The sequence below is a fragment of the Halichoerus grypus genome, chromosome 1, assembly GCF_964656455.1.
Source record: "Halichoerus grypus chromosome 1, mHalGry1.hap1.1, whole genome shotgun sequence".
NCBI lineage: Eukaryota > Metazoa > Chordata > Mammalia > Carnivora > Phocidae > Halichoerus > Halichoerus grypus.
In genome coordinates this window covers 81,764,744-82,341,459 of record NC_135712.1, presented here as the reverse complement: position 1 = coordinate 82,341,459, position 576,716 = coordinate 81,764,744, and the positions used below count along the sequence as shown (strand labels likewise).

At 41.1% G+C, this 576,716-nt stretch overlaps 7 protein-coding genes, 2 long non-coding RNA genes, 3 other non-coding genes and 1 pseudogene across 31 annotated transcripts; 6 read left to right on the top strand and 7 right to left on the bottom strand.

Moving 5' to 3' along the window:
• Positions 1-42,241: 42,241 nt before the first annotated feature.
• Positions 42,242-73,580, bottom strand: DCUN1D1 (defective in cullin neddylation 1 domain containing 1). 5 transcript variants are annotated; one of them, XM_078068593.1, is made up of 7 exons: positions 73,448-73,580; positions 61,217-61,433; positions 59,843-60,011; positions 57,464-57,594; positions 46,754-46,836; positions 46,422-46,518; positions 42,242-45,077 (listed from the first exon to the last, which is right to left on the bottom strand). In XM_078068593.1, exons 2-7 carry the CDS (start codon positions 61,389-61,391, stop codon positions 44,998-45,000), a joined length of 735 nt encoding a protein of 244 aa, XP_077924719.1. In that variant the 5' UTR covers positions 61,392-61,433; positions 73,448-73,580; the 3' UTR covers positions 42,242-44,997. The 5 variants fall into 5 exon arrangements, with proteins under 5 accessions (XP_077924719.1, XP_077924714.1, XP_035941021.2 ...); XM_078068588.1 differs by lacking the exon at positions 73,448-73,580 and adding an exon at positions 73,108-73,242; XM_036085128.2 differs by lacking the exon at positions 73,448-73,580 and adding an exon at positions 71,822-72,403.
• On the top strand, positions 50,962-51,987 carry LOC118531201 (L-lactate dehydrogenase B chain-like; annotated as a pseudogene).
• On the top strand, positions 72,700-96,282 carry LOC118531203 (uncharacterized). Its single transcript, XR_013446350.1, has 5 exons — positions 72,700-72,753; positions 75,992-76,133; positions 88,797-88,870; positions 91,749-91,796; positions 96,187-96,282. It is a non-coding gene; the product is annotated as an uncharacterized LOC118531203 (long non-coding RNA).
• A 2,537-nt stretch (positions 96,283-98,819) lies between these two features.
• Positions 98,820-157,725, bottom strand: MCCC1 (methylcrotonyl-CoA carboxylase subunit 1). Of its 2 annotated transcripts, XM_078068551.1 has the most exons (19): positions 157,500-157,725; positions 153,769-153,815; positions 152,396-152,532; positions 149,137-149,232; positions 140,179-140,300; positions 139,608-139,755; positions 139,399-139,520; positions 133,166-133,277; positions 131,281-131,362; positions 123,764-123,891; positions 120,374-120,557; positions 118,552-118,661; positions 114,217-114,433; positions 112,382-112,468; positions 106,123-106,172; positions 103,078-103,215; positions 101,617-101,724; positions 99,937-100,008; positions 98,820-99,155 (listed from the first exon to the last, which is right to left on the bottom strand). In XM_078068551.1, the coding sequence occupies exons 1-19, from the start codon at positions 157,586-157,588 to the stop codon at positions 99,027-99,029; spliced, it is 2,178 nt and encodes a 725-aa protein (XP_077924677.1). In that variant the 5' UTR covers positions 157,589-157,725; the 3' UTR covers positions 98,820-99,026. The 2 variants fall into 2 exon arrangements, with proteins under 2 accessions (XP_077924677.1, XP_077924682.1); XM_078068556.1 differs by lacking the exons at positions 140,179-140,300; positions 153,769-153,815; positions 157,500-157,725 and having other exon boundaries at positions 152,396-152,530.
• A 126-nt stretch (positions 157,726-157,851) lies between these two features.
• LAMP3 (lysosomal associated membrane protein 3) lies at positions 157,852-198,587 on the bottom strand. 5 transcript variants are annotated; one of them, XM_078068570.1, is made up of 6 exons: positions 198,357-198,587; positions 190,959-191,704; positions 189,785-189,913; positions 178,729-178,786; positions 175,278-175,448; positions 157,852-158,025 (listed from the first exon to the last, which is right to left on the bottom strand). In XM_078068570.1, the coding sequence occupies exons 1-6, from the start codon at positions 198,403-198,405 to the stop codon at positions 157,925-157,927; spliced, it is 1,254 nt and encodes a 417-aa protein (XP_077924696.1). In that variant the 5' UTR covers positions 198,406-198,587; the 3' UTR covers positions 157,852-157,924. The 5 variants fall into 5 exon arrangements, with proteins under 5 accessions (XP_077924696.1, XP_077924692.1, XP_035962357.1 ...); XM_078068566.1 differs by lacking the exon at positions 157,852-158,025 and adding an exon at positions 159,584-159,857; XM_036106464.2 differs by lacking the exon at positions 157,852-158,025 and adding an exon at positions 163,799-164,368 and having other exon boundaries at positions 198,357-198,586.
• A 12,202-nt stretch (positions 198,588-210,789) lies between these two features.
• Positions 210,790-449,482, bottom strand: MCF2L2 (MCF.2 cell line derived transforming sequence-like 2). 4 transcript variants are annotated; one of them, XM_078068515.1, is made up of 29 exons: positions 448,839-449,482; positions 415,116-415,199; positions 399,014-399,128; positions 373,514-373,604; positions 370,858-370,977; positions 360,836-360,952; positions 356,126-356,275; positions 348,911-349,035; positions 348,218-348,332; positions 347,617-347,736; positions 338,772-338,963; positions 336,018-336,209; positions 328,779-328,956; positions 323,471-323,550; positions 310,514-310,599; positions 271,454-271,520; positions 270,386-270,501; positions 269,145-269,214; positions 264,372-264,464; positions 263,553-263,645; positions 259,512-259,583; positions 257,299-257,424; positions 246,758-246,973; positions 245,734-245,826; positions 245,483-245,561; positions 224,052-224,149; positions 217,534-217,578; positions 214,263-214,351; positions 210,790-213,868 (listed from the first exon to the last, which is right to left on the bottom strand). In XM_078068515.1, the coding sequence occupies exons 1-28, from the start codon at positions 448,912-448,914 to the stop codon at positions 214,265-214,267; spliced, it is 3,096 nt and encodes a 1,031-aa protein (XP_077924641.1). In that variant the 5' UTR covers positions 448,915-449,482; the 3' UTR covers positions 210,790-213,868; positions 214,263-214,264. The 4 variants fall into 4 exon arrangements, with proteins under 4 accessions (XP_077924641.1, XP_077924637.1, XP_077924643.1 ...); XM_078068511.1 differs by lacking the exon at positions 224,052-224,149 and having other exon boundaries at positions 448,839-449,479; XM_078068517.1 differs by lacking the exons at positions 224,052-224,149; positions 264,372-264,464 and having other exon boundaries at positions 448,839-449,479.
• B3GNT5 (UDP-GlcNAc:betaGal beta-1,3-N-acetylglucosaminyltransferase 5) lies at positions 289,115-308,456 on the top strand. Of its 5 annotated transcripts, none has more exons than XM_078068541.1 (3): positions 289,115-289,388; positions 293,364-293,469; positions 304,565-308,456. In XM_078068541.1, the coding sequence occupies exon 3, from the start codon at positions 304,855-304,857 to the stop codon at positions 305,998-306,000; it is 1,146 nt and encodes a 381-aa protein (XP_077924667.1). In that variant the 5' UTR covers positions 289,115-289,388; positions 293,364-293,469; positions 304,565-304,854; the 3' UTR covers positions 306,001-308,456. The 5 variants fall into 5 exon arrangements, with proteins under 5 accessions (XP_077924667.1, XP_035962365.1, XP_035962364.1 ...); XM_036106472.2 differs by having other exon boundaries at positions 304,545-308,456; XM_036106471.2 differs by having other exon boundaries at positions 293,364-293,476; positions 304,545-308,456.
• A 1,104-nt stretch (positions 449,483-450,586) lies between the features above and the next one.
• Positions 450,587-457,661, bottom strand: LOC118554699 (uncharacterized). The gene is made up of 3 exons (XR_004926608.2): positions 457,603-457,661; positions 451,513-451,582; positions 450,587-451,018 (listed from the first exon to the last, which is right to left on the bottom strand). It is a non-coding gene; the product is annotated as an uncharacterized LOC118554699 (long non-coding RNA).
• A 120-nt stretch (positions 457,662-457,781) lies between these two features.
• Positions 457,782-470,101, top strand: LOC144381330 (uncharacterized). Of its 4 annotated transcripts, XM_078068494.1 has the most exons (8): positions 457,782-457,994; positions 460,265-460,366; positions 460,954-461,169; positions 464,748-464,915; positions 466,270-466,394; positions 467,377-467,458; positions 468,889-468,963; positions 469,261-470,101. In XM_078068494.1, exons 1-3 carry the CDS (start codon positions 457,846-457,848, stop codon positions 461,012-461,014), a joined length of 312 nt encoding a protein of 103 aa, XP_077924620.1. In that variant the 5' UTR covers positions 457,782-457,845; the 3' UTR covers positions 461,015-461,169; positions 464,748-464,915; positions 466,270-466,394; positions 467,377-467,458; positions 468,889-468,963; positions 469,261-470,101. The 4 variants fall into 4 exon arrangements, 3 of the variants coding, with proteins under 3 accessions (XP_077924620.1, XP_077924616.1, XP_077924630.1); XM_078068490.1 differs by lacking the exon at positions 468,889-468,963; XR_013446313.1 differs by lacking the exons at positions 460,265-460,366; positions 468,889-468,963.
• LOC118554738 (small nucleolar RNA SNORA81) lies at positions 466,448-466,626 on the top strand. Its single transcript, XR_004926628.1, has one exon. It is a non-coding gene; the product is annotated as a small nucleolar RNA SNORA81 (small nucleolar RNA).
• LOC118554736 (small nucleolar RNA SNORA63) lies at positions 466,957-467,087 on the top strand. The gene has a single exon (XR_004926626.1). It is a non-coding gene; the product is annotated as a small nucleolar RNA SNORA63 (small nucleolar RNA).
• Positions 470,102-507,360: 37,259 nt separating the features above from the next.
• Positions 507,361-565,214, bottom strand: KLHL6 (kelch like family member 6). The gene is made up of 7 exons (XM_036122436.2): positions 564,886-565,214; positions 542,832-542,997; positions 526,685-527,134; positions 519,177-519,414; positions 514,638-514,840; positions 512,633-512,846; positions 507,361-511,296 (listed from the first exon to the last, which is right to left on the bottom strand). Exons 1-7 carry the CDS (start codon positions 565,176-565,178, stop codon positions 510,995-510,997), a joined length of 1,866 nt encoding a protein of 621 aa, XP_035978329.1. The 5' UTR covers positions 565,179-565,214; the 3' UTR covers positions 507,361-510,994.
• LOC118554742 (small nucleolar RNA U13) lies at positions 513,793-513,895 on the bottom strand. The gene has a single exon (XR_004926632.1). It is a non-coding gene; the product is annotated as a small nucleolar RNA U13 (small nucleolar RNA).
• Positions 565,215-576,716: the final 11,502 nt, after the last annotated feature.

Genomic DNA, 576,716 nt, shown 5'->3' with positions numbered 1-576,716 from the left:
TCCAGAATTTCAATATTGCATATGATATTAGCTGTGGGCTTGTCATATATGACCTATATTATGTTGAGGTACATTCCCTCTATACCCACTTTGTTGAGAGTTTTTATTGTAAAAGGATGTTGAATTTTGTCAAATATTTTTTCTGTATCTATTGATACGATTTTTATCCTTAATTTTGTTAGTGTGGTGTATCATGTTGTTTGATTTGTAAATGTTGAACTATCTTTGCATTTGTGGAATAAATTCCACTTGATCATGGTGCGTGATGATTTTAATGTATTCTTGAATTTAATTTGGTAATATTTTGTTAAGGACTTTTGCATCTATTTTCATCAAGGATATTGGCTTGTAATTATTTTCCTGTGGTGTCCTTGTCTGGTTTTGGTATCAGGGTAATGCTGGCCTCATAAAAACAGTTTGGGAGTATACCCTTCTCCTCTATTTTTTGGAAGAGTTTGAGAGAGATTGGTATTAATTCTTCTTTAAATGTTTGGCAGAATTCACCAGTGAAGCTGTCTGGTCTTGGACTTTTTGTTTGTTGGGAGGTATTTGATTACTGATTCAATATCGTTACCCATAAATGGTCTGTTTAGATTTTCTATTTCTTCCTGATTCAGTCTTGGTAGGTTGTATGTTTCAAGGAATTTATCCGTTTTTTCTAGGTTGTCCAATTTGTTGGCATATAATTGTTCAGAGTATCTTATCCTTTGTATTTTTGTGTTATCAACTGTAATATCTTTCATTTCTGATTTTGAGGGTTTTTTATTTTCTTGTTTGTTTTTTGGTGAGTTTAGTTAAAGTTTTGTCAATTTTTTCATAGAACCTGCTCTTATTTTCATTGATCTTTTATCTTTTCTGTTTTTTTAGTCTCTCTTTCATTTATTTCTACTCTGAGCTTTATTTCCTTTCTTCTACTAACTTGGGGCTTCATTTTTTTTCTTCTTTTTCTACTGGAGGTATAAAGTTGAGTTACTTGTTTGAAATTCTTCTTGTTTCTTAACATATTAATTATCACTATGAACTTCCATCTTACAGCTGGTTTTGCTGCATCCCAAAGTTTTGTTATGTTGTATTTCCTTTCCATCCATCTCAAGGTATTTTTGATTTCTCGATTTCTTTGACCCTTTGGTTGTTCAGTAGCATATTCTCTAATCTCCATATGTTTGTGATTTTCCTAGTTACCTTTTTATAATTTTTAGTTTCATACCATTGTGGTTGAAAAAGATGCTCAGTATGATTTCTGTCTTCTTAAATTTATTAAGATCTGTTTTGTGGCCTAACATGATCCATCTTGGAGAATGTTCCATGTGTACTTAAAAAGAATGTGTATTCTGTTGCTTTTGGATGGAATGTCCTATATATCTCTATTAAGTCCATCTAATGTGTAACTTAAGGCCAATGTTTCCTTATTGATTTTGTATAGATGATCTATCCATTGATGAAAGTGGGGTATTAAAGTCCCCTATTATTGTACTACTGTAAATTGCTCCCTTTAAATCTGTTAATATTTGCTGTATATATGTGAGTGTACCTAGGTTGGGTACATATTTATAAATATTTACAAATGTTATATCCTCATATTGGATTGGCCCCTTTATCATTATGTAATGCTCTTCTTTATTAGTCTTTGTCTTAAAGTCTATTTTGTCTAATATAATAAGTGTAGCTACCCTGGCTTTCATTTTGTTTCCATTTGCATGGAATAGCTTTTTCTATCCCTTCACTTTCAGTCTGTGTGTGTGTTCCTATATCTGAAGTGAGTTTCTTGTGGGCCTTATATAGATGGATCTTGTTTTTTTAATCCATTTAGCCACTGTGTCTTTTGATTGGGAAATTTAGTCCGTTTACACTAAAAGTAATTGTTGATATAGATATGTCCTTATGGTCATTTTGTGAATTGGTTTCTGGCTCTTTTGTAGTTACTTTGTTCTTCTCTTGTACTCATTTGTGATTTGATGATTTTGTGTGTAGGTGGTATACTTAGATTCCTTTCTCTTGTTTATCTACTGTAGGTTTTTGTTTTGTGCTGTGAGGCTTACATATAACAACTTAAGTTTGAATGGATTCTTTTTTTTTTTAAGTACTTTTTAAAAAGATTTTATTTATTTGAGAGAGAGCACAAGCAGGAGGAAGCACAGAGGGAGAAGCAGACTCCCTGCTGAACAGGGAGCCCAACGTGGGGCTCTATCCCAGGACGCCGCCGAGATCATGACCCAAGTTGAAGGCAGACACCTAACTGACTGAGCCACCCAGGCACTCCTGAATACATTCTTAAAGCTCTACATTTTTACTCTCTTCCCACCATGTTCTGTTTTTGATGTCAATTTTTGTAACTTTTTGTGTATCCCTTTTTACTATTTTTGTCTTTTAAACTAACTTTCATAGCTTTGTAAGTATTAATTTTTATACTAATTAAGCAAGCTTTAAATTTAAATTAAGCTTTATCAGTGTTTTAGTGATTATTGATTTTTAAATATTTGGGGGACATTTTTTTTTTTTTTTTTTACCTGTTACAATTCTTTTATAGTCAGGGAACATCCTCTGTATGATTTCAATCCTTGGGAATATATAAAAACCCAGCATTTGATTTTCTTGGTAAGTGTTCCAAGTGCACTGTAGAGTTTGTTTCTGGTTCCACATTTATTTAAAGAGCTTAGAAGTCACCACTACATCGTATCAACAAGTAAAAAGCTGAACAGTTTGAAAGCAAAATGCAGGAGCAGAAGCCAACACAGGAACCAGTGCTGGAGTAAGAAAACCTGAATTGTGACTGGCAAATTGCTGGAGGCTCAGCATGGACAAATCTGAGCATTAAACTCCAAGGAACCCAGTCATAATGGGGCACCATAAACATTGTGAGATTTACCTTCAGGAGCTTGGATAGATTCCCACAGTAAATATAAGAGGAAAACTCCTTTGTGCTTCCAGCAGCTGGGGTGTGTGTGTTGGGAGAGGGGTGGATGGAACAACTTTAAAATATGCCAAAGTACTCTTTTTAAGAAGGCCTGCCCTCAAAGGAAACCAGTTAACCAGAACCTGTCATGGAGGGAGGGACATACCCAACTCTAACCCACTCTAGCCATCCTGTCCCACCTAAGCAGGGAAGGAGCTACTGTGAAACACTTGTAAAGTTGATAGTCTTATGATACAGGCTCACTAAAAGACTGAGACCTAATCATAGACCTATAGAATACTTCTCCCTCTACCAATTACTAAAGGCCTATTTACAGCAGTTTCTCTGGTCCAGTACATTTCCAGCTATCAAAAAATTACAAGCCATACTAAAAGGCAAAAAATACACAATTTGAAGAGACAGCACATCCATCAGAACCAGACGTGGCAGGGGTATTAGAATTATCAGACTGGGAATTTTAAACTATAATCAGTATGGTAACAGCTCTGATGGATAGAGAGCATGCAAGAAAATGTAGGCAATATAAGCAGAGAGAAATCCTAGGAAAGAAAAAATTCTAGAGTTAAAAAAACTAATAGAAATGAAAATGACTTTGGTCAGCTTATTAGACTGGACACAGCTGAGGAAAGAATTTCTGAGCCAGAGGATATATCAATAGACTACTCAAAGCAAAGAGAACAAAGACTAAAAAACAAACAAAAAACCAATATCCTAGGACTGTGGGACAACTGCAAAAGGTAGGACATATGTGTAATTGGAATGCCAAAAGAAGAAAGGAAGAGAAACTTGAAATAATGACTGATTTTCCCCCAAATTGTCAGACAACAAATCACAGACTCAGGAAACTCAGAATACCAAAGAAGATAAATACCACTACACCTAGGTATATCATTTTCAAATTACAGAAAATCAAAGATAAAATCCTGAAAGAAACCAGAGGGAAAAACATCTTAACCTACAGAGGAACAAAGATAAAGATCACATCCAACTGCTCAGAAACCATCTAAACAAGAAAAAAATAAACTATTTAGTGTTGAGGAAAAGGTTACCAACCTAGAATTCTGTACTCTGCAAAACTATCCTTCAAAAGTGAAGAACTTTTTCAGACAAACACAAATTAATGGAATTTGTTGCCAGTAGACCTGCCTTGCAAGAAGTGTTAAAAATTTTTTCTTTAGAGAGAAGGAAAATAATACAAGTCAGAAACTCAGATCTGAATAAAGGAAGAACAATGAAGGAATAAGTAAAGGTAATGGGGCACCTGGGTGGCTCAGTCAGTAAAGCAGCTGCCTTTGGCTCAGGTCATGATCCTGGGGTCCTGGGATTGAGCCCCACGTCGGGCTCCCTGCTCAGTGGAGAGTCTGCTTCTCCCTCTCCCTCTGCCTGCCGCTCTGCCTACTTGTGCTATCTCTCCGTCAAATAAATAAATAAAATCTTAAAAAAAAAAAAAGAATAAGTAAAGGTAAAATAAAACTTCTTTATTCTTAATTGATCTAACAGATAACAGTTTGTTCAAAATTCCAACAATGTCTTTGATTATGCTATATATAAACATACTTAAGTGCAATGAATGACAGCAATGACATAAGGGACTGGAGGAAGGATTTTTGTGTTATTATAAGGTCCTTACACTACCTGTGAAGTGTTATTTGAAAGTTGACTTGGATTAGCTGCAAATGTGTATTGCAAATTCTAGGACACCCACTAAAAAAAAATATTTGTAAAAGAAATATAACCAATATGTAAGGAAGGCGAAAAAAATGGAATCAGAGAAAATGCTCAATTAAAACACAAAACCAGAGAAAGAATGGAAGACAAAAATAGGAAAAAAGATCAAGTGCAACAAATAAAAAACAGTAATAAATATGATAGATATTAATATAACCATATCAATAATCACTCTGAATATCATTGGTCTAAATATACCAATTAAGAGGTTGAGTGGATCAAAAAACAAGACCCAACTATATGTTGTGTTCAGGAAACCCACCTTAAATATAAAGACACATATAGAATAAGAGCAAATGGATAGAGAAAAATTTATCATCCTAATCAAAACATGAGTAGCTATCTAATTTTCAAAAGGAACAGACTTCAAAGCAAGGAGATTTATCAGTGATAAAGAAGGACATTACATAATGACAAAGGGGTCAATTCTCCAAGAAGATATAACAATCTTTAACAATCTAACAACAGAGCATCAAATTATGTGATGCAAGAAGAAATAGATGAATCTAATTATCAAATGGACAGATCTAGCAGGCTGAAAAATCAGTAAAGATATAATTGAACTAAACAATACCAATCAACGGGAATATAGTTGGACATACATGGACTGCTTTATCCAACAACAGCAGAATACAAATTCTTCTCAAGCTCACATGGAACATTCACCAAGATAGACCACATTCTGGGCCCTAAAATACACCTTAACAAATTTTTTAAAAAAGAAATCATACAAGTCTTCTCTTGGACCACAATGTGTCTAAACTAGAAATCAATAACAGAAAGATAACTGGAAAATCCTAAAATACATAGAGATTAAACAACATTTCTAAATAGCGTATGGGTTAAGAAATCTCAAGATAAATTTTAAAATATTTTGAGCTAAATGAAAAAGAAGCAACTTATCAAAATTTGTGAGATGCAGCAAAAGCAGCGCTTAGAAGGAAATTTATAGCATTAAATGCATATTAGAAAAGAAATTAAATGCAAATTAGGGGCGCCTGGGTGGCTCAGTCGTTAAGCGTCTGCCTTCGGCTCAGGTCATGATCCCAGAGTCCTGGGATCGAGCCCCGCATCGGGCTCCCTGCTCCGCAGGAAGCCTGTTCTCCCTCTCCCTCTGCCCCTGCTTGTGTTCCCTCTCTCACTGTGTCTCTCTCTGTCAAATAAATAAAATCTTTAAAAAAAAAAAAAATATCTAAAATCAATAATCTAGGGGTACCTGGGTGGCTCAGTCTGTTGAGTGTCTGCCTTTGGCTCAGGTCAGGGTCTTGGGATCGAGTCCCTCATCGGGTTCCCTGCTCCATGGGGAGCCTGCTTCTCCCCCTCTCTCTCTCAATCTTTATGAATAAATAAAATCTTTTTTAAAAATTAAAATAAAATTAAATCAATAATCTAAGTTTCCACTTTAGGAAACTAGAAAAAGAAGAGCAAATTAAATCCAAAGTAAGCAGAAGAAAAGAAATAAAAGAATTAGAGCAGAAATCAATGAAATTAAAAACAGGAAATCAATAGAAAAAAAATCAATGAAGCCAAAATTTGGCTCTTTGAAAAGATAAATGAAATTGGTAAGCTTCCCAGCCTGGCTAACTAAAGGGGAAAAAAAGAGGACACAAATTACTAATATCAGAAATGAAAGAGGAGATCTCACTATAGGTCCCAAGAACATTTAGAAGGATAATAAATATTATCAACAACTATATGCCCACAAATTTGATACACTTTATGAAGGGACCAATTCCATGAAAGACACAATATGCCAAAACTTACACAAGAAATAGACAGTTGAATAGACCCATATGCATTAAAGAAATGGGATCAATCAATAACCTTCCAAAACAGAAAACAATAGGCCCAGGTGGCTGAATTCTAACAAACATTTAAGGAAGAAATTATACCAATTCTCTACAATCTCTTTCAGAGGATGGAAGCAGAGAGAATACTTCCTAACTCATACTATGAACCTAGCATTACCCAAATACCACACCAAAGACATAGAAAGGGAAAAAAAAAAAAAAAACTACAGAATAATATTTATTTGTTATGAACGTACATGAAAAAAACAAATTTTAGCAAATCAGGAGGAGAGATGTCAGCGTCAGACCAGCATGTCTTTTTTTCTTTCCCCTTCAATTTACAACTAATCACACATCCATAACCCAAAAAAGGGGCCTCTGCATACAAAAAAGGGACACCTGGGAGGTCCAGGAACCTGTGTACCTCAGAGAAGGCTGAGGATCCAGGGGAGTGGTAGGCAGCAGCAAGCCAGCACAACCTTTCTGGCAGTGGATGTGGAGGGTGAAAGTGGTGACTGGGGGTCTACCTGGCCACACGTGCTTTAGCTGGAGAAACTTGTTGCTCTGAGGAGAGATTACAGTGACTGGGGTGGGTAGGAAAAAGGAAGAAGGCAAAGAGAACTGAAGGAACGCATTTCCTGCCGTCTCCCCTGGGATTATCGCAAGATGACTGCCTGTGAACCTCTGAGAAGCCCCACTACTGGAGAGTCCCCCTGTGGGGCTGTGGGCACACCCAAAGCCCCAAACATCAAACACACACCTCCTACCTCCCCTGACTCTGTTGCCACTCTTTTTTTTTTTTTTTTTTTGAATGCTCCTCCCAACCTTAGCAAGGAGTCAGTGCTGGTAAAAGAAATTGAAAACTTGTGCTATCATGCCACCTTCTGGAAAACAAAAGGAAGGCTCCTAATTGTGGACTTACTGAGCTGTTACAATCAAAAGAAACAAAGCCTTACCTAAATAAGAATGGTGTTTGTGCTACTTCAGATGTGGCGATAGAGGCATAATCAAACACCATGAAAAATCACAGAACTATGGTATCACAAAAAGAAAATGAGAATTTTTCAGCAACCGAACCCAAAGACATGGAATAGTGTGATCTGATAACTCAAAATAGCTGTTATCAAGAAATTCAATAACATACAAGAAAATTCAGAGGGCAGTACAATGATCTCAGAATAAAATTAATGAGCAGGAGTACTTTACCAAAGAGATTGAAATTCTAAAAACAAAAATCAAATCCTGGAGCTAAAGAACTCAATACATGAGATGAAGAATGCATGAGAAAGCATTGGAAAGAGAGTAGATCAGTTGGACAAGAGAATAAGTGAGCTCAAAGATAGGAATACAGAAATGTTTTGGGTGGAAGAGAAAGATTTTTTTTAAATGAAGAAACCCTAGGAAAACTTTCAAACTCCATTAGAAGAGCCAACACAAGATTAATGGTACACCAGTAGGAGAAAAGAGGGAAACAGGAGCAGAGAGCATGTTTAATGAAATAATACCTGAGAACTTTCCAAACCTAGGGATGAAACTGGATATACAAGCCAGTGAAGCTAATACGACACCTTATCTCAACACAAAAAGACCTCTAAGACATATTAAGTTAAAACTGTCAAAAGTTGATGATAAAGAATTTTAAAAGTAGGCAGGGGAATAAAGACAGTAACCTACAAAGGAACCCACTAGGCCATCAACAGATTTCTCAATAGAAACTCTACAGGCCAGGTGAGAATAGAATGATATATATTCAAAGTACCGAAAAATAAAAATTTCCAGTCAAAAAGACTCTATCTGGCAAGTTATCCTTCATATCTGAAGGAGAAATAAAGGCTTTCCCAGATAAACAAAAGCTGAGGGGGTTCACAATGACTAGACCTGTCTTAAATGTTGAAGGGAGCTCTTCAAGGTGAAATGAAGAAAGTACACAAAATACTGATTAAGGTGATAGAATTAGAAAGCCATAGTCCTTTTTTGAATAGCATATTAAACAATTATAACAAAGGTAAAAGGAAAAGAACATTTAAAATATCATTACTATAACTTGGGAATAAAAATCACAGCATAAAAGAGATAATTTGTGGCACCAAAAACAAGAGGGAAAGAGTTAAAGGGTGAAAAAGGCAAATGAAGATAAATTGCTATCAGCCAAAAAAGGGCTATTGTATCTACGATAAGTTTTATGTAAACCTTAAGATAACCACAAAGCAAAATTCTAGAGCAGAAACACAAAACAAAAAAACAAAAAAAAGGGAGTCTGAGCAAATCACCATAGAAAGCCACAAACTTAACAAAGGTAGAAATAAGGGGAAAAAGCAATGCAGAAATAAAATAACCAGGAGGCAAAAGATAAAATGGCAGTAGTAAATCCTTACCAATCAGTAATCTCCCTAAATGTAAATGGATTGAACTCACCAATCAAAATGAACAGAGTGGCTGGACAGATTAAAAAAAAAAAAGGACTCAACTATATGCTGTCTAATGGAGACTCATTTTAGATCTAAAACCACACATAGGCTCAAAATGAAAGGATAAAAGATGATATTCCAAGCAAATGGAAACCAAAAGAAGGTGGGCATAATCTTACTTATATTTGACAAAATAGGCTTCCAGCAAAAAAGGGTAACAAAAAACAAAGTCATTAGATAATGATAAAGGGGTCAATACATATCAAGAAGATATGTATCAATATATCAAGAAGATATAACAATCATAAATATATACATTCCCAACACCCAAGTACCAAACTATATTGAGCAAATACTAACAGATCTTAAGAGAGAAATATACAAAATTACAATAATGGTAGGGGACTTCAATACCCCACTATCAGCAATGGATAGATTAAGCAGACAAAATCAACAAGGAAATGTTAGAATTGAACTACACATTAAAACAAATGGACTTAACAAATATATACATAACATTACATTCAACAGCAGCAGGATGCACATTCTTCTCAAGTGCACATGGAATATTCTCCAGGATAGATAGGACACAAAACATTTCTTAACAAATTTAAGAAGATTGAAACCATAATAACTATCTTTTCTGACCACAATGGTAAGTAAGAAAAGTGAGATCTACAAATATGTACAAACTAAACAACACACTTCTAAATAGCCAATGAGTCAAAGAAGAAATCAAAAGGGAAGTAAGGGGTACCTGGCTGGCTCAGTTGGTGGAAAGTGTGACTCTTGATCTCAGAGTAGTGAGTTCAAGCCCCACACTGGATAAGGAATAAAAAAGAAAAGAAAAGAAATAAAAAGCTATAACTAAAAAAATGAAAATAGAAATAAAACATCAAATATGGGGTGCAATAAAAATAATTCTAAAATTTCAGAGCAATAAACACATATTAAGAAATTAGAAATATCTTAACATAACTTTACACCTCAAGGAACTATAAAAGGAACAAATTAAGTTCAAAGTTAACAGAAGGGAAGAAATAATAAAGATCAGAATAGAAATAAATGAAATAGAGACCAGAAAAATAATGAAAAGGATCAACTAAGAGCTGGTACTTTGAAAAGATAGATAATTGACAAACCTTTAGCTAGACTAAGAAAGAGAGAAAGAAGACTCAAAATGAGAAATGAAAGAGATGACATTACAACTGGTGCTACAAAAATACAAAGGATCATAAGAGATTACTATGAACAATTATATGCCAGCAAATTACATAACCTTGAAGAAACAGATATAGTTCTACAAACATACAACCTACCAAGACTGAATCAGGAAGAAATAAAAAAAACAAACAAACCAATAATAAAGAGACTGGATCTATAATCAGAAAACTCCAGGACCAGATGGCTGCACTAGAGAATTCTACAAAACATTTAAAGAAATAACACCAATGCTCCTTGAACTTTTCCAAAATATCAAGGAGGAGGGAACACTTCCAAACTCATTCTATGAAGCCAGCATTATATTGATACCAAAACCAGATAAGGATGCCATGAAAAAAGTACAGACCAATATCCCTGATGAATATAGATGCAAAAATTCTCACCAAATATTAGCAAGCCAAATTGAAGAACACATTAAAAGGATTATATACCATGACCAAGTGGGATTTATCCCTGGGATGCAAGGATGGTCCAAGATATGCAAATCAGTAAGTATAATGTATCACATATATAAAATGAAAGATAAAAAGCACATGATCATTTCAATAGGTACTGAGAAAGCATTTGACAAAATGTAACATCCTTTCATGATTGAAAACTCATAGCAGATTGGGTATAGAAAGAACTTACCTCAACATAATAAAGATTATATAAAACAAACCTACTGCTAACATATACTCAATGGAGAAAAATCAAAAGTGTTTCCTCTAAGATCAGGAACAAGACAAGGATGCCCACTCTCACCACTCCTATTCAATGTAGTACTGAAGTACTAGCTAGAGCAATTAGGCAAGACAAAGGAGTAAAAGACATCCAAATAAAAAAGCAGTAAAATTGTTACTATTTACTGATATGATCTTATATATAGAAAATTCCAAAAAGTTAGTCCAAAAACTGTTGGAATTAATCAATTTTAGTAAAGTGGCAGGATACAAAATCAACATACAGAAATCAGTTGCATTCCTTTGAACTAATGATGAAACATCTGAAAAAGAAATAAAGAAAACTATCTCATTAACAGCATCAAAAACAATAAAATACTTAGGAATAAAGTTAACCAAGGAAGGAAAAAAATCTGTAGAATGAAAACTACAAGACTTTGCTGAAAGAAATGGAATAAGACACAAACAAATGGAAAGGCATCCATGTGTGTGGATCAGAAGAATTGTTAAAATGTCTATTCTACCCAAAGTCATCTACAGATTCAATGCAATCCCCGTGAAAATACCAAAGGCATTCTTCACAGATATAAAAGAAACAATCCTAAATTTTGTGTGGAACCATAAAAGACCCCAAATAGCCAAAGCAATCCTGAGAAAAATGAACAAAGTCCAAGGTATTACACGTCCAGATTTCAAACCATACTACAAAGCCATACTAATAAAAACATATGGTACTGGCACAATAACAGACACATTGACCAATGGAACAGAATAGAGAGCCCAGAATTAAATCCAAGCCTGTAAACTAATATTCAACAAGGAAACCAAGAATACCCAGTGGGAAAATTATAGTCTCTTCAAAAAAAGGTGCTGGGAAAACTGGAGAACACATGCAGAACAATATAATTGAACCACTGTCCCATACCACTCATAAAAATTAACTTAAAATGAATCAAAGACTTAAACATAGACCTGATACCTGTACAATATTATTGTTTATATTCATTATACTGCGCATTAGATCTCTATGGCTTAAAACTCATAGAAGAAAAATGTAACGAATCAGCTCATCAATATTGGTCTTGGCAACGATTTTTTGGACATGACACCAAAAGCACAAGCAACAAAAGCAAAAATCCACAAATGGGACTATTTCAAATGCAAAAGCCTCTGCACAGCAGAAGATACAATTAATAAAATGAAAAGGCAACCTACAGAATGGGAGAACATTTTTGCAAACTATATATTGGATAAAGGGTTAATATCCAACATATACAAAGAATTTACACAACTTAACAAAAAGCAATCCGATTAAAAAATAGGCAGAACTAAATAGACATTTTTTTCCAAAAGAACATCAAAATGGTCAATAGGCACATGAAAAGATGCTCAACACCATAATCATCAGGGAAATGCAAATCAAAACCCCAATGAGATCTCACCTCACACCTGTTGGAATGTTTATCATCAAGAAGACAAAGAGGCAGCAGGTGCTGGCAAGGATGTGGTGAAAAGGAAATCCTCATATTGTTGGTGGGAATGTCAATAGGTCCAATCACTATGGAAAACAATATGGAGGTTCCTCAAAAATTTAAAAATAGATCTACCATATGATCCAGCAATTCCCAAAGGAAATGAAAACAGGATTTCAACAAGATACACACATTCCCATGTTTACTGTAGCATTATTCACAATAGCCAAGATATGAAAACAACCCAAATGCCCATCAACGGATGAATGAAAAAGATGCAGTATATATACACAATGGAATATTATTTAGCCATGAGAAAGAAGAGTAACCTGCCATCTGCAACAGCAAGGATGGACCTTCAGAACATTATGTTAAGCAAGATAAGTCAGAGAAAGACAACTATTGCATGATATCACTTGTAGGTGGTATCTAAATGAAGAAATAAATATAAAAAAGTCAAACCTGTAAAAAAAAAAAACCAGTAAAATGGTGATCATCAGGGGATGGAGGGGATAAGATTGATGGTGTTTAAGGGTACACACTTGAAATGAGTAGTAAATAAGCCATAGAGATCTAATGTGCAGTATAATGAATATAAACAATAATATTGTACTCTAATTGTATAATGTGATAAATATTGCTACAGTGACAATTATATTACAATATATATAAATAAATGTATCACCTTAAACTTACACAATGTTCCATGACAAATTTATTCAAATAAATAAGATGTTTATAAAAGTGGCTAAAAAATTAGCAAATCAAATATATTTATCCCAGATATCAAAGCTGGTTCAACATTTGGAAATCAATTAATGAAGTTAAATCATTTTGCTGTATACCTTAAACAGTGCTGTATGTCAGTTATATCTTAATAATTTTCCTTTTTTTTCCTTTCAGTTTTAACATAATCCATTATATCATCAGGTTAAAAAAGAAAAATCACATGATCTTATCAACAGATGCAGAAAAAGCATTTGACAAAATCCAACAACGATTCATGGTAAAAACTCAATAAACTAGGAAGAGAGGGGATTTCCTCAACTGGCTAAGGAATATCTACAAAAAACCTACAGCTAACATCCTAATGGTAAGAAACCAAAGTTTTCCCACTAAGATCAGGTACAAGACAAAGCTGTCCCCCTCACCACCCCTTTCAACACTGTACTGAAGTTCCAGCTAATGCATTAAGAGAAGAAAGAAATAAAACTGTCTTTGTTCACAGATGACATTATTGTTTATGAAGAAAATCTGAAAGAATCAACCAAAAAAACCCCTGGAACTAATAAGTGATTATGGTAAACTTGCAGGATACAAGGTTAATATGCAAAAGTCAATTACTTTCTTACTTACCAGCAATGAACAAGTGGAATTTGAAATTAAAAACACAATACCATTTACATTAGCACAAATGGAGTACTTAGGTATAAATCTAACAAAATATGCACAAGATCTAAATGAGGAAACTGTAAAACTCTAATGAACAAAACCAAAGAAGAACTAAATAGATTGGAGACATATTCCATGTTTATTAATAGGAATAATAAATATTGTCAAGATGACAGTTCCTCCCAAATTGTACACATTCGCTGCAATCCCAATCAGAATCACACCAAGTACACGATAGAATGTGTAGAACGTACCAGCTATAGAATGTGTATTCTACAGGTGTTGAATGTAATGTTCTATAAACATTGATGTTATCAGTAATCACTCTGAATGTAAGTGGACTAAATGTTCCAATCAGAAGACATAGGGTATCAGAAGGGATTAAAGAAAAAAAAACACCCATCTATGAGCTGTATACAAGAGACTCATTTTAGACTTAAAGACACCTGCAGATTGAAAGTGAGGGGATGGAGAAACATTGATCATGCTAATGGACATCAAAAGAAAGCTGGAGTAGCCATACTTATATCAAACAAACTAGATTTTAAGCCAAAGACTGTGACAAGAGACAAAGAAGGGCATTATAACATAATAAAGGGGCTATCCAACAAGAAGATCTAACAATTGTAAGTATTTATGCCCCCAACTAGGGAGGACCCAAATATATAAATCAGTTAATAACAAACATAAAGAAACTTATTAATTACAAAAATAGAGAACTTTAACACCCCACTTACAGCAATGGACAGATCATCTAAGCAGAAAATCAATAAGCAAACAATGGCTTTGAATGACACACTGGACCGGAAGGACTTAACAGATATATTCAGACCACAAGCATATTTTCAGACCACTACACTATGAAACTTGAAGTCAACCACAAGAAAAAATTTGGGAAGACCACAAATACATGGAGGTTAAAGAACATCCTACTAAAGAGTGAATGGGCGAACCAGGAAATTAAAGAAGAAATTAAAAGATACATGGAAGCAAATGAAAATGAAAACACGACACTCCAAAATCTTCGGGATGCAACAGAAGCAGTCGTAAGGAGGAAGTATATAGCAATACAGGCCTACCTCAAGAAGCAAGAAAAGTCTCAAATACACAACCTAACCTTACACCTTCAGGAGCTAGAAAAGGAACAGCAAAGAAAGCCTAAAGCCAGCAGAAGAAGGGAAATAATAAAGATTAGAGCAGCAATAAATGATATAGAAACAACAATAACAAAGAAACAGATCAGTGAAAATAGGAGCTGGTTCTTTGAAAGAATTAATAAAACTGATAAACCTCTAGCCAGATGGATCAAAAAGAAAAAAGACCCAAATAAATAAAATCATGAATGAAATAGGAGAGATCCCAACAAACATCCCAGAAATACAAAAAAATTAAAAGAATACTATGAAAAATTACATGCCAACAAATTGGGCAATCTGGAAGAAAGGGATAAATTCCTAGAAACATATAAACTTCCAAAACTGAAAGAGGTGGAATAGAAGATTTGAACAGTCCCATTACCAGCAAAGAAATTGAATCAGTAATCAAAAATCTCCCAACAAACAAAAGTCCAGGGCCAGATGGCTTCCCAGGGGAATTCTACCAAACATTTAAAGAAGAGTTAATAGTGATTCTTCTGAAACCATTCCAAAAAATAGAAATGGAAAGAAAATTTCCAAACTCATTCTGAGGCCAGCATTACCTTGATTCTAAAACCAGACAAAGACCTCACTAAAAAAGAGAATTACAAAGCCATATCCCTGATGAACACGGAAGGAAAAATTCTCAGGAAAATACTAGCAAATCAAATCCAACAATACATTGATCATTCACCACGATCAAGTGGGATTTATTCCTGGGCTGCAAGGGTGGTTCAATATTTGCAAATCAATCAATGTAATATACCACATTAATAAAAGGATAAGAATCATATGGCCCTCTCAATAGATGCAGAAAAAGCATTTGACAAAGTACAGCACCCATTCTTGATAAAAATCCTCAACAAAGTAGGGACAGAGGGAACATACCTCAATATCATAAAGGCCATATACGAAAGACCCATAGCTAATATCATCCTCAATGGGGAAAAACTGAGAGCTTTTCCGCTATGGTCAGGAAAAAGACAGGGATGTCCACTCTCACCATTGTTATTCAACATAGTACTGGAAGTCCTAGCCTCAGCAATCAGACAACAAAAGAAAATAAAAGGCATCCAAATTGTCAAGGAAGAAGTCAAACTTTCACTATTCACAGATGACATGATATTCTATAGAGAAAACCCAAAAGACTCCACCAAAAAATTGCTAGAACTGATACACAAATTCAGTAAAGTTGCAGTACACAAAATCAGTGTACAGAAATCTGTTGCATTTCTATACACCAAAAAGGAAGCAAAGGAAAGAAAAATCAAGAAATCAATCCCATTTACAATTGCACCAAAAACCATAAGACACCTAGGAATAAACCTAACCAAAGAGGTAAAAGATTTGTACTCTGAAAACTATAGAACACTTAGGAAAGAAATTGAAAGGGCGCCTGGGTGGCTCAGTCGTTAAGCGTCTGCCTTCGGCTCGGGTCATGATCCCAGGGTCCTGGGATAGAACCCCACATTGGGCTCCCTGCTCCGTGGGAAGCCTGCTTCTCCCTCTCCCACTCCCCCTCCTTGTGTTCCCTCTCTAGCTGTCTCTCTGTCAAATAAATAAATAAAATCTTTAAAAAATAAAAAAAAAGAAAGAAAATAAGAAATTGAAGATGACACAAAGAAATGGAAAGACATTCCATGCTCATGGACTGGAAAAACAAATATTGTTAAAATGTCTATATTACCCAAAGCAATCTCCACATTTAATGCAATCCCTATCAAAATACCACCAGCATTTTTCACAGAACTAGAACAAACAATCTTAAAATTTGTAGGGAATCACAACAGACCCCGAATAGCCAAAGCAATCTTGAAAAAGAAAAGCAAGGCTGGAGGCATCACAATTCCGGACTTCAAGCTATACTACAAAGCTGTAGTCATCAAGACAGTATGGTTCTGGCACAAAAACAGACACACAGATCAATGGAGCAGAATAAAAAACCTAGAAATGGACCCACAACTATATGGTCAACCAATCCTTGAGAAAGCAAGAAAGAATATCCAGTGGAAAAAAAACAGTCTCTTCAACAAATGATGTTGGGAAACCCGGACAGCTACATGCAGAAGAATGAAACTGGACCACTTTCTTACACCATACATAAAAACAAATTCGAAATGGATGAAAGACCTAAATGTGAGACAGGAAACCATCAAAATCATAGAGAACACAGGCAGAAAACACTTCGACATTGGCCATAGCAACTTCTTACTAGATACATCCCTGGAGGCAAGGGAAACAAAACCAAAAATGAATTATTGGAACGTCATCAAGATAAAAAGCTTCTGCACAGTGAAGGAAACAATTAATATAACTAAAAGGCAACCTTCGGAGTGAGAGAAGATATTTGCAGATGACATGTCTGAGAAAGGATTGGTATCCAAAATCTATTAAGAACTTATCAAACTCAGGGCGCCTGGGTGGCTCAGTCATTAAGCGTCTGCCTTCGGCTCAGGTCATGATCCCAGGGTCCTGGGATCGAGCCCCACATCAGGCTCCCTGCTCAGCGGGAAGCCTGCTTCTCCCTCTCCCACTCCCCCTGCCTGTGTTCCCTCTCTCGCTGTGTCTCTCTCTGTCAAATAAATAAAATATTTTAAAAAAAAAAGAACTTATCAAACTCAACACTCCAAAACCAAATAATCCAGTTAAGAAATGGGCAGAAGACATGAATAGTCATTTTTCCAAAGAAGACATACAGATGGCTAATAGACACATGAAAAGATGCTCAACAGCACTCATCACCAGGGAAATGCAGATCAAAACTACAATGAGATATCACCTCACACCTGTCAGAATGGCTAACATTAACAACCCAGGAAACAGCAGATGTTGGCGAGGATGTGGAGAAAGGGAGCCCTCTTACACTGTTGGAGGGAACACAAACCGGAGCAGCCACTCTGGAAAACAGTATGGAGGTTCCTCAAAAAGTTAACAACAGAATGACTCAGCAATTGCACTACCAAGGATTTACCCAAAGGATACAAAAATACTGATTCCAGGGGGCACATGCATCCCAGTGTTTATAGCAGCATTATCAACAATAGCCAAATTATAGAAAGAGCCCAAATATCCATCTACTGAAGATATGCATATATATACAATGGCCTATTACTCAGCCATAGAAAAGAATGAAATCTTGCTATTTGCAATGATGTGGATGAGCTAGAGTGTAGTATGCTATGCAAAACAAGTCAGGCAGAGAAAAATAAATACCACATGATTTCACTCATATGTGGAATTTAAGAAACAAAACAGATGAACATGAGGGAAAGAAAAAAAGAGAAGGGGGGAAGACAAACCATAAGACAGACTCTTAACTATGGAGAATAAACTGAGGGTTGCCGGAGGGAAGCTGGGTGGGAAGATGGGCTAAGTGGGTGATGGCGCATTAAGGAGGGCACTTGTGATGAGCACTGGGTGTTATATGTAAGTGATGAATCACCAAATTCCACCCCTGAAACTAATATTACACTATATGTTAACTAACTGGAATTTAAATAAAAACTTGAAACATTAAAAAAAATTGATTTTGTTGATTAACAGCGATTTTCAGTTCTGTAGTTATACTAGTGTTTTTTTTATTGTTTTGGTTGTTTTATTTTTGTGATTTGTTTTTGGTCAATTCTATCAATTACTGAATGATGAATGATAAAATCTCCAAGTGTAATTGTGGATTTGTCCATTTCTCTCTGTCAGTTTTTGCTTCATACAATTTGAAGCTCTGTTATTAGAGACATACATATTTAGGATTGTTATGTTTTGATGAATTGTTACTTTTATCATTATGAAATGTCCTTTTTTAAATTTATTAATTAGTGATATTAATATAGCCACACAACTTTTCTTATGCTTATTCTTTACATGGTACATCTTCTTCTATCCTTTTAATCCATTTGTGTCTCTATATTTAAAGCATGACTCTCATATAAAAGCATTTACTTGGGTCTTGCTTTTTATCTACTCCAACAATCTCTTTTAAAGTTAGAGTGGTTAGCCCATTGATGTTCACTATAAATATTGATATATTTTCCTTTAAACTTTCCATCTTGCTCCTTATTTTCTATTTATTCCATCTCTACTTTGGGCCTTTCTTATTCCTTTCCTACCTTCATTTGGATTTTATTAGTTTTCAGCATTCAGTCTCCTCTTTTGGCTTTTTGATTATACCTCTATTTTCAGAGGTTACTCCTAGGATTTAAATACATCATCCTTACTTTGAACCAGTCTATCTTGATTTATTACACCACTCCATCTATAATGTAAGAAGTTTACAACAGTATAATTCCATTTATCCCTCTTTCAATCCTTTCTACTATTGTCATATATATTTACATTTTATAAACCCAACAAAATATTTTTTGCTTTTGAACAATTTAAGAAATTAATATTTTATGAAGTCTTTTATATTTATCCACATTTACCATTTCCAACATTCTTCATTCTTTCCAGATTCGTACTTTCAAAAAGACTAACAAATGTCACTAGATTGTGATTTTTTTTTTTTAAAGATTTTATTTATTTATTTGACAGAGAGAGAGACAGCGAGAGAGGGAACACAAGCAGGGGGAGTGGGAGAGGGAGAAGCAGACTCCCTGCAGAGCAGGGAGCCCCATGCAGGGCTCGATCCCAGGACCCTGGGATCATGACCTGAACCGAAGGCAGACGCTTAACGACTGAGCCACCCAGGCGCCCCTAGATTGTGATTTTTACATGGTTCTTTTTCTAATACTTTAAATTTCTTGTTAGTAAAAATGAACAATTAATTGTGGTGGCATAAGACAGATAATTAAGAATGAGAATAATAGGGGCACCTGGGTGGCTCAGTCGTTAAGCGTCTGCCTTCGGCTCAGGTCATGATCCCAGGGTCCTGGGATCGAGCCCCACATCAGGCTTCCTGCTCGGCGGGAAGCCTGCTTCTCCCTCTCCCACTCCCCCTGCCTGTGTTCCCTCTCTCGCTGTGTCTCTCTCTGTCAAATAAATAAAATCTTTAAAAAAAAAAAGAATGAGAATAATAGAATGAATTGGCCTGGACAATGAACTGGCCTGGGCAAAGTGCCCATAAGCATAATGCAAAAAAATTTACAGAATTTATTGTGTAAGTTGTACTTTTACTATTCATTGCTTGAGAAAACACACACATAGGAATATAAGGACCCCTTGCACTAGCAAAGGTACACTAGAGTTACAACCTGGAATAGAACTACCCTGCAAGTACATTTTAAAATATGTGTGCATTTTGTGGGGCGCCTGGATGGCTCAGTCGGTACAGCATGAGACTCGATCTCAGGGTTGCGAGTTCAAGCCCTAACTGGGCATAGAACTTACTAAAATAAAATAAAAATAAATAAAATAAATATGTGCATTTTGGATTGTCACACTGGGAAGGAAGGAATCTGCCAGTAATTCATTTCCTGGGGTAAAACATGCAGGACTCAGATCCAGTGCAGAATTGTCCTGCCCAAAAGTGCTCACAGCATCCAGACAAGAAACATTATAAATATCTGGCTATACTTTGGAGCATTACTTATTTTGACTTGTTTGTTTTGAGAGAAGAATTAGAAACATGCATGACTAACCCTAACAAAATTCTTGATTTTCTTCCCATTTCTAATCCAGTTTTCTCCCATCATAATAAATGACACCATCATCCACACAACTGTTCCCATTAAAAATGTCTTTCCTTCTCTCCCCTGACATACAATCCATTGTTACATTCTTTGATCCCACCTTTAAAATATATCCCTAATCTGCCCCCCTCTCTTCTACCATTGTCACCAGTTCAAACCAGCGTCACCTCTAGTCTAGACGCCAAGCTCTTATCTACCTAGGAACCACTCTCCACACAGCAGAGTCTGTCCCCTTTTTACTTAAGTATGCTCTACATCCAATGTGGGGCTTGAACTCATGACCATAAGATCAAGAGTTGCACATTCTAGGGGAGCCAGCCAGGCCACCCCTAGAGTCATTTTATAAAAGCAAAACTCAAATATTTTGCTCCTTATTTTAAAATCCCTAAAGGTATCCCAATGCACTTAGAAATTCAGACTCAAGAAAAAAAAAATTCAGACTTCTTGGCTTACAAAATCATAATCTATGATGTGGCTCCTGCCTGCCCCTCTGATTTCATCTCGTGCCACTCTCTCTCACCCACTGAGCTGCCACCTCACTGCCTTCCCTTCTGTTCCTCAAACTTACCAAATCCGTTCACGCCTCAGGGACTTTGTAGTCCTATTCTCTCTGCATGGAATGTTCTCTGCTAGGTCTTTATGAGGCTGGGTCCTTTTCTTTTGGAGCTCCAGCTCTGCTGAACCAATTCAGAATCTCTAGAAGTAGGACTAGGTGATTACATTAAAAATAAGCTTAAAAAACTCAGATACACTGAATTTTGTGAACAAGTGAGCTAAACATTCTTTTCTTCGTGTCTGTAAGCAAGTTACAGATTTGTTAATAAATCTGGAAATACAAAGCATCTGAGTATCCAATTCAAAATTTTTCTTGTTTCCCTTAGAAAAATTTTTCACATTCAGCACATGTAGTGATTATATAAGGCCATATTGCTGCAACAGACACCCAACAACAATAAAGAGGATTAAAGAGAAGAGGTATAACATTTTGTGATTACAATCTGTGGAGACTTCCAGTCAGCAGCTAGCCCTGTTCTGTGAAGTCATTCAGGGATTTGCATTTTTTGTCCTGATGATCTACCATCCTAGGGCATTGTCACCATCTGCATGGGTGGAGTTGAGTTGACACGGGTTCTAATTGACAGGAAGAGAATATTTGGAAAAATAATGATGGTTAAGGCACTAATCCAGAACTAAGACACATCAGATCTGATTATTCTATTGGTAAGAACTTAGTCATATAACTACCACCTAACTATAGGCAGGAACCAAGCAATGTCCCAGACAGGTAACCGTGTACCAGCTATAAGTAACTATGGAAATAGAGAAGAATCGATTTTGATGGACTTTGTCACAGCATTTGTGGAACTAGGTTTTAATTAACACTTCAGGTTACTCAATTACATCTGTTCCACCAGAAAATGATCCAACAGATTGGAGATAGTCTGTTGCATGTGCCTCACATGAAGGCATTATGGAATCAGAGATTATTGATAGAGAAGGAGCCCTCATTTGACAGACGTAAAAACAGATTCAGTTGAAACACACTTACCCTCAAGTTCACAATGATCAGTAGTGGAATCAAGGCCATATCTGTTTTTCTGATACTTGCCAGAATGTAACCATGGAAAGACAACCATTCTTAACAGTTGCCACCTCTACTAAGCTAATATCCAGATGTACACATTAAATAACTGGTTATTCATATAACCACCTCTAAAGCTGCTTATGGGAAATAGTTGAAATCATCCCATGATGTCTCTATCCCATATATCAAAAGCAGTATGTTCTCACTATGGTGAATTCATAAAAACCCTAACAATGAAAAGTAAATCCATCCATTCCTTTAAAAGTACTGAGAATTTAGTAATTCAAAAATTAAAATGATCTATAAAATGCCACATGAAATAGTTACTCTGCAGTAGAGTTCCAGTTCTTTCAGAATTTTAAAGAGTTCTCATTCATGTGTTGATTTTAAGGTAGAGATCAGGTTCTACAAACTGGAAAACTTTAACAATGTTTAAAGGCTTTGGAATTAAGCCTAGGTTCAGATCTTGGCTCTGCCATTTAATAGCTAGTTATAAGTTACTTAACCTTTTGGAGCCTCCTTTTTCTCCTTGTAAAATGGGGAAAGAATACCTGCCCTTCATAGTACTGTGAAGGTTGGACAATATGGTGTCAGTAAAGCACTTGGCACAACATGAAGCTTAGTGAGTGCTCAAGAAATGGAGGCGGAACGCAGAAGAGGAGGGGCACTTCACCAAAAAAAGCTACATTTTTAATGCTGGGAATGTTTTTCAAAGTCTCAACACTAATACTAATTCTCTTTTTATGTGAAAATAATTACCAATGTCATTCATTTATCAGGCATGTGATGACTCCAAATTTCTAGAGTCCGGGAAGCCAAAGATAACCACAGTCTCTGGGCAAATTTACTTGAGAACATCTTAGGCACCCACGTCTGACCTACCTGTAATAAGAGAACTTCATGGCTACCTCACATAGCTCCAAGGTATGAGATCTCCTTGGGATTACTGTACTGCCTTTCCCCCTCAGACTGAGTGGGGTAGCTTCAGACCCAATTTTCATAATAGAAAGTTATGAATGAAAAGTCATTTTGATTAGGGTTACTTTCCAATTGACTATCTAATACCTCTGAAACTAATAATACACTGTATGTTAATTGATTCAATTTAAATTTTAAAAAAATGGCTATCTAAAAACTCACCTACTTTCCCATCTGTAGGGAGCAGTGGGAAGAATGTGACCGGCAACTTCAGAATGAGGCTAAACTGCGGTCAGTTCTCATTCACAGTAGTTATGTTATAAAGTTGCTGCAAATAATGAACCATTGCTCCTAGAGAAAACAGGGTTAGGTTCCTACAAGCCTCTGGTCACATTTTCATCAACCAATCAATATATAAACTTGCTCTGTGTTTCTCTTTAAAGACACTTGAATATATGTTTGTGTGTGTGTATGTTTAACGTAAGCTCTACATCCAACATGGGGCTTGAACTCACAACCCTGAGATCAAGAGTTGCATGCTGTACCGACTGAGCCAGCCAGGCAGCCCAATTTTTGTTTTTAATATATATTGTTGATTCACTAACATTGAGCTCACAACAAACAGAATTATAACTCATGCCTGAATGAAGCTTAACTAATGCCTATATTTTCTTCGTATGGCACATCACAGCCTTCTTGCACTAGGACCACCAGACAGCACTTCAGCATGACACTTGTGGGCATTTTAAGCAGCAAAATCATCCCCTGAAAAAGCATAAAATATGAAAAATGTGGCACCGGATATATCAAGAAAAGGACACTTGTTTACAGTATGAGAGCTAAAACATGAAAGCAGAGTATCACCTTGTTTGACCTCAACTAGGAATGCGCACAACAGGCAACACCAAATTTTTGCCACTCTGGACGTGGCTGCGAATGCCTGCCTCGCTGCTGCAGCCATTGATTTGGGGGTTACCGAGGGAGTTTAGTGAGTAGGCAAATTCACAAACACAGAACCCACAGACAATAAGAACAATTATATATTTTCTCCTTAATTAGTCAATACCATTTTCAAATCTAAAGTCAACTATCTTTCATTGCTAGAGCTTTTATCTACCACAAGAACTGAAGAAACTTCGAGCGTTCTTGAATTTCTTCTTTCAGAGACTTAGTGTATATTCACTGTGTGTGAAACACTGTATGTGCCAAGGATTCAGAGTCAAGTAAGCCATGGTCCTTGTTATCAATATTGCCCTCATGGTCTAATCAGAGATACACAAGTAGTCTCAGTGTGGTAAGTACTGTGGTAAGTGCTATAAGAAGAATAAATACAGAGAAAGGGTATAGGAGCACAGAGGAAAACCATCTAAATCAGATTGAGGCATTAGAGAAAGCCTCTCAGGGTGATAACACTCAAGCTGTGTTATTGTAAAAATTAATATGAATCATTTAGGGGCGGAGCAAGATGGCGGAGGAGTAGGAGACCTGGATTTCGTCTCCTCTCAGGAATTCAGCTGGATAGGGATCAAACCATTCTGAACACCTACAAACTCAACAGGAGATCGAAGAAAAGAAGAGCAACAACTCTCTGAACAGAAAAGCGACCACTTTCTGGAAGGTAGGACGTGCGGAGAAGTGAATCCGAGGCGATATTCAGGAGGATAGACGGCGGGGGAGGAGCCTCCGTCGGCCACTTCTGGCAAGTGATAGAGCCACGGAGCACAAAATCAGAACTTTTAGAAGTCTGCTCCGCTGAGGGACGTCACTCTGGTGGCGAAGTGGGGGGTGGAACCCTCGCGGGACAGTGTGGTCTCAGGACCCTCGGGGTCACACAAAGACCGGGGGTGCCTGAGTGCGGCAGAGCTCCCAGGTATCGGAGCGGGTAAGCCAGCTGCAGAGACGGAGCCGAGGCGCGGGCTCTCAGCTCGGGGTTGCCATAAACCGTGATCCGCGGCACAGTCGGGCCACTGCTCCTCCAGCAGGGACCCAACAAGCGGCAGATCTGGGGAGACCCCCCTTCTTCCCCCGGGAGGAGCGGCGCGGGAGCGCACCGCGGGGATCTGCTGGATTTGGAGACTCCACCCGGGGTCGGGTGCCAGATAGAAAGGCGCGGTCACAGGCCGGGGGAGCGCGGAGTGTGGCCGGAGACCGGGGAGACGGGAGTGACTGACTGCTTTTCTCTGGGGGCTCGCTGAGGAGCGGGACCCCGAGTTCTCGGCTCCTCCGGGGCGGAGACTGGGAGGCCGCCATTTTCACTCTCCGCCTCCAAAGCTGTACGGAAAGCTTGCAGGGAACAAAAGCTCCGGAGAGCAAACCCGAGCAGATTACTTAGCCCGGACCGGCAAGGGCAGGGCAATTCCGCCTCCGGCAAAGACATTTGGGAACCACGGCAACAGGCCCCTCCCCCAGAAGATCAGCGAGAACAGCCAGCCAAGACCAAGTTTACCGATCAATGAGAACGGCAGAACTCCAGCGCTAGGGGAATACTGCACATAGAATTCATGGCTTTTTTACCATGATTCTTTAGTCTTTCAAAGTTAATTATTTTTTTTAACTGTCTTTTTTTCTTTTTTCTTTTTTCTTTTTTTTTGAATTTTTCTTTTTCCCTTTTTCAACCAACATCTTATCAATCCCTTTTTTAAAAAAAAACATTTTTATTTTTCATTTTTAAAGTCATATTCTATCCCTTCATAGTAGTTACCCGTATTTTTGGCATATATATATAAGTTGTTCTCTCTTTAAAATCTTGAGATAGTTTCTTCTAACAGATCAAAATATACTCTAAATCTCTAGTGTATGGTTTTTTTATACTCCCCTGCCTGATCACATTCTCTCCCTTTTTTCTTTCTTTTTTTTTTATCCTCTTCTTTCTTTTTTCAAACAACTTATCAAATCCTTTTTTTAAAAAAAAAAAAAATTTTTATAATTTCCATCTTTACAGTCATATTCCATCCCTTCATCATATCAACCCTTATTTTTGTACATATATAAGTTTTTCTTTCTTTAAAATTTTGGGAGGGACTTTCTTTTAACAGACCAAAATAAACCCAAAATCTAGTGTGTGGCACTGATCTATAAACCAGCCTGATCATATTTGATCACATTCTGTTTTTGTTTTGTTTTGTTTTGTTCTGCTTTTGTTTGTTTTTATCTTTATCTTTTTTCTTTTTTTCTTTCTTTTTCTTTTTTCTCTCTTTCCCTTTCTTTTCCCACTGCTTCAGGTCTTTTCTGATTTGTTTAGAGTATATTTTCTGGGGACGTTGTTACCCTGCTAGCATTTTGTTCTCTCATTAATCTATTCTCCTCTGCACAAAATGACAAGACAGAAAAAATCACCTCAACAAAAAGAACAAGAGGTAGTACCGACTGCCAGGGACCTACTCAATACGGACATTAGTACGATGTCAGATCTAGAGTTCAGAATCATCACTTTAAAGATACTAGCTGGGCTTGAAAAAAGCATGGAAGTTATTAGAGAAACCCTTTCTGGAGAAGTAAAAGAACTAAAATCTAACCAAGTAGAAATCAAAAAGGCTATTAATGAGGTGCAATCAAATATGGGGGCGCTAACTGCTAGGATAAATGAGGCAGAAGAAAGAATCAGTAAGATAGAAGACCAAATGATGGAAAATAAAGAAGCTGAGAAAAAGAGAGATAAACAACTACTGGATCACGAGGGCAGAATTCGAGAGATAAACGATACCATAAGACGAAACAACGTTAGAATAATTGGGATCCCAGAAGAAGAAGAGAGAGAGAGGGGGGCAGAAGGTATAATGGAGCAAATTATAGCAGAGAACTTCCCTAATTTGGGGAAGGAAACAGGCATCAAAATCCAGGAAGCACAGAGAACCCCTCTCAAAATCAATAAAAATAGGTCAACACCCCGACATCTAATAGTAAAACTTACGAGTCTCAGAGACAAAGAGAAAATCCTGAAAGCAGCTCGGGAGAAGAGATATGTAACCTACAATGGTAGAAACATTAGATTGGCAACAGACTTATCCACAGAGACCTGGCAGGCCAGAAAGGACTGGCAGGACATATTCAGAGCACTAAATGAGAAAAATATGCAGCCAAGAATACTATATCCAGCTAGGCTGTCATTGAAAATTGAAGGAGAGATAAAAAGCTTCCAGGACAAACAAAAACTAAAGGAATTTGCAAACACGAAACCAGCCCTACAACAAATCTTGAAAGGGGTCCTCTAAGCAAAGAGAGAGCCTAAAAGCAACATAGACCAGAAAGGAACACAAACAATATACAGTAACAGTCACTTTACAGGCAATACAATGGCACTAAATTCCTATCTTTCAATAGTTACCCTGAATGTAAATGGGCTAAATGCCCCAATCAAAAGACACAGGCTATCAGATTGGATTAAAAAACAAGACCCATCAATATGCTGTCTGCAAGAGACTCATTTTAGACCCAAAGACACCCCCAGATTGAAAGTGAGGGGGCGGAAAACCATTTACCATGCTAATGGACACCAAAAGAAAGCTGGGGTGGCAATCCTTATATCAGACAAATTAGATTTTAAACCAAAGACTGTAATAAGAGATGAGGAAGGACACTATATCCTACTTAAAGGGTCTATCCAACAAGAAGATCTAACAATTGTAAATATCTATGCCCCTAACATGGGAGCAGCCAATTATATAAGGCAATTAATAACAAAAGCAAAGAAACACATTGACAACAATACAATAATAGTGGGGGACTTTAACACCCCCCTCACTGAAATGGACAGATCGTCTAAGCAAAAGATCAACAAGGAAATAAAGACTTTAAATGACACACTGGACCAAATGGACTTCACAGACATATTCAGAACATTCCATCCCAAAGCAACGGAATACACATTCTTCTCTAGTGCCCATGGAACATTCTCCAGAATAGATCACATCCTAGGTCATAAATCAGGTCTCAACCAGTACCAGAAGATTGGGATCATCCCCTGCATATTTTCAGACCACAATGCTTTGAAACTAGAACTCAATCACAAGAGGAAAGTCGGAAAGAACTCAAATACATGGAGGCTAAAGAGCATCCTACTGAAGAATGAATGGGTCAACCAGGAAATTAAAGAAGAATTAAAAAAATTCATGGAAACCAATGAAAATGAAAATACAACTGTTCAAAATCTTTGGGATACAGCAAAGGCAGTCCTAAGAGGAAAGTATATAGCAATACAAGCCTTTCTCAAGAAACAAGAAAGGTCTCAAGTACACAACCTAACCCTACACCTAAAGGAGCTGGAGAAAGAACAGCAAATAAAGCCTAAACCCAGCAGGAGAAGAGAAATAATAAAGATCAGAGCAGAAATCAATGAAATAGAAACCAAAAGAACAGTAGAACAGATCAACGAAACTAGGAGCTGGTTCTTTGAAAGAATTAACAAGATTGATAAGCCCCTGGCCAGACTTATCAAAAAGAAAAGAGAAATGACCCAAATCAACAAAATCATGAATGAAAGAGGAGAAATCACAACCAACCCCAAAGAAATACAAACAATTATAAGAACATATTATGAGCAACTCTATGCCAGCAAATTAGATAACCTGGAAGAAATGGATGCATTCCTAGAGATGTATCAACTACCAAAACTGAACCAGGAAGAAATAGAAAACCTGAACAGACCTATAACCACTAAGGAAATAGAAGCAGTCATCAAAAATCTCCCAAAACACAAAAGCCCAGGGCCAGATGGCTTCCCAGGGGAATTCTACCAAACATTTCAAGAAGAATTAATACCTATCCTTCTGAAACTGTTCCAAAAAATAGAAATGGAAGGAAAACTGCCAAACTCATTTTATGAGGCCAGCATTACCTTGATCCCAAAACCAGACAAAGACCCCATCAAAAAAGAGAATTACAGACCAATATCCCTGATGAACATGGATGCAAAAATTCTCACCAAAATACTAGCCAATAGGATCCAACAGTACATTAAAAGGATTATTCACCACGACCAAGTGGGATTTATCCCTGAGCTGCAAGGTTGGTTCAACATCCGCAAATCAATCAACGTGATACAATACATTAACAAAAGAAAGAACAAGAATCATATGATCCTCTCAATAGATGCAGAAAAAGCATTTGACAAAGTACAGCATCCTTTCTTGATCAAAACTCTTCAGAGTATAGGGATAGAGGGTACATACCTCAATATCATAAAAGCCATCTACGAAAAACCTACAGCGAATATCATTCTCAATGGGGAAAAACTGAGAGCTTTCCCCCCTAAGGTCAGGAACGCGGCAGGGATGTCCACTATCACCACTGCTATTCAACATAGTATTGGAAGTCCTAGCCACAGCAATCAGACAACAAAAAGAAATCAAAGGCATCCAAATTGGCAAAGAAGAAGTCAAACTCTCACTCTTTGCAGATGATATGATACTTTATGTGGAAAATCCCAAAGACTCCACCCCAAAACTGCTAGAACTCATACAGGAATTCAGTAAAGTGGCAGGATATAAAATCAATGCACAGAAGTCAGTGGCACTCCTATACACCAACAACAAGTCAGAAGAAAGAGAAATTAAGGAGTCGATCCCATTTACAATTGCACCCAAAACCATAAGATACCTAGGAATAAATCTAACCAAAGAGGCAAAGGATCTGTACTCAGAAAACTATAAAATACTCATGAAAGAAATTGAGGAAGACACAAAGAAATGGAAAAACGTTCCATGCTCATGGATTGGAAGAACAAATATTGTGAAGATGTCAATCCTACCTAGAGCAATCTACACATTCAATGCAATCCCCATCAAAATACCATCCACTTTCTTCAAAGAAATGGAACAAATAATCCTAAAATTTGTATGGAACCAGAAAAGACCCCGAATAGCCAGAGGAATGTTGAAAAAGAAAAGCAAAGCTGGCGGCATCACAATTCCGGACTTCCAGCTCTACTACAAAGCTGTCATCATCAAGACAGTATGGTACTGGCACAAAAACAGACACATAGATCAATGGAACAGAATAGAGAGCCCAGAAATGGACCCTCAACTATATGGTCAACTAATCTTTGACAAAGCAGGAAAGAGTGTCCAATGGAAAAAAGACAGTCTCTTCAACAAATGGTGTTGGGAAAATTGGACAGCCACATGCAGAAGAATGAAACTGGACCATTTCCTTACACCACACACAAAAATAGACTCCAAATGGTTGAAAGACCTCAATGTGAGACAGGAGTCCATCAAAATCCTAAAGGAGAACACAGGCAGCAACCTCTTCGACCTCAGCCGCAGCAACTTCTTCCTAGAAACATCGCCAAAGGCAAGGGAAGCAAGGGCAAAAATGAACTATTGGGACTTCATCAAGATAAAAAGCTTTTGCAAAGCAAAGGAAACAGTCAACAAAACCAAAAGACAACTGACAGAATGGGAGAAGATATTTGCAAATGACATATCAGATAAAGGGCTAGTATCCAAAATCTATAAAGAACTCATCAAACTCAACACCCAAAGAACAAAGAATCCAATCAAGAAATGGGCAGAACACATGAACAGACATTTTTCCAAAGAAGACATCCAAACGGCCAACAGACACATGAAAAAGTGTTCAATATCGCTCGGCATCAGGGAAATCCAAATCAAAACCTCAATGAGATACCACCTCACACCAGTCAGAATGGCTAAAATTAACAAGTCAGGAAATGACAGATGTTGGCGGGGATGCGGAGAAAGGGGAACCCTCCTACACTGTTGGTGGGAATGCAAGCTGGTGCAGCCACTCTGGAAAACAGTATGGAGGTTCCTCAAAAAGTTGAAAATAGAGCTACCATATGATCCAGCAATTGCACTACTGGGTATTTACCCCAAAGATACAAAAGTAGGGACCCGAAAGGCTACGTGCACCCCGATGTTTATAGCAGCAATGTCCACAATAGCCAAACTGTGGAAAGAGCCAAGATGTCCATCAACAGATGAATGGATAAAGAAGATGTGGTATATATATATGATGGAATATTATGCAGCCATCAAAAGGAATGAGATCTTGCCATTTGCAACGACGTGGACGGAACTGGAGGGTATTATGCTGAGCGAAATAAGTCAAACAGAGAAAGACATGTATCATATGACCTCACTGATATGAGGAATTCTTAATCTCAGGAAACAAACTGAGGGTTACTGGAGTGGGGGGTGGGGTGGGAGGGATGGGGTGACTGGGTGATGGACACTGGGGAGGGTATGTGTTCTGGTAAGCGCTGTGAATTGTGCAAGACTGTTGAATCTCAGATCTGTACCTCTGAAACAAATAATGCAATATAAGAAAGAAAAAAAGAAGAAGAAGAATGTAGCAGGAGGGGAAGAAGGAAGGGGGGGAAATCGGAGGGGGAGAAGAACCATGAGAGACAATGGACTCTGAAAAACAAACTGAGGGTTCTAGAGGGGAGGGGGGTGGGAGGATGGGTTAGCCTGGTGATGGGTATTGAGGAGGGCACGTTCTGCATGGAGCACTGGGTGTTATGCACAAACAATGAATCATGGAACACTATATCTAAAACCAATGATGTAATGTATGGGGATTAACATAACAATAAAAAAATTTTAAAAAAATTAATATGAATCATTTAAAGGAAAAAGTATAGAAAGTGGAAACTGCACACTGGGGAAAGAACATGAAAAGCCTCCAAGGTGCAAAAACCCAACTATGCAAATGGCGCACATGAGCTGGGAGGCAGGCAGAGAGTGACACGCAGAGGGTGTTGGATGTTAAGTTAACAGTCAGAACTTTACCCTGCTTATCTAGGACAACTCACCAGGGAACCTCTCTCCTATAGCATCCATCTTTCTACCCAGTACAGCTTTCTCATACAACCATTTTGTTTTTCCTCCCATCTTTACAAAATCTACTCTTCCCCTTCCAGCTACCACACTGTTTCTTTGCTCCTCTTTGCTACAAAACTACTTGAGAGTTGTCTGTACTCGATATCCCAACTCCTCTTCTCCAATTCTCTCTTGAGCCCACTCCAATCAGGCATTCTCCTTCCATTACTCCACTGAAGCTATTCATCAAGGTCAAGAATGGCTTTCATGTTGCTAAATCCAATATTCAATTTGCAATTCTTATTTTTCTTGAGCTATCTGCAGCCTTTGACATAGTTTATCACTCCCTCCTCCTTAGAATAATCTCTTCACTTGGCTCCTACATCACTTTTCTGCTTTTCCTCCTCCATCACTGGTAGCTCATCCATTTTCTTTGCTATTTCCTCCACACTCACCCGATCTCTTTTTTTTTTTAATATTTATTTGAGAGAGGGCACACGGTGGGGAGGGGCGGAGGGAGAGGGAGAGAATCTCACACAGGCTCCCTGATGAACGAGGAGCCAGATGCAGGACCCAACCTCATGACCCTGAGATCATGACCTGAGCCGAAATCAAGTCAGTCGCTTAACCGAGCCACCCAGGCGCCCCTCACTCAATCTCTTAATATTGGAGTGCCTCAGGGCTCAGTCCTTGAACTTCTCTTTTCTGTCCACATTCATTCTTGGTGATCTCTACTCAGAATTTCACTGGCTCATATAGGCATCATAAACATGTACCCTGAACTGAGCTCCTGATCTTTTCCTACAAAACCTGTTTCTCCCATATCTTCTAAATCTTGATTAATAGCAATTCATCCCTCCAATTTCTCAGGCCAAAAACCTTAGAATAATCTTTGAGTTCTTTCTTGCTACACAGTGACAACCTCTCCTCTTCTATGACATTACTCCTTCCTTCACTTACACCTAGTTCCTCAGAAAATCCAGTTAAATCTACCTTTAGGGCGCCTGGGTAGCTCAGTTGGTTAAGCGACTGCCTTCAGCTCAGGTCGTGATCCTGGAGTCCCGGGATCGAGTCCCACATCGGGCTCCCTGCTCGGCAGGGAGTCTGCTTCTCCCTCTGACCCTCCCCCCTTCATGCTCTCTCTCTCATTCTCTCTCTCTCTCAAATAAATAAAATCTTTAAAAAAAAAAAATCTACCTTTAAAATATATCCAGAATTTAACTACTTTTTTTTTAATAGCTCCACTGTTATCACCCTAAGTCACCATCATCTCTCATCAGGATAATTGCATTAACTTCTTAGTTGACATATTATCTATTGCTGTGTAACAAATTATCCCAAAACTTTAGCATCTTAAAACAACAGGCATTACCCACATTTTTTGTGGATCCAGAATCTGAGTGCAGATTCAATGTGGGTAGCTCACATTTAAGGTCCCTCACAAGGCCGCAGTCAAGCTGTTAGTCAGAACTGCAGTCCCAACTGAAAGCTCAACTGAGAGAAGATCAGCTTCCAAGCTTATTGATGTGGTTGTTGGCAAGATTTAGTTCTCCGTGGGTTGTTGGGCCAAGAGCCTTGGGTCCTCACTGGCTGTTGGCTGGAGGCCACCTTCAGTTTCTTGCCACATGGGTCTCTCTTAAAGGCAGGTCACAAAATGGCAACTGGCTTCCAACAGTGAGCAAGTGAGAGAGCAAGAGAGAACATGCAAAATGGAGACTATAACCTAATCTCAGAAATGATATCCCATCACTTTGCCATACTCCATTCATTAGAAGCAAATCACTAGGTCCAGCCCACACTCGAGTGGAAGGGATTACACATGGGTGTGAATCTCATGAGGCAGGGATCATTGGGGATGTTTTAGAGGCTGCCTACCACAACTGGTCTCCTGCTTTCACCTTATCCTTCCCCCACACACAAACATACAGTCTTTTCCCAACACACCAGCTAAGGCACTTTTGTGAAATCTCAAGTACTGACCTGATATTACTCTGCTCAAACCCTCCAATGACTTCCCACCTCACTGTAAAAGCCATAGCACTAACAATACCCACAAGGCCACACACAATTTGCTACCTGTTATCTTTTTTTAAGATTTTATTTTTTAGGTCGCCTGGCTGGCTCAGTCAGTTAAGTGTCTGCCTTCAGCTCAGGTCATGATCCCAGGGTCCGGGGATCAAGTCCCGCATCGGGCTTCTTGCTCAGTGGGGAGCCTGCTTCTCTCTCCCCCTCTGCTGCTGCTCCCCCTGCTGTGTCAAATAAATAAATAAAATCTTTAAAAAAGAAAAAAGATTTTTTTACGTAATCTCTACACCCAACGTGGGGCTCAAACTTACAACCCCGAGATAAAGAACTGCATGATCTATTGACCGAGCCAGTCAGGCTCCCCTCTACCGTTATCTTTGATCTCATTTCCTATTATTCTCCTCACTCCCTCCTCTCCAGCCTGCTAGCCTCCTTGATGTTCCTCAAACGTGCTGCCAACTCAGTCTTTATAGTTGATATTTGCAGTGACTGCAAGCTTTCATTAGATATATGCATGGCTTATGATTTCATTTCTTAGGTATTCAGCTATCTCAGTGAAGCTCTCCCTGATTACCCTATTTAAAATTGCACATTCCACTGTCCCCTTCCCTGCTTTTTCCCCCTCCACAGCACTTCTCACTATATATCACAATATATATATTTTATACTAGAATGTAAGCTCCATGAGGGCAATTATTTTTCTTTTGTTCACTGCTGTATTCTTAGGATAATGCCTGACACATTAAGGGATTAGAGACATTTATTTAGAATATTATTAGAATGAGTGAATAAATTCTGAAAGATCTGAGGAGTCACCAAAGGATCTTAAGCCTTTTAGGTAAGTCATGCTGGTAACAGCAAGAATAAGTGATTGGAAGAAAAACAGACTAGGGCGCCTGGGTGGCTCAGATGGTTAGGCGTCTGCCTTCGGCTCAGGTCATGATCCCAGGGTCCTGGGATCGAGTCCCACATCGGGCTCCCTGCTCCTTGGGAGCCTGCTTCTCTCTCTCTGTCTCTCATGAATAAATAAAAAAAATCTTAAAAAAAAAGAAAAAAGAAAAACAGACTAAAAGTATATAGGAAGCCACAGGAACTTAGGCAATCCTGTGATGAAAACTTAAGGACAGTGACACTGGGAATCAAGAACATCATATGGACACAAAACTTATAAATGCTCCAAAACTGTTCTACAAATTCTACACAACCACCAAAATCCCAGCTGCATTTTCTTGCAGAAATTGACAAGTTGATGTTAATATTTGTATGGAAATGCAAGGGACCTAAAATAGCCAAAAAATTTTTTGAAAAACAAGTTGGAGGAGTCCTACGTCCTAATTTCAAAACTTAACTACAAAGTTACAGGAATCAAGACTATGTGGTTCTGTCATAAGGAAGGACATACAGACTGATGGGAATTAAGAATCCAGAAATACACCCATATATTTATGGGCAATTGGTTTTCAACAAGAGTGCCAAGACCATTCAATGGGGAAAGAAAGAATAGTCTTTTCAACAAGTGGTAAGGGGACAGCTGGCTATTCACAGGCAAAAGAATTAATCTGCCCCCCTACCTCATGCAATATACAAAAATTAACTCAAAATAGGTCAAAGACATAAAGAGCTAAAACCATAAAACTCTTAAAAGAAAACATAAGTGTACATTTTCTCACATTGGATTAGGCAATGGTTTCTTAGATTTGATATCTAAAGTGCAAGCAACCAAAGAAAAAAATAAATTGGATTTTATTAAACTTTTGTGCCACGAGGCACTATCAAAGTAAAAAGACAAACCACAGGATAGAAAATATACGTAGAGGGGGCCTGGGTGGCTCAGTTGGTTAAGCATCTGCCTTCGGCTCAGGTCATGATCTCAGGGTCCTAGGATCAAGGCCCACGTCGGGGTCCCTGCTTACCAGGGAGTCTGCTTCTCCCTCTCCCTCTGCCCCTCCCCCTGTTTGTGTGCTCACTCTCTCTCCCAAATAAGTAAATAAATAAAATCTTAAAAAAAAAAAAGGGAAATATTTGTAGATCATATACCTGGTAAAGATCTAGTATTTTGAATATATAGAGAACACTTACACATCAATAATATAATAAGTAACTCAATATAAAAATGGGCATATGACCTAACCAAATTTAATACTGAAGAAACAGAAAAACTGAGCAGACCAATAACTAGTAAAAAAACTGAATCTGGGGGCGCTTGGGTGGCTCAGTCGTTAAGCGTCTGCCTTCGGCTCAGGTCATGATCCCAGGGTCCTGGGATCGAGCCCCACGTCGGGCTTCCTGCTCCGCGGGAAGCCTGCTTCTCCCTCTCCCACTCCCCCTGCTTGTGTTCCTGTTCTCGCTGTCTCTCTCTGTCAAATAAATAAATAAATAAATAAAATCTTTAAAAAAAAAAAAAAAAAAACTGAATCTGTAATCAAAACCTCCCAACAAAGAAAAGCCCAGTACCAGAAGGCTTCACTGGAGAATTCTACCAAACATTTAAAGAACAATAATCTTCCTCTAACTCTTCCCAAAAATTGAAGAAAAGGAATTCCAAACTCTTTCTGTGAGACCAGCAATGCCAATACTAAAGCCAGACAAGGAAACACAAGACAACTACAGACCAATATCCCTGAAGAATATTGGTACAGGAGTCCTCAACAAAATATTAGCAAACAAATTCAACAGCACATCAAGGAATTATACACCACAAGTGGGAGTTATTTCTGGAATGCAAGGGCGGTTCAACATATGAAATTCAATCATTCTAATACACCACATTAACTGAATGAGGACAAAGCCACATGATCATCCTAACTGATGCAGAAAAGCAATTGACAAGACTTAACATCCTTTCCCGATTTAAAACAAAAAACTTCCACACACAAGAAACAGAAGGAAACTATCTCAACATAATAAATACCATATATGAAAAACACACAGCTTACATTATATTTGATGGTGAAAGACATAAAACTTTTCCTCTAAGAAAAGGAACAAGACAAGGATGCCCGCAGTTTTTTTTAAAAAAGCAAATATTAACAGACAGGGAGAAATAGGAAGCAATACAATAATAGTAGGGAACTTCAATATCCCACTCCCATCAATGGACAATATTCATCAATCATCCAGGCAGGAAATCAATATGGAAACATTGGACTTAACATGTTAGACCAGATGGTTAATATCTTGAATATCAAAAGAACTCCTACAACTCAACAAGAAAATCAAATAACCCAATTCAAAAATGGGCAAAGAACTTGAATAGACATTCCTCCAAAGATATACAAATGGCCAACAAGTATATAAAAAGATGTTCAATATCACTGATCATCAGAGAAATGCAAAACAAAACCATAGATACTGCCTCACACCCGTTAGGACGGCTAGTGTAAAGAAAAAAGTGAGGATGTGGAGAAATTGGAAACCTTGTGCATTGTCAGGATTGTAAAATGGTATAATTGCTATGGAAAACAGTATGGGGGGGTTCCGCAAAAAATTAAAAATAAAACTACCATATGATCCAGCAATCCCACTTCTGTGTATATATCCTAAAGAATTGAAAGTAGGGTCTCGAAGAGGTATGTGTACACTTAATTTCCTAGCAGCTTTATTCACAATAGCCAAATGTCCACTGACAAAAAATGTTGTATATACCTACAATGAAATATAATTCAGCCATAAGCAAAAGAATCCCTGTCACATGCTACAACATGGATGACACTTGAAGACATTATGCTACGTGAAATAAGCCAATCACAACAAGACAAATACTGTGTGATTCCCTTATATGAGGTATCTGAAATAATCAAATTCATAGACACACAAAGTAGAAGGTGTTTTCCAGGGGCTGGAGTGTGAATATGTATTTTTCAATTCTCTTATATTTTTAGAAGTGGAATTGCTGGATCATATGCTAACTCTGTTTAATTTTTTGAGTAACAGCCAAACTGTGTTCCAAACCAGCTGCACCACTTTACATTCCCACCAACGTACAAGGGTTCCAGTTTGTCCACACCTTCATCAACACTTGCTATTGTCTATCTTTTTGATTAAAGCAATCCTAGTGGGTGTGAAGTCATTGTGGTTTTGATTTGCATTGCCCTAATGCCTAATAATGTTGAGCATCTTTTCATGTGTATAATGGCCATTTGTGATCTTTTTTGGAGATATGCCTATTCAGATTCTTTGCTCATTTGTAAAATGGGTTGTCTTTTTATTGTTAAATTATAAGAGGTTTTTATATATTCTGGATACAAGACCCATTATATTTTTAAATTAAGGAAATCTTTTGATTATAGCTTTTTATACACTTCATTAGCTTTCAAAATATTTTCAAGTTAGACTACATTCTTTAAGTACATGAAATGTCACCTTAAATATAAATTGCATAGGAATTTAAAAATTTAAAGCAACCACTGCTTTTTCAAACATATGTATTCCAAGGCAAGGAGTTGGGATATACGGGTCCCATAGGTGAAAAGATTTAGAGATAAATGCAATGTATGGACCTTATTTGAATTCTGACTTGAACTGGAAAAAGAATTATAAGACAATTTAAAATACTGACTGGATAATTACTAAGAATTTGTTAACATTTAAGTGTGGTAATAGTATTGTGATTATATTTAAGCATCCTTATCTTTTTGATATAAATACTGAAACACAAATGGAATTATCTATGTGGGACTTGCTTCAAAATAAATCAGGGTTGCAAAGATGGGTGGCATACAGACAGGTAAGATTGGTCATAAATTCATCATGTTGAAGTAGGTTCATTATACTATTGTACTTCTGTGTATGTCTGAAATTTTCTATTAAAAATTTAAAAAGCACTACACTCCAATGTCCACTATGTGTAAGAGCACAAGTTGCTGGCAGCAACTAAATGGTACCAACTAAAGTTTTACAAATTTAAGAAATTCCCAGTTACCTTAAAAGCAAAAGAGCTCTGGGAAACTTAAAGAGACTGTGACATATCCATGCAGTGCAATGTCTGTACAATGTTTTAAATATTACCACCAGTCACAGGCTGACTCGGTAGCTTTATCAACTATGATCCACACAACAGCACCAAGCACCAGCCACAGCACTGCTCACCTACACACTTCATCTCCTCAGCAGAATTCTAAGGGACCAGAGCACTCCCACTGGAAGGCTAGAATAACTTTTCTCACTGGCTACAGAAAATACTACCTTCAACTAAGTACATGTCTACAGTAAGTCATTTTACAGTAATCCCGCAGGGCACCTTATACTCACCCAAACTGCATATCCAATCTATGGACACACGAGTTAGGACTGCGAGGTATAATTTGCACACTTAAAATACATACCCACCAGAATGACTATAATAAAAAAAGACAAGTATTCTCAAGGATGTGAAGAAACTGCAACGCTTATGAATTGTGGCAGGAATATTTTTAAATAGTACAGCCACTCTGGAAAAGATTTGGCAGTTTTTAGGAAATTAAGCAAAAATTTTCCAACCAACCCAACAATTACACTCCTGGGAATCTACCTATGAGAAATGAAAACATTATGTCCACACAAAGGCATATATGTGAATGTTCATAGCATCATTATTCATAACACCCAAAAAATATGAACAATCCAAATGTCCATCAACTGGTGAATAAGCAAAATGTAGTACAGCCATACACTGGAAGATTATGCAGCAATTAAATGAACAAAGCACAGGCATAGGCTACAACAGGAGTGAACCTCAAAAACATCATGCCAAGAAGCTGGATGCAAAAGACTTCAAATTGTCTGACTCTATTTATGTGTAATTCCCAGATAGGGAAAATCTATGAAGCAGATGAAAGTGGCTGCCTGGGGCTGGGGGTAAGAGAGGGAATCAACTGCAAAGGACCATGAGGGGAGCTTTTATGGGCTGATGGAAATGTTCTAAAACTGGATTGTGAGGATGGTTGCACAACTCTATAAATTTACTAAAACCATCAAATTGCTTATTTACAATGGGTGAATTTTATCATGTGTAAGTTATACCTCAATAAAGCTTTTTTTTTTTTTAAGTACCATTACACCAAGTCTTTGGAACGACTCTCTTAAAGTTCTGGCTGACAGCCCTGTTTAATTTCAATAGAATGAGTTCTAACCTACTCTCAGGATTAAAAATAGTATTAGCATTTGCTTGAAACCTAAACACGCTACTTTTGAAGGATTCCAAGTACATACATCTCTAATCTTTACTGATCAATTATTACTCTTTTAGCTATGTGCCTTGTTAACTATAAGACAAATCCTTGTCTACAGACTACACTAGCATTTTCTCTTAGCCATTTTTCCCCCTGGATGTATGCCCGACACTATTCCTTTTTGTAAAAATCTTGTTTGGTATTGCCCCAGTTTTCCATTAAATACAAAGTTTTCTTAGAGTATTTCATAACTTGAGCTAGAATTTTAAGTAAATATTTATATTGAACATGAACATTCTAAACATATACATTCTAAATACAAAATATTATCCTTTTTGTTTTGTTTCTTCATTAAGCCATTCACATACTGCCTCTGGCAAGTTTCAAACTTCATTGTTTCAAATCAAGCTTTGCTTTCAACTACTTTGGTTCAAAATTCTTCTTTAAAATTATTTGATGGATTCTTCTTTCAAAGCAGTTGCTGTCTTCTATGATCAGACCTGCTTTAATTCTGGTCTAACTCCCATCTCTTTCCATTCCACTGAAAAATCTGCCAAAGGGGTAATGTTCCCGCTTACGCCAGACATTAAAAAACAATTTCTTTTAACCGAACATTTTTCTCAAACCAAATTTCACATGCAATGCCATTAACCTGCAAGAGATAAAGTAGGAAGCTATGGATAAAGTGGAAGAAGAGGCACCCTGCCTCCATGGCCCAACCTCATGGAATATAGCAGCCTCGAAGTATGGCTTAAAAACCGATGCCCTACATTACAAGTCACATTTCAGCACAGCACAAATACAAAAAAATTAAACTGAAAATATTTAAGCAATACGCATAAGAAAAACTTGGATATACTTAAATAAAAAAATAGACTTTTTGGGACCTCAATTTTAAAAATTGGTAACTATAAAATAATTCCCAAAATAATGTCTTTAAAACTCCATAAATACATTACTTTTTAGGAATTCCATCTACTACAAAGATTGTGTACCTTTTATCATAATTTCCTTATTTATGACAGACTTTAAAAGAAGATCAACCAAAGAAAAGCCAAAAAGCCACAGTAACACAGAACATTGAGCCTAGTGGGAAGTGGTTAAATAAGTTGGTCAGCAGGAAACGCCAATTACCCAACAGGCAGTAAAGGAAAATAAGATGGCAAGAATGCTCTGGTAAAACCATTTATGCATCTGTATTATGAATTAAAAAAAAAAAAAAGCACTATCTGCCTCCAGAATCAGATACAAATCAAGCAAATATTCAACCAAAATGGCAACAAATAGTAACGATAAACCTGGAAAAGGGGATCTGTACTATTAAGAATTTTCAAGTTTATATCAACTACAAAATATAAACCCCTTCCCCTCAGAAATCAAAGGTATCATGATATATAACTTAACATTTCTATAAAATAAAAATAGAAATTATTGCTCTATGACTGTAAAAATGGAGGCAAGTAAAGAGTTTAGAAATATACTCGTTTATAATCAATTAAATGATGAGCCATAATTTGAACCCTAATTATCACATTATGTAGAAATCACAATTCAGGTGTTGTGTCCTTAGTTATTAAGATATATGTTAAATAGTTCACATTTTAAAAACATTTTATCGTTACATAATCAAATTTGATAAAATTTTATCAAAACATCTATGTATTCAATATAAATCATATTGTTAAAAGTTTTATAAAGTAACATTTAAAGAAAACTGCTGAGGTGCCAAATAATTATTTTCTATTAAATATACAACTTAACATTTAGAACTATATAAATTAATTCTTGCTAAAAGTTGATTCAGGTTTACAAAGGCATACTTTGTGAACTATAATAAATTTCCCCAGCACCACTTTCCTTTTCCATTCCAAAATTCTTTCATTAGGTTTAACTTTCTTCTGTCATTCATATGTAAAAGTTACAGAAGGTTTACAATACGTTGTCTTAATAGTAACATGTTTTCAAAAAATCTAAGCAAAGTGCACATTAAACTAGCTACAACTACTCAAATTCCTTATCAAATAAAAAATAGATGAACACTTCATTCACTTAAATCTTTCTGAGGAAAAAAAAAAAAATAGTATAACCTTGCTTAAATAAGAATTCCCCAGTAAGGATATTATATAAAAGATTTCCCATGTTATTTTATTTACTTTCTCTCATTAAAACTTTTTAAAAGTCTAATGCAGAACACGCACTTACAATGCCATATTACACAACTACAGTACTGTTAATTAAACAAAGCAGCCCAGTATAGTTGTAAACATTTTAAAAATGTAGTAAACAAGACTTGGCATGTCTTTTCTTCCCAAAACTTGCCATTACAATGCTCTTTCCATGAATAATTACTCTTCCTGGAAAAGTTTAAGGTATATTTTAGTCTTTAAAAATATTACACTGAAATAATATGTGAAAAGATTTAGTCATGGCAATTTCACGGAAGCTTTTATTGCCTCTGTTGGTAATATGACAGGGATTGTAAGAAGCACAATTGAACTTACAGAGATTTGCAGATGATAGTCACTAACGATAATCTTGATCTCAAGTATTTTTATATGTGGGCACTTCTAATTTTATACACTTTACTATTTAAAAAGCATTACATTTTAAAATGTGTACCTGTTTTGACATTTGGCAAAAAGGAAACTGTACCTGTGGTTCAATTTAAAACAAAGAATCAGCCTGGGGAGTTTACCAAAATGAAGACTGAAACACTAATGAATTAAAGCATTTCAAGGGGTGTGTGTGTGTGTGTGCGCGCGCGCGTGCACGCGCACGCGCATGTGTGTATGAGCATGTGTCTCTCTTTCAACCTCTGTCAATCTCTCTCACAGACACACTCACACACATACACAGCCATATGTATAAGCATTTTTTTAGTACAAAATACTCCCTGTAACCAGACATTTATCCTCAAAATAATCACACCACATTAAACCAGTCTTCTCTTTTCAGCCCTAGTAATAGTATTGTTTAATTCTAAGATGCCATCATAGAGTGAACAACCTTAACTTTTATGCTACATAATTATATTCAAAGCTTTATGTATTTTTTGTTTATAATTACACAGTAATTATAAATGTTTAGTACCAAAATGATGACAAACACTATTTTGTTGAAAAAGGTCTTGCGTTTAAAAGGAAAAGTCTGTAAACCCAAGGCACTAAGCCATGAACCAATATCAGACTTCTAGGAAAAACCATTTATATTGGGGGAAAAAAAAAAAAAGCTAATGGGATCTCACTTTAAAACACAGCATACTCGAATTAATCAATCCGAAAACAATACCATAACTCAAAATCTTCAAGACAAAAAACAAAATAGTACATATATATATATATCTTTTTAAATTTTTCATAATTGAAGTTCCTCTTTATATTTACAAATATGAAATCAGGAAATACTGAAAGCAGCAGGATTCTTTTTTTCTTTTTCTTTTTTTTTAAATAACCAATTCTAGTAACCTGAATAGGAGTTTTCAAAATATTCTTTTGGTAGAATTAATATTCTTGAGTTAAAGTTATGATTGGAATATTAATATAATATCTATGGGGAAAGCTCAATTTCAGAAACTGTGTAAATAAAAAGTAGTTGTAAGATGTCACTGTTTCTTAAAATCATTTCCACATCTACATAAAACATACTGCTATTCTGAAGTACATTCCTTTGATAATTTTAACATTGGGCCTTAGAGAGTTGCCTGGATATACCAAGCAAAATCTATTCCTGCTAAAGACCAAAGTCACCCAATATATGAAGTTTTACATTTTTTTACTTGCCTTACAGAAATGTTTAAGAGAGCAAGAAACCCTTCACATGTCAGGAAGTGAACAGAAAAGTGAGGCATTTTCGGCATGAAAGCAGTTCATGGGTCTTGTAATGAAAAAAATAAGATAGGATTCTGCTTTGATGTGAAAACTGAGCTAATCTGAACGAAACAAAAAAGGTGAAGAAACTAAATAATTTACAAAAATAAAAGCCAGATTGGTATTTTGCATCAAGTACATGCTTGCTTGAAAATTTTTGCTCCTGAAGTAAGTATTTGGCAACCACAGTGATTAACAGTTAAAGGAATTTCAACAAAATAAGAAGTCATCAAAAATGGACTATTTGTCTGAAAGCAGTACCTATAAGGATTGAACTTCATGGCTCATCATGACCATTTTCAAAATTTAATTCCTACTATCTTCTTATAAATTAAGAGAATTTCATTTGTGTTCCATAGTGTGCTGACAAAAACAAACAAACAAACAAAAAAAAACAAAAAAAAATAAACCCTCATGCCTAAATTTAGAATATTGTATTGTGTAGCAATCTAAAACATTCAAAACAAATTAAATAGTTTAACTTATTCAACAGGCATATAAGCATTTCAAAATCATAATGAAATCCAATTATGTAGTGCATAATGTAGACAGGAGTAGAATCTAACATTATGCAGACATTTCCTAAATAAAAGTTCCCTGTAAGACAACTATACATAAACATGGGTAAGGTAAGTGCAGACTAGTTCTGTGGAACCTTTTGAAATCGAGGGTCTGAAACACAATAAATTTTTCAGGTAGGCACACCAAGTTATCCTAAAAATTTTTCACGTTGGTTATTTTGACATCAGTTACTCTACTCACATCAACAATACATGTGATTTGCCAGGAAAAAAAAATCCCCCCAAACCAAAACACCATTCCAGATCTGGTACACTTAAATATATCACTCTCATCGGAAGTGCTATCAGCATAGTCTTTGCAACTAGCCCAAAGCATATATTTAAGAAGTTTTTAGAAATTGTTTGTGATGTTCATATGTTTAATTCTTATGCCAAACTGCTTTCTGATGAAGACAGCATTGTGCTTTATGCAAGAATGGAAACCTCAAAATAATCACCATAAAGCTTCTAAGACTTATGGGAGAATAAACTAGGATGGTCCACAGATATAAGATGAAATCCACAATGTTGGAATTATAAATGTTTAGAGCGGCCCAGACTAGAAGACAAGCCCAAACCACCATTAGAAGAATGAAATACGATATGGTCCAAGATGTATCCTTAAAGTTTTGACACAACCCTCAGTCTGAATTGTGAGGATTGATCTTCAGTTCAGTCCAGCCAGCAGAAATTGACTGTGCAATTTTCCGTTGTATTTATTGTACAGACTATGTACATTCTAGAAGGTTCCTTTAGTGCTACACTGTTGTACTTTTTGTCCCAGCAATTTGAGGGCGTGCAAATTCCACAAAGTCATCAATAAGAACAGGCCATGCTCCTGGGGAAAAAAAAAAAAAAAGATTGGGAACAAAGAAAGGAGGAAAAGCAGAAATAAAATTTTAAAGAGAATCCTTTACTTTTTAAAATATCTTCCCCGTAACAGTTAAAGTATGTCATTACAAATATTCCCACTGATCAGACTTCCAAAATTCTGACTTTTTAGAGTTTCTACCTAAAATATGCCTTATATTCTCTCTGCTCTATTATTCTAAAACTTGATTATCCTCTGAATGATAAATAATAACTCTTCTGGTGCTCAATCAAGAATATCACGGTTTTCTGAAGGCCATGGAACTGGCAGCCTAAGAAATGGCCAGGCCATAATGGCATGCTGCCAGCACTGAGAGTATAGGTAGGTGGGAGGAAAAAAGTTTCCAGGCATTTTGTGGCAAACTTACAAGGGAAATCAACAGCAAATATCAACCTCTATCTAATTTCATGATAATAAATTACTAAAAGATTTTAAATTGCACATATGCATGCCTCTACACATCCACACGCCAACCTCTAAATCAGGAAGTTCTCCAGTTTTGTGTAAGGCCTAACAGAAAGCACAATTATCATCAGTAATATGCAGGCTTAGACATTTCTCACTTGTCAGTGGAGACTGTACATCACAATGAAAACAAAGAGAAAAAAATAACATCATCTCTGGTTAAATAGTTCCAGGACACTTTTAAGGAGGCCAAGGTCATTGGAGATTTTTCAAAGAGTACCTCTGTCTATTCAACAATCTCAAAAATGCATCCTGCTAATTCTCAAGGGAAGCTAAGTAAGGATGTGTGAGGAAATCAATGTAAACCACTGTCACTTCTCAAAAAATAAAAGCAAGGTCCTCGTAGTGGATGGTAATATCTTTTTACACACATGAAAAAATATCAGAAAAGAATTCAATTGATGATCATTTACTGTAGTGAATGTCACTGAATGTCAACATACTACAGTAGGGCAGCTGAAGTACATTTCAAATTTAACAAAGTCACTGAACTTGAGTTTACAGTCAAGTTCACAGACAAGACAGATAACAGTAAAAACACAAATATAAAAGTACATTAAGAAGAGTAATGAGTAAACTGAAAATCTAAAGTAAACTGAAAATCTAAAACATGGACGAGAACTATTCATGCGTTTCTGGAAGACAGGATTACAGAGTTGGTATTTAAAGAAACAGAACAATATAGGCTAGTAAAGAGGACAAAAGCATTTTATATATTCGGAAGAACACAAGTAAGAGGTCAGAGGACAGAAATCCAACTCCAAGAAAAACAGAAGTAGATAAGAAGTTTAAGAGTATGTGATAAAGTAACAAAACCAAAGTTACTAAGGCCAAAACGTTCATTACCTTCTTCATCATAATTAGACATGTCATCTGCAATCATTGTACTGAAGTCTAAAAGAAGGTTCCAAGTATCTTTTGGTATTGATCGTTTATGATGTTCCTATTTTTAAAAAATAAGCAAAAAACATCCAAATCACCAGAGAGTTTCAAAATACCAGCCCAAATGATGCTAAATTCAAGAATGCAAAATAACTTGTGTAATGAAATTCTGGTAATCAAATTTCTCATTCTATGTCCACTACACACTCTGAGTTAGTCATGCTTTAAAAAGTGTTAATTTATCTTCAAAGTAAAAATGTAGAGAAAAGATGGAGCTGCAGAAAACATGAACTTACCAACAAAAATTTATTCCATAAGTCTAAGAATTTAAATCTTCCATTAAGCACTAAATTCCAGTAGGCAATGGCCATTTCTAGATCTGTAATATTAAAAATAAGTTATGTATTTCAAATTCCATGAATATTTATCCCTGCAAAAAAAACACAGGTAAGACCGAAGATAGCCCTAAAAAAAAAAAAAAAGTTTTGTTTTTTTTCTCCTGACTACTTGTGTCGTAAAATTTGCATATACAGATAAGACCAAGGTTTGTATCCTGCCCTCCCTCACTAACGAATAGTCCCTTCAGGGCAAGAAGAATACCACTTACCTCACACGGGGTTTCTGAAGCCTAAATTGGATAATGCGAAGACTAGATAAGTAATAAAATGTTAATGTACACCGGTGTTTCTCAACCTCAGCACTTTTGATATTTGGGGCCAAATAATTTTTCGTTGTGGGGGACTGTCCTATATTTTATGACATTAGCAGCATCCCTGGTCTCTACCCACAGCTCCATTCTACCCCCAGTGGTGACAACCAAACTGTCTCCAGACATTGCCAAAGCTTTCCCCGGGTGGCGGGGGGGGGGGGGGGGGGGGGACAAAGCTGCCCCCAGTTGAGAACCACCAATGTACAACTACAGGTTGTAACACAAAAGACTGCTTTCCACAATGACTGATCCTGACTTCAGAGACCACTAAGAATACGGATTTAAAAATTAAAATTCGTCAACTAAGATCTGCTTTTGGAAAAGTTTGATGAAGATGATATAAATGGCTATTTAACTGGGTTTGGAGCCGAGTGAAGCCATACTGCTACATGACAAAGTATAATACCTGTCATGACAGAGAGAAAGAACTATAATCTCTTTCAAGGAACTAAGCCTGTTAAGAAAGTATCAAGCTTTTATGAGTAAATTTACATCTCCAGGTCAGGAAAAATTACATTCCAAGTAACTTAAAAGTCCTTTCAGATACGATCTCCAAACCACCCGATAATGTGAAGAATCCTGAGACTAGGGAAGACTCCAAAAAGGCTCACATCCTACCTTAAAGAACAATATATAGGCCATAAGGCAAAAAATCTCCCTTCAGCACTGGACCTTCACCTCTTCAAGGATAGGGACTGCATATCCCCACATGAGCAGACTGAAACACAGTACACATTCCGAAACTGCTGATGAATGAACTTCCTACAGTTCCATGTGCAAATGCACTACTTACCCTCAAAGCCATCATTACGTCTTCCTTCAAACTCAGTGGAAAAGGTGTCACTTTTTTCTCTTCTCCAAAGATAAGCCCTTACCATCACTGTTCTCAAGCCAATACCATCCTGCCTCTTCAGGAATCTTACCTATTAGTTAGTTTTCCTCTCTCCCTACATCTTCAACTTTGCCCTGTCTTCGGGCTTTTTCCCCTTCACAAAGAAATATGCTCAGGTTACAGCACTTACCATTAAAAAAAAAAAAAAACTTTCTTGGATCTCTCATCCCCTTAACTAGCTACCCTCTTTCTCCTTCCCTTCACAGATAATCTTGAAACGGTACCTGGAGTCTTCTACTTCTATACATAATGTGCTCCTGAAAGCAAGGCTGAAAGTCAAATTCAGATCCCCAGGTTTTAAGAAAACTAGAAATATGACACCAACTCCTAATCATAATACCTTTTTAATCTTTGCAGTCTTTAAGGCTCTATAGCCAATATTCCTTTCAGGTTCTGTAATTTTGTTCTTTTCTTTAACAACTAAACATGCTAATTGTCTGGCTCAAGTGCAGTACACAATGGCTCTTATTAGCATGCTTAATGATCTCCTTCTTCCCTTCAAATGAATGAAATTTATAACTAAGCTTATTACTAGTGCTAGCATTTTTTTTCCTTTTCAACTAATTTTCACAAAATAAGGATAAGAAACAACAGAGATATTCAAATAACTACAAACCAGGAGACACCTATTTTGTCAGCTGATACACTAAAAAAAGAATCTGACAAGGATGGAAGTGTATGTGTATGATGTTTGAAGGTTTAGGATGTAAAGGAAGAGAATTTGTTTGTAATGTACATTCATTGCCCCATTTCCTCACCTCCCACACACTCTTTAATTCTATAAACTAGGATGTACCTCTGTCACTCTACTGGAAGTAATCTCTGCCAAATAAACACTTTGATGTCCTTAATTTACCTGGCTCTCTGCCACACTGGACAAAACTGAATACACCGCCTAGATGGATTTGTCACTTCTTTCTGCTTTAACTGATAGTGCTCTATTTTCCTCTGTCCTCTTTGGCTTTCTCTTTCTCTTTTATTGGCACCCCTTCCTCCATTCATCCCTTCCATGTTGGTGTTCTGTAATACTGTATGTCAGCAATAACCATTTCTACTACCTGCAGATTTTTCAAACCCTTACCTTTTTCCACGTCACATGCTCAAATGTCTTCAACAACTCCTAAATCTGAATCTTTTATCTCTATGTTCTAGATTCATATATCAAATTGCCTAAGGACATCTTCAACTGGGTATCATAAACAGCTCAAATTCAACAGAGTTCAAACTGAACTCACTGTCTTCCTCTACAGACCTGCTATTCGTTCTCTCAATGTCCTCACCCTACAGTGTTTCTCAATGAAACACAATTTCACACTGTGAAGAACTACCCTGTGCACGGCAGGACATTCGGCACCCTCCTAATGTCAGAAGAAACCCTCAGTCATTATGACAACCAAAAAACACCCACATACATTTCCAAATGTCCCCTAAAGGTGTTCAGAATTGATAGAGAAACTCCTTTCTCTTCCTCATCACACACTTTCAGTCAAAGCACTTTCATTTTGGCTTCTAAGTACCTTTTAAATCTCTCTTCTCCATCCCTACTGGCAGGACCAATGCTAGGGTCCTCTTCATGTCCAGCTAAATCACTGCCACAGCTTCATAACCAATCACTCTTCCTTTAGTTCTGACTCCACTCCTTTTAAAGAACCACAATGGTTTCATACGGACCTTTCAGGCATACAAATTTGGTGTCACTTCCGTGTTAAAATTCTTCAATGATTAAAACAACGAGATACCACTACACACCTTTTGAAATGGCCAAAATCCAAAACACTGACAACACCAAATGCTGGCGAGGATGTGAAGCAACAGGAACTCTCATTCATTGCTGGTGGGAATGCAAAATAGTACAGCTACTTTGGAAGACAGTTTGGCAGTTTCTTACAAAACTAAACATACTCTTACCATATGATTTAGCAATCGCACTCCTTGGTATTTACCCAAATGAATTCAAAACTTATGTCCACACAAAAACCTGCACATACATGTTTACAACAGCTTTATTCATAATGGTCAAAACTTGGAAGCAACCAAGATGTCCTTTAGTAGATAGAGAGATTATATAAACTGTGGTATATCCAGATGGAGGACTATTACTCAGTGCTAAAACAAAATGAGCTATGAAGCCATGAAAAGACATGCAGGAAAACAAATGCATATTAATATTACTAAGTGAAAGAAGCCAGTCTGAAAAGGCTAATTCTGAAAAAGGAAAACTATGGAGACAGTAAAAAGATCAGCAGTTGCCAGGTTAAGAGGGAGGAAAGGATGAATAGGCAAAGCAGAGGACTTTTAGGGTAGTGAAAATTCTCTGTATGATGCTATAATGATGGATACATGTTGTTATTACGTTTGTCCAAACCCACAGAATGTATAACATCAAGAGTAAACCTTAATGTAAACTTGAACTCTGGGTGATAATGATGTATCAATATAGGTACAACTGTAAGAAATGCACCACTGTGGGGTACAATGTACCACTGTTGATAGTGGAAGGAGCTATGTATGTGTGGGGACAGAAAATCTCTGTACCTTCTACTCAATTTTGCTGTAAACCTAAACAGCTCAAAAAAATAATGTCTACTAATTTTTTTTAATCTGCAATAATTTTCCTATTGCCTTCAGATAAAATCTGCCCTTCTAGTTAAATGAACTTACTTGCGGTTCCTCAAAGGTGCTATGTCTCTCACCTCTGAGCAACGGAACTTGCTAATCTCTCCACAAAAAGAGATGGCTTCTATTTTTTTTTTTTTTGGAGGGGGGGTCCTTGAAAACATATACTCATTCTTCAAGGCTCAAAAATTAATCATCTTTGCTTGCAGATCCTGCACTGGAGGAGACGCACACAGCTAACATTGTCTTCCTCACTCAACTATTACAGCCGGTTCTCTCTGGGCACAATGGCAACTCTTAAGGAAAAACTGATTGCACCAGCTGCAGAAGAAGAGGCAACCGTCCCAAACATAAGATCACTGCAGTGGGTGCTGGACAAGTTGGTATGGCATGTGCCATCAGCATTCTGGGAAAGTCTCTAGCTGATGAACTTGCCCGTGTGGATGTTTTAGAAGATAAACTCAAAGGAGAAATGATAGATCTGCAACCTGGGAGCTTATTTCTTCAGACACCTAAAATTGTGGCAGATAAAGATTACTCTGACTGCCAATTCTAAGATTGTGGTGGTGACTGCAGGAGTCCGCCAGCAAAAGGGAGAGAGCCGGCTCAATCTGGTTCAGAGGAATGTTAATGTCTTCAAATTCATTATTCTGCAGGTAGTCAGGTACAGTACTGATTGTATCATAATTGTGGTTTCCAACCCAGTGGATATTCTCACATATGTTACCGGGAAACTAAGTGGACTACGCAAGCACCGTGTGATTGGAAGTAGGTGTAATCTGAATTCTGCTAGATTTTGCAATCTTATGGCTGAAAAACTTGGCATTCATCCCAGCAGCTGCCATGGATGGATTTTGGGAGAATATGGCGACTCAAGTGTGGCTGTGTGGAGTGAATGTGGCAGGCGTTTCTCTTCAGGAACTGAATCCAGAAATGGGAACAGACAATGACAGTGAAAACTGGAAGAAGTGCATAAGATGGTGGTTGAAAGTGCCTACGAAGTCATCAAGCTAAAAGGATATACCAACTGGGCTAGTGGATTAAGTGTGGCTGATCTCACTGAATCCATGTTGAAAAATCTATCCAGGATTCATCCAGTGTCAACAGTGGTGAAGGGGATGTATGGCATTGAGAACGAAGTTTTCCTGAGCCTTCCGTGTATCCTGAATGCTCGGGGCTTAACCAGTGTGATCAACCAGAAGCTGAAGGATGATGAGTTTGCCCAGCTCAAGAAAAGTGCAGATACCTTGTGGGACATCCAGAAAAGACCTAAAAGATCTATGACTTCTGGCTTCCAGGCTAGAGAAATTTAAAACTACAATGTGATTACCTGTGAGCCTTTAGTTTTTCATCCATATACATGGACCACAGTTTGCTTTTATCTTCCTAAATATGGGAATCTGGGCTCACAGAATCAAAGCCCATGCTTGGTTTAATGCTTGCAATGAACCCTTGAACAAATGAGCCCTTGAACAAATAAAATTAACTATTGTAGTGTGGAAAAAAAAATTAATCATCTTTATGAAGACTTTGCAAACTCACCCAGACAGACTTAAGATGCTCCTGACTCCATGCTCACAGAGTAAGGAGTCAATAAATATTTTTGAATGAAACAGGAATATTCAAAAAGACTTAATAAGTCATAATTAAGAGTTGAAATGCAGGGGCGCCTGGATGGCTCAGCTGGTTAAGTGTCCGACTCTTGGTTTCAGCTCAGGTCATAATCTCAGGGTCCTGAGATTGAGTTCCACGTTGGGCTCCGCACACAGTGAGGAGTCTGCTTGAGATTCTCTCCCTCTGCCCCTTCCTACGCCCCCTCCCCCACCCTGGCTCGCTCGTATGTGTATGCATGCCATCTCTCTCTCTCCCTCCCTCAAATAAATAAATAAATAAATAAATAAATAAATAAATAAAATCTTAAAAAAAGAGTTGAAATGCCTAAGACTGTACAGGGATAAAACGGCAATTGCCACATGCATACGAAAAACTGCCCTTTAGATAGAAATGTCTGAGTGACAGAGAGAAGAGCCTAGCTAGAGAGAAGTGGTTTAAAATAGTAGTTAAGCCTCTTAAATCCCAACCCTACTACTAGTTAAGGAAACTTGGGTAAGTGAATTCACCTCTCTATAATTCAGTTTAAAATAAATATAACAGTACCTACTCTCACAGGGTTGCTCTAAGGATTAAATGAGTTAATAGACATAAAACATTTAGAACAGTGCTTGGTAAATAATATATGAGTCCTTACTATCAGTATTATTTATTTTTAATAATTTTTTAAATTATTATTATAGATTCTGAAGCAGTACTGGAAAAGAGAGCAAATTCAACAAGAAGGTAACAAGTGGCAACAATAGTTAGAATAAATAGAAGGAAAATACAGAGAAAAAGAGACAAGCAAATAACAGAATTGCCTAAAACTGATACGTGCAGAGTGAATTCTTAAGCCCTTATAGTAAAATTAAAACTGTGAGGTAATCCCCGTGTCAAACAAAATCAACAAGGCAACGTGAGATTTCATCAAAGGTGATGAACTGAGTGCTGAATGAACACAGAAATGAACTCAAACTGGATACAAATACTGTCCCTAAGGGAAACAAAGTGTTGCCAATTCACTAGGGAGGATGGAATGGTGATTAACAATCCTATTCCCAATGTCTTCATTTACTTAGAAATATCTTCATTTATCTTAGAAATACTTAGGGGAAAAAATGTTAGCACAACATAATATAAAAAAAAATAGAGAATGTGGAGCCAGAAGATCTGAGACCTGAGCCCCAGTTCTACCAACTCTAAAGTTACATGACCTTAGTAAGTCAACCTCTCTACCCATGAATTTCTCCATCTTTATGATAAAGAGGATAACAGGTTTTTTACTTAGCTCAAAGGGTTGTTTCAAGAACCAAGTAGGATTACATAGATGAAAATACACCTTAAAAACACTCTATAAAATTATTTCTAAATATTAAAGTAAATGTCTAACATAATCTTAAAATTTTTTAAATCAACTGCACAGGTATGAGATTCCAGCTGAACCACAGTTCACAAGAAAATAACCTATGATCTTTAGCCTAATAAAAGTTCAGGATGGTCCTAAAAATGGCATGGTTGCTAAAGAACAAATGTAATTTTTGACCAAACAGAATGAACAGTCACAAAAAATAACAGACTCATGGCGTTCTACATTAAACAGCCTCCTTCTGGAGTATTATGTTCTGCTTTAAGAGCTCTATTTTGAGAGAATCTGAGAAATTGGAAATGTGCCTGGTAGGGGACAGTAACAGGAATAACAAAGGTCTTCTCAAATGAAGAACAGTTAAAATAATTGGAATGCTGACCTGGAAAAAAAAAAAGGAGAGAAGGGGGTAAGTGACAGCAGATTTAGATGGTCAGACTTCCTCCATGCTGCGGTAGAGGACAAATAAGAGCGGGTGGTAGAAATTAGCAAGACAAAGATGCTCACTTCATAAGGAAGAACTGTGTGATAAGAAGTAGGAGTATTCTGTGATAAGAACGGACCACTTCCTAAAACAATGTGTGTCCAATCCCTGGATGTTCCAAAGTAAAAACTAAATGAGCATCAGCTATGAATGCTACTTTGGACAGGTTAGACAACTTATGAAATCCCTTTCAAATTTAAGATTCAGAAGGCTATCAGAAATGCCAGGTGACTGAAACAGACAGTGATAGTGGGAGCACCCTATCCTGGTGTCAAAGGAAATCAAGTCATAGAAAATGGGAAAATATGGAAAACACCAGTTCTCATTATAACACGCAGAGCTATTTATAAATAAACCACAGTGCTGTCACCGTCACTTTGCCAATTTGTTTTGGGCCTCACCTCCTCTCCTATGATCTTCTAACTCTTCTCTGCCAAATACTGTAATTTAAGAGCCCTGTGCGCCCTTAGAAAGGCTGTCAAGAAAACGGTTTTCTTTTTAATTAAGTTCTTCAACTAAGAAAGTCATTACATTTCCTGACACCCAACACCAATGCAAAACAAAAGGAAAAACTAAGATTTGTCTTCCTATTATGTTTTTTTTTCTTTTTTAAATTAAGAATTTTTTAGTTTTAGTCTTAGAAAAATTGAGCAGAAAGTACAGACAGTTCCCATATACCTCCCCACCCCCCGTTTCCACTATTTTTAACATCTTACTTTAGTGTGGTATATTTCTTACAGCTGATGAGCCAATATGGATATACTATTATTAACTCAAGTCCATATTTTACATTAGGGCTCACTCTGGGCTGTACATTCTATGGGGTTTTTGAAAACAATTTTAAAATTGTGGTTAAATACACATAACAAAATGTATCATCTTAACCATTTTTAATTGTACAGTTCAGTAGTATTAGGTACATTCACACTGTTGTGCAACCAATTTCTAGAACTCTTTTTTCATCCTGCAAAACAGAAACTCTATATCCATTAAACAATATTACAATTTTCTTAAGTTCAGTACTCTACATTAGATAATAAATTTTTATATCTAATTCTGTACAACCTTTTTGCAATTTTCCCTATCATCCAAAATTCCAATTTACTATCATGTTACATATCCAATATCTAATAAAAATTTAATTTTGCTTTATTTTCACCACATATAATAAAAACTAAGATTCACTATCAAAACCATATAGTCACCCCAAAATATCATTAGTTTTGTGCTCCAATAAGGGAAAAGGATCTAACTAAAAAAACAGATTCAGCCCATTTAAATCAACATTTTATATTCATAACATTTTGTTTAATCTTATCAAAATATTGTGCTACATTTCTAAACACAACAAAAAAGTTATTGTAGTGTATACATATAAATTCAAAAATTTTAGGGGCGCCTGGGTGGCTCAGTTGGTTAAGCGACTGCCTTCGGCTCAGGTCATGATCCTGGAGTCCCTGGATCGAGTCCCGCATCGGGCTCCCTGCTCAGCAGGGAGTCTGCTTCTCCCTCTGACCCTCCCCCCTCTCATGTGCTCTCTCTCATTCTCTCTCTCTCAAATAAATAAATAAAATCTTTAAAAAATAAATAAATAAATAAATAAATAAATAAATTCAAAAATTTTAACCAGTTATTATTTGTGGGAAGGAAGGAGGAAACTAGAAAAAAATAGCCCAGTTAACTGATGGCCACAGATAGTAGAGAAACTAACCCACTGTATCATCCATCCCAGCTTATTTTGCCTGCAAAATGAGGAATTTTACTGCAAGAAAAAAATCCAAACCAAACTGAAGAATCAGCTGGAAAGGAGGCTTCATTATTTCTAATTTTGCTTTACAGATATCTTGTATATCTTCAATCAGTTCAATCACGTTCAGTCACTGGTTAGGCCAAATCTCCAATACAAATGTTGTACACTTATCCCTTCTCCTCACTAGCTTTCAACCACTTCCTCGGTCTAATCCCTATTCACATAATCCTTTTCTCAATGTGTTTTCCCCTCTAATTTAAAATATAAAGAAGGATTAGTGCAAGAGGCCCCTATTAGCCTCTCCAACTACTATCTTCAAAATCAAAAACAAACTCACTTCCATCACTGGGTAAGTTATTTAACTTTCCTGTAGGCACATGAAGCTTTCCTCATCTGCAAAATCAGGATAGAAAAATGGCTAGCACTCTATTACTATGTATCTGGCACATGGCAGGTGATGAATTATTGAATGAAAAAATGAGTAACTCATAAAACTGTTAAACATGAAATGAAGCAGTTTATGTACTTAGCACACTGCCAGGCACACAGTAAATGGAGGATATTGCCATCATCAAAATCTTCAGTGCATCCCTACTGCCCACAAATTCTAATTTAAACCTTTTCTGCCCTGTTTTTAAAGGAAGCCTGTGGTTGTCAAGCCTTACAATGTCTCACCAACTCAATCTCCAAATAAGCATTCCCACTAAAATCACATCAATGTTTTCTCTCTTCTACAAAGAAGCCAAGCTTATTTCTGAAGTTTCAGATATTCATTCATAACTATCCTCTCAAGCACCTTTTATCTTCCCTTGTGGAGTCAAATACGATATCCTTCAGTTCATATCCCATCTTGCCCAGGAAGCATTTCCCAACCATTCCTGATTTTACTCTAAAACCCTCATACATGTTTATTATTGTGTATTACCTCCTTTTGTCAAATCTTTCTAGGTAAACTGTAAATTACACTGTAGCTTTTACTTCCATATCCCCTAGCCATGCCAGAGCAAGTGTATGGATATTACATACAGCACAAATTGATTGATCTAAACTACTGAGAGTGGAAGATTATGGATAGGATTTCTGGATAAGATTATACTTGATAATCTTCATTTTTATTCTTTCTTATAGCTTCCAAGGTAATCATAGCCAAAAAGAATAGATTTCTTTGGCATTCTATGACTCAGAAATCTTACAATGCTATTTCTACAGATCCACAGTGAAATAACTTATGGCCCTATGATCCTACAATATCTTCTAGATAATAAATAAACATACACAAATACATATACACATAAATATAAACAAGTAAATAAAGGTACATATGTCAGTGAAATTTTAACAATTATTTATTTTCCGTATTATAGTTCTTAAAAAAAAAAAATCAGTCGTTCAGATATGGCATCAAGGGTAACCTTATTATTCAACGTACATGGTTATTTTCTGATTAACTAAAAGTTCATTGTTTCTCATTGTTTTTCAGTAACTGGTATTTTCATGATGACTTTATGCTCAAAACACGAAACTTTCAATTACAAAAGTGACACTGTCAATGTATTTTAATATATTTGAAACACCAAATATAATTTAAAAAATTCTTACCTAATCCTTTTTGTCCTGGATTCTTTGCAAAATTAAAAGTAAACTGGTAAAAATCCTTAAATCGTCCAGGTTCTTTCAATTCTTGTTCCATCTTGGGTATCTGGGCCTTTAGTTTTTCTATGCTGTCACATCTACATTGTAAAATTAAAGTTTATAAAATATAAACTTTTTCACCATAAATTAAAGGACTTTGATAAAAGCTTATATTTATTTCACAGAACTTTTAAAAAATCAGTTGAAATTTTATATTTTTACATTATATAAACACGTATGGGGTTAGCCAGAGAAAGTAAAGGTCTGGAGTATTAAATGTCAGAATTACCATTTTTAAAAGAAATGGAGTATTACTTTTAACTATGTAATTCATTGGACTATCAACACACCCAAATTGTAGAAGTCAGCCACAGAGAATAGAATGTATAGTAATCACCATAACAATCACCAGTTTAAACAGCAGTAGATACTCCTTACCTGGTAACAAGTCACATGTCTAGCTCTCAAACTAACTGAAAGCACAGTCTCTTGCTTAGGTGAGAAAGCATTCCCCTTGAAAAGGTGTTGTTATACAAAGTATAATAATAAATATAAGCTGAACCCCCTACCATCTCTAACTGCTTTTCTCAAATCAGTATTTAAGCTTTTTCTACATTTGCAAAGCATTCAACTTCCAAGGAACTGAAAGGGTCTATGTACCCATCCTACTTTCCACATAACAGCCTGAAGGCAGAAATCCTCTTTTTTATAGATTCCACAAACTAGCATTCCATTTTTCCTCTAATCATTTCTGCTTTTATTTCCCTTCTATGGTCTTCGTAACACCTTCCAGCTCATTAGTTTGTAGATTAAAATTTTTATTTGGAAGTTCATTACATTTTATATGAATTCAGTTTCAAATGAAAAAAAAAGTAAGTTCTAGTGGAACCTGTCCTAGTACAGAAAATTCCAGCAAGTTCAGGATAGGGCTGGCTTGGGAGGCAGAACACAGTGTCTAGACCAGTTATTAATTTACTGCTCCTCAACTTTAAACTTACCCTACTTTGCCCTACCTACACTTTGCGACTATTTGCAGTCAACTACCAATCCTGAGGCTCTGTTTTTCTTACCAGCTGGCTCACTGTTAGGTTCTACCAATAGAGGGCGACGAGAGGCTGGAAGAGGAAGAAGGAACTTTTCCTCCTCTCCTAGTCTGTTTTCTGCAGAGAGCAAGGGTTTTCCAGTGCGCTGGGAGCTCCCAGCAGCGTTCACCAACGGTGGCAACTCCTAGGGCCCGGCCGCAGGTGGCCTCCAGCCAGTTTCTTCTCTACCAGAGCAGGAGGCAAAGCAAGCACCGCAGGCCCCGTGTTCCTGCAGCGGCCACACCCTCTCCTCGGAACTCCTCAACCTCAGCCTTGCAGGATTTCTTTGGTTTCTACGTTCCTTCCTTGCTCACTTCCCACGGCCACAAGGGTGATGGCAGCTTCCTGCATCTGCCACTTCTGTTATACTTAGAATTTTCTTTTACCTCTTTTACATAATACGACTTTTTAAATTTTCCCTGTTCAAATTACTGACATGGTTTTTGTGTTTTTTCTGGACCCTGACTGATTACAATGTCCCTCAGGCTCGAGAATCAGAATGCCTGGGTTCAAATTCGGGCTCTAACCCTACCTAATTCCATAATTTTTCTGTACCTCACTTTCCTCACCTCTAAAATGGGCAAATACTGCTTCTCTCACAAAGTTGTTGTGTAGGTGAAATACTTACTTAGCACAGTTCCTGAAATAAAAATGAATGTTCAACAACTGTTAGCTATTATTACTTGTCACTCACTAAAAACAGAAAGGGCAGCAGCCCGTTACCTATCCACAGACTGAATACTTTTTCATATTCTCATTAACTACAGACAACTAGACGCCATAGGTAAAATCTCTACCCATGACTTTTTAACTTACCTATCCCAAGACATTTAGCTAATCAGCTGTTCAAGGTATAAATGGAACAAAAAGCGATTAGTAACTTCTAAGATTTTACATTCTAGGAGTTTGTTTATAAATCCAGAGTTCACAACCGCACAGTGAGAAATAAACTAAAGCTCATTTCACTTATCCATGTTAAATATTAAAGCACAGTAATTTATTTTAATACTAATGAAACTTCCTTAGAAACAAATGATAAAAGCATAATGCAAATGGAATAGGCTAAACTACACAGAAACCTTGACAAACCCAGAAAACTATGTAACATGGGAAGGAGCTAGCATACTAGCCCATTTCTATTTATACCAATGTTTGTAGGCTGGTAAATTTAAAAATTGACATTTACAAATTCATAACACAATTCAGTTCCACAGTTAATTCTCATAGTCATGTGCCTAATTTCCTGTGGTAAGTATATACTCACCCTAACTCTGTCATACCATCCATGAACTCTTGTTTGGAGAACTCGCACTGTGTTGCTGCTCTGAACTTCCATGCAATGATCAACACGCTGATGCTGGCGGGATCGAGTGCCAGGTCATCACAGAACTGCTGGATACCATCTATTCCAATTTTATTTTCATCTTGAGGATCTTTAAAAACAACAGTGCAATATTAAATTAGTGCCATACTTTATTATGCTATGCCTAAAACTGGAAAAAGTAATGCTCTATATTCCATTAAAAAATGTTCACAACAAATCAGAAATATGAAATGGTAATACTCTAACATATTTTCCCACTATAACATTTAAAGCCACTTTGTCCCAGAAATGGCATTCTTGAGATGAACAGGAAGATATTGGGGGGGGGGGGGGAAGAGATGGGCACTTGATTTTTAAGTTTTATTTATTGATGTGAAAAATGTCCCATACTCATATACACTCAGAAAATCAGACATTCCTATATAGAAAAAAAAGGATTTTTTCTGAACATATGAACAGAATTTCTTGTTTTCTTACAGCAAAGTTCATTTGATAATGGCAATCATTTCTTAATATCAGAAAAACTGTAACTCTGCAATTCAATCCCAATCTCAACAATATAAACATCTGTTGTTCAAATTAAAGAAAAAACCCAACTATCAATATATTTACTCATCAGATGGCAAAAATTTAAAGTAATGACAAATACAAGGAGAAAGAGGCACCCATACAGTGCATTGTTGTAGGTGATTTGCTAACATCTCTAGAAGATGTTAGTAGTTAGTAGAAATAAAAAACATGCATATCTTTTGGCTTCTGGGCATGAGTTAAGCATAAAATGTAATTCTACTTTAGGAAAAATTTTGAAAGAAACTGTATATATATTTCTGCATAAACATAAAAGATATGGAAGGATCCACACCAGGCTATTAAATATTGGTTCCCTCAGGAGAATAAAGAGGGAGAAGCTATTAACTTCTTCTTTATTCATATGTTGTTTAACATTTTTAAAGTATTACTTCATAGTTCTTTAAAGGTTGTTAAAATTATTATGCAGGTCTTCTTTAAATTAGTTCAGCTGAATTTTATGAAAATGAGGGGGAAAAAATCCAGGCCCCCAGTCACTATTCTAAAACTGGATCTTGGGGGAAGAAAAAAGGGGGGAGGATAAGGGAGGAAGAAATAAAGAGGCTAAGAAGAAATTTCAGTGAAAAGAGGGAAAGAATTTCTCTCAGATCTCTTGAAGTAATTCTAAGATCTACAGAGCTACGTTGGACACATTCACCCAATTCATGTTCTATGTATGCCTGATTTCTCATAAGCATGTAACTGTGGAAAACCTGGTTCAAAATATTTAAAGTCACAAGCACTCACCTTTGTATCTATTGTATAGTTGTTCTAACTTCTTCCTGTCCAATGATCCTTTTACACTCTCTCGTATATAAAGTTCAGGATTTTGGAAAAAATTGTCTGTTGCAACATCTAACTTCCAGTCATTTTGAGACAGACAACTTACTGCTGTTTTTTCACTAGATTGTGTGAAGATCATAAACTGACGAACTTTATCCTTCTGCGATGATTTCAACTTGTTCTGTTGAAACCAGAAAATAAATTGAAACTATGTAAAATCAGATGACTATATCTATATGGCTAACTAATCATTCTTAGCAATACTTTTTCCTCATAAAATATTTTAAGTCAAGACTTATTTTTGTTCTATTAATCAGACAAATTTTTTAACGTAAAACACAAAATTTGGTATTATTTTACAGGAGAAATTAAAAGGTAAAGGAAATTCAACCACCCTGCATTTCTCCTAAAAGTGGATCCTGAGCACATATATAAAGGCTCTAGAAAGGGAAGTGCTTGACCAAGCACAAAGCTCTAAAGGGACGCGTAAGGAGTGGTGGTGAAGAAGTGACATTATCTAGGAAGCCAGAAGACGCAATGACCCCAGGGAACAATGAGATTAACAGGTGTTAGTAGCAGTCTTAAAACCCATTATAAAGGATATAGGGTACAATTCTCCCAACCCCACCCCTTGTTTCTTGCTATTTTTACCAAATGTGAAAAAGAAATGAAATATGAGTACCCTACATTTCTCCTGGTGGTGTTCAGAAACCAAGATAATTATCAATAGAATTTCCCCATATTTGCATTCAAATAGAAAGCAGTGCAATATGAACAAGTACCCTGGATCCTTCCAATGAAGGTAACTTTTAATAGAATTCTTCTTTTTTTCCCTTGAAAGAATCACCTCTTTCCCTTGGCCCGAGCCTAGCAGAGGCTCTCCCCAAACAGGCTCTCTGCTGTAATAACCTCTTCTTACTTGCCTTATGTTGACACAGATTCATTTCTCATCTGACCTGAACCCTGTGCAAAATAAAGCAGGGCAATTAGGCCCTCTACTCTCCCAGTAACAAAGACCATGTTTTCCCTCTCTTCCCATCCAACCTGGTCTCCTGTGCGCAATTTTAGCCTCCCCACTATTATTCTTCCCCTTACACCAAGTCCTAACACCATCTCTCAGCAAAGTGCTTGGGTTCTTGCTGAGCTACTACTGCAAGGGGAAAAAAGCACATGAGTAGGGCACACATTAATAGACAGAAACCGTTCTGTGGATTAAGCAACACATCTGAGAACCCCAGCATCTTTGATCTAGCCCAAACTGACAGATCACAAACCTCAATCCCCTGATTGGACAGATGAGAAGAGACCCAGAAAGTTAAGGAATTTGTTCAAAAATCACCCAGGTTATTATTAGTAGAAATGGGACAAGAACAGAAAGATCTCATGAATCTGAGTCTTAGTAATCTTTCCACAAACCACACTGCATGCTGTACACAGTTATAAGCCTTTTGGGATTTTCAAGAAAAAGGCTACCAAAGATATAAATATTTCCACCTATTACAGAATAAAAATAAGAATATGCAAAATCAAATATGAAAACCAACCCTCTCTCTTATGATATGAAAAATGTTTATGCCCTAGAGTCTGATTTGTCAGCCACACTCCTCTCTCTGTAAATATGTTATTTTCTAGGATTACGGATTAAAATCTCAACCTCTGTTCTCCATTAAAATTGAGAAACTACAAATTCACTAACCTCGTGTTACCTCACTAAATAACTCTACCACCTCTGGAAACCAGATAACTCATACCACATTATACAACACATCTCTCAGATGTCTAGGATTCTTCCCTTTTGAAAAATAGCTCCTCAAGATTTATTATTCAATTGCAACAAACCCACAATGAAATCAAATGCCAAAGAAGATACCGGTCTTATTTTAATATACTCTTTAAATGAAAGGAAGCCACCTTGATTTCAACCTGTATTATGAAATACTATTTTTAAAATTAGTATACCTTTTTCCCTTGAGAGAGACAGTTCACTGACATACATTTTAATTTTTCTTTGAAGAACAGAGATGGATCTGATGGTCACTATGATCACCAGTGACCACTGTATAAGGTTGTAAAGAGTGTCAGGAGATTAATCTGAAGTATATACCAATTACAGGCTACATCCTAGAAATTACTTTTTAATTCAGCCTGAATTAACTTCTTTGTATTAACTTTTTCCCGTTCCCCTAAAAGTTGGAGACAGAAAAACAATCAGCATTATTTGGGGTTTCATCATACAGTATTAAATCCAGTGCTCTGTTCCCTGAAACTTGAATCATTTTTATTGAAAAGATGAAGGAAAAATATAGCTTAAGTCACTAATGCAAGCCAAAAGCACTGTTCAGTCTATAATGACTCTTGTCACAGTGCCAGAGATGAGAAAACTGGGGAGCAAAGATAAAAAATCATCCTACCCACACAAATTAGTAACAAAATTATACAAATGAATAATTTAACTCTATTACCTTATTTGAAAAAAAGTATATGTAATAAATAATGTCTATGTATATATAAATTAAACTATTTTAACTGGTTAAAGTTTCCAGTTACGCAGCATTATCAATATATTTTAAGGAAAAGGGCTGTAGCTACCCACTTCCAACACCATTAAGGCTAATGAGTGAAGCCTGGCACAGAACTGATAGGATGGGTTTCTGCTAGACCAAGAATAAGCAATCCCATTCCTACAAAGTCTGGTAAGTACCCTCCCCTTCTTGTACTTATATTGCACTCTTACCATTTTTCTGTCAGCTCTGTGCCTAGAATCAATCTTAACCACGTGCTCCCCTACGAGGGAGGATGTACTCAACTCTGTAGTCTCAAAGGCTGTCCTAGAATAAAGCTGGAGTGTACTACATAGAGTTGCCCCTTCCCCACGCCTCTAGGAGACCTCGAACACTCCCACCCCCTTTTCCCAGGCTACATGGGGACATCAGGCAAGGTTTTCTGATTTTAAGAGTATGGCATCAAAGGTTTAAATTTCTATCAACTTAAGGAAGAGAAAAAGGGTATCTAGCCAGCAAAAAATTATTTACAGGGCATGAGAGGGTGGATAGAAAACTGAAGTAGAAGACAAAAACAGATGGATTTTCTCTATTTCTACTACAAACGCAGTGGGGATCTTCCTAAGAGCAAAAACATGTGACAACTACAATGATTCAGCACTCAAATAAGTATATGTCATTCACTTTCAGATTTTTTTAGTTTGTTCCTTTTAAATAAATCTTATTTAAACTAAATCATTAAATAAGATTAGATAATACAATCTTCAGTACTCAAATGTGTGACAAATTTTCAAGTTAATTCAGTACTGAAATATGTAAAATGTATAAAATATAGAATATATTATTTTTAATTCTAGCAAAAAAGGGGGGGGAACCAAAGGAAGGGGGAGAGAGGAACAGTAGGGGAGTGAGAGGAAGGGAAAAAAGGAGAGAAGTGTTGTGTTTTGTAACAGAAAGCTAATTACAATTGTATATGGTCACCAAAGTTAGAGATACTATTATAATCTGGACAGTAAAAAAACACTTATTTGTTCATGTTTCCAAAATGAAAAAAATCTGGTCATCAACACGTATTGTTTAATACTTAAATCTAGAATATCTGCAATTTTTTTTTCCACTCAAGAAATTTATGAATCACATTTAAAATAACAGTTTACGGGGCTCCCGGGTGGCTCAGTCAGTTAAGCGTCTCCCTTCAGCTCAGGTCATGATCAGGGTCCTGGGATCGGCTCCCAGCATCAGAGCCCAGCATCCGGCTTCCCGCTCAGTGGGGAGTCTGCTTCTCCCTCTGCCCCTCCCCCCATTCGTGCTTTCTCGCTCACTTTCAAATAAAATCATTTTAAAAATTAAAGAAAAGTAAAATAGTTTATCTGAAAAAAAATACTTTGGATGTAGCCAAGTATCATAGAGTCAACTACATCTTACCATTGAACCTATAAAGTCTATTATGATAGAAGAATGGGGACTTAGAAAGGCTTGGGATGCCTGTGTGGCTCAGTTAGCTGAGCGTCTGCCTTCGGCTCGGGTCATGATCCCGGGGTCCTGGGATCGAGCCCCACATCGGGCTCCCTGCTCCGCTAGGAGCCTTTTTCTCCCTCTCCCTCTGCCTGTCACTCCCCCCACTTGTGCTCACTCTCTGACAAATAAAATCTTTAAAAAAAAAAAAAAAGAATGGGGACTTAGGCTCTACACTAAAAATAATGATCATAATGTTAAAAAATTCCTCTTAAGTATTTCCCTCAAGAAAAATAATGAACATGGAAAATTATTTCCTAGTCAACTAAGTCCTAATAATTCCAAATGGAAATAATTTCAATGGGCAATATTTTTTAAAGCAAAATATTAAAATTAAAGATACATTTAATTATTTATATTATTCTGAATTTTCATCTTCTCACCCTTAAGTTTCAAATTCAGTCTGAACTCTAAAAAAAAAAAAGATACTAAGGTCTTTACACTTTTAAAGGAATTAGTTTTCTAACTCAATTCTAGTTCTCTCAGGATTTGATGAATCTAGCTCAAAAAAGGCCATGTTTTAAAAATCAAAACACTGTAATGATCACTCAATTCTCACTAAAAGCTCTGTATATTGATTCTCATGTGTTTACCATATGATTAACAGTTTAACTTTACCTGAAACTTTGAAGAGCTAGTTTAAGTCCAGAAAAATCATACTTTCCATATATGATACATAGTATTCAGCAGATAATAACCAAACGTTACCAATATCTTAAACCACTCATAGAGTCCCGGTAAGATTATAGGTCTGAAGTCAAAAGTGGAAAGAAAAACCAATTCAACTAATGAGACTACCCACTCCGAGAGAAGACTTTCACCAAGGGGCAAAGTTCAGCAGGAAAGTCAGCCTAAGAATCTAGGTAGGAGAAGCTAGAAATCCTCTTCCCCTCTACCTGCACAGAGAGGTAGTATATGATTAGTGTAGACTCTCAAACCAGATTGGCAGGATTTTAATCCCACCTATGCCTCTTAATTGCTGTGTGACTTTGGGAAAATTACTTAATCTCTGTGTGCTTCAATTTCCTCATCTGTAAACAGGGTGTGAAGGTTACACAAATTAATTCAGGTTAAACTCTTAGAACTGTACTTAGCACATAGTAAGGCCTCCTTTCAAGTCCGTAAAGGAAAGAATACTCCAGAGAAAAAAAATGATTTTATGCAAATAGTAAAATAATCATAAAAACTAGCAGCTAACATTTGAGCTCCTACTGTGTGCCAACGCTGTGCTAGGTATTTAATTATTAACAATCCTGCAAGGTGGTTATCATTGATTCCATTTTACCAATGAGAAAACCAAGCCCCAGAGCTCGATTTATCTAAAGATAGACTTATACAAAAAGTAACAGAGCTAGGAATGAAACCCTGGTGCCTTGCTTCAGGGTATGCAGTCTTTCCATTTATTCCATATTGTCAAGTGAAAGAGAAAACAGAAAGGGCAAAAGTGCAACCACTGACTAATTATGTGTTAAAAAGGGGGGGGGGGGATTGTGAGCAATATTTCTTCATCTATTTTTATGGAAAAGTTAAGTGATCAACTGACCCTTCCCCAATCTCATGTAAACAATCTGCATTCTGACTAAAAATTACCCATTAAGCATTCCCTCACAACCTAAATAGAAGGCTAATTTAGGGATGGAACTTCCCTTTTAGGGTTTTTGGGAAGAAAAGGAGGGGAGAAGAGGGAGATGGGTATTTTTTTAAGAAAAGTAATTCAACAGGAAGAAAAATGTGTTTATTGTCATGTCATAGTCTATTTTTAGAGCTGTCCACAATCTATAGCTTTAAATGTAGAGATGGAAAACTGGGGGGTATTGAAAGTCAGGATTTCCTTTTCCAATGAGAAGGCTTGAAACCCAGAGAAAATACAAACACATGTGTAGGTTATACCCCCAAAATATAAGCAAATGTGTACAATTTCAAATATTAAGCAAAACAAAAAACACTCGGTATTATTTTAAATTATAATCTGTTTAGAATAATTATTTATGGTTAGGCCTGTGCCTCGTATCATTCTTCCATAAACTTCCCGTACTTTCAATGACAAACTCTTAAGAGGTGTTGTACCAACACTAAATTGAACGTGGAATTATACTATACTGTACTATGCAATTATTGTAGTCAATGTTTTATATAATAGCAATTCACCTGAAAAAAATTATCACAGAAAGTATACTTTTAAGATTCAAACTGGTTTTCTATGTTTCTCAATTTTGTTTGGTTCGGTATGATTTTCCTCATAGGTTTTAAAAAAGTATCCCAGGGGTGCCTGGTTGGCTCAGTCAGCAGAGCACAAGACTCAATCTCAGGGTTGTGTGTTCAAGCCCCACGGTGAGTGTGGAGCCTACTTAAAATTTTTTAAAAACTTTAATATATTACAAAAAGTATTCTGTTGACAGAAATTTAAAGGATTTTCTTCTCCTCGCCCTAAGAATTATTATTCAAAAGATGACTTCCACTGTAAACTGAATGTTTTGATTTCAGCAAGACTGTCCTATTAAAAACTTATTTTTGCTAATTCCTGATTATCTATAATAGGATAGAAATAACCTCCTTAAAATACTTGTGTTAGCCATCATATTTCAATTGATTCCGCCAAACTAATTTTTGAACTTCTAACAAGCAGTCAGGTAGCTAATTTAAACTTGCTTCTCCTCTCCATAAACATCTTCTCTAAAGAAATCTAGAATTAACAAAAAGATTACTCAGGTGAAAACAAAACAAAAAAAAAACAAAGAATTAAATGAGATTTTAAAAGTTTCATAGTTAAATAACTTACAATAATGACTAGCATTCAAAAGTCATGTGATCTATGTTTTATAAAGAGAATAAGTGATCCCTGAAAAATAAAATCTCCTAATTCTAAGATCTGGTATCTATTCAAATCCTAAATCCAAAAATATTAGAACCCTATGAATAATAAATAAGCACTCTAAATGTTTACTGAAATGAAAATATCCTAATATAACAAAAATATGGGCCATGAACTTCAGCAATTTATCTTCAGCAACACCATGTTCAGTGTTGAAGGATTCAAAAGTGTAATGCAATGGAATTCTTTAGAAAAGAACTCTTTAAAAGTAAATCTCTCTTAAAATTTTACAACGCAAACAAGCAGCCTAATCACCATTAGTGATTAGGTACTAATTATATAAAAGGGATTCAACAAAGTGATGAAAAATGCTTTAGTGGCATTTTTCTCTTCTGTTTTCGCTTTTTCTTAGGTGGGGTGTGTACACCTAAAATGACTAGGTAAACTAGATAGTCAGCAGGTTATTCAAGAGCTTATTTGTGTCCACAAAGCAACTGAATCCTATTTGGAACTATTTCTCATCATCAAATGTCATGGCTAATACTATCAAAACTTGAACACCACAAGCTGAAATTTAAAAAGGAGCTTTCTCACAGATTTCATTATGCTTGACCCAACCTATAAGACCATAATGGAAACAGCAACTTGACTCAAATGAGCTCAGCTTTTTTTAAGCTTAAAACAAAACAAAACACCACCAGGAGAGTTAATTTTACTTTCAACTTTTTTACTATATGTACCAAAAGAGTTTTAATTTTTCAGTTACTTAAATGTTTATATCAGATCATTTCATTTGATACAGAAACAACTAGGTCACTAGGAAACATGATAAGGAAGAAACAAGAGTGAAACTAATCAAAAATTCCACACCTATACTGAAAGAGCATTTGCCGGGTTTAAAAAAGGGGGGGGGGGGGTAGATAAAGTGTGTTAATCAGAGACCAGGCTTCTAAGCCATGCTCTGCCACATACTAGCTCTTTAACCTTGGTCAAATCATTTAGAACCACTAAACCTCCATTTCCAGATATGTTAAAAGGACGTAGCAATATCCATCTCAAGACTAAAAATTAATAACAGTTGTAAATTGTCTGACTAGCAGACAGTATGTTCTCAATAAATGTTAATGTCCTTCTTTCTCCCCAGAGGCCCAACTTTCTGCATATAGCTATTAAACTATGTACAAACTACTAGAACATATTCAAAAGCAATCTACGGAAGAGGTTTTGTTGTTTTTATTAACTAGCATGGTTAGGTAAACTCAATGGTCAACTAGGTTTTTACTGAATACTAGACAGTCATCTTAAACAGAACTGAAAACCCTATACAAAGAAGCTGCAAGGTAAAAAAAATTACAGTAAGGGTTTTGTTGTTTTTAAAAACTGCTTTAAAAAATAATTGCCTATAATATTGTAATTGGACACTATAGACAAATAGAAACAGAGTCTATCATATCACTCAGAGTCCTTCAGTGGCTTCCCATTTCTCTTGGAGTAAAAAACCAATATCCTTACAATGCCCACCCACACCTGCCCATCTCTACTCCTTACCACTCAAACCTCATCGGCTCTAATGCCCAAATACCACTTGCCCCCATACACACTGCTCCAGCCACACTGGTCTTACCATATTTCTGCATGGCTTAATCCTTCATCTCCTAGTCTGCTCAAAATTCACCTCATCAGTGGTGCAGAAACCATTTTGCAAACCCACTACCACTGTGCCCCCACCCCTCCCCCCAATACCCCTCCCTTAACACTGTTTTCTCCCATAGCACTTAACACCTCCTAACACAGTAGAAGAAAAATATATACTATGTTTATTATTTGTGTCTCCCTACTAAAATGTAGCCCTTACAAGAGGAGGGATTTTCATTTTTTCAGTGAAACATAAAAAATACACACACATACACACACACATTCCCGGTGCCCAGAACAGTGCTTGGCACAAAGTGTTTAATAAATAATTACTGAGGGCACCTGGGTGGCTCAGTTGGTTAAGCAACTGCCTTCGGCTCAGGTCATGATCCTGGAGTCCCTGGATCGAGTCCCGCATCGGGCTCCCTGCTCGGCAGGGAGTCTGCTTCTCCCTCTGACCCTCCTCCCTCTCATGCTCTCTGTCTCTCATTCTCTCTCTCTCAAATAAATAAATAAAATCTTTTAAAAAAAAAATTAAATAAATAAATAAATAAATAAATAAATAAATAATTACTGAAATGAATTAAGGCCCTCCTTTAATTTACTTGTGGATATGCAAAAGAATGTGAAATAAGTTCTAAAGAGACAAACTTAAACAGGACTACATTCATTTGGACTTATAAACTCTGTATTTGTTGAAAGTACAATCTTAAATTTCGAAGTCCACACATTTTTTTAAAAAGCCATTAAAAGCATTGTAATTAACATCATTAGTCATCCATCTGAAATTTGTTATTTAACACATTCATTAATAACACATGGATTTTCCTCTACTTATATGAATAATGTAATTTAATATCAAATCCAATTTCCAACAATTTTTCTAGATCCCATGTGAGTTAAGAGATAACATGTACCACAAATACTGGCGGAAGTAGTAAACCAGGAGGAAAAGTTTCAGTTCTGCAACAAACAGTTTTGCAAATTTGAACCTCAAAACCTGCTTGATCCTCACTTTCTTCTCCTGTAAAAGGGAAGAGGAGTAAAACGGATGATCTCTGGAACCATTTCTGGTCTAAAAATCCTATGCCATGAATCTATAAAAATTTAGTAGGTTACCTGATACATACTCCTTACACATCTATTAGATGAAATTAGTCAAAATTTTTATCTGAATAGAACTTTAGAAATCATCAAATTCAATCCTGTCATCTTACAAATAAGAAAACCACCCAGAAATTTTGAATACTTTTTAAAGATTTTCAGAAATTAACATAATACTGTCTAGTTTGGGAGTTATTTTTGGCCCGTGTATGTGTCAGGCAGGGCTAACTGAACATTTTTTTATACAAAATATTTCAGATATCCCATCATTTAAGCCTACCCTAGAATTAACAATAACATGTCTTCTAGAAATAGCCTGAGCTACACATACTGAGAAATATTAGCCCAAAAATTGTATCAAGAAACAATTATAATTTAAATTTATGATGAAAAACTTAACTAGAAAAATCTTACAGCCTAAATTCTATTAGAGTGCGTGGTGATTTAGTTTCTAAACTAACAAGAGCATACCAAGACAATTCTAGTGACATGATCTGAGTTCAGCCACAGAAAGTGTTTTAAATTAGTGATATGTTGCCACTACTGTTATCATTAGATGAGTTATGGCTAAGTTCCAAAACTAGCTAATTTACTATTAACAAAAGGACAGAAGTTTACAAGCTCCAATCCAAGCTGAACTCTTGCACGAACCACATGAATCCTGAATTCCTGGGCAGGTGATGAGCATTATCAAGAGCCTGGTTTCTAGAGGATGCTGCTGAATTACAGACTATTATGAACAGAACACATTTCAGTGCTCTCACAGAGTGTTTACCAGGGAATTACATTTCATTACTTCAAACTTACTATTTATCTACGTGCCAAGAGTCTGAAAACTTTAGAAGTAGTGCCTATGACCCTCAAAATACTTTTTAAAAATTTAGAAAATGTTTAGACGCCCTAGTATATCTTTGAATACTGCAATGTCGATCCAAACATTAACCTATACTTTATGGCAAAGTTTTCTTACAAGTACAAATGACAAATTTTCATGAAACTTACCATGGAATATATGACAAACCGAACCACATATCCATACATGACACCAAAATTCTGCCAAGTTAGAGGCTGGAGCTAGATAAGTGTTATTCAGCAGAAATAAGCCCAACTAAAAACAAAGATACTGGGGCATTCCCTTAACACAGACACACACATACACCCTCCTCAAAGAGGCCTTTATGTTCCCCATGAGCAAAAGGACAACAATATCATTTTTACTGTCTATTCATACAGTAACCTGCATGGAATTCAACTCATGCTCAAACTATAATGCCAAATATCACTTCTGGAAAAAAGAGAACCCGAAAGAGTCAGGTACAAGATTACCAAAATGTAAACAGATAACTTGACTACTTCTTCAAGCTGGTAAGAAGACTGTTAGGTTTTTTTTTCCCCCAAACAAAAAAGAGGGAAATAACTTGACAAACTGTTTTTTAAAAATCACAAATGGTCTTTAACTGGCATAATAAAGCAATTATTCCTCCCACCCCAAGCAAATTAAACATGTGCTCAAAAGGTAGCAAGTCTGTTTCTCCTAATTTTATGAAATGAGAACAGGTTGCACTTCCGTACTCCCCGCCCCCCACCACGTCCCCCAAGCTCAGCGGTTTCCCATGTTCTCGGCGGAGAGGCGACTATAACCTCCACCAACTGGCCAGTTAAACTCTCATTTTCCAAAAGCATGGGACGCATCAAGAGGTGATGGAGAAAGGAAAAGGGCTAATACCCCGCCCCAAGCGAAACTGCCTGGAGACTTGAGGGGTGTTGGAGCCGGGAGCGGAGGAGGGAGAGGAGCGCCGGGAAAGTCTTTCCTTCTCGCCGGCGGGGCGGAGGGGGAAGCCCCGGCTCCGGGGCGGGGGGAGGCTCCTCACCCGGAACCCCGGAGCCCGGTCCCCGGCCAGACACAATGGAGCCGGCGAGGGGGCCCGGCCAGGGTAGGGCCGTTGCCCCATCCCCTCCCCCCGCCCCAACGCCTCCCCCACCCGCGCCGGGCCCGGCGAGGGGCACCGGGGGCCGCGCCCCGCGCCCCAAACTCCCCGGGGCTCCCGACTAGGCCCAGCTCCGCTCCGCCTCCTCGGCTCTCGCGTAGCGGCGGCGCCCGGGCGGGAAGGGGCGAAGGAGGAAGGGAGAGGAGGGGAGGAGAGCCCCGCCGGGGAGCGGACGGAGGCCGTGGGCCGAGGCTCGGGGCGGCGGGGTCGCCACGGGGCGGAGGGCGGCGGGGCGGGGGTGCGCAGCTGCGCCGGCCCCCAGCCGGCGGGGCGGGCAGGCGGGCGGCCGCAGTGCCTCACCATGTTGGTGTCCTCCAGGCCTCTCCCCTCCTCCTCCGGCTCCGCAGCGAATGGACGGCGGCGGCGGCGGCGGCTCCTCTCACGGGCTTGCCGGGCTCCCGCTCATGCGCAGTGCGGGCGGCCCCGGCGCGGCCCGAGGAGGCAGCCCCGGGCCTCGGGGAGGCGGAGGGACTGGGGCGGGCGTCCGGCACCCGCGCGGGGCTTCCCCTGGGCGCGGGGTCCCCCAGGGCGGGGGGCGCGGGCGGGGGAGGAGGGTGGGCGACGCACGCCCTCCGCGTGCCGACATCCTCCCGCCGCGCCTGGCGGTCTCCGGCGGGGTGGGGGGCCGGGGGACACCCACCTCCGCTTCCTACGCGCTCCTTCCGCCGTCGGACGGTGCCGGCAGTGTCTACACCGTTTCGAGGAGGGGACGAGCGGTGGCCAATAACTTGAGCAGCCGAGGGAGACTGGAAGGGATAGAGCTGAGGCGCTAGATCCATCCCAAACCACCCCTCCCCATCAATACCAAAAAAAAAAAAAGGTGAAAACACCTCCACCCTGTATTTCCTTTTTTGCCCCCCTCCCCCCCCCAGTTACAATATCCGGACTGCATCAGGTCCCCTGTGTGGACATACCAGAGGAGACCTTAGTCTAGCCACGTGGGAGCCGTAACGTCCTTTAGCATGGCACAGATTCTTCCCCAACCTAAGTGTCCGCTGGGAGACCAGTGTGGTGGCCTTGGAGTTCTTGGCCAGGAGTCCTGAGGGGTCAAGGCCCAGCGCATCCAACGAGTGGCAAAAGTTGCAGTATCAACACCTACTGCTTGCTCTAAATATCCCCTCAGTTCAACCTTACTAGGATAAGTTTTGGGAAGTAACTGGAAGTCTTGTTTTGTTGTTGTTGTTGTTTTCTGATGGTTGACGTCGTGCCAGGTGCACTGTAGAGGCTTGACCTATTCTTGGTTCTAAGTCCGGTGAGGCTGAGGATACCAGGATTCTGAGCTAGGGTTCAACTGGACAGGAATGTGCTTACAGGGAGTTCAAAACACTGTTTGGAGTGTGGTCCCTGCCCTTAAGAAATTGACTATCCGGTTGGAGAGATGAGACACTTACACGAAGGAAATAAGAAAACAGGTAATGAAGCAAACCTAATCAGAAAAATCACATCTAAGACAGAGCCAAGAGTCTGGATGTGTTCCAGAACAGAACCAACTTGAATCAACCTGTTACCACCATCCTCACCAACACCCATTTTCCTTCCAACACCGGCACAAGCTACCAGATCAACTCTATAACTTCAGGGCTTTGAAGTTCTTATCAATGCCAGAGAACTTCTTTGGCAATGCCCCAGGGCCACTTAACACTTTCTGGAGCCAGCCATTTATCAGGAGCTCCCAGACCTCTACTAAGACAAATCTCTGGCCACCACAGCCCCTTGCTAGGTTCTGGGTAAATAGCTCCGTGAGGACAGACCAGATCTGCTTCATGTAGCCAGCCTGAAGCTGGCCCACAACCCTGGATGTTCTCCAGGAATTCCCCTAGATTTGACCTGAAATATTAACTAACATCTAGGGTCGTGATGAAAAGGATTCACTGTATCTCTTTATCCACTCTGTTATACTTAACTGAGGTAATAGCTCATGGGTTTTCTTAAGCTCTTTTTCTAATTGCCAAATCCGAAGTACAATTCTCAGTTCTCATTCTACCTGACCTCTCTCCTACATTTGAACACTTCCTCCTTGAATTTCCTCTCCATCATTTTCCATGATTCCACTTTCTTCTACATTTTCCTCCTCCTTCTATGAATACTCTCCTTTGCTGACTCAGCTTTCTTTGGCTCTGAAATGTTCCCAAACCATCCCTGAATCTCTTCCGGTATACAACCTTTATCATGCTCTCACTCACATTCCCACAATGTCAGCTGCTACCTCGATCTTGAGGAGTACTGAATCTTGACTTCCAGCTCCCGAGTGGCAGGCCTAAACACTAATTTTGGTCACATCACAGGCCCATCGATTTTGACAAATCCCAAACCTGATCCCCAAGCCTGCTTTTCCTCCAGTCTCTTTACCAAATCACCCAAACTAGAAGTTCAAGAGTCATCCACAACTCCTTCTACCTCAACCCCTTAATCTAATCAGTCACCAAGTCTTATCAATTTTAACTTTGAATCTCCACCCTACCCTCAATCCCCCAGCCGAGCCTTGATCATATCTCTTCTCATCAGTAACCTCTTAACTAATCGGGCCTCTACTCATTCCCCATTGCTCCAGAGTTATCTTTCTATAACACAAACCCGAATTTGTTCCTTAAAATTCTCTACAGGCCCCATAAAACATGAGCCTCATGGGTGTGGCATATGAGGCTCTCTTGCCATAATCTGCCCACCACCCTTGTCATTCCCCACCACCTTCCACACAAATACACCTCAAATTTCAGTTTTGACAAGCCAAGCCTGCCATGATCCTTTGTGTCTCCTTGCTTTCTCTCATTCTGCTATCCCTGGCATTGGAACTAATACTGATTGAGGGCTTTCCATGTGCCATGCACTGTTCTGAGCCCATGGCACACATTAACTCACATAATCCTCACTTCAGCCCTAGGAACTGTGCCCAGTGATGATACCCATTCTACAGAGGAGGAAACTGAAGCACAGAAAGGTTAAATAACATGCCTAAGCTTCCTTGGTTGGTAGGCAGTAGAGCTGGGATTTAAACCATAGAGTCTGGCTACAGACGATTCTTTTAACCACCACACTGTATTTCCTACCAAGACCTCATACTCAATTCAAAGACCATCTTCTCTGTGATTATCTCCTGACCTCGTTCATTCCTGGATTCCAGCAGTTAGGCGTTGTTTTTCTTTCTGCACTTGTGACACCTTGTATATGCTTCTATTACACATAGGACATCGTGACATCATAAGATAGTCATTTGCCTGCATGACCACCTCCCCTGCCAGACTGTGTACTCTTCCAGGTCAGAGATCCAGCTGCACACATCTTGGAGTTTTCAGTGTCAAAGCAAGTATCTAACATATATGACACAGGTATGTGCCACGTGATAATAGTTGGATAAATTAAAAGGAAGATATCTGACGTCTGTCGATTTGCCTTAAGACTATGCCTATGTTGTTTGTTATTGTAATGGAATGTCTGTCCTCTTTGGCAGCTGTATGTTATACCATATGGTCAGATGGTAAATGTAGTAGCGACTGTTCCCATGACTGCACTTACAAGCTACAGAACTGAATGTGAAATGGAGAGTTATTACTCAATCATCATTATTGAGAGAAACATATTTGTTAAAGTTGTCCTGATCATTTTTGATGGAAAACCCTGAAGATAAAGCATAAATTACAATATTTGATCAACTAAGGAAAATTCATTAACATGTTCATGTTACTTTTTTGTCATGAGGTTTCAGATATTTAAGTTAAGACTTTGGGGTTTTTTAAAGAGCAGAATTTGTAAAGATTATTTCCTAAGTGACAATCTCAATACAAAATAAGAAATAAGATGGAACCATCCAGCTGAAATCCACTATCCTTATTCCCTCCGTGTGTGTGTGAATATACACACACACATCTCTATATATAACACATATATATGTGTGTGTATATATCTATATATATATATACACACAGAGAATGTACATGGATACATATATATTCACTGTATATCTATAGCTACATAGACAAATTAATATAGTTTATAGTGTAACTTTTCAAGGTAAAACATGCAACTACTTGAAAATGAATGTTGCCTCAGATGCTTAAAAATTCACGTTAAGATAAATATAATCGCTGATAAAATTGTTACAGTTCTGTTTAAAGAAACATGTGAAACCAAGGATTCCATACTTTTAAAATCTGTCGTTTAGCAAAGAGAAAGAGCAAAAGTAATCTGAAGAGACAGATTGCTAACATTTCTGGTAGTTCATCTAGCTAAAATTAAGCCTGCAGGGCAGCCATGTATACATAGTTACAGTTCAAAGGCACTAGTCTGGGATGCACAGCCACCACCCTCCCACGCTTCACTTGGGTGGACTCAATTTTGCCCAACATTTACATAAATGTGCTTGTTGAATTCAAGCCCGCCTATTTATAAATACATAGGAGTAAATGAGACTGACCAACGCAACCTATTTTAGTCTGAGTAAAACGTGGCATTTCCGTCTTATCGATCCAGAATGATAATATTTTAAAAGGTGACAGGACTAGGCCTCCAGAGCAGGGATGGGAACTAGTGGGGTTGCAGGGAATCTAACGTGAGAGCCATAGCCCCAGACTCATGCCTAACTCACCGGGGGAGGAGAAAAAATGGAAGCCTTTTGGCTCTCCTTTCCCTAGTAAGCATCATCAGTGCCGCCGAAGAAATGAATGGCTGCCTGGGACTCTTTCCCCCACATTCTGAACTATTTGAATATGAATCCTTAATCAGGACAAAAGGAGAAACCTTATCCTTAAGGACTGTCCTTAGAAAAATGAGCACCATTGTCCTCTTCGCACAAAAGAGCCAACGAAAGGGGCACCTCTAAACAGAAAAAGGGAGTATTCACCAGAGCCAGTCTGTCACCTCAAGGTACATGTGGATCTGTTGATTTTAGCTGCTCCACACTCATGGTAGAGGAATGGACTTGCAGTAACAGCTGAGACTGGAGGGCCAGCAGTGGGAAACCTTCTGAGACCATCACCGATGATGTCACAATGTACAATGTCCTAAGGTGTCCATCGTGGACCTCCCCGCCCAGCCCAGCTTGGTCCCTCCCACATGAGACTGCAGCCTGGTCTACGTGTCCGTCTTAGACGGCTCTGGTCAGTTGCAGAGAGTAATCATAAAGGCTGAAATAGTTCGACAGGTAGTATAGTTGATAGTCCTCTAGAATCCAGGGCGTTCGTCCCTGGATACTTTGGATATCTTTACCAAGGCATTTACCACTGATGATGACAGAAAAAATGCTGGTATTGAATCAACACCTTGCTTTCCTGTCTTTATTCAGTGGATAGTGCAGAGGGCGTGCAAATTTCTCTGGGACTGTGTATTCTCAATTACAAAATGAGAAGATTGGGTTGAACTGTAGTTAAGTTTTGATCAAACCCTGAGTTTGTTTGATTCCTTCCGGGTAGACAATTATGAGCTGTCCTCAAAGATCAGGAAAGTGTAGCTTGTCTCATTCATTTACTCATTCATTCACTTCTAAGTGTATGAAGTACCTAAACTAGCACTGTATGGCAAATATAATGCATGCTACAAATGTGAGGCACATATGAAATTTTAAATTTTCTAGCAGTGACATTTAAAACAGTGAAAAGAAACAGGCTTCCCCTGTTTTGTTTTTAATATTTAACCTAAGATATCCAAAATATCAGCATAGCCGCATGTACTCAATCTAAGATATTATTGAGATAGCTTACATTCTTTCAGAGCAAGTCTTTAAAATCTGATCTGTATTTTATACTTAAAGTACATCTTAATTTGGACTAGTCACATTTCAAGTGTTTAGTTGCCACCTATGGTAATGGCTACTACATTGGCCAGCACAGGAGGTCCAGACAGTGTCTGGCCTGGAAACAGAAGGTCAACAAGTGGGAGAAATAAGTACCCTTACTTCCAGGAAATAAATGAAAACCAATAAATTGGTTATATCTATATATAACCAACAGTAGTACAAAAATATTTAGCATTGGGGAAGCTAATGTAGTTCAACTAGAAAAAAATTTGGCAAGAAGGTAATGTGAATTCTTTAAATATATATAAAAATAATATATATAAGTAATCAATGAATTATTAATAACAAGTATATATGTTTATATATATGAAGTAAATGTTTTTGGTATAGATAGCAAACTAGGAAAATCACCCATATAAATTTATAAATATCTACCACACACCAATAATTGGCCTGGCCCTGACCATGTCATCCTGTTAAATGGGATTTGTGTATAAGTATTTTTCAATCAAAATAAGACATATGAAACACTGAAACATCTCACAGCCGCCTTAGAGTTTTGAGGGTTTTTTTCAGGGCTCTACAGTAATATGGTACCCAGTAAATAAGTAAGTGCCATTTTCTCCACTTCCATTAAGATAGGTCACCCTTTTCAAAGACCTTATTTGGGATGGGTGGAGAGAGAAGAGTTGGTGAAAGGGAAGATTTCTGTGCAAATATTGTAAAATTTAAAATGAATTAATATCAGGGTCAGATTAGCCTACAGCCCTATGAAAGAGAAAAAAACGATGAAAATCACAAAGAAGCTCCTATTGTGAGATGATCATTTTGAAAACAAATCTACAGAAAGAGGAAGTCAATGAAGGAATCTACAAGTGAAGCCCAAATGGGTTAATGTGAGGACCCTTCAGGACACGTGGGAAAGGAGGTGATTGGGTTCTGAGTTCTTCAGAGAGAAAATGTGTGACATGGCCACTCTCAGCCGACCGGAAGGAAAATGTTGTGGTTGCATACCACCACTTTGAAACATAGCAATGAATTTTAGAGAATTTGAAGAGGTCCCCTGATTTTGTTGACAGCCTGACCTGAAAGAGGGGTGCGGGGGGGGGGGGGGAGGGGGTAAAGCGGGGAGGGAGCATGGTGGCCCAGGGTCAGGCTTGGTGGGTGAGCACTGGTGACAGCACAGTTGGCAGGTCAGGTCTGGCTGGAAGGAACAGCCAGTGGGAGGGGGCAGGAGAGAGGAAGGGATTATTTTCATTCGTGATTGATAGGATCCAGCCCTGCCGAGTAACAACAGAGCTGTGAAATGTGTAAGAAAACACCTCACTCAGGCTGGGCGCATAGGACAGGGCCATACACCTTGGGTGAAGCCTCTGGCTCAGAGCCCAGATTCTTAGTCCACCAACCCAGAGCCAGGTGTTTGGTTGATGTTTCGGCTGAAGAGTCTTAAGATTTGATTCTAATCCTTCAGATGGATGATTTCTCAAAAGAAGTAATGAATAGTGTTAAGTCCCTCATGAAGTCACTGTAGGTAGAATTTTTTTCCTACAATGTTATCTTTACATGATTTAAGATTCAGATCCCTTGTTATTATTTTTACATGTGCATTACCTTTATATACCTTACAAACTGAGGAGCAGGATCAGCTTTGAAACGTCAGAAACTGGCCTATGGGTTCCCTGAAAGAGCCACGGACTAAGACAACTGTGTTCTAATTTGACTGTCTCCAGATGAGTGGGCAAATCACACCTGTCTTCTTAGAGCCTCAACTCCACTGACTGGCAAGTCTGGATTAGATAAATTCCTGATTTCCTTCATATCTGAGCTTTCCTCAAAAGCCTAGGAGGTAAAATTGTTCTCACTCGGTCATTATTTCAACATTCGTTGAATACCTGCACGTCAGCCATAGTATGAAGTACTAGAAATACAAAGAAAGAACCAGACAGTCCTGGCATCCCTGCCTACCCCCCAGGAACTCAGGATCAGATGATGTGGGAACTCCGGGGGGTGGGAAAAGGGTCTCTGAGACAGCTGCACAGGTACTGCATCTGAGAAGCCCAGCGGGACTGTGGGGGGGGCTGTGCACAGCAGGAGAGAGTGGGCTTCAGGTTACCTAGATCTGTGCTGGAACCAGACGCCACCATTTTATTATAAAGGTGATGTTGGCTGGGAGCCTGGGTGGCTCAGTTGGTTAAGCGGCTGCCTTCGGCTCAGGTCATGATCCCAGGGTCCTGGGATGGGGAGCCTGCTTCTCCCTCTCCCTGCTTGTGATCTCTGTTGCTATCTCTGTCTCTCTTTCTCAAATAAATAAATAAGCTTTTAAAAAAAAAAAAGGTGATGTTGGCATATTTCTTAATATGAGCCCCAGTTTCTTCATCTATAAAATACCTACACCTCAGAGTATTATGTGAAGAGTAAATGAGACAGCGTATGTAATGCTGTGGCAGGCACTTGCTCATTCTAGAAGAGGTAACATATGAGTGGCCTTCTAAAGAATGAATACCAGTGAGTCTCAGTCTGAGGTGACTTGGTTTGTTTTCAGAAGAAAAAAGTCATTTAAAGTGATGTTTGGAAAAAAAGCAGTTCTTTCCTGTTACATTTGGATGTCTCTTTAATCAAAAGGCACGCTCATGTAGAGTATTGTGATTGTTCTTTATGTTTCATACACTGAAAAGTAACCCAAATCAACCATGATCATAACAAATATTAAGATTACATGATGAGGGAAACACTGGCTAGATAGTCAATTCCTTCCAAACACTAGATCAACACACAGATTCTTCTGACACTTGATACGGCTTTGGCATCGAGAAACACTTTGGGGGCACCTGGGTGGCTCAGTCAGTTAAACATCTGACTTCAGCTCAGGTCATTATCTCAGGGTCCCGGGATAAAGCCCTGTGTTGCGCTCCCCACTCAGCAGGGAGTCTGCTTGTCTTTGTCCTTCTCCCTCTCCCTCTGCCCCTCCCCCTGCTGCGCTCTGTCTCTCTCTCAAATAAATAAATAAAATCTTAAAAAAAAAAATAGAAACACTTTGATCAGTAGAGCGAGCTTGACTGGTTATATATATAATTATCACATTTCTTCCCCAAATCTCAAGGGGCTATGATAAGAAGTTACAACAATGGTCCATGACTACTCAGGAGACGTTTTTCTATCCCTCTACACTACAGTAGAGAAAAAGAAGGTGGCAACTTTCTCCTGTCTGTGATCAGTTGGGAAGTTTGATTTTGAGGTACTTAGGTCTCTGGCATGCCATCTGTCTCTGCCCCTGTCTGCAATCAACAGACAAATACTGTGAATAGAGGACCCTGCATGGGTTCTCAGATGAAACATCTATTAAATTTTGGTGGTCAAACCAGTAGATAAGATCTAATTTCTGTGTTAAAAATAACTTATGAAACTTGTTTCTCAAAATGAAAAAGAAACAAATAAATGCAAAAATTACAATAATGCAAATTCTATTTACCTGTCTATAGAAGCAAGGCAAATGTCAATTCCATGAGGCCAGTATTTTCCTGATGCGAAACCAAAACCTGATATCAAAGAAAATAAAACTACAGACTAATACATAAATGCAAAAACCCTTTAAAAATATTAGCAAACTAAATCCAGTAATGTATGAAAGGATTATATACCATGACCATGTACCCAGGAATGCAAAGTTGGTTTAATAGTTGAAAATCAGTTAATGTAACATACCACATTAATAGGATTAAGACAAAAACAATGCAATCAGGGACACCTGGGTGGCTCAGTTGGTTAAGCATCTGCTTCAGCTTAGGTCGTGATCCCAGGGTCCTGGGATCAAGCCCCGCATCGGGTTCCTTGCTCAGTGGGGAGCCTGCTTCTCCCTCTGCCTGCTCTGCCTGCTTGTGCTCTTTCTCTCTCTGACAGATAAATAAATAAAACCTTTAAAAAGAAGAAAAGAAAAGTGATGGAGGAAAAAAAAGGACTTTTTAAAAAAAACAATACAATCATCTCAATAGATGCAGAAAAAGCATTTAACAAAACCTAACATACATTCATGGTAAAAATTCTCAACAAACTAGGAATATAAGGGAAGTTCCTTACCTGATAAAGGGCATCTACAAAAAAACCTGAAACAAACAAAACAAACCTAGTGTTATTATCATACTTAATTGTGAAAGACTGAATGCTTCTCCCTATAATGGGAACAAGGCAAAGACATTTGCTCTTTCCAACTCTAATCAACCTTGAACAGAGGTTCTAGCCTATTAAGAAAAAAAATTTTAAGGTCTCCAGATTAGAAAAAAGAAGGAAAACTGTCTTTATTCTCAGATGATATTGTCCTATACATAGAAAACTCTAAGGAGTCCCCCACCCCTGCCCAAAGCTGCTCAAACAAAAAAATGAGTTCAGCAAGGCCATTGGATACAAGATCAATATTTTAAAAATGAATTGTGTTTCTATATACTATCAACAAACAATCTAAAATTAAGAAAATTTCACTCACAATAGGATCAAAAAATAATACTTGGGAATAAATTTAACAAAAGTGAAATATTTGTACACTGAAAATTATAAAACATTGCTGAGAGAAATTAAAGAAGATCTAAATAAGTGGAGAAATATCCCATGTTCATGGATTCAAAGACTCAATATTGGTAGGATGGCAAATCTCCCCCAAATTGTTACAGAGATTCAGTGCAATCCCTATCAAAATCCCAGTAGGCTTTGTAGAAGTTGATGAGCTGATCCCAAAATTTATATGGAAATTCAACATCATTGGTCATTGGGGAACTGCAAATTAAAACCACAAGCTAACACTACACATCCATAAGAATGGCTATAATTAAAAAGGTGGACCTTCCCAAGCTTGGGTGAACATGTAGAGAAACCTGATCCTCATGCACTGCTGATGGAAATGTAAAATGGAAACCCGGAAAATAGTTTGGCAGTTTCTTACAACTTAAAGTTACCATTTGACCCAGCCATTGCACTATTAGATGTGTATCCAGAAGACATGTAGAAGAATGTTTATAGCAGCATTGTATATAATAGACAAAAACTGGGAAATATTCAAATGTTTATCAGTTGGTGAATGGATGAAGAAAATGTGGTATATCCATATAACAGAATACTATTCAGTAATAAAAAGGTGATTCTGTTTGGCGCCTGTTTCTTCCTGTTTTCTTACAAATTGGAGTCTCCCTAGGTTAAAAGTTAGCTAAGAGAGTGATGTACTGGCTTCCAGCGGGATCCTTAATGTGGAAAATTCCCCAAACACAAAAAGGATTTTCAATTGCTATTGTTGGGTGTCATAAAACATGACAAATATCCACTGATCTCCTCTCTTTAGGACCACAAACTTCTAGGGTCACAAACTTGGGACTTTGACCCAGGGCACTGAAATTTTTAATGCTGAATAAAATGGATGGGACAACTGTACCAACGTCAAGAGCAGGCAATGCTTTGTATGTAGATCTGCTCTCTTCCCCAAACACACAAAAGCAAGCTTCGTGCACTGGCCACAGCAGTAAAATTTCTAGGCACGGCTCTGCCACTTTCCTTTCTACTCCAACCTCCTGAATCCCCTTGCTACCACTTACCAGCATTCTGAGCTCGTGAGTTAGGCCCTCCAATCTGTCCTGCTCACCACTTCATTGTCCTTAAGGTCAGCTTCATTGCTGTTCCTCTGGCTCAAAAAATTCCAGTGGCCACTTATGTTGATACCATCTTAACTCTTTAGCTTAATTTTCAGAAGCTCCAAACTCTGGATACAAGCTGTGATGGCATGGAATGCATCTGATCTACATTTCCCAGAATTTCCTTTCTTGTATTTTTCTATTAGGGTGGGCCATTGGGAAGATTCTTGGAGATTTGGAGGGCAGAGGGAAGCAGCCATTTTGTGGCTCACACACAGTTTGGCTAACGTGCTGATTCACCTCATTGGCGTGAAGCAGCAACTAAGCCTGCAGTTTCTCTTCTTTGCCCTGGATTCTCCCTTCAGCTTCTCCAACTCCTGAGCCAGGTGTTTGTGTTTGGTTCTGTGACCTAGGGTCCTCACTTCTGCAGAATAGCCTTGACACCAAGGTCAGAGGTCACAGGAACTGACACAGCTTTCAGTCCATCCTCACGGAATCCCATCTCATGCTTGTGGCTTCCAGCCCTCTCTTGATCTCCCCTACTTCACATCCATCATCCCTTCCTGCCTGTATGGTGGCTTTCAGGTTCCAACATTAGACATGGAGACAATGGCTCAGAGAGACTGCTTAACCAGCTCACACAATTGTGTAAGACCAATTCCCTGGAACCGTAGATAGACAAGACAAATGATCTGGTGTTTCTGCTTCTCCATTAGGAACACCCTTGGCCCCATCTCCCTATGTTTACCTTCCGTAGGCTTCCTCTTCTTTCACCATCCAGTTCCTCCATCATGCTCCTCAGCCCCTACAGCTAGAAGTGACAACCCCCTACAAATACACACACACACACACACACACACACACACACACACACACACCTGTTCAACCCAAGCAGGCTGTTTGAAATCCCTAGAGCACTTGGCTCATTTTGCCTCTCATCTTAGGTATTTCTGCCCATGTCATTTTTCCTCTACTGATGATTAGACTGTACGTCCTCCAAGTCAGGGACCATGTGTCATACATTTTTAGGTCTCCTAAAGTATTGTCTACTGGCCTAGCACTCCCCCAATGAACTGAGCTGAACCGGGCTGAACACTCAAGGGGCAGAAGAGACAGTTGGTAGGGAGACAAAGCGCTTCCAAATAGACCACTTGTTTTACCACCTGCCTGCCTGGTGAGCCCATGTCCACGTGTCATCCTCAGGATGCGTCTCCTCTCCAGCAATAGCCAGGGACATCGGTTTTACAGCGAGAAAACACAGAAGGAAAAAAAATGTAAGAAAGCATATACCCAAAAGATTATTTACCAGTTCACGCAATTTTATGTGTAATAATGCCTATGAATGAGAAGGGGGAAAAGTCATCTTTAAAAAAAGCTATTATTTTTTTGCTACCAAGGCTCTTTTATAGGAGCTCTGAATGATATAATTTAATGAGTAGAGCTATTAGCCCAACTACAGTTTGCAAAGGTAGTAATATAGAATTGCAGACCATTTTCACTATGTAAAAAAGTAACAGAAATGGCTTGGATAAAGAAAAAAATAAAAGCTTTCACCTGCTAACAAACTGAAATTCTTTCCTTTTAGCTGGGGCTATTTTAGTTCAGGGTGGTAATACATATTATTCCAAGCTCATTATGAACCGCATGTGTTCTTTGATTACTTTAAAAAAATGGAGAAGTTACTTGATAACTTGTTAATAAATACCTGTCATTTGTTAGGGAAAAAAATTGTTTTCATGCCAAAAGTTCCTGTTGATAGAATAATTAAGGAGAATCTAAAAGGTAAAGAGGTTGGGAACCATTAAACTGGATATTTAAATTAGAATAGATGTTAGAAACCAAGCCTTCAAAATATTAAAAATTTACTCCCTTCTCACGATGGGATCATCCTGTCTACTATGAATCTAAAATCAAAAAATGGTGGCATCAGATTTTCTATTTAATAACAGTGACTTGGGTAATTACCATGATATAATTCAATGAATTAAGAGGGAACAATTTCAACACAGGGAATACAACAAAAGAAATGGTTCCCGAGAGTATCCCAGGTTTATACTATCACTTTCAATTTTAATTCAAAACAATTCAAATCAAAAGAAAAATGAATCTCTTTTACCTTCCTTGAAAAACTGCAGAAAATTAAGCTTTTATTTTGTAATTTTCCATTTGCTTTACTGGAAGATTTTTTTATTTGGCTTTTTTTGTGTGTTAGTTATATACTCTATTGATTAATTCAACCCAATGCCAAGGAAGCAGGAATTGAGATGCTGGCAGATGTTGCTGCTTCTAACAGAATATATAAGAGAAGAGCCAACCGGTTTCCACATTGTGGTTTCAATTAGAGCTTAGAATGAATAAACTCATCTAAGAGAATTCAGGATTCCACCGGCCCTGAGGAAATTCATAAGATGAATCATTTCTGTTTTATTCCCAAATAAACATAGATTTTAAAGTTCAAGCATGGGTCAAAGTAAGCACAATTTCTCACTAACCAAGTTTCTTTGTCAACATCTCCCTTCCAGGTAGGTGTCTCTGAGTAATGCAGGGCAGAAACTGCGAGCTGACCTGGCCGACCGGAAGAGTCGGGGAGAGGCCCGGGAAGAAAGGCCAGGCGGGCTGGCTGGGTAGGATATGAAGGTTGAGAGAGTATAATGTGCTGTGTGGTAGATCATTGAGGCTCCAGTCATATTTAGTGCTTTGATTTCACAGTCCAGGGAAAGCTAAATATGGTGTAATGATTTATAAAAGTTTTCAAATATATACAAAAGTAGACCAAATCGCCCAAATGTACCCATCCCCCAACTTCTACGATTATCAACTCAAGGCCAGCCTTGAGTTGATGCCCCATCCATTCCCATGGCCTGCATAATTTTGATGCAAATCTAATATATAATACATTTTATTCATATGTATTTCCATATCTCTAAAAGAAGGGGATTTTAGAAAAAAAAAGATACAATACCATTAGCTCACTTAAAAAGTAACCGTAATTCCTTAAGATCTTCAAGTGTCCAGTTTGTGTTCACATTTCCCACGAGTGTCATATATATTTTTTAAGAACATAAACTTTACTTAGAAGGTTAATGGACTCAGGTTTATGTTCCTGATTTCCTAATAAAATATAAACTGCTTGAGCAGAAGGACTGTTTTGTTTATGCCTGCCTTTGAGGGTTTTGCCCAGACTTCACAGAAAAGGTAATTAAGTAAATGTATAATAAAAGCTTTTTATGACTCTTCACGCAATTACATTCACAAATCAGAAAAAAAAATCACCGCACTACTTGTCCAGATTTTTGATACAGAAAATAGAAACAATATAGATGCTCAATTTCTTCAATTAAATTGGAATGAAATGTCATCTAGAGGATGATTAGGCAATTGCAAATCTGCAACATTTGGCTACTAAAAATCTCTCTTGATAGCGATCATAATTTCTGACAACCTGAGAAATGGATTCTCCAGAGAGTGACCTACTCTGTCAGTTTGGACAAAATATCCACAGTGACCAGCGAAATGTAGAAGAACATCCCTGATAGGAGAAAAATGTGTTCTATGAATTTTAATGCAAAAAAATTGAAGTTCTGTCTTGGATTCAATCAAGGTGAACAATTTTGAATATCTCTGCGTCGGGATGTTCCCTTTTGTACCATCTCCCCACCTGTTTCCTTCTCTCACTTCCACTCCAATTCTGGTTCTTTTTTAGAGTGCACAAATGAAATACATGTGTTTATAGGGAAAAGAAAATTGAGGGAAATGTATCCTCAGGCATATGACAATATGAAAAAAGAAAGCTATGTACATCACAATGTTTAGTGCTGCATTATTTTATAATAGCAAAAATTTTAAAAATCTGAATGTCTAAGATTAGAAGCATAGTTATATAAATTATATTCTAAGGAGTAATTGTGCAGTTTTTAAAATTAGAATTATGAAGAGCATGTACCAACATAGAAAATGCTTATGATGTATTAGGTACAATCAGGATTGAAATTTTATGGACACTATGAATTTTTTTAAATATTTATTTATTTATTTATTTGAGAGAGAGAGAGAGAGAGAGCTGGATCAGGGGGGTGGGGGCGGGGAATAGAGGGAGAGAATCTTAAGCAGACTCTGCACCAAGCACGGAGTCCAATGCAGGGCTCGGATCTCACAACCCTGAGATCATGACCTGAGCCAAAATCAAAAGTCAGACACTTAACCGACTGAACCACCCCAGGCGCCCCTGGACACTATGACTTTAACTATGTAAAAAGTGTACCTAGTGTAAAAGTGTAAAAAGACTGAAGGAAATAAAATAATAATAGTGGTTATGCTAGTGCGTGGAATTACACGATTTTAAAAATATTATTCATCTGGCCTTTAGAATATGTTAAATAAATACCAATTTCTTTTGTTTTTGTGTTCTCTCTACCTGACTGTAGATTAAAATTTTTTAAAGCTAAAAATAATAGAACTTTGGTTAATGGTATTAAATTTAAATCTTTACTTTTTAAAGCCTGTATCCAGCTTATATATAAAACAATATTTATATTTTTATATTTTTAGTTTTATATAGAAAACAATAGTAAAAAAATAAGATTAACTTTTTAAAATGATAAACTAAAATAAAATATAATTATTTTCTTTCTTTTCTTTTCTCTTTAAGTAAGATCTACACCCAACGTGGGGCTTGAACCTACCACCCTGAGATCAAGTCACATGCTCTACAGACTGATCCATCCAGGTACCCCTATTTTATTTCTTTCATTAAATTTTATTTAGGGGCGCCTGGGTGGCTTGGTCACTTAAGCATCCAACTCTTGATTTCGGCTCAAGTCATGATTTCAGGGTCATGAGGTTGAGCCCCTGGGCGTGGAGTGTGCTCAGGATTCTCTCTCTCCCTCTGGCCAGCCCCCCCACCCAACCCTGGTGCAAGCATGAGTGCTCTCTCTCGCTCTCAAAAAAAAAATTTTTTTTCTACTTCTCCTTCTACTTAAATAGCAAATACTATAATGTATTTATTTATTTATTTTTAAAGATTTTATTTTATTTATTTGACAGAGAGAGAGAGCACAAGCAAGGGGAGCTGCGGGCAGAGGCAGAGGGAGAAGCAGCCTCCCCGCTGAGCAGGGAGCCCAATGTGGGATCATGACCTGAGCCGAAGGCAGCCGCTTAAAGACTGAGCCACCCAGGCACCCTACTATAATGTTTTTAATAACACAATACCTAGTGGGGATCCTTACACATTTAGGCCCGTGATATATAGTGGCTGAATAGATTTGAAATCATTCATTTACTTGTGCATTCATTCAACAAATGTTTATTGAAGAACTACTTTGCCCAATGAAATGTGTTATTTTTGCTGACTTAAAAAAGGGCCAAATGCTTTTTCAAATTATGAAATATACATGAAACTCTAAATAATGTAAGCGAACAGCTGAACACATTGTTGTAAAATAAACCCCCTGGTATCCACCTTCCCACAAAGGTGAAGAAATAGAGCATCACCAGCACCCAGAACACCAACCCGTCCAGTCCTATCCTAGCCCCTGCCTGCATCCCAGTGGTCACCAGGACGGAGGCAGGTATGTGGGGACACCCAGGACGCCCCAGGGCCCCTGTTTGTATGGGCCCTTCCGAGGCAGAAGCAGGCATTTGCTCTTTGTAAAATTTGCAAGAGTAAACATTTCCCACATTGGGTTAAGATTTCTTTGTACTTTCATAGATAACTTTGCATTCATCATTTCACATATTTTTCTTAAATAGGGTCCCTCCAAATTGTATAAGCCTCAGGACTCATGGAATCTGGATCTGCCCCTAGGCAGAGCTATCCTGACTACAGGATATATAGTCAGGGGCGCCTGGGTGGCTCAGTCGTTGAGCGTCTGCCTCTGGCTCAGGTCATGGTCCCAGGGTCCTGGGATCAAGCCCCGCATCAGGATTCCTGCTCGGCGGGGAGCCTGCTTCTCCATCTCCCACCCCTCCCTGCCACTTGTGTTCCTTCTCTCGCTGTGTCTCCGTCAAATAAATAAATAAAAAATCTTAAAAAAAAAAAAAAAAGATGTTCTTTGCTCCCAGATGGATCACACAATGTGACACTGTCCATTTTCCAATTACAAATGCTCCACATATTTCTATGAGCTCAAACCTGCAGCTGCCCCGGGAGCTACTTAGAGGAATTGAGGGGCCTTTCCCAAGAGCATGGTAAATGGTTTGGGTTTGGGTTTCCCAGCAGTGGACCTCTGGAGCCGGCTTTCTCTTCTTTATGAGCCAGGCCAGTGAATCAATGACCTCCCTAACGAGTCCCTCCAATGTGGAGTTGCTAACAGAAGCCTCGCTTGTTAGGCACACAGAATATTTACAACAAATCTGAATAGTTTGCCAACACTTAAAAATCATGAGATTTCCCGTGAAAAGTTGGCTTCTTCTGGCTTCTCATAAGCAATTGGAAGATGTAACCCCTCTGGGCTCACATCCCCACCTGGCCTGGCACCTGCTGGGTGGAGCCGAGGCACCCCTGCTTTCTGAAGCCAGACCTCCTCCCTGAAACTCTGCCACTTCACTTAAAGGTCTTCCCTGAGTGTTTGGTCCCTTTAAGCATTTGTGAACCCCGCTCTGACAGATTACCTTGTATTAATACAAATTAAAGATAACAAGGAATAAGTTCCCCCAAATACTCTAAGATGAGTTTCTTGCCAATATTTCCCGCACACTTGACAAAGGTGCTAGTAAGGTATCACCCCAATGGAGTAAAACATATATCTAAAGGCAGATATCATGAATCAAATCAGAAATGTACAAAGGGTCATCTCAAATGAAATAACCTCCCAATCAGAAGCAGTAGGAAGCAGCTAAGCATAACTACAGATCTGTGGTTCTTGAATTTTAGTATGCATCAAAATCTCACCTGGAAGCCTTGTTAAAACAGACTGCTGGATTGCACCCCAGCGTTTCTGATTCATTACGTGTAGGCTGGGAATTTGCCCTTCTAGGAGGTTCTGCGGTACTGCCCAGGCCACTGGCCCAGGAGCGCCTTTTGAAAACCACTGCGGCATCTTACTCAAAATGGGGCCGGTCCCCTGGCCAGAGGCCGGGGGAGCTTGTTAGGAATGGAGAATCTAGGACCCTCTCTAGACCAATGGAATCAGGAGCAGGTGCTTTGTAGGAACATTACATTTTGAGACGCACTGAACTAATTGTTCCCAAACCCCCCTGGGAAAAATCACCTGGGTGTTTGTTAAATATACAGAATGCCAGGCCTTTCCTTAGAAATTTCTATTCAGAAATCTATTTTTGTCAAGCACTCCAGGTGATTCCTATCATGAGGAAAGTTTAGGGAAAATAGGTTAATGGTGGTGTTAATAAATCTAAAGAAAGAGTATGTTAATAAAATGGGGGCGAGTAGATGAAACAGGGGCAAGTAGGAAATCCCAGGAGAGAAAATTGGTAGCATAATTTCAACCATTTGGGGCTCTTTAGCCACTGGTAAGCCTTCCTTTTGTGGGGAGAGATGCAGCAAATTGTTAGATCCTATACCACACACCAAACTCCTTTTATCTAGTTCCTTGCGCATCAAGAACGCTTGTCATTATGATTTGGCTTCCCTGTGCTTTTCATACCAGGGGAAACACACCAGTCAAATCAAGAGGCGTACCCGATTGGAGTGACAGGTGCGTGAATCAAGAACTCTTCATTAACGTGTTGAGATATTTTTCTGTGGGTTCTATTAGTGTCTCTAAGAGATCAAACCACTTTTAATAACAAAATCAAATTTCTGGGCATGTGTGTACCTTATTCAAATTGAAGAAGGGACAAATTCTTTTGCCCACAAAGTTGTCTTATGTGGATTCCACTGTGTAGTTTTTAACTTTTTTGTACATTCATTTAAGTCAGATTTTTTTGAAAGAATTACACTAGCAAATAATAAAAGTCTGCAAAAATATATAAGAAAATAAAGCAGAGGATGAGGAAATTGCCTTTTTAAAAAAATTTTAGTCTAGTCGACACATTAGTCTCAGACATAGTGATCGGACACCTTCATGTGTTATGTTATGCTCACAAGTGTAGCTACGGTCTGTCACCATACAACACTGTTACAATATCATTGACTATTCCTTATGCTGTACCTTTCATTCCTGTGACTCATTCACCCCGTAACTGGAGGACTATATCTCCTACTCCCTTCATCCATTTTGTCCATCCCCCTGCCCCCTCACTCCTGCAACCATCAGTTTCTTCTCTGTGGACGTTGTCTTTATTTTTTAAGTAGGCTCCATGCCCATTGTGGAGCCCAGTACAGGGCTTGAACTCAGGACCCTGAGATCAAGACCTGAGCTGAGATCAAGAGTCGGCCACCCAACTGACTAAGCCACCCAGGTGCCTCTGGAAGTTGTCTTTAAATTAACAAATTCTTTCAGTTTTCATAGTGAAATATTGGCCTGGATGAGTCATATCTTTTCTCTTAATCTGTCTCCACAATTCTCCACAAGAAGGGCAAAATTTTACCCTTCTATTTAAAAGACCTAAACCATCATTGAGTCTAAGTTTTTCCAAATATCAGATATTTCCAAAATCCTTTAGTGAAGTAAAAATCTCTGAAAGATCACATTGCCTGCTCCCCTGTCTATCCCCCAATACCACAGTTTTCATCGGGGAAATTAACAAATTCCTCGTTGATGCTGAAACGTGGTATTTCTCTTACGGTTTCAAGAGAATGATCTTATTCTGGAAATAAGGCCACCAGAAGATCAGTTTGTCCGGAGGGTATTTTTGTTTTGTTTTGTTTTTTTAAGTAGGCTCCATGCTGGGCCCAAACTCACAACCCTGAGATCAAGACCTGAGCCGAGATCAAGTCAGACACCCAACAACTGAGCCACCCAGGTGCCCCTGGAGGGTGTTTTAATGTTAACCCCCATTCTGAACAAAACAGTTTTAATTTCCAGTCCCAGTTCCACCTGAAGTTGCACTGACTTTTTAAGTAGGATGGTCTGGCAAGTAGCTTAACTGTGATTCTCTGGCCAAACAAGCATGGGGGCCATGGTACCATTAAGTTCTCCAGGTGGAGATCTAAAAGAATGACGAGATATTCAACCAAGGAGGTAACGTTTTCAGAAAATGATAAGTTCTGGTTGAGTAAAATTTCCTGTCCCCCTGCCTTGCTAATTCAGGAGGCAGCATTATACATAGAAAGCAGGGAATTTCTGAATGAAAAGTCCTAGTTTCAGTTTTGGTCACAACAACTATGTGAAGTAGGATTGTGTGGAAGTCACTTTCATAATCTCAGTTCCCTCAGATTTCTATGAGGACAATATTGGTGATTCCTCCCTTGGTGATAAAATATCAGTACATCATAAAATGGGTTGTTACTGTGGACACGGTAACACTACCCTCAAATGTAGGTGGTTTTAGCTTAATTTTTCAATAATTCACTACTAGTCTCTGACCAAGGAATTTACTTCTAGGAATTTATCCTAACAGAACTGCATACGTGCAAAATGAAATATTGTCAGGTTCTTCACTGCATTTTTTTTTTGTCATAGCAAGGCTTTGAAAATAACCTAGATGTCCACCAATAAGTGTCTGGTTGAATAAGTTATGTCCATTTAGTGGAACAAATGGGATACCATGCAGCTATGAAACAGAATAAGGAAACTCCCTGTATATTATTATGGAAGGATCACTAAGACACATGGTTAAATAAAAAAAGCAAAGTGCAGAACTTGACCTTTATCGTAGTAGGTTGGAAATTAGATAATAGAGTTGCATTTGGTTTTGTGCACATAAACACTGGAAGGATACACAACAAACAAAGGCAACTAAATGTTGCCAGGGGTGAGGAGGCTGTGGGTAGGAGGGAGATTTTCACTGTATGCCTTTTAGTATACAGTGTTAGATTTTGAACCATGGGCAGGTATTACCTATTCACAAATTAAATTAATACTTATCTGAGAAGAGACTAATGGTATTCACATGGCCAAGGAACTAAAGACCTGTGACTTATCTTGCACATAGATCTTCAGTAGTTGTGTGACATATTGTATTACTGTGGAAGGACTCTAGGGTTCAGTTGTGCAATGGGTCTGGCCTAGAGTGGAGTAAGGAAGGTTGAGGGCAAGGGTTGCCCACTGTGCATGAGGCAGCCTGCTTAGAATGGCATATCAGAAATGGAAGGTCCCGGTGGGGCCAGATGAGCAATAGAACAAACGTAGGTGGGATGCCAGTCTGAATTATGACTAACATGCCACCTGCCTTCAGGAATGGGGACAAAAACCACAATGCTTTTATGACATAGGTGGTGATGATAAAGGAGTAAGAATAACTGAGGAGAGAGAGAAGCCCCAAGTTATCTTTTGTTGTTGCTGTTAGTGGGTTTTTTGTTTTTTGTTTTGTTTGGTTTTGGTTTTGGTGGGGGTGATGGATTTGGAACGAGGATTTATTTCTAATCTAAACAAAGGGTTTAGCACCAAGCTTATGAGGAGTGGTCTGTACAGAGAGAATGACGTTAGCCATCTTAGGAGGGACGGAGTTAACGTCAGGGCTGTGACTTGGAGGTTTAAGGGGCGGGTGCTCCCTGTACTTGCCACTCATTGCAGGAGACTGAGCCACTTAGAGGCACCAGGGCATTCTGATTCCCGTGATCCAGCATATGGGAGACAAATGTCAGAGGGACAGGGTAATCTTTGGTATCGGCTGTGATCTGCTAACAGTCCAGGCACCCCCTGGTCCAGAAGGAATGGTCTCCCCAGGGTTATTCACAGGGGCTGGGGGCGGATGGGCAAGACTGCTCCCACCCAGCCTGCGACTCTGAGATCTGTGGAGCGTGGGCCGAGCCTCCTGGGATGCCCTATACTTAGAGTCTGGTGGAGGAGAACCACTCCCCCAAGGCTGCAGCTCCCCGGGGCCAGCCCGCAGGGAGCAGTGTGTCATTAGCGGGAAGGCACTAATGATCCAAGGCTCCCTGCTCTGGGCACGGAGCAAAGCATTTGGGGACATCCATCTCCTTCCCTCTCACCACACAGTTTGAATCACATTTTCCTCTTCCTGGGTATCTTGAAGCTTGGTGTGAATATCTCGGAGTACTTTTAGAAATCCTTTGACGGAAGGTGCAACAGAAGGGCAAGGTCTTACTATCAACACTGTAAAATATCTTAACCACAACAGAAGATGGAACATAGATGCACATTTCAACTTCTAATATTCCTCAGAGAACGATTTGAGGGTTAAGAATGGTAAGTGCAAGGGTGAGAAGAGAAGCCAGTAGTGGAGGAAAAAACAAAGAATGAGTTCAGCCCCAGTAAGAAGACCTCCCTACTCGGCTGCCCCACTGGAGTGGTGACGCCCACTCACACGGAGCCTGAAGCCAGACAGGGACGGTCCCCGCTCCAGCGCCATCTACACACATGTGACAACTGGAAGATGGAGCCCATCCTTTGTGCAAGAAGCAAGCTGCTTCTGGGCGTGCTGCCGTCCCATCAGCACGCAGGCTCTAGGACATGCCAGCCTGACAGCCCACTGTTGCAGAGGGAGGGGACCGTGGGGCCTTCCCCAGACAGCGCCACAATCTGCCTGTGGTTGACAAGCGCCTGGGTGACCCTGGAGCCGGCTAGAGCTGGGGGAGGGAGTGAAGAGGGGACAGAGTGATGCATGTCCAGTGGGGTTGCTCACCACCCCAGCACCTGGGAATTTTGCTGGCAAGGATAAGCAGCTGAGCTGAATTAAGAGCAGTTCCTTAATTGCTCTGGAGCAATAGCTGCAGTTAAAAATTAATAATAACTATCAGTTGCGAATAAATGATGTTCCAGGCACAGTGCTAAAGGCAACCTATACATTTTCTCATTTAATCTGCCAAACGACCCTGCGAGGTTAGTGTTGCCACCCCCATTTACAGATGATGCTGAGAGTGTCAGTGACTTTCCTCAAGACGCTCCAGTAAGTGGCAAGGCCAAGGGTCTGAATGCCAGAATTTTAACGCCCAAGGCTGTTTTGACTACAATGCTATGTGGCCTCGCCAAGGATTAAAAAGCAATGTCTTAACTTTTGTTGTTTTCTTCATTATTCTAGACCTGAACACAATGCATCCAGAATGCTATTGTCAGAGATAAGGGAGGAAACTGCTTTCTTCCGATCATACAACTCGGGTTTTGACCCATGCTTGTAAATGGAAGTAACCCAAAAGAAAAGCTACTTTTAAGTCGTGGAAATGTGTACCGAGCTCTGTCTTCTCCACCTGGCCCATCCCACTCAGGCATCCGTATCTGGTGCCTCTTCTGGACTGTCTCCGGTCTCTCTCCACTTTCCAGTCTGTACTCCAGACTGTGGACAGAAACAACTTTGAAAAACGTGTTTGAAAATCTCCATGGCTCCCAACTGCCTCCGGGATCAAGTCCTTTCCCTGCTGGGCAGCCACTTCCCCAGCCCCTCTCTGCCGCGCCCCCCCGTGATCCAGCCCAAGCTGGATGGCTCTGTGCCCCGAACACCGTGTGTACTTTCACGCCTTACTGTTATTATTAGCCCTTGCTAGTCCCTCTCCCTGTGACGGCCTTATCTTACCTTCTTTCTCCGCTGGCAAATGGCTGTACTCCAAAGCCCAGGTCAGATGTCACCGTCTCTCCCTCAGCCTCCCAGCCAAGTAGAAGTGATTACGCCACTCACCTGGCCCCCGCCATGGCACCTAGTGCACCGGTATATCATACTATCAATTAGAGTACATTCTTCTACATAGCTGGATCCTGTTTCCCATTAATTAGGGCAGGAGTAAAAACCATTTCCAGAGGCCCTGGTATAAGGCAAATGCTCAATGCTCTGTCTTTAGAAGGAACGGATGTAGGCACATGCAGAGGAACTCTGCTCACACAGCACCCCAGTTAGCGATGCTCTCAAAGGATTCCACCAATATGTGGGTAACTGGGCTGGCGGGCTTTAAGTTCCTTCTCTGCACCAACACGGTCAAGTAACAAGGAAATTGAGAGCTCGATCTTATTCCATGAAAGAGATCAAAGGGAGAAAATAGCAACCCCTAATTTCCACCAGAGCACCTTTGCTTTTCCCTCTTGTAGAGAGTTTTGCTTGGATAGGGGCAAAGCCTCTGTTGCTAAAAATAGATTTAAAAAGCTCTGGTTGAGATGGCCTTGTCCTTTATTACCCCATGCCTAAATATCTGTAAGAACTTCCTAGCTGGTTTTCTAGGCTCTAGTCTTTTCCTCCTCCATCCACATGCATCTTGCTGCCAGATGAGATTTTTTAAAGTATTATTTGAATTATGAAGAGTTTCTATGTAACATGTTAGTTATGAAACATAATTGCATGATAAATATAACCAACCAACCATTCAGCCCTAGAATATTAGCGGCAGCTTGCATCCATCTCTATATGCCTCACCTGTCTCAACCACTGGCCTAATTAATACCTGAAGCTAATCCCTGTCGTTAACTTTATGATTCCAAAACACATGCCTTGGTGTTCTTAGCCTGTTTATTTTGTTGTTACATAGTATTCCACTGTGTGCCATACCAGAGTTATTTACCCCTTCTCCTGCCAACCAACTGGGATTGTTTCCAATGTTATGGGTAATGTGGCTATGAACATTCTTAGTGCACAAGTACATTTGTACATTTCTAGAAGTTAGGTCATAGGGTATGCAAATGTTCAACCTTGTGAAATAATGTCAAAATTTCTTAAAGGGGCTCTACTAGCCTGATGAATTTTCTACAAATCCCTGTTTTCCCTGCTAAAAAATAATTCAATGTAACTGCTACTTGCAAGATAAAATCCAAAAGGGCTCTTCCTTGCCAGTTAGTCTGGCCCCAACCTCTTATAGCCCCCAAATACCCTCTACTTCAGTTGGGCAGATCTGTTTTTGGATGTAGAACACACCTTACTCATTTTCGTTTCTTTTTAAAATTTATTTATTTGAAAGACAGAGAGCACACACAAGCAGGGGGAGCGGCATAGGGAGAGGGAGAAGCAGGCTCCCTGCTGAGCAGGGAGCCTGATGCAGGGTTCAATCCCAGGACCCTGAGGTCATAGCCTGAGCCAAAGACACTTAACCAACTGAGTCACTCAGGTGCCCCATTCATCTTCTTTTCTTTCCTTTTTTTTTAGGGAGGGGGGGAGAGGGAGTGAGGGGGGAGGAGCAAAGGGAGAGGGAGAGAGAGAGAATCTTTTATTTTTTAATTTTTAATTTTTTAAAGATTTTATTTATTTGACATGGGGCGGAGGGGGGGGCAGCAAAGTGAGAGGGAAAAGCACGCTCCCCCACCAAGCAGGGAGCCTGATGCAGGGCTCAATCCCAGGATCCTGGGATCATGACCTGAGCTGAAATCAAGAGTTGGACACTTAACTGACTGAGCCACCCAGGCTCCCTAGGAGAATCTTAAGTAGGCTCCACACCCAGTGTGGAGCTGGATAGGAGGCTTGATCTCACAATCCTGAGATCATGACTAAAGCAGAAATCAAGAGTCGGACACTTAACCGGCTGAGCCAGCCAGGCGCCCCAGGAAAATTACGTTCAACTCAATCATGTTTTCAGATTTGCTTCTGTCTCTGAAATATGTCTATTTTCATCATGATTGTAAGTGGGAAATAATTTAAACAACCTTTTCGCTACCCGCCTTCCTAAAAGACACTACAGTGTATAAAATTTGAGGCAGAAACAAACTATATTAGCTTCCAATAAAAAAGTAAAATTCAATCTATTAGTATGAAATATTTTGAGATAATTTATTGTGTTGGTGACCCAAGTACATGATTCTCAAAGATAAAAATGTGTTTTAGCCTAATCATACAATCATTTAGTAAAACTGCTGTTTATTGGACTCCGAGAAAAGCAGGAAGGCACTTTCCCTTTTTGTAGAGATACTATATTGAAGATACTGCTTAATGGAGCATTTCTTTGATGGAGTTTACTCTGCTTTTCTTTTGTCAGATTCCTCTTCCTCAAACTCGATTAAAGGATCGTGTCTGTTGGCCTGAGAACCTTCTTTGTAGAACACTTTCTTGATCGTGCCATCCTTTGGGGCCTTTATGGTGTGCTGCAGGGACACAAGACATGACAATGATTGCAATACCAATGAAGACTGAGCACGCAGCATGGCAAGAGAGAAGTGAAAAATAAAGCCAGTTGTTCTGATGTTTCTCAAGCTTTTTTATACCACAGCACCCAGAGAAAAATAACCTTTTTATGGTGTGCTTTGGAGTTGTGAGGAGTCACTATTCTACATACCTGCAACATACTCAAGGTCACTGATCAGGAAGCTCTGGCCTATTGGTTAATTCACAACAAGCTTCACCACAGAGTCTCACTTGAGAAGCTGTTAAAAACTACCGATCCTCGGGCCCCACTCCAGGGGATCCCAATTCAGCCAGTCTGGGGAAGTAGTTTTGAAAAGCCTTCCCCATCAGGGGATTGTAATATGTGGCCAGGCCAAGAACTACTGGCCTACAATTTCCAACCATCTACAAACCTCAACAGCTCATCTAGTTTGACTGAGGTTTCACCTTGATACTGATGCTTGGCATCCCAAGTTTGGCCTTAGAAAATACCAACAGTTTAACAATCAGCTGGGGGGAACTGCCTGAATTTAAGCTATTGATAATTTCTTTAATTTCAGTATCAGAATGGACAGGTGCAGTTTCACAAAATTAAAATGAAAATGTATTTAAAAGAAGGGTGGTTTGGTTTAATGTCTTGCAGTTAATGCTTCCATCAACCCGTGGCTCTTAATATTTAAAATGGTATTAACTTATAAAAAAAAAAATTAGGTCTGAAAGTTCCCAAAGTTTAATTGGCAAGTGAACTTGTGATTTCATTACCTCCATTTTCATGGCAAGCATAACCATTAGAGAATCTCCAGCTTTTACTCTGTCTCCGACTTTCACAAATATCTAGAAATTAAGAGTGAAAGGTTAATATTGAAAAACAGAGGTCCCTCGTGGTCCACAGAGTTGGAGTACGAATGTACACAGTGAAAGTATAGATCTATGTGGTTGTCTTATCTGCCAAAGACAGGTGTGCTGAGGCAAATCAGAGACCTACAGGTCAATCTGTGTTGCTGGGCCTCTTGTCAGTGGGAAACACTGCTTAGCTCCTCACCTCCATCCCCAAACCATCTAGTTTTCCTTGAATCAGATGAATATGCTTTATATATCTTGAGATCCTTTTGTGTTTTCATGAATGTACAGACAAGCCATACCACCACCAAGGAAGAACCAACATACTTAAATGTCATAGGCAGGGTGGAGGGTCACACCTTGTTTTCTAGATTTTATAGGTGGTCTAGGATAGTGCTCCAAGTTTTGAGGCCCCTGTGTGGTAAATGCATAGACGACTATCTTCATGTGAAAGAATTAAACTTACTGGCAACCCTGGAAAAAAATCTTTATTTTCCTTTTTACATGTATAAATGAACTCATATATCCCATGTCTCAGCTGTCTTCCTGGTTAACATGGTGATGAAGCAGTTTTTGGAAACATCACACAGTGGAGTTAGGTTCTAAAGTCAATGTGTAGAGCCCAAAGTGTGAAAAATAAGAACACCTCTGAAAGCCCCCAAATCACCCAATGCTGGGTGATGCTATAATAGTGCTTGATGAAATGCATGGTCTAGGGGGCAGCTATGGGGAAAATGTGCATCTTCTGCCACAGATGTGCAGGGATGCCCACATTATGGAATGTCCATGGGAACAGAGACTGAGTGATCCAAGTCTCTGAGCTCATACTCCCTCTGGGGCAAACATCTGTAGAGGGGAATGGTGGGTGCAATCACTTTCACTACTTAAATGGTTATTTTCTTCTCCTTCTTTTTGGGTACCAAGAATATAGTGTTGAATTTTTATGACTTAGATGCAATTAAAGGGACTCTACTATATTCAGGTGTATAAAAAGGTTACTACTGATCCGCCACCATTTGAAGTTATTTCAGTATGGATCATAACTCTGAATACATATAGCATTCAACACCAAACCTCGTTGTTCTTCACCAGTAGCAGCCTTTCAAATTTCATTTTAACACACATGCAATTATGTACATTAGAAAAACTGTTACTTCACGATAAATTGTTTGCTACGTTTAACATTAAAAAACAGACCTTTTGGATAATGCTTGGTGAATGTTCCATTTTAATCATAAAATGACAAATTTAGATTATTGTACTTTGATGGAAATTCCCACTTTCAAAAATAACAGTATCGTAAATTAGGTAAATGGGTATTTTCATTGAAGACTGAACATAGAACTGGAATCTGTCATACAGTCTCTTGTTTTCTTTCTTTTTTTAAGGTTTTATTTTTAAGTAATCTCTACACACAACATGGGGCTTGAACTTACAACACCAAGACACATGCTCTATCGACTGAGCCAGCCAGGTGGCCCAGTCTCTTGTTTTCTTGAATAGGATGCTTTCCAATGAGAAAGATTTGGAGAGGGAAAAATGATGTATATGCCATTTATTGGGCCTTACTGAACATCCTTCTACATACATTCACATGATTACCTTTTCAATGGTACCCGTCATAGGAGCTATGGTACCTTCCTGAGTTCCATCTGAGCTCATTGAAGACAAGTATTTGGGGACTGGAATGCCAATCTGAGTACTTCCTTCCTATAAATAGAAACCAAACTGGAAATGAAATCAAGATCAAATCACTGTAGTTTTATTAATATACCCAGGGTAATGACTGTCTTCAAGCTATTTGTTAAATATTAGTCATCTTTAATACCAGGGTTCCAATCAAGCTTTGTGACCTTAAGCAAATTACTAACCCCCTCTCAGTCTTGGTTTCCCATTATAAAGGAGTAATGGCATCATGCCTCACAGGGGATTAAAGGAATTAATGTATATAACTGTTGATAACAGATAGCCACCGTCTGAAAGCCATTTGAGTAGCATCCCCACTATCAAGGGCTTAGTCTAAGCCAGGAACTGTTCTTAACAGTTATATATATATATATATATATGTATATATATATAGAGAGAGAGAGAGAGTGTGTGTGTGTGTGTCATTGATCATCACAGCAAGCTTACGAGGTAGGCAGGTACTGTTATTTTTCCTGTTTAGAGAAGGGGAAACTGAAGCCAGAGAGTTTAACTTGCCCTAGCTCACACAGCTGCTGAGGTAGAGCCGGGATTTCACATTCCAGAACTCCTACTCGTCACCACTCCACCATACTGCCTCCACCACCATATTGTTACCAGAGTAACTATGGAAAGGAATGCCTGATCAAGTGAGATCATCCTTTATTCTGTATAAAGTAAATTACCGGAATACCAAAGGCATCTCATCACAAAGGAGTATGATCTGTAAGATGGTTCTCAAATGTGAGAAGACTCTGAAGAGGCCACAATGTATCTGATAATCCATTTTCTTTTCTGCCCATGCAGAAACTACGGGCTCATCAGGCAGCAGGCTCCTAACTGGGAGCAATGAGTCAGGAGACATGCTCCTACCCAAATCTATGCCACGCCTGCCTCAATCATCAACCATCCTTTGACTGCCAAGACACCACCATTAACCCCCACTACCTTCCTACTGCCCACCTTCCCCACAAGGAATATTGGCTCCACAGACTCTTCCCTCAATGGTCACCTCCTCCCAAATCCCCAGAATTCCAAGTGCCAGGAGGATGGGGTTGGGAAAGTATTCAGGCACCAAATCCCTGAGAAAATACTGCGCACTGGGCAGCGAGATACCCTCTGACAAGAAGGGTGTAAGGACGTGTTTCAGAATTCAAGGAAGAAAATGAGTATGTATCTATCAGTGAGGAGCTGTGTGAACAAAAGAACTAGGGAAGGCAGGAATGTGGCAAAGAAACAGAGTGGAGCGGGGGACACAGAGGAAAGGTCACAGCAGTGATGGAAGGAAGCAGGGTCTTTCTAATGTTTCAGTGGGATGCCTCTGGTCAAGCAATGTTCTCCCAAACCTCAACAGTGTTATTATAAAAAAAGACACATTACCATGGAAAATAAGTAAATAGTGTTTTCCAGGATAATTAGCTTAGTTTTACTAACAACTCCATTAACAGAACATTTCAGGTAAGTGCAGTCTCCCTCAGTACAAAGATCACCAAGGACTTGGAAAGTTTTATCTTCAATCTGAAAATAAAAACAGAAAAATTAGATTCTTAAAATAAATAAACAACCCTACAGAATTCATAAAATCAGAATTCTTTACTATTAATAGTTTCAAAAGGAAACAGGTGAAGTATTTTTTTAAAAAGCCATGTATGAACTTTCCCCTAAGATTCATAAACAAAGTTCTCTAGATAGAAACAGCACAAGATAATTAAAAAGATAACTTATCTACAGCACCATAATGCTACAGATAAATGTTCACTTAAGAATAACAATAAAAACATGAAATAGAAATACAAATTAAGCAAGATTATTAAAATTCAGTTGACTCTATTACATGTTAGTATTCATTTCTGAGTACCTGAAGTCAAATTTGGTTTTACTATGCCAATGTCAGTAAAGAAAAAAGCCAGAACCACACAATTAGATGGTATATCTTTTATCTCCCCAACATGTAGATAAAATTTATGGGTTTCAATTTTGAGTTTAAGAAGATAAATTAGCTGGAGACTGGCCACAGTTTTCTCACTGTAAGAGAGAATGCCAAAGAACAGATTTCACACTTGATCTTTCAAGGAAGCTGACAAAGGGACATGAAACCTTTCTGTTTTAAAAAATATTTTCTCACATATACTATACTCAAGAAAAAAAATTCCTCTACACACAGGAAATCCATTTAAATCTTCTCTATTTTTCATTTCAGTTCCCACGAGGTTATTGTCCAAGTCCTGTGGCTATTCTTTTCAAATATATTATAGAGGCTAAGGTGAACCAGGTTACATTGCAGTATTTATACACCGGTTCTCATCTATCCTAAGTTAAATATGACATTTACTGGGCTCTGTAACCTACTAAAACAGCCGTTTGAATGTTTGTGGAATTCTCAGGACATAAAGGTTAGATCGGGAACAGTTTTGTTTAAAGGTTTACACAAGCGCATTCTAAATTTGTGAATGTAGTTCAAAGAGCAGATTAGAACAAATCTATAGTTGACTTTACCAAGGGAATAAGAAAGGGATCCCCAAACCAGAGGTACTGATACGAATTACAACTCTCCTATACTAAAATAGGTAGACTTTCCAGTTTTTCTGAATCTCAGTGAAACAAAATGGTATCTCATGGCATTGGCAGATCCACAGCATATCCTCAATCAATTCTTTTTGTAGGACTTAAAGTCTCTTGGCTCATATTAAAAATGATTTATTCTGCTCTCTGACTTTGTACCTATTTATGAATTTGGTTGAGTTCTCACATTGTTGTTTTTGTTTTTTAATCCCTTTCAGCATTTCATTTTGCCAGTGTAATGGACTTTTCAATTGAGGACTATCATGAACATTTTCACCAGAGATTCTCAAAGTATGACCTTGGGGTCCCCAAGACCCTTTTCAGGGTCCACAAAGTCAAACTACTTCATAATAATACTAATGTTACTTGCCTTTTTTTACCCTCATTCTCTCATGAATATACAATAGGATTTTCTAGAGACTGCAGGACATGTGATAATGTTACCCTGACAGCTAATGGAACATGTGCTTGTATAATCTTAGGTTTTAAATTTTCTCAGTTTATCCTACAACTCAACAACAACAACAAAAAACCAACCTGATTTAAAAAAACAAGAGGCAAAGGACTTGAATAGACATTTCTCCAAAGAAGATATACAAATGGCCAATTAGCATATGAAAAGATGCTCAACAACATTATTCATTATGGAAATGCAAATCAAAACCACAGTGAGATAACACTTCATACCCATTAGGATGGCTATTATAAAAAAGAAAAAAGAAACAAAATCAATGTGGGCGAGGATGCAGAGAAAAGGGAACCCTTGTGCACTGATGGTAGGAACGTAAAATGGTGCAGCCACTGTGGAAAACAGTATGGTAGTTCCTCAAAAAATTAAAAATATGATCCAGCAATTCTATTTATGGGTATATGCCCAAAAGGATTGAAAACAGGGTCTCAAAGAGGTATTTGTCCCCCATGTACATAGCGGCATTATCCACAATAGGCAAAAGGTGGAAGCAACCCAAGTCTCCATCAAGAGATGAATGAATAAACAAAGTGTGGTAAATAGAGGCAATGGAATATCATTCCACTTCAAAAAGGAAGGAATCTTGGACACATGCTACAACGTAGAAGAACCTTACAGACATGCTAAGTGAAATAGCCAATCACAAAGGGCAAATGTTGAATGATTTCATTTATATGAGGTACTTAAAGTGGTCAAATTCATAGACACAGAAAAGTAGGATGGTGGCTGCCAGAGGCTGGGAGCGGGGGAGGCGGAAAGGGGCAAGGGGAGTGTATTGTTTAATGGGTACAGAGAGAGTGTCAATTTTGCAAGAGGAGAAAAGAGGAGATGGGTGGTGGTGATGCTTGTAAAACAAATGTTAATATATTTAATGTCTTTAACTCCAAAATGTTTAATATGGTAAATTTTACATATAATTTTTAAAATATACATTAAAAAGAACAGTAAGAAATAAAAGTATGCTCGGTCTAACTTCCTAAATGGTAAATATTAATACATGTAATTAACACAAACAAGAGCTCTTCGGGGAGTCTTAATAATTTTTAAAGGTGTACAGGGATTTTGAGACCAAAAAGTTTGAGAATGGCTGCTTTCGATGTAAATACATGCACATACTTTAGAGACTTGTCAGGCGTCTGATTCAAAGCTATTATTACTATTTTTTTTTCTTTTACCAAGTTTTCATTCTTAAGGGAACCACAGACAAACAATCAGAACTGTAGAGGGGGTAATTTCCCCAAATTGGTCTGAAATAAAAGCACATGACATCCTCCTAACTATAGTCATACTGGTCACCAGCTTAGGAGAAACCAGAGTGTGAAAAAAAGACCCTCCTCGGTATGAGAGAGATCAGATTTAGCTTTAAACTGTAGAACAAAACCAGTTAGACTTACCCGCATGCTATACGACCCATCACGGTTATATGTTACAGCTATGGCTACATCTTTATGGAAAAGGGGGGAAAGTTGAAGAAAAATTAGAAGACATTCATTTATTCAGTAACTGACATTCTACAGATCTCTTTCAACCTAAAAGATATCAACATCTTTTAACTACCTGACAATAAAGATAAAAAAAAAATCTATAGGCAGGTTCCAAAAAAGGTGAATTTCAAAGTTTTCTTTTTCTTTTTTTTTTAAATGGAGTTTTAGCAGTCCCTTAACTATAGAAAATAAACTGGTGGTTACAGGGGGGTGGGGGGGAAGGAATGGGTAAAACAGGTGATGGGGATTAAGAGTACACTTATCTTGATAAGCACTGAGTAAGGTATAGAATTGCTGAATCACTATATTGTACACCTGAAACTAATAAACACTGTACGTTAACTACACTGGAATTAAAATTTTTTTTAAAATGGAGTTTTAGCTCTTTGAATGTTTGTAGGATATTTTAGATATTTTTCCTTCAACAAGAAAAGTTGCAGTGTTAAAGCAGGAAATGCAATGAATTGGGAGAGAGAAATTCTGGTTTAAGACCCAAATCTGCCATCTGTCACATGATCACCTCTGTGATCTTGACTAGGTCATTTCAAATCTCAGAGTCCTGATTTCCTGGTCCATTCTGACCCATTAAATGGGTATGAGAATGTAACAATGATTTAATAAATGTGAAAGTGCTTTGTAAACTGTAACAGACCATACGAATATACAATATATTTCATAGTATCATGTGAACACAGAATTGGTTAAAGACTTTCCTAGCAGATGGGGGCAAAAAGAAGACGTTCCCAGGAGATGGAAATCAGAAGTCTTGCGGTGTAGAGAATGCAGACCAAAGTCATTTCATAGACTCCTGATACTTTAACTACCATTTTGATGCTGCCAGCTCAAATCTATTTCCAGCCCTGACCTTCCTTCTCCAGAACTGATTAGTCATTCCCAGCTGGATGCTCTATCGGCACCTTAAAGTGAACATGGTGGGTCCAATAAATCATCTCCCCGCTCTGCCTGCACTCTTTCCCGCCCTGGGAGCTCCATGACTGGCACTACTATTTTCCTTGTCCTGCAGGTTGAAAACCTGTCATTACCATACCTTCTCCTTCGCTTTCCACATGCGATAGTCAACTACAAAGCTCCCAAATTCTTCCCTATCTGTCCTCTTCATTTCTTCCTCTCATGCCCATCGCTCGACCCTGATTCAGGCGGAGGGCCACAGGCCTGGGTAACTCTGAGGTCTTCTTGGGACTTCCTGCTTCCTTCTCAGCCCTTCCAGCTGACGCTTCCTAGCATGTCTCCACCATATTCAAAATATCGGACCTGGTATTGAAGGCCCTAAACTCTCAGTCTTATTTCCCACCATTCTTCTACATAGCCCTATATGACAACCAAATGGGAAAATGGGCAAATTAATGTTCTCCATATGTGCCTCCAGTCTTCCCCCTACTGTGCTTCTTTGCTCATGCTCCTCCTTCACTATGTTGTCAGTCCCCAGCCCCACCAAATGAAACCTCACCCTGTGTTCACATCATACCCATTCATGGTCCCTGGGAAAAGTCTGTCTAGCTGGAATGAATTTCCTCTCCTCTGAACGTTTAGACATTTGCATATAAAACACCATTGTGATTCCTTCCTCATCCAGTTTTATAATAGAATGATTTTTCTCTTTATCAGCTGTTTTAAAAAAAAGTGCAAAAATAAAACTGTTCACAAATATCAAATACTGAAGTACATAAAGTAAAAAGGGAAAGTCCTCTCTACTGCCCAGTGTAACTACTGTTAAACTCTTTAATGTGTGTCCTTTCAGAATGCACAAACTTATATTTTTTTATAAAAATAGTATATTCTTATACATATTGTTCTGCAACCAATTTAAAAAAAATTTTATTTTTCCACCTTTTTTTATTAACATATGACATATATACCTACTTTGTCTTTCAACAGCAGCAAGGGGGTAGTTTAATAATGATGATGATGATGACAGCTAATGTGTACTGGACTGCTTGCTATATGCTGCACAACGAGCTTTCCGTGTATCGTCTCATTTAACATCCACAATAACCCAAGGAAGTAATTATCACTATCATTCCCATTCATGGCTGAGGACACTTGATGCTTAGAGAGAGTGTATGTCTTCCCTAAGGGTCACACACAACAGAGGAACCAGAATCAAACCCATAACAGCCTAACTCCAGGGTCTGCATTATTTTTAGTTTATTTTAGTTTTTTAAAGATTTACTTATTTATATTAGAGAGGGAGACAGAGACAGACAGAGAGAGCACAGTGGGGAGGAGCAGAGGGAGAGGGAGAGAGAGAGAGTCCCAAGTAGACTCTGCACTGAGTGTGGAGCCCAACGCAGGGCTAGATCCCATGACCCTCAGGGGCCTCAGGGCCTCAGCCCAAATCAAGAGTCGCAGACACCTAAACGACTGCGCCCCCCATGCACCCCCAGGGTCTGCATTATTAACCACCACACCACCTATCTTCCCAACACACCCACTTCTCCTTTGCTATATGGTAAATTCCTTAAGAGAGGAAAGTAGGGACAAAGACATCTTTTTTTCTCTTCACATTACTCAGAACATCTATTTTTTTGAAAACTTTATAATGAACATATTAGTAAATGAACCTTCTCCAACCTATATCTTGCCAATATCTTTTAACCCTTCTGAAGAGAAAATGCATCCAATTATACCAGATTAGGGTTTTTTTTCGATTTATGAAATATGAAAAGTATTTAGCTGACATGAAAGTCAACAGAATCATAGTAAACACATTTCCAGGAAAACTATAAATTCTTTTTTAAAAATTTTCTTAAAAATTTGAATTATTGTTGACATATAATATTAAATTAGTTTCAGGTATACAACACAGTGAATTCAACAACTGTATACATTTTTAAATGCTTACCATAAGTGTATTATATTATTGACTATATTCCCTATGTTGTACTTTTCATTCGTGTGACTTGTTTTATAACTGGAAGTTTGTACCTCTTAACCCCCTTCACCATTTCATCCGCTGCCCCCAACTCCTTCAGCAACCACTAGTTTGATCTCTATGAGTCTGTTTCTCTCTTTGTTGTTTATTCACTTGTTTCATTTTTTAGATTCCACATATAAGTGAAATCATATGATATTTGTCTTTCTCTGGCTTATTTCACTTAGCATAATATTGTCTAGGTCCATCTATGTTGTCACGAATGGCAAGATTTCATTCTTTCTTAAGGCTGAGTAATATTCCATTGTGTATATATGCCACGTCTTCTTTATCCATTCATCTATCGATAACCCACAGCTAACATCATACTCAATGATAAAAAGCTGAAAGCTTTCCCACTAAGGTCAGGAACAAGACAAGGATGGCCGCTCTCACCACTTTTATTCAACATAGTACTGGAAGTCCTAGTCAGAGCAATCAGACAAGAAAACAAATAAATAAAAGACATTCAATTGATAAAGAAGTAAAACTTTCATTATTTGCAGATAATATGATACTACACATAGGAAATCCTAAAGACTACCAAAAAACTATTAGATCTAATAAATGAATTCAGCAAAGTTGCAGGATACGAAAATCAATACACAAAAATCTGTTGTTTCTATTCACTAATAATGAAATAGCAGAAAGGGAAATAAAGAAAACAATCCCATTTACAATTGCACTAAAGGAATAAATTCTTTCATATGTTACAGGGTAACTGAACTTGTTCCTCCCTCCCCTAGTTATCTCTAGATCTCCTCAAGAGAACGTTAAATATCCTCCTATTTCTCTATTTTTTAAATTAATTAATTTTAAGTAAGCTCTATGCCCAACGTGGGGCTTGAACTCATGACCCCGAGATCAAGTTGCATGCTCAACCAACTGAACCAGCCAGGCGCCCCATCCTCTTATACATTTAATAAGGTATGTAAGTGTAGCATGGCGCAGTGTTAGGTAAGCGCATATACCCTGGAGTGTGGGTTCGAATTCTGGCTCCACCAATTACTTTTGGAATGACTTTAAGAAAATTATTAATCTAAGCTTTGGTTCCCCATTTATGAAGTTGACACTAATAATAACACCAATTTCATTGGCCTATTCTGAAAACGGTAATTAAATAATCATGGAAAGCACTTAATATCTGACATATACAAAACAACTCAATAAATCTTAGCTATTATTCTTATTCTTATTATTGAGGGTAGGGCAGGGTTTTGTGAAGCATGGCCACTAGCAACAAAGTAGGAATTTTTCAAGCCTTAAATATTTAAAATACTTGATCATTCTCACTGAGATCATTCATTAAGAGTTGGTTCTACTTTAAATTCACAAATGCTTCTGGGCCCTTAAGACTTCCTGTTTGGTGTACTCACTTATTCAATCATGGTATTGTTAATTAGCATTTATCAGAGACCCACCAGAACATTTCTGACAGCTGGGTTATTGTTGAAGAAGACTACCAGAAGAATGTAGTGAACAGCAATCGTGCTGGTTTTCAGTAATGTATTCATTTTTTAATTAAAAATTTTAAAAATTTCCAAGAAATGCAGTATAGTTCAAAACACTGCTAAGTGCCTTGGTGAAGATCCACACCAAATAACACAGTTGGCTCATCTGACTCTTAATCACACATGCGATTTTTCTGTTTAATTTAGGCTGAAGAGGCCACTGAAACTTTACTCCTACTGAGACTTATATTCAGTATATAGGGGTCTAGAATAAGATAATCCCTGATTTTGGAGGGGCTGTTTTTTAAGAATGAAATGAATAACCACACTAGCATAAAATGGATAGGTTAACCATTTGCAGAATGCTACTCTATAAGGGATGTTTGCAAACATTTTTTTCCACGTACTCAATACATTGAAGGTAATGACCATCCAGGTTCAGGATGAAAAAATATCTCAAGAGCTGTAACCCAATCAACTTCTGTGAAAAAGGAATTTGCTAAAAACTGAACAGATATCTACACAGAGTTGAGATAAAGATCTTACTCTGTCTGGGGAGGAGGGTACTACCAGGAGCTAGCAGGAAGATTCTGTTCTACCTGGTAGGCACGTTTTTATAATGGAGCTTTCACAGTTCAATGACACCTCACGTTCAAGATTATGCAGCCCCACCAGCTCTGACTCTGCACCCATCTGGCTTCCCATGCAAAGTGTCCTGCAGCAGAAGGGATACTGCTATCAAGGGATTCTGATCCCTCTGGTACATTGTTCCAGTCACAAATTTATAAAAAATTTAAAATTTTTGATGTCAGCCTCTCCTGGCTTCAATTACAATAAATCAGTCCCACCCTCAACCTACCCAAATTAGTTTGCAGCCAAAAATCCATTTTCCACTGGAAAAGTAAAAATGGCACAGGAGTCAAGGTCAGAAAGGCTGGATGTCAATGTCACTAACCTTCAGTAAGTTACTTCACCTTCTCTGCCTCAGTTTCATCGGCTGTACATGGGTATGGCAGGGACTCCCCCTCATTCAATTACAGTGAAGATAAATTTTTTTTAAGATTTTATTTATTTGTTTGAGGGAGAGACAGAGAGAGAGCACGAGTGATGGGGAGGGGCAGAGGGAGAGGGAGAAGCAGACTCCCTGTTGAGCAGGGAGCCCAATGGGCACCGGGCTTGAGCCCAGGGTCATGAATCATGACCTGAGCTGAAGGCGGACATTTAACCGACTGAGCCACCCAGGTGCCCCTATTTTGGTGAAGACAAAAATTTACATGTGATTGGGCACTTAATAAATCATGGCTCCTTAATAACCCACTTCGACCTGAAACACTGCCTGAACGGTGGGTAATCCTTCTCCCCAGAGTAGTTTTGGATATTGTTTTTATTTAAAAGTAGTACATTCTTGCTGAAGAAAAGCTGCAAGGGAAAGAAAGTACAAAGAAGTGGGTTGTATGTGTGTGAGTGGGGGGGTACAAATCACCTCAAATCCCACTACCCAATGGTCACCTAACATCTTGGCATATTTCATTTTAGTCGTTTTGCTAGGTATATTTAATGACATATTTTTCAAATATTTACAAAATATAGGAAGAGGAAAAAGAACAAAAATACCACTAATTGTACCACCCGAGCCAATCAATCCTAGTATTCCTACCAATGGTTAGGCTAGGGAGCTTAAAAAATGTAACTGACTGATCCGTGACTAGGGTGGATCCTTTTATTCCAGGTGAATGTGATGTATTTCCATGAAGCACACTCCTCTTTTTAATAAAACATTACTTACTGTTTTTACCATCCCTCAGAGTTATGTTTCTCGTGTAAGAAATATTCAGTCTTCTTCCACTGCTGAATGCAAAAGGTGAGTACTGATCTAGAAAAAAGTTAAAATTTAATTTAATTAAAAAATTACAATTCAGCAACAAATTTACAAACGTCAGGCCTGACTTAATACCTTACAAAAGAAAACAAAACACCCGCCCTACGCTGGCAGCTCAAATGGGCCTTCTTTGTCCCTACTGCTTTAAATTTAAATTAATACTTTCATTTATATCTCAGGAAATGGCATGTGAAAAATTCCAGCTTGTCTGAAAAATCAGAGTGTTTGCAGCCTCAACACTCTTCCTCCGGGGCTGTGAGCGGCACAGTGGTCTTCCCCTCCTTGGGCAAATGCATTCCAGGTCACCAAAATCTCCACCACTCACTACTCTTGTCTCGCCTCGCCTCTTCCTGCGTCACTCGTCCCGCCCACAGGCTTGTGTGCTCATCCTCTGTTGGACAGTATCCAGGAGTTACAGCAGAGCTGAACTGAAGCAATTTCTTCTGAAGCTCCTATGTGCACCCATTATAAATTGTAAAAAGGAAGGAGGGAGTAAGAGGACACTTGATTCTAGGGCGCCCGGGTGGCTCAGTCCGTTGAGAGTCTGCCTTTGGCTCAGGTCATGATCCTGAAGACCCGGGATGGAGCTCCGGGTCAGGCTCCCTGCTCAGCGGGGAGTCTGCTTCTCCCTCTCCCTCTGCCCCTCCCCCCAGCCCCATGCTCTCTCTCTCTCTCACTCTCTTTCAAATAAATAAACAAAATCTTTAAAAAAAAGAGGATACTCGATTCTAACAATGCTATGTTCAGGCTTTGGAACACCGTGCAGGCATATTTAGATGCATTTCATTTAGTGTAAAAGGACAAAATGAGAATAGAGCACACATCTCCTAAAGCTGTAGTTATATATTTTAAGCTTTCAATATAACTTTCTTGAATGAATCTAGAAATTAAAGATCCTAATAATAAAACCCTATAATATAAAAATTCTAAAAATAATGAAGAGATAAATGGATTAATTTGGTTTTTTTCCCTGTTTGCTCCAAAGGTCAGAGTTAGCCTGCAGTAAATATTCTGGAGCAAGTTTGGGAGAACTCAGATTTTGCTCAATTTAGAGGGAAGAACTTTTAAAGGAAGAACTGACTGAAACCATAACAGGCTAATGAGTTCTCGTTACGAATTTCCTGAGGTGTTAAAAAGAGGTTGAGCAACAGCTTAGAGGGGGTGTTGAAGCAGAGATGTGTGCGTGTGGCAACCGGGACGAATCTCTGCCTTGGTCCTTCCTGTGCTCAGATTCTCTGATTCGAGGAAGTACCTAGGTCTCTAGTTCATCAGAAATTTGATCACAGAATGGAAAAGAAAGGAGGAAATAACGCAACGATAAATCTCAGGTACCCAAGAGAATCTGAGAGTCTCCAGTGCTCTGTCTTTAGTCCCTAGGACCAAGGAAGTTGCCACAGGTACAGAAAATACAACAACATAGGCCCTTGAGGAGCGGCGAATAAAAAAGCTTTGGAAGGCGTCAGCACAGGGTGTAGGAAGAACTAGCGTTTGGTTGAAAAAAGACCCATCTCAACACTGTTAGGCAATTAGTTAAGTTTTATTTAATGGGTTAAAAAGTGTTTATGGGCACATCCATATATGTGAATCTACTCTACTTCACACTAAGAACCACATTAGCAGAGGACGGTGTCAATCACCAAGAGAAGAAAAGGGACACAAGAGTGGCATAAAGAAAGAAAAGCACCTCCAATGCTTATTCATCGACTCTTAACAAGCAGAGCAAAGAGAAAAGCTTTCCATACCGTGGGACTGAATGTTGAAAACATCAGACATGGCTTTCTCCTTGAGGATGAGACCCAGAGCTGCCTGGCATAAAAACTCCTTGGCTGTGGCCTTCCTACTGGGAAACAGTTCCTTGTGGTGTTGAGCGATGAAATCCGTGTGCACGTTCCCAGCCTCAAACTCTGGATGGCCGGACAGGCTGAGGAGGAAGTCAATGTTGGTATGCAGTCCGACAATCTGGGAAGAGAATAAAGCCCACGTCCCCAGTGAGTGGGGAAATCAACATATTCAGAAAATCATTTCTCGACAGATGTTGGCGAGGATGTAGAGAAAGGGGAACCCTCCTATGCTGTTGGTGGGAATGCGAGCTGGTGCAGCCACTCTGGAAAACAGTATGGAGGTTCCTCAAAAAGTTGAAAGTAGAGCTATCCTACGACCCAGCAATTGCACTACTGGGCATTTACCCCAAAGATACAAATGTAGTGATCTGAAGGGGCACCTGCACCCCGATGTTTATAGCAGCAATGTCCACAATAGCCAAACTATGGAAAGAGCTTAGATGTCCATCAACAGATGAATGGATAAAGAAAATGTGGTGTGTGTGTATATATATATATATATATATATAGAATTTATTATATATATATTAATATATATATTATATATATTCCATTGTGTGTGTGTATATATATATATTATGCAGCCATCAAAAAATTGAAATCTTGCCATTTGCAAAGACGTGGATGGAACTAGAGGGTATTACGCTAAGCGAAATAAGTCAATCAGAGAAAGACAAGCATCATATGATCTCACTGATATAAGGAATTTGAGAAACAAGACAGAGGATCATAGGGGAAGGGAGGGAAAAATGAAACAGGATGAAACCAGAGAGGGAGACAAACCATAAGAGACTTAATTTCAGGAAACACACAGAGGGTTGCTGGAGTGGAGGGGGGTGGGAGGGATGGGGTTGGCTGGTGATGGACACTGGGGAGGGTATGTACTATGGTGAGCGCTGTGAATTGTGTAAGACTGATGAATCACAGATCTCTACCCCGAAACAAATAATACATTATATGTTAAAAAAAATTTTTAAAAAAAGACAAAATCATTTCTATGGCCTCTGCTCTTTGTACGAAGTATTTTCCACAATGGACAATTCTCAAGGAAAATAAAAAACCTACTAAGGTACCACATGGCAGCATTAGGACAACTTGTAGGAAAAACAAAACAAAACAAAACAACCCACTTCACCATCACTATCTATCTGGACTTAACACTTAAAACTGTATTTTATGATACATTTTTTAAAATGTAGCAAACTACATTTTACTCTCTCTGATAAAGAGGAAATAGGATATGATGTTAGGGTAGGTCACATGGATACATTTAATTGACTCAGGCTAGGAAAGTGATAAATGTTAAGAAACTTAAATGAGATTTATTTGCAAGATATTGAAGACTTGCCACTCAGAATACTCCTACAAAATAGGAAGACTGCAAACTGAGGTTAGGATTGCTACACTGAGGAGATAGGATTAAATGTAACCTCAAAGGAACTTCCTTCTGACACTAAAATCCAAACTTTACACAACGATATAAAAATGAAAAGGTATAAAATGAACCCACATACACCCAATAAATGGGATCAAGGGTAAAACCAGCTATCTGAGCCTTGGGTTCATTCAGTCATTCATCCAATCATTCATTTAATAGACATTTACTGAGCACCGTTAGGTGCCAGGTCCTGATCCAGGTACTGGGGACACGATGAGGAATGAAACCTTACAGAGCTTACATTCTAGGGACAGATAACAGACAATATAAACAAATATCTAATATGATGTCAGGCTATATGAAGAAAAATAAGGCTGGTTAAGGGGATAGAGAAGAGCAAAGGGCCCTATTTTAAATGGGGTGACCTGGTTTCAAGCTACACTACAAAGCTGTAGTAATAAAAACATTATGGTACTGGCACAAAAATAGTCTCAAAGATCAATGGAACAGAACTGACAACCCAGAAATAAACCCATGCTTACATGGTCAATTAATCTATGACAAAGGAGGCGAGAATATACAGTGGGAAAGGACCATCTTTTCAATAACTGGTGTTGGGAAAACAGGACAGCTACATGCAAAAGAATGAAACTGGACCACTTTCTCACACCATACACAAAAAATAAACTCAAAATGGATTACAGACCTAAATGTGAGACCTAAAACAATAAAACTCCTAAAATAAAACATAGGCAGTAATCTCTCGGGATATCAGCTTTAGCAACATATTTATGGATATGTCTCCTCAGGCAAGGGAAACAAAAGAAAAATTAAACTACTGGGACTACACCAAACTAAAAAGCTTTTGCACAGTTTTTGCACATCAACAAAATGAAAAGGTAATGGAAGAAGAATGGGAGAAGATAGTTGCAAATTATATGTCCTGATAAGGGGCTAATATCCAAAATATATAAAGAACTCCTACAACTCAACACCAAAAAACCTAATAATCCAATTAAAAAGTAGGCAGAAAACCTGAACATTTTTTTTCCTCCAAAAAAGACATACAAATGGCTAACAGACATATGAAAAGATGCTCACGATCATTCATCATCAGGGAAATGCAAATCAAAACCACAATGAGATAGCACCTCATACTGGTCAGAATGGCTAGTATCAAAAAGACACAAATAACAACTGTTGGTAAGGACATGGAAAAAAGGGAACCCTTGTACCCTATTGGTAGGAAGGTAAATGAGTGCAGCCACTGTGGAAAATAGTATGGAAGTTCCCCCAAAATTAAAAACAGAAATATCATATGATCCAGTAATTCCAATTGCTGGCTATTTGCCCAAATGAAACGAAAACACGAATTAGAAAAGATACATGCACCCCTATGTTTATTGCAACATGATTTACAATAGTCAAGATATGGAAGCAACCTCAGTCCATCTATAGATGAAGGATAAAGAAGATGCGGTATATACACATAACAGAATACTACTCAGCCATAATAAAGAACGAAATCTTGCCATTTGTAACAACATGGATGGACCTAGAGGGTTATTATACTAAGTGAAATAAGTCAAAGACAAACATCACATGATTTCACTTACATGTGCAATCTAAAACACAAAGCAAACACACAACAGAAACAGATTCATAAATAGAGAACTGATGATTGCCAGCAGGGAAGGCGATGAGGGGATAAGTTAAATAGATGAATGGGATCAAGAGGTACCAATTTCCAGTTGTAAGTAAGTCACAGGGATGAAAACTACAGCATATGGAATATAGTCAATAATACTGTAATAACTTTGGTAACAGATGGTAGCTACACTTATTGTGGTGAGTCCTGTGTAACGTATAGAACTGACTCACTCTGTTGTACACCTAAAACTAATATAACATTATATATCAACTATATTTCAATTTAAAAAAAAATGGATGGGTGCCTAGGTGGCTCAGTCGGTTAAATGTCTGATTCTTGGTTTCAGCTCAGGTCATGATCTCAGGGTTGTAGGATTGAGCCCTGCGTTGGGGCTCTGTGCTCAACGCGAGTTTGCTGGGGATTCTTTCTCTCCCTCTGCTCTTCCCCCCCCACTTATGTGCGCATGCGCGTGCCTTCTCTCTCTCTCTCTCTCTCTCTCTCTCTCTCAATAATTAAATAAAATCTTTTAAAAAAAAATGGAGAAGGCCTGGGAAGGATTCTGAATGAGCAGGAGCTGAGGATGGTGAGGAGGGAGTCTTGCGATCATGTGGGGAAAAACATTCTGGAAGAGAGAATAGGAACACATGGGTCCATGCTGGGTGTGTCTAAGGAATGGCAAGGAGCCCTGTGTGGTTGGAGCCACAGAGATGAGAAGTTTGGTCAAATTAATGACATATAACACTTTGGATGTCACGGGTTAATAAATCCTTCTACGACGCTACATCAGTATGGTTTGGGGCTTACGGCACCAAGGAAACCAATGTGCTACAAAAAAGCAACAAACTCTGTCAAATGGATAAAACTGAACATAATTATTTTCCTTTGGGGAAAATAAAACCAGACTGTAGGCCACACTTGTGTAGCTGGCCTTATCTAGCAGGATGAATATGAATTTAATATCAGATTTCACTGAAGTATAACACTGACATTAACAGTTTTACCCTGCAATTTTTCTTTTCTAGCTGAATCAAGAAGTCATTAAACTCTATTCTGACCCATGGGAATGTGAAATCAGTTTGTTCCTGACATCTGGGTAACTGGTGGAAATAAGCCGACAAGGACAAAGGCTGACCAATCATGACGGACATACTTGGCTGTGGAGATACACAGATCATCAGGGTCCCCAACATGGCCCCAGGGCACTCACATTGTACTGACGAAGGCTGTACCTCAGTTTCGTCAAGGCCGCCTGGCGATCTGCAGCCCATACAACCAGCTTTGCAATCATGGGGTCATAATGCACTGAAACCTCATCTCCTGAAATCGAAAAACCAGTAACCACAGTCAAAACTCAAAGTGATAAAATATGACATGGAAGACATTCTGCTGGGGCTTTATGCTCATTTCACACTTAATCTTCAGGAGCTCTTGCATGACAGATATCGTTACCACTGCTTTATTCATGAGGAACTGAGGCTCGCAGGGGTTTAAGACTCAGGGTCTTCATCTATAAAATCAAGGGGTTAGATTACACTCCCTTATCCATCATCCACCCACCTATCCACCCCATCACTCACCAACACATACTGAACACTTCTAGGCCCAGGCCTGAGCAAGGTGCTGCAAATATAACATGGAAGAAACTTACAATATAGTGGGAAAACTAGACAAGGAGTAAAAAGTTACTGTAAAACAGTATAATAAGGAAAGTGCCTGAGGAATACACAAGGGGCTTGGGGAACGCAGAAGAGGAGGGCTGGGGAAGCTTCTTGGAGTAGATGATGCTCCCAGTGCCGAGATGTGAATCTGGGAGTCCTTTGCAGAATTACACCTCTGTTATCCTTCGAGCACCTTTATTAAATTACACTGCAAGTTTTGCTTGCCCTGCAGATTCTTTCTTTTCCATTGCGAGTGTTCTCTTTTCTCTCTAAAGTGTTCTGCTATTAAGTTAAAAAAAGGCACTGACTACTAAATCTTGCTGTGGTTTAGCCAGAGTTCTCAAAATTCTTCCACTTTGCCCTCAAGAGGTCCTGACTCCTCATGTTGGCTTTCAAGACACTATGTGATCTGCTTTCAACCTGTACCTCTAGCTGCACCTCCAACTATTCACCATCCTGACCCCTTTTCTCCAGCCACGTTTTCTTACAGTTCCTCCACCACACCTGGAGTTAAGCTCTCCTTTCTTCACTGTTCTGCGTGCTGTTCAATCTGCTACTCAAATCCACTCCACACTTCCTCTTCGAAATGCGTCCGGGCTGTATTGGCCTAACATAACCTCTAATGCTGAGAACTGCTTTTCAACATTCACCACCCGGATAACTTCTCTGGCAGCTAAAGTCAAGGTGGCAGGAGCTCAGAGCATGGACTCTGGAGCCAGAGAGACTGGGTCTGAATCTTGGCTCCAAGGGTGACCTTGGGCAAGTCACCTCTCTGTGCCCTGGTGTCCTCATCTGGAAAATGGGAGTGATAATAACACCTACTCACAGGGTAGTTCAGCCCATATAAAAAAAGTCACCTGGAACAGTATATGTAGTACACAGTATGCGCTAAATAACTGTTACGACCATTGCTGGTAATCACACGCTATGACAGCTCTTGTGCTGTTACTGTTTTATTTCTCTTTCTTTTATTGTTGTTTCGCTTGCACTGAGTTTATATATTAATTCTCCAGCTTGACTTTAAGTCCCTTGAAGGCAGAGGGCATTGGGCATAGCGGGGATCAGTGCCTTAAATCACTTTTAGAACTAGGAGGAGTAGAAATATGAAACAGTATACACAAAATGTTTGTTATTTAGGTTTGAACAAGTACTGCTACATTTCAACAAAGGGCATATTGTGTAAAAATACTAGCTATTTTTTTTAAATAACTATTCCAGAAAGAAAAATAAAGATTAATGAGAAACCAATTAAGTCCTTTATTCTAAAACATACTAAACATTTCCATAAGACACAGGGAAAAGATGCTGTCCAGAAATAGTAATGCACCGAAAATTCCACAAGACCGAGACTTTTCATTGAATTCACTTTACCTTGTCTCACTCCAGTTTCGATCCTAGTGCAAAGGTCTGCCTGAGGGGTGGAGAGATGCACTAATGGCCCAGCCCCGGGCATGAAGTTATTGTCAGGATCTTCTGCATATATTCTAGCTTCAAAGGAATGGCCCTGCAGAGTTATTTCTTCCTGGCTCAAAGGAATCTTCTCTCCTGCTGCAATCTGGTGAAAGATGTGCTTCTGTGAAAATCCCCCTTATAGCACCTATGAGACTTGGGAAGTTGATGGTCTTGCCTTTTTCCATGGAAAACGTGCATTCGGGCTTTATAACAAAGCCAAATAAAAACTATTATTTTCCTCACCTCCCCGAGTTTGAGGCAAAAACAAAAATAGGTTAAAAAACAGATGCAGCTTGGAAATAATGTATTAAGTACAATGGATTTCTAGAGTCTTCAAAGTAGAAAAAGCAGGTGAACTGATGACTAAATTATAAATATAAAAATCACTGTTTTTTTAATGTAATACAATTAAAAGTTCTTACTGGCAAGATAATCCATTTTCATTTAAAACATCAGTGCTCAGTTACCAAACCAATCTTCTTTTTATAGCTAATTATTAGTTGGTGTTTAGGACTACACTCACAGCTATGGCGAAAGTGTGGCATTTGTCATATTTGTTAACCTTTTTTTTTTTAAAGTTTATTTATTTAAGTAATCTCTACACCCAATGTGGGGCTCAAACTCACCACCCTGAGATCAAGAGTCATACACTCTACCCACTGAGCCAGCCAGGTGCCCCCATCTTTGTCATCTTCATCACCAAGTGAGTGATAAAGCAAAACAGAAAGGGGAACATGATGATTTTTCAATTTTGTTATGTTAACCCATATTGCATGATACCAGATTATAAGCAGGATGACCATCATTGTCTATCACTACTACAATCACACTGACTGTTATGTACCAATACAACAACTCTCTCTCTTCAACTAGTATAATTTGGAAAAGGGTATTGGAGGACATGCTGTCACTCTCTCTCTCTCTCTTCTCTCTCCTTAAATTGTCCTCTAAGATGAGAAAAGAACTGAGAAAGCAAAAGATACAGGGGAAGAAACTAAGTAATTTAGCACTACTTGCAACTAAGGAGGTAAGCATGAAACAGAGGCAAAGGTTTCATCTCTCTAAATCTGTAGATAAGAAAAATCAGGAACCACAGCAGTTAAGAATGAAAGGAAAATGAACTACACTGAATGCTTTATGACATGGTGTTTTGAACCACAGACTCTGCAGCCCTATTGCCTGGGTTCAAATTCTGTCTCTATACTTCCTCTGTTCTGGGCATGTTTCTTAACCTCTTGATGCTACAGAGAAAAGTGCATACAGTAAGCACTACACAAGTGTTAGCTATTGTCATTTCATTCTTATCCTTTATAATGAAATACTTTTTAATGTTTTAATAAAGAATCCTATTTGTCTTGATATAAACAAGAATGACCATGTGTCCATATTTCATGATGTGATCTTATTTCTGACTATATAGCCCCATTTCAACCTGGCTTATCTTTGCCTATTTTCCTCTCGGGTTGACTTCTATCTGGGCTCAGAAGAGACAGGCCCCAACCGTGCCTCTGGAGCCTTGGAAATCTGTGCCATGTGAGTTCTCTCAGGCTTAGACATTGACTCTTTGGAACTCGTGGACCTTGGATCTTCTCCCCAGCTTCCCCTGGACATGGCTACCCACCTGCGTCTGCAGCCTAGATGCTGACAACATTGCAGCCTCATTCTAGGGAGCCTTTGACTCCAGAGGCTGATCCTGGAGCTTGAACTCACCAAATGGTGAGGCCCCTTGTTTTACCTCTGCCTGGAAGCAAGACTCCAAAGTGCCTTGAACATTGTAAATGAGGTCCAGCGGTATCCATCAGTTCAAGAATTCCAGCCACCCCCCGCCCCCAGATAAGAAAAGCCTACTTCTCTTTTTAAAGGGCCTTCAAAGCTCTTGCAGTTTCTTGAGATGCAGAAATAAGTCTACTGGTTCCCCTTATGCCCAAAAGCTTTCTCTTCCCTTCCCTAGAAACCTTTTATCCATCATGATTTCAAAACTCTGGACTCCTGGGGCGCTGGGGTGGCACAGTCAGTTAAACGTCTGACTCTTGGTTTCAGCTCAAGTTGAAATCTCCAGGTCATGAGATTGAGCCCCACGTCAGGCTCTGCACTCAGTGCGGAATCTGACTCTTTCTCTTTCTCCCTCTGCCCCCCCACCGCCTTTAAAATAAATAAATAAATCTAAAAAAAAAAATTCTGGACTCTCTCAATTACTGCTTCAGGAAAAAAAAAATATCCCCTTTTTCTTGAATTCTGGAAACAGAAGCACTCTTTCTAAAACTTTCTAAATCCGCTACAATTTTCCCATCACTTACTAACACTTACTAGCCTGATGTGCCTGGCTTTCATTAGCTCCCAAGGCGATAGAGGCCCCAAAGAATCTTATGGCTCAACTAAAACCACCAATCATCCCCAAGGAACCAGCAAAAGGAACATGATATTACTGTCCATCGACATTCTGAAAAGACAAAATTATCAAAATAATTAAGACTTTAGCATCACAACACACACAAAAAAATTTTAGATTCAGAATATATAAAGAACCAAGAATCCTACAGAGATCAAAAGTATTTATAGTACTTAAAATATTTTTTCATATTAAAAAAGGCTATAAAATCAACTGTTTTCAATAATGAGAGTAAAACAGACTAAGGTATTATTCTTATTTGAAGGAATATGCTTTGTGGAACTCTAGTTCAGGCCAGCGTTTCTCAAACTATTTATAAAAAAGAAACAATTATAGACTTACACTTTTGTAACATACAGTAGACGTATCATAGCAATGTCAAAAATGCTATAAAAATTTCTAAACACTTATTCTGAATGAGCTATACTTATCCTACCACAGGCAACAACAGTGTGCAAGTCAGCACTTGCATGTGGCTCACTCTATTGGTCTAGACCATTACCTTGGCTCTTCATTCCCAGCTCTTCCTTAGCTCATTTCACTGGGGCTAGCATCTGTCCTGCCTCTAAAATCAAATGATGGCCCAGCCCAGAATAATGTGGCCTCAGGTAGAGCACGAGGCTTTGGTGTTGAGATAATGTGGTCACAAGAAAGCCTCAGTGGCAGCATCTCACTTGCCCCTTGCCTTAGGCTACCGCATGCTGAAGAGAAATGATGGTAAGTGACAGGTTAGAAATCTGAGTCCATAAAGTGACAATAATGTCACAGCAACAAATGAAATATCATCTTTAACTGCCCATTTTCCTGTCCTCATGACAACCACCAAGAATTGAACCCTTGTCCAAAGTGACACCTTCTTTTAGGAGGCTAGCAGGTAACCTATTGTCAAGACTGATCTTTAACAGAAAAAATACTCCCACCCTAAGCTGCCACTCCACCAAGTCAGTTCCTGTGATCATCTCAGTAACAGGATGTTCCACTTGCAGCCTTGTATTCATTTCCATGAAGTAGAAATTGTGCTTTGAGTCCATAATAAACTCCACGGTTCCTAAAAGATAAAATACAACAGTCACATTTCAATAGCATATGATCAGTAGAAATCAAAATCTTCTATGATGTATCACATCAACTTCTTATTAATGTATTTTTTTAAACTTTATTTTATTTAAATTCAATTAATTAACATATAGCGTAGTATTAGTTTCAGAGGTCAAGTTCAGTGATTCATCAGTGGTATATAACACCTAGTGCTCCATTCCATCACGTGCCCTCCTTAATGCCCATCCCCCAGTTACCCCATCCCACACCTACCTCCTCTCCAGCAACCCTCAGTTTCCTATAGTTAACAGTCTCTTATGGTTTGTCTCCCGAAACCAGACAGAGAAACAAATCACATCAACTTTTAATGCTGCCTTCATTCAATGGTAAACATTTTGCATTTCGTGAAGAAAATAGCTCACATTTTGCAGCAGCAAATGATTGTTACTAAAAAATAGGGAGCCACATGAAATCTAGCAACAGAAAAGTATGTTTGGGGTTTTCAGCAAAGGGTAAGCCCAAGTTGTGAGTAGTCTCAACCGTTGCAGCAACGAGAACATGGCTGGACCATGTGTTACGGCTTCGGGGCACCAAGATCCCTGGAACCTCATACTGTGACATCCCACCTCCCTCTAGCCCAGTAGAATAAATATAATAACATTTTTTCCTCCTGATTGTGGGCTTTGCAGGTTTCCTTTAAAAGTCCTTTAGCTGGTGATCCATTGGAAGATTGTTTAGCAACTAAAGCTACATCTTTTCCAACTTTATTAAGGTATAATTTAATATAATAAAATTTATCCATTTTAAGCGTGGGGAAGTGTGTTGAGCTTCAATTGCAACTGAATACAGTCATAGAAACACCACCACCACCACCATGAAAATGCAAAACATTTCCATCATCCAAAATGTTCATTCCCTTGTTCCCCTTTGCAGTCAGTCCCTGCCCTGGGTCACTGGCCCCAGGCAACCTTAGTTTTTTCTAGAATGTCATATAAATGAAATCATATACCATATAGTGTTTTGTGTTTGAGTTTTTTTTCACTTAGCTGAAAGTAGTTCCATATAATTTAAGACTGTTTCTCAAACTGGGGGTCATAACCCATTAGTGCCTTGTAAAAATTTAGTGAAGACTTCCAGTTTCTGGTCCATAAGAAACTAAGAAGTCACCATTCTAACACGACAAGAGTAAAAAGCCAAATAAACTGAAAAATCAACAATTTTCCTCAGATCCATCAGAGATATGAGGTCACAGGGCAAACTGCTGCCCCCAAAATCAGAGAGACAGGCAAATACAGAGATTCACAACTTACTGGAACAGAAACCCATGAACAAAACTTCTAAGGAACAAGTACCAGAGGAGGAAAAACTGGGCTGTAACCGACAAGTTGCTGGACACTCAGGGTGGACGACTCTGAGAGTCACAATCCCCAAGGACAGCCCCCCATACTTTTGTGTTTTACCTCCAGAAGCTCTATCAGGTCCTCACAGTGAATACTGGAGAAAAATCCCCTTGACCCTCTAGCAGTGGAAGGGGAAAAGGAATCATTTGAAGTACACCAGAGTTCTATTCTGACCAAGATTTGTCCATAAGAGAACTATTTTACTAGAGCCTAAACTATGGGGGTTTCACCAGAGCCTAATTAACAGAACCGAAGGAAGGGAAATACACATCTCCAGCCATGCTGTCCCCCACAAATGAATAAATCAAAACAAATCAGCAAAAAAACAAACTGAGATGCACTGGTGAAATTCAGGGCACAAGCTCACCAAAAAACTTAAGACATAATCCTAGGACTATAGAACACCTCCCCTCCCCCACACCTAATCACCACATGACTAAAGACTGGTTCACCACAGTTCTTTTTACCTGGTACCTCAGGTCTGGCTATCAAGAAATAAATCACAAGGCACACTAAGAGGCAAAAAACACAGTTTAAAGAAACTGAAAAAGCATCAGAACTTGATTCAGATATGACAGAAATATTGGATTAATCAGACCAAGAACTTTTCTTTTAAAGATTTTTAAAATTTATTTGTCAGAGAGAAAGAGAGAGAGAGAGAGACAGCACAAGCAGGGGAGAGAGGCAGAGGGAGAAGTAGGCTCCCTGTTGAGCAAGGAGCCCGATGCGGGACTCGATCCCAGGACCCTGGGATCATGACATGAGCCAGAGGCAGATGCTTAACCGACTGAGCCACCCAGGCATCCCCAGACCAAGAACTTAAAAACATTTTGATTAGTACACTAACAGCTTTAATGGAAAAAGTAGACAAATGCAAGAACCCACATGGATAACATAAGAAACATGGAAATACAAGGAATCAAAAAGAAATGCTGGAAATCAAAACACTGTAATAGAAATGAAGAATGCCTTTGGTGGGCTCATTGGTAGACTGGACACAGCTAAGGAAACAATCTCTGAGCTGATATGACATAATATGACAACAGAAACTTCCAAAACTAAAAGCAAAGACAAAAAAGACTGAAAAAACCAAAACAGAATATCCAAGAACTGTGGACAACTAGACAAGGTGTAACAGATACATAATGGGAATACCAAAAGAATAAAAAAGAAAGGACCAGAAACATTATTGAAGCAATAATGACTAAGAATTTTCTCAAATTAATGTCGAGACATTGAACCACACCTCTGGAAGGTCAGAGAACACCAAGCAGGATATATGCCAAAAAACCCCTATACCTAGGCATATCATTTTCAAAGTACAGAAAATAAAAATGAATGAATGAATGAATGAATCCTGAAAGAATCTGGGGCGGAGGGGAAACACCTTACTTATAAAGGAGAAAAGATAAGAATTACATATGATTCTCTTCAGAAACCATGCAAGCAAGAAGAGTGGAGTGTTATTTAAGGTCTTGAGTGGGAAAAAAATCATCAACTTGGTATTCTGTTACCTTGTGGAGTTATCCTTCCAAATGAAGGAGAAATAGGGACTGTTTCAAATAAACAAAAATTGAGAAAATTTATTGGCAGTGGATCTATCTTGCAAAAAATGTTAAAAGAAGTTCTTTAGAGAGAAGGAAAATGCCATATAGGTCAATATTCCAAAAAGACACAACAACCTTAACGTGTATGCACCTAAGAAGAGAGTATTAAAATACATGGGATAAAAACTGAGAGTAAAAACTGAGAACTGCAAATAGATGAATCCACTAATACAGCTGGAGATTTTAACACCCCTCTATCAGAAATGGACAAATCTAGCAGGCAGAAAAGTAAGGACATAGTTGAACTCAATAGCACTATCAATAAATGGGACATAATCGATGTCTATTGACTACTTTATCCAACAATAGCAGATTACATATTTTCAAACTTACATGGAACATTCACCAAGACAGATCACATTCAGGGTCACAGAAAAAACCTTAACAAATTTAAAAGAATAGATATACAGTGTTTGCTCTCAAGACCACAGTTAAATTAAAAATCAACTGAACTAGAAATCAGTAATAGAAAAGATAGCTGGGAAAAAAATCTCCAAATACTTGCAGATTAAATAACACAGTAGCAAGTAACACATGGGTCAAAGAAGAAATCCCAAGTGAATTTTAAAAATATTTTAAACTAAATGAAAATAGAAATGCAACTTTTCAAAATTTGTGAGATGCACTGAAAGCAGTGCTTAGAGGGAAATTTATACCACTGAATCCATATATTTGAAGAGAAGAAAGATCTAAAATTAAGCTTCCATTTTAGGAAACTAGAAAAAGAACAGCAAATTAATTCCAAAGTAAGCAAGAGAAAAGAAATAATAGAGTAGAAATCTATGAAATTGAAAACAGAAAATCTATAGAGAAGACAAATAAAACCAGAAGTCAGTTCTTTGAAAAGATCAATAACATACATAAGCTTCTAGCCAAGTTGTTTAAGAAAAAAAAAAAGAGAGAAGAGACAAATTATTAGTATCAGAAATGAAAGAAGGGAAATTACTATAGGTCTTATGGTTAACAGGATATTAAAAATATATTATGAACAACTCTATGCCCATAAATTTGATAACCTAGATGAAACAGACCAATTCCCTGAAAGACACAATCTGCCAAAAGTCACACAAGAAAAAATCACTCTGAAACAATCTGAATAGGCCTATATCTACTAAGGAAGTTGAAATAATCATTAATAACCTCCAAAACCTCCAAAATAGACCCAGATTGGTTCACTGGTGAGTTCTACCAAACACTGAAGGTAGAATTTATACCAATTTTCTATAATTTCTTCCAGAACATAGAAAACAGAATATTTCCTAACTCATTTTATGAGACCAGCATTACCTTAATACCAAAACGAGAGAAAGCTATTACAAAAAAACTACAAATCAGTATCTCTTATGAACATGGATGCAACAGTCCTCAACAAAATATTAGCAAATCAAATCCAATAATGTACAAAAGTAAATATATACCATGACCAAATAGGATTTATCCCAGGTATGCAAGGCTGGTCCAACATTTGAACATCAATTAATGTAATCCATCACATCAACAAGCTAAAGAAGAATCATATGACTGTATCAATAGATGCAGAAAAGCATTGGATGAAATCCAATATCTAATTATAATAAAAACTCTCAACAAACTACTAATGGAGAGAAACTTCCTAATTTGATAAAGATTTACAAGAACCCACAGCTAATATTATATTTAATGGTGAGAAACTAGAAGATTTCCTACTAAGAAAAGAAATAAGGGAAGGATGTCCATTCTCACCACTCCTTTCAACATCATACTGAAAGTCCTAGTAATGCAATGAGGTAAGAAAAGGAAATACAAGGTATACAGATTGAGAAGGAAGAAATGAAACTGTCTCATCACAGATGACTTGTCTATGTAGAAAAATCCAAAAGAACTGACAAACTTCTAGAACTACAAACCTAACAAGCTTGCAGGATACAAGGTTAATATACGAAAGTCAATTGTTTTCCTATATACCAATGATGAACAAGTAGAATTTGAGGGGCGCCTGGGTGGCTCAGTCGTTAAGCATCTGCCTTCGGCTCAGGTCATGATCCCAGGGTCCTGGGATCGAGCCCCACATCGGGCTCCCTGCTCGGCAGGAAGCCTGCTTCTCCCTCTCCCACTCCCCCTGCTTGTGTTCCCTCTCTCGCTTTGTCTCTCTCTGTTAAATAAATAAAATCTTTAAAAAAAAAAAAAAAGTAGAATTTGAAATTAAAAACACAATACCATCTACACAAGCACCCCCAAAATGAAATAGGTATAAATCTAACAAAATGTATATAAGATCTATATGAGAAAAATTACAAAACTCTGATGAAAGAAGTCAAGGCAGAACAAAATGGAAAGATATTCCATGTTCATGGAAAGGAAGACTCAACATGGTCAAGATGTCAGTTCTCCCAACTTGTTGTATAGAAACAACACAATCCCAATTAAAACTCCAGCAAGTTATTTTGTGGATATCAAAAAACTGATTCTAGTGTTTTATAGGGAAAGGCAAAAGACCCAGGATAGCCAATTCAATATTGAAGGAGAATAACAAAGTTGGAGGACTGACACTGAGTTCAAGATTTACTATAAAGCTACAGTATTCAAAATAATGAAGTACTGGGAAAAGAACAAATAGATCAGTGGAACAGAATAGGCAGCCCAGAAATAGACCTATATAAATACAGTCAATTGATCTTTGACAAAGGAGCAAAGGCAATACAATGGAGCAAAGATAGTCTTTTCAAAAAATGGTGTTGGAATAGTATATGGTGTATGTCTACATACAAAAAGATGAATCTAGGCACAGATCTTATACTCTCAGAAAAATTAACAAAATGGACCATAGACCTAAATTTGGAACACAAAACTATAAAATTCCTAGAGGACAGTAGGAGAAAACCTAGATGACCTTGGGTGTGGTGATGCCTTTTTAGGTACAACAGCAAAGGTACAATTCATTAAGGAAATAATTGATAAGCCAGGCTTCATTAAAATTAAAAAGTTATGCTCTGCAAAAGATAATGTCAAGAGAATGAGAAGATAAACCACAGACTGGGAGAAAATATTTGCAAAAGACACCTCTGATAAAGGACTACTATCCAAAATGTACTAAGGAGTCATAAAACTCAATAAGAAAACAAACAAACCAATTTAAAAACTGGGCAAAACACTTGAACAGACCTCACTAAAGAAGAAACACCGATGGCAAGCAAGCATATGAGAAGATGCTCCAATCATGTTATCAGGGAAATGCAAATTAAAATGAGATACAACTATACACCTATTAGAATAGAACACTGATCATACCAAATGCTAGTGAAGATGTGGAGCAATAGGAACTCTCATACATTGCTGGTGAGGATGCAAAATGGTACAGCCACTCTGGAAGAAAGTTTGGCAGTTTCTTACAAAACTAAACATATTCTTACCATATGACCCAGCGATTCTTGTTTACCTAAATAAATTGAAACTATGCCCACACCTATGCCCACACAGAACTCTGCACATAGATTGTTATAATAGTTTGATTTATAATTGCCAAACTTAGAAAGCAACCAAGATATCCTTCAGTAGGTGACAGGATAAACTGTGGTACATCCAGACAATGGAATATTATTCAACACTAAACAGAAATGATCAACCCACGAAAAGACATGGAGGAAACTTAAATGTATATTATTAAGTGAAAGAAGCCAATCTTAAAAGGCTACAAACTGTATGATTCCAACTGTATGATATTCTGGAAAAGACAGAACTATGGAGGCAACAGAAAGATCAGAGATTGTCAGGAGTTAAAGACAGGAAGAGATACAGAGCAGAGCACAGAGGCTATTTAGGGCACTGAAAATACTCTGCATGATACTACAATGGTGAATACATGTCATTATACATTTTTCCAAATGTACACTGTACAATAATGTCATAGAACGCACAATATTAAGAGTGAACCCTAATGTAAATTATGGATTCTGGGTGATAATGATGTGTCACTGTAGGTTTGTTGATTGTAACAAATGAACCACTCTGGTGTGGGATGCTGGTACTTGGGGAGGCTACGCCAAGTGTGGGGATAGAGGGTATGGGAACTCTGTACTTACCACTCAATTTAGCTGTGAACCTAAAAAATTAAAGTTTACTAATTTTAAAAGAGGCAAAGGAAATCATTTTAGTGATTTTATTTTAAAATGGAATAGAAAATATCAAATAGCATTACACGTAATTAGGGTAAGTACTGTTTAGTGAATTTTTTTTCCAAATATACATGTATATAGACATAAATATGTGTATATACTGAGTCTCAATGTAAAATGTATTTCTTAAAGTGGGTATAATTTGTTTGAAAGACAATGATTTAAAAGTTGTAAGTTTCTTTTGCCTTCTGAACATAAATAAGTATTTCTTCTCCTCTATTCAAAGTAAATCTTAGCGTACCTGCTCCAACATAATTTACAGCTTTAGCAGCTCTGACTGCAGCTTCTCCAAGCTTTTTTCTTATTTCAGGTTTAATACCAGGCTATAAAAAAATATTTAAAATAAATTTCCATTAGTTCTTTTCCCTATTAGAAATTTCCATTAAGATCCAATATTGCCTTTCTAGGTATCAAATATTACATTAAAGAGTTAATAAGGATAAATAGCTAATGCTATACATTTCATCAAGAAATACATCCTATACCACAGTCAACAGCCTCATACCAAAGTTTAATGGTTCTGTTAGTAATTTCTATGAACTGCAGGTATTATTCAGCATAATGATATATCTCCTTTGTACCTACATAAGAACTTTCATGACTGTATGTCCAATTACATGTATCAATATGAAAACTTTGATCACTGTTTTATTTTAAGATGGTAGAGCAATCTGGGCCATGTGCCCAATAATTATCTTGGAATAACGGTAAACCTTAAGATTCCAAGCTAATAAGAAAGGTTCATAAAAAGAAATGTAGGTTAAAAAGTAGGCAAAGGTTTTAATATTTTAAAACAGTGCTCTACAGACATATATTTAAGCAATCACTACTTGAAAATAAGGCTTTACTGAAATTATTGTTGACATTTACTTTGAACGATATAATATACTCTGCAACAGAAATTAAAATTTGAATATAGTATGAGAACAACAAACTGATTAACCAGAAACCTCAGATCCCTGACCTTTTAGAAGTACCTACTGGAAAAAAAAAAAAACAAACCACATACAAAACCTTAGAAAAGAAAGAAGCCTACAGCAGTAGTAGGCTCAAAAGAAATGTAAATCCAAAAAGGGGTAATTCTAGGAGTAGGCCTTGACCCAGAGGACAACTGAAACCAATCAAGAGATAGACCCGAAGAGATGTAAACAATTAATTCCATGGGGGCAAAAAATGCCAAATAAGAGCAAATCTCTCTCCTCTACAATAAACCTTTATGGTAGGAAGATGACTAATATATTTTAGGGATGCCTCAAACAGAAGTCAAAATAAAAGAATCTTCATAAAAAATATATTCAATGAACCAGGCCAATCCATTCCTCAAACATTCTCATTACAATTTAAAATCTACATGGAAATATTATACAATTGCTCACTATAAGTCAGATACAGATCTTCCTCAACTTACAGTGGGGTTATGTCCAGATAAACCCATCATAAGTTGAAAATACTGGAAGTTGAAAATTCATTTAAATACATGTAACCTACCAAACATCCTTAGTCTACCTTAAATGTGTTCAGAACACTTACATTAGCCTACAGTTGGGCAGAATCATCTAACACAACAGCTATTCCATAATAAAAGGCTGACTATCTCACATAATTTGTTGAATACCAAGTACAGAGAGTGTAAGAACGGGTATGGGTAAGAGCGAGTTTAGGCGTATCAGTTATTTACTCTCCTGACCGTGTGGCTGACTGGCTCACTGCTGCTGCCCAGGAGAGTAGCATACCACACAGAGAGCCCGGGAAAAGATCAAAATTCAAAATTCGAAGTATTTCTACTAAATATGTATCACTTTTGCACCACCGTAAAGCAAAAAAATTCTAACCTGAACCATCGTGAAGTCAGGGACAGTCTGTACTTGGATCAGAGTAGGTTTTCCTAGATACCATCCAGAAGGATCGTGGCCCTACTGTGCCCTCAGTATGGTAGCCTGGGAATTTCAACCCCCTCCTCATCCCCAAGGCTCCAGTGGGGCCTTATCATTATACTACCACTGGGAAGCAGTTATTCAGCAGGACTGTGGAGGAGACGCTACCTCCACAGATTCCTGATGTGAAAATTAGAGTGACTGGGGTTTACGTTATAGAGAAGCTTGCAAATTTCTTTACAAGGTCCTTACCCCTGGGGCTTCCTCAATGATCTTCTGATGTCTCCTCTGTACACTACAGTCTCTTTCAAACAAGTACACAGCATTGCCATGGTAGTCACCAAACACCTGGACTTCTACATGCCTATTTAAAAACCCAATGAGAAAGTTTCCATTTGTAGAATAAACATTCTAGAAAAAAAAAATTACATACATGAAGTGACTAGGAAATAAGAAAACACAGGAGACTATATTTATGACCTCAGGGTAGGGGCAAGTCACAAGTACAAACTGACAAGGAAAACACTGATAAATCTGACATCAAAATATTTCATGTATTCTCGAAAAGCTAATGAAAACTTTATGATCCGGGGATTTTTATTTTATTTTTTATTATTTTTTAAAATATTTATTCATTTATTTGAGAGAGAGAGAGAGCACAAGCAGAGGGAGGAGCAGAGGGAGACAGAGAATCCTGAAGCAGACTCCCCACTGAGCGCAGAGCCCGACACAGGGCTCGATCCCAAGACCTGAGATCATGACCTGAGCTGAAATCAAGAGTCGGCTGCTTAAGCGACTGAGCCACCCAGGCACCCCATGATCAGGGGATTTTTAAAAATCAACCCTTATGGTCAGATTTTATAAGCTCAGGCAGACTAAAAATTACAATGGCTCACCCATAAAAAGGTTAAGAAATAAATTAATATGGATTATTAATTCTTAAAAAATATTACTAATATTATATCATAAAAACAAAAAAGGCACTTTAATGTTGAATCTAAAATAGTAAAATTATGAGAAATCATATTAAGAGTAAATGCACAGAACACTTAGGAAAATAAGGGTAAACAGACCATTTGGTGAACATGAAAGCATTCTTCTCATAAGGTTTATTTTGATATGTTCACTCTGTAGTTCACCTCACATATTCACCACCATGATTTAGAAATGAGTGACGAGCAAATGTTTTTTCTGTTGATTTTTTAAAATAAAAATTGTCAAAAAGAAACAATATAAAAGAAAAACCAGGAAGGGTCTTGTAAATGTACTGTGTTAGCACAGCAGCTCATTTCTGTTCCTTTTTTGTTCACCTCATCAAGCCACTTCATTAAACCACTTGGAATAATTTAGTTTCTTGATATACCATTTCTACTGAATGTTCAATTTTAACCTTTTCCAACCTGTCCATCACATTCTCTTGACAAAATAATAGGAGCTGATTTCTTCCTTTTGGATCTGCCTGCTTGAGTTTTCCTCCTCTTTTCATTTATCTTTAAGCTATTATCACCGAACACTTTCTTGCTATTATTTCTCTGGACAAACTGTTGTCTGTGAGATCAATTGAGAAGAGAAAAATGAGAGATTTTATTTTAGCCTCATTTATTCTTTCTCTAATACTCTTCCTTTCTTTATGGAGATCTAAATTTCTGACCTGTATCATTTTCCTTCTCTCTGAAGAACTTCTGTTATCATTTCTTACAAGTCAAGTCTGTGATGACAATGTCCTTCAACTTTCGTTTGTCTGAGGAAGTCTATTTCTCCCTCCTGTTTGAAGGATAAGTTCACCGGACAGAGTTCTACGTTAGTTTTTTTTTTCTTTCAACGCTTTATAAATATTTCACTCCCCCCATTCTTGCTTAAGCCTGATATATTTCTTACCTTGTTTCTCTATAGGTAAGACATTCTTATCCCCATGTTTTTTCCAAGATTTTCTATTTGTGTTTGGTTTCCTGCAGTTTGAATATGATTCAAAAAATGTTTTGACATTTATCCTGCTTGGTGTCCTCAGAGCTTCCTGGTTCTGTGGCTTGGTGTTTATCATTAATTTTGTAACATTTTTGGCCATTATTACTTCAAATATTTCTCCTGCTCCTTTCTTTATTCTTGTAGTATTCAAATAACACATATGTTATTCCTCTTAAAATTGTCCCACAGACCTTGGATATTACGTTTGTTTTCATTCTTGTTTCTCTTTTGCATTTCAGTTTGGGAAGTTTCCACTGACATATGTTCTCGGTCACAGATTCTTTCCTCAGCTGCGTCCAGTCTACTTAGGAGCCCACCAACTGCATTCTTCATTTCGGTTACATTGTTTGATTCCTAGCATTTTCTTTTTTTTATTATTATTATGTTATGTTAGTCACCATATAGTACATCATTAGTTTTGATGTAGTGTTCCATGATTCATTGTTTGCGTATAACGATTCCTAGCATTTTCTTTTGACTTTTCTCTTAGAGTGTCCATCTCTCTGCTTACATTTCCCAAATGTTCTTGCATGTTGTCTACACACTCCATTAGAGCCCTTAACATATTAATCAGTTACTTTAAACTCTATATCTGGTAATTCCAAAATCTGTGGTTCTGATGCTTGCTTGGTCTCCTTACACTGTGCTTTTTCTTACCTAAATTTTAGCACGCCTTGTCATTTTTTTGTTAAAAGCTGGACATGAGGTATCACTTTACAGTAAGTAAGGTAAACACAGACCTTTACTGTAAAGTTTAATGTGAATCTGGCTAGGACACTGGGTTTCATGTCTGCAGTAGTTGTAGGTACCAGAGGCTTGTTTCCTCTAGTGCCCTTGTTTTGTTTTGTTTCTCCTGCTGTCTTTGACTAAGAACTCTTCTTATTAGAGTCTGTGTCTTGCAGTTCTTTCAGCTGAAACCCTGTTATTATACTGGGGCCCTGGTGATGTGGTAGAAGGGTGCAGGGGAGGGAACGCATCCCATGACCTAATGATTAAATCTTGGTCTTTTAGTGGGCCTGTATCCCTGTGTGCTTCAGGTTTCTATGTTCATGAGCACCATCTGTTTGGATGTATGTGTGTTTTGTTTTTTTTTTTAAGATTTTATTTGACAGAGAGAGAGAGCACAGGCAGGGGGAGCAGGAGAGGGAGAGGGAGATATTTATTTTTAAAGTAAGCTGTACAACCAGCGTGGAGCTTGAACCCACGACCCTGAGATCAAGAGTCACATGCTCCACTGACTGAGCCAGCCCTGTGCCCCCAAAAGTGTTTCTTAGCATTTTTTCTCTCCTTACACGAAACAGGAAAGCTCGAGCGGGTTAGAGTTGGCTAACTGCCCTTCCCACAGGACAGAAAAGGTGCTGGCCAAGTTTCCCTTGGAGAGCTGGCCTTTGTTAGGGAGAACAGACCACTCTGGGCCAATTGCAAATGGTTACCTTTCTCCTCCCTCTGCCCCAAAATGGGAGGGAATTTTTCCTGTATTTTCACTGTGAGAACGTGGTTTTGTTCTTGAAGGGAGAACTCATGAAAATCTGGGGTTCCCCTAACACTGGACCTTGAGGAGTTTCTCACTAGCAAGCTAGTCCACACCCAGACTCCAGTAATTTATCATAATCCCCGCAGAAGTGTCCCTATCAGTTTATGGCTCCAGGAGCTTTGCTCTGGGTGAGTGGCTCCTGGCTATGATTCACTGTATTCACACGCTGTCCAGATTCCACAGGGTGGTGGTTTGCCCTGCGGCCCCTATTATCCGACAGGTCTCAAACTCACTGACTTTCATTTTGTTCAGATTTTTACTTGCTTTTTGGATGTGAGTGACAACTTCCCACTAAATGGCTTGTTTTTCAAATTCCAATTGTAAAATTTTACCACTTCCACTGACACTCCCTTATGTGTTAGCTGCTCCAGGGAAGGAGTCAGTAAAGCACGGACTCCAGGTTCTGAAAGGAACACATACCAGGGGCACAGCACAGCTCTTTTCTGAGTTCTCAGAAGCTGGAAACACTTATTCCTGGGGCGGCTTACAAGGGAAACTTTTTGAGGACCTGTGTTCTGTTATGATTTCTGTAGTGATCATATCACTTTTGTTATTTTCCTTTTTCTGACTGATCCTCTTTCTGTGCTGCTTTATCTAACTTAAGAGATTCTGCAGCACACATTCTCCTGTCTGAGAACCAGGAGGTGCACCAAATCCCAGCTGTTCCGGTTCAGCCACTGCTGGGGTCTGGCTAGATAGTCAGACACAGCTGGAGTCTACCAAGAACGCCTTGATATTTTCTAAGAGTTCCACAGTTTTTATTTTCCTATTTACATTTTTAATCTATCTGGAATATATGTTGAATGTAAACTGAGAAAGGAACCCAATTTCCTTTTTTATCCTCCAAAATAGTACGCTTTGAAGACTGTTTCTATCCCAGCCTTTCAGGTAAGCTCAATAGTTCCGAGCAGATTTATAAAACACCTTGATATGTACTTTTCTAAGTTATAAGCAGCACCTTGACAATCTTCTAGCACTCCATTAACTCAACAGGTAATTACTTAGCAGCACACAAAACAGTAGAATTATCATGATATTAAAATATTATTATTAGAAAATACAGATTAAATATATAGAGAAATACTATTACTTGTATTAGGAGAATGAGATTATGAGTGACTTTGTTTCCCATCTTCTCTATTTTCCGTGTTTGTAATGTATTTATATTACTTCTATATTTCAAAAAATATTATTATTGATGACTGTCATGAAGAAAGTAGTATGCCAGATGATATACAGGGGAAAATAAAAAGAAATGTACTATCAGGTCCTTGATTCCCAGGAGCTTCCCAGCTATTGGGAGAACAAATTACAATGTGAGGTTATATACAGCTAACATTTCACATGTAAAGAATTCACATCTTCAGAAAATGTTGTAGGCATTGAGTTACGGTCACTGAAATAGCTAACTGACATCTCCACGATAATTCTAACTCAAAAGCATGCCAATTTGGACAGTCGGCCTATTCTTTTTTGAAACATATTGTGAAAGGGAGCTCTCAATTTACCTTAGAATTTCCTCCATTTTTGCCTTACTTTTCACTAAGAGGTGGCAGACTTTTTAACTATCAAAATCTAAATGAATTTAACTTACCGTGCCATGTTCAGGGACAGTTCAAAGTCTTGTAGCACTTGAAACAAAAACAATTTAAGAAGAATACAAAATAAGGTATAGGATCTTAGAAGAGGCTCACACAAGGAAGGGCCTGAAGCTTTAGTATATTACCTTCAAGGTAAATCCCTCTCTGCTCATGGTTCCCAAGTGAATTATTCTTGATAAAGTCACTTGACTTACAGCTTTTACATATATATATATATATATATATATAAATACAAATATATATATATAATGTGTTGTATTTATATATAATTACCAAAAATCTATGAAACAAGAAGCTTTTATAGTACCTTATTTTAAGCAATATATATGAAAATAAAATTCCAGAAAATAAAAAAATCAGAAATTCACATGGCATTTGTTACAGCAGTACCGAGAGAAGCAATTTAGTACAATGGCTTAGAGTGTGAATTCTAAATTCAAATCCCAGCCTCACCACTTCCCAGCTGGCTCAAGCAAGTCATATGACCATTCTGTTCCTCAGAGTCTTCACCTGCAAAATGGGAATAGGGCCTACCTACAGGATTGTTGCAGGAATTAGATTAGGATTAGGACAGCAAAAGTATTTAGTATATGTAAAATGTTTAGAATGTGGCAAATGGTAAGTGTGATACATGGGTGAGATGTTAGTATTATTATTTGTTAACATACCACTACCAACTCAATTTAGGTATCTATTCTCATTCTCTGAGCATCTCAACTGATGTTTATAGAATTCTGTAAGATAAAAGTAAATTTCTTACAAGAATTTTTTTTTATGTTGAAAAAATCCCTAAGTTCCATCAACAAGAAATGGATTAGGGGCGCCTGGGTGGCTCAGTCGGTTAAGCATCTGCCTTCGGCTCAGGTCATGATTGCAAGGTCCTGGGATCAAGCTCCACATCGGGCTCCCTGCTCAGCAGGGAGCCTGCTTCTCCCTCTCCTACTCCCCCTGCTTATGCTCACTCTGTCAAATAATAAAATCTTAAAAAACAAAACAAAACAAAACAATAAATGGATTGAATAAATTCATGGTATATCAATATCATGGAACCATTAAGCCCAATAAAAAGAATAAGGTAGACCTATATTTACTGACATGTAAAGATAGCTATGATGTCATATTAGCATATGATACTATATTATATTGTACTCACTGTACTTCTGTATGTATTTTGTATTCTGTGTGTATATGTATAAATATTTCTATTTGTGTAGAAAATGCTCGGAGGAATACACACCGTATATGCTAAACGGTTACATCGGGGGTGGGACTGGGGAACTTAATGTACTTATGTACTAGTAGAACTTTATATTTTATATAATTTGTATGCATTTCTTTTATAATTTACTTTTAAAAAGCTAAGTCGGAAAAAAAGCCGAACCCACCTTGGTGTGTCTACAAACTTCTCGATCAGCATCGCATCATCATTGAAAGACTTCTTAGCTTCTCTCCGTGCTGATTCTAACTGTTCTTGGAATTCTTCTTCAGATCTGACGATCCTCATGCCCTAAGATGGCAAGACAGTTATGACTACAACCTAAATAAAACCAAGAAGACTCGCCTGAAATGAAAAACACGGCAGGCACGATCTTACCTTTCCTCCCCCACCCCGGATGGCTTTAATCATGACAGGATAACCGATTCTCCGGGCGCACTCCCTCAGGCACTGGTCCGACTGGTCCTCGCCATGATAACCTTCCACAACAGGCACCCCGGCAGCGGCCATTATGGATTTGGATGTGCTTTCGGATCAAAAAGGTGAGGTGTCTCAATTCTATGAGTTATTTCATACAAGAGAAACACAACAACAGCCCAATCTACAAATACAATGGAACTTTTTAAAATAAAACATCCCACAGGTAAAGAAAAGACTATAGACAACAAATATTCACACAAATATTAAAATATTAGTTTTTCTGTGATAACCAGGAATCCAGTTTTCCATGTGATAGCTCATCCCACCTTGTTTTTAATCCCTAAAACTAATTCATATATTGATTAGAAACCCTAATTAGATGGACGTTTTCTGTAACTCACTGGAGTGGCAGATGAATAACTTAATGCCTATGACAACCAAAGGTTCTAATTACCATATCTCTTATAGGTTAAACCAACCACTTCAATGGACCTTCCTATGGTTATATTTAAAAGATAGAAATTAATACCTCTTTATACCCATGTCTTTAATTGCAGATGAAGGAGGACCTATAAAAAGAATTCCTTCTTGTTTACACAGTTCGGCAAATTCCGTGTTTTCTGAAAGAAAACCATATCCTGGATGGATAGCCTAGAAGCGAAAATGAAAGGACAAACTTACTAGCACTCTGCTGACACGCTGTGCGAGGCCGGAGATGTCATCTTCCTCTGGGGAAGCCTCTCCCTACGCTGGTGGTAAGTACACTATGGGCTCGATCAGAATCTGTTTCCAAAGAGGGATCTGAAACATCCATACTGAAGTTCCGAAGCCTGACCTGAACCAGATAAATCTATACTTCTTTTTATTGTGGTAATATATAACCACATTTAAAAAAAAATTTTTTTTTCATGTTATGTTAGTCACCATACATCACATCGTTAGTTTTTGATGTAGTGTTCCATGATTCACTGTTTTCGTATAACACCCAGTGCTCCATGCAGCACGTGCCCTCCTTAATACCCATCACCGGGCTAACCCATCCCCTCACCCCCTCCCCTCTAAAACCCTGTTTGTTTCTCAGAGTCCATAGTCTCTCATGGTTCGTCTCCCCCTCCGATATACCCCTCTTCATTTTAACAACTTTTAAGTGTAGAGTTCAGTGGCATCAAACTACCTTCACAATGCTGTGCAACTATTACCACCATCCGTGTCCACAACGCTGTCATCATCCCAGAGACTCTGTACCCATTAAATATCAATTCCACGTTCCCTGATAACCTCTACCTTACTTTCTGTCTCTATGAATACCCAATCTAGGAACCTAATATAAACGGAATTGTACAATATTTGTCCTTTTGTGTCTAGTTTATTTCATTTAGTATTATGTTTTCAAGGCTCTTCCATGTTGTAGCATGTATAAGAATGTCATTCCTTTTCATGGCTGAAGAATAGAATACTGTGTATATTCCACATTTTGGTTTTTTTTTGCTTATCCATTCATCTGTTGATGGATGTGTGGATCGTTTCTACCTTTTGCTTTTATGAGTAACACTGCTATGAACATCGGTGTACAAGTACCTGTTTGAGTCCCTGCTTTAAATTCTTTTAGGTATAGATCTATAAGTGAAATTGTTTGATCATACAGAAGAATCTATATTTTAATTTAAAATAATACTGCTATTAGGGTAGAGTGTCAATGAATATTTAGAAGCAGGAGTAAAGGGCTCCACAGTAGCAGGGGGGAGGGTTGTTTACTCTGTCTCCATATAAAGCTGGCCTAGAACTGAAACCATGGTACCCTAAAACTGAAAGGAACACGCTAGCACAATAATACCTCGTTTATCTTCAGGTCACTATCTGCCAATATCACCTTTCCAAAAAAAAAAGCTAAGAAGCAAACAAAAGGTCATATATTAGAGTCTACATACACTTTGGGAAAGAGGACCCCCTCATATGTTAACCTAGTCACTTGCAACTTACTCAGAGTTGTAAGAAATTTGTCTGGCTTTCTAGCCCACAGAAGAGGAAAATCAATACCTGAAGGACAGTAAGATTCTTAAGAGCAAACATACAGCAAAAAGGGAGGATACAGAGGAAAGCAAAAAGCAGAACAGTCTTACACAATTTAGTGAGGGATAAAGCAAGTTTCTCTCCAACCTCAACAGCCCTGATGGCATTATTGTTCTTCTAAAATAATAAGAATATATAATAATTACAACCAAGAGAATGTAAAAAGAAAAAAATTCACCCAACACTATGTTTGTTTTGAAATAGTTATGTTTACGTCAATATTCTTTGAATAGCTATGTTTCAGGGGCACCCTGGTGGCTAGTTGGTTGAGCGACCAACTCTTGATTTTTGGCTCAGGTCATGATCTCAGGGTCGTAAGACGGAGCCCCAAGTTGGGCTCCACGCTCAGTGTGGAGTCTGCTTGAGATTCTCTCTCTCCTCTCCCTTTGCCCCTCCCCTGGCTTGTGCGTGTGCTTTCTCTCTCTTTTAAATAAATAAACAAATAAACAAATAAATAAAATCTTAAAAAAAAAAAACCCAAAGAATAGTTATGTTCCAAAATTAAAGGGGTATGCTTCAGACATCTGGTAAACTCGTATGACTAGAAAACCAACATCTTAGTGACAGCAAACAACAAAATGCTAGGTAATCACATTTTGATGTCAGTTTGATCACAGTTTGATGTTTGTTTTTTTTTAAAGATTTTATTTATTTATTTGAGAGAGGGAATGAGAGACAGAGAGCACGAGAGGGAAGAGGGTCAGAGGGAGAAGCAGACCCCCCGCTGAGCAGGGAGCCTGATGTGGGACTCGATCCTGGGAGTCCAGGATCATGACCTGAGCCGAAGGCAGTCGCTTAACCAACTGAGCCACCCAGGCGCCCTACAGTTTGATGTTTTTTAAACCAGAGTTCAATTTTAGTAATTTTACATGAAATGTCAAATATTACTTATATGAGGCAAAGTGAAACAGGTCTACATCCATCTTCCCTATGTCTTAACAGCTTTTTTTTTTATGATTTACAGTACATAACACTCACTCATTTATAGTTTGATTAATTTAGCAAATTTATACAACTGTGCAACTATTACTATAATCCAGTTGTAGAATACTTCCATCACTTGAGTAAGTTCCTCTGTGCCCATATGCATAATTGATTAATCCTTGCTCCCAGAACCAGGCAACTACTGACCTGCTTTTGGTCTTTCGTAATTTTGCCTTTTTTTAGAAATCTCATATAAACGGAACCACAGAGTGCAGTCCTATGTGTCTGGCTTCTTTAGCTTAGCATAATGCTTAATGGCTCATCCTTGCTGTGTGCATGGGTAGGTCATTTTTTATAGATCTTTTTGTATTTGTTGATGTACTGAATGAGAGAGAATCTCAAGCAGACTCCACACTGAGCCCACATTTTATTTATCCATTCATTTGGATTTTTTCCCAGTTTTAGACTATTATGAATAATGCTGTTATGAACAACTCATGTACAAGTAACAGATGTGAACATATTTTTCATTTCTCTCGGGTAAATACCCAGGAGTGCAATTGTTGGGTCAAATATGGTAAGTATATATTTAACTTTTTAAAACCAGCCAGTTTTCTTTTTTTTTTTTTTTTAAAGATTTTATTTATTTATTTGAGAGAGAGAGAATGAGTACATGAGAGGGGGTGGGTCAGAGGGAGAAGCAGACTCCCTGCCGAGCAGGGAGCCTGATGCGGGACTCGATCCAGGGTCTCCAGGATCATGACCTGAGCCGAAGGCAGTCGCTTAACCAACTGAGCCACCCAGGCGCCCCTAACCAGCCAGTTTTCTAAAGTGCCTGTACTATTTTGCATTTCCATCAGCAATGTATGAATGGTTCTAAGTTTCTCCATATCCCTGCCAACACATGGTATTATCAGTCTTTTTGATTTTAGCCTTTCTAGTCTGTACATAATGATATTGCATTCTTAAAATATCTTCACTGACATATAATTGATGTACCATAAACTTAGCCAAATCAATGACTTTTAGTATTATTCACAGAGTTGGCAAACATTACCATAATCTAAGATACTGAGTAAGATCTAATAACGTAATTTTCGTCACCCCCAAAACAAACTCCTTGCCTATTAGCGGTTATTTTCCATTCCCTACATATCCCCAGCCCTAGGCCACCACTGATTTACTCTGTTTCTATAGATTTGCCTATTTTGGACATTCCATATAAATGGAATTATACAATACATACAGTCTTCAAGTGACTGGCTTCCTTCTTCCACTGAACACAATATTTTCGAAGTTCATCCATTTTTTAGCATGTATCAGCACCTTTTTCCTGTTTATTGCTGATTTTAGGTTTATCTTTTTGTATATAAATATCCAATCGTTACAGCACAACTTGTTGAAAAGACTCTTTCCCACTGATTTACTTTAGCTCTTTTTTCAAAAATAAATTGACCATACATGTGTGAGTTTATTGTGGGACTTTCTATTCTGTTGCACTGACATATGTATTTTTCCTTCTGATACCATACTGTCTTGGTTACTGTAGGTTTATAATGAGTTTTGAAATCCGAGAGTCTAAACCCTACAAATTTATCATCTTTTCAAAATTGTTTTTTTTAGAGATTTTATTTTTAAGTAACCTCTGCACCGAGTATGGCGCTTGAACTCACAACCCCGGTACCAAGAGCTGCACGCTCTCCTGACTGAGCCAGCCAGGCGCCCCTCAAAATTGTTTTAACTATATACCAGACCTTTGGGCTATTTTAGGACCAGCTTGTCAACATTTACCAAAAAAAGCCTATTGGAATTTTGATCAAGATTGTCTTAAATCTACAGATCAATTTGGAAAGAACTGCCATCTTAACACTATTGATTCTTCCACTGATATATCTATCCATTTATTTAGAACTTCTTTAATTCCTCTCAGCAATGTGTTATGGTTTTCATGCATAGATCTTAAACCGATTTTGCTAACTTTAATGCTAAGTATTTGATTTTTACTGATGTCATTGTGAATATAACTGTTTCCTTAATTTCATTTTCAAAGTGTCGCTAGCTTCCCTTCTTTTGAACAGATAGTTAATTCAAAAGAACTCTGATGAACCAGATAAATATTCTCCTTCAGAACTAAAAAGAAAAGCACCTATCTTCTTGCAAAAAAAAAAAAAAAAAAAGTCCAACCACACATTACAGGAATGACCTCAAGAAGTTTTAACTAATTTCTCTTAGGAAGAACAATTTAATATATCCAAATCACAGTATTCTTGAGCATTTGAATATATTAAAAAGGAAAAATCAGTAATACTACTGTTACCAGGGGGCTAATTTCTCTAGCCATCGGGCATGTATTTAGCCACCAATTCACCCTGGTGGGTCCCAGGACTGTAAGCCTATTTAGATCCTTCATTCCATAGTACTAATATGCCTTTAACAGTAAAGATAAAAACTGTCATCTCCTACCCTTAAATCTCTGCCAAAATAATTTATTCCATGCTTTTAGTCTGTAACCTTTCTGTTGCACTTTTCAAGCATATGTACAGGTCCAAAGTCGTTGTTGGCTCTGCCTTCAAGCAGAAATGAGAGGTGTCCTTTTCTTGATGGAGAGAACAAGCCATACTCTTCAAATTCTTATTATCAAAAATTTCCTATCCACATCTCCAATACTTAAACATATGGATTTCCTTCTGGTCAACTACATAGATGACCAGCATTTAAATAACTTGCAATATTCATTAAAGTTACTTATCAGTGATTTTGAAATGCCTGTAATAAAGTTTTTCATTCCTGGTGGTACATTAAAAGAAACTGGAGCACTTCACAGAACATTAATGCTTGGGAACTAATCCTGCCAACTGAGGGGATAAAAATTTTTTTAAACCTTTCACTAAAGAATAATACACATACAGAAAAGTGCATGTCATAAGTATATAGCTTTTATAAACATAGTTTTCATTAACTGAATACACCTGTGTAACCAACACTCAGCTCAAGAAACAAAGTATCACTAGTATTCCACAAGACCCCTATAAGCTCTCTTCCAGTAACTAACTCTAGGGCCCGCCCCCAAAGCACTATGGCAATAGTCTCTTTAAAAGGCTCCTCAGGGGATTCTAATCTTCAGCCAGCACTCACTACCTGATCTTTCCCATGCGGCGAAGATCTTAGACAAATGACAATCAAGAGAACTAGAGAACCATTACATTTTCTAGATTCTCTCAAGTTAGCCACGTCACCAGCAAATCACGAGAAATTTAGCTCACGTGCAAATGTTACTCTAGCATGCATAAAAATGCCTATGTCAAAATGGCTACATTAACAACTCTACATTCTGGGCAACCTTCTTTCAAAATCATTAGACAAACGTTATTCAAAGTCCTATATCAGAAAGATCAGTAAGTTTCTTCTTCAAAGTTAAAGCAAGGTTTACTCCCCTAATTGACAAGTATCCTTTTATTAGAGAGCCTTGTCAATCGTAACCCACCAAATTTCCTTTTCAATCAGGATTCCAGGAAGAACTGAAGTGGGTTTCTTTGGCTTAAGTTTTCTGACTTAATTCCAACCCCTAACCCAATAATAGTCTCATATTACTAATTTTTCTGATGTTATTCTTTGTTTTAATTACTACCTGTAATGTTTACAAGCCATCTCAAATCTTGAATATCCAGGCAAAGTTGTGAAAATTATTTATTCTTTCTTCATTGTTTGTTAGTATCGCATCTAATAGAATACTAGTCCAGATAGACACAGAGTTAATAAATTCCCCAGAATTAGCATATCATTCATTTGCTACAGGGTTGTTACTTAAACTGAAAAATGGTCTCAGCAAACTATCACTAAAAAGGGAGATTTGAGGGGTGCCTGGGTGGCACAGTCGGTTAAGTGTCTGACTCTTGGTTTCCGCTCAAGTCGTGATCTCAGGGTCATGAGGTTGAGCCCTGGTAGGGCTTGCACTCAGCACAGAGTCTACTTAAGATTCTCTCTCCCTCTCCCCCTGCCCTTCCCCACCATCCACCCTCCTCCCCTGCTCTATCTCTCTCTCTCAAAAAAAAAAAAAAAACGGGGGGGGGGTGGGAGATTTTCACCTCTAAGGAAATAACTGATTAGAGTACAAAACAATGATAAAATAAGAAAGCTGGCTTGCTTACAAGAAACTTTTTTTTTTTTAAGATTTTATTTATTTATTTGAGAAAGAGATAGGGAACATGAGGAGCAGGGGTAGGGGCAGAGGGAGAACGAGACTCCCTGCTGAGCAGGAAGCCAGACATGGGGCTCGATCCCAGAACCCTGGGATCATGACCCGAGCCGAAGGCAGATGCTTAACTGACTGAGCCACCCAGGCGCCCCTACAAGAAACTATTTTTAATTAATTGAAATTTCTGATTAAATAATACCTTCCCTTTTACCAAAATGCAGGGCAACAAAGTTCTACTGCTCAGCCTGATCTAACGGGCTGGAAGTCAGGAGACTTTTATTTAATCCTCTCTTTCAATGATAAGTTTTGTGTTCAAGGTATCTGGGGATTTTTTAAAAAATGCAAATTATGCATTAAATGTAAATTACAGTGGTTTGGGGTAAGGCTTACAAGTCTGCATTTCTACTGAGCTCCCAAACAATGCCATGGGCCATCCTCTGATTAGGGAGACTAGATAATTTGGGTTATCATGTAACCTTCTGTGCATTAGATTTTACGATCTGTAAAATGAAGGTAATAATACTCTCTCCTAAAAACAACAACAAAAAAGAAATATGTAATGGAATTTCAGTGTTCCTGACTGGATCCTGAATGACAGCCCCTCACTGCCTTTACTCCATCTACACTGAATATTACTCTCCCTTGAACGCCAAGCTTGTTTTAATCTCAGAGTCTTGGCAATTGCATTTGCCTGAATCTCACTCTTCAGATCCTTCATATGGCTGGCTCCTCGTCAGTCAAGGTCTCTGTTCAACTGTCACCTCTTTGGTAAGGCCTCTACTGACCAGCCGATTTTAAAGTATCTCCTAACCTGTCTTTATCCCCTTATCCTGCTTTACTTTTCTCCACCACTTACAACATTCTTAATTGTATTATTTCTTTACCTGTTTAAGTATTTATTGTCTGCCCCACCTACTAGAGTGTAGCTTCACAGGGTAGGAACTATGTGTCTTATTCACTGCTGCATCCATGCTTAGAAGCTGGCACAAAGCAGGAGACCAAGGAATGCTTGCTGAGAATAAAGCCATGAAGGATCAGAGAAGGGGGAACAGAGTACTTCAGGCAGGTGAATAATACATGCAAATGCTCAGAAAAAATAAGCATGTGTATAAAGGAGACTGAGAAAAGTTCATGGTAACGCTAATAAAAGAACTGGCAATGAGAAAAAAGTTTTGACAAATATTGGACACTCTTAAATGCTAGGCTAACGAGTTTGAACTCTAACCTGTAACCACAGCAACCTAGGAAGATTACTCACTAGGGGCTAGGATGAGAAAGGGTGAGGTTATTAAAAAAAAAGAGCAGGGAATAATAATGAAACTAGTGTTTAACAAACACTTGTCTACACGTATTGAATGGAGCACTGGGTGTTAATACGCAAACAATGAATCATGGAACACTACATCAAAAACTAATGATGTAATATATGGCGACTAACAACATAATTAAAAAAAAAAAACACTTGTCTAAAGAGTATGGAGAACTCACTGGATAGGTAATGGACTTAGAAGGAGGGAAACCAGCTGAGAATCAGAAATCTAGATGAGAAATCATAAAGTCTGGTTGTGTGATAAAAAAGAACTACTTCTGGGACGCCTGGGGGCTCAGTCGGTTAAGCATCTGCCTTGGGCTCAGGTCATGATCCCAGGGTTCTGGAATCAAGTCCCACATTGGGTTCCTTGCTCAGTGGGGAACCTGCATCTCCCTCTGCCTGCCGCTCCCCCTGCTTGTACGCACCCTCTCTGTCTCGATCTGACAAATAAATAAAATCTTCAAAAAAAAGAACTACTTCCGAAGAAATTTCAAACAAAGACTCTGCACAGTTTGTTCCTATTTTATTTTGATGTAATAATATTGGAGTTTTGAACCTGGGAGACTGGAAAACTTGGGAGTGGGGCAGGGACTAGAATGGGAGTGGGAAGTCAGAGGACAACAGATTTCTTTCTTGATTATATTTTTTCTTGAAATTTATAGCACCATCTATTTCCCACGAAGGATCTGATGTTCCTAGGCTCTGGTTTTAATGGTAGAAGGACAGAATTCCCTCTTAATTTTAATTTGTAATATAAACCCTTCCCCACCTGTTTCCCAAAAGATCTAAAGTGCACAGGATTCAGTGAGAAGGTGGAGTGACTGAGGAATAAGGGACATGTCTAGTATACAACAACCCCATAATCAAATGTAAAAATCTTGGGAATGGCTAAAAACGAAGAATGAGTTCTGAAAATGGTAAGTAATCTTGTGTGAATTGTACAAAACTTATTCCTTTTACATTGCAAATCTCTTCATGACTCTTACCTGGGCAGCGGAGATCTTGGCCACTTGAATGATTTTCTCCATAGAAAGGTAGCTTTGCTGCGAGGGAGCGGGGCCAATGGAATATGCTTCATCTGCCTGTTTAAGGAATAGTACGTGCTTAAAAGATCTCACAGCTAGCACACACTAATACACAACAGAACGGCTTCAGGGTCATTTGATTATTATAAATAAAAAGACTGGCTCCCCAAGAACAATGCAAGAATTAAGAAACAGAAGGACCAGCTCATGTCTGCTATAAAAATAAGCCAGTTTGGAATCTTTTGCATGAAGAGGATGCCCAAATTTGATTTTTATGTATAAACCAAACACTAAAGTGAAATGTCTTTAGGAGAGAAAGCAACAGTATCATCATTAGTAACAATAATAACCTTAAATGTATCTAATGCCAAAAGTGTATAATTTGACGAGATAAAATATGACAGTTGTATGAAGCAAGAAATAAAATTATGAAGTTTACTAAAGTGTATATAATTATTCAAGTATGACGATAACGCTCTTTCTTTACTTTTGTGAACTACTTTTTACACTGTCCTTTCAAATGTCCACATAATCACAGCAGCCCTCGAAGCAGACCAGAGAGAAAACTTCACTCATTCATTCGAAGACTCATTGAATGCCTACTATGTGCCGTGCACGCTTCGAGGTAGGAGCTGCCTGCACAACACTGAACACACGTCCCTGCCTGGAGGGAGAGACAGACATCAAACATACATCCACACGTGTAGTGACAACTGCAATAAAGGCCATGAAGGAAAAACAAAGGACACGACACAGGTGAAGAGGAAGACCGATGATCAGGCCTGAGGGTGCTCAGGGAAAGGCTGGGAGGGAAGGTCAGGGGCTCCTCCAGGAGGACCAGGACTTGGCCAGGCAAATGGGTGGAGGATGTGGAGATGGGAACAGGAATGGAGAAGGGGGCCAGCCTCCCACACAAAGAAAGTGGGAGCTGGGAAGAAACTTGGTCCATTGGAGGGACTGACAGAGGCTTGTGTGGCTGGAGCCCAGTGAGCCAGGGGCCAGGGGCCAGAGATGTGGCTGGACAGACCAGGGAGCACAGGTTTCAGGGGGCCTCCTGGGCCTCCAAAAGCTTTGGATTTTCTCCCAAGGGAACACATAATGAAGTTTTCTGGGTATTGTTTTTTTGTTTTTAAACTTTTAATTCCACAAAAACACAAATCCACTCTTATTCTAAAGAACGTGAACAATGACACCAAGGCAAAGGAGCCTTTTGGCACCACCCCTCTCCCTCACTTCAAACCTCTTCCGGATAGAACTACTATGACCAATTTGGGACATATTCTTCCATATCCATATTCCTATTTATTTGTATATATTTACATAAACACATACAGTTTTAGTTTTTGTTTTTATAGGAACAGGATCAAACTTCTGTAATTGCTTTTTTCACTAACAGTATGTCTTGGGAGCTCTCCCTCCTTGCTAGTGCACATGTGTCTACCTCATTTTTTTATAACAATCGCATAACGTTCCACAGGATGGAGGTCCCACAGTTCATTTAATCATGTAGCTCTGAACAGACATTTAGGTCATAATGGCAAAAAGCTGGATGCTGGCAGCATTCCCATAAATGCCTTATTTGCATATACGTGTGAGCATGTATCTGGATTGAGATCTAGAGGAACATTTGCAGGGCTGGGTGAAGGATATGACATTTTAATAGCTCCTGGTTAATCATCCCTTGAAATGGTATCACCAACATACGTTTCATCAACATACTAATTTTTAACCACGTTATAACCAACAATACTACCCATCTCTTAAATTCTTGCTAATCCAGTAGATGATCAAAAGGTTTAAGGCATTTAAAGCAGAGGAACACCATGAGAAAATCTGCTTTTAGGCTACTGGCCTGGCTGCAATGTAGAACATGCCACGGAAGTGGTCCAGATGCAAGTAGGGAGACCCCTTAGGAGGCTGCGGCACCGGACCAGCAAAGGTGAGGGTGGCTCTGACTTAAGGTGCCAAGGGGGGAGGGCAGAAAGAAGAGGAAAGCAGTGTTCGGGAACCAGAATAAACCGCACCAGGTGACTGCCCAAATGGGGAAGGGAAGTCATGTAGAGTGGTGTGGTGGGAAGACAGAAGATGTTCCAAGACGCCCAGACCTCTGGCATTATGGCTTTTATGGGCCACACTGTTGCCATCTGCTGGGTTAGGGAAGTCTGCAGGAAACGCAGCTTCACTACAGAACAAAGTCATGAGTTCAATTTCAGGCACGTTAGTTTGGTAGCTGTGACACATCCACGTGGAGATGTCGCGCGGGCAGTTGGATGTACTTGTAGCACATTCAAAAGAGTATGGCCTAGAAATAGAAATAGAAATTTGGAAGGGTCAGCAAAGCCCTAGGAGATGAAATGATCTAGAGAGTATACAGCGAGAAAAGAAGAAGCTGGAAGATGTTTGAAAAGGTAAGAGGAGGACTGCAGAGCACAGGAAGACAACTAGCCTTGGACGGGACGAGGACAGATGCTGAGGCAGCGAACAGAAGAAGTGCACTTCTTCTTCCTCTGTGAATCAAGATCATCATCTGAGAATAGGTGGTTAGAGGGAGAGTCAGAGGCTGGAATGGAGCAAAGCAGGCTTGAGTTGGTCACTACACAGGATGAGAAAGAAAAGTGGCCAGGGAGCCCATGGGCCTGCCATGCAATGCTGAAAGCCCAGCGGCGGCCAGTTGCCACGAATCTCTGTCACTGCTCGGTCTTGCCACAGGCGTAAGGAAGACCAAGAGTTGAATTCATCCATGGTTGGTTCTGGCTGGTGAATAACAGCTAGTAACAAGTGGTAACACTCAGGGGAGCAGGATCCTTTTACTTATAATCTTATAGTTAAGCCAGGGCTCAGAAACATTAAGTGACTTGTCGAAGATCCCTTGGTGAGTAAGTGGTAGTTGCTAAGACTGGAACCTGGATCCTTCTTGTACATGGGGGATCCGGGTATGTGCCGCTCAAAGTATGATCTGTGGCCACATTCTGTGAATTGTCTTAACCAACCCCTGATGAGACAGGACTTTGCCCGTAAGTCAACTACACAACCCAAACAAACTGTTTCGTTCAACTGGTGTTATGTTTGGAAACCGTTCCCAACAGGGATGAGAGAACTTACCCACTTATGCCCTGTGAACACAACAAACATAAACTGTCAACATAAAGAAGTAAAATACCAACACAATAAAAAAAGCCAATCACTTACAAAATTTGACTTTCAGTTTTTAACAACATACCATGTTGACATGCATGGAGGTCCTGTCGGCCTCACTGTACACAGCCACGGACTGTATACCCATTTTTTTGGCTGTTCGTATCACCCTGCAGGCAATTTCTCCTCTGTTTGCAATGAGGAGTTTGGCAATGTTTCGTCCTGTTTAAAACACCATGAAAATCACACACAAATGTTACCAGAGAGCAAAGAATGAGAAAGCGAAATAACCATCTCATGATAGGAACCAGCCGATAAACGTTTGTTTTCGTAAAATCAACACAGCAGAGCCTCAAATAACCATTTTAACTAATATTAGTGCCTTTTTTTCTCTTCATTGAAATTCAAGATGCCCTCATTAACATCAACTCTTAAATTATTCAGCTTTTTCAACTTTAAAATGAAAAGATGCTTTGATAATGCCAAAGGTCAAATTACAATAGCCCCAAACGCCCATCAGTAATTAATCTTTCATAAGTACTTATGCCTCAGGACCTGTGCTAAAAACTCACTCTGGACTTAAATCTTCACAATAATCCCATGAAGTAGATACTATTATTATTATATCAATCTTAAAGAAATTACAACTCAGAGATACAACTTTCCTGAAATAATACAGCTAAAAGAAATGGTGGAGCCAGGACTGGAACCCAGGTCAGCTGCACTCCCGAATCTGAAGTCTCAGTCACTCTGCCCACCGCCTCTAGCCCGTACACATACACAGACATGCGAGGCTCTCTCGAAATGTAAGTGAGGACCGCGCCGGTACACCGGCACCGGGGCCATGAGGACATTTTATTGTATCAATATGTAAAATGCACTTCCACCATCACACGTAAAATGAATGTTCCCTGGCAGTTTACAATAATTATTTTTCTCAAAAAGTACGGTTATATAACTTAAAACAAGGTCTTTCTATGGGGATCTAGAGAGCCTGAGTTGTCACAAGAGCTGCTGGGATGACGTATGCATGTGTGTCTTGTGGGGAGGAAGCTGCATCCAATCAACCACAAGTTACACTTAGATATGTTTCAGAGTTGGGAATTCCGTGTAACATTTTATTTGAAAAAACATTCTGCTACTTAACAGAACTGTTGTAAAGCACTGATTTAGACCATCACAGTTATGCCTTTGCAATTCACTGCACTAAAGATGATCAAAGAGGCAGAAATAACAACATATATTTAAATGTTCTCAATTATTTCTGTATATGTTTTAGACTCAACAACGAGAGATTTGACATAAAAAGAGGTAGAAACCATGACTCAATACTTACTAAGAAAATGATCATGAAAATCCCAAACTTCAAAAGTATATGAGAACTAATTCTACACACACAAATTAAGGAATTTAACATTTCACAGTCTGAAGCAAAGCCAAGGAGAGCAGAGACCGTACCTGTGGTTGTTGCATACTTCATGGTCCTCTGCTTCCAACTCCATCTCCTATCAAATGAATCCAAATGGAATTATAATTAAACAGGATACACAAGATCAGTTGTTGTTTCAAAAGAATCAAAAATTTTTAAGACTTGAAACCAAATCCAGATATGACCTTCGTTAAGCCTGAAGCCTACAAAGTGACTTAAAGACTTTCTTTGTGGGAAGAAAATTCCTCTAGAAACTGGAAGTTACAGTGCTGGCTCTTTTCCCTGGCACGGCGTGTCCTTGAGATGGAGATGGACCAGCTAACCTGCTCGTTCCAGAGGCTGGCATATGGCCACAGAGTCACCAACAATTAGAAGAAAGTCAAGGTGGGCGCCTCGGTGGCTCAGTTGGTTGAGCAACCGTCTTCGGCTCAGGTCATGATCCTGGAGTCCCGGGATCGAGTCCCGCATCAGGCTCCCTGCTCGGCGGGGAGTCTGCTTCTCCCTCTGACCCTCCCCCCTCTCATGCTCTCTCATCTCATTCTCTCTCTCAAATAAATAAATAAAATCTTTAAAAAAAAAAAAAAAGAAGAAAGTCAAGGTACTTCAAGAACATCCAGTTCAGCTTTTTCAAACTCTTTTGACTAGAACCCAAAGTAAAAACTATATTTGACTTCACAAGTTGTTCCACACACAAAACAGAAGTTTCATGACAAAAGATTTTCCCTGCGTTTTGATACTCTCTGTTCTATTCCAGTTTACTAAATAAAATACGCTGGTCAAACTATGGCTTGAAAAATACCGATCTAATTCAACCCCTGAAAACTCATAAGACAGGCTTGAACAATTAAGCCCAGAGAAGTAAAGAGAAGGAGTTGATCAAGGGCAGCAGAAAGAATGCTGGCTATGGGGCCAGGAAAGCCCCCACCGACCAGCTGTTGGTGACCCCAGGCAAGTCTCTTTACATCAGTGTTTCTCCAGGCTTTTTTCATTATGGCCCCCTAATGCAAAAACATGAATACTAAGATTTTGTAGGAGGGGTTGAGCCTTGGAGGGTATAGTAACTATGGTAACATCTAAGATTTTTTCCCTCTTTCAAGACCCAATTTTCACTTTACAACTCAGACTTCAGTGTCCTCACAGAAGACAGGAGACTCCAACAGGTGCTCTTGAAGATACTTTTCAGTTGTCAAAGTATATAATTTAAGCTGAGTCCTTGTATTAATAAGAAATGGAGAACCAGGGAGGCTAAACGACTTGTTTGAGGTGTCTTAACTAGGTAGAAGTTCATTAAGGTCTAAAACAATTTTTAAGTTCCATGATACCTATTGATACAGTAAGTTACAAAACTGTAACCAAGAGCTGACAGAAAGCAGGCCACATTCACTCTGGGAACAAAAAGTATAATGCCTATCAGGTGTCGCTAAAAAGAATACACTGGGAAAACAACAAATTGCAGAAGGAATTCCATCTTCGTCTTTTCCATCCATATCTGGAAGATTTGGCAAAACTATGGTTATAAAGAACTAACCATTTGAGATCATTTACAAAGCAGGTGATAAAAAGCATAATGTACATTAGATTCTATGCAACTATGTATGTGTAGCATGTATATGCTGTGTATATAACGAGGTAACTGAACAGGACTAGCAATTCCCGGGGGCGGAGGTGCAGGAGGTGGGATTATACAGTGGGGCCGGCAGTCATTGGCCTCTGATGCACACGCAGTCAGACCCTGACATCCATTAAGGGCTGGGGGGGAAGACCCACAGCTATGGCACTTGAGTTCCACAAGACAGCTTCCTCAGGAGGTTACTGCTTTCCCACATCTTTCCAATTCCACTGACCTCACTCTCTTGATCTTTAAGGAGAAACGTCGTTTTTCCTTATCTTTAAAAGGCATCTTCTAGTTCATGGCATCCTCCCATCACATTCTTCAGATAGGTTTTTGGTGTTTCTTTTTTTTATAAGATTCAAGGCCTGTCCTGCACAGACGGATCTATAAAATGGCTGCTTCTTGGTAAATCCAGCTTAAAACTCTGATTAAGTTTCAAGGCCACCGCTGAACTAAAGTTTTCTTCTGCCATTCTAGTCAAGACAGACAATCACATACATACACACCACTTAACATAATCCTCTATCCCAACCATGTTTTGATTGGGATATTCCATTTTTCACCATTATCTAAGCTACAACTTAAAACAATGGCTTAAAAAACAAAATTAAGAAGTTCCTTCCATGAGATAATTCCACCCTAATTCAAGATAACTTCTGTATCAGTTGATTCTCATTTCTAAAATCCCACCACCAGATTTCTTTTCTCTGAGTTACTAGAGAATCATTACAAGACATGTAACCACCCTCTATCGTGGCAAGATTTGTAATCCCTTATGCCATTAACAACGCTAACATTTTCCAGGATCACAGGTACTTGAGAACAGTTCTATACACAGTAGGGAAGATTTGAGAGGGAGAGGGAAGAGAGAGAAAATGGGTCTGTGTGATCTCCTGAAGAGCCCTGGAAACCTAAGAAAAGAAAAATGAGGAGAAAGAGAGGAGCACTAACACTGCTTTTACCAACTGTCTTATTTTATACTCTGGGGCTAGTCCTAAAATTAAGTAACTGAAATCTAAATACCTCTACAGTAACTTGTGGAAAACAAAAGCAAGCAAAAAACTTGACCCAAATGGAAGTCTGCAAAGGCTGCATCTATGGATTGATTCATATGCACAAGGTTGTTTGAGCCTCTTTCCTGTATTAATTCATTTAACTCACACAATCCTAGGTACTAATATTATCTCCTCTAGGAATAATATCATCACCTCCTCCTAGGTAAGTAAACTGAAGCACGGAGACATTAACTTGCCCAAAGTTGCTCACACAGCTAGTGAGTAGCAAAGCTGAGATCCCTGGCTTCTGACTGCAGTCTGAGCGCCCTTCAGCCCTAAGCTATGCCGTCTTCCCAGAATGGAGAAGGAGGTGAGGAGGAGAAAGGTGAAGAAGCAAAGCAAGATAGGGAAGCCTGCTACCTGGAAACCTGAGGGTGCCAAAGTTATTGTCATTGAAGCTTACAGTCACAATTTGAAACTGATCTGGAGTCAGGTTAGTTAACTTGCCTCCAAGAACTTTTGACAAAACAGCCTCTCGGCCCTCTGGAAGATAAATTTGCTTTTCTTAACCTGATCCATTCCAACAATGAGAAAGAACTCCAAGGGTCTCTGAACTGGACACGTGACCGGGGCTAGCCGAACCAAAAGGCGCTTGAGGGCGTCCTGGCTCCATTTCTTACTACGTGTGTAAACTTGGGCAAGTCGTTGACCTGTCCGGGCTTCACCAGAGCCGGGGTTTATCAACACTCCCACGCAGGGAACGCAGTGAAAGCACCAGGTTAACCGCACCAGCTGAGCCGGCGTCGCTCTCGCCGCGACAGTGCGGGGAGCCTGGATGCGGCCGACCCAGCTCCGCCCCTCCCCCACGCCTCAAAAATGGAAAAACAGAGGCAGGCGGCTGCGGGGTGGATATGGGAAAAGGGGAGGAAAAGGAAGGGCCGGCTGTGAAGATGTCTCCCTCCTGATGCCAAGACTGAAAGCAGAACACCCCGAAAGGGGCCGCGGTTTTCCCTCCGTCCTCCCTTGGTCCCGCCCCACCCCCTCCACCCTCGGTCCCTGCGCCCCGCTCGCGGCGTGCAGGAGCCCATTTACCACCAGCCCTGCCCGCCCCCGGCCCCAGACACAGATCCATCGCCCCTCCGCCTCACGATACCTAGGCGGCAGCAGCAGGCTCGGGACTCGCAGCCACCGGTTCCTCTCCGCCGCCACTAGCAGCACCGACACCGCAGAGGCTGCGGCCATGTCCCCACAGCACGGTCCCTCTCCGACTCCTTGGTACACCAGCGGCTTCCCCCTCGCTGCAAAACCTTGCCTCCGCTCCGCAAGCCTGTTGTCCTCCACGGGCCACCGTCCAGGTCTGAGTCTCGCTCTGGGCCTCTCTGGCGTGTAGGGGGGGCGTCTCCATCAAAACCAATCAAAGGACAGAGCGGGGCGTCGGGGGCGACGATTGGCCAATCGGCCACGAACCCGCGGGCGTGTGGTCCCTGCTTCTTCGGGCCCCCTGGGTGTGGCGCCTGCGGAACGCAGGGTCCGCCCTCACCTTCCTGAGCACCTGTGGGTCCTGGGTTGCTGTGCCCTCTATTGGCCCGCTGGGTTCCTTCGTTCTCTTCGCGCTTTAAGGAGAACCCGCCTCCTGACCTTTATCATTAAAGGCTGGAGACAGGGGTGGAGGCGGAGTCCTGGGGGAAAAGTCAAATGGGATGAAGAGCAAAATACGGATTTTCTAGTGTTCTCAAGAAAGGAGAAAATAAAAAAACCTGAAATAAATAACTAAAATAAAATTTTAAAAAGTTAAAACTACCCGAGTTTTTTAAAAAAGTGTTTTAGTGAGGGGCACCTAGGTGGCTCAGTGGGTTAAGCTTCCGATTCTTGATTTTGGCTCAGGTCATGATCTCAGGCTCAGCCCAGGGTGGGGCTCTTTGCTCAGCCCGAAGTTTGCTTGAGATTCTCTCTTCCTTTCCCCCTACCCCCTCCTGTCCTTTGGGAGTGCTCTCTCTCTCTCTCTAATAATAATAATAATAAATAAAAATAAATAAGTGTTTTAGTGCACTATTGGGAAATAGAGGAAGTCAAAACCGAAATTGCAAAATATCTAGAAAATAAAAACACTGAAAACACTACATACAGATGCTTATTTGGACATAGTTAAAGCAGGGCTGATAAGCAAATTCATAATGGAAGTAAAATAATCATCCAATTCAAGGGCTAAAAAACGCAAAAATAAACATAAGGAAAGCAGAATAAAGAAATTAGTAACAGGGCGCCTGGGTGGCTCAGTCGTTAAGTGTCTGCCTTTGGCTCAGGTCAGGATCCCAGGGTCCTGGGATCGAGCCCCACATTGGGCTCCCTGCTCAGCGGGAGGCCTGCTTCTCCCTCTCCCACTCCCCCTGCTTGTGTTCCCTCTCTCGCTGTGTCTCTCTCTGTCAAATAAATAAATAAAATCTTTAAAAAAAAAAAAAAAAGAAATTAGTAACAATAAAAGAAGAAATTAATGAGTTAAGAAAACTAATACTAAAGAACTAATAAATCCAGAGGTTTAGAAAAGAAATTAATAATGTAGTTAACTAATTTAATAAAAGTAAATGGAGAAAAAGGCACACTTGTCATGATAAAAAAAATAAGGGGAGAAAAGTCACAGATACAGAAAACAGATTATAGATTTGTAGGAGACTAATTTTGCTCAACTGTAAGCAAAGAAATTTGAAAACTTGGATGAAATGGAAGATGTTACAAGAAATGATTCAATGTTCATATAATTAATTAATATCTTAATAGTTTAAAAGAAAAAATCTTATGTTCATAGATGCTTAACAGGTCATTAGTAAAATTCAACATACATTCTAGATTTTAAGACTCAATAATTCAAGAAGTGGTATTGGAACAAGTGGCTAGCTCTCTGGGGAATAAAGTTGAATCCTTACTTCTCATACCTAAAATCAAAATAAGTTCTAAAAGAATAAGAGATTAATATAAAAGATGGAAGCATAAAAGAGGCTAGAAAACATCATGGGAGATCTTAAAAGAGGGAAGGTTTTTCTAAGTGTAACACAGTGCTTAAACTATAAAAGAAAATTAATCAAATTCAGTTTTTTTAACTCTGCCCAGCAAAACATACATAGGAAAAAACAAACAGTAAACTGGGAATAATTTTATAACTCTTATCACAGATGAAGGGCTACTTTCTTTAATATATAAGTAACTCCCACAAATCAATGAGAAAAAAAGAACTGTAATGCAAGAGAAAATTGGGGGCTGATTTTAGATTGCACCTGGGAAGCTTCCAGGAGGGTTACAAACCAACGGGTTGATATGTAAAATACATTCATACAACTCAATAGCAAAAAATAGGGACGCCTGGGTGGCTCAGTCAGTTAAGTGTTTGCTGTCGGCTCAGGTCATGATCCCAGGGTCCTGGGATCGAGTCCCACATCGGGCTCCTTGTTCAGCAGGAAGCCTGCTTCTCCCTCTGCCTGCTGCTCCCCCTGCTCGTGCTCTCTCTCTCTCCTTCTCTCTGACAAATAAATAAATGAAAATTTAAAAAAATAATAAAATAAAATGAAGTGATGCATGCTGTTCATTAATTATAAAAAATAGCAAAAACCAAATAACCCAACCTAAAATGATCAAAGGACCAGAATAGACATTTTTCCAAAGAAGACATACAAATAGCAAACAGCTATGTGAAAAGGTGCTCAATATCACTAATCATCAGGGAAAATACAAATCAAAACCACAATGAGATATCACTTCACACCCGTTGGGATGGCTACCATCAGAAAGACAAAAGATCACAAATGTTGGTGGGCATGTAGACAGAAGGGAGCACTTGTACACTGTTGGTGGGAATGTAAAATAGCCATTATGGAAACCAGTATGGAGGTGGCTTAGAAAATTAAAAATAGAACTACCATATGAGCCAGCAATCCCACTTCGGTATATATCCGAAAGAAAGGAAATCAGTACCTTGTAGAGATACCTGCACTTCCACCCTCATTGCAGCATTATTCACAATAGCCAAGATGTGGAAACCACCTAGGTGTCCATCGACTGGATGAACCAAGAAGATGCAGTATAAATGTACACAATGAAATAATATTCATCTATGAGAAAGAAAACCTGCCATTTACGACAACATGGATGAACCTGGAAAGACATTATGCTAAGTAAAATTAGCCAGATAGAGAAAGACAAACACCATTTTAGAAAAACTGTTCAGTAGTTTCTTATAAATTTAAACATTTAACTGCCCAGAGGCTTGGCAAATTTTCTGTAAAAGGGAAGATAGTAAATATTCTAAGTTTTGTGGACCTGTTTCTATTACAACTATTCAACTCTGCTGTTGTAAAGCAGCTGTAGACAAATGGGCATGGCTGTACTCCACAAAATGTTATTTACAAAAACGGGTGGCCCAACCATGAGCTGTAATTTATTGACCTCTGTCCTATTACCCATTTTATGACTGACTTCATTACTTAGTGGATTTGACAGAATTCAGCTCAACATGGGCAATTCTGGATATGTGGTAACAGTGGCCCGAAGTCAAGTGTTCCGGGACCCAGTAACATGCCACGAGCTGTATCTTAAAGGGCATCTATTTCTCTGCCGCAAATGGCATGGTCTCCAGAATACTCAGGGCCTGTGTTATCATTCTCCCACTGGAGTTTGCCAAAAATTCCATACTGTACCTTTACCCACCACTGATACCTCCAACATGAGGTTTGCCTGATTGTGTAGCTCAAGCAGCAGAGCTGATTGCATTACAGCCTGGAGTTGCTGTACTGCCCTCTCCCGCTCAGGCCTCACCCAAAACTGATAGTTTTCTATGTCCCCCGGTGAATGGGCCAGAGGAAATTTTCCTAGCTGTGGAATGTTGCCTCTAGACCCTAAAAAGGCCTACCTGATTCTATGGCTTCTTCTTTGTGGAAAGGATGCAAGATGCAAACTATCTGTATTTTATTTTGGAGGGGATATCTGGCATGCCTCTGACCCCTTGGGTCCCTAATCTTCATCGGGTTTGCCTCCTACTTCCTGGAATACACGTGTCTTGGCAAAGCTTCCAACATAATAATTGCTTTGTGCTTGTCCTGTCTAATTAGCATAATGTCATCTAAGTAATGGTTCAGTGTGATGTCCTGTGGGATATCTGTGTGGTCCAGATCTCTTTGGATTATATTATGACAAAGAGTTAACAAATCCTTGAGGCAAAGCTATCAGTTAACACTGTAGAGCAATAAGCCAACAACCAGCCTGGGTGAAAAGGCAAGTCTGCCTGAGCAGCAGCTGATCAATAGACTGTTAGCACCAGAGGTTGAGGGGCTGCTCTCCTGGTGAGGTGCTATACTTGGAGCAGAGTTGGTAGCAGGCTGGAAAGGGCCCCGTCCTCATTACCTTTTGTATAGTTTCCTATTAAGCCACTTTTTTTAGTGTACATACTGGAATTTATTTACCTGAATTGTCCCCAAAAAGTAAACCAGTAATTCAACCTTGACAATGGACCCGGAGTAGCCAGCATCCAAGATGGCCCCCATTGATTTCCACCTCTTCTGGTCTTCATTCCCACATTGTACCAGAGATGGTTGGTGTGACCAATAGAATTCAACACAAGTGATGGTATGTAACTTTTGTGAATAGGTGGCCAGTCTCTCTCTCTCTCGAATCACTCACCTGGGGAAAGTCAGCTGTCATGTTGTGAGCATTCCTATAGATATGCCACATGATGTGAACTTGGAAGCAGATCCTTCAGCTCCAGTTGCACTTTCAGATGACTACAGCTCTTGCCAACAGCTTAACTGCCTCCTAGTAAGAGAGCCTGAACCAGAACCACCCAGCAAACTGCTCCAGGATTTCTGACCCTCAGAAACTGCATGAGATCATAAATGTGTGTTGTTTTAAGCTGCTAAGTTTTCAGTTAACTTGTTATATAGCTGTACAGGACTAATACAGTGAATACAGGACTTCTTCTTATTTATCTCAGCCCCTACCAGAGTATCCGGCATTTAGTAAGTCCTTAATTGATGTTGGTTGAATGAATGAATAAATGGATGGATAAACTGGCAGCACTTAAGTAAACCAGTAATCTAGTCAATTAGTCTGGTCTAAGAATTGGGAGATTTCATTTATAACTTTAATGTGGTTTCCTTCTCAAAAATTCAGATTCTCTCAAATAGGTCTTCCTAGCTAGTAATAAAGTGGCAGTAGAGAATAGAACAAAATGAACTATAGAAAGATGATTTAACGTATTGATTCAAGCAACAACCTCCACTACGTTGGTAAACAAAAATTTTTATAGCACAAAAATCGAATTATAAGACACTAATGACATAAATTCACCTCCAAAATAAAGTTTTTTATTACAAAAACTTTTAATACAATTCAATACTCTATTAAGACTAAACTGAGGACCTTGCTAACCCTATTGACTCATAAGAGAACAAGTCAGGAAAGTCAACATGTCCTCTAAGGTGACCTGAATTATTCCTTTCCTAAAGAATGCTAGGGGTATGTGGTCTTTTCTGTTAGAAGACTCAGCTCCTTCCTTTAGTTGTAAAAACAGGCAGGAGTACGATTCTTGGCAGGTTGCTCTACAGAATAAAGTGAATTTTAGAATAGAAAAGGTGGCTATAACAGTGCAGAAGAAGCAAGTTCCACAAGGGGGGGATCTACATTCAAGAAAGAAAAGTTGGTTGGCGGTTGGAAGATTTCTCTATTTTCAAAGAAATAAAAAATGACCTGAGAAGTTTCCTCCATGCCTTCATCTTTAGAGCAACCAAGAGCCACTTTAGAGCCGCACAATCCCATACAAATGAGAAACCCTTGTTTTATAGAGCCCCTCAGTCTCCTTCAAGGAGGTAGAGAACTTTACTAAAGATCAGCTCTTTCACTACCCACCAAGTCCTCCTTTCGTGTCTCCTAATCTCTCATGATTCTGGAGAAATTCATTTTCTCTGTGAAAAAGGAGCTTGTGCTGGTGTGAGCCTTCAGGCAGCACTTAGTGTCACCGCTGCTGTGGAAAGTCCAGAGCTCTTGCCACCAGACCAACTGGCAGTCAAATTCTGGCTCTGCCACTTGTGAGCTGGTTGACATGGAGGTGATTAATTTCCTCAAGTCTGACTTTATTCATCTGTAAGTTGTGAGAATTATATGGGATGGATCTAAACTTAGCCTAGTGTCTGGCATAGATGTGTACAAAAATTAAGGGCTATTGTTTCTTGCTGATTAGTGAATTGCGTTGTCCATAGCCATTGAATTCTTAGTCTCTAGTGATTCTGCAGGAGGAGTCATCAAGAGTATAAGTTGATTTGTTCCTCTTGTTGGTGTCACATCAAACCTAGACAACCTGTGATATGGTGGGTTTTTTGATGATTTTTTTTTAATTAAAGTGGAAGAAGAGGCAAGTAGGTCATCAGACATATGTATATCATAGAAAACATGGATAGTAAAAGCACTAGTCCATTTTATAGACAAAGCTGAGGCATTTTTTTAATGGGAAAGATGAAGGATAAAATAACATCCCCAATGTACACAGGTAGCATTAATTACAATTGACATTTTAGTTTATAGTTTGGAAGCATATACCACTTTGCATATATTATGTTAATTTAACATATCTCAAATGTTGACTTAGAATGGTTAAAATATTTTGAAGGAAATTTTCTCTGTGAAACAGAGGAATTTACTCTGAAACAGCTCACTAGGCCTTTCATAAAATGAACAAAAAATATGCAGAAATTGATTTGCTGCTTGACCTTCAATCAGAAATGACTTGGGTTTTGTGAAAGATAGTGGTAAACGTCGTTGGAAGGACTAATTCTAAGGGACGTCCCCAACATCCTGGAACCGATGAAAGGATTCTCTAAACCCCATTGTTTTCTTTTCCCCAGGGCACCAGTTAGATTCTCTGGTATCCAGATGATTCGCGTCTTAGGCGGAGTCCATAGACAATCAAACCCACAGCGCAGAGACCAAGCACAATGGCCCCAATCACAGGAAGCACAATTGTGTAGTCAGACGAACACTCGTCCACTAAGAGAGAGAGAGAGAAAATACAATATAGCGGGTAACGTTTGGTGAGGACAGACCAGAAAGCAGACTAGAGTGGGAAGGATACGACTGGGTTTTTTTTTTTAATTGGAGTATAGTTGACACACAACGCACCTTGACTTTTAATTCCACCCCTAACTGTGTGAACTGGGATGAGTTATTGAACCTTGCAATTTCCTCATTCATAAAGTAAGCAAATAATATATAAAATCATTGAAGGATTAAATAAGATAAACTTATCTTCTCAGCAATTATTAGTTATTTAATAATTGTTAGACCCATTTTCTTCCAGGTGTGTTCTCTGCAAAGTAGAACGTGTTTACATAAAAGAGACTGTCGTTAGATTACACATGCTCTCTTGAAAACATGTGATGTTTATCCATGTTTTCAAAAATGTAAAACATTTTTGCTATACTTAACGTTCTTTTTTATTGCTTTTAATGAGCTAAAAATATTAGGAAACAGACCTAAATATTCATGAGAGCTTAAAAATGAAAGTTTATAAATTTGTCAAAACTTTTTTCTTTATTTCATTAGAGTGCTTATTCAGTTCATTTAAAATATAATCAGTCTCAATTGGAGAAAGATGGAGAGCCCTGAGGAAACAAGGGAATGTGATTGAACACAAATAAGTAGAGAACTATATCTATATCTTATTCAAGGATAGATAAGAGCCAATAGATGAATGGATAAAGAAGATGCGGTCTACACACACGATGGAACATTATGCAGCCATAAAAAGGATGAGATCTTGCCGTTTGCAACAACACGGATGGACCTAGAGGGTATTATGCTCAGTGAAATAAGTCAGACTGAGAAAGACAAATACCATATGATTTTCATTCATATGTGGAATCTAAAACAAAACAAAACAAAACAAATGAATAAACAAATAAAAAGCAGAATCAGACCTATAAATAAGGAGAACAAATTGATGGTTGCCAGAGGGAAGGGGGCTGGGGGGCTGGGCCAAACAGGTGAAGAGGAGTGGGAGATACAGGTTTCCAGGTATGGAATGAGTAAGTCACAGGGCTGAAAGGCACAGCACAGGGAATAGAGTCAATGGTATTATAAGAGTATGGTGACAGATGGGAGCTACACTTGTGGTGAGCATAACATAACCTACAGAGAAGTTGAATCACTATGTTGTACACCTGAAACTACTATAACACTGTGCATCAATTCGAATAAAAAAAAAAAAGAAAAATCTCCAGTATATGTTAAGGGGGAAAAAGCAATGCAAAGAAAAATGAATATAGTACTATAATGTTTTGTGTAAATAAAGAAGAAGTGAAGATATATTTGCTTGCATTTACTTAAAGAAAACCTGGAAGGGTAAGAATGCATGATAAACCAGTAAAAGTAATTGCCTATGGGTGGCAAGGTGAGGGCAAGGATTTGTAAGGTAAAGCTCCATATCATCTTAGTTTTAAACCACATGCAAAGAAAAATTTTAATCAAAATTTCAAATATCTGAATAATATTTTATAAGAAAAAGAAAAAGGATAAATAAGAGAATGTATCCATGAGATCCTTGCATAAACCAATATCAAAATGAACCAAGGATCAATTTTCACCTGAGGTCAGAGAAAAAAGAATCGGGAAGGACCAGGGGAGAGGGAATGATAGAGACTCCAGGAAACAACAAATCTGTACAAGACAGGAACTGTGCTTGTCCTACACTATTTGACATGGCAGTGGACAATATTTTCATAATTATAATACTATATACCTTATTAATTTAGCAAAAAACAGTGATATAACCATAAAAGGAATGGTGTAAGAATGAAATCCTTATCTGCCATAATAAGTAGTTTAAAGCTGATATATTAAGAGGTAAGAAAGCTTTTTAACATTTTTAAAAAGAATTTTTGAGATAGTTACCATAAGAAATTATTAAAATTAGTTAAAAGTACTTTGTCTCTTAGAGGAAGGACAGGGAAATGTTGCTTTTCATGATAAGCCCTTTTGGAGTATACAATTTTGTTACTATATATATTTTAAAGATTTATTTACTTATTTTAGAGAGAGAAAGAGCACGCACATATGAGGTGAGGGAAGGGCAGAGGGAGAGAGAATCTCAAGCAGACTTCCCACTGAACACAGAGCCCCACACAGGGCTCGATCCCACGACCCTGAGATCATGACCTGAGCCGAAATCAAGAGTTGGACACTTAACTGACTGAGCCACCCAGGCGCCCCTATTATATATACATATTAATAAATGTGTATTTCTTAGATAAAAAAGAACATTGACAAATTAAGAAGTTAATTTGATTAAAATGATTTGAAAAAAATACAAAAATATTAAAACAAAATGTAAAACACATACCCTAAAGTAATTCCACCAGAAACTTACACTAACGATGTATTCATGTAATTACACAAAGAAATGTTACAATAATCTCATTTTATGAGAACGAAGTGGAAAACCTTGATATCCATCCAGAATTTTAAATGGCATATCCATACAATAGAATATAAAGTAGACACTTCAAAGAATGTGGTAGATCTCAGTGTGCGGACAGAAAAGTTCGCTAAGATCTGCAGAGGGTTGCCTGAACCCAAACAAATGTTCATGTGTGCCTGAAGGGAAAAGAGGCAAGGTGCTGGGGAAGGGGTGGGGTGGGCATAGAGAGCAACTTTTACTCTCCATATAGTGTTATACTATTTAATGTCACGTTGCTTAAATGTTTTTAAAACGTAGAAAAGTACACAAAGAAAATAATTATTTAATCACCGCAGTCCTTCCACTTGAATGAATCACCGCAAACCTTGAAGGCATTTGCTTCCTCTGTACATATGCGTGCTCATGTGTATGCTTAAAGAAACATTATTCTATTTTTTTAAAAATGGTATTTTCTCGTTATAGATAATTACGATGATTTACGAAAGCTCACAAAAAAGTAAAAACTGTAGGAGAGGAAGAAATTTCTTCTTTCCTCCAAGATTCTTCCAACTGGTTTAAGAATTACTGATTAGTAAGAGAAAAAAACCTAAGTTTTATTATGTGTGCACAGAGGGCCAATGATGAAATTGACACCCGGAGAAATGACCAAGGCAGGCAGTTTTGATACATTTTAGACAAAAGAGAACACATTTGCGAGGAATTGACAGGATAAAGAAAACAGATGTTGGGAGTTTCAATTAACAAAAATTCTAAGTGGAATTTAGGTTGAGATGGCAGATCAGTAAAAAGTAACAGGGTTTGTTTCTATAGCTTTCTTGGCTTTAAAGATCCTTTCTCGGGTGATAAGGATGTCTTTTTACTTCTTAGTACAGGGAGGGTAGCTTTCATATGGGAGATTTATTTCCTGCTTTCAGGGTGACAGAGGAGGATCTAAGAATGTCCTTGTTTCCCAAGAAGCTTCAATTCAAAATAATCAATATGCCGTTGTGGTACATTTTGGGCCACCCTCCCTTGGGCCCCTTACAAAACCAATCACCCGAAAACCACCCACCCAGAAATTATCCTTGCTAAAACATGAACCAATATAACTTCAGGCATCTTTCTTTACAACTACAAGGACAGATGGGTAGAAAAATAAATACAAGTACTTGTATTAATATAGGATCATGCAAGTGCTATTTTACCAAAATTGCTGATTTTCATTTAACTTGATTTCATAGAAGAAAAAAAGCTAAAACAAAACTGGGACAGCTACCAAACTTCAAATAAATGTATCTTTGTCACAAGAAGTATTGTTTCATAAAAGATCCCTTTAAGGTTCAAAAAAGAGATTATAAATACACACTAAAGGATTATGAAATGCATTAAGAGGGTTATGAAGTAAATGACAGACATTCTGTGTTTTCTAAACTCTGTGTTTCCAATTTAGACATTATCTATTGATACTGTTTTGAAAGATGAGCACGAGCAGTTTCCCTTCTATCTCTCTTCTTCCCAACTCAAATTTTGAATAGATATGTTATTTTTTTTAATCATTGTTTGGGTTTACATTATTTCAATTCTATTTGATAACTGTCATTCCTATGGTTAAAAAAAATTTGTTTCAAATATATAACACATTCACAATTCAAAGTCAAAATACCACAAAATGCTGTACATTGGGAAGTTCCACTTTCACCCTTGTCCCATCTCAGTGCCCCCTGTCATAACCATTTGGCTTTTTATATATATTTCCAATGTTTCAGATATAAGCAAAATGAAAATATATTTTTCCCTCCTTCTCTCACTATTATTGTACATTATGCTTTTTTCATTTAACAATACATTTTGAAGATTTTATTTATTTTAGAGAGAGTGCAAGTGGAGGGAGGAGCAAAGGGGGAGGAAGAGGGAGAGGGAGAGAGAATCTTGAACAGACTCTGCGCTGAGGGTGGAGTCAGGCCGGGCTCAATCACCACCCTTAGATCATGACCAGGGCTGAAACCAAGAGTCTGATGCTTAACCAACTGAGCCACCCAGGTGCCCAACAATATATTTTGGGTAACTTTCCTATACATACATAAATAGGTATGTTCTCAATCTTACTTATAACTGTATTCTGTTGTGGGATGTATCTGTCCCAGACTGATGGACACTTCGTTTTCAGTCTTTTGCTATTACAAATGATGCTGTCATGAATAACCATGTACATATATCATTTCATATACAAGAAGGTGTAACTGTATGATAGATTTACAGACCCATAGTTGTTTAATGCTTTTTATATTTAACTATTTAAATAGATAAAATGCCTTTTTTAAATGTGGCTTCTCTATTCCTGAGAAAGATTTGTTTATATCCTTGTTTATAATGTGGCTTCTCTCTGATCTTACCCAATTTCATGGTTAAGCACTATCTTGAAGAAGAGCTCATTGGGGTGTTGTATCCTTTGAATTATTTCATGTTTGAGGTTATCTGCCTATTACCTTAATAAATAATATTTTGGGGTCACACTTTCTATCCCTTAGGATTTTGTAGACATCGGTCTATTATTTGCTGGCTTTAAATGTTATTGTAGAAATCTGAGGCCAACTTTAACTTTCCCCTTTATAGGTGATTTGCTCTTTTGAGAGGGGAGGGAGAATTCATATGTCTAAAGAGTTCTTTATCTTTAAAGTTCTATAGCTTAGTTTGGATGTGTCTTAATGCTAAGCTTTCTGTGTCAGTTTTTTTTCCTGGTACACACTATGCTCTTTAAATGTGCAACTTCAATTATTTGTCTTAAGGAAAATCTCTGAAACCATCACATTTATCTTCCTTCTGTTTTTGAACTCTCTACGTCAGAGGCATCAATTATCCTTATGTTAGCTGATCTGAATATCTTCCATACCTAACAGCTGCCCTATAATGTCATAATCTTAATTTTTATCTGCATTAACTGCTTATTTCTCTATGAAGATGATTCACCTTTCAGCTCTATTGATTCTTCCTCTTACTATTTCTATATATTATTGGGTGTTGCTTTGATACTCAATTTGTTCACTTGCAGGAGTGAAATCTCCCATTCACCTCACTCTTTCATTATAACATTTCATCCATGAGCTCTGGTTATATGGAATTCACACTTTTATTGATTCTCAGCAAAAACCAGTTGTCAGGGATTTCTCTCTGTTCCTTAAGTTATGTTTTCTTTGTATTTTGTCAACTAAATTCCTTTCTAACTCTCCCTCCTTTAATTGAGGTAAAAGGTAACATAACATAAAATTTACCATTTTAACTATTTTTAAGTGTACACTTCAGTGACATTAAGTACATTCACATTTTTGTGCAACCATCACCACTATCCATTTCCAGAACATTTTTCATCTTGCAAAACTAAAACTATAGCCATATTTTGCTCTAATATTATTCTTATTTTGCTGCAGTAATTTCGCATAGTGGTCATAGAGCTTGTTTTCATCTTGCCTATTCTTTTTTTTTTTTTTTAAGACTTTTTATCTTTAAGTAATCCCTACACCCAATGTGGGGCTCGAACTTACAACCCAAGATCAAGAGTTGCATGCTCCACCGACTGAACCAGCCAGGCGCAACCCTCATCTTGCTCGTTCTTGAGCATCTCATCCATGACATTCTGTTTCCTTTAATATCATTTGGGTAAATTAGGGCCTTTCTTCCCACCATGTCTGAGATCAGTTAAAAATTAAGAATCAGTACTGCAGAATAAATTATAACCATTTTAACAGTTTACTCTATTAGGCAAAACCAAAATTCAGGCACACGTTTATACACATTTGTTAACCAATGTCTTGTCTGTTTTGTAATTCATATGTAATTCTTTAATCACAACATATTTGTGAAAAGCTAAAAACAATAAAAACTCTCAACAACACAATAATTAAGTAAATTATTATATAATGTTGATAGCGTATTCATAGCAGCCGTAATAATGACACTTTGCACCTTTAATAGCATGGAGAAATGCTTATGATGCACAGGTAACAAAGGATTCCAAATTGTGTACTCTGTATGCTCCAGTTTTGTAAAACAATATTCATGCCAGGGAAATACATCAGAATTAACAATGGATAGGTTATCTCCAAGTGGGCGTTCGTGAAGGTTTCTATTATCCCAGGGTGGGTTGTAGAGGGAGGGGTGAATTCAGGATGCTCTACCCCCGGCAGAAGAGAAAAATGGAGTTGAAACCCGCTGGACGGGCAAGCAGCAGGTGCACTAAAGGCAAGGGGCAAGCGCAGCCCGCCGCAGAGGCCCCCCGAAGGGCTGCCCGGGGGTGGGGGTGGCCCCAGAAAGCGACCTGCAGCACTCTGCAGTAAGCCTGGGACCCCTGAAACTGCAGCCATGAGACTAGGACTCGGAGGCAGCAGCAGAGGAACCCAGGGCGGGAGGAGGCTACTTCCCGACCAGCAGCTCGTGACAGTCGCAATCCGGGACCCTCCCCGGAAGTCACTGCAGAAAGTGGGCAGAACTGCGGGGCAGGAACGTATCCGGGCTTTAGGTACTAGTCTTCCAAATGAAACCTTTGCTCTTTTTGCTTACTAGAATGTTAATTCACGGTAATTTAAAAGATAATTGGCGGCGGGGATGGGTGGGGGGTGGGGGTAGATAACAGGACTCTAAGCAGCAGCTGTCACTCCAAAGAACTCACTGAAGATGGTAGAAAGGAAAATTGAACTTATGTGAACTGCCTTATCCCCCTCTTCTTGATTTTAACTCCGCGTCTTTTCCCATGGAAATTCCCCCACACTAGAAGAGTAACCTTCCTTTAGTCATTCTACAGGCTGGTCAGTGGCGCGGTGAATAAACAACTCATGCTCTGCGGTCCAGAAGCTCTTGAGTACACTTCAGGCGGAGCTGGAAACGGGAGGGGGAGCGGGGTATTTGTGGATGCCTACTGGAGGGCCTGCTGGAGATGGAGAGAGATGGCATCTCTCCAAAAGCCAACCCTCGCTGGCAAACCTGAGTCCCTCTGGGGAACATCGGGTCCTCACAGCCTAGATTATCGTCAAAATCTCCTGTTGTAAGGGGGAAACAGGAATGTCCTGACACTCCAAACGTCTTAGGGGCTCTTGAAGCTCTCTTGAAGCTGCTGTGTGCCCTCCCCACCCCCTCACTTCTGAGAAAGTGGAGAGAGCTAAAATCCTTCCAGGGAAAGCCAGAACATGCCCTAGATAAGCAGTGGTTATAGAGCTGTTGCCAAGTTTCATAAACTTCCTGTTAAACAAAACAAAACAAAACACCAAAAAACCAAAAGACAATGAATGGCACCTCTGGCAAATACAGAAAAACAAGAACACTTCTGTTAGTAAAAGCAATTAAAAACATCCAGAAGCCCTTTACCCTCCCTTTTCTCCGAAATAAAAACCTCAATTCTCCTATTTACTTTTTTTTTTTTTAACGTAAGCTCCGCACCCAGTGAGGAGTCCAAGGCCGGGCTTGAACTCAGGACCCTGAGGTCAAGATCTGAGGTGAGATCTAGAGTCACGGGCTCAACAGACTGAGCCATCCAGGTGTCTCAATTCTCCTCTTTAAACAATGTAATAGAAAAGCATGAATAACATTCCAAGCCATATTTGATAGAATTTTTCCTCCACATACCACTCTTTCCCAATCAGGAATCTCCTGGTTTATGATTTTTTTGTAATGTTTGCTTAAGAGGAAGGTGGTAATAATCTGGGGTAGATCTACATGTTCTGTTTGCAATTCCTGATTGTTCTGATGCTTTGCCTTCATCCCCTCCCCACAATGGCCCAAATTAACGAATTTACAAGGATAGACTAAAGATCAAAGAAAAACAGAGACAAAGCAGAAAAAAAATGTTAAGGAGACAGAGAACAAATGAAGGTGAAGAAATTGGAGAACTAACATTTATGGAGCCTCTTTTGTTTGCCAAGATCTTTGGTGTGTGCTTTACATTTTAAAAAATGAAATGTTGGGAAGTTATCTAGTTTTGTCTTTTTTTTTTTACTGGTAATACATTATAATAGCATATAATGTCTTTTTAAAAATATTAGCCTATTAACACCATTCTGTAATTCAAGTAAATCAGGAATTGGGCAAAATCCGAGAGTTTAAAATCACTTTAGAATCTATTTCAAAATGGATTGTTTTTTAAAAACTGGATATTGAGACTCTTAAAAGTGTGTAAGAAAAATCAGTGCAGTTTGAAAATGTCTTTCTTACAATTCTCCCTTTAGGTATTTGCTTTCTCCTTCCCCCAAGCACCTTCCTCATGTCCCCGCCTCTTGTCCCTAATTCTCGAAGCCAGCCCTGTATTATCAGGTGTGGAGAGTGGAATTCAAGCCCATACGTCACAGTCTCCCTGTGCCAACAGGAGAAAGTGCAGTGGGGGCTACCTTTTCGGTAGCCTTCCGTTGGCCCCTGGGTAGAAAGCCAGGTTTCCTAATTGGATTGGGAGGGTGGGATAGGCAACTAGAAAAATGGATCCCTTCACTTCAGGCTGAATATGAAGCCAGAATTCCCAAGGCCTCAACCTGGCACATTTTGAAGAAGGTGGGGCTTTACATGCGTTCATATCCTGTACTGGGCCTCTTGTTGGCCATCAGACATGCTGTTACCAAAACGACAAGCAGTACTGCGATACTCAGGCCCACGGCCACAGGGGTTTCTCTCCTGTTTCTGTCAGTGAAGCATTCATCCGCTGCAATCGAAGTCAGAGTAACAGGTGTTACAAGCTGGCTGCAATGCTGGGAAGTGATTCTGCCTGCCTGCCTCAGCCGCGCAGGGAGGGAAACCCAGCGAGAGGTGGAGTGGAGCTGCTGGGCTTCCCACCGGCTGCCTCAGACACACGGATAGGTGAAAACAAGGGAAGGTCAGTGCGATGATCTGAAGTGTGCAGTGCTTGTGATCACTTAAGGGCTATCTTAAATTGCAGATACCCTGTCCCCACACCCAGGAAATTCCGATTCAATGCATTGGAGGTGGGGCCCAGATGATTCTGTTGTAGCTGGGAGGCAGATCCAACTTTGGGAAACATCGGTTTGGTCTAGAGAGTCAGGATCAGAACTGTAAGCCCGTGGAAGTTCTGGGGCCATGTTTGACCAACTCTGGCAACAGAGACCTGCACCAAATTGCATGGCCAAAGTTTTCTAGCCAGACTCTGCTTCTTAAAGGTTGCTGCTGGTACTGGAGAAACATTTTACAGGCTCTGGGATTTTAGCTCCCTGAAATGGGTTGAGAGTGTGGAAGTTTGATAATTATATGAAAGGGGGAGGAAGGGCAGGGAAAAAATGAAAAGATAAATTTTCTACATCTCCCTATGGGCACTGCTAAGAGAGGCCAGGTGTATGTTGCTGAAAGGTTTTATTTCTCACCTCTGCCACTACAAGATTTCCCACCTGCTCACTTCCTGTTTCACAGAGGTTCAGAGGGGGAGGAAGAGCAAGTGTATACCTTATTTTTTTAGATCACATGGGATGCTTTTCAAACCTTCATCATGAATTTTTAAGTTTCCCCAAATTGGAAGTTTTGAGACCAGATGACAAAGTGGGGGCCATACCTACTAAGAAATTTTAGTATTTTTGTCTTAGCACTGTGGTAAAGGTCCAAAACGGAGGCAGAGATTTGAAGACTCAGACAAAACCTACAGAAATCAGGGGATCCGAGGCCCGCAACACTTTAATCCTTCCTCTGCTCAATGCTTCCCAGCAAGTATATCAGGTTTTTGTAGGCACATCTTTGACTTTATAATGGAACTCAAAGAAAAGTTGGGTTCACATTACAGAAATTTAATTTACAGCTAAACTTCTAGGTAAATCTGTTTATAAAAATTGAGAGGTATACATAATGTTCTTAGTTATTATGAGAGGAATGTTTAGAAACTGAAATTCAATTCCTGGACATATGTAGGAATCTTTATAACCCGTTTTCCCAGAAGGGAAAAAAGGGCTTTTTCAGAAAGTCACCCTGGTCTATCCCTGGCCTTCTGCCTAGGACCTGCTTCCCTCTGCGGTGGTTAGAACTCAAAGCAGAAGTTGCATAGAAACTAACACCAACTACAAGGAAGCTCTAGCCAGGGGAATTGAGCTCATAATCGAGAAGAGGGGGCCCAACAGAGTATATTTCTGTCTTGAATTATTGCAACTTTCTTTTTTCCCTCTGCAAGTGGGAAAAAATCTATTCTGAAATCTTGAATTTTAGATATTACTACTATTCAGGATCTTTAAAGTCTCCAAATATACCTGAGGAGTCAGAATATTACATACAAGGAGAATGTATCCTGCTGTGGGAGAGTAGTGGACATGAACAGGTTAGTGTCCAATAATGAGGTTGGTATTGACTCAAAGGAATGGCAGGAGGGAAAGTTAGCCAGAGAAACTTGGCCCTAAAAACTTTGTGGAACCATACTGTTGTAGGAAGCTCATGTGATTCTTGTCCCTTTTGACAGCTGCACATACACAAAACAACTTGAAACTACCCTTGGGTCTCTGAAGTTTTTGTTTGCAACATGATGAAGACTTGACTTACCATTTCCAAAGTGGTCATCTTCGAAATCAAAGGCTTGATATTGGACATTCATTGTTTTCAGTTGAAGGTGGGTTGACAGCTGGATGCTCTGTTCACTCACACATTTGAAGGAATGCCCAACCACAGTCTCAAACATCACCACAGAACTTTTCATTCCTTGGTAAATTTTCTCTGAAAACACAAGGATGTAATATAGACACTTGTTGGCATATATCCATTGAGTATCAACTGTTACCGGGTGGCCCATGTGCAGTTAAATGGCCTTCGTTGAGATGTGGCTTTCAGGGGTTCTGCCTTCTCTTCATGAAGACCCACTCTGGTGCTCTTTAGGGACTTTTTTATGGTATTATGTAGTATATGGGGGCAAACTCACATAAATCAGAATGTGATAACATTGAAATGAGAACTTTTAGGAACTTTTTCTTCAGTTGTCTTGAGTCATTGGGGGCAGAGTTGGTGGGTACTATTGTCAGGGCTTGGGGACTACGGAGACGTGCCCACAAAAACCTCAGAAATAAGAGAAGTAAGATTGCTCTCTGTGACAGTCACATGAACTCTTATTGAATCAGAATAGACATCCGCAGCCACCAAGTGGAACATCTGCATGTTACCAGACTGTATTAATATAGCAAAAGGACAGGCTGATCCCATCATTAGGAGGGGTTGTTACACCCATCCGTAGGGACACAGAGAAGAGAAGGCCCATCTCTGTCCACCTGAGTGCTGTTGGGGAGAGAAAGACCTGCTCAAGGACTGGCGCTATTTTATGACAGGTTCACTCTTTTCAAGGAAGCATATGCTTCAAGGCAGATGGGGTTAAACATTTTAATCATATAATTAACTCCATTTGCTCTAATTCTACATTCACCCCACACCCTTCTGATTATACTTTGGCTTCTTGGATGGGAGAAAGTTCACTGGCCAGACGACCCAACTGTCTAGTCCCCTTGGCAGTTACCGTAAGAAATAGTTGCACGATAAATGCACACGTTTACATTTTGATTTTATACATCAGTTTCATGACCTTGGTTTAAATGTCTCCTTGAAGAGACAGACAATATGTAAGGGAGTGCTGACAGCTCCCGCGATTGAGGACCAGACTATGGACCTTCATGAATTCACCAAAGTTGTGCCTGAAAGGAATACCCAGGGGCTATTAATGAGGGAGCTTGGAAGTCTCCCTCCTTTCCTGTCTCTGTGGGTGTGTTTGCTTGTATCTAAGGTAGCCTCCCTCCCACGTTAAGTGTCTGCTTGCTATGTGCCAGGAACCACGCAAGTACTCTGTAAGCACTGTCCTGTTTAATTCTTTTTTTTTTTTTTTTTTTTATTTATTGGAGAGAGAGAGAGCACAAGAAGGCGGAGGGGTCAGAGGGAGAAGCAGACTCCCCGCTGAGCAGGGAGCCCGATGTGGGACTCCAATCCAGGACCCTGCGATCATGACCTGAGCTGAAGGCAGACCCTTAACTAACTGAGCCACCCAGGCACCCCTGTTCTGTTTAATTCTCATACAATCTTTTAAGATCTATTCTGCTGTTTCCATTTTACAGACAAGGAAATGGAGAGTCAGAGAATTGAAAACATCTGCCTAAGAGCCTACAGCTAGTAAGTGGTACTGGGACTCAAGCAGTCTGACTCTAGAGCCTGCTATCTTAACCAATACACTATTGTGTTTCCCACCCATCACTGTACTATTTACTGTAGACTCTTGCATATGTACATGCAAATGTCCTACGTGATGCAGTGAATTATCCATCTACACCACTATATCATGTGTTATATCCCAGGGTGATCTACTACGATCACTCCCACTAACATTACAACAGTCATTACCACTGTAATTACAACTAACTACTGTTACGAATACCGCCCTCGCCACCACTGACGTGCAAATTATCATCATCGTGATTCCTAGAGCTCCTACTGCTACTGCTGAGCCTGGATTTTTGGGACCTAGAATTGTCTTATCCCCTTTCTCAGCCTCTAACTTAGCTGGTCTGACCTTCCCTTCCCCTCCTCTTGCGACATTACTACCCTACTCCTGGCTAAAATTTAGGCCATGTCTTGTGATAACATTAGCTAATGTATAGCATTCACAATATGTATTCCCCAGCCCCTATGAGCACACTTGTCTAAGTGAGGTACTATATATGAAAATGAGTTGTCAACTATGACATCTTACTTTTAACCAATAATCACGGATAGCATTCTCTTGAACAATATCAATAAAATATATCTTGTATTTTAAAGAGACATTTCTCCACGTTTTCATTTCTTGGCAAGTTTCTTTAGTATAGGTTCCTTAATAAGATAAGCTTAAGCCAGTCAAAAGATAGAATTTTAAGAAGGAGAAAACAGACATGAAAACTCTCCGTACACTACCTGGCAGAGAGGAGGTGCCCAGCAATGGTTTGTTATCAAAGACTGGGCTTTCCAGAGAAACATTTGAGCCCTCTGAGAAATTCCCCCAACTTGACTGGGAGCATTACTTTCCTAGATGGAAACCTTAACAGGAGTTCTCTCGACTGGCCCCGCTGCGGACCATTCTCTATACAGCAACCAAACTAAATCTTTATCAATGTAAATCTGATATACCATTTCCCTACACCAAACCCTCCAATGGCATCCTTGCACACTTTAAACTCAAATCCAAAGTCCTCACCTTGCCTTAGCCAGAAGCCCTACATGCTCTGGCCCGGATGCCCGTCAGAACTGATCTGCTGCTCTGCTCACTCTCTTGGGCTCACATGGCACTAGCCGCTCCCCAATCACACGCATGTTCGCTTCTAAGGACTTGTATATCTGTTGTTCCTGCCACCTGAAAAAAGCATCCCCAGACCCAGATGCCCCCAAATGGGGCTATCTCTCTGCTCAAACTTCACCTCTTCAGAGAGGCCTTCCTCCCCTAAGGGCTTTCCAAAGGCCCTACCTAAAAATATCTTTCCAGTCCTCCCCCGGCCCCCAAACCTGCTTGTGTTTGCTCATAGAACTTAACACTACTTAACTGTCTATTATAATTTAATGTGCCTGTTTGTGGTCCTCTCCCCACTTTTAGAATGTAAGCTCCATGACAGCAGGGACCATATGTTTGGATAATATGGATTTCTACTGCCTCTTCCAGGGCTTGGCACATAGCCAGCACTCTCCACATTTTTGTAGAATGAATGCATGATTCTAGGAGTACGGAAGAGACTGCACTGTCACTAGCAAATCTGTCCCAAAGTCACGAAACTCTCTAGAGTTGCTGATAATGATCTCTGACATAAGAGTCCAGCCTCTTCATGAGCAGATGAGCAAACGGAGGCATACAAAGATAGAGTACGTTCTCCTGGTTCCTCTCTCAGTCTGTTTCTCCAAAGCAGCATCAAAGATTAGCAAATTCAATGGGCTGAAAAATGAGCTAACCCGAGGCACAGAGTCATTGCTGGTGGAATGACCTTCTCTAACGACTTACCTGGATTTGAGACTGTCAAATAGGCTCTCACTTCATTGATATAATACGAGTTTTCATCCTGTAAAACAGCAGTGTGTTAACCTTTGGGCAATCTGTTTCTACATTTATGATTCTGGTTTACAAACTTTGTTTAGGCAGGATTCCAGCTATTCAATCCTTGATATGGGGCTTTGGGGGTGTGTTGGTATGGAACCATAATTGTGTCTGAAAACTTCAAAAAAGTAAATACACCACACAATAAATAAATAATAAGTAATGGCTTGCTCTTGGTCCCAAATTTTTCTCCTGCATACTTGTTGCTAGAGCCTAAAAATCAAATTCCACCAGTCCAAAGTCTCTTCAGTTAGGCCAAGTTTCTTCCTGTTAAAATGCATATACATCTGGAAGGTGGAGAGGTTGGAGGGGTGTACATTAAGCTTTTACTAGTAATGAATATCTTAGGGTAGAGATTCAAACTGAGACCACTCATCTTTTTTTTGAAGGAAGAACTTCAGGCGCCTGGGTGGCTCAGATGGTTGAACGTCTGCCTTCAGCTCAGGTCATGATCCCAGGTCAGATCAAGCCCCACATCGGGCTCCTGGCTTGGCAGGGAGCCTGCTTCTCCTTCTCCCTCTGCCTCTCTCCCTGCTCATGCTCTCTCTCTCTGTATCTCTGTGTCTCAAATGAATAAATAAAATCTTAAAAAAAAAAAAGAAGAACTTCAGCATTTAAAGATTTATTTATTTATTTTAGAGAGAGAGCAGAGGGGAGGGGCAGAGGGAGAGAGAGTCCCAAGCAGACTCCAAGCTAAGCTCGATCTCATGACCCTGAGATCAACCTGAGTTGAAACCAAGAGTCGGTTGCTTAACCAACTGAGCCACCCAGGAGCCCTGAGACCACTCATCTACCATGGGTGGACTTCATGGGGCTCATAAACTCTCTGGGAAAAACAGTGCATGCAAAATTTTTCATGCATTTTCCTGGGGAGGGTATCAATTGCTTTAAATAGATTAAAGGGTTCATGTCTCCAAAATGGTTAGATGGGGCCACCATGAGGGATTCTGGAAAAAAATGGTTTACTCTGAAATCACTGGGTATTCTCTAGAAGAGGACCCCAGGAGGTGTGTTCAGAAATATTAAGCAGTGTTCCACATTTTATTCAGGGATTGCCCTTTCGGAAAAACAAAACAAACCATTACAAAACAGCCCTATAACCTCCTGAGAGACTAAGGGTGTGAAACATTAAAAGGAATTGAATTGAGATATAGAAGGGTAAGTTGAAAAAGGAGGTTTTGGGGTTTTTAAAAGTAGGTGATTTACAGTTATTATTTGTAAACATTCATTAGAAAACTATCCACAAGTAAGAGGTGCAAAAAAATGATAGAGCAACGAAAATCAGAATCTGAAATTGAATTACCTTTAGAAGTTCCAGGTCTAGTCATAAAGAAATTTAATAATAATAATCTTGACTATATTCAAGTACATTTGTGTATTATTTGTAGGTAAAATGATGATTCCCTACACAATATAAGGGTTCTAAAAATCAAACTGCTTTAGTAAGGTAACTGCTACTGATACACTCAACTCTAGATCCTATAATTTGTTGAATGGCACCTACCACATACTGGCTCCTTACCTCGTGCCAGGCACTGGAGCAGACACTGCTTTGCCAGGCCTTACGTAATCCTCACAGCAACTCTGAGAAGAATTAGAGGCTCACTGACTTGCCCAAGGTCCCAGCCCTAATAGGGGGCAGGGGAAGATATGACCCCAAGCTTCTTGCCTCCACGTCTAGCATTTAACTTCTCTTATATCCACTCCAGACCAGGCATTGCTCTAGGTCCTAGATAAAGAATAAGACCCGGCTCCTTCCTTCTTGGGTCTCAAAGGCAGGGTGAACAATATGCTTGGACCATCCATTTGATTTCGAGAGAACATCTGTGACCCAGGCCCTTCTTCGGTCGTTTTCACAAACCATTTATTCAGGCTATTCTTTATTTGGCGTCCTTTTTAGTATATAAGAGACCTGGACTTCAGGGCCCCAGGTCACTGATACAAGACCCCTGCCCTATCCTAAGAGCACATAGGATCCACTGATGGGATTTAAGCAAGACAGTGACATGAGCATGAGTTGGTTTTTTGAAATTGCATGGGTTGCAGCATGAGATTCCTTTAAGGAACAGCAGGAGAACAGTGATAAGGCCAGCTCTGAGCAACATAGGGTACGTCCTGGAATCTTCCCCTTCCTGTGGCATCTCCTCGATCTATCCTCACATAAGGAAAGGCTTTGTATTTCTACAAAGGCTTCACAGTTTACTAAGTGCATGCTGTCACCTACATTGCCTCCTTTGATCCTCACAACAGCCCCCTGAGACAGAATAAATATTATCATCCCATTTTGCAGCTGAGAACAAAGAGGCTCAGAGGAATTAGGCATCTACCTCTAATTCACATTGTTTGTAGGTGACACAAAGCAAAATCTGGTCTACAGGATCCTGCCCTACATTTTCCTCCATGGGATATATGGGCATGGACAAAAAATTCATTGTGCAAGAACTTTCTTTCACATTCCCCGAAATGCAGTTGTCTGTATTTAACCATCTACCGGAAACAGGACCAGCTACACAATTTGTGGGGTCTGCTATAAAACCCAAATGTAGGATTTCTTTTCTTTTCTTTTCTTTTCTTTTAAGATTTTATTTATTTATTTGCCACAGAGAGAGAGTGAGAGGGAACACAAGCAGGGGGAGTGGGAGAGGGAGAAGCAGGCTCCCCGCTGAGCAAGGAGCCCGATGCGGGACTCAATCCCGGGACTCTGGCATCATGACCTGAGCTGAAGGCAGACGTTTAACCGACTGAGCCACCCAGGTGTCCCCCAAATGTAGGATTTTTTGTTCAAAAATCATTGAAGAATTTCAAGAGGTGACAGCAAAGCTTAAACCAAGCATGGGCCCGGCTGACTGCACAAGTCACGTGCTCATGAAGCCAGCCCTGATAGGAAGGGCCATTCCTACTCCCCAAGAACTAGTACTGTCTAGGGTAATGCCAAAAGTGAGGCTTTCCAAAGCAGATTGCAGAGTGCTCACATTCACTGTGAGTTCACCTTTTTAAAGATTTTAAAAATTTATTTATTTGAGAGAGAGAGGGGGAGAGAATGAACAGGGAGAGTGGCAGAGGGAGAGGGAGAAGTGGGCTCCCCACTGAGTAGGGAGCCCGACTCAGGGCTCCATCCCAGGATGCTGGGATCATGACCAGAGCTGAAGGTAGACACTTAACCGACTGAGTCACCCAGGTGCCCTGCTGTGAGTTCACCTTAATGACATAACAGGAGCTCATATCCAGGTTTCCTTCTATTAGCCAAATATTTCCTGGGCCTGAGCTTATGCCCATGGTTAGGATAAAGGAAAAGCATTTGTTAGGTGAACTCATGTAAACAAAAGCACAGACAGATGTTTAGTTTCCTTGAGATTCCAAATTTTATATAATTTATGCTACTGATACCAAATGAGTCTTATCTAGACAATTGTGCCCGCTTTTTCTGTAGAGTTTTGGAATAGAAATGGAAATAGGAGAATAGAAATAAAATTGTCTTTTTCTTTTTAAGTAATCTCTACACCCAATGTGGGGCTTGAACTCACAAGCCCGAGATCAAGAGTCACACACTCCATGGACTGAGCCAGCCAGGCACTCCGAAATTGTCTTTTATTTAAACTAGAACAAAGCATTTCTTTTTCGACTCGGAAGTTCAGAATTTGGCATAATTTGAATGGTAGTAGGGCTGAAGTTTATTCTATAAAGGGGGTTGGCAAGCTTGTTTATGTAAAGAGCCAGATGGTAAATATTTTAGGCTTCATGGCTCTGTGTAGCTGACACTCAATTCTGTCATTGTAGCACAGAAGCAGCCATAGACCAATACATACACAAGAGAGTGTGGCCACCTTCCAGAAAACTTCATTTATGGACACTGAAATTTGGATTTCATATGATTTCCAGGCTCCACACAATTTCCTCCATCCCCCACCAGCCATTTAAAAAAGTAAAAGCCATTCTTAGGCTGCAGACTGTACATTTTTTGGTGGCAGCCTGAATTTGGTCTGGGGGCCACAGCTTGTCAACTCCTGGTCCTCACCATCAATGAAAAACCAAGTTGCAGAACAAATCACTTGGTTAAAACAAAAGCAAAAATAAACTACGGGGACTTCATCAAGATAAAAAGCTTCTGCACAGCAAAGGAAACAGTCAACAAAACAAAGAGGCAATCTACAGACTGGAAGAATATATTTGCAAATGACATATCAGATAAGGGGCTAGTATCTAAAATCTATAAAAAACTTATCAAACCCAACACCCAAAATAACAAAAAATCCAGTCAAGAAATGGGCAGAAGACATGAACAGACATTTCTCCAAAGAAGACATACAAATGGCCAACAGACACATGAAAAAGTGCTCAACATCACTTCTCATCAGGGAAATACAAATCAAAACCACAATGAGATACCATCTCACACTGGTCAGAAAGGCTAAAATTAACATCAGGAAACAACAGGTGTTGGAGAGGATGCGGAGAAAGGGGAACCCTCTTATGCTGTTGGTAGGAATGCAAGCTGGCGCAGCCACTGTGGAAAACAGTATGGAGGTTCCACAAAAAGTTAAAAATAGAGCTACCCTACGACCCAGCAATTGTACTACTAGGTATTTATCCAAAGGATAGGAACATAGTGACCCGAAGGGCACCTGCATCCCAATGTTTATAGAAGCAATGTCCACAATAGCCAAACTGTGGAAAGAGCCCAGATGTCCACTGACAGATGAATGGATAAAGAAGATGTGGTATATATACACAATGGAATACCACTCAGCCATCAAAAAGAATGAAATCTTGCCATTTGCAATGACATGGAAGGAACTAGAGGGTATTATGCTAAGCAAAATAAGTCAGTCAGAAAAAGACAAATACCATATGCTTTCACTCATATGTGGAATTTAAGAAATAAAACATATGAACATAGGGGAAGGGAAGGAAAAATAAAATAAGATGAAAATCAGGAGGTAAACCATAAGAGACACTAAGCTCTAGGAGACAAACTTGGGTTGTTGGAGGGGAGATGGGGGGTGGGGGATGGGTTAACTGGGTGACAGGCATCAAGGAGGGCACTTGATGTAATGAGCACTGTTATATGCAACTGATGAATCACTAAATTCTACCTCTGAACTAATAATACAGTACATGTTAGCTAAATTGAATTTAAATAAAGACTTTAAAAAATTTTTTTAAAAGAAATGTTATAAAGAGAGCAATTAACCTCCTATTTGGGAGAACAAAGCTTTACTAAGACTTTTTTAATACCAATTTAAAAATATCTTTTTGTTCCCGTGTAACCTAGTTTGACTTGTCAAATCATTGTGAACATTCCAAAAATTTTATTTTTTTGCTTATTCAGTAGGATGGGGAAAATTATAACAGGACTTACCTCTTAGTTTGATGTGAAGATTAAATGAAGGAATCCATGTAAAAAACTTATCACAGAGTCTTCACTCAAAATTTTTTTTTTAAGATTTTATTTATTTATTTGACAGAGAGAGAGAGACAGCGAGAGAGGGAACACAAGCAGGGGGAGTGGGAGGAGGAGAAGCAGGCTTCCTGCTGAGCAGGGAGCCCGATGTGGGCCTCAATCCCAGGACCCTGGGATCATGACCTGAGCCGAAGGCAGATGCATAACGACTGAGCCACCCAGGCGCCCTTCACTCAAATTTTAACTGGTGTTATTCACAATGGTGACAATAAATGAGATTGCCCCTTCCCAGTAAACCTCTCTCACTGAGCTCAAATGATCCTTTTTTGTCTATTTCTCAGAGCTCAGATCTACCACAAATAGAAAGAGAGAGCAAGCAAGTTAAGCTTCGACAGCCCTACTCATCAAAGAAACAGAGCTGAAACCTCAGCCCTGGGGGATGGGAGACAGGTGAATACAGAGGAAGGGGTGGAGGGTTTGGGAACTCCAAGCAGATTCACACTGAACCCAAAGCGCAAGGGAGATTACATGCTACACATTATGCAGTTTATAGTATCTGCTTTCTCCTTTGATACCCACAAAGTGATTCTCTGCCAGGCGTTTTTTGCATTTGGGGTTCAGGTTGGAGAGTGAGAAAGATCTACCATGCCAGATTCTTGAAAACAAAGTGAAAATCCTTTGTGTACCCATCAGCGTTGCCAAAAGGGGCTAAGGACTCCTAACAGCTAGCTGTGGTACGTCAGCTCTTATGGTGTGTCCATGGGAATGCACCTGTTGCACAAGTCCCATCCCCCCATTCAACCGATTGGGTGCTGGACACAGTGGCTCCTCGTCACCAGTATCTAAGAGCTCAGCAGTATCTCATCAGAGGGGCCCTAATTCCCCAAGGGACCTAAACATCCTCCTTAGCAAAGGACCAAGTCCAGAGCAAACCAGCCAATCAATCTGCTCTGGAAGGCATACCAATGACCTTGAGGTCCAGGGTCCTCTCCCTAACTTTAGCAAAATGCATTGTGGGAGTTTCATAGTCACAGATGTTCAGGATGTGGATTTTTGTCTTCAACATCAATCATGCCTTTTCTGCTCAGCATTGTTGTGACTATGTCAAGAAACCTTTGCTCTGTATATAGCAAAGGGAAGCCAAAGAGGCTACTTCTTTGGAGCTGCTGATCTACTTTTTGGCAGCTTGGCTAAGACTCTCTGTGAAATTTAGATTCATTCCTTTATTGATTCATTTCCTCACCAAACAATTTGCTAAAGATATACTTATGTACAAAGTCAGGGCTGGGCACTCTGAGTAAATCACAGACACGCCTTCAAGACAGCAAAATGTGCAATAAGTGCATTAATGGAGGTCGGGGAACAATCAATGGAGGGTCAGGAAACCTAAAGAAGAAAGCCTCCCAGTTTTACCTGGGATGGAGGTGGGGGCTGGGGCAGTGGGGAGACTTCACAGGGTGAAGATATATGAGCCATCTTAAAGCATGAGTGCAAAAAGGGCTGGGGGTGGGAGGGGCATTCCAGGCAGAGGGGAAAGCATAGGGGAAAATGGGACATGACATAATACAGCATACTGGGGAAGCTCTAAATAGTGCACTCTGAGGGTGTTTGCATTTGAACACTGATAAGAGTTCTCAGGAGTCTCTCAGTTAAGAGAGCTCCAAATACCCCTGCAAGGCTCTGGGTAAGCAGCAGGGTGGTGGGCAGCATTAGCTTTCCAGACCTTGGCTGGCCAGAACACCACCTGGCCTGGTACCACAACCCCCTGCCCCACCGCCCCACCCCCACCCCACTGATTTCTCCCATGTCCCATCCCTGAGTCAGGGCTGGAAGCCTTGAGCTGCCCTGACAGCCAGGTGGATGAGAAAGGGGTAGTGTTGAGCATGGAAAAATAAACTCTACACAAAGTTACTAAAAGATGTTCTAAAACAAGGAAGGAAGTTGTGGGGAGTGGGGGAAGGGAGGTCTATTTATCTTGCACCTGGAGAGCCTGAACAACTTTCAGTTTGTCACCTTAATCAAATGAGACACTGACATGGAAAGGTTTTCAGTTCTTTAAAAAACGAAATGAGAGAAATGAGAAAAGAGACCCACCTCTCCTAACCCCGCTATGGGCCAGACACCATGCTCAGCATTTCCCGATACGCTAGCCTGGTTCACCTTCACAGCACCCCAACAAAATTGGTGGTTAGCCCCATCTCATAGAGGAGGAAACAGGCTCAGAAAGAGAGCTAGCGACTTGCCCGTGGTCACATATAAATGACATGGATAATTTAAGTCTTGATTGAACAACATCAAGGGACAGTTTGGGAGGCAGAATTTTCTTTACATTTCTGTCATTGGCAGTATTTCAATTTTAAAAATTACATATTATGGTCCATGTTTTGAAACCTGGAACTATATATAGCCTATATTTCTTTTATTTTCTCCCATAATGTCTGGCTCAGTGTTCAGGACGCAATAGGGGCTCCATAAATTCCTATTAATAAATTGTTAATTCAGGCTTGCTTACCAGCATCCATTTACCATTCTCCAACTTGGTTCTCATGTATAACACTTATGATGTCATAACTAACATAAATTATTTTCCAAGACTTTCTTTTTCTCTAGAGCGGTGGTCCTTGACCAGGGGTGATTTTTCCCCCCAGGGGACATCTGGCAATGTCTGGAGACATTTCGGGTTGTCACCAATGGGCCTGAGTGTTGTTACTGGCATCCAGTAAGGAGAAGCCAGGGATACTGTTCAGCATCCCACAAGGCACAAGACAATCCCCATCACAGACTTATCTGGCCCCAAATGTTACGACTATTGTTGTTGAGAAATGTGGTCTAGAGGGTAACTACATTTGGAAAAGTGGCTGACAGAATTGCTGAGGCCATTTCTCCTGTGGAAGAAACAAGATGGCTTCCCTGTTTAAATACATTTCGCACAGACCACTTGTTAGGGCAGAGCATCCACAGGCCACGTCTGGCTTACAACTGTGTTCTATTTGGCCAGCTTTGTTCAAGTTTTCAAAAAAATGTGTTGCCAGCATTTAAAAATAAAAAGATCTGGATTTCTGCCTTGTCTTGAATAGTCAGAAGATCTGACAACCCTGGTTTCTTGTGACCACCTGAGAGAGGTGATATCTAAAATATCTAACAACTGACACGGTAGGGCCGTAGCCACTCAGAATGTGTAGCCGGTCATCCAGAATGAACGTCCACCATAAAGGACAGTGACAGTCCCCAGGGAGGGAGGCCAGCCCAGCCACTGGCCCCTACCAGCCGGAGCTGAGGAGTGGCTGCCCCCTCTGGGGAGGATGGGCACGTCCTACCCCTCCCTTGTGTTTCCTCACTTCTGAGGCTTGCCTCTGTCGTCTCATTCCTCCAGCATTTTTCCTACGCAGACTTAATGGGAAGATGAAGTCTTCAGCGAAAGTAGGACAATAAAAAAGAAAGACGGCGTGTTTCAAGGGGGAAAAAATTTTACTAGCCTACTTCTCTCCTTAAGTTCTATACTTAGCCCCTGTGATCTTTGAATTTGTGGTTACTATTTTAGCTTAAACAAGTTCTCTTTTAAAATGTGGAAATTCTCCTGAAGGACTAAGGCTGGCGGGAACTTTTGCTTTCTATAAGCTTCTTTGCTTCCCTGTTGTTGTAGAGCTAAGGTCAGCTGCTTGAGGAATTGGTGCTGGGGAATGAAATGAATAAAGTGAATTTGGTTGGCGGGACTCAGGCAAAGCAGCTAATGCAAACTTGGGGCCACGGATAGTGGCTCTCCTTGCTTCTTCCAGAAGAGGGGTGGAGGGGAGAGAGGCCCTGCTGGTCCTTCTAGCTCTATCTCAGTACTCATTTCCTACCCATACCTCTGGAGACACAGAGATTTCCAGAAAGGTAGCGGTTCGACTGTTGGGTGGAGTTTGATCAAACAGAATCCAGTCTGAAGGTATTGGAAAGGCAGGCAGAGAGGGCATCAGGAGACAGAGGAAAGGAGCAAAAAGAGACATTGAAAGGTGCCAGAGAAACTCCTGCAGGCCTGCCTAAGGCAGCGGCCACTGTGTGCTACAGAAAACGCTGGGGTTTTCTGATGCCTTCAGACAGTTACTCACATGGGCAGGAGTGTGGGTGGAATCAGGCCCTGAGCTAAAGCAGAGATGTTTGTGCCTCTACCCTCTGCCCTTTTGCTGAAGTGACTTTAAAAGAATTCCTGACCCCTCTGTAGGTTTAACCTCAGTTGTCCAGAAGTAGAGCACATATTCTTCCCAGAATGTCCTTCTGGTGTGAAAGAATATGTTTTTCCCATTTGATACTGAAGGGAAACCCCTGACTTCTCCAGTGCATCTCTACCTTAAGGAGAACCATATGCACAAGGAGGATAAAGCCTTTGACACCAAGTTAAGAATGTCAACACCCTTTATTGAACATTGTTATATACCAAGCACCGTGCAAGACAGTTTACATATACCATTTCTGATTCTCCCAAGGGTCCCACTAAGGAGGTGTCATTATTTCCATTTTATAGATGAGAAAACATGCCCCAACTAGTCCAAGATCATGTGGCTAATCAGTGTCATGGCTGAGAGCCAATCTTGACTTGTTTCATGCCTATGTTTATGCTCATTCCTCTCCAAGCTCTGCCACCCAAGACCCCTCTAACTTCAGGGGTCACATTCAACAGGTAAGAAGGAGGCCCACACCAAGTCCCAGCTGCAAGTGTACTCTCGGCAAGCATGCCGCCCCCCCCACCCCCCCACCCCGGCCAGCTCTTACTTGGCCTATTTGAACGACACTTTGGGAGAAGCAGGGATAAGGCTCTCCTTTGAGAGTGGGATGACCAACGTTGTATCGCCAAGACACTTACCCACTTGAGCCACTGTAATCATAGCTACTGGCTCTTGAACATCTACTTTCCAAGTACTGGACAATGCTCTTTACAGAGGTGATCTTTAATTCCCTTCCCCCATTTCTCAAGTGTTCAAATAAAGCTCAGACAGGTTAAGTTGCCTGCCTGATGTCACAAGGAGAACAGTGACAGAGTCAGATTTCAGCCAAGACTCTCTGACCTCGTGTCCATCGTCTTTCTGCTCCACTCTGTTGTCCATCCCTTTTGTAATATGGTCTGGAATACCCAGTGCCTGGTTAGTCCCTGAATCTTGCCTGCCACAGTTGGAAAGAACCCATGGTGACATTTGATTTTGGTCTGAGAATAATCCTATTTCTGTGTGCCCACTGGGAATTTCAATGGGTCTGTTGATCTGTATAACTTCCTCCTTTGGGTGGTTTGCAAAGGGCACCTGTGGCTGGGTTCCCCAAGGCCAAGTCTCCCCTCAGAGGCACTGAAGCCCTTCTTGGGTTGCACGGAGGAGGCTTAAGGGGTTAGGAGGCAAACATAAGATGTCGACACTTCCCTCTTCTCCATCTCCATGCCCCTCATTCTTATCGGGGAATATCTCAAAAGGCTCTGAGATCTACTTCCTTTGGAATTTAAAGTGAAGTGTGGGGTTGCACCACCGGGCCCCAGGGTGAGGGAAAGGGAAAGCGATGCTAGAGCCAGTTAGTATGAAGGAGCTCAGCCCTCACCTTCGTAAATGTGAAATTCACAAAACCGCCCTGGAAATTCAAGAGAAGGTTGGATTTTCGGTAGCCACAGTTCCCAGAAGCTTGAGTTGCGTTAGGGTCGATGCTGAAGTATCTCTGAGGTGAAAACACCTAAACCAAATAAAATAGATCAGATCAATGAGATATCAAAGAAAACTCTAGCTAGGGAACCAGAAGCACAGGCTAGTAAGTGAGCTCGAAACTCAAGTCTAGTGCGTGTTCGCTCGAAAACTTCCAAGTCCCCAGAAAACACCTCTCATTCCCAAACTGCTATGTTCAAAGATTGTTTATTTTTTTCAATTTTTTTATTAACATATAATGTATTATTTGTTTCAGAGGTACAGGTCTGTGATTCACCAGTCTTACACAATTCACAGCGCTCACCATAGCACATACCCTCCTCCCCAATGTCCATCACCCAGCCACCCCAACCCCCCTCAGTTTGTTTCCTGAGATTAAGAGTCTCTTATGGTTTGTCTCCCTCAAAGATTTTTTAAAGGAGTTCTCCCATAGTAAGAGTCCTCGATAGATCATTTATAGCCAGTCTTTTCCTGACATACTGCATAGAATTTAATTTTCGTTAAATTAAACATGTTACAAGGTACTACAGGAAAGATCTTGCTGTCTAATGTACTTCTGTTTCAAATGAAAACCTGAATGTGGAAGTTTCATAAAACCTGTGCAGAAAAAGAAAGTATTATTTTTATGGTGATTCCTTTAGTAAATCGAATAATCTTAACCCCACCGCCACCCCTTCTCATCTTCTTGTTAACCTGGGCTTTTGATACTACTGTCGCAGCTGGCTGGAACCATGGAGACCATGCAAGCCAAACCCCTCACTTCACAGGAGAGTTGCTGAGGCTTGAGGTCAACACGGAGCGCACCCCAACACTCTGTCCATGTTGGCTAAAAGTGAGAGGTGTGCATAGTTACAGGTTTGGTGTGTGCCTTCCTCTAAGCAGTCTCTATCAGTTTTTATTTTTGTATGTTTTCTAAAACAGATTCATCTTTTAATGGAGCACCTTGGAGAAAGAGGAGCTTGCAGCCCTTTATTTCATTAAAAGACACAAGATGCAGGGGAATGCCTATTCTCAGCAAGACACACCGTACTCACACTTTTTGAAGACAGTGTTACAGTCCTATGGCCCCAACTTACCGACTCTGTGTCTTGAACCGTTAGCTCTATCCCCATCTCTGCTTTGATACAGAGCCTGCTTCCATTTAGAACTTGATAAATTCCAGTCTTGGCTGACGAAGCCCGAGGTGCAAGAGTGGGTCCGGAAGCCGTGGTGACAGGTGGGGCCGTTTGGGTGGTATTGTGCGCAGCTGGGGTTGGGCCTGGGGCATGACTGGATTGAGCAGACTTGTAACTGGTTGTGCTGTTATGTAGTGGGGTGGACAAAGTTGCTGGAAGGGCGGTCTGGTGACTGGTTTGGGTGCTTTTCCCAGTTGTGTGGCTGACAGTTGGTGGGCTGGTTCCTGTCATATGTGCCGCTGGAGGGACGGTGGTTGGCGGTGAACCTGGGGCTGCACTGGGGCCAATTGTAACCTCAGTGACTGGAGCAGCCGTGTGGGAGTTATTGGGTGTGGCCAAGGTTGTGACTAGGGTGTGGGGTGTCGGGCTGGTAGTTGGGGTGCTGTTTGTAGCTATCAAGGAAGTTGTTACCAGAGATTTTACTGTTGTATGTGTGGTTGGGGGCTCAGAGCTGGAGGGTGGGGCAGCTCTTTGAGAGGGGACGTGACCATCCATTGATCTGGCTGCTAAAGTTTGGCCAGGGACTTGGCGAGTTAGTTGCAGGAAAGGCTTTGCTGTGGCCTCTGCTGTTGCTGCTATTGTAGGTTGATAGTCTGCGGTTTCTGGAAACATTTTTGCTCTTATTTGACTGCCATGATGCAAAATCCCTGCAAATTAGGAAATAAAAGTGTTACCACACTAAGAATTCACATTGGTTCCTCCCTCGCCCACCCCCATTTTGATGTTTCTGCCCAACAAATTAACACGCATTTATTTATTTACTTTTCTCTTTGACATAGTGGCTTTATTGCCTTCGTATATACATACACTCAGAAATGTGATTGCTGGATCACATGGTAGTTCTACTTTTAATTCTTTTGGAGATAAACATGATTTATTTTATTATTTCCAAACATGCTCATTTACTTTTAATGAGGAATGTGCATATATTTATATTTGGGTGAAATTTATAAGGATATAACAATGAAGTGAAGATCACCAAAGATTCTACCACAAGGCCACAGCTTAAAAGTTTGGGTTGCACCCATGTTTTTTACAGGGTTGTGATCACACTGCAGATATTCTTCTGTGTCCAGCCCCATTGTCTGTACAGGGTGTGGTACTAACACCGCGAAGTGGTCATGCTTAATCTAAGTGCGGATGCCCCCTCATTCCCCATCTTCCAGTGTGAATCCAGACAGCTCCAAATGGAGAGTGGTCCTGGGTGGGGTGCCGCTGTGATGCCCTGATAGAGCTGGACAGCATGAATAGTGGTAATAAAGACTTACACAGAGTTGTGTAGTTCGCATACAATCATACAATCCCAGGTTTGAAAGGGGTCTTAATGATCATCTAGTCCAAACCCTAATCTGGTGTCTGAATTGTACCTACAAATATTTGCCACGTGTTCATCCAATCGATGCATAAATACCTCCGAGGATGGGAGATTCGTTTCCCTTCCATTTTTTATTTTGCTGTCAGTTTTTGCAAAGAGAGACCAGTTCTTGTCATTTCTTATTTCACCTTTTGAATGGTCCAGGCTTTCTCAAGTAGGAAAGAAAATTAAGCCATAATTGCTCTGATGCATCTGGTGGGCTGTCCTTCGTAGTTTGGCTCAAACGCCAGATCTTCAGAGAGTCTTCCCTCACATCCTTATATAAAATAGCTCCCCACCCCACAATTCCCCATCACGTGTTATATTCATTGCCTGCACTAATCACAACTTGTAATGATATGAGGGGATGGTATTAACATATTTAATAGTAAGCCTGGCCACACAGCGTGTACCAGCAGAATAACAGCCCTGATTATATGTTTATTTATTGGTTTATTTATTTAGACTGTGCATCTCTCCCACTAGATTAAAAGCAACCTCAAGGTGGAGATTGTATTTTTTTTTCACCACCAGTACTTATGCACAGAAAGTGTTCAGTGCATATGAATTGGATGAATAGATAAGTGGATGAGTAAATGAGGATAATAGCATTGTAGACCTTCTAGGATTATTGTAAGGCTCAAACAAGTTGGTTTAAGTGAAATCTTCCTGGACCATCAAGCATACCTATAGTGTGTGTTATTGTCACAGGTTCTCTCCTGGGACATTCTTTAAGGGTGGAAGGGTTCTGGCTCTTTTTCAACCAGAATAGTTCTATCCTTGCCTCGTCCCAAGCACATAGCAAATCCGAAAACTGAGCAAAATGCAGATGATGTTCCTTGAGAGTTTAGAATCAGTCACACGGGAGAGATGGCTCTGTCTCTTCAATGCTTTGGTTTCATTGTATTTGCCCATTGTATTTACACTCACTGGAGTTGGAGCTCCCCAGTGCTGGCCAGTGACTTGGGAAAACATGGGTAAAAGGGAAAGGAGATCACTCTATGCTGGTGTTTAGAGTCCTGAAATTCACATCTAATCAAAATCATCCATAAACTCCTTTACTATCTCCCTCTTTCATTCATTATATTTCTAAGTGGTTACTTTTACTATAATAATAGCAATAAAATGTCCAAGTTATTGGACACTACATGGCAAGCCTCAGGTCAGGGTCATCTTTCACCAACTCCTCTCAAAAACCCTCTGATGGGTTCTAACTTTATCAACCTTTCAGATGAAGAAACTCAGGTTTAGAAAAATCCCATCAACTTGACCATAATCCCACAACTAGTATATTCTGGAAGTGAGACATCTAGTAAATTTTGGAGGTGAGACTTGAACCCCTGTCTGAACCAAAGCCTGCCCTTGGATTTGGTGTGGGTGGAGGTGGTGTGCATCACTGGGAAGAATGGTGAGAGAAGAGACAAAAACAGAGAAGAGAAGAAGAGTAGGGTGCCTCTCCAGGGACGCCAAATTACCAGACCCTCATAATGATGGTCTTTGGTGAGGGTTTCAAAAGCTTATGTGATAAAATAGTGATTATTTTCCAGAAGAGAAGTTCTAACTTCAAGCCCAGTAGTAATGCTTATAAATTATTTCTGCACAGCTGGCTTGAAAAATGAGAAAGACAAAAGCACCAGTTCAAATTGCCTTGAGTAACCTTTAAGAAAGGCTTATTAGGGGCGCCTGGGTGGCCCAGTCGTTAAGCGTCTGCCTTCAGCTTGGGTCATGATCCCAGGGTCCTGGGATCAAGCCCCGCATTGGGCTCCCTGCTCAGCGGGAAGCCTGCTTCTCCCACTCCCCCTGCTTGTGTTCCTGCTCTCGCTATCTCTCTCTCTCTCTCTGTCAAATAAATAAATAAAATCTTAAAAGAAAAGAAAGAAAGGCTTATTAATGACATTAAGTTATGTGAGACTATTACTAAATGGGTTTTTTTGTATCTAAAATGTTCATTTGGATAATTTGAAATGTATGATACTTGAGAGTTGTGGATTTTATGGACTGTAGGTTTTCCTGGTAAGCCTTCATAAAATCACTATATGTGGACACTTTATGCCTGCATTGTAGAACTTGGAGCAAGATTTTTCCTTTCAAGATTGGTATGAAGGTTGACAATTGTGAAAGATTTATTTTCACAATTCATTTGGGCTAAATCTGAGTTGCTGGTTCCTCAGTCATGACCCTAACAGAAACCCCATTAAGTTTACACTATTACTATGGAGAAAGAGAATTCACTCCCAGATGGACTCTTGAGGAATATCTTGTGGTGGTAAGCAAAGATTGCTGCAGAGAACTCTGGGAGACTGGAAACCACTAGCCTTTTGTTCTCTTGGGTGGGGGGTGATCATTAGATCCTTCAAAAAATCTCACAATGCACGGTATATGCTTATGAACTAAAGCAAACCTTTCTCAACTGAGTAGAATATCCTCAACTGGGTAGCACGCAGCCTCCAAAACAGGACAAGATGACTCATGGTACCCATCAAGATGTATTTGGTGCACAGGAACTATTTATGGGGTGGCTAAAGGTGATGGCAATCATGGTGTCTTGATACAGTGTGTGGTTTGTGGTAGGCAGAAGGCTGGGCCAGCAGGTGGCTGGACCAAGTGTCAGAGTGTGTTACAGATTGAACCAGAGTGTGTTCCCAGATAGAACTGGGAAATATTGTTCTAATAATCCTCTCCTTCCCTTCTGCGGCTTCTCTCCTCCCCTTCCCATCTCCCGGTACAAGTGTGGGGTATAAAAGATGGGCAGGTAATTAGATGGAAAACTGATAGGAGTAGGTACGCTGTGCATTATAATACATTCTAGAATGTTCATATGTTAGGTAGTTAATAGAAATAAGGCTCTGAAAAATACTCTATTTTATAAAGTCTATGTATATGACCACACAGTATATGACCAATCTTTGTCAAAATTGGGTCACAGTTCTTAAACAGGACCTTTGACTCTGTAAAGGTTAAGTTCGCAAGTCTGTCTGACACCCACAAAGAGGGTAGTGGGCAACGGCAGGACATAGCTCAGAATCTGTCTCAACCCTTCCTCTACTCAAAAGGACACAGCCCTGGAGTTCACATGCTGATTTGTCAAACCCACACCCCAAATCCTCTAGCATCTTCTCTCCAGGATTCAGGAGACTCAGCAAACAAGTACCCCAGAACCTAGACCCATTGCTTGGACTCCTCTAGATGATGAGCTGCAGGAAGAGGTGCGAGAGGGTTTGGATTCCCCTACAACCTATAGAAGGAGCTGAGAGATGACTCATCAGCCCAGCCCTGGGAAACTCAGTGACCATGAAAGGGTTTTTTTTTCTCTAGGTACTTCCCGGATGGCTGGTCCTTCCCAGATAGCCTTTGTTTGGTTTCCCTGCCACACCCAATTCAACAGATATGTAGGAGCTTCTTCTGAGCCAGGCTCCTTGCCAGGCACTGGGTCTTTGTTTTCAGGGGCTCAAAGCCTTGTGAGGCGGACACATAAGTGGACCCCATTCCTCGGTGTGACAAGCGTTATTATAGAAGGAAGCCCTGAGTGCTATGAGGTGGGGTGGGGAATCCAACACCAAGACAAATTCTTTAGGCAGACAAGAAAGTAAGTGGTATCCCAGGCAGGGGGAAAAGTATGTGCAAAGACACAGGGTCTTCAGAGTCTGGTAGGTCTGGAGAATAGCAAGGGGGTAAAGCATGATGGGAACATAAGGAGGAGGGAGGTGAGGTGAGGGGCCAGCTGGGAATTGGCCTGGCAGGTCTTGGAGGCTACCCTTTGTCTGCAGTTGGGAACACAGTTGGGAAGTAAATGTAGCCCCGTGGCCACACCCAGGGGCAGGGAACTGAATTTTAGCCCCCATATACTTTCTCTGGCACCTCCCCAGGGAGCAGAAGCAGCCCCAGTTGGGTGCAGCAGGAAGACGGTTTCTGGATGTGTGAGGCAGCAGGGGTGGGCCCTTAGTTAAGATTCTGTTTACAGTTTCACAATTTAACCTTCAATCTTTTAGTAAAAAGATATAAATCTTACCTGTTACTTTCTGTGGGACTTGAGATTCAAAGAGAACCCTCATACAGAAGTGGCTCCAGTCCCGTGGCACAGACTGCTGGTTAACTACTCCCAAATCCAGCCTCCCCTTTTTCCTTAGTAACAGAACCACAAATTTAAGCTGTGCACTTGCTGCCCAGAATAAGGAACCCTACCTCCAAGACTCCTTTCCATCTGGGTGGGAATGTGTGACTGCATTTGAGCCAAAGCAGTAGAAGTGATAGGGTTATGTGGGCCTTCTGGGAATGCTGCTTGAGGGGGACTCCATCACCTATGTGACCACTCTATTGCCTTTATGTTTTCCTTTTCAAACCAGCCTGCAAATTGTATGTGATGGCTGGAGATCCAGCAGACATTTAGAACCATGAAAAGAACTTGCAGGTGGGAGTCACACATAGGAGGGAGAGTCCACGATAATGAGCTCCCACACCGGACCTGGGATGGATTCTTCTGGACTTGTTTTCACATGAAAGAGAAACACACATTTATCTTGTTTATTTTGCTCCTATTTGTCTATTAGGAGCAGCTGAAGCTAAATGTAACTGATACAAATTTAAATCCCCTCATTTTGTGGGGGAGGAATTTGAGACCAGGGCAGCAAAGTGAGTGGATAAAGATTACAGAGCTAGTTTACCTAGAAGCTATGTCTCTCCTACCAAAATGTCCAATGGTTTTTGCTCATCTCCAATTCAACAAGTATGTCTTGAACCTATGCGTGCAAGGCCCTGAAACCAGGCTTCCTGGATGCAAATCTCAGGGCTGCCCCTTGCTAGTTGAGGGACCACGAGCAATTCCTTAATCTGGAAAATGGGGACCCTTCACACACTTCGTTCACTTGGTTCACCCTGGAGAATCTGCAGCTCAGAGAGAGGAGGGCAGCGGGGTATTTCCTGTCCACCTCCCCGGGAATTACTGAGCACTCATTGCATTTCTGAATCTGCTAGTCATCTGCTCACAGGTCACTGAGGGTGACTGCTAGACTGAGATCTTTTGCCTTTTTATTAGCTTAGATTTCGCCTTTTGCCTCCAGAAGAATGTGAAACTATTTCTGAAAATGCGGCAGAAGTAAAACAGCCACAGATTAGGACACTGGCCTGAACTTTCACCCAACTTCCTGACAATTCATGTCACAATCAAGTGCCTCTGCATTCCCCCCATTGAGCATGTTAGCGGGGCCATGTGGTTCCCTCACATGTTCAACTCAGTGCTTCTGGAAGGAATTGTGAATTAACCAGCAACTAGGTAATGACACACAAGAGGACTCAATGTCCTAGAGAGAAAATGCTCTTTGTGAAAGCAGGGGGTGGGCACAAAAAATAATCATTAAAAGCCCAGTTTCCCAGACAGCTTCTCTGACCTGAAGTATAATAGTAATGTTTTAAAAAAATCTTGACTCCTTAGCTTATACCTCTCTGAAATGGCACAGCTTGCAAGACCACATCTCATTCATCTTCACAATTCACTGTTTATGTAATGCAAACATAGCACTTCCGTTCAAGCAAAACAGGAAAAGCAAGACATAATGCGCTTAGCAAGAGTCCCGTTTCTAAAGTCTGGCTCAGTTCTCCATCTCTTAAATCTACGTGATTTCCAAAACTCTCCCTGCCAAGGTGCCCAGAACCCATCCGGGAACCAGGTGCAGTGTGACTGCCTTCTGGAGTTGACACCTCCTCTGCCTGACTCATGGAAAACAAGCCCAAACCGTGAAAGCCCTTGGGAGAAACAGGAAAGTGTGCTCCATGCATTTAAGGTAATAAGGAGGCGGTCTCCCCAAGCCAAATACCCACAGTAGCTGAAGCCATATGGCTATTCTCCAGGCTGTCCTGTCTTCCCTTGGTCCGTGGCACTAGAACGCATTTGAATCAAAATAGGACCAGAGTTGGCAGGGTCACCATGGAAAGCCACGGGTGTCACTCACCAGCCAGAGACACGAAGAGCACCAGCACTGCAGACAGCTGCCAGGACATGACTGGGGAGCCAGAGAGAGCCGCTGCCTCACCAGGGGCCCGCTCTGCTCCCGTTCCGCTGGCGCGCTCAGCACCCCTCAGTCTTCTGAGGAGCACGAGGTCAATTCCAGGGCAGGCTCCAGGAACAAAGAAGATACCTCTCTTCACCCCTCATTCACTCGTGGCAGAGAAACCAACGTCACTTTCATTATGACGAGTAGCTGAAACGCCCTCCCAAGGGGTAGGCTGAGTGGGGAGGGAAACCAGAAACCAGAAGTGGCCCTTGTGTGAAAGCAGCCACATTCATCTCCGCCTTTAGTGTTTGTGAGGGGTGGGCAATACCCCTCCCCCCTACTCCAGCCGACGGGAAGGGCATCTGAGACCATTTCTCCACAAGAGATGGAGGATCTGTGGTGATGCCAGCTTCTTTGTCTGAGAAGCTGGGTCTCCATTTTTCTTTAAGATCTTGAGTACCTTTCTCCTCAGCCAGGAGAAAAGCAACCCCTGAGTCATGAGGGTGAGCAGGAGTCTGAAAACTCAGTGGCGAGAGCACTGTCTCGAAAAGTCTGAGGTAACCCTGCTTTATGCCCATGACCACCTCACCTTGTAGGGACCAGAAGGAGTCCGAGCTTAGGAGTCAGGGAGAGCTGGGTTTGAATCTGGTCACCACTTGTATGACCTTGGGTAATGTCCCTGAGCCTCAGTTTCTTCTGCTGTATAACAGGGATGATATTGCCTACTCCCAGGTTGTTTACCTGGAACACAAAAAAATGCTCAATATCCTGGAAAGGCAACCTTTCCATGTCCTATCTCCTTCCTCTACTAATCAGACCGAACAATGATGGTCTATCTCTTAGGACTGTGAGTCCCAGTGAGGAATACACATTTAGGAAGTGTATTAGGATACTTTCCTGATTACTAGGTTTAGGGCTTTCAGCTTGGTCTCAAATAATTTCCTGAAAAACAACTTTGGCTACAATGATTTGATCTTACTATGTTGCCCTAAACACTCTAATCAAGCAAATTTACCAAAGTGAGTAGTGTGATTCCAAATTGGATTTTTATGGTGGAAGGTGAAGATTAATGTGTGTCGGTTGATCTAATTTTAGCAACTACCTGCCTAATATTCTGGACTTTGAGTCAATTTATTCTACAGATGATAATTAAGCAGATACCATATGCCAGACACTCTTCTTACTCCATTTAAGTCCTACAGCCACCCTATGTGGGCACTGTTATCATTGCTGTCTCATTTCACAGTTGGGGAAACTGAGCACTGAGAGGTTAGGTGACCTGCCCCGTCACTTAGGTAATAAATGAAGAAATTGGGTTGTGAATCCAGTTTGGCTTGAGAGTCTAGGATTTTAAGCACTATGCTGTACTACTGCTGAAGAGGTGTTCTAAACTAGAATATAAACTTTCAAGTTGCTTGATGCCTAGATGAGAAACAATATTTATTAATATATAATAATAGCCAGACTGACTGATCAATTGTTTGTTGCTTAGAACTATATTGGATGAGGAAAGGTAGTCAGAGATGACTTGGTGGTTGTTGGATCTTGGAGAGACTTTGAAGGTCATAGAGGATGTGGATCGTTGGAGAATAGCAATAATATTGTTATTATTATTGCTATTATTATTATTATTATTATTTCCATATAAGGAATCTCTACTATGTGCCTGGCACTGTGTAACGCATATGGCACTCTTCAAGGTAGATTTTTTTTTTTAAAGTAGGCTCCAACGCGGGGCTTGAACTCACAACCCTAAGATCAAGACCTGAGCTGAGATCAAGAGTCGGACACTTAACCAACTAAGCCACCCAGGTGCCCCTCAAGGTAGATTTTTTAAATTCCAATTTTATTGACGTGGAAACTGAACCACCCAGCATCAGACAATAGGCAAAGATTTGCACCTAGCCCCTGAAGTCTGTGCCCTTTCTCCTAGCACACAGGGAGCAAAATCTCTTGACTGGTTATGGCCCTGACTGGAGAATATTGGAGAAAAAGCGGGGAATATGGTTGAAAGGTCAAGTTAGTGTCATTTTGGAAAGGCCAAAAAGCCAGACTGAGGAGTTTGGCCTCAACCCTAGAGGACATGGGGCCACTGAACATTTCGAAGGAAGTTGTACATCGAAGCCAAGAGTTAACCTGACACATGGTAAGGGCCCTGTGGCTTTCAGGGGAGAAGGCTCAACCATTGATCTAGTCAATATTTACTGGAGGATGTCTGAAACCAGTCTCCTGAGTAGGTCAGAGGATCAGAGTATTGGAGTTATCAGGATTCCTGCCTTTGACTAGAGAAGAGATGCCCCAGCTGGGTGTTTCAGAAGCCACTGGAAACTCTAAGCACTGTGTCAGATGTATCCCATAAATTTGGGTATGTTATAATTTCATTTTAATTCATCCCAAATTATTTTCTAATTTCCATTGTGATTTCTTCTTTGACCCATTATCAGGGTTATTTAGGAGTTTGTTGTTTAATTTCCACACATTTGTAAATTTCCTTCTATTATTGATTTCTAGTTTCATTCCATTAGGATTGGAGAACCTACCTATGATTTCAATTGCTTCGTATTTATTGAGGCAACAAGTTAATCTGTTATGGCTTAACATACAATCTATCCTGAAGAATGTTGTATGAGCGTTTGAGACAAATGTATGTTCTGCTTTTGTTGAATTTGGAGCATTCTATAGTTGTCGGTTAGTTCTAGTTAGTCTGTAGTGTTCGAGACTATTTCCTGTTTGGTCTTTTGTCTAATTGTTTTATCCATTATTGAAAGTAGGGTATTGAAAACTCCAATTGCTGTTGTTGTATTGTCTATTTCTCCCTTCAATTTTGTCAGTGTTTGCTTAATGTATTTTGGGGCTCTGTTGTTAGGCTTCTCTGTGTTAATGACTTTTATATATTCTTGATAGAATGACCCTTTTATAATTAGAAAATGTCCTTCTTTTTCTCTAGTAACAATTTTTGTTTTAAAATCTGTTCTGTCTAATATTGCTATGGGTACTCCAGTTCTCATTTGGTTACTCTGTACATGGTATATCTTTTTCCACCTTTTTATTTTCAATCTATTTGTGTCCTTGAGTCTGATGTGTGTCTTTGTAGATAGCATATAGTGGGATCGTGTTTTTTCATTCATTCTGCCAGTACCTGCACTTTAATTGGTGTGTATAATCCACTTATATTTAATGTGATTACATTAAATGTAAGATTTATGCCTGTCATTTTGCTCTTTGTTTTCTTTTTAAAGATTTCACTTATTTATTTATTTATTTGACACAGAGAGAGAGAGCACGAGTGGGGGCAGCAGCAGAGGGAGAGGGAGAAGCAGGCTCCCCACTGAGCAGGGAGCCTGATGCCAGGCTCGATCCCAGGACCCTAGGATCATGACCTGAGCTAAAGGCAGATGCTTAACTGACTGAGCCACCCAGGCGCCCCCTGCTCTTTGTTTTCTGTGTCTTTTTTTGTTCCTCCACTCCTTCATTATTGTCTTCTTATGGATTAAATAGATATTTTCTGGTGTACGATTGTAATTCCCTTGTCCTATTTACCATATTTTTAAAGTTACTTTCTTAGTAGTTGCCCTGAAGACTACAGTGAACATCTCAGCCTGTAGTACGAATACCACCTTAATTTCAATAGCATATAAAAACTTTACTTCTATATAGCTCCACTGCCTGCCCCCCCCAGTTTTTGCTGTTATTGCCATATGAATTATTTCTTTATACATTGTACATCCATCATCATGGGTTTATAATAACTGCTTTATGCAGTTGTCTTTTGCATCAGATAAAAGAATTGCAAACAATGGTATAAACTGAATGTTTGTGTTCCCCCCCAATTCATATACTGAAGGCCTAATGTGATGGTATTTGGAGGTAGGGATTTTGAGAAGTAATTATAGATCACAATGGTGGGAACCCCCATGATAGGATTAGATCCTTATAAGAAGAGGAAGAAGGCTAGCCCTCTCTCTGCTCTTTACCATGTGAAGATTGAGCAAGAAGGCAGCTAGCTGTTTTTACAAGTCAGGAAGCAGGCCCTCACCAGAACCCAATCATGCTGGCTGCCTGATCTCAGACTCTCCAGCCTTCAAAACTGATAAATAAATCTGTTGTTTAAGCCATCCAGTCTATGGCAATTTGTTGTAGCAGCCAGAGCTAAGACAAACAAAAAGGTATATTTATTATGTCTTTTATATTTACCTATGGAGTTACATTTACTGGTACTTCCTTCATGTGAATTTGAGTTACTGTCTAGTAATCTTTCATTTCTGCCCAAAGGACTCCTTTTCCTATTTCTTGTAGGGCAGGTTTGCTAGTGATAAGTTATCTCATTTTTCGTTTATCTGGCATGTCTTAATTTCTCCTTCGGGTTTGAAGAATAGTTTTGTGGATATAGAATTTTTAGTTGACAGTCTTTTTCTTTTAGCACTTTAAATATATCATCTCACTACCTTATGGCCTCAGTGATTTCTGATGAGAAAACTATTAATCTTATTGAGGGTTGCATATGGTTTGAGATGTGGATGCAAGTTCATTGCTTTGCATATAGAAAACTGGTTGTTCCAGCACCAATTATTGAAAAGATTATCCTTTCTTCACTCTATTGCCTTTGTAGTTTTGTTGAATATCAGTTATCCATATGTATCTGTTCCATTGATATGATTTTCTGTCTTTATGTCAAGATCAAATTGCCTTGATTTCTGTAGCTTTATGATAAACCTTGAAATCAGGTATTGTTAGCCCTCCAACTTTGGTTCTTCTTCAACATTCTTTTGCTTTCTCCCTTCCTATTCCCTAATTATCTCTCTTATGCTTAAAATTAGCTAATAAAGAGTGAATCTAGACACTCTAGCCTTGGACCCTAATCAAAGCAGAGCCCCAGATTTGCGCTCTCTGCCTCTCTCTACCCATTACCTCACTTTGTGGCTCTCAGATATGCCATGTATCCTCCAGGACTTGCGAGTAATAAATCTTGTTCCTCAAAGTTTCCTAATGGTTTCTTGCTGAAGTGCTTCTTATAGTCATAATAAGAACCAGAAGGGCCTGTCCAGTCACAACATTGACCCTATGGAGAGAAATGTCTGTGGGGGCTCTCTATGAGTAATATGGCCCAGGTGGGTGCCTCAGGCATTTCTAGCCCATAGCATCACTATCAATAGACTAAGGCCAACACAACATGGAGGGGGTGGGGTAGAGAGGAGACGACACAATTCAGCCCATAACAATGGTCTGTCTGTGTGCCCTTAAGAGCAATGTTTATATTCTTTTGTTGTTGGATTCAGTATTCTATAAATGTTAATTAGGTTAAGTTGATTGATAGTGTTATTCAAGTATTCTATATTCTTCCATTTTTCTATTGTTTTATCAATTCTTGCAAGAGAGGAGTTGAAATATCAAACTATAATTATGGGTTTGTTTATTCTCTTTGCAATTCTGTTTTTGCTTTGTGTATTCTGAAGCTCTGTTATTGATGTGTAAACAGTTAGGATTGCTATATCCTCTTGATGGATTAGCTATTTTATCATTTTTTAATGATCTTTATTTTGGTCATATTTTTTATTCTGAGACCCACTTTGTTTTATATTAACATAGTCATTCTGGCTTTTTTTTTTTTTTTTGATTAGTGTTAGCATGGTATATCTTTTTCCATTCTTTTGCGTTTCATCTATTTGTGTCTTTATACTGTTAACAGATAAACCGAGGCATATTAAAATTTTTGTTCATTTGAGTAAAAATCAATTCAAATAGGGTAATGCCAAACCAGAAGTGATTAGGAACACTCCACTTTCAGGAGTTAGTGGAAAGACTTTTATAGAGAAGAGGTGGAAACAAAGCAAGGAAATTATTTGATTGGCTATAGCCTAAGTGGTTGCATTCTTTGAGAAAATCTAGGTGGCTGTTTGTGATTGGTTGTACTTAGGTTTCAGTTTCCTAACCTTGAAGCATTATAGGCATAGGTTTTGGTTTCCTTGCTTAAGCTACTCAGGCACTAAAGCCACCTCAGGCTGATGGCCTCCTTGTTTGATTAATCCAACAATACTTAAAGTGGGTTTGTTAAAGCAGGCCACAGGGTTGGTCTTTTTTTTTTTTAATATCCATTTGACAATCTCTCCTTTTTCATTGAGGTGTTTATATCATATGATTGGTTATGTTTCTATCTACCATCTTGGCAATTGTTTTCTATTTTTCCTATCTGTTCTTGGTTTCATTTCTCCTCTTTCTCTACCAACTCTTGGATTAGTTGCATTTTAAAAATTCCATTTTATCTCATTTGTTGGCTTATTTGTTATAACTCTGCATGTTATTTTAGTGTTTGCTTTAGAGTTTATAGTATATAACTTTAAGGTATCACAATGTACCTTCAAATGATTCAATAACACTTCACATATAATACAGGAACCTTACAGCAGTGTACTTCAATTTCTTCCCTCTTGGCTTCAGTTCTGTTGTTGTCATACATTTTAATTCTGCATTTATTATACATTCCACAACATATTGTTATTATTTTCTATTTAAACAATCCATTATCTTTTTAGAGATATAAATAATAGGGGAAAAAAGCTTTTGCACTTACTCATGTGATTATGATTTCTTGCAGTCTTCATTCCTCGTAGATCTTTGGTTTCTTGTTGCTATACTTACCCTTAGGTACACCACACACTTCCAACTCCTCAAGGGTTACCTGTGTTTAGGGTATGGACTTGGTTGCCCAAATGTTTTCCTCAATGTCTGCTCCATCCTCAATTTAGTTCTTCCCTGGTGTCTGTCAGACAGCCTCTCAGCATGCACTGTGGCTCTCCCCACAGTAGCCCACTATTGCTTGTTGCCCAATGCTTGTCAGTTGGCCTGGGGTTGAAGGGTGAGTGCTCGGTTCTGACTGAGTCTCAGTCATGCAGGCACTATGCCCCCAGGTCTTGAGGTGGGGGTTGTGTGTGGTCTTCACAGTACCTCCTCCCCCAGCAGCTCTGGGCCTGGCACATATTCCTGCCTCTCCCCCAGGATCAGAGATTTGGTTTTTATTCTGTTGTCTTTCCTGAGCTGCAATTAGATTTACCAGCCCCCTAAAGGTGTAAGTGTTTATTGTGTGACATTTGTAGGCTAGGCCTTAAAACATTGCAATCTTCCAAGTTCTTTCTCCTTCCTGCAAGCTGGAAACTGGGCATTCCTGAGACATGCTTTCGGTCATACACAAGGACAAAGTTCTAGAGGATGGTGGAAAAACCAGAACCTGGGACACCCAATGACTGTGTGGAGCAGAGCAGGCTGCATACACAATCCAGGCTGTTCTGTGAGAGAGAAATATTCTTTAAGGCACTATACGGATGGATCTCTGTTACAGCAGCTTTCCCCTTACGAATGTACAAGGAATGTTATATTCCACAAAGAAAAGGATTCTGTGGTCAAACAGGTTTGGGAAATCATGAGTTGAACAAAAAAATACAGACTTCCTTCATGAAAGAGTTCTCAGATCCTTTAATTCACTAACTGGGATCAACCAAATGAGAAATAGAATACATAGTATTTAAAAAATATATTTAAAAATTTTTTTTCAACTTGGGATTAACTCATTGAACTCTTACACTCTTCTGCCTATTTTGCAAAATATACTCTGGGAAATGCTGATTTAGAGGATCTCTAACTTACCTAATTATTTCATAAGGCATGGCAGGTGTTCAGTGTGGACTCCAGACTCCGGCCATCTTTCACAGATCCAGGGCTGGTTTCAGCCAGGGCACCTTCCTGTGCGGCTGCAGCATGCCCAGTCCTCAGCGACACGTTGAAATGAGTCCCTCTAGTGGGCAACAGGCAACTCTATAAAGCTATGGCTGACTTGAATAACTGGCTGGAAGATTTTATTTGATGGTTTTTAATTCTTTTCCATTTCCTCAAATAGAAAGATGACATAAGTTTCATTCACGTAAAAGCCACCTTTATTTTGTTTTCTTGTTTCTCTCAGAGGACGCCTATAAGCCAAGCGGCAGTGTGGGGCTTAGCCAAAGGAGCCAGAGTGGAAGGTCAGAGGGGGCTACCAAAGAGCACCTGGGGACAGCATCAGCAACGATGACTGGTCCTGAAATGGTTTCTCAAGTTACCCACCTGTGATCCAAGATTTGTGGAGACGCTCCTCATGTGAGGGCTGGGGGGTTTGGGCACTTTGCACTCTGCCAGCACTACGAGTGTGGCTGGTTTTGTAGTTTCAGAAAATGACTGACGTCCAAAGGATTGAGAAAGCTTTGGGCTGTTTCTGTAGTGGCCACATGGCTAGTCAATGGTCAGAGTGTTTAAGAGGATCCACGTGATGTGTTTTCTGACAATTCTAATAGTCAGAATCCAGAGATTCTTCTGTCCAGCCCTGGTACTTACATATTCTCATTGAGAAATGTATACGGTGCATGATAAGATGACCAGAGAAACCAAAGCAGAGAAGTATGCTGAGAAACATATTCAAGATTGACTGAACGAATGTGTTCTATTAAAAAAAGTGTGAAAATATGCCATCATAGATTGTGAAGGACTATACTTTCTTTTGACTGGGTAGACATGTCCAGTGCTGTTAATGCAGCAAAGGGCTCTGTGTGCTTTTAAAAATCCCAATCTGTTGATTCACAAGCTTCGACTGGATCTAAAGCAGATTCCCCGCTTTGGGAAGGCATCCCCACAAACTTTCAAGGGGTGTTGTTTGCAGTTGCAGGTTATGATTGGTTCACCAAGAGCTCAGTTCCCACCATGCTGGTCTGCAGAACTCCCCGAAGAGACCCCCCCAGGGGCTCTCCTCTGCTCTTGTCTGCCTCCTCTGCAGCTGGCCTCACCTGCACCCTACAGCTGGCTGGTCTCAACCCTCCTCCTTCCCCACGGATGTTTAAGAAACAGGAATCAAAAGATAGAGGAGGGAGGGACTCACCTCCAAGGGTAGGTAGGGAGGAGTGAATGGGCCAAGGATAAAGCCAGAAATGAGCTGAAGAATTCCAGAAATGACAAGTCAAAGGACCTTCTAGGCTGTGATTGGAACAGTAAGACCAGGAAGAGCATTGACTCTTTTTTTTAAAAAAAATTTTTATTAACATATAATGCATTATTTGTTTCAGGGGTACAGGTCTGTGATTCATCAGTCTCACACAATTCACAGCACTCACCATAGTACTCACCCTCCCCAATGTCCATCACCCAGCCACCCCATCCCTCCCACCCCCCTCCATTCCAGCAACCCTCAGTTTGTTTCCTGAGATTAAGAGTCTCTTATGGTTTGTCTCCCTCTCTGGTTTCATCTTGTTTCATTTTTCCCTCCCTTCCCCTATGATCCTCTGTCTTGTTTCTCAAATTCCTCGTATCAGTGAGATCATATGATACCTGTCTTTCTCTGATTGACTTATTTTGCATAATACCCTCTAGTTCCATCCACGTCGTTGCAAATGGCAAAATTTGGGGGCTTTTTATAGCTGCATAATATTCCATTGTGTATATATATATATATATATATATATATATATATATATATATATATCACATCTTCTTTATCCATATCTGTTGATGAACATCTTGGCTCTTTCCATAGTTTGGCTATTGTGGACATTGCTGCTATAAACATTGGAGTGCACATGCCCCTTTGGATCACTTCATTTGTATCTTTGGGGTAAATACCCAGTTGTGCAATTGCTGGGTTGTAGGGTAGCTCTATTTTCAACTTTTTGAGGAACCTCCATACTGTTTTCCAGAGTGGCTGCACCAGCTTGCATTCCCACCAACAGTGTAGGAGGGTTCCCCTTTCTCCACATCCTCGCCAACATCTGTCTTTTCCTGACTTGTTAATTTTAGCCATTCTGACTGGTGTGAGGTGGTATCTCATTGAGGTTTTGATTTGGATTTCCCTGATGCTGAGTGATGTTGAGCACTTTATCATGTGTCTGTTGGCCATTTGGATGTCTTCTTTGCAGAAATGTCTGTTCATGTCTTCTGCCCATTTCTTGATTGGATTATTTGTTCTTTGGGTGTGGAGTTTGATAAGTTCTTTATAGATTTTGGATACTAGCCCTTTATCTGATATGTCATCTGCAAATATCTTCTCCCATTCTGTCAGTTGTCTTTTGGTTTTGTTGACTGTTTCCTTTGCTGTGCGAAAGCTTTTTATCTTGATGAAGTCCCAGTAGTTCATTTTTGCCCTTGCTTCCCTTGCCTTCGGCAATGTTTCTAGGAAGAAGTTGCTGCGGCTGAGGTCAAAGAGGTTGCTGTCTGTGTTCTCCTCAAGGATTTTGATGGATTCCTGTCTTACATTTAGGTCTTTCATCCATTTTGAGTTTATTTTTATGTGTGGTGTAAGGAAATGGTCCAGTTTCATCCTTCTGCATGTGGCTATCCAATTTTCTCAACATCATTTGTTGAAGAGACTATCTTTTTTTCATTGGACATTCTTTCCTGCTTTGTCGAAGATGAGTTGACCATAGAGTTGAGGGTCCATTTCTGGGCTCTCTATTCTGTTCCATTGACCTATGTGTCTGTTTTTGTGCCAGTACCATACTGTCTTGATGATGACAGCTTTGTAATAGAGCTGGAAGTCCGGAATTGTGATGCCACTGGCTTTGCTTTGCTTTTTCAGCATTCCTCTGGCTATTCGGGGTCTTTTCTGGTTCCATACAAATTTTAGGATTATTTGTTCCATTTCTTTGAAAAAAGTGGATGATATTTTGATAGGGATTGCATAATGTGTAGATTGCTCTAGGTAGCATAGACATTTTCACAATATTTGTTCTTCCAATCCAGGAGCATGGAACATTTTTCCATTTCTTTTTGTCTTCCTCAATTTCTTTCATGAGTATTCTATAGTTTCCTGAATACAGATTCTTTGCCTCTTTGGTTAGATTAATTCCTAGGTATCTTATGGTTTTGGGTGCAATTGTAAATGGGATCGACTCCTTAATTTCTCTTTCTTCTGTCTTGTTGTTGATGTATATAAATGCAGCTGATTTCTGTGCATTGATTTTATATCCTGCCACTTTACTGAATTCCTGTATGAGTTCTAGCAGTTTTGGGGTGAAGTCTTTTGGGTTTTCCACATAAAGTACATATCATCTGCAAAGAGTGACAGTTTCACTTCTTCTTTGCCAATTCGGATGCCTTTTATTTCTTTCTGTTGTCTGATTGCTGAGGCTAGGACTTCTAGTACTATGTTGAATAGCAGTGGTGATAGTGGACATCCCTGCCGTGTTTCTGACCTTAGGGGGAAAGCTCTCAGTTTTTGCCCATTGAGAATGATATTTGCTGTAGGTTTTTCATAGATGGCTTTTATGATATTGAGGTATGTACCCTCTATCCCTACACTGTGAAGAGTTTCAATCAAGAAAGCATGCTGTACTTTGTCAAATGCTTTTTCTGCATCTATTGAGAGGATCATATGGTTCTTGTTCTTTCTTTTATTAATGTATTGTATCATATTGATTGATTTGCAGATGTTGAACCAACCTTGCAGCCCAGGAATAAATCCCACTTGGTTGTGGTGAATAATCATTTTAATGTACTATTGGATCCGATTGGCTAGTATTTTGGTGAGAATTTTTGCATCCATGTTCATCAAGGATATTGGTCTGTAATTCTCCTTTTCGATGGGGTCTTTGTCTGGTTTTGGGATCAAGGTAATGCTGGCCTCGTAAAATGAGTTTGGAAGTTTTTCTTTCATTTCTATTCTTTGAAACAGCTTCAGAAGAATAGGTATTAATTCTTCTTTAAATGTTTGGTAGAATTCCCCTGGGAAGCCATCTGGCCCTGGGCTCTTGTTTGTTGGGAGATTTTTGATTACTGCTTCAATTTCCTTAGTGGTTATGGGTCTGTTCAGGTTTTCTATTTAGGAAGAGCATTGACTCTTGAGGTTGCTTCCTACTCTCTTTCAAACTGGCTCTGAGGACCAAATGAGGTCCTATCTGTCAAGCACCAGGGCCAGCGCCTGGCCGGCCCTAATGCTTGTACCTTTCTGAATCCTGTGGCCCAGTGGCCTCTGTCAATGCATCCTCCCTGCCATGCATAGCTCCTCCATGCCTCTGTGCCTGCGCACAACCAGGATGTCCTTCTCCTTCTCCACCTGGAGAAAACACCTGCTCCAGGAGACCCAGCCCAGATGTCACGCCATCCCTGATGACATCAGAAAGTCAGTGGCAGGATTCCATGCCCCCATAGTATTTGTCATACTGTGTTGTGATGATGTGTTTCTTCATCTGTCTCTCCCAACTGTACTGAGAGCTTCTCACTCATCGTCATGCCTTCCTGGTCTCTCCTGATGCCAGCACCTTCCTGAAGACAGGAGTGCTCAGGAAATAGGTATTGATTAGAATGAACAAATAAACAAACAAATAAATGTTTTATGGCCAGAATGGAATAATGTGTGTTGGAAAAAAACGCAAGTAGAAGGAGATAAGATTTCCTATGGATTTGGAAAGAACTTTATTTTAGTGTTCAAATAATCAATATTGTAGTCTACAAATGTGAAACACACTCCACTGAGAATGATACTTTGTTGTTAGGAAAGGGGCACAAGAGGGTAGCTCCACAACATAACTTTCTGAAAAATTTCAAAGAACACCGTGTTGGACAATTTTGCTGAAGAGCCTCTCCCTGATGGTCTGTCCCTTAGTCTCTGCCCTTTTTTGGCCACAAAGTCAAAGGGCTTCTTTATGAACAAAGTGAGATACTTATTTTTGTTTTCTTGATTCTGAAGTGATTTTCTTGAGTCACATGGGAGACAGTCCTCAGGTGTTTAAGAAGTTCCCACTGCATTCCAGAAACAAATCTGGGAACCAAAAACTTAGCCAGATCCCACGTCCAGTGAAAAGTTAAAATCAAATCACGCTAACAATTCCAAAACTAACTAAATCCAAAACTAACTAAAAGTAAACAACTCCAGAGGTCAGTGTGCTGGTTATTAGCCAAGATTTCTCAGCTTTCAGCCCACCCTTCTAATCTCTGCTTTGGGGCCTGGGGCCACTCACCTCCTTTGCCAGCTACTCTCTGTCAGGCTCGGCCAATAGAGCAGACTGACCAGAGGCTGTAAGAGGGAGCGGGGGACCTCTGTGTGCCTGAGCATCCTAGCAACTGGTCTGCACCCTGAGAGCAGACTGACCAGAGGCTGTAAGAGGGGAGAGGGGGACCTCTGTGTGCCTGAGTTCCTGTCAGCATCCTCCTAGCAACCAGTCTGCACCCTGAGAGCAACAGCTGATTCCAGTAGCTGCAGTTGGCCATTTTCCCAACACCTCCGTAACCAGCCTCATCACCCCCACCCCCCTGCTTCAAAGATACCAGCACCAAGCTGGCAGCTCCCAGACCAACTTCCAGCTCCTGGGACACCTGTCCTATGAAGCAACACTTCCTCCTCAGAGGGCTAAGCCCAGCTCTGCGGGGCTACCTCCAACCTCCTCCCTTTGCTCCCTCAGCCCTTGGTAGCTGCGTCTTGCAGTTACCATCTCCATGATATCACCTTATCACTTTTTTTCCTCTTAAAATTTCCAATAGCTGGATAACAATTCTTTATACTAAATTCTCTCTGTTAAAATTACTGATGTCGTGTCTCTCTCGTTTGGATCCCCTAGACTAAGTAATTCTAACACTAAATAATTCTGAAAATAAATCTGAAAATGATATAAGTAAAAATACAGAACAGAAAAAAATTTTAAGTGGCAAAGATGTAAATGAAAAGTAATAATTGAGAATAACCGAAAATAACTCAAAACTAAATCTCTCAAAAACTCTGAAAATAAAAAATTCAGGAAATATAATGCTCAAAAATGCAACAATTGAAAATAACTTAAAACCAAAAAACTAAAAGATAATAAATGAATATAAACAACCCCAAATCTAAAATAACTAAAAATAAATAACTGTGACTATAAGGAACTCTAAAATTAACAAGGGGAAAAAACTCTAAAATAACTAAAAACACTTAATCCTGAAAATAATTCTAAAATAGTTTTAAAACTTCCAGTGAATTTTTAGTAGGCAAATAAGTAACTGTAAAAATAAATAACTCAAAAAACTCCAATAACTAAAAAACAGAATAACTATAAAAGTAAATAACTCAGATATTAATAAGTGTAAAGATAATTTAAAATAATTCTAAAGCTAATTTGGAAATGTATTAACTTAAAGTAACTGTAAATAAGAAACTGAAAATGAATAACTCAAAAACGAAATAACCTTGAAAACAAAGTATTTATAAACAAAGTAACTTTAAAGCTATAAAATTAAATAACTAGAAAACTAAAAATAGAAATTAACTAAAAATTAACTAACAAAACGAAAAATAAAAAACAGCTGAAGATAACAAACTAATTTTAAAACCAATAAATCTAAAACGAAATACCTCAGACATTAACTTGGAACCAACCCTCTGAAAGGATACAATCCTGGAACAAAGTAACACAAACACCACAGGAACATTCTTGTGGGGATTCGAGGAGAAGAGCACAGGGCTGCCCCTGTAGAATTTCGGCTCCTCCGAGGCTCGGATGGGAGATTCTCAACAGATCTCCCCACTCCCACCCGAGGAAAAATTTGGCAATGTCTGAAGGCATTTTTAAAAAGATTGTCATAATTTGGGTGAGCGGGTGGGAAAGGGATTTTACTGGCATCTTGTGGGTGGGAAGAGGCCAGGGATGCTGCCAAATACCCTACAATGCACTAGACAGCTCTCCCCTCCCCAACAAAGAATTATCCAGCCCCCAGAGTCAGAGTGCCAACGTTGGGAAACCTTGGGCAGAGCCCTCCAGGACCGGCGTCCGCTAACCTCTGCAGACGCGCGTAGAACAGCCCGGGGGGTCGCGGGCGTCTGCAAGTCCCGGCGCAGGCGCAGGCGCGTGTGGAGCCGCCCGGGAGGTGGCGGACGTCGGCTCCCAGTGCCCAGAGCTCGCGCAGGCGCGTGGGGAGCAGCTGCCAGGTGCGCCGCCGCCGGCCCCGGGAGGATGGGCTCCGCCGGCAGGCCGTGGACCCTTCCTCAGGCTTCTGGAAGGTGGTCCTGGCCCTTCCCCCCGCGCCAGGGTGGCAGATTCCGAGAGTCCGAGGCCCCTTGGCCCCGTTCTATTTAAGTGTGGGCCCGGCCCCCAGCGCCCGCCGCAGCCTGTGCCCGGAACGAAGGCGGCCTGGGGCGGCTCGGCCGAGCCGGGAGCCGCTGCGGTCTGGAACCAGTGTCAGTTCTCTGGGGAAGAGGGTCCTCCGGCATCCTTCCCTCGCCCGCACTGCTTTTGCCCGCAGATTAGTCGTCTCCCCCCCAGGGGCGAGCAAGCCGGTGCACACTGGCTTATTAGTTTTGTTTGTTGTCCTGAAATTCCAAGGAGAGTCAGGGGAGCAATGGCTAACCAATTCGCTCGCTGTTCTTTCCTCTTTCACACTCACAGGTCCTCATCGCCACCTTCTTTCTTACCCTGGATGCTTTCTCCCGTTTCCAGGACAGATTTGGAGGAACACGTTTCATAACTGTCGTCCAACTGGAAAAGTCCGGATAGCTGTAAGGGAGAGGACAGTGGTGCACCCTCAGAGTTGGCAGTGCCGAGGAGTGCCCGGGCCAGGCGCAACCGGTGATTCCCGCTGGCAGGTTGGGGCCCACCCTAGCTCTCAAACGGGGTCACTCGGGATCCCAGCAGGAGCCCCATATTTATGACCAGAAACCAGTGCATTGCTAAGGAGACAGGGGCCATGCTAGGCTGGGAGGGTCTGAGGCACTTTGCAGATCCAGTGACCTCAGCTTCCTGGATTAGGCCTGGTCCTTCTGGGTGAGAATCATGAAAAGGGGGGAGAGGGAAAGGGGAGAGAGAGGAAACGGGGAGAGGAAGACGCAGGAGAAGCTGATGAATAGGAATGAGGGAGAAAAATGAAAGAGGTAAGAAGAAAATAAATTACACTCAGAGCACTGCTCTCCTTTTCCATTTCTTCTGCACCTTCAGGCTCCTCAGAGGTTGCCATGGAGATAAACTCTCTGCTGGAGCAGCCTTGGAGAAAGAAAGGGAAGAATTTGGCCTGCTGTGCTGGAGAGGGGATGGCCAGATGTCCCAGGCAGTGCCTGTCCCCAAGAACCCATTCTCCCCCATCTCTAACTCCTACTCTCCCAGGACCTGAACTGCCTCACCTGGGGGGAGGTGGAGGTCTGTGATCTCCAGGTTCCCTTTTCCAGCTCAAAATTCTGTAACTGTGACTGAGAAGACATGTCTACATGGTGTTCATAGCTCTATTCCTTGTCCTCCAGGAAAATGGTTGTCTTTTTGTGTTTGATGACCTTCCTGCCCTCCACCTTCTTCCCTCCCTTCTTTTCCCCTTGCCCTCTTTTCTCTCCCCTGATTACGGCCCATCTCCCATTCCCTTGGTAGCCTCTGTCACCGCTCTCCCCATGGGAAATCAGAGGAGCAAGTACATCCTGCCTCTCTTTCCAGTGAATTGATTCATTAACTGGCCAGTCATGCCAGCAACCTCCACCAGACACTGAGCCCTGCTTTGTGCCTGCTGGGGTGCCAGTTGGTCAAAAGTTAAGCTTCATATAACCCTGTAAGAGCTTTAGCTCCATTATACAGATGAGAAACTGAGATGAGAGAGGAATAATCACTTGACCAAGTTCCGTTGGCTGAGTGGCTGAGCTGCAGCTGAGTAATCAGTCCCGCAGGAATCTGAGTGCAGGACGAAGTTTCTGTTCAGGTGACAATTCAAGGGCAAGGTTGGGGTGAGGCCTTAAAGGGCATAAGCAGGGCATGGAGGGCGAGAACTTTCTGGACACAGGAATCCCAGAGGAGCCTACAGTTGGGGGTGATGGCACAGTTATAGCAGTGAGCCGGAAGCACACATGTGGGAACGCCCGTGACCTGCTGCCCAGAGGCCTCCCAAGCTGCGTTCTGGGGCCGAGGGCTCTCCCCAGAGCAGATCAGTGGGGGCTGTGCCAGGAAAACAGGGAGCAGCCAGGCAGCCCCTTCCCAGAGGCCTCCCGGGACCCCGCCTGATGCTGCAGGGTTGTAAGGCAGCTGGACACAGTGCTCTCAGATTGCAGCAAACCTGGTTTAATTTCCAGTCCCAGGACCTGGTAGGGTGAAGGATGGAGGGCGGAGGAGAAACTGGCTCAGGGAGGTGCCTCCCACTGCCCCCCTCCCGATGGGACTCGGGGACATCCGCAGTAACACCCAGAGACTCGTCTCTAGGGCAGTCATCCAAGCCACACCCCCTTACACCGGGGAGCAGACAGTGAGGATGAGGATTGGCAGTCTTGCTGAAAGGCTGTAAGGCAGGAAACGGAGACCTTGCCCTGCAAGGTCAGGCTCCCTGCTCAGCGGGGAGTCTGCCTCTCCCTCGCCCCTCCCCCTCCTTTGCTCTCTCTCTCTCTCTCTCTCTCTCTCTCTCTCTTTCAAATAAATAAAATCTTTAAAAAAAAGAATAGAACACAATAGAATAAAGCAGAAGAGAACAAAAGAACAGAATAGAACAGATCAGATCAGATGAGGACATCATACTTATAAGGGGACTATTGTTCCATAAACTTGTTTTCACTTTAGAGATGTATTACGTGTGTACACTGTGTTGGAGGTAAAGTCCACCCCCTCCTCACCCCCCTGCCCCCAACAGCGCTGTGTGAACAGAAGGGCTGCTCCTCCGGGGGCCATGGCCTCAGTGGCCCAGACAAAGCGGGGGGGGGGGGGGGCAGGGGTCCCAGAGCCACCTGCTGGGAGGCCAGGGGTGGGGCCTGGCCCTGAGGCCTCTGGCAGCCATGGAGCACTCAGGGCCCGGGGGCGGCAGGGCTGGGGGGCAGTGCAGGAACTGAGAGACCTGACAGCCAGTTGCGGCCGCTCCGCAGGGAAGTGGCACCGGGGATAAAATGATGACCAGGCACCGGTGGCGGCTTGCTCCTCTCCTGTAGGCCCAGCCGGAGGGGGAGGGGGCCCTCAGCCCGGCACAGGGCTGCCACACAGGTTGGCCACAGGTTGACTGCATTATTTCAAGGTCATCTGGGCCTTTCCCTGCCTTCAGGGAGGATCTGCCTGAGCCTGGGAAGAGAAATGATCTTCCCAGCTCTGACAATACCCAAATGCCACCTCCCTGCTGGGGACTGTCACCACACATGGCCTCCTTCATTCCCAGTACCACAGGTGAGGGTGGGGGGATGCCTGGGATCCCCCAGGCCCCCAGTTAGCCTAGACCAAAGTTGTCTATATTCCTTAGGGTGCAGCCACAGAGAGATGCCCGTTTTACACCCAACACAGTGTACACACATAATACATCTCTAAAATGAAAACAAGTTTATGGAACAATATTCCCCTTACAGGGTGTGACGTCCTCACCTGATCCGTTCTATTCTATTCTTTTGTTCTGTCCTACTTTATTCTGTTGTGTTCTATTCTATTCTATCGCATTCTATTCTGGGAGACAGAGGAGGAGGGGGCTGTGGAGGTGGTGGGCTCACCCACAATCACCTCATAAGACCCTTGAAGGGACACAAATTGCAGCTGCCCCGGGTGAGCCCTCCTATGTCTCCCCCGAGGGTCCCGGGGCTCTTGGCAGCAGAGACCATACCCTGTTCACCCGGTATCCCCCCTGGCTCCTGGAAGAGACTCCGAATTCGCAGAACCAGCAAACCTCGGAGAAGGGCCGTCAGTCCAAGCTGGAAGTGCAGGGGACGAAAGCGCAGCTCCCAGTCTGAGTCTGCTGCATCTTTGTCATTTGCATATTGAATCCCTTCCTCCTGGATTCACTGGCCATGGGCCCTTGGGGGCCTTAGGGACTAAGTCTTAGGTCCTATAGAGGTGACAGCACTCAGGAGACCCCAGAATCTTGGGCTCAGGGTCTGGCAGATCCCATGAGTGAATAAATGAAAGGCCCATTGTCCAAGGGTAGGAGCAGAGGCTTTGGGGTCAGTGCGACCTGAGCACAGTTCTGAGTTTGTCACGCACTTGCTAGCTGTGTGGTCCTGGGTAAGCCACTTAGCCTCTGGGAGCACCAGTTTGCTTGTCTATAACAATGGGGATATTAATATCTATTGCAGTTTTGATATAAAGATTAGCAAAAGCGCTTATAAAGTAAAATGGTACATCTTAGGAATTTAATAAATAACACCTGTTATTATTGTTAATAGTGATTACAATAATACTAAAGGTTTCAGAACAGCTGTGGGTACTCCAAGTATGCTATTATTACTCACATTTGGGGGAGATTTGTTTGCCATTGTCTTCACCCTCATAAATATCTGGAAGAGGAAACAAATAATAAAGGTAATAAATGGCTGTAAAAGGAAACAGAGCGTGCACGTGCGCGTGCGCACACACACACACACACACACACACACGAAAAACAAAACCAAACACATAGGTCCTTGAAAAATATTCAATTTGATTACAGCAAAATTTTAAGTGATAGTTGTATTCTTGGAAAATGAGCAGAATGGCTCTGGTACCAGTCAAGGTCTAGTGGTGTGTTGGGAAGGTATACTTTGAGTCTCGGGGGCACTCCCAGTCCATGCACCAGAATAAGCATAAAAATGTTGGTGGAGAAGGATAAGAAGAATGGGAAAGGTGGGCTGTGAAAATTCATGCTAGTAAGAACTGGCGTATATTCTCTTTTCCTTCAGTGGATGATCTTTCTAGCATACATCACATAAATCCTAAATGGTTTTGGGAATTTAGTTTCCAAACTTAGTGTTGGAATTCTGATCTTTCATTTTGGTTTAAAAATTGAATGAAACTTATTAACAAGTGAACCCCTGAGTTTTTATCAGGATACATGTTTTTGGTAAATTACAACCTTTGAAGATAAAATCATGCCTTTCCCGTGCTGTCCACTAGATGGAATAACAGGACCACTGTAGGGCTCACTTGTTCGGAGGCCACCCATTCCTTACCACTCAGATTTCAAATGGGCAAACTATTTTTTTCTTTCAAACTAGACTTTTCTCTATTCCTTACAATATGCAAAACTTTAAAAAAGATTTATTATTTTTTGAGAGAGAGAGGGCGTGGGCTCGCGCGCACAAGCCGGGGGAGCGGGGGGTGCAGTGGGGTGGAGACATGCCTTTAAATTATGGGTAAGCCTTTCCTTTCCTTCCCTGGAGGAACAAATGTGGGTAACTAGCTGCTAATGATAATATGCAAACAGCCATCTAGGCACTAGTCTGAAAGCTTCATCTCATTTAATTCTCATCGTGAGGGGTCCCACCACTGCATCCTCATCGTGAGGGGTCCCAACACTCCATCCTCATCGTGAGGGGTCCCAACACTGCATCCACTAGACATACAGGCAAAAAAAAGCAGTTGCCACGCTGGAGGAAGCAATTGATCCTAGTCCTCATGAGGAGCTTAGGCTGTTACCTAACAGCGTCAGAGAGGAATGTGCCTGATGCTCAGGTGACCCACTGGGACATCCCCCAACACCTCCACACCCAGCTGTAACTGTAAATGGGCAAGTAAAAGAAGTAGCCAGACAAGAGTCCGGGACACCCCCTGGGCACACCACCAGCAGAAGATGAGAAGGAGGGGTATCTAGAATGAGTGGGAGAGAGATGGTAACAACGGTACAACCTAAAAACCAATTGCAGCAGCAGGGGGCATAGATTCAAGTTAAGTAGGACTCTTACTATGTCCCCTGGTGGAAACCCTCCCCTTGCGAACCAAGGCCTCTAGACTCACTGAGACTAACGAACGTTGCAGGGATGGGGAAGACAAATGTCCTATGCAAGTCACTAGAGCATGATAATGAATAAGGTCACAACTCATTCAACCTCTTGCCTCCCAGATTCATATATTCTGCTTACTGAGGGCACAGTACCATGACATGGCATTGGTTTAAGGTATATACTGCATCCTGAAGGCTAGCACCCCACCCCACAGTGCCATGTCTAAACTGTTGCACATCTCGCTTTCAAGAGGCTATTCCATGGCTCTATCAGGCCGGCAGCTTCTAAATGGGGTGGTGTGTGGTAGGACTGTAGGTCAGTCCTGCGGTCATACGCCGACGGCCAAGTCTCTCCATTAAAGCAATGCTTTATGGTTGATCAGATGCTACATGAGTCCTCGAACAGTGGAGGCACTGTGAGCAGGAAAGGCACACATGTCAATCCTGCTCAGAGTGAATTACTGTACTTTCCAGCCTGGAGGGGGTCTGATGACATCGACCGTTCTCCTCAAGGGATACTATCCAACTGGGAGCTCAGCATCCATCTGTACCGGCCAGTTGACTGTCAGCAGTGACAGAAGCTATGTCGGTCTTGACAACAGGAAGCCCGTGCTGCTGGGCCTATGCATAGCCTCCCACTCTGCTGTGAAGGTGTCTCTATGAGCCCACTGTGCAGGCACTGGGATACTAAGGAAAAAGCCAGCTGACACCTGCTGGCCAAGTCATCCAGTTGGTTTAGCTGTTAGGCACCTTTTCTGCAATGGATGTTCTCTGACGGGCGTGAACACAGTACGAAGATCCTCACATTTTGAGCTTAAGTCTCTGGGTCTCTGTGCCTCTTCCCCAGTCAGATCATTGTTATATTTAGATGGTAATTATTATTCTGGAAGGAAGGTGGGGACACATCCTGAGAAGGGCAAGCATTGTCATGTACATCTCATTTGAGGCTTCTGCATAATTTTGGGGGGAGAAGAGTCTCTCTCCCAATAAGGGGGAGTAGGCCACTTACGCCAGCCCAGGGGCATTAAGGGCCTAGACCTAGATGTCCTCATCTCAAGCTTTATAGTCCCACATCTTCCCTATCAGGGCATGACCTGCCAGCTCTTCTACTAGCACTAGGAGCCCCAAATGATCAGGCAGCACATTTGCCTAGGCTGAGAATTCATCCTCTCACATAGTGCCATGCTGTAGAAGATGAGGGGCTGAACACTGGCAAGGAAGCCCTCTGAGTCTCACATGAGGCTTTAAATTGGTGGTTAATCTGAGGCTGTCACTTTCTTCACTCTCTTCAGCGAGCGCATCCACGGTGCTTAGCAATAGCCTCCCAATTCTGTGGTCCTGATACTTCATATTTTCCCCAAACTTCTCAAATCCTAGAGACATTGCACCAACTGGTGCATCCCTGTCCCCCTGTGTCTGGCCCCAGGTGTCACCACAGGTGAAGATCTTAGCAACTGAACTGCTACCACAAACCAGGGCCCAGGGCTTTCCACACGCCACCTAACCAGCAGCAATGGAATCCTCATTGCCACTGGCCAGCAAGTGACCTAACAACGCCAGAATCCCATCCTTTCTAGGACCTTTCTTGGTACTGTCTTGGGTCAAGTTTCCCAGAAGCAGGTTGCACAAGCGAGTGGTGGAGAAAGGGCTTTCAGAGGAAACCTGTAAGAGCACTGAGGACAGAAGACAGGGCAGGGAAGAAGTGGGCTCTGCTCAAGTCTAGTGCCAGCCTGATCTCCTGGGAAACCCTGGACCATAGATAGTACCACAGGTGTCCCATTTTGTACCCCGAATCAGTCAGCCATTGGCTGGCTGGCCATAAGCTGCCCTTGAGGGAGGCCATAACCTCTCAGGCATTTCCTGGCTGGACAGCTCTGGTCAGCTGAGGGCACTCCTCCGAAGGGCACAACCGAGAGCTGTTAGCAGCTAACCTCATAGCAGCTGGGCAGTGGGCACACGCACCTGATAAAAACGATGTAGGCAAGGTGTCTAAAGCCCCTGTGACACTACCGTGTGTGATTTTTTAAATTAAAAAATGAACAGATTTTATTTTTAGAGCAGTTTTAGGTTTACAGAAAAACTGAGCAGAAAATACTGAGTTCCCATATAGCCCCTCTCCATTGGCTCTCTACACAATATCTCCTATTATTAACATCTTGCATTAGTGTGGTACGTTCCTTACAGTGAACCAGTACTGATGCATTATTATTAACTGAAGTCCACAGTTTACATCAGGGTTTACTCTTTGTGTTGGACAGTTCTGTGGGTTTTGACAAGTGCACAATGTCCTATATCCACCATTACGATATCATACAGAATAGTTTCACTGCCCTAAAAATCTCTTGTATGCAGTCTGCTCATCCCCTCTTCCCCATATCCCTGGTAACCACTGATCTTTCTACTGTCTCTATAGTTTTGTCTTCTCCAGAGTGTCAAACAGTTGGAATCATGCAGTATGTATTTTCAGACAGAATTCTTTTGTTTAGCAATTTGTCACTTTGGTTTCCTTATGTCTTTTTGTGGCTTGATAGCTCATTTCTTTTTATTCCTGAGTAATATCCCATCGTATGGATATATCATAGTTTGCAATTCATTTGGGTAAATACTAAGGAATATGATTGCTGGTCTGTATGGTAAAACAATTTTTAGCTTTTGTAAGAAACTATCAAACTATACCATTTTGCATGGCCACCAGCAGTGAATGAGAGTTCCTGTTGCTTCCTGTCATCACCAGCATTGGTGCTGTCAGTGTGCTATATACTACTTTTCACAATGTAACTCTTGAGTTTTGCTTCTTGTTTTTGGGTCTTTTTTGCTTTGTTTTGAGGTGTCAGCCAATCTTCTGAAGAGCTGACTGGTTTTTGTGAAACTAACTCGTGAAAAAGTCGTAAGTTCAAATGGACATCAGTTTTTCCCTTGTATCTTTCTGACTTCTGAAACCAGCCTGCTTTCCTAGCACTGAAGTGCATACATGCACGCACCAGATAACACCAGATAACATAAACATAAACAGTCTACAGCCAAGTCTAGACTAAGACACACTTAACTAAATGTTATCCATTCTTCTGCTTATCTCACACCTTTGAGTCTGATCACTTTGAATTAGCAGGATAGACAGAAGGAAAAAAAAGAAGGGCACCTGGACAATCCACATCCTTATGCTTTGGGTGAAGGAGTTATAACTCTATCAAATGGCTCATGTCTGTAAGTTTATAGATTATGCCACTGGGTTGACCAATGTATGCCAATGTCTTCAAGCAAAGGGGCTTTTAAAGATCTGTTTAAGAGATTCTTGGCACATGAAAAAAGGCGTTAAAGGCTTCAAGAATAAAATATACTTTAGGACCAGATAAGGTTGATAGGCTCAATTTTCTAATAGTCCTTGAAAATCTGAAGAGTTGCCTGTTAAATAAATAACCTGGAATGGAATTCTCAACACACATTTTACTCATCTGTAGGGCCCCAGCTGAAAGGGGGTCCAATATCAGGGGTCTTCCTTCATTTTGAGCTTTACAAAGTAGAAAAGGAAGCCAGGATGTGACTTGATTAGAGACAATATTGGGGGATAAAGCCAATTATTTAGGAGATAAAAATCTGATTTTATCTTTTCTTAAAAAAGTTTTTTTTACAAGCCATTACAAAATACCCATGGAAAACAAAACATAAAAATTTCACACGTCCTAGAGATTCTGCTATATCCCATAGAGGGATAGGCCTTATCATGCAAAGCAAATTTAGGGACTATATTATAGTCTATGAGCTTTCACCAGCCAAGATTTTTCTCAAGCCTCACTTTTCCTGGTCTGTATTTTCCAAATACAAAATTTTAGAACACACATATATACCCTAATTGAAAATCACTGTTTTATTTTTATTTATTTATTTATTTTAGAGAGGGGAGGGGCAGAGGGAGAGAATCCCAAGCAGACTCCACACCCAGCATGGAGCCCAATGCAGGGCTCGATCTCATAACCCTGAGATTATGACCTGAACTGAAATCAAGAGTCAGAAACTTAACCGACTAAGCCACCCAGGTGCCCTGACAATCACTGCTTTATTAAATGGCATTGCCATTAATATTTGTTGACCAAGACTGCACATCCAATTACTTATTATGTGACCATCTTCCTGTTAATTTGCCATTTCATGCTCATTAGCATCCAAACGTCTAGAAGTCTGACCAAGAAACATAAGTTAGCTTTGCCCCTGAGTGGGGGTGTGGGATCTGTGTATGTTTCTTCAATGACTTTTGTACTTTGTAGACACTCAATAAATGTGTTTTGAACTAAAATTCCTTCCAGAGGCCTTTTCTAAATAAATCGTAGGCCTGAATACATACCTCATGTCCCATCAAATTAATTACATAATAGTCCAAAACCAAAATCTCAAATACTGAATTCCCAAGACTTTGATTATGGGCAGTGGTAAAAGCATAAAGTAGAAGGTCTTTCGGAAAAGGTTATCTCCAATTTAAACAGGCAGGGAAAGACAAGATGATGACAAAAGGAGCACATTTGGAACCCCATAAACCATAATCTATTATGTCATTAAAATATAAAGTAAAAAAAGCTTCCACACTTGTTTTTCTTTGTGATCCCATACCAAATTCTGGCCACCAGAAAACTGACCCACGAAGAAGTCAGGGCTGAAGTCTTACGGGGAAGCACCTGGATCAAGTGCTCCTAGCCTTTGCATGGAAAGTTTGGAGAGGAGGTGAAATCCATAAATCTTGGATAGAGCAAGAAATTAAGTTGCCACAAGCTGGTGTCTTTATTCCCAAGCACAGACATTCTGGCAATGCTCTTATCACCACAACCATTTCCTTAAGAGGACAGCTTTTCCAAAGAGGGAGTCACTTTCAATGTGAAACATTTGCCCTTCATTTTAATTCAAGCCTAGTTAAATCTACACAAATGAATAGCAGAAAACTGATATTATATCTTTCTTCTCGCTCACATAATTCAGGAAAGGCTGAGACTAAGGCAATGTCTTCTTCAGCTTCTCAGCAGCTGGTATCACCCATTGGTATCCCACTCTCCCACTGGATCCTACCTTTAATCCCATGTATGCTGGGGACTGGGTCTTCCTTACTGCTGGTAGCTCTTTCCATATTTTCAATCCAGGGTACAAATTCCACTCCAATGTCTTTGCTTTAGAGAAATATACATGAACATTGAACCATAGGAAAGAATGGCACATGCATTCCTCCCTATACCAGGTGGAGTTGTGCTGGCTCACCCAGGTTCTCCTGAAGTCTCAAGGACCTGCTTTATCTTCCTCCTTCACTTTAGTCTAAGACCTGGCCCGGCTCTGTGCATGATATTCAACAAGGAAATGCTCAGTGGACACCATTTGCTGAATTATACAGTTACCACCTAACTGGCTGCAAGTCTTTTTTTTTTTTTTTTTCCTTAAAATTTTATTCTTAGGTAATCTGTACAGCCAATGTGGGGCTTGAACTCACAACCCTGAGGTCAAGAGTTGTGTTCTACTGACTGAGCCAGCCAGGCGCCCCTGGGTACAAGTCTTAAAGTGGGAGAGGTGAGGAAGAGGAATGCCCTTTCATCCTCTCATAAGCTGTTTCATTGGCTCACTCTAGCTCCCGCCTTCCCTCTTCCCTGTCCTGAAATGCCAACTATTAATAGTAACTCTTCTGGGTTAGTCTAGCTCAACAAATAAACACTTGCTAGGCGCTGGAGGTCTGAGATGAATGAGATGTGTCCTGAGCTAAACCTCATCACCCCTGACTCTGCTTGCAGAGTAGTTTGCCAGCCTGATGTGATTATTCAATGAGTTCTTTTATTTGTTTATTCACTAAACATTTACTGAGCACCTATGAGTGCCAGGCCCTTGTCTAATATGAGGCCCAAAGGAAGCTAAAACCACTAAGACAACCTTCATGCTCTAGAGGAATTCATGGTCTAGTGGGGAGAAAAATGTAAACACATCATAAAATTATAATATAGCCTGTTATATGCTGTGATAGAGTACTCTGCAGAGTGTGAGTGCCTTGCCCAGAGCGTACAAGGTTATTATGCTCAGCGATCCCAAGGGTTAAAGGTGGTATAGGAATGGACTGGGATGATAATCTGGTATGTGTCAGAGCTTTGAAAAATGCTAGACAGACATAAGGTCCTGATATTCCTGATCCTGAACCCTCCTTCCCCCGTTGCCTGATGCTTCTGTGTTCTGTCTGGGAAGTCTCACCTCCTCTCAGGGACCAGCCCAAGGCCCTGCTCTGGTCTGCTGCCTAACATTTGTGTGAAATTGACCCTCTGTTTGCCAGTCTGTGAAAGGAAGGTGCTGGACAATGCCTCTGGGCCTGTCTTTGAGTTCAGTAGGGCTTTTCTTTTTATCTACAAGCTAGGATCTGGTTCTGCTTATTTTTTTGTACTTTTCAATCCAGTGACTCACTTATTTTCTAACTGGAAGTTTGCACCTCTTAATCCCCTTCACCTATAATCCCCATTCCCCACCCCCCACACCCTGGCAACCACTAGTTTGTTCTCTATATTTATCAGTTCTTTCATTTTTGTTATTTTTGATTGGTTCGTTGGTTTTTTAGATTCCATATGTAAGTGAAATAATGGAATATTTGTCTTTCTTTGACTTATTTCACTCGGCATAATACCCTCTAGGTCCATCCCATGTTGTTGCAAATAGCCAGACTTCATTCTTTTTTATGGCTAAGTAGTATTCCATTGTGTACATATACCACATCTTCTTTATTTACTCATCTATCTATGGACACCTAGATTGCTTTCATATCTTGGCTATTATAAATAATGCTACATTAAACATAAGGGTGCATATATCTTTTTGAATTAGTGTTTTCATTTTCTTTGGGTAAATACCCAGAAGTGGAATTACTGGATAGTATGGCACTTTTATTTTTAGTTTTTTGAGGAATCTCTGTACTGTTTTCCATAATGGCTGCACCAGTTAACATCCCCACTATGCTCAAGGGTTCCCTTTTCTCCACGTTCTCAGCAACATTTGTTATCTCTTGTCTTTTTGATGCTAGCCATTCTGACTGGCGTGAGGTGGTATCTCATTGTGGTATTGACTTGCATTTCCCTGATGATCAGTGATGTTGAGCATCTTTTCATGTGTCTGTTGGCCATCTGTATGTCTTCTTTGGAAAAATGTCTGTTCAGGTCCTCTGTTCATTTTTTAATCAGATTGGGGTTTTCTGGCATTGAGCTGTATGAATTCTTTATATATTTTGGATAGTAATGCTTTATTGGATATATCATTTGCAAATGTTTTCTCCCATTCAATAGGTTGCCTTTTTTGGTTTGCTGATGGCTTCCTTTGCTGTGTAAAACCTTTTTAGTTTGATGTAGTCCCAATAGTTTATATTTTTGCTCTTCTTCCTTTGCCTGGGGAGACCTGCCCAGAAAAATATTGCTAAGGCTGATTTCCAAGAGATTACTGCCTATGTTATCTTTTAGGAATTTTGTGGTTTTGGGTCTTATACTTAAGTCTTTAATCCACTTTGAATTTATTATGTGTATGGTATAAGAAAGTGGTCCAGTTTCATTCTTTTGCATGTAGCTGTCCAATTTTCCCAACAACATTTATGGAAGGTACTGTCTTTTCCCCATTATGTATTCTTGCCTCCTTTGTTATAGATTAATTAACTATATAAGCATGGATTTATTTCTGGGCTATCAATCGTGTTCCATTGATCTGTGTCTATTTTGTGCCAGTACCATATTGTTTTGATTACTATAGCTTTGTAGTAAATCTTGAAATCTGGAATTGTGATAGCTCCAACTTTGTTCTTTTTTCTCAATATTGCTTTGGCTATTTGGGGGTCTTTTGTGGTTCAATACAAATTTTAGGATCATTTGTTCTAGTTCTGTGAAAAATGCTATTGATATTTTGATAGGGATTGCATTCAATCTATAGGTTGGTTTGGGTAGTATGGATATTTTAACAATATTTGTTCTTCCAATCCATAAACTTCATATATTTTTCCATTTATTTGTGTCATCTCTGATTTCTTTCATCAATGTCTTATAATTTTCAAAGTACAGGTCTTTCATCTCTGGTTAAATTTATCCCTAGATATTGCATTCTTTTTGATGCAATTGTAAATGGGACTATTTTCTTAATTTCTCTTTTTGCTATCTCATTAGTAGTGTATAGAAACACAACAGATTTCTGTATGTTGATTTTTGTATCCTGCAACTTTACTGAATTCATTTATTAGTTCTAATAGTTTTTTGGGGGGGGTGGAGTCTTTAGAGTTTCCTATATATAGTATCATGTCATCTGCAAATAGTGAAAATTTTACTTCTTGCTTGCCAAATTGAATGCCTTTAATTTCTTTTTCTTGCCTGATGACTAGGAACTCCAGTATTATGTTGATTAAAAGTGGTGAGAGTGGACATCCTTGTCTTTTTCCTGATCTTAGAGGAAAAGCTCTCAGTTTTTCACTGTTGAGTATGAGGTTAACTGTGGGTTTTTCATATATGGCCTTTACTATGTTGAAGTATGTTTCCTCTAAGTATACTTTGTTGAGAGATTTTTATCATAAATGGATGTTGAATATTGTCAAATGTTTTTTCTGCATCTATTGAGATGACTGCATGATGTTTATCCTTCATTTTGTTAATAATGATGTATCACATTGATTTGCATATATTAAACCATCTTTGTATCCCTGGAATAAATTCCACTTGATTGTGATGAATGACCCTTTTAATGTATTTTTGAATTCAGCTTGCTAATATTTTGTTGAGGATTTTTGCATCTATGCTCATCAGGGATATTGGTTTGTAATTTTCTTTTTTTATAGTATCTTTGGGTTTGGCCTCAAAGCATGAATTTGGAAGCATTCCTTCCTCTTCTGTTTTTTGGAATAGTTTGAGAAGAATAGGTGTTAGCTCTTTTTTAAATGTTTGGTAGAATTCACCTGTGAAGCCGTCTGGTCCTGGACTTTTGTTTGTTGGGAGTTTTTTTAAGTACTGATTCAATTTTGTTACTAGTAATTGGTCTGTTCAGAAATTCTATTTCTTCCTAATTCAGCCTTGGAAGATAGTATGTTTCTAGGAATTTATCCATTTCTTCTAGGTTGTCCAATTTGTTGGCATATAATTTTTCATAATTTTTATAATCCTTTGTATTTCTCTGGTGTCACTTGTAACTTCTCTTTCATTTCTGATTTTATTGGAGTCCTCTCTCTTTTTCTCTTGATGAGCCTAGCTAAAGGTTTATCAGTTTTGTTTAACTTTTCAAAGAGCCAACTCTTAGTTTTACTGATCCTTTCTATTTTTTTAGTCTCTATTTCATTTATTTTCAGTCTGATCTGTATTACCTCCTTCCTTCTACTAACTTTAGGTTTTATTTTATTTTTCTAGTTCCTTTTTTTTTAAGATTTTATTTATTCATTTAGAGAGACAGCACATGCATGCACAAGTGGGAGCAGGAGCAGAGGGGGAGGGAGAAGGACAAGCAGACTCTGTATTGAGTATGGAGCCCCACACAGGGCTCAATCTCATGACCCTGAGATCATGACCTGAGCTGAAACCAAGAGTGGGATGCTTAACCAACTGAGCCACCCAAGTGCCCTCTAGTTCCTTTATGTGTGAGGTTAAATTGTTCATTTGAGATTTTTCTTCTTTCTTGAGGTACATCTGTATCACTATAAACTTCTCTCTTAAAAGAGCTTTAGCTGTGTTGCAAAGATTTTGAACTGTAGTGTTTCCATTTTCATTTGCCTGCAGGTATTTTTTTCATTTTCACTATGATTTCTCCATTGACCCATTGGTTGTTTATAGAAAAATGTTGTTTAGCTTCCATGTTTTTGTGTTTCTTCTAGTTTTTTCCTGAAACTGACTTTTAAAGATTTTTATTTATTTATTATTTATTTTTTGAGAGAGAGTGCATGCACACATGCATGAGCTGGGAGATGGGGAGGCCAGAGAGAGAATCTCAAGCAGGCTCCACATCCATCATAGAGCCCAATGTGGGGCTCGATCTCATGACCTCAAGATCATGACCTGAGCCAAAACCAAGAGTTGGACGCTTAACCAACTGAGCCACCCAGGCACCCAATTTTTTTCATTTTTAGGTAATCTCTACACTGCACATGGAGCTCCAACTTACAACCCTGAGATCAAGACTTGCATGCTCCACTGACTAGCCAGCCAGGTGTCCTTCCTGTAACTGATTTTTTTGGAGGGGAGGGGCAGAGGAAGAGGAGAGAGAGAATCCCAAGCAGGTTCCACGCCCAGCATGGAGCCCAATGCAGGGCTCAATCTTACAACCCTGAGATCATGACCTGAGTGAGATTAAGAGTTGGATGCTTAACTGACTAAGCTACCCAGGCACCACTTGAGTTTTTAATTTCATATTGCTGTGGTTGGAAAGATGCTTGATATGATTTCAATCTTCTTAAATTCATTGAGACTTGTTTTTTGGCCTATCATGTGATCTGTTCTGGAGAATATTCTATGTGGGGTTCTGCTTCTTATCTAGATTTTACATTCCTGTCACAACCTAGGGAGCATAGTGCTAGGACTTGAGAAGGGCTTGATAATGTATTTCTGAATTATTAACTGAATAAATGTCATATCCTCATAACAAACACGTGTCTTTTTTTGTGTGAGGCAGAGCAGGGTAGGGTGATTCAGTTAAAATCTAAATCGTCAATTAGGAACAATTTTGGTAAGATGCCCTTTCTTACCAAGGTGATCTATAGATTTTACACAATACCAAGCAAAATCTCAGCAAGCTTTTTTGTAGAAATTGAAAAGCTGATTCCAAAATACATACAGAAATGTTAAGGATGTAGAATAGCCAAACAACTTCAAAAAGGAAGAACAGAAGATGGAGGTGGAGTTAGAGGACCCTAGGCTCACCTCATCCCACAAATACAGCTAGATAACTGTCAAATCACCCTAAATACTCCAGAAATTGACCTGAAGACTGAAAGAACAAACTCCACAACTAAAGGGAGAGAAATGGCCACATCGAAAAAGAAAGTGCAGGCATGTGGCTTAGGGGAGAAACAGATCACAGCTGCTGCAGGGGGAAGGGAGTCGTGATCGAAGAGAAGGGTGTGAGAGAGAAGAGCACAAGGGGAATGCACAAGGAGAACATTTTCCCATAGCCACTGGCTTGGAAAATGAGAGGGGCTGAATTTTCATGAGTTCTTGCAACCAGCAGGGCTTAAAGCCTGGAATTTTAAAGATCAGCAGGCTTGTCTGGGATAGAGCCTGGAGGGCACTGAGCTGCTCCTGGAGAGAAGGCAGGCAAACAACACCGGACCATACAGCATGACAACAATGATCTGAAGAGTGCCTGGGACACACAGTGGGGAGATTATTTGCTCTTCTTGGAGTGTGTTCCTGAGAGGCAACATTCATGGAGATACCTCTCTGGGAACAAAGGAGATAGTTGGTGTCATTTCCCTCCTCTGCCCCTCAGCATAAACAGAACCACCTGCAGGAAGCAATTCCAACACTGGCTGCCTAACTTGCTTACACCAAGCCCCAACCCCTTCACTCCAGTGGAACTACTCTTCTCAGGCACACTTGCCTCAGTCCCAGCTTGCTGGGCCCCTCTCCCAGACCAGTACAAACCCTTGCCCACACCACGTCTCCCAATCAGAGAGTTTTGCAGGGCCTTAGTTCTGGTGGAGGTGGTGACAGGTCTCATTTCACAAGCAGACAAGAGCACACTTAGTTAACACTTGCTACATTCAGGCCAGGGACCAAACACTGCTCACAGCAGGCAAGGAGAGCCTCTGTAGATGACTGGCCTGAAGGATAGAGCAGCCAGAACACAATAGCAGAGTGCATGCAGCACACACTGAAGACACTACCTGAAGCACCAGGCCCAGGGCACTACATGACCTCTTCTTTATAAGGCCATTATTTTCAGAAGCAAAAGATATAACTGGTTTTTCTAACATAGAGAAGAAGACAGAGCACCTAGACAAAATGCCAAGATGGAGGAATTCATCCCAAATGAAAGAACAAGATAAGGCCATGGCCAGAGATCTAAGCTAAACAGATATAGGTAACATGCCTGATAGAAAACTTAAAGAAATGATCATAAGGATACTCACTGGGCTTGAGAAAAGAATAGAAGACATCAGTGAGACCCTTACCACAGAGATGAAAGAGCTAAGAAAGAATCAATCAGAGATGAAGAGTGCAATAAATGAGATTAGAAACATGCTTGATGCAACGAAAGCAGGCTGAAAGAAGCAGAGAAATGAACTAATGAGCTAGAAGACAAACTAATGGAAAGCAAGGAAGATGAACAAATGAGAGGAAAAAAATTATGCAAAATGAGAATAGACTTAGGGAACTTAGTGACTCCATCAAATGTAATAACATTAATATTATAGGAGTCCCAGAAGAAGAAGAGAGAAGAAAGGGGGCAGAAAATTTATTTGAAGAAATAATAGCTGAAAACTTAACCTAATCTGGGGAAGGGAACAGACATCCAGATTGAGGAGACACAGAGAACTCCCATTAAAATCAACAAAAGCAGGCCAACACCAAGACATATGGTAATTAAATTTGCAACATATAGTGATAAAGGAAAAATCTTAAAAGCAGCAAAAGAAGTCATTAATTTATAAGGAAAAACCCATAAGGCTAGCTGGACATTTTTCAACAGAAACTTGACATGCCAGAAGAAAGTGGCATGATATATTCAAAGTGCTAAAAGGGGAAAATCTGCAGCCAAGAATATTCTATCCAGCAAGGCTATTATTCGTAATAGAAGGAGAGATAAAGAGTTTCCTAGACAAACAAAAACTAAAGGAGCTTGTGACCACTAAACCAATCCTGCAAGAAATATTAAAGGGGACCCTTTAAGTGGAAAGGAGAGACAAAAAGTGACAATATAAAGCCAGGAAACACAAAATCAGTAAAAACGAATATTTCTTTTTTTTTTTTTTTAAGATTTTATTTATTTATTTGACAGAGAGAGACACAGCAAGAGAGGGAACACAAGCAGGGCGAGTGGGAGAGGGAGAAGCAGGCTTCCTGCTGAGCAGGGAGCCCGATGCAGGGCTCGATCCCAGGACCCTGGGATCATGACCTGAGCCGAAGGCAGACGCTTAACGACTGAGCCACCCAGGCACCCCAAAACGAATATTTCTGTAAAAATCAGTCAAGGAACTCACACACAAAAAAGGATATAAAATATAATAACATATGCCTAAAACATGGGTAGGAGAGGAGAAAAGAATGGGTTCAAACTTGAACAACCATCAACTTAATATAGACTGCTATTTGCAAAGAGGTTACATACAAACCTAATGGTCACCATATATAAAAAAAACACTAATAAACATGCAAAGAATAAAGAGAAATAAATCCAAATATATCACTAAAGAAAATCAGCAAAACATGAAAGACAGAAAGATATGCAAGCATCAGAGAAAAACTCCAGAAACAACCACAAAACAAGCAATAAAATGGCAATAAATACATATCTATCAATAATTACTGTGAATGTAAATGGACTAAATGCTCCAATCAAAAGACACAGGGTGTCAGAATGGATTAAAAAAAAAAAAGACCTATCTATATGTTGCCTACAAGAGACTCATTTTGATTGAAAGTGAGGGGTTGGAAAAACATGTATCATGCAAATGGATGTCAAAAGAAATCTGGAGTAGCAACACTTATATTGGACAAACTGTACTTTATTTGTTTTTTAAGTAGGCTCCACGCCCAGTGTGGAGCCCAATGCAGGCCTTGAACTCATGACCCTAAGATCAAGATCTGAGCTGAGATCAAGAGTCAGGTGCTTAACTAAGTGAGCCACCTGGGTGACCTTGACAAACTGGACTTTAAAACAAAGACTGTAACAAGCGACAAAGAGAGGCACTATATAATAATAAAGGGGACAATCGAAGAAGAAGATAAAACAATTATAAATATTTATGCACCCAACATGGGAACACCCAAATATATAAAACAACAACAAACATAAAGGAAATAATCAATAATAATGCAACAATAGTAGGAGACATTAACACCCCACTTACATCAATGGACAGATCATTTAAACAGAAAATCAACAAGTAAACAATGGCTTTGAATGACACACTGGACCAGGTGGACTTAACAAATATATTCAGAACATTCCATCCTAAAACAGCAGACTATACATTCTTTCTAAGTGCACATAGAACATTCTCCAGAATAGATCACATATTAGGTCACAAACAGGCTTCAACAAATACAAAAAGATTGAAGTCATACCATACACCTTTTCTGATCACAATGCTGTGAACCTAGAAGTCAACCACAGAAAAAATCTGGAAAGACTACAAGTACACACAGGTTAAACAACATACCACTAAACAATGAGTAAGTCCACCAGGAAATCAAAGAAGAAATTAAAAAAAGAATATATGGAGACAAATGAAAATGAAAACACAACAGTCCAGCACTTTGGGGGTACAGCAAAAGCGGTCTTAAGAGGGAAGTAATAGCAATACAGGCCTACCTCAAGAAGCAAGAAAAATCTCAAATAAACAACCTAATCTTACACCTAAAGGAGCTAGAAAAAGAACAACAAATGAAGCCTAAAGCCAGCAGAAAGAAGGAAATAATAAAGATTAGAGCAGAAATAAATGGTATAGAAACTTAAAAAACAGATCAATGAAACCAGGAGCTGGTTCTTTGAAAAAATTAATAAAACTGATAAACCTCTAGCCAGACTTACCAAGAGAAAAGAGAAAGGACCCAAATATATAAAATCACAAATGAAAGAGGAGAAATAACAACCAATATCACAGAATACAAACAATTATAAGAGAATATTATGAAAAACTATATGCCAACAAATTGGACTACCTACAAGAAATGGCTAAATTCCTAGAAACACATAAATGACCAAAAGTGAAATAGGAAGAAATAGAAAACTTGAACAGACCAATAACCAGCAAAGAAATTGAATCAGTAATCAAAAACTCCTAACAAAAAAAGTCCAGGACCAGATAGCTTGACAGCTATCTGTAGAATTCTCCAAACATTTAAAGAAGAGTTAATACAAATTCTTCTCAAACCATTCCAAAAAATAAAAGAGGAAGGAAAGCTTCCCAATTCATTCTATGAGGACAGCATTACCCTGATACTAAAACCAGATAAAGATACCACACACATATACAAAAGAGAACTACAGACCAATATCTCTGATGAGCATAGATGCAAAGATCCTCAACAAAATATTAGCAAACCAAATCTAACAATACATTAAAAGAATCATTCACCATGATAAAGTGGGATTTATTCCTGGGTTGCAAGGGTGGTACAGTATTCACAAGTCAATCAACATGATATATCACCTTAATAAAAGAAAGGATAAGAACCATATGATCAGTCCAATAGATGCAGAAAAAGCATTTGACAAAGTACAACATCCATTCATGATAAAAACCCTCAACAAAGCAGGGATAAAGGGAACATACCTCAACATAATAAAGGCCATATGCGGGGCGCCTGGGTGGCTCAGTCGTTAAGCGTCTGCCTTCAGCTCAGCTCATGATCCCAGCTCCTGGGATCGAGCCCCGCATCGGGCTCCCTGCTCGGCGGGAAGCCTGCTTCTCCCTCTCCCACTCCCCCTGCTTGTGTTCCCTCTCTCACTGTGTCTCTCTCTGTCAAATAAATAAATAAAATCCTTTAAATAAATAAAGACCATATGTGAAAAACCCACAGCTAATATCATCCTAAATGGGGAAAAATTGAGAGCTCTTCTTCTACGGTCAGGAACAAGACAGGGATGTCCACTCTCACCACTTTTATTCAAACTAGTACTGGAAGTCCTAGCTACAGCAATCAGACAACAGAAAGAAGTAAAAGTCATCCAAATAGGCAAGAAAGAAGTCAAACTTTCACTATTTATAGATGACATGATACTATATATATAGAAAACATAAAGCCTCCACCAAAAAAATGCTAGAAACTAATAAATGAATTCAGTAAAGTCACAGAATACAAAATCAATGTATGGAAGTCTGTTGCATTTCTTTTTTTTTTTCTTTTTTCTCTCTTTTTTAAAATTTAAATTCAATTAGCCAACACATATTACATCATTAGTTTCAGATGTAGTGTTCAACAACTCATCAGTTTCGTATAACACCCAGTGCTCATCACATCATGTGCCTTCCTTAATGCCCACCACCCAATTACCCCACCCCCCAACCCACCTCCTCTTCATCAACCCTCAGTTTGTTTCCCATAGTTAAGAGTCTCTCATGGTTTGTCTCCCTCTCTCATTTCTTCCCATTCAGTTTTCCCTCCTTTCCCTTATGGTCCTCTGCACTGTTTCTTACATTTCACATATGAGTGAAACCATATGATAATTGTCTTTCTCCAGCTACTTATTTCATTTAGCATAATACCCTCAAATTCCATCCATGTCGATGCAAATGGTAAGTATTCATCCTTTCTGATGGCTGAGTAATATTCCAAAATATATATATTCCATAATATGTGTATCTATCTATCTATCTATCTATATATATATATATATATATATATATATATATATATATATCATAACTTCTTTATCCTTTCATCTGTTGAAGGACATCTTGGCTCTTTCCACAGTTTGGCTATTGTGGACATTGCTTCTATAAACATTGGGATGCAGGTGCCCTTTGGGTCACTATGTTTGTATCCTTTGGGTAAATACCTAGCAGTGCAATTGCTAGGTCATAGGGTAGCTCTATTTTTAACTTTTTGAGGAACCTCCATACTGTTTTCCAGAGTGGCTGCACCAGCTTGCATTCCCACCAACAGCATAAGAGGGTTCCCCTTTCTCTGCATCCTTACCAACACCTGTTGTTTCCTGATGTTAATTTTAGCCATTCTGACTGGTGTGAGGTGGTATCTCATTGTGGTTTTGATTTGGATTTCCGTGATGCCGAGTTGTTGAGCATTTTTTCATGTGTCTGTTGGCTATTTGGATGTCTTCTTTGGAGAAATGTCTTCTGCCCATTTCTTAACTGGATTTTTTGTTATTTTTGGGTGTTGTGTTAGGTAAGTTCTTTATAGATTTTAGATACTAGCCCCTTGTCAGATATGTCATTTGCAAATATTTTCTCCCATTCCGTAGGTTGCCTTTTAGTTTCGTTGACTATTTCCATTGCTGTGCAAAAGCTTTTTATCTTGATGAAGTCCCAATAGTTCATTTTTGCTTTTCTTTCCTTTGCCTTTGGAGACATGTCTAGCAAGAAGTTGCTGTGTGGCATTTCTATACACCAATAATGAAGCAGCAGAAAGAGAAATCAAGGAATCAATGCCATTTACAATTGCACCAAAACCACCAAGAGGTGAAAGACCTATACTCTGAAAACTATAAAACACTGATGAAAGAAATGGAAGATGACACAAATAAATGGAAAGACATTCCATGCTCGTGGATTGGAAGCACAAATATGGTTAAAATGTCTATACTACCCAAAGCAATCTACACACTTAATGCAATCCCTATCAAAATACCACCAGCATTTTTCAGAGCTAGAAAAAACAATTCTAAAATTTTGTATGGAACCACAAAAGATGCTGAATAGCCAAAGCAATCTTGAAAAAGAAAAGCAAAACTGGAGACATCATACTTCCAGACTTCAAGTTATATTACAAAGCTGTAGTAATCAAAACAATATGGTCCTGGCACAAAAATAGACACATAGATCAATAGAACAAAACAGAAACCCAGAAATGAACACACAAATATACTGTCAATTAATCTTTGACAAAGCAGGTAAGAATATCCAATGAGAAAGACTGTCTCATCACCAAATGGTGTTGGGGAAACTGACAGCAACATGCAAAAGAATGAAACTGGACCACTTTCTTATACCATACACAAAAATAAACTCAAAATGGATTAAGGACTTAAATGTGAGACCTGAAACCATAAAAATCCTAAAAGAGAGCACAGGCAGTAACTTCTTTGACATCAGCCACAGCAACTTCTTTCTACATATGTTCCTTGAAGCAAGGGAAACAAAAGCAAGAATAAACTATGGCGACTACATCAAAATAAAAAGCCTCTACACAGCAAAGGAACAACCAACAAAACGAAAAGGCAACCTACGGAATGGGAGAAAATATTTGTAAATGACACATCTGATAAAGGGTTAATATCCAAAATACATAAAGAACTTCTAAAACTGAACACCCAAAAAACAATCAAAAAATGGGCAGAAGACAAGAATAGGCATTTTTTCCAAAGAAGACATCTGATGGCCAACAGACACATGAAAAGATGCTCAACATCACTCATCATCGGGGAAATGCAAATCAAAACTACAGTGAGATACCACCTCACAGCTGTCAGAATGGCTAAAATCAACAACACAATAAACAGCAGGTGTTGGCGAGGATGTGGAGAAAAGGGAACCCTCTTGCACTGTTGGTGGGAATGTAAACTGGTGCAGCCATTCTGGAAAACAGTATGAAGGTTCCTCAGAAAATTAAAAATAGAACCACCCTATGACTCACAAATTGCACTACTAGGTATTTACCCAAAGGATACAAAAATACAGATTGGAAGGGGTACATGCACCCCGATGTTTACAGCAGCATTATCAACAATAGTCACACTATGGAGAGAGCCCAAATGTCCATCAACTGATGAATGGATAAAGAGGAGGTAGTATATATACACAATGGAATATTACTCAGCCATAAAAAAGAATAAAATCTTGCCATTTGCAAGGACATGGATGGAGCCAGAGAGTATAATGCTAAGGGAAATAAGTTAATCAGAGAAAGACAAATATAATTTGTCATAGAATTTCACTCATATATGGAATTTCACTCATATGTGGAATTTAAGAAACAAAACAAATGAGCAAAGAGGAAAAAGGTGGGGGCGGGGCAAACCAAGAAACAGACTCTTAACTACAGAGAACAAAGTGATGGTTATCAGAGGGGAAGTGGGGGAAAATGGGTTAAATAGGTGATGGGGATTAAGGAGTGCACTTGTGGTGATGAGCACCAGGTGTTGCATGTAAGTGCTGAATCACTATATTGTACACCTGAAACTAATATTACACTGTATGTTAACTAACTGGAATGTAAATAAAAAAATTTTTAAAAAGGAAGAGCAAAGTTGAAGGATTTTATTTTAAGGCTTATTATAAAGCTACAGTAATCAAGATAGTAAGGTATTGATGTCAGGATAGACAAATAGATCAATGGAACAGAATAGAGCATCCAGAAATTGATGCACTTATATAAATAGTCAATTGGAGAAATGGTAATGGAATAACAGGACACTAATAAACAAAAAACTGAACTTTGATCCACATTTCACACCATATACCAAAACAAGCAAACAAAAATCTCAAAATGGATTAGAGATCTAACTATAAAACTATAGAGAAAATCTTTGTGACTTTAGACAAAGATTTCTTAGGCACACACCAAAAATATAATCCATAATTTTTTTAAAATTTGGATTTCATCAAAATTAAAATCTTCTGTTTTTCAAAAGACACTCTTTTTTAAAAAAAATTAAGTAGCTCCCAACATGGGGCTTGAACTCACCAATCCTGAAAGACACTGAGACTGAGCCAGCATGGCTCCCCCAATAGATACTCTTAAGAGTATGAAAAGATAAGCCATACACTGAAAGAAAATATTTGCAAAGCATAAATATAACAAAGGATTTTTATCTAGGGTATATAAAAATAAACCTCTCAAAACTTAATAATAAGAAAACAATGAGCAAAAGATTTGAATGGACACTTGACCGACGAAAGATATATGGATAGCAAAGAAGCACATGAAAAGATGCTTAACCATTAGTCACTAGGAAAAAGCGAATTAAAACCTCAATAACATACTATTCCACAACTATTATAAGGCTGGCTTAAAAGTAAAAGACTGACAACACCAAGTTTGGGTGAGGAATGTGGAGCCAAGTGAAACTCTCATGCGCTGCTGTGGAAATAAAAATGATATTACCAATTTGGAAAATAGCAGTTTCTTAAAAAGGTAAACATGTACCTGCCATATGGCCTAACCATTACACTCTTCGGTGATTACCCATGAGAAACAAAAACACATGTCCACAAGAACACTTATACTTGAACGTTAATAGCAGCATTATTCAAAATAGCCCAAGACAAACAGAGAAAGTCAATTATCATATGGTTTCACTAATTTGTGGAACATAAGGAATAGCATGGAGGACATTAGGAGAAGGAAGGGAAAAATGAAGGGAGGGAAATCGGAAGGAGAGACGAACCATGAGAGACTATGGACTCCGAGAAACAAACTGAGGGTTTCAGAGGGGAGGGGGGTGGGGGGATGGGTTAGCCCGGTGATAGGTATTAAGGAGGGCACGTACTGCATGGAGCACTGGGTGTTATACGAAAACAATGAATCATGGATCACTATATCAAAGACTAATGATGTATTGTATGGTGACTAACATAACATAAGAGAATAATAATCCAAGAAAGTGGAAATATTCATTAACAGGTAAATGGATACAGAAATTGGGCTATATTCAAACAATGGAATACTATACCTCACTTAAAAGGAATGTGCTATTCTTACACAAAGCAACATGAATGAATCTCAAGATAATTATGCTGAATGAGAGAAACCAGACCAAACAAAGTACATGCTGTATGATTCTCTTTATGGAATGATAGAAAATTCAAACTATCTATAGTGACAGAAAGAAGATCCGTGACCACCTGGGAAGCAGTGGGGGATAAGGGAAGGGCAGAAGAAAGGTAATACAAAGGAGAATTTGGAAACTTTTGGGGGTGATAGATGTGTTCATTATCTTGATTGTGGTGATGGTTTCACAGGTGTATACATGTATCAAAACATCAAATTGCATACTTTAAATATGTGCACTTTACTATGTTAATTATACATAAATAAAGTTGTTTTAAAAATAATAGTTTGGAAACAAATAATGCAATATATGTTAAGAAAGAAAAAAAGAAGAAGAAGAATGTAGCAGGAGGGGAAGAAGAAAGGGGGGGAAATCGGAGGGGGAGAAGAACCATGAGAGACAATGGAATCTGAAAAACAAACTGAGGGTTCTAGAGGGGAGGGGGGTGGGAGGATGGGTTAGCCTGGTGATGGGTATTGAGGAGGGCACGTTCTGCATGGAGCACTGGGTGTTATGCACAAACAATGAATCATGGAACACTATATCTAAAACTAATGATGTAATGTATGGGGATTAACATAACAATAAAAAAATTAAAAAAAAATAGTTTGGGGTGGCCTGGGTGGCTTAGTTGGTTAAGCATCCGACTCTTGGTTTCGGCTCAGGTCATGATCTCAGGGTCCTGGGACTGAGCCCTGCATCGGGCTCTGTGCCCAGTGCAGAGTCTGCTTATCCCTTTCCTTCTGCTCCTCCTCCTGCTCTCTCTCGCTCTCTCTCTCTCTCTCTCAAATAAATAAATAAAATCTTTAAAAAAAATCGTTTAAGGCCTCTGTCCAGAAACTTTAATAAGCTAAAATTCATATTCCAAGGCATTAACCCTAACTACCTTAATTCCACAGCTCTAAGGTAGGACCCAGATATCTACATTTGTAACAAGCCCTTCAAGTAATTCTAATGCAGGCTATCCCTAAAACATCCTTTGTGAAACTATGGTAAGGATTTCTAGAACAATCTTGTGATGAGAATGTTGCTTCTGGGGAAAACAAGTAACTTTTTCTACTGGGGTTGTTACATCTTCCTGTGATACGCCTCCAGAGCATTCATGGTCAATTACCTTAATATATATTTAGCACAGTATTAATAGTTCAAGAGTAAATCATAGTTTTTCCCCATCTTACCTTTATATAAATTAAAATAAACTATACAATGTAGTTATTATTTCTTGGCAAAGGCCAATAGTTTAAGTAAGGAACTTACATCACTTGGTTGTTGTGACAGAAAACTGATGTGATGGTTTTCCAGTCACAGTCTTAGTTTATCTTTTTCCTCATCTTGTCATGCATACCCACCCTTGCATCCTCCTGTCCAACTAATGGTCAGAGAAGACACAGAAAGAATGTGAAATGGTTGCATTCCTGATAAGTCTCTGAGGACAAAGTTTATCTTTTCATATTTACATAACTTCCCTTACCAAACACACAAATCATTGTCAGTATAAATGATAGGAGATCAATTTTCCATGTGAGACTAGCATTTCTCAGCCCTCACAACATTACCTGAAGGAAATATCTGAATTCAATTGATGCAGCTTGCAGATTTTCCTACCAAATATCCCTGCTGCTATGAGGATCAACTGAAAAAACAAATGTGAAAGGGCAAAGCCTACTCAAAGATGATTCTTAATTATTAAAAGGAGTATAGCAAGTGATACCTGTGAAAATGGTGCAGAAAAAAAAAAAACCTTAAAAAATTCTCTGCTCCATGAAAACATAGAAAAAAACTGGCAAAAATAGTCAGAAACAATATTTTCAGAACACTAGAAATTAAACAAAGGCTTACAGTAACTAGGAGAACATTTATTCAAGAGAAATGGCTGAATCTTAGTATGAACAGTGAGCTTTGTGGTGTTTTAGCTGTTCTGTTCCCAATCTTGTTGATGGCAGCCTTGGAAATCAACAGCCAGAGATCATGGTGAAAATTAGCAGTCTAGCAGCCATAGGAGGGAGCAGAACAGGGTTAGAGTTCATTCAAAGTCTCATTCCCAGAGAACTGTCATTATTTGACTTGTTTGGGGGTTCCTTGGAACACCCTACTTATAAGTCTGTCTTTATTAGACCTATTCACACCTAGCACAGTGTGAAAAACCTTTTCCTCAGGGGCATTTGTAGAAAATTACTAGAGGCAATTGTTTAACTTCTTGGCTGCCCCAGGCACCGGATAACAGCTGGGGCAAAAATAGACTAATTGAAAGTTTAAAAGGAAAAGCTTGGGAATGAGATGTCCATAGTGGCTTTGAAAAGCTCCCAAATATTCCTGAGAATCTAGAAGACCATATACAAATGCCCAAGTCTGTGTGCATGTTCAGGACAAATCTGTGAAGGCCTTATGCTCTCATCTCTGGTGGGGAGATATCTTGGGGCTCTGCACAAACAGGAAGTGAAGGCTAAGGCGGAATTGTCACCTGCTTGGCTGTGTGTTGAAGGTGTGTTGAAAGTGCACCCCAATATCCACACAGAGCTCCTGGCAAGACTGGAAAAATTACTAAACAAACAAACAATAACAAAACAACAAACAATACCAACAAAAACCACTGGAGATGGAGGAGACTCTGATTTCTAAAATCACCACATTATGTTATTAAATGTCCAGTTTTCAACAGAAACATTGTAAGCCATGTAAAGAAACAAGAAAGCATGACCCATACATAGAAAAAAGAAAAAAAAAAATCAAGAGAAACTGTCCCCGAAGCCAAGATAATTAGACTTCTTAGACCAAGACTTTAAAATCAACTATTTAAAAACTGTTCAAAGAATTAAAAGAAACCATAAAAAAGGAACTAAAGGAAAGTATCAGAACATGCTCTCATCAAATTGAGAAAAGAGAGAGAAATTATATTTGAAATGGCCAATAGAAATTCTGGGTTGAAAAGTAGAATAAACTAGAGTGGCTCAAAGGCAAATTTGAGCAGGCACAAGAAAGAGTCAGGAAACTTAGATATAGGTCAATTGAAACTAACCAGTTTGAGGAAGAGAAAGAAAAAGAATGAACAAGAATTTGCAGAGCCATAAAGACCTGTAGGACTCCATCGAGCGTACCAACATACACAGAATGGGAATTCCAGAAGAAGACAGAAACAAAGGGGCTGAAAGAATACTTAAAGAAATCAGTGGCTGAAGACTTCCTAAATTTGATGAGAAACACTAATCTCCACATCCAAATGATCTATTTACAAACTCCAACAAATATAAATTCAAAGAGGTCTACACCTAGACATATCAATCAAACTGTCAAAACATAAAGAATCTGAAAGCAGCAAGAGAAAAGCAATTTGTCACATGCAAGACATTTTTAAAAAATTTTATCTCTGATCTTTACATATATATATATATATATATATATATATATATATATATATATATATATATATATATCTGATCTTTATATATATATATATATATTTTAGAGAGAGAGTGTGTACACACATGCTGGGGGGAGGGTCAGGGGGAAAGGGAGAGAGAATCCCAAGCAGGCTCCATGCCCAGCACAGAGCCTAATGCAGGGATTGATCTCACAACCCTGAGATCATGACCTGAGAGGAAATCAAGAGTTGGACACTTAACCGACTGAGCCACCCAGGCGCTCCAAGACATTTTCAATAAGATTAATAGTTGATTTCTTATCAGAAACTATGGAGGCCACAAAACAGTACATGACATATTCAAAATGCTTAAAGAAAATGACTGGCAACCAAGAATTCTATATCTATGGCCAATTGATTTTCAACAAGGGTGCTGTCTTAGTTCAGGCTGCTATAACAAAGTACCACAGACTGGGCAGCTTATATACGACAGAAATCTATTTCTCACAGTTCTGGAGGCTTGGAAGTCTGAGATCACAGTGCCAGCATGGTTGAGTTCTGGTGAGGATCCTCTTCTGGGCTGCAGATTGATGACTTCTCATTATATCCTCACATAGCAGAGAGTAGACAGAGGAAGCAAGTTCTCTCATGGCACTTATAAGGGCATTAATCCTATTCATGATGGCTCAACTCTTATAATTTCATCTACTCCTAATTACCTCCCAAAGTCTTCACTTTCTCATACCATTGGGTAAAGTTCTAACATGAATTTTAGGGGAACACAAACATTGTTATGGCACTTGAGTCCCTAACAAGTGCCAAGACCATTCAGTGGAGAATAGAATAGTCTTTTTAACAAATGGTTCAGGAACAGCAGGGTATATATACACAGGTGGAAAAATAAACTTAGATCCCTAATTCACACCCTATACAAAAATTAACTCAAAATGGATCAAAGAGTTAAAACTAAATTTTTGGAAGGGAACACAGGTGTAAATCTTGGATTAGGCAATGGTTTCTTAGATATGACACCAAAACACAAGCAACTAAAGAAAAAATAGATAAATTAGACTTCATCAAAATTAAAAACTTTTGTGCTTCAAAAGACATCATCAAGAAAATGAAAAGACAGTCCACAGAATGGGAAAAAATACTTGTAAATCATATATTTGATATGAATCTAGTACCCAGAATATATAAATAATTTTTACAACCATAAGAAGGCAAATAACCTAATTAAAAAATGAGCAAAGAATTGTATAGACATCTCTTCAAAGGAAATACACAAATGGCCAATAAGCACATGAAAAGATGCTCAATATCACTAGCATTAGGGAAATGCAAATCAAAACCACAATGAGCTACCACTTCACACCTACTGGGGTGGGAAGAAAGATGAAGACGAAAAAGAAGAAGAAGAAGAAGAAGAAAAGAAGAAGAAGAAGAAGAAGAAGAGGAGGAGGAGGAGAAAAAAGAAGAAGGAGGAGGAGGAGAAGACAACAATCACAAGTGTCAGGGAGGGGAGAAAATGGAACACTTATACACTGCTAGTGCGAACAAGAAATGGTGCTACTTTAACTTTAGAAAACAATTTGGAAGTTCCTCAGAAAATTAACATAGGTTTACCATTTGGCCCAGCAATTATTTATATACATACATATTTTTTCAGAGGTTCACACAAAAACTTGTACACAAGTTCCCATAGCAGCATTATTCACAATACCCCCAAAATGGAAACCACCCAAATATCCAACAACTTATGAATGGATAAACAAATATGCTATATCCATACAACGTACTATATTTTGGCCATGGAAAGGAATGAAGTACTGAGACAAACCACAACATGGATGAACACTGAAAAAATTATGCTGAGTGAAAGAAACTAGACAGAAAGTGCCATATTTTATATGATTCCATTTATGTAAAATGTCCAGAATAAGAAAATCCATACAGATAGAAAGTAGATTAGTGGTTGCCAGGGGCAGAGGGGAGGAGGGAGAGGACGGGGAACGACTGCTAATGGGTACTGGATTTTTTTGTTGGGGAGGGTGATGAAAATGTTCTGGTGATGGCTGCACAACCTTGTGACTAGACTAACACCCATGGAATTGCACACTTTAAGAGAGTGCATTTTATGGCATGTTAATTATATCTCAGCTTTAAAAAAAGCAGTACAGCTTCTGAAAGTAGTATTGGCCACTTAAGTCCCCATTAACATAATCTTGGGTGGCTTTGGGATTTGGGGTTGAGAAAGTTGATCTTGGCATTTAGGTATGTGGGGGAAAACAGTTGAAAGGGACACATCCACACACAACCACAAAAAAAAAACCCCCACGACTTAAAGCAAGCACAGGTGCTTCCAGGTACTATGAAAATGGGGCCCACGGTTATTTTCCTGGCAAACCATTTCCTTTACAATATCCCCAATGTGCATACCCACCACAAATTTGGAATCAGTATGACTCTCCAGACTAAAGTTAGCAAGTAACCTTACCTTTGTTATTGTTTTGTTGTTCCAGCAGTAATTTACTTATTTCTGAAAACCAACAATCTCTGATTTCTTTTGAAGCTGCCTGCAAGTTGCAGATAAGAAGATACTATGAGTATCAAATCACCTGGAGCATTAACTGGGCGGGGTTTTTATTCTCTGGGTGACCTCTAGAATAATGAGATAGAAAACACTTGCCAAGTCATGGGAACACAGGAAAGAGTAGCAGACACCCATGGGGAAGACGTGAGCTTTACCTGCAGGATGTATTTCTCGAGTCCATTTCGGTTGGCAATTTCAAACTTTCGGCTGCTCCCCCTTCCAAGCTGGCGAATTGAAAGTGTCATCAACTATTGTAAAGAAAGAAGAAAAACTGCTGTACTACCGTTTTCTGATTTTAAAATTGTCCCTGTCAGCCACTCTGGTTCTTTCTACCCTCAATAGCTCTCTTCTTCCATCTTCCTTCCATGTGTTTTGTTGTCCTCTGTTAATGGTCCCAGGGAGCATAGAGCACAAGCACAGTGTGGCACAGTGTCATCTGTCCTCTCTCTTTCAGGGGACAACACAGACTGCATCTTTCCGTATGTAGGGCTGGAGCCCTCAACATTTAAGCAAAGAGATCATCTCTCCTTTAACACCTAACTATTTCACAAATCTGTACATAATAGTAACTGAATTAGTATCCATTAAGAAACATAAATAACAAAAGCTACCATAAATAATTAACAACTTTAATCACAAGAGCACAGATGTGTATGTGTGTGCATGTATGCACACATGTGTGCGGTATGTGTGTGTGGTGGTGTGGGGGTGGTCTCATCACCACCTATGAAATAATTCCTACACAGGCTAGAGATGATGTTTGGTGTGGACATGGGTTCCTAGACCTCCAGAGTCTTTGCCAACCCTAGTATGCAAAGATGTGTGGCTGAGAAGGACAAGTAGGAGACGAAATCCAGCCCATGTGCTAATCACCAAATATTTCACCCCTCTGCCTGCAGGGTACTTTCCTAAATCGTTTGTCAGGACAGCTGCCATATGGTCCCTGTTCTCTTCCTAGCACAAAGGCACCTCTATGCCGGCCCTGGCCCGGTCCAGTGACTGATTACAAGCTGACTTTGGAGTTAGAAAGGCCTGGGTGCAGAGTCTAGTTCTGTTGTGTGGCATTTGGCAAGTTAACCTCTCCTCTCTAGGCTTCAGTTTCCTTATCTGTAAAATAAGGATAACTATTTTTCTCTCCCTAGGGCCATGCTGCTTCTCAAGTGCAACAGGACCCTTTACCTTCATAGATTTCTTAAAGCTGTAATGAGGAGCGAGGCCCTGGTCACTGGGCTCCATTCGAATCTTACAGAACACGATTCCCCTTTCAAATAGATAGATTTGCCTTTGGCTGGGCTTAAATCGGATAAAATCCTTCATTTTATAACGATCCTTGTGAACTGTCCAGACGTTGAAAGAGCCATGCATCAACAGCTTGCCCAGTTTCCTGATATCGTCCTTTGGGGAAGATAGATATACATAAAAAGAAGCTGTTACATTACTTGACAGGGAAAGAACTCTTAAGGGTCTGTTTTCAAATTATAAAGTATGCTTATTTGAAGTTGACAATTTAAAAAGTGCCAAACAGGCTCATCTGTCACTAAATCAAAACTATAATTTTGTGAGCTTCACTGAGCATGACACCATTCAGTTATGTAGGTCTGCACAAGGTAATAAACACAAAGCATGTTAGAAATACTTGAACTAAAGATATTGGTACTCTGATATTTTTGTCTTTGTAATTAATTTTAGCTAGCAGAATTCTATTTCCTCTTCTTGGTTTTTGATACATGACAGTCTACTTTAGAAGGGCAAGAAATTAACATTTAAGTATGTTCAGGAGAGACAGAATTTTTGCTGCATTATGGACCTAATTCCATAATCATCCATGAGCTCTTTCTGCATCCCAACATCTGCTTCGGTTCGGGTATGAGCACCTGAGAACATGAGATTTGTTTTGCAAGCAAAAAGGCTTCATATAACCTAATCTTCATAACATCGTAATGAAAATAACAATGACATTCAACTTCGCATTTCTCAAAGTGGACAGGGCAAAGATAATCCCAAATGACAAAATTTTTCAGAAAGTCTACTTGGCTTCAGGGCACATTTTATGCCTATCCATCCACCAGCAAACCCATCTTTCGCATATGTCTGGTTAGAAGTCCAAATGGTTGACCCTGCCTTCTCTGAGCTCTCTCCAAAGGGTAGTGGGGTGAGATGAGCTAAGAACGTTGTATTTTATCTGGTATTTTTTGAAAATTAGATCACTTGAAGCAGATAATCAAGAATTTATTTCCCAAAAGGAAAAGGCGAAAAGGAGAAAATTATTTGAACAGGACCAGGACAGAGAAATTTCCCTGAGTTATGTCTAGCTGAAATAAATCTCTACAATTTCTGAGTTAATACTAGAAATATGTACATTATTTATAATTGGGCATTTTAATAATTTATTGCTTATATTGAACAAACTGTGAATATTGTTTTAAAAATAATTTATTGCACTTCTGAAATTCTAAAATAAAAATTTCAAGAGCATAAACTGTACTCATTTCTATGGTGCTTGTGGCATAGTTTCTGTACTATTTTTCTCTTTATGCTTTGTAAAATTTGTATGTGTAAACTGTGGTGAATGAACCTCTCAGTGAGGAATAAAGAGCCCCCAGCCATAACGACTGCTCTCCTAAAAGCACGATACTCCTGCTTTAGTTACACAGGCTCAGCTTGACCGTGCTCTGACACAGACGGGTGATGGGTTCATGAGGACCCTTGAGAAGTTCTTCACTTTATCCACATCCTTCCAGGAGCTACTCCAGCTCTCAGTGATTGCATTCCCTTTTAAACCCATTCCGTTTCTACTATATAGACATAAATAATGCAGGAAATTTGTTTTCGTCAAGGTGACTGGCAAAAGTTGGTGCTTAATGTTTGCCACATAAACTACAATCAGTAGTTTCTATTCTATTTTATTTTTTAAAAGATTTATTTATTTGAGAGAGAGAGAGAATGAGTGGGAGGGACAGAGGGAGAGAGAATTTCAAGCAGACTCTGCTCTGAGCACAGAGCACGATGCGGGGCTTGATCCCACGACCCTTAGATCATGACCTGAGCCAAAACCGAGAGTCTGAAGCTTCACCGACTGCATAGTTTTTATTTTAAAATGTACTTATACTCCACCTCATTTCAAAAATTTGATCTCTCTTATAAAAATATATACATTACAGGCAGACAGAAAATAACCAATGTACTTAGGGTGAAAAAAGATAAAATAAAATAAGATGAAGAGGTTGCACATAAAACCCCTATAATAAAGCTATGTAAACCTACTGCAGACTAGGCTAGGACCTTCTAGTGGGCCCTACAGAGGAAAACACAGGGAGTCGTATGATACATTATGTTCAAAGACACACCTAAACCGTTGTTCAGAAAATGTACAGCAATTCCTATTAATAGGACATGAGATAAATTTCTCCCATGGGTCCTGGTCCTCATAAAGAGCCACTGAGTCAAATACTGAGCCTGTCCTCAACCACATCCCAGAATAGCTAAACAAATGGATTTTAGGTAAAGCTGTTCCTGACAACACATTTGGTGAATGTGGAGGCATTACTTCAAAGCACAGCTGTTAAAAGCAATTCTAAAAGAAGCCAGAATAGAGAACCCAGAAATGGACCTTCACCTCTGTGGTCAACTAATCTTCGACAAGGCAGGAAAGAATATCCAATGAGAAAAAGACAGACTGTTCAACAAATGGTGCTGGGAAAATTGGACAGCCACTTGCAGAAGAATGAAACTGGACCATTTCCTTACACCATACAAAAAATAGACTCAAAATGGATGAAAGACCTAAATGTGAGACAGTAATCCATCAAAATCCTTGAGGAGAACACAGGCAGCAACCTCTGTGACTTCTTGCAAGATACATCTCCAAAGGCAAGGGAAAAAAGGCAAAAATAAACTATTGGGACTCCATCAAGTTAAAAAACTTTTGCACAGCAAAGGAAACAGTCGACAAAACCAAAAGACAACCTACAGAATGGGAGAAGATATTTGCAAATGACACATCAGATAAAGGGCTAGTATCCAAAATCTATAAAGAACTTATCAAACTCCACACCCAAAGAACAAAGAATCCAGTCAAGAAACAGGCAGAAGACACGAACAGACATTTCTCCAAAGAAGACATACAAATGGCCTACAGACACATGAAAAAATGTTCAACATCACTTCTCATCAGGGAACTACAAATCAAAACCTCAATGAGATACCACCTCACACCAGTCAGAATGGCTAAAATTAACAAGTCAGGAAAAGACAGATGTTGGCAAGGATGTGGAGAAAGGGGAACCCTCCTACACTGTTGGTGGGAATGCGAGCTGGTGCAGCCACTCTGGAAAACAGTATGGAGGTTCCTCAAAAAGTTGAAAATAGAGCTACCCTACGACCCAGCAATTGCACAACTGGGTATTTACCCCAAAGATACAAATGTAGGGATTCAAAGGGGCATATGCACTCCATTGTTTATAGCAGCAAGGTCCACAATAGCCAAACTATTGAAAGAGCCAAGAAGTTCATCAACAGATGAATGGATAAAGAAGATGTGAGATATATATATACAATGGAATATTATGCAGCTATAAAAAAAAAAACCCGAAATCTTGCCATTTGCAACGACGTGGATGGAACTAGAGGGTATTATGCAAAATAAGTCAATCAGAGAAAGACAGGTATCATATGATCTCACTGATAAGAGGAATTTGAGAAACAAGACAGAGGATCATAGGGGAAGGGAGGGAAAAATGAAACAAGATGAAACCAGCAGGGAGACAAACCATAAGAGACTCTTAATCTCAGGAAACAAACTGAGGGTTGCTGGAATGGAGGGGGGTGGGAGGGATGGGGTGGCTGGGTGATGGACATTGGGGAGGGTGAGTACTATGGTGAGTGCTGTGAATTGTGTGAGACTGATGAATCACAGACCTGTACCCCTGAAACAAATAATACATTATATGTTAATAAAATTTTTTTTTTAAAAAAAGAGTCAATGCTCTTCCTGGTCTTACTGTTCCAATCACAGCCTAGAAGGTCCTTTGACTTGTCATTTCTGGAATTCTTCAGCTCATTTCTGGCTTTATCCTTGGCCCATTCACTCCTCCCCACCTACCCTTGGAGGTGAGTCTCTCCCTCCTCTATCTTTTGATTCCTGTTTCTTAAACATCCGTGGGGAAGGAGGAGGTTTGAGACCAGCCAGCTGTGGGGTGGGTATTTACCCCAAAGATATAAATGTAGTGACCCGAAGGGCACCTGCACCCCAGTGTTTATAGTAGCAATGTCCACAATAGCCAAACTACGGAAAAAGTCCAGATGTCCATCAACAGATGAATGGATAAAGAAGATGCGGTATATATATATATACACAGTGGAATATTACTCATCCATCAAAAAAAAAAAAAAAGAAATCTTGCTATTTGCAATGACGTGGGTGGAACTAGAGGGTATTATGCTAAGTGAAATAAGTCAGTCAGAAAAAGACAATTATCATATGATCTCACTCATATGTGGAAGTTAAGAAACAAAACAGAGGATCATAGGGGAAGGGAGGGAAAAAGAAAACAAGATGAAAGCAGAGAGGGAGGCAAACCACAAAAGACTCTTAACCACAGGAAACAAACTGAGGATTGCTGGAGGGGAGGAGTGTGGGGGGATGTAGTAAATGGGTGATGGACATTTAGGAGGGCATGTGATGTAATGAGCACTGGGTGTTATATAAGACTGATGAATCACTGAACTCTACCTCTGAAACTAAAAATACATTATATGTTAATTAATTGAATTTAAATTGAAAAAATAGGGGACTGCCTAAATAAATAAATAGAATTAAAAATAAAATTAGTGGAGGGGCGCCTGGGTGGCTCAGTTGGTTAAGCAACTGCCTTCGGCTCAGGTCATGATCCTGGAGTCCCGGGATCGAGTCCCACATCGGGCTCCCTGCTCGGCGGGGAGTCTGCTTCTCCCTCTGACCCTCCTCCCTCTCATGCTCTCTGTCTCTCATTCTCTCTCTCTCAAATAAATAAATAAAATCTTAAAAAAATAAAATAAAATAAAATAAAATAAAATTAGTGGAGACATAAAATATAGGCATATCATTACATTTTATTAATAAACGTTGTCTAAAAATAAAAATAAATAAAAATTTTAAAAATTTTTAAAAGAAAAAAATAAAAATAAATAAATAAAAGAAGCCAGAATGATGGGGGAGTGGGGAACAAGTCCCAGTGTGCACTCTCTAATGACCCATAGAGGGCTGGGTGAGGTTAGTTAAGGTGTCTGCTGAGGCCATGGGCTGCAGAGGGAAATGCCCTGTCTATAGCCCTGCTGAAGAGGCAACCTTAGGAAGTGATGTTGCCTTTATCCCCTCGGCTCTCTCCTCCTCATCCCTCCAGCAGCCACAGCTGTTTGCACCTCAGTAGGCAATTGACCAATGGATACGAATCCAGAGAGGGGCCAGTCCCTCACCACAGAGGCCAATCTGATCCCTGTCTGAACTGAGGCTGTAAGCAGCAGGAGTTGTAGCTGTGAGATGCTTTATAAGAGGGCAGGATGTGGAATAAACAATAAGGTAGCCGAGCAATAAAGAAAGTGAGTCACCAGAAAAGCAGAAACTATGAGGAAGAGGGAAAGACACCGATGGAGGGAAAGAACCAGACAGCAGGTGGTAAGAGAAGACAGCAGGTGTGTGGATGTACCTGGCACATACAGGCAGAACACACAGGTAAGAACCCCCACTCTCTCCCAAGCCAAGGCCCCGGAACTCCTATGGGTCCTGGAATTGTCCTATTCCCACCTCCGTGAGCCTGGCTCTGTCATTGTGCTGGCTCTTCCCAAGGCTCTGTGGTCACCTATTCCAGTAAGCCCATCATTTCTGAAGGTCACTGGAGGGAATTGCTGGGTCTTTTGAGTCCAGCTGCAACAGAAGGGTTGCATGTGACGGGATTGGACATCTCAATACTCAAGGCCCACCTTGCAGTGGCTAAGGGTGTGTGCCCCATGCAGTGCTGATGCAGGGCAGGTGCATGCATATTACCACCAGCCAGGATGCATGCCTGCATGGAGGCAACCCCACCTCCCAAGGGAAAGGGCAGGGGGAGTTCCTCTGAGCAAGACCAAAGATACCTTTGGTCATCTTTAGACTCACCTCCAGGGGTAGGTGGGGAGGAGTGAATGGACCAAGGATATGTATCCTTTCTTTCCAATCAGACTGCAGTTGGTCCCAAGGCCAGAGACCATGTGCATGACTCTTGCAGATATATATCCCCTAGACACATAGTATTTATTCATTTACTGGCATGAGTGCCTGGGAGGACATGAGTCTAAATGCTCAGCACCATGAGGAAACTATTTAGTAATGCCCCAGTACTAGGTTGAACAGTGTCTCACAAAAAAACTCATGTCCACCTGGGACCTCAGAATGTGATCTTACCAGGAAATAAGGTCTTTGCAGATGTAATGAGCTAAAATGAAGTCTTACTGGATTAGGGTGGGTCCAAATCCATGACTGGTGTCCTCATGAGAAGAGAAAACAGAGACACAGACACATACATAGAGAAGCCAGTCATGAAGACAGGCAGAAGTTGGAGTCATGTAGCTGTAAGCCAAGGAACGCCAAGCACTGTGGGCAATGACTAGAAGCCAGGAGAGAAGCAAGGAAGGATACTTTCCTGGAGCCTTCAGAGGATGCAAAGGCCTGATAACACCTTGACTTTGGACTTCTAGCCTCCAGAACTGTGGAGCTTTGTTATGGCAGCTCTAGGAAATGAATATATCTGCAATCAGTTTTTCCACTAGTGATGGCCATCATTGTGTGTGTTGAATCTAATGGATATGAACTCAGAGATACAACACCATTTGGTATTGGCTACCCCAAACAAAAAAGCAAGTGAAAAGTCAGATGGCCTCTTCCATATGGGAAATAATGGCAAAATAAACTAGTAAATGTTACCACTTTTTGTGTGTAGAATTTTGTAGTTAAGAGCTCTGGTTTAAGAATTTCAAATGTGGGGCGCCTGGGTGGCTCAGTTGGTTAAGCGACTGCCTTCGGCTCAGGTCATGATCCTGGAGTCCTGGGATCGAGTCCCGCATCGGGCTCCCTGCTCGGCGGGGAGTCTGCTTCTCCCTCTCCCGCTCCCCCCTCTTGTGCTCTCTCTCTCTCTCACTCTCTCTCTCAAATAAATAAATAAAAAAAAATCTTAAAAAAAAAAAAAAAAGAATTTCAAATGTGACTACATCAGCCAAATGAAGGATCTGGCTGAGAGAGTGTCTGGTGAAGCTGGCTTCCAGAAAGAGACCACTTTTGGGTGCCCAGCTTTTCATTCCTGGCAGTGACAGCAATGTGGCCGAGCTATATACTTCTTGCACAAAGAAGGAGGGAACATCTGGATAAAGGAATCAGCACAAAGCCAGTCCAGAAACGAAAAGCAGAAACTGTATGACTGAGGAACCCGTAATTATAATCACCAGAAGCAAAAGGGTTCCTTCCTTTCCAAACTGATCAAGTATCCAAATGAGTCAGCTCTGAGGGCCCTTTATTCAGCATCTCCCAGGTGCCAGGCACGATGCAAGGTGCTTTTATTATGACTTAATCCTCATTTACTCCTCACAACCACTCTTGACATAGGTGTCTGGAGCATGGGAAGATGTGTGGGCAATCCCACGGAGTCGTTAAGATTATTTACTTGGCTTTATCTCCGCAGCCAACATTCTGCCCAGGGGAGTGGAGACTGAATCAGAAATAAAATACCTGGCCTTAGCCCATAAAACTTGCAATAAAAATACTTCCTTTATTGAATGACATAAATTTGTTCCAGGAAATAAAAATGTTTCATTCAACCTTTACTATTCAACTTTGGAACTTGTTCCTGACCAGCCAGGATTTAAAAGGATCCTACACATATTTCTATTTTTTTTTAAAGATTTTTTTATTCATTTGACAGAGAGACACAGCTGGGGGAACACAAGCTGGGGGAGTGGGAGAGGGAGAAGCAGACTCCCCGCTGAGCAGGGAGCCTGATGTGGGGCTCGATCCCAGGACCCTGGGATCATGACCTGAGCCGAAGGCAGATGCTTAACTGACTGAGCCACCCAGGCGCCCCTACATATCTCTATTTTATGTGTTAGATTGAATAGAGGGGAAACTTTTTTTTTTTTTTTGCCAATGGAAGGAAGTAAATGACATCTCAGTGTTCCATAAAACAAACTTTCTTAAAACAAAAAAACTTTAAAATTCCTGTGATTGAATTAAATCGAGAACTGAGTGTACACAACAGGACTAAAATGTAAATATCAGGAGGGAATTTTTTTTCTAGTTGTTTTAATTATGCATTCACCCACTCAGGTTCAATGTCTTTCCTTTTCAAAACCAGGTCAATATTGGATGTCAAGTAGAGAAACTAACAGTTAAGTTCTGGGTTCATCCACACACTCAGCATGTGATTTTCAGCACCTTGTGGTAAGGTTCTACAAAGCTAAGTCAAAGAATCTTAGAATCATTACATGTGAGTTAGGAGTAGCTGAGCTGTTAGTAGACTCTAAACAAAATCAGACGAAGAATGCATTGAGAGAATGAATGGCACTCTGGATAGGGAGTGAAGAGATCCAAGAAGTGGTCCAAGCTGATGCACAATGTGGTCTTGGGTGAGTTAACTCTTCTTTCCGTGGATCTACTCATGAATCAGAAAGGGCAAATTTCACTGCCTGCTCTTCCTTAATTCAATAGGATTATACAAAACTGTCAGGGTAAAGTAGCTAATGTACTAGATGTAAAGCAAGTTAAAATCTTAGTGAAAAAACAACAACAGAGTTTATGTCAAAGGTGCAATTCTGAGGACATATGGGAGAAAAAAGTTCTTTGCATTTGATGTAAAGAATCTCTACAATTCTATAAGCTGGTTCATCTTATTTGCATGCAAGCTGGCTTGGAATGAAATTAGAGTAGATTGCTATTTACTCACATTTTACTAATTATTTTCTCATAACTTCCTCCCCCTCTGATACTTACACTCAGAATAATAACTGGGAGTTTCCTGCTCTGTGAATGGTTTCCGGGACATTCATTTGATTCAGGGAAGTATATATCTAATAGGGGTCGCTGATGTGTGTTCAGACATAAAAAGAGCAGAAAGATGTCCCAAAATGATTAAATAAATGGCTCCCTTGAGTTTCCTTAAATGAAGAAGGAAAAAATTATTACCAAGAAAATGATCCCCTCCCACGCATACCTTGTGGTTCATGAATACCCTCCTGAATCATTCATCAGTAGTAAGCAGAGAGCACTCTTGAGTCCCAGGGGACTGTAACAGCATCACTACCTGGATCACTGTGGGCCCAGTGGGGCTGCTTCTGAGATGCTGGCCAGAGAAATACCAGGAGGGAGGGAAATAAAAAGATCATGGGGTTTTTTTGCCCCTAATTAATTTGCATGGCTTGACTTAGGACCAGGAAAGAAAAGAAAGTCATTTCTTTTGCCCAGACCTCAATGAACAGTATGTTAAAGCCAGGTAAAAATGAAAAGGAAAAAGAGAGAAGGAAAAGTATCTGTCTGAAGTGTAATCCTCAAAATGCTTCATCCCTGTGTGGTAGACAGAATAGCCTTCCAAAGAGGTCCGCATCCTAACCCCTGGAATCTGAGAATATGTCAGGTTACATGACAAATGGGAATTAAGGTTGCAGATGGAATTAGGATTGTTCATCAGCTGACTTCGAGATAGGCCGACATCGTGGATGAATGGGTGGGTCCAATGTAATCACAGAGTCCTCAAAAGTGGAAGAGAAGCAGAAGAAAAGGTCAGGATGATGTGAGTCAAGAAGAACTTTGACAATGGAAGGAGAAACCATGAGCCAAGGGATGTGTGGTGCCTTGGTAAGCTGGACAAGGCAAGGAAACAGATTCTCTCCCAGAGCCTCCCAAAAGGAAAGCAGACACCTTGATTTTAGCCTAGTGAGACTGTGTTATATTTCTGACCAGTGGAACTATAATATAATAACATTTGTGCTGCTCTAAGCCACTAAGGTTGTGGTAATTTGTTATGACAAAGATGAAAAACTAATCCACCTGAGTCAAGATCTAGAGCACCTCCCAGTGAAATCCAGCTGAATAGTAATGATGTCCCAGTCCCAAGGAGCTCATCTGGTTCCAGAGGGTGGCCTGCCTAGAATTCCTGGGACTGACCCGCTCAGAGTTTACCCTCATGCCCGTGTTGAGAGGGCTCAACTCCCTAGCACTGCCTCTTCTGGTATTTTTCTTCAACCATTTGGATTACAGCATATACGATATATTCTTGTTGGTCCTCTTCTGAGATCTGTGACATAAAAATGGAGTTAGACTTTCACTTAGGACCCATTTTCAAAGGACTTTGCACAGAGAAAATCTGAGGCAAGAAGGAAAATCTTTTAATCTCTTAACAGTGCCATGAGTCAGAGAATAAATTACTCCTTCAGCACCTTCCTCTGCCCATCTATGTTCTGGCCTCTGAGTTTCTGGTCGTTCCAGAGTGTGGGTCAGTCTCAACATTCAGGACCCCAAGGAATCGAACCCAAGACTCCTGAAAATGCTGAGAGGCTGCCTGGATTCCCACAGCACAGATTTGCTGCACAATTTAGGCTACTTTCCTCAGAGTCATATTCCTTCACCATGGGTCACCTCTCTACCTTTGCCACAGCATCTCCTACCTTTGTAATATTGTGCCTGCCCTTTGCTGAACTGTTCCCACACTTGCTACGGCCCGTACCGGACATCCAGTGACTGCTGCCAGGTCCACAGCCAACTCACAAGACTTGATCAAATCCTCCATCATGGCCAAAGCTTGCTGTAGTTCAGCTGAGAATGCGGAATCCTTGGTCCTCTTTGGCCCATTCTGTGGAAACCAAATGCCTTGTTGGAAATCAAAAGGTAAACCATCTAACCAAGTGAACCAGGGAAACAGGACAGAAATAAGGAGCCATGGATCCAGCCAGCACAGAGACGGAGAAGGTGGATACATGGATCTCTTGCCCTGCTCCCAAAGAATGGTGGCTAAAGATACTTGCTGGTTTACATATATGATATACACACTAGCAAAATCATCGCCCACACCTTCTGTACATGGCACTCATGAAGAACGGAGTTCATAAAATCATGGACATCATGCTGCATAAGAAACATACTGACCTTCTTTAAAGCATGGAAAACCCAGACCCTTTAAATAGGCTGCTCTTCCTTTTTACACCCCTAGCCCAGGAGCCTATTGAAAAGTAATATCTGAGTATCATATTCCTGAATGTAATGTGAAAGTCCTATTCTTATGAGTAAAATTATACTTAAAACCATCTCAGGGAGGATATTTGTAATCTCCTATAGAAGCAGAGAATGAGCTTCCATGTGGAGGTCTACTCATGATTTACATGTAAATGCCTGTTGAATTTGCCACCTCGAATCCCCACACCCCGCCCCAGCTCTGCCCTTCCTCCCTCTTCTCCTTCCCCAGTCTTTCTCACATTCTATCACCATTAAAGACACCAAAGAGATAAGCCAACAAGGGCTGCACCTCCCAGACAGGAAGACTCAGCATTGAGGGCAAACACTATAACTGCTAATTCAAGAGACCAATGTTCCAATTACTACTACTGAGACACTTAGGACATAATAGGGATGATTGTTCCAGTGTGCAAGTCTTTTGCTTACAGTTCCAGTATTTTATTCCCCTGCTACCTACGTGGCATATTTATCTGTTCTATGGTAAATACCAACAAAAAAATTTTGGTTTCTTCCTTTTTTTTTCTTTTTAACATATCAATCTCTATAACAAAAAACAGACAGCTCTTTGCCGCCCTTCCCCTCCCTGTATAGTCCCATCTCTTTTTGTCCTCTACGTGTGATGTAAGCAAAGGTTTGTGTATTCTCCTGATCTCTGCCTAAGCACTGAGGATTAGCTTCTTTGGATCAGAGATATGAGTGACAGGGCCGATGAATGGGAGGGAACACGCTGCTTCCACTCAACAATCTGCCATGGATTCTTACCCTCTCACTCATATAAACATGCTCCAGGCGCTGGGAGAAGACAACAGACTCTCACCTGAGTTTTTTGTAATATATCAATAAAGGATTACATTCTTACACCTGGGGTCTTCCTCTTTACCCAATGCTTAAAACGCAACTTCCTTTTAGAGACTCAACTGTTCCAAATCCCTCTCCTTCCCACTAACCCTCCTCCCATAAACATAGCAGGTAGCTACTTTTACATTGTGTAATGCAGGGCTCAGAAACATCCTTACAAACATTATTAAACTAACTCAGCCTAGCTCCCCTTGCTCCAGGCTATATTACCTGTGTCTTGAGCTTCTCTTAATTTCAAGGAGTCCCTACCATATATACTGAGCAGAGAAGGACTGCTCCTCATGTTTTTCTTGTTAAAATTAGAATATTCTATAGAAAATTTAAAAGAAACCCCACTCCTAAGTCACAGATTTCTTCCCAGTATGGTATGGTCACCATTTCTTCTGAGGGAACCTTGGCTGTCTTAGAATTCACACCCACAAACACACTTAGAGGTGAACAGGGCATAATGTATGCAAATTAGATATACTACAAAGCACAAACAAGTAAATATAAATCATACATAATCCTACCCTGCAGGAAAACCACAGCAGAGATTTTATCATATTTACTTCCAGTCTTTTATGTAAGCATTTTACACATTCACTTAATTTTGTATTCCTGTTAAAACATTTTTATGTGGAGGAAAATAAATATATTACTAGTTATCCTGTTACAAAACCTCACTTTGAAATTGCCTTTAATTTTTTTGTTTTTTCTGTGACTACAAATTATAAGATACATGCTATTTTAGAAAATTTAAATAATAAAGATCATAAACAAGAAAAACAAAATTGCTATAAATCTGCCCACCCATAGACAAACACCATTAACAGTTAGTTATATAAAACAATATTTAATATACAGTACCTTAGCCAAACCTCCTTCTTGGTCACCGGAGTCTATCCCCAAATCCTCAGGAGACTCAAAATCCAGCAGACCCTGCATTAACCCAGAAGTCTTATTGGAAATCAAAAAGTAGAATGCCAATAAAATCTACTGTGCTATCTCCAGCCAATGCTAAATTAACAGAGGTTGTACTTTCCACAAACAGAATTATATTGGACACACTGTTTTGTAGCCTGTTTTTTCTCACTCAACAATGCATCATGAACATTTTTCCATGACATTATGTTTTAAAACAAGTTTTTTAATTGTAGCAGTGTTGCATCCTGTAGATAAATCATAATTCATTAATCCCCCCTACTTTTAAACATTTAGGTTCAATAATTTTTTACAATAATAATAATGATCTTTGTGCTTTTTTCCTAAGGATAAGTTCCTAGAAGTAAAATTGTCAATGTTAAAAGTTCTTTTTTTTTTTTTTTAAAGATTTTATTTATTTGTAGGGGGGGAAGCAGAGGGAGAGGGACAAGTAGACTCTGTGCTGAGCATGGAGCCCAATGTGGGGCTTGATCTCAAGACCCTAAGATCATGACCTGAGCTGAAATCGAGAGTTGGATGCTTAACCAACTGAGGCACACAGGCGCCCCAATGTTAAAAATTCTGATGCATACTTCCAAGTTCTTTACAGAAGGACTATGTTCCCACCAGTCATATATGAAAGTTTATTTCACCAGCCCCCACTCTACATGGAGTATTAACATTTAATCAAAAAGTTTTGCCAATTCAATCAACAGAGAAATCCTACCTCACTGTTGTTTTAATTTGAATTTCTCAAATAACTGGTGAGGTAGAACTTTCAAAACAAAAATGTTTGCTATTAACATTTATTCTTTTGTAAACTGCCTATGTCTTCCATTTATTTTTTAATTATTTTCTTTTTTATTTCAACTTTGAGGTATAATTGGCATATAAAATTGTTAGGTATTCAAAATGTATATGGTGATGATTTGATATATGTATATATTGTAAAAGGATTTCTTCCATCTAGTTAATTAACACATCATTACTTCACATATTTATCTTTTTTTTTTTGTCAAGAACATTTAAGTCCCACTCTTAGAAAATTTCAATTATATTATACACTGTTATCGACAGTCACCATGTTTTACATCAGATCCTCACACCTTATTCATCTTGTAAACTGAAAGTTTATATCCTTTTACCAACCTCTCCCTATTAATTCTTTTTTCTAATAGTAGTCTTTCATTTTTTTAAAAGAAGAAAAATGAATATCACTCCTATAACATGAGTCGCATTACACAGGAAATCAGCATAACCACCTATTCTAGAACATCCTTCTTATAATAAGCAAAATTTATTATAAACAAATAATGCACCATTTTCCAAATCACATCTTAAAATCCAGGTAAGAAAAATTCTCTACATTAAATTTGATAGTTTTGGGGTGCCTTCGGCTCAGGTCATGTTAAGTGTCTGCCTTCAGCTCAGGTCATGACCCCAGGGTCCTGGGATCGAGCCCCGCATCGGGCTCCCTGCTCAGCGGGGAGTCTGCTTCTCCCTCTGCCCCTCCCCCTGCTTGGCTCTCTCTCTCTCTAATAAATAAATAAAATCTTAAAAAAATAAATAAATTTGATAGTTTCCATACATCACTTAGCCTCTTTGACATAAATCATGACCTCAATAAAAGTGAATTCATGTTTCCCTAAATGCATCTATTTCTAATATATGCTAATAAATAATACATTGTTCAATCAGCTTGCCATGACTCATTAGACATTATGTACATTATGTATTCAAAAAACTCTGTCACAACTGTTAATTTTCATAATATCTCAGAAAAGGTATGAAGAATTTCATAGGTATCATTTCTTTTTGTTTTGTTTTTTAAAATTATTAACTTCTATGAGCTCATTATTAAGATCTGTCCCATATCTTGCTAATATTATATTTCACCCAATTTTTCATGTGTCTGTTTTTAATGGCATAATCTATCATTCCCTTCCCTTTCTTTTGTACTCGGAAAAAGCCTTCTCACACCAGGATTCCACGACCCTTTCTAAGCCATGAGGCCATCAGTCAGACAGCCATGCTCCCAAAGAAGCTGATGGTAGGCCCTGCAGAATGAGCTCTGTCCCTCAGGGTGGAGAACACTACAAAGTTCTTCCTTTCTTCACAGGCGTGCCAGTGGTTTGGACTTGTTTTTCCAGCATGCAGCAAGCTTAGCTATGGGAAAAACTGGTTTGCCCTGAATAGCCTCTCATTGTTTCACACAGATCCCTGAGGAATATTTTATAGTGATTCTGTCTCGTTTCCTGAGTGACATGAAACTAACAAAATCCTCTAATTACTTTTAACATGTGTTACCTCGTTTATGCTCCCAAAAAGCGTACCAGGAAAGGACTAGTACTACCTTCACTTCACAGCTGAGGCACCTGGGGCAGAGAGAGGTTAAGTAATTTGCCTGAGTTCATGCAGTCTGGAAGCGGCAGAGCTGGATCCACACCCCGGATGGCTAACTCCTCGGGCTGGGTTTCTAATCACTGCGCCCTGTAGCCCCTCTGCGTATGCTACAGAACTTCGCTCTTGCGGCAACATCGCTTCTGTGGGAAAACTCGGGCATTTCAGTACCCGAAGGACCCAGACCGAGGTGGTGAAGACCCCCACTCGTCCTGCTCCTTGCTCACTGGGTAGGACTCATCCAGCTCGGATGACAGTAAAGGTGGGTTGGTCAGAGGAGTGTGAGGGTCTACGTGAGCACTGTATGGAAACACACTCACAGATGCCCCTGGTGGAGGGAAGCAGTGGGGGCTCATCCCCGTTCCCACACTGCTGTGGCATCTCTATGGATAAAACAACGGAAGCTTCCTGGGGGTCAGCCCTGAGCGAGTTCTCTACAGGCATTACCCACTGGCTCCTCACAGCAATCCTCTGGAGGAGGTTCTAGTATCCCCAGCCGACACGTGAGAAAACCAAGGCCTAAAATGTCCAGGAATGCCGCACGTGGTGATGGCACGGCCGGTCCGGCTGAGGCTGGGACTGCCGAGGCAAAGCGGAAAGGGGCAGCTTTTTCTGAGGGCAGAGTGTTAGGCAATGAGCTTAAGCTCCCCGAGCCTCAGTTTCTTCACACTCCAGAGTCTTTCTGGTGCGTCTGATCGTGGGGATTAAATAAGAAATACATATGGGAAGGTCCCCAGTAAACAGCAGGTGCTTGTGTTTTTTGTTTTTCATTTTTGTTGTTGTTGTTGTTGTTGTTTTGAGAGATAGTAGCCACTGGGCAACAGCTGCTTATAAAGGTTAACTCAAAACACAATTTGGAGAAGGGGCCCAAACCTTTCCCTCAGCTCACAGGCGGGGAGGCAGCCTGACAGAGCCTTGTCTCCTGTTTGGGGTGTCTGGGAGTGCTCTCCTGGAGGTGTGCTGTCGGCAGACAGAGAACGAACCACCGAGGGGTTCAGCAGAGCAAAATTCCCTCTATTATGCTGCTCTTGAGAAAGATCCTTAATCAAGGGATGGAGGTAGATGTTGTAAAAGGAGAAAAGACTCCAGTTTTGCCTTCTCCCTTCCATTGTTTTAATGCACAGAAAATCGTGACTTCGGGGAACATCGCACCTCTTTTCTGAAGCTCCTTGCCTCATCTGTAAAATGGAGCAGATGATATCTTACCTGTAGATACCTTATATGAGAGGACAGGCTCTGGCTGCCTCCCTGCCCTCTCAGTTGCCAGCAATGTGGTGGCGTTCCCCTTTCTCCCTTTGCTCCCCAGGACCTCTCCTGCCCCAAACCAGCCTCCTGAGAGATTCATGCCCTAGGCCGCATGTTGGACCAGCCAGGCTTCCAGGTCCCTTTCAACTCTCTGATTCTTTGGTCCTTCTCCTCACTGAGGTACGCTGCTTTGGACTTGGAGGACAGAAAAAGCCTAAAGGAGAGACATATCTTCTTCCCCTTTGAAGAGACGAAGTCACAGCTCTGCATGCCTAAGGAAAATAGCATCATAGCACACGCGTGTTTTCCCAGCACAGGAAAGCACTGTCTCATCGACTTTACCTTCAACAGCATCTGGTATTTTATAAGTCTCTGGCTTGGTCCTCGGAGATACTTAAAAAGAGGGAGATTGTGATCCAGTTGGCGCTGGCATACCTTTAAAAGCCAGACAGAAACAAATGTAAAACAAAACCAACAACACACGGAGAGAACAAAGAGGCAGCACTTGAATACAAGAAATGAAACAGGCTTTTGGGCGGGGGGGGGGGGGGGGGGGGGGGGGGGGGGTGTTGGTTCTTGGGGGGAAGAGGTGCAGCTGTGTTGACCAACTTAGTAATGTTACTGAGTCTGGGTGCCTTAGGAACAATGTGTCAAACGAGAGAAAGGGGAAAGAGGATGGCTGGGCTAGTAATTCTAGATGCAGCTAGGGGAGCAGGACCATTTACTTCTTTTAGAAAGCAAGTCCACTGGAAGACAGTGGGGTACCTCAAATCCTGAAAAACGCAGCTTGTCTTTGAGTTGTGTCTATTCAGGTCATTTTGAGTCTAGAAGTTGCATGATGACTCACTAATATCATTCCAAGGAGCCCCAGAATGTGGCCTTTTGGATTTAATTCCTTTTAAAAATTCCCCATCCTAGATGAGGACTCTGGTTTGCTCACCAGGCTAGAGCTGCTCCTCACAGGCCTGTCCCATAGAGACCCAGGGCCGCATCAAAACTTCCAACGTGTCATCTCAAAATAGGAGAGACTTTTAATAAACATAAATTCAAATGCCAGATTCCCCTGCCTCGTTCATACTTCTGATTTCTTTAAAGACTTGGCACACATAAACATTGTCCAGGGAAAACCATTTGTGCGAGACTTTGTGATCTCAACGTTACCCCAAAGAAGGTGCAGTCTTGACATTCTTGCCAGATTGCCCTAGCTCGGGGCAGATTCTTATGGTATTTAAAATATATTTGAAGATCTTCTTTCTGAGTGGGAAAAGAATTGGAACAAATTAATCAGGTAGCATTTTTCAGTAAGTGGACAGGATGATACTGTTTATTCATTCAAATATTCAATAAGCCTGAGTCTTTTCACAGTGTCAAGAACTGGGGATGCACGATAACCTCATGTTGGGGTGACTGTGTGATGGGAAGGTAAATAGAGGGTTCTAAACAACTGTAAGTACTAAACACAGATACGAACAGAGTGCTGTGGAAACAACTACAGGATTCTGGTAAATCGGTAAATTCATGAACAGGAGCAGGTTTTAATCTTCATCCTTCCTCCTCTGCTCTTTATCCAGGACATCACTGTCTCCCCAGAGTAGCTCTGCAGTGAGGGACAAAATTGACAGAAAAGGTGCTGGTAGCTGATGGCCCCTCCTCTCTCTCTCCCTATCTTCCTATTTTGATCATCGTGATGCCAACTGCAGAAAATAAACCAAGAGACAACCAAAAGATAGAAACACCCCAAAAGGAAAATGTGGCAGCTTGGAGAAAACAACCCAGCTCTAAGTCCTTTGGGCAACCCCCAAAGCAGCAGGCTCTGCCTCAGACATCCCTTTCCACCTACAGCACCAGACTCCAAGACAGGAAACATTATATGACTATCTCAGAGCTAGAGATCAAGACGGATTCCAAGTGCTGTGTGACCTATTTCTCATTGCATCAAAGACCATGAGAGGTGGGCACATACCCACCAGTACCCCGGAGAGGTTGGTCCCAGCCTATGGAGTCAGCTTGCCAGCTTCATCCACTCCGTCACACGCACCTGGACCACTCCAGCTATGCTGGTCACAGAGCCTGTGCTGTCTGGGGGTGGGAGGGGTGGGGAAGCCCACGGGGCTACATCCTGGTGGATTTCCATGTCCCTATCTTTCTCGGGCCAACTCTTTTTTTTTTTTTAAGTTTTTATTTATTTTTTGACAGAGAGAGAGAGAGATAGCGAGAGAGGGAACACAAGCAGGGGAGTGGGAGAGGGAGAAGGCTTCCTGCGGAGCAGGGAGCCCGATGCGGGGCTCGATCCTGGGGCCCTGGGACCCTGACCTGAGCCAAAGGCAGACGCTTAACAACTGAGCCACCCAGGCGCCCCTCTCAGGCCAACTCTTGATGGCCTTCATGTGGACATAGGTCACTGTTTTCCTCACAGCTTCAACTATGTCTATTTCTTTCCATTTCTGCTTGTGGAAGGAAGGGAGATGGCTCTTGAGAAATGTTCTTCAGACAGGTTAAGGAACTAGAATAATAACTCAGAGCTTAACAATATGTTCATTATTTATTCATTCAAGAACTATCTCCTGTGTGACTTTGATGTGCCAGGCACTGTGCTAAGTACACTTGTTAAACGCAACAGCTTCCACAGCAGAGCCACCCACACACAGGCAACACTCCTGCCGTACCGCAGGCCAGGCTTATAAAATACTACAAATTGATGTGGCATCTCACCCACATTGGGTCTGTCAGAGCACAAAAACATCGGCCTTTAGCTCCTAAAAGAATTCAAGGTTTCAGGGCTTTCAACACTAACCACCAGAAGATTATATAAAAGTTGGAGGAGATCCTCCCACCCAGTGAAACACCCTCAACAGTCAGCCACCTTTCCCCAAACTTTCCCAGCACCAGAGGCGCATGGTTCTCTCGAGGGATGCTGAGCTGAAACGTGTGCTCCTCAAACCCTCACTCCTTGGTACTATGTCTACGCTTTGAGCAATGCAGAATACCATAGGCCTTCAAGCACCAAAACATGACCATTGACTTACATTTGCTCTTCAATCCAAAATTCCTTAAAGAAAGGATACACACTGACCAGCAACATATGGAAGTGCCCAACTATCTTCACCTGCTTATAGAATAAATCAGGAGGCTAAAAAAATAAATGCTACCAAAAGCTCCTATTCAGATATGATCGTTTATGCATTTAGGATGGTGGGCTCTGGTGGTGGATGGTCCAGGTTCAGTTCTTGGCTTTGTCAGTTCCAAACCAAATGGCCCAAGTTCAGTTACTTAACCTCCCTATACTTCAGTTTTCTCATCTATTAAGTGGGTTCACAACAGCAGTCAACTAGGACTACTGTGAGATTAAATGAGACGATGTATAGAAACTTCTCAACAAATGCCCAATACATACGGAGCACCCAATATATGGTAGCTATTGACAAGGCATTTTTTACTTTGTAAAACCCTTCTGCATACACTATTTTACTAGATTTCCACAACGACTTTACATATTGTATGGAGGAGGGAAGTGAGACTCCGGGGGTTTAAGCAACTTAACATGAGGTCACGCAGATAGCAAGTGGCTCAACTTAGCAAGAAGTTACATTTCCTGAGTCCCAGGGCTCTTCCCATTTTGCCTTGTCACATCTCAGAGCTAATGGAACTCAAAGTAGACTACTGACAAATATTATTCTACGTAGAGCCTGGTCTCTGGGGCAGAATCTTCCTGGATTCTGCAGACTATAGAGTCTGATTAAAACATTTGGCCAGAGCAATATTTCAAAACTCATTTTCAGGAGTAATGGAATTCTGCAAATATTATTGAGAAAAGGTCAACGGTCGTAGTAGATAATGGGTGAGGGGCCCACCTCATTGGCTAACAAATACACAGCAACAGCCAGTTCCCTCAAGGAGCCTCAAAGATTACCTAATCATGGTTTTTAATTACTCCATCTGCCCCAGACTAATAATTTTACAATGCAGAACAATTTATTACCTGTACTATGTCTCCAACATCATAAATCACATAGGATTATATGCAGTGTTTATATGCAGGTCTGGAGTAATGATTTCTCGGGTTTCTCCCAACATGGGGGACTATAGAAGGCTTTGCAAAACTTTAGGTGAGGAATTCTTCTAGGAAAAGATGTTTTGTCAGCAATTCCCTAACCATTGCCTTACACTTGGACAATTTTTTTTTTTTTATCATATCCATTTTTTCCCCACAGGAGTTCGGTCCTTTTCTCATCCAACAATTTAAATAAGTCTTTGCAATACTGACATAAGCAATTATAAAATATTTCTAAGCTCTGAAACTAGACTTCACATGGGTGGTTTGATGAGTGCAAAATTAAAAAGTAGTACAAAACACGAAAAATGCTATAAAGTTAATTCAAAAAGGAAATTAATTAGATTAAATACAACATAGTTTTCAGTGTACCTTGAATTTTGGCACTTGATTAAAAACCTATGATGAGGTTGTGGTGGAAAAGCCCATACAGGCTGTGGAAAAGGCTTTCTAAGCTGGCATGAGTTCTGAGGGTTGAAGGCTCTGTTTCTCCATTATGTCAAATGCCTTAAAACCTGGGGATTTGTGTTTGCTTGCTCTCAGTTTATCACACATACTGCTCTTAGACTTATCAGCCTTAATTTGGGTTGTTTAAAATGTTTAAGTTGTTTCATCTGTTGTCTCAGGCTCACAAAAAGAAAAAGAAGAAAGAGAATGAAAAGAAGAGCTAGTTGAGAGAGAGAGGAGAAATGCAAAAGACTTAGAAAGTCCAGGGCACGAGGATCCTCTGCATAGTCCTCCCAAGGGAAGAAAGTGCTTGGTGGGGAGCGGTGCTAGGTAATACATGTCTCTGTACCGACTCAGTAGGCCCAAACAGCCTATTCACTGCCCAAAGCAGGGGTGCAGAGAGGGCAAGAAGGAAGAGGTCTGCGCACGGAGAAGGGGAAGCAGTCAGAGATGGTGGTGTAGGGCAGGAAATCATAAATGGGGTACTAAGCAGAAGAGGGACCATAGACACTGACTCTACCTCTGGAACTAATAATATACTATATGTTAATTAATTGAATTTAAATAAAATTTTAAAAAATAAGCTTTGGAATATGCTCCAAAGTTATATTTTCATTAAGAATAAAAAATAAAGGGGTGCCTCGTGGCTCAGTCAGATAAGTGTCTGCCTTCGGCTTAAGGTCATGATCCCAGGGTGCTGGGATCGAACCTGCACCATGTCTGGGTTCCCTGCCCAGCAGGGAGCCTGCTTCGCCCTCTCCCTCTGCCTGCCGCTTCCCCTGCTTGCACTCTCTCTCTCTCTCTGTCAAATAAATAAATAAAATCTTAAAAAATAAAAGAATAAAAAATAAATAAATTCCAAACTGAAAAGTAAAAAAAAAAAAAGAGGAACCACAGATTTAACATATTCTAACAATCCTCTATGCTGTAAATAAATAAAATGGAAGAAAAGACATTTTCTGAGACTTTTAGTTTAGCATCAGTACTTCTTCTCTTGAGAGTGTTAATACAACTTTAGTGAGGAATTTCAGCCTGCTGTGTGATTCTTGTTCGAAAACAGTTAGCTTGGGTGCCTGGGTGGCTCAGTCATTAGGCGGCTGCCTTCGGCTCAAAAAAAAAAAGAAACAAAAAAAAAAACCAGTTAGCTTAGTCACTCAGAGGAGGATCATCTGTTTTGGGGGGGCCAGTCCTCCATGTCACTGGGCTTTGCAGGAGGCCAAGCTTGTAAGTTGCTCCCATCTGTCATATGAGCCTAGTCAAACTGGCCTCATCTCACGCTGGGTGACATATTACAAAGGACTCCTGCTTTGCACTCAAAAGGTATGTGTAATTTTTCAGACCTTTGGTGTTCCCATTTGCCCTTGCCCCTCACACAGAAAATTAAGGGCTAACTTTAATCCCATGGTTATCCTGACCTACTGGGAGCAGAGACTTACTCTCTTGAGAAAGCAGCGTGCCAGAAGTTCAGGGTTTTCGGTGCACTTTTCTAATTCTTTTAGAAAAGTCCTAGGGAAGGAAAAGTATAATCACGTTTTGATTTTTTACATGGATGAGGTTAAAATACATAAGGTTTTTTCTTAAGTAAAATCACATAAGATTTTAAGAGGTGCTCAGAAAAATGCTGTTTTCCAGGCTTTATTGCTCTTGACTCATCTTCAACATACCGATTTGGAAGAAAAAAACATTCTGTGACATTACTAGGATTCCTTGAAGCCAACCACAGCTTGTCCTGATAATTCTAGGCACTAGCTGTAGACTGACAAGATGCGCTGATGCTCCCTGCTACATGAGAATCACATGAACATGAACTGCTGTTGCTGTGTCTACTGCTAATATCACTGAGGGCTTGAGGCAAGCCAGGCATAAGCTAAGTACTTCATAAACAATATCTCATTTAATCCTCCACCAAACCTAGTAAGGTAGGGTCTCATAAATGTGAAACCCAAGGCATGGAAGAGGCTGAATAACTTCTCCAGGGAAGGTAGCAGAAATGGGATTTCCATTCCAGTTGTGTGTCTGACCAATGGACAAGAGACGGGGTTGGGAAACAATTGTGGGTCAATTCACCAAGGAGTCTCTTCTCTCCCATCAATTACATGTGTGATTTGGGGTTCTTATACTGAGTAAAGAGAGGAAACGAGCTGCAGGTTCATCTGTGAAATGAAAGGCTTGGAAGATGATCTCCAAAGTCCCTTCCTCCTCTAATTCTCTAGAACTCAACACCCAAGCAGCCCTGGGCTAAAAGGACAACTTGTCTGACCAGTTAGCATTTTCCAACACCCTAGCTCCCAGCACTACTTGATGATAGTAGGTATGTGGACGTGTGTCTTGGTGATCTTTGTATTCCCAACGCTGAACACAGTGCCTGACACAGAACAGGTCCTCAATAAAGGCAGATACATGAATAGATAAATAAGCAAAGGAACACACAAAAAATATAACATTCATGCCTGACACCTGCTACATGCTCCATTGATGCCTTTCCCCTTCTCCCTCAGAGATCTGTGGCACTTCTCCCCTCCTTCTCATCCCATCCCATCCCAACCAAGTCCACTGACTCTGGACTACTTGCTTAAGCCTGGCAATCTCTACACATGTTCATCTCCAAATCCCATCAGTCTGATTTCCATTTTTCTTTTACTTTCCATTTTTCCTGATAGTTTGAATTATGATATACCTGTTGTGAAATTCATAAAGTTCTCTAATATTCCCAAAGAGAAACTCCTTGTTATTCTGAAGAACATCTGGAATCAGATGCTTCAGCCAAATAAAATCCATTGGAGTGATATATCCCTGCAAAGGTGAAAACAAGGTAGGTTTTACAGATAAGAACATTTAAGAGATGATCTGAATTAGCTACTCTAGGGACCAAAACTTTAATAACTGGGAAATATGGCACACTTATTTCCTGAAAACCATTTCATCAAATGCTTTCTTTTGATATATATTATTCCCTTCATGTGTCCATCTTCAGAAGAAGGTGGTTAAATTTAAATGGCAGTGATAATAAAATGGCACTTTATAGAAAGAACAAATATATTTTTTAAATGTTTATGTTATACAAGTCAAGTGTGAAAGCAAAAAACTTATCTCTCATTTTACAACCAAATGCAATTACTACTGTTTTATTATATTTCCTTCGTGACTTTTTAAAAGCTTATTTAATACTGTTTTTAGTTTAATCTTATAAGCATTTTTCAACATTGCTACATATTATTCAAAATATTTTGTAACAGTTGAATAATATTTCATTCAGCATGAATATCAGACTTTATTAACATCCCCTTTTTTTATTGGAGATTTTATTTTCTTCTGATATTTTATTATAAAAATTCTATTATAACTTTGTACAGATCATTTATTTCTCAGATTATTTTCTTAGGAAAATAGGAAAAATTCAAATTTTCACTCTCAAGCAAAAAATCCTACTTGAAACAATTCTCCCTTATTAAATTATCAAAAATATTCAAATTATCGTGTCCATTGTTGGCAACCATAGGGTGAACATACTGGGCCCTGCTAAAATCAGTATGAATTGATACAATCCTTTGGAAGTTATTTAGTTACACGGATCACTAGTCCTAAGAATGTTTTATTCCTATTGGAAAGATACTTGTGATATTATAAGACCTGAACTCTTGGTGGAAATTCTAGAGACATATGGCAACTATTTTAAGTCTCTTTGTGCAACAGAACTTCTCTAATTTGAATACATGCTTAATGTCCACTACCCCAGTCTACTTACATCAATTATGCTCTTAATCTCTTTTATATAAATCTCTTCCGTCTCAAGCAGGTCATGTATGATGCGCCTGAATCACAGCAGCAGGTGGGAATATGAAAGAGAAAGAGATGGAGGGAGGGGAGAGAGGGTTTTTAGAATTCTTTTAGAATAATGCTCATCACTACGGTTCCCCTTAGTGGCTTACCTACTTAGGTTGCGGTCAGTTCATTCTGTTCTACTGAACACCCAAGGCCAACAACTCACAAAAGCACACTCTGATCACACTGGCATAAGAAGAAACAGTAAGGTCAGAGGACTCAAAATCTATTTGTACAGCCAATGAATGACCTGTCCTCTGGTGGGTCACAGTGTAGGGGTCAAGAAGGCAGAGATTGTGGAGTCAGAAATGCCAGGTTTGGATCCTTGGTCAGGAAGGCCTGCCCGACCCTTACATTGTATGTGTGGTTTCTGAGATTTTCTCTGCAGCTTTCTGCTGTTTCATTGCTCATATCAAGATGTTTGACCCGCATGGGTGGGACTTTGTTGTGCATGAGGTTAGATGGATTCCTGTCCTGCCCCCTTTCTCTGGCATCTAATGTTTCAGTAGGATTGGTGTCCTCAGCCAACAGACATGACTTCTGTCTGCTTTCCTTGAGGAAGGCAGGTGGGGGTTGTGGTGGGCAGAATGCTATGATGACCCCCCAGATTCCTGACCCCTTGCATACATACACCTCCTCCCAGTTAATTAACTGAACACTAATTAGGTGCTACTGTGGAAGGTCTTTGCCATTCTGTTTTGTTCCAAATCAGTTGACCCTAAGATAGGTAGATTACCTGGTTGGGCTTTCTAGTCTCATGAACTCCTCAGATCTAGGTCTGGAAGTCAGAAAGATTGGAAGCATGAGAAAGTTTTAACACAAGGGAAGCTGTCCTTGGCTGACTCTGGAGATGGGAGAGGCTCTGTGATAAGGAACATAGGCTGCCTCTAGATGCTGAGAGTGGCCCCCAGTTAATAAGCAGCAAGGAAACCAGGACTTTAGTCCTACAGTTACAAGGAACTGAATTCTGCCACAACCAGATCAACTTAGAAGAGAATACTGAGCACAGCTGACCAACTTTATTTTAGCTCTGTGGGACCTGAGTAAAAAGCCAGTCATGCTGTGCCTGGACTTCCATCACAGGAAACGGAGCTGTTAAGTTAATGGTCATATTTTTTATAGCAATAGAAAAGTAATAGAAAGCGTGAGGCCAGTCCCCACATCTATCTCCAGATAGACTGTTTTCTTTCTCTTCTCAGACACTTTTTCTTTTGGGCTTTCTTTTAGGCCTCTAAGTGAGTTAGTGTTTGTACAGGTGATCATGTGTGGAATACATACATTTATGGTTTCCTGAGAACTGTTGGTAGGTTATCTATTAAAAGGTAACCTATCCCAGTAATTTCTCTGACATTGGCCATAGCAACATTTTTCTAAATATGTCTCCTGAGGCAAGGGAAATAAAATAAAAGATAAATTATTGGGACTACATCAAAATAAAAAGCTTCTGCATAGCAAACAATCAACAGAACTAAAAGACAACCTATGGAATGGGAGAAGATATTTGTAAATGACATATCTGATAAAGGGTTAGTATCCAAAATACATAAAGAACTTATACAACTCAACACCAAAAAAAATCCCAAATAATCCAATTAAAAATGGGCAGAAGACATGAACAGACATTTCTCCAAAGAAGACATACAGATGACCAACAGACACATGAAAAGATGCTCAACATCACTCATCGTCAGGGAACTACAAATCAAAACTACAATGAGATATCACCTCACACCTGTCAGAATGGCTAAAATCAAAAAGACAAGAAACAACAAGTGTTGGTGAGGATGTGAAGAAAAAAGAACCCTTGTGCACTGTTTGCGGGAATGCAAACTGGTGCAGCCAGTGTGAGAAACAGTATAGAGGTTCCTCAAAAAATTAAAAGTAGAATTCTAGTAATTCCACTACTAGGTTTTTACCCAAAGAATACAAAAACACTAATTCAAAAAGATATATGCAAACCTATGTTTATTGCAGTATTATTTACAATCGCCAAATTATGGAAGCAGTCCAAGTATCCATCAATAGATGAATGGATAAAGAAGAGGTGGTATAGGTCTACAGTGGGATATTGCTCAGTCATAAAATGAAATCTTGCCATTTGCAACAACACGGATGGATCTAGAGAGTATAAAGGTAAGGGAAATAAGTCAGTCACAGAAAGACAAATACCATGTGATTTCACTCATAGGTGGAATTTAAGAAACAAAATAAATGAACAACAACAAAAAGAGACAAACCAAAAACAGACTCTTAACTATAGAGAACAAACTGATGGTTACCAGAGGGGAGGTGGGTGGGAGGATGGATGAAATAGATGAAGGGGATTAAGAGTACACTTACCATGATGAGCACTGAGTAATGTATAGAATTGCTGAATCACTATATTCTACATCTGAAACTAATATAACACTGTATGTTAACTACACTGGAATTAAAATAAAAATAATTAAATAAAAATTATAAAGCTGAACTAAAAAAATTAGAAAAATACATAAATAAATGGTAGTCTATCCTAGTAAAGGGTTTCTTTTTCTCTTCATAAAATGGATATGGCAAGGGAAAATAATCAAAGGACAAAATACAGGAAATTCACACATATATAAAAACGACTATTTGTCTTATGAAAAAAAATGCCCAATGCATGCTAATCCAATAAAGGCATAATAAAAAGAAGTAACAATTTTCAACTACTAGAATGGCAGAAATTTCAAATCTCAAAAGAAGACTGATAAGACTGTGGAAACAGTCTCAGATAATACTGAAAGAAGTGTAACTATGTGCAAGATAACTTGGAAATATCTCTTCAAAATTTTAAAAATTTGAAACCCCTTGGATCAGTAATTTCATTTCTAAGAATGTCCATTATCTGTAATTATTTGCACTTCCACAACTACCAGATATAAATTGGAAATTACTTATATGCTTATCAATAAATAATGGTACACACATACATATAATGAAATACCATGCAGTTTTAAAAGAGAATGAAGCTGAGTCATGCTAGTATGACACAGTCTTGGTATTTTAAGTGAATTAAAAAAAAAAAAAACACCAAGATGGGGCACATGGGTGGTTCAGTTGGTTAAGCGTCTGCCTTCAGCTCAGGTCATGATCCTGGGGTCCTGGGATGGAGCCCCACATCAGGCTCCCTGCTCCGTGGGGAGTCTTCTCCCTCTCCCTCTGCCCCTCCCCCCAGTTTGTTCTCTCTCTTCCCCCCTCTTTCTCTCCAAAATAAATAAATAAATCTTAAAAAAAAAACCAAGATGAAGAACAGTTTACATAGTATGACTATGTAAAAATGAGTATGTGTACATATATACGTAAAATTGTGTATGCTTCAAAAATTCATGCAAAGAAACTTAAGACCTGTTAACAGTGATTGCTTTTGGAGAGTTGTAATGAAGGCTAGAAAACAGGGAAGCAGAATTTTTACATTTTACTCTATGACCTTCTACAATCTGTGATTTAAAAAACTTACCAGTTTTATAATTTAAAAAATGGTTTATATGACATTTTAAAATGAATGTTATTGGAGGTTATGGCATATAAACCCCATATGAGAGATATAAATAAAACCTACAACTTACATATTTTATAGCTCAACAATTATCTTTTCTTAAAAATAACAATTTTTGTATCTATTTTTTTCTTTTTTTTAAATTAGTTTCAGAAGTAGAATTTAGTGATTCATCAGTTGCATATAACACCAATGCTCATTACATCAAGTGCCCTCCTTAAAGCCCATCACCCAATTATCCCTTCCCCCTCCCACCTCCGCTTAACAACCCTCAGTTTGTTTCCTAGAGTTCAGTGACTCTTATGGTTTGCCTTCCTCTCTGTTTTCATCTTATTTTATTTTTCCTTCTCTTCCCCTATGTTCATCTGTTTTGTTTCTTAAATTCTACATATGAGTGAAATAATCTGATAATTATCTTTCTCTGACTGATTTATTTCACTTAGCATAATACCCTCTACTTCTATCCATGTCATTGTAAATGGCAAGATTTCATTCTTATTGATGGCTGAGTAATATTTCATTATACATATATCTCACATCTTCTTTATCCATTCGTCTGTTGATGGACATCTGGGCTCTTTCCATAGTTTGGCTATTGTGGACATTGTTGCTATAAGCATTGGGTGCATGTGCCCCTTCGAATCACTATGTTTGTATCTTTTGGATAAATATCTAGTAGTGCAATTGCTGGGTCATAAGGTAGCTCTATTTTTAACTTTTTTGAGGAAACTCCATACTGTTTTCCAGAGTGGCTGCACCAGGTTGCACTCCCACCAACAGTGTAAGAGGGTTCCCCTTTCTCCATATCCTCACCAACATCTGTTGTTTCCAGAGTTGTTAATTTTAGCCATTCTGACTGGTGTGAGGTGGTATCTCATTGTGGTTTTGATTTGTATTTCCCTGATGCCCAGTGATGTTGAGCATTTCTTCATGTGTCTGCTGGCCATTTGTATGTCTTCTTTGCATCTCTTTATAAACACTTATTATTAGACAAGACTGGTAAAGGATGGTCACTGACAGAAGATACAATTCAAGAAGTATATAGACTATCAAAAAGCTACTTTAAGATCACACTTAGCTACAAAGTCACTAAGAGGTTCTGCTTTTTATAATCATCCCAAAATGACAATTGCTATGTCAAAAGGAAATAGGGGCCTCAGTACCAATCTATTTCTATGAGCTGTGGTATCAAGTAGGACCATAGCCGCAGTTAAGTATTCATAGAAAACCAGAGTACAGCCAGCCTTTTAAGTCCTTATGAAGTGCTGGGCTTAAGCAACTTGGTGAATCTGTTTAAGGACATATTGACAATTAGCTGAAGTCAGAAGACAAAAATAACTAGGTGGTGGGTAGAAATCAGTATTATTACCCAACAGTTATGTAAGAACTTAGAGACTCTTAGGAGTTTTTAGGAATCTGACACAAGAAAATATTCACAACTCAGAAGGAAAAAAAAATCCCTTGTCAGGTCATGTCCCAGTTTATAGTTTGGAAACAGTCTAGAGATCTCATCCAACCACTTCATTTTACTTGTTCAAGTGCAATGGGTACAACTCCAATGATAGGAAGTCCCCTGTACACCATCCACTTAGGTTTCAGTTCAGATTCTTTTTTTAAATCTCCTTCACACCACTGTTAAGCCATTCTTTTTTTTTTTTTTCCATTCTTTTCTTAGTTTTTTTTTAAATAACATTATTAAATGGGAGAAAATGTATGCTTCTTTCTGATGATTGCCTTTTTTATTATTCCAAAGCACATAACTTTGTTTGTAGAAAAGGCTATCAAGGATTTAACATCTCAAGCCATCAAGTATATATAATGTAGATGAAGAACAGAAAACATGGAAAGTACTCAAGTAATGTAAACACCTTTGAACACCTAGAGCAATTTATGTCCTGATGGATATCTATCCATAGGTAGAGTACTGTACTTAGAGCACCAAATGGAGTGGACCATGCCAGATCAACCTGCAGCGATGAACTCTACACTAGTGTACATTCTGTCACTTTGTTTTACACTGGAAAGTGGATCTCCCCCCCCCCCCACCTCCCAACCCGGAGGTCATTAAGGAGGAAACGGAGGGGTAATGTGTTTTAAGGAACTGTTTCTTCTCTTAAGCCGTATTTCATGGTAGCATAAAAGCAGAGCTTTGGATATCTGGTTGTATTCTCTATGACATCCCATGTTTTGTTTTGTTTTTTCAGATGACACCATAACCAAGGGGCAAGAATGGAACCTCTTTTAAAAACTGAATGCATGGAAAGAATGTCCAATGGAAAAAAGACAGTCTCTTCAACAAATGGTGTTGGGAAAATTGGACAGCCACATACAGAAGAATGAAACTGGACCATTTCCTTACACCACACACAAAAATAAACTCAAAATGGATGAAAGACCGAAATGTGAGACAGGAATCCATCAAAATACTAGAGGAGAACACAGGCAGCAACCTCTTCGACCTCAGCCTCAGCAACTTCTTCCTAGACACATTGCCAAAGGCAAGGGAAGCAAGGGCAAAAATGAACTACTGGGACTTCATCAAGATAAAAACTTTTGCACAGCAAACGAAACAGTCAACAAAACCAAAAGACAACCTACAGAATGGGAGAAGATGTTTGCAAATGACACATCAGATAAAGGGCTAGTATCCAAAATCTATAAAGAACTTATCAAACTCAACACCAAAGAACAAATAATCTAATCAAGAAATGGGCAGAAGACATGAACAGATATTTCTCCAAAGAAGACATCCAAATGGTCAACAGACACATGGAAAAGTGCTCAACATCACTCAGCATCAGGGAAATCCAAATCAAAACCTCAATGAGATACCACCTCACACAGTCAGAATGGCTAAAATTAAGTCAGGAAAAGACAGATGTTGGCGAGGATGCAGAGAAAGGGGAACCCTCCTACACTGTTGGTGGGAATGCAAGCTGGTGCAGCCACTCTGGAAAACAGTATGGAGGTTCCTCAAAAAGTTGAAAATAGAGCTACCCTACGACCCAGCAATTGCACTACTGGGTATTTACCCCAAAGATACAAATGTAGTGATCTGAAGGGGTACGTGCACCCCAATGTTTATAGCAGCAATGTCCACAATAGCCAAACTATGGAAAGAGTCAAGATGTCCATCAACAGATGAATGGATAAAGAACATGTGGTATATATATACAATAGAATATTATGCAGCCATCAAAAAAAAATGAAATCTTGCCATTTGCAATGACGTGGATGGAAGTAGAGGGTATTATGCTAAGCAAAATAAGTCAATCAGAGAAAGACGAGTATCATATGATCTCATTGATACAAGGAATTTGAGAAACAAGACAGAGGAACATAGGGGAAGGGAGGGAAAAATGAAACAAGATGAAACCAGAGAGGGAGACAAACTATAAGAGACTCTTAATCTCAGGAAACAAACTGAGGGTTGCTGGAGTGGTGGGGGATGGGAGGGATGGGGTGGCTGGGTGATGGACATTGGGGAGGGTATGTGCTATGGTGAGCGCTGTGAATTGTGTAAGACTGATGAATCACAGACCTGTACCTCTGAAACAAATAATACATTATTTGTTAAAAAAAAAAGATAGTAGGAAGGGAAAAATGAAGAGGGGGAAACTGGAGGGGGAGATGAACCATGAGAGACTATGGACTCTGAGAAACAAACTGAGAGTTTCAGAGGGGAGGGGGGTGGGGGGATGGGTTAGCCGGGTGATGGGTATTAAGGAGGGCACGTATTGCATGGAGCACTGGGTGTTATACGCAAACAATGAATCATGGAACGCTACATCAAAAACTAATGATGTAATGTATGGTGACTAACATAATAAAATTAAATTAAAAAAAAAAAAACTGAATGCAGGATGCCTGGGTGGCTTAGCTGGTTAAACCTGTGCCTTCAGCTCAGGTCATGATCCCAGGGTCTTAGGATCAAGCCCCGCATCAGGCTCCCTGCTCAGTGGAAAGCCTGCTTCTCCCTCTGTCCCTCCCCTCCCCTCACCCCCCACTTTTGCATGCTCTCTCTCTCTCTCTCACTCTCTCTCTCTCTCTCTCTCTCTCTCTCTCGCGCGCGCGCGCGCGCGCACGCACGTGTGCTCTGCTCTCTCTCACATAAATTAATAAAATCTTTTAAAAAAATAAAAAATAAAACCTGATGCAACCCTATTTTGTAAGCAAGATCATTAACATACATACATGTTAAGATTTTGATGTTTCTTCTTTGTCTATGCATCCTAATCCCTTCCGTCTCCCCTCCCCATTTCCTAGCTCTCTAATAGAAGAGTATCCTTTTGGAAACCAGCCTGTCTGAAGTATATTTTTATTTTTTGCTCATTAATTGTCAACACAATTTGCCATGAAGAGTTTTTATTTACTCCTGGTATGATAGATCACAACACACACATCAGAAAGTATTACAGATTTTCACTTCTTAACAGTTAGTTTCCATCTAAAATCCTTTTTGCCAAGTTGAAAGGACTGTTCTTTTCCTTCTTAAACACTAGCACATCTGACATAATGGATACTCACCTTCTTAAGCCTTTGTCTCCCTTTGGTTTCTCTTTATTATTCAACCCTCATTCACCACCCACCTCTCTGCTTCTTCCCTATTCCTTCCTTGTTTCATCGTCCTCTTCCTGTCCAATGTTGCTGCTCCCACAACTCCGAGCTCAGGTTTTCAGCTTCCTTCTTTCCTCTCCTCTCGTGCTATTGACCCTCCTACATCGTTATGTTCCTCCCAGACCTTTGGTTATACTCAAGCCCATGTTGCCAATAGTTGAGACACTCACCAACTAGGTGCCTCCCAGACACCGCAACCACCTCAGGTGGAAACAGAACTCCTTAGACAAAAGAAGCATGTGTAACCGTGGAACTGCCATTTCCTGGAACCCTAAAGCACAGTTGTCATTTCAAACTCTTCCCTACCATTACTGCTTATATAACCTGTCTGTAGCCAAGCCTCATCATTTCATTTCTCAACATGCCTCTTGGAGTCACTGTTTATTCTCCATCTCCAGCGCGGCCAGGAGAAAGCAAACTCTCCCCTCCTCTCATCTTGAATACTTTGGGGCACTCCTGGCAGCTCCCCTGGCCTCTGAGGGCTCCCTCCCACCAATCTATTTTGCAGACCACTAGTCTATGCCCTTCCTAAAGCTCCATTTCCATCATACCATCATTCTCCCTCTTTAGAAACTTAAAATAGCTTCCAGTTGCCCACAATTGCCAACATTCCCTTCCAGAATTTCAAGACTCTCCGTTCATGTGATAAGAATCTACCTGGGGAGGGATGCCTGGGGGCTCAGTTGTTAAGCGTCTGCCTTTGGCTCAGGTCATGATCCTGGGGTCCTGGGATCAGCCCCGCATCGGGCTCCCTGCTCGGCGGAGGCCTGCTTCTCTCCCTCCCACTCCTCCTACCTGTGTTCCCTCTCTCGCTGTGTCTCTCTCTGTCAAATAAATAAATAAAATCTTAAAAAAAAAAAAAAAAAAGAATCTATCTGGGGAGCTTGTCCTAAAGGTAAATCCAGGCTGACAGATCCAGAAAGGGAGTAACAGGTGGGAATTACAGGTGGAATCTATAATTTGCACAAGCACCCCAGACAACCTAATGCAGATGTTCTGCTGTTCAAACAAGTAACACTGATCCGACCCATTCCTTTTAGCCACCTCCTTCCCTCCCTCCCCCCGCCTTTACTTTTTTAGACCAGTGTTATTATTCTACACTCCCTTTCAAATTCTAATCATTCTTGAAAACTCAGTTCCAAGTCGCCCTTTTCCATGAAAACTCTTTCTAACAGCTTTGAATGAAATTGGTACCATAGTCTTGTCCTTACTTCCCAGGCAAAAACCATTAGATCCATTTACCAAATATTTACTGTTTATAGGCACCATTTTAGCCACCTGGGCTCAAGAAATGCATCATAATCCTAGGCCTTAGTTCACAGTCCAGTGGCAGAGACAAGAAAAATCAATGACTCCAATACAGTGTGATAAGGTACCAGGTAGTCAAAGAAGTTAGGTGCAGAGGAGGGGCTGAAATTAAGCCAAGGGTAGCAGGACACACTGTCAATTTTGAGTTGAGTGAAGTTTAAGCTGAGTTTAAAAAAGAAAGGAAGCAAGGGAAAACATTTGAAAGAAGTATGTTCCAGGCTGAGGGGAACAGTGTAGAGGAGAAAGTAGAAGCGGGACATGTATGCTCTACCAGTACTCATAAATTATTTGGTGGGGCTGGGCCAACAGTCCAGTAGGTTCATAAAATGCCAGAAGCAAATATAACCTTAAAGACCATTCAATTCATCCTTATTTTGCAGATGAAAAAATAAGAGGTCCAGAGCCTCAAAATGACTTGCCAAAGATGCCTGCCTTTAGCAAAGCCAATGTTCTTCGCACTGTTACACTGCCCCTCTCTGCCTGTGTTTGGAATGCATCCAAAGTCCTATTTCCTGATTACTAAATAAAACACAAATTAAAATGAAACTAGTATGATATTGTAAAAATACTGGGCTTCAGGGCATTAGGTTTTCAAGTCTATTTCTACCTCCAATATACAGGGTGACCTTGAGCAAGTCACTTTCTTTCCCAGGGTGCTCATTTCTTTATGTGTCAAAAGACCAAATTCGATAAGACTGAGTATCCGTGCTGGCTCTCAATGATCATTTCCTAAATATATTACCATTTCTAATAAAATGTATGATGTGGTCTTTGGCGTAATCACAACTTGCTCTTCATTTCTCACAAGACTTTCTATTCCTTCACATCCTCAATGAACTAAATCGCTAATGTGTAACTGAAGAGTGCACCGGGACAGCAAGGAGAGGGAAATCAGCATGCACTGGAGATGTTCCGGAGAAGGTGAGATCTGAACTGTCCTCTGGAAGGGGTGAGGGCTTGGCCAGCAAGACAGCGGGGTGTTCCAAGAAGAAGGAAACATGAGCAGGGTCTGGGAGTTCTGGCCACACATGGGCCTGGCAGGAACCACGCTGCTGGGGCGGGGGCTGGATGGGGAGCCAGGGAGGCAGGGGGGACCCCAGATGGAGGAGATGCTCATCCTACAGGCTACAGTGTGGACTCGATGCAGGAGCCCAGGGGAAGGGGCAGGAGATGTATTTGGCCAGCAGGGCAGGCAACTCTCCAGGAGCCTGTTTCCTTAAGCACAGAATAGGCCCTGAGGGCTCGGACTTAAGAAAAGATGTTCTTGGTTCTACATCCTTCTTCTGTTTCGATTAGGTGTTCTCTAATTACACAATCAATTCTCAGAGCTGTAAGTGGTAGCAACGCGAACACTACAGACTTGCACAATGATCATGTTGAACCAATGATATTTTAAGCATTAAGAAAAGGTCTGATGAATAGAAACCGAAACCCTTCCCTGGCTCTTGGAAGGCCCACAGGTGAGACTTTTGCTCTGTTGCGGACGTGCTATCTGTTCTCTCTCTTCTTCTTTTGTATCTCAGGTTCTATATTTTGTCTATGTCAATGGGATCTGACCTCATTCATTACTCTGATGTTTTTAGAGTAAACTACCTCAAATTCTTTTTGGAAGAGAATGGGGCATAAATAATTATTAAAGTTTATCTGGATGGATGCTTGTTCTTCAATATCACGTAATAAATAGTGAAAAAGTAATTTCACGCATACCGCACTTTTTATTTTTTATTTTTTATTTATTTATTTATTTTTTAAAGATTTTATTTATTTGACAGAGAGAGACACAGCAAGAGAGGGAACACAAGCGGGGGCAGAGGGAGAGGGAGAAGCAGGCTTCCCGCCCCGGAGCAGGGAGCCGGATGCAGGGCTCGATCCCAGGACTCTGGGATCATGACCTGAGCCAAAGGCAGACTCTTAATGACTGAGCCACCCAGGCGCCCATCATACCGCACTTTTTAAAAGAGGGATTGATATAAACCCAATCTCATGAATGCTAACTCAAGTTAACCATCCTGCATTTGTATAGCATTTTAGAGATTATAAAGGTTTTTTTTAATCGTAAAATATATATAACATCAAATCTACCATTTAAGTGTACGATTCAGTAGCATTAAGTAAATTCACAATGTTGTGCAGCCATCACCAGACCTTTTCAGTCATCTCAAACTGAAACTCTGGATATTAAACACCAGCTCTCCATTCCTCTCCCACTCCCCCCAGTCCATGGTCACCTCTATTCCACTTTCTGTCTCTAAGAGTTGGCCTATTCTAAGTGCCTCGTTTACATGGGATCATACGACATCTGTCCTTTTATGTCTGGCTTTTCTCACTTAGCACAGTGTTTCAAAGTTCATCTGTGTTGTAGCGTGTGACAGAGTTTCATTCCTGTTTAAGGCTGAATATCTTCAGTTGTTTGCACATACTACATTTTGCATTTCCTGTCATCTGTAGATGCATGCTTGGGTTGCTTTCACCTTTGGCTCTTGTGAATAATGCTGCCATGAACATTGGTGTGCAAATCTCTGTTTGAGTCTCTGCTTTCAATTCTTTGAGGTATATACCCAGAAGTAGAAATGCTGGGTCATATAATAATTCCATTTTCAACTTTTTGAAAAACGACCACACTGTTTTCCAGAGTGACTATACCACTTAACATTCCCACCAGCAATACACCAGGTTCTAATTTCTCCACATCCTTGTCAACACTTGATCATTTTTCCATTTTTTAAAATGATAGCCCGCCTAGTAGGTGTGAAGTAGAGTTGTTTTCTTAATGTGTGTATTACCTTCCTGGATCCATTCAACACCTGACAAAGAGCTCCTCCAGGGCATATGTCCTGTTTTATTTATCCTGGTCCACCTGCCTTATAAGTAGGTAAATTCTCAATAAATGTTTATCGAATGGATGAATGGTAGAGTTAAGGAACGGACACCAATTCTCTGAGCAAGAGTAGGTACTGATTGTTATTCTTATTTCACAGAAGAGGAAATTGGGACTCAGAGCATCAAGTGACTTGATTGAGGTCCAATGCTGGTGAGGCGCTGCCACCAAGTCCAAGCCCTCCAGCTCTAAAACCAGTGACAGGGGAACTGACGTGCCAAGGGTGAAGATCAGTCCACTGTAATAGGGCCCCAATATTCTGACTCAGTAGCATGGCTCCATAAACAACAGGGCTACGCAGTGAGGACACAGGTAAGCAGGTTAGAGAAAAAGGGCTGGCTCAGGCCATCATCTGTTTATGTGTAGGATTCGAGGTGATCTGCCTCAAATCTCAGAGCCACGGTGCATAGGCACGTTGGCAATCCAACAGAAGACATCCTGTGGGAGACTTCTGATACACCAAGGAGATTCCTGGAATATGGCTGATAGGAAAACCATTATTACTTCAACTCATGGGAAAGGGCAGTACTGTTACTAACTCCAATAGGAATATCCAAGTAACTCAATAATTTTTGGCAAAGAAAAAAAAATTGAAACTGCAAATAGGCTTCCACTTCATGCAAACAAAGAGAAATCTATTGCAAAAAAAGATTCCCAAAGGTAAAATATACATGTATAAAATAAATTTAAAAAATCAAAAAAACATTGAGAACAGACACACTGCTTTCCCCACCTATGTACCTCTTTTGCAGACCCATTCTTATCTGTATCTACTCAGCAGATATCCCATTATTCTATCAACCCCTTTCCTCCTAAGACAGTTTGTTTATTTATCTGATATGATATAAACATATCTCTCAGAGATATTGCTCTCTCTTCCCAGTATTCCTTAGCCCTATACCTGCAGGGTCAAATAGGTGTTGATATTGGGCTTTATCCTGTCAGACCAACCAAGACTGATTCATAAAATGTATGTTGTTTCAGATCATATGACTTATCAAGGACTTTAGAACTGGCCTTTTGGAAATGCTGTTATAAGAAAAATCTCAGTATAACAAAACTATTCCTAACTCTTAATTAATGGTCCACTTATTTTAAGTAATACTCAATAAAAATCCCAGGCAGGCTTATAACTGTCCTTTAGAATTGGTTTGAGTGGGATTTGAACCACAAATACTCTACAATGAGCACTTAGTAATTATTAACTATTAAGAAAAGGGACACAGAGAATGATATTCTATCAGCACAACCAAACTTAATTTTAAGTACATTTCTAACATGAATGACTGCGTCTGGGCCAGGCACGTAGCCCCCGTACCATAGCCAATAACTATTTTCTGAACATTTCCCTGCTCTATAATTGTCTTCTCCTCTGTACCACCCCATCCCAGGACCCAAGTCCTTTTGCTCAGTTTAGATAGCTCTGGCAAGCTGGTGCCTGCTGTCTTTTAAACTCCAAGCAACAAGCAGACAACACTCCAGATTGTCCCTACACAAATGCCCCTCATTCACTCCATTTGGCTATGGCGACCTGTCGACCTGAGTAGAAGGAGGTGAAGTGAGAGGCAGCCCCTGGGAACTTGCGCAGAGCCCCGTAGGGCCCAGTGTGTGTGTGGGGTGGGGGTGGGGGTGTAGGTTGAAGCCTATGTCAGATCTGCAGGTGGGGAGGGGAGAAGAAATGCTGAGCGATCCACCGTCACGGAGTGGTACCGAGGCACTGTCACTGGGGTTGTCTGAGCCCGGGCAGCATGGAGGGGAAACCCGTGCCAGCCTCCCTCCCACCCCCTCCCCCAGTGAGGCTCCCACTATCAGCTCTGCTGGGCCAAGGAGGGTCCCAGCAAACAGGGCTTGCCTCTAAGATTGTCCCCTCCCCTGTGGGGCCCCCAGTGAGGGTAAGATGAGCACATCAGAGAAGCCTTCATGTGTTGATGTGGAAGGAGATGACCACTAAGGGGGGGGGGGTGGCTCCCCAGGGCAGAGGAGAAGAGAAAGGAACAAGATGGGTTCTGAGAATGGCCTGCGGGTGAGGGCCTCTGTGTGCGTCAGTCCCCTTCAGCTTCCAGTTCTGGGCAGACTGACAATGGTTTCACCCAACCGCCGAGGGCCTGGAATTGAGGGAGGGTGCCGAAGGCTGCCAAACCACAGAGGCGAGAGCTGCAGGAAAGAGGCTAGTGTGCCTCCAGTGTCCACTTTGGGGCCTTGATGGCTTCGAGGGAGAAGTACACAGGGGCCTTTGTACTGTGGGCGAAGCTTCTTGGAATGAAAGTTTGAGCATTTGATGAATGTGGGAAGCGTTCAGCAAAAATTCAACTTGACCGGCAGTTAATACGCACTGACTCTGTGCAAGGCATTGTGGGAGGTTCTTCAAGGGAACTGGAGGTGTGCAGGATGGGGTCTCCACCCTCAAGAGGCCTCAGGACTCTCAAGAGTAGGGAAAACACATCCACAGACGATTTCTACAGTGACAAAAGCCCACTGACTGTTCCTGACATGTCACTTGTTGGGCTGGGCCCGCTGGTGAGAAGGAGGAGGATTCTGGCCTCTGGGGCCTTCAAGTCCCATCCATTCAGCGGCTCATCTGGATATTCCATTTGGATATTCCATTTCACACATGCTCAGCTTAAGGCTGATGTGACACATTTGAGTGGAGACACTCAAGTTTGGAGCCCAGAATCTAGACTAGAAATAGAAATCAGGTACTAAAGGCAATGGATGGGATCACCAAGGAGCAAGGGTAGAGAGAAAAGAAACCCAGAAGGATCTGTGTGGGGTGGGAGGGGGCTGGCGGGCAGTGAGGGAGAAAGAGGCAGCCAAGGAGTGCTGCATTATTTTAATGGGTGATGCTGTATGAACAGAAAATCCGTTCGAAGATGTGAAAAGAAACAAGCAAGTCCTTTTAGAGCGATGATGGATGCAGCATGAAGACCCCCTCTGCTGGCTCTTCATGTGAGAGGGGCTTTCTGCAGCCTGGGGTGGGCTCAAGGATGACGGCCGTCCACGCAGCCCGTGCAGCTGGCCCGACCCGTGTGTGCTTAGTACTCCACACACGTGATTGCTTTTATATTCAGTCCTCACCGGACCCATCCAGGCAGGGATTACTGCGAGGAGCGGAGAAGTCAGGTCACTTGCCCAGATCCCAGGGTGGGCAGGGAGCGAGGTCAGGATACCACCCCATCTCTCTAGCAGCCCAAGCCTTGCAGGAACCTGGCTGGTTTTGGAACCCGCGGCCTGGGGGGTGTCTGAATTCACAGAATAGTATCTGTATGAGGTCTGTGAGGAAATTTCTTATCTAACAGAGTCCAGAAGGTACAAAATTTAAGCTAAATGAGTCAAGCCTGGCACTATGTTCGCATGCTTCAGCTATGTTAGGCATTAAGCCAGTCAGTCATCAAATCCATTTCAGTCAACATTCATCTCTTCTTCAGGTCTCTTGCTTCTACCACCTTCCAGGTTCTCTTGAACGTAGGTGTCAGACTTCTCTGCCCATAACCCATGATAACACCCTGATGCCCTACCCTCTGGCCCTCTCTCCTCCATCTGCTTCCCCTCTGCTCTATCTCTTGCCCTACCTTGACCCTTCTCAATCTAACATGCAATTGCAATTCTTTCATTTTTCACGTTTACCGTTTTGATGGTACAGTACTTTTTCCAGTACTTTCCATAGTTGTCTCGTGTTCTGTGAAGCACATTTCTGAGAGAGAGATTTAAAGTCGGTTATAAATCTAATTGTAGTGGTCTTTGTTCACAAGCAGCTACTGTGGACACCGAGGACATGGCCGCGACACGGTCCTTCTCCGTGCTTTTGAAATCAGCATCGCCACTATCACCTGATTTTATTCCCAACTAGTTTCAGAATGTTCACACATACGCTCCCAATAAAAGAAACATGAGTACTTTGTTCTATACCATCAAGTCTATCATCCTCTTCCGCTCACTGTGGGGTGGGATAGGGAACCAGTCTGCTGCAGGAAATGCTCCCAGATGGGCAAAGGGCTTCCCAGGCTGCTGCCCCCTTCCCTGTGTGGTGTGTGTATGGGGGGGAGGGGTGGGACCAGAGCAGGCATTCTGGTTCACTCTGCTGGGCCCCATCTCCCATCCACATCCTCTCCCCTCCCACGACCACAAGCCCTACAACCTCTTACCAACCTCCTGACTCACTTTCGAAATCGTTTATCTGCGGTGTCTATGTGTAAATTGAATGATGTTAATATGTGATTTTTATATGTGTTTTTCAATGTTTGGGTCAGTTTGTATTTCTTGCACGTACAGTCCTATGTGTTCATGCAGGTGGAACACAGGTGCTGACACCTGTGTATGTGGACCTGGTTCCAAATGACATGAAAGGAATATAATGGTAAATGAACATTTGCACATAAATAGAACATGATACATATGACAGCTGGGGGTGGGGATTTTAAGTGGAACCATGGTCAGGGTTTTATTTCTCATATATAAAGAAGGGAGGTGATCTGCACCATACAAACAGTGAATCAGCTTATGTATGGGTCACTGTCAGTGACTCCCTTACAAATCACATTATATTAATATTTCTGTATGTGGTCTGACATGCATATGGCACTATGATCTCTTGGCAATGTTGACCATGCTCTCTATAAGTAATATATGAAAAGAATTGCATGGTTGAAAACAGGGCGAAGGGCTTAAAAAAAGCATTTACAAAACTTCCTAAAAATCTAGTTTGAAATAACAAATACGTGTGTTTACAGTTTCAAACTCTGATTCAGTAATCTACTTTTAACCCATTACCTGTCTTATTGCCTTTACAATGAGAACCCCAAAGCTTTTATTTTACTGAAGTATTTGGGTTAATGTTTTGTTTTCTGTCATGTTCTGAAATATGCACAATTATAAAATCATTCAAAATATTACCTGTTAAACGATAATGTTTGTTCTATTAGGAGGCTACAACATTTGGGGGACAAGAAACCAAACCCATAAAGGATTTATTTATAATCTCTTTCCTTATTAGAAATTTATATTCTCCTGATTTTGTCCAGTTACGTGCATGAAGTATTTTGAAAGAGGGGAAACAACTCAAAGGGGCCATTCCTGCGGATTCTGGCTTACAGTCGACCATCTGAGTAAATGATCTCAATTAACTGAAGAGGCGGTAGGGTGGGTACTTCCTGGAGTCCTCAAGCACCAACAAGAACTGACTGGGCGGGACCCATCACCTTCAGCAGCGTGCCGAGTTGGCGACGGAGGTGCGGGCCATGCTCGGCTTTGGCAGTGAACACCACAAGGTGCAGGAAACGTGCACTGGCCACGCCGCAGGGCAGACTCCCGGCTGCCGCACCCCCACCCTCCGCCGGGAGCCCCTGATTGGGTCCTCCCCAATCGTCAGGCTCCAGCCCGCCCCCGCCCGGGAAAGGTAGCCGAGTTCAGCACTGGCTGCCCAGTGCTGGCCCAATATTTAAAGCAGGCAAGTTTTGTTCTTGAGACCACCGACTTTCGCTCCGATGCCAAGAAGAAAGCAGACCTCCGACTTAGGAGTTTAAGGAGCTGGGCTTGGACTTGGTGAGTTTTGCTTTAAGCTCTCTGTGAATTTGAACTGGGCTTGAAGGTAAAATCATGGGGGGTGGGGGGCGGGTGATCCTTCCCCCATTGTATTTTTAAAAAGAACAGCTGTAGCAAGCTTAGTTTGATGTAAACTGGAGTTTTCTTCTGTTGTGACTTAGGCCCCAGAAGCTCAAGGCATTAAGTGGCGTGACAAGAGATCTTTTAAAAGGACTAGCCTGCCCTTAGAACTCTTGGCTCTAGAAAGGAAAATCAGATGATCAGAGAACTGCAACTCAGTCAAAACTTACCCACCGTATATGCATAACTGTTGCGTGTTCTGAACGAACGGATCATTAGTCTAATAAATTCTAACTCCTAATGAAAAGTGTATTGAGACCAGTTGTTTCATATGGAATTCATATGTGCGATCAATCAATCGTACGATTTAAAAAAATGGTCTGCAGCCCACTGCACCCTAACTAGGGCCGAGGGCCCTCGAGGGTGGAAATGTTGCCTTCCCTCCCGGATCACTAAATGGGGGACGTTCTGGCACGCTTGGAGGGGATAAATCTCAGCTCCGTGGATGGTTGGTTCTTTGTGCCAGGGACGGGAGACGGGCTCCCGCGGTCCGCAGAGAGGGTTCCGGGCCGCCCAGCCTCTGCCCCGCCCCTGCCCGGCACGGCGGCCCCACTGCGCAGCGCCTCCTCACCGGAGCAGCTCTCGGGCTACGGGAAAGAAGACTCGGACTCTCTTTGCTTTCTTTGGACCAGGAGAGGTCTCTGAAAGGCCGAGAGGGGAAGAAAGGGGGAAAAGCCGCGAGGAGGTGAAGGCACGCCCGTTCGCTTGGGTGGCTCCAGGACTTAAGGTTGGAATGCGCGCCGGGGCCAGGGCGCACGGCTGGAGCAGACAACCCGGGCCTCGGCCCTCTGCTCTGGCCCCGACCGCGAGCGGCCCATCCTCGGGAGGCCCTAACCGCCACGGGGCAGGGTTGCCCGCCGCCCGCCGCCCCCCGCCCGCCAGCGCGGCGGGGAAGGGGAGGGCGCGTTCCCTCTCCGGAGCGTCTTTGTTCGCTCTGGCTGGCGGGCGCGGGCGCCCGGCAGCCGACACCCCGGGCCGAGAGCCGCCCGGGTGCGGCAGGTAGGTTGGGGGCCCCGGAGCTCCAGTTGGGGTTAAGTTTCCTGGGGCCCAGAGGGTTCCTCCTCCTCCGGGGAGCTCCGGCGAGCCGGTCGCCGCGCGGGGATACCGAGGCGGGCCGGAGCGCGGGAGCCCGCGGGCGAACGCCGCGCCCTGCGGTCCCCGGATTTCAGATGGGGTTCCCCAACCGTGCTACCATCCCTGGGCTGCAGGGGGGAATTCGGGTAGAAAGCCTGCATCGGGCTGGAAATTCGGAAGCCGCCAGACTGTGGAAACTTTCGGCGAGTTACTAACTAGGGAAATGGAGACAAGGAAGTGGGCAGGCAGGGGAAACTGGGAAAGGAGACCTCTTGTTACCGGTAGGTCTTGGCCACTCTTTTTTGACTGCCGAATTTTATTTTGTAACCTGAAGTGACAGCCGGTTGCTTACTCAGATACAATATAGGTCAAAGTAGTAACTTTTCATCCGATTCTGACTACACAGCCTATATTTTTTCTTACCCAGTGTTGGTTTTCATAGGTTATGGGTCATGTTAAAGGGACACCGATGTTGTAACAGCACAGTGGCTGCTGGTGGCTTGTAGCTCATATTTAGGGTAATTCTCTGATGAAAGTACATCCGTTAGAATTGGATTTGTTCCTCTGTGCCTTTATTTTGGGAACTTTGCCTGGTCCCTATGGGGGAAGGGAGAGGGATGTGAGAAACTGAAATTGACCCAGAAAAGGATGCTCAAAGGTAGTTGTGTTCAGGGGTAGCACTGAAAAGATCCCCTCTTGAACTTTCTGAAAGGGAGATAGGTGATGAGCAGCCGAGGTTTCAACTTTCTCAAAAGAAACTTAATGGTAGATTTTACATCTTGTCACGGGGGAGGGGGGACTGCTTTGTTTGGTCAACTCTTTTTTAATTATTAGTTTAAAGCAAGATAAATTCGATACCTGAAATGTTTACATTATATACTTCATACGACCCTTCTCTCTCCTGCTCCTTCTCTCCCTCCCTCCTCCTGCTCCTACAGGCACCCTCCATTTATTGAGCGCTGGGAGGCTAAAGCTGAGGCTGACTCCCTCTAACTCACCTCAGTTCCCCTGGGGCTCACCCTGACACCCTCTGATGGGGATGAGCGTTATGACAGGGAAAGTTCAAGCTAAAGCTCAGAGAAGCTGTTTCTGAGGAAGTGAGAAATGAGGGGTGATTAGGAGGCATAAATGATATTACACATAAATGCCCTGCCCAAACAAAAAAAGACCCCAAAACCTCAGAAGGTAGAAAATAATTTTCAAAATAAACTGCAGGCTCTAGCAAGTAAAAACGTCACATTATATTTCATTAAAATGGAGATCAAATTCCCCTTTTATAAAAGATTGATTCAAATAAGGAGATTGTAGGAAAGTGAAATAACTTTCTAATTCTTAAATATAGAACAGCTTGAATAATAACTCTTGGGTTTTGAAATGGGTCATCTTTTAAAATGGGTCACTTTGGCTGGAATCACTGCACTTGGTGACTTTCAAATGGTAGGAGGAGTTCTTTCTGAGGACCAACTGCTCCATAATCTACATAACAGAACTTTAGGGTGTTGTAGAAAGAAACTGGGAGAAATTCAGAAGAAGTGGTCTCTTCTCAAAGTAACTATGTAGCCTATCTTTTTGGAATTTTGTACATGCTCAGTTGAATTGCTCTAAGCTTTGCATTTTATAGCACATTATACCTTTTTTGGAATATTTCCATAGCCATTATTTTATGCCATTGTTAGGAAAATCTTGTTAGGAGCTGCATATATTGTGTCTATGTTCCAGAAATTAAGTAACAGCAAATTATTATAAGAGCTCTTCCATTTGCCAGCAAAGATTTAGCCAGAACAATGCAAATCCAGGATATTTTTCTTATAGTATGTGTATATATAGGAGATATAAGAATCTTCATACTGAAAGGTAAGAAACTTAACTTGATCGGGTGAGATATAAACTTAGAATAAACAAAAGTGGGTTTTTTTACATTTCAGTGCTGGAAATTCTGAGACTGGCTTTCATCTGTAATTTATTTTTTAAGATTTATTTATATTCTATAGTGAAGGCTTTGATCCTAGAAGCCAGTTTTCTACAGAAAGGAATGTTCTACCATGTCTGCAGGCAATAAGCCCCTAAAAGTCCCAAGTTCAAAATACTATTACACAGCTTAAGATCCACCTAAGATTTCGTGTTTTATCTCTTTATTCCTTTTCCTACAATTTTTTTCTGCAACTTTTTGATAGTGCTCTAGGCAGAGCAAGTTAAAAAGCTGACTCAGCTCAGGTTTCCTTCTCCATAATTTACAGGGCCTTAAAATTTTTTGGTTGTGTCATCTTTGTAGAAATGTTGTTTGTTTTTTTTTAAGTGCTTGTGGGAACCATATTGTTCTTTCCTGTCAAAGATAATAGAAAGGCATGTTCAGCCAATTAGTAATGATACTTCCGTTCTCAGTCTCACCAGTATTTGGGATGTGTTAAGTGCCCCTTAGCAGTCAGATCAGTATTTTTAAAAACTTTTATCTAATGAGTATTTTTTGAGAAGAATATTAATGTATAGCTTATCATTTTGAAAGGTAATTAACCCCTAAAGAATATCAGCTACTAACTAAACCATCATGGTACAGATACATGAACAATTTCTAGAGAAAGGAAATTAGCATAGATTGAACACCTGATATGGACCACACTTTGTCAAATAAATGGTCTCAAATGATCCTCAGAAAAGACTGTGGCACATGGTTTAGAGAGGAGTCAAGCTCATGTGACCAGTAAATGGAAGCAACAGAATATAAGTGTATTTTTGTTCATGTTCTAAAACTCTTTGGTTTTTCTACCCATGTGCCTCGATCAGGTCCAGATTCCAATTGCACCAGAACACTTGCTTACTCCATTAGGGGGTTCTACACTGGAAACATCTCTGACGCCTTCCCTGCATCCTGCCCGTGGCCTACTACACAGTATGTGGTAAATTCATATTTGTTGAATTAATTAAATGTAGGCATTACCTACTTTCAGGGCTGCTCAACATAATGCCTGGAACAGGTAGGTGTTTAATAAATGCTAGTTAACTTATTATAATAAATGTTGATTGAGACAGAAATGTTATATATACCTCTAACATTTTACACCATTATTTTTTGTACTCTGTAAACCCTCAATCAAATGTTATTTCCAAATACAATATTTAGAATGGGACATATGAACTGCCATTGGACAAGAAGCTTATATGTCTAGCTCACATGATAGGTATATACCAGGTTATAGTGTCACCCTATTTTTATTTTTTTTAAGATTTTATTTATTTTTATTTAGAGAGAGAGAGAGCACGTGTGTAGCAAGTGTGGCAAAAGGGGATCGGGGAGGAGCAGAGGGAGAGGGAGAATCTCAAGCAGACTCCGCGCTGAGCGTGGAGCCCACTGCAGGGCTCGATCTCATGACCCTGAGATCATGACCTCAGCGGAAATCAAGAGTCAGACGCTTAACTGACAGAGCGACCCAGGTGCCCCTGTCACCCTATTTTTAAATCACTATTTTCATATCATAATTTTACCTCAGCTGTACCTTTCATTTCATCCAAAACTTATTCATCAAATAGTTGCTTGAAACATCCTCTCTGAGTCCTATACTTTTTACTCTCCTCTCCTTCCCTCCTTCTCACCTCTTTTTGACCCCCTTCTGCCCTTAAATCCCCCAGTCTTCTTTGTGGGGGAAAGACTTTCTGTACCCAAAGGACACAAACTCACGAGGTCACTTTTGCCTATTCTCTTATGCTATTGGGACCAGGAAAAGGAAGGAGGGAAAATTGAGACGGAAGGTTAAAGAAAGGGTGGGTTACAAAGAGAGTGAGAACAAGCTCTGACAAAATGCAGGTGATAATAAAATGTAAATGACTCCAGACTTCAGGGAAGCAGATTCTTTGCCTTCCTGGGTGCTTCTCTTGGCCCTGCCCTACTCACTTCCCTGCCCTCCCATCCTGATGGGAGCTCCAGGAAAAGCGGCTGGCCAGCGCCAGGGAGGAAGGCAGGTGCAGAGCTAAGAGACAGGACCTGGAACCCATCAGCGGCTCCTGAGCTTCCACGGGTTCTGGAATTTTGGAGGTTACATGGTCAGCCCCATGTCAGGGTGCCTCAGTTTCTCCTACAGCACAGGGAGAGCTTTCTCCCTCATAGGTTGCTGTGAGGCTTAAAGAGTTTCTATAGACCTAAAGCAGTCAGAACAAAGCCCAGAGCACTGTAAACACTCCCATGTTAGCAACTGTTGCTAGAGTGGGCAAAAGGAGAAGCTTGTTTCTTAACTCGGCAAGAATAAAACTGACAAGAATTGCATTTAAAGGAGCAAGACTCCCTGTCAACACAAACAACTATGCCTCAGGAATGAATACAGAAGGCCAAGTTTAGAAAAGCAAATGTTTGACAGCTCTGAGACCTACTTTGTATTTCTGCTTTTTGGTTTGTTTCAAATTCTGTTACCGGGAATTTTCAGTGACTTTTAAAATATAACTCCTCTGAAATATAATAATACTCTGTAGTGCCTCACCACCAGTTTCCTTAGTGCTTGTCTTTACTTAGGGCCTGTCTTTACTTGTTTGTTCATTTGGTATTTCCTTGTCTTTTTTTTTTTTTTTTCCTATAACCGGCAAACAGAAATCTACACCCATGTTTAACTTATAAAGAAACATACAATTTAGTTTATATAGGTGGGGAACTTGTTACTAGATTCACACTATAGGTTTTATAACTAATTTTTCCCTCTGGCCCACATCCATGCTTGCTAAAAGTTGGAATTTAAAGTCTTTGGCTAACACTGAATCAAGAACTAACTCTATAAATGTATTGTTTGTGGATGGATAACAACTCTAAATGGCTTCTAATCTCTGCCAATGGCTTAAGCTAAATTTTCATAGCTAGAGTCACAACCACAAAAACACCTAAAGACAGCTAACGGGTAGAATTTTTCCTTTTTTACAGGCCTTGTATTGGAAATACTCAAATATGAATTAAAGAATAAAATACCAATTGAGGGAATATTTAATTTTTCACACTTAAAATGTGAGTTGTAAATTCAAATTTTGGGTTGTTTCCTTCCTTTTTGAGCAAACAGAATATGCAGTTCCTACTAAACAGTACCCAGTTGTGTTACTCATCACCAATGACTGTAACGAATTTAACTAAGAAAAATGTAGGAGATCAAATTATAGCCTTTCCTGTAAATTTAGGGCTAAACCTGATTTCCTTTAACATGGCAACTTGGCTCTTGAGGAATGGTCCTAGCTCTCTTTAAGGGGAATAGATGATTAGAACAAGCCAGGAAAACAATACTTGAAATGTAGAACAAAATGCCACCTAAAGATGGACAGAAGATGTCATATTTCTTTCCTTTGAGTTATGCCTGGACAGGAACCCAAAGCTCTCATATGGGACTATAAGTAATACAACTTTAAATATAAAAGGTTGAAGTACTCGGGCTTTTTTTTTTTTTTAACTGACTTACTGAAGGAGCATCCTTAGTTTATAGTTATACTTTTATGACTTTTAATTTTGTGCCCTAAATGAGTGCCCCCCCCTTGCCTCTCCTGACAGTAGTCAGTGTGCTTTACTGAGGGGATGGAGAGGGTTGGCCAGCCTGGGGATCCGGGAAGAGGAGGCCCATGTGGGGATGAGAAGGGACAATGCGTGTGATGTCTTCTCCTTTTTCTGTGAGGCAGGAGGTGAGGCCATCAGCTAAGAGTGAGAGGCACAGGCCTTGGAAGAGGGGGAAGATGGAGCATGGCTGATGAGGGGACAGGAGAGAGAGAAGGTCCAGGACAAGTGAAGGATGCTCACACAGCATCGAGCCCTCTGCCCACAGCTAGATAGTGCCATTTGTAGTGATGCCGTCTGCCCGGCAGGTGTTGTAGAAGTAGAGAAGGCAGGAGGGACCCAAGGTCTGGGGTTGTTGGGGTAGAAGAGCAGGAACCAAGGAGAGGAGGGCAAAGGTGCCAGATGATTCTGCATCTGAGACAGGGAGGTGGGGAAGAAGGAAGGTCAGGAGACTGCTGGGTGGGGTGGGAGTGTTAGGGAGCAGGTAACAGTGGGCAGAGGATTCCGGGTGAATATTTAGAGGCTGTGGTTGAAGAGCCAACCGCCTGGAGAGTGAGCGGACTGGAATTTGACATTTCAGAGGAAATGCAGTTGTAGATGAAGCCACTTAAATGACTTTCTTGCTGATAAGTTGTCTTGAGTGTGTGGGAGGTTATGGGAACAAAATGGCATACAGGTCATAACATAAGGGCCCCTTAGACTTCTGAGTGTTGCAGATCCGCTAAGTAAGATTTGGAAATATAGTTTCTCTAAGATTAGATGTTGGTGATATATTACAACAATGGCCAGAAACAGTGGTCAAGAAACATACAGTTGGAAACAAAAACAGATACATTTTGAATTCAAACCCAAGGGCTTTCTCTAGTTCACCTTGCTCCTCCTGGAAGAGGCCTCCCCTGCTCCACCCACCCCCATGTCTCCCCTCCTGGCTTCCAGCACAGGGCCCACTGTTTGCCCCACGGCTCTCCTCCCGCTCAGAGCGCCACCACAGGCCTCGTCTGTCCTGCCCTCTATCACCCTCTACCCATTCCTTACCCCATCTCAACTTTCTATGAACTAGCCCTTTATTTTTTTTTTTTTTTTAAGATTTTATTCATTTATTTGACAGAGAGAGAGAGAGCACAAGCAGGGGGAGCAGCAGAGGTAGAGGGAGAAGCAGGCTTCCCGCTGAGCAGGGAGCCCGATGCGGGGCTCGATTCCAGGACCCTGGGATCATGACCTGAGCCAAAGGCAGAGGCTTAAGGACTGAGCCACCCAAGAGCCCCTGAACTAGCCCTTTGAAATAGTTCCTTTTCAAAGAAATAACCATCTGAAGTTTTAGGGAATTTGTACAATATTCTCTTTCATTTGTCAAAAGATATTACTTAGTCCTTGAATTCAAACCTGTGCAAATAAATTGAGATGCCACGTAAATATATGCATGCATGCACACACGCGCATAAGTAAAATACACGCACATGTGCATAAAACACATGCACGCACGCATGCACGCATAAAGTAATGCGTGCATACATACATGCATAATGTAAAATACACATGCACACACGCATAAAGTAAAACAATGCACGCATACACACACGTGTAAAGTAAAACGCACACATACATGCGCGCATAAAGTAAAATAAGATGGCTTCCTTTGCCTCTGCCTCCTCCCGCTCCTCCTTCCCCGCGTTTACTGCCTTGGGGCCCCTCTGCTCCTCTCTGGTACTGGAGGCTCACTGTCCCCACAGCGGCCACCTTCCTTAGGCTCAGAGCGCTCCCGCCTCTGCAGTCCCGCCGCTTCCTCCAGCCTCACCTGCCCCCCTGGACTGCTCCACCTGCTGTCTCTCCCGCACCTCCCTCCCGCCCCACACCAGCCCAAACCCAGACACGCTCCCTCCTCACTCCGAACTCAGGAAACCAGTTTCCCCTCCGCTGTGTCGCTAATGCTGGAGACTAGATTTCCCTCTCCTCCTTTCCTCCCATCCCAGGCCACTCAGCAGGTAGCGCTGGGTTTGTTTTTCTCGAAAGGGTCTTCCTTACCCCTGACCTCCCTCCTCATTTCCACCACCCTAGACTAGGCCCTCCTCACCTCATTCTGCTTCAGCGTGAGGCCCCGAGGGAGCCGGGGGGCCCTATCTCCAGGCTTCCCGCATCCATCCTGCGTGCCACCACCAGGTTAGTCCCTTTCCCGCAACGCTTAGTCCATATTGACAAGGCAGTTATCATTAAAAACAAAAACCAAAATTTGGGTGACCTCTTGCTGCCCTCGGCACCACTGACTCCTCTGCCCCCTTTTCAAGGTTCCCCATAAGCAGGCCCCATCTCCCTGCTTTCAAATACATGCGTGTATCTCAAGTATTTGCCGTTGTTATTTTTTTCCTTTCTTGCCTGAAACAGATTGCTTCTTTTCCTGTAACCACCTAAATCCTGTTTTCCTCAGGCCCTGCTATCCTGCTGTCACTGATCTCTATTACCAGGGACTTGCCTTTTTTGCCTGGAGTTGATATTGTCTAAATTAGTTCTGTGATACTGTCTGCACTTGGCTGTGATCTGCTGATTGTTGTCCATGGGAACTGAATTTTCAAGTGGGCATCATGAGTCTATCTCAGCTAGACTGCAGATGCTTTCAGAGAGGGGACTATAAAATACTACTACATGACTCTCACTACGCCCAACTGGCATAACGATTCCATAGCAGATCTTCACATACTTGTAGCATTTGTTGAAACGTTGAACACTGAGGCTGTTTGACTTGAACTTGAAGTGCAGGCCTCAGTCTCTTGATTAAAACGTCAACATTTTTATCAGGTTTTGTATAATATTTTAAGATCACTAAAGTAGACCCAACAAAGAAATGGGTTACCAGCGAGAGCAAAGTAGAAAAAAAATCAGGGGTCATGTAGGGTAACTTGTAATCCCTAGTTTTTTCAGGAAGAGTTTAAAGAGTTCTCTTGTGAAATATTCTTGAGTAACTGTGGGGCACAGCTCCTAGACTGAAAAGCATTTGAGGTAGGGTCAGCCACCTTCTTTTCTGATGTTCCTGTTCTACTTCTATTCTTTATTCTTCTGGCTACTTCTCTCTATTAGGAAAGAGAATACTAAGAGTATCTGCTCCTTCTTTTCAATCCAAATAGAAGCAAACCCAAGTTATATTCCAAATATTTGCATACAGGTCTTGCTCAACGGAGGATGGGGTGACATCCCAATAAACTCACTGTAAATTGAAAATATTGGAGGTCAAAAAAGCATTTATATACCTAACCTACCAAACATCATAGCTTAGGCTGTCCTACCTTGAACGTGCTCAGAACATTTATATTAGCCTACAGTGGGGCAAAAGCATCTAACACCAAGTATATTAGATACTAAACTGGTGAATAGCTCATGTAGTTCAATACTGTACTGAAAGCAAGAAAGAGAATGGTTGTTAAGTGTAGCGGCTGCTTACCCTCATGATTGCCCAGCTGACTGGGGACTGCAGCTCACCACCACTGCCCAGCATCACCAGAGAGTATCGTATGGCTTATCACTGGCCTGGGAAAGGATCCAAATTCCAAATCTGAAGTATGGTTTCTACTGAGGGCATATTGCTTTCACACCATCATAAAATAAAAAAATCGTAAGTCAGGGACTGTCTGCATTTGTCTCTGAGCAGTTCGTTGTCCTGTTCTCGCCTATGGTCTTTCCTGTTTCCTATTTCCAGCAGACTCTGAAGTCATCTGTGATTTTTACATCCCTTCAGTAACAATACATGGACATTCACCCCCGATCTGCAGATGAAGTCACCGAATCAGAGTGCAGGGAGGGTGGCCCAAGGTTACACAACAACCGTGGCCCCAAGCGGGGGCAGCCCTGGGGCTTGCAGCCTGTGGCCTGGTCCCTGAGCCGCGCAGCGTGCACATAAAGGAAGCTGCAAGCACAGCGTTCTGGTGGGGATGGTTCCTGAGCTCACGGGCATTATCTGGCTCCTCTGTTTCCTGCCAGGCCCAGCATTTTCTTTCTCCAGGTCGGGCAGGCCTGTGGCTTTCTCTGCAGTCAGTCCCCTCCCCTGCCCTTTGAAGGCGGAAGATGGAAGATGTGCTTTAGATGAGCTTCAAGGCTCTGTGTGAACCAGAAGAGTGGGTGTCGATGGCATGTGCGTGGTACCCATCAGCAAAGCCAGGGCCGGTGGGCAACACTGTTTGGTTGTAATTCATGAATTCAGACCATGGAGGTGCATTTTGCTTTTGGTTGGCCAATGCCGCCTAGTGACTATGTTCAATTTGGAGGAGTTGGGGTGTTCTTTTTTTATAAAAGAGAAAGTAGGTACTGCGGAAGAGTAGTTCAACTTTCCCAATCTTCCCCTCATCAGATCAGTCCTATCAGTGGGCTTTGGTTATGATTGGTATAAATGATAGCTAAACAATTCAAGCTGCTGAGGTTGGAGAAATCTTGTTTTAGATTTTCACATGCTGTTCTGAACCTAAATAAGTAGTGTGGGTTGTTGGCTTTGCAACAGGTTCTTTGTCATTTTTCAGGAACTGTTTTGACTCTTGGAGGTCAATGGGGAACAGGTGAAGAAATATAGGGAAATAAGGTAAATCCATATGCATCAGGGGTGGGGAGCAGGGGGATAAATGCATGTTCTGGGGTGGCTGCTAAAATGCATGTGAGCAGCAGAACACACCAACCAGAGGAGTAATAGGCCCCATTCATTGGAGAGATACTAGGGCCTCTGTGAGTCAAGTGTTTATGTGGGTGTTGGAGGAGTCAGGCCTGTGGGCTGATTGTCTAGCAAGACACTCAGACTTGTAAACAACTGGGAATAGGTGCAAAGCAAGCTGACATAGCAACATTATGAGTGCAACTGCTCAGAAATGAGAAGCTAGCTTTGCCTGTGCTTCCAAAGGTTACTCTCCTCTTTGTCTCTTTGCCAGGGTCTGATGGAATAGAAAAACTGCAGATTAGTTTCAATTGATAATTTTCTTAGAATTCTTAAACAGTTATGGGATCGTAAAATCTGCCCTTAAGAATTCTCTGCTGCTAAACAATGAATCATGGAACACTACATCAAAAACTAGTGATGTAATGTATGGTGATTAACATAACATAATAAAATAAAAAAAAAAAGAATTCTCTGCTGCTTTGCATTAAGCCTCCGGTTGTAGAGGCAGAAGGGGATATCTGCCCTCACGGGGGACCCTTATCTAAGCGAGCACTGTTAAGACTGAGAGGAAGAGCCCCCCCCCCCATGAAAGTGATTCTGCAAAGTTTAGGCAGATGTTACCATCAGAAACTGATGTTTTCCGCTGTCTTTTCCATTCTACTCTAGAGGATTCGGTCCACCATGACCAGCCAAACCAAGAGGGGAAATTACTGATACTGATCTATCCCTTAGAGTAGTATTTCTTGCTTTTTTGATGGTAAAGCCCACACACAAAAAATACATTTTACATTACAACCTGGAGGCACGTATACATAAAACTGAAAGTTTCACAGAAGGATACTTAAACTACTTTCAGTGCAGTATGCCATTCTCTATTTTGTTCTTTTTCTGTTTCTTTTTTAAATACTGGTTGTGACTTTCTGAGATGCACTAGCAAGTTTTAAAAATCTGTGCCCTAGGGAATGAGATAGATTATCTCTGGACAAACTCTCCATGAGGGTTGGCTCTGATCTCCCATACTCCTTGGACTTTTGCATGCCTGGTCTTTGCTGTTATCAGCCCAACATGGAGTAACTTTGGCAGATAGGTAATACAGCTGTATGTAAAGGGCCAGAAGTTGGGAAGGAAGTCCCACAGCCAAGGTTAGGCCCGTAGAGCAGGGTGCTCTCAGTGTATGCGGTTGGTTTCATAGCAGGGCTGAAGGGCGGGGGACTTGAGGTTGAGCTCTTTGGGCACAAAAGCAGGGCCTTTTCTCTGGGGCTTGTGATATGGGCCCAGCTACCCAGCGAGCCTGGACTGAGTGGAGCTTGCATGGTCTTTTCCCTGTCAATCTGTTGAAAGCTCAGGAGACTATGTTAACCCTGAGGGGAGAGACTACTTCCCCAGGCAAAAGGATGTATCTTACTTCGGATAAGCGCTGGGGTCAGAGTCCTTGAAGACGGGAAGTGCTGTCTCCTAGTCATGGAAGAAAGGGGAGGACATGTGACTGACTGGGCCTCCTGACCCCAGTTCTTCCCAAGTGACCAGCTGTTAGAGTGAAAGGGGCTCCACCCCCACCATGGTTCTTTGCACCAACATTCAGAGAACGCCTACCGGGTGTCAGGTCAGACACTGACCTGGATGCTGAGGGTAGCGTGTCTGCGACATCGGGCCTTATGTCACGGAGTTCACAGTGCAATTGGGGGAGGCAGATAAATTAAAAAGTCAGTCCAGGAGGATGAGTGCAAGAATGTGCTGTGGCAATGCGGATAAGAATAATCTTTGGTGGTAGTGCTGGAGGGTGGCCTCAATTCTGACTTCCCAGAAAAGGATGCCTGTAGAATTTAGTGAAGATTAGTATACTTCTTAATAGCAAGGGGAGCAGGGCTTGCCAGGCCACACATAAGATGGCCGCCGGTACACAGGCTGCCATGTGTGAAATAGCTAGCATGGCCGAGCTTCCAGCCAATACTTTGGTGCCGACAGCTAGTAGAGAGCATCTGAAGGGGGTGAAGGAGCTCAGTCTGCCTCCCGGTTAGATCTGAGTTTTAGAAAGGTCACTCTATAGGGTAGAGGATGGGTTGGTCAGGGATCCTTTTGGCGGCTGCACTGGTCTGGGTGAGAAGTGATGATAACAGGAAGAGGTGAAGAGAGATTTAGAACAAGCAAGTCACAGGATTAAGTAACTGGATATGGAATGGAGGAAAAGGAGGACTTTCAGATTTCTGGCAGAGATGCATGAAGTGCAGTCAGACACAAAGAGAAAATGGCAACAGCAGGTTTTAGGGGAGAAGACAGTAGAAGGGGTTAGAAATGGCATTTGAGTGTCCCTGTGTGCCAGGTAATTATCTATCAACCTCGTTCTATCTATATATCTATGTATATTCCCATTTAACTTGCACAAAGACTTTGAGTTAATTGGGGTTATGCCGGCTTTTCCGATTTCTGGGTTAGATGCATGCCACAGAGCAGTGGAAGTTCACATTGCTGGACTACAAAGACAGTGCTTTTTGGCTATAACCCTGTGGCTTCCTGGCTTGAATGTGCTAAATTGGAGGTGCCTGTTGAGTTTCCAGATGAAAAAAAACAGGAAAAAGATGACTATATAGATGTGGGTCTCACAAAGCCATTTTGGTTACAGAGAGTTTGGGCTATGCTTTTGAAAATGTATCTCAAGGGGCGCCTGGGTGGCTCAGTCGTTAAGCATCTGCCTTCAGCTCGGGTCATGATCCCAGGGTCCTGCGATCGAGCCCCGCATCAGGCTCCCTGCTCAGCGGGAAGCCTGCTTCTCCCTCTCCCACTCCCCCCTGCTTGTGTTCCCTCTCTCGCTGTCTCTCTGTCAAATAAATAAATAAAATCTTAAAAAAAAAAAAAAAAAAGAAAATGTATCTCAACTCCTTTATTTACAAACCTTGATTTTTTAAAACAAAATCTTACTCTTATTCCTGTCTTGTCTGGGGCAAGCTTTAATGAATTTTAACTGTTATGAACTTTCATCATTCATCTATTTTGCCTTGAACTATATACAGGCATAACCCTGGAGACACTGTAGGTTTGGTTCTAGACCCACCGCAATAAGGCAAATATCATGATAAAGCGAGTCAAATGAATTTTTTGATCTCCCGGTGCATATAAAAGTTATGTTCACACTATACTGTAATCTATGAAGTGTGCAATGGCATTATGTCTTAAAAAATGGCAATATGTCTTAATTAAAAAATACTTTATTGCTAAAAAATGCTAGCCATCATTCCAAGCTTTTACCGCCAAGTCACAATCACCCGATCACAGATCACCATTACAAATATAATAATGAAAACGTTTGAAATATTATGAGAATTACCAAAACAGGACACAGAGACATGAGGAGAGCAAATGCTATTGGAAAAATGGCAACCTCTTGCTTGACGCAAACCTTCAACTTGTGAAAAAGGCAGTGTTTGCAAAGTGCCATAAAACAAGGCGTCCCTGCGGCTACTTTCATCCTGGCTGCACCGTGGATCAATATATACCTGGACACAGCCATGTGAGATTGTGAACTTAAAGTGTATAGGCTGATAGCCATTTGGGAGGCTTTTTATTTTTTAAGGTTGAGACGAGGAAAGGGCCCCGTATTCTGAAGGGGAGGACAGTGGAGGGTGAGTGGTTCTTTCCCTTTCCCTATCCTCCTCCCACCCCCACCAAAAAATAAATATCTGTATGCCTCTGCTAAACGCTAGCTGCCTTATCACCTTCTGTCCACATCGGGCAAGTTACATTCCATTTTTAGGGAATGAAAAGTAGTTTCTTTCTTTTTGGTCACTCTCACCCACTCACTTGTCATCTCTTTTCTTCCTGACTCTAACAGGTGGCACTTTACTCTCACAGAAGGAAGCACATGGAATAGCTACACGAGACCAGTCACCTAACACAACGACGGATGCCGGTGTGGAAACGCTCTGATGTGCCCGTGTCCTCCTCCTACTGTGCATTCCACTCTCCCGCAATCTCAGAAAAAATGGTACGAAAAGAAAGTATTTTGTGAAACAAGGAGCTCCTGCTTTTTTTAATGATGAACATGTATTAAGATGGACATCTGTTCTACACAATACCAAGTTCTACGGTCTCGAAGGGGCAAGCGCCCATTTAAAACCGACCTTAAGTAAAAACAGAGCTGCATGGATGTCAGAATGTTTGTGAGTGGCAGAAGAGTCAAAAAATGGCAGTTCATGCAGTTATTTGCCACTTGTTTTATACTAAGCCTCATGTTTTTTTGGGGACCCATCGATAATCACATTGTGAGCCATATGAAGTCCTACTCTTACAGATACCTCATAAATAGCTATGACTTTGTGAACGATAGCCTGTCTCTTAAGCATAGTGTGGATGGGGCTCCTCGCTACCAGTACTTAATTAACCATGAGGAGAAGTGTCAGGCCCAAGACATCCTCCTGTTACTGTTTGTAAAAACTGCTCCCGAAAACTACGATCGACGTTCCGCAATTAGAAAAACGTGGGGCAATGAGAAGTATGTTCAGTCTCAACTTAATGCCAACATCAGAACTCTGTTTGCTTTAGGAACACCTTCTAACCCACTGACGAGAGAAGAACTGCAAAGAAAACTGGTCTGGGAAGATCAAATGTACAGTGATCTAATCCAGCAAGACTTTGCTGATTCTTTCTATAATCTTACTCTCAAATTACTTCTGCAGTTCAGTTGGGCAAACAGCTTTTGTCCTCATGCCAAATTCCTTATGACTGCTGATGATGACATATTTATTCATATGCCAAATCTTATTGAGTACCTTCAAAGTTTAGAAAAAATGGGTGTTCAGGACTTCTGGATTGGTCGGGTTCATCGTGGTGCTCCTCCTGTGAGAGACAAACGCAGCAAATACTATGTCCCCTATGAAATGTACCAGTGGCCGGCTTACCCTGACTATACTGCTGGGGCTGCCTACGTGATCTCCAGCGACGTAGCCGCCAAAGTCCACGAGGCGTCACAGACACTTAACTCTAGTCTTTACATAGATGATGTGTTCATGGGCCTCTGTGCCAATAAAATGGGGATAGTGCCACAACACCACGTGTTTTTCTCCGGGGAAGGTAAAACTCCTTATCATCCCTGCATCTACGATAAAATGATGACGTCTCATGGACACGTACAAGACCTTCAGGACCTCTGGAGGGATGCCACAGACCCTAAAGTCAAAATGATTTCAAAAGGGTTTCTTGGTCAAATATACTGCAGGATAATTAAGATAGTTCTCCTTTGCAAACTGACCTATATTGACACGTACCCTTGTCGGGCTGCCTTTGTCTAACGGTACTTGAATGTTGTATGTTTTCACTGTCACTGAGCCAAACATGGATGGAGAAAACTCTAGATATTTGTCGATACCTGAAGTAAAATGAGTATGAAAAAACAAATATTTTGAAAACCCAGTCTATCAGAATGTTTCTTTGATTCTAGAAGCTATTCAGTGTAACTTATCTACTTCATCGCCTAAATTCATTTCAAGGAATTTATATTTAGAAAAGGTTTATGAAGACAAAACTAAAGGGAAATTCAAGTTCTCACTCGATGCCACGTGTATATTTGAGGCATAGAGAAGTTAATTAAGGTGCCTTGGTGTTAGAGTAACTGCCTTTGGAAAATACCAAGTGAATGTATAGTACAACATTTCAAAGAAATGAATATATTGTCGGACCAGGTTTACAAATTAGTTTTTATTAGAGAGCACTTGACTGGGGGAGGTGGGGGCAGGGGAGGATTGGCATAGGAGAAAGTACTTGAACCTGATAAAAGAAGGTTCCTGTTCTTCAGAGGAGACTTAGAAAAATGTAACATGATTTCTTTATAAAGAGCCAAATCACTTATTGTCACATCCATGTAGCTAATTTACCTAAATAGTGTTAGAGTCATTTAAAACATATTTATATCTTTTTTTCAAAGTGTAATGTGAAATTTGAGCTGTGATTCGCTCTGCCCTAACTGGTACTTCATGTGAATTTTTTGATTATTAGATATGACACAAATCATGGGCAGTGTGTTACTCACAGGGTCTTTCCCTAGGGAGAAATCATTGTTAGTTGAAATCAGCCAATTTTAATGAATTTTTCAGCTGATTTTTAAATATTCAATATTGGTCTGTTTTTAAGGTAGTTATTTGAATGTAGTTTGCACAGAGGAATAGAATAATGGAGAGGACTTCAAAAAGAAAGAAAGAACATTAAAAGCCTCTTTTCTCCTTTTCTGTAATTTATAAAATAAAATTCTTAGTGTGTAAATTATTGTAACAATGACTACAATTAGCCTACCCCTCCCCAACAAGGTCTCATAAACCATAGTACTTTGTCAGGTTTTAAAATTGAGAGCATTCGACATCAAATCAAAGCTATCTTATCTTTAAAAAAATCAGTTCTTTCATCAAAATGACTATCGGAGGTGTCATCAACTTTGAAATACTTCATATTTGAAAGCAGAATGAAGTGATAGAAATGTCACCAGAAGGAGGTTTAAAATATTTGTGAAGCTTCCTATTCAAAGAGATGTGGCTGAGCTCTAAAAGAGTAAGTTGCATTTATCTTACAGGGAAGGAGAGAAATGTGGTCATGATGCAACAACCTCCCCTCACTACAGAAAGAACTAGGTGATGTCTATTGTCGCAGGGATTATATGATGTCCAAAATGGTGACTTCAGCAAAAGCAGTTGAACTGATTATAAAACCTCTCTCTCTGCAGAGGTGCCTGTTAGGGAAAACTAAGATGTCTCATGTCATTAGATGAGGTCTGAAACATGCAGAAGGAAACAAAACTAAAAGAATTCTTGGTAAGCACAACTGGAGGATGGTATATTGTAATTTTTTGCAGATAGCTTTTTAATGTTTACATAAATTTTTTGTTAATTTCTTTTCTATTTTGAAAATTGAGGCTTGTTTACATTGATTGCTCAGATAATTTAGAATTTTTAACTAATGTCAAAACTACAGTGTCAGCCATTCTGGGTTTGTAGTTACTTTCAGAGTAGGTGCAGCGTTTATAAGTCATGACAGTTTAAATTTTCTGACCAATTTGAAAACCTGTAGATAACAAAATCACATTTTGACAAAGTTGGTTTATAATTAATTTTTATTAGTTGATTCTTTAATAACCATTTGCCTTTTGGCCATACATACCCTGCCTATCTATACTTGTAACTGTTAAAATTTTCCATTGGTTGAAAACATAAGTGTCTCTCTGGCCATTGAAATGATCTTGTTTACAGCAATACTTTTGTGAAACAATTATTTATTTGCAAAAGAGCTCTCCTCAACTGTGTTCATCTTTTTATTTTTGCTTCGAATAGAATGGAACATATTTAAATTTAAAGGAAATATGAAGGCACTTCCTTTTTTAATAAGGAAATTGCTAGATGCTTCCTTCATTGGATTTAAAGTACTGAGAAGAATATTTGTAAATAAAAGGATTCCAGCCTTTTAAAAAAAGAAGGAAGAAACTTTTTGGTGCTCTAATGCAGGGCTGTCTCAAAAATCGTCAACAAAGGGAAAATAAACTATCAGCCTGGATGGTCACTTGAGTAGACGATTGTTGTACACAGTGTTATTGCTAAAAACTTTTTACCTCTTGGTTGGTTTGCATCTTTTTTTCCATATTATTAATTTTATACCAGTATGTTAAATATTTATATTATTTGAATTTTGCTCTTGTATGGCAAAATAATTAGTGAGTTTTTAAAAATAAATCTGTGATTTCCAATAAACAACTTGAAAATTGTCAGCAGATGTGTATTTTCACAAGCTTTTTAAACTCCTGTGTATGAACACCATTTGTTTATATAATCAACTTCTTCTGTTTAATGTCAGGGAGGTCTGAAGTACACAATCTTAATCCTTAATGAGACTTGTTGCGGTACCCAGGAGAGAGGATTATTGTGTCCTCTGCCCTGGAGCCACCTAAAATGCTTCTTTTGGTTGTTAAAGGACATATGCTGGAATGTCTAAGTTGGGGAAATTCTCTTTTCTAATCGATTGTTCAGGAAAGAGATGAACACCTGTAGCCATGGGGCCACCAGACACCATTGGAAAGGGTCATATTTTCCTTTTACTTGATATCATTAGGTGTCGGAAAGTAGATTCACATTTAGCTCTAGTCTTGGAAAGTCAGGAATGTTCTTAGGACTGGTTCTGCCTGAGTGCTGCTTCAGTATATTTGTACATAGTATGTTCTCTGTTTTTCACCCAATTCCTGCTCAGTTCTTAGCCCAAGATATGGTGTGATTCGATCTATTTATGTTTTTAAAACTTGGAAGCATGTGATTTTTTTGGTTGTAGATATTCTTTTGCTCCAGACCTCAAAGGCTCCTTACTGTCTTGAGCATCGAATCATCTCTTTGACCTGGTTCCCAAGGCCTTATGGAATCTTCCTTTCCTTCTTGAGTCCCCATAGCGTTATTTTTCCCACCACCACTATCATCAGTCACACATCTCATTCATGACCACACCTTGTGTAAGTTAACCAATGGAACGTCATTTCTCCTGGACCTATTGAAGCCTTGAAAATCCAACCCTAACTGTGCTCTTTCATTAAGCATCTCTTTCCTGCCCTCCTCCCAAAATATACATACTTAATCACATATATTATTGTGCTACCAACTAATTGTTTCATGAGTTTTTTCCTAGCTAAAATAGAAGTTCTAAAGGTAGGGACTGTGCACAATGCTATCACATAGTGCTTAAAATCATTTTCCCCCCTCTGGGGCGCCTGGATGGCTCAGTTGGTTAAGCATCTGACTCTTGATTTCGGCTCAGGTCATGATCTCCTCAGGGTCATGAGTTCCGAGCCCCAAGTCCGACTCTGTGCTGCACGTGGAGCCTGCTTAGGATTCTCCCTCTCCCACTGTCCTTCTCCCCCTTCCCTGCTCACACTCTCTCTCTTAAAAAAAAAAAAGATACACTGTCACTTAAGGACAACAACAGAACACATTGCCAAGTGGTGCTTTTCTGAGACAACCCAACTAAAGACACTTTCAGATATGCTGACATGGGCCATTTGCTCTAACTGAGAGATAATATTTCAGTCAGTAAGAGCCCACATGTTTCTTTGAGTACACCTTAGAGTGAAAGAGTATAAAGTAGTCTAGTAAACTAATATGGGCTTTAATCAAGCGGCAAGTTCCTCAAGACATTGGTTCATTTATTCTACAGGCATATTTTGGAGGCCTGCTAAGAGCTAAGTATTATCATAGTCCCTGGGCACAAGAGTGGCTCCTAAGTCAGTATGTTAAATGGTGTGGATACAAGTAATGTGATGATTGCTGGAATAGAGCTAATGATGGAGATTCTGAGTATAAAGAAGTTGGTGTTTTTTTTAATGAATTTCCCCTCTGCTCTTAGTGTTTACCTCCCTAATTTAGGCTTTCTGAACGGCAGAGTAGTCACATGCATGCAAATACCTTCCTGTGGTCTGAAAATAGCGTTAAATTTGTATAAATTGTGTCTTTGGGGAACCTCTTCCCTTTAAATGCTTTCAAACCAATAATTCAATCTATCAACATTAGTTTACATTTACTATTTTGTTTTTTCTTGATAATTCATTTTTTAAAATACTGAGTATCCTTGGAACTTGGTTTATAAGTCATGTGCAGTTCTTGCTTTTTGCTTTTATGAGATCTGTGAGTTTGTTCTCAGGTACATAAATGAAGGTTAGTATACAGAGTAAATATGTGATTTTATCTGGGAAAAATGAGTGATGAGGTTTAAAACAGAGGATACCCTCCCCTCTCCCCACCACCCCAAGGGGTTAAAATGACTCCGGCCAGGGATCTGCAATCTTACCTGGTGGGGGAAAGATTTTCATGACTGTCGGGCTGCTCTGGCTCAGGGTTCTTCCCTTCGTGACTGCCTTCCAGTATTTCTTCATTCTGAAGTGAAAGAAATTTTGGTAAGACAGCCTATATTATTTGGGGGCTGTATATTTTTCTTTCTCCCAATTTATTTGTTTTGTTTGTTTTTGTGCTCAGTGCTCGAATTGAGCACCATGCCTAGCCCCTCATCTTTCTCTTTCTTGGGTTTTTCCCAACCCCTCTGCAAATCCGTTACAGTTTGCCCTTTGGGCTTCCTTTAGAAACATCAAAAACTCTTTCTCAAAAGCAGGTATCATTTTTCCTTAATAATGAACGGCTATTAATATTGTACTCCCCCTCCTCCCTGGTTGACTCACAATAAAGATTCGGAGTTTGAGCTAAGGGGAAACAGTGAAGAGATCATTTGACTCAATATCTCCTTTTTTTCCCTCTGGGGGTAAGAAATGAAGATCTGGAGAAGTTGCGACCTACCCACGGCCAGAAAGTGAGCTAAAGACAGAGATGAGATAAACCCAGAGTCCACTTTCACAGGCTGGTGATCACAGGTCCATTCTAGCGCACCGCATCCTGGAGCAGCTGGTTCCTTAGGCTGTACGGATTGGCCACCGGTACAGGCTTGAAGCCAGCTGGTGGTCGGAAGCCCTGCTCACTACCTGCCAGCTCTGAGACCTTGGGCAAGTTCACTGAACCGCTCTGCTTCAATTTCCTCCCCTAGCACGTGGACCCCATGGCACTATCTACCACACAGGGCTGGGGCTCTTTTTCAGAATATTAGGCATTTAATTCCCAAAAAGAGGCAAAACTACTCATTTTACTTTCAAGAAAATACAGTTTCAGGGCATCTGGGTGGCTCAGTCGGTTAAGCGTCTGCCTTCAGCTCAGGTCATGATCTGAGGGTCCTGGGATCGAGCCCTGCATCCGGCTCCCTGCTCAGCTGGGAGTCTGCTTCTCCCTCTCCATCTGCCCCTCCACCCACTTGTGCTTGCTCTCTCTCTTTCTCGCTCTCAAATAAATAAATAAAATCTTTAAAAAGAAAATACAGTTTTAACAAGGAAGTGAATTTATATAACATTGATAGCAACCAGAGAATCTTAAAGTTATTGACTAATGATGAACAAGCAGACAATTAGCCAGCATTTGAATTCTTCCTGCCTGCCAGGTTCTGTTTAAATGAGTTCTTTTATACTGTCACAAAAGGGAGTATAGATTTTGAAAGGGCCCTCTTGCAAAAGTATTGTTTAAGGAAATGTAATGAGTAGGCATAAAGATTCTCTGTAAATTAGAGCTAGAAGGTGAAGCATGAGCTCTCCCCAGACAACAGATGAGAAGTCTCCTTGTAAAACAGCTGAGAGTGATAGACTCTCAGCTGGTTGTTGACAATGCAGGAAGAGAGGCCTCTCACTAGATTAACAGAAAGCACTCAAGGTAAGGTGGTTTTTATTATTCACAATGCCAACCACAGAAAGAGCAATTCAAAAATGTTCAATGAATGAAAGAAAATCGTGGATCTTTGATCTTTCTCATTGATGTCATCCCAAATCTAGAATATCCAGAAAGCAGGCTAACAAATAAAGGACTATTTGGGATACCAGTTTTGCATCCAGCTCTAAAATACACGGGCAATCTTAAATTCCAAGTTCATGTTTGTTTCTTTCAAAATAGGATATCATTTCACTAGGAATCTAAATTGTTAGTGCCTGCTATTACATATAGTTGACCAGATACGAGTAGATATTTCTCATTTCAGTCAATATACAGAAGTAAATACCAGTCCCTGGATTCAAACCAATCTAGTTATTTTCACCACACTACCAAGGCTCTTTCTTCACGTTTTCTCTATAATGTTGAACTAATTACTACAGCAGTTAATGTACATCACATCCCTTTCTAGTTCCTCCCCTGTGACTTTACTATGCTTGAAACACCTGCTGGATTTTGAGCTCTAGCCTTATTTGTCTTTGGATCCCTAACACGTAATATGGGACCTTCGTAAGGAGTAACCACTATTTCTTTCTTTTCTTTTTTTTTAAGATTCTTTATTTATTTATTTGACAGAGAGAGACACAGCAAGAGAGGGAACACAGCAGGGGGAGTGGGAGAGGGAGAAGCAGGCTTCCTGCCGAGCAGGGAGCCCGATGCGGGGCTCGATCCCAGGACCCTGGGATCATGACCTGAGCCGAAGGCAGATGCTTAACGACTGAGCCACCCAGGTGCCCCGAGTAACCACTATTTCTAACCAAACTTCCTCTCACTGTAAAACTTGTTACTGCTTATAAAATGAATTGTGCTCTTTCCAACTATTCTGTTGGTCTATAGTTAAGTGTGGTGTATTGTAGAGTCATTTCATGACAATCTAAGGGCAGAAAAATAACAATGACTCAAGGTGTATAGGTATGGACTGTCGTCTTTTACACTGAATGATGATGCCCTGATTTATAGACTTTGTCACACATGAGACATGGGCTTGCTGAAATGCCTGGGCATGGACTTGGTTGTGTCAACCCACATTCCTAGGACCACATGTCAGACAGTTGGTGTCAGGGTAGAGAAAGAATCCTCTGTCCATCAAGTTTGATGGAATACAACACTGCTGCCATTGAGAATGTGATGGGAAGGATCCACAGCAGATCTGGGTACTGCTTTACTAATCTGCAGGGAGGTAGTTAACTATACTGTATACCAATGTTTTGCTAAGGTTTAGACAGATTAGTTGTGTGCTAGTGCAGAAGCTTTCAAAGTCTGACCATGCCCCACAAGAAAAACATCAAAACATACATACACACACATTGTGATTTATAATAAATATATATTGATCTTGTCCTATTTCTGGTACAGATCTCCTAAAACTTGTAATTTCCTAAGTGATAAGAGCCATGAAGTTTTCTTTTGTTATTCATAACAAACCCCTTTCAACCCCACCAGAGTTTATGTTAATAAGGTAACTTTTGGAAAGCACCCAAGAATGGGGGCTGATTGCCAGGGGAACCAAGCACGGAATTAGAGGGCTGGAACTTTCAGTTCTCTTGACCACCACCACTTCCAGGGAGGGGAGGGGGGCTGGAGATTGAGTTCAATTACTAATGGCCAATGGTTTAACCTGTCATGCCTATGTAATGAAGCCTCCAAAAACACCCAAAAAGGAGTCTCTATGTTGGTGAACACATGGAGATGGAGGGTGGGTGGCTTGCTCAGGCAGCATGGAAGCTCCATGTCCCTATACCTTGCCCTATGCATCTCTTCCATCTGGCTGTTCCTGAATTACATCCTTTTAAGATAAACTGGTAATCTAGTAAGTAAAATGTTTCTCTGAGTTCTGTGAGCCACTCTAGCAAATTAATCAAACCCAAGGAGGGTATCATGGGAAACTGATGTATATATAGCAGGTTGGTCAAAAGCACCAGTGACAACCTGGACTTTTCAAATGTCGTCTGAAGGGGGTCGGAGAGCAATCTTATAGGACTGAGCTCTTAACCTGTGGGACATGATGCTATTTCTAGGTAGACAGTGCCAGAATTTAGTTAATTGCTTGGTTGTGTTGTAAACACAAACACACACACACACACACACACCAGACATATGTATAGCTGATGTGATATACTCTATTTTTAAATTAGGCTATCCCTGTTGCATTCTGTTCTTTTTCTTTATTTTTCAATGCTTGTGAACCCACCAAATTGAGGTCACTGTCACCACTGTGACCTGCACTTTGAAAACCTCTTAGAGAGTGAAAAGAACACAGATGCTTCATGTGAGAGGTACAACTTGATGGGAATCCCTGGCTTACTTCTTATTTAAAAGTGGCCTTGGGCAAGACTTCTTTGCACCTGAGGTCTCTCTCTGTAAAACAGGACTGATTGTATCTATATCAGAGGGTTGTTGTGGTGATTTGAGAAAAGGAATTAAAGTACTTAGTACAAAGACTTGATAAATGGTATCTATGGTTGGCTCTTTAGTATCTACTTTGTGGGGATTAAAATAAGTAATGTATGTAAAGCACCCAGGCACACCGACCTGCAGTAATTGCTGGGCAGTTTCTACCTGCTCATGTGTAATAGAGACTCCGTATTTCTCACTAGCTGGGAGGTGTTGGCCAAGTCGCTCCCTGGGTGTCCATTTTCTTCTGCATAAAATGAGGGAGATGTGTGAATTGGCAATGAAACATCCCTCTGCTTATAGTATCAAGTACCAACATAGGTGTTACTGCTTCTGATTTTGAGATGAAAGCTAAATTGTAGCCAGATTACTTTGGGAAAAAGATTTAAATTAAACTTCCTCAAAGCTCTAGAAGGAAGACCACATATTTAAATAAATGCTTGCTTTTTTCAAATATTGGGTCTTTTGTTCTTTTTATTTTAAATAATGAACCAAGAAAATTGACCACAGACCAACCAACCAATTGCTGCTATATTTTTTTTAGAGATTCCTTAGGAGCCTCACTGAATTATAAAATGATGCTTTTTTTTTCAAGATTTTATTTATCTATTTTAGAGCGCGTGCGCGCGCGCGAGAGAAAGCATGAGTGTGTTGGGGGAGGGGTAGAGGGGGCAGGAGAGGGACAAGGAGACTCCGCCCTGAGCACGGAGCCTGACGTCGGGTTTGATCCCACGACCTTGAGATCATGACCTGAGCCGAAACCAAGAGTCAGATACTTAACCGACTGAGCCACCCAGGTGCCCCTAAAATGATGTGTTTTTTTTTTAAAGCAGAGCCACAAGTTCCTGTGGAATCATATCCTGTTTCCTTCAGTCAACCCTGACTTAGAGTTGCCCCTAGGGTATCTCAAAGAGTGGATTTTCTCAGCCAGCTGGTGATTTAAAAGGGAATTGACCCATAAACCACCCTAGTGGAGGGCCGATCAGGTGGAAAAGCCCCTCCCCATTTATGTTCATTTTATTCTGAAGAAAAAGGGTGGCCGTGAAGGCAGGCAGCTGCCCACTGCTCTGGGCCCAGCATCTATCCCCATACCCCATTTCTACCCCAGCCTCTCCCCAGTTTCAGAGTGACACCAACCCACATACAGGTTCTCTAGGAGCACCTTGAATGATGACTTCCTAGGTCTTCTCAACAAACATGTAATCTAATTGTTTTGTTTCCCCATATTTTGAAGAAAGATGTGTTTCAAAATTGAGAAAACAGGCTAAGTGCCTAGCTTGAAGGAATTCTGTTTAAAATTTTTATTTCAGGGGCACCAGGGTGGCTTAGTCAGTTGAGCAACTAACTCTTGGTTTCAGCTCAGGTTATGATCTCAGTGTCATGAGATCAAGCCCTGCGTTGGGCTCCAGGCTCAGTGAGGAGTCTGCTTGAGACTCTCTCTCCCTCTCCCTCTGCCCCTGCCTCTGCTCCTGTGTGTGTGCGCATACTCTCTCTCTCAGGAGAATATCTTTTTCAAAGTATCAACCAACTTTTTAAAAGTACCTACATTTTTTAAAGTATCAATAGCTAGGGGCACCTGGGTGGCTCAGTCGGTCTAGTGTCCAACTCTTGGCTTGGGCTCAGGTCATGATCTCATGGGTCGTGGGATCGAGCCCTGGTTGGGCTCTGCATTCAGCAGGGAGTCTGCTTGAGATTCGCTCCCTCTGCCCCTCCCTGCCCCTGCTAAAATAAATAAATGAATAAACCTTAAAAAAAATAAAGGATCAATAACTGATTTTCAATTGACTATTTTTTTTTTCTTCCCCAAAGGAGAGATAACCACATTTGAACTGAATCAAATTAGCTTTTCCCTGCAGTTAAATTATTTCACTTTATGATTTTAGGGACGCTTGGAAAGCAATTTCAATTCCAACTCTTTTAAAGCGATGGTATCTGGTAATTCAAGGTGAAAGTATTATTTATTATATTATCACATTTCTTTGAAAGAGAAGCTACTAGACCTCATTGTGAGAAAAAGTAAGGTAGATAAAGGGCTGAACCACCTTCTTCATTTACATATAAATAGTGATCATTGCAAGAAGTATTTATGGTTAAGCATTTTACAAAATTGTAAATTAATTGTGAAAACCAGAGAAAATAAATGAAGAGGTAGGACAAGTAAGAATTATTGAAGAATTATACAATGTTGGGGTGTAGGGAGGACAGTGGGGAAAAAACAGAAAAGGAAAACTCTCCAAAGGCCATTCAACCTCCAGCCTCAGTCCAGTCCAGAGTGGTCTTAGAGACACAGTCCCAGAGTGAAAAGCAAAAAGCATCAGCCTCAGGAAAGGATGCTCTGCCTTTTCCTCTCCATTGCTGGAACTGCTGGAGAAAGGGGGGAAACCCTTTTCTTTTTCTTTCTTTCTTTCTTTTTCTTTTTCTTTCTTTCTTTCTTTTTTTTTTTTTTTTTTTTTTGAGATTCAGGGGTTTCTGATGTGGAGAATAGGAAGAACTTTTGAAAAACAGGAACCACTTAGAGAATCTACCCTGGGAGAGAATCTACCCTGGATTGCTAGCTGGCTAGTCTGTCCTGTTTGCTCCATCTCACCAGCTCTTCCCAGCACATCTTTTCTTACTCTTCATTGCCACTGCCTGAAGAAGTCACTGCCTTTGGATAATAAGGCAGTCTTTTTTTTTTTTTTTAATGGCAAATATTTCCAGAAGGGTTAAGGAGCTGTCAGTCACTCATCATCCATGCATTGCTATGAACTAGCTCACATTCAGATATTCTACCTCTAGACCAGATCAGCTACATTGGGTGGGGGCTTCCAAGAGGGAGGGGAGAGGAGAGGAAGGTTTTAGCACATGTTATAGACTAAAGCCCTTTGGAGGAGAAGAGCAGGCTTGAGAAGACAGGCATGAGTAGTCCTGAGGCTTTGTGGGAATGGGAAATGAAGAGAGACAGATAGGGGAATGGGTCCCAAATGCAAACTTGTCCTATTTCAAAAATTTTCCAGGGTCTTTTTTATCTAAGATCTTGAATTTCCCACCCATTATTGTTAGTAATTAGTTCAATGATCTCACTGGTTAAATTGGTTTTTAAAGACTGGACTAATACTCTAAATAATGTTTATAATATTTTGTTTATGGGGAAAGTATCTTCTTAAAAAACTGCAATATTGTTTTAACAATGATTTACAAGTCTGTAGTTCTGTTTAAAATAACAGAAATTGAGAAACATGTTGCAAGATACCTTTCTCCCATTCCCAAACTAAGAAATGTGAAGGAAGTAAGTATGCCAAGGACATTGAAAAGAAGTTGCCTATATATCCGGAATTTTCTCCAGCTGTTTGATTTCATGTGATTTTTAACCTCAATGCATAAAAGTGAATGTAACCTTATTTTTATATGTCTATCAATCTTAACTTGTAAATAAAATCACAAGTTTGAAAAGTACTTTTTTAGACCAATCTTTGGTCCCTAACCTATTTCACAAATAATTTCCATATAACCTCAAGGTCAATTGGCTGACTCTCATTAGTGTGTGTGTTGGGGGGGGGGTGGCTACAGCTCATAGAGAAGGTGTGGGTTGCTGTTACAGATCTATAAAACCCTACAAATGTTGGACTCAGCCTTCATAAGTCCTCACTTTCTACTGTTTCTCCTGAGTGCTCTATATTAGCCAACAAATTCATCCAGTGAGAGATCCACGATGGAAATCTTAAGGTATCTTCAATATCTTCTTTCCCTCTCTATTAAATCTCTCCCCTTTCTTCTCACCTTGACCTACTCCTCATTCATCACACTTTCTGAGACAGTCTCGTGTGTTCTAAGCACTGGGGAGGACATCTGGATTAATTGGTATAAGCTCTGCCCATCTCCCTTTTCCTGTCATTAGAAGGTTCTTAACACTGGAGTCACACCTAGACTGTGACACCTGCTGGCAGCTGGTCCACTTGCCTGCCTTCTAGTCTACTCTTCATTGCCATACCAGAGTCATCTTTCTAATACATAGGTGCCCTTCCTGGCAACAACTCCTAACCAAAGCCTTTAGCAACCTGTTCCAGTCTACCTCTCTGGCTTTCTCGAACCATTCTCAGAATGGCCTATTCCCCTTCAGACTTTTGAGACTTTATATCCTTCCCCATCTTGACTGCCCTTCTCTGTCTTATCCACCTTTCAAAGTTGTATTTATTTTTCAAAGTTAAATTCAAATGACATCTCCTTTATAAAATATCCCCAATATCGTTGTTAGGAACTGTTCCCTCTTCTGCCTTCTAACACGTTATATTTCTTTTACTGGACATATGTCATTCTTCTCTACATTATAAATTATTTGAAATATGTAGTTTCGCTCATGAAACTTGTAAGTTTCCTGAGTTCAGGCCCCATGCTAGAATCGTTTCCATATGACCCATAGCAGTTGCTTTAATATATATTAAATGGAGCTGAATAAGACACCCAGGTTGGACCAATGAAATATTTTAGTCATCTCAATTTTTTATTGGTCAAAGAGCAAAGTCAACAGTGGTCTTAAATGTTATTCTCTTCTTTTTCATATAGCTCCCTCAATGAAAGTACATTCTGATAGATTAATATAATCACACTCTTACTTCACTAAGTTCTGAACTCTATATTAGCCTAAGAGTTCTATAGCCACCTTAATGAGCTCTCCTTTATTCCAGGTCTTTATGAACTATGAATATAGCTTCTGGGCCAGTGTGACCAAAAATGCAATCCTTATACCACCTGCATTCTAGGTACCAAATTAAAAATTTTAAATTTAAAAGTTAAAAATTCAGATTCCTGGACCATATTCTGGCCCTCCTGAGTCACAATCTGAGGGTAGAGACTGAGAATCTGCATTATTAATAAGCTTCTCAGGGCTGCAATACATAGGAAACCTTGATAATCTTGGTTCTAGAAATTCTTTAGAAAGCTTAGATGGGGGCTGCCTCAAAGATTTGGTGGATTTTCTGAATGACCAGACTTCAAGCATCATAGAGGGTGAACACTGAAATGTGCTTATAGTTTATATAGTTCTCCTGTTGAGAATCAGAGGTAAATGAAAGCTTTGGGGATTCAAAGGAGTGAGAAAACAAGGAACTGAGTTTGGGCCTGATCAGCTATCATTTGGCAAAACAGTACACATTCAAGATTAGGAGAAGCTATTCTATTTAAGACCTGAATCTGACCGTCCTTCAGCTACTTTTCATCTTTTACACAGAACATTCTATCTATAAACATGGGATTAAATGGGAAACTAAAATTACTAAGAACCTGCTATATATGAGGCTTCATGCTAGGTACTCCCCATATATTCTCATGTTTTAAATATTTTTATTTTGATTTGTTAACATTATCATTGTTATTGAAGTCATATAGTTCTCATTTAATCAACCACCTGTGAGGTTGCGTTTCCCCATTTTGCAGAAGAGGAAATTTAGAGTATGAGAGATTAAGTCAACTGATAGTTAGGCAGATTAAGTAACTGATAGGTTATAGGTAAATAGATTAAGTTAGATAGATAAGTAAACTGTTAGATTAAATAAACTACGAGTTTCAAATCCCCATTCCACCATTTGCTAGTTGTGTGACCCTTAGGGAAACTTACTTAACTTCTCAGAGTCTCAACAGCATCATGGATAAAACAAGGGAAACATCAGCTTCCTCAATCTTCTTCCTCAAGGTATTGATGAAATCGGGTACATAGAGCACACAGCACAATGTCTGGGCCTCATCAGTGTTAGCAACCTTTCCCTCACCTCCCCATTCTGTAACTTACTGCCTTGGCTTTTTTTTTTTTTTTCCTTTAATTTTTATGAAGGAGGCTGTTTGCTTGCAAGCCTAAAAAGTCCTCTGCTATGCTAAAGCCACATTAACAGGTGCCCAAGAACAGTTTGTTGGTGCTCACAGCCAGTAGCTCAGCCTTTATCCTGAGGGTTCACATTCATGAAAAAGGAATTTTCATCAGCCTCTGGCCTCTTTCCAGCTCTGAAGAGGCTGTGATGCGAGCAGCCTGAGAAAGCAGCTCCTGTGAGTCATGCTTTCAGCTTCCAGCTGGTGACGTAAAGGACCCGAACCAGCCACATCACCACTGCCAGCAACCACAGCGAATCTCCTCCATGGCTGGGCTTTCCTAGACCACGTCAGTGAGTCTAGCGCATGGCCGCACGGCTGCCAGACGGCCCAAGAGCTCAGCCAGCTTACGCTCCTTCCAACCAGTAAAGCAAGGATTACTCCACCTGAGAAGACAGGACGCCTTTTTTGGAAATGAGTTCCCTGATGACGATAAATTCATAGCATGATTTTGTTGTAGTGAGTATCAGTGAATGTAGTGGCAATCATGAGTGGTTTTGGTTTATTTCCTTTTTTTTTTTTTTTTTTTTTTGGTCTGTGAGCATTTACCCAAGGAAGGCAAGGTGGGGTATTTATCACAATGTTATGATTTGCGCTGTGATTTCATCTTTGCGGTCTAGGCCTCAGGTCAAAGATGTCAGGAGTGTCACCAGAGTTAGATGTTAGGCATTCTGGTCATCTGTCCTGGACAGTGGCCACAAAACACAAGAAGCAATGATTGTTCTTGATGTTAGTCAAACTCCCTGCCCCCCTTCTAATAAACCATGCATCACACAGACATGAATCTAAATCTTTTTTTCTAACCTACCTTTTTTTTTTTTTTTTTTACTAGTTTTCTAACATATTTTGGAATGACGATTTCCCTAGTTATACTACCTACCTTGTCAAACGCTAATGGCATTTATTGGTCCTGAATTGATTTTTAAGTCTAGGATTTGGGGATTTAGTTCAAAAATCCTCTTCCTTCCTACTCATGGTCGTTCACAACTATATGGATTCTGCTCACACTTCTCATAGCCTTGGTGTTTAGAAGTAGAAGTCTGGCCAGCCTCGGTTTGCCAAAATGCTTCCTCCACTGCCTTGACTGTTAACATACATGTTGTTGCAGGAAAAGCCCTTCATTAAATACACAAACGAAGTCACAATAAGGAAAAACAACAACAAAAGCCCAGGACAACTGTAACATGGGCTTGTGCTGGCTTTCCAGTACCTATGCTGTTGGTGACTGCCTAAATATGAGGGAGCCAGCATCCTAGCAGGATGGGCCTGGAGTCTGAATTAAATAAGCAGCAAGGCCAAAAAAAGAAGAAACCGAAGTCTAGTGGTCAGAGCTTCTTGGATTCTACTCAACATGTGCCAACCCTATAGGCCTCTGATTCTTCCCCTGCCCTAGTTTCTGCATTGTCTGTATTTACCAAAAATAAAATCAAAGTAAATAATAAGTGTAGCTTATGGGAAGCTTTCATCTTAAATATCCTAAGGTCTTCCCTGAGAAAAGGTGCTTTGTGCTTACTGACTGTATTTCCTTTTTTTTCCCCAACAATAAAACAGCAGCACTCATTTTTATTATTCACACTTACTGAAATAATTCACTCGAATTTGGATTCTCTCATATGAGAATGTGCATGTACACACAACTCCTATGACATCTTTATAAAGTGTGTAGGCCATAAATATGTTGTCTAAAGATGGGCAAAGAAAATCACAGAGCTGTGAGGTAAGTGCAAATCACTTTGATTTGTGGGTTAATAGCAACAGCACGTAAGTTCAGGGGCTGGATCTGAGCTTTGGTGCACTTGACATGGCTCTCACCTTTAGAGATGAGATTCTCTGAAGCCCAGAGTACAGAGATGGGTAGGGTGATGCTCAGTTTTGAAGGTGATCACGGTTAAGCCCTTTTTATGTCACTCAATAATTCCACAGACTTCATGGATGTCAAGTCTGGCGAAGTTTCATTACATTTGCCCATTTCAAAAAATTGCTCTTTACTCTTTTAAATGGCTGATCACGACTGTGTGAAACTGCAGACTGTTACTTAACTCTGGAAGACACGGTAAAGCAATTTCTCCCACCACAGGAGATTCTGAAACAGTGATAGCAATGTCCTCGTCTGCCTAAACTACGAAAGGATAACCAAACAGACAGAAGAATGCAGTTTTCTCTCTCTAAGAAAAGTCTGCTGGGAACTCCACTTGCCACATTGTTTCTGCCTTGAGGAAGAAAAGTCTGAGACCCACTTTCTGCCTGACTCCAACATGGTCGGTGGAATACCTGTGGGGTCCTCTATTCAGACCCATTAGGCACAGATGGTGGGCCCAAACTGTTGCTCAACTGCAAGTGACCCAGGGGCTACCGGCTTCTGCTTTCAGAACTGTTCCATTAGCCAGATACTCACTTTTTAGTGAGGCAGGGGTAAATGGACCCCTTCTAGGGTTGCTTTTGCGGCAACATATTTTTTATTTGGGTATTTAAATATAATGTTACTTTACAATTATACGGTGCTTGGCACTTTTCAATTTCCATTTGCTGCTCAAAATTAGTTTCAGATGATAGCTGTTGTTATGCCCGTTTTTATAGATGAGAAATGGAGGCTTAGAGTGGTTTCTGTGGCTTCCATGCAGGTCTGCCTGATTCCAAAGCTTATGCTTTTTTTTTTTTAACTTGTATTTTGAAGTAATTATGGATTCACATAAGGTTGCAAAGAAACATACAGGGAGGTCTCATGTACCCTTCCCCCAAGTTCCTCTAATATTAATACCTTACACAAATAAAGCATAGTATTAAAAGCAAGAAAACTATGTTCACACAATTTACACAGTTTATTCAGAGTTCACCGGTGGTACACGCACGCGAGTGTGTGTAGCTCTATGCAATTCAGCCATGGTTTTTGTACATAAACCACACACTGTTCTACCAATTTTAAATATGAAGTCAGAGTACAGGGATGCACAAAATGACTTTTCCCTCAATAACATAATATCTACCAACAATTACATCCATGACCAGTTTTTCTAGTTGCAATTAAGAAGAAAGAAAAGGAACAAATCCTACAAAACTCAGCTTTTGAGAGCACTAGTCTGTGCAACATGTCTTTATGGCCACATCATGTGGAGCTATGATAGGTATGGGATAGGGGAACTTCATTTATTGGTAATTATGGCAACAATATTCTCTCACATCAGAAATCTTTAACTGTAAAAGAGAAAGGTGATCTTACTTTGACTTCAAATTTAGTCTCATCGTCTTCCTTTTCCGATGTCCCTGTATAAGTTTCCTCAGATGTCCTCTGAAGAGGAGCTAGAGAGACAAAGAAAATATGCCATTAATTTGGCAACTAAGCTTATAAATAACCCAGAGCGTATAGCCTGGCTTGGACGAGCACCTGGACTGGGTTGGGCCAACTGAATAACAAAGCTTAACTGAGCTGCTGTGGTGATTTCCGAGGTGGGAGATGAAATTGGAGGTGAAGGAGAGATGCAGAAAAGAAACAGCCCTTGACCCCAGGCATTTAACATTTGATCCAAAGAGACAAAAGTTACACACAACACCGCATGGAACATCAAACTACAACAAATCAATAAACATAATGTGGTAAAAACGAGAGGGTTTCCATCATTTCCATTTTTAAGGCTCAGCAAAAACGTCAGTTTAAGAAGTCTTCCTTGACATTCAAACTTCATGGATTCTTTTATGCACTGCTGCTTTAGCATTTATCTTTGTACTACATAATACCGCAGTTGAATGTTGCTCTTGGATTAGAAGACCAGATTCAATTCTAGATACTACATTTATTGAATATATTTTTTATTACACAGGTAGTTAATTTGTGCTTATTATAGACAATTTAAAAAATACTAAAATCTTACCACTTAAACACAACCATTTCCTTACGGTCTTCTTGAAAGTGTTCTCTCCCTCTGTCTCTCCATACACACACACACACACACACACACACACACGCAACCCCCTCACACTCACATAATCATACTATGATTCTATAAGAGGATGTCTATGTCTGCCCCAGCCAGAAATTGTTGCTACTCTAATAGTTGGATTCTAGAACTGATGGAACCACATTAGTGGATGAGACAACTATGTGAAGAATCAATTAGCTGAGTCAGGATGGAACGGGGCTGTCTTATTCTTGCTCTCCTCTCTCTGTCTCTCTGTCTCTCTGTCACTCTGTCTCCCTCCCCTCTTTTCCACAGAGCTCTTGTGACACCTGGGAGATATCCTTTCTTCAGGCCTCCAAGGTCATTTGGCAACAAGAATGGGACTTGAGGAGGAGAAGCCCTGGTTAGGCCTTGAGGCTTTCTAACCCAGCATTACCAGAGGGCCGCGTTGGGGATGATGGCTGAAAGGCTGATAAGTAAGTGATACTTTGAGTTCTTGTCACGGTCAACACCCTTGTATATACAATTCCCTTGGAAAAGTCACAGGATACCTATGAACAACCTAAGAATTTGAGCATTTCTAGGTCCCATGCCCAAAATGCCATCCACCTAATGCCCCCAACATATCACTCTGATTCTTATCTGTGGTGAACAGTGGCCTCCAGAGATTCCTCCCAACCCTCAGGTTCTGTGAGTCAACTGGAATCCACTTGGGCTTTCTACGGATTTTTTCATAGGTATTATTGAAATCTATAGTGAAGTGCACTGTTTGCTGCCCCTATTATATGACCACTGCAGCTACTTCATAACAATGAACAATCCTTTGGGCTCCTCATTCTCTGCCAGAGCCCTGTAAGCTGAGTGATTCTAGGCATAATAACTAGATGCTAGGAGTACGTACATTATAACTGGCAACACCCATGACTGAGAAGCACCACCCTTCCCACTGTAAGTACAGCAATGAAGTTCAAGGCTGGGGCAAGGGGCCACACTGCCAGCATTCAAGTGTTGCTCTTCCGTGTACAAGACACCCATCTATCAGAGTAATCTCTGTGCCTTAGCTTCTTCATCTGTAAAGTGTGGAAATATGAGAAAGCCTACAGTAGAGGGTTGTTATGAGGCTTAATGAGTTAATATATGCAAAGTGTTTAGATCATGGTAAACAGTACATTTTAGCTATTATTATAGCCACAAAAGAATTTTTTCACATTCCTTATAAACTTTAGAGAGGTTAAATGTTGTATACCCAAGGCACTCAGCTAACAAGAGTCAGAGCCAAGATTCCAGCTCCCTCACGTTCCTTACACTGTGAAATATAATGGTTTATCTTGGAACAGACTCAGTTACTAAGGAATCAGATAAAATGTGTTTGAAAATCCTGTTAGTGACTTGCCTGAATCCATGCTCAGCAGTTACTATCCAAAACAAAAGTGCAGAATTATTCTGCAAAATGAGCAAGATGTCTGGCCAAAGTCAATGATACCTGTTCAGACATGACAAAGATCTATTTATGCTATAGGGTCATTGTCCATTATGAGATCTTGTGAAAAAATAAAAATAAAAAGAGAGAGAGAGAGAGAAACAAGCTATCATTCTGCTTTATTTACTTGTAACAAACATATATCCCTTAAAACAATGACATAGGAAAAATCACAGAAGTGAACATAATTTAGTTTTGGGAAAGAGCCCTAAATGAGAATTAAGGAGAATCAAGTCCTATTTCTAGCGATCCAAAAAGATGTCTCTATGTGTGTATCTGTGTGAGCAGGATGTGAGCATAAGTGTATTGAGTGTGCATGGTTGTGTGTGTTGAGTGTGTGTATGTGTGTGCACAGAAAATTCAAGAAAAAAATGCACTAAACTCTTATCAAGGCTGCTTCTAAAAAGTGCAATATGTGATGGGCGACAGGGGACTGTAAACCAAATGAAATGGAGAATTACCAAGACCCCATAATTTTCAGATAAATAAAAACCAAAAGAATCTGTTGTCAACAGATCTGCACAAGAAATGCATAGGAAGCTCTGTAGCCTGAAGAGAATGACACAAAGTGATGATTCAGATCTACAATAAGGAATAAAAAGAACACTGGAAATGACTGAATAAGAGAGTAGATGTAAAAGACTATATATAAAATATAAAAGACTATACATAAGCATATATCTGAGAAAAACAATGCAAAGAGGTATGCTAAGAATTAAAAAGAACACTAAAAAAAATTGCTAACCCAAAAGAAGACAGAAAAGGAGGAACAGAGTGAAAAAATGAGAAAATAAACAACAAATAACAAAATTATAGCTCTAAATCCAACTATATCAATAATTACATTGTATATAAATGGACTAAATACTCCAATCAGAAGGCAGAGGTTAACAGAATGTATTAAAAAGTAAAGACCCAATTGGGGCGCTTGGGTGGCTCAGTCAGTTAAGCACCTGCTTTCCACTTGGGTCATGATCCCAGGGTCCTGGGATCGAGCCCTGAGCCCTGCCTGGGGCTCCCTGCTCAGCAGGGAGCCTGCTTCTCCGTCTCCCTCTGCCCCCCCCACCCCCCGTGTACTCTTTTGTGCATGCTCTCTCTCTCTCTCAAATAAATAAAATCTTTTTAAAAAAAAGTCAAAGACCCAAATATAAGCATATCTTACAAGAAATATACTTTAAAAACAAAGAAATAGGAGAATGGAAAAAATATATTATGCAAACACTAAACATAAGAAAGCTGGAATGCTGGTGGCGCCTGGGTGGCTCAGTCGTTAAGCATCTGCCTTCGGCTCAGGTCATGATCCCAGGGTCCTGGGATCGAGCCCCGCATCGGGCTTCCTGCTCTGCAGGAGGCCTGCTTCTCCCTCTCCCACTCCCCCTGCTTGTGTTCTCTCTCTCACTGTGTATCTCGCTCTGTCAAATAAATAAAATCTTTAAAAAAAAAAAAAAAGAAAGCTGGAATGCTATATTAATATCAGACAAAATAGACTTCAGGACAAGGAGTATTACTAAAGATAAGGAGGGAAGGAGAGATGTTTCCTAATTAGAAGGGGGCCAGAATATCTGGAAGACGTAACAATTATGAACATGTATGTGCTTAATAACAGAGTTTCAAATAACAGAGTAACAAATAACATATATAACATATCCAAGAGTAGTTTACCCCAGGAATGTACAATTGTTTTAACATTTGAAAATAAATCATTGTAATCCACCATATTAACAAATAAAGGAGAAAAACTATATAATCATTTCAATAGATGCACCAAAAAGAGCATCTGAAAAAAGTCAACAATCATTCATGATGAAAACTCTCATCAAACTAGGAAGAGAAGGGAAATTCCTCAATCTGATAAAAGGCCTCTGTGAAAAACTTACTGTTAACATCATACTTTAAAGTAAAAAAGGAACTCTTTGCCTTAACATTGGGAAAAGACAGGGATGTCTGCTCTCACCACATCTATTCAACACTGTATTGGAGGTTTCGGCCATTATAATAAGGCAAGAGGAAAAAGCATAAAGATTGAAACAGAAGGTCTCTATTCACAGATGACCTGATTGTATCTTATACAGAAATATATTCCTATTGATAGTTAAATATGGTAAATTCCATTTAATATAGTTTTAAAAAAAACATGAAATGCCTAAGACCTCTACACTCAAACCTACTATACTGCCAAATACCATATGATTTCACTCGTATGTGAAATTTAGGAAACAAATCAAATGAGCAAAGGGGAAAAAAACGAGAGAGAGGGAAACCAAGAAACAGACTCAAGCTATAGAGACCAAACTGACGGTTACCAGAGGGGGTGGGCAGGGGATGGGTTAAACAACTGATGGGGATTAAGAAGAGCACTTGCTCTGATGAGCACCGGGTGATGTATGCAAGTACTGAATCACTATATTGCACACCTGAAACTGATATTACACTGTATATTAACTAACTGGAACTTAAATAAAAACTTAAAAAAAGAGCAAACCAAAACCAAAACCAAAAAAATTCTATACTGCCAAGAGAAATTAGAGAAGACCTAAATAAATAGTTATAACATTTATGAATTGTAAGATTCAATATTGGTATGATAACAATTCTCCCCAAACTGATCTATAAATTTAGTGCAACCTCAAGCATAATCTCAGCAGAAATTAAAAAGTGATTCTAAAATTTATATGGAAATGGAAAGGACCTAAAATAGCCAAAATAATCTTGAAAAAGAACAAAGTTGGAAGACTTAACACTACCTGATCTCAAGACTTACTAATAAGCTCTCATAATCAAGACCATGCAGGACTGGTGTAAGGACTTATCTATTGTTTTATTCTTTACAAAGAATCAATTTTACCACTGGACTGATAATAGAATCTTGTGAGCATTTTAAAGGTCCTTAATGGAGTCTATTTCATGCTGATGTTATTTGCACATTTATATTATTCCTCCTCTAGACTGTGAGTGTCTCCTTGTACACAGGCACTCACTTTTATCTAACTCTATAAAGTCTTCAATGCCTTACTATTCCATATCTGTAGTTTATTTTAAATAATATTTGTCAAAACAACAACCATTATGCATCTTAAACAGGCACAATCTCAACCCTCATGAGCACAGATGAAACATAAGGGCACAAAGATTCCTCCCCCCAAATAACCTACCTAAGGTGCAGGGCTGGCTGGTTTTCGGTGACACCCATTTTGGGGAGGACTCAGGATGGGGGGCCACAGGTTGCACTGGGCGAGTCTGTCTGGCGGCCAGTTTCATCAGACTCATTTGCCTCTTGTGAAATATTTCCTGCACGTCGCCCAGCTTCTGCAGGACTTCCTGGGCTCTGGCCTGTAAGAACAAAAGCAAATCATGACCAGGTCACTCTGCACTGAGCATAAGGACATGAAGCTTTCCCTTTCTCCCTTCTTCCCCTCTTCCCCCAATTTCACTTCCTTCAGGTGACCCTTCTATCCATACGGAAGTCATGGCACAACTCGCCCTGCACCAGAATTGTGATTCTGCGAGTCTGCATCTCTCACTTGATGGACAACAATCATATCCTTTTCACTATTGTATCTCCATGCCTAGAACACTGCCTAGCACAGAGTAGCGCTCAGTAAATATATATTAAGCGGATAAATGTTCATGAAGCCACGTCCATTAGTAGTAGAAGAGGATGCCACAGACTATGAATAAAGGACATTAGGCCACTTTACAAAACAGGAAGGTTTCAAAATAAGAGGTGTACCCTGAATAAAGGCCCTGAAGCAGAAAAGAGTTTAAGTGTTCTGGGGGAAAGAGTTGGCTATATACTGAGGCAGGATCAAGGGAACCCCAAACACCCTAGGAGAAACATTTAAATTTTATTCTGTGGGACGCCTTCTCTATTCATGAGCAGTAAAGAAGTAAGCTGAAAAAATACCAAGGGAAAGATGAAACTCCCAGACATTCCCATAACTGACTGTATGTTCTAAGGCAGAGGTCCAAGAGAATAAGAAACAAGGCCTGGAAGTCTTCAAATTTCACCAAGGCCTAAATTTAGCTAAATACGTTTCTTCTGGCCTCTGACCTCTGGCAGATCAAGGGAAGTGGGTAGTCTCTTCTTTGTCATGCCAACTGTGACGGATGTCAGACATCTCACGTCTAACATCCGTCTCCTGAATGATTTTAGCCACCAAGGAAAGGACCCCAAATTAGAAGAGCTCAACCACCACAAGCCATGCAGGGTGCTCTGAGGATGCCTCATCCCGAAAGTACAGGCTCAGCACACACTCGGGGAGGTTGCCACATTTCGCAAGTGGAAAAGTAAATGTGTCTTTTTTTATGCGGGGCCATCTTCTGAGGGAAAGAGCCAAGAGCCCTGAGGGAGGACTGCCCTGTCAGTTACGGAACAACTGTTCACCTACAGCCTGAGGGTCCTGTCAAGGCTGACCTCTCCTCCAACATCTAGTGCTGGTCTCAGTCCTCGTGGGGTCTGAGTACAGACCTGGACGGTCCGATACAGCAACCACTAGCCACATGAGGCTACTGAGCACCGAAAATGCAGCTGGTCTGAACTGAGCTGTGCCATGAGTGTAAAACACACACTGGGTTTTGAGGACTTAGAATGAAAAAAGAATATCTCATTAATAACTTTTGATATTGGGGCGCCTGGGTGGCTCAGTCGTTAAGCGTCTGCCTTCGGCTCAGGTCATGATCCCAGGGTCCTGGGATCGAGCCCCACATTGGGCTCCCTGCTCGGCGGGAGGCCTGCTTCTCCCTCTCCCACTCCCCCTGCTTGTGTTCCCTCTCTCGCTGTGTCTCTCTCTGTCAAATAAATAAATAAAATCTTTAAAAAAAAAAAACAAAACTTGATATTGATTATATATTGAAACAGCATTTTGGACATAGGTTAAATAAGACATTATTAAAATTGATTTCACGTGTTTCTCTTCACTTTTTTAAATGTGGCTGATAGAAAATCTTAAGTCACATATACGGCTGGCATTATATTTCTATTGCACAGTGTTGGTCTGGACTAGGGGTCAGCAAAATTTTTCAGTAAAGGACCAAAGAGTAAGTATTTCAGGTTTTGCAGACCATCTGGTCTCTGTTACGACTACTGACCTCTGATGTTGTAGCATAAAAGCACTCAGAGATAACATATACTCCGTAAATGAATGAGTGTGGCTGTGTTCTGATAAAACTTTATAAAAGTAGGTGGCAAGCAGTTTTGGCGCACAGGCTATAGTTTGCAGACCCCTAATCTAGACTAAGGCGGGGATTGTATTTAAAAGGTCTCTTCAGGGGCACTTGGGTGGCTCAGTCGGTTAAGTGTCTGCCTTCGGCTCAGGTCATGATCCCGGATCGAGTTCCACATCGGGCTCCCGGCTCAGCTGGAAGCCTGCTTCTCCCTCTCCCACTCCCCCTGCTTGTGTCCCTCTCTCGCTGTCTCTCTCTGTGTCAAATAAATAAATAAAATCTTTAAAAAAAATAAAAATAAATAAAAATAAAATGTCTCTTCAGAGAATGTGCTTCTGGCCTCAGGAAGCTCAGTTGTACAGCTGACTAGAGGTTCTGACAAAACAGCTGAGTTCAGATCCCAAAAGAAACCAAATCCCCTTATGTCAGGATTAGGCAATGTCAGTTTGTGTTTCTGGGGTGATGGTGATTAGACCTGGTGGCCAGCCCAGTGATAAGCTAGGAAACTGAGTCACAGGTGTTAAGTGCTGCACAAATATCAAGAAATCTGACCGAAAGAATGACTGTCAAATCAGTGGTGTATGGTATACAGCCCTGATGTGAGGTCAGTGCCACATGCTGGAGCCCCCGGCTCACCACTTGGACAGGACAGGACTTGAATCACCTTTGCCCTTTTGCATCTCTCCCTTAAGATCCCAGGGTGAACCCTGGAAATGGTGAGGTGGTCAGAAGAAACCCTAAATCCCTCAGCTCAGAAGAGGGGAAAGTCTTTTTACTTGCAAATCCATTCTTCATACCACAATCAGAATTAGCTTTCCTGGAGCTAAATCTAATCAGATAACTTCCTTGTTTAAATGCCCTGCTGGGATACAGTCCAGACTCCTCATGAAACACTGGACCCTTCATTAACTACCCTGATTTCTGTCCAGTCTAACTTCCACTAGTTCCCACCCCTACCACCAGCCTCCAGCTATGGCAGTTCCAGGAATGTTCTTGTTTCCAGTCTCTCTGCCTTTGCACCACCTCTTCCTTCTGCTAAGGTTCCCTCCCTCTGCTTTGTCTCCCTTGAAAACTCCTACCCAATCTTCCAGACCAAATTTAGGCATCTTCTCCTATGAACACCCTGACCTCCCAGGCTGAGCTGACCTTTACCTCCCCTACGTGCCCCACTGTCTCTTCCATTCCATGCTCTTGGACCAACAGGCACTTACTGGGGACATGTTTGTCTTCCACTAAACTGCCACCCCCTTCATTATAGGGATTGTGACTTTCATTATTGTAGTCCCAGAACAAAGCACAAACTGGGTTCCCAGTGAATATTTAAAGAATTGAATGTTGCTATTTGTTACTTTGATTGCTTCATTTTCTAGACTGGTGGTGAAAGTGAACAAGGGAAAAAATCAAAACAGCAGCACCAAGAGGGTGATGGAGTAGCAGTGTATTGCAGAAAAGCACTTGAAGAGCCTCAGACAGACAGGGTGCCTGCTACAAAAACAACAGTTTAATTGTAGATGTAGTTTTGATAATCACTATGTCTTAAATGTAACAGATTCAATTGTTTAGACATAGAGTACCAGTGTTTTAGAAATAAATTTTACTTCTTCAAATAGTTTTAGAATTACAGAAAAAAGTACAAAATAGTACACAGAGTTCCCATATAGACCACCCAGTTTCCCCTATCTTAACAGTTTTCATTAGTATGGTATATTTCTTACAATTAATAAAATAATATTGATTGCTATTTTTATTATTAAAATAAATTATTATTATTATTAAATAAAGTCCATACGTTAGTTAGACTTAGTTAAATTAGTTAAAACTTAGAATTAGTTAAAACTAATTTTACCTAATGCACTTTTCCCCCCAGGGTCCCATCCAGGACACATTACATGTAGTTGTCATGACTTCTTAGATTCCTCTTGGCTGTGACAGTTTCTCAGCTTTTCCAGGTTTTTGATGACCTTGACTATCTTGAGGAGTATTGGTCAGATATTTTGTAGCATGTCCCTTGGTTGGGATTTATCTGATGTTTTTCTCATAATTAGCCCAGAGCTATGGGTTGTGGGGGTAAGATCATGGAAATAAAGTGTCATGTTCATCACATCATATCAAAGTACATCATTTCTGCATGACAACACTGTTGATGTTGACCTATGTCACCTAGCTGAGGTCGTGTGTGTAAAGTAACTTCACCATAAAGTCACTTTTTGTTTCTCCTTCCCCATACTGTATTCTTTGAAAGGAAGTCACTATGTACAGACCACATTTAAGGGTTGGGAAATTATGCTCTACCTCCTTGAGGGCAAAGTAACTACATAAATAATTTAGAATGCTTCTGCACGGGAGATTAGTTTCTTCTGCCCCATTTATTTATTTATTTATTCCATCATTTATTTATAAGAGAATGGATTCATGGATATGTATTTTATACTTTGGGTTGTAATCCAAAACTACTTTATTAACTTTATTGCTCAAATTGTTCTAGCATTGGCCATGGGGGTTCTTTTCGGTTGCTGCCTATGTCCCATCACTATGGTTTGTTGTTTTGTTTTTAGTAGTTCTTTCTGGCACTACAAGATACTCTGGGATCATCTTGTATATTCCCTGCCCTAGCCCTAGAATCAGCCATTTCTCCAAGGAGCTCAGGAGTCTTTTATTGAAGAATGGTATTAGAAACCAAGATCTCAGTGCTAGATGTGCTCATTGACACTGGGGGGTGTCCGCTTCTAGGCTATCTCAGTTGTTGAAATGAAAAGATACATGTGTCTGTACCGTATCTACACACACATATACCTAGGAATATTTCTACATGTATAGAGTACCAGTTTTGACAACAAAGTCATTACTTCTCAGTGGACAAAACTTTCTCTGACACAACAGGATATTTAAGTCTTATAACCTAAAATTTTACTCCAAACCAAAAGAAGAAAAGATGGGTTTGGGGGCTATTTTGATCCATTTGACATGTAGGATTTAAAAAAATATTTCTCTTATAATCCTCTCCTTCCTCCATGTTTCTGCCTATTTTCAAGAGATGGTTTATTAAGTTTTATTCATTTCCTGGTAGGTGGTGTGGCCAGGAAGTTTGCTGAAGTTGTGGCCAGAACAGCAGCTGTAGCCACAAATCTCCCTGTTTGACCTAATACACTCATTTGAGCAGCTAATGGAGTTGGAGCTGGGTGAGACTATCCTGCCTTAGGAATCTGACCTGGAGCTACCAACACTGGGTCTGCAGTGTAGAACCTCCACCAGAGGGCTGTCCCTTTGTTCCCTCTGCAAGGAAGTCCTTGTGTTGGGGGAAGGTGTCTGCCTACCCATCCCCCACCCCTTACCAAGATCACACCTTACCACCAAAAGGTTTCAGGGAAAGAACATCATTAAGGTACAACTCCACATTGAGCTGCCTCCACTGTACTTGGCCCACTCTGCCACCTGCCTGCCCACTTGCTCAACAAATACGGACTGGACCTCAGGCAAAAGCTAGGCACAGGAACACAGAGATAAATGAGGCTCCTGCCCTTCAGGAGCTCCCAGTGTAATAAGCAAGACATTTAAAGTAAATAAGTAGGGGTGCCTGGGTGGCTCAGTCGGTTAAGCGTCTGCCTTCAGGGGCGCCTGGGTGGCTCAGTCGTTAAGTGTCCGCCTTCGGCTCAGGTCATGATCCCAGGGTCCTGGGATGGAGCCCCGCATTGGGCTCCCTGCTCCATGGGAAGCCTGCTTCTTCCTCTCCCACTCCCCCTGCTTGTGTTCCCTCTCTCTTGCTGTGTGTCTCTCTCTGTGTCAAATAAATAAATAAAATCTTTAAAAAAAAAAATTAGAGTAAATAAGTAGAATACAGTATAGTATGTAACATATTACAGCAAAGGCTCTTAGCCTGAATCCATGGATGGACTTTAGGGTATCCCATAAAATTAATTAGAAAAGTTCTATATGCTGGATATGCCCTATTTGTCACCCTACTACATCTTCTTTTCCCAGCTCTGTGTCCCAGGAAGCTGACCTCTACAGACTCTGTTGAATAGGCTCACTTGCCCATGGGCTTTTAATTGCCTTGGCCAATAGGAAGCACTACTAGGAAATCCAAAAGAGAGAGCAAGGAGAGTAGGGATATATATTCCCCCATCGGTGGTTGCATCCCTCTGGCCAAGACCACAGCCCTTACTAGCGCCTCTCACGGTCACAGCTACAGTGCTTCCTGGGTTCTCCTTTGCCCTTTACACTTATGGGTGGTAACTGCTTCCTGTTTCTTGCTAGAAGCCCCAGGGACCTTCACCATCCCTACTGGGTTCCCTAAATCCTGCCCGTATCTTGGTAAAAAGTGCCTACCTCAAACTCCCTTCAATCACTCTGAGTATGCAAGAACCCTGAAAGTATGTGAATCAGATTCTGTGACTCAAAAGAAGTAAAGAAGGTCCTACGGGAGAGATACATACAAGGTGATGTGAATCTCGGAGGAAGATGGGCTATCCATAATTCTGCTGACTTCATAGAACAGTGCTCCTCTCAAAATGCAAATCCAATCAAGTTATTCCCCTGCTTAAATCCTTCAGTGACTTCCCAGTGCTCTTAGAATAAAAACCAAACTCCTTAATGTGGCCCTTAAAGTTCTGCCTCATCTGCCCCTCTCTTATCTCACCCCAAACACCCTTCGTTTGCTCTCTGTACTCCAGCCACCCTGGCCTTTGGGTTCTGCACTTGTACCAGCTTCCCTCCAGCCCTGTGTCCTCTGCACATGCTATTACTTCTGGTGTGGAAAGGCTCCCCCATTATCTCTACTCATTCTCCAGGACTTGGCTCAAGTGATCCCCAATCAAGGTCAAGTTCTTCTATCACATGATCCTAAATCTCTCCTTCCCAGTACTTATCTCAGCTTGTAACACATTCTTATGTTTTGTGTTTGACATTTATTAATGTCAGCCTCTCCCACTAAATTCCATCAGGGATGGAACCGTGTCTATTTCTTCTCATTGCTGTGTCCTCAGCACAGTGCATGATACATCAGAGATGCTCATGAGCATCTGGAGAGAAACGAATGACTGAAGGTGATATTTGGGTCAGACCATGAAGGGTCAGATTGCCAGGAAGCACAGAGGCTAGGATGCCACCTGAGACTCAGGAACTGGTGAGCCTGCTCAGTACATCCTACCTGGACTTTCTTAAGCAATAGGCAAAAGGCCACCCAGTGCTTCCTTTCCAACCACAAGATTAAAATAACCCAGAAACATTACCTTGACGTCAATGGTGAGTATCAACTCGAACTGGCTGTAAAACTCCATGTGGCTGGGCAACTGATACTCCTTCGCCGTACTCAGGAATGCCTCAATGTCGTTCAAGGCAACGTCAACCCCCTCTCGTGACTGGCATTTGTCTACAGCTTGGGAAGCCAAAAGGTAGATTCCTGCTTCACACCACTGGCTGACCTTTCAAAAGAAACACAGCGCCCTACACAGTTAGCCTGACCACAACTCAGCCACCACAACCCTCAGGACGCCTGAGCTTATCTGTGGTCTAGAAGGATCCTGAGACAACGGAAAATTGTTGTGGGACAGCATAAAGTTCGTAAGTCTAACCACTGCTAACACAACTCTACGGTGGACAAACCCAAACTAATTTTATGTCTGTCCATTTCTCAGGAAAGTCATCCAGTCAGTAAGAAGACTTGTATAAACATTCTTCTCTTTTCCACTGACAGTAATTGCTACATCTCCAAAAGAGTTAGGTATTCCTAAATTTGGTCTAACCATTGAGGGATGTAACCAATGACTTTTCAGTTTGCCTTCTAGGCTACTCATCTTGTATCCTAATTGATAATAAGAGCATAGGGTGACAAATGGGGCATTAGAGTGTCCCTCTTAACAAAAACACTACTTTCCTCTGTCCACATTTGCATTTACTGGCATTTGTCTGTCCTAGAGAAGCATCCAAGAATGCAAAGCTTTGTAACTCAGGATAGCAATATTCAAACTTTCCAGAATGCCGGGATGGAATCAGATAGGTGTTGAACTCTAACAATTCAATTTTTAAAAGACTTAAACAGAAAGACAGGGGCGCTTGTGCTGCCTGAATATTTATGTGGAAAGAAGCGCCAGTGCAAGTATGTCTGCATTTCCATTTACCGTGTGACCTGAAGAGCTACATAAAATAACCATACGGGGGAAAAGAGCAAAAGGGAGCACTCCAAAGTAGTTAGCTCTAAGTGGGAAAATTATGGGCAACTTCTATTTGTCTTTATTTTTTCCTTTAAATTACTTACATTGAATGTGTACTACTTTTAGAATAACAAAACATAATATATTTAAAAATTAATGATTATCTCTGTGTAGGGATGAGGAAGGGAATGGGACGTGTAGGTGTCCACAGTACCTCTTTTCCTCTCCTTCCTACATTTTTGGATTTTCAAAATAATGTAAATCATGCTTTAATATATACTCTATAATTTTAGATATATAGTCTATATGCATGATATATACATGCTTTGATATAATTTCTCTTGAAACATCATGCCTAAATCTATAGAGAACATTAAGTTTGGGTTCTTCCACAGAGTCACAGCGGATACTTACTCTCCAGACACACACACTCCACACATCAGCATTAGGCTATTATCTCTGGAGCAGAAATGGAGTGAGGAAAACCACAGCTGATCCTGCAGAGTTCAGCACACAGAGCAGGCTGTGGACCAGGCCCTTCTGAGCCACTTGCTTCTGGAACAGTTGTATTTCATTGACATTACAATCCCTTTGGCATTGGGATGACATAAACAGCCTGGGTGTGTGCCCCTAGCCTTCACAGAGAAACAGCTTTGGGAATGGAGTATGCTGACTCATGGCCATGAGTCACATGCTGCCTGCAAACAGCTGACAGGGAAAGCTCCAGAAGTCACTGCCCCAGACACCTGCCCCAGAGATCACCACTGAAGGGCAGCAGGGGCTGTGCCCCTTCCCTGTGAGCCCTCTGCACACAGTGTTGCTGTCTAGTCTAGGGAGCCTGGGGTTTGGAATATGGCAGTCCTGACTTCAAATCTGCAATCTCCTATTTTTACCCCGGGGGTGGTCGTGGGCAATCACTTATCCCACAGCTGCTCAGTGTCGTCCCTGTACCACCTGCACAGAGTCACCTGGAAACTTGGTGAAAATACTGATTCCCGGGCATCATCCTAGACTTTACTGAATCTCAGTCCCCGGAATGGCACATTAGAGAGTCTGCAATTCTAGCAAACTGGTTCTCATGTATTAAATATTGTGAACCAGGGGCGCCTGGGTGGCTCAGTCGTTAGTGTCTGCCTTCGGCTCAGGTCATGATCCCAGGGTCCTGGGATCAAGCCCCACATCAGGCTCCCTGCTCAGCGGGAAGCCTGGTTCTCCCTCTCCCACTCCCCCTGCTTGTGTTCCCTCTCTCGCTGTGTCCCTGTCAAATAAATAAATAAATCTTTAAAAAAAAATGTTGTGAACCACTGATTTAACCACACTGAATATCAGTTTCTGCCTCTATAAAATAATGTCATTAATACCTTCCTCGTAGGTTTTATTGAGGATTGAAGAGATGACATAATTATGTTTCTGGCAGGAACATAGTAGGTGCTCAATAAATGGTAGGAGTGTATAATGGTCATTATTACTTAAGCTTCTCCAAAAGGATTAATGCCTATATATAAAGAGAAGCACTTTGTTAATATAGTGCTTCGTTCTCTGCCTGAAAGGGAATCATGGGGCCAGGCCAAAACACACTCTAAGTCTAGGTCCACATAGAGGCAAATGAACATTTGTTCATTCTAATGGGATATGGTGGGATGGTGAGGGCACTTTTGACTTCCAATACTTCTCTGACCTAGAATCTGTACAGTTTTTAATGCCTCTCGAGCACTATTTTACATGAAGTAATTATCCTCTCAGCAATTCTGTAGGGCAGGGAGGATGAGTACGATTAAAACTCCTGTTCAGAAAATTTAGCAAACATCATGGTCGTGGCTTTGCTGTGCTCACCTTGTCCAGCTGTCTATGCAACTCCAAGGACTTCTCTAAAATGTCATGCTTTTTCTTGCTTTCATTGATGAAGTCATCACAGAGGTGCCTGAGCTCTACACATCTGGGTCTGATGGAGTCGACTGCATAATGGTGGCTTTGGATGAGCTGGTCCCCAATTATTGCAAGCAGCTGGGCCTTTTCCAAGGGCTCCTGTGAAGTGAACATCCACAGCCAAGCATCAGAAGCCAGGTCATGGTGAGGCTGATATTTGCCTACCATGTGCTCCAAACCTGGAGGGAGCCTAGGGAGATGTCAGGTCTTAGGCTGAGAGTCGCGGCTACAGAACCTGGGAAAGCTCTTTCACAGTTCAAGGTCTCCAGGAAGTCTAGCCTAGTCCAGGGTCACCTGCACTCTGAAGAAGAGCAAACCACTCATTCAAATGTCTGTTGAGTTATGGACTAGGCACTGAGGATATAGTTAACAAGCTATGATTTTCAATCTAATGGAGAACTCAGATTACTAAATAAATAATACCAGTAATTCAACTCTTACAACTGTTGGAAGTTTTTGTCAGAAGAGCATGAAGTGTTATACTGACCAGAACTGGAGACTCTGAATTTCCCTGTCAACTAAATGGAAAAGTAAAAGGATCAGACATGGGGCCCTGAGGAGAGAGAAGAGTCAGCTGAATTTGGGAAACTAGTAAAGATCTGGTTTGGACAACTCTGTGGGGGATCATGAGACTTAAGAAATATGTTTATCTAAACCCCTTCCTGCAACTCACAAGATCCAGGATCCCAGTTAGCTCTGATTTCATCTGCCCAGCAACCACGCCTACCTCTCTCTGCATGGCTTGCTTTGTTCTGACCGCATGTGCCGTGTTTATTTGTTTTGTTTTGTTTTGTTTTTAAGAGAGGGAGAGAGAATCCTAAGCAGACTCCATGCCCAGCGTGGAGCCTGATGTGGGGCTCAATCTCATGACCCTGAGATCATGACCTTAGCCGAAATCAAGAGTCGGACATTAACCAACTGAGCCACCCAGGTGCCCCCATGTTTATCTATTTTTAATTCATTCATCACATACTAGTGAGGACCTCCCATGTGCCAAACACTGTCCTAGGTGCTAGGGGTTTGGTGGTAATCAAGGAAGCAAAAATCCCTGCCCTCATGAAGCTTACATGTTAATAGGAGACACAGGCAATAAACAATTAGGTGTGTAGATTATATAATATCTTAGTGATGCATGCTATGGAGAAAGGTCAAACGGAAAGGAGGGTAGGGAATGCTGGTGGAGGAGGTTCTATTTTAAGTAAGATGGGTGAGAGAAGGGTTTGCTGAGAAAGTGCCATCCACAATGTCCACTGGGGAAGGTATGTGTTGTAATGAGCACTGGGTATTATATAAGACTGATGAATCACAGACCTGTACCCCTAAAACAAGTAATACATTATGTTAATTAATTGAATTTAAATTTTTTTTTAAAAAGGGGAAAAAAGGAACAAAAAGATTTGTAGTTGAACTTGAAAGCTTAAGGAAAAACTAGACTTTATTGTTACTTCAATAAATTGAATATTTATGAAAGAAAGAAAGAATGAAAAGAAGAAAGAAAGAAAGAAAGAAAGCCATCCAAGCAGTGCAGAAATGTTAACATAACAGGCCTAAGACTGTTGTCCTTGCAAGGCCTGCTTGCAAGGTTGGCCCTTGGGTGCCATCTAGGAATGTCAGGAGGGTACCTATCATCCCCTGATAAGAATGGCTCACCATGCCTTAACTGTTTGTGCAAAAAACATGCTTTATACTATATCCCTACTTTCTTTCTGGGAGTATGGAATTCTGGTATATGGCAGGCAGAGGCTACCTACATGACCAGTCCCCAATAAAAACTGGGCACTGAGCCCCTAATGAGCTTCCCTGATAGATAACATTTCACAATGGTATCACAATCCTTTGTGGGGGGGGGCAAAATCTGGGGGAGATCAGGATCTCATGGGACTCCACTGGGAGAGGAACTTGGAAGTTGTACCTGGTTTCCAACAGACTTTGCCCCATGCATTTTCCCATGCTGATTTTGCTTGGTGTCTTTTCACTGTAATAAATCATAACCATGTGAGTATAATTACATGCTGAGTCCAGTGAGGCCCCCTAGCAAATCTTCAAATCTGAGTGTGGACCTGGGAACCCTTGACACAGAAGCCAAGGCCTAAAGTGAGGGACAAACCATGCAGTACTTGGCTGAGAGGTGGGGGCATGTTTGCCATGTTCAGGTAGCAGGAGGAGGCCACTGTGGCTGGAACAGAGGATGCAAGCAGGAAAGGAGTAGGAGATGTAATCAGGAGAAAGAGGGAGCCCGGGTTGGGGAGGGCACCAACGCCATTCTAAGCACTTCAGCTTCTACTCAGTGTGGTGTAGGAAGCCCTGGAGGGCTCTGAGGAGGGGGTCTCATTCACATTTTTAAAAGAATTGCTCCTGCTGTAATGTTGAGAATGACAGAGAAGAGGCAAAGCAAGGAGACCAGCTGGTGGCTATTGCAATAATCCAGGTAGGAGGCATGGTTTAAACAAGGATGGCAACCAAACTAGCTCCTGCCTCAGGGTCCTTCCCCGGGATGCTTCACTTAGGGTCATTCAGGTAAATTCTTGGCTCACCTCTTCACAGGGCCTTCTCTGACTACGCTATCTAAGTCACTCCCAGCAACCCACCCGCCCAGGCCCTCTCTCTCCCTTCAGTTTCATTTTTTTTTAACAGCACTTACCTCTAACTGAACTTAACCTTCTTTGTTTACTTTCACTTATGATTCTTTCCTCCTCCACCCACTCCTACCAATACACAAGCTCCATGAAAGCACTTAGAAGTATCTCATAAATATTTGATCAATAGAATGACTTAACCAGGGAACTAGAAGACACAGTGATATACTTGGCTGGAATTGTGTGAAACAACATTGACCTGTGAGTGAATACAGATGACTTCCATGTGCACCCTTGCTGACAACTGCACATCCCAGTGAGACACATTTGCCCTGGTTTAACTTTTTACAGTAACACAAGGAGTTGTGATGACTCAAGGTGATGACATCCTGCCCCTCTCTTAACTTACAGGGGTTTATGGTTTCAACAATCTCTAAAACACTGCCCCCCCTCCCCTCCTCGGCCAGTCATTCACCAAACCCTGCAGAGCCCACATCCTTCTTAACAACTTTCAAATTCTGGGCCCTCCTCCACCACCTCCTGGGACTGTCTATTCTGGCCTCCGTGTTTTCTGACCAGGACAGCTGGTCTCTTTGCTTTCCTTCAGGCTCTCCTTCAAATCATGCTCCATACTACTGACGAAGCAGCACCTCCCTTACAGCGTCCCATCATGTCTACATCATTCCCCAGCCTCAAATCCTTCCCCAGCTCCCCCATGGTCTTCAGGAGAAAAGTTCAAACTCCTGAGCAATGCACAGAGGGCCTTTCGTTACCTGGCTCATATCTGTGCCTATTCCGCCTCCCCTTTCCTCACCCCCATCCTCTGCTATAAACCCAACTAACGACCTGTTAATAGCTCTCCAAATATTCAGGCAGCTTGGGGCCTCCATGGCTTCTCTACTTGCTCCCTCTGCCTAGAAAACCCCATCTTTCCCTGGCCACCCCCACTCCCACGTCTCCATCCCCCACCTCCTGATGCGCCTACACTCTTCTGGAGCTAACTTCTACATCACCCTCCAGAGTGCATCCTCTCCAGGAAACTTTCTCAACTCCACCATTTTATTTTGATGCCCCTCCTCTGTGCTCCCATAACGCTCTGTGCCCTTTCTTGATCAGAGCAGGTACTTCGCTGTATTGTGATCACTGATCTATTGCCTGCACTATGCTGCGGACCCGTGTGAGCATGCACCAGCTCTTACGCAACTTAAGACGTCCATGGTACAAATTAGGTACTTAAGAATAAACGATTGTTGTGCAAAACAAAACTGAGTAATGATACAGGAATAAAGTGACACAAGTCAAGCAATGGCTATTTTAAAGGAACTCAGGGATAAATACCCAGTGCATAATGCACTGGTTGCCATCCCTGAGAAAAGGCTAGAATGCTAATTCCTCAGGCGGTGATTTTTAACTGTTTTCCTCACTGCTGTGTCCACATAACCTAGAACAGGACTTGGCATAGTAGGAGATCAACAAATACTTGCAAAATGAATGAAGAATGGATGAGACACTCTTACCAGAACTGCTCGGCCACTGCAGGTTGAACCTAAGAAACATTCCGTAGCACAGAATTTGCCCTGTTACCTCTGTGACAACAGCTGATATTCAGAGAGCCTTCTATATGCCATGCTTAAATTAACTGTTTCTTTTTACTCCTTGCAACAAACCCTTTGACATAGGCCCCGTTTAACAAAGGAGAAGTAGAGGCAAAAATGGCCCAAAGTGACCCAGGTAGGAAAGGGAAGAGCCAGGCTTCAAAGTCAGGAAGTCTGGCTCCGGAATCTGGTTCTGACCAACAAACACAGAGAAAAATGGCTGCATTCGTTCCACCTAAGCTTAGGGACCTCATTTGATCAAACCTGTCTGATTCTAGCCAAATATAGAAGCATGAAAACTTGGCAAGGAAGTCTGTTGACTTTTTTTTTTTTTAAGCCCAGCTGTGAATTTACTAAGAACAGGACAAGTTTTCTGGGCCCAGGGAACTTCCCCCGCAGAATATTTTCCAAGCGCTTCATGGTGATGACAGCCTGCCCTTTGCTTGGCGTGCAGCATCTCACCCTTCAGAACTTCTTAAACACTGAGATGTTGGAGGAGGGGTGAGCAGTGACTCAGGAGCCGCACTGGATGGCGGGAAGGTCACTCAACTGAAATGAATGGGTACTAATAAGAGCTTCCAGGTTCTGACCACCTACTATGCTCCAGTCCTTACGAAGCCTTTACCTCATTTCATCTTCACAAGGAATAGGCAATGGTTATTATCAGTTTTACAGATGAGGGTTGTTCAGAAAGGCTAAGAGACTTGACTAAGGGCACACAGCTGGTAGTTGTTAGAGCGGAGATTTGAATCCAGTTCTGTCTGGCTCCAAAACCGGTGTCTTGTCACATTCCAGCCCCCTTGGGCTCCTCGTATATGCTATAAATGATGGCTGAAGAGCCCATGACTATCACATCCTTCAGGCGCCTGCAAAGAACTTTACCGTAAAACCTCCAAATCGCAACTTATTTCTTAATCTATATAGCTTCTGCTAAAGAAAACCAGGTGACAAAACCACCAAAGTCAAAGAGAAGTAATGAGAAAGAAATGACTGAAATCTGGTGCTCTGATCACAAGCCAGCCTGGCATCTTTCAGATACTGAAAATTCTAGAAGGCTGGATAGTCAAGCTGCAACACATAATTCAGAAATCCTTAGTGTAATAACAGCTTATTTTTCCCCAGAATCTACTGCTATGACATATGAAAGATGAAAATGTCTGTTGTGAAAGAAAATGATGAGAAAGGGTGACGCTCTATGTCAGGGAACCCAGAATGAACCCACAAATAATGGCATAGGAATGAAATGTACATGTGGGGAAGTGGGGCCAGATGAAACAAGAAAGGCAGAAAGTTAAGGGTTGTGGAAACTGAGCATACATATGGGAGTTCACTGTACTAGTTGATCTACTTTTGCATGTGTCTGAAATTTTCCATTAAAAAAAAAAGTCATGCCCCTCCAGCTAGATTACATCCCTAGGAGGTTAAAGATCTGGGTTCCAAGCCTTCCTGGACATGTAGTATAACTGCCGGGCCCTTGGTCTTGTGGGGAGAGGTCAAGATCAGGTTGGTTCCCTTGCCCGGTCCTTGTCTGCTCTCTGCTGACCCATCACCAAGGGCCCCAGCATGCCTTATAGCCAAAACCCTACAGCAAATTCTACCTTAAAAGAAATAAGAGTGGGGGTTGAAACCACCATTGTCTCTCAGAATTAGAAATGACCTTTCAAAAGATTGTTAAGCCAGCGGTGCCTGGGTGGCTCAGTGGGTTGAGCATCCAACTCTTGATTTTAGCTCAGGTCATCATGATCTTGGGGTTGTGGGATCAAGCCCTGGGTGGGGCTCCACACTGGGAGTGGAGCCTGCTTGAGATTCTCTCTCCCTCTCTTAAAAAAAAAAAATTGCTAAACCATCAAACCAGAAAAAGATAAAAGAACAGGCTCAATTAGGATGCAGCAGACATCTGGTTAGTGAGTTGGCTCAGAGGTTACCCACGAGGATGATATCATTGTACAGAATAAGGAAGTTGGCAACAACCCAGATATCAGTGAGTGGCTATGCCAGGAGGGAAGCTGACCCCTGAGTGCTGAGTGAAGGACAAACCTAAGCAGGTTTTGGTGGACTCTAGACAGACATCACCTTATTCCTTTAACACTTTATAGGACAAATGGAAAGATTAGCCAAGCCTTTAAAATCATCTGAAGAAACACTCCCTTTTAGAAATCTGTGGGAAAACATGTTAAAAAGGTCCTGGTTATGATAGGATAGTTTTGTTTGGTTCGTCTAAAGGCAGAGAAATAGGTCTACTGCATCCTTTAGAAAATAAGTAAAAAAAAAAACAGGGTAAACAAGGCACGGAATGGGTAAAACTAATATACCTGGGCTCTGCAGGTCATCTGTTGTGAGTCAGTCTACCTGGTTCTGGTACTTTGGCTGTGAAAGATCAATCATGGGTTCACAAAGCATTCCTATGTCCCATGACCATAGGTTTCTCCCCTAGCTCTGGTCAGCAATCTTTAAAGTATGTTCCAAAGATCTCAAGTCCAAGAAGAGGGGCAGAAGAGAGAAAGTGGATGCAGATCAGCCATACTATTTTTTTTTTTTTTAAGTATTCATTTATTTGAAAGAGAGAGAGCACACATGTGCAAGAGTGGGGAGGGGCAGAGGGAGAGGAAGAGAGAATCTCAAGCAGACTCTGCGCTGAGTGCAGAGCCCAACATGGGGCTGGATCGCATGACCCTGAGATCATGACCTGAGCTGAAACCAAGAGTTGGACACTTAATGGACTGAGCCACCCAGGCGCCCCTCAGCCATACTATTTAAAACCCAACCCAGACTACCCCCCAGTAGGTTCCACTGAAAATAAAATCCAGTCCTCACCACCATTGCTCCCACCTTGTTCCTTCCTGACTCACTATGTTTCAGGCAACATTCCTTGAACTCACCAACCTCATTCTTGCCTCAAAAGTTTCACACTTGAGGCTTCTCTGCATTGTATGCTATTCCCCAAATCATTGCATGGCTATCCAGGGCTCAGATCAAAGGTCACCTTCTCAGAGAGATCTTTCCTGACTACCTGAGCTGAAGTAGCACCCCAAGTCACTCTCTCTTACATCCTGTTTTCTTCATACCACATGTATCTGATATTACTATCTATTTGATTACTTTTTAGCCATCTCTCTCTCCAGTAGAATGTAAACTCTATGAGAGCAGGGTCTTGACTGGTTTGCCACCATATCCACAGAACCTAGGACAAGGAATACCTGGTGATGAATGAATGCCTTCCTGGCAGGTCAGTAGCTACTTTCATTCATATATATGCCATGGCCATATTTTTCCAAACCCAAAATATAAGGACTGGGCTTGATGAGGCTTTTTTTCCTAATATATGAATGTATGCAAGTGAAAATACATAGTATCTACATTTAATAAGGAGTTCTCTTGAAAAAAAACTAAAATTACGTAAAATTGGGACTGTCTTAGAGAATCTGAGGCACATAGTCATCAGGTACATGAAATTCGATTTTTTTAATTGTTTGATAAATGTTTCTGTTTACTCATGCCTACAGTACTAAAATGTTTAGTTGTCAAATGATCACTGGTAACAGAGGGAGTGCTCATAGGGGAGGATGGGATTCTTGAGTGAGAGTCTGGGTGCACAGGTGGGTTCGTGTGTTCACACACATGTAGAAGCACCTCCAGTTCAGAATCTACAACTGATACCTCTTAGGGTCAGAGTGAACCTGGTTTACATTTGTTACTTGTCCTTTGGGGAGGGGAAGGTATGTCTCTAACTATAAAGTACATGTCAATCATCTGGGGATCTTATTAAAATTCAGATTCTAATTCTGGGGGGGTCGTGAGATTCCATATTTCTAACAAGTTCTCACTCGGGTGACATCTATGCACTGGTCAGAGGATCACACTTTGAGAAGCAAATCTCTAATACTATAAAATTACCATGTGGGAAACATGCATTTAGATAAGCTCAGAGAGGAAGTGCTAATCATCAAGGACACGGTGCCCAAAAGACAAAAATATAGAGAATCTAATTTGAGAATAGCAAAAAGGAACTTCTCTAGAAAGAGAGGACTCGGCTTTCTTAATTCGTAATAACCCAAGTTGATAAGGACTTAAAATAGAATCACTACTACCTGCTGACTTGTGTGCAGATCTGGGAAACTGTCTAATTCTGGTATGAGAATTGTGAAACACATATTCTTTTACAAGTTTGATATTGACAACTCTTGGGGCATGAGAAAGGAGAAAGCTTTGCCAACTCTGTGTAGCAGCAGAACTAATATGGACCCATTTCCCCCTTTGCACCATTCTGCTTGTTATAAAACCAGCTGGTATTTTTTTTTCTGGTTTCCCCTTTTCACGTTTCCCCTCCTTACCACCAACTCCCACCCCCCACATCCTGCTGGTCAATAATGTGTCCATTGTGACCTTTCCTCCCGCTGCTTTTGTATGGGCAGGCAAGTCAACTGGAACCCTCACCCCACCTGGGGTGGCAGTGGGGACTGAAAAGGCAGGATTTGGGCATTCCTGTGTCCTTTAGCAACTTCCAACAATAATGAGTGGACATGATCTGTCACTGTACACAGCAACTTCCTCCCCAGTCCATAAAAACAGCAAAAAACAAACCTCGCCTTTTCCTTCCAGGTTTTTATGTTCCTTAAGAAGTTGCTCCACGCGTATCACACTGTCTCCAATGTCTGTAAACTCTGCTTGCTCTGCCAGCAAATTGTTCAGGGCAAGCTTAACCTGTAAGACACATTAGAACATCCAGAAATAAGCCCTGAGCACCTCTCTGGAGGTATAGGTTTGTATACTCTAAGAAAACTTGAAAATCCAAAAGGATTCAGGACTTTTGTGTATCTATATATACATTTTCTTTTTACAGCTCATAAGCGTTTAGATTAAGCTCAGGGCAGGGGTGGAGAGAGGAGTATGGTGCCGAGACACATAGAGATGAAAGAGTATAGCTACATTCACAGATTATCAGTCAAAAAGGAAGATAAAACAGACATGAAATATCATGTATGCCAACAGGAAAATGGGATTCTAGAATACTGCTACCCCACTGAAAAAGGGAGAGGAGAATAATCAATGAGGAAGCAAGGATATAAGGAGGGGGCTGGATTAGGGAGAAGAGGGACACTCAATATCCAGAGTTCAAGGGAGAAGAGAGAACCAGAAGTCACCAAACCATGAAAGAAAGCTCTATTCAACAAGAAAGTAACACCTCATAAAAATTGTGCTCAAAGTGTTGTAGTTGTAGGCATTGGTTAAGCTTCAAGTGATGCTCAGACCAAAACTGATTAAAGGCTTTTTCTGTCTCATCCAACTGAAGTAATAACCTGTCAAGAAAGAGAGAGTGACATTGTGGTTAGTGTTCATTTCCACAGGAGTCCATGTAGGCTTATGTAGATAACCCCTATGTTTCCAGTCAGTGTTAAGAACTAGGGGAATCTCCTTTTTATGCAAGTCTCTGTCACCTATGACTTTCTCACAGTTCAGCTGGAAATGGAAAAATTTTCCATTTTTCTATCAGGACACCCTCAGCACTAGGCAGAAACTTCACTTTGGATGCAGCTGCTGTGCTTTGAAATGTGCCCCCAGGTAACCTTAACTTTGTGCCTTTTGTTTTCTACCTGAGATGACAGGTGTGTAAAGCACAGCACCTAACCAAACTGTTATTTGGAAATATAGATAAATACGTACTACCATCTCCCTTGAAATCCTGGGATGAGAGCATAGCACAAAAGGAGGGAATAGCATTCTCATAAAAACATCTCTGTCGGTAGATACCATCTTTTTGCCTTTGTTTTCTCAAATACTATTCTTTCTTGACTCCACCAAGACCCAGGAGTAGCTGTACCAATTGTTCTTGGCTGTTTCAGATCAAGTTCTACATATTCCTCCTTCTCTCACTCACCTTTCCATGGTAGCTACATTCTCTAGTTCATTGGGATTGAGTTTGCTGGTAGGACTTTTGGTTGCTGTTTCTTGAATACATGACAGTAATGTGGTTCCTTGCTTTCCAAGTAATTTCAGCTCATCCTAGAGAAAGGAAAATATAGTTTGTCTCAAAAGAAATGAACAAAAGCAAATTCTTGGTAGATTTGCGGTGAGAAGAATGGCAGATCAAGCTGTATCTTTCTTATAGGAAATTAAATGCTAAAGAAGTCAAGCTGCAGCTTTTAAAAATTAATTAACTCCTTTATTTTTGTTTTTTTTATTTTAATTCCAGTGTAGTTAACATAAAGTGTTATATTAGTTTCAAGTGTACAATCCAGTGATTCAACAGTTCTAATATATTACTCAGTGCTCATGATGGTAAGTGTACTCTTGATCCCCATCACCTATTTCTCCCAACCCTTCACCCACCTCCCCTCAGGTAACCATCTGTTTGTTCTCTGTAGTTAAGAGTCGGTTTTTTGGTTTGTCTCTTTTTTTCTTTGTTTTCTTAAATTCCACACATAAATGAAATCATATGGTATTTGTCTTTCTCTGACTTATTTCTCTTAGCAGTATACCCTCTAGATCCATCCATGTTATTCCTTTTTATGGCTGATTCCATTGTATATATACACCACATCTTCTTTATCTATTCATCTATCAATGGACACTTGGGCTGCTTCCATAATCTGGCTATTGTAAATAATGCTGCAGTAAACATAGGGGTGCATATACCTTTTCAAATTAGTGTTTTTGTCTTCTTTGGGTAAATGCCCAGAAGTGGTATTATTAGATCATATGATTATTAACTTATTTTTAGCAGGTAATACATATACATGATACAAAACCCAAAATATACAAAAGGATATATATTGGAAAAAATAAGTCTTTTGTCCCCTGCCCATCCACTTTTCCTCTCTAAAGCAACAACTGTTGAATTTTATACCTCAAACTGCTGTTATATATTTAAAGCAAAAGCAATAAATCAATAATTTTTAATTATTACTTAATTATTTATGTTAATTGCTTAATAATTAATAATTTTAAATTTATTAACAAATTAATAAAATCTGGTTCTAATCCAGGGCAGTGACCAGAAACAAGAAAATGACAGATACTGAATAATAAGTGCTAGAAACTGGCATGTAATAATAACGTAATAGTTGCTAGTTGACCAGGAAAAAAACTTAATCTGGTCTCAGTTGACACCTGCCTCTCCTTCTATCTGCCCGTAAAGTGTGGCTTGTTCAATTATGGAAGTTTGGCGGAGATGGTCAGCAACTTTGGTTTGACGTGGAAAGAGTCATACTTCCAAGGCAATTCTATTCCCCTCCTTTTACATGGGATGTGGGGTTTGCAATTGGAGATGTCAGGTTATCTCCTGCCAAATCCACCAGCTCAAGTCCTCTAATCACACAGCACAAGTCATCTCTCTCAATGCCCTGAGAACCACAAAATAAGCTAAAGGGGTGGAGCCTGGCAGGGAATTCTGCTCCAAGGAGTCGGGGATTTGGTGCATGGGTCACACAGGATGCTGGTTAGTATGCCCTAAGCATTAGAATAGGCCCATGGTTACAAAACAATATCCTCTATGCACATGAACCCTGAATCTCTCCTTGGGGCCTGGCCACCTCCAGCCTTCTCACAGTATGGAACTCATTCCCTGTCGGAGGAGTTTTGGGTTTCTCCACCCTGTTCACACACATGTTCTGGCCCGCTCACCCTCACGCCTTTGTTCCTTATCTCCCATCTTGCTAGTTCCAGTATTCATCCACTTGCAGGCTTCCGCTGTCCACACCCAGCCTCAAACTTGTCCCCGGATTTGGTTGATGATAAATTTGACTTCTCTGATCTGGCCGAAGTTCTTTGGACACCCCCTGCGGCTCTGTCCTCTCCAGGTAATGCCCTGCAGTCAACCTCTTGGCTGGTACTCCTGCCTGGGAACTGGATACATCCCTTCTTTTCCACTCTCAGGTATCAACCCTCATTTCTTCTTATCTCACCAATGCTCATGAAATATTTGTAGGTTGGGTGAATTAATAATAGTCTAAAAGAAATTAGGTTGATGAACAAGGACAAATAGGATATGATGGGGGGGAAGGGGCGAAGCACTCATTAGCAAGTACTCTTACCTTGCACTCTTCCTACCTTCTAAAAAAGGTCTTGGCTTTTCTCACTCAGTTTCTTAGATGTCCTTGAGATTCCAGCATTCCAGTTGGACTCTGGCATTACCATTATTAGATTTTATATCTATTTAGTGTGTGTATGATGTAGAGTTGGGAGGAAGGGTGGAAGGGCCAGAGAAGAAGACGAGTATTGCTAGGGCAGAAGACTTTTGGAAGGGGAAGCTCAGAAGAGAGGTATACCCAAAGAACTGCAGAGTGTGAGGAAATGTGTGGGAGAGGGAAGGTGGACCTGAGTAAGTGGTCTCATTCACTGTGTGTCCCCTTCACGCTAGCAAAAAATACAAGGAAAAGTCATGACTGGTTACTGCTTTGGGACTAGGCCATATGTGGTCAGCTTCAGCAGGGTTATAAAAATCTGCCACAGATACACAGGGAAAGATTGGGGAACTATGGTACTTGGAAAGTGAAAAGATAAGTTGCCCAGGCCAAAAGTGGAGTGTGCCCTTGTCCACAGTGGTAACGATTCAGAATATTTAAGAACTGTTCAGAGCAGGCACTGACCAGTCAGCACAGCTGTCAGATACAATGCTGAAGCAGCCCTGAGGCCGACTGCGGGCCACGTGTTACCCACGTTAGTGGCTGCAATCCTGAGGAGGTCTCATGGGTCCTCGGAAACGGGCCAGGGAGGTAAAGTCAGACACTCAAGAACATAAATATTTAACAACTGGTATGGCTGTCCCAGTGTGTACTCATTACAGTTCCATTATTATGGAAACAAGCCATTGGTTCGGAAGACCCACTTAATAGGGCAAGCAGATTGCTTCAGGCTCAAAAGAACTTAAATTTTCTGGGGGGAATTCTTTCCTATGACAACAGTAAGCATGAATCTAGACATTCATGCATTCACTGAAAATACATTTATAAAGCACGACTCTCCATGCCAGGTGCTGTGTTCAGCTGTGTCATGGGCTGGTGGTGGAGGTGAGATAGGAAGTTAAAGGATGAATCAGAGCCCAGAGATTGTAAGAATGACTAATGTTTTAGATTCCTCACTTCACTTTTATTACTTAGCTCCATTTCTGCCACTACAAGTTAGCTCTGCGTGCTTTTGTGTATAATGCTGACTAATGAATTCTAGAATCTATCCTTTAAAATGCAAGTCTTCATAACTGAGAAAAAAGAAGTCCCTAAAAGAGATGAGATACCTCTTTCCTCGGCAGCTATTGAGAGAAACCTTTCTGTGGTATAAAATTAGTGCAAAATGCTCATTTGTTAAGGTATTGACACCGAAAGCATTCATAAGGATACCAAGTTTGTCTTCCTGTGCAAAATCAAGACCTCCGTGTCTATCCATTCCTAACTTACATTCCCCGCAAGTAGAGTTTGAACAAAGGGGGTCTCTAAAAACTCCTATGACTATAAAATTATTTCTAGGGGGGCGCCTGGGTGGCTCAGATGGTTAAGCGTCTGCCTTCGGCTCAGGTCATGATCCCAGGGTCCTGGGATCGAGCCCCACATCGGGCTCCTGGCTCAGCGGGGAGCCTGCTTCTCCCTCTCCCTCTGCCTCTCTCCCCGCTCATGCTTTCTCTCTCTCTCTCTCTCTCTCTGTATCTCTGTGTCTCAAATGAATAAATAAAATCTTAAAAAAAAAAAAATTATTTCTAGGGCCTAAAAAAAAATAACTCGTAATTCTGATTATCTTCTCGATTATTTGTAACCCTGGAAATACTGATAGAACTGTCATCTCTGAATACAAAATTGAATAAATACTGACTGGAACAAATACTGAATACTAAACAGTATTCATATTTATAAGAGTGCTTTATCACATAATCAGAGGACCCACTGGCACTTTCCTCCTGCATGATGAGAGAAAGGCCTTTGGCTCTGTTAGATTTCTTATTTTAACAACAACAAAATATGAGAGTCTTACCCTATTTAAATGAACACATGGTAAAGTGTCTCAGTTGACTTAAGGATCTGAGAGCCAAAGGCCAAGACCCTGGGGTTTCTGGCCTAAATAAAAGTGGCAAAGAGTAGATAATCACCTCCTTTGGGATTCAAGAGAGAGACTGCCTACCTCTATAAACTGCTCCCAAAAACCAGCTCGGAATTAGACAATGGGAACAGCTGTTTTGCTATGAAAAAGAATCCGTCGGACCATCATAAACAGTAACAAAAGCACATATCTCTATAGGCTTCATGGCTATTTTATTGCTGTGTTAGGCCCAAAGGTCTTTTTCTTTTTTAAAAAATTGTGATATAGCTCATATAGTACCATAAAATTCACCTTTTTAATGCGTACGATTTCATGGTTTTCCCCCCCCCGGAACATTTTTATCACTGTCAAAAAGAAACCCCACTCCTATTATCCATCACTCTCCATTTCTCCCTCTTCCCAGCCCCTGGCAACCACTCATCTCCCTACTTTCACTCTAAGTTTACCTACTCTGGACATTTCATGTAAGTGGATTCACACAATATGTGGTTTTTTGTGTCTGCTTCTTTCGCTCTGCATAATTATTTCAAAGTTCATACATATTACAGCATGTATCAATCAGTATTTCCTTTCTATGGCTGAGTAATATTCCATTGTATGGCTATACCACATTTTGTTTATCCATTCATCAGCTGATGGACATGTGGGTTGTTTCCACTTTTTGGATGTCATGAATAATACTGCTACAAACATTTATGTGTAACTTTTTATATGAAACGTATGTTTTCAAATCTCTTGTGCATACACATAGAAGTAGCATTTCTGGGTCATATGGTAACTCTATGTTTAACCTTTTGAGGACCTACCAGACAGTTTACATTCCCACAAGCAATGTCTGATGGTTCCAATTTCCTCACATCCTCACCAACAGTTGTTATTGTCCATCTTTCTAATTAGAGCCACTCTAGTGGGTATATCACTACGGTTTTGATTTGCATTTCCCTAATGACTAATGATGTTGTACATGTCTTCATGTGCTTAATAACCATTTATGTATCTTCTGTGAAGATATGTCTGTTCGAATCCTTTGCTCATTTTTCAATTGGGTTGTCTTTTTACAAAGGTTGAGTTGTAAGAGTTGTTTCTATATTCTGGATACTAGAATATCATCAGAGACATGATGTGTAGATATTTCCCCCCCATTCTGCGGGTTGTCTTTTCACCTTCTTGATAGTGGCCTTTGAAGCACAAAAGTTCTTAATTTTGATGATGTCCAGTTTATTTATTTTCTCTAGGTGTTTGTGCTTTTGGATATCTAAGAAACCATTGCCTGATGTAAGGTCATGAAAATTTACATCTATATTTTCTCCTAAGAGTTTTATAGTTTCAGGATTTACATTTAGTCCCTTGATCAATTTTGAGTTAATTTTTGTATAGGATGTGAGGTGAGGATCCAATTTCCTTCTTTTCCTTGTGGATATCCAGTTATCACACGGCCCAAAGAGCTTAAGCAGGTTTTTGTTCCCACAAAGAGAAAACACATTTCATCACTTTTGGGTATTTAATTTTTTTACTGTCAGCACTCAAGCTACAGCAGGAGTTCAGGGACCGGCTTCTGGGAAAATCTATAGAAGTCCGAGGGAGTTTCCATGAATTTCCTCCTTGTGCAGACAGGGTCCTAGTGGCAGCAGGGTGCATGCCACCATACTGTTTGTAAACCGAGAGATGGCCTATAGCCTGTCAAAGTTACTTTTCCTCAGGAAATGGAAGCTCTTCTTGGAGAAGGATCCAATATGCAGAAGACCCTGGGACACCTGCATGCACATGTTCTGAAGATGTTCTGAGTCTCCATCCATGTGTAAGAAGCATACACAGGAACAAGATGGGTGTGCTAACAATGAATCATGGAACACTACGTCAAAAACCTAATGATGTACTGTATGGTGGTAACATAATGAAAAAAAAAAAAGACGGGTGTGCTAAGTTGTATGTGTCTGTCAAGCTCGTCAGAGACATTTCCCAGGAAAATTTCTAGGATGCTTTCAGGTTTTCCCAGTTTCAAACCAGATCTTTTAATTATGCAGAGTAGTGTAGAAAGTACATTTTGAACTCTTTTTGGATATCAAGCTCCTTAAGAAGAGAATTTAACAGTGCTCCCTGACACATGGAAAAATTAATTTGCCTTAACTACTAGACTCTGGGACTCCCCTAACTCAACTATGTGTTCCTTGAGTTTACATTTTTTTTCATTTGTTTTCCTGGCATGTAGGGGTAGGTCGTCAATAAATGTTGACTAAATGAACAAATCAACCACCTAGCAAAGCATTTTTGTAAATTTGGGGCCACAGATAAAAGAGGTCAGCTCCTGCCAAGCTCTGTGCAGCAAGAATACATGTAATGCTAAGATGTATCCACCTTCTAATCCTCAGCTTGCTGCCCTATGGAGTTCTGGTCTTCTGTGAAATAACGGATATGGTCCATTTGTGCTTCTGGAGGCAGAAAAGAGCTGACGCCCATCCTGTAAGCCCCAGGAAGTCTTCCCTTTACTGCATGATCTGAAAGAATCTGCCAACCTCCGTTCTTAGCAGGTTCTGACGTGCTTTTATGAAGTTAATAGGTGCCTCTACTTAAACCCAGTTCAGACCACTTTCCATGTCTTCTTTCTCAAATTACTCCCCAAATAAAAAGATATATCCCTGAGAAGGTGAAGCAATATGTCAGCTTATTAGTTTGCCCCAAAACTTCACAAGAGCCTCAGGAAAGCTTCTGCCTCAAACCCCAACTCCCACCGCTCATTGCAGTTTTATCCATTATATCTTGCTCTGTCCTGAGCAGATCATAGGAGTGCTGCCCTTGAAACAATGCTCAAACACCTCTCTTAGAGCACAAAGGTAGAATGAGTCTCCCTTTATGGGGCTGCTTCTCACAGGTCTTAATTACAATCCTCTTACATTCACCGACCAGTCTCAAGAGGTTTTTGTCTCTTCACATACTGCCTATCTAGAAGGTTTAAGATGATCAGTCACTGCCAAGTCATTGGAGAAGGAGGAAGAAGGGGGCTTAACTTCTAATTCTTCTCCTGGCTCCCTCCAAGAAGCTGGCCTGTGAGAGGCCACTGACTACTCACCTGCAGCTTGTCCCGCTGCCTCGTGTGGGACATGAGGAGGTCTTCAGTGGACAGCACGCCTCTGGGTAGCTCTGTTGTGGCTAGGCAGACCCCAAACATCTGGAGCATCTGGGCAGTGGTCTTCAATGTCATGGCAAAGTTTTCAATGGCCTGGAAGGTCAGACAATCATAACAATGAGAAGAGCTTAACATTCACCAATATGTTCTCTGAATAGAAGGATAGTAGAAAGAGCTACCATTTCCTGAGTACCTGCAATGGGCCATGCATTGTACCTGGTGCTATACCTTTGTCTATCATCTCAACAATCCAGAGTGGAAGGTATTTTATCTCTATTTTACAGTAGAGGGAACTGAACCTCCAACAGGTCAAGTGAATTGCCCAAGAACATATTACTTGGGCAGTAAGGAAGGAAAGAAAGCAGGATTCAACCAATGTCACCAAGTTTGGGAAACAAGTTCGACCCCAAGGGAGAAGATGGACATAGTGCTTAGGTCACTAATAACCTTTCTGATAGTTACTTTTGTCACATGTGATGAAAAGCTGGGGACCTCTGCCCCTCACTCTTTTGTAGAAATTTACCTTCCACTAAGGACTCTACTCTGCCATTAAATGAATACCTACTAACTGATGAGTAACTTCACAGCTAATATCCCAGATGAGATATATGCATTTAGCAGAGTGTATTTTAGCAGTAAACACATGTCCTAACCTAGAAAAAGTGATGCTTATCATCAGTAGATATAGTTAAAGGCAAGTGGCTTTTCAGAATCTCACAAAGTGTTCTAGTCAGCTAGACTGGCTCTACCTTGCCCATTTCCCTCTGCTCCTGAGACAATTTTGCCCTCAAAGGGTGACTACAATTCATCTCCGTTCCGCCAGCAAATGGTACTCTGCCTATCACAGAGTAGGTGGCCCATAAACAGCTGCTAGACAGATAACAGGTAGTGACAAAGAGGCCTAACCTAACTTTCATTTGGGAAAAAATTACCTCTGCTCTTACATAATCAGAGAACATTTCTGAAAACTCAAATGCACACCCTAAAGAATGGGCCAGATGTGGCGCAGCCCTTTTCTGTAATAGGGGCCAGAGCTGAGGCTGGCGTGATAGAGGCTTCCAGAGCATGGCATACCTCCCAAACTGTCTGAACCCAAAGTCATTCTCCATCAATCATTTTTTTAAGTAAACCCTACAGTCAATGTGGGGCTCGAACTCCAACCCTGAGATCCAGAGTCACACGCTCTACCGACTGGACCAGCCAGGCGCCTACACCATCAACCCTCTTCATACTTGAAGTACTGCTGTAGGTGGAATCTCCCCTATTAGCCCAAGTATTTATATAGCTGCTGTCCTGAACATCATAGTACTTTTGGCTCGGAAAGTCAGACAAACACTAACTTTTATGAAAATCTTTCTTTCAAGCACATCAAAATGTATTTACTTTTATATAATCTAATATCTATATAAGACACTCTTTCAACTTCATTTACCAATAGCCTCTAATGAATAACATAAAAATCCAATTTATCAGAGGATTTATAATAAGAAAATATGAGATTAAGTACTTTACTTAATATGCCCTACTTCTTGTAATGCATCTCAATTAGGTTACTACTACCACCACATTCTATAGATGAGGAAACTGAAGCATATTAAGGTTAAGTAATTTCCCCCGAAGTCATATAAAAAAACAAGTGGCAGAACTGGGATTAAACCCAGGCCAGCACTCTTAAGCACTATGCTATACCACCTCTTGGCAATAAAAACTAGATTGAATAAAACTAGATTTAAAATTAGATCAACGAAAGATCTTGGCTTGAGAGTTTAACACTTGAATTACAGTCCAGACTCTGCTCTCTAACTGTCTGATCTTGAATAAGCCAGGTATTGCTCTGAGTCCTAGTGTCTTCATTTGAAAAATGGGAATAATGGTTGCTCTGTTTTTGCAGGGTTTTTTGCTCTGTGATTCATTTGCTATCAAAGGAATAGCAAATGTGAAAGGACTTGGGCACAGCAGAGTACCTTACAAGTGTAATAATAATAACAGCAACAACTCTGAGAGTCAGGTGCGAGGCTTGCAGATGTCAACCTGGAGAGAGATGAAAGCCAGGGGTTTCCTATGGAGAGTCCTATTAACAAAATTAACTTGATTCCAGGTATCTGACTAGCAAACAGTCACCTTGGAAATGGTACACAGGACCTGATGCTGACAGGGTGATGAGAAAGAGCTTGGCCTTAGTCTTGGCTCTGTCACTACTCAACCGTATAACCTTGGATAAATCACTTCTTTACTTTGAAGGTCAGTTTCCTTATCTGTAAAATAAGGTAATTGAAATAAATGATCTTTAAGGTTCTTTTCAGTTCTAATGAGTCTCAAAGATCTGACATCCAGAAAGTACACTGTTACCCAAAAACTGATTTATATATATTACATATACATGATATGTATATGTATTATATTATTATAGTTGTAATTATATATATGTGTATATAAAATATATACATAAAACATACAAAAGGCATATAAAGAATATGTCTGATGTTTCAATACTAGTTGTATTTTTTAAAGTTCACTATAATATGATTAACACATATACAAATACAAACCATGGATACAAACTAGGCCTGGGGTGGGAAGGTGTGTGCACATGTTTGCTCAGGCCATGTCTTTAAAAAATCTATGTTCATGGTTTCTGTCTTCTTCACCTCTCTAAGTTCTCAGAGAACTATTCTTATCTTTGATGTCAAGGTGCATTTGGGTTTTTTCTTTATTCATTTGGGGCAAATTTGTGTTATTTCAAAAAAGATCTGAGGCAACTTGAAAAACATTAATAACATAATAAAACAAAGGATTGGTAGAGAAGTCAGAGCAAAAGGGAGAGCTAGCTAGGCCAAATAAGGCTGGCAGGACAGTAAATTCTTCTGATTATTAAAGTAACATAATAAAATCCTAGGAAGTGAAGAAATAAAGCCTGGAAGCACTCCAGTTCCATTTTTCTTTTTTTTTTTTTTTTTTTTTAAAGGTTTTATTTATTTATTTGAGAGAGAGAATGAGATAGAGAGAGAGAGCATGAGAGGGGGGAGGGTCAGAGAGAGAAGCAGACTCCCCGCTGAGCAGGGAGCCCGACGTGGGACTCGATCCCAGGACTCCAGGATCATGACCTGAGCCGAAGGCAGTCGCTTAACCAACTGAGCCACCCAGGCGCCCTCCAGTTCCATTTTTCATATGGTTTAATGAAATTGCAACACAGGACAACCCTGACCACGCTTATTTGTGTGTGATATTCTACATAAGCTTCCCTCCATATCTTTTCTATTTAGACCTAGTGGGAATAATATGTTTGTGAAGAACTTCACCATTCCTTTTTTCATTCTCAATAGTTCTCTTGGAGTCACTGTTACTGTGGTAAAACTGATGAGAAGTTTAAAGGTTCGTGCCCAGGTTGTGGGTGTTCCGCTAGGTTTTGGGAAGGGTCATGTCTTCCTTAGAATTACATAGCGTATAAAGAAGTGATGGAAGGATTAGAAATAAATGCACTTTGAAATAAATGCACTTTTGCTAGAAATCTATTTTTGTTTAGTTCTTAAATTTCCTTTTTTTAAAAAAAATCACAAAGCTTTACACTCTAAAAGAGAGTAAATTCTCCTACCTAATTAAATGTCCGTCAGGTGTTTATTGGTAAATGTTGGGCAACATGTTTCCAAAGTTACCTGATACAGAGAGAAGGGGGCTGACACCACAAGTTGTCCCTGGGGTGGTGAGGGAGCTTCTCACTCAGCTCAGAAAACCTAGTCATTTTGCGGGTCTGGGGGCTTTGAGAGTGGAGAAAGGAGAATGGCAACTTTATACAGAAACATTTATTATTTGAGTTTCAATCCCACTTTTTCCTCCATATTACTGACCCTTCTGGTTTAGCATAATAACCATTACTATGAGTGAGTCAAGTAAAATACTATATGTCAGGTGCTTTCACACACATTACATCACTTTGTCTCACATCAAACTCTCAGGCAGCTTCTGTTAGTCTGAGGTTTCTCATCATCGGCACTATTGACATTTGGGCCAGACAATTCTTTGTTGTGGGGGAGCTGTCTTGTGCATAAGATGCTTAGCAGCACCCCTGGCTCCTACCTACTAGATGCCAATAACTTGCCTCCTCCCAAATCATGACTACAAAAAAATGTCTTTCTAAAATTGTCCCCAGCTGAAAACCACTGTTAGTTCCATTTTAACAGGGGAGAAAACAAGCTGAAAGAGGTTTAATAACTGACCCAAGGTCAGACAATAAGAATGGTGACAATATGTAAATGCAGCTCCTTCTGACTCGGTGGGTTTTTATCTTTCTGTACATTAGAATCATCTGGGAAGTTGCATGGAATGCTAATGTCTGAGACCCAACCCTGATCAAGCAAATTAATTTCTCTGAGGTAGAGCAGGGTGCTGGTATGTTGAAAACTCCCCAGGTGCATTCTAAATCAAGTCTCCCCAAAACCGCATGCCAGATGATGAGGTGAGGCAAAGGTAGATATGAGGACAAGTCACAGCCTCTTCCCTTCCGCCCCATTTCTCCCCTACCTGTGGCTTAGAAAATCCAACCATCCCAATGTTAGGTGGTCGTGGGCAATGACCGCCCAACAGTTGATCTTTAACTGCCCTGTCTTCTGGAAAACAAGGAGAGACAACATAAAGGGCATGTAAATTGGTACTCACAGTTCGATGATTTATCCATTGATTATGGCGGTATTCCAAAGTTCCCCCTAAGTCCTCTGTCAGTTGGCTTTTGTCAATGTAGCCATGAAGGTCAGACACAGAGTTTAACATAATGATCTGTAGGGGAAAAAAATCAATATATTCCTCACAGATAATTAAATGGTAGCTCATCTAGGTTCTATTATTTAAGCAGCACTTGAACTTTGCCTGATCAGGAATTCATATACAAAGAGTTGCTACATCCAGCAGAGAAATGTTTTATACTCCCTTTACATTTTCCCCCTTTAAGCGAGGAATAACAAAGGTTGTACAGTCTATGACAAAAGAATGACTTGGTTTGGGGACTCCGTTCTAAGCTACCCAGAAGTCGGCTCTTACTTTAGGTGGATTTTTGTCAAAAGTTACCAAGCTAAAGTATACTCTTCGGCCACCAAAATCAAGTGCTATATTGAGACCTAAAAATCTGCAATGAGAAGCCCAGTAAGGGGTAGGCTGGTGAATATCAAAATAAAATTAGAATATGGGCACATACTGAGGAGTGTATATTAAAAAGATTTACTACACTGATGCCTCCCATGAGGAATGTTGATATGCCCCCAATTTATCCTGCATGGAGGAGATTTGGAGGTAATAGGGAGTGGATTTTTTTGAATTAACAATCTGGTTCATTAACAAACCCATGCTGGGGCGCCTGGGTGGCTCAGATGGTTAAGCGTCTGCCTTAGGCTCAGGTCACGATCCCAGAGTCCTGGGATCGAGCCCCACATCGGGCTCCATGCTCAGCAGGGAGCCTGCTTCTCCCTCTCCCTCTCTCTCCCTCTGCTCACGCTCTCTCTCTCTCTCTCTCTCTGTATCTCTGTGTCTCAAATGAATTAAAAAAAAAAAAAAAAAACCCATGCTGATGAGCAAATGCCCACACACCTAGAGGGAGCAGACACATTCCAAATTGTCCATTTCTGCTCCTCTGCAGTGGCTCTGACCAGGTCGTGGTCCTAGCTCTCTGTTCCAGGGATTATATCACACCCCCTACTCACTCCTAAAGAGAAACAAGGACCCCTCACTCTTACTTCTGAAACATGTCCCCCTGTAAGCCTTTAACTTAGCGACTTTATATTTCTTCACTCCTTGTTGATTATTTTGAAAACTGACTCTTGGTCAGAGGACATAAGAACATAGGCTTTCTGGGGTGCCTGGCTGGTTCAGTTGGTGAAGCATGCGACTCTTGACTCTGGGTTGTGAGCCTCAGCCCCATGTTGGGTGTAGAGATTACTTAAAAATAAAATCTTAAAAAAAAAAGAATAGGAGCTTTCTTCTATTATTATATAGTATTAGTCAAGTGATAAACCCACTTTGGAATAGAAAGAACCTAAGTTAGGGCCCAAAGTCTATAGGTGAAAACAAAATTGATGTACTCATTCAACAAATAATGTATTGAATTTCTAATAAATGCCAGGGTCTGAGGGATAGCACAACAGTCCCTGCCTCAAGGAACTCAGGTTTAATGGGATTTGGTTACTGCATATCACTGTTAACCTTATCAGGTCCCTGACTTTCTCCTTCACTTCTGAAAAGGAGTTTGGGAATTTTTTTTATTAATTCATTAATTACATTTTTTTAAGTAAGCTACGCCCAATGTGGGTCCCAAACCCACACCCTCAGATCAAGAGTCACATGCTCCACCAACTGAGCCAGCCAGGCACACCAGAAGTTTGGGAATTTTAAAAATTACATTTATAATATGAGAAAAAGTAGAAAGAAACCAAACCTGAATCCATTTTTGCCTTTCCCTCCTAAAAATTTTAAACCACTTTGGGAGTTTCAAAAAGATGTTTAGTCTTTCTAAAATTAGAAATTAAAGGACACAAAACAAGAAATTGCCAATATATTTTGCTTCTTGAAATATTAATTGCTATGGTAACACTTGGAGTTCTTTGTTTTTTTTTTTTAATACCAATGTGGAACATCTTATTAGGCAGAAGTAACTTTGCCACACAGCCCGGAGTTTTAAAAAACATATCCTGGGGTGCCTGGGGGGATCAGTCGGTTAAGCATCTGCCTTTGGCTCAGGTCATGATCCCAGGCGAGCTCCGCGTCGGGCTCCCTGCTCAGCAGAAAGTCTGTTTCCCCCTCTCCCTCTGCTGCTCCCCCTGCTTGTGCTCTCTCTCTCTCTCTGTCAAATAAATAAACAAAATCTTTAAAAAAATGAAATAAAATTAAAAAAATAAATTAAAAAAATAAAATAAAAAACATCCTGCCAGGCTGCACATCTTCTGCTCCACCTAACTTCTGCTCCATGCTTGCTGGGACTCTGCCTACTCATCTTTAGCTGTAGAGGATTAAGAGAAATTTTAAATTGGAAGCTAAAAATGAAAATTAGAAATAAAAGGAAGATATTAGAGGATTTAGTACTGTTAAATATTGATCAAAGCAATCCTAATTAAAATCCCAGCAGACTTTCTGTAGAAAGTCTCTCTCTGTAGAAAGTCTCAAGCTAACTCCAAAATCTATACAGAAATGCAAAATAGATAGAATAGGCAAAACAATTTTGAAAATGAATAAAGTTTCAAGACTTATAAACTAAAAAGATCAAGAGTTTGGTAACGGCAAAGGACAGCCAAATAGATCAATGGAACAGAGTAGAGAGTCCTGAAATAGACTCACACAAATATGGTCAAGTGATTTTTTTTAACTCTTTATTTTAAAGTAATTAAAGTAGTTATAGTAATTTTAAATAATTACATAAGTACAGATTCACAGGAAGTTGCAAAGATAGTACAGAGAGGTCCCATGTACCCTTCACCCAGTCCCTGCCCTCGATGGTTGCATCTTACGTAATTATAGTACAAAATCAAAGGCAGGAAGTTGATATTGATGTAATGTGTATGTTTAGTTCTATATTATTTTCTCACATCTGTAGATTTGTGTAACCACCAGCACAATCAAGATGCAGAACTGTTTCATCACTGCAAAAGTCTCCGTTATGCTATCCTTTTTTTTTTTTTTAAGATTTATCTATTTATCTGAGAGAGAAAGACAGAGAGACAGAGAGAGCACAAGTAGGGGGAGAGCCAGAGGGAGAGGGAGAAGCAGACTCCCCGCCGAGCCATGAGCCCAACACAGGGCTCAATCCCAGGACCCAGAAATCACGACCTGAGCCAAAGGCAGATGCCCAACCATCTGAGCCACCCAGGCACCCCACCCTTGTGCTATCCTTTACAGGCAAACCCCACCCCCCAATCATTCCTGAACCCTGGCAAACACAAACCTGACTTTTGACAGAGGTGCAAAAAGTCAATTCCATGGAGAAATAATTCCATTTTCAACAAATGGTGCTAAAACAACCAGACATCCATATGCAAAAAAAGGAACCTTAGTTTACATCTAATACAAAAATTAACTCAAAATGCATCAGAGATCTAAATCTAAAACATAAAACTTGGAGAAAAAAACATAAAGGAAAAATCAGGAGAAAATCTTTGGGTTAGGCAAAGAGTTCTGAGATACAACACCAAAAACACAACACATAGAAGAATTGATAAACTGGACTTCATCCAAATTAAAAACACTTGCTCTGCAAAAGACATGGTTAGGAGGATGAAAGACAACCCACAAACTAGGAGAAAATATTTGCAAATCATATCTGACATTAGATTCATATCTACTCTCAAAACTCAACAGTAAAAAAACATAATTAAAAATGGGCAAAGAGGACTTCTAAAAAAATGGTGGAGTAGGAGGACCTCGGCCCACAGACACACCTAGATAACAGCCACATCAGTGCAGCTAACTCAGAAAACCCAAAGGCTGGCAGAAGAGACTTTCCACAGTTAATAGAGAGGAGGCCACACAGAAAGAGGTAGAAGGGGCAGAGATGCGGTTGGGAACCAAACTCCCAGGGAGACTTAACCACAAACAGCAGGGACACCACAAGCACGGAGAAGGATGAGGAGCAGACCCCACACCAGGAACCCGGGGCACAGGGAACCTGCAGTGGGAAGACAAGTCCCATAACATTTGGCTTTGAAAACCAGTGGAGCTTAACTTTGTGACTTTTTACAATCAGGAGGGCTTAACTCCAGGTATTTTAAAAATCAGCAGGCTTAGCTCTGGGAGAGACAGAGGGCGATAGGAAACTGAGTTCCCATCCTTAAAGAGCTAACACAACAAACAACCCATCCAAGGTACGGTACAGAAGCAGCAATCTGAAAGTGCCAAGGGTATATGGGAAGACTTATTTACTAATCTCAGAACTGCACTGGAGGGGCAGGATCTTCAGGTGACTTCTCCTAGAACAAAGCCCCAGCAGGTGCCATCGCCCCCAACCCCACCCCAGCCTAGATAGCCAGACAGCTGTGGAAACCAGCTCAAACACTCTCCCATAACTTGCTAACACCACACACCCTACTTCTGCATTCTCCTGCTGATCCACCTCATCCACCCCACCCTACTCCACGGCATCTCTCCAAAGTGGCTCCTGCCAAGACACATCCTGCAAGCAACCCCCAGTAGGGTCCAGTGCCACTCCAAAGTGACTCCTCCCCTGGGGAAAGAGGAAGATAACCACACACATCAGTGTGACTATAGTCCCAGCAGATGGGACTGGGGCAGACATCTGGTCTAACTGCCAGCCCCACCCACCAACAAGGCTCTCAGAGGGCAGCAAGGGAGAATGCCCTGAAGTTTAGTACCACTGCTGTGCTGGCAGATGGGCTGAGGGCAAGCATCTGGTCTGACTGCTGACATTGTCCAACTACAAGCCCACAGTGGCCCCAGACCAGCCCTTTAACAGCATGGGGAACAAATTGCCTGGTGCACCCACAACAGGCGAAGTCAGCCATTGCAGCCAACTGGACTGAAAGCAAATGAGGCTCAGCCACAACAGTGGGACACATACAACCCACAAAGGAGACACCCCTAAAGCACCTGGTTCAGATCAATCCAACAAGAGAATATAGCAATTGTAAATGTTTATGCACCCAACATGGAAGCACCTAAACATATAAAGTAACTATTAGCAGACATGAAGGTAGAAATCAATAGTAATACAGTAATAGTAGAGATATTAACACCGCACTTACATCAATGGATAGGTCATCCAACAGAAAATCAACAAGGAAACAGTGGCTTTGAATGACACATTGGACTAGATGGATCTAACAGATATATTCAGATTGTTCCATCCTAAAACAGCAGAATACATTCTTTTCAAATGCATATGGGACATTCTCCGGAATAGATCACATGTTAGCCACAAAACAAGTCTCAATAAATTCAAAAAGACTGAAATCATATCATGCTTCTTTTCTGACCATAATGTATGAAACTAGAAATCAACCACAAGAAAAAAATTGGAAAGAACACAAATACATGTGTAAGAACATAAATAACATGCTACTGAACAATGAATGGGTCAACCAAGAAACCAAAGAAGAAATCAAAAAATACACATGGAGACAAATGAAAATGAAAACACAACAGTCCAGATTTTGGGGATGCAGTACAAGCTGTTCCAAGAGAGAAGATTATAACAATACAGGCCTACCTCAAGAAGCAAGAAAAGTCTCAAACAAACCTAACCTTACACTAAAGGAGCTAGAAAAAGAAGAACAAACAAAGCCCAGAGACAGCAGAAGAAAGGAAATAATGACTAGAGTGAAAGAAATGAAATGGAGACAGCTTTGTAATATAGCTTGAAGTCTGGATTTGTGATGCCACCAGCTTTGTTTTCTTTTTCAACATTCCTTTGGCTAGTCAGGGTCTTTTTCTGGTTCCATACAAATTTTAGGATTATTTGTTCCAGCTCTGTGAAAAATGTTGATGATATTTTGATACAGATTGCATTGAATGTGTAGATTGCTCAGGGTAGCATTGACATTTTAACAATATCTGTTCTTCCAATCCATGAGCATGAAATGTTTTTCCATTTCTTTGTGTCTTCCTCAATTTCCTTCGTAAGTGTTCTATAGTTTTCAGAGTACAGATCCTTTACCTGTTTGGTTAGGTTTATTCCTAAGTATCATATGATTCTTGGTGCAATTGTAAACGCAATCGATTCCTTAATTTCTCTTTCTTCTGTCTCATTGTTAGTGTATAGAAATGCCACTGATTTTTGTGCATTGATTTTCTATCCTGTCATTTTGCTGAATTCCTGTATGAGATCTAGCAATTTGCGGGTGGAGTCTTTTGGGTTTTCCACATAGAGTACCATGTCATCTGCAAAGAGTGAGTTTGACTTCTTCTTTGCCAATTTGGATGCCTTTTATTTCTTTTTGTTGTCTGATGGGTGAGGCTAGGACTTCTAGTACTATGTTCAAGCTCTATTACAAAGTTGTAAATCATCAAGACAGTATAGTACTGGCACAAAGACAGACACACAGATCAATGGAACAGAACAGAGAACCCAGAAATGGACCCTCAACTCTATGTCAACTAATCTTCAACAAAGCAGGAAAGAACATCCAATAGAAAAGAGACAGCCTGTCCAACAAATGGTGTTGGGAGAATTGGACAGCCACATGCAGAAGAATGAAACTGGACCACTTTCTTACACCATATACAAAAATAACCTCAAATGGATGAAAGACCTAAATGTGAAACAGGAATCCATCAAAATCCTAGAGGAGAAAACAGGCAGAAACCTCTTTGACCTCAGCTGTAACAACTTCTTACCAGACACATTGCAGGAGGCAAGGAAAACAAAGGCAAAAGTGAACAACACAAGAAACAGGTGTTGGCAAGGATGTGGGAATGCAAACTTGTTAAGCGTCTGTCTTCGGCTCAGGTCATGATCCCAGGATCCTGGGATCGAGTCCCGCATCGGGCTCCCTGCTCAGCAGAGAGCCTGCTTCTCCCTTTCCCTCTGCCTGCCGCTCTGCCTACTTGTGCTCTCTTTCTGTCAAATAAATAAATTTTTTAAAAATCTTAAAAAAAAAAAAAGAAACCCTTAAAAGCAACCAGTGAAAAAAAAGACACATTACCTCCAGAAGATTAACATTAAAAAAAAAAAAAAGTCTGGGGGTATGGGTGAGAGGAATACTATTTTCAATTTAGCTACACTCTTTCTGTTTGCGTTTATTATCACATACACCTTATCTGTTCAAAACAAATGAAAAACCTCACTTTAATTGAAATTGCTCTGAGAAAATATTTCATCCATCTCAATGAAAACTGATGATCTCAGATAAGAGATTTTTCTATTTCTTTTCCCACTCTTATTTTCCCTCTCACCCATACCCCCAGACCTCCAGTTCTATATCTGGGAGGCAACCACTTCAACCAGTTTCTTGAGTCTTACACAGCCTTCCCAAGGTGAGCTATCATACACAATCACATACATTTTATTCAAATGGGAGTATACTATCCATACTATTTTCCCTTTGCTTTTATCCCTACTTAAAAATACATCTTAGATGACCTAAATTTTTTTTTGCCACCTACTGTGTAACTTTCTTTTTATTGAAAGTATCTTGCATTTATGATGGATGCTTTCTGGGTTTTGCAAGACATTTTAACAGTAAAGGTTAAATTACTTTTTTACATGAAAGTAGTGTAAAGTTTCCCACATAAGGGGTCACTGATGATGACCTAAAATTTAAAGTACCAGTGTGAACTCTTCGATTTCTAGAATAAATAAATATATTTATATAGAGAGAGACATACATATATGTCTAATGATAACAGACAAATAAATAAGGGAGAATGGAAAGTTCTACCTTGCAGTAGAATCCCAACTTCTGATTAGTACATGTTCAGAGAGTATTATAGTTGGGAAATCATTATTTTGCATTCAATTTAATAAAGATCATTCCAGGCAAGAATTATCAATAGATATTAAATATAGAGAGGAATCTTTTGAGGAGTAGGATAATTGTATGATCCTAAAATGTTTCTCCAAAGATTCTGTATTAGTTGCAATGGAAACATAATACATTTGAGAAACTGGACAACACCTCAACCAGGGAATCAAAATTAACGTTACCAATGGGAGGGCAGATAAATACGATGTTCTCCACATGTGATACCCTGAGAAGGACATGACATCACTTAAGCAGTATTCCAGCTAGGAATGCATTACCTGAATCGAATCCTGAGAAATCATCACATGAGCCCCAAATAAGGTAGTTGTTTTGTTTTTTTTAAGGGATTGTATTCTTCAAAAATGCTAATGTCATAAAAGACAAAGAAAGATTGTGGAAATGTTTCAGATTAAAGGAAACTGAAGAGACATGATGACTATATGTACCGTCTGATCGTAAACTAGATCCTCTATATACAAATACACATATACATATTCCATATATGTATAATACATATACTTATATATATCTTTATATGCAAATGTATCTATATATACTACAAATAGAGAAATATACATATTTATATATGTATATTAGAGAGAGAGAGAGATGTATACATCTATAGAGAGAAGCAAATAATAAGTAAATAATAAAGCAAATGGGGATAAAATGTTAACAATAGATGAATGAATCTGGGTAAAGGGCAGAGAATGAATGTTCTTTGTACTAATCTTATTCTTGAAATTTTTCTGAGTTTGAAATTATTTCCAACTAAACAAAAAATATGTATTAGAAATTTTTCTATCACTATAGATTCATCTTACCTATTTTTTCCTTTTTTATGTTTTTTTCTTTTTCAATTGAGATGTAGTTTACATCAATAAAATGCACAGATTTTAAGGGTATAGTTCAATTAGTTCTGACAACTGTATTACACACATGTAACACCATCCAATCAAGATATACATTTCCCTAGATAATTCCCTTGTGCCTCCTTCCAGTTAATCTCCACTCCCCCTTACCCATAACAGCAGCCCTCACTGTGATTTTCTAGGTTAGTTTTGCCTCTTCTTAAATGTTATATAAAAAGAATCATAGAACATATACTCTTTAATGTCTAATTTCTTTCTTTCAGGAGAATATTTGGAGATGTGTCTATGTTGTTATAATAATCAATACTTCACTCTTTTCTATTGCTTAATGTTATTCCACTATGTGAATATGCCACAATTTCTTTATCCATTCGCATGTTGAAGGACATTCTTGCTTGTACATGCCTTTTTGTGGACATGTGTTTTCATTTCTCTTGGTTGGGTCATAGGTTAGGTGTATGGTAACTGCCACCTGTTTTCACTGCGGTTGTATCACGTCTTATCATTTTTGATGGTTACAAAGTATTTAGTTGATCGTGTAGACCATTATTTATTTAACTACTCCCCTGTTGTTGGTCATTATGGTATTTCTAATCATGTATTCTTACAGTTTGGTAATTAATATCATTGTATATGCAGACTTAAGCACATGTGTGAGAATCTGTAGAATAACTTTTATAGGAAGGTCAATGAGCGTATATAGTTTAATTTTTGATCAATGCTGCCAGTTAGTCCTTCATATCAGTCATTACCAACTTCATTCCAATCAGCAAAGTACGAACGTGCCTGTTTTCCCCACATCTCTACCAGTTATCAGTAAAATATTTAATCTTGTCATTCTGTTTTCATTTTACGAGTATCACATATTGGTTTTATTTTTACTCTACAGTTGCCTATATTTATCTTAGACCCTTATTTTCTTTTACCCATACTATTACAGTACATCTCCCTCTTTCAATCACTTTCTACAGTCTAGGACACTCTTTAGATCATATAACTCCAATACCACCTTCCCAAGTCACTCCCCAACTGAAAAACCTTCACTGGATCCCCACTGCCTACTGAATAAAATCCAGACCTCTTATTCTTACACTGAAAACCTATTCCATATTTTCTACTTTTTTTCTTCCAAACAATTATTCTACTTATAGTCCAACAAGATTGGGGCTTCCCTGTGGACCTCACATAAAGTATGTCCTTCCTGCGTCCATGTCCTTACACATGCTGTTCCCTCTATGCATAATGCCCTCTGCTCTCTGCCCATGGAGTCCTACCTTCTTTAGAAACTCAGCTCAAATGCCATCTTCTCCACAGGCCCTGACCAAATGCAGACAAGATGAAAAGTCACACTTACCGGCACTTTCATTTTAAATTCATCTCGATAATATTTAATGCCAATGTCAGTGAATGCCCTCTGGATAAAGCGAGATGGACGAAGGATGAATATGAGCTGCAAGTTTCCTGGAAATGCTACCTGGAAGGATCACAGAAAGTGTCAGGGCAAATGTCACATCCATTGGTCTCCTCTTGCCCAAGGTCACAGACAGGAAAGTTTAAGTAGACACCATAGGTGCCAAAGAACTAGGGTATCTATCACGGGATTTCAGAGCTGAAAGAGATAGTGTTTGAATAATCCAAACCCCTCCTTAAAAATCATAACAAATCAAAAAAAATATTTCTGATTATAAAAGTATTTCATACTCCTTACAGAAAAAATTGGAAATTAATAAAAGTATACATTAGAAAAAGAAAACCACCAAAACCACCCATGATCTTATAGTCATTTTTAATATTCCAATCTAATTACTTACAGGCTATTTTCTCTGCTGAAATATCTTTATCATGGCTAAATTCATACTGAGAAATATTTTGTAACCTGCTTTTTCCCTTAATATTATACCATGAGCTTTTATTTCTGTTATTTAAAAATTCTTTGGAAATACTATATTTCGTGGGTGCACAATTTACTTAACCAATCCTTTATTGCTAATGATTCAGGCTTTTTCATACTTTTATATTTATAAATAACACTGAAATAAACATCTTAATCCACATTTTGGAACACTTTCTTTGGATAGTTTCCCAAAAGAATTACTGAGTCAAAAACTTAGTATTTTAATGGTTCCTGACGCATATCATTGCCAAGTAGCTTTCAGGAGGCATTGCCTTCATCTTGAGGCAAGTTCCTGAGAAATGAGATAACTCAGATTCATATAACAACTTAATGGCACAACTGGGACCCCAAGTCTCCCATTGCTCACGGCTTTCTCTCCTTCTAGTGGTTCCCGAAAGCGACCTCCTAAGGGGCTTGTTAAAAAGTAATCTGGTCTTTAGTCTGGAATATTCTGATTCACTAGAACTGGGATGAAGTTCACATACCTATTTTCGACAAGCACCTGAAGAGATTCTGTCTGATTAGAAGCCAGGTTTTGGGATCCCTGTGCTACAGTGTCTTTTACCCATAAAGTGATAATGTAATTCTTGAACAAATTAGGCTCAAGTATTATATTATTCAAGTATTGCCAATGGACCCTGGAAAACCAGAACTCTCTTGAGGCCAGTCCTCTAAAATATTCATGGACACTGTCAAGTGTCTAAAGCCTTAGGGCATCAACCACCATTGTATTTATCCCCAAAATAAATCCTAGAGCCAAAACTAAGCTAAAGGAACAAAACAATCCATACACAAAAGAAAGGGAGTCTTCCTTTCCCCCAATGTTTGAAATGCAAGCTCCTAAACAGAAGAGGCTTGCATTTTGTTACATCATGGTAAGACAAATGGCTGAGACACTATTTGTATTTCTGGCTGAGGCTCTAGATCTGAAACTCCGTATATGTCCATGTTTGCATGCGTGACTACCTTTGGAAGTAGGCATAAATGAGGCTTGGATTGTCCCTCTCCCATCCCAGCCTCCACACGCACATTATCACCCTACATATCCCATCCTCTTCAGCCAGTCCCAACTGCCCTAGGGAGCCTGTGCTTTGGTGGAAATGCTGGTAAGGTTGCCCTGAGGTATCTCTGCCTGCTCATGTGGTTGAGTTCCCTGGCCTGAAGTCCTTGCAGAGAGAAAGGATACATCGACTTGCCGAAAGGCAACAAACAGGGATGAAAATCAGACTAATTAGATGGAAAAGGAAATTCATCCAAGGTTGTACAATCTCATACCAAAAGCAAGCATATATCATATTTTGTCTGGTTTTTCCAGTATCTTTCAATCTGTGAAAAACTAATTTGAATACTGAAGTGAAGACTGGCTTACGTTGGGTGACCCACCCCCACAAAGCAAACCCTAAAACAAGGATTTGGGTATAGAGTTTATTGAGGAGGTGATCCCAGGAAACACAGTGAAGGAATGGGGGAGAGTGAGAAAGTGATAACAAGAAAGGCAATGTATCAAGAAGGGGCACTGCTGTGGGCAAGAAGGGCTGGGACCTTGTAGAGACCTGTGTGGTACATATCTCAGAATTGTCCCACTGAGGGGTGTGGAGGCTGGGGCAGTTATCCATCAACTCCCGTAACTCAGTAGTTGATCACTCCTAGGGCATGAACTTCCCAGCACTCCCTCTGCCCCTCTTCGGTGACCAGAGAGGTCAATAAGGGAGATTCAGGAAGCTTTTGACGGGCTCAGGAATTGTCTGCAGTGACCTGCAGGTGGCAGAGGGGATAACGGACATGACACAATAGCCTCTGCTACAAAGACCTTCCCAAAATTTGGCATAAAACAATTGCCTTTTGGGCGCCTGGGTGGCTCAGTTGGTTGGGCGACTGCCTTCGGCTCAGGTCATGATCCTGGAGTCCCTGGATCGAGTCCCGCATCGGGCTCCCTGCTCAGCGGGGAGTCTGCTTCTCCCTCTGACCCTCCCCCCTCTCATGTACTCGCTCGCTCTCATTCTCTCTCTCTCAAATAAATAAATAAAATCTTTAAAAAAAAAAAAAAAACAATTGCCTTTTCCCTGTGACTTGGATAGGAAATAGTTGTAATAACAGCACAAAAATGAATATTTACAGCTATTCGTGTCAATGATGCTTTTACGGAGCTCCACTTGTCCCTTCGCCGGTCGATAACGATGACGAATCCGATGCTCGCAGCCTCCACACTGCAAAAAAGGATGGTCAGTATCAGAGACCAGGTGAGACACGTGGGTTCTGGGCGGGCTCCCTCCCCAGGACGTTCTACAGCCTCTGGCGCATGTGTAAACATGCTGCATGGCACAAGGGGAAAACCTGGTCTGACTTCCTGACAAAAGAACCACTTCCTCTCCTGATCTCAGCCTGGCAGCCTTAACAAAACAGAAATACTTGGTGTCTCAAACCCTCTCAAGGGCTCTGTTTATGGCTGGCGAGTGTCTGAAACACCCCAGGAGCACATGTGCTCATACCTAGAGGAAGACGCACATGCCAGGTAGGCACCACATGTCCAGTGTACACAAAGGAACTCAAGGTTGGGCCCTGCCACCTTTCCACGCCCAGAACTGACATTCATGCAGCTATCAATACGCTTCCATAGGAGTGAGTCCTAGAGGTGTTCAGAAATACCACATGTCTGTGGGAAAAACAACCCCCTTCCAATGCCCAGCTATAAACAGCCAGCAAATTATATGTACAAGAAGATATTATTTTCATTAAAAATGAAAGGAAGCTGTTTGGCCCCCTCCTAAGTCCTCACAAAATTCTTTTAAACTAAACTCCCAGAAATGTGAACATTTTTCTTCTTTCTCTCTTTGGGAGGAACTATGATATACAGGAAAGAGCAAGGGCTTTGGATTCTAGTGGCTCAAATCCTCATGCTGCCACTTACTAGCACTGTGACACTGGGGAAGTCATCCACCCTCTCTAAAGCTCAGTTTCCTTATCCATAAAATGAAAACAATACCACCAATAATGAAGTCATTAAAAGGATAAATTCTGAAGCCAGATTGCCTAGGTTTGAAGCATGAATTCCACCATTTATATAGTATGTATGGGGGTGGGAGATAGAGTTACTTAACCTCTATAGTTTCTAAGAGTCCCCATTTGTAAAGTAGGAAAGAAATAGTATCTGTTTATATGGTTGATGTGAGGATTAAATGCGTATGTATAACAAATATATAAGAGGCTCAAAACAATGCCTGGCACTTGGTACATACACACTGTACATATACTAATATTATGATTATTTCGTGTGTCCTTGTCATGGCAATGAAAAGAGAGCAAGTACATGAAAAGTAGTTGGCCTCTAGTAAACTTTTAATAACTCTCTAATATTGGGCAAAAGATGAGCTTTACCCTAACGAGTGCCTGATGTGGATAAGGCAGAAGATCTAAGCAAACACTATGAAAATACAAGTAGCTGATCTGAAGTAGGCATTATTGGGCCAAGCCATTATCACAGTTCTACACTGACCCAGGTTCTCTCACTGGGAACATTTCCCAGGCCACAGTACAAGGACGGATGGTCTCACCGGGTAAAAGAGGCAGAGACTGGGGATTATAAAAGCAAAAGTCACCAGAACTTGAGGAGGGTGACTGTGAAGAAAGAACAGAGAGGGAACCCCAGAAATCTTCATGGAAGTTCTCCTTTGATGTGGCCAATGCCCAGGCCCCACTATTTCAGGCAAGAGTCCAAGAGGCTGACAGAGAACAGCAACTACACATGTGAAAACTTATGAAAAGTTATAAAGTTTGCATAGTTCTGGGGAAAGAAAGACAGTTGGCATTGGGCCCACCCAGAATAGACAGATTTTGATGAGCTCCCTGGGCCTTCAGGTGAAACTCTAGAAAGGCAATACTCTATGATAAATGAAACATCATAGGAATTGCCATAGGATTAAGGCTACACTCTAGGAATAAGGACCAAGCAGAAATGGACTTACCCTAAGAAAACCTAAAAAGCAGGCCTCAAAAAGATCAAGGTGATCTACCAGTAATTTAACTTCCCACCAGATCAAACTCAATACTTTTTATAAGCAGATAAGCCTCTACAACATATCATCTATAATATCCAGCACAAAATAAAAAATTAATAGAAATGCAAAAAAGCAAGAAGAAAACAATAATTAAGAGATGAAACAGTCAATAACTATGGACTCAAAGATATTCCTGATTTGGCAGACAAAACTTTAAAATAATTATGATCAATATGTTAAAAGAAAAAGAGGAAAGGGTAGACAAAATAGATTAAAAGATACATTATTTCAGCAGAGAATTAGAAACTGTAATAAAGAATCAAATGAACCTCCTAGAATTACAAAACACCAATATCTGAAATTAAGAACTCAGTGGATTTAACAGCAGACTGAACACAGCAGAAGACAAGATAGGTGAAACTGAAAACATATGAATTGAAAATATTCAAACTGAAACACAGAGAAATGGAAAGGATAGGATGTTAAAGAGATATGGGCCATGAACAGAGAGTCCCAGAAGGAGAGGAGAGAGAATATGTTACAGAAAAATATTTTTTTTTAAAGATTTTATTTATTCATCTGAGACACAGAGATACAGAGAGAGAGAGAGAGGAGAGAGCCTGAGCAGGGAGAGAGGCAGAGGGAGAAGGAGAAGCAGGCTCCTTGCTGAGCGAGGAGCCCAATGTGGGGCTTGATCCCACGACCCTGGGATCATGACCTGAGCCGAAGGCAGATGCTTAACCATCTGAGCCACCCAGGCGCCCCCAGAAAAATATTTTTAAAAAATAACAATGAAGAATTTTCCATATCTGATCAAAGACATCAACTCACAGATTCAAGCAGCTCTTCTAATACCAAGCAGGATAAATACAAAGAAAACTTCATCCAGGTATATCAGAGCCACGTGGCTGAAAATTAAAGATAAGAAGAAACCCTTAGGAGCATCTGGGTGGCTCAGTCGGTTAAGCAGCTGCCTTCGGCTCAGGTCATGATCCCAGGGTCCTGGGATCGAGTCCCGCATCAGGCTCCCTGCTCAGCAGAGAGCCTGCTTCTCCCTTTCCCTCTGCCTGCTGCTCTGCCTACTTGTGCTTTTTTTTTTTTTTTTTTTTTTAAAGATTTTATTTATTTATTTGAGAGAGAGAATGAGAGAGAGAGAGCATGAGAGGGGGAGGGCCAGAGGGAGAAGTAGACTCCCCGCTGAGCAGGGAACCCGATGTGGGACTCGATCCCGGGACTCCAGGATCATGACCTGAGCCGAAGGCAGTCGCTTAACCAACTGAGCCACCCAGGCGCCCCTACTTGTGCTCTCTATCTCTCTGTCAAATAAATAAATTTTTAAAAAATCTTAAAAAAAAAAAAAAGAAACCCTTAAAAGCAACCAGTGAAAAAAAGACACATTACCTCCAGAAGATTAACATTAAAAAAAAAATTTTTTTTTCATTGACTTTTCAACAGAAACTATGGAAGCTACAATCCAATGGAATGTTATCTTTCAAGTAGTAACCTGAAAAAAGGACCCATTTAGCATTCTATACCAATTGAAAATTCATTTTAAAAAATGAAGGTGAAATAAGGGTGTTTCCAGACAATTAAGCTGAGAGAATTTATTGCCAGTAGGCATTCACTTCAAGAAATATTAAAGGATGTTCTCCAGGCTGAATAAAGTTGGAAGCATGAAAGGGGAAGAAAAATAAACAGCCTGAAAAGGAGATTCAGTGCTGATTAGGAAGACTTTCATTCTTATATTTAAAAAAAAAAACAACAAAAAACTACTAGAGAGTATTATGCTAAGTGAAATAAGTCAGAGAAAGACAAATACCATATCATTTCACTCATATGTGGAATTTAAGAAACAAAACAAAGGAGTAAAGGGGAAAAAAAGAGAGAGGGGCAAACCAGGAAACAGACTCTTAACCACAGAAAGCAAACTGATGGTTATCAGAAGAGAAGGGGCTGGGGGATGGGAGAAATAGGTGATGGGGATTAAGGAATGCACTTGTGATGAGCACTGGGGCTTGTATGGAAGTATTGAATCATTATATTATACACCTGAAACTAATTTTACACTGCATGTTAACTAACTGAAATTTGAATAAAAACGTTAAAAAAAAAAAAAACCTTCATGGAAACTGGCTGGGCAGAGGTTAGGAGCTGCACAATGAATGCTGACCCCTCTTCAGTTTAGTTAGTTTTGTTTATTGCCCAAAACACTGATAGTAACAGAGGTTTACTGATATCTAATGGGATGCAGTGTGAGATTAAGGTGTCCATAAAGCAGCTGGTGCAGCAACAATGACAACAAACTGGTTAAATTAAAAACCCATATTTGTCCTTTAAGACATTAGGGAACTCTGAAAATAAAGAAAGCTAAATAAACAAATTCCAGAGAGAGTTAAGAGTTGCTTCCATAGGGAGCAACTACTAGAAGAGGCTTTCATTTGAAGTGGTGGTTGCTTATTCTGGTAATAGGCTAATGAATGTCCATCCCTGAAAGGAAATAATCCCACACAGTAACCTGAATCTGCAAAAGGAATGAAGAGCACTGTAAACATTACATATGTGGATAAATACTATCAACGGTATTTTTTAGTTCACGAAAAGACTACTGACTATTAAAAGTGAAAACAGGGGTGCCTGGGTGGCTCAGTCAGTTAAGAATCTGCCTTCAGCTCAGGATCCCAGGGTCCTGGAATCGAACCCCACGTAGGACTCCCTCCTCAGTGGACAGCCTTCTTCTCCCTCTCCCTCTGCTGCTCCCCCTGCTTATGCTCACTCTCTCTCTCTCTGTCAGATAAATAAAATCTTTTTTAAAAAGTGAAAACAATAAGTATTAAATACATTATATGTGTAAAATATATATGTATATATTAAATACATTATATATGTAAATACATTATATATAGTATTACATACTATAACACTAGAGAAACCATTGCTTAAAATCCAACAGAGGAGATTAAATGGAATACTGAAAATATTTGAAAAATTCAAAAGAGAGCAGGGGCTATAGACTGAATGTATCCTTCCAAAATTTGTATGTTGAAGTTCTAACTCAAAATGTGGCTGTAATTAGAGAAAGGGCCTGAAAGGAGGTGATAAAGATTAAGTAAGGGCCTAAGGGTGGGTTCCTAATTTGATAGGATTAGTGCCCTTCTAAGAACAGGAAGAGACAGCAGAGCTCTCACTCTGCCATGTGAGAACACAGGAATACAGCCATCTGCAGCCAGGAAGAGAGCCTTCACTAGAAATAGAATTAGCCAGAACCCTGATCTTAGACTACTAGTCTCCAGAATTGTGAGAAAATACATTTTTTTCTAAAGATAGATTTATTTATTTATTTATTTATTTGAGAGAGAGAGCGTGCAAGCACATGGGGGGAAGGGGCAGAGGGAGAGAGAAAAACTCAAGAAGACTCCCCACTGAGTGCAGAGCCCAAGTAGGGGCTTGATCTCACAACCCTGAGATCAAGACCTGAGCCAAAATCAAGAGTTGGACACTTAACCGACTATAACCAACTATGCCACCAAGGCGCCCAGTGGGAAAACAAATTTTGTTGTTTTAGCCATCCAGTCTGTGGTGGTTTGTTATGGCAGCCAGAGCAGACTAACATGGCAGGAAAGGAGAAATAAAGAACAAGTCACAAATGGTACGAACAGCAAGATGGTAGATTTAAACCCAACCAATCTCAATGATCACATTAGGTGGAAATGGTCTATATTACTCCATTTAAAAGGCAAATAGTGTTAGAATGAAATACTGGTTACGAGAGACGGTGATTATGCTTTAAACATGAGAAAAGAGATAGAAAGAAAAAGGATGGTGAAAGGTATACTATGCAATTACTAATCATAAGAAAGCCAGTGTGGCTATAGTAACATTAGAAAAAGTAGTATTCAACACAAGGAGTATTGGCAGAGACATGTAATTCACAAAGATAAAAGGGTCAGTTCATCAGGAAGATATAACAATCCTAAAGGTCTACATATGCAGTAACATTGCTTCAAAATGCAGTAATCAAAAGCTAATAGAACTAGGGACACCTGGGTGGCTCAGTTAGATAAGCATCTGCCTTTGGCTCAGTTCATGATCCCAGGGTCCTGGGATGGAGTCCTGCATCAGGCGCCCTGCTCAGCAGGGACTCTGCTTCTCTCTCTGCCCCTCTCCCCTACTTGTGCTCTCTCTTTCTCTCTCATAAATAAATAAATAAAATCTTAAAAAAAAAAAAACCTGATAGGACTAAAAGAAAAATAGATAAATCCACAAAGTTGGAGACTTCTCTCCTAGAAATTAAAAACCAGTAAGGAAAAAAAAAAAAAAAAACAGTAAGGACACAGACTTGACTTTGAAGAACTCAACATCCAACAACTGCAGAACACCCATTCTTTTCAAATGTACAAAGGACATTTATCAAAATAGTCCACTATCCTAGGCCATAAAGCAAATGTCAACAAATTTTAAATGATTGCAATCATTCAGGGTGCATTTCTGATCATTGTGGAATTAAAATGGAACTCTATTATTCTTCTGCTTTCTTTTTCATTTACCTTTTCTTTTTCTTTCACAATTTCCTTTCTTCTCTTTTCTTTGGGTTTAATTGCAAGTCCCTTTTTTTAACTTCTTAAAGTGGAAGATCAGATCATTGATTTTAAACCTTCCTCTCTTCTAATAAAAGTATAGCTAAACTACGTATCACTTAAATTTTGATATACTGTTTTGTTATTATTCAGTTTAAAATGTTCTAATTTCCTTTGTGATTTATTCTTTGGTCCATAGATTATTTAGATATGGTTGCTCAGCTTCCAAATACTTTGCAACTTTTCTAATCAGTGGTGATAAAAGTGAGAGGGCGCCTGGGTGGCTCAGTTGGTTGGGCGGCTGCCTTTGGCTCAGGTCATGATCCTGGAGTCCCTGGATCGAGTCCCGCATTGGGCTCCCTGCTCGGCGGGGAGTCTGCTTCTCCCTCTGACCCTCTCCCCTCTCATGTGCTCTCTCTCTCTCTCTCTCTCATTCTCTCTCTCTCAAATAAATAAATAAAATCTTTAACAAAAAAAAAGTGAGAATAGTGGTTTTCTTGGGGGAGGGAAGTAAAGAAGTGAAGAGGTAAGGCTGCAGATATCGATGGGAAAGAAGCGGAAAGAAACCCTCATAGGGATATTTTACACCCTGATTTTGCTAGTTGTTACATGGTATATAACCAGGCAAATATTCATTGAGCTATACAGTAGAGATTTATGTACTTTACTACATGTAAATTATAACTCAGTTTAAAAAACCAAGGAATTAAATAAATTCAAGTTGTGAGAAAGGAAAAATATTACAAAATTTAAGAACAAAGATCCATCCTTATTAAGTTCCCAACATGTGTCCAGCACTGATTAAAGGGGACACAAAAATGACTAAAACTGTTCTGTAGTAGAGCAAAAACAAACTGATGTTAATAACAAAAATAATAATTTTAGATAATGATAGCCACTGTATATTGAGCTCCTATTATTTGCCAGGCACATTTATTTTTTAATTTTACTTTACCTTATACAATAAATATTATCTCCACTTTACAGAAGGGGAAACAAAGGCTGATAGAAATAAAATAACTTGCCTGATATCACACTAGCGACACCGGATTTCAAACTCTGAGCTCTCTGATAAAAGTGTTCATGCTCTTAACCCCATCCCACTGCCCCCCTTCAATTTTTTCTCACAGATGATCTGCTTGCATCCTGTGGCAGTTTTATTTTGTATATTTTTCTGTCCCTAGTGTTTTTCTTTTCTTTTTACTTTAAACCAAATAATCATTGAGTAATAAGGTTCTAAGAGAACATCTGGGGCTCTTAAGCCAGGTGGAATTGGGAAAGGCTCAGCAAATACATATAGCACATAAACACAGGCTGTTCTTTGATCTATGAAATAAGCAGCTGATGCCTGTATGGCCTCCCCAGCCAAACTGAGGGCAAATGCCCCTCACAACAGGCTCTTCTTAGCTCCAAGAAGATCAAGGCCCAGGGCCAGAGCATCTGGTCAAACAGGGTGGGATCTCCTGGGAAAATACCTGTGTACATAAAGGAGACACAGCCGTGTACAGACCTCAGTTCAGAAAGGAGAGATAATAAATCATGACAATGATTGTGAATACAGTCAAAATCATACAGTTTATCTTGTATGGAAAGATAAATATTCTAAACAATATGCAGTAACACCAACTACTGTGGGATTATTGTTTTTTTTCCTACTCTATCTGGTTCAACAAATGTGTGAAAACCTCAACTTAAACCAAATGCACAGGAAATGGGGTTTCTGGACAGTGTATTTCTTTAAGCAACACTTGGCTATTTTAATCCCTATTGTTCTTTCTAACACTAAGGTCCTATGATGTGCTAGATACCCGCATAAATGCTATTTAATATAATCCTCACAACCACTCTCACAACCAGGTTGCTGATAACAGTTGTACTTTATAGATGAGGAAACTAATCCTCAAAGATGTTTAAAAAGTCATCATGACTTGCCCAAAGTGATACACCATGTGCACAGTTAAAATTCAAAGTCTTCAGACTGTAAAACCAATGCTCATGCCACAAAATTCATACCCTCTTGGAATGGGAAATGTTTTAACACTGTATTTCTTCATTTTCCAATCTTAGTAACTCCTCTGTAACAAATATAACTGAATTTTTAATGAGTCAAACATGGCATTTTATTTATTTATTTTTATTATTATGTTATGTTAATCACCATACATTACATCATTAGTTTTTTGTTTTTTGGTTTTTTTTTTTAGATTTTATTTATTTATTTGAGAGAGAGAGCATGAGAGGGGGGAGGGTCAGGGGGAAAAGCAGACTCCCCGCCGAGCAGGGACCCCGATGCGGGACTCAATCCCGGGTCTCCAGGATCATGACCTGAGCCGAAGGCAGTCGCCCAACCAACTGAGCCACCCAGGCGCCCATTACATCATTAGTTTTTGATGTAGTGTTCCATGATTCATTGTTTGCGTATAACACCCAGTGCTCCATGCAGTACGTGCCCTCTTTAATACCCATCACCAGGCTAACCCATCCCCCCACCCCCTCCCCTCTAGAACCCTCAGTTTGTTTCTCAGAGTCCATAGTCTCTCACGGTTTGTCAAACACGGCATTTTAAATATGACTAAGTATAAATATAGAATTATATGTGATAAAGGTAAGTGTGGTGTGACCCCAAAATACTGGGGCAGTTTTGTGGTGGATGTGGTATTTATTTCCTTAATTAAGCTCTGATGTTATATATTTTCCTATGATTTGCCTTTTTCAGTAAGCTAAGTATGAAAAATATTTTAACTAACTGAAATTTCCCTGCATTGCCATAAGAACTGAGTCAAATATAGGGTGACCAACCATCCCAGTTTGTCCAGGACTGAACAGTTTCCTGGGACACAGGACTTTCAGTGCTAAAACATGGACAGTCTCAGAAAAACCAAGATAACTTGGTAACCCCAACTCAAATGCCTAATTCCAAGCATATGACTGTCCACTGGCATACTGCCTATGGGGCTTCTTACTGGAGAAAATCAAACTACTTTTTAGCACCATTTATTATCTGTTGACAGTTACTCTGTGATCTTAAATAGTTTTAGGAATTCTCTTTTGAATGGCAGTCCTCAAAGTTGTTCCTGATATAGGAGGTAGAATGATTAAACTATTTTTAAAAAAGTATTATTCTAATTCAGAAGTAAAGAATTCATAATGCTTTTAGTCTTACAGCATCCTCTTGGCATCTTCATCTGTAAAATGGTGAGCTGACACAAGCTCATCTCAAGTACTTCTTCCAACTTTAACATTCTATGACTCTAATTTTGTATAACGACTTCAAGTCCCTGGGACCATGGATGTACAAATTCAGTGGATAATTTTTAGAGTTTGGAAGAGATTATGAAGTAATCTCAAGGTAAGAATGGAACACATGGGGACAATTTAGTTTGATCTCTTGAATATCTCAGAATCTTTATCGTATCTTCCCTCTCTCCTCAAACCTGGAAAATCACCTTACCTCATCTTTTGCTATATTCTTTGATGCCTCATCAAGAGTAGAAACTTGCTTCCCATTTTCTCTGTAGGAAAATTAAGGTCTCTATTTAAAATGGACTAGAGAAATTGCTGGAGGATGCTGGAGTAGTCTCACTTTGTCTCACAGACACAACTAGACAACACCCATATCTGTCTGATAGAGAATTTAAAGTAATGGTCATAAAGCTACTCACTGGACTTAAGAGTGGAAGACCTCAGTGAGGCCCTTAACAAAGAGACAGAAAACATTAAAAAGAACCAATCAGAGATGAAAAACTCAAGAATTGAAATTAAAAATACACTGGGTGGAATAAATAATAGACTAGAGGAAGCAGAAGAATAGATCAGCCACCTGGAGGACAGAGGAATGGAAAGCAATCAAGCTGGACAGGAAAGAGGAAAAAAAATAAATAAAAATAGACTTAAGGAAATTGATGACATCATCAAGCATAATAACATCTGCATTATAGGGATCCCAGAAGAAGAAAGATAAAAGGGGACAGAAAATTTATTTGAAGAAATAATAACTGAAAACTTCCCAGATCTGGGGAAGAAAACAGAAATCCAGATCTAAGAGGCACAGAGAGACCCCAACAAAATCAACCCAAGGGAGTCCATACCCAGACATATGGTAATTAAAATAGCAAAACGTAGTGATAAAGAGAGAATTTTAAGAGCAGCAAGAGAAAAGAAAACAGTGAGATACAAGGAAAACTCCATAAAGCTATCAGCTGATTTTTCAGCAGAAGCGGCAGGCCAGAAGGGAGTGGATATTCAAAGTGCTGAAAGAAAAACACCTGCAGCCAAGAATACTTTATCCAGCAAGGTTATCATTCAAAATAGAAGGAGAGATAAAGAGTTTGCCAATGAACAAAAGTCAAAGGAATTCATTACCACTAAATGAGCGCTACAAGAAATGTTAAGGGGGACAATTTGAGTGGAAAGGAAAGATTGTAAGTAGGAGTAAGATAAGTAGGAAGCACAAAAATGGTAAAATTAAGTATATCTATAAAAATCCATCAAGGGATTCACAAAATAAAAGAATATAAAGTATGACACCTTATACCTAAAACATGGGGGGGGGCAAGAATGGGTTCAAATTTAAGTGACCATCAACTTAATATAGACTGTTATATGCAAACCTAACGGTAACCACAAATCAAAAACCATAAATAAAGAGAAAGGAATCCACGTATATCACTAAAAAAAGCCAGCAAACTGTGAGGGAAGAGAGCAAGAGAAGAAAGGACTAGAGAAGAACTACAATAACAACCACAAAACAAGTAACACACCTATCAATAATTATTTTGAATATAAATGGACTAAATGCTCCAATCAAAAGACATAGGGTAACTGAATGGATAAAAAAGCAAGACCCATCTATATGCTGCCTATAAGAGACTCATTTCATACCTAATGACATGTGTAGAGTTGAAAAGTGAAGAGATGGAAAAGTATTTATCATTCAAAAAGAAGTGAAAAGAAAGCTGGGGTACCAATACTTATATCAGACAAAATAGACTTTAAAACAAAGACTGTAATAAAAGACAAAGAAAGACACTATATAATCATAAAGGAAATAATCCAACAAGAAGACATAACTATTATAAATATTTACACACTCAACATGGGAGCACCCAGATACATAAAGCAGCTAATAACAAGCATAAAGGAAGTAATCGATATGAATACAATAATAGTAGGGGACTTTAATTATCCCACTTACATCAATGGATAGATCATCTATACAAAAAATCAACAAGGAAACAGTGGTTTTGAATGACACATAGGACCAGATGAATTTAACAGATAAATTCAGGACATTCCATCCTAAAACAGCTGAATTCACATTGTTTTCAAGTACATATGGTACATTTCCCAGAATAGATCACATATAGGTCACAAAACAAGTCTCAACAAATTCAAAAAGACTGAAGTCATACCATGCATGTTTTCAGACCACAATACTATGAAACTAAAAATCAACTACAAGAAATTATCTGGAAAGAACTCAAATACATGGAGCTTAAATAACATGCTACTAAACAATGAATGGGTCAACCAAGAAATTAAAGAGGAAATCGAAAAATCATGGAGACAAATGAAAATACAATGGTCCAAAAACTTTGGGATGCAGCAAAAGTGGTTCCAAGAGGAAAGTTTATAGCAATAGAGGCCTACCTCAAGAAGCAAGAAAAATCTCAAACAACACAACATTTCACCTGAAGGAGCTAGAAAAAGAACAAACAAAACCCAAAAACAATAGAAAAAAGGAGATAATAAAGATCAGAGCAGAAATAAATGAAATAGAAACTAAACAAAAAACAAAAAACAAAAAAACCCCAATAGAACAAATCAATGAAACCAGGAGCTGTTTTGTTCTTTGAAAAGAACAAAGGGGCACCTGGGTGGCACAGTTGGTTGAGCTTCCGACTTGGTTTCAGCTCAGGTCATGATCTCAGGGTTGTGAGATCAAGCCCCATGTCGGGCTCTGCGCTCAACATGGAGTCTACTTAAAAAAGACTCTCCCTCTCCCTCTGCCCCTCCCCCCTCAGGTACTCGCTCTCTCTTTTTCTCTCAAATAAATAAATCTTTAAAAAAAAAAAAATTAACAAAATTGATCAACCTTTAACCAGGCTCACCAAAAAAGAAAAAAAGAAGAGAGAGAGGACTCAAATAAACAAAATCAGAAATCAAAGAGAAGAAATAAGAACAAACACTACAGAAATAGAAAGAATTATAAGAGAATATTATCAAAAATTATATGCCAAAAGTTGGACAACCTAAAAGAAGTGGATAAATTCCTAGAAGCATATAACCTCCCAAAATGAATCAGGAAGAAATAGAAAATTTGACCAAATGATTGCCAGCAATTAAATTGCATCAGTAATCAAAAAACCAAACAAGAGTCCAGGACCAAACGGTTTCACAAGTCAAATCTACCAAACATTTAAAGAAGAGTTAATAGCTAATCTAAAAATTAGAGGAGGAAGGAAAGCTTCCAAATTCATTCTATAAGGCCAGCATTACCCTGATACAAAAACCAGATGAAGACTCTACAACAAAAGAGAACTCCAGGCCAATATCTCCAATGAACAGAGATGCAAAATTCCTAAACAAAATATTAGCAAACTAAATCCAACAATACATTAAAAAAATCATTCACCACGATCAAATGGGATTTATTCCTGGGATGCAAGCATGGTTCAATATTCCCAAATCAATCAACATGATACATCACATTAACAAGAGAAAAGATTAAAACCATATGATCACTTCAGTAGATACAGAAAAAGCATTTGACAAATTACAACATCCATTCATGATAACAACTCTTAGCAATGTGGGTTTAGAGGGAACATATCTAACATAATAAGGCCATATATGAAAAACCCACAGCTAACATCATACTCAATGGGGAAAAACTGACAGCTTTTCCTCTAAGATCAGAAACAAGACAAGGATGTCCACTCTCACCACTTTTATTCAACATAGTATTGGAAGTCCTAGCCACAGCAATCAGACAAGAAAAGGAAATAAAAGGCATCCAAATTCGTAAGGAAAAAGTAAAACTTTCACTATTTGCAGATGCCATGATACTATATATATAGAAAACCCTAAAGTCACCACCAAAAAACTACTAGAACAGATAAATGAATTCAATAAAGTCACAGGATACAAAATCAATACACAAAATAAAAAAAGCAAAGAAAACCTATCACTAGAGAAATACAATAAATATAATACATTTAGCAGTTATAAAATAATGACAAAATTAAGACTGAATATATCAATCATATCAATATACATAAATGGGCTTAATTCACCAAATATAAGAAAAAGATTTTCAATTTGACTCACAAAGACCCAACTATATACTGTATCTAGGAAAAAAGATCAATACAAAGTCAGAAAGGCTAAAAATAAAGGAATTGGCAAAAGTATACTAGGCTGGGGTGCCTGGGTGGCTCAGATGGTTAAGCATCCAACTCTTGGTTTCAACTCAGGTCATGATCTCTGAGATCGAGCCTCGCGTGGAAAACTCGACCCTCACTCAGGGTGGAGTCTGCTTGAAATTCTCGCTCTCCCTCTGCCCACCTGCTTGTGTGCTCGCTCTCTCTCTAAAATATATAAATAAATAAATCTTTTTAAAAAAAAGTATACTAGGCAAATGGGAACAAAAGCAAGGGGTTTCAGCCTTGATATCAAAGTAGAATTCAAGCCATAATCATTAAACCTAATCAGGAACACTTTTTAATGCTGAAAGTCACAATTCACAATGAAGATACAAGAGGTATAAATATCTATGCTCCTAATACCCTAATAGCCAGCTTTTTAAGGCAGAAACTACAGGAGATACGAGGAGACAAAAATACATTTTACATAGGATGTTTTAATACGCCAGTTTCAGCACGAGACAGAACAAATAGACAACATGTCAATAAGGTTATAGAAAACCCAATCAACATAATCAATAAGGAAGAACTAATGGATATGTGTTGAACTTTACATCCTGATAATAGAAGATTCATCTTCTTCTCAAGCACACATGAAACATCCACAAAAAATGGTCATGATATAGGACCACAAAAAAAAGAAAAAAAAAAGCTGAAAATTTTAAAACCTTCTATTAAACAACTCTTCAGTAGGGGGAAATGTAAAATGCAATTACATAATTTTTAAAATATAGTGAGAATAAAAATACTACATATCAGAATCTATGGAATACATTTAAAGCAGTGATATAGAAAATTCATATAAACCTTAAATGTTTATATCAATAAAATGAAAGAATAAAATAAATTTACTTTCCAACTCAAAAATGAGAAAAAAAAACTAAAGAAAAACAAAAGAAAGTACAAGGAAAAACATATTAAAGATAAAGGTAGAATGAAAAAAAAAAGAAAGGCAGAATGAATAGAGAAAAGGAATGCAATAGATCTAATTAATAAAAGAGAATCCCATTTTTTTAATGAACAAAATAAATAAGCCACTTAGCTAACTTAATCAAGGGGGGAAAAAGACAAAGCACAGGTATACAAACCCAAGCACCCAAGCACCCCGACTTTTCATCTTTTTGATGAGATGATTTTAACACCATAAATATATCACTTTTCCCTAAGTTAATTTATAAATTTAACGAAGTCCCAATGAAAAGACCAACAAGCTTTTTTTTTTTTTTTTAATGGAGCTAGATGCATATAAAGAAAACAAGAGGGGCGCCTGGGTGGCTCAGTCATTAAGCATCTGCCTTCGGCTCAGGTCATGATCCCAGAGTCCTGGGATCGAGCCCCACATCGGGCTCCCTGCTCAGCGGGAAGCCTGCTTCTCCCTCTCCCACTCCCCCTGCTTGCGTTCCCTCTCTCGCTATATCTCTCTCTGTCAAATAAATGAATAAAATCTTAAAAAAAAGAAAACAAGAAAGAACAGTTAGAAAAACATGAAAAAAGTAAATAAAGCTTAAGGGGCCAGGCGGGGAAAGGGAATTAATCCTATCAGATATTAAACATCCTCTATAAATAAAGTAGTGTGTTATTCACTTATGAATAGACAGACCAATTAACTCTCAAATTGCTGAGGCAAAGATGAACTCTTAAAATTAGTGGTGTTAGGATAACTGAATAGCCATTTGGAAAAAGATAAACCTTTATCTATACCCCATACCACACACAAAAATAAACACCAAGTGCATCAGATCTACCAGTAAACAATGAAATTATACCGTATTACAAGAAAGCATGGGTGAATTCCCCCTATAACCCAGGTATAGGGAAGTTTTCTGACAATGATTCCAAATCCAGATGCAGTAAAAGAAACATTGATACATTTGATGATATAAAAATTCTACATGGCAAAAAACATCCCAAGCTAAGTGCAAGGACAATAAAAAGGTGAGAGGAAATATATGCAGCATACATCACAGATAAAGGGCTAATATCCCTAACCCATAAAGAAGTCTTAAAAACGGAGAGGAAGGTAAAGATTGAAAAAACCTCAATGGAAAAAAGAGTAAAGGCATGAACAGACAATTCATATATATATATATATATAACTGGCTGGCTCAGTTGGTGGAGTGGGTGACTCTTGATCTCTGGGTTGTGGGTTCCAGCCTCATGTTGGGCACAGAGTTTACTTAAAAAAAAAAAAAAAAGTGAAGTGATAAAAGATGGAAAATATGAGAGAAAAGTTAAAGACACAGAAGACAGATTTAGAAGATACAATATCCCTCTAATTTGAGTTCTGGAAGCAACAGAAAACAGACTTGGAGGGAAAAGATTTTAAAAATTAAAAATAAATTTAAAAAAAAGAAGAAAAAAAATTCTAAGCCTAAGACAGACTTGAATCTCCCGTTCAAAGGCCCAGTAGAATGAAAGAAAAAGTTTGAAATCAAACCTGCAAAACATAAAGAAAAAAAACTCCTATGGAAAGAAAGAAACAGCTTACCTATGAAGGAATGAGACTCAGATGTGAGAAAAAACGGCCTTGTTATCAGTAACACTGGCAGCTAGAAATCAATGCATCAAGGGGCACCTGGGTGGCTCAGTCGGTTGCACCACCCACTCTTGGTTTCTGCTCGGGTCATGATCTTGAGGTCGTGGGATCCAGCAGAACGTTTTGGCTCCACACTCAGCACCACGACTGCTTGAAATTTTCTGCCTCTCCTTCTGCCCCACCCTCCTGCTCTCACTCCTTGTCTTAAATAAATAAATAAATCTTTTTAAAAAGCAGCCAGGTTGCTTTCTGTTCAAAAAACAAAACAAAACAAGGAGCGCCTGGGTGGCTTGGTCAGTTAAGCGTCTGCCTTTGGCTCAGGTCATGATCCCAGGGTCCTGGGATCAAGTACGGCATAGGGCTCCCTGCTCAGCAGGGAGTCTGCTTCTCCCCCTGCCCCTTACCCCACTCGTGCTCTCTCTCTTTCTCCCAAATAAATAAATAAATAAATAAACTCTTTTTTAAAAATCAATGAAACAATGTTATTTTACATAAAAAAATTATATACTCAAACTGCCAATCAAGTGTGAAGACAAAATGCAACCATTTCCTGACATTCAAGATCTTTTTTTTTTTTTTAAGATTTTTTAATTTATTTATTTGAGAGAGAGCACGAGCAGGGGGGTGGGCAGAGGGAGAGGGAGAAGCAGGCTTCCCGCTGAGCAGGGAGCCCAACACGGAAGTCCATCCCAGGACCCCGGGATCATGACCTGAGCCGAAGGCAGACGCTTAACTGACTGAGCCACCAGGTGCCCCTTGACCTTTAAGATCTTGTAAGATTCACTTACCATACACCTTTTCTGAAAAAGAAACCACTTGACAGTTTTCCAGGGAAAATGAAATCACTGTGTCGTATACCTGAAACTAATATAACAGTGTGTGTCACCTTACTTCAGTAAAAAAAAAAAAGAAAGAAAGAAAGAAAGAAAGAAAGAAAAAGAAGGAACAACCTTCCCAGAGATAAAATAAAAAGCAATCCCAGGTTGACAGATATCTGGTAGCAGTTTCAGACAGCAGCATCCCTGAATTATGAGGGTAAGCCAGAGAGCCTCAAAAAACATCTTCAAGAAAAAAATATACGTATTACATAAATTCTATGACAAAGAATCTGCAAGATAGTAATAATACAATATAGACATGCTACTCTATAAATAAGAAAAAAAGAAAGGCAATTAGAAATGTCAAGGGAAAAAGTATATAAATAAAAGTCATTGCCTGAGTCTGAAATGAATTAAATTGTGGCATGATTTTGAGCAACTGATGGATTTTTACAAAGAGAACCCATTTTACCTGCACACATGCAACACTCCTTTGAGTGGAGACAGGTTTAATGAGATACACTACATTTCTCCCTCTAGAGTCTAATGATATTACATAAATAAACGCATTTTACTGATTTCTGTGATTGAGAATCAACCTATAGTCAAAGAAAAAACCCATGTATAGTAAAAATGTAAAATATAAGTCTTACCAACTGAAAGAAAGTGGTATATAGGTAGAAGAACTTGAAGTTTGAGAGAGAATAAAGAAAGATGGAAATGTATAGTAGAAAATCAACAAATATTATCTAAGGTTGCTGGATCACCAGACAGAAGTTAACTGTGTTCTTTAAATTTATCACGGTAAACATTACATGATCTAAAAATAATAATGTAACTAACAAAACTTAGGGGGTGAAAGGGAGCAAGGACAGAGAAACATCATAGTATGCAAAATTCATTTTTCACAGCAAAGAGTCACAAGATACTGTCTAAAGATGATAAATCAAAAAATAAAAACATAAACATGTAAATTAGCACCATGGAGATCACCACCATAACATTATCTGAAAACTTCATGATGTGCTGGAAATAGCACTAAGCCAGGAGCCAGGAAATCTAAGTCCTAAGCTTCACTTTTCCTCATCTATGTATACTTATACAAGTTTTTTTCTTCTACCTGGTCTTAATATCCATCTTTGTAAATGTGGATAGTTCTCAAAGTGCGGTCCTCAGACTAGCAGCAGCATCATCTCCTGGGAACTTACTAGAAATGAAAATTATTTGGCTTCGCCCAAACCTACTGAATCAGAAACTCTGGAGTGGGGCCAGCAATCTGTATTTTAACAAGTCCCCCAAATGATTCTGATGCATGCTAATGTCTGAGAACAATCAACAGGGGCCAACAAACTGCAGTCCATGTGCCAAATCCACTCCATGCCCATTTTGTTAATAAAGTTTTATTGCAACACAGCCACACTCATTGGTTTATATATTATCTATATTTGCTTTTGAGCAACAACAGCAGAGTTTAGTAGTTGAGGTGGAGATCATATGGCCTGCAAAGTCTAAAATATTTACTCTCTGGTCCTTTCCAGAAGAAGTTTGATAACTTTCAACCTAGAATATTCTGACTGATAATACTGATTGCACATCATTACTAAATTTAATTCAATGTTTATCACCCCAGTGAAGTTGTAAAGATATTCAATCAGAAAGATATTTGTGTTAATAGTGTCTAGAGTCCTTTAATAAGGTATTATCGACCGACTGAATCCTCCTCCCCCGTCATTCTCAGGACCCCTTAAAACAGTAAGTAACACATAGTAAAGAACTATGTAATAATTAGTAAATCAATAAGTAGTATAAAAAATAAAATAAACAGCAAAAGTCAACACCCTCTGTGGCTCACGGAGTCTTAGGAAACATTATTGACCACATAATGACTGGTGGAAGGCATGATGAGTTGATTTTTAAAAAGCAACATTCACATTTTAAAGTCAATACTGCACCCAATATATGGGGCACCTGGGTGGCTCAGTCATTAAGCGTCTGCCTTCGGCTCAGGTCATGATCCCAGAGTCCTGGAATCGAGCCCCGCATCGGGCTCCCTGCTCAGCGGGAAGCCTGCTTCTCCCATTCCCACTCCCCCTGCTTGTGTTCCCTCTCTCGCTGTGTCTCTCTCTGTCAAATAAATAAATAAAATCTTCAAAAAAAAAAAAATACTGCACCCAATATCTTCTCCAATTTCATCTCAATTCTTCAGATCACCCCATCACCAAAACAACACACATCGTATAATAACTAGATGAGGCTGTTTGTTTCAGGTTGTGGCAATTATCTTCTTTATAATTCATAATACTGCTGAATAACACCAAATTCCAGATATTAACAACCATTAGCACCCACGAATTCAAGCAAGAGGCTGTGCTTTGAATGTCTAAAGAAACCTAAATTGAACATAATCAGAAAAGGCAAAGTGGGCTCCTATCTGAACTGGACAGGTGACACAAAGCAGGATAGTAAAGATATTCTAAAGCAAATGAACAAAGAAAAGCCATTATGCACACACTAGGTCACCCTACTGGTGAGAAGAGCTGTCAGACTCCTAGCTCTTACACAGAGAAGAACAGGAATCTAGCACATTAAATTGCTTTCTCTGCCCCCTGGAATAGTTCATTCAAATTCTCTTGGCATATAAGACTTCTTTACCAGTGTCACCATTTATTCATAACAAATCCATGGGGTGCTCTCTAATTTTGAGCCTTAGCTGGGTGTCTAAAGTCTGGCCTCTCAGAGCATCCCTCCTGAGGGCTGAAGCAAATACACCCACCTTGGGCAATGCAGCAGGCCAACAAAACTCCCCACCTTGGACCTCTATGCTTAGAAGTCAAATGAATGATTCCATCTCCCTGACTCTGGGGAGCAATTCCACAGCCAGTCCAGAAAATAACGGACCTCACTCTTGCCACTCAATCAAAAGCACTTTTCCAATTAATGCCATTCAAAGCCACTTAAAAACAGGGGCTTTCCTACAGCCTTCATAACAGTAAGAGGCCCAGAATGAATTTACTTGTGTGGCGGGGCTGGTTTCCACAGCTGACAAATTGTTATAATCCCATTCAGTTTTTTAATACAAAGGAATAGCTCTCATTATAATTCACAAGGCAAATAGTAATAGTGTCCTTCTCCCCTCCTTTCCTAAAGTAGAAAGGCCAGATAACGTTCTATCAGACAGCATATCATAAATGAGGATATGACTCATCTCAAAGACTATTAATCAGGCTCTATCGGAGGAAAATGGATATAGGAGAATTCACCAAACAAAAACAGGCCTCTCAACAGATTCATTATAGAAAAGACCCTTTAGAAACAGTAAATAATCATAAAATTACCACTGTTATGAAATACAACTCTTGTACCATCTAATAAAAGTACTTTCTCCAATCCCTTTCAAATAATGAACTCAGAACTATAAGTAAAACAAAGAAACTGAATAGAGTAATTCAGTAATAAAAATACATGCTTAGTTATACAAATACTGATTTTGAGAAAAACAACTGTGATCTAAAAATAGCTAACCATCTCAGTTGTTCAGAATGTTTTACCAATGCCTTTTCAAGCCATTTGGCTGCAATCGGTAGCCACAGGAGACCTGTTTTAAGTGACAGTATCTTACATAATACCTCTGAGAAACTGACTCCTAGGATTATCCTGCTCTTGTTACAAGACAAATTCTGAAAACCCTTAGTAGTATAGACACATAGCGGATGGTACTTGATAGGCTAAAGTGAGCCCTCAGTTGTTACTGGAAACATAACGGTGATGTGGCAATGACACAACCATATATACTTTAATACCCTGAGATCCATGTGGGAAGATTTCTAACTCAAGAGTTATGTACTACATTTAATTCACAAAGAAATCGCAGAGTCAGGAAGCTCAGGAAATAGAATTTTTGGCCTATGCTGCATTTAAGAAGAAATATAGAACCATGAAAACATAAGTAAAAGATTTGGGTACTGTCTTCCCTCTGTCTTTCAACTTCCCCACATGCCCCACTACTGCATCTTATCCAAAAGCTAAGCCTGACCCTACATTTTCTTCCTCACACCTCAAATGCCTCTTCCCTTCCCCACAGGGCCTCCCTGCCAGCCCTAGCACAGTGAGTCTCACCCTTGGTGGCACACTGGAAGCACTTGTGGAGCTTCCAGCACTACAGAAGCCTAGGTTCCACCCCGAAAAATTCTGATTTCATTAGTCTGAGTTCTGGTCTGGGTATCAGGATTTTTTAAAAACTCCCCAAGTGATCCTGGAGCGCCTGGGTGGCTCAGTCGGTTAGATGTCCAACTCTTGGTTTCAGCTCAGGTCATGATCTCATGGGTCATGGGATTGAGCCCCGTGTTGGTCTCCATGCTCAGCGCAGAGTCTGCTTGAGATTCTCTCTCCTTCTCCCTACCCCTCGCTTGTGCATGTGCTTGTGTACACACGCACACGCGGTCTCTCTCTCTCTCTCTCAAATAAATAAGGGGCACCTGGATGGCTCAGTCAGTTAAGCATCTGACTTCAGTTCAGGTCATGATCTCAGGGTCCTGGGATTGAGCCTAGGATAGAGCCCACATAGAACTTCCTACTCAGCAGGGAGTCTGTCCCTCTCTCTCTCTCTCTCTCTCTCCCTCTGGTCCTTCCCCCAACCCCCATGCACTCTTGTGCATGCTCTCGAGCAAGCTCTCTCTCTCTCAAATAAATAAATAAAATCTTTTTAAATTTATTTAAAAAAATTTTTTTTAAAAACAAAATCTTAAAAAAAAAAAAGAAAACAACTCCCCAAAATTCCCCTAATGTGCAGCTAGGATGGAAACCACTGTCCTAGCACACTTTTGGTAAGGAAGAGCCAGGCAAAGTAGCAAAATAAAACAAGATGAGACAATCAAAACCAAAATGAGGGCTCAATTCCACATGCCCAGACAAGCAGTGAGATCTATGAATATGATTCCTAAAGCCAAGCACCATCATCAGTTTCTCACTCTCCCCCTCCCTCACCCTGACCAGCACCTTTCTGTCCATCCCTTTCTACCCAGTCCTCCTACTATCAAGCTAGCTCACTCCCCTTCATTTTGCACCTGTCCCAGTGTAGAAGCCCCTAATCAGTCTCCCTGCCTCCTCTTCTGGCTCCGTCTGATCCACCGTGCACACCACTACCAGATTGATCTGGTTGTCATTCTCCTCGAAACCTCCAACGGCCTCTTCCTGCTCACTATGTCTAAACTCCTTAACTTGGTGGAAAAGGCCTTGCCTAGCCTGTTTCCAGATGTCTTTCCAGCTCTCATTTCTCACTACTGTCTGAAAAGGAGCCTCACTCTGTTCTGATCAACCTGCATGGTCTATAATTCCCCAAACATACTCTATTTAAAACTTCAAAATTCAGGGGACATTGGAAATAGAAGCCAAATGTTTTGCCCCAGATCACTCAGCTAGTGAGCAGTAGAATGTGGATTTCATTCCAGATCAGGGCTGTGTCCAAAGCTGTTAAACACCACCCTATTCGCTCTCTGGAATGTCACCTTCCATATCTACCCGTGGAAATCTTACCTATCTTTCAAGGCTATTCGTTCCTAAAGCTTTCCTTGTTATTCTTGTCTGAAGTGACTTTTCTCTCTTCTGACTTTCTTTAGCACTTTGTTCGCATATTTCACAAAATATCATGACAAAAGAGTCCTGTGACAAGCTTCTTGAGGTTCAAGATACAGTGTTATGGCCTCATCGGTCTTTATAGCACCTAACAGAACCATCCACACTGTTGGCACACAGCAAAGTTCTGGTGAAGAACGAGCTGCCATGGGAAGCTTTCTGTCCTCACCCAACCCAGCCACAGTGAGAGGTCCTTATTAATTTCAGGCACAGAGGTATCCTCTCCCTACCCTGGGTATCCTGCCATCCTCCTCTTCAAGTGCATCAATTCTTCCTTGTTCTGTATCATGAGCCCTCTGCCAACTGCCTATAAAACATTTTGCAGCCTGGGAAGGGCTCTGTTGCCTGGCAACCACTGTAAGATTTAGAAAGATGCATATGATGGTAAGTAGGAATCATAAAAGAAACAAGGGTAGTTTCATTCTTTGGAACCTGAAATGGAACCTGGACAGTAAGGTTCAGGTCAAATTCCCATTTTGGGCCTTCTTACCCATTGTCTCTGTTTTAAATAGGGGTGGGGCAGCAAGTGGGGTATGAGCTTTTGTTCTCAAGAACAAAAGCATTCTAGGAAAGGGGAAAACTCCTTATTTACAAGAAATTATATAAGGAACATAGGGCAGAAAAAAGACACCAGGCCAAAACATTAGTCCCTGATTTTGTCTTCTCTTCTCTTCTACATCTGGGAGATAGGGGTTCTACCCTTCAATGTTTCTCTCTACAATGGCACTGCCATCCACAGATGGCACTCAGTGTATGCTTCTCGGTGTGACTCAGAAAATGCTCAAGTACAAGATGAAAACCACCCATTTTGTTTAGCATATGACTGCATCTGGGGATTCAGGAAAATTAGATGGTGAGTTTAAAACAAACATAATGAGAATGGGGGGGCCACGTCCACCTGTTGCCCACCTCCCTGCTTACCCCCTTCCTTTGCTGCTCCCCATGGAAGGAGAAGTTCCTAAACTGATGGGTCTCTGTTTTAGAATGCAATCGAGCCAAAGAGGGGGACCAGGTTCAACTCCCTATAAACCAGGGAGGTAAAGGCAGGAAGACTGGGGTTCCCCTCTCTTCTGTCAGCAGCCTCCTTCTCACTCTATAATAAATACTCATTGATTGAAATGAATTATATCAGAACTGGAAGTTCCACCAACAATACTTCTTGAGAACCTACTATGTGCTGGGCACTGCGCTAGGGCTAGAGATAAAAGAGAAAACAAAACAAAACCAAAGCATTGGCCCCTACTTGAGTTGTTCAGTCTAATGGGAAATGCAGAAATAACTTCCATATACTATATAAGGGGTAAGATCAGGAGTCTATGGAAATTAAGAGTCTATGAGAGCAGAACTGAAGTCAGGGAAGGAGCCCTTGAAGAAATGAGATCAGACCGAGGGCTGATGAACGTGTAGAAGTTATCCAGATCAAGAAGGGTGGGAAAGGTGCTCAGCAGAGAACCACTTGAGCTCAGCCCAGAGACATACAGCATCCTTCCTTCAAATCAATAAAACCCCAAATCCTCACATGTCTGTGTAATACATGCCATATTCAGGGATCAAAGTAGAAAGGAAGGGAACTGGTGAAATATAATTTAAGCACTAAACTTTGAAGAAGTGCATTAAATAGAAATCCATAGCCTTCCCTGAAAAAAGAAGAAAGGTAACAAGCAAACACAAAAACCAAAAAAACTTTTAGAGTGAGTTTGGTTAAAGCAAACAACTCAACTGCCTGATCTCCACAGGTGGGATGAAACACCAGGTGGCCTTTCAATCACAAAGCTGGTGTTAACCTCGAAATCACATGAGGCAGACAGAAGGCAAGCTAAAGAGCACACACATGGCCTAACCTCACAGCAGTTAAGTAAGAGAAGATGTCATAAACACTATAACCCCATGGAGGGCAGGGCCTTTCCTGGCTGGAGAGTGGACATGGCACTAAGAGTTGGTTCTGGACCCCACTCCCAGCTCGATCTCTGTCTGTGAAATGGTTGTCACCAATATGAACTCTGTCCCACACTCCACACCTTGGATGCCTGGGTATTTACTGACTTCACTGGATAAAGGTATGAGGCCCGGGTTAGAGAGAGTGGAAACAGCAGATGCCAAAAACATCTTTGTCAAGGTCTTAGCTATAAGCACAGTTTTTAGTCCCGGCCTTTGTTTCCTAGCTCTTTGCCTCTCTTACCTGTCCATCTGAATAGGGCAGGTATAAAATCTTCCCCTAAATTCCTTATTTGGGGGAGATAACTAAATTAACTCCTAAAATGGCTTGACCTCCTTGAACAATGGCCATGTGTCCCAGATGACAGGCCCCAGGAAGCCAGAATCACTTTAATCCAGAGCAATGAACCTGAAGGCACAAAGTCAGCATTAGCTATTCAGTCAATGTTTCATTCACTCAACAATGTTTATTGAGTACCCCCTATGTGCACACCAGAGTCAAAATGGACATTCATTTATCATTGTTTTCTAGACTCTTCCCCTATCCCTTGTCTGTGATGGATAAATAAGAGAAATTGGCCAAGCTACATACTAGTGTGAGCCGTGCTCAGGGAAGATTCCATCTCAGCCCAGCCCCGCCACATGGGAAATTCAGCATAAAGCCAGTGACTGGGAAGGCAGCAAACCGCTATGTTCAGCTCACCTGGGGATGCTAGTCAGGTAGGTCATGACATTCAGGAAGTCTTCCTCTGGGAGGTGTTTGAACCCCACAAACTCTGGAAAAGTGATGATGGGGGCACCATCTTTCCCTCGACCTCCTGCAACAAAAACGGGTGGTCAAGATGTTAATAAAATGTCTTGGTGTCACATCCTGCAGGTAAGGGAGTTTGACTAATATCAAGTTGGGAGATAGATACTGGCCTCCCCCTTTTCTCTCTGTATTATTTCAGACTAGAATGTGGGAAGGTTGACATGGAACTATTTTGAACAAGTCTCTTCTTCATGCTTGCTCAAGTGATATTGTGAGAATTTACTTCTTAAATCCTTTGAAGATAGTTACTGTATAAAAGGTAGTATTAATTTAATTACTTTAGCATAGGTGGAACAGTAAATAATGCCAACACGAATATATAATATTGTTCTTCATTTTTGTAGTCAGTAAATATCAAAGGTAAAAGAGCATGGTGGTTAAGAGAGTTCATTCTAAAATCAGGCAGCCCAAGATGCGTGGCTGGGTGGCTCAGTCAGTTGAGCGTCTGCCTTTGGCTCAGGTCATGATCCTGGAGTCCTGGGATCGGGCTCCCTGATCAGCAGGGAGTCTGCTTCCCCTCTCCCTCTGCCACTCACCCAGGCTCCCCCAGCTCGTGCTCTCTCTCTCTCTCTCTCTCTCAAATAAATAAATAAATAAATAAATAAATTTTTAAAAATAAAAAATAAAATCAGACAGCCTGGTTCAAATCCTGCTTTGTCACTTGATTTCTATGTGATTTTACGCAAGATACTTAATCTAAATAGGAGTTTCCATTATATATATATATATATATATATATGGATATTATATATGTGTGTATATATATATATATCTCATAAGAATAATACTTGTACCTACCTCAAAAGGTATTGTGAGGATTAAGTGAGACCATATATGAAAAGCACCTTAGTAGAGCACTTATTACATATAAGTGCTCAATAAATAGTGACCATTATTATGGTTATAATTATTACAAGGAGGAAATAATCATCTGCCCTTCAATAATTTACCAACAGGGATATAAGACAGCACTGTGAAAACAGAAATGTAAAATTAATATTTAAATATTTGATCTATCGGAGCAGAGGTCACTAGATTAAATTAAATAGATTCCATTTCTTCATCTCCTTGCAGCTAGATGCAGCTATACGACTGAATTCTAGCCCCGTGGTTCCCAAACTGGGTCCCAGGTACCCAGAGAACCATGGTGAACTCGCAAAACCACCGTGAATATTTTAAATTTTTGAGGGAAACAGCAAGAGTTGGCATCTATAGGACACCATGTGTGCTACTAGCTTGAGGTAGTTCACAATTCCAACATTAAATTGCCCTATATTCTTTTTTTTTTTTTCCTATATTCTTTTGAAAGGCATTGCCTCGTTGTGAAGTTGGATTTTGGTGGCTGCTGAGATAAAGAGCAAGTGTAGTATGAAAAGGAATGTAGAACAGGAAATGAGGGTGGTGATGTTCAGTCTCATTCCAAGGCTTGAGATTATTGTAGTTACCTAAGAATGCAATTTAAACATTACTTTTTCTTTCAATTTATGTGTTTTGTTTTGTGTTTTTTTTTTTCAAACGGCTACTAAGTTCTAAGGGTATACAGACTTACTAAGTTGTTTTAACTATTAGGTATTGCTTTTGGCCAAGAAGGGCTGTGGAAATACTAAGATAGACTGAGATATCTATCTGAGACTGAAAAACTACGGCACCAAGAACTGAGAAAGCTGGGGGACCTATGCCCTAGCCAATGGGTTAAGAGCTGAATTGCTGGGAGCATCTTCCAGGTTATGCCCATGGAGGAAAACTACTTTAAGAAAAATAAAGGCTCCCAAGTGAAGCCAACTACAAATGACTGCATGCATTACACATCTAATGAAAGAGGTAGGGCAGGGTGTGGTTTAGTGAGAATTGTGTGATTAATGAGGGTGTGGGATCAATGAAGAAATTACAAAAAAGGGAGACTCAGAGAAGCAAAGGCGGGCCATGTACTGTCTACGCTTTCCTAAGGAGAGAGGGGCCTGGCCCATGATCACGAGTATCTAGACCATGTCAACAGGCTATTTGATGACACCATGATTAAGATCATCCAATCCACTCTGCTGCTCTGAGTCCACACCTGATAAGCATCTTCAGCTTATACTCTGACTTCCCATGTACATTTGTTTCCAGGGCAAAAATGTGCTGTCAGGCAAACATGAGTATTTGTATCATGTAAAGAGTAAGACAGCCTTGTGGTTTTCTACACCAGTCTCTTCTAGGTACTGTTAATATGGGGTTAGGCTCTCAAGAGACCAATCACTGTGGAATGAAACTGTGTGATACTTGTCCGGTTGTCATTCTTCTCCAGGAAGTATCTCTTTATTAATTCTACATGTTTATTTTAAATTTTAAAGGAAGTTACCTGCAGATTAGATGCTTGTCAAACTTTGACATGGCGATTAAGCTGCCTCAATAATTTGACTGAAAACAACTTAAATTGGGATACTATCAGCTTTCACCTCATATTCTTCCTCTTTACAGTTTTATAGCCATAGGAAGTCTTAGATAAATGCAAATTAAGAGAATTTACATCTCTAGTAAGGCTGAAATTAGATGCATTATAACACTGTACTAATTGCATAACCAATATTTGCCAAGAAAATGGCTAAAACATTTCAAGGACTCAAAACACCCTAAAATATTCATTAAGATAGGATTATACTACTTAATGATTTTGCCTTTCATTGTTAATTATAAATTAAAGCTCTTCACACCTAAGTAGAGAAAGACAGGTGGAGTGTTCTTATATCTTGGTTAATACCAATACTGAACACCACCCGCTGTTGAACATTAACCCTAAGAGACAGAAGCCCCAAGGAGACAGAGCTAAGCCTCGATACAGACATTGACAACCCACAGCAACGCATTCGGTGCCACCTTGTGAGAATACATGGAAATGCAAAAGGATGAGAGTGTACCAAAGACGTAGTCCTATTCAAGGAAAATAAAGAAAGCCAAAGTTAAGTAAAATGGTGACTTAAATAAATGTCATTACTCGTGGTATAATTTTCACCTGTTCATTAAACAGAAGAGGACTAGGTTTACTGCAGAAAATAGTAAGTTCTTGGGACACATAAGACTATTCCCATGAGGGTCTGCGTGTTGGCTGGCACTTCTATCCTATAGAGGAGAATTTAGAACACTAGGAAATCCTACAGGAAGATGGTGAAGACCAACAGTGAAAGAGAAAGTGAGTCAGTTAACTGCTATTTGCCTTCCAAAATCCATTTTCCTTTTCTCTCCCTACAAAAAACTGATTTTAGCTAGGAAAATGGTAATGCCACTTCTTGGGAGGCACTTCAGAAATCTCAGGGCCTGGGAAACCAAATAATCTATCCTAGATAATAAAGAATTGTCCCACATCCTGTGTGATTTCTGAATACCTTAACAGAAACTCATTATAAGTGAAAAATCCATTTATAGTGAACAGATCCTATAAATTCTGTTTCATACATAATAATAAAGGGTTTTTAAATATTTTCCATCTTATTGAGATATAATTGACATATAATATGGTATTAGTTTAAATATATATATAATGATTCGATATATATATATATATATTGTAAAATGATCGCCACAATAAGCTTAATTAACATCCATCACCTCAAAAATCACCTTACAAACTCTTCAGATCTAATCTCTTAGCAATTTTCAAATACACCATATGGTACCGTTAACTGTAGTCACCACACTGTACATTCCATCCCCAGAATATATTTATCTTGTAACTGGAAGTTTGTACTTTTGACCACTTTCCTCCATTTCCCCCACCCCCACCCTGCCTCTGGCAACCACCAATCTTTATCTCTGTTTCTATGAGTTCAGTTTTTTTTTTAGATTCCACATACAAGTAAAATGGTAAAGTATTTGCCTTTCCTTGTCTAACTTCTTTCACTTAGCATAACACCCTCAAGGTCCACCCATGGTGTCACAAATCAGAAATTATTTTTAAATGGTTTAAATATATACTGAATTTTTCAGGAATGCAACTACCCTATAAATTGAAGGAAGGTAATACTTTACTTTGTTCAGAATTTATCAACTTTGTTCAGAACTGTATCAACAATTGTTTACTCTTTCAGAAAATCACTACAGTAAGGCCACTCAGGGGGTCTGATCACCCACACCACACCCCAGCATTTGCAGCTATCACATTCATGATGACTCTGAGTACCTGACGACTTTATTTTTTTTTCTAGTATAGCTAGAAATACATATTGAAATACATATTATTTTACTACTCTTACTTTCCTTTTATTTCTCCTTTACTACTCTCCTTTACACTTTATTTCTTTTTTTCAGTGTATGCATAAATAAGGGGTAGCTATTCACACTCCGTGAGCACACAACTAAACTACATTTCCCATGATATTAAATGTATCCATCTAACTGATCCAAGTTCAAGTCAATGGTATGTGGTATGTGCTGTTGCTGAGCTGAAGCTTTTAAGGAGCAGTATGCTCGGGGCGCCTGGGTGGCTCAGTCGTTGAGCGTCTGCCTTCTGCCTTCGGCTCAGGTCATAATCCCAGCATCCTGGGATCAAGCCCCGCATTGGGCTCCCTGCTCAGCGGGAAGCCTGCTTCTCCCTCTCCCACTCCCCCTGCTTGTGTTCCTGCTCTCATTATCTCTCTCTCTGTGTCAAATACATAAATAAAATCGTTAAAAAAAAAAAAGAAGCAGCAGCAGCAGTATGCTCTCTTTTCCCTGTCTGCTTTCTGGATACAGATAATAAGATGGCCACAAAATAGATAATAGTAACATGAGCCATAAAGTAGAGGGAACCTTCATGTTTGTAATGAAGATGGAGAAAAGTCATCTGCTGACCATGAACGTACATGCTGGACTGCTCCAAGAGAAATAACTAAATTTCTGTTTTGTTTGTTTGAACTACTATACACTTCGGAGTCTATTTGGTATAGCTGTTCAGCCCACCCTAACTAATACAGGTTATGGTATCCATAAATTTCAATTCAGAATAGTGGAGGACAATACAAGTCATTTGTTATAAAAAGAAGGATTTCAGGCCAACCTGACTGAGAACCATTTCCGTAGTCTACACTTCTCAGTACAATAGCCACTAGACATATGTGGCTGTTGAGCACATGCAATATAACCCGTCCAAATTGAGATGTGCTGTAAGTGTGAAATACAAACTAGATTTCCAAGACTTAGGATGAAAAAAATGTAAAGTATCTCAACAATAATTTTGAATATTGATGATTTGTTGGAATGATATTTTAGATATATTGGGTTAAATAAAAATGCTATTAAAATTAATTTCACGTGTTCCTCCTTGCTTTTTTAAATATGGTTACTACAAAATTAAAAGTACATATGTGGGTCACAGTAAATTTCTTTTAAACAGTACTGCTCTCTACACCTTCTTGCATTGGTTCTCATTTCCTGGATGCCAAGTTACTAACTCCATCTCTGATTTAGACAGAAGTTTTGACTCTGGTCAGTTCCTTAATTTGACATTCTCCATTGTTTCAGTGAGAATTTCCCACTTGCTGGGAGGGAACACTGTCGACTCCACAAGCCTGAGTATTTTATGCCTCCATTATTAATTATTTTTAAAAGGTGTTATGTGAGAGAGAGGGGGAACTTCAGACAATGATTCCAAGGGGAGGAAATAACCATTAAAAGAAAAAGAAAATGATAATTCCTTTTAATTAGAAGAAAGGTATTATGGTAGATACTGATAAATGGCTAATTTATAACCACTCCCCTTCTCTCCCGATCACCTTCTACTGTAGCCATTTCAAAGCTAAATGTTTGCCTTTTCTGACTCCCTTGCTGGTAGAAATGGCTACATGACACAGTTCCAGGATGACACATAAGCAGAAGTCTACTGAGAGCTTCTGGGAAAGTTTTTGCTCTCCTGGCAAAAAGAATAGAAGAAACCAGCATTGCTCATTCACCTTCTTCCTGCTTTGGACACAGACTTGATATCTGGAGCTGCCGCAACCATACTGACATTAAGACTTTTTGCAAAGATGCACCCTTAATGTCATGGAGTCACTGATCCGATACAAGGAATTTCTACTTTTGGACCTCTCGTTTTGTGGCTTAGAAAACAAACAAACAAGTCCTATGGGCTAAATTCTCTTATAGTCCGATACTATGCGAGGCACTTTCCTTAAAACAAGCACTTTACCAACGAGAAACCTGAGGTTCACAACAACATCCTAACTGTGTTGGGATGTGAACCCACAGTTGTCTGAGTCCAAAGCCTAGGGTGTTTCCACCACGCTAACCTGCTTATATTCTCTTGTTCCCTAGCTAAGCCCTAAATTTAGATATATCCCAAGTTCACTGAGAACATGCATTGTCTTTCAAGGTCAGAGCTACCAGAGGCCCAACCCTGGTCACTACCCAGTTCCTGCCGGTGGTCCCCGCTCACGGACTTGACCATCCAGAGGCCTCCAACCATCCGGCCCAACCATGGGTCAGCCATCTCTCCTGCCAGCTGGGAGCACACTCGGAGCACAACAGGCCAGGCAACTGGAGCCTCGCTGAGAAAAAGGCCCCCTCCTGTCCTTCCCAGCATTCCTGATTGACGGGGCCTCTGGCCCTTCCCAGAGCTCAGTGGAATCTGTAGAAAAGTCTGCAGCTGGAATATCCTCACCCTGCTTGCCTGAATCAGGAAACGGAAAACTGCCGTGACCCAGACCAGAGGCCATAGCTAGGTTGCCACAGTGACGGGAAAAGACCTAAGTCCGGGGATTTCTGTTTTACCACCACAGAGACACAGGCACCCACAACACCCTCCTTACTGACATTTGCTGCCACTTTAGGTAAGGACGAAAAGCAGGCCTAGTAATTCCAAGAAAGTGCTGACTTAGAGAACCCCAGGGCTGCTGATAGTCTTCAAGACTTGCAGGGTTGCAAACGTTACCACAGCTAATCCATGCTTCTCTCTCCTAAGAAGGGCAAACTTGAGGCCACAGGATGACGAGAGAAGCTCAGAAATGAAAGATTGTCTCTGCCATGGTCAAAGTGACTTTCCTAACGCAGACGTGTCCTCTTTGGCCCACTGTGTGTTTCTATAGTTCTATGTTCTCCATTAAAGAGCGACAATTCTCTCTATTACTGACTTAGTTGTGGCATTTTACATCATTTCAACTGTGAGCATGGCTTGGCTTTGGTTCCTTATACAAACTATATCATGCCAAAAACTATTTCTTGTACTATAACCCTAAAATAAGCATTTTTATGGGATTAAAATATATCAGAAAAAAAAGTCATTTAGTTGGTAGTTGCAATGCTAAGCATTTTTCATATACTGTGTCTTTGATCCTCAAAATTATGATGACCCCACCCATTCATTCCCCAAATGAAAGTGAGGCTTGGAGAACTGAGTTGCCCAAGGAAATGCAGCTGGCCAACAGCAGAACCTAAATCCATATCTAGGGCTGTCTGATACCCATTTATTTATTGCCTCTGAGAAATAAGAATAGAGAGAAGCACCTCGGTAATATTCAAAAGGGGTAACTTTGGATCACTTAATGCATAAATTAATCAATCACTGGACTCCTTCCCCAGATGAGCCGTTATATATGCCAGCATCCTGTGCTGGGGCATTCAAGTTTTGGTGTAAGGGTAGAGAAATCCACTCCACCTCACCCATCATCCATTCCAGACCCTGATGCACGTGAGCCTTGCAGCCTTCTGTGGTATAAGGCTCTCCCTGTGAGAAGCTGTGAGACTGCACCTTCAGGAGGCTGGTGAGGTACCCCCACCAGGGCCAAGACCGTGGTGCCTAGGCCGGGGATGTGAGGAGCAGTCCTCACAGGACAGACCAGGAGGACTCGGATAACCTTGAACTGAGCTCCTATTATGTTACAGTTTCTGTTCCAAGCAATACAGGTAGAAATAAAAAAAAAAAATGAGGACTTTGTACTTACAGAGCCTTCAGTGACTATATGAGCAGTGACCAATGTGGAGGAAAGACCAGAGAATTCCCCAGAATGTCTGGATTGTATAAGATGTCCCCACCTAGGATACAACTCTGGGATGGGGAGAGGTATTCCAATAACAGAGATTGCATTTCCCTCAAACTTAGTAAGATAAGGTCTTGGGAGCAGATTAAATATAATTTAGAGAAAGAAAAGAAATGTGTCTCTTTTTTTTTTAATTTTTTATTGTTATGTTAATCACCATACATCACATCATTAGTTTTTGATGTAGTGTTCCATGATTCATTGTTTGTGCATAACACCCAGTGCTCCATGCAGAACGTGCCCTCCTTAATACCCATCACCAGGTCAACCCATCTTCCCACCCCCCTCCCCTCCAGAACCCTCAGTTTGTTTTTCAGAGTCCATAGTCTCTCATGGTTCGTCTCCCCCTCCGATTCCCCCCCTTCATTCTTCCCCTCCTGCTATCTTCTTCCTTTTTTTTTTTTCTTAACATATATTGCATTATTTGTTTCAGAGGTACAGATCTGTGATTCAACAGTCTTGCACACTTCACAGCGCTCACCATAGCATATACCCTCCCCAATGTCTATCACCCAGCCACCCCATCCCTCCCACCCCCACCACTCCAGCAACCCTCAGTTTGTTTCCTGACATTAAGAATTCCTCATATCAGTGAGGTCGTATGATACATGTCTTTCTCTGATTGAACTATTTCGCTCAGCATAACACCCCCCAGTTCTATCCACGTCCTTGCAAATGGCAAGATCTCATTCCTTTTGATGGCTGCATAATATTCCATTCTATATATATACCACATCTTCTTTACCCATTCATCTGTCGATGGACATCTTGGCTCTTTCCACAGTTTGGCTATTGTGGACATTGCTGCTATAAACATCGGGGTGCACGTACCCCTTCGGATCCCTACATTTGTATCTTTGGGGTAAATACCCAGTAGTGCAATTGCTGGATCGTATGGTAGTTCTATTTTCAACTTTTTGAGGCACCTCCATACTGTTTTCCAGAGTGGTTGCACCAGCTTGCATTCCCACCAACAGTGTAGGAGGCTTCCCCTTTCTCCGCATCCCCACCAACATGTGTCGTTTCCTGACTTGTTAATTTTAGCCATTCTGACTGTGTGAGGTGGTATCTCATTGAGGTTTTGATTTGGATTTCCCTGATGCCGAGTGATGTTGAGCACTTTTTCATGTGTCTGTTGGCCATTTGGATGTCTTCTTTGCAGAAATGTCTGTTCATGTCTTCTGCCCATTTCTTGATTGGATTATTTGTTCTTTGGGTGTTGAGTTTGATAAGTTCTTTATAGATTTTGGATACTAGCCCTTTATCTGATATGTCATCTGCAAATATCTTCTCCCATTCTGTCGGTTGTCTTTTGGTTTAGTTGACTGTTTCTTTTGCTGTGCAAAAGCTTTTTATCTTGATGAAGTCCCAATAGTTCATTTTTGCCCTTGCTTCCCTTGCCTTTGGCAATGTTTCTAGGAAGAAGTTGCTGCGGCTGAGGTCGAAGAGGTTGCTGCCGGTGTTCTCCTTTAGGATTTTGATGGACTCCTGTCTCACATTTAGGTCTTTCAACCATTTTGAGTCTATTTTTGTGTGTGGTGTAAGGAAATGGTCCAGTTTCATTCTTCTGCATGTGGGGGTCCAATTTTCCCAACACCATTTGTTGAAGAGACTGTCTTTTTTCCATTGGACATTCTTTCCTGCTTTGTCAAAGATTAGTTGACCATAGAGTTGAGGGTCCATTTCTGGGCTATCTATTCTGTTCCATTGATCTATGTGTGTTTTTGTGCCAGTACCACATGTCTTGATGATGACAGCTTTGTAATAGAGCTTGAAGTCTGGAATTGTGATGCCACCAGCTTTGCTTTTCTTTTTCAGCATTCCTCTGGCTATTCGGGGTCTTTTCTGGTTCCATACAAATTTTAGGATTATTTGTTCCATTTCTTTGAAAAAAGTTGATGGTATTTTGATGGGGGATTGCATTGAATGTGTAGACTGCTCTAGGTAGGATTGACATCTTCACAATATTTGTTCTTCCAATCCATGAGCATGGAACGTTTTTCCATTTCTTTGTGTCTTCCTCAATTTCTTTCATGAGTATTTTATAGTTTTCTGAGTACAGATCCTTTGCCTCTTTGGTTAGATTTATTCCTAGGTATCTTATGGTTTTGGGTGCAATTGTAAATGGGATCGACTCCTTAATTTCTCTTTCTTCTGTTTCGTTGTTGGTGTATAGGAATGCCACTGATTTCTGTGCATTGATTTTATATCCTGCCACTTTACTGAATTCCTGTATGAGTTCTAGCAGTTTTGGGGTGGAGTCTTCTGGGTTTTCCACATAAAGTATCATATCATCTGCAGACAGTGAGAGTTTGACTTCTTCTTTGCCAATTTGGATGCCTTTTATTTCTTTTTGTTGTCTGATTGCTGTGGCTAGGACTTCTAATACTATGTTGAATAGCAGTGGTGATAGTGGACATCCCTGCCGCGTTCCTGACCTTAGGGGGAAAGCTCTCAGTTTTTCCCCATTGAGAATGACATTTGCTGTAGGTTTTTCATAGATGGCTTTTATGATATTGAGGTATGTACCCTCTATCCCTATACTCTGAAGAGTTTTGATCAAGAAAGGATGCTGTACTTTGTCAAATGCTTTTTCTGCATCTATTGAAAGGATCATATGATTCTTGTTCTTTCTTTTGTTAATGTGTTGTATCACGTTGATTGATTGTGGATTTGAACCAACCTTGCAGCCCAGGGATAAATCCCATTGGTCATGGTGAATAATGCTTTTAATGTACTGTTGGATCCTATTGGCTAGTATTTTGGTGAGAATTTTTGCATCCATGTTCATCAAGGATATTGGTCTGTAATTCTCCTTTTTGATGGGCTCTTTGCCTGGTTTTGGGATCAAGGTAATGGTGGCCTCATAAAACAAGTTTGGAAGTTTTCCTTCCACTTCTATTTTTTGGAACAGTTTCAGAAGAATAGGTATTAATTCTTCTTTAAATGTTTGGTAGAATTCCCCTGGGAAGCCATCTGGCCCTGGGCTTTTGTTTGTTGGGAGATTTTTGATGACTGCTTCAACTTCCTTAGTGGTTATAGGTCTGTTCAGGTTTTCTATTTCTTCCTGGTTCAGTTTTGGTAGTTGATACATCTCTAGGAATGCATCCATTTCTTCCAGGTTATCTAATTTGCTGGCATATAGTTGTTCATAATATGGTCTTATAATTGTTTGTATTTCTTTGGTGTTGGTTGTGATCTCTCCTCTTTCATTCATGATTTTGTTGATTTGGGTCATTTCTCTTTTCTTTTTGATAAGTCTGGCCAGGGGTTTATCAATCTTGTGAATTCTTTCAAAGAACCAGCTCCTAGTTTCGTTGATCTGTTCTATTGTTCTTTTGGTTTCTATTTCATTGATTTCTGCTCTGATCTTTATTATTTCTCTTCTCCTGCTGGGTTTAGGCTTTATTTGCTGTTTTTTCTCTAGCTCCTTTAGGTGTAGGGTTAGGTTGTGTATTTCAGACCTTTCTTGTTTCTTGAGAAAGGCTTGTATTGTTATATACTTTCCTCTTAGGACTGCCTTTGCTGCATCCCAAAGATTTTGAATGGTTGTGTTTTCATTTTCATTGGTTTCCACGAATTTTTTTAATTCTTCTTTAATTTCCTGGTTGACCCATTCATTCTTTAGTAGGATGCTCTTTAGCCTCCATGTATTTGAGTTCTTTCTGACTTTCCTCTTGTGATTGAGTTCTAGTTTCAAAGCACTGTGGTCTGAAAATATGCAGGGAATAATCCCAATCTTTTGGTACTGGATGAGACCTGATTTGTGATCTAGGATGTGATCTATTCTGGAGAATGTTCCATGGGCACTAGAGAAGAATGTGTATTCTGTTGCTTTGGGATGGAATGTTCTGAATATGTCTGTAAAGTCCATTTGGTCCAGTGTGTCATTTAAAGTCTTCATTTCCTTGTTGATCTTTTGCTTAGATGATCTGTCCATTTCAGTGAGGGGGGTGTTAAAGTCCCCCACTATTATTGTATTGTTGTCAATGTGTTTCTTTGCTTTTGTTATTAAATGCCTTATATAATTGGCTGCTCCCATGTTAGGGGCATAGATATTTACAATTGTTAGATCTTCTTGTTGGATAGACCCTTTAAGTAGGATATAGTGTCCTTCCTCATCTCTTATTACAGTCTTTGGTTTAAAATCTAATTTGTCTGATATAAGGATTGCCACCCCAGCTTTCTTTTGGTGTCCATTAGCATGGTAAATGGTTTTCCGCCCCCTCACTTTCAATCTGGGGGTGTCTTTGGGTCTAAAATGAGTCTCTTGCAGACAGCATATCGATGGGTCTTGTTTTTTAATCCAATCTGGTAGCCTGTGTCTTTTGATTGGGGCATTTAGCCCATTTACATTCAGGGTAACTATTGAAAGATATGAATTTAGTGCCATTGTATTGCCTGTAAGGTGACTGTTACTGTATATTGTCTGTGTTCCTTTCTGGTCTATGTTACTTTTAGGGTCTCTCTTTGCTTAGAGGACCCCTTTCAATATTTCTTGTAGGGCTGGTTTTGTGTTTGCAAATTCCTTTAGTTTTTGTTTGTCCTGGAAGCTTTTTATCTCTCCTTCTATTTTCAAGACAGCCTAGCTGGATATAGTATTCTTGGCTGCATATTTTTCTCATTTAGTGCTCTGAATATATCATGCTGGCCCTTTCTGGCCTGCCAGGTCTCGGTGGATAGGTCTGTTGCCAATCTAATGTTTCTACCATTGTAGGTTACAGACCTCTTGTCCCAAGCTGCTTTCAGGATTTCCTCTTTGTCTCTGAGACTCGTAAGTTTTACTATTAGATGTCGGGGTGTTTACCTATTTTTATTGATTTTGATGGGGGTTCTCTGTGCCTCCTGGATTTTGATGCCTGTTTCGTTCCCCAAATTAGGGAAGTTCTCTGCTATAATTTGCTCCAATATACCTTCTGCCCCCTCTCTCTTTCTTCTTCTTCTGGGATCCCAATTATTCTAATGTTGTTTTATCTTATGGTATTGCTTATCTCTCAAATTCTGCCCTCGTGATCCAGTAGTTGTTTACCTCTCTTTTTCTCAGCTTCTTTATTTTCCATCATTTGGTCTTCTATATCACTGATTCTCTCTTCTGCCTCATTTATCCTAGCAGTTAGTGCCCCCATTTTTGATTGCACCTCATTAATAGCCTTTTTGATTTCGACTTGGTTAGATTTTAGTTCTTTTATTTCTCCAGAGAGGGTTTCTCTAATAACTTCCATGCTTTTTTCAAGCCCAGCTAGTATCTTTAAAATCATGATTCTGAACTCTAGGTCCAACATCGTACTAATGTCCGTATTGAGTAGGTCCCTGGCAGTCCGTACTACCTCTTGTTCTTTTTGTTGAGGTGATTTTTTCCATCTTGTCGTTTTGTCCAGAGGAGAACAGATGAATGAGAGAACAAAATGCTAACAGGGTAACAATGTCCCCAGAAAGTATACTCTAAACAAATCAGAAAAGACCTGAAACCGGGGGGAAAGAAATGGAAGGAAAGAAAAAAAAAAAGAAAAAGAAAAAGATAAAAACAAAAACAGAACAAAGCAAAAAAAACAGAATATGATCAAATATGATCAGGCTGGTGCATAAATCAGTGCCACACACTAGATTTTGGGTGTATTTTGGTCTGTTAGAAGAAAGTGCCTCCCAAAATTTTAAAGAAAGAAAAACTTATATATGTACAAAAATAAGGGTTGATACGATGAAGGGATGGAATATGACTGTAAAGATGAAAATTATAAAAAATTTTATAAAAGGAATTGATAAGATAAGAAGTTGTTTGAAAAAATAAAGAAGAGGATTTTTAAAAAAGAAAAAAAAAGGGAGAGAATGTGATCAGGCAGGAGACTAGAACAAAGCCATACACTAGAGATTTAGGGTATATTTTGATCTCTTAGAAGACACTGTATCTCAAAATTTTAAAGAGAGAACAACTTATATATATATATGCCAAAAATAAGGGTAACTACTATGAAGGGATAGAATATGACTCTAAAAATGAAAAATAAAAATATTTTTTAAAAAAGGGATTGATAAGATGTTGGTTGAAAAAGGGAAGAAGAAAAATTCAAAAAAAAAAAAGACAGTTAAAAAATAAAATTAACTTTGAAAGACTAAAGAATCATGGTAAAAAAGCCATGGATTCTATGTGCGGTATTCCCCTAGCGCTGGAGTTCTGCCGTTCTCATTGTTCGGTAAACTTGGTCTTGGCTGGCTGTTCTTGCTGATCTTCTGGGGGAGGAGCCTGTTGCTGTGGTTCCCAAATGTCTTTGCGGGAGGCGGAATTGCCCCGCCCTTGCCAGGTGCCAGCTAAGTATCTGCTCGGGTTTGATCTCAGGAGCTTTTGTTCCCTGCAAGCTTTCGGTACAGCTTTGGAGGAAGAGAGTGAAAATGGCGGCCTCCCAATCTCCACCCCAGAGAAGCCGAGAACTCAGGGCCCTGCTCCTCAGTGAGCCCCCAGAGAAAAGCAGTCAATCACTCCCGTCTCACCGGTGTCTGGCCGCACTCCGTGCTCACCCAGCCTGTGACGGAGCATTTCTATCTCTGGCACCCAACTCGGTGTGGAGTCTCCAAACCCAACAGATCCCTGCTGCGTACTCCTGCGCCGCTCCTCCCAGGGGACGAAGGGGAGTCTCCCTGGATCTGCCGCTTGTTGGGTCCCTGCTGGAGGAGGGACTGTGTCGTGGATCACAGTTTATGGCAACCCCAAGCTGAGAGCCCGCGCCTCGGCTCCGTCTCTGCAGCCGGCTTCCCCGCTCCGATACCTGGGAGCTCTGCCGCACTCAGGCACCCCCGGTCTTTCTGTGACCCTGAGGGTCCTGAGACCACACTGTCCCAGCGAGGGTTCCACCCCCTGCTTAGCCACTGGAGCAACCTCCCTCAGCGGAGCAGACTTCTAAAAGTTCTGATTTTGTGCTCCGCGGCTCTATCACTTGCCAGAAGCGGCCAACGGCAGCCCCCTCCCCCACCATCTATCCTCCCAAATATCGCCTCGGATTCACTTCTCCGCACATCCTACCTTCCAGAAAGTGGTCACTTTTCTGTTCAGAGAGTTGTTGCTATTCTTTTCTTCGATCTCCTGTTGAGTTCGTAGGTGTTCAGAATGGTTTGATCCCTATCCAGCTGAATTCCTGGAACCATGTGAAATCCAGGTCTCCTACTCCTCCCCCATCTTGCTCCGCCCCCCAGAAATGTGTCTCTTTTAATATCCCATGTTGTAGGGTTAAATTCATACCAACTTCATATTCTCTGTGATGGAACTAAGGTAGCTTTGTTGCTTTTTTCAGGTGTAAAAGATGAGGAGAGTAACTTGCCACCTTATTCCTCTGTGATGTGTGCTAAGGACAATTTCACACCATGCTTCTAAGACAGGTCTAACTGTAATTTAGGGTTTGGTATGTATCTCCAGTTTCAGTAATCAAAGTCATGTCAACATTCGCTAAGTGAATAAGAAAGAAGAGTATTCTGGTAATGACAACTTCTCAGGGTTGTGCCTAGGCTCAGAAAATTTCTAGCCTTTTATGAACATTAGCCTCTCTTTATTCCCAAATGCTCAATGGAAATCAATGCATTAAAATTAGGTCCATAAGAGCTAAGAATAAAAGACAAATCTCGAAGAGAACAAATAACCTCACCAATGCTCATGAACCCTTAAAACCACTCTCTTAAGGTTAGATCTTGGGAAAAACCTCCAACAAGAATGTAGGAAGAACATCATGGTGACAGCTGATATCAGTAGTTATTTCCTTTCCCTTCCTCAAAATCTTTTTAGCTCTGTTCTTTACAACCTCAAAGAAATGTACTCCCTTAAGGAAGATCAAATTGCACTCAACAGCAATAGGAATGACATCTATGAGATCTGACCCTCCTCCAGCTGTTCATTGTAACTCTGGGAGAGGCTGAAGGGATGTCTAAGACTTGGGTACACTGTTCATCCAGGTTCAAGAGGCTGGGCCCTTCCCAACAAGATACCCTGCAACAAAATCTAAAATACAAATTAATTTGCCCCTTACCTGAGAGAATGGCAAACTGTCTGTGAAGTTGTTCAATTATGTCCACTGCCACCAAGGGCCTGATTTCCTGCTGCATAATTTCATCTGCACAAATGAAATACAAATTAGGTTAAATTTGTGTAAATCACAAAGAGAATTTAAAAGGAAGTGGGGGGGGAAGAAAGGGAAGTTTCACTACTAGGGAAATCTGGGACTTATCTAGATATGGTTATAGGCACATTATTCTCTTGAGATCTCTATTCCTGAGATGCAGGAATGGACCTGGGTTTTGTGTGGTGTGGAGCTTATACCCAGGAGCACAGGAACACATTTCTAGAGCCTCTCCCAAGGCTTTAGGAGGGTCAACACAAGGAAGGGGCCCTGAAGCTTAAGCTTCAGCAGCTTCACCATATAGCTGCTGGAATGGTCTCATTACCAAGGCAGGTACTCAGGGACCTGCCTACTCCTTTAGATTTTAAACACAAACAATCTAGGTCACCAGAGTTCATCCCAAGCTGGGTCATAAAATCTATCTGACACTTACGAATGTTCTCGGCTTTTTGTTTCCTTCCCTCCCTCATTCCTTCGTTTTTGCCTCCCTCCTTAATTACCTTTCTTCTCCTTCCAGAATACTTCAAGGGCCTCTTCCCACTGCCAAGCATGTTTAGGGAGACACTTCTCTATTTTGCTAATTAAAGATACTCCATACTGAACAAAAAGTTACAGGCTTCCAAGGCAAAAATTCAAATCTTTCAAGTACAAACCTACCCATGTCCTCTAACCCTAAGAGTGATATGTAAGCCCTATGATTTGCATTCTATCCATTTGGGGGAATGGGATTAGAGAGGGGAGAAGACTGAATGGAAATCCTTAGCCTGGGTTGGAAATAGGAAGGCATTTTCACACTCTCACTGCCTAAGATAGTATTATCGTCATTTAATTATATCCCAGAGAATCTAAAAAAAAATGAGCTGGTTATTGTTTCTATAACAGTTAAATATCAGATAAGACTAAGGCAGAGTCAAATAGTCTTGTACATTGATGCTAAATAGGAATCTGCCATTGATTCAGCCTGGAGTCAGGGTAATGGTATGATATTGTAACACTGACCAATAGGAAGGTTATATTTTGGAAGCTCCTCCCAGAACCTTCTCAGCTTTAGTGTGAAAGTTAAAGGAGATGATATATATGGGGGTGTACACAGTAGATGCTCGGTAAATACTAGTTATAGCCCTTTGTCTGGAAAGGCCTTTACCATATTTGTTTGCTAAAAGTTTTTTCTTTTTAAGATTTTATTTATTTACTTATTTACTTATTTATTTATTTCTTTGAGAGAAAGTGCTTGCACACGAGCAGGGGAAGGAACAGAGGGAAAGGGAGGGGAAAAAAATCTCAAGCAGACTCTCACTGAGTGCAGAGCTGACCGGGGCTCAATCTCAGGACCCTGAGACCATGACCTGAGCCAAAACCAAGAGTGGGACGTTTAATGGACTGATCCACCAAGGCGCTCCCTGAAAGTCTTGTAAGGGCTGGGGCAAGTGCCAGTTTAAATGCTAAGACCCTTCTTAGGTGCCTGGGTGGCTCAGTTGGTTAAGCGTCTGCCTTCAGCTCAGGTCATGATCCCAGGGTTCTGGGATCAAGTCCCACATCAGGCTCCCTACCCCGCATCGGGCTCCCTGCTCCACAGGGAGCCTGCTTCTCCCTCTGCCTCTCCCTCTCTCTCTCTCTGTCTCTCATGAATAAAAAAATAAAATCTTAAAAACATACCTACATACATACATAAATATATACATACGAAGAGCCTTCTCAATGAATTCTACCACTTTCTCTGAAGGAAAGGAGGTAAACCCAGGCCAGAGCTCATTCCTTCATTCCTCCTTTCTCTTTCCACCCTGAATTCACTAAAAATTCACTAAACCCCTGTTTCACTGTTAATTGTAGTGGGTACAATAATGACGCTGTAGTTATATTTGGCAAAAGGGAAGAGTCTTCTTGGTTTTATACACAAACTATTTAACAGTAAAATGATATTAAGTCTGAGATCTGCTTAAAAATACTCAAGTGCTCCCTCCCCCTTGCCAAAAATGTATGGGGCAGGGGGAGGAGGGGATGAAATGAGATTGACAAATATGAATAATTATTAAAGCTGGTTGTTGGGTCCATGGGATTGCATTATATAATTCTTTTGCATATGTTTCAAATTTTTCATAATAAAATATAAATTATAAATGGAAACCAACATAGAGAATTTAAGCAGGAACAGGAGTTATATAATTGAAGAGTTTTTCAGAATATAATCTCCCGGTAGTCTGAGAAAACGGTACACTCAAAAATAGAGCTGGATCACTATATTTTCATACCTGAGGGAGCATATTTAAGAGATAATGACCACAAAGAAAAACCAAGATCATAAGATGCAATTTATTGTTATTGTACCTCAATATTTGAGGTGTGCTTTAGACATTTTAAATAGGTAAGATCTGAAAATGGACAACAGAAGTGAGTTAAGCCAACCATCCCCCAACCCATCTCATTTTTTAAGTGAAGAAATGGAGACCCAGAGAGATTCTGACCTTGCCTGTGGTTATATAATTTAAGCATGGAGTCAGAGTCAGCCTGGGATCACCTGACTCTAAGGACAAACCTGGGCCTTCCATGATAGGAGTTCCATGATAGGAGTTGGTCTTCAGCAGCACTGTTTTCTACCACCCCTGAGAGGGTAACTAGTGTCTCTCATCATGGGAATGTGTGGGTTGTTCAGCCTTCCAACAGAGATCTTTCCCACTTGGGGTTACCAAATGAACAGGACTAAGATATATAATTTGTTTTTCAAGAATAGAAATGAGCTGGTTTGCCTTTGCTGAGAAAGCTTGGCCCCCTACCGGGAGTGAAAGGGTTGTCCTTGAAGATGTCCCAGCAAAGGAACCTCATGACCCCACCTGGCCAGCCACAACAAATCATGCGGCTTTCTTAGACTCAGTGCTGACCCAGAGCATGGAGGTAACCTCAGACACACCGAGCTTTTAGTGATGCCTGACATCTGAGGACCTGCTGGAAGAGGGGCACGCTCGGTTCAGCCCCAAACAGGCCACATTCATACTCTGACCAAAAGACACACAAAGACCAGCCCTATTGCTGGTAAGCCTTGCTATCCACTCCTCTCTAGATGGGGTAGGGAAGGGAGGGCAGGAGCTCTTTTGTCTAAAGGAGCCCCCTTCTGTGCAATGGGAAAGAACCCAGACAGCCCTGCATGGGAAGGGCCATTTCTGCCAACTCTTAGCTAGATACCAGAGCAAGGACACTCTGAGCCTCAGTGTCCTGTGTTGTGAAATGGCTTTTCTTTCTCCAGAAACAGTTGGGCATGACCAGTGAGGACCCCCAAAGTGGTAATGCCTACTGCGCTCTGCCTGGCCCCTTGGTTCTGTGTGGATGCTTCCTGCTCACTGCTTGCTACTTTTGATGTGCATGGATTAGGGAGAAACTTGTCTCTTTCAACCCACATAAGGCCAGGGGAAGTGATAATTCAATTTCAACACAATCTGTATCCTGGGCAAAGTTACAAATAGATCAGGGGAAAACTTGTCCCTTTTCTATCCCTGGTAAGTATACAGTGAGTGAGTGTATGCTATCCCGGACCCAGAGTTCCAGAGATGCAAAAGGCCATCGAAGGGTACAACACAGCCTCCTCGGGGATGGAATAAACAGCCTTGCACATCCCATGGAAACTCGGCTTGGGAAGGCAGCAAGCAACACCCCTGCATTGTCCACTGCCCAGTCTGAGAGAGCAGTGCAGGCTCTGGGGCAGGACCTTTCCCACTGATTGCAGCCGTCCTCACAGCAGAGAGCAGGGAACTGCTCATAAGAGCTATTTGCTGTCTGCCTGTTGCAACTGGTCAGGAATAAAGGGGCAGCAGAACCCTTGACTTCCACTCTGGCTGAAATTTCAGTCACATTGGGATTTAAAAGATTCAAGTATGGTCTGAAGAAAAAAAGAACCAAATTTCTAAGTAAGTAAGTAAATTAGGGAAATAGTGTTTAGTCTGGACCGACAAGGGAAGGCAGACCCTGCCACATTTCTACTTTACCAAGGGAGTCTGGTGAACAGGAAAAACAGAAGTCTGCTGCCTCGCTGGACTAGGAATGGGCCCAGGATCCCCTGTCCCAGCCTCTGTTAGTAACGCTAACAAGCACCAGCTGTGAGCCAGCCCTGATCACGCACCTCACAGATTAACTCATTTAATGAGTTGGATAATGACAGTAAAGGAATGCACCCTTGCACTAAAATGAACCTCCTCTGGTGCATCCCGCCCTCTCACTCCCTCAACTAGACCAGACTTGACTGCCAGGAAAACACATACAGACTGGAAGCTCGGAGAAATCAGTTGCCAGGCTGGTACGAAAAGCCACCTCATGGAGACATGCTGTTTCACTTCTCTTTTTTATTGGCCAGGTCAGAAATAACACAAACCCATTTTTCCTTCTTTTACTGGGTCCTGTGCTATATATAGCAATGCTTGACCTGAACCATAAGACAGCATTGAAGTCTTGTCTGTAAATTAACAATGAATAAAAGGCAATAGAAAAGCAAGTGGAAGAATTTTTTTAAAGGAGAAATTTAGAATTTTAAAAGCAAGAACACTGAAAAATTACCAACTTCCTATTAGTCAGATAATGCAATTAAAACAGCAATAGAATATCTCATTCAACCATAGAATAACTGAGATTCTAACATCCAATGCCGGGATTTTGTTGGAAAACCAGAACATGTACATAACCTTGGGGAGTGAAGCTGGTAGAGCCCTTTTAGAAAGTAGTTTCACAATATTTTATCCAGTGATTATTGTGTAGTTACATACCAAGCCCTTTATATGTAGCATCTCATTTAATCCTCAAGATAAAAGGGCAATATTGATCTAGATTTGCAGTAGCTCATCCAAGGTTGAACAGAGCCAGAATTTGAGTCCATCTCATTCTGAACTCTAAAGCCCAGCATCTTAACCATTACAATACAGAGCTTCAATACACAGTCATTAAAATCTTCATAATCCTTTGCCCATTCATCCTATATCTGGAAATTTATGCCAACAAAATAGTAAAATAAAAACCTTATACATAAAAAGGTAGACTGGAATATTATTTATAAGAGTGAAAAAATGAGGGGCGCCTGGGTGGCTAGTCGGTTAAGCATCTGCCTTCGGCTCAGGTCATGATCTCAGGGTCCTGGAATGGAGTCTGCATCGGGCTCTCTGCTCAGCAGGGAGTCTGCTTCTCCCTCTCCCTCTGTGCTCTCTCTCTCTCTCAAATAAATAAAATCTTTTTTTAAAGAAAGAGTGGAAAAATGAAAGCAATCATTATATAATTATGAAGACCATCTCCATAGACAAAGATTTAAGATATCATATTAAGGACATAAAAACCTCGTATGTGAGGTGGGATTGTAGAGAAGTTAAAAGAGAAAGAAGAAAGCATGGGGTGTATTTGTGCATATGTGTGCAGACATATGAGAAAAGAATACTTGAAATAGTTGTGTTAGAGTAATGGAATCATATTGTGGTTACCCCCTTTAGCTTATATAAAGTATGCTCTGGTAGCCTTTATTTCTCATGCTAATAGGACTTTATTATGAAGTATAATTTACATGCGGTACAATGCACAGATCTTAAGTGTACAGTCTGGTGAATTCTGATAAATATATACAATCATGTAACCATCAGACAGATCAAGATATGGAACACTTCCATTGCCCCAAAAGTTTCCTTGCGACCCTTGGTCCAGGCCCCACACTTTTGAGAGCTCCACATATCACAGCCCTCCCTCCCATAAATATATATGTTAAAGACCACACAGGCGGCTCTGTCACTCATGACCCAGTGTTCGGGGCTGACAGGGCATACTGCAGCCCTATACATCTACTCTCTTAACACCACTGGAGCCCCAGGGAAGTACTTCGCCACATCTCTTGGTCTATATCCTCAAAAGAAAAGGCGACTGCATCCAATGCTCCGCTGGTTCGTGGGCGGTGCCACTGCGGATACCAGGGACAGACACTGCTTCTGAGCGCTGGGAGGACTGGAGCAGTGGAAGTGCTTAGGTAAGAGAAGAGACAAATTAATTATCACGTCAAATCTTTCCTTTCACATGGCATGAATGCTGCAGATTCCTATATAATGAAATCTCAGGCCCAGTAGTACCAAGCATCAACCTTCTTTCTTCCTCCCTATTCACGATGCAAATACGTATCTTCAAAATGTGAATTCCTTGAACGCAATTACAATACTTTACTCTGATCACATTGACTTTAGATCACTGCTCTCAACAGTGAAAATTATGTGAAAATCTCAATTATTACAACAGAGCTTTTGCTGACATGAAAATCTTGCTGGCAAGAAAAAAATATATTTTATAGACTAATTAATGACTTAGAGATTACAGATATCTTTATTAGGCACCCAAATTTCACTGGCCCATCAACACAACACTAGACACATGCAATGATTCAATTTTGTCATCTTTGCTATTTTCTGATTTTTACTCATATAAAAACCACAGCTTTATACATATTTTAATTTTGGTAGGAGAATATGTTTGTAAGGTAGGTAGGGAGATAAAACATGTTTTATTTAACTGTGGCATGCGGGCCTCTGTTTGTACTCTTGTCCCAGGTTCTGTAATGCCTGTTTAGAACTGCTTTGAGAACTGGTAAGTATTACTAAGCACAGCATTTCTGTTAATACTTATCCAAATCCCTTTTCTCCTTCTTCTTTCCTTTACAGATAGAGCTGATACATTTTTTTGTTAATTTTTTTTTAAGATTTTATTTATTTGAGAGACAGAGAATGAGAGACAGAGAGCATGAGGGGGGGAGGGTCAGAGGGAGAAGCAGACTCCCCGCTGAGCAGGGAGCCCTATGTGGGACTCGATACCGGGATTCCAGGATCATGACCTGAGCCGAAGGCAGTCGCTTAACCAACTGAGCCACCCAGGCGCCCCTGAACTGATACATTTTTTTAAAGCTCCTTAATTTCTGCTGGCATTTCACATTGTACCCTTGTATGAGACAAGCCCTGCAGAGGTGGACATTTCTAAGCAATGAGTTTCTTTAGCAACAATAGTTGGAGATGACATTCCCCCGTAGCCCTTCATAACTCCAGGACAAGTGAAACTGAGCTCTGCTGCCTGGGGTATTCTGAATAAAAAGCAATCAAGGCCCTGCAGGAAATTGAGAAAATCTGTGAAACTACTTAATCCCTCCTTCCCATAAGGCTCCCTGTTATAGCACTGAATGTCAAATGCCCCACCTGCATTTTAATCAACACCCTGCCCCCAGCAGGGCTTCTCAAATTATAATGGATATATAAATCACATGGGTTTTCAAATGCAGATTCTGATTTAGTAGGCCTAGGGCGGGGCATTTCTAACAAGCTCTCCTGATGCTGCTGATTCAACAGAGAAGCAAGCACAACAGAGAAGCAAGCACAACATTGATTCCGAAGCCTGACACTATTCTTGGTCCTTTCCTGTTCCTTATGAAAATGCAGCTCAGGAAAAAAAAAAAAAAAGTTTTTATTTGGCTTGTTCGCTGTCTGCTTCTCTTATCATTCAGTAAAAATAATCATCTATGTGTGTTCAAAGTATTCTTAAAAAGGAGGCCTAGATGGTTTCCTTGTGTGCTGATTGCGAGGTCAGCACCCTGGGAAACAAGCCAACCCTGGCTTAAAAACCTGCTTACCTGCCCTTCCTGCACGCACACCTCCACCTCAAGCCTGCCCCCCTGCTCAGGGTGGGCCCCCTCATGCCTATGCCCTCTCATTCTAGCCCCACTCTAGCCCTGGATTCAGTACAAGTTTATGGTCTGGAAGCAGTGCCTTGGGCAAAACAATATAATATGGTATAAGATGAGGAGATGAGAAGACCTGAGATGCGTAATAACTATTTAATGTAGCATTCTTCCAAAAGTTTCTACACTTTCTTTCTAAAGCTCCTAGAGAAAAAAATATCTTAATACAAAGGAATCAAAATAGTAGGATTTTAAGACATTTTAGCAAGATGATGGATAAACAATTTTATTTTTGTTTAAGAAAAAGTCCTGGAAGCGCTGGCAAACATTCCTCCTTTCCTCTCTCTCTCTCGATTGATTGATTCATTTATTCATTCATTCAGGTATGGAAACAGAATGAAAAGAACTGGACTTGCATCTGACCTCTGCCACTAACCAGCCCCTCTACCTTCAGGGTCTCCCTCTGTAAAACGGGAATGAATAATAATTATTACTATTTCCTTGGAGGACCACTGTGGGGATTAATACTACCATTTATTGAACACTTACTGCCTACTGGGCATTGTGCGACCTGCTTTACATATATTATCTAACTTAATTAATTAAAATAACATGTGAAAGCAGTTTGTGTATAAGAGTTTCAATAAAAGCTAATTAAATTGATCATTCAGTCCTTTGAGCTATGATCGCAAGGATACTGCAATAGATTTCTCACAAACACCCGCCATGCATTGTTGGTTTGCACTGAAATTCTGCTCATAAACTCCCTTTAGTTGACCTTTCTCTTTCACTATGAGATAAGTCTGATAGAATTTGTTTTGAGTTCAGAAGGACTCAGGAACAAAACAGAGATTAGAATTAGGTCAAAATATAAATAAACATATAGTATATGATAAAAGTGGCATTTCACATGGGGCCAGGGGGATATTATTCAACAAGTAGTGTTGGGTCAATCTTCTGGTCACAAAAAGACATCAAGTACAGTGATTAAGAGCATCACCTCTGGTGCCACAATGCCTAGGTTCAAATCTTGGCTCTGCCACTTACAGCAGACTAATCTCAAGCAAGTTGCTTGACGTCCCTGTGCCTTAATTTCTTGATACGAAAGTGGGGGAAATTATAATACATCCACCTGATCTAATCGTTGTAAGAATTGAGTTTATAATATAGCTAGAGAACTTAAGAAAAATTCCTGGTATATGGCAGATGCTATGTAAGGTTATTTTATTATTGTCAAAATGTTTAAGTATATCCATATTTTCACTTCTTGCCAAAAGAATAAACTCCAGCCAGATTAAATAATGAAACCATAAAAATACTAGAAGAAAATGTAGGAGAATATTTTTATAATACTGGAATCAGAACAGCCTTTCAAAGTATGGCAGAAATACCAGTAAGAAAAGACTGATAAAGTTAATTTAAAAACCACTTTGGCAGGGCAAACATACCTTGAACAAACTAAAAAATTAGCAACAAATTGGAAAATGTACAGCACATGTAGTTGATAAAGGGCTTATCTTTCTGAAATATAAAGAGCAGGCTGGATAGTGCCCCCTCCCAAAAGATAAGACCATGTCCTAATCCTAGTACCTGTGAACACTGCCTTATGTGAAAAAAAGGTCCTTGCAGAAATGACTAAGTTAAAGCTCTTGAGAGGAAGAGCCTATTTTGAATTATCTGGGTGGGCCCAGAATGCAATCATATGTATTTTTATAAGAGAGGAAAATAGGGGCACCTGGGTGGCTCAGTCGGTTGAGCATCCAGCTCTTGATTTCGGCTCAGGGCATGATCTCAGGGTCGTGGGATAGAGCCTCATAGGGCTCTGCACTCAGCGGGGAATCTGTTGGAGATTCTCTCTCTGCCCCGACCCCCCCCAAAATAAATTTTTAAAAAGAGAAAGAAAGAGAAAGGATAACAGGAGAAGACCATGTGAAGATGGAGGCTGAGACTGGAATGCTGCAGTCAGAAGCCAACACAGGCCTGGAACCACCAGAGCCTGAAAGAGCCGAGAAAATAAATTTCCCCTATAGCCTCTAGAGACCTGCACCTTGATTTTGGACTTCTGGCCTCTAGATCTACGAGAAAATAAATTTCTGCTGTACTAGGCCATCAAGTCTGTGGTCATCTGTTACAGCAACCACATGAAATAAACACAAACTAAGAACAATTAATGGAATAAACACAGCCAATGAATGAATGTAAGATTGCAGTAATATCAGAAAGGACATTTAGACACTCCCAAAACCTAAGTTAAGATACTCAAATTTTCATTGTTCTCTTGAGTCACAGACAGAATAAAATGATTGACAGCTAAAGCATGTAGGCAAACATTTTATAACCTTTTATAGTGCGGGAAGGAAGAAAAGCAACAAAGTGTACCTAATGCTGTGAGTTTAGAATTCAGAAATTCTTCATAATCTTTCAAATTACTTCCTCTCCTCACTACTAACAAAACTGTAAAGCCCTTATGATTCAACTTTAATAAAATTAGGGCAATAATTTACACTTGAATTCAAGCCCTTTGTAGGATTTGTGTGCATGCGCAGGCGAGTGCCTATGTGTTTTAAGAATGGAAAGCAAAATCTGATTAACAAGTTGTTCTCTCTTAAATAGCAAATATATAGTACCCCTTGCCTTTGATAAGACAGTATCTGTATTATATCCTATATGAGTATATGATACATACTATAAGCATGAATTCAGAAAGTATACTGTAATGATGATAAAGCACATTTCTCTATTCAGTAATTCCCCTCTATTGAAGAAATAGGTTCTAAATGTAAGTAAAGAGGAATAAAGAGAGACAAAGACAGTTGTTTAATCACTTTTCCGAGTCTGTGATCCAAGGGGAATGAACATATTCTAAACATTTTCTTTTTTTTTCAAGATTTTATTTATTTATTTGACAGAGACACAGTGAGAGAGGGAACACAAGCAGGGAGAGTGAGAGAGGGAGAAGCATGCTTCCCGCCGAGCAGGGAGCCCGATGCGGGGTTCAATCCCAGGACCCCAGGATCATGATCCGAGCCTGAAGGCAGACGCTTAACGACTAAGCCACCCGGGCACCCCTATAAACATTTTCAAGGCAAAAAAAAAGGGGGGGGGATGGGGTAATATCAAAAAGCCCATCCATAAAAGAAGCAGTCTTAGAAATAAGTAGTTGCTTCAGCTCTTAGAGCATGTGTCCTACTGGCTTCCAAATACATGTAAGGCATACTTAGAAATGCTGTTCCTTCTCACCCAGCCCACTGAAGGGAAGTGTTTCTCTTTTTTCCACTCTTAAACCACCAGTGTGTTATTAGTTCATATGTTTAAAAATGAAGTCTTAGCATTTCAGATTTAACACTTTTTTCAGACTTAACATTTTTCTTCAGAAACATGAGTTTCATTATCTGAATTCTTATTTTCATTTTACAAAAGCAATATATGTTGGTTATTTTAAACAATAAAAAATACCACGAAAATAAGAAAAATACAATTCCTAATCACTCCTTCACCCCAAATGAAATAGTTCTCTCATTGGTGTACAATGGTCAATACACATATATTTATGTATAGACATATATGCTCTTAAAATGGATTCACACTTACACATTCCATCCTACAACCTGATTTTTTTCAGACTATTTGGTCATCTCTTTTTAATATGAATTTTTCAATAAATGACCATCTACAATATTGTTAATAGCTGATTAATGTTTTTTTTTTTAAGATTTTATTTATTTGACAGAAAGAGAGACAGTGAGAGAGGGAACACAAGCAGGGGGAGTGGGAGAGGGAGAAGCAGGATTCCCGCTGAGCAGGGAGCTCAATGCGGGGCTCAATGAGGGGCTCGATGAGGGCTCAATGAGGGGCTCGATTCCAGGACCCTGGGATCATGACCTCAGCCAAAAGCAGACACGTAACCGCTGAGCCAACCAGGCACCCCTGATTAATGCTTTTTAAAAAGCCCTTTTAAACTCCTCAGTAAACTTGAAACAGTATTGCAAGTAAATTCTTTTAATATAAAATTTGTTAGTTAAATCATTATTCCACTGAGAATAGGGATGAATAACAAAACATTATTTACAAAACATACATAAAAGAAAGTCATCGTTGCTCTCACAGTACCTTGTTTTGCCATATATTCTAGCCTGGTGCAACTTCCCAGGAAGTGGTGGTAAGCCCTCATCTCTGCCTCTGTGATCCGCCCCAAGGTGTAAGGTAAGTACCTGGGGTCTTGCTGCCCACACTTCTTACACCAGGAGTCCATTGGATCCCAGGAAATGGTGCCACCTTGCTCTCTCTTCATCCCTCTCAGCACTGCACTCACATAAATGTGTTTAATCCTTTCTCCTGACTAATCTCACTTAAGTTCATTCAAGGTCATTTCACCGCTGAGACTTTATCCTTTGGATTGGTGAGCACTCACAGAATTACAGGCCCAATTGTTACTGGACTTTCTCATTTGGAAACAAAGGGAAACAGGGCAGGGAGGGGGGGATGAAGGTGTGGGGTAGAGAGGGAAATCCTAGAGTCGATGAGAATCAGAATTTTTTTCTTTTTTAGAGGAATCACAACATGAAACATACATCATGCCAGTGGATATTTAAAATAAAATAATAGAAAGGGATAAATTTTTTTTTTTTAAGATTTTATTTTTATTTATTTGACAGAGAGAGAGACAGCTAGAGAGGGAACACAAGCAGGGGTAGTGGGAGAGGGAGAAGCAGGCTTCCCGCGGAGCAGGGAGCCCAATGCGGGGCTCGATCCCAGGACCCTAGGATCATGACCTGAGCCGAAGGCAGACGCTTAACGACTGAGCCACCCAGGCGCCCGAAAGGGATAAATTTTTTAAAGGACGCTCTTAAGAAAATTTATTCCAGGCCACAATCCTCCCCTCCCTCTCTTCCAACCTCTCTAGGCTGCAGAGGAATAAAATCCAGAGACTTAACAGTGCAGCCCATAGAAGTCACTATCTAGGCGGACAACATGGGTTGGCACAGCAAAAGGTCAATGTTCAAGTCCTGAAGGAATGTAGAGTGTTTCCTGAACTACTTCTAAAGACCAGGTGCAAGTACAATATCATGATTCTAAAATGAAGGATGTTCTTTGCCTGTCATCTGACGGAGACCTCCCGCCCTTACTACCATTTGGCGAAAAGTGAGCTCACCTTTCAGAACAGTGATGTGCAGAGTATGGCATACTCAGAGAGAGGCTGATTTTTCATAATGCATTTTATCTTGGTTCTTCATGCTTAATGTTTTTGTTTCGTAATGTCATGCTCCAAGATTTAAAGAAAGGGCACAATATGAAATACCTAAGAAGTAATAAATGTATATAAACCTCTAATTTTTATTTGTATGATTCAAGCTGAAATTTGAGTAAGGCTTGCAATCGTCAAGGAGAAACTGGAAACCCTTTTTTACAAAAAATAAATAAATGTTTGGGGCGCCTAAGTGGCTCAGTTGGTTAAGTGACTGCCTTCGGCTCAGGTCATGATCCCAGAGTCCTGGGATCGAGTCCCACATTGGGCTCCCCCTTCTCTGTGGGGAGCCTGCTTCTCCCTCTGCCTCTGCCTGCCACTCCCCCTGCTTGTGCTCACTCTCTCTCTCTCTGTGTCAAATAAATAAATAAAATCTTTAAAAAAATAAAATAAAATAAATGTTTATATTTAAACAGAAGGTAAAATTCACATATATTAAAATACTCAAATCTGAAGTGTATATTTTAATGAGTTTTGACAAATGGATACATCCACGTAACCCATACTCCTTCCAAGATATAGAATGTTTCCATCTATAGAAAGTAACTTCATGCCCCTTCCCAGTCAACCCTTGTTCCTAACCCCCATGCAACCACTGAAGTGACTTTTCTTTTTTTTCCTTTAGAGATTTTATTTATTTATCAGAGAGAGAGAGAGAGTACAAGCAGGGGAAGGGACAGAGGGAGAAGAAGGCTCCCCACTGAACAGGGAGCCTGATGCAGGACTCAATCTCAGGACCCTGGGATCATGACCGGAGCCCAAAGGCAGACGCTTAACCAACTGAGCCACCCAGGTGCCCTGAAGTGATTTTTCAATAGAGACTAGTTTTGCCTTTTTAAAAACTTCATCTACAACACAGGAAACAACAAACGTTGGAGTGGATGTGGAGAAAGGGGAACCCTCTTACACTGTTGGTGGGAATGCAAGCTGGTACAGCCTCTCTGAAAAACGGTATGGAGGGGGGCGCCTGGGTGGCTCAGTTGGTTAAGCGACTGCCTTCGGCTCAGGTCATGATCCTGGAGTCCCGGGATCGAGTCCCACATCGGGCTCCCAGCTCGGCAGGAAGCCTGCTTCTCCCTTTCCCACTCCCCCTGCTTGTGTTCCCTCTCTCGCTGTCTCTCTCTCTGTCAAATAAATAAATAAAATCTTTAAAAAAAAAAATTAAAAAAAAAAAAAAAAAAAAAAAAACGGTATGGAGGTTCATCAAGAAGTTAAAAATAGAGCTACCCTATGACCCAGCAATTGCACAACTAGGTATTTACCCCAAAGACAAATGTAGTGATCTGAAGGGGTACGTGCACCCCGATGTTTATAGCAGCAGTGTCCACAATAGCCAAATTGTGGAAAGAGCCAAGATGTCCATTGACAGACAAATGGATAAAGAAGATGTTCATATATACAATGGAATATTACTCAGCCATCAGAAAGGATGAATACTTACCATTTACATCAACATGGATGGAATTGGAGGGTATTATGCCGAGCGAAATAAGTCAATCAGAGAAAGACAATTATCATATAGTTTCACTCATAGGCAGAACGTAAGAAACAGGGTAGAGGACCATAGGAGAAGGGAGGGAAAACAGAATGGGAAGTCATTCTGAGAGGGAGAAAAACCATTAGAGACTCTTAACTATAGGAAACAAACTGAGGGTTGCTGGAGGGGTTGTGGGCAGAGGATAGGGTAACCGGATGATGGGCATTAAGGATGATGGCACGTGATGCAATGAGCACTGGGTGTTATACAAAACTGATAAATTATTGAACACTACATCTGAAACTAATGATGTAGTATAAGTTGGCTAATTGAATTTAAATTTAAAAAAACTTCACATAATACAGTATGTACTCTTGTGTCTAGCTTCTTTCTCTTAGGATGATGCTTTTCAGATTCATCCATGTTGTATCAGAAGTTTATTTATTTTTATTGCTGAGTTGTATCCCATCATATGGACGGTCACAGTTTGTCCATTCTCCTGCTGATAGACATTCAGGTTTCTTTTTCAGTTCGGGCTGTTATGAATAAAGTTGCTATGAACATTCATGTAAAGGTCTCTGTATGGACACATGTTTGCATTTCTCTTGGATAAATACCTACTAATGGTATTCCTCAGTCAAAGAAAAGGTATATATTTAATTTATAAGAAACTGCCAAACGTTTTCCCGAATTGGTTATACCAGAAATTCTTTTAAGATTAGAGGCTGCTCTGTTTAGTAATCCTCAGAGCCAATTCTTTATTAGTGTTAACTGCATGCGAAGTACTTTAAGAAAATACCTAAGAATTAACAGGAAAAAATTTAATATAATTTGAGATGCTAAAACTTATTAAAGCTCTTTTTTTCTCTACCATTAGGTATTATGAACTTGCTACCTCCAATTAAACACCAAGTCTGAAAGTCCTAATACAGGGCAGCAAACAAGGCAATTTTTAAACAGTTTGTGATATATAGCCAAATTTCCCTCCAAAACAGTTGTGCCACTTTACATTTCCACCAGCAATATGGAAAGTGCCTGATTCCCCATATGGAGGTTCTTTTTCCTACTAAACATTAACTTCTTTACCCATTCATTTGGACATGAATAGCCATGAATGCTTGGCTGGCATCACAACACCTACGAACATAAGAGCAATCTTTGTTAACCACGTAAATCCACAATAGCAGTGTGCATGTAATTGCACATACCCAGCAATGACCATAACTATATTTTTGCAGCTTACAGAACTCTAGGGAGAGGGAGGGCAGACAGTAAAATCTTGGAAATTTTCTTTATAACATTTGAATCTCTATTACTTGAACAAACTGTACAGCCCTTACAAATCCTATATTCCATGCACTGACCTTTACCATTTGACCAAGATCAAATATCCAATGAAGGACTATATTTTCTTTATGTTGAACAACAGATTCTGAAATAACTGGGCATTAGGTAACTCTCCTTAGAAAAGAGCTGATTATTTCAGTAGTAATGGCAATGGAAGATGAATGTTTTCATTCATTCATTTCATCCAGCCTCCCTGCAAGAAACTACTATTATAGGTAGAAAAGAAAAGGAAAAAAAAGCTTTTTTAGCACTTCTAGATTTGCACCTATTTAAAATAAAATTGTGCATGTTTTGTATCTGAGCAGCTGAAGCCATCCACTTGCCCCTACCTATCAGGGCAAAATGGAGAATGAGAAGTCACCTACAAGCTCCAGAAGGATCTGAATTATCCACACCATGAGAGCATCAGGGTTGTTCTTTCACCAGAAATAAGACCAAAGTAATATTAAAGGGAGAGATATATTTCTCCTTTAATGAACTAGACTTTGTTTTCTTTTTTTAAAAAAGTCAACATTCAAATGTCCTGGTGTATTTGCTGAGGAGATTAAACTGACTTTCTCCCAGAGTTGGCCTGGGGACAAAGGGAATAACAGGACTCTTGAGGGTGGAGTTCTCAGGGACACCACACTCCATCAATTGACCAAGGGGCTGCAAGGACTGCAGACCATCTCATCCTCCTGATCTTCCCCTTTTGTAGAGGCGCACGGACACCTCGCTCCCTCTGAGTCAGGGAAAGGGAGCCTGCCACATCCAGTTACATACACGTGGAGGAATCCCTAGAGAAAGCATGCTGAACAGATACATGGTTCCCACTGGGGAGTGGGACCAAAGTTACAGGGGACAAGGAGACTCTGACTTCTAACTTCCCACCGTTCTCTACTATTTACAATTTATATGAAAAGCATAGATTACTTTCATGAGTAAACCTAAAATATACTAACAAAGATTTTATATATTAAAATATACTAACAAATTATTTTATCTGGGTTACTCCATATACCTAGCTTTCCAACATGTTCCTTGATACTATTTTTAGAGCACTGCCTTTATAAGCCTTTATAAATTTTACTGACCACTATGGCAAAATGTTGATGGTTGTTGGAGCTGGGGTTTGAAAGACTAGTCTATTTTGGTGATGTCTTAATTTTTTTTTTTTTTTTTTTTTTTTTTTTAAGATAGAGAAAGAGAGTGTGAGAGTGAGAAGGGTGGGGAGCAGGGAGAGGGAGAGACAGAATCTTAAGCAGGCTCCACTCTCAGCAGCACAGAGCTCACATGGAGCTCAACCTCATGACGCTGAGATCATGACCTGAGCCGAAATCAAGAGTCTGACGCCTAACCTAACCAACTGAGCCACCCAGGCGCCCCTTTTGTGATGTCTTAAAAGTTTTGTAATTAAGGGGCGCCTGGGTGGCTCAGCTGGTTGGTTAAGTGTCTGACTCTTGGTTTCGGCTCAGGTCATGATCTCAGAGTTGTGGATCCGAACCCCGAGCTGGGCTCCATGCTCAGGGCAGAGTCTGCTTGTCCCTCTCATTCCCTCTCTGCCCCTCCTCCCCACTAAGATAATAAATAAATCTTTTTAAAAAAATGATTGATAGAAAAAGGGAATTTCTCCTAGAAGATATTTAAAGATTATTATGTAGCAATAATAATCTAAACTATGTGGAACTGATACAAAAATAAACAGAAGAATAAACAGGAAGATCCAGAAACAGACTATAAATTCTAAAATAACTTTTTATGTAGAGGAGGCGTTACAAATTAACGAAGGAATATTTAATAAATGCTACTGAAAAAATTTAGTTTCACCTCCTATTAGAAACACACTTAGAGATTTAAGAACAAAAGTAAAAACAAATAAAACCATTAAAAAATATTAAAATACAACATGATTATTTACTTATCTTTATTTGAGGCAGGATATAAAAGCAATAGAAAAAATCATAAAATAAAAGATTTATAGATATGACTACATAAAACCTTAAACCCATTATATGTTAAAAGTCAGCAAAAACAAAATTAGAAAATAAAAGCAAACTGGAAAATAAAAAATGCCTGCTACAAACTTAACCAAGCCTTAATATATTTAACACTGAAAAAAACCTACACAAAAACCCCAAAAAACACACAGACAAGTCACAGAGCAAAAATTCAAACAGCAAATAATAAATTTTGTAAAAATTATTCTAGTTCACTAGTAATTTTTAAAATTCTGTTAAAATGAATACCATGCCACTTTTATCTATCAAACAAGCAAATACTCAAATAAAATCACCAAAAGGGGCTAACAACATTGCAGCTATTGTGCCATGCACTTAACAGGCATTACTTCAAAATCCTGTTAAGACAAGTTCTCTCATTACCCCATTTGCCGTATGAGGAAACAGATGAACACAAATGCTGATAAAGGGATCTGGTAAAATCAAGAATCCCCACACTCTGCTGATGTGTCACTAAAGTGGTATAAATTTCCCAGAAGATAACCTGACCAAAATGTATTTTAAAAGTTAATATTCATACTCTTTGATCCAATAATTACATTTCCTAGAAATTTATCTTTAAAAGATAGGGATACCTGGGTGGCTTAGTTGGTTAAGCGTCTGCCTTCGGCTCAGGTCAAGATCATGGGGTCCTGGGATCGAGTCCTGCATCGGGGCTCCTTGCTCAGTGAGGAGCCTGCTTCTCCCTCTCCCTCTGACCCTCCCCCTTGCTCATGCTCTCTCTCACTTTCTCTCAAATAAATAAATAAAATCTTAAAAAAAAAAAAATCTGGAATGTGTGAGATGTGTGCAAAGATTTCTGAACAAAGATGCTCCTCGAATTTTTGAAAAAATAACACTGACAAACTGGAAACAACCTATCCAACCAACCCTAGGGTAATATTTAAACAAATTATAGTATAACCATATAGTGAAAAATTATAACTCTATTAAAATATCATTTATGGAAATGTTTTATAATAAGGAATGGCTTATTATATAATTTAGTTTACAGCATAGTGTTAAAAAGCAGAACAGAATTCATATCATTACATATATAACATGTATGATATAAAGAGAGATCATATCATTTTAACTATGTGAAAATGCCAAAGGAAAAAAACCAGAAGAACATACACTCAAAGGATAACTGTGATTGTAACTAGGATATGGAATTGTGGACTTTCTTCTTTGTACTTGTCTTTTCCAAATATTATGCAATGAGCATATACTTTTTTTCTGTATTTTTCTGTTTGGTAATGTTTTTTAAAATTTGTTCTTAAACTGATATACAGTATAATTCACTCTTCTTGGCATACAGGTCTGAGTTTTGACAAATGCATGGCGTCATTTAACCTTTACCACAATCAGGAAGGGAATAGTTCCAACATCCCCTTGTAGTCACGCTACCTCCTCGCCTACCTAACCCTGGGCAACCACTCCAATCTAATAGTTTTACCTTTTCCAAATGCCATATAATATGGCATTTAGAAGTACCTTTTGAGTCTGGCGTCTTTCCTTAGAATAATTTCAGATTTATTCATGTTGTTGTGTGTATCAATAATTTCTTTTTTTTAATTGTTGAATATTCCAGTGTACAGACGTGTCACAAATTGTTTACCCATTCCCCTGATGAGAGACTCTGGGTTGCCTCCAGTTTTTAGTGATTAAGAATCAAGCTGCTATAAGCATTTACATACAGATTCTTGTTTTCTAAGTGGCCATAACATTTTACACTCCCACCAACATACTGTGTGGGAGATCCAGACCCTTCTCATCCTCACGTGACTTGGTATTGCCATTTTTTAACCACTTTAATAGGTCTGTGACTTCCCTGATGACTACTGACATTGAGCATATTTTCACATGCTTATTTTCATCTGTGTATCTTCTCTGGGAAAGTATCCATTCAATTTTTTCATCCATTTTTAAGTTGGGTTGTTTGATTTTCATTTATTGTTCAGTTTGAGAGTTCTTTATATATTCTGGATAGAAGTTTTTTGTCAGATATATGATTCACATATATTTTTTCCCAGTCAGTTGTGTTTTCATACTCTTAATAGTGTTTTTTGCAGAGCAAATATTTTTAATTTTGATGAAGTCCAATTAGGTTTTACATCTGGGTACATTATCTACTTTTTTTTTTAAAGATGTTATTATTTATTTTGAGACAGGGAGTGAGAGCACAGATGCACACAAGCGGAGGGGAGGGGCAGAAGGAGAGAGAGAGAAACAGTCCCAAGCAGGCTTCCCGCTGAGTGCCGAGCCCAACAGATGCTGGGCTCCATCCCGTGACCCTGAGATCATGACCTGAGCCAAAAACAAGAGTCAGATGCTTAACTGACTGAGCCACTCAGACACCCTGGTACATGATCCACTCTAAGTTAATTTACGTGTATGGGGTGAGGTATAGGTCAAGGTTCATTTTTTTGTACACGGATGTGCAATTGTTCCAGCACCCTTTGTTGAAATTGCCTTTACACTTTATTCCACTGAATTGCCTTCATACCTTTGTCTAAAATCAATTGATCATATTTGGAAATATTTTTGAATTCTTTATTCTGTTCCATTTTGTCTATTCTTTCACCAATACCCCCACTGTCTTGATTACCCTGCTTTTATAGTAAGTCTTGAAATTAGTGTGAATCTTCCAGCTTTGTTCTTTTTCAAAAGATTTTGACTATAACTATTATTTTTTTTAAAGATTTTATTTATTTATTTGACAGAGAGAGAGCACAAGCAGGGGGAGCAGCAGTGGGAGAGGGAGAAGCAGGCTTCCCGCTGAGCAGGAAGCCCAATGCGGGACTCGATCCCAGGACCCTGGGATCATGACCCGAGCCGAAGGCAGACGCTTAACCGACTGAGCCACCCAGGAGCCCCTATTATAGTTATTTTTGCCTACTATAGCACCTTTCACTGATTATAAATTTTAGAATCTGTAGTTGATTTCTACAAAAACAAACCTGATAGACTTAGGACTGGAGTCATGTTTAATCTATAGATCAATTTGGGGAGGACTGACATCTTAAAACTGACTTTTCCAAACCCTAAGCATAGATCATGTATTATTTTTATAAACCATTTTCAAAGCCCTTATGAAAACCACATAATGTTCATTCCTCTCTCATTTCTTCTGCTTCGTTTTCAGATTATACCACAAAGCCATACGAAATGATGAACATGAACTTTCTCTTTAAAATCTGGTTTGGTTTTCCCAAGGCGCTGAGGGAGAAAATGCTCCTGCCACACCTGAAGGGCAGACCACGTGTGAGTAGTGGAATTTTCCTTCTCATCTCTGCACCATTTTTCAAGGTCTAAATCCCATTTTACAGCCTGAGGGATTTTTCCTCCTCCGTAAGCAAAGCTTCTTTTGGTTGCTGGAGGGATAAATACTGCAATGGAAACAAAATGAAATGAAAAGTAGAGGGATGTGGGCAGGGGAATTTAGGAGGACCATCTTTCTAGTCTAGGTCCTGCACCAGAGCTTTCTCAACAGTGAGGGGGCAAAAAACAGGAAAGACAAGGGAGCCATGGGGGAGGGAAGGAGCCAGTGAAATGGTGACTCCAAGGGCCTGCGAAACCCCCAGGAGCTGCGGTGGCCAGAGGACATTTTAAAAAGTGACGTCTCCAGCTCCATTTCAAAGTGTCTGTGTTTCCAGACCATGAATGTCCCCTCTCCCATCTTCAGAAAATTCTCCTGAACTCTCTAATCTTCTATGTACATGACTTTTGAAATACTGAGTAAGAATTGAGTTTCACAACTAAATCAACCAGATGCAAAAGCAAAACAGCTAATGTGAAAGGAAAAGAAGCAGGGAAGACCACAAGAAGAGAAGCCCAATGAGAAGAGGGAGGAACTGGGGAATGATGGCTGCCTCTACCTGAAATTTTCCTCCTGGTTACAGCTTAACATCTGCCTCCCCCGTCAGACTGTAAGGTCCAGGAGGACATCTTTCATTCCTGCAGTCCCTGGGGAGCAGTAGCAGGGCTGCAGCAGTGGAGGTGCCCAGGTTCCGGCTCTCACAGTGGTCCTACTTGCTCCTTTACACCCCGTCCCCAGCACCTGGCCTCGTGCCTAGCCCCGGAGGCCTCAGTAAATGTGGTTAGTCTCAAATTGGGCCTTACATAAGGAGATACTGGCACAAGGACCTTTTTCCCCTCAGTGACTGAATGAATTCTAGCCTCCTTGGGTACAGAAAGAGAAAAGGGCTAAAACGAATTTACACTGATCTAATAACAGATACAACAAACAGACAAACAAACAAACAAAAAAGACACACAAACCAAAACCTGGGCTGAACGTGATCTAGGCTCAGACAACTGGACAAAGAAATCTGGAGGTAACTCTTGTAGGCTGGGCAAGACCAACGTGTTCTAACACTTGGGGCACCTGCAGTTTGTCCACCTGTGTATACTTTGTGCTTGACTCTCCCTCATAGTAAAGTCCTCTAAACACAGGGACTCTTCTGTACTAAATAAAAGTGCCTGTACCGGCTGTTACCTTGCCATTGTAACTGGGGGTTATAACTTTATTGGACTTTCTTCCCCTAAGACTCTGGTGGTTAGCACAGGAAGTACAAGTAGACAGCACTCCTAAAAATTTCTTCCTTTACAAAGGCTTATTCCTAGCTAAATGTTACACATTTATTACTTTTGCTTACTTAAAAGACTACAAAGTAAATCCTCACATTTTAAATGATAGTTTTCTTTGGAAGAAAGTGACTATTAATAAACGAACATTTCAAGTGGCTGGTAAAATACTTAGACTCAGGGGACTAATGCTTTTAGCTTCCATTAGGTTTTTCAAGAGATTTTTAAGACTCACTAATAACACATCTATCATTTACTGATTTATATGCCCTCCTGTAATGAGAAATTAAACCAGGTATGACAACTCCTAGGCCTTGAGCCAGCCAAACCTGACTTTTAATTCCACTCAGTATGACCTTGGGCAAGTTTCCTAATCTGTTTAACCCTCAAATTTCTCCTCCATAAAAAAGGGCTGTACTTCTGACTAAATTTAATTAAATCAAGTGTGTATAAAGCACAGTATGTGACATTAAACAGATATAAAATAAATGGTGGCTATGATAACATCACTTTTATTTTTTTTAAGATTTACTTATTTGACACAGAGAGAGAGAGAGAGAGCACAAGCAGAGACAGCAGGCTCCCCGCTGAGCAGGGAGACCGAGGCAGGTCATGACCTGAGCCGAAAGCAGATGCTCAGCCGACTGAACCACCCAGGTGCCTGATAACATATTTTAATATTATTTCCATATCCTCTAGCCTCTACAACTTCTTTCCCCCTATATATATATATAAATATATATATATATATAAAGAAGGAAAGAAAGTGAGGTACCATCTATAGATCTACCTTCCAGCTTGAGGTCATTCCTTCTTTCAAGGTAAAGATTAAAGCTTCTTAGTTGTCCAGGGAGGTCTATGCAGAGAATGGAATAAACAGGACAACCAGCACAGGAAGACCAGCACAGTTACCAAAAGCAGCCATTCCCTTACCCCACCCAATTAGAAAGCTTTCCCTTCTCTACCTACCTAAATCCTCTCCTTCCTTCAAATCCAGCTCAAGTCATACATCTAGTATACAGCTTTCTTGAATCGCTGAAGTTCACAACTTCAGCCTCCAAACAGCTCATGGATCTTAAGCCTGCCACAGAATCTTGCTCATGGTCGGCACTCTCCAAAAATCCGTTCAGTGACGGTTTCTGGATGTAGTTGTGGTGCCTAAGTACCTAGGTGGCCACATAAAGGCAGTGGGCCTTGGAATATAGCCCAAAGAAAGAAAAAGCACACTGCACACAGGGAATGGTTTCTATTTTGCCCAGGGCTAGCCCTTAAAACTGTCCAAATATTTCATCCTCTTACTGATTCTAAAGGTTGAAAGTGCTTTCCAAGTTACTACACTTGTTCTGAGAGGTGAGTGCACAGTTTAAAGCCCTCTTTTCTGAGGACTTCCTCCCCATTCCAAGACCAAGCCAATTTCTGAACCCACAGCTGATATGATCAGAAATGTCTTAGTTTCCTCTGAGCCAGGCCAATCAGGCTCTCCAGAGAGAGAATGTGTACAGAGAGATCCAGAGACTGAGAATCAGTTAGTGATTGTCTCTAGATCTGGAAAGGGACGTGGCTGGAGTGGCCATGTGGAGTTCATACTCACTGATAAAAGAACAGAGGGCTAGTCCGCAGAGATGAGCAGAAGAATGTTACAGACAATGGAGAGAAGCAGAGACCAGAGTCTAGGTGACACCAGGGAGAGAACAGCCACCTCAGTTCTTGACTGTACATCTTGCTGATGAGGCCCACAGAGTTTCCTGCTCTGAGGTCCCCATACTCCACAGCCTGGAGAGTATGGAACACTCGAGTAATAGTGCTCAGGAGCTCAAATTCTGGAGCCATATCTGCCTGAGTTCAAAGCCTGGCCTTGCCACCACTAGCAGGATGCTACAAAACAAACTATTTTGTCCTCTGCTAATTTGAATTAATATATACATCTTTAGTAACATCAATGTGTTAAATTCCAAAATCTCTAAAGTTTATTATAATCATTATTGCCCGCTAGTAAGAAATAAGTGCTTGAATTCAATAAGTCTATGATAATGAGATAGTCTTCCTTTTTAGATTAAAATCAATCAATTCCTATCTCTTAAAATAAACAGAAAGAGAACCTATACCCATTTGGGAAGAGCTAATCCACGGTGCCAGACTAGGCTCAGAGGCTCTCTGGCTGGGCCATACTCACTAACATCTAAAGGGAAACAGACATGACAACAGCCTTACCCTTCAGGAAAAATTCCAAGAGAAGCAGGACCATTTCCATTTTGATCCTCGATGATTTCAACTATTTTGGCAGAGATTTTTACATTAGCTACATTAATTATTAATTCAGCAGAAATTTCAGACTACTTGAAGCATTTTTTTAAAAATAGTTAACACAGGGGCGCCTGGGTGGCTCAGGCATTAAGCGTCTGCCTTCGGCTCAGGTCGTGGTCCCAGGGTCCTGGGATCGAGCCCCACATCGGGCTTCCTGCTCGGCAGGAAGCCTGCTTCTCCCTCTCCCACTCCCTGTTTGTGTTCCCTCTCTCGCTGTGTCTCTGTCAAAAAAATAAATAAAATCTTTAAAAAAAAAAAAATAGTTAACACAGATGGGCCTTTATAGCACAAATGTAGGCCCCTGGCCAAGGGAGGCCCTGTTAGGGGGCCAGGCATCCAATAACTGTGCCTAACACCCATGACTCCCTGACAGAAGAGATCCCTGTGCTTAGTTGGTTCCTGGATAATAGATAGGAGGAAGCATTTTCGAGCACTCTTAAAAATGAACTGCAGTTTTTTAACATTCAAGATCCCCAACACCTGGGAAAACACAAAGAAAACATTTTGAGACCCAGTTTACTAATATAGTTTGCAAAGTTCCTAGTAGCTTGCCTGTAACAACACTGTGATGAAAGAAAGAAAAAATGTGAATGAAGCACATTTTCCCTGTGAAATATACACAAGGTGAAAAGCCAAGGAGACATTCTGCTTTCCCCTGGAACCCAGAATGTTGGAAAAGAGGCTCACTCTCACCCTAACAACAAGAAAAAGCCAGATAAACTACAAAATTATAACCTGTCCAGAACCTATACAAACAAATAAAAAGAAATCACCTAGAAGTTTTAAAGGAATTGTGAAAGGTTTAAGTATAGGCTAACAGGAGCCAGGATGCAAGGGGAGCTCCCAGCTCCCTGCAGGCTCTTCTCCCTAGACTGGGTACAGGGTGACAGTCTGGAGAGAGCCTCTGTCAGGGGGGCAAACCTGGAGGAGGGGAGATGCCCAGGAAAAGCACATTTCTGCCTATGGAAAAAGCCTCAGATGCTGAGGGGAGGCAGCCAACCCTTTAACTGGACTCCAGGGCACAGGTGAAGACCCACTGCAGCTTGGAGAAGATTTAAAAAAAACAAAAACCCCTACTTCTGGGGGAGGCATAGAAAACTCTCCCAAAGAATATCTGCCAAAAAATCTGGTTCAAATTATTTTAAAGCACTTGCAAACACAGCCCAGATCCGGTGTATCATGTGAATTTATTCCATCTCTACAGTAATGATAAAATGTGGAACAGTAGCCCCTCACTACCCAATGGCTTCACCATCTCCAAAGTGCACTGCGTGAGAGGCATGCTCTTCAGCGGCTTTGAATTTCTCTCTAGCATCTCTGGACAGCCCAGGCTCATTCCAAAGAAAGAAGCAAGGACAGTGGCTGATTCCCAGCCGGAGGATAGATTATTCCACACTCACTCAAGGCTGCCGTTCACAATTCCTGCCGCTGCCACAGTGAAGGCCCGGAGTCCGGAGGCCTTCTCATAACCTCTGCCACCCCTGCCTCACTTCCTCTGCCATGCTGGCCCCACTGCTTCATCCTGCAGGCATCCTTTTTCCAACCTGTGCCCTGCAGAGCAAGCTTGCCCCATTCATGCTGCAGTTTCTAGTAAGTACTAGGGGAATACTGGTAGAGTATTCCTCTTGAGTAGATTGGAGAGGCAATAAAACACTCTTTTTCATGCTTCTCCTGCTAGTCCATAAAGCAAACAATTGAAGTCATTCTATACTCATGGAGTCTCTTTTGCTATAGTCCTCAAAGGATTTCTGTTTAACCACTTTCACTATATAGGATCATTCCAACTTGTAAAATAAACAGAGGGACTGATATAATTATCACTCTACATTAGAGATGAGGAAATTCAGGGAATAGACGTTCTTTCCATTCAATTAAACATGTGATTCTTGATCTCCTATAATGGGTTTAATTTAGCCTACAAGGCCATAAAGCAATCTTAGTTGGGATTTCTACCCTTAAGTAAGACATGCCTATGTTATTAGAAAAGACTTTGCAACATGTTCAACCAACAACTAAAATATATATCAGTATTTGAAACAAAGAGAAAAATCCAAGCTAGACTGCAATCAAATGCTCAAAAACACACATGAGATGGATACCAACTAATACAGGTGTTCAGAAAAGGGAGGGAGGCTAGTCCTGGCCTGGCCCATTCCACAAAGTGCTCGTGGGGATGCCAGTTTTGAGGGAAGCCCTGGAGATTCAGACAGGCAGGCCAGAGACTTGCTGGTGAGAGTAACCACAAATGGGACCTAGACAGAAGAAAGTGAGACCCAGGGAGGCTAGCAGGTGGGTGGAACAAACCAGGACGCTTTCCAACCGCTCAGATAGAGCAAACAAAAGAAAGAGATTTTTCATGAACAGTGCCAGGTACTGAGCCAGGTACCTAAGGATATAAAGATGAATCAGACATCTCCCCGCCCTCAGGGAGCAGACAATGGGGTGGCAAGGCAGAAATCATTCCCCAGTACCAAATTAACATAAATACCCAGTTTCTTAAAAATTATTTTCAAGCAGCAGTAAAAATTTCTGCCTTGATATAATAGAACATAAACTTTGAAATCAGATCTGACAGATCCTGACTCTACCTCTTAGTAACACTATGGCTTTAAGCAAATTACTGAACTCGTTTTTTTAATTCTTAGTTTTGAAATCTTTCAAAAATGAGAGTAACCACTCTCCAGAGCTGTAAAGATTCAAAGGCATAAGTGGAAAGGCCTAGCACTCAATAAATTTGGCCAATATTTCTAAATGGTTAAACACTTATGCTTCTTGGACTTTCTAGTTTCTTGCTTGAAATCTGTACCTTTGGATGGGTTGTTAACTCCACGGGTTTTTTCAAGGTCAAATGATGTAGAATCCTGGTCTGAAGACCAGCAGTGAACTGAACGACTAAAGCTTTAGTATTGCAACTGTTGAAAGCAGATCAGATGCCCCGGCTAACAAGCTCAGTCACAACCTGCAGACACTCTGGAAATAGAAGTCATCAGTGAGAGGCCCTCTCCAAGGCTAGGAGGAACAGTTGCTGGCAGCGATACTCCCCTCTCCTGTGCTTTTATAACCTGCTACCACCAGTGGGAAGACCTTGAGGGTGTCCCAAGTGCCAAGAGTCATCAACATTCAGGCAGTTGGGTTCTGCTTCTGAGTTTTGCTTTTGGCACTGCAAAGGAGAAAGCAGAGAGGTGGCCCCAGGTGGTGAGAACATAAACTCTTTTCTAAAGCAACATGTCAGGATTAGCCTTCAACCCTACTAGAACAGACTTCCACAAGGGTGGGTGCAAGAGGAAGAGAACATTGATGGTGCCTATGATGTACTAGGGCAAAGGACAAAGTAGATGATGTTGTCCTTGTATCTAAAGCCATTCTCATTATCCCTGCTTCTCAAGTTTCTCCCTCCAACAGGTCCTAGGCATTCACAAGGCACTATTTTTTTTTTTTTTTTAGATTTTATTTATTTATTTGACAGAGAGAGAGAGAGAGACAGGAGAGAGGGAACACAAGCAGGCGGAGTGGGAGAGGGAGAAGCAGGCTCCCCAGTTAGCAGGGAGCCCGATGCGGGGCTCGATCCCAGGACCCCGGGATCATGACCTGAGCCGAAGGCAGACGCCTAACGACTGAGCCACCCAGGCGCCCCCACAAGGCACTATTTACACATTCATCTTCTACCAATCCTGGGAGGTGGGTATTATTATCTGCATTTTACATATGAGGGAACCAAGACTTGGAGGCAAGGTGATGTGCTAAAGCTGTTTGCTGGCAAAGACTGCACAGCTTTAGTTCACGGACATTCACTTAGTTCACTGAAAGGCACTGACATTCTCCACATTAGAGAAGATGATCACCTCCAGAATCAATATTATTTAGACACCGATTCTAAGAAATCCTAATTCAATAAATGACCATTTTCTATAACATGGATAGTTGTTATCATCATGACAACATTTTGGTTAATACGTGCTTGGTACCCTTTGCCAAAAGCTGGCATTTCACATCATAAACACAATGGCATCCACTCAGTCTTTAGAGCACCACTATATATCTGAGTAAATACCATGCCTGACTCAAGTTACCAATAAACTGAAATTCCACTCCTCCACCTTCACCACGCCAATATGGACAACTCAAAGGCATAAGTCACAATATACATCACCAATGCTCAGTGGAGCAATGAGGTAGCTAGTCTCCAAGGTGGCAACTGTGGTAACAGAAAAACTCCTTCAAACCACACCCCCCCACCCCAAGATCTCTGCATCCTAATGCCCAGACACTGTGTAGGTCAGGTTACATGGCAAAGAGAATTAAAGCTGCAGATGGAATAAAGGGTGCTAATCAGCTGACCTTAAGTAGAAGAGGGAAGCCAAAAGAGAGAACCATGGAGATGGCAACACAAGAAAGACTAGCCAGATGTTGCTGGCTTTGCAGCAAGATGGAGGAAAGGGCCCATAAGCCTAGGAATGCAGGCAGCTTCTAAAAGCTGGAAAAGGCAGGAGAAAGGATTCTCCCACAGCACCTTCAGAAAAGACTGCTGCCCTGCTGACACCTTGATTTCAGCCTGGTGAGAACTACATCAATGTCTGAGCTACAGAACTGTAATAAAAGGAATCTGTGCTGTTTTAAGTTTGAGGTAATTTATCACAGCAGCCACAGAAAATGGATGCAGCAACCAACACTTCCACACCTCATGGCTGGGCATGCCGGTTCTCCCATCAAGAGTAGGAACTTGTGCTCCGTCCCCTTGAATCTGGGCTGGGCCTGGGACCACTTTGACCAAAAGAAGTTGGAAGTGACATCACAGAACTTCAAGCCCAGTCATCAAGAAGTCCTGACAGCTTCTGCTTCATCCCAGCAGAGAGCTGAGCTTCAAGGTAAGAAGTCCAGACTACCCTGCTAGAGAAAGGGCCACAGGGAGAGGACCTGGAAAATGAGATGCCACCATGGAAAGAGAGACCACATGAGGGAACACCAAGGTGCCATCCACACAGCCCCAGCTACCATCTGATTACAACCACTTGAGGGGATCCGTTTGCTGGGTATTTTTTAAATCACAAAAAGGTATGAAATTTTGTCAAATACCTTTTCTGTCTCTACTGAGATGATTATGTGGTTTTTCTTCTTTATTCTATTGATAAGGTGTACTACATCAATTGATTTTCAGATGTTAAACCAGCCATGCATTCCTGGGATAAATCACATTTGATCATGGTGTATAATCCCTTTTATATGTTGCTGGATTTGGTGCTAGTATTTTGTTGAGGCTTTTTGTACCTACATTTATAAAAGATACTGGCCTATAGTTTTCTATTCTTGTAATGTCTTTGTCTGATTTTGGTATTAGGGTAATACTTGCCTGATAAAATGAGAAGTGTTCCCTCCTCTTCTATTGTTGAGAAGGGTTGTGAATAATTGGTATTAATTCTTCTTTAAATGTTTGGTAGAATTTGCCAGTGAAGCCATCTTGTGCTTCACTCTTTTTTGATTCTGAAATTTTATAAATGAACCAATGTGATTCTGTAGTCTAGAATAAAGGGTAAAGGATAGTCTTACTTGTGTACTGCATAGGTAACACATGTCTGGACACTTTTCACATGTGAGCTGCATATTTTTTGAGGGTATCCAACAAACTAACAAATTCAAAAGAGGTCCCCACAGTGAATGACATCATATGAGGAACATTTGAAGAGCTTAATGTTTACTTGAAAAATGGGATTTAGGAGGCAAGAGTTATCCACAAACACTTCAGAACTGTCCTTAAAAATATAAAAACTGCATGGCATTACTCAATACTCAAGGACCATTCCAAGGCACAACAAATTAATCATTTATTCAGCAAACATTTATTCTGCATCTCCTTAGAGGGAGGCCATGTTAGGTAATGACAGATTGGTAATGTAGGATCTAGGAGCAGAGATAAGACAAGCACACAAAAACCAACTAACCATAACACAAGGGAGAGAATGAGAGGTGTTATGTGAGTAGAACAAAACTACTTTGGAATTCAGAGGCAGGAGTCTTTATTTCCCACTGGCAGAATCAAAGATACCTGGAGAAGGAAGCATTGAGTTGGGCTTGGAAGATGTGTACTATTTTTGTGTGGAGAAATATTTTAAGGGGTCATTCCAGATGGAGGGAAAGCAGACACAAAAGTGTAGAGGTGGAAACAGAGTCAGACAAAAGAGTGGAACAAAGCTGAAGAAATGAATAGCCCAAGCTAACCAACCATACATGTAGACATATTAATTATTGGGGGATAAAACCAGAAGTGTGCCAAATAAAGTACAAAGAGCTCATACTCCACGCTACAGAGAATGACTATGTGAAGGTATTATTAAAGGTTTTAGGGGGCACCTGGGTGGCTCAGTCAGTTGAGCATCCACCTTCAGCTCAGGTCATGATCCTGGGGTCCTGGGATGAAGCCCCGCATCAGGCTCCTTGCTCAGCGGGCAGTCTGCTTCTCCCTCTCCCTCTGCCCCTCCCCCTGCTCGTGCTCACTCTCTCTCCCTCTCTCTCTCTCAAATAAATAAGGATTTTAGAAAATACAAATGCTATGTGTTTATTCCTGGTATAAGTTAGAGGCAAACACAGGAGAGGCGGAAGGCTTACACAATGGTTAGTCAGGAGGAATGAAGTCCTGAAGCAGGTCACAGGAAGGTCACAGTGGGAATGGACATTAGGAGAGAGACCCATGAGTTATTTCAGAAATTGAATCAACAAACTCCAGACCTGAACTGTCAAGTCTAAGGGACTGTGAAAACAGAGCAGAAATCCCAGCAGGAGAAGGAACTGGCTGGGGGGACAGAGGTGGCAGAGTGAATATGGAAGCACAGTGTTGTTACCCAGATGAATATTTAGGATAGAACCAGGGGAATGTTCTAACCTACAGTCTTGCTCCAAGCACTTCTCAACCCTTCCCTGACTCATCACATCCCTCAGACAGCTCACCAAGAAAATGTCTGAAAAGAACAGTCAAACACTGAGCCAATCCACCCTAAGAGATGCTCCACTGGCTACTCAGTACGACTCTCCATGAAGGTAAAGGCTGGCTGCCCCCTCCATCAGATCCCCAAACAGACCATCTGAACAGTTGCCTTCTGGTCCTGAGCCTGCCATTCATTACCTCTGAAACCTTAAAAGACAAACTTTCTAAGTGTCAATTCCTTCATTTGTAACATAGGGATGATTACCTATTTCACAGGTTTGTGAGATTACACAGGAGGATACAGAATGCTGCAAGACACACAAATGCCAGAGATCATTAGAAGCTCTTTGAGAGCAGAAACTACAACAAATTAACGTCTGTATCCTTCATGGAGGTAACTACAGAAAAAGGGAGGGAGCAAGATGGGCAAAAAAATACCATAGCCAGGGCCCCGGAGGCAGCCTGGTTTTAACCAAGGAATACTGACTACCAGATCTTCGAGAAGATCCTACACCCAGAGAAATAGGAGGGGTCTTAATAATCATCCAGGTCTACCTCCTCATTTAACAGATGGAAAGTTTCACCCCGAGAGAGACCCAGTGATCTGCCCAAGATCTTTAGTGGCATATGGGGATATGACCAATAACACATTCACAGTTCAGATGGTGATTTTACCCACATTGGCTTACAAATAGGCTTCGAGCTAGGTGGGAAAGGATTATTAAAATTCCCATTTTTAGCCTGAGGGTGAATGACTTGTCCAAGAGGGATTCAAATCCAGACAGTCATACCCCCAGTCCACAGCTCTTTACCTACACCACAACTTCAAGCACATGCACAATTTCAAGCACAGTCATTTCAGCATTCAATATTTCAAACTCCAAATTCTGTTTGTTTCATACTGCCTCCAGCAATATTTCACATTCAGCCTTCCCTGGTAGGATTCTACTGACCTTTTGTCTCAGAGAAAAACCAGTTCAGCAGCCACCCTGGCACCAGAAACATTTTTTTAAATGAATCATCAAAACTGGGTCTTTCCAGATAAATCATCTTCACAAAGTATATCCCCACAGGTGTATCATTCAAGATGTATATCATTATTGCACTAAATACATTGGACTAGGGTGCTCAAAGAGCAATGGAACCCATTAATTGAAGCAATATGTAATATATAAACACTAAGATGGCAGTTTTAGCAAATGGGCAGAACACTGAAGTAAAAACTTCCTGACTTTCGAACTAATTTGCATTATGGAAAGGTCTCAACGTTAAGTGACCAACACTGAAAATTACCCCGATAATTCTAATCATCTGCATCCAAAGAATCTCTACCTGAATACGTTTTTATTTGGGGAGGTCCAGGGAAGGGGTGGGGGAAGAAAATGCTAAAAAGGACTCAATGTTCCCCTGTCTCAATGCCCTCTTTACTAAACAGGGCCTGTCTTTCCACCACAACCCCTATTTCAGGAGCAAGGCATGCGCGTTCTGCTGCCCTCTTTTAACTCAGTGGAAGAAGATTAACATTGCTCAGTCTCCTGAGGCTTGCACTGGCTTGTCATCGGGGTTCACCCCGAGTGTGCTGACACCTCCAGGCGGTACTTCCAACGGGCCGGGGCGCCAGGCTGCGTACCCTCTACCGCAGCCTGCGTTTCACTACGCTCGCTTGTGAACCAGCCTCCGCGGTTGGCAGTAGTTTCTGCTGGAAAGCACCGGCATTCGTTCAAGTTCCCTCTCCTTTCTCTTTATGTCGTAAACCGCGACACAACTGCCCACCCCCGCCGGGTCAGCGCGGGTAACGGATCCTAACAACCCAGCAGCCCTCAGGGGACTAGGCACCCGCCTGGTGAAGGCACCTGCCTGGTGAAGGCACCTGCCTCCCCCGCCCCCGCCGCCTGCCCCGGCCCCGCCGGGCGTGGAGGATCTCAGGGGTGCCTGGCACTGGCCGCCCCCAGCAGCAGCGAGGCCGAGACGCCCGGCCCACACCCCACCGCCTTCCCACGCAGGGCGCTGCTGGGGGGCTGCGGGCGAGCGCCGGGAGGAGACCGGCCCCAGAGACTACGCCCCCACCTCCATTAATAAAACGCAAGGGGGCAAAGAAAAAGCTCCATTTACCGATATGAGTGATCACTGTGGCCAGTCGCCGGCTGAGCTCCTCGGGGGCCATTTCTTCCTTTAACCAAAATAGCATTTCACCGAAAAGCCACTCAGTATGTAAACAAAACAAAGCAACACGTAAGTGTTTCTACTGCTGTTATGGATGGTGTTTCAAAGACATCTCCTCCCGAGGATGCGCTGCCCTCACATTCTTCCTCGCTCTCTTCAGGCACAAAACGAGTCACTCCCAGCCCAGGCCAACTTTCCTGGGCCGCTCGGCCAGCCACGCCCTTCAGGGAATTGTCTTAAAGATTAAAATCCAGCAGCTTTCCCAACGTAATGTCTGGCTTTGAGAGAGAGGGAAATGGCAGTTCTGGAGGTAAGAAAAGCAGTCGCCCCAAATCACGCTGTAACCGAGCGTCGGGCTTCCCCCGCCGAGGGAGCGCGTGGGTCTCTGGATTTGCGGTCCCCGTAGGTCGGGTCTTCGGCGCCGCCTTCCGGTAGGGTCGGGAAGAAGGATGCTCTGCCAGGACGCGGAGGAAGCGCGGAGCCTGCGCGCACGGAGGGCGGACGGGTGGAGGAGCCGAGGGAGGAGGAGCGGAGGGCGGGGGCGGCAGGCGGCCTGAGGCCCCTGCTCCTGCGCGCTGTCCACCTCACGCCCCGCGGCGCGCCCCGCGCTCCTGCCTCCGCGCCCACCTCTCCCCGCCCCCGGCAGCGCGCACGCGCCCGAGCGCTGTCTGTTGCCAGGTGGGGAAGCTGCGCCCCTTGCCTTGCGGGGAGCCCTCGGCGCCGCCCACGGAGAGGGTCGACTCACGGTGTGTCCTCGCAGCTTTTGGGGAGAGGAGACAGCGATTTAGGCGCTCCTGCTAGTGCCGGGGTTCTGAACGCCTGCCTCGACCCCCTCCTTGCCCGCCAGGTGCCTGCAGAGCGGCCCAGGCGAGGAGGGGGCTGACTGGGAGAGGTGCAGCCATCCCGCCGGGGAGGCTGCTCGCACCGCCGCCCCTGCCCCCGGGGTCGTCTCAGCGGTAATCAGCGTGCACTGGACGCACCCGCACTCGGAGCCGGGGGCGCGGGCTGTGCGCGGATGGGGCTGGGCACGCATGTGCGCACACACATCTCCACCGTGTGGGCCTTCTCCTTTGTGCAGCTACTCCAGGGCGCCACCGCTCCGTCTGCCACTGTCAGGCGCGCCAAGGCTCCGTCCTAACAAGGCTCTGGCACAAGCCCCACGCGGGGCCCTCCTCCCTGTCAGCCCCGGGAGCGTCTTCTGTGGGCCAATCTCCCGCGGCAGTCGATGTCCCGCAGCTTCCTCACGTGGCCCCAGATACTACCTGACGGCAGCGAAAGCCAACCCCATTCCGCAGAACTCCACAGCCAAAGCCTAAGCAAACGCGAATCTGGTCAGGTTGTTCCTCGATCCATTCTACCACGGGGGACCCTGAGTATCTGGTCGCAAGACTGCCAGGACCGTCACAGCTTCTAAGCCAAGGCCAGGAAGCTCAGCTTTCCTCTTTGACATGTAAAACGCCAGACCGCAAACACTCCGGATCTAATCTCTAATAGTAGCCAGTCATCCCAGGGGCATGAGGACATTTTTTTTTTTTTTTTTTAAGATTGTGTTTATTTGCGAGAGAGAGAATGAGAGGGAGGAGCGGACTCCCTGCTGAGCAGGGAGCCCGATGCGGGACTCGATCCCGGGACTCCAGGATCATGACCTGAGCCGAAGGCAGTCGCCCAACCAACTGAGCCACCCAGACGCCCATGAGGACATTTTTAAATGCTTTCGGTAACAGTCGTGGGCTGTGGTTAAGAGACGTTACTCCACAAGCAACCTGAGATTCCCGTGGAGGGTTACTCTGTCCTGTGAGGTGCGGGCTGTGCACTCTGCCTGCACAAGTAGAGCAATCATTTTCATAGCACCCACTTGAAGAAGAGTCAGAAAAGGGTGAAAGACACAAAGAAGTAAGACAGCTTTGGACCGCGTTTCCGTGGTGGTTTCTCTGCCTACTCAAGAGTCACAAGTATTGTTGAGGAACCAAATGAAGTGTTTCTTGATCATAGTAGTCGGAACCCTGGTGCCCAGTCAGAGCCAATTGTGAGTTTCGATCACTAGAAACAAGCGCATTGCCAAGGAGGCAGATGATGTGCAGCATTCTGGCCTTTGTAGATCCGGTGACCTCAAGCTTCCTGGACAGGTCCTTAGTGTGAAAATCATGAAAAGGAGGGAGAGGAAGAGAAGGCAGAAGAAACTGATAAATAGGGATGAGGGAGAAAAGGAAAGGCATAGAAAAGAAATCACACTCAGAGTCCTGCTCTCCTTTCCCACATCTGTACCTTCACAATCTTCAAAGGTCTCCATGGAGGGGCGGCTGGGTGGCTCAGTCCTTAAGCATCTGCCTTCAGCTGAGGTCATGATCCCAGGGCCCTGGGATCAAGCCCCACATGGGGCTCCTTGCTCAGTGAGAAGCCTGCTTCTCCCTCTCCCACTCCCCCTGCTTGTGTTCCCTTTCTTTCTGTGTGTGTCTCTCTCTCTGTCAAATAAATAAAATCTTAAAAAAAAAAAAAAAAAAAGGTTTCCATGGAGAATAATTGGCTGAATATGGCAAGATGTAGCAGGCAGTACCTGTCCTCAGAAACCAATTCTGTCCCCGCATCTCTAACACGTGCTCTTCCAGGGCCCCAACTGCTTTACCTGGGCTATGAGGAGGTGGGTCTGTGGTCTCCAAGTTTCCTTTTCCAGTTCTGAAATCCTGTCATTGTAACTAAGAAGATATGATCGCTTAGTGTGCAATAACCCATACTTCCCCTTGCCCCCCTCCCAGGAAAACAAATGGTCATTGTCTCCATTGCTCTTGTGACCATGAACAATCCTATTGTCTTCTCTTCTTCCTCTCCATCCTCCTCTTTTCTGTGCCTCCTTTTCTCCTTCCTAATTCTGATCTATTTCCTGTCTCTGACAAATCACATTGCTCCAATATCTGACAAAATCAAGGAACAAGCCAGAATAGGCTGCCTCCTCCAGTGAATCAATTAGCCACCAGTCACATCCGTTGAACATCTGCCATATGCCCAGGGTTGTGATAGGTAGTGTCAAGTACAGCAACTGCCACCACCATATACTAAGTGACTACCCTGCCTGGTGCAATGGTAGGCATTTCATAGATATCGTTTAAGCCTCACAACAACCCTTTAAGGGCTTTGGTCTCATTTTATGATGTTGCTTGTACAAAGATGAAACTGAATATTACTAATCTTATGAATCTAGACCAGTCTCTGCCTTCAAGTAAAGCTTTGCCTAAGCTTGGAAAGAAAAACCTCCTCCAAGCACTGCCAAAGTAGATTCCACCTCTGTTGGTGAACTCTCAGCACAATGAAGAGAAAGAAAGGACCCACTTTGGGTGACCCAGATGAGGGTGAGGGATGCCTGGGCATCACACGGTCACCCAGTTGAGTCTAGATCCATGGTTTTCAAACTAACAGAATCACCTAAAATACAGGTTTGTTGGTTGGTTTGTTTTTAATATGGATTCCTGGTCCCCACCTCCAGAGATCTGACTCAGTAGTGTGGAATGGAACCCAATAATTTGCATTTCTAACAGGTCCCCAGGAAAACTGATGCTGCTGGTCTTGGGACTACACTTTGAGCACCACTGGCCTAGAGCAGGGCTCTTCAAACTTCTTAGACTGCAAACCACAGTATGATATAAAATTTACATCATGACACAGTAGACATACATACACATAATGAAAACAAAAGTTGTATGAACAATTTCTTTTCCCTTACTACATGTGAAGCCCTAAAATACTTTCTATTCAATTTCATTTTTAAAAAACAACGGCGAAATTGGGGAAATTTGCATTTGGAAAGTAGGGTATTCAGTTATGTAAGAAAATGTCCTTATTCTTTTAGAGATGTATGCTGAAGTTTTTAGGGATGAAACATCATTGTCTGTAATTTAAACTACCTTAGCAAGGAGAATAAATGAGATAAATACTGGGAAATGTTCATAATTGTTAAATCAAGGTGGTATATGGGTTGTTTTGCTACTTATTCTCTCTACTTTTATGCATGTTTAAATATTTTTCAAAATAAAAAGTTTTTTAGAATGATTGTTTGGACCTACTCAGTTGCTTGTATGACCCATTAAGGAGTTGCTCCCAGCAGTTTGAAAAGCTCTGTGCTAAGGCAGAGCAGAGGAAAACAGAAGAGGAAGAGAGATGGTAGAGATAAGGGAAGGAGGGTGGGGAGAAGGTGACAGGAGATGGAGGATAAGGGAGGTAGAAGTGCACTATGGGAGGGGGAGGGGTCACCACAAATGCCTCAGGATAATGCCCCTCTAAAGGGCCTCTTTCTCCACATCCCACTCTGTCTTCACTGTCCTTTCTGCATTGGACCCTGGGCTACTTGGCAAGGAAAATACCTTATTCACTTCTGTAAACCCCACAGTTCCCGCACCAAGCCCAGAGTTAGAGAATAGCCATCGGTCAAAGCCTCTCATTTCACAGAGGCCTTGCAACTGCCTCAATGTTGCAGTGTTGCCTCTTTCCCCCAGTGCTGCCTGGTAGGACAAGCCTCTCTGCACCAGGAGTCCAGCTGTTCTCGTACAAAAGACCATATTCTTGTTTAAGGAGTCACACCATGTGCCATCTAGTGCACAGCTGACTGGATAGGTGAACCCAAGAGAGTGAAAAAGTCACCTGGGCTCACACCATCCTGACAGTCATTCCACTGTCACCCTGTGTTTCCCGAAATCAGCTGCCCCTGGCACAGGGGAGCATGTGAGTACGCAAGTGCGTATATTTGGAGGGGACGACACACCTACCTCTACCTCTGTATTTTCACTCTCCTCCCCCATATACGTCTTTTCTCAAATTTAATCTATTGTCAAAATAATGTATTTTCTTTGCAGAACATATTAGCAAAGTACAGAAAACTGAAAGAAGAGGTAGGAAAAAGGAGAATTGATCATAATTCCACTACCCATAGGCAAAACCACTTGGAATTTTAAAGAGTATCTGATGTATTATTTTCATTAATAGACTATTTATTAGGACAGTTTTAGGCTTCCAAAAAAATTGAGTGGAAAGTACTAAAAATTCCCATAAGCCCACTCTCTCAAAACAGTTTCTCATATTATTAACATCCTTTATTTGTGTGGCATGTGTGTTACAATTGATGAACCGATATGGATACATTATTAACTAAAGTCTATACATTAAGGTTCACTCTTTGTGTTGTACTATTCTATGGGTTTTTTACTAATGCATAATGTCATGTATGTATCCACCATTACAGTTATCATACAGAATAGTTTTGTTGCCTTAAAAATCTTCTATGCTCCACCAATTCATCCTCCCTTCCCCTCAAATTTGGAGCAACCACTAATCTTTTTACTGTCTCCATAGTTTCACCTTTTCCAGAATGTCATATAGTTGGAATCATGCAGTATGTAGCCATCTCAGACTGGCTGCCCTCACTTAGCAATATGTATTTAAGTTCCTTCTGTGTCTTTTTATGGCTTGTTAACTTGTTTCTTTCTATCACTGAATAATATTCTTTACAGTCTGTTGTGTAGAGGCATCTGTTTATCCATTCACCTACTGAAGAACATCTAGATTGTTTTCAGTTAGGGGCAATTATGAATAAAACTGCTATAAATATTGTGCACAGGTTTTTATGTGGGCTTAAAATTTTAAATCATTTGGGTAAATACCTATGAATGCAATTGCTCAATTGTGTGGTAAGACTATGTTTACCTTTGTAAGACACTACAAACTGTCTTGTAAAACCTTGTACATACCCAGCAACAGTGAATGAGAGTTCTTCTTGGTCCACATCCTAACCAGAATTTGGTGTTGTCAGCGTTTTGGATTTTGGCCATTCTAATAGATATTAGTGTTATCTCATAGCAGTTTAAATTTGCAACTCCTAATGATATATGATGGTAAGCAACCTTTTGTATGCTTATCTGTATATCTTCTTTGGTGAGGTATCTGCCCCCTTCTTAATTAAGTTGTTTGTTTTCTTATTGTTGAGTTTTAAGAGTTTTTTGTATATTTTGGACAGAAGTCCTTTATCAAATATAGGTTTTGCAGATATTTTCTCCCAGTCTGTGGCTTGTCTTTTCATTCTCTTAACAATGTCTTTTGCAGAGCAGAAGTTTTTAATTTTAATGAAGAACAATTTATCGATTTTTTCTTTTATGGATCATGCATTTGGTGTTATATCTAAAACTCATTACCAAACCCAAGGTCACCTGGATTTTCTCTTATATTTTCTTCTAGAAGCTCTATAGTTTTGTGTTTTACATTTAGGTCTATATCCATTTTTAGACAATTTCTGTGAAAAATGTAAGGTTAGTGTCTAGATTCATTATATCGCCTATAGATGCCTAGTTTTTCCAGCACCACTTGTTGAAAAGACTATTTTTCCATTCCATTCCACTTTTTCCATTGAATTTCCATTGCTCTTTGTCAAAGATCAGTTGACTATACTTGTGTGGGATTATATCAGGGCATTTTATTCTGTTCAACTGATCTATTTGTCTATTCTTTCACGAACATCATACTGTCTTGATTACTGGATAAGAATGTCTATGGTTGGGGCACCTGGGTGGCTCAGTCATTAAGCATCTGCCTTCGGCTCAGGTCATGATCCCAGGGTTCTGGGATCAAGCCCTGCAACGGGCTCCCTGCTCCGCAGGGAGCCTGCTTCTCCCTCTCCCACTCCCCCTGCTTGTGTTCCCTCTCTCGCTGTGTCTCTCTCTGTCAAATAAATAAAATCTTAAAAAAAAAAAAAAAAAAGAATGTCTATGGTTGGGGCGGGCTGGGTGGCTCAGTCGGTTAAACATCTGCCTTCAGCTTAGGTCATGATTCTGGAGTCCTGGGATCAAGCCCTCCATTGAGCTTGGAGCTGAGTCTGGAGCAGGGAGCCTGCTTCTCCCTCTCTGCCCTTCCCCCCTGCTCATGCTTGCTTGCTCTCTCTCTCTCGTGTGCTGTCTCTCTCAAATAAATAAATAAAATCTTAAAAAAAAAAAAAAAAAGACTGTCTATGGTCACTATGTATGTGTATGTATCAGATATATGTGTGTTTTATTAGATTTTGTTATCAGTGTTATACTCACTTCATAAATAGAATTTGGAAGGTTTCCTTACTTCTGTGCCCAGGATAGAATCAATAGCAACCAACGCATCTGTTCCTTAAAGTTTCTCAGTAAAATTTTCCCATGAAATAATATAGTCCTGGTGCTTTTGTGGATGGAGTTGTGGGAAAATACAGTATTTTCAACATCTATTTATTTTATGGTAAACAGTCTACTTACTATCTTTTCTGGGATGTTTTGATAAATTATATTTTCTCGAAATTTCATCTGTTTCATCTGGGTTTTCAAATGTATTACATAGAGGTGAGTAATGTGATCCCATACAATTCTATTAATTTTTTGCTTCTGTAATTATTTCCCCTTATTTTTATTTCGATTGTACTTCCTCTGTCTAGCCAGCTGTCTTTTCTATTGTTATTTTTCATATATTTATTAGTATTCCCATTTCTATTTTCTAATTTATGAATTGCTTCTTTTATCCTTCCACACAACCCACCACATGGGTGTTTATAGCAGTTATATTCATAATTGCCAAAATTGGAAGCAACCAATATGCCCTTCAGTAGGTGAATGGATAAGTAAACTGTGGTACATCAAGACAATGGAATATTATTCAGCACTAGAAAGAAATGAGCTACCAAGCCATGAAAAGACATGGAGGAAACTTAAATGCATATTGCTATGTGAAAGAAGTAATCTGAAAGAAGTGATTACTTAGTGAAAGCAGTAAACAGCTACTGTACGATTCCAACTATATGACATTCTGGAAAAGGCAAAACTATGGACACATTTAAAAAGATCAGTGGTTGCCAGGGGTTATAGGGGAAAGAGGAATGAATAGGCAGAGCACAGGGGATTTTTAGGGCAGTAAAACTACTCTTCATGATATTACAATTGTGAACATACATCGTTAAAACTTCATCTGAACTCATAAAATTACACTAAGAATGAACTCAAACATAAACTCTAGACTTTCAGTGATAATGATGTGTCACTGTAGGTTCATCTGTTGTAACAAATGTATCACTCTGGTGGGGGATGTTGATAATGGGGAAGGCTGTGCATGGGTGGGGGTTGGGGGGTACATGGGAAACCTCAGTATCTTCTGCTCAATTTTGCTATGAACCTAAAACTGCTGTAAAAAAGTCTACAGACTTGCAACTAGAAAATGAATAAGTTCTGGAGATCTAATGCCCAGCATAGTGGCTATAGTTAACAACACCATATTATATACCTCAAAGTTGCTGAGAGATTAGATCTTAAATCTCATTATGCACAAAAAAAAAATTATGTGACTTGATAGAGGTGTTAGCTGACGCTGTGCTGGTAATCATATTGCAATATATAAATGTGTCAAATCAACACATTGTACGCCTTAAACAATGTGATATGTCATTTATATCTCAGTTTTTTTAAATACCATTATAGAAAAAATCAAGTCTATTTAAAAATTGTATAATTTCGGTTTTGAGATGATTAGGACTTTCTTAATATATGTTTTTCACGTTCTTGAAAACATTAAATTTTGTATTCTTCTTAGCCCACATCCCTTTATATTCTAAGACAGCTCCCTTCCCTTCTTCCCCTCAGAGCCTCTAAAAATTAAAGGTCATGAAGGGTTCCTAGCCCTAGAGCCCACGAGAGAGAAAAGCCCACGGACCACAGGAGGACACACCTACCCGACATCCAAGGGCCTAAGGAGGCGGAGGACAGAGCCCACACCTCCCCAGCCGCAGACAACCTAAAGGGCGGAGGAAACCGATTGGCCAATCGCAACCACTGAAGCTCAGCTCTGTTCTTTGATTGGCATTAGCGGTGACGCCCCTCCCTCCCCGAATTCCTTGCTTGGATTGGTCTAGTTCTTGCTTCTGACCTGGACGGTGGCCAGAGGAGGACAAGAGACTTCCAGACGGAATGGAGGGATGATTTGGGTAACATCTGAAACGCAGTCGCCCATCAGCAAGCAACCGGGCTCCCGGGACGTGGCGGCGGCCTCTGTGGTCTCGGTGTTGCTGATGGCGACCGAGAGGAACCGGTGGGAGCGCCTCCCGAGCCCGCTGCTGCCGCCGAGGTAACGGTTGCGGTCCGGCTCAGGGGCGGGGGATGTTTGGCCTGCCCGCGCAGAGAGGGGAGGAGGGGAGGAGGACCAGAGGAGAGAATCTGCGAGACCCGGGGTTCTGCTTTCAGTCCCACCCCCGAAAGGGAGTCGTTTTGCACCCAGCCCTTCCCTTTCTTTCCCTTCCCTACGTTCACCCTTCAGCCCGCCTTTTGCCTCAGTTTCTCTAGTGGGGGGCGGGGAGGTGGAGGACAGTGGAGCTGGGCTTGCCATTCTCCATGCTCCCCTCGCCGTAGAGTTGCCAGATTTGGCAATAGAAATACAAGAGGAGGGGGGCCTGGATTGCTCAGTCGGCTAAGCGTCTGCCTTTCGCTCAGCTCGTGATCCAGGGTCTGGGGATGGAGCCCCGCCTTGGGCCCCCTGCTCAGCGGGGAGTCTGCTTCTCCCTCTCTCTCCCTCTGCCCCTCCCCCAGCGTGTGCTCTCGCTCACGCGCGCGCTCTCTCTCAAATAAAAAAAAATACAAGATGCTAGTTAAATTTAAATTTCAGATAAACAGTAATTTTTGAGTATAACTATGTCCCCAATATAAAGAGAAATTTAAATATAAAACATTATTTGTTATTTGTCTGAAATCGAACTGGGTGTGTTGTTTTTTATCTGGCAACCCTAGTCTAGAATAACACTTGGACACCTAACCATTTACAGCCTGCTTAGGGACACAGCAGTCCCTATGTGGAGAGTGTTGTTGTAATCCATGTTCTGATGAAATCCGAAGAGACTCGCCCAACGTTATGCAACTAGTGGGTAATGAGGCCAGGACACCTTAAAAACCCATTTCAGTTCTGCTGTCCTTCATCAGAAGAAGACTCCTGGGGAGTTCTTTCTTATTGTTGGAATAAATCCAGTTAACAAAAGCAAACTTACCTTTCAGAGGGCTGGAGAGTAGTTCTCCTCTATAACATTTACTTTATATTTTAGGGAAGAAATAACTGTATTAAACTGTCAAGGAATATAGCTCTTTGATGATGAAAGTATATTTTATAATTAATAAACAATGTCATATCATTTGGCTTTGATGTCAGCAGACAAGGTTATATTCATAATGTATTGCAGGAGATCCATACATCACTATGAAGGTAGGGATTAAGGCAGTATATCCTATAGAGGCTAAGAGCTCAAATTCTGGAATGAAACACACCTGGGTTCAAAGCCTAGTTCCACCACTTTGATGGCAGTAGGCAAGTTACATAAGATCTCAGTTTCCTCTTCTTTAAAATAAAGATGATAGGGGCGCCTGGGTGGCTCAGTCGTTAAGCATCTGCCTTGGGCTCAGGTCATGATCCCGGGGTCCTGGGATCGAGCCCCACATCAGGCTCTCTGCTCAGCAGAAAGCCTGCTTCTCCCTCCCCCACTCCCCCTGCTTGTGTTCCCTTTCTCGCTGTGTCTCTCTCTGTCAAATAAATAAATAAAATCTTTTTTAAAAAATTAAAATAAAATAAAATAAAGATGATAATAATTGTATCCACTTCATAGGATTGTCAAGTGCCTAGGACATCGAAATTAATTTTAATTTTAATTTTTAGCTATTAATTTTAGCTATTATTAGCTATTACATTTGACCTTTAGTAAGTGTGAATGTTTGACATACTAAATGATTGTATAATTTTTAATTTTAAATTTTTATTTTAAGTTTTAAAAAGCCAAGCAATTAAAAATATTATGGATATCTGAGTTTCAGTGAAAAGAAATGTCCCGCTAAGCAAGGAGCCCGATGTGGGGCTCGATCCCAGGACCCTGGGATCATGACCTGAGCCGAAGGCAGACGCTTAACGACTGAGCCACCCAGGTGCCCCTCTAAAATACTTGTTTTAACCATTATTGAACAGTACATTTCTTTTCACTGAAACTCAGATATCCTGGGATCATGACCTGAGCCACCCAGGCACCCCAAGCCTTGTAGAATTTTATATTTCTTTGCATATTGTTTTATTTTCTTAGTGTTTACAGTATTAAAATCATTTACTTGCAGCAGCACCTGGGTGACTCAGTTGGTTAAGGTCCGACTCTTGATTTCGGCTCAGGTTATATCTCAGGGTTGTGAGATCGAGCCCTGCAGAGGGCTCTGCTGCTGAGTGTGGAGCCTGCATAAGATTCCTCTCCCTCTCCCTCCGGTCCCCCTCTCCCCTCCACATGCCTGCTCCCTATTGCGCTCGCTCTCTAAAACAAAACAAAACAGTTTACTTGCAGACTATTCCCTAAAATTCCTCTTGGGAATTTTTTGCAGTTTTTCTTCAAAAACCTACAAAACCTTTCCATCACCTAAGGAGGAATGTGGAATTATGAAGATTGAAGTTCTAATCTTAGCAACTACTGTTTACTACCCCAAGTGATTATAAACAAGTCACTTATCATATCTGATCCTTGATTATTTGTAAAATCATAACAAAAACTTGATTCCACACCCCCGAGGGTTATAAATGCTGTCAGTTATTACTAGCTATTTGTCCACCAGAGAAAACTGCAACCATGGATGCATCCAACTATTTGTCTCCTTTGTGCCCGCATCAAGCTTCCTAGAAGGGCTTGAGAAACTTGTGCACTGAGAACACTTGACACTAAAAGAAATTCTTGGTAGTCGACTTCACCTGGGCATTCAGCATCTCATTCTTTCAATTTATACAATTGCTGTTTCAGATTCTTTTCACTCTTTGCAAACCTCTGACATCCCTTACAAGCCGCCCTCAGCAAATGATCTCAGTGTTAGGGAGGAAATAGAATACCTGAGTTCTGAGCTTCCTGCCAGCAAACATTAGTGTCTCCATCCCACTACCAATGTTGTCCTTGTCATATCGTAGTTCAGTTTGGAGTCCCGTAGTCCCATGGTAGTTTAATAGAGCACAGGCTCTAAAGCATTTTTCCTAAAAATGGTATTGTCCCATTCACTAGGAACTATGTTGTCCTTCCTCTTCCTAGATTGTGGGACTGCACATCACACTGGCTTCTTACTCCACCCGTCAGGCCACCCAGAGTTTGAGGCTGGAAATCACACACACACATCATTCAGCAACACACTGATCGATTTCCCCTCTGAGGGCTTCAGCTGGAGAAATTTTCTGCCGGGAAGTTCTGGGTTTCATCCTCAAGGAGAAAGCTGGGACCAGTGCTTTCAAAATTCAGACATGACATAAGGTATAGAATGCTTTTCTGTTTCCTCAATTATCATGTTTTTGTGAAGCCTCATTTAAACCTGCTTTTCTGTCTTCGACAGCATTTTCTACAGATGTGTTTTATTACCAAGTAGAGCTTTGCATTCATAAAGGCTAAATATAACTTAACTATTCCCCTAATGTTATAAAAATGGGTCTCACCCACACACTAGGTCTTCCTGTACCCTGTGCTGATCCCTTCCAATGTATTTTGCTTGCTCCTCATGGTTCACTAGGCTGTGTCCTCCATATCTGTAGCCACTTCCTTGGACACTGGGACTAGAGATAGAGCTGTGGCCCCAGCAGACACCGGCTGGCTGGCTCATGGTTTCTCCTTCTAACTCACACCCTGGGGACTCAGATGCCCTTGAGTTCCCATGATTTATTGTTGAGTTATTTCCTCTTCTCTTTACCATCCTCTGATGGAAGTGTTGGTTTACCTAGAGACTTAAGCACCCCATAGAATCATGGACCCGAGCACAGGAAGGACGATGACAGGTACTCATCCTGGCTGCCTCGTACATGTGTTGCAGCCCCCAATCCCACCGTTTAGCATCCTCACTAAGTTGTTGCCCAACCTCTTTCTAACACTTCAGGAAGCTGGAAATCCATCACCTCCTGAAAGTAGCTTAGTATAGTTTCAGTCAGCTGTCCATTAGAAAGTTCTTCCCTCTAAACAGAGCCAAAATATGTGCTTTCCCAAATAGCCCTCATAATTTTTCCCCAGGTTAATTTTGATCTTTGGTGCACAAGGAAAAAAAAATCTCACCTAGTCAACCCTTTTTTATTTAAAATTGTTAATTTCCAGATTCGTTTAATAAATTCTGATTTAAGTGCCTTTTCTGTCATCTCTCATCTTCTTCTAGTAAATGAAAACATGTCTACGTATTTCTCACAAGAGATTCTTGGGCTTGAACAAACTTTTCACTTTACCTTCCTCTTTTTAAGATTAATAATTGGCATTGATACAGCTTCAGATTAAAGTACTTAAATTTAGCAGAGCTGGAGCTCCTGGATAAATCAAAGGCCTCACACTCAACTGCCTGCAGGGGGCTGGCCCAGTGACATAAGTGAGTAAAAAAGTTAATAAAAATAAGGAGAGGTAGAGATCCAGTGATGTGCAGTGCATATGCCCATCTAAAGCAGGCAGCCATTCGCTAGTTGCCACCAGAGGATAAGGAACAGGGTTACAATCTACTGATTTTTCAAGTGAAGGTGGAAATTTGGATCTGCATATGAAATTTCCTCAGAAAACATCTAATTCAGATTTAAAACACTGTGCAAAACAAAGAAGACAAAGGAGCTGCCAGTTTAAGACCTCTCTTGTTTCTCTTCTATAAATTATTAATGTTAGTAGGCTTGATATTTGTATTTTGAATTTTTAATAACTTTTAATTTGAAATGTTTTTGGACTTATAGAAAAGTTACAAAAGTGGACAAAGAATTCCAATATTCTTTACCTAGATTTCTTAAATGTTACTATTCATAACACATTTATTTTATTCTCTGTATATAAATACAGTTGCACATATCATATACTCACATAATGTTTTTCTGAAGCATTTGGCAGTAAGTTACTGACATTATGCCTCTTTACGCCTTAATATTTCAGCATGTGTTATCTAGAAATAAGAGCATTGTCTGACATCATAACACAATTATCAAAATCAAAAAATAACAGATGCAATATTGTTATTTAGATTTCACCAATTGTCCAACTAATAACATTTTACAAAAAAAAAAAAAGAAGAAAAATGGTTTACTGGTCCAGAATCGCATACAGCATCACATGTTGGATTTAATTTTATGTCTCTTTGGCCTCCTTCATTCTGGAACAGCTCCTCAGTCTTTGTCTTCCATGATTTTAATAGGTTAGATGATGAAGTGGTTTTTGGCATTCATGAGTGTATCCATAATAGAGATCTCTGCATGTACTAAAAATACATGAGTAGAGGATGGTGCCAATCATTGAGAATGGAGGCCAGGTTTTTTATAGAACATCCCTCCATTGTTGTTTTTGTTGTTGTTTTTCCAGTACTTCTTCACACATAGATTCATTTGGGGAAGAAACGCACAGAAGTGATGTGTCTGTCTCAGTGCATCGTATCAGGAGGCTGGGCAGGCTGCACTCTCAAGCATGTTGCCCTGGAGGTGGCTCAATCCCACAGAAGAACTCTGAGATCAGTGTAGTCAATCCAGCGGCCAGCACAGAGTATTTACATCTGTACCCTCAGTCATTGCTTAATGGCTGTCTGCCAGGGGAACATAAATCCTCAGATACTTCAGGTTTTACAAAAGTGAAGAATAGCTTAAGATTTGGTGTAAAGAACCTTCAGAACCTTCTTTTTAATTATTGTCCATATGCAAGCATAGAGTTTTTGTTTCAAATTAAACAGGAACTAGGTTTGCAGATACGGTTTGCAGGGCTCTATCTCACCAGACGGAGAAAATAAAGCTTTCTTTTCTTTAAGGTAGACAGAATCCATGCCCTTTGTGTTATTAAGTCTAAATGCAATTTTGCAGCATGAAAACTGCAATGATCTGTAATTAGTTGGGACTCTTCATAGTTTGTGACATATCTGTTGCATGTTATCTGTTTTCAGAACTCACTGCTATTAGCTATGGAAGCTTTTCTTAACAAAGCTGTAGGCTTTATGAAGATCAAGGCTGTATGTCATAGTTTCCTATTGGAAAGATTTCGGTTTTTTTTTTTAATTTTTTTTATTAACATATAATGTATTTGTTTCAGGGGTACAGGTCTGTGATTCATCAGTGTTGTATGATACCCAATGCTCATTACAACACATACCCTCCCCAATGTCCATCACCCAGTTACCCCATCCCCCCAACCCCTTTAGTTTTAAAGTAAGTGATAATCAGTGAATACATAACAGAACAATTTGCCTACTTATAGGCAAAATCAGAACTTGTTTCCCTACTTACATGTCCTGCACATAGAAGAATAATGCAGGAAATGTTTGTCTGGGTTCTTTGAATATCTAACTGGTATCTCTAGGAAACTGAGGATCCCAAGTTTGTAAAGGCACAAAAATCTAATTAAAAATGAGACACTGAAAGGGATTTTATCATGAAGCAGTTTGATAATTCTGTAAGCTTAGAAGTGATTCTGTGTTAAAAAAATCACTGCTTAGGGAAGAATGAAGGGGGGGAAATCGGAGGGGGAGACGACCCGGGGGAGACGAACCATGAGAGACGATGGACTCTGAAAAACAAACTGAGGGTTCTAGAGGGGAGGGGGGTGGGAAGATGGGTTGGCCTAGTGATGGGTATTAAAGAGGGCACGTTCTGCATGGAGCACTGAGTGTTATACACAAACAATGAATCATGGAACACTACATCTAAAACTAATGATGTACTGTAAGGTGATTAACATAACAATAAACAAGATTTAAAAAAAAAAAAGAATCACTGCTTAAAAGCTGTTTGTGGACCAGAATCTGAAACTAAATATGAGCAGTTCAGCATTTAGGTGTGTGCTTCAGAAATTGCTTGGTAGAACCTGTTTTTCTACAACATAATAATTTAAGCTTTGACTTTTAGATCCAAACAGCAATCCTGGCACTTGACTACCGTATGGAAACAACTTGTTATGACTGCATTGTGGAAATGGTGTTCAAAATGAAACGCACAGCATACAAGCTGAAATAGCACTTATAGTTGTTGGTATTGCAGGGAGAGCATTCAATATGTTAAATACAAGATATCTTTGTAAGTATCACCATATTTTTCAGAGGGCATTTTTACACTAGTGATATTTGAGGTATGGGAGGGAAAATAATTACCTGTTTAAGCCAATTGCCATGCATGAATATCTAGACATGATACTAAGACTTTCCTTTAATAAACTTTATATTTTAGGACAGTTTTAGGTTCACAGAAAAATTGAGAAGATAGTTCAGAAAATTTCCATATACCTTCACCAGTTTCCCATATTATTAACATCTTACATTAATATGGTACATTTGTTAAGATTAATGAACCAACCAGGTGGCGCCTGGGTAGCTCAGTCGTTAAGCGTCTGCCTTCAGCTCAGGTCATGATCCCAGGGGCCTGGGATCGAGCCCCACATCAGGCTCCCTGCTCCGCGGGAGGCCTGCTTCTGCCTCTGCTGCTCCCCTCGCTTGTGTTCCCTCTCTCCCTGCCTCTCTCTCTGTCAAATAAATAAATAAAATCTTTAAAAAAAAAATTAATGAACCAACCAACCTTGATTACAATATTATGAACTGAAGTCCAGAATTTACTCTGATTTTCTTAGTTTTTACCTAATGTCCTCTTTCTGTTCCAGGATCCCACCCAGGATACCACATTACATTTAATTGTCATGTCTCCTTAAGCTCCTCTTGGCTATGATAGTTTCTTAAATTTTCCCTGTTTTTGATGACCTTGACAGTTTTTAGGAGTCAGAAATTATTGGTCAGATATTTAGTAGGATGTCCTTATATTGGAATTTGATGTTTTTCTCAAGATTAGACTGGGGTTATGGGTTTTGGCGGGGGTGGAGACCACAGAGGTAAAGTGCCATTTTCATCTCATTATATTAAAGATTATTCTGTTGATGTTGACCTTGGTCCCCTGGCTGAGGTTGTGTTTGTTAGGTTTCTCCAGGTAAAGCTATTCTCCTCACACACCCCTTCCATACTGTATAGTCTTTGGAAGGAAGTCTCCATGCACAACCTACACTTAAGTAAGACTTTTCTTTTAACTTTCCAAAATGGATCCAGATGCTTGTTTTGGATGAAGCAGATAAAAATGCTGAGTCCAGGGATTAAAGGTCAAATCCACAAGACCTACTAGAAAGTAAATACAAGTATTCAAGTGTGCACATGATTCATCTATAGCTGGCGGGTTGGGTTACTTGTTACAATGTAGCTGTGAAGTGCTATATTGTCCTTCCCCCTGCTGAAAGCAACTGTTTCCTACAATCTCTGTCTAGCTCCATTCTATAGTAAGACAGGGACGCTTGGTCTCAAACATTATTCCTCTATTATTATTATGAAAACTGTTATATCTACTTAATTGATATGTCAACATAATTAGTCGTCTCTCTTTATTTTTTTTTAAGGTTGGGTTGCTTTCTGCCTTAATGTCAATCAATATGTTGGAAGTTACCAAGAAGTTCAAATTCTGATGAAGAAGGAAGAATTGACCTATGAAACGGTCAATATTTTATAATATTTTTGAAAAGAGGTAATTTTTTTTTGTTGATATACATAAAAATTATGGCCAGAATTTTTTTTTTTACCTTCTTACTTAAGCTCTGTACTAAAATTGCAGAAGCTAGTATCATGCCTTCATATTTGTAATAAAGCCAGCAAAGTAAACACAAGAAGAAAAATAACTATACCAGATAGTAGAAAAACTGAGATGAACCTCTTTCTTAAGTCCAGCATACTTTGTTCTAAGATTTGGGATGATAATATCTGTATTTAGGCAGAATTAATAGAATGAATTTCTAACTGGTCCCTTCCAATGATGGGATGAGAGTTAGAAATCAAATGGTTTTTTATTCTGACTCTGTTAGGAATTATCATTTTCCTTTCTGAAATACTGGAGGGAAGAAAATTGTATGTTTCTTGTGTCAAATGACGGACCACACATGCTGTTCTTTTTCGAAACACAGCTCAAGGGTAGACTGGCTTCTGAGAAAATGCATGCCAGGAATTTCAGTATCTGATGTGATAAGAGTAGTTCTTCCCTAGTATTGTTAGTTAAGACACTGTTAACATCTAATTATTTCCTTAATAAACTGATGCAGGATCTAGTTACAATGTAGCTGTAAAGTGCTGCCTTGTCTTTGCCCCCTGCTCAAAATAAAGCTGTTACCTTTCTAGCCCTGTCCGCCATGGTGCTTAGCAGCCAGGGATGCATGGTCTCAGACATGTTTACCAAGTAAAACACTGACTTGAGGGGCGCCTGGGTGGCTCAGTCATTAAGCGTCTGCCTTCGGCTCAGGTCATGATCCCAGGGTCCTGGGATCGAGCCCCGCATCGGGCTCCCTGCTCGGCGGGGGGCCTGCTTCTCCCTCTCCCACTCCCCCTGCTTGTGTTCCCTCTCTCGCTGTGTCTCTCTCTGTCAAATAAGTAAATAAAATCTTTAAAAAAAAATTAAAAAAATAAACACTGACTTGATGAATGACTCTTGAGAATTAAGGCTTATTAATATTTTGCAGGTGGTGACAGAAAGAAAGAGACGTTATCAAGAAGGAATTCAGATAAGGGATAAACCACATTTTGATTACTACCAACTTACTGGTATTTCAATTCTTTATTTAATCGTATTTATCTACCACAGTTGGTTTTGAGGGGAAGATTTTTAGCAGTCTTGGTCAGCTCTAGCTGTGTGAGGGAGTGAAGACCACACTCCACAGTGAGCTCTATGATTTTTGTGTGGTTCATGACTATTTTAAGGCCTGAAAGATGTACACAGGTGCTTTTTGAATCAGAATTTGAATGTCTACTATCATAATCTCGGGCTCATGATTTTTATAAACAACTAGTATCTATGGTTATAAACTATGAGCTGCCCACTACTTGTGAAAACTATATTCTCAGCTGACTATTTGTCATCTTCATTGAGTATTTGCTTTTATTCCAGTGAAATAAATTTATGTACTGTTGTCGAAGTGTGATTTTGTTAGCCAGACAACCTTTAAAATCAGGTATATGAATGAGGAAAATAATCTTATCACCCAGTAACATGATAAGATGTATTTAAATTCTACTTGGGAAGATTCATGGTTGATCAGAACATAGTAGGATAACAAATGTGAAATGTAGCCCAGACTTTGGATTTTGTACAATTGATATTCAAAGGAAAAATCAATAATCCTGTTAGATCTGGTTGCCTTAGCTTACACGAGTCTTTTTTTTTTTTTTTTTTTGTCCTGTTATTCATATCTCATGCTTCCTTGATGATTCTTCTATAATTCGGATTTTGTTAGCATTTTCTGGTAGAGATTTACATTGACCCTGGCTTGGGTATAGTAGTTTTACTACTAAATAAATTGAATTATGTCTTGCTACTAATGTAAAAAGAACTTTGTTTCAAGAAATACAGTAGTCAACACAAATAGGTGATGAGGCAGCATTCCGAAATGGCATTGGCCTGGTTTCATGAGTGAAATAGCATATTGTTTGGATAAAGAGTGAGTCAGTATTTCCATATTTGTTTTTCTCTTGTCCTGCTTATTTGATCTTTTAAATTGCTCCAGCCAAGACATTTTTGATTGGCCATATTATCTGTTTTAGTAGAGAGCTGCGGTGGTAAATGTATCCCAGCCACTTGTGTTACAGTGTATGAGGTGAACTGAGCAGAAAGCAGTGATCAGTATGGGTTACCATAACAGATTTTTGGAGCTTCCTTACACACACACTGTAAAAAGCTTTAAGTCCTAGACCAGGTCTGTCCAATAGAACTTTCTGCAGTGATAGAAATATTCTATATCCGTGCTGCCCAACAAGAAGTGACAGGCCACCATGTGGCTATTGAAATGTGGTTAATGCAACTGATTAACTGTGTTTTCTATTTTATTTAATTTTAATTTCAATATCCACATGTGGCTAGTGGCTATTATATTGGACAACGTAGTCCAAACAATAGCCAACATTCTAGAGTTTATATTTGCAGTTGGTAGTTCCAAAAGTGTGTCAAAATGAATTATGTAATTGTTCTTTTTGTTTAGTCCCTGGTGTTTACATCTGTCCCAGGCGTTTACATCTGTCCCAGGCCAACAACTGCTCTTGGATGGCCATCTTGGGTACGGGCTTTAATTTCACTACCACAAACACAACACTGCCATCTGCTTTATAAATAATAATGCTTAAGATGCCTAATAGAAGCTGATTTTGCAGCCAAAGGAGTCCTTTTGCACTAACTACAAAAGAAACCTTTTCTTTTTCTCTAGATATTGCGATTAGCATCTAGTTGGAAGCACTTTACGTATAATCCTGGCAAATAAACTGCCACTGATGCTTAACAAGTAGCTCATATTGTTAGTAGTTCCTGTCATCTTTATAAGCAATATTCTGATTAATAATTTTTTGTTGTTGTTCAGAATTGGCAGTGGAGGTTGATTTGGGAGGAAAGCTGTGGCCATAAACATTGAAGAAGACAAGCAGATTCTTCCTGACATGGAGACTTTCTACAGCACCGCAGTGGAGGAAATGCCAGTGAATGTGGCTCACAGCACTCGCTCTTGAGGACTAGGTGATAACAACGTGCATTGTGCTTTTTTCTTTGGGAATATTTGAAGCTTGTCTCAAAGCTCATAACGGAGGGCGCCTGGGTGGCTCAGTCGTTAAGCGTCTGCCTTCAGCTCAGGTCATGATCCCAGGGTCCTGGGATCGAGCCCTGCATCAGGCTCCCTGCTCCGCGGGAAGCCTGCTTCTCCCTCTGCCACTCCCCCTGCTTGTGTTCCCTCTCTCACTCTCTCTCTCTGTGTCAAATAAATAAATAAAATCTTTAAAAAAAAAAAAAAAAAGCTCATAACGGATCAGAAATACAGGTTTGGATAGTAATGCTACTCTTACTCATGAGCTCATATGAGGAAGGTTATTGGCTTTGTCTTCTTTAGAATTAGAATACTGAAGTTGGATATGAAAGGTGGGATTGTAAAAATCATTCTTAGAAGTTTATTTCCTAGAGAGCTCATGCTCTGGGGAGAAGCAGACTCCCCACTGAGCACAGAGCCCGGCGCGGGGCTTGATCCCAGGACCCCGAGATCATGACCTGAGCTGAAGTCAGACGCTCAAGAGACTGAGCCACCCAGGGGCCCTGCACCGGAGCCTTTTGCTAAGCACCAGCAACAATCATATCCTATGGCTGAATCCCAGAAAAATTGCCATATTGCGTATTGAATACTCAATACATTATAATAAAGGATATTTTTCTTTAAAGTTGTTTGGTCCGTATTCCTTAAAGAATTATACTTTTTGCCATAATTCCATATTTTCCAAGGAAGAAAATAAAACAGCATTCTGGGATAAATATTTTATTCTAGTTAACAAAATTACACGCAAAGGATACAACCCATGTGGCTTTTCATAAAAAGTTGTAATAGTTCCAAGTTAGCTGCTGTTTGGCCATGGCCCAAAGAGTAGTCAGTCGGTCAATTGCAGATGTTCATCAGCAACATCTGCTAAGAATTATCTGCTTAGTTGACAAAAAAGGAGTATCAGAATGTAAGCTTTCTCCTTCTGGTGTGGCAAACATTTCCTGGTATATACAAAGTAGCTACTTAACAGCAAGATTTTTTATGTTAATAAACTAATCAGTAAAGTCCTTTTTCCCATAACAATAACATAGAGTCGCTATTACAGGTCCTATTAGGGAAAAATTGACAGAGTATGATCCTCATTTCTTCTTACTCACAAGTTACTTATTGAGCAATCTTTATGTTGACCATATGACCAGCTCATAATTTGTCAGAAGAACCACTGACAGGCGGTGACTATTCCATCAGTTGTTTTGATTGGTATCACACAGAAAAGACTATGGTGGTGAATTTCTAGGTGAAAACGGCCCCCATCCTTTCTCAGTCCTAGTACTGATGCTTGTCACTTTCATAAAACCACTGCTGTGACAAGTAAGGCAAAGGCTTGAATCCCTGGAAGTATCAGATCAGTTAAAACTCACATGACTGTCTTCAGTAAGTAAATGTGCAAAAGGAAATCCTAAATAATGAGCTGCAAGGGATGACATTTACCCCGATATTCACTCCCTACGAAGACTAGAAGGCAGCGGGGGAGAACGGCGTAAAGATGGGACAAAAACAAACAAACATAACTTGCATTTGGAAAACGGATAACCACAAAATGTACTAGAAGGCCTTCCTTTCCCATCTCATAATGTGGATCTTATTCAGAATCTTAGTCATCCGTTAGCTCCATCCAAGGACACCTTTGATTACTTCCTTGAACTCGGTAGCACAAGGTACCACTTCCTCCTCCACACCAGCTCCGTTCCCGGGCCTCACTCCCACCCTTCCTCCTCTGTACCTGGCCCTCTGCTGTCCTCTTCACACTGCCTTTTGGCTTATGCTCTTCCAAGCATCAGACCGACTGCTCCCTGGATGTTTTCGGTCCCATGACTCTGAAACTTCCATGTGTTCAAAACCAAACTTTCCATCTTGCTCCAAGGTACTTATCCCATTACCTTGAACTTCCTTCTCTTATCTAGACTTTGGCAATGGTCGCCAAACTTGTTTCCCTACCCTTGGTCTTGATTTATCCAATCCATTTACCACTCAGCCCCCAGGATGATCTCATAAAAATACAAGTTATTCAGTGGATTTCCTTTTGCCTCAGGATAAATTCTAAAGTACAAGGCTTCCCTGCTTTGGGTGCATATTTAAAACGTCATCACCAAACCTAGGGTCATCTAGATTTTCTCCTGTTATTTTCTCGGAGTTCTATACTTTTGTGTTTTGCATTTAGGTCTGTGGCTCATTTTGAGTTAATTTTAGTGAAGGGTTTAAGGTCTGTATGTAGATTCATTTTTACCCATGTGATGCCCAGTTGTTCCAGCACATTTGTTGAAAAGACTATCTTTTCTCTATTGTATTGCATTTGCTCCTTTGTTAAAGATCAGATGAGTATAGTTGACTACATTTATGAGGGTCTACTTCTAGACTCTTGTAAGGGAAACTATTTTTTTCTCCTCTACTCTCAAAACTCTACTCTCACAACGTTTCACTTCTGACACATCCAGTCATCAAATGTTGGGGTTTTTCCCACACAAAACAGTTCTGCAACACCAACTGGGTTTCCTAAAATTTAACTCAATTCAGATATTGTCTAACCTAGAGATAAAATCAGATCCCACAAGTGTTTGATTCCATAAGACTGCCCCCCTACCCACACATTTCAGATGCCAAATGTAAGTCCAGATTATTTATGCTTCTGACCAACTGGCTATAAACTGGAGATTGCCATGACCCCCCTTTCTTGGGTTTGATTAATACACTAGAGTGGCTCACAGAACTCAGAAAAACATTTTAGTTAGCAGCTTAAGACGATATAGGTCTTGCAAATAGCAAGATTGCATTCTTTTATTATCTGAACTCTTAGCAAATATTGTCACAATATTCACAGCGTTAAAATTAAACTAGCACTGTTGCCACACAAAGCGCAGTCAGGCCAGGGGCCAAGTCAAAGACAGACTGTTAGCACCAACACACAGGACACACTGAGGTTGCGTACTTCAGTTGCACCACGTAGATCCTACACAAATGGATAATGGATTATTGTGAACTGCAAATCATGACTGCCAACATCAGCAACCCCAGCTCTGGAAGACAGATAATCTAAGCTGTAACCATTCAACACTAAAAATAGTGTTGCTCTTGGGCCACTTGGGGGCTGCCGTCTGGACTTAAAATTTTCCCCAACCTTCAGCACTTGTTGTATAAAGCTGGGATTTTTTGTGTACTAGGGCAGGAGTTTCCTAGAATGCAGGACTTTCTATGCTAATTCAACAGTCCTGTGCAAATAGGAAAAGCAGAAAGAGTTAGGGGCCCCCAGAAAAAGAAAGTTGAGACACAGCTTTCCTGACATAGAAGTCATTTTAGGCCCCCAGCTATTTTCCACGATCTGTGGCCCAAGCACAGTTCCGGCAGAACTTCCTAGGAGCTGTCAGAATTACAAAGAAATGCAAAAACCTCAGCAGTCAAGGATTTTAACGGAACCAAAGGAATGCAAAAGCTAACAGCCTACCTGACCAGGAAATAGCCCAAACCAGAGACCATAAATCAGTGGGAAAAAAAATCCCAGTGCTGTTTCAAAAGTAAGCAGGCCCTGCATTCCTTACCCAAGATAAAAAGCCCACGACCCCAACCAGTTTATACCAGCTCTCAGAGCCTGGCCTTAACTCCTTTCCCTAGTCTGACAGTTACCTCTGCCTCATTATAATGTTAAAGTCCGCCTGAGGGAGAGCAAAAGTTTCATAACAGACCATCACATACATGTAGAGGCGTGTTTTCTAAGTACACTTGTGCAGGCTTGCAGGTGATGAGAAACCTCCCCTTTCCGAATAGTCATCCTAAACCCTAAATGAAAGGAACCCACTCACCCTTGCTCAGTCTTGACTTTGGAAGTTATTCCCCATGATCTCCTTATTTGCTGAAATAAAGTTTCCTTTGTGTGACAACTTCCCCCAGGGTGTAGTCTCTATCTGTCACCAAGGAGCAAACTCACGTGAGTTCCATTGCGGTCACCCTCCCCAGGTCAGTGTAGTTAGGAAGTTTTAAAACCCAACCCCCCCATCGTCAACAGCTTGAATAGTTTAGCCGCCATTTACATAAACCAGAACTAAACCCCGCTGATAGGACTGACCTGAGCAGGGGAATGCTAGGAAAGGTGAACTGCTCTTTCTCGGGACCCTGCTCTGTAACGGAATCAATGTGACTTCATTCCTTGGTGAGCTGAATGGCACCAGGTCTGAGCTGTGGCACAAAGGAAACTTGATTTGCAACAAATGAGATCATGAGGAATAGCTTCCAAAGCCATGACTCCTGAGCAAGGGTGGATGGGTTCCTTTTATTTAGGGTAAAATGGATATTTAGATAGGGATGCCTTTTCATCTTAGGTAGAGGTGGGCATAACGTCACGCATGGGCCACAAAGGAAACATGCCTATACATACACTGTACGTTATGTAAATGAGACTTGTGCTCCTCTTTGGGTGGAGATTTTAATATTATAATGAAATAAAGGTAGTTGTTGGTCATTCTAGAGGTCATGCCATCGTCCATCTGCACAGGCCCAAGTCAGGAGTTAAGCTCAAACTGGTCTGCGTGGTCTGGGCTCACTGGGGGTCTTGTCAAAGCAGTCACTATCCCTGGAGGGCAGTTTCCCTTTGCATTTGCCCTTGTTAAGAGATTAGTTAGAAGGAAGAGCTTAAGGATAAATGTGGGACAAATGTTGGTGAGTGCAAGCAGGTGGGCAGTAAAGGTTGGGTCTTGGGGTCTAGCTGGTGACAGCTTTTCTCTTAAAACAAAAGAACACCCCAACTCCTCCAAATTGAACATAGTCACTAGGCGGCATTGCCCAATTGCAAAATGCACCTCCATGATCTGAATTCATGAATTACAACCAAACAGTGTTGCCCACCAGCCCTGGCTTTGCTGATGGGTACCACGCACATGCCATCGACACCCACTCTTCTGGTTCACACAGAGCCTTGAAGCTCATCTAAAGCCCATCTTCCATCTTCCGCCTTCAAAGGGCAGGGGAGGGGACTGACTGCAGAGAAAGCCACAGGCCTGCCCGACCTGGAGAAAGATAATGCTGGGCCTGGCAGGAAACAGAGGAGCCAGATAATGCCCGTGAGCTCAGGAACCATCCCCACCAGAACGCTGTGCTTGCAGCTTCCTTTATGTGCACGCTGCGCGGCTCGGGGACCAGGCCACAGGCTGCAAGCCCCAGGGCTGCCCCCGCTTGGGGCCACGGTTGTTGTGTAACCTTGGGCCACCCTCCCTGCACTCTGATTCGGTGACTTCATCTGCAGATCGGGGGTGAATGCCCATGTATTGTTACTGAGGGGATGTAAAAATCATAGATGACTTCAGAGTCTGCTGGAAATAGGAAACAGGAAAGACCATAGGCGAGAACAGGACAACGAACGGTTTAGAGGGAAATATGCAAATATTCGGAATATAACTTGAGTTTGTGTTTGCACTGGAGACAGATTTTTTTTTAAATAGGCGAGAGTGGTCAGAGGGATAAAGAAGAGAAGAGGAGAGTAAAGGAATATTGAGAAGTAGGTGGTAGACCCCACCCCAAGTCTGGGAGCTGTGCTTCACAACTATTCAAAAACTACTTCTTCACAAGAGAGTTCATTGGCGTTTTCTGGACTAAGCTAGTTTGCTGCAGTCACCTCTCATTTATCCCACCTCACCCCTGCTGGTAACTCATTTCTTTGTTGAGTCTACTTTTTGATCCTAAAATACAGGCAGAACCAACCGTATTCATTGAAAGTGTAATTAAGGTGATGAGGTCTGCATTTTAATTTACATTTAACCACCACAGTTTCCAGTATTTCAATTCCTCTTGTAAGTATTTGAGTATTTTCTCTGTAAGTACTTATACTAGGCACAAAGGAAAATAATAAAGTAATAGTGTCTTCCATCTCAAAGTATTGGAGACAACCAGTTGGATTCAAAACAAAAACCGGCACCTCAGGGTCAGGTTCAGACAGCCGGTCAGCTGGAACTGGGCCATCCCAACAACAGTCCCCAGCCGCGGGGCGGGGGAGGGGGGTGTGTTGTCCCTGGGAACAGAGATCCGAGCTGCTTGGATGAGTCACAGGATTTCAGAAGAGCCTGCGGATCAGCGGGATCCAGGTGGTCTCGGGAGGAGGTGTGATCATGGTTGCCAGTGTCCAAGATAAAGTGAGACCTTAGTTAAAGCGGTAGGAACAGATTTTATCCAGTAACTACTGTCATTAGGGGAACGAGCTGAGCCTATTCCGATTTGTGCAGAGATGAGTGTTTTCATATTCTTTTTAATTTATTTATTTGAGAGAGAGAGGGAGAGTGCGAGTGGGGGGAGGGGCAGAGGGAGAGAGAGAGAGAGAATCCTCAAGCAGACTCCCGAGGCTCGATCCCATGACCCCGAGATCATGACCTGAAACCAACAGCCAGCCACTCAACCCACTGTGCCACGCAGGGGCCCCCTGACTGGTGTTTTTAAAGGGAGGCTGAGAGAGTAAGGAGGGGGCATGGGTGGGGGCCCAAGCAGAGGCAGGGAAATGAAAACTTTCAAGAAATGGGTATGTGTGGGTCAGTGTAATGATGATTAGCCCTGCTGCGTCTGCTGGCTGGCAATCATGAAGTTAGGATCCTGTCCTCCCACAGGGACCGGCAGACAGAGGTCCTGTCCTTCCTGATGACTGCATTTCAGAGGAATGGCTTTAAGGTCTTTGAGAAAGACACTCCTGGGTTGTAGGAGATATGTATATATCTCAAAGGAACAGAGGAAAAATTCACAATTATAAGCTTATTTTAGGAAAAGCTCCAAGAAAGAGGCCTGTTCAGGGATCTATCTTCAGGTCTTGGTTGGAACAAACAATACATTCCTTGAGTTTTTTTCAGATAGGTACTCAAAGGGGGTCTGGCTCATCACAAGGATGCAGCTCTGGGCTTCCAGAAGCCATGGTAGGGTTAAGTCTTAGTGCGGGGGTTTGGACGGAGTTATTATGTGCTGAGAGTTCTCTGCGGTTCTCACAGGAAAGGCCAGGAAAGAATTGCATTATGGCAAATATTTGAGATACAAGCATGTATTTGAAAGCAGGGAGATGGGGCCTGCTTACGGGGAACCCTGAAAATGGGGCAGAGGAGTCAGTGTGTGCCGAGGGCAGCAAGAGGTCACCCAAGTTTCAGTTTTTGTTTTTAATGATAACTGCCTTGTCAATATGGACTAAGCGTTGCGGGAAAGGGACTAATCTGGTGGTGGCACGCAGGATGGATGCGGGAAGCCTGGAGATAGGGCCCCCCGGCTCCCTCGGGGCCTCACGCTGAAGCAGAATGAGGTGAGGAGGGCCTAGTCTAGGGTGGTGGAAGTGAGGAGGGAGGTCAGGGGTAAGGAAGACCCTTTCGAGAAAAACAAACCCAGCGCTACCTGCTGAGTGGCCTGGGATGGGAGGAAAGGAGGAGAGGGAAATCTAGTCTCCAGCATTAGCGACACAGCGGAGGGGAAACTGGTTTCCTGAGTTCGGAGTGAGGAGGGAGCGTGTCTGGGTTTGGGCTGGTGTGGGGCGGGAGGGAGGTGCGGGAGAGACAGCAGGTGGAGCAGTCCAGGGGGGCAGGTGAGGCTGGAGGAAGCGGCGGGACTGCAGAGGCGGGAGCGCTCTGAGCCTAAGGAAGGTGGCCGCTGTGGGGACAGTGAGCCTCCAGTACCAGAGAGGAGCAGAGGGGCCCCGAGGCAGTAAACGCGGGGAAGGAGGAGCGGGAGGAGGCAAAGGCAAAGGAAGCCATCTTATTTTACTTTATGCGCGCATGTATGTGTGCGTTTTACTTTACACGTGTGTGTGTGCGTGCATTGTTTTACTTTATGCGCGTGTGCGTGTGTATTTTACATTATGCATGTATGTATGCGTGCATTTTACTTTATGCGCGTGTGCGTGCGTGCATTGTTTTACTTTATGCGCATGTGCGTGTATTTTACTTATGCGCGTGTGCGTGCAGGTATGCATATATTTATGTGGCATCTCAATTTATTTGCACAGGTTTGAATTCAAGGACTAAGTAATATCTTTTGACAAATGAAAGAGAATACAAATTCCCTAAAACTTCAGATGGTTATTTCTTCTAAAAAGGAACTATTTCAAAGGCCTAGTTCAGGGGCGCCTGGGTGGCTCAGTCCTTAAGCGTCTGCCTTTGGCTCAGGTCATGATCCCAGCGTCCTGGGATAGAGCCCCGCATCGGGCACCCTGCTCAACGGGAAGCCTGCTTCTCCCTCTCCCACTCCCCCTGCTTGTATTCCCTCTTCCTGTATCAGTCAAATAAATAAATAAAATCTTTAAAAAATAAAAAAATTAAAATTAATGCACAAAATCCATGACAAACCAAATTTCAAAATTATGAATAGAGATAGGATCCAACCCTGTACTCATTCAGTCCTGCCTCACTCCCCTCACCCTAATCCTGTCCTACTGGCTATAGCCCACTGGTGCTAAATGTTGCTAAACGGAAAATCATCTGGATCCTGCATTCATATATACATAATGGAAATAAAGTTTCACCAATAAATATTTACACTTACTATATGCAATCTACATTATCACTTTTTAAAAAAATAAATTCTAGTGGAACGCACTAAACAGATTCCATGAACCAAAGAGGAGGCCTGCAGTTCGAAGAAATCACCAATAGAGGGCACCAAAGTTCTCTCCTACTGTAAAGGGATCATTATCCCTTCTGATATTGCCAAAACAAAAACCAACCCCAAAGTTCCACGAAGGAGGTAATGAAATCCAAAGGGAAGATTGGAGGACTAGACTTAGGAGATACTATATGACTATCAGAAAAAAAAAAGCTAAGTCAGGGGCGTCTGTGTGGCTCAGTCATCCCCCAAGCATAGGTCCCACTGATACACACCTGAAGAGTCCCATGACTAAGCTTTTACTAACCAGTAATAAATGACCTTTTCCTAAACAATACCTAGCCCCCCTCAGTATCCTGGAAACCTTGTTTCCAAAATACTTGGCAGGCTTACGCTATCCCTAACCCCCTTGCAGCTTGAAAGTATATAACGGGCCGCTCTTCATGACCCCAGTGCAGCTCCTTCTGCCCATGGGTCCTGTCCCCAGGATTTCATAAAACCATCTTTTTGCACCAAAGATGTCTCAAGAATCTTTCTTGGCCATCAGCTTGGAACCCTAACGTATTTCCTACATCATTCTCATTAAAAGTCATTCTTATGTTCAAAATACCTCAGGAATCATCAGTGTTAAAGATGAAAGTGGCAGGTTGAAAAGTTATAAACATAAACTGATGAGTTACCCCTAGGAAGCCTCAGTAAACATCAGTTTTACTACCTTGTGTCTTTTACTTTTAATCTTTCAAGTGCCATGGTAGAACAATTCTTGGCTCTTGTCCAAGGATGGCAAAAGAAAGAAAGAAAGGTAAAATCGCCTCTAAATGCTTTTGCTACCTCATTTCCTACACTGTAAGTATTTTTTCCCCTAGCTTGTTCTGGTGATCTATTCCTCATTAAACAAAGTTGTCCCTGCTAAAGTCAGTCCAGGAGTCAAATGAGTATGTTTTTAAAGATTTTTATTTATTTATTTATTTGAGAGAGAGAGCACCAGAGAGAGAGAGAGAGAGCACAAGTGGGGGGAGAGGCAGAGGGAGAAGCTGACTTCCCGCTGAGCAGGGAACCCAATGTGATTCGGGGCTCCATCCCAGGACCTGGAGATCATGACCTGAGCCCAAGGCAGACGCTTAACCGACTGAGCCACCCAGGCGCCCACCAAATGAGCATGTTAAAAGAAATCACAAATCACCCAGAATTTATTAGAAAGCTTGTAATTTCAACTTTGTGGATTTTTGCCAGTAAACCCATTGAGCAACTGGTGCTCAGAGGCATAAATGCTTACTGCTTAATGGTATTGCTTATCCTAACCTCCTAAGAAAGAAGGGAACAACCTGTAGTTTGAATTTAAAACCCACACTTTACATGTGGAAAATTATGTGTTCTCTCAGTCATTCAGTAATTCAAATTTAAGGGCTTCCAATTTGTTTGACTCCTCTACAAAAGACATAATTCTTTTGGTGGATGGCCAGCCATCATCCTCGTGCCCACCCCAGGCTGCAGAAAGCCCCTCTCACATGAAGAGCCAGCAGAGGGGGTCTTCATGCTGCATCCATCATCGCTCTAAAAGGACTTGCTTGTTTCTTTTCACATCTTCGAATGGATTTTCTGTTCATACAGCATCACCCATTAAAATAATGCAGCACTCCTTGGCTGCCTCTTTCTCCCTCACTGCCCGCCAGCCCCCTCCCACCCCACACAGATCCTTCTGGGTTTCTTTTCTCTCTACCCTTGCTCCTTGGTGATCCCATCCATTGCCTTTAGTACCTGATTTCTATTTCTAGTCTAGATTCTGGGCTCCAAACTTGAGTGTCTCCACTCAAATGTGTCACATCAGCCTTAAGCTGAGCACGTGTGAAATGGAATATCCAAATGGAATATCCAGATGAGCCGCTGAATGGATGGGACTTGAAGGCCCCAGAGGCCAGAATCCTCCTCCTTCTCACCAGCGGGCCCAGCCCAACAAGTGACATGTCAGGAACAGTCAGTGGGCTTTTGTCACTGTAGAAATCGTCTGTGGATGTGTTTTCCCTACTCTTGAGAGTCCTGAGGCCTCTTGAGGGTGGAGACCCCATCCTGCACACCTCCAGTTCCCTTGAAGAACCTCCCACAATGCCTTGCACAGAGTAAGTGCGTATTAACTGCCAGTCAAGTTGAATTTTTGCTGAACGCTTCCCACATTCATCAAATGCTCAAACTTTCATTCCAAGAAGCTTCGCCCACAGTACAAAGGCCCCTGTGTACTTCTCCCTCGAAGCCATCAAGGCCCCAAAGTGGACACTGGAGGCACACTAGCCCCTTTCCTGCAGCTCTCGCCTCTGTGGTTTGGCAGCCTTCGGCACCCTCCCTCAATTCCAGGCCCTCGGCGGTTGGGTGAAACCATTGTCAGTCTGCCCAGAACTGGAAGCTGAAGGGGACTGACGCACACAGAGGCCCTCACCCGCAGGCCATTCTCAGAACCCATCTTGTTCCTTTCTCTTCTCCTCTGCCCTGGGGAGCCACCCCCCCCCCCTTAGTGGTCATCTCCTTCCACATCAACACACGAGGGCTTCTCTGATGTGCTCATCTTACCCTCACTGGGGGCCCCACAGGGGAGGGGACAATCTTAGAGGCAGGCCCTGTTTGCTGCAACCCTCCTTGGCCCAGCAGAGCTGATAGTGGGAGCCTCACTGGGGGAGGGGGTGGGAGGGAGGCTGGCACGGGTTTCCCCTCCATGCTGCCCGGGCTCAGACAACCCCAGTGACAGTGCCTCGGTACCACTCCGTGACGGTGGATCGCTCAGCATTTCTTCTCCCCTCCCCACCTGCAGATCTGACATAGGCTTCAACCTACACCCCCACCCCCACCCCACACACACACTGGGCCCTACGGGGCTCTGCGCAAGTTCCCAGGGGCTGCCTCTCACTTCACCTCCTTCTACTCAGGTCGACAGGTCGCCATAGCCAAATGGAGTGAATGAGGGGCATTTGTGTAGGGACAATCTGGAGTGTTGTCTGCTTGTTGCTTGGAGTTTAAAAGACAGCAGGCACCAGCTTGCCAGAGCTATCTAAACTGAGCAAAAGGACTTGGGTCCTGGGATGGGGTGGTACAGAGGAGAAGACAATTATAGAGCAGGGAAATGTTCAGAAAATAGTTATTGGCTATGGTACGGGGGCTACGTGCCTGGCCCAGACGCAGTCATTTGTGTTAGAAATGTACTTAAAATTAAGTTTGGTTGTGCTGATAGAATATCATTCTCTGTGTCCCTTTTCTTAATAGTTAATATTACTAAGTGCTCATTGTAGAGTATTTGTGGTTCAAATCCCACTCAAACCAATTCTGAAAGGCAGTTTTAAGTCTGTCTGGAATTTATAGTGGATATTTTTAAAAGCGGACTGTTGGTTGAGTATTTTTTCCACATTGAGATATTCTTATACTAACACTTCTTAAAAGCCAGTAGCTAAAGTCCTTGATACACATAAGTGACCTGAAGCTGTATACTTTTTCTGGTCTTGGTTGGTCGAATGGTCTAAATCACAAAGACAACATCTTATTGAGGCCGTAGACTTAGAGCAAAGGAGTGTTAGAAACAGTGAACAGTATGTCATAGAATTACACCTGCATCATAGTCAATACATTTGTTGGGGAGGAAGACCCTCCTGTGCCCTATGGTCCTTCTTGCTTGCCTTAGAATTAACTTGACACAAGACAGACAGGAGAAAATCCAATTTAATAGCCTGTGTCTGAGGAATCCACACAGACAAGCGATTCCAAAGACAGTGAGGCCACAGGAAGCTTCTGTGAGCTAAGGAGAGGGGGAGGGTCTAAGGACACAAAGGGGAGAAAAGCTGCTTAGCAAGAAGGTGAAAGATGTTTGGAAAACCAAGGTTGCCCTGTTATGCAGATAGGTTCCTTAAGTAGAGAGTCTCCGTTAATAGCTGTCTTCCTGTTGCAGGCTCTGCTTTTCAACTTAAATTTAGTCAATTATAGGGGAGGCAGACAGCTTTTCCTGCATCTGCTGGGTTTTTATACTTTTAACTCAAAATAACCTTTTTTTTTCTTTAAGATTTTATTTATTTATTTGACAGAGAGAGACACAGCGAGACAGGGAACACAAGCAGGGGGAGTGGGAGAAGGAGAAGGAGGCTTCCCACTGAGCAGGGAGCCCGATGTGGGGCTCAATCTCAGGACCCTGGGATCACGACCTGAGCCAAAGGCAGACGCTTAACGAGTGAGCCACCCAGGCGCCCCCTGAACTCAAAATAATCTTTATGCCAAACGGACCCATCTTGGAGCAGCCCACCCTTGGCCCCTCCCCATTTCTCTTGGGAGTAAAGGGATCAATTAGTAGAATAATAGATTACCTTCTGGGCCCATAAAGATGAAAACGGGTACAGAAAAGGCAGCAGGCTCTTCTAAACATTTCTGGAATATTAAATAGTCATGTTTTTCACCCATGAGAATTTTTGTACTAAATCCACTTCTGCTTCTACGTAACCCAGCTGAGAGCACATTGATCATTTCAGCGTGTTTTTCTTCACTGAAGATTAGTTCCTTGGGTACTCTGCTGAGAATTACTGCAGCACAATTCTCTCCTGCGTGTTGAAGTGACGATGGTTTTTCCAATAGTTCCCTCCTGCACTATCCCAGGAATCTCCATGGTGTCGGGGGAACCTCTCGCTCACTGTCTTGCTGTGTTTGGACGGTAGGTGTGCTGAGGTTCAAGGCCAGGTTCCTTAATTCCCAGGCACAAACAGGTGAGGGCTTGATGTCGTCTCCTGTCTCCAGCCTGCTCGCCTCCGCTCACCCTGCCCCAGAGCTCTGCTGCGGAGCCAGAAATTGGCTCCTCTCTTGTCCTTGACTCATGAGTTTCCCTAATGGTTTCTCTTCTTAGAACCTGGAGTTGACCTCTTTTTTTTTTAATTCCACCATAGTTAATATACAGTGTTATGTTAGTTTCAGGTGCACAATACTGGCGTTGACCTCTTAGTCTGCAGTTTAACCTCAGCCGAGTCTTTTCACTAGTTTGAGTTGTAATTTCAGTGGTCTGCTGGCAAACGCTTCCAAACTGGCTCTCAAGGGACGGCGGGGGTGGGGGGGCGGGGCGCGGTTCATGACTTAGAGTAGCTGCTGACTTCGTGGGTGTAAGTACTCCCACCGTGGCCAGTGTCGCGCTGCCGAGATGAAGTCATTTAGTGGTAGTGGAGCTGGGAAGAAACCCGTACCATGGGCTCCCCTGAGCCAGTCCTCCCGCACACGGGCTGCTTCCTCCTCGGTGAGACAAGAGTAATGATGGGAACAAACTCTTGCTCACACAATGATTTCTGATGTAATTCGATCAGGATGGAAGAGCTCACTGGTTGGGGCTCAAATAAAATAAGGCACAGCAAGGAAGAACTCCACCTTTTTGATCCTTAAAATGTTATACAAATGTAAATTAACTTGAATTAGGTTTAATAACATGGGTTTACCAAGGACTTCAGGTCCTCTGTCCAAAAGGGCTCTATCTATGAAGAGTTATTTTGTGATTATTAGTATAATGAGATATTGAAGAAAATAGATCTAGGGAAAGCTTAATAATTTATTTATATCCTACCCACTTCCAAAAAAGCATTTGAAGTAGTTTGGCATGTAAAAAAAAATTAGAAATATAAGACCAAGTCCAACCATCACAAGGATAGAAAGTGAGACACAGGGGCGCCTGGGTGGCTCAGTCGGTTAAGCAGCTGCCTTTGGCTCAGGTCATGATCCTGGGGTCCTGGGATCGAGCCCCACGTCCAGCTCCCTGCTCAGCAGAGAGCCTGCTTCTCCCTCTCCCTCTGCCTGCCACTCTGCCTACTTGTGCTCTCTCTTTCTCTGTCAAATAAATAAAATCTTTAAAAAAAAAAAAAAAAAGAAAGTGAGACACAAAAGGAGAAAGGAAGGAACCAATGAGAGAAGGGGCAAGTGAGCAACACTTTCACCTGTGAACCTCCTAAAACCAGGGAAGTGTTTCTATTCATCAGATTCTTTTTTAATGCTTAAAATATCATTGGTTTCAACATGATCATTGCACGAGTCTGTAGTGTTCACGATCTGAGAATTGATTGTGTAATTATAGAACACCTAATTGAAACAGAAGAAGGATGTAGAACCAAGAACATCTTTTCTTAAGTCCGAGCCCTCAGGGCCTATTCTGTGCTTAAGGAAACAGGCTCCTGGAGAGTTGCCTGCCCTGCTGGCCAAATACATCTCCTGCCCCTTCTCCTGGGCTCCTGCATCGGAGTCCACACTGTAGCCTGTAGGATGAGCATCTCCTCCATCCGGGGTCCCCCCTTCCTCCCTGGGTCCCCATCCAGCCCCCGCCCCAGCAGCGTGGTTCCTGCCAGGCCCATGTGTGGCCAGAACTCCCAGACCCTGCTCATGTTTCCTTCTTCTTGGAACACCCCGCTGTCTTGCTGGCCAAGCCCTCACCCCTTCCAGACGACAGTTCAGATCTCACCTTCTCCGGGACATCTCCAGCGCACGCTGATTTCCCTCTCCTTGCTGTCCCGGTGCACTCTTCAGTTACACATTAGCGATTTAGTTCATTGAGGATGTGAAGGAATAGAAAGACTTAGAAGCTTTGTTTCATTGCTTGCAGAAGGAAATGAAAAGCAAGGCGTGATTAAACCAAAGAGCACATGGTAAAATATTTTAGAAATAGAAATACAGGGGCTCCTGGGTGGCTCAGTCTGTTAAGCGTCTGCCTTAGGCTCAGGTCATGATCCCAGAGTCCTGGGATGGAGCCCTGAGTCAGGCTCCCTGCTCAGTGGGGAGTCTGCTTCTCCCTCTCCCTCTGCTCCCCCTGCTTGTGCCTCTCTCTCTGACAAATAAATAATCTTAAAAAAGAAAAAAGAAATAGCAATATATTTATAGAATAATCTTAGAGGGGGAAGGGATACTAACAACAAACTAGCCCAGCTCGTTTACACATAAGGAAACTGAGACCTGAGACAAGAAGTAACTGGCTGGAGGTCCTCCAGTAGGTTAGTAATAGATTTGGAACCACAGTCTACTGAATCTCGGTATTTATAGCACTACTTTCATTTTGTGTTTCATTTAATAGCCAGCAAGTAGGACTTTAAATATTCACTAATACAGGCCCAAAATGTCATGATTTAGGGAAAAGAATAGTGAAGTCAGTGAGAGGCAGTACATCTTAATTTCCATTCTAACTTTCCAAAGCCTTAGACCTGTGACAAGTCATTTCATGGCTCTGGGCCTTGGTTGTTTCATCTGTAAAGGGAGGGGATGAGCTGGATGGCCTTTAAGGTTCTATCTGCTTCTATCATTCTATAAACCTACCATAGTTGGCCCAGTCCCACCACAGAACTCCCAGGAGAGCGGACATCTCTCGCCTCTGTTCCCTCCTCCACACTGTTCCCCGGGCCTGAGGGTGGGGGGGCCACACTTCTCCCTCCTGACACCCTCCCTCGCTTTTTTCAGAACTCTGTTCAAACTGCACACACTTAACATTGCCGGCGCCTTCCCCCTACGCCTCGCTACATTAGATGTCCCTCCAGCTAATGTAAAATCTTGTGTAAATATCACCATCACCTTCTCGCTCTGTATTATCATAATGTTTTCTTACCTCGTCTAGTAGGATAAAAACTTACCAAAAAGGTTGGGAGTGTGTCTGGTTCATTGTTCTATCGTAAGTACCTATAATTATGCGTGGCTTATAGCAGGAGTCAATAAAGATTGGGTGAGTGTGAGCTGAATTATTTTAGACCAGGAAACAAGATCAAGCCTGTGGTGCTGATTGGGGCTGAATTTGTTAAAGAGGCAGCTTGACTGAAGGCTGGGATTGGAACCCAACATTTGAGGATGGGTAGAAGATGAGAGATGTGGAAAATGGTGACAGAACACCGGCCTAAGTCAGGGGTCAGCAAACCTTTTCTGTAAAGGGTCATATAGTAAATATTTTAGGTTTTGCAGGCCAGACGGTCTTATCACGACAGCACAAAAACTGCCCGACAGTACAGGAGCAAACAGGCAGGGCTGTGTTCCAGTAAAACTTGACACATAAAGAAACTGACATTTGCACATTGACATTTGAACTTCATATAATTTTCATATGTCACAAAATATTTTTTTAGTTTCTTTCAATTATTTAAAAATACATGTGGTGCCTGGCTGGCTCAGCTCGTAAAGTATACAACTCTTGATCTCGGGGGGGGGGGGGGGGGGGGGGGTGAGTTCAAGCCCCAACACTGGTGTAGAGAGTACTTAAAATCTTTAACAACAACAACAACAACAACAATATATATATATATAAATCATTCTTAGTTTGTGGGCTATATAAACACAGGGAGTAGGTACATGGGATAAAAGTGTTACATCAGGGGCGCCTGGATGGCTCAGTCATTAAGCGTCTGCCTTCGGCTCAGGTCATGATCCCAGAGTCGTGGGATCGCATCGAGCCCCACGTCGAGCCCCGCGTCGAGCCCCGCGTCGAGCCCCGCGTCGAGCCCCGCATGGGCCCCCCCTCCCCCCGCATCGGGCTCCCTGCTCCGCGGGAAGCCTGCTTCTCCTCCCCCTTCCCCTGCTTGCGTTCCCTCTTTCGCTATCTCTCTGTCTAATAAATAAATAAAATCCTAAAATAAAAATAAAAATGTTATATCAATGTCATTTATAAAATTAAAACTGCACTGTTACTATTCTAAGGAAATACACAGTTAAGTATTGCGGGGCAAAGGGCCCTGAGGGGTGTGGCTACGCTACCGGACATAGTAATTATAAACCCAGACTGCTGAGGGGTTTTTCCTCATACTTTAGAAAGGGTCATGGGATCCTAGTGTGTGGGGGGTCTTTCTAGGAATAAAACAGGGAGAAAGAATACACTACACTATAGAAAATTAAAAGACAAATGAAAAACTGAGGAAAATATTTGCATCATATATGACAAAAGGTTAGTAACCTCAATGCATAATGAGCCCTTGCAGATTAATAAATAAAAGATAAAGGAAGGCAGTTCACAAAAGAAGTAGGAATGAATAATAAACATATGAAAATATGTTCAACCTCTTTAGTTATCAAAGAAATTCAAGTTATAACAAGATAGAATGGCTTTGTTTATTCTATTAACTAAGCTTTATTGTTAAGTGATAATACCTTAGCTAGACCAAGGTGAGAAGTTGACTTTGCTCTAAGTAATCTTGGAAATATGCATCAAGATCCTTACTGCATGCATATAGCTTGACCAAGCAAGTCCACCTCTGTTGAATATTTGGAAATAATGCCTAAAGATGCTTATGATTATAAAAATAGTAAAAATTTACAAACATCTGAATGTTCACCAGTGGAAGAGGCTAAATCAATTATTGTTTTATCTTTGGGATGAAATATTATGCAACTATTAAAAAACATGTTTTAGAAGAATTATGATGCCATGACATCAACTGTTCATGATATGTTGTTGAATGAGGGAGAAGCAGGATGCAAGATAATATTTACACTACGATTCTACATATGTGGGGGAAATCCTCTGTGCCGCGTGTGCTGTGAGTCCTCACCCTTTCACTCAGGAGCAGCAGACGAATTTACCCATGTTCTCAGTCAGTTTAGCATGGGCTAGAGATTGTTAGCGCTGGAGACTTACTTGGCTTTCTACCTTTTGATTTTCATTGAGGCTCTGGGATAAATGCAAGGTCTTTTGGATTCTGCTGAAGGTTTGAAGTTAGACCCAGGTGATACAGAAGGAGGTTTGGCTAAGTTACTGGATATCAGATATTAATGTTTATATATAACTATTAATGGTGCTTGTCTGGATGAGGAGATTTATGGCAATTTGATTTTCCTTGTTTATGATCTTTGTTGTCTAAATAAGTGTATATTCTAAAATAAGTATATATTCTATAATTTATTCTAAAAATTAAACTTTATTTATTTTTTTTAAAGATTTTATTTGAGGGCGCCTGGGTGGCTCAGTTGTTAAGCGTCTGCCTTCGGCTCAGGTCATGATCCCAGGGTCCTGGGATCGAGTCCCACATCGGGCTCCCTGCTCGGCGGGAAGCCTGCTTCTCCCTCTCCCACTCCCCCTGCTTGTGTTCCTGCTCTCGCTATCTCTCTCTCTGTCAAATAAATAAATAAAATCTTTTAAAAAAATAAAAATAAAAAAATAAAGATTTTATTTGATAGAGAGAGACAGATAGTGACAGAGATAGCGAGAGAGAGCACAAGCAGGGAGAGAGACAAAGGGAGAGGGAGAAGCAGGCTCCCCATGGAGCAGGGAACCCGATGTGGGGCTGGATCCCAGGACCCTGAGATCATGACCTGAGCCAAAGGCAGATGCTTAATGACTGAGCCACCCAGGTGCCCCTAAAAATTAAACTTTAAAGGTAATGTTGAAGTGAGGATTTCTAGTGGAGTGAGAAATAGTATTTTCTTCCAGATAAAAATATTTAGTGAGAAGTCAAACTTAAGCTAAAAAAAAATTATGTATGTGTAAATGTAAATATAAAAAACTAGAGGTAAATATGCCAAAAATCTCTAGTGTGGTTACCCCATTAGAATTATTAATGATTAATACTTCCTCTTTATACTTTATGCTAAATATAATCTGCATACATACATGCACAGATATTTGTGCATATGTGTTTATTATTAAATATATACTATATTTAATATTATATCAGTATTATAACATATTTATTATTATGTGCACATTGTATATGTATTATGCATATATATTTTAATATATAACAATGTATTTATTATATATGATATAATAATATATAGTCTATTATATAAAATATATCTATTATATAATATACATTATATGTAATATAACTTATTTATTATATATAATATATACATATATTATCTAAATATATATGTATATAAGTATACATATATTATCTAAATATATTTTTATTAGAATATATGTATATATTCTAAGGGAGACTACACCAAGTTTTTCTTGGAGAAAATGGTGGTCACTTTAACATGCGACAGAACCCCAGGTTAGAAAGAAATGTGTGGTTTAGCAGAGGGGCTTCTTTCATAATTCCTATAGAAAGTACAGGGTTTTTTGTTTTTGTTTTTGTTTTTTAATATTTTATTTATTTATTTATTTGACAGAGAGAGAGAGACAGCGAGAGAAGGAACACAAGCAGGGGGAGAGGGAGAGGGAGAAGCAGGCTTCCCACAGAGCAGGGAGCCCGATGCGGGGCTCGATCCCAGGACCCTGGGATCATGACCTGAGCCGAAGGCAGAAGCTTAATGACTGAGCCACCCAGGCGCCCCAGAAAATACAGGTTTTAACCAGTGCAAAAACCCAAGACCTATAATAGTATTTTAAGGAGCAGCATGTATAGCCCCTCTGTGCTCAGAGTGTACGGTGGGGACCTCTTGAAATGGCCTTGGCTGTGTTCCAAAAACACATGACACTATTATCTACTGACATGGAAGTTTGAATTTCATATAATTTTCATGTCGTGAAATAATATGCTTCTGATTTTTTTTCAACCATTTACAAATATAAACACCATTCTTAGCTTGTGAGCCATACAAAAACAGGCATTTGGTCCATGGGCTGTATTTCCTGACTCTTGATGTAGAAAACAGAAGGGGGGGGATTTCTGGGAGCAGCAAAGAGTAATCTTTTTTTAGTTGTAGAATTGATGTGCTATAAAAAGAAAGGAAGAGGGGCATCTGGGTGGCTCAGTCGGTTAGGCGTCTGCCTTTGGCTCAGGTCATGATCCCAGAGTCCTGGGATGGAGCCTCGTGTCTGGCTCCCTGCTCAGCGGGGAGCCTGCTTCTCCTTCTCCACCCAGCTTGTGATCTCTGTTGGTATCTGTCTCTCTCTCTCTCTCAAATAAAATCTTAAAAAAAAAAAAAAGAAAGAAAGACAAAAGGGAAGGAAGAAACCAGATGAGGTTATCGAGAGAAATCATAGGAAACAAGAGTGTGTAGGGCTCTGTACACCTTGGGAGAACCTTGGCTTTAGGGAAGTGGCAAGACATTACGGGGTTTTAAGAGAAAAATGCCACGATCTGACTTAGGTTTAAAATTATGAAGTCCTAATTTAACCTATTTAACTTCCTATTTGTAATACAAAGTAGTTGAACTTGAGTAAATAAATTCACAAATAAAACATTTAAGGAAAATTCCCTTCCAATACTTTATTTCTCTCCCAGATGTGTGTGCTCAATTAGTTCATGACTTAGGTAAATCACTGGGGGAAACACTTTCAGAAACTGTCGTTATGGATCTCAACTGGGATGAATTTGATTTCTGTCCATATGTCAAAAGTTTTTCTCTATTGAAACCCATGCATGATAGAAATGCATTTGGGGGCGCCTGGGTAGTTCAGTTGGTTGAACCTCCAACTCTTGGTTTCAGCTCAGGTCATGATCTCAGGGTCCTGAAATCCAGCCCCGTGTTGGGCTCTCCACTAAGCTCAGAGTCTGCTTCAGATTCTCTCTCTCTCCCTCTCCCTCTGCTCTTCCCCCTGCTTGTTCTCTCCAGATAAAAATAAATAAATAAAATCTTAAAAAAAAAAAAGAAAAAGAACTGCATCTGGATTCCATTTAGATCCTGATTGGTCACAACCAAGTTCTTAAGTTTGAATACTCATGCTGAAAAAACTATTTTTCTTTTCAAGGACTGGTTTTTGTGATCCAGCAATGGAAGGATTTTTATTGCAAGTCCTATAGAGGCAAAGACCTTCATTTTGTAGAGGCTACTTTTAGGCAACAGGCTTGAGTGATGGAAACCTGAGTAGGGTCAAAAAGCCCACAGCAACCACCACACTGAATGTACACAGGCCCATTAAGGGACCCACCTCAAAATAGCCATAGGCCCCCGATGACCAATGGGCTACTTACAACCAGGCACAGGTACTAAAAGAAGGAAAATTTCATATGTTCCCATACCGCCTTACTCCCCCACTTAACTATAGCCTCCCACCACCTCCTCCTGGCAGATGGTCTCTCCTTTGTTGTTCTGCTGGCTGATCCCTTGCAGTGTATTCAAGAAACTTCTACACCTGTGCTGCTGGCTTCTGCCCAATGGGGTCCCCCCCTGAACATTTCTGATTCAGTCTCCACTCCCCTGAGCAGAATGTTGGCTGCGGAGATAAAGCCGAGTAAATAATTTTAACGACTCCGTGGGATTGCCCTTGCATCATCATCCCACGCTCAAGACACCTATGTCAAGGGTGGTTGTGAGGAGTAAATGAGGATTAAGTCATAATAAAAGCACCTTGCACCATGCCTGGCACCTGGGGGATGTTGAATAAAGGGCCCTCGGAGCTGACTCATTTGGATACTTGATCAGATTGGAAAGGAAGGAACCCTTTTGCTTCTAGTGATTATAATTACGGGTTCCTCTGTCATACGATTTCTGCTTTTTGTTTCTGCTGGCTTTGTGCTGATTCCCTTATCCAGATGTTTCCTCCTTCTTTGCGCAAGAAGTACACACTTCGGGGGGCGGGGTGCGCCTGGGTGACTCAGTCGTTGAGCGTCTGCCATTCGGATCTGGTCATGGTCCCGGGTTCCTGGGATCCAGCCCCTCGTCGGGCTCCCTGCTCGGCGGGAAGCCTGCCTCTCCCCCTGCTTGTGTTTCCCTCTCTCCTGTGTCTCTGTCAAATAAATAAATAAAATCTTAAAAAAAAAAAAAAGAAGTATACACTTCTGCCACATTGCTGTCTCTGCCGGGAATGAAAAGCTGGGCACCCAAAAGTGGTCTCTTTCTGGAAGCCAGCTTCACCAGACACTGTCTCAGCCAGATCCTTCATTTGGCTGATGTAGTCACATTTGAAATTCCTTTTTTCTTTTTTTTTTTAAGATTTTATTTATTTATTTACTTGACAGAGAGAGAGAGGGAGTAAAAATGAGCAGGGGGAATGGTAGGCAGAGGAGGAAGCAGGCTCCCAGCCGAGCAGGGAGCCCGATATGGGACTAGATCCCAAGACCCTGGGATCACGACCGGAGCCGAAGGCAGACGCCTAACTGACTGAGCCGCCCGGGCGCCCCCACATTTGGAATTCTTTTATCAGAAGTCCTACTTACAAAATGTCCATGCAACAAAATGATAGTGTTTTTTAAACAAAATGGAAGCAACACCTTCTAGTCTCTCTGTGCAGAATAAATGAGATGAACTCTTAGGACAGCATGTGGCTCAGGGTACGATTTCACTCATTACTAATGGGTACCATCAACTGTTTGTTCCTCAGAGATAAGAGGAAAACACCTGGGCTTAGAGCTTCAGACAGGGAAATGGCATACCTCCCTTCATGTGTTAGAGAGGGTCCTTAAAAAGTTGTGTATAAATTGTTTACCTTTATTTTCTGAAAGGAAAAAAAAGATTTAGATGGACCCCAAACAAAAATATAGTTCCCTCCCTTTAAACCTCCCTGTGGGACAGCCGCCTCCGAGCTCGGTACCTAGCGTGATCCCATCCCGCCACCTAGTGGATGATGAGGGGAAAACCCGAATTTAGAGCAAAGTAATTCATCTAGTCATGATGTTTGTTCCAAAATCTTTAATTCACTGAATATGTGTTTTCTAATCGGGATAATTTAAATTCCCTATTATATTCACTACCAGATTTTATTCAATGAGCTCAAGCAAAACGACAGAGCTAGCATCTAAACACTAAACCCAAACACTAAATTTCCTAAGTCATGCAGTGATGAAGGTCGGCCTAGGAAAGAGAGGTCCCCAGGTCTTATGAGCATGAATATTCATGGCCCTTCATTCCCATTCACCTGGTCCTTCTCTATCAACACACTTTGTGTTTCTTCTGCACGTGGACTGGGAGTACCCGCAGAGAGCAGGGTTACGTCTTCCCTGCAGACTGCCGGACACTGGCCAGAGTCATTCCGTTCGTTTTCCAAGAATGCAACTATCCTTTGTAACCAGGATGAATGCTTGGCAAGGGCCCATGTTCTTGGTTTGGTCTGGTTTGGGGTGTGTGTGTGTGTGTGTTTCCTCTCCTTTTATTATTAAGGCTGTTCATGACAAACAACCAGCTTCCTCCCCTAGGTGTTTATGAGTATTTCCTTTCTGTCTAGGATGAAAACAATATTAGCCCAGTGTCCCCCAAAACTCGGTCACAGCAGCACACCTGAAGTATTCAGAGTGGTTCTGAGACCCTCTAGTGAGTGTGGTTGTAATTAAGATTAACAATGATCGTTGCATGTGTTACTTTTGAGTACCCAGGCACCCTGAGTTATATACATGTTTGCTAATCCTCACACCAACCCTGCAAAATAAGTAGTATTTCCCCCATCTTACAGATAAAGAAACTGGTGCTCTGAGAGGCTAAGTGGCTTACCCACGACCACACAGCTAGCAAGTGCGCGACAAACTCAGAACTGTGCTCAGGTCGCACTGACCCCAAAGCCTCTGCTCCTACCCTTGGACAATGGGCCTTTCATTTATTCACTCATGGGATCTGCCAGACCCTGAGCCCAAGATTCTGGGGTCTCCTGAGTGCTGTCACCTCTATAGGACCTAAGACTTAGTCCCTAAGGCCCCTAAGGGCCCATGGCCAGTGAATCCAGGAGGAAGGGATTCAATATGCAAATGACAAAGATGCAGCAGACTCAGACTGGGAGCTGCGCTTTCGTCCCCTGCACTTCCAGCTTGGACTGACGGCCCTTCTCCAAGGTTTGCTGGTTCTACGAATTCGGAGTCTCTTCCAGGAGCCAGGGGGGATACCGGGTGAACAGGGTATGGTCTCTGCTGCCAAGAGCCCCGGGACCCTCGGGGGAGACATAGGAGGGCTCACCCGGGGCAGCTGCAATTTGTGTCCCTTCAAGGGTCTTATGAGGTGATTGTGGGTGAGTCCACCACCTCCACAGCCCCCTCCTCCTCTGTCTCCCAGAATAGAATGTGATAGAATAGAATAGAACACAACAGAATAAAGTAGGACAGAACAAAAGAATAGAATAGAACGGATCAGGTGAGGACATCACACCCTGTAAGGGGAATATTGTTCCATAAACTTGTTTTCATTTTAGAGATGTATTATGTGTGTACACTGTGTTGGGTGTAAAACGGGCATCTCTCTGTGGCTGCACCCTAAGGAATATAGACAACTTTGGTCTAGGCTAACTGGGGGCCCGGGGGGTCCCAGGCATCCCCCACCCTCACCTGTGGTACCGGGAATGAAGGAGGCCATGTGTGGTGACAGTCCCCAGCAGGGAGGTGGCATTTGGGTATTGTCAGAGCTGGGAAGATCATTTCTCTTCCCAGGCTCAGGCAGATCCTCCCTGAAGGCAGGGAAAGGCCCAGATGACCTTGAAATAATGCAGTCAACCTGTGGCCAACCTGTGTGGCAGCCCTGTGCCGGGCTGAGGGCCCCCTCCCCCTCCGGCTGGGCCCACAGGAGAGGGGCAAGCCGCCACCGGTGCCTGGTCATCATTTTATCCCCGGTGCCACTTCCCTGCGGAGCGGCCGCAACTGGCTGTCAGGTCTCTCAGTTCCTGCACTGCCCCCCAGCCCTGCCGCCCCCGGGCCCTGAGTGCTCCATGGCTGCCAGAGGCCTCAGGGCCAGGCCCCACCCCTGGCCCCCCAGCAGGTGGCTCTGGGACCCCTGCCCCCCCCCCCGCTTTGTCTGGGCCACTGAGGCCATGGCCCCCGGAGGAGCAGCCCTTCTGTTCACACAGCGCTGTCGGGGGTGAGGGATGGGGAGGGGGTGGACTTTACCTCCAACACAGTGTACACACGTAATACATCTCTAAAATGAAAACAAGTTTATGGAACAATAGTCCCCTTATAAGTATGATGTCCTCATCTGATCTGATCTGTTCTATTCTGTTCTTTTGTTCTCTTCTGCTTTATTCTATTGTGTTTTATTCTTTTTTTTAAAGATTTTATTTATTTGAGAGAGAAAGAGAGAGCAAAGGAGGGGGAGGGGCGAGGGAGAGGGAGAGGCAGACTCCCCACTGAGCAGGGAGCCTGACCTTGCAGGGCAAGGTCTCTGTTTCCTGCTTTACAGCCTTTCAGCAAGACTGCCAATCCTCATCCTCACTGTAAGGGGGTGTGGCTTGGATGAATGCCCTAGAGACGAGTCTCTGGGTGTTACTGCGGATGTCCCCGAGTCCCATTGGGAGGGGGGCAGTGGGAGGCACTTCCCTGAGCCAGTTTCTCCTCTGCCCTCCACTCCATACATTGTAATCTCTTGCGGTGTAACAAATTTTCCCATATTGTCACAGACATTTGTTATCTTATGGTTTCTGCGGGCATCTCAGCTAGTGGTTCTAGCTCAGGGTCTTTCATGAGAGTCCAGTAGAGCTGATGGCTGCGGCTGTGGTCATCTGAAGGCTAGCGGGTTGGAGGATCCACTTCCAAGACAGATCAGTTCAGCATGGCTATTGACAGGAAGCCTCAGTTCTTTGCCCTGTGGGCTTTCTACAGGAATGCTTGAGTGTCCTCACAACATGGCAGTTGGCTCCCCCCAGAGCAAGTTATCCAAGAGAAAGAAAGGAAGAGGACCCGAGGCTTTTTTGACCTCATCTCAGGGTTTATGTACTCATTTCGATCACATTCCATTCTTTATCCATGAGTCACTAAGTATAGCCCTGCCTAAAGGGAGGGGAATTCACCCCCCCACCACCTTTTAAGGAAGAATATTAAAGAACCCATGGACATGTGTTAGCACCGCCATACTCAATAATCTGGGATTTGGAATCAGATCCAGAACTAGACAAGCAAGTGGCCCAGCATACAAAACTTTAGGAAAAAGTATAGGGTAGAAGTATATAGGTGACATATTACCTTTATCAGATTTCCAGAAGACTACAGGTAGTGATATTGATTTTTATAACAATTTCTGATTATCCATTGTTAGTTTATAGAATTACAATCCATCTTTTTGTATATTGATGTTTTCTGCAAACTTACTAAATTCTCTTACTGGCTCTAAAAGTGTTTGTTGTTGGTTTATTTTCTATTTTTTTACTGACTCCATCAGATTATCCACATAGATACTTGTGTCATCTGCAAATAAAAATAATTTTATTTCTTCTTTTGCAGGCTGGATGTCCTTCAATTTTTCTTCCTTGTCAAGACAATTCAGTGGGGGAAAGAATAGACTTTCTTTTTTTTTTTTTTTTAAGATTTTATTTATTTGAGAGAGAGAGAGAGCGAGAGAGAAAGAACGAGCTGTGGGAAGGGGCAAAGGGAGAGGGAGAAGCAGACTCCCTGCCGAGCAGGGAGCCCGATGCAGAGCTCAATCCCAGCAGCCTGGGATCATGACCTGAGCTGAAGGCAGACGCTTAACAACTGAGCCACCTAGGTGCCCCTGTTGATGGTATTTTGATAGGGATTGTATTGAATGTATAGATTGCTCTGGGAAGCATGGACATTTTAACAGTATTTGTTCTTCCAATCCATGAGCATGGAACATTTTTCCATTTCTTTGCATCTTCCTCAATTTCTTTCATGTGTGTTCTATAGTTTTCAGAGTATAGATTCTTTACCTCTTTGGTTAGGTTTATTCCTAGGTATCTTATGGTTTTTCGTGCAATTATAAATGGGATCAATTCCTTAATTTCTCTTTCTTCTGTCTCATTGTTAGTGTATAGAAATGCAACTGATTTCTGTGCATTAATTTTATATCCTGACACTTTGCTGAATTCCTGTGTGAGTTCTAACAATTTTGGGGTGGAGTCTTTTGGGTTTTCCACATAAAGTATCATATCATCTGCAAAGAGTGAGAGTTTGACTTCTTCTTTGCCTATTTGGATGCCTTTTATTTCTTTTTCTTTTCTGATTGCTGAGGCTAGGACTTCTAATACTATGTTGAATAGCAGTGGTGATAGTGGACATCCCTGCCATGTTCCTGACCTTAGGGGGAAAGCTCTGTTTTTCCCCACTGAGAATGATATTCACTGTGGGCTTTTCGTATATGGCTTTTATGATATTGTGGTATGTTCCCTCAATCCCTACACTGTGGAGAGTTTTAATCAAGAAAGAATGCTGTACTTTGTCAAATGCTTTTTCTGCATCTATTGAGAGGATCATATAGTTCTTATCCTTTTTTATTAATGTAGCGTATCACATGGATTGATTTTTGAATGTTGAAGCACACTTGCAGCCCAAGAATAAATCCCACTTGGTTGTGGTGAATGATTCTTTTTTTTTTTTTTTTTTAAAGATTTTATTTATTTATTTGACAGAGAGAGACATAGTGAGAGAGGAAACACAAGCAGGGGGAGTGGGAGAGGGAGAAGCAGGCTTCCCTCGGAGTGGGGAGCCCGATGCGGGGCTTGATCCCAGGACCCTGGGATCATGACCTGATCCGAAGGCAGACGCTTAACGACTGAGCCACCCAGGTGCCCCGGTTGTGGTGAATGATTCTTTTAATGTACTGTTGGGTCCTACTGGCTAGTATCTTGGTAAGAATTTTTGCATCCATGTTCATCAGGGATATTGGTCTGTAATTCTTCCAAAAGGTGGGATCTTTGTCTGGTTTGGGGATAATGTTGGCTTCATAGAAAGAGTTTGGAAGTTTTCCTTCCGTTTCTATTTTTTGAAACAGCTTCAGAAGAATAGGTATTAATTCTTCTTTAAATGTTTGGTAGAAATCCCCTGGGAAGCCATCTGACCCTGGACTCTTATTTATTGGGAGATGTTTGATTACTACTTCAATTTCCTTGCTGGTTATGGGTCTGTTCAGGTTTTCTATTTCCTCCTGTTTCAGTTTTGGTAGTTTATACATCTCTAGGAATGCATCCATTTCTTCCAGATTGTCTAATTTGCTGGCATATACTAGCTCATAATATGTTCTTATAATTGTTTGTATTTCTTCGGTGTTGGTTGTGATCTCTCCACTTTCATTCATGATTTTGTTAATTTGGGTCCTTTCTCTTTTCTTTTTGATAAATCTGGCCAGGGATTTAATCGATCTTGTTAATTCTTTCAAAGAACCAGCTCCTAGTTTCGTTGATCTTCTACTGTTCTTTAGGTTTCTATTTCATTGATTTCTGCTCTAGTCTTTATTAATTCTCTTCTCCTGCTGGGTTTAGTCTTTATTTGCTGTTCTTTCTCCATCTCCTTTAGGTGTAAGGTTAGGTTGTGTATTTGAGACTTTTCTTAAGAAAGGTTTGTATCGCTATGTACTTCCCTCTTAGAACCCCCTTTGCTGCATTCCAAAGGTTTTGAACAGTTGTGTTTTCATTTTCATTTGCTTCTATGAATTTTTTAAATTCTTCTTTAATTTCCTGGTTGGCCCAGTCATTCTTTAATAGGATGCTCTTTAATCTCCATGCATTTGTTTTCCTTCCAAATTTCCTCTTGTGATTGAGTTCAAGTTTTAAAGCATTGTGGTGTGAAAATATGCAGGGAATAATTCTAATCTTTTGGTACTGGTTAAGACCTGATTTGTGACCCAGTATGTGACCTATTCTAGAGAATGTTCCATGTGCACTCGAGAAGAATGTGTATTCTATTGTTTTAGGATGGAATGTTCTGAATGTATCTGTGAAGTCCATCTGGTCCAGTTTGTCATTCAAAGCCCTTGTTTCCTTGTTGATCTTCTGCTTAGACAATCTGTCCATTGCTGTGCAGGGGGTGTTAAAGTCCCCTACTATTATTGTATTATTACCAATGTGTTTCTTTAATTTTGTTATTAAATGGTTTATATAATTGGCTGTTCCTGTGTTAAGGGCATACATACTTACAATTCTTAGATATTCTTGTGGATAGACCCTTTAAGTATGATATAGTGACCTTCTTCATCTCTTATTACAGTCTTTGGTTTAAAGATCTAATTTGTCTGATATAAGGATTGCTACCCCAGCTTTCTTTTTTTTTTTTTTTAAAGATTTTATTTATTTATTTGACAGAGAGAGAGAGAGAGCATAAGCAGGGGGAGCAGCAGAAGGAGAGGGAGAAGCAGGCTCCCCGCTGAGCAGGGATCCCGATGTGGGGCTCGATCCCAGGACCCTGGGATCATGACCTGAGCTGAAGGCAGCGGCTTAACCAATTGAGCCACCCAGGCACCCCCCAGCTTTCTTTTTTTAATATTTTATTTATTTATTTGTCAGAGAGATAGAGAGAGAACACAAGCAGGGGGAGTGGCAGGCAGGGGGAGAAGCAGGCTCCCTGCTGAGCAAGGAGCCCGATGCAGGACTCGATCCCAGGACCCTGGGATCATGACCTGAGCCGAAGGCAAATCCTTAACCGACTGAGCCACCCAGATGTCCCATACCCCAGCTTTCTTTTGGTGTCCATTAGCATGATAAATGATTCTCCACCCCTTCAGTTTCAATCTGGAGGTGTCTTTGGGTCTAAAATGAATCTCCTGTAGACAGCATATCAATGGGTCTTGCTTTTTTATCCAGTCTGATACCCTGTGTCTTTTGATTGGAGCATTTAGCCCATTGACATTCAGAGTAACCATTGACAGATACGAATTTAGTGCCATTGTATTACCTGTAAAGTCACTGTTTCTGTATATTGTCTCTGTTCCTTTCTGGTCTATGTTACTTTGGGGCTCCCTCAAGAGACATTTCTTCAAAGAATATATAAGACTGGACTATGAGCATATGAAAAAAATGCTCACTACTAATTGTTAGGGAAATGGAAATCAAAACCACAATGAGATACTACTTCATACCCACTAAAATGGATATAATAAAAAACACAGACAATAACAAGTGTTGTCAAGGATGTGCAGAAATTAAACCCTTGTACATTGCTATAGGGGATATAAAATGATACAGTCACTTTAGAAAATTGTGTGGCAGTTTTTTCAGAATGTTAAGTAGAGTTGGCATGTCGGCATGTTACTGCATGACCCAGCAATTTCATTCCTAAGTATACACCTAAGAGAAATGCAAGGCATGTCCACACAGAAACTTGTATACAAATGTTTATAGCAGCATTATTCATAATAGCCAAAAGGTGGAAACAACCCAAATGTTTCAATCAATGGAAAAATGGATAACTGTGTTATACCCATGCAATGGAATATTACTTGGCCATAAAAATGAAACATTGATACATGTCACAACATACCTGAACCTTGAAAACATTGTTAAATCAAAAAAGCCAGCCACCACACCACATATTGTATCATTCTGTATATATGAAATGTCAAAAGTAGGTAAACATATAGAGGCAAAATGTGGAATAGTGGTGCTTAGGGCTGGGGGTAGAACTGGGAGTGACTGCAAAGAGGCATGAGGTTTCTTTTGGGGATGATGAAAATGTTCTACAATCAGATTTGGGCGATGTTTGCACAGCTCTGTAAATGTACTAAAATCCATTGAATTGTATACTTACATCAGGTGAATTTTGTGCCATGTAATTACTATCTCAACAAAGCTTGTTTTTTTTTTTTGAAATGAACATATCGATACACACAACAACGATGAATCTCAAGATAATTGCTGAGGGAAAGAAGCCAGACAATAAAGAGTACTAGTTGTGTGGTTCTTATATAAAGAACATGAAAATGCAAAAGTTCTAGAAAATGCAAACTGACCCAAACTGACAGAAAGCAGATCATTGTTTACCTGAATAGGGGTGATGGAGAGATGGGGATGGATGTGAGGGAGGGATCCCCAGGGGGCAGGAGAGCATTTGACAGTGAATGGTTTTATCATCTTATTTGTAATGATGGTTTCATGAATGTATACGTATGTCAAAACATCAAATCGTATACTTTTTAAGGTTTTTAAAAAGTAATCATTATATCCAATGTGGGGCTCAAACCCACAACCCCAAGATCAAGAGTCGTACGTTCCACCTACTGAGCCAGCCAGGTGCCCCCAAATAATATACTTTAAAGAGGTACAGTTTAGGGGTACCTGGGTGGTTTAGTCAGTTGAATGTCCCACTCTTGATTTTAGCTCATGTCATGATCTCAGGGTCCTGGGATCGAGGTCCGCGTCAGGCTCACTGCTCAGCAGGGAGTCTGCTTCTCCCTCTCCCTCTGCCCTCCCCCTGTGCTTGCACACTCTCTCTCTCTCAAAGAAATCTTTAAAAAAAGATATACAATTTATTGTATGCCAATTACACCTCAATTAGGCTTTTCTAAGAAATGATTTCAAGATAATAATGCTATGATTTGGCATTGATACAAAAAATTACCATGTACAGGAAAGCAAGGAAATAGAGCATTGGGACATAAGTTTTATATTAGTGAAATAAATATTCATTAGAGGGGGGATTGACCACAATCCCATATTTTCTTGCCAAGCACCAAGCAACTGCTGTAAGACAACTAAGTAAATGATGCTCTATTTATGCTTTATTACTGAGAATATGTGTAAAGATTGCCTATGTTATGCTAAGGAATACAAGTGAAGGGCGGGGTAAATGGCCAATTCTCTGAAGACAGAAAAAACTAATTTCAAAGCAAAGAAAGGTTGGTGTGAGCAGTGTGAAATTCTATCATTAAGGCATTGTACCATCTTTCCTTTGTTAGAGTCACCTAAAATAAAGAGGCATCTTACAATCAGTAGTGCGTTAGGTCCAATGACTTCAGGATAGAACAGGCCACAGTAGGGCGTCTGGGTGGCTCAGTTGATTAAACTTCCGACTCTTGGTTTCGGCTCAGATCATGATTTCCGGGTCCTGGGATCGAGCCCTGCATTGGGCTCCCTGCTCGGCGGGGAGTCTGCTTGTCTTCCTTACCCTCTGCCCCTCCCCCTGCTCTCATGCTCTCTCTCTTTCAAATAAATAAATCTTAAAAAAAGAAACGAAAAGAACAGGCCACAGTTGCTTAGGCGCTCACTCTGAGGAGGGGGCCCTGGCAGGGAACTAGGAGGACAGGACAGAGCCATAGGACTTGGCAGTTCCCACCAGACTTTGCCTTTTAAGACAATAAACGCTGGGTGTCCTTGGCTCTGCCCCATCACCACTTAGTAACTATGATCATCTTTTGCCCCCGCGTGGACGCCTATAAAAGTGCGGTCCTGCCTCCTGCAGGAGAGTGTGTCCAGGCCAGAAGTCAACTGAGCACCCTCCCCACCCCCTTGTTGTTTTGTTCGAGGTCTCTGGCCTTGCACAGATCACATAGTGAGTTAGCAATATGTATTTCTAGATTTTTCAGGGTGGCTCTGGAATTGTGGCATGCATGATCTAAATCCTCACATCAAACAATCATGGAGTTACCTGGGTCCGGTGTGATCACTGCATCCAATATAGCCCCTCCTCGTAAGCAGTAGTGAGCATAGCAGAAGCATCACCAGCTTGGGAGACCCACAGATCTGTGTCCAGCCCTGACCCTGAGAAGTTACTCAACATCTCTGAGCCTCAGTTTTCACATCCATGAAGCATCAGTGTGCTTCACAGAGTTGGTGGAAGCATCAGACAAGATCGTATACATCAGACGCTGCAAACTCAAATGCCTTTGGGGCCAAGCAGGTCAGTGGAGTCCCGTAAACTAGAGAACAAGGCCCCTTTCTAAAGGACACATTCCCTATTCTGTTCTAGCCAGTTGTTAAGTAGAAATACGGCCCCCATGTTGCCAATTTTTAAAAATATTGCACAGTCTGAACAAAAGGTATCAGTGGTTTTCATCGTTCAACCTCTAATGGGTGTACAGTGTCCGAGAGGGGATCTATAATGGTAGTGGCAATTGCTGGGGTGGCAACTTCTCAGGACCCCACCCCCGTTCTTTCTCCCTGCCAGGTCACAGCTTCTGTGCAAGGTACTGTAGTCCCGAAGGCCACCAAAACCCAGCCCCTATCATCACCCTCCTCGGGAGTCAGGGAGATTGTGTTACAACGCTGGAACCTAGTCTAATGCTCATCTCCAGCCTCAGTTCCCACTGAGGATTCCAACCACCTCCTGGGAAGACGCAATCTCTAAAGTCATCTGGAAATAACACTTTTAGCACCTAGTTTCTAGTTTGCATCTAAATTGTCACACATTTTAGAGAGATTTTTTAAAATAGCTTCTTGGTTTACACTTAACCATTAAGGATTTTTACTTGTTTTTTAATGTGCTGACCACAGGCCACATTATATTGGGCTACTGATGAGAGGTTTCCAAATATCTCTAGGCTTCCTGGGGGGGGGGGGGTCACTGACTTTAAAAGTTCCAGTTTTCATCCCCCTTGCCCCGCCCCACCAACATCACCACTAGTGATCTCATTCATACCAGGATGCCATGTATCTGAGTGCTGCCATTTCTATTTATGCAGGGAATGATAGATCTTAGTTATTTGAAAGGCTTTCCCCAACCCCCCCACCCCGCCCTCCAGGCTCACGTAACTAGGCAGCTGGGAGAGGCAGCCCAGCCCACCTTGATGTGAGTGCACAGGGCAGGATCAGAAAGACCAAGGATTTGGAGAAAGAGCTTAATGTTTGTTGCGTTCACAAAAACCTTGCGTTCAGCAGATCCTAGCTCCTAACTGCCACTGGGAGTACAGCAGAGTTGAATGTGAAAGCCACAGGTTTGGATAGGTAACATTTGTGGATCTTTAGCATTTCTAAACTTGCCTTATGCCCTATCATCTTACTCTGATCACACACAATGTGCTTACAATGGCCTTGAGACTCACTGTCATTACTCAGAAATCAGTCAACTACACAGACCTTTTTACTGTTCCTTGAAGACACTGACCCTCCTGCCCCAGGGCCTTTGCACTGGCTGTTCCCTCTAACTGGAACATGCTTCCTCCAGATAGTCACAGGCCTCACACTTTCTCTTCACTCAAGTTTCTATATAATTGTCTCTATCAGAAAGCACATCTGCTCACCCTGTTTAAAGTAGCATATGTACCTTTTACCCTGCTTTTCCAGCATTTATCACTACTTGGCACTATTTATATACTTGTTTGGTTGTTGCCGGTCTTTCTTTACTAGAATGGTAGCTCATGAGAGCAGAGACATTGTTTAACTTGTGGACGTGGAGCCCTAGAACCCAGAATCGTGCCTGACACGTAGGAGGTGCTCAATAAACATTTGCCGCATTGTTTCACAAAGACTAACCCCATTACTCCCTCCACCAATGTCTATTTATGACTCAGTCAGAACAAAGTCTAATGTATTATGTTTCCTCCAGGTTTCTAGGGTGACCTTTTCTGGGATGCACTTTGATAAAGAAAAACCCCAGCATTTCTACCTACACTGGTTTTGTCACTGTCCTGATCTCTTTGACTACTTCTGGCTCTGGGTCATGTTTCTGGAAATTACACAATAGATGCTCCCATTACTATACTTATAAAAGAATAGACTATTACCCACAAAAATTCTGTTTGTCTAAGGTCAGACTCATGGGTTTCTTCATGCAGCCAGATGTTTCCCTCTGGTTTCTGCTGTAAGTGTTAAACCAAGGGTCTGCCAACCTCCTCTCCCCTTGCCCCTGCCCTGTCTTTGGGTCTGTGCCCAGAAGCCTTGTATTTTTCAGATGTGGGTTGTGACTTGTGACCCATTGATAGGTGATGAAATTAACTTAATAAATTGTGAACAGCATTTTAAGAAAAACTAGAATAGAAACTATTGAAAATGTTTCCATTTTGAAACTGTGGGATATAGTCCAAAAAGTTTGAGAGCACCACTCTGGCCTATATAGGTTGAAAGAAGGTTTAGCATTATTTTTCTCTTTAGTTGTCTTTAGAATATTCTAGAAGGAGGGTTTTTGGCACTCCTGGTCTCAAGTGGGCTTGTGTTGAGTTGTAGAAAACAGGCAGTCCCCTTTTAAAATTCCCCCACAAGCAGTACGAGTGGTGGGCACACTTGTCCCTTTAATTGTATGTTTCATAAAGCAAATACACCTGGGGCACTGAAAATGGCCAAAGTTCTTCATATGAACACTCCATTCAAACCCTTGCACTAACAGACGTGATCAACCCTAGCATGGCTGCCTAAGAACACATCCATGCAATGAACCAGCCCTCCTTTTGTGTTTGTCTGGAAAAGCTCAAGACTGTCAAAAAAATTTACCATTTGCTGTAGCCAACACCTGAGGATAGACCCCTGACCTTCCTTTCTTAGAGCGTTTACTAAAAAGGGCTTACAACTGTAAATCCATCCTCTGTCCCTTTGAGATATACATGTATGTACCTCCCACAGCCCAGGAGTGTCTTTCCCAAGGACCTGATAAGCCATTCCTTTGAATGTAACTATCAGGAAGTAGAGGGCCTCTGCCTGCCAGTCTCTGTGGGAGGACAGAACCCTAACTTCAACATTGCCAGCTAGCAGACACAGCAGGGCTAAGCACACTTACTGACCAATGCTTTCTAATTTTTCACTTCCCTGCCTCTACTTCAGTGCCCACCTGCTCCCTCTCCCCTGCTCTCTGTTTTCCCTTTAGCACCTGCTCAGCTCTTTCCTCTACTGTCAGTAGTTACTGGATAAAATCTGTTTTCTCTGCTTTAACTGTGTCCGGCTTTGTTTATCATGGACAGCACATACACACGCACACACGTACATCCCCACCCCACCCCACCCCCTCCTAAGGATAACGCTGCTTCTCAAAGACAGCTGAATCCTGTCGTCCTCATCACCCAGAGAGTTGCTCCTTTTTGTGCTTATTTCCCTATAGCATCTCTAAGTCATTAGTAAAGTCTTATTCAGCTGTTCCAGCCTGGTCTGTAATGTCCTTTGGGAAATTAAGAGCCACGTATAGGACTCTTTCCTTACAGGGTAAGAGTTGGAACTATGAGATCCAACTCTCTGTCCCCCCTGGGAGTTTCTCCCTCTACTGCAAACTTGGAGGAACTGGGTTAGTTTTACTAAGGGAAAGTAAAGTTTCCTTACACACAAACCTTTTTGAAGAATTTGTAGTTCTTCATATAGTCCAAAAAGTTTGAGAGGAAATCTCCTCTCTTCTTCTGCTCTTTCTCCAAACTTCAGAAATTAGGGGACCTGAGAGATACTATGGTGCTAGGATAGCCAGAGGTCAACACAAGAAGGGTAATGAGGTTTCTATGTTTGGAGACCCCAGGGGAGGCAGCAGGTTAGGGACTCAGGCAGATGACCAGAGATGGGGCAGGCATGGGTGTCCAGGTAGCCTGTCATGCAGGAATCAATAACAAAGGAGCTATCTGAGCATGCAAGAAGAAAAGGAAAATCCCTAGGAGTTAGAAACAAGCATGGAAGGGAAACCAGAGTGATTGGTAATTAGGCAGGCTGATACTGGGCAGCTTGGGAGTGGGCGGGACCTGACCCAAATTAGTCCCCAGCACCAAGGGTCTTGAATTGTGACAGCATATAAGAACAGAAAATAAGGGGCGCCTGGGTGGCTCAGTCGGTTAAGCATCCAACTCTTGGTTTCGGCTCAGGTCATGAGCTCAGGAGGGTGAGACTGCGCCCCACGACGTGGGGCTCTGCCCTCAGCAGGGAGTCTGCTTGAGATCCTTTCCCCCTCCCTCTTCCTCTGCTCCTCCCGCTGGTGCGCGTGCTCTTTCTCAAATAAATAAATCTTAAAAAAAAAAAAAAAGAACAGAAGATGAAGTATGAGCCCACAGGAGGTAGGGGAGAATTGAGATCCTATATAATGGCCACAGCTCCAGTGAAAAGGAGGCTGGTCCAGAGGATGCCACACACCAGCAGACAGCACCAAGAGTGGGGAGAGGAGCCAAGGAAAGCTGGGCAGATGCCAGGCCCTGGCCAAGCAGCCCAGGCATCAGATTACCACTTAAGCTCAGCAGGGAAACTGGAGGGCTGAGCAGTGAATTGAAGGTCAAAACCCCATTTTGACTCACAGCTGGTGCGCTGGCTGTCGGAGCTACTGCCCAGGATTAACTCCAGAGCACTTCCCTCCCGTGAGATGGGGCTGTGCTTCCCAAGCTTTTCCACCCAGAGTCCCCAAAGCAGAGGAGCCAGAACCTCTATTTCCAGGGAGGCCAGGAGGAATGGTCTAAAGTTATTCATGTGACCCCACATTTCTTTAAAACCTCAGGTTTTCCTTTTCAGTGGCATAGGATCTTCGTAATGTTATCCAAAACAAAGGAAACCGATGACAAGTTTTCCAGTGGCCAAAAACTACAGCTCTCCGTCTCACATGCCAAGTTCCATGTGCCCTGATTTGAGAAACACAGGTCGGTTAAGGCTTCAGAAACAACACAGTGACATTGGTGAAGGCAGGGTTAAGAGTCAGACCAGAAATCAGAAACCTAGAAGGGGGCCTCCTGTAAGAAGGGATAATGCAGGCAGGATGAGAGTCATACAGCTTGCAAGTGGGTTGGTAAAAGCATGTTCAAAGAGGCAATGAGACTTCAGGGAGGGAAAAGCTGTCTGCTTTTTTGCCATTCTATAGACCACCTCTGATCAATTCTATCCTATGATTTTATCGAACCCTGTTGAACCAACCGAAATGTTTTAAATGTCCACCTCCTAAATTAATTTCTATTCAGATACCACTTACTCATATCAACTAAAACAAGCAAAAAAAATTCACCTAGTGTAAAACACATTCTTATCCATTCCACACGTTATTGAATAAATACAAACTTTATTTGTATATTTATGTATAAACAATATCCTTAGTTTGATGGTTTAAAAAAATACAAATTCACGTAACCAAAATGCTTAAAGGATTTGGTCAACTAAGCATCAACTCTTTTACCTATAAATATGAAAATTCAGCCTGTCAAATTGGTTTTGCAAGAGCCATATGTGAGATATTTGTGGATTTCCATGAAGGATGGCTCTTCAGATTATGAGATCTAATACAACACTCAAATCAGATGTTAAGGGAAAAAATGATTTTGCAACCCCAAGTTAGGACCTTCTATAAGAAATTCCAGTGGTATTTACTCACTTTGAAAACTCTGAGTACTTTTCTTTTTCAAAATCAAGTAGGATTTGTAAATGACAACAGTATCTCAAGTGCTTTTATAAATAGCAAAGCTATAGTTTCACAGCTATAAGCAAACAATATTTGTATTTCCCTGAGAGCACAGTTTGAGTTCAAGGGCAGTGTGTGAGTGTGTGTATTTCCTGAAGCCACTGATTGCAGAATGTGGTGACGGCTAAGAAGAGAACACTTATCTGTGGATGTTCAGGTGAGCTTAGCTCCCTGCCCATTTCAGATCAGCTTGGCAACTGGGGTCCTTTAACCTCTCCTACAGTTTCCATCCCATCACAGCCTCTGGGCCTCATTCTCTTTAGGTCCAGTAAAATAGGAGACCCAGCCAAGCAGCTCAGAGGCCCCCCAACAAGTGGGTCTGGCTGCCAGTCCTGTTCGAACTTGTGCCTCTCTTTTCCTGGAACCCACTTGCCTGAACCACCTGTTCCTTATCTCCCTTGCCTTTGAGAATGGAGTCATGCTCACAAACTCTAGGGACCATGGCATCATTTTCTAGACCTGTATCCTTAAACCTGACCTCCTTTTCCTCCTCCTAGCTCATCCTCTTCCTCCCAGCCAGGGACGCTCTGTTCCCTCACACGACCTGCTTCCAGATCCAGTCTGCTGGGCCAAGATGAGCCACATGCCCTGCCTCAGTCTCCGGGCCCTTTGCCTCTGGCTCATCTGGCACCGATCTGCCTCATCCCCCTGCTGGTGGGATTGGTTATGACAGCTACACAAACTAAATTTTTTATTATCTGTGAATGGAAATTAGATTTTAAGAGCTTTCATCCCTGGCTAGTGCCTAGAAGCTTAAATCCGATATGCTTTTAAAGTTTCCCCAAATTACTTGAACTCTTTTCTTTCCCTAAAAGCTGCTGACTGGCAGCTTTTACTTAACAGCTGTAACTGTCTGCCAACCCATGCCATTATTGAGAATCTCTATTTTTTGAGAGCCAGGCACCTGAGATTTTACAATTCACCTGCATATCTGGTCACATATCACATTGAATCCTTCCCTTGCCTTCATTTAGATATTCTGAACTAGTCCTGATACTTGGGTCCTGCTGTTAGAACCAGATTTATAACACAAAGATCCTAAATCCTCACTTTCCCAGAGTAGGGCTGATCCACTGATGGGCGCAAAATTTGCTAATTACTCTTATCAAAGGACTGCCATGACAAGGGACACTCTCTTTCTGAGGGGACCTCTCTGCATATGCCATTGATGTTGTCATTGGATATCCTCCTTGGAAGTTCTTCCCTGAAATGGTCTTGGGAAAATGATTTCTCTATAGCTCATAAATAGTTTCTGAAGGCGATCTCAAAAAAAGTCAAATACGTAAGCAATGGCCACATCATTGACCCAAGAGCACAGCTTTCGAAGATGACCACTGAGAGGGCAATAAAGACATAGATGTAACCTCACACATCTCATTTTTCTCTAACTTGATGAAAAGAAAAATTATAATGTCGACTCGTGGCCTGTTTACCGGTTTGAGTGTTTCTTGGTTGGGGGAAATTTGTCTTATTCATTGGTGTCCACAAGGCTTGACAAACAGAAAGGACACCTTGAATGTTTGCTAAATGGAACTAGATTAAATTGTTTCAGTTGAAAGCTTCATTAAGATTATTAGTGCTCATGAGTAAGTGCATCACTTACTGTGATGTGTTCTAAATTTCCACAAATATATTTGTATTTTCCCATCCTGCTTTTCAGAGCAGGGAGCTAAACCTAACCTGACCCCAAGGCACAGAGCTTTTCACACACCGACATGTGTTTATATTTATTCTCAATGACCTAAGCATACATAGAAATCTCATTTGCAATGTTCCAAGTCTTTTTTTTTTAAATCAGCTTTGAACTTTAGCCTCTTCTAACCATAACTTTTCTATGAAAATTCAACACACTATCAACTCTAATATCTCTAACTTCCCAAACTACTCAGAAGTACAAGCACAATCTGCTGCATCTGCCATGAAATAACACTCTGTAAAGAGATTTGAAATCATATGATGAAAATAAAACACACTGGGTAATGCAGTTACTATGTTGTTACCATTGTTGCTGCTTTTAAGTACGGCACATGAAACAGGATCTCTTAATCTGTTTCCCCAATTGGGGGATTAGAATGAATTTCCAGTGAGCTCATCTGAAAGCTCTATCTCTTAGAGTGAAGGACAGACTCCATTCTTTGAGTCCAAATTGTGCCAGACTGATCTGAAAACCAAATAGAAGGGCTTCAAAGGATCCTGAAAACTAAGGTTCCAGGAAGGTGACAAGGACTCAGGCACAAGGACTCAAATCACAGTCTAAAAGGTAGAAAGTATACAGTTCAAAAAGAATCAGCCATTCCTGCAATGGTCAGTAGTGGAGGGATGTTTACATTAAAAAAAAAAAAAAGTATTCTGAGTCTCTGGAAAATCCTTTCTACATTGCAATACAGGTGCTGGACACGAAGAGGCCAGGTCAGTGCCCTCTGCTGAAGGTACAATTCTGTCTGGGGATGACAGTTCTGGTCTGAATGTATCTCTATAAGGTACATATAAGAAATAGAGGTTTCGATAGGGGAAAAGTCTTTTATCTCTTCCAAAGCATATAGGTCTTTCCAGACCCATCTCCCGGTCCTGTCAGAGAAAACAACATATGAGACACTCTTGACAAGGAGCTGAAGGCTCTAACAGAAGAAAAAAAGAACAAAAAGAAATAATTTTATTTCCCTGCCTTTCTGAGTGAATCCTTTAGCAAACTTGTCAGAAAAAAAATGAGCCAGTTTTTGTTTCCTACTCGGAGATAGACAGCATGACAGAACACCACTGACCTTGCAATGGAAAAGACCTGGGTTTAGATTCCTGGCTTAGCTACTTACAATCAGAGTGACCAGGGGCAAAGCCCTTAGCGTCTCTGAAACTCAGTTTCCTCGCCTGTAAAACTGAAGTGATAATATCCAGTCAGCAGGTCATTATGGTAAAATGAATTGATATACACAAGTGCCTGGCACAGAACCTGGCATGGGACAGGCGTGTCCTGAATGTTAAATATTCTTCTTCTTTCCTCCTGAGGTAGGTCACGCAAACATTCCTGGCTGGTCTAGAGTGTCCCAAAGCTGTGACTTCCAAGGAGTCCCACGGGAAGCCACAGGGAGCCCAGGTGTAGGGCCTGTAGCTCAAGCCCAGCCCGCTGTCTTTAGTGGCACAAACCCGGCGACAGATGAGGAGGAAGGTCTCCCGGCACCCGGTCCCGAGCCCCCGCGGCCCTGCCCTGCGCCCTCGTGCAGTCACACCGACACAGCCCCGGGCACGATCCTCCGGATGTGGGTGTAAGACTTCCTGATGGTGACGCTGCCGTGGTGCGACACCCCCCGGGGCAGGACGCACTCCTCTGTTAGTTTCTGGGCCTCAGGGTCCCAGCACAGCACGGTGGCGATGACCTCGTTCTTCTCGTCCCGCCCCCCGGTGATGTAGAGCCGGTTGTTGCAGGGCGAGATGCCGCAGCTGGCCCTCTCGTGGCTGAGCTGGGTCACCAGGCACCAGCTGTCCTCCAGGGGGCTGTAGGCGTACAGCGCTCTCATGGCCCCTCCTGAAGAGGAAGGGAAACACGGTGGGCATCTCGCTGTTCTTCTGGTTTTCTTCCCCTTTACCCACAAAAATCCTACTTCTGCTCGGTCAAATCTACCACCTTGCTAATAGAAAGGGTAGATTCGTGGCTCTCTGGGAAGCTGAGTGGGTATGCAGGGCAGTAAGTCTCACACTAGAAACACTTCGCAGAGCCCTTTAAACTCTGTGGCCAGGCGCTAATCACGTGCGAAAGGACAGTTGGCTTCACGTGGTGCCAAAATGTACCCTAAGACTGCTCCCTGGAGGAAATACCACCTGGTGCATCGGGTGCACTCAGCTCGTCATCCCAGCTCTGCCATGTTTTTATTGTAACCGTAAGCCCTGAGACCGTGGTGGTTTTAAGACATGAGAAGGACCATGCGCATAAAGCACCTGCAGAAGGCCTGGTGCAGAGAAGCTATCAGCACATGGCAGTGACTAGAGGCCGTGGCATCTCTTTGTAGACTGAGCATGACCTGGGACACCAGGCCACGTCACCATCTTAAGATGCGCTTTGAAGTCATGAGACTGACCATACAGATACAGGAAACCCGAAGCAAGGGAGAGAAGGGGTTTTTCCTTAATCTCTTCCTGTATTTTGCCTCCGGGAAGCCTTCTCTGATCAGCTCTTATTTGCTGGAGTTACATATTTTTGGCATCTCCTTAAATCAGTGACTCTCAATCATGGCTGCACAGGAAAATCACCTGCACATTAGAAACACCTTGCACTGTTGGCCAGCGTCCTCCTTCTCATTCTGGTATCATTGGTCTGGGGTAAGCTCCAGCTATGCATAGTTCTGTAAAAAGCTCCCCAGGTGATTCTCATGAGTGGTCAGGATTGAGATCCATCATCCTTAACAATTACATGCCAACTGTGGTCTGGCCAGCCAGGCTTTCCTTTTGGCTAAATGCAACTTTTCAGAGCCCCCAAAGCAAGTGGAAAGAGTAAAATTCCCATGAACACAAAATAAGAAACGATGATGGCTACTATTTATCAGTCATTTACCATATATACTGTGCACATTTCAATTTCTGTACATTTGCTAACATTTACAATATGCTTCGTTCCTGTAGCAACTTCTGGCTCGTCCACTGGGCCCCACTGTCAGTCTGCTTTGTGTGTCCCCTAAAAGTGGGCTGTTTCTGTATCCAGGACTGGAAGGTAAATTCCACCAAGGTCTGGACCAATCCCATCTTCCTTTTCAACCTCACCCACATCACCCAGGAATCTGAGTTCCCAAGAGGGCCTCATCTGATCTACCTGCAACACTGCATGGGTGGGGGGCCTCAGATGAATAAGATGCCATTCACTCACTTACCAACAACATAGATGCGATCCCGGAAACTGACTGCATTGATGCATTTAGCCTCCACTGGCATGGACGACTTTAAACTCCATTTATTAGTTGAAGGGTCGTAACACTGAGTCTTGTCTGTGGCCAGTTTCCCATTGGGTCCGCCCCCAATCACATAGAGCTTCTTCTTGTGGCTGGTGGCTGCGAAGGAACTGACGTGGACGAGAAGGGGCGCTGCCTGCAGAGGCACCGGGAGAAGCTGTCAGCCCCACAGCTACAGACTGCTCCCAGACTGCTGCCGCGGCTCACAGGACACGGGCCAGGAGCTGGGGACACAAGCCTGGGCATCCTTTGCCTGAAGTCACAAGGCCTGTGGGCGTGACTCCCTTTGAGATGCAGAGAGGTCAAAGCATGTATTTCCCACCCTCCCTGCAGACTCAGGACAGGCTAGAACAAGCTGAGTGATGGATGTTTCCAGCCTGTTTCTTCCAAAGTCCAGCTATCAGGGGAGAAAAGGTGTACATAGGAATAAACATTTATACAGATGAAACCAGCCAATGTTGGAGGAAAATGCTTTCTCAAACATGCATATTTATATTAATTCATGTGTTCTTTCATTTAAAAAATATTTACTGAGTGCCTACTACATGCCAGGTATTGGCCATATTGCTTACATCTAGGAAGAAAAGCTGGTATAAGGGTTTCAGGTGGCCATAGGTAAGCAGACTCCCACTCTGGGGTAGCATGAAGATTTGGGGATTAAGCCAGATTTGTGCTCCCACCCTGTGAACCCCACAGCGCTCAAGGGCACTTCCCAGAGCCTCTTATCCATTGACATGGCCCTCTTGGGTCATGGAGCAACTCTGTAATGGGACTTGACAAGTTGAGCAGATCTGGGGCACACCCCCATAAATATTAAGGGCTATATAGCAGTTTTCAGGTTGACAGATCTTGGCTGGATGCCATGAAGACCTGGCTACCTTTGCTTGTGCCTCTGATGATCATGTTTTATACTCCCCAAAGTGGAACATACTCTGACATATGATCTGATAAGGAGAAAGAAAATTTGGGATTGGGCCTAACCTGAAGATATAGGAATTGAGTTCACTTTACTTTTTTTTATTATTATTATTATTGTAAGGACACTTAACATGAGATCTACTCTCTTAGCAAATTTTTTCCCACATCAGAGGGTAATGTGCCAAGGTTGTAACAAGGTTTGAGGGAGGCACATGTCACACAACGGCGTGAACACGAAATCATCATGCTTATGAACTACAAAAGGATCTCTCTTAACACATTTTTAGGCATAAAATGCATTTTAAGCATAAAATGCAGTACTGTTATCTGTAGGCAGATCTCCAGAGCTTATTCACCTTGCATAACTGAAATTTTATGCCCACTGATTAGCAATGATATACACCTAAGGTTGAATTGCTGAAGTCTTACAAGCAGCATATGACTCTGACTCAGTAAACAGTGTAGTAAAGGGATCCCTGTAGGCCCACTGTGGAGACAACAGCTGGCATCTGAGGAGACAGAGACTCTGAGCTAAGACGTGCAGACTGAGGTTGGGACCAAGCCTCCTCTCTCCAGCTGGGGTTCTTCCCCACACAGAGCTTCCCCACCTGGAAGCTGTTTCTGTGACCTGGTCAGCAATGCTGAAGCAATGGCCCCTTTTAGGAGGGAAGTTCAGAGCCACCAACAATGTTCTCAGTGCGAGCAGAGAAATCAGAAAGCCATATACCTACATTGGCATATACTTTTTTTTTTTTAAGTTTTGAAGTAGTAATACAAAGTTACTCATAGAAATAAATCTCCTGGGGGCCTGAGTGGCTCAGTCGGTTAAGCCTCTGCCTTCAGCTCAGGTCGTGATCCCAGGGTCCTGGGATTGAGCCCCACATCAGGATCCCTGCTCAACGGGGAGCCTGCTTCTCCCTCTCCCTCTGCCCCTGCTTGTGCTCTTTCTCTCTCTCAAATAAATAAATAAAATCTTTAAAAAAAAAAGAAAGAAAGAAATCTCCTATACCTCTGACCAGCAGTTATGGAAGGGGTCGTAGGTCTCCACGTTGTTGATCCTCTGCAAGCCATCAAAACCTCCAATCACATAGACCTTGCCACCTAACACCACCATCTTATGCCTCCAGCGGCCTATGTTCAAATACTCAATTTGAATCCATTTGTTGATTGAGGAATTATATTTCCAAACATCGTGTTGTGTTTCTTTGCCACCTAGAAGAGATACAGAGCATTTAAGAAACCACCAGATGTGTAAGAAATATAGCTTGTCCCATAATTTCCCACAGTCCTTAAGAAATCGTGAAGGTGTGTGTCGTCTGGTTGGGGAGACAGAGCCAACACAGAGGGATAGAGAGAGCCAGTGTGCGGCTGGGGTGAATTGTGTACCAGGACTGTGTCCTGTGTCACCTCTGTGCCGTGAGAGTTCAGAGAAGAGGTGGCTGAATGAGTTGGGTTCAGAGAAGTCTTCAGGGAAGCAGCACCCAAGTCCATGTGGGTGGATAGGGGCCAGCAGGCGCCTGGACTCAGTGTCTGTGCAGCCAAGGGGCAGGAAGTAAGGCAGGTCAGGTGAGGTTGGACCATTGTGGGTGGTGATGGTAGGTCCTTGACCAGCAGCCAAATTAGAAGGCACTTAAGTTCTGTTTGCTTACTTATTTAGACAAATGCAAACCTGGAAAAACCATCAAGAAATCTTACAAAATTGTCTCAGTTCAAATCTCCAATCTACACAAAAAACATAAGTGGGATTTATCCTATTGTTAAATATTTTTTTTTTATAAAAGAATGAGATGCTCACAATAGGTAATTTGAGAATGAGCTGGTAAATATTTTTTTTCAAGACCACTCTCTCAATAAACAGAAAATACATAATTCAGTTAGGGTGCGAGACCAAGATAAAGGAGAACTGACTTTTTTGGTGACTTTAATAAAATGTTTTATCAGGGCGCCTGGGTGGCTCAGTTGGTTAAGCGACTGCCTTCGGCTCAGGTCATGATCCTGGAGTCCCGGGATCGAGTCCCGCATCGGGCTCCCTGCTCGGCAGGGAGTCTGCTTCTCCCTCTCCCACTCCCCCCTCTTGTGCTCTCTCTCTCTCTCAAATAAATAAAAAAAAAAAATGTTTTATCAGCTTTGTGTACCATTCCTCATCAGCACAGAGTATCACCAACTACTTAAAGCAAAAGATGTACTTTTCAGACTTATAAATATGCGCTAGTAGGGCAATGCGTATCACTGATGTTGCTCTGTGTCCTGGGTGAGCGTTTCTCTAGGGTAGAGCCCAGAAGTGAGATTTCTAAGTCAAGGGCACACACACTTCAAATTTTTACAGGTGTTGCCAAAGAGCCTTCCACAGCTGTCCTGGTTGACCTTCCCCTACCCTACCCACAGCATATATTAAGAGCGTTTTTTGGTTTGTTTTGTTTTATAGGCTGATGGAGAAAAGTAATGTCATAGTTTGGTTTTTCCTGGCTGCTAGGGAGACTGAGCTTCCTCCTCTTCCATGAATTTTTTGTTCATATAGTTTAACCATTTTTCCTTGGGTTGTATACCTTTTAGAGCTCTCTATTCAAAACAGTATGTGTGATATTGATCTCATTTAGGTAGTGTCAAAAGTTATAAAATAGGGGCGCCTGGGTGGCTCAGTCAGTTAAATGTCCGACTTGATTCCAGCTCAGGTCACGGTCTCAGGGTCATGAGACGGAGCCCCACCCGTGTTGGGAGTGTCTGCAGGGAGTCAGCGGGGAGTCTGCTTAAGACTCTCCCCCTCCGCCCCTCCCCACCTCACACATGCACACACGCGCTCTCTCTCTCTCTCAAATAAATAAAATCTTTTTTAAAAAGTTATAAAATAACTACATGCTTTCAAAGAAATGTATGTACACTGTATTAAAAAGAAAAAAAATCTATGATTTTTTTACTTCAAGATGTAAAGGAAGACCTGATTAAGTGGGAAGCATTCCATGTGCATAGATGAGAAGACAGGTTATTGCAAAGATGTCAACCCTCCCCAAGTGAATTGATATATTCAGTGCCTTCAGGACTTTCCAGGGAACTTGAAGATACTCTAAATTTCATCTGTAAGAGTAAATTTGGAAAATTTTCTAAGAAACTTTCGAAAAAGAATGAATAAGGCTTTCCTAGCAAACATCAAAATGTAGTAAAAAGCTATGATAATGAAAGCAGTGTGGCATTGGCATAAGATGAGACAAACTGACCAATGAAAATAATACAGAAGAGACTGGAAGATATAAACATCATTAAATAAATGGTATTAGAACAACTGGCTATTTATTTGGAGAAAAATTAAGTTAGATCCTTCTTTCACATTACGGATAAAATAAAATTAAAAAATAAATGGTATAAAAGTAACTGGAGAATATATAGGAGAAGATGTTGATGATCTTGGGGTGGGGACGGGCTTTCTAAGCATGACATGAAACATAGCATCACATAAGAAAGAAAGTTACTATATACAATATAAATCAAAGTTAAAAGAAAATCATAGTCTGAGGGAAACTATTTGCAATACCAATAGCAAAGGATATATAATAAGAGCTCCAAAAAAATAATAAAAAGACAAACAGCCAATAGAAAGACAAAGTGTAGGAATAGACAATTTTTTAAAAATAAAGTGTTAGCTAATAAATATACGAAAATATGCTAACATCATTAATGAATTAATGAATAAATGAATTAAATATTCTAGGCTATTAAATATGTAAGTGATAAAAAATATTAGCAAGGATGTAGAAAATGGGCACTGTTGTTCAACACTGGTTGAACTGTAAATTGGTACAAACTTTCTGGAGGACAATTTAACAATATCTACAAAAATTCTAAATTGACGTATCTTATGACCACCTCCAGGAATTTCTCCAAATAGCAGCACAAGTTCATAAATACATGTGTATTAAAATGCCTATTACGGGGCACCTGGGTAGCTCAGTGGGTTGAGCACCTGACTCCTGATTTCGGCTCAGGTCATGATCTCAGGGTCATGGGTTCAAGCCCTGCATGGGGCTCTGCGCTCAGCATGGAGTCTGCTTGTCCCTCTCCCTCCCCCTTTGTTCTTTCCCCTCTCTCTCTAAAATAAATAAATAAAATCCTTAAAAAAATAAGATAATAAAATAAAATGCCTATTGCAGTATTTTTTCCAGTACGAAAATAAAAGCTAAAAAAATTGTGTTTCATTCATTCAATAGACTTAATCCATATGATAGATTCATTATATCAACATGTAATTATGTCCAAAATAGACTGTTAATTGAAGTACAAGTTTCTGTGATTTAACTGTGTGTAACAAGCCTGCCTTCATGCATTGCTTGTATCATTTCTCAATAGACAGCAACAAATCTAACAGAGGGAAAGGACAAACTGTAGAATAACATGTGTAGTGTATGTGACGTAGACTGACTATGATTGCCAAACCTGTCTTTTCCTCCTGCGCACAGAGCTAAAATACATTTCCTAGCCCGCCTGCATGGGGGCTGGCGGTGCAGGGGGGCATGGGGCTACTTGTTGCCAAAAGAATGTGAGCAGATTGATGCCTCTCCTCAATAAATAAGGGTTATTACCTAATCTTTGGTATTAACATACCCAGGGAAGAACTGACCTGCCCTTGATTTTGGAGGATGCCAGTTCTGGGAAGAAGCTCTTCCCCAAACAAGTTCAGATTAGAGAAAGCCTCCGAGAGAGGACAAAGGATGCTTGTCTCCTCCCTTGGGGCCCCAAGAAGAGCTGGGTGGCTTTTGATGTCTTGGGGAGATATGGAACTCAGAGAACCTGGGTTGGAACCCTGCCTGACATTTACCAGTGTGTGACCTATCTTCAGATACATTTTATAATCCTTCAGAGCCTGCATTTTCTCCATTTGTAACTGGAGATTAAAATCACCTACCTTAGAGAGTTGATGTGAGAGGCAAATGATTAAATACCATCAAAGTGTAAATTCACCTACTGTGCTGTAAAGATGGTAGAGACTTTGTCACTTAAGAAATAGTTATTAAGCATTTACTAGCAGCGAGGCGCAGCGCCAGGTGCTGGCAATACAGTACTGACTCTCGTGGAATTTAAGGACTAATGGGAGTCAGGCGCCGTGTGATTATAAATAAGCAAATAACTTAGAAGTGAGAAATGACAAAGTACTGTGTGCTACTGGAGCATCTAAAAGTATGACAGTAAACTTGAGGTGAGAGCTCAGGTTTGGGGAGAAGAGCAGACATTTTAATTCATTACCCAGTGCCCTACACCTCTAGCAAATACCAAATAAACTCTAGTATCACTTTCCTTCTTCCTTTTCCATGAAGGACCAGACCTGTCTGCCTGCTCCCTCAGATCCTAGTACAATACTGCTCACAGGTTAGCGTCCATTAAGTAAGAATGTGCTTTCCAAGATAAGACCACCTGAGCTCCTGGTTCCCACGTGCTGATCCAGTCAGAGCTAGACCATCGCCATTCACAGTAATTCTACTAAGTTGGTTGCCTGGCTCTCACTCGGGAAATGCATAGTGCCACTGGGGGCTTGCTTTGGCATTATGTGACTCCTGCTTACCTGAGATGTAGACCTCATTTTTTAATGTCACGCATGCAAATTCCACCCACTTCTTATTATCACTCTCCAGCTCATGCTCCGTCATGGGGAGCTTGGCCACCTCCAGGCGGCTGCGCCGCAGGGGGTCCAGGCAGGTAACCTCCGCCACAAACCGTTCATCCTTCGTGCAGCCACCAATGATCATGAATACCTCAGACTGAAACTCATGCATCCTGGGCTTGGTGCGCTCCGAAATGATCTGGAAAACCAATGGAAGTACGTAAAGGCAGGATGACACAGAGGTTCAGAGCCCAGGCTATGGAGCCAGACCGAGCAGAGCCCAGTTCCCAACTCTGCCACCATGTGACCTCACCTTGAGCCTTAGCTCCATCATCTGTGTAATGGGGACTTTAGTGGTAACTACCTCATAGGTCTGTGGTGAAGATGAAATGGTATCATGTATGTAGTGTGCCTGGCTTGCAAGGGGCCCGGGGTATAATAGATACTCAGCAAAGCTTACCTATTGTTGCTTTTGCTGCTATCTTAAGAAGTCCTGGTCCGTTTATCATCAAATGCACTTCACCCTTCCCGCCCGGTCTGAAGGCTTGAACCTTGGAATTTCATTTCTGGCCACCTTCCACCCCTTTCTGGTTTCAATTTCTTAATGATATCCCAGACTTTGCTCACCACTAGATCTCTTCTGAAAGAGAAGTCCTGATGGTAGGCACACAGAGCACTTGGAGACTTAGGGAAAAAGAACCAAACAGGAGCATGGTGTGGCAAGGGACGTTGGAGGACTGGGTCCCAACATCAAAGATATGACCCTTCAGAGCCTTGAACAAGCAAAGAAATCCACATCACAGATATTTGAAACCAGCTGAAAGAACAGAGGTTTGAAAGTCAAGTACACCAGAGTTTGGTCCTGGTTTCACCACCTGTGGCTATGTGACCTTGGAGAAGCAACACAATCTCCATAAATGCCTGAGATCACTTCTGTGTCATCAAGTCATTGTGAGCATTCATGTGGTTGTGATGTAGAGGCATGAGGGATGAGCAGAGCACCTGGCATAGGCACAGCCCTTAACAGATAGTCATGGCAGTAGGAGAAGCTAGAGATGGCATATTGGCATTATTAGGGAAAAGGGAGAGCTGCCCTTCTCCTGGTTCCATCCATCCCCTGGGCTCAGTGGGGAAGGTTCTACAGGTGGGCTGATGGGAGACAGTACCCATTTCCCAATGACCAAAGCAGCCTGCAAGGTCAGGCTGACCTCACACAGGATTTGAAATTTCAATCTTGACCACAGATGTAACAAACAAGTTATAGTAGCAAAAACTGCCCCCTCAAGTGGTGAATCCAATCAATGGTCACAAGTAAGCAGACCAGCCAACACCCAACCTCTACTTTTCCGTAAGAGACTTTGGTTTCTGTATCAAAGAGTCAGATACAGTAAATTTTGCATCCTCAATTCATGGCCATAAAGTGTGTCACAGGGCTCTCCTTTGGAGGTCGGCAGAAAGAAGTGGGGGATGCATGTGGGGCAATGGGCAGAATCTGAGGGCACTGACAGTGGAGAAGACAGCTGGGATAAGGGTGGGAGGGGTGGTCCTGGGAACTTGGGAGTCACTGTGAGGATACCAAGCTGGCAGGACAGGATCTGAGCAATGAGTTGGCACCAAATGCAAATTTTGCCACTCTGTGATTTTCTTTCCCATTATCTGCCCTGCTTCATGCCCCTAAATCTCCCCTCCCCACAGTTCAGATGCAACCTCCAGGACCAATCTGGTCCTTTCAAAAGGATTAGGGATTGTGGAGCAACACTTAGAGGACAGCACTAGCCTCCCAGAATTGGTCCCTGTGTGACCTTTATTCCAGCTCTGAAAGCCAGGCCTCAGCCTTCCTCTGAAGTCCCCCATCTTCTTCACAGTGGCTGTCCTCCTGCCTCAATAGCCTGCTGGCCAGTAGGGGGACTGGACTAGCTGTGATCTTACTCCTGATTCCCAGCCTGGCACCCCATTCCTGAGTCCTGGGCTATGGACGACTCTGCTCCCATTGAAACCCCTGCATTCCATGGGGCGCCTGGGTGGCTCAGATGGTTAAGCATCTGCCTTCGGCTCAGGTCATGATCACAGGGTCCTGGGATCGAGCCCCATGTCTGGCTCCTGGCTCAGCGGGGAGCTTGCTTCTCCCTCTGCCTCTCCCCTTGCTCGTGCTCTCTCTCTCTGTATCTCTGTGTCTCGAATGAATAAATAAAAAAATCTTAAAAAAAAAAAAAAAAGAAAGAAACCCCTGCATTCCTACCTGCTATCTGGACCCCCCCATAATATCTGTCCTTGATTTCCCACACCACCTCCCCATCCACCTATCCTTTAAGTCATTGGCATTATTTGTAATGTCCCTTTGTCCTTTCCTCTAAGAAGCCATTCTTGACTTTCTATACATGTTCCCACAGTCCTGAATTTCCCCATCACAGCACTTTTCCTACTTCCTTGTAATTTACTATAAGGTCTCTGATGACAGAAACAGCCCTTATTCTCCAATGGATCATTAGCACCAAGAATAGTCTTGGAGATTGTGGGTTTCTATAAACATTTGTTGAATGAGTGAATGAATGAATGAATAGGAGAACTAGGTAACCCAGGACCTGACACAGACTTTTTCCCAGTCTAGATCACGGTTATAACCAGCTTCCACAGCGGCACCCAGCAATCCCCACCTCAGGGTATTTACATCTTATGTTGTCCCCCCAGTATTGTTCCGGGGAGGCCTCTATGCCAGCAAAATACAGCAGAGGCGATGGTTTACCACTGCTGAAACTAAGTTATAAAAAGCACTACAGCTTTCATCTTGATGGCTCTCTCAGTCTTTCTGGGGCCATTTGCTCTGGAAAAACCAGCTACTATGGAGAGGCCCACATGGCAAGAAACTGCGGCTTCCAGCCAACAGCCAGCAAGGAACTGACACCTGTCAACAATCCTGTGAGTGAGCTTGGAAGTTGATCCTCCAACACTGTTTGAGCTTTGAGATGACTGTAGCCCCTGCCAACAGCTTGACTACAGCTTCATGAGAGACTCCAACTAAACCAGGCCTAGATTCCTGTGAGCTGTGAAATAATAAATGTAAACTATAAAGTTTGGGGACAATTTATTATACAGCAATAGATAACTAATACAACACTCTAGTTGATGGAATTGCTGGGTATTAAGACCTGCCTTATCACTTGGCACCACAGAACTCCCAAGTGGTGGCACTATTATCAAATGTAAACTCAACTACATTTGACAAAATATTAACCCCAAAGGCATGACAAGGGCCAGTCGTGAAGTCAGAGATGTGCAAGTTTGTTGCAGACACACAGGAGGGTTTCCAGTGAATCACATGCAACAATCAGCCCTAACCAGTGTCTTTTCAGATTGTTAAAAATAGAACAGACAATTGCACCTTGCTGCCTATTCATTAACAGGGCCTATACTAGGGGACCAACAGAAGTGACCGTGTTGCTTCAACAAAGCTGTCCTCAGGGGTGAGCCTCTGCCTCACTCAGGAGTGAGCAACACCACACATGTCAGAGCAGCCTTTGGTATAAATCAAGGTGGTCGCTGGAAACTTAGGAGGCAATGAAATAGAGGGGAAACTATCTCTGCCCCCAAAGATTTCTCTCAATGAAGGTACTAACTACCACTTCTAAATCAAATATAGATTGACGTCTGCTTTTAGGGTTCTAAAATCTCCCACTGTTGCCGCCTCCACGAGCTTAGAGGAGGAATACGGTTAAAAGGGGGAGATGATGATAGGACAAGAAGGTTTTAAGTTTGAAAAAGGAAGGTTAAGGGGAGAAGTGTGTTCAGAGAGTAGCCTCCAGACTTACACCACTATTACCAGGAGGAAACCCAAGATCATTCAAGCAGTGAGCAGACAGGGAGTTTCAGGGAATGAACTGGCAGTGAGACCTCGATTCGAAGATCACAGTGGTTGTTTGGTTCAGTTACCCAGACTGTAAAATGGGAATGAGAAAGTGCCCTGAGGATTTGGGACGATAAAGCAACAACCCTTAGACACAATGAAAAGAGAAATCTGGGACGCCTGGGTGGTGCAGTCGGTTAAGCATCTGCCTTCGGCTCAGGTCGTGATCCCAGGGTCCCGGGATCGAGTCCCTCATCAGGCTCGTTGCTCAGCGGGGAGCCTGCTTCTCCCTCTGCCTCTGCTCCCCCTGCTTATGCTCACTCTCTTTCTGACAAATAAATAAAATCTTTTTAAAAAAAAGAAAAGAGAAATCTTAGCTTCAGAGAAAGAAAATGCTTGGTTGTGAGAAATAGTGCACCATAAAGGAATTGAGAAAGAATGAGAACAGTCTTCATTTGTGGGGCCTTACCATGCACCAGACACTGTGCTAACCACATCTCATTTATTATCCTATTTAATTCTCAAAACAATTGTAACAGTTGGTAGGCATTATTATCTCCATGTTACAGGTCAGGACAGAGCTTTCAAGCAGTTAAGTAGCTTACCCAAGGTCACACAGTCAGTAAACTGTGCAGTCAAGATTAAAGCTCAGACCTGCCTAAATGCAAAGCCCATGTCCTGCCACTGGAAACTCTTCCAGATATCAGAATTCTCTCTTTTCCTAAATCCAAAATTCATAATGCCACTTTCCCCACACTGCAAATACCAAAGTCAGAACACATACTTCATAGCAGCAATTTTGCAGAAGGGAGAGCAGAGATATTTTATATCAGCAGAAAACCTTTATCACCTGCATTTCAGGGACTTAGGAAACAGGAAGCAGAAATAAAAGTAGCTAGAATATTGGAAGTGTAGTTGATCAAGACTCTGTACTTTGAATGCTAAACTGAGAGCAGCTGCAGAGACAGACACTGTCTGCAGTTTTATGAGGGCTTTGATACCCAATGCTGAGCCATCTGCCAGTGACCCACATACCCAGCATAGGGTAGGACCCATATGGTTGCCTGAACTCCCTCCATCAGTCTACTCATCACTGTTCATTTGCTTGCTGTCTTGGCTTCTCTGACAGACCATAAATTTCATAAGGCAGAGACTCTTTCTGTAGTGCCTGGTGCCATATCTGGCATATAGCTGGTGTTCAGAATTTATTTGCAAAAAATACATACATACAGACAGACATAAAAGTATAGCTTATTAAAATATATGGGATGCTGTTAAAGTAGTACTTAGGGGGAAATTTATAGCACTACTGACAATACTAGAAAAAAAAGAAGAGTTCTCAAATCAATGACTTCAGCTTCCACTTTATTTTTTTTTTTTTTTAAGATTTTATTTATTTATTTGAGAGAGCATGAACGGTGGGGAGGGGCAGAGGGAGAGGGAGAAGCAGACTCCCCACTGAGCAGGGAGCCTGATGTGAGACTCAATCCCAGGACCCTGGGACCATGACCTGAGCCGAAAGCAGACTCTTAACCGACTGAGCCACCCAGGCGCCCCATCAGCGTCCACCTTAAAAAAATAAGAGAAAATTAAATCCGAAGTAAGCAGAAGAAAGAAAATAATCAAGACCAGAACACAAGTAAATGAAATAAATCATAAAAACAAGTGAAACCAGAAGCTGTTTCTTTGAGAAAATTGATAAAATTGATAACCCTCTAACCAGACTGATCAGGAAAAAAAGAGAGGAGACATAAACCACCAATATCTGGATGAGAGATGTGACATCACTATAGATTCTACGGATATTAAAAGGATAATAAAGGAATGCTGTGAGCAACTTTATGCTAATAAATTCCACAACTTCTATGAAATGGGAAATTCTTTGAAAGACACAACTACCAAAGTGCATTCTAGAAGAAATAGATAGCCCTATATCTATTAAAGAAATACAATTTGTAGTTAAAAACCTCACAAAGAAAACTCCTGGGGCACCTGGGTGGTTCAGTTGGTTGAGCATCAGACTTGATTTCAGTTGGGGTCATGATCTCAAGGTTGTGAGATCGACATCGGGCTCCGCGCTCAGTGCAGAATCTGCTTGTCCCTCTCCCTCCCTGACTTGTGTTCTCACTCTCTCTAAAATAAATAAATAAAATCTTAAAAAAACCACAAAAACTCGCTGATTCTGATAGTATCACTGGTAAATTCTACCAAACATTTAAGGATATATTTACAGAGTGAATCAATGACAGTAGATCTGAGGACAACACAGAACTAGAAAAGGACACACAAGAAAAGAAGGAGGCTCCAGGGGCCTCATACAGACAATTTCTAAACCACCTGTGGCTAGGATCTATCAATGGCCTAATGAAGGTTTGGAAGCCTATCCTAGAACTATTGTACAGTGGTATATAAGTGTGTGTGTCCATGTGTATAAACTTAACACACTGTCCCTATATTATTATTTCCTGAGGGTTTTGTTCCTCTCCACTAAGCCTATTTTTGTATTTATGAAGTTTTGAATAAAACATTTCTTCAGAAGTTGTTAAGGAGAACCAGATACATCCAAATGATATGTGTATTCATCATCTTGGTACCCATTTATTTATTCAACATTTACCAATCGCTTACTCTATACCAAGGATTCTCGTAAGGCCTAGAGATGAAAAGTCCAATAATACATTTTTCTGACCATAACAAGCTGCCAGTATAGAGACATTTACAGATGAGGAAGTCAATGGTTACCATGTGGTGGCTGGTGTTACGACAGAGCAATGCACCAGGTGCTATGAGAATGAGAGAGGTCTCTGAAGAAGGTGATGCTTTAACTTTTTGCAGCTGGAGTAGAAGTCAACTAGATGGAGAGAGGAAAAAGGCACTTGAACATTAGTCCGCTTTAGTGGATGAAAAAAGCACATCCACTTTGAGGAATTGCAAGCAGTGCATTAGGAGCCTAGCAGGAGGGAGAGGCTGGAGACGGCATTAGAGAAGTGGGTGGGAGGTGAAGTAGGCGAGGCTCGGCTCTGGGAGCGGAGGCAGGAAGTGTGTGGGCTTTACCCTGAGAGTCATGGGGAGCCATAAAGAGGGTAAGCCCAAGAACACAATAATTAGGCTTGAGTTTTAGATCATCCAGCTGGTGAATGAACTGGAGGGAGGCCAGACTGAGGGCAGGACAATGAGTTTTGAGGAATTTTCAGAAATTCAGGAAGGAAACAATGACAATCTGAACCAAGGTAACATCACAGACTATCCAAGAGACTCGTGGTTCTCCAGAGCGGGCAAACGAGGAAAGCGGTACTCCTATCGGATGGCGACCGGACAGGGCACATTCTGTCCTGTGTGTGTCACCCCCATCAACCTCCACCCTACGCACTGGGAAGAGGAAGGATGTGCTGAGTGGTTTCCTATCTCACTCAGTCCTCTCAGTAGCTGTTTATAATGTGGTATCAGCCCCATTTTACAGATCAGAAATCCAGGGCTTCTGGAACTGCCTGACTCAAACCATGAACAGTGCAGCGTCTTCTTCTCCATGCCGTTCCTAAGGATTGGTAAGCCAGCCTCATCTATATTTCTGTGAGGCTGCTGACTCCTCTACTTTGCTGCTTAACTACAGGGTCGCTCATCAACTCACCTCATTGCCTGAAAGGTGGTACATCCTGGCTTCCTGAAGCAGCGGGAAGACCTCTGGGCACTGTCTGATAAGAGGATCTGCCTCCACCGTCTCCACAAAGTACCACGGGTCCAGAAGTGGCAAGCGCACATTCTCAAGGACATAGGGGAGCAAGCAGAGTCGTTCTGACTGTTTGTGCCGGACCCAGCTCATCACAGTCTCAAACACCTGAGCCTCTTCAGTTACATAGAGGTCATCGCTCTTCAAGATGTGGTACAGAGTATCCACAGGAAGTTCAAGGAACTCCTCAGAGTTCAGAATCTGCACAAAGTTTTGAATGATGTAGTTTTGAACCTGCTTCTTCAGACTGTCCAAGGAGTGTGTGTCCGCCAGCCTCAGTATTCCAACACAGTTTTCGGGGTTCAAGGCTTCTGTTAGGAAGCTGGCACAGGCATCCACCATCCGCAGGAACTAAGAGAACAGAAGGGAGGCAAATCAGGCCAGAAAACCATTAGTCCATAGGGAGCCTTATCAGCAAGTCGTGTGTGGTGGCAAAAAATTAGAACAATCCAAATGACTGACAGTAGGGGACCAGCTAAAGAAATGATGTACATTCTTATTTTTGGCAACTCTGTAGTCATTAATATGACATGTAAAAGAATATTAAATGATATAGAAAATGCTCATAATGTATTGAGTTTAAATATCTGTTCACTGAATCTGATCAAGCCTCTCGATTTAATCAGCAATTTACAAGAAATCATCATTCTTATAAAAATATGAGTCCCTTATGCTTATATAGCAGAACGAGGAACACGTTAAATGGCACCATGGGAATATACAATCAGCAAAATCTGGACTGTGAGAAACTTTACGGAAAAACCAGTTCAGTTTCTTCAACAAATACATCACAAGGGGGTAAAGGAGAGAGAGAAAGATGGGGAGGAGGAACCTAGAAATGAAGAGAGATGTAAGAGACACATCAACCTCGTGCAAAGTCTGGACCTTATTTGGATTAGTGTTCATTTTAAGTGTGATAATGGTATTATGATTATGTTTCAAGAAGAATCCTTGTGTTGGGGTGCCTGGGTGGCTCAGTCGTTAAGCATCTGCCTTCGGCTCAGGTCATGATCCCAGGGTCCCGGGATCGAGCCCCGCATCGGGCTTCTTGCTCAGCGGGAAGCCTGCTTCTTCCTCTCCCACTCCCCCTGCTTGTGTTCCCTGTCTCGCTGTGTCTCTCTCTGTCAAATAAATAAATTTTTTTTTTTAAAGAAGAATCCTTGTGTTTTAGAGATATATACTAAAATATTTGCAGATGAAATGAGAAGAGCACTTCACAAAATCATAGGTACATTATGATCCTATTTTTATAAAAAATATAGAATATTGGGGTGCCTGGGTGGCTCAATCGTTAAGTGTCTGCCTTCGGCTCAGGTCATGATCCCAGGGTCCTGGGATCAAGCCCCGCATTGGGCTCCCTGCTCTGTGGGAAGCCTGCTTCTCCCTCTCCCACTCCCCTTGCTTGTGTTCTCTCTCTCTGTCAAATAAATAAATAAAATCTTAAAAAAAGATATATAGAATATTAGCATAGAAAAAAGACTGAAGGATATACATCAAAATATTAACAGTTATTATATCTCGGTATATCAGTATCCTAGGACAATTTATGCTGCAGTAACAAATAACCCCCAAATCTCAGGTGCTGACAAGAATAAATAATTATTTCTCACTCGCATTACATGTCCTACAGGGGTCTTCACTCCAAGACCCAGGATGACAGAAAAGCCCTGAGCTGAGATGTGACAGGAAGAGAAAAAAGATGGCAGAGCCTCATCAAGGCTCTTAAAACTTCAGCTCGGAAGTTGCATGTGCCATTTCCACTCACACTCAATTGGCCAGAGTAAGTCATGTGGCAAAGTTTGTTGCCAAGGGAAAAATAATCCTCCCATAGACACAGTCCCATAGGGATAGAAAGGGAAGATAGTGTATAAATAATGTAAGGTACCACACTTTCTAATAAGACTCTGAGAATTTCCCTTACTTTTTAAACATACTTTAAAAATCCTCTAAAATGAATAAATAGCACTTTTGTAAGTTAAAAATTCATTTGTAAAATTGTTGGTTTCCATATCTTAGTTTTAAATTATCATCATTCTTATAAAAATATGAGTCCCTTATGCTTATATAGCACTTAACCATTTACAAAGCACTGTCATATCCATTATATTATTTAATATTCATTTTACAGATGAGGTGTCTCAAATGCATCAGTTCATTCTTTTTTTTTTATTTTAAGGTAACACATGCAGTGTTATATTAGTTTAAGGTGTACAATATTCAAATGTATCAGTTCATTCTTATTCACTGCTCTCTGGAGCTTAGCTTTGAACAAGTCTAACTTCCTATCTCCCCTTCCTTGTCCATGGGCCAGTAATGGGTCAAGTTCTCAGTGTTCTTGGGTTGATGAATTAATTAACAGGAGGGAAAAAGGAAGGCTGAGTGGAGAGGACCTGGTGGGTAGGGCCAGTCTGAAGGCAGTCAGATAGCCCAGTGAGAGTTTGGATGGGACAGACCTGCATCCAATGGGGTGTAACCTGCAGAGGAGACACTCCAGTGACGAGCTGAAGGTAGCAGGGTTGTGAGGCCTGAAGGGTGGGGGTGGGAGTAGGACTGGTCTTAGAGTGAACCATATTGATTTAGGCTCCGGCCTTCACTCCAGAGCATTCTAGGATTTTTGGGTCAATGCCAATTGCAACATATTATCTTTCCATGTCAGAACACTCATTCCAGTTGTCAGTTTAGAAAACATCGACTGAGGGTCAATGAAATGCTGGAGAAACTTGAATTTGGCCTCAGACCGCCCTGTTTGCTGGCCCCAGCCATCGCCTGCAGATCTACTCCTCGCATGAGCAACAGTAGAAACAGTTGAGACTGAGAATTCTAACACCTGTTCAGTTGTTTGCAGATTTTCAGTTCAAAGAGTAAAAATATACAACCGAGACCAAGACTTGCTGAGCCCTCAGAACCTGTCACCAGAGCCCTCTGTGGCTCTGCCCACGGTGTCTATGAGCACTGAAAGGGAACTCACTTTTGTGGCAGCCTCCAGTGCAAACAGCAGGTACACTATTCCAGTGTTTGCATGAGAAGAAGATGATATGAAAATTAATAAATTTTCTAAATATGTAAACTGTCACTGGGAGGCCACCTAAGAACCTGGTAACAGTGGTTGTCTCTGAGGAGGGGAACTGGTAGCTGGGGTCGGGGTAGAAAGGAAGACTTACTTTTATTTATTTATTTATTTTCTTATTTTTAAAAGATTTTATTTATTTTTCTGACAGAGAGAGAGAGAGAACAAGCAGGGGGAGCCACAGGCAGAGGGAGAAGCAGACTCCCCACTGAGCAGGAAGCCCGATGCGGGGCTTGATACCAGGATGCTGGGATCATGACCTGAGCCGAAGGCAGATGCTCAACTGAGCCACCTAGGCGCCCCAGCAAGACTTACTTTTCACTGTTCATCTATTTGTACTCCCTTGCTTTGTGTGCCATGTGACAGAATTCTCTATTTAAAATAAAGTTTCTTATAGAAATAAATAAATAAAATAAAGTTTCTCATGAATGGAGAAAACACTAGAAAGTAACATGTCAAAATGCTATCCACATTTATCTCAAATGCAGTTTTATAAAGTTATTAATTTGTCTTTTAGACTTTGCTGTTTAGAACAAATGTTCTACACTGAGCATGAAGTTGTTGTTTTTATTTTATTTTATTTATTATTATTATGTTTTTGCAAGAGAGAGACAGAGAACACAGGAGCAGGGGGAGGGTGCAGGGGCAAAGGGAGAGGGAGAGAGAGAGAATCCCAAGCAGGCTCCACATCCAGTGCAGAGCCCAAAGTGGGGCATGATCCCATGACCCTAAGATCATGAACTGAGCCGAAATCAAGAGTCAGACGTCCAACCGACTGAGCCACCCAGGCGCCCCCATATAAGGTTGCTTTTTTTTTTTTTTTAAGATTTTATTTATTTATCAGAGAGCAAGAGAGAGAGAGAGAGAGCACCAGCAGGGGGAGTGGCAGGCAGAGGGAGAAGCGGGCTCCCTGATGAGCAGAGAGCCAGACAGACGCAGGGCTCAATTCCAGGACCCAGGGACCACGACCCAAGCCAAAAGCAGACACTTTAACAACTGAGCTACCCGGGCACCCCAATGAGGTTGCTTTTAAAATCAGAAAAAATAAAATAAATACTTCCTTGCGATTTTCAAGTACACAATGAGAAAATAAAATAAAATGTAAAGAATAAAACAACAACTCCTATATGCCAGTCCCTTTATATTACCCAGATAATTTAATCCTCACAACACTATAAAGTAGATTTTTATTGTTATTCCTGTTTTATAGATGAGGAAAGGAGATCCAAAGAAGTGAGGTAATTTCCTCAGAAACTTAAAGCTAATAAGAGGTAGAGCTAAAATTTGAATCAGTCTTATCTGATTCTAAAAACACATGTTTTTAGACCATTTCAAGCTACCTCAGGTCAAACAGTGTGTGCACAGAACAAGGGCTTGGCAGATGTCAACCATGATTTGCACACTTCACCAAGGAGAGCTTCAATAATCTGATTTGCCCAAAGGAAGGCTTGGCCGACAAGGTGCTAATTCCTACCCCTGCTTGATGACTGCTGATGAGCAAAGAAGGAAACCATGAAAGAGAATCACACCAAGTACTGGAGCTCAGATTTGTTAGAAACATTGATCCAAAGTATCCCTCCCCACCCAGAAATCATTCATTCCTTCATTCATCCACCTGTTAATTTCCAGAATGTGTACTGAACATCTGTTATGTAGGAGGCCATCAACCAGTGTTGGGGGTACAGAGGTGAGCAGAAAGAGACACAGTGCCTGTGCTCATTGGACCTGACAGACCAGTGGGGAAGGCAGACATTAATCAAATAATCACACAAGTGTCAAATTATAACTGTGATAAATGCTATGTAACAAAGTTCAGTGATTCCACGACCTGAAAGTGAAGACATAGCCTTATTCTTACCCCTCAAGCTGTGCACTGTCACCAGGACTCTCCCTGATGGAACCCTTCCACAGTCAGACCTGTCTGCTCACCTTCCCCAAATATTCCTAAGCTCGCCTATCACAGTGCCTTTTTGTGCTCATGCTGTTTCATTAGCCTGGACCAGCTTTCTCCCTCATCACTATCTGTTAAAATCCTGCTCTCCTTGTCCAGGACAGTTTGACTCCAGAGCTCCACTTTTTAAGAAAAGACTCAGGACAGTTTGCCCCAATTTCAACTGAAAAGGCCTCTTTCAAGTTAACCTCAAAAAAAAAAAAAAAAGGGAAAGAGTACCATGACCATCACCTTGTCTACACAAGGCTGTTTTCTTCATTAGAGTGTTAAATCTGGGACTGATGGATGGGTTCCAGAGTCTGTGAACTCCTACAATGGTGTGCAAACATCTGTTTGCACATGGGGCAGTTTTCTGGAAATTGAGTTTACAGGAGACACTGAGTTGCTCTCTAGTATCCATGAACCTGAGGACAAAGTCAACACAAGAGGGAGAGCCAGGCTGACAGGACCAGAGAGTCTTAACCAGACTGTGCTTTAAGCCTTCCTTGCCTCTGGACACTTTTAATTCTGGGTCAGTACTTGCTTAAGAAGAAAAGAGGAGAATGAAAGAGAAGGGAAGGGAAAGGACATGGAGAAATCCTACCCATTCATGAGATTCTTTCTCAAGAGCCACTTCTCCTTCTTGGCTTCTCCAGTTGCCTAACATGGAATCAACTCCTCCCTCCTCTGTGCTCCACTGGGCAATTCACCTGCCCCTCCATGGAGCACAGATTACATTTCTCCCTTGTACTATGGTCAAGCATCTCAAGGGCAGATTCTAGGTCATACTTGTGTTTTTATTTCCAACAGCACCTGCACAAATTCTGCCAAAAGAAGGGAAGGAAAGAGAGAGAAGGAAAATAGTTTTTGGATACCTAGTATGTACCAAGAATTGTGCTAGACACTTTCTCATCCATTTTTTTATTTAATGAATAAATTTTATTTTTTTTAACGAATATATTTTATTTAGTAAGTAATAACAAGGTAGGTATTAGTACAAACTATTTGCACAGAGGAAGAATTAGAGAATTCAAAGAGTTAAGTGCATTGCTTAAGGTCACACAGCCAATAGGTGGTACAGATGACACTCGAGGTCATGGCTAGCTCACTCTTCTCACTGGCCATCACACTGCCTTTGTAACTGTCGCATTGTTGAATTAACAAACTTCCAGGAGAGTCTGAAGAAGCCTTATGAGGACAAGCGTAGTGAGAATCTCCAAGTTGCCTACACTTCCCCCAAAATATGCTTCAAGAAATACTTCCGAACGTGAGGGGTGTAGAGCAGCATCCTAACCAGTGGCTGGGAAACTGCTGATGTGCAGGGCAGTCATGGGAAAAAGAAATTGTTTTCTTTACAATATATATGCTTTTTGCTTCTTCATATTCAAGATTACTTAGGACTTTAGCGTAAATTTTCTTTCTCAGCCTGTCCCATTGACCCATGAACTTGTTTATTAAAGCTGAGAGATGACAGATAATGGCAACAGACAGCCAACTTCCTGTTTGAGGGGACATGTGAGCAAAAGGTTACAGTCAGGCACCTGACTCTCAAATAGGGAGACTAAAAATACAATCAAAGAAACCACTTGAGACGTGGCTGCAGTTCCCATGAGAAGTGTCTGCCTCAATGAGAATGGACCCCCTGCCCTCCATCTCCACTGGCCCTCCTCTGCTTCCCTTCATGCTTTCCAGAATATGAGGTCTTAACAGACTTAACCAGTGTAATTCCACATCTCCCTAGAGGTGCCTTCAAATCCACTCCAGAAAAACTGAAGTCCTGTTTTGGCCCAAATCAGCAATTCCATCGACCAGAGTCCCCAAGTGACTTTATAGTTATTGCAAAGGGTGTGTAAAGACACTGGTATTCTTACCTTCAAGCCCCAACAAATCAGTGTTTGTGAAGAGTATATAATTTGTTGATGAGATTAATAAGTCAAAATCATTTGAAATTGTGATTTTTTGGTGAACTGTTTGTGAATTCATAGTAAATTTTTTGTCACCATTTTCCTTCTCAGACAATAGTTATAAAAAGTAAAGTTGTTTTCCTATGGGGTGTGTACTGATGTTAAAGAGGGGTCTTCAGGGGCACCTGGCTGGTTCAGTCGGTTAAGCATCTGACTTGATTTCGGCTCAGGTCATGATCTCAGGGTTATGAGATCAAGTCCCGCATCAGGCTCCACTCTGGGTGTGGGGCCTGCTTAAGATTCTCTGCTCCCCCACCCCAAAAAAGAGGAGTCTTCATACTTAAAAATTGTAAATTACTACTATTCCTAATCTTCTAACCCTGCCCCTTTCCCTCTTTCTCAGGTGATACATCTATTTCAGACCAATGGGAATATGTGCCCCCTACCTCCAGGATGTCCTCTGCTCCCTCCAAACTTTCAGTCCTTGCTCTAGACTTGGCTGAGGGGTCTGCTAGTCCCTGAAAGCTATGTGGGGTGGGCAGGAAGGGAACAAAACCTGAAAAAGGCCCACTCACTAAGGTGGGGTAGGTGCTGGGGGACTGATGCAACTGTAGAGATAGACTGACCTGAGAAGTGGAATCAGAGGGAAAGGAAAGGGTGTGGGAAGTTTGGTCAAGATTCTGGCAACAGACAGCCCCTGAATTTGCAGAGGAGCCAGTGGGGCCCCCAACAGGCCAGCAGCACACAATGGGGGTGAGGGGGAACCACATGGGCCATACAAAGATTCAACGGGCCAGGGCCACAGCTGGAGCTTTGTGACTCAGCCCAGGGATAAGATGAAAGCCAGGGAGGGACTAAATGGAATAACTGTGTCTGGGACATGTTTGATGCTCAGGATATGGGTTATCTGGGAGGTCAGGGGGGTGGGCACAGAAGCAGTAGGGCATCTAAAGCAAAGCCAAGTCCTGAGAAGCAGATCCATGAGCAGACAGCTGTAATAGGTAAGGTAGCAGGTAGAGAACGTGGAAACTTAAGTCTCTGCTTACAAATTCTCTCTGCCTAGAATACGTTTCCTCCAACCCAGCTGCCATTTGTTAAAATCCTACCCATTCTGTGAAGTCCAGTTCAATGCCACCTCCTTCAGACCCAGAACTCTTTTCTACTCCTACACTCTGCCCTGGGGTCTGGCTGGATTGCTCTGTGGTTTGAAAGCTCAGTGGAAATCCTTGCTTTTGAGGCTTTGGGTGTAGTGGTGGGTGGCAGTATGGGGGTCAGAAGTTCTGGGTTTAGGCCCGAGATCATAGCTTCACTCTCAGTGAGCCACAGTTTCCTCTTCTGGAAAGTGTTGAGAATAATAAAGCCCACCTTGCAGTTTCACTGTGAGGGCACTCCCTGGCCAGCCCACTCACAGAAATATTGTCAACATCAGATGGGATCATGTAGGGGAAAGAATACGATAAATGGTTAAATAAATGTGATCTACATTTGTAACTTTTATCTTTATTTCCCCGTGATAGTTTCTTATAAAGTACCTTGCACATAGAAAATGGTTAGTAATTTGTGGTAATTAGGTAGAAGTAAAAGTCAGAATCTGGTAGCAAATTGGGTTTTCATTACAACTAAAACCCGTATCTCACTTCCTATATTCTACAACCTACAGGCAGCAACTAGGCCATTTCAGGCTTTCATATCCAGGGAAGGGGTAATAGGATAGACAGAAGAATACAATTTTGGTTTTTAAGTTTCTAAATACACTTTCAGAACTATAGTAGGAAAATAGTTTTAAAACATCAATTAGTGGTAATAACTGGGCCCTTTGAAGTGGAAAAGCCAGAATACCAAAGAGTCCAGGCATAAAGTTTATATCAAAGCAGTAGATATAGGAGAATGGATGATAATGTAGGAGCCAGCTTTTCCAACAATGATTCCCAGGCCAGGAAGAAAGAGGAGAAAGAGTCTAGTAGTAGAGTGAGAAGCAGGTGTGGGTCCCTGAGACGATGTTCTGCCTCCCAACTCAGGCCAAACTCTAGAGTAAGGGAGATGCGAAAAGCTCCTTAGAGGTTGTGGATCTGAGAGCAAAAGAATGTGTGCCTGGACTGCCAAAATAAATCAGAAAAGCAGCAGTCCAGCAGAGTGGCCACAGAAGAGAAGCTAGAATGTGTTGTTTCTAGACAAAGGGGGTCTATGCCAGTCGCTCCAAGTTCCCTAGAGTTCCAGACTGGCACAGGAGAGCAAATGAAAGTTTCTTGTGTGTCCTTGAGAGGGACACAGAAGTTGCAGAGGGGACTGGCAGACCTGAGGAGGCCTGGCAAATGGGACAAAGAGAATGCAAAGTGACCCACAAAGACTGAGGGCCAGAACCAGGTGGGCCTGAGAATTTTCAGCTGATGGCGGGGGTGTCAATGATCAGAGAGAGACTGATAGGAACACAGATGTTCCAGCAGGTGCCAGCATGGACCAATGATGCAAATAACCATGGTAAGCCTGGGCCAGATGCCTCTTTCTACTATGTCCTAGCATTCTGTAAACACCCCTTGTAATTATATAAGCAACCCGGATTCTAAAGAGAGTGTTCTGGGATGCCAGGGATGTTCTGGAGCTTGATCTGGGTGGAGGTTACATGGTTGCAAACACATGTAAAAAATAAAAAACTATACACTTAAGATGTGTGCATTTTACTAAATATGTTATACCTAAAAATAAAAAAGAGTCACCATTGAGATTAAACACAGAACTGTAAAGACTAAAGAGACGCTGCTTGGACAGCAGCAGGCTCACTGTTGAGATGGGGACACCTGGTGGCCCCAAGTGTCCCAGTTTCCCCAGAGGGAGTTAGGCATGAGGGGTGGCAGCTGTGCCAGTCTTGCCCCCTGACACAGTTACAGGGCCCCACTGGTTCCCAGAATTTTCCACTGGGCAGCCCTGAGGCTGCTGACGGCCCCAGCTGCCTTTAGGATCATGGCTTGATTCAGGCCTCATGCTGAGAGATGGACGCAGTGTGTGGAGTGGAGAACACACAGGCTAGCATAAGCAGACAGGAGTGAAATTCAGGCTCCTCTCTCACTAGCCATGAAACCTTGAACATTTACTTTACATCACTGAATTTTTATTTCTCCCATCTTTAAATTGGGGGTAAAAATACTGACCTCATTTTAAATGAAACGGTACAGGCAAGAGTTGCCACATAGTGAATGCTCTGAAAAGCAAAACTATCACTGCCGTGTGGACCAGGATATTAACCCTGATGTCTTATCACTTACAGTGGCCACACAGTAACATTGGTTGACAAAGGGGTGCGTGGGAGAGGGTGCTTCGGTCAACAGATGGATTTTATTTAGATAGCAGCAAAGAAATAGTTGGGCTGGTTTCCTTGCTTGGATCAACTGACTACTCTGATGTTGGGTCCATACAATCTGTGGGTCCCTGTCAATGACAACAGAGGTTCATCTGTAACTTGCAGTGATGAGATCTGCTTTTGCTAGGTGCCTGGCACTTAGTAGGTGCTTACAAATGAAGTAGTTATTAGTATTAACCTGTGGAATACTTCTTCCTCTACTAGCCCACATTTCTTAAAGCCAGGAATGGGCTTCTTAGTGTCCTCTTAAGGCAAGTCGGGCAAATTTTCATGGGGTCTTGAGTAGTTTCTGAGGCAGTCCTCATATTCAGCTAGTAATGAACAAGAGCAACGCACGCCTTCATTGATTCAACAAATATTTATGTACTATGATTTATGTACTATGAGCAAGCCAAGAAGCCAACCCAGGCCATCAGGGTCAACCACTGACCACATGGCTACCTCGTCCATACAGATCTCAGCCCAGAGCATGTCATGGCTTGTGTCTTCTCAGGCCCAGCCAGATGACCAGGCTCCCACTCTGGCAGCCCCCCTTTCCTTCCTCATGTCAGCCCTCAGGACTCAGCCTGATCTCTTTTCAGCTTCTAAGCTCCTTCTTCTAACCAGCTGTTCTGTTATCTTAGGCATCCTCTGTCCCAAAACTAAATGAGGGGTGAGCTGGTCTCCCTGACCTCACACCTTTTGCTGCCCTGCTGATAAACTCACAAGTCCATATTCTTTCATGAGTTTTTAATAATAAAAATGAGAGTAATGAATATGACAAAGTTCTCCAAACGAACACGGCAGTTCTCCAAAACTAAAGAATCTTACCAAGTTCTTATAGCCATTGTCCCAGGTCTATAGTCTCTACAGTTTCTGACTGCCTTGCTCATCTAGAACTCAAGAGCCTGAAGTTCCAGCTAAGGCAAGTTCTCGGGGCCCACTGGATGACATTCATCTCAAAAACCCTGCCTCCCATGTGAAGGGTCACTCAGGCCTTTCCTTGTAGGTGCTTTTCTTACTCTTACCTTTCTAGAAACTACTTGGAGAAAATACATTTCTCCCCATAATTCACCAATAAATTATGGCTAGATTACTGCAAAGTTCCTCTCATGGGCAGTTCATTCAGTACCTGCCCACACTAACTTTCCTCCTAAAAGAAACTGTCCCACCCTGGGCACAGATGATTGGACCAATGACAACTGACAATGGTAATGGTAACTGACCCCAGGGTTAGCCGTCTTCATGAGGTCAGCAACTCATGAAGTTGCCTCGCATGGAAAGCTCTTTTCAAACAGCAATAGTGGTGACTGGCTGGGTCAATCAAAAGATCTCTTTCTGGACTGGGAAATTCTGGCATAGAAGCAATCTATGGATAATAGCAAGAGAGCTGAAAAGAGAAGAAGAAAGTGAGGGAACAGCTGAGGATCAGCGATGGTGTGACAACTAAAAACCTTTACCACCGGATTGGGTAGAGAACACCAAGATACTCTGATTCCCATTGATTTCAGTCCCACAAAGGTGGTATCGGCTTCTGTGGATGTTCTATTTTTTTTTTTTTTTTTTTTTAAAGATTTTTATTTATTTATTTGACAGAGAGAGACACAGCGAGAGAGGGAACACAAGCATGGGGAGTAGGAGAGGGAGAAGCAGGCTTCCCGCGGAGCAGGGAGCCCAATATGGGGCTCGATCCCAGGACTCTGGGATCATGACCTGAGCCGAAGGCAGACGCTTAACGACTGAGCCACCCAGGCGCCCCTGTGGATGTTCTAAAATAACAAGATAAAATGCCAACTCTGGCACACTTTTCTCTATCTATAATCCTGAGTTAATTAAATATAGCACCAGTCCAATTCATTCTACTAACCAAGTGTCATATGAACCCGATAAAACAAAACTTTAAATCATGGTCTCTTATAATTCTAATCCAGGTAAAAGCAAAGATTTAGGGATGGCATAGGAAAATGTTCTCACAGCTCAATGTCAGCCCAGTTTACTTAAGGTACAAATTGCCCGAAGTAAAGTTAAAATTACTGCACAAATGATGGGAAGAAAATTCTATCCATCTATTATGTGCCAGGCATTTTACAAATAGCATCTCATTAAATCCTCATAATAACTCTCCCTAAAAGGTAGGTATAGGTATTGTTATCATCCTAATTTTACAAATAAGAAAGCTGAGGCTCAGACAATCTAAATAACCTGTCCACATCCACACAGCAAATAAATGACTGAACTGGGATTTAAACCCAGGTTCTGCCTGACTCCAGCACCCATGTTCTTTCCACTCTACCACTCTGCCTTATAAGAGATCATTAAGATAATTCGACATGTTCCACTTCTCAGGAGACCCCAACAACATTATGCAGCCATCAAAAAGGCTCTATGCAGGGGCACCTCGGTGGCTCAGTCGGTTAAGCATCCTACTCGGTTTCGGCTTGGGTTGTGCTCTTGGGATCGTGCTCTCGGGGTCATGAGATCGAGCCCCAGGTCGGACTCCAGGCTCAGCAGGAAATCTGCCTGGGAGTCTCTGCCTCTCCTCTCTCTGTCCCTCCCCACCCTCGTGCTCACTCTCTCTCTCTCTCAAATAAATAAATAAAACCTTAAAGAAAAGAAAGAAAAGTCTCTATGCATACTGATCTGTAACAATCTCCAAAATATATTGTAAAGCCAAGAAAAGCAACATGCAAAATAGGGTGTATAGTGTGCCAACATTCATGTTTAAAAACTGGAGACAACGAGTGGGAGTGATATATGCACATATACATTGTGCATAGGATATGAAGGACAGCAAGACATGGTCAAAAGTGAACAGGGCAAAATGTTCCACTGTTCCCCCTTCTGTTTTCTGAATTTGGAACAAGGGTATGTTTTATTCATTCAAATGAATAAATACTTTTTTAAAACCACAAAGTGATTTCAACAACCTATAAACTTCTGTCCCTTGTGGTGCTTTCAAGCATGAAGATATTCCCAGTTTTCTACATCTAAGACTTCAAAGCAAGTCATCCAGAAGCAACAGAAATCAGAAAGTGGGTTAAATAGATACCCAGACGCCCAGAGCACTCTTCTCTTGTTTTCAAAAGCATTAACACTCATAGGAAAATGAGTAAAATAGCCTCAAAGAGAAACTTAGTATTTTTTGCCTAGAAAGTGAATGAGATTTGGAAAATTTTAAGGTGAGGGAATACCAGAATAGGGGAATCAATAATAAACTGAGCACGCTCTATCTCTATCCTGTCTCTGTCTTCCTCCTCCTTCCACCTCTGATTAAAACCAAAATCTCTACTGAAGCTCACCACTTAAGAGAAAATGAGGAGGAGGTGGGGGAGGAAGAGGACGAGGACAAGGAGAAACTTAATGCCAAAATAACTTCCAGATACATTAAAAATTTAAGTATCAAAACTGTGGATATAACAAGACTAACAGAAATTATAAGTGAATAAGTATATACTTAAGCAGCGGGGAAGGTCTTTCTAAAAACACATAACAAAGGCAAAAAAACATCAAGGAAATGATCAACAGATCTGACGAAACACAAATTTTAAATTTTGTACATTAAAAAAAGTCATAACCAAAAATTATGAGTCAAATAACCAATGGAAAATATTTGCAACATTACAAAACTCTTTACTATCTAAAGAGTTTTTACTAAAATCACCCAAAACTGAAAGGAGAACAAGAAACAGAAACACAAACTCCCTCCTCCATGAAACTGGGAGTTATCAGTAACCCCAAACCACAGACTATGAAGACTGGCAAATGGCTTTGCTGAGAGGAAAGAGGTCAGACCAAGTGCCTACGAAGGAGTTTGTCCCTCAGAACCTCAGAAAGCAGGAATATTAAAGTCCCAGGGAAAGAGCAAGGCCAGGGCAGGTGGGGCTGATACCAGGGGTGGTATCAGCTCCACCTTAAGAAGAATTTAAGCCTGCTGGGACTCCTCCCCACCTCTTGTGATGTAACAACTCCACTCCCACTAGAAAAGAAGATTTATCCTCTGGAGAAACCAGACCAGAGAGGTTCTGGACCAGGGACACCAGAAATTGAGGAAGACACATGAGGACATCATACTGAAAATAAGGAGGCTAAGTAAAGATTTGTAAATACTCCCACACCCTCACACCCAGTGTAGAATACATGCAGCTGTCTTACAGTCCCCAGGCAAAAGCTAAACTAAATAGAGGCCCTATCAGGGAAGGATTTCCCTGAGGTTAGATTGTTGGAGCAGTACGGGCAGGGGTGGGAGGTGGGATGAGATAGGGCTGCTGAGAGTGAGGTTGCGGAGTCCCTCCCTCCAAAGAAGAGTATTCCCCTGCGGGTTAGTAAGGCTGAAGGGGTAAGCAGGTCAGGAGGGAGAAAGGGGGAAGGCTGTTTGTGTGTGTGTTGGGGGGGGTGCGGTAACTGACTTGGACACATCACCAGAAGGCGTGACCAGCCCTGACGGAAAATGCCCTGAAGAAACTGAGACAATAAAATTGGCAAACAATTATTCGGAACTAATCAGTGCTGTTTCATAGAGTTTCCTCCCTCTTTCTACTCTCCCCTCCTTGCTGGACTCCACAGATCCGGCCTAGACTCCAGCTTCAACAAAGATAATCCCACTGTCCATGGTCTTGACTCATGGCCCCTCATTGCTCACCTTCCCAGACTTTGTTTTGTTTCCCCTTAACTGCTGACCTACAGAGGATCCAAGAGGATACCACCTCCCAAAGTCCCAAACCATGCACAAGATCTGATGTTGTCCCAGTCCCTGGGAATGACTGGGCTTGTCCCTGGACTCTATCATAAATCTCAATAACCTCAGTGAGACACTCTCTGCTTAATCTGGCGAAACCAAGTTCAAGTGTACTTTTAGATCTAGGCAAAGATGGTAATGGGGGATGGAGCCCCTATGATAACTATGGATGCAACCAACAGAATCTATGGGTCTAATTATTCCATGAAGCTAAATATAAGTGTAATTGGATTGAAACAAACATAGTCAAACGGAAACCATAAAACTTAATCCCGAGGGTTCTCTCTTTTATCTTCTGTAATAACCCTCATGGAAAGTGCTCTTCTTCTACACCCACCACAAAGTGCTGACCAGGCAAGGTCCTGCGTGCCCCAAAATCTAGACACTGCTCCCAGAGAGACTGCATGTTGTACTGCAAAAATGTAGCTCCTGGACTTGGAAAGCCAGGGTTCAAATAACCCACTCTCTGTACATTATTACTCTTCCCTCCTGTAAAGTAGGGAGAAGTAACTATCTCCCCAGGTTGTGCTAAGGATTAGAAGTTATATATATGAGGGGTGCTTGGGTGTCTCAGTCGGTTGAGCATCTGGCTCTTGGTTTCAGCTGGGGCTGTGCTCTCGGGGTCCTGGGGATTGAGTCCCACATCGGGCTCAGGGATCAGCGCAGTCTGCTGGAGATTCTCCCCCTGCTCACTCTCTCTCTCTCTCAAATAAATTTTTAAAAATCTTAAAAAAAAAAAAAAAGAAGTTACGCATTGAAGTGATGACTGGAACCCTGGCTCCAATTAGCCTTCAGCAAATTGTAGTCATTGCTGTTAGGAACCAAGTATAGATTCCAGGCACCACGCTGTCCTGGCTTAATGGCATTAAGAAGTCAATGCCGCATCTCACCACCTCTCAGGAAATTTCCAAAGGAGTCTCTTCTGACTTTCAAGTAAGTAGAGGCCCAGCTAAGTGTGTGTGTGAGTGTGGTGTATATATGTGTGCCAGGTATGAGCTTGGGAGCCAGTCCAGGCAGATTTCTGAGGAGTCGCTGCTTTCCCCTGCTCCAGAGGAGAGCATTGAGACTGTTCACACACCTGAAAGAGGTTAGCAGCTTCCAGGACCCGCTGCACATTCTGCTTGGTGATCAGCGCCTTGCTGGTGTAGGTGTAGTCCAGAAGAGTGTGCATGGTCTCAGCATCTACCCCTTTGATAATGATCCTCTTCTCATACTTTTCCTTTAAATCGTTGCAGAACATGGCCCTGGAAGAAAGATGAGTGAATGTGAGTCCTACCGTGATTCTTAGTTCTAGGTCAAAATAGATCCCCCCTCACACCCATCTGCCCCCATGGAACTGCGAGGTTCCTAAGGTCAGGACCCAGGATGATTGTTCTCTGTTCCTCCAATACCCAGCACGCATCAGAAATTCAATCGAAACTTACCGAACAGAACTGTCCTGCTCTGCTGTGCCCACCTATGGTCCCTACAGCAGTCCCAGATCTGAAGGGACAGTAGGACTGGCCAAGCTGGTGGGATCTCGAACTACTTTATTGGCCCAAAGAACTACTTCAATGGCTCAGAGTGCTGGAGATTCTTCTGGGAGCATTGTGGGGCCCCTCCCCTGCTCAGGCCTTATCTGTACTTTTTTAATGACTAGGTACCCCACAAGAGGGTTTCTGACTTCATTCTCAGTCCTCATTCCAGCCTTCCTCTGGCCTGGAGGCTGTCCCCACACCCAGGCCTGGCCAGCTGGGGCTCAAAATCCTGAAAGGGATTTAAATATCAAGCAGTCTCTGGACTTCATTGTGTCCCCCTAAAATTCATATATTGAAGCCCTAACCCACCAACTTAGATAGCGCTTTTAGGAGATAGCTAAGGTGAAATGAAGTTGTAAGAGGGGGGTCCTAATCCAATAGGATTGGTGTCCTTAAAAGAAGAGGAAGAGACACCTAAACTCTGTCTCTGCCGTGTGAGCACACAGTGGCTGTCTGTAAGCCAAGAGAGTCCTCACCAGATGCTGGTCATGCTGGCACCCTGATCTTTCAGTCTCTAAAACTGTGAAAATATAATAAATTTCTGTTGTTGAAGCCACCCAGTCTATGGTATTTTTTTATGACAGCCCAGGCTGGCTAATACAGACAGTCTCTCCCCTAGCCCATAGCAGGGACACATATGCACAAATAATAGTCTACAAGGGTCAAAAAGACTTACAAAGTGCTGTGCTGGCCAGGGATCGCTGCTCATGGAGAAGGAAAATGTTGCTATGTGACAACTGTGAATAGGACTTCCAGGTAATAAACACGGGAAGTAGATGCAAGAGTATGGGGCATGCAGAGGATCTAGCAGGCATGTGGTTTGGCTGGAGCCCAGGGGCTATGAGAGAGGGTAGGGAGAGATCAGTGCAGCCAGATAACCTGGGTCCTAATTGTGGAAGGTACTGGAGGCAGGCTAAGGAGTTAGGTTTTTACTCAGTGGGCAATGGGGAGCCATTGAAGGGAGCAGAAACAGGACTCAAAAAGAACATTTTAACGGGTGTGTTCTCACTTTAGTTTGCTGGTGACAAGTGCCTTTAGAGTAATGCATTAATTGCACCCAAACAGAGCTGGGAGGCTTGTGACAATGCCAAAGCCTCGTCCCAGAAACTGTACTAATTGAGGCAGTCACCATCCTACTAGGCGAGTGGACCTCCTGAACTTCAGACACATGAACAGGACCCTTAGAGAGCCATTATCTCCCAGCCAAGTCATTGAAATGGGAAGGCCCCAGGGTTGAGCCCTGATGATAGAATGCACTTCCCCAAACTGGGACTTCCATGTCAACACAGAAGGATTTACCCCTAAATCCTGCTCCTCCTCCTTTCTCCACACCTCCTATTTATCTCTGGGAATCCCTCATCAGTTTCTTTCCCCCATTTCCTAATCTGCAAAACAAAAGTAACTGTTTCTGGTTTCCCAGGAACAATCATAAACATTAAAAGTCAAAAGTCCCCAGAAAGAAAGAGATTGAGAAAAAGAAAGAGAAAGAAGAGAGAGAGAGAGAAATCACTTGACTAGCTGACTTTCTGAACCTTTTGTTTTAACCAATGAGATCTTCTCCCTAGGGTCTCCTTGTGTCCTTCCCAGCTCCTTATTGTAATCAATAATAATCCTCCCACCCTTCTCTCTCTCCTCCTCTTCTCTTCCCTCAACTGGCCTCTTTCTCCTCAAGATTATGACAGCAAGAAAGAAAGAAAAGGGGTGTCTGGGTGGCTCAGTCATTAAGTGTCTGTCTTTGGCTCAGGTCAGGATCGAGCCCCACTTCGGGCTCCCTGCTTGGCGGGAGGCCTGCTTCTCCCTCTCCCACTCCCCCTTGCTTGTGTTCCCTCTCTCGCTGTGTCTCTGTCAAATAAATAAATAAAATCTTAAAAAAAAAGAAAGAAAGAAAGAAAGAACAAATGTGAATTCTGCAAAGTTACTAAATCCCAACTTGGAAGCAGAGAGGCAGTGATGTCATTTGGGCAGATGACCGATCTACAAGCCACTTTTGTCAACCATAACTCCTCTTGGCCAGAGACGCACAGAGTCATCTGCAGAACCACGTGCCTTTTAAAGTGGTATCACATAGGACTCACCTTGCTGCCTCCGCATCCGATAAAGAACCCTGCCATCACAGCAAGGACACAATTTCTTCCCAGCTAAGCCTGTCCAGGATTTGGACAACTTCACTTGCTAAACCTTCCCTTTTTTGAGTCCCTAGAGCAGCGCCGCCCAATAGAAATATAATGCAAGCCATATGTGTAATTTCAGATTTTCTAGTAATGATGTTTTTAAAAGTAAAAAGAGATAAAATTAATTTTACTTAACCCAATACACCTCAAATGTTATTTCAACATGTAATAAATACTTTTAAATTATTAATGAGATAATTTACATTCTTTTTTCCACACTGAGACTTCAAAATCCCTCATGTATATTTTGTACTTAAAACACATCTTGGGCGCCTGGGTGGCTCAGTTGGTTAAGCGACTGCCTTCGGCTCAGGTCATGATCCTGGAGTCCTGGGATCGAGTCCCGCATCGGGCTCCCTGCTCGGCAGGGAGTCTGCTTCTCCCTCTGACCCTCCTCCCTCTCATGCTCTCTGTCTCTCATTCTCTCTCTCAAATAAATAAATAAAATCTTTAAAAAAAAAAAAAAAAAACACATCTTGATTCAGACCAGTCATAATTCAAATGCTCAATAGCTGTATGCAGCTAGTGGCTATTCTATTAGATGGCAAAGCTCTAGAGCACCACCCAGATGACCAATCATCTCAGGGGGTAAAGTGAATGCCACCCACATGAATGTCATGTACATCAATATGGAAAACAGGACATCTGGCAGGAGAGGGTGGGCAGTGATGATGGGGTTGAATGAAGCTTCACATAACCGAGGCAACATAACAGAGTCCCACCAAGGTGAAATTTAGAAGTGCTATTTCACCTACAATGTGATTTTAAGATTAGTAAAAGGTGAATTTTGTTGAATCTGTATGCTCCAATGAAAACTGGAAAAGCCCAATAGAGAGATGTTCTAATATTAAATAAGATAGGTATATAAATGTCTAAGTCAGTACCTTGCACTTTGAGGGGCTCTTTTGAAGCCTATGTATTTCCCATGTGACACAATTATTGGGATCTCTGGGGTCATCTGGACTCTTGATCAGGCTGTCACTGCTAGACACAGCTTCTGAATTCTCTCTTGGAATCAGTCACTGAATAACATCCTGCTCCAGCTCAGCCCCTACCCGAGTGGGACTCTTGATTGCTCAGAAGCTGACCCTTGTGAGCTAGTGATGTGTTAGGGATATAGGAAGAGCAGGACAGGGGAAAGGAGGAGGTCAAGCAAGACAAAAGTCAACAGAAAGTAACTCCGCTTGATCCTGCATGGGACTGCTGGAGAATACACTCCAGAGTTGTCCCCACAAGAGGCAAAGAAGCTGGTCTGTGATTCTCCAGCACCTGCTGACAGTCTTAGTTATGGGCTGCCCCAGAAGTAGGTAAATTCTCAGGCACTTCTGGCTTTCTGTGTGTGTGAGTGGATGTGTGCACAAGCAAAGGGGCTCTAGGAGGCTAGGAGAAGGCAGGAAGAAGAGCCTGCAGTGCTGGCTGTTGGAAGGCAAAGGGGGTTGTGGTCTAGTGTAGGCTCTCATGCTACCTCACTACATGACTTGGTACAAGTGAGCAAACCTCAATTTCCTCCTATGTAAAGTGATATGATAATAGTCCCTACCCCAGTGAGTTGTTGGGAAGATTAAGTAAGATAATATAAACAAAGTGGTTAGCACAATACCCAGCACTTACTAAGGGAAGGCGTTTTAGACCAGATCAGAGGAATCTTGGCAGGCTAGTGGGAGATACTTGGAATAGGCAGGCCCATCACACTCTGTCTTGCAACTCTTGACTTGCCAGCATTTGGCCTGGTGCCTATCGGGTAAGTGGGTGTCAGAGTCACTGCACTCTGTCCACCACCTCTCCAGAACAGAGTTAGGGCTAGGGCTACACACAGTCTGGTCCAGAGACATTAGCACAGTGCCTGTCACATAGTAGGAGCTCAATAAATGTTCATGGGAGAGAGAAAGGAAGTGCCCTAAAGACAGAGCCCTCTCTCTAGGGCTCTTTTTGCCTGCTTTGGCTCCCAAAGTCCCAGTATTTTTCTGCTCTCCTCTGAGACTTTGTCACTGATTTTCTGTCACTTAAATACACTCTCCTGGGCCACAATCATGCTCAATACCGACAAGGTAAAACTAGAAGAGATCTACATATTTCTCATAGACCAAACTCCCAGGCCTCCTGCTGCTCTCTTGGGCAGTCCATACAAACACTTAGGCAAAGTTGGGACCCCATGGAAGTTATATAACCTATGTAAGGTAGGTCACCCCTAGATTTCCACTTTAATAATAGTAATCTCTTACATTTATGTTTGTAGCACTTTATGGGACAAAGAACAGTATCTTCTTTGATTATTATACCCATTCCATAGCTGATAGACTATAGAGGTAGAAGTTAAGTGAATTGCCCAAGGCCATACAGGTTGTCAGTAATAGAATGGAGATGAGAACCTAGGACTTTGGGCTCTTAGTCTGGAGCTCAACAGTGTTCTGAAACCAAGAAAATCAGCAGGAGTTCAAGGCCACCTTTGGGGGGGTCAACTGAATGAGCACCAAGTGAACCAGACCAGTTTCACTCTCTGAAACAAAGCTGAGTTAATTGCTAATCATTTACTCCTTGGCTTATACTTGAGATAAATAAAATTTTTGTGTAATAAAAAATACTTTCTACAGACACTGACCAATTCTCATGAGATTCTTGTAAAACAGAGGTAGCTATTAAGATCCTCAATTTATAATAGAAATAGTCTCAAGCAGGGAGCCAGTTGCCCAACACTCAGCAGTGAGTCAGTGCCAATCCCAAAATAGAGACTGGGCAAGTGAGCTCGTCTCCCACAATAGCCATAAAAAACTCCATGGGCCTAAGAGTGTTCTGGAATGAAGTCAGGGTGTGGCCCCAAACACAGCCTGGGCCACACTCTTTTCCTAGCTCTGCCAGCCTTACTCCTCACGTCATTTAGGTCTCTGCTCAGAAGTCACCTCCTCAGAGAGGCCTTCCCTGATGCTGCCCCCAATCTAGTCACTCCCTAACATCTTTGCCTCCTATCTTTTTCTTTATAACCTGTCACAACCTGAAATTAACTAGTTTAACAACAGTCTCCCCACTACAATGTGAGCTGAGTGAGGGCATGGATTGCACCCTGCTCACCCCTGTATCCCTGGGGCTAGAACAGTGCCTGGAGCCTAGAAGGGACTCAGTAAATATTTGGGGAGAAAATGAATGGGTGAATGAATGAACAAATGAACTTGTCCTTCCTAACCCCTGTGTGTTTGCCTTTGACAGGAATCTGCCCCTCCAAAATTATCAAACACCCTTAGGAGAATCAGACCCAGGAGGCCTGCCTTATGTGCCCTCTACCCCCATAGAGAACTCCCATCACACCCCCAAGTCCAGGGCCTGGAGTTTGGAAAAGACACAGCCACACTGGAACATTCCATTTAGACCTCTGATGAGTGCTAACATGCCCCTGCAGTTCCTTAATGTTACCGACTCAGAATCTTTTACCCAGCCCAACATTACTATGGTTTATCCCCTCCCTGGGCCTCCACACCTGCCTCTGAAACCCCTGCCTCCTATACCTCTAATCCCAGTCACAGGCCCGTAGACCAACACCCACCCCACCATCCCCACTATCTCATTCCTAGGCTAGCTCCACCCACGCTGCCCCCTGCTCTGTTCTTCCTCTAATCCCCTCACCACCCCATTTATCCCTGAAACTAACTCTGCATCAGTGAGACATTCAGCATTGGAATAGCTCTAACATTGGTTAAATGAGCTAAATTCTATTTAAGAATATAAATGTTGGGGCACCTGGGTGGCTCAGTCGGTTAAGTGTCCAACTCCTCTTTCTTTTTTTTTAAAGATTTTATTTATTTATTTGATAGAGAGAGAGATAGCGTAAGCAGGAATACAAGCAAGAGGAGTGGGAGAGGGAGAAGCAGGCTCGAGACATGGGACTCGATCCCAGGACCCCGGGATCATGACCCGAGCTGAAGTCAGACCCTCAACAACTGAGCCACCCAGGCGCCCTAAGTGTCCAACTCTTGATTTCAGCTCAGGTCATGATCTCAGGGTTGTGAGATCGAGCCCCACATTGGGCTCCGTGCTGAACGTGGAGCCTGCTTGGGATTCTCTCCCTCCCTCTCCCTCTGCCTCTCTCCACCCCCAAAAAGAAAGAATATAAATGTTGATGTATATACAATTGGTTAAATTTTTTTTAAATTAGTAATCATGTGCTGCTTGATGAATACTATCATTAAGAAGAGATTATTTGGATATAAACACAATGTGGATGGTCAATGTAAAAAAGTAGAGTCAGCAGATGCCGTAGATGCAGGGGTGACCTAGCATGGGATGACAATACTTCTGATGGTCCCCAGGCACCAAAACCTTTCACCTACCATTTCCTAACAAAAAGAAGGACATAAACATTTGGCTCAGCCTCATTTCTGACCTCAAGGTGCTCCCTGAGCCTTACGGCGTCCCAACACTGGAGTTTTTTTTTCTTTCTTTCTTTCTTTTCCTTTTTAGAGAGAGAAAGAGACTGTGAGCAGGTTGGAGGAGAGTTTGGGGGAGGGTGGGGCAGAGGGAGAGAGAGAATCCCAAGCAGGCTCCATGCTCAGCGTGTAGCCCAATGTGGGGCTAAATCATACAATTCCAAGATCATGACCTGAGCCAAAATCAAGAGTCTGACACTTAACCGACTGAGCCACTCAGGTGTCCCCCAACACTAGAGTTCTGCCTACATCCCTGGGCTGCAGACACTCCAACCTCAAAGCCAGTGAGTCTCAAAGTATGTCCCTAGACACCTGCATTGGAATTCCTGGGGTGGTTGTTAAGAATGCAGAATCCTGAACCCCACCCACCCCAGACCTGCTGAATCAAAATCCCTGGCAATGGGGCTGGGAATATGAATTTTATTAGACTCCTCCAGCCCCACCCATAATTCTTTGGTAAAGCGATATTTAAGAACCAGTGCCTTAGGGAGAGGTCAACTCACTTCCCAACACAAGCCCCTTTGGCTCACCTTGAAAAGGAGGAGATTGCACAAATTTCCAGGTCTGGGACAGACGTGCCCTTGAAAATCCACCATCCCTGTAGATTCTCCCTTCTACCTTCTGAGCTCCAGCCCTTCTAGAATTCCATGAGGCCTAAGGCTGCCTCCCAAACTGGGGGTGGGGGGAGTCACACAGCCTCAGATGGAAGCTGGCCTCATGCTGGCCTTTTAAGTCTTCCTCTAGATTAGCTGTATAGATGGGGCCCCTGCAACTTATATTCAAGTAACACAGTTCATTAGACTTACAAGTTCTGAAACAGGAAGTGTTGCCACAGCCCTATTAATAATAAACAGTGTGCAAGTCTCTGTTATCTGCTGTTCACATGTGAATCTCACACACCTGGAGGCAAGCCTTCAGAGATGGATTTGGGGGTTCACGGCCATCTCTAGAGACATGACTAACCACATGCTGCCATCTCTACCTGGGGCCTGGAGTCAGCTCCCTGAACCCCCAGCAGCTGGCTGAGTCTTGGCTCCAAACCGGCAGAGGAGCTAGAACCCCAGAGCTGCCCCCACCTGACTCTAAACATCAAGCCTTGAAAGAATTGCCTTCTGCCAAACTCCTTGCCCAAGTTCAGCACACCACATGGACCCTTTGAAGACCAGAACTCCAGCTATGCTTCTACAGAACTAGTGTCCCTCCCAGCCCCACTGGACCGTTGCTGAGGCCTCAGCATGCCATGTAACTCAGCCCATCCAAATGTATAACAGAAAGAAGGGCTTGTTCTATCCTGCAAGATCAAGCAGGATAGAGCATCAATCACAGCAAATGCTTATGGCCAGGATTCAGCAATGATTCAACTACAAAAATATAATAGGCAGTTCTTATTTTGCCTGTCCAACATCATTCCTAATCTTTTTAGTAGGCATACCCAGATTTTCCTTTGGGAAACTATCCCTCCTCCAATATCAGTCTGGGAGGTTTGGAGGGAGCTAGCCCCACCTCCTAGACCAAGGGTGAGAATAGCCGAAGTCACATATTAATCTCCCATGCCACAGGGAGCAGTTCACGGATGGGCACAGGAAGAAGCCAGTCAATCAAAGCCAATTCTAGAACCTTCTCTGGAACCTGGGAAAGAGAAGTTCTCTGTTCTAATGGCTGAGCTGGGAGAAATAAAATTTTGGAGCTGCTGGATATTTTCTTGCTTCCATGTGTAAAGACCCTCCCTGAGAGAGAAACCAACACAGAGGAAAGTAGAGACAAGAGACAGAGAAAGAAACTGAGTCCTGATGACATTATGTGAACACAAGGATCGAATGAGACCTGAAATCAATACCCTTGAACTTTTAAATTATGTGAGCAAATAACTTCTTTTTTAAATATGCTTGAACCAGTTTGAACTGAGAATCTGGCATTTGCAATGAGGAGTCCTGACTGACACAATCAGACAAATGGATAATGAATAACAAATGGGTCCAAACGCTAAAGAAGATTGTATTAAAAGTGCCCAGAAAACGAAATGTTACTGTACTCTCAATATTGCCACTCAAGGCTCCTCAGAGTCTGGTCTCTGCACCCCCCACCCCTTCCCCTGATGCAGTACGCCCAACAACTACAGTTTCCAGCATGTGCCTCTGTTTACCTCAACAGCCTTGAGCTAGACAGACTTCTCTATGTACACTCTACATAGCCTTTTTTAAGCCTATTTTTAAGTAAACTTTAGGCCCAATGTGGGGCTTGAACTCACGACCCCAAGATCAAGAGTCATATGCTCTACCAACTGAGCCAGCCAGGTGCCCCTATTCAGCCTATTTTTAATGAGTCTTCTCCTCTATTAGATTCATAAGGCTCTGAAAGGCAAGGGGCTGGATTTTATTTCTCTCTCAATTATTTGCTGGCCCACAGTAGACATTTAATATTTGTTGGATGGATGGACAGATGGATGGGTGGATGGGTGGGTGGGTGGGTGGATGGATGGATAAGTGGATAGAAGGAAGCTACACATGCAGTGCCGTCCTGTACTTGGTCCTGCCAGCCAAGTGGATTTGCCTATTTTACACCACACTCTCCAAACCCACATTTCTCCTCTAACTGCCATGAGAACAAATAACAATGGTACAAAGTGTGTGCATAGGGAACTGTATTACCTAGTGATTCTCCAAATTGGAACCTCAGGCCCATGATGTTTACCCTAAGCCCTCCTGACTTAGATCTTACAATACAAAACATGGTGGTTGTTCTTCACCTTAATTTGCTTTGGCACATCTTCCATCTCCTTGCCAGAGATGAAACCTGGCTTCCCCTAACAAAATACCACTTCCCTCTTCAATGAGGTCTGCTCTGATTCTCACTTCCCACTGGGCCATGAGCAGGGTCAGCATTTGTGCTTACATCCACTGCCACAACCTGACCAAGCTGTTGTCCCGGAGCCTCCTTATCACCCCCTTTTTCCAAACATGTTCCATCCCAACCCCCAGGACCCCATGCTGGCTTCCTTATGACCTCGATGTCATTATCCAGAAGTCATGGATCAGCCTCTTCAAGATTTTCTGAGCATTCCCTAGTTCTGACCACTTGGAAACATGTGGTCATAAAGGCTATCCTTATTGTGACAGAGCAAAGGTGATCATCTATGTATTCCAGACTTCTCCCTCCACCAGCTTCCACGGAGGAATCTGGACTGCCAGGCCTGGTCCTTGGGCTTTTGTGACACAGATCCAGAGGGAGAGGGGAGAGGAAGACAGGAGATGCTCCAGCTGGGAATGGAGAGAAGTTTTAAAGCCAAAGAGGCGAAGAAGGACTACCATATATTGGGCTGTACTCAGGGCTGCTCAGATAGGTGCTAGAGTTGGGGCTGAAATCCAGCCCCTGCCACACTCCCTAAGCCTCGTGCCCTAAGGTGGACTATGACAGTCCCCAGAGAAGAGGACATCTATTTCTAATTGATCTTCCCAAAGAGAACTTTTAAAAATTCATAGGAAGGTGCCCTAAAAGCTAGCAGTTGTCCAGGTCAGAGATGTAGATAAGAGAGAACGGAATTTAATAACAGCTGTGCTATGTCTCTCCTTCAAGGTGTTCAAAAAATACAAGTTCAAAACTTGAGTTACTTCAAAATGACTTGTGTTTCTGGGCTTTGCTCTAAAATAGGATGACATGGGTGGGTGAAGGATTTATAAAGTTACTTCATATTTGCTTTCTTTTCCCAGTCCTGAAGCTCAGAGTTGGCCCTCAGCAAAAGTATGGTTTGGCTTCCAGTTCAGTTTGTCTCCTAGTCCCCACAGCCTTGCTTGCCTTCTTCCTCCCCTTCTCACCAGGCAGGGCCTCCCCTCCTTGCAGCTCCTCTGTGGTCTAGCTGCCCCAAGGACTCAGAATGTCACTTGAGATGTCTCCCCATGCCCACTGGCTGGGCCACTGTCTGCAACCACCTGAGGGTCTTCCTAGATTGACAAGGCCTCTACACCACAGCCCAAAAGGTTATTTTAACAGAGATCTCAAATCACTTCCCTGCTTAAAGATTCTACCATGGCTTCTTGCTGCCTATAAGACACATACCATACTCTTTACTCTAGCCCAACAAAACCTTCATGGTCTGACCCTGCGCGTCTCTCAGGCTTATTGGCCCATGCATATCCTTACTCCAACCCTACTCATCTAATTCTCGTTCCCAAGCTTACACTGCATGATACCTTCCCAGATGCATTTCCTTTTGCCTGGAATGCTTCCCCCCTTTCTTTCCCTCACTTGGTACCTTCTGGCCAATGCCTACTCATCCTTTAAAACTCTGCTCTGGGGATGCCTGGGTGGCTCAGCTGGTTAAGCGACTGCCTTTGGCTCAGGTCATGACCCCAGGGTCCTGGGATTGAGCCCCACGTCAGGCTCCCTGCTCTGCTGGAAGCCTGCTTCTCCCTCTCCCACTCCCCCTGCTTGTGCTCCCTCTCTCACTGTGTCTCTCTCTGTCAAATAAATAAATAAAAATCTTTAAAAAATAAATAAATAAATAAAAATAAAAATAAAAAAATTTAAAAAATAGGGGAGGGGGGTGGGAGGATGGGTTAGTCTGGTGATGGGTATTAAGGAGGGCACATTCTGCATGGAGCACTGGGTGTTATGCACAAACAATGAATCATGGAACACCACATTTAAAACTAATGATGTAATGTATGGTGATTAACATAACAATAAAAATTTTTTTAAAAATTAAAAAAATAAATAAAACTCTGCTTTGATATCACCTTTCCCGGGAAGCCCTCTCTGATTGCTTTTTCCTCCAGTCTGATTTAATGCCCCTTCTGTAAGCAGAACTCCATTGTAGCACTTATCACCCTGTACTGAAACACTGATTTGCCTCTCTTTCCTCTGACTATGATTTTGAAGTCAATAGGAAATCAGAACTCATTAATCTTTGTAAACTCAATGTCTGGTAGAGAGTGGGTTTAGTGAAATTCCATTCATCTATCCATTCATGTATTCCAACCCAGAGCACTGTGATCCCTAACCCCACCTTCCAAGAATTATTCACTGGGCATCTGCCTTTCCCCTAATCCCCCCAACACCAAAACACCAAGATGAGTAGGGTTGGAGTAAGGATATGCATGGGCCTACCTACCTTGATACCTACCCCTGACAAGCCTGAGCTTACTCTACATGACACGTGATCTCTTGAATGTCAGTGAATTCTTTTTTTAAGATTTTATTTATTTGACACACACACACACACAGAGCACAAACAGGGGGAGCAGCAGGCAGAGAAGGAAGAAGAAGGAGGCTCCCTGCAGAGCAGGGAGCCCAATGCAGGGCTCGATTCCAGGCCCCTGGGATCAGACCTGAGCTGAAGGCAGACACTTAACCGACTGAGCCACCCAGACATCCTGTGAATGTCAGTGTGAGTTCTTACTTGACCCTGGACCTGATACATCATATGCAAACCTGCTGGCGGGTAAATTTATAGATCCTGGAGTGTCTCCTCAGAAAGGGCTATGACGCAACTTTTGGTTTGATTGTGTTTTAAAGTCATAGCAGTATTAACACTCCTGCAATTACTGTGGCCTTAAAGCTTTCCACAAAAGTTAGATGTAATAAAAGAATGTCTACTCTTACAGCTTGCAGAGGACATGCAGGTTGCTTAAATGATATTTTTTCATAGCAAGGGAGACTTATCTTTATACAAAAATGGCCTCTCTAGGGGCATCTGGCTGGATGTCAGTAGAGCATGCAACTCTTGATCTCAGGGTCGAAGTTCAAACCCCATGTTGGGCCTAGAGCTTACTTTAAAAAAAAAAAAAAAAGGGTTCTGCAAAAGAACTTAAAGTGGCTCATACTAAAGCCTCAGAGGTATTATAAAATACAAACCAATAACAACAAAAAGTAAGAAGATAAGATCTAAGTAATTAAAGTAGGAGGAGAATATATCACTGAAACCTAGGCTAAGGAAAGCTCAAGCACTGAGCCTCCTGACAGCCAGAGCAAAGACAGAAGTACAGTAAGTTAGCTAATAAAAGAAAATAAAACAGGATTTATTATCCCTCTTTAATGTACATTTACTTTTCCTTTTGTCCAGTGCCTTCCCCTTCTGGGAAATTCTCTCCCAAGTCGCACCCAAATCATGTGGCTAAAATAGAAGCTCTCTACCTTTTTACCAATCTCCCCTTCTTCACTCCCCTCTCCCTACACCCTCTTTGGCCAATCTTGGACTCCTAAACCAAACTGGGCTGATCATTGTGCCCCACCTCCCTGACATAGTAATTGGTCTAGGATTGGGTAATTCAATGGAGCTGGGCCAATTAGATCCTTTCCTGGGGGCTTTTCAAACTGAAGCTAGCCCCTCAGTTTCTCTCTGGAACCAACCAAAGAGAAGTGAGTCTCAGAAATACCAACAAGCAAACCCCCAACCGTGTGGCAGGAGTCCATCTGAGAAGTCCCACCTGAGAAAGAAGCCAAAGGAGGGTGGAAAGAAACACCCTGACTGCATTCAAGGCCCTGGTTCCTCTTCTTCCCACTCTCTGCTGTATCCCAGCCCTTCTTATGAATTGGCTATGTGGCCAAGTACCTTCCTCTTTTGCCCAAGCTGATTTGACCTCAGTTTCTATCTCTGGCAACCAAAAGAATGCTGACTAATATAGGAACATTGAGCAACGTGATGGATGGTGAGCTCCAAGGCAGTTTTACCAAAAACATAGATGTTCTGCATATGGGCAGCTCTTCTCATGGACTGCTTGGTGTTTACTATATTAGAATCTACTCTATAAAGGCATTTTCATAAATGGACATTTCCATATCTGTGTACTTGACATAGGGATAAAGCTCAGAACTTGAGATGTGAATGATGAAAGTATTTCTCTGTTGTGTTTTAGTTGAGAGCTCTATGGAGCATTATTCAAACCAAGAGAAGAATGGATTTTCTGGTCTTGACTGAAGGATGACCCACATGCCCTGGACACCAGAGGTGGAGATGACAGAGATGAATTTTTATTGTTATTGTTAAGTAGGCTCCACACTCAGTGCAGAGCCCAACACTGGGCTTGAACTCACCACCGTGAGATCAAGACCTGAGCCAAGATCAAGAGTTGGATGCTCAACTGATTGAGCCATCCAGGCACCCCCAGAATTGATATTTCATTAAAAATTCAATTGTACTTCTACCCCGGGGCAGCAACTCCTGCCCAGTACCTTCTAATCCTAAAAAAAGGTCTTCAGGAGTCACTATGTAGGCCTAGCACATTTGTGTCCAATCATGTGAGTAACCTATTGAATCCACAACACTCTGAAGCATTTTGGATTTTTTAACTGCTCCTTCCAATTTTTCCTATGGTGACCACACTTGATCATCCTTCCCTTTTGTAAGGTTGTACAACAGCCTCCCAACTCTGTGAGGACTTCCTGCTCTGACCAGGATGCTACCTAATCAGTGACTGAAACTGCAGGCGGAATATCAAGTTTTTACTGACATCAAATATTTACAGGTTGTCTACTGAATGCCAGCCATTGCAATGGTGTCAAAGACCCTCTCATAGCTCACACTTTCAGCCAGTTTCTAGACCATGCATGATGGATGATGCCTGCACGCACACACTCTCATAGGTATACTGGGAGCTACTCAAGATTTGAAGGGAGAAGAGAACTAAAAGTGCAAAAAAATTGTCCTCTTGCCCGTAAGATCTCAGGATCCTTATCTCTGATGCATATGAGACAAGAGTCATGGAATTCTCTAATACTTGCATATTTTTCATGATGCCTTAACTCTTCTTCTGCACCTAATGCAGGTCTGGCACATAGTAACTGCATGTAATAGACTCTTGCCAGTTTTTGGTTGCCCAGCATCTAAAGCCCTTCGTAGGTATAGCAAATTCTTCCTCGGAATGAGATGTAGTGTGTGGAAGAAGCCACTTCCTGATCCAGAAGCTGCAAAGGCCCAACGCACACTTTCCCAGCCTCTGTCACAGCTAAGGCATTGGCGTGTGTAACTCAGCCTTGACCAATCAGATAAACTAACTCCAGGCTGGGAATTGGGAGCTGGTGATGCAAAGAAGCAGGGACAGAGGAGAGCCCATTCGGGTGGAGGCAGCAGAAGCAACAGCAGGCTCCAGTTTCCAGGAACTGCAAGGGCAATAGCACCCGTGGCCAGAACTGTGCTAGCCTTGGCCCCCAGGATCCTGCAGCAGCAGGGGAGTCCTCCCCACATGGGTTCTGGGTGGCTCTGGGCTGTGGTCCTGGCCACTCCCTGGCCTCCCTGGCCCCTGTCTGTTTTCTGAGTTTGGTCTTCTGGGGGATTCTGTGAGTTACCTACATAAATCCAGTTGATTTCTCTTCCTTAGAATGAAGAGATCTGAGTCATTATCCTGTATAAAATGTTTAGGCAAATAAATTCATAAATGAATCTATTTTATTATGTGTATTTCACAAACTTACTGGGATAAACACAAATCATTAGCTTCACTGTGTTGTATAATGAATGGCACTGAACATCAGAAAGGCCAAGCAATTCCTCCAAGATTTACACAGCCAATAAATAGAAGGGTACAGACTCAAATGCCAGTGACAAGATTTTAAGATGCTATTCTTTCCATTATACCAAGCAGTTGTTGGTTCCTGACCCAATGATGTCCTATGGGTTCTTGAGACCTTATACTTTGAAAGTATACTGTCTCTTCACCTCGAATCCTGACCTGCTTTCTTATTTCTTCTTTAATCCTTTGACCCAGACTGGTGTCCTAAGGCATGCTGAGTCTTTGCTGCTATGGGGTCTGTCAGCTCAGCCCCCAGACACAAATTGGCTTGAATGTTTCCATAGTATCCTGCCTGTGTGGGTGTGTGTGTGTGGGATACATGCACATAGAGGCAGTAATTTTTACATTTTCTCCTCATTTTCAGCTTATGTAGACCATACTTGTGCATGGTGGGGAGAGGGAATTAATGGTCTTGCACAGGAAATGTCCCAACAGCCACACTTCTGCCCAATGGAAAGATCTGTTTTCAGTTTTTGGATCCCAATGAGGAAGCTGCTCTTCCTATCAAAGTGAGTTCCTTGGAGGGTAAAATGGAGACATTGTTATCTACTTATTGTTACCTAATTGTTGATATTGTGAAGATTAAACCAAATGAAAAAGAATCCAGCAAGGTTCCTGGCATGCAGTTAAGTACTCAAAAAATGTTGACCTTTCCAGATTCCAAACTGCAAAAAATACTTAATATGAAGATGCTTATTACCACATTATTTATGAAAACAAAATATTAGAAGTAACCTACATTCACAATGAAAGAATGATTTTCATATTATGCATCTATTAAAAATTGTAGCAAAATAAATAGGAATTATGAAAACTACAGGGAAAGATTATAATGAAAAAAATGCAAAACTGTATGTAAAATATTCCTATGAAACAAGGTAGAAGAATAACACCAAAATGAAAACAAACTTTATCAGAAAGTCCCATAATCCATTACCCCAAAATCTTGCAGTCAGTTGAGCTCTGGCATTTAGAATTGTTTGGATATTGCTGTATCTTGTATATTATATAGCAACTCCAGCACTCCTTAATCCAATGCACTAGTACTCCAGGAGCAAATATCTGAATAGTGGCCCTAAGTGGAATAAACAGACTCTAAGTAGCCTCCCCTCAGTTCAGGACAGATGTCTCCATCAGACAAGTGCAGTTCAAGACACAGATTTGTCCACCAAGTAAGTTATAAAAAGCTTTTCAATTATCAACACTTTGGGGATTTTAGAATTGAAGATAAGAAATTATAGGCCTATTGGTTCTGCCAAACAAACAATATTAAAAGCATAAAATGCAGGAACTGATGTTAGAAGTACAATCACCAGTTTGCTTGAGTTCCCCACAGCGGCGACAGCCACCTTCAGTGCTCTCACCATTAGCCAGATTTCTAATCCAGACCCAGATGGCCTTAACTCATTCTTGTTTTCTTTTGCACTTACACTATCACCCACACTTGCTGGCTCCTTTGTAGACACCTTACACTATTATGTAGCAAAAGCAAAGACTTTCTACATATGGTTTAAGAGTAGCCTCTCACCCCACTTTCTGCCATACAGTAACTGGTTAATATATAATAATAATATTAATAGATTAGGCCCACAACGCCATTCCCATTCCTGACCTGTGCTTGATTTTTGTAGCCAGTGGTCAAAGTCCCCTCATCATGGCCTCAGGGAAACAAACCCAGAGACTGAGGTACAGAAGTACAAGGCAGGAGCCAAGGTCCAGGCAGATTTGGGGCATCAGCAGCAACAAAGTAGCTTGCTGTTGACTCAGCCTCAGTCTGCAAGCTTTTTTCTTCATGTAGGAAGGCCAGTCATGAGGTAGGACTGTGAGAAACCTGATGATCCCTCCCTTCATCACCACCCCTTCCCTCAGCCATTCCTGAGACTCACAACATGATTGCTCTCAGGGGTCAACATCACATATGGGGTGTGCCATAGTTGCAGTTTGTTGCTCCCTGCCCCCCAAAACGGCAAGAACCACTGGTTTAGATGGAGATCCTTTGGGAGGAGGGGTTTAGCATGCAGGATGCACAACCAGTTCCAAAGACTTTGATTTGGGGACATGTCCAAAGGCATAAGACAAATGGCAGCTCTCTCAGTCTTATAAAAGACACTAGTAGTCTTATAACATTTTAAAAAGCATTATTATGAATGTTAAATCATGCTTCCCTTGATATTCCTGCCATGAGGGACACCTTGCCATTTGATTGTATGATATTCAATGTGTGTCATGAGCTACTTTTAAAGCTTTATTCTCCTTTGCCCTTTTCTCAGCCTCAACTCTGTATCTTCCCAACTTCCTCATTCCACTCAAGACTTTTAAATAGGCCCCCAAAGGGAACTACATTGTCTGAGTTAGTAATAAAGTCCCTGTTTACAGCCATCATGGTTTCATATGCGGCTAGACAATAGCTGGGCAGCAGATCCAAAGAACATGTATAAAAGGATGTCAGTGAGGAAGATTCGGGGGGGGGGGTAAATGGAACTGGTAGATTCTCTGATGCACTGGACCACATGAAAGATCATGGTGAGAAGCTGTGAGTGAAAGATAGCCTCAAATTAAGCAAATGAAAAAAAGAATGAATTATTAACTTCAGGAAAGATAAAAAGTTTTACAAGAAAGAAAGTGTAACATTATCACACAACTTGGCTCAACAGGAAACAATGCTTTCATGGACATAATGTAAATTCTTAATACAAATTAAACAAAAAAAATGTGATAACATTATATTGAGAGATTGTAAGAAAGGGAAGTATATGGTAAGGGAGTTAGGTGTAAGTGCTAAGCCCTTATCAGACATACCCGGAAATCAATAAATGAAGTCTAACATTGAGAAATCAGGAAAGAGTAGGATAAGCATATTTTGAAGAAATATAAATATAATACCAGAAGAAACAGCTAAGTGTAAAAATGGTGGCTTCTGATGAGCAAAACTGAAGGGTAGAAGAGGTGAAGAGGAAGTTTTGTTTTTCATTATAAACCTTTAAATAGTATTTTACTCTTCGTTAACTAACTGCATGTAGTACTTTGATAAAAAAAAATCTTAATTTAAAAAAATATACGTGAAAATTTGAAAGGCTGTGAAGAGAGAGCTCATAGAAAAAGAACTACAGGGCGCCTGGGTGGCTCAGTTGGTTAAGCGACTGCCTTCAGCTCAGGTCATGATCCTGGAGTCCCGGGATCGAGTCCCACATCGGGCTCCCTGCTCAGCAGGAAGTCTGCTTCTCCCTCTGATGCTCCCCCCTCTCATGCTGTCTCTGTCTCTATCTCATTCTCTCTCTCAAATAAATAAATAAAATCTTTAAAAAAAAAAAAAAGAAAAGAAAAAGAACTACAGACAATCCTTAAGCATATGGAAAGATGTTTGAGCTTATTAAAAATAAGAGAAATACAGGGCGCCTGGGTGGCTCAGTTTGTTAATCGTCTGACTCTTGGTTTCAGCTCAGGTCTTGATCTCAGAGTCATGATCTCAGGGTGGTGGGATCAAACCCCATGTTGTGCTCTGCACTCAGCAGGGAGTCTGCTTGAGATTCTGTCTCTCCCTCTCCCTCTGCCTCTCCCCCTCAAATAAATAAATAAATCTTTTTTTAAAAATAAGAGAAATGCAAATTAAAACAAAACAGATACTGTTTCTCATCTGTCAGATTGGGAAAAATCCAAAAGTGGGAAGCCATCCTCTTTTGGCAAGCCTGTGGGGAGTACAAAACAACTGAACCCCTATCAAGGAGAATCTGGAGTACCCACTTAAACTGCAGATGCATTTCTCCTTGACCCAGCAAACCCTCTTCTAGAAATGCACCCCCAGATCCTCCTGCATGCATATAAAATGACATGCATAAAGTCATTCATTGTGATATTGTTATATAGCAAAAGATAAGAATCCAAATGTCTGTCAACAGGGGACTGGTTAAATCAATTATGGTTCAATCACTCCATGGAAAATATTTATGTTTTCAATGAATAAAGGAAAAATAACTTACATAATTTAACAGCCAGATTCCAGGCCCTCCTAAGTATGGGGGGCTGTGTCGGAAGCCTCTCAGACAGAGCAGACTCTCTGCCCTTCCGAAGTGTGAGCATAAAAGGAACTTGGCTCCCAACCCCTTTCAAAACCTTAGAAACAAAGCAAAACAGGTGGTGAGGCAATGTCTGACTTCATATCAGTCCTAGGTCCAAATCCCACTTGGTCACTCTATTAACTGAGACACTCGGGGCTTTGGTTCCTCATCTATAAATGGGGATAAAATTCCCTCCCTCGCAGGGTGGCTGCAGGATAGTGTGTGACACCCATGGCACAGAGCTCTGCTCACAGTAAGTGCTCAATGACAGACGTCATTATTAATAGCAGTACTGGAAAAAAGAATCCTGTCTCCAGGACTGTGTTCATTATAGGAGGAAAGTCATCTTGAAATACCAACGTAAGAATCAAAAGTCACTGCTCTGAAGAAAAAAAGGAATTTCCCTCCACAACCAGGCAGTTTTGGAAGTGACTCTTCATCCCCAGGCAGATATGCACACTGTGTGGGAGCCTCCCGCATCTCATTGCCACCACCTCCTCTGGGGGCTGGTAGACACTTTCCCTAAGTATCCCGCATCAGCGTGGTGGGAAGGACCTGGGCCCAAACACCTTTGGTTTAGGATGAGAAACCCCAGGACCAGAGGAACCAGTGATGTACTTGAGAGCACACAGCCAGCGATCCTGTTTCGAGCCACTAACAAAATTGCTAATCGGGTATACCTTTGTGTGACAGCCATTTTCCAGTGATTCAAAACAGAATGAATAAACCTAAAAACGGGTACTCAGGACACTGAGCCAAGTTGACTTTCATTCACTTCTGAAAGTGGTTGTGATCAATGTGAAAGCCATGCTCAAAACTGGTGGGTAAGTAATGTGTTTATCTGTGTCAACCCATCTTTATGCTGTGCCTACCCGTTACCTTTTATATACTTCTGTGGAATGAAGCCCCAAATTTATTTTTATTTTTATTTTTTTAAAGATTTTATTTATTTGATGGATAGCACAAGCAGGCAGAGAGGCAGGCAGAGGGAGAGGGAGAAGCAGGCTTACCGCTAAGAAGGGAGCCGATGCAGGGCTCCATCCCAGGACCCTGGGATCATGACCTGAGCCAAAAGCAGACGCTCAACCGACTGAGCCACCCAGGCACCCCTGAAGCCCCAAATTTAGGAGCAATTTGTATTGCAGTAAAAACAAGGATTTCTAGAATGTGCCCAATCCCTGCTCTAGCAATGATTACATATGTAAAGCTGGGTTTCCATTTCCTCATCTGTAAAAGGGAACATCAGCCACCTTCACCACACTGCTGCAAAAATAAAATCAGATAACGGTGTCTGTCTGGCACAGAGCAGCACTACTTCCCACCGACCCAGGCGTCCCCTTGCCTTATCTACAGATGGGACCTAATCAATTCCACAACAGTCCACTGACCCTGCTCTTTGAAATCCAAGGAAAAATTTCCCTCTAAGCCTTTCAGAAAAATGAAAAAATAAAATACTTTTCATGATATTTACATAGGTAAATACTTTTTAATTTCCTCAGCCAGAACCAAGAGTTAAGAAGAATCTCATTAAAAAGAATTATAAAAGCATTTCTTTTTCAAGTTCCCCAAATAGCTTCTTCATCTTCCTCTTCATCTTGGGGACTGGTTCCCACCACGCCTACAGTGATCGGGAGAACTCTGGATCCAGCCCTATTCACTGCGTTCCTGATTCTCCCACTTCCCTGTCCCAGCATTTGCTCGTGGTAAACACTCAATAAATGGTTCTAAGCTGAACCAAACATAATGAGGTGAAGAATTCAACAAAGACATACTGAGCATCTACTATACCCTAGGCACTGTGTAAGAGCAGTTTCCCTCTCATATTTAATTATCACAACAATCCAGAAAGGTAATCATTGTCCCCACCTTATGCATGACAAAACAGGAAACCAGACCATGCAGTGACTTGCCTTGAGTCCCAATGTCAGGAAGGGCAGGACAGGATGGAGCCCAGGTCTCAGAGTGTGTTATAACTGGGAGCCCCTCACTGCAAAAGCACCTTTGTTATGTTTTCTTTTCCAATCCACTCCCTGTACACAACCAGAAGCCCCTAATTTTCAGCAAGTCATTTGATAACTCCAAACGAGGGGCCACAACCTTTTCTCTACCTCTATTGGTGAAAAAAGACAACATCATGTTTCCAACACACTAATCAGACCAAGGGAAAAAAAAATCCCCATGACTTCAGTAATTTTCCATCCTCTGGAACAAAGACACATATACAGAAGATTCACCATAATAAATAAACATTGCTTTTAAATGATACCAATCTCTCTTTTAATATGCCTCCAACCCTAAAATCTAAGGTTTAATAACTTCCTTTCTTGTATCTTGAATAGACACACAAACCTAAATAGATACACAAACTGTACATGCAACAACGGCCACCTACTTAGACTGGGCTCTCACATCGATACCGATTTTCCTTACAACCTGCACCCAATTTGACTGTAATCCTAGGCGTGCTGACCTGAAATAGTTGCTGGCCGCAGCAAGCACCACGCGGTGGCAGGAGAATTCCTGAATGTCCACACACAAGATGACATCAGTCAGAGCATTTTCCACACGGAGGGTGTCCAGGCCATTCTGCAGGATTAAGGAGAGTCCCGTGTCATCGAATTTTACCTTATCCCCATTTAAGATTTCTACCAGGTCTCCCTTCTTCTGGGAGGGCTCATCTGTAGAAGGTGCCAGAGGCCCTTCCAAACTCTTCTCTACCACGTCGCCCATGGTCCAGGCGCCCCTTTGTCCTGCCATCAACATCCAGACTGAAGGAGCGCCCAAGCTTCAGGCAGGTCACATTGCAGAAACTGAGCGGATTTCCTGTGCAGAGTCCTCCACTTATCACCAGCTGTCACACACACACAACAGGAAGTCTCGTACTTTCTCATCCTGTTACTACAAACGCCAGTAACTTCTATTCTTCTTTCTGTGAGTCAACAAAAGGTTAGAAATTACTTAGAAGGGGTGTGTAGAAAGGGGCTCCAGGAGAGAAGGGGTGGCTTCTCAGAGTCTGCTATTAGTGTTCCTGAGGTTATTTTGGTCCATCTCCCCCTCATATCCGTGAGCAGGAAGCCTCTGATTCTGGTTATTACATTTGTACCTCTGGTGCTTTTATAACTGAGGTTGTCGATGATAGGATGGGCAGGAAACATTCTACGATCTTCCCCCTCCCTCTTCTGAGGAGTCTGAGACCCCACGATAAGCCCCCACCCAGTCCCTTGGGAACTTTGGAAAACCCACTTATGGCTGGCCTTCTCATTTATATCAGCACTGCGCATCTTCTGCCTTTGTCTTCCTCCGCTGCTCAGGGGGAAAAAATGTCATGGCAAATATTAATGTTCTCCCCCCCCAAGAAAGTCTATTGTTTCAGATATGTCTCTGGGGACAGAGGAGAAATGGTCTCCAGAAAATCCATCCCCAGGGGCTTCTCTCTTAGTAGACTAATCAGGGTAGGTCAACACCAGATTACCCTAGCAAGTCTCAACTCAAATTGGCCTGATCTCACTCAGCATCTAGTGGTCATGTATCTAGTGGTACACCATGAAGTATCTTCATTACATCTGCAGGTGTCTGTTAAATAATAGTAACTATCTTTTCATAAACTCCCACTATATTACAGACTAGAGAAGTTAACTTATTTTAATGTATTTTAATCCTTATGAGAATCCAATGGGGCAGATATGATTTTCCTCATTTTACAGAGAAGGAAACTGAAGCTCTGCTCAAGCAAGTGGCGGGACCCAGATCTGTTTGGCTCCAAAGCCCGTTTCCTCCACCACCATCAGGCTATGAGAGCTGTAATATCATGTTGGTCCTGACTCCTGCATCTCCCAGAGAGAACCGCAGGGCTTACCTGCCATGGCCACTCCAGTCTGCAGCGCCTCACCAAAGTGGCCTCTGCTGTCTCGCTCCTGCTTTCATGCACCGTCTAGCAGTGGGGAGCACTCGCTGTGCTACTGATCAACAGGGAGTCCCCATTCTTTCTCTGCCCTGGTCAGTGGAGACTGAGCCCTCTCCAGGGGTCCCAGTTCTGCCTTAGCTCTTCTTCTCTTCCATGGATGCTTACTCCTAATGTCAGTGTCTATGTTATCTCCCCTCCACCAGACTTGTTCTGTATCCAGAGCTCTGTCAATCAAGACGTTTTGGCTTCAAGAACAGAATAGCCCATCAAAAGTGGTTTAAGCAATAGAAGTCTCACATTATAAGAAGCCAGAGGTATGGAGTCCCAGGCTAATCCAGACACTCATCCTTCTGTATCATCAAAGACACAGAATTTTTCCATTTTCCCATTCTGTCATACTCTCCGTGTGATGGAGATGCCCCCTCATGATCACATAATAGCTGCCACAGTACCAACCAGTCCAAAAGCAGGAAGAAGGGCAGGCCTTTTCTCCTTCATCTCTTTTTACCAGAAAGAAGATATTTCCTAAAATCTCCATCAGACTTCTCCTAAGTCACTTGACCACCTCAGACCAAGCTCCAGGAAATACAAATGGAATAACATGATTGCCTTGCACAAAACATGATTCATCTACTGGCTTGAGTCCACTTTCCCCAAGAACAAGGATCTGATAGCCAAACAAAATCAGGGCCTGTTAGCACAGAGGAGGGGCAAGCGCTGGTGTGTGGTTAGCCTCCTAAGCCCACCACAGGGAACATGCACAAAACTGACTCTTCCCGCAGGCCTCGACTGGGAGGAGCTCAGCACTTCCAGCTCCATGACTCTAACCGCCACATCTGGTAGAACTGAGGACAATACATGACCCAATCCCTCTCTCATGGCATCTTGTCACCCAGAACCTCTCAAAGTATAAACAACACTGACCATATTCAGCTCCACTCCATCCCCCCCCATTAAAACAAAATAAGAATAAAACTCAATTCTCCATTCACAATGGATCCTGTTCACCAAGTTCCCTTACTATTCTTCATATACCTCCGAGTACACCTGCCCCACTCTCTTGACATGAGCAGATAACTGTTACCTTCCCCCCACCCCTACATCTTCCTAGTAAGTAGGGATGCACGCACAAACTTGTACTATAGGTGTGATAATGCCTACAATTAGATTTAGTGCAAAGGAAAAAAACACAACCAGTTTGGCATCCATGTCAACCCGGATATGCTCTGAGATTTAGCATGAACTGATAAATATTCTTTACAGCTACAAGCAAAATAACTCTGTTCTGTGGAAGTTTTATTTTCCCTACCAAGCAACAAAATGTACAAGGCACTGGCAAAAGCTTTAATACTGAGAAAACTAATTATATCTTACTAGACTAGTTGGCTTCATAATGCTTGAAAGGAATAGATTCTACCCCCATGCAAATGGGTAGCTTCACTAAAGGGAAATCTCTATTCCTAAAACCACAGGTTGCCCCTTCTGACCCCAGTCAATGTTTTCTCTATCACAACTTATAGTGATAGAAACAAGTCTTAAGTCAGCTACAAAGGAAGAGCCACTGGTCCCTCATGTTAACTTATTACTACTAAAGCTATCATTTATTGAATATCGACTATGTTTCAAGAACTGTGAGAGGCACTTTATGAACTCTGATGCACCTAATCTTCCCATCAATCCAGTGCAGTTAAGTATTATGATCTCCATTTTAGACACATGAAGACAGATAAGATCACGTAATTGGTATCATGTCCATATCCCCTCAGCCCATCCTGGAGGTCACCCACAGACAGTTCCTACAAGCACACCAAAAGCATCACTCTGCCTGAGAGCGTTGTCCAGCTATAAGAGCATGTCGGCTCATCAGAAGTGCTCCCAAGAGTGACCTGCAACTGAGAGTCAGGAGTTGGTTGATAAAAACGCTAGCTTCCTGTCTCTTGGTGGGACAATGCTGAAGCGTGTTCTACCCTATCAGAAGACTCTCAGAGGATTGAGCTCTAAGTGCCCACAGTAGTAACCCATTCACCCTCTAAGGGAGGGAAGCCTCTGATGCCATTTGCTTATACTCCAGGGTAAGAAAGGAAAAGCCAAGACTGCCCCCCCACCCCCACCCCGAGAGGATTTGTTTACCAGAATAAAGGTTTCTTTCTCCGGGGGAGGTAGAGAAGGAAGAAGATGAGGAGGAAACAGACCCATGTGCCAGCTGACCTATATAAGTTCTGAGTCTCATAATTTCAGCATTCATCTCTTATGATGCAACCCCATTGCACACTCAGAATAACATCAGGCTTTCATCGCATTATCTATAGAGATAGGGATGCAGGGAACTGGTAAGAAGATGGTCTGTGCATAATAAATGATCTTTTTTCTGATTCAGAGACTTCGTATTTCCTGTCAGAAAAAAAAATTGAAACCTATACATATACATTTAACATGCAGTTCATTTTATTTATTTATTTATTTAGGAGTGGGGAGGGGAGGGGCAGAGGGAAAGGAAGAGAGAGAATCTTAAACAGGCTCCACACTCAGCGCAGAGCCTGACACGGGGCTCCATCTCACAACCGTAAGATCATGACCTGAGCCAAAATCAAAAGTTGGAAGCTTAGGGTGCCTGGGTGCCTCAGCTGGTTGAGCATCTGACTCTTGGTTTTGGATCAGGTCATGATCTCGCCATGGTCAGATTAAGCCCCGAGTGGGGGTCTGCGCTCAGTGCAGAATCTGCTGCAGATTCTCTCTCTCTCTCTCTCTTTCTCTCTCAAATAAATAAATAAAATCTTAAAAAAAAAAAGTTGGAAGCTTAACCAAATGAGCCACCCAGGTGCCCCAACATGCAGTTCATTTTAACTTAATTTCTCCAGGATGAGCGGCAACAGGTGTGGAAGGGAAGAACCAGCAGAATGAACAAAGTGCTTCAGGGTCTAAATCCTACCGAAAGAGACCCAGGCTTCATCCTTTCCTGCTGCCTGCAAAATTTATCCTTCAGGATAAATGTCCTTCCTGCCTTCATAAAGCTTCCCCAACATACCTACGTTTATTGCAAGCCTTGCCTGTGTACACACTGCACTCTGCTCATGCTCCTATGGATGCACTAAAGCACTGTCTTGTCATTACCTGGCTATTCGTCTGTCTCCCACAGTAGGCTGTGAGCTCAAGTCAAGCCATCTTATATCCCAGAACCTGGCACAAGCCCAGTTACATATGCTTCAGTCAAGAAATAAGGGGTGGATAGACGGATTTCATGGTGGGATGAAAGAATAATCAAAAACGGAAGAAGAGTTCTGCCTTGGTAGCCAGTGGCTCTCTTAGGAGGACTTCCTGCATGGCCAAGGTAATGTGTGAATTCACCTGGGAGGACAAGAAGAATTTATGAGAGAAAAGGGAGAGGGTAAAGGCTTTCCAAGAAAAAGGTGGAATGAACACACCAAAGGTGTAAAAGAACAAGGAGTATTTGGAGAACTACAAACCATTAGGTACAACTGGAAGACAAGGTGTGTGAGCTGGGTAGGGTTGGAAAATGGGGTACAATGGTAAGACACCAGGCCAGAGGGGGCCGCCCCCGCCCCTCTCCTGTAGGTCAGGCCGGGGTTCCTGAGACGCTGCACTACGACCCCCATACCCCTGTGAACACGTCGATATGAGCAAGCAGTTCGAAGCATGCGGGCTGCAGGCTTGCAGCCTGGGCACCCCCTCCATGCCCGCCGCGCCCTGCCTGCTACCGTCTGGGGAGCTGAGGGCGGGTGCCGCTGGCCTGATGCTGCGCGCGGGCTCTGCTCAGCTCTCTGTGCATTAACTCCCAGACAAACATAAGTGGATAGCAACAGAAAATGGTACTGGAACAGTGGGAATCAGCAATTTTGTACAGGAAGCTTTGGGAGATGTTGTTTACTATAGTCTGCCTGAAGTTGGGGCAAAATTGGACAAACAAGATGAGTTAGGTGCTTTGGAAAGTGTGAAAGCTGCTAGTGAACTCTATTCTCCTCTATCAGGAGAAGTAATTGAAATTAATGAAGCTCTTGTAGAGAATCTGGGACTTGTCAACAAATCTTGTTATGAACATGGTTGGCTGATCAAGATACACGGAGTAATCCTTCAGAACTGGATGAACTGATGAGTGAAGAAGCATATGAGAAATACATAAAATCTACTAAGGAGTGAAAATGGAACCCTTAAATAACTTAATCTAGCATAGTGGTCTTAAATTAGTTGTGCATACAGGATTTAAAAACTGCAACTTTTAGCAATGCTAATGGAAAAAGAAACTACTTGCAACAATGTTCATGGAAGAAAACACCCTTTGACTTTCTAATGATTGCAGATAAACACAATATGCATCTTTTTTGCAACACCCTATGATTTTTAGGCGAGGCTCCAGTTGTAAGTCAGAATCCTGAAATTATGTGTGGTTAAAAAGTAGTTATAAAAATTATGTAATTCAAAAATAACATTGTAATCTTAAGCCTTAGGGAATATCGTAACTTGCTTACATCTATCCCTGGATTGGGGTCAAAATACTTAAATGATCTTTCCTTGGAAATAACTGGCAGTGGAGAAAGGTTTTTTTTTTTTTTTTTTTTAAGATTTTATTTATTTATTTGAGAGAGAGAGAATGAGAGACAGAGAGCATGAGAGGGAGGAGGGTCAGAGGGAGAAGCAGACTCCCTGCCGAGCAGGGAGCCCCATGCGGGACTCGATCCCGGGACTCCAGGATCATGACCTGAGCCGAAGGCAGTCGCTTAACCAACTGAGCCACCCAGGCGTCCCGAGAAAGGTTTGTTAGTTGCACAGCATCAGATAAAGAGCAATACTATCTTAATTTTGCAATATACAGTGCTTGCTGGTGCTATTTTTATACAATGAAGCAAAGCCTTGCAAGAAGATAAGTAGTTTGATAATAAAACACTCAACTTCTTCCTTAAACAAAAAGACAGAGACCAGGCCAGTGAGGAGATTTGGACCCACGCCCTCTGGCAGTGATGCTGAAACTGGAGCATGCATCAGCGTAACCTGAGCCCCAACCCCAGACTTTCTAATTTGGTAGGTCTAGAATGGTGTCTGAGAATTTGCATTTCTAACAGGCTCCAGGTGATGCAAATGCTGCTGGTCTTGGTCCCAGGTCCATTCTTTGAGAACCATTGTCGTATGTGAATCTGTCGGAAGCTCTGCAGGTGTTTAACAAAGGGGAAAAGAAGGACTCTGATAGGGGATTGGAAGGCCAGCAGGTGGAAGAAACTAGAGGATGACTCCAGGGAATCAAGAGCCAACAAAAAAGAGTTACAAGCAGACCACTTGGAGCCCAATATGAAGAATTCCCAAATCCTTAGTCTTCCCAGGCTGGCTTACAACTAAGTCAAACAAGTAGTTTGTAGATCATGAAATAAACCCAGATGATTAAGTGACTGCCCCAAAGTCACACAGCTAGTTAGTAGTTGAAATGGGGCAAGAATTCAGGACTTGCAACTCCTGAGTCAGTGTTTTATCCATCCCAGGCTCAAGGAGGGTAGTCAAGACTTTGTATATATCTTACTTGTAAGTGGGAGGTAACTGGAATATCCACCGACGCCTCAAACAAGAGTAGCCTTACCTTCTGTCCTGTGATCTTCTTCTGGTTCCAGTTAATAGCTGAGGATCCAGAGGACAGAGAACCTGCAGCTTCTACCTCAGATCAGGTTCACCTGTGTATCCCCAGCTCATGGGTGGAGCACCCAGCCGCTCCCACTCCCATCCTGCAGACACTGTGGCCTGGTCTCTCTTCCTTGCCTGATTCAAAGCTGCCCAAGGCTCCTAGACTCCTGCCCGTCAAACCCTAGCCCTGGGCCTCTGAGGCCAACTTCTCTTGACCACATTGTCCTAGCTTAATATTAACAAAAGATAAATGCTTTCATAAAGAACAATGAGCTGGGGGCCTGACTGAGTCAGAAACAGGAAGTTGGGAAGTTGCATGAGAAAGAGCATAAGGCTGATCTAAGTGGGGAGCCCAGAAACCAAAATCTGAATACAGGGCCAAGTCTAAAGCCAACTGTTTCATCATTTAAATCCAGAGGTGATTTTTTTTTTTTAGATTTTATTTATTTATTTGAGAGAGAGACAGAGATATAGTCAAAGAGAGCATGAGCAGGGAGGAGAGGGAGAAGCAGGCTCCCCGTTGAGCAGGGAGCCCAATGTGGGGCTCGATCCCAGGACCCCAAGACCATGACCTGAGGCGAAGGCAGACACCCAACCAACTGAGCCACCCAGGCGTCCCTGGAGGTGATTATTTTTGAAAGATCTGTCAAGGTTTTATTTTCTCTTCCAAATGCCACATACAGCAAACACTTTCCATAGCATAACTTCTCAGTTTTTAGTCAACATAATGAAAGACTTGTCATGTACTGATTATAGTTTTACCAAACTCTATTCAGAGCCACCTAGCCAGGTCCCTGAGCATCGCTCTGGAATGTCCTCTGCAGATCTGAACTTAAGGAAGGCCAGGTGTTCCCGAGACCCCCACCAGGTGGTTCTGAGCAACCTCTCTCTGAAACAATGTCTACAAAATAGGGAGTCAAAATTTGGAAGTGAGCTCAACCAAACCTGCTGCAAGCCCTTAGGTGGACCAGGGGGCCAATGGCAAAAGTTAAGACTGACCTTCAACAAATGGCAAAACCAGAGAAATTCATTTGTAATACACCAGTCCATATCTCATATGTTTCTATTTATTTTTTAAAAATAACTTTTGCTACTTTTTTCTGATTATAAAACAATAATAAACCACTTCTTGAAAACTTGGAAAGTTCAGGAAAAAAATCAAAGTTAACATTTGATATGTTGGAATAGACTTAAACTGACTAGAGAGCTAGAGCTGCATGTATTTCTTACCAGCTTTAAGTTCAGTGATATTATGTTGGTTGAAATTGGCCACGATAGGAGTATTTACACCACAGAAATTGGTAAATGCTATAAATCAGCACCCTTTTGTCTGTCTGTTTGTTTGAAATCCAGTTATTAAACATTTACCAGCACACGACTCATATACCACCTTCCCCTTTAGACTGTGGAGGTCCTCAGGTTACTTTGAATCTGGGCCACTCTCCAGCTCCAGTTAAGGCTCTATTACTGGATTTCAGAGAAATTCTGCCTAAATCCCCCTTTTTGCAAGGTAGCTTGATTGATCCCCTTCTCCTTACATCCAAATGCGCTTCCCTGGAACACGAACAGCAGTACCAGGATGTTTCTCTGTCTGACCCTCATACTTACCACCATATTACCCTTCCTCCAGACTCTAATGTTGGCCCCACCTCCAAGCACTCACTATGGAATCATATCTGCAGCCCTTAAAGCTTCTACACCTGCCCTGATGGCAATTCCAGTTCTCTCATAAAGGGAATATTTCAAAAGACACTTATTTTTGAACAATTTATCTTCATGTAGTCTCTCACTCATTGTCCCATTATGGTTTTCTGTCCCAATTTGCCTCTTAGCCAGGGTTGCTCAAGATATTAAGAGGTTTTTTTTCTTTTTCTTTTTTCTTTTTTTAACCAGAACTGCCATATTCCAATAGTTCACCAAAATGACTAACACAAAAGGAAAGAAGAAAGGTGCCCTCTATATGTTCTCTAGGCCTTTTAGAAAACATGGACTTGTTCCTTTTCAGGCTGTGCCATTCCCTTATGTCTACAATATCACCCTTCTTCTAGATTTGGATGTATGTGGCTAAAGGAACGGCATTGCTCAAAAAGGGACATGTTCACATGGCAAAACTGGAAGAGTTTACAATACTACCCAGCATGCTGCTGGCATTGCTGTAAAACAAGGGCAAGATTCTTGCCAAGAGAATTAATGTGTATATTGAGCATATCTTATAAGCACCCTAAGAGCCAAGATAGCGTCCTGACATATGTGAAGGGAAATGATCAGAAAAAGAAGGAAACCAAAGAGAAAAGTACTTGGGTTCAACTTGTTGGGGAGGAGGAAAATTTTCTCCCTAGCCTTCTTGATTCTTTTGGCTTGTGTAATAATTAAATTGACATAAGACAGATTTACAGGAGAAAAAAAAATTTAATTCATCTGTATGGAGACTCACAGACATGGGACCTAAGAAGTAACCAAGGCAGGCAGCTTTTATACTTTCTAGACAAAGAAACAATGAATTTCTGACAAATTGATAAGACAAACTTAGGTTTGGGTATTAATTAGTGGAGAATCTATGCAGAGTTTGTTTATATAGTCTTCTTGGCCCTCAATTTTGAATCTCTGACTGTAAGGATGTCTCTATACTTCCTGGTACAGGGAAGGTACCTTTCACATGAAAGACTTATTTCCTGCTTTCTGAAGACAAAGGAAGGTCAGAGTGTTCCTCTAGCACTGGCTGTTGCTTAAGTAACTTCAGCTTAGAATAATCAATATGCCACTGTGGCACATCTTGGCACACAGCCTGCCCTGAGCCCCAACAAACTGAAATGCCAGCCTGCTCCAACCAGAGAAGCACTTTGTGAAAATCAACAGAAAGGAGCCTGAACTTCTAGAACTCATTCCTTATGGCATAATAGGTGTTAGAGGAAGAAAGGAAGAAAGGAAGGAAGGAAGGAAGGAAGGAAGGAAGGAAGGAAGGAAGGAAAGGAAGGAAGGAAGGAAGGAAGGAAAGAAAGAAAGAAAGAAAGAAAGAAAGAAAGAAAGAAAGAAAGAAAGAAAGAAAGAAAGAAAGAAAGAAAGAAAAAGAAAGAAAGAAAGATAGATGGATCGATCTCTGGACTGTTAAAAAAAAAAAAAAAGGTATTAAGGGCTCTGGTGGCAGCCCTCAGGTTTGAAGTTTATGAAAGAATGTTAGCCCTGGGAATAAGCTGGAGGAGAGAGGCAAAACTTCAGTCCTGAAGGAATAGCAATACCAAACATAGTACCCAGAGGACTAAGGACTACAGATAGGCATAAGGTTAAAGCAAGGTCAGTTGATTATGGTTTATTGAAAGGATTTTAGGGGTGCCTGGGTGGTTCAGTCGTTAAGCGTCTGCCTTCGGCTCAGGTCAGGATCCCAGGGTCCTCTCCCTCAGGGTCTGTTTCTCCCTCTCCCACTTACCCTGTTTGTGTTCTCTCTCTTGCTGTCTCTCTCTGTCAAATAAATAAACTTTTAAAAAAAAAAAAAAGAAAGGATTTTAAAAATAGATCAGTGTCTCAGTATCTTTATCTGTAAATTGGTGATAGTAGTAGTCTCTATCTCCATGTGTTTGTGAAGAAGGGGAAATGAATAAATACATGTGAAGCCTTTAAAATGATGTCTGGCAGGGGCGCCTGGGTGGATCAGTAGGTTAAGTGTCTGACTCTTGATTTTGGCTCAGGTCATGCTCTCAGAGTCGTGGGGTCGAGCCCCATATGGGGCTCCACACTGGGCATGGAGCCTGCTTGGGATTCTCTCTTTCCCCCTGCCCCTCCCCCACATATCTCTCTCTTGCCTTCTCTAAAAAAAAATAATAAATAAATAAAATTTTAAAAAAATGATGTCTGGCATATATGAAACCCTATGTAAGCATTAGCTATTATTATTCAAACCTTTCTATATAAAAGAAAGTATGTGGGGACGCCTGGGTGGCTCAGTCATTAAGCGTCTGCCTTCGGCTCAGGTCAGGATCCCAGGGTCCTGGGAACGAGCTCCACATCGGGCTCCCTGCTCAGCGGGAGGCCGGCTTCTCCCTCTCCCACTCTTCTTGCTTGTGTCCCCTCTCTTGCTGTCTCTCTGTCAAATAAATAAATAAAATGTTTTTTAAAAATGTTAAAAAAAAAAAAAAAGTATGTGTATTTCAGTCTAAACCTGGCTTCTGGCTTTAGACCAAAAACTCCTTCAGCACAATGGCCTTTATTAATACCTACAGGTTGTCTATTGTTCCCATGTTATCTTGGATAATTTCCATATAATCAGTGTAGAGGGGCCCATAGACCACCATTTCCCCAGAGAAATAAACATTTCCATCACTCCACCCTGTGCATCAGAAATATTATCCTACCCACAGTCACAACAATTCATAGAAGAATTTATCCATTGGGAAATTCTTCCCAGAAGTAACCCAGTCTAATCAAAGGTAATTTAAAAAGGGGCCAGCAGGAGTGAGCTAGAAGAGAAAGGGACCAGTGTGGAATCTATCAAAATCCAGATGGCCTATGACGGCAGCATGGACAGGGGAGTAATGCTGCGGGGAGAAACAAGTAATGAATCTGAGGTATATAGAAAAGTTAAAATCAGGGCAACCCTGTCGGGTCCCCTCCCTCTTCGGGAGCTTTGTACTATCACTTTACTATCGATCAATAAACTTTGCTTTGTTGCCCACCAAAAACAAAACAAAAACAAAACAGAACAAAAGTTGGAATCAATAGAATTTGCTGAAGGATTGGATGTGGAATGTAAAGGAAAAAGAATTTTCAAGAATGGCCTAGGT

Excerpts from the sequence above, each read along its gene's own strand:
- LOC144381330 (XM_078068504.1), top strand. The coding sequence starts at position 457,846 with ATGATTTGGGTAACATCTGAAACGCAGTCGCCCATCAGCAAGCAACCG. Across the intron at positions 457,995-460,264 it reads AGCCCGCTGCTGCCGCCGAG|TTTTTCTTCAAAAACCTACA; the intron begins GTAACGGTTGCG and ends AATTTTTTGCAG. Across the intron at positions 460,367-460,953 it reads ACTACTGTTTACTACCCCAA|ATTGTGGGACTGCACATCAC; the intron begins GTGATTATAAAC and ends TCCTCTTCCTAG.
- MCF2L2 (XM_078068511.1), bottom strand. The coding sequence starts at position 448,914 with ATGCTATTTTGGTTAAAGGAAGAAATGGCCCCCGAGGAGCTCAGCCGG. Across the intron at positions 373,605-399,013 it reads TACCTGACTAGCATCCCCAG|TGTGGAGGCTGCGAGCATCG; the intron begins GTGAGCTGAACA and ends CCTTTTTTGCAG. Across the intron at positions 336,210-338,771 it reads TGCATAGACAGCTGGACAAG|GTCAGCCAGTGGTGTGAAGC; the intron begins GTGAGCACAGCA and ends TTCTTTTGAAAG.
- B3GNT5 (XM_036106475.2), top strand. The coding sequence starts at position 304,855 with ATGGATGTCAGAATGTTTGTGAGTGGCAGAAGAGTCAAAAAATGGCAG.
- MCCC1 (XM_078068551.1), bottom strand. The coding sequence starts at position 157,588 with ATGGCCGCAGCCTCTGCGGTGTCGGTGCTGCTAGTGGCGGCGGAGAGG. Across the intron at positions 133,278-139,398 it reads AAGTTTGTAGACACACCAAG|GCATGTAGAAGTCCAGGTGT; the intron begins GTGGGTTCGGCT and ends GTTTTTAAATAG. Across the intron at positions 106,173-112,381 it reads TCTGAGGGATGGTAAAAACA|ATGTAGCCATAGCTGTAACA; the intron begins GTAAGTAATGTT and ends TTTTCCATAAAG.
- DCUN1D1 (XM_036085128.2), bottom strand. The coding sequence starts at position 71,860 with ATGTATGGATATGTGGTTCGGTTTGTCATATATTCCATG. Across the intron at positions 60,012-61,216 it reads ACTATACAATAGATACAAAG|ATCCTCAAGATGAAAATAAA; the intron begins GTGAGTGCTTGT and ends TTGTTTTTAAAG. Across the intron at positions 46,837-57,463 it reads TCCAGGACAAAAAGGATTAG|ATCTAGAAATGGCCATTGCC; the intron begins GTAAGAATTTTT and ends TTAATATTACAG.
- LAMP3 (XM_078068561.1), bottom strand. The coding sequence starts at position 198,405 with ATGTCCTGGCAGCTGTCTGCAGTGCTGGTGCTCTTCGTGTCTCTGGCT. Across the intron at positions 191,705-198,356 it reads GCTCTTCGTGTCTCTGGCTG|GGATTTTGCATCATGGCAGT; the intron begins GTGAGTGACACC and ends CCTAATTTGCAG. Across the intron at positions 175,449-178,728 it reads TTTGACAGTCTCAAATCCAG|AGAAAATTTACCAAGGAATG; the intron begins GTAAGTCGTTAG and ends TTGTGTTTTCAG.
- KLHL6 (XM_036122436.2), bottom strand. The coding sequence starts at position 565,178 with ATGTTGATGGCAGGACAAAGGGGCGCCTGGACCATGGGCGACGTGGTA. Across the intron at positions 527,135-542,831 it reads AAGCTGCTAACCTCTTTCAG|TTCCTGCGGATGGTGGATGC; the intron begins GTGTGTGAACAG and ends CTGTTCTCTTAG. Across the intron at positions 519,415-526,684 it reads ACCACCTTTCAGGCAATGAG|ATCATTTCGGAGCGCACCAA; the intron begins GTGAGTTGATGA and ends TTGGTTTTCCAG.